The following is a 559,010-nucleotide window of genomic DNA, read 5'->3' on the forward strand; positions in this document are numbered from 1 at the left end:
ATAAAGTTCAAGAAAATACAAGTCCAAGACCTGCATGTCGAACTGCTGGTCAATGCATTGCTACAAAAGGCATGACCTTAATCACAACACAAAACTGTTAAACCAGCATGTGTGGCATGAACTCTATCAGTTTCCAAATGATTCATTCATTGTCTGAAATAAATGCCTCGCTGAGTCTAGGAAATAAAAACAAATGAAAGAAAAAGTTAGAAAGAAAACAATAAAACCTTAAACTGAAACCATGAGGCAAATTTTATATGACTCTGACCTTTAACCCAAGACGTAAAAAGCGAGATTAGCGTATATAGAATAAATGGTTTACCTTCATAATTACTCATCCCAAGGGTGAGTGAAATCCATCAAGGTGTTTAGGATATATTTATATTTTTTGTTAAAAATGAAACCACGATCTTCACACATATTTTAGGACTGTGACCTTCAACCTAATGTCATAGAAGAGAACGAGCATATCGTATAATGAATTTTCTGTTCGACATAACAATTCGTGCCAAGTATGATCAGAATCTATGAAATTTATTTCGAAGATATAAGCTAATTAAAATGCTTGAACCAAAACAGTGCAATTTGTCTATTACTGTGACCTTGACCTCGATGTAAAAGAGGCAAGCTAGTATGCCGTACAATGAATTGCCTAAGCTCCATAATGATTCGTGCCAAACATGATAAGAATCTATCAAAGAGTTTATGAAATATATGCAAATAAAAAACTGTAAACAAAATGCTGAAGCGCCGTTATCGCTAGAAAAGAGTGCTACACTTCGCTCTCACTAACGTGGGTTCAACAAAAAATGTTAACATGATAATTTTAACATGAAAATAGATATACTGTGGACGTATTTATTTTCGTGGATATCAATTTCGTAATTTCGAGAAAAAAATGACAATTTTGTCGGTAGGTAAATTCGTGGACTTGGGGGATGAGACCTGTTGTTTCCACAGAGAGTTCACCGTTGTTTTACATTTTTGAGTTGAAGCAACCACGAAATCTAAGAAAAATTACAGGTCACGAGATGTGCTAGATTGATTGTACTCCAATATCTCAAGAAAGATGCAAATATAAATTTAACGAAGCAGATATAAATTGATTGATTTAATAAGATAACTTAGAAAAAAATCACCATCAGTTCTGACAGCAGGACGGTTACAACAGTTCAGTATTCATAAGGACTAAATTACCCATTTTTACGTTGATAAACTATTTGGTTAAATTCACAATACAACCCGAAGATCTCGTAAATATTACAAGCTAAATATAGAACGATTCAACAAAAACAATGAAAAACGAAGCCATGTTTAAAACAGCACATTCTGACAAGCACATGTAGATGTTTCAGAATCAAACGACAGAAATTACAACATTTGACGCAGTTCTGCAGTGAATTATATGTTTGAAAGGATTGAAAAAAATTTGGAAAATTGCAGGAAAAAGTAAATGTTTTAGACGGTTGGCTTGTTGTCAGCACCGAAAGACAACAGGCATAAAGTGTTCTCTGCATGCTTTATGTCGTTTTAATTGATCAACAAAGGACAGGATTTAACACATCTCTACAATGATCCTGAAAACCCGTTTGTTACACAACTATCAATTAATTTTTTTACCCAAGTATCAACTGAGAGTATTACACAAACATCATTTCAGGTCCTTACTGAAGTATCAACTCAGAGTGTTACAGAAACATCATTTCAGTTTTTTACCCAAGTATCAACTCAGAGTGTTACACAAATATCATTTCAGTTTGTCACACAAGTATAAACTCGGAATGTTACAAAAATATCAATTTAGTTTGTCACACAAATTTGATTTCAGTTTGTCTCACGTATATGAACTAGGAGTGTTACACAAATATCAAGTTAGTTTGTCACAAAAATAACAATCATTTGTGAAACAACAATGGATAAAACTACATTTCGTGAAAGATATTTACTCAAGATTTCCTATTGGCTAAGAAATATAGAACAAAAACGCAAATGTCTATCACGATACTTTCAAAAGAATTTTTCAGAAAGCAAAAAATTGAAAAAAAAGTTTGACGACGGAAGAAAGCTTAACAGGAAAATAAGAACACTCAGTAAGGTTCAACCTACTAAGACGAAAAGGCATCTGTTGTGGAAGGATTAAGCAAAATGTTATCAACTAATATATTAAGTATTTCACTCAGAAAAATGGTTTGACGTTTAATCAGAGGTAATTCGTAGAGACAACAACACAAATCAATGATCACTACAGTTAAAAGAAGCACAGAAAGAAAGAAACAAGCAAAAAACGAGAACGACATAGATCAAACGGATGGATCACCATCTCGGTTAGCTGACAAGTGATACATTTTGACCATCTTTACATAGCAGTCACAAGATCAAAATAGAAAACGATTTTGGACCAAGGCTACCTTCGTACACTTGCAGAGGAAGTCTTTAAACTCCAATAGTCAGGCAACTAATTATAGGTCGTCCAACTATTTCCAAAATTGGAAGACCTAACTAAATGCGCTGTTTTTACTTTTAACATTTTCCATCTGTTCTTGCAATAAAGCTTTTTTAGGTGGAGGTTGATTCTGTGCTGTTTTTGTTTTCTTCTGCTGTTTTAACTCTTTAATCCATTATTCGTACATTCCAACATCAGCTATTACAGATTCTATTTTAGAATTGACAACATTTACACAGCCCTTTGTTGTTGTTGTTTTTTTTTTTTTTTTTTTTTGCCAACCTCGTTTAATAAATGATCTTTTAACTGCAAATTCTAAGCTTCGAATTTTTCTTTGGTATTTGACAATTACAGTCACAGATTCTCTCGCTGTTCATCAACAGGCTCGCTACTATTATTCGCAATTCACATTCATCAGGTACATTGATTTTCCGTCTTTGATAAACTGTAGGTTCTAATAGGTACTTAGGTTCTATCTCGGTAAAGGTGGCACGTATTTATCACTTTGTTTTGTCGAACCAAACGTGAACAATGACCTCCTAATGAGTCTGCTGCCAGTATTAATTTGACTTTCATTACCTGGAAACCTTAATTATTTAACCCTCGGGTATTTCCTAGTAGAATTTTGTATTTAATATTCTAGATGTATTTCGTTTCAGTTCATATTGTAAACAGACTGCTGGTGAAGAACTTTGCGTGACACACTAGCGCCTTCACTTGCAGCAGCATCTTCAAAGCGTCCATGACTTTCCCATGAAAAACAACCAGCAAGATTTATAGTATAATCAACATGCATTTAATCTTGTGCATCGTCTTCATACAAAGAATCTTTAATTGATTTAACACAATCATCACAACCACTTTCGGATATATTCCACTTACTTTTAGTAAAGAAATGGACAAAACAACTGGAAAAATGAAATAGGATTCAACGATGACAAAATTAGCAACAACTCCATTTCTAAAAACAAGCAAATGAATATAGAAATTGCAAATGGAAGATATAATGTAATACCTGCTAAAAATTTAACTGCTTAATAGTCGGAAATGATAGACGAAATCCAAATAAAGCTATTAAAATTTTTACTTAACTCTAGAATGCAAAAATTTCCAAATCATTGTCATGTATTGTCACATGCACTGTGACATCACTGATTAGTAGATTACTTCCAAATGAATGAACTGAAAGACGATAACATTATATTAAATAGTATGATAATTTACTGGAATTTTGTGCTTCGGTTTGTGATTCGTTTTATCTGCATCGAATGCGAGTTTGATAATATTTATACATATTAATTTTATTAGGTAACATAAACTAAGGAATCTGAAAATACTGAAAAATGGCTAATAACTGTGTACTGGCTACCTTTTCATTGACGCTTTTGTACCTTTGACAACAACTGTTACAATCAATAGTTGTTGTTACAAAAATACCTCACTACCATGTTGTTGTTGTTGTAGGGTTTAACGCCATTTTTCAGCACACGATAGGCTATACATGGCGGCCAATATTAATGGTGGAGGAAGAACCCGGGAAAACCCCGGAAGGAACCACCGACCCACAAGAAGCTACTGGCAAGCTTTCTCACATACCCACATTAGCCGAATCCGAGACTCGAACCCACGCTGACTCGAACCCACGCAGACAGGTGTGATGGCAGTGATCCGTAAGGGAGAGCGCTTTAGACCACTCGGCCACTCGGGGCCCCCACTACCATGTAAAATCTAGTATGGATCAACCTCATCCACCATATTGATGAGTTTAAGTTTGATCAAGCCCTGACCATAAATTTAGTTTCTAGAGTGTTGACTCTGCCAATAAAACCAGTCACATCACTAATGTGCATTTTACATATAATCATACTCAGTCAAAAGCTTTATGACAGGTATATCTGCAAAGTTTGATCAAAGTCCTATCAAATCTACAGTGTTTTAAAAATAAAATCAGCCAATTAGATGCAAGATCAATCCATAAACATGCATTGGTCATGGTCAAACAAAATTACACATTAATCACAATAATCTCTATAGCAACAAGCCTACATATTTCTATGCAAGAATATGCATGAATCCTATGCATTATCAAAATCATGCAAGGCCTTGGTCACACTTTGGCCCTGTCCAAATTATCTCTTAATGAAACTCACGTTGCTGCTTTCATGTTAAACTCATGAAATATTTATATTATCTCTTCAAATCTAATGAACTCAAATACAAAATTTGTTTTGTGCCATTATTTATGATTTTCAAAAATAATTTCAAATTATTGCTTGATGTTTCTAGCACTAGTGTGCCATACATTTTATGCATGTTGTCATTACTGAAGGAGAGATGTTTTGAAGGAACATTATATCCCTACATACTTTGGTTGATGCAAAATGTATATACACGTGTGCCAGAAGGTTTTGAGGGGCCCTGAGTGGCCGAGTGGTCTAAAGCGCTCTCCGTTACGGATCACTGTCGTCTCACCTCTGTCTGCATGGGTTCGAGTCTAGGATTTGGCCAATGTGGATATGTGAGAAAGCTTGCCAGTAGCTTCTCGTGGGTTGGTGGTTCTTCCTGGGGTTTTCCCGGGTTCTTCCTCCATCATTAATACTGGCCGCCATGCATAGCCTATCGTGTGCTGAAAAATGGCATTAAACCCACAACAAACAACAACAACCAGAAGGTTTTGATATTTTATTTTAGTGTTGTTGTGTTTCTGCATTTGGGGAAATCTCCATTGTAATTAATAGAGCAACTGATTTATTAATTAGTTTTAGATGATTATCTGATTAATGAACTAATTAATTACTGCACAAGTAACATCATACCTATACTACCTATATCAGTCTAACAACTTTATACATACATTGATATTCCATCAAGTTGGACATGTGTAGCTTTCAAAAAACTTGAACACAGCACCTGAGCATGGTTGATGCCTTTGCCATCACCACCAGGAAAGTGATGTCATTGTCATACCATTCACAGGTGAGACAATAAATAAGGTTTATTTTAAACTGTTGTATGCTGCATAACTGTAATAATACAGACATGAAGGAAAAAAAAATAAGTTTAACTGACATTTTTCTTGTTTAAAAAAAGCATACAACAATCTGCAATTCACACTAAAATTCACCATTTTATTGTTGTCATAGTGATTAAGCTCAATGTGAGGTTTAGTAATTTAATTAGTGCATACGATGCCTTTAGCTATTATAAAATAATTTCAAACACATACTTTATATTTTACTTTGTCAGCATTTTCAAAAGCAAAGCGATTGAAAATAAAGTACAATGCACTGGAACAAAATTACTGAAAATATTGATAAATATGGCAGAAAACTAGAAATAGCATGCATGACTTTGCACCTTGTTTCCTTGTTTCTGATCACTTGGCAAGTTAAGATGACTTGAAAAAGAAACAAAGGCCATTAGAGTGAAATTCAGCAAATACATGTCACACTTGACACACCTTTTATATGGGTCTTATATATATATAAAGACCCATATAAAAGGTGTGTATATATATATATATATATATATATATATATATATATATATATATATATATATATATATATATATATATATACACTTGTTTCTGTAACAGTCATATCTATCTTTGTTTTCTTTTTACTAAAAATGTTTGGCTTACTTTTCCATGCAATGGTATAGTTAAATATTATGAGCACTAAGAATGACTTGTTTGGCTTACCTTTCAATGCAATGCATTGACTGGTTTGGTCAAATATTACAAGCAATGTGTGTGGGATTACGATTTTTAACGTAGCCTTAACAATTTTTCAGTCATATCGATATGATGTCTACAGTGTGGCAGTTTATAGTGATGTCTAGCACTGGGGCATCATGCCGCAGACACATAGCATGATGTCCCACCCAGTCACATTATCCTGACACCAGGCTGACCAGTCCTAACACTAATTTCTTAATGCTGAGCACCAAGCGAGGTAGCTGTTAGTACCATTTTTGTAAGTTTTTGGTATGACTCTGCCGGGGTTTACAAGCAATGAAAATGATACATTTGGCTTATCTTGCTATGCAATGCATTGACTGGTATGGTCAGATATTACAAGTACTAAGAATGATACGTTATATACCAACACCATGATAAGTATGTAAAGAACAGTAATAATACATATCTGACTACTAAGAATGTTGACCGATAGAATTCAATGGAATTGACCAAGACCTTTTAACCCTAAAGGCATTAGGTTCATTCATTGTCAAAACGGCAACCATCTGTGAATTTTGTTGGATAATCATGTGAAAAACCTACTATCATTATGATTTTTACATTTATTTGGGACGTTGTAACTTTGACCTTGAAGGTGTGTAACCCAACTTTTGCAGTACATTTCCTTCCCTTATTAACAAGACCTCTTTAATATTTGGTACCATTATGGTGTGTATTTAAGTTCTTTTTTCACAAGGAAAACTTGTCCCAAAGATTGTCTCACTATGACTTGACTGCAAAGTTGATAGTTTATTTTTTCCATGTGCAAGCTATCCACCATGTCTGGAAGCTGAACTTAGTCAAGAGCAAATGTTCTTGTCCAGAAACTATTTCTTCTGTAAGTCAAACTATTTCTTCTGTTAAGTCAGAGTGACCTTGACCTTTGATCTCAAAATCTGCATGTTTCTCTCTTACCCACAAAATTTTATCATGGTATGTGGTCTCAAGTTGAAGTTATTGGGCAGAACCATTTGTCTTCTTTCAGTGACACTGTTCTTGACCTTTGACCTTTTGACCCTACAATTCAACAGGAGATTCCTTTCTTACTCCAAGGGCAAGTCATTTACTAAATTTGGTCATAGTCAATGATCTAGAACTAAAGTTAGTTGTGCAGAAACAATAGTGGATGAGTGGACCATGTTTGGCATCATTCCATAAAAAGAACTTGTTTTGCACCTCTGTATCTTATTAACATGAAATACTTTTTTTTAACAGAAATGCAATTTTGAACCCTTTATGATAGAATAAAAACAGCACACAATCAATATTCACAATGAAGTTTATTATCAAAACATAACACAGATACCATGCAGATAAAATAATTCACCCTGACAATATCACTGCAATACTGTCATAACTCTTCCTTCCCTTCCTTTTCAGCTTCAGCTGATTGACTTTCCTCTGAAAAGAACACATTTTGTATACTTTTAAAAGAATACATGGGTATAAGAACATAAAACAGTCAAGGTACATACTTTTTTTCTGCCTGGGATGACTTGTATCAAACACACGTGACTGTTTCTTCATGATGCATTTAAACTTGGCAATTATATAGAAAAAACTAGTAAACCAAAATTCTAAAAATAAAAAATCAGCTAAAAGGGAGTTCTGACAAAGAGTCTGGGTTATAAAAAATGTGCACATCCACAATACATATATGCAATTTATATGGATGAATTTAAGATAAACTAGGTTGTAGTGTACTTAAATTTTAACTATTTGTATTTCACAGAAACATCTGTTTAAAAAAACAACATACAGATAACAACTTCTTAGGGATTTAAGGAAATTGATGTGTTTCATGAAAGCAAGGTTAAAATATTAATACAGCTTGTGTGCAGCTCTGTCTTCTCAGATCATCTGAATAATTTCAAAACTCAAGTCCATACAATGCAGTAAGATTACAAAAAACATTATTATGCTCAAAACTTAGACTTAACAAACAATTCTGACATTTGTCTGTCAAACTTAAAAAAATGAATCAAGGACCAATCAGACTTCAGTATTTGTACCAGAGTGTGAATTTGAATTTAAGAATGTTTTGATGGAGTGAATTCCTACTTGTATACATTCCAAAGACTTTTGTACTAAATCACACTTTCAAAAACATTTAACATTCAGCTTGAGAGAAATTTAAATACATTTATTCTGTGTAATAAAAATGAAACCTTAAGAAAGAAACAGTTATTACATTTATATCAAAAAAGTTGCTTTTGAAAGTCTGAAAAGGATTTTGGCAACTGCTAATATTTAGATGCAATTCCCATAAGCCTTCACTGTAAAAAGTACTATATAAATATATCAACAACATTCAAGTTTTACATTTCTTAAGCCTCTTTAAAGAAATACAAAAAAGAAAATGCACTAAATGATTAGCAACTATATATTTTTTTAAACAATTTCATATTTTTTATCGAATAACTACTGTCATGTAGGTGAAATATACCTACACCTTATGATGTCACAAACATTGTAGTGACATCATTTATAGCAAATGCAGTGACCAAAGACGTAATGGCATCATGTATGGGCATGGTAGTGATATCACATATGGAAAGGTAGTGACCATAATGTAATAACATCATGTATGGAAAAGGTAGTGACAAATGATGCAATGACATCATGTATGGACAAGGCAGTGACATTATGTATGGCAAAGGTAGTGACGATGATGTAATGACACCATTTATGGCAAATGATATAATGACACCATTTATGGCAAAGGTAGTGACAAATGATATAATGACATCATGTATGGCAACGGCAGTGACCATGATGTAATAACATCACATATGGCAAAGGCAGTCACAAACAATGTAATGACATCATTTATGGCAAAGGTAGTGACAAATGATATAGTGACATCATGTATGGCAATGGTAGTGGCATCTATGGCAAATGTAAGTGACAAAAGATGTATTAACATCAAAGATGGTGAAGGAAGTGACAAATGATGTAATGGCACCATGTATGGCAAAAGTTGTGATAATGTAGTGACATCATGTATGGCAAAGGTTGTGACAAATGATGTAATGGCATCATGTATGGCAAAAGTTGTGACAAATGATGTAATAGCATCATATATGGCAAAGGTAGTGACAAATAATGTAATGGCATGATGTATGGCAAAGGAAGTGACAAATGTTGTCATGGCATCATGTATGGCAAAGATTGTGATAATGTAGTGACATCATATATGGCAAAGGTAGAAACAAATGATGTAATGACATGTATGGCAAAGGTTGTGACAAATGATGTAATGGCATGATGTATGGCAAAGGAAGTGACAAATGTTGTCATGGCATCATGTATGGCAAAGATTGTGATAATGTAGTGACATCATATATGGCAAAGGTAGAAACAAATGATGTAATGACATGTATGGCAAAGGAAGTGACAAATGATGTAATGGCATCATGTATGGCAAAGGTAGTGACAAATAATGTAATGGCATCATGTATGGCAAATGGTAGTGACAAATGAGGTAATGGCATCATGTGTGGCAAATGGTAGTGACAAATGAAGTAATGGCATCATGTGTGGCAAATGGTAGTGACCACAGATTCAGAATGTATTTAAATAATCATCTTGTAGTCAAGGTGATAGAGTGGTCTAAAGTGCTTGCCTTTACCAATCACTGCCATCTCACCAATGGGTTCATGCCTCAGACTCTTCTAATGTGGGTAAGTGAAAAATCTTGCTACAACAACAACAATTTTGCAGTGTTGTTAAAATAAAAAGTATTTTCGTCATGTGTTAAATAGAAACTGACATTTCTGCTCATTTGGCAAGAAATTTATGAAACATGTTGAATAATTTCAATTTCACTGTATAAACATGTTTGAAATTTTGATGAGCTGGAAACTTACCTATTGTGTGTTACTTTATTTTAAAAAAATGCAAACCTTTAAACAAAATGTCAGTTTATCCCTCATCTAGAAGCAAACAAATACCACTGATATAACAGATGCAACAAGACATTAATTCTTTCTGTCAGAAAGCATTTACACAGTTTGATCTTTCTATTTTTTTGTTTTTCAGGAGAGAAACACAAGATAATCTGGGTACTGCACTGTGATTTTTCTGTGATTATTTTTTTGGATGTACAAATAATAAAACATAAAAATATGTATTGAAAAATAATTTTCAGCTGAACCTTAAGTAAAAATATTTACAAAATCTATAACAATACAATTCACAGTAATCTGAAGAAAAAAAAAAGTTAAAAGTAATTATGTTTTGATGCATTATGGAGTATGAAAATGTATAGCAGACAAGCAATTAAAGACAATTAAGGTAATAATAACAGATAGCAATTACATAATTTCTCTAAGAACACAAATTACATTCATTTGTCAAACTGTATACTTCATATCAAGATGTTCTGACCTAAATTATGCATGCATAAAAACTCATGATTTATTTGTAGTCAGTTGAGATGACCTTGAAAATAAAGTAGACATAGTAGATTTCTCTACATACTGTAATATACAACAATGAATAACAGTATATATCTGCTCTGTATTTAATACTCATCTATGAAGATAACTGACATGCTTTTGCAGAAACCATTTTTTTTTCATTCAGTGACCATGACCGTTCTTTTTAACACCAAATATTAATGGATTCTTCCTTACCCCAAGTGAAAGCCATCCAAAAATTTAACCTATGGATGTTATGTAGATCAAATGGTATTGTGCATTTTTTATCAGTCACAGTGACCTTGACCTTTCACCTTTTTACTCTAAAATTAACAGGGTCTACCTTATCACAAGTGCAAGCCATCCACATTGTTTGGTAACTGCTGATGGTGGACAACTTGAGTTATTGGTTCTTTCACCAGTCACAGTGACCTTGACCTTTTCATCTTTTGACCCCCAAAACGGTAGGCTTCTTTCTTACAACAGCAAACTATTCACAAAGCTTGGTAACTGTAAATGGTAGAAAACTCAAAATAATTTGTAGAAACCATTTTCTTCTCTCAGTCGTAGTGACGTTGACCTTGAAGCTTTTGATCCCTAAATCTATAGGGTTCAGCCTATCCCAATTACAATCCATCCACAAAGTTTGACAACCATAGATGGTGCACAATTTGAGTTTTTATGCTGAAATGAAACTGTTTACATATATTTGGATGGACAGACAAATGGATGGATGGACACCACATAGTACACTCTGCCTTATGACAGGCAAACATAGGTGAAAGATTATAAAATAAACCATACCAAATAATTTTAATTAGCTACTGATGTGATGTGCAATACAAAAATCTCAGTCACTTATTGACCCTACAATCTGAATATGAGATTGCTGTTAGACATTGTTTTGCCAGAAAATGGTGCAAAGTACGTGTTATGAATAGGAGCAATGTGCATATAGAATTCTACAGCTTGTGTTTGTGTTATGGTGAGCTCCACCACCAAAAGTTTCCTCAACCACTAAGTTCTGCCCAAATGGCCAGACAAACATTTTGCATTTATTAGTATAAATATTTGAGTATGCAGAAAGACATGCATAATTCTTTAAGCCCTGCATGTTTATAGGACACATAATAGCATTTGAGTTTCGTAGAAAGAAACAAAACCTAAATTCTTTCCTTAAAAGCACAGAACATGTTTTCAGAAATAGAAAAGATTCACATTTTTGTGAGCAGTTAGCTACTACACTTGGAGACTCCTATTCTCTAATATAGCAAACAAAAGCTACCACAGTAACCAGATGTACCATTTTTATCAACATCATAATGTTTCTTTTTTTTACACTATTACTTTTCAGAACATTGTGACAAAGTTTTTAATGTATGCAAATAACATAGTTAAAACAAATGTTAATTCTAACTGACTACTGATATTTTGTATGGCCATGAAGAAAAATTTGTTTCAGTAATGGAATAAAATAATTTACAATGATATACAAAATCAAACATAAATCTTACAGTGTTTACAGATAACATCTGATTAGAACTAACATGTACAAAGAAAGAAAATGCCTGAACAATCTTGAATTAATGACATCAACTCCCACAATGCATTTCCTGGGACAAAAATAAAGGAATTGAGAATACTGATGGCTTGGAAGGTAAAGTAAAAACGATCAGATTTTGAAATATTGATAAGCCTGTCACTTCTTACGATCATCAGCAAATTCAAACATCCCTCTAAAAACATGTACACTGTAATATGAATTGTAAATATTTAGGTATTTTCTTCTCTTTATCAAACTTAACACAGAAATAATTTGAACATTCATTAAATTACTGACCAAAACTATTTATGCAATGACTTTTTATGAGCGTTTTGTATTGGGAACTGCAAAACAATATCAAGGAGACAGGTATGAATAATCATTTCTTCTTAGGTGGTGCTCCACAGTTTCATATCCGGTTAGATTTTTAAAGAAAAAATTATTTCCCTGGTTGTCTTCAATGATTATTCTGGCCATTTAAAAAGAGACCTTGTATATCTTAGGGTACTGTTAAAAGAACTTTGAATTCCCTTTATTTTGGTGCATGATTGATGGGTGTAATTGGGGTTATAGAGTATACAACCTGACTTCTAAAGATGCACCTATCAAAATTCTCCTAGCTCGGTTTGGTCATTTTCATTTCCTGGACTTTAGAGGTAAATTGTATATAAAAAAAGGCCAATAACTTTTCTGACACTTTATATATTTGGTAATTCATTCAAGAAGCTGGTATTTTCTAGTCTGATAAAATCCATATCCATATTTTAATAACTGCTAAAGATAGTATACTTTAGACTAATTCAGGCTGACTTTTTTAGCACATGGGAGTGGTCATTTTGGTCAGCCGTGTGTTTAGATCATATACAGTTTCTGCAAATATCAAAAGAAATTTCAGCCACAATACATGAAAGTAACACAGAGGCATGCAAACATTCTCTCAATTGTGCATGCTGTAAATGCAAACAACTTCACTGAACACCTGTTACACTCTCAGAACTTCATATTTGTTGAGTGCCCGCATAGGATTAAAATTTGAGTTATGTCCCTTTACTTGGCTAAACTAAATGTAGCTTTTTCAAGGCCATTATGGCTAAGAGTTGTACAGCATCTAATATTAAAAATAAAAACTATTCTTAGTAACTGAGAATAGACAGACCTGAAGTGGACCAATCCCTCCAAATACCTATGCAAGAATAGACAGCATGCCACAGACGTGAAGTGGACCAATCCATTCAAATACCTACACAAGATCATTTAACCCAACTTTCAATCTGTACTCATCCAACAGACACGAATATACCATTTAACCCAGGCTTCATACTGTACTCATAAACAGACATGAATATACCCTTTTAACCCAGGCTTCATACTGCAGTCATTCAACAGACATAACTATACCATTCTCAAACTAAACAAAAATGTGAAGCAAGTATTCAAAGAAAGAAATGAAAGACCTTCATACAGGACTTTTTACGATATGACACATTAGGTAAATAAATGAAGGAATTGGAATTATAACAAAAAATATCACATGGAAAAAAAATACAAAACCACTGTCTCTAATTCATCACTTGTGCCCATAAAATGTAATTTTAAAAATCTATATATCCACTCATAATTCACAAAACTCTACAGATATTCCAAAGTTTTAAGCATCTTTAATAACATTTTACTTCAAAAATATCTGATCATTTGAAAATATATGATCATTTGCAAAAAGTTGAAAGGATTTCATACTAGGATGCCTTTCTGTCAAAATTGGTCAATTTCTGTTCAGTGGTTTTTTAAAAGAAGTCCTTTCAACATTGTTTTAGTCTTGGTAAAGGTGACAATACTGGCTGCTAGATGAGAATCACTTGCACAAATTCAAAAAACCTTTTTGCCTGTATGCATTCTAATAAATTTTTCAATCATGCACTTTTGTAAGAAGTTGTTTAAAGCTTTTTCTATATTATTTTAATGCAACCATATCAGATGGTAGCATGGCATCATTTGTACGAATCTGGAAGGCATTTGTGCCTGGATGCATCTGTCAAATTTGTCCAAACTGTGTGGTGTGGTTTTTAAGAAGTGGTCTAAAGGTTTATCAATTTAGGTAACTGCCATCACATTGGATGATGGGCATCAGAATAATTTTGTACAACCTTTCAAATGTGTTGCAACTTGATTTAGCTGCCAGGTAAACATATTATATACTTGTGTCACCTTATAATGATCAAAATATGTGGATTTTTTTTTAAACTTAGAGGGACATTTGCACTTTCAGTTGGGAGAATGTACACTGGACTTGCTCAAGATGCAACACCTTTGGAAGGTCTTCAAGTCAGGTTGGTGTACAATTTGGTCAAAGTTTGTCAAACAGTTTTGGAGGAAGAAATCATTAAAATTTTTTTCATTGTTACTAATGGTGGCCATATTGGATGGCAAAAAGGTGCCACTATCTGTACAAACTTGAGGAGACCATGCTGTACGATCTTTATCAAACTTGAGGAGACCATTCTGTACAATCTTTATCAAACTTGAGGAGACCATGCTGTACGATCTTTATCAAACTTGAGGAGACCATGCTGTACGATCTTTATCAAACTTGGTTGAACCTGCTCATAGTTTTGCAAATATACTGAAAATCTGAAAAATTGATGGAAGCATAACAATCGACATATGCTGGATGCAGGGCCATACTGCAAGCTCACTTCATCTCACGGCAACATGAGCTAAAAAATTAAAAACTGCTTTTATGGCTTGCCGTCTTATCAGGTTACTTCTATATAAACAGAAACAAATGTACCCAATTTCTTTTATCTATGTCAATTGTTTCTGACATAAATATGCCAATGATCTGTCCAGGACTGACAGATGTACATGATCAAATCAATATGCCCTATTGCACTTCCAAGGTTGAATAGAAATTATGTTATACCCTATAATACTGAATGTCATCACAACTTTTCATGCTGCGAACCAAACCAATACAAAAATGCTCCTAGAAATCCACATAATACACCAATAAAGAATAGATTTCCTTGAACTAGAATCCCAAGCAGAATGAAGATTCCCAATGCTGACAGCAACTCCAAAAAGCCTGGCTTAACATAGTCTTTCTTGACTCTTTGTTTTTTCTTGCCATTCTCCTGTTTTGTTCTACTGCTTGTCTTAGGCTTAGATGATGACGAGGTAGAGGAGGAAGAGGTAGAAGAGGAGGATGGTTGAGGAGAATCTGAAATAGTCAAAGGTGACAGAGTAACACTCTGGAGACCCAATGACTACAAATCTACCACTACTGTGTGAAGATCAGTTCATCTCTTTGAATGATATAGTAGACTTTGCCATTAACACTGAGGAATTACATTCAATAGCCTTAATTGGAAACATTAATTTATGATGTTTGATATGTATCATCAGCTGGTAGTGTAAAAGACAATAAATGTGTTGTACTTTATTAGCATGAAAACAAGGACTCATTTGTGCATTTGAAATTTGCTAAACAATATCTGGTGTTTTCTTGCCACAAAAACAAAAAGCAGTTTCCTACTGATAAAGACTCCACCATGATATCTCATTCCTCAAAAAATAATCCAACGATTCCAAGTGTATGCAGTGATGCATATGAAAAATATACATAAAAATGTCCTTAAAACCGCAATCTTGAAAACTGATTTAAAAAGCGGAATCCAAACATAATATGGGCAAATTTAAAAAAAAATATAAGCCACTACAATAATATCATTACAACACAAAAGCGAACAGATTTTACTTGCTAATCCAACTTTTTGGGAAGCATACATCACATATGTTAAAATGAGATTGGATTATAGCTAATCCACACATTTTGAAATATACACCATGTGGTTTAGTGAAACTGATAATTCGGACAAATCAAGTTAGAATAAATAAATTCTACAGTATTGGAATAGTAATTTTAACAGAATTTATATTGTATTCTTATATTCCTATAGTAACTGTGACATATGGACTCTAACAACTTTGTTTAAGAGACAACTGCGAGGTCATATTCCATCTGAAGATAATATGGATGTATAAGATTTTATACTGTCTGTAAAATAAATACCAGTAATCAAGAATATCATTGTGTCCATTCTTACAAATTCTCCTCCCTATCCTGGTGATTAAATAGAATAAATAATGAGTAATGTAAAACAAGACTTTTTAGCTTTAAGGAGCTTAAAAGATACCCAGTACTGTCAAATATTCCTTGCCAATCACACTACTCTAGTTTTATTGCACAACAAATTATCAAGCCTAGATTAATCCACTCTAAATATATTTACAGAAATTTGACTGCTGACATGAGTTTTAAGTAATGCTGAACAATGAATTGGTTATAGTGTGTAACAGATTTCCATCTCAATGTGCACCCACACTACATGTTTGATCTCAAGAGGTGTGTGAAATTAGACCTAGACAAGGAAGATGCATGCACTAAGTCCCAGAATCATACAAAGTGAATACTCATGTATATACAGCTGTCCCTGGTTATAACATAGTCACTGAGGTTCATAAATTTCAACCATGTACCGACATGGTGTACATATAAGATAGCTCAAAACTTTGTTGTATACATGTAGTGGTGGTTGTAAAAATGCCTAAAACAAGTTAATTAAAACATTTTTATGTTCAGAAAAATATATTTTTGTCACATCAAAGGAAGTGTTCATCCAAACTGGTCAAGAAATCTCATGAAAAAGTTTATTTGAAATTTGTATGTGGGGTCCACTGCGTGACAATGTTTATCTTGAACTGTATTATAATGAATGGCAATATAACAAATGACAGCTGTATATATAAAATCTACTGCTGAAGCTGGGGTGTAATACAAGTCTGTCACAGACATATCATACAATGCATACACATCTGAATGCAGCCAAATGGAAAAATAGATTGGTCACAGAGTATACACCTGGATTTAGTTAGCTTCTAAGTCAGATAAAGTCACAGATATTAGGTGATTAGTGAATCCTTTACAATGTTAATTGTTTATGTCAATTTAAGAATACAATTACAACATGACTATGGTGTGATTTTTCTTAAAGAACATAAACGATGTCCCTTTTATTGCAAACACATACCCAGATAGGTACCATATATACTGGATTATAAGGTAAGTCCAACTGCAAACTGCACAGACCCAGATCTGTAATCACATAATATGCCAGCAGATCTGGGTCTATACAACATGCTATAAGTAATCAGTAAAACAAACAGAGGCCCTGATCTGCTGGTGCATTATGTGATAGTAGAACAAAGACTATGTTGTTTTGCAGGTGGAATCAAATTATAAGCAAGTACATATGGTAGCTCTGCATAGTTAACTAACAGAAAGGGTGTAATTAATACTAACTCTAGGCAAATTGCACTGCCAAAGTGATGATGCCAGTCATACTGGACTGCCAAAGTGACTATGCCAGGTAGTGATAAGTCACTGCCAAAGTGACTATGCCTACTGCACTGCCAAAGTGACTATGTGAGGCTTATTACACTGCCAAAGTGATGATGCTAGGCCTATTACACTGCCAAAGTGATGATGCTAAGGCTACTGAACTACCAAAATGATCATGCTAGGCCTATTAAACTGCCAAAGTGATCATGCTAGGCCTATTACACTGCCAAAGTGATCACGCTAGGCCTATTACACTGCTAAAGTGATCTTGCTAGGTCTATAACACTGCCAAAGTGATGATGCTAGGCCTATTACACTGCCAAAGTGATGATGCTAGGCCTATTACACTGCCAAAGTGATGATGCTAGGCCTATTACACTGCCAAAGTGATCATGCTAGGTCTATTACACTGCCAAAGTGATGATGCTAGGCCTATTACACTGCCAAAGTGATCATGTTAGGCCTATTACACTGCCAAAGTGATCTTGCTAGGTCTATTACACTGCCAAAAGTGATCATGCTAGGCCTATTGCACTGCCAGTGTGACAATGCTAGGCCTATCACAAATTAATACATATAAATGGGGGCACTGAGTGGCCGAGTATTCTAAAGCGCTCACCGTTATGGATCACTGCCATCTCACCTCTGCATGGGTTAGAGTCTTGGGTTTGGCCAATGTGGGTACGTGAGAAAGCTTGCCAATAGCTTTTCGTGGGTTGGTGGTTCTTTTTTAGTCAATTCTATTCAAAACTTTGTAATAAGTCCTTTAAAAGTGTTTTAAATCTGCTCTTTTAGTAATGGTGGCATATCTGATTGCAGATTTATAGCACTTTTTGCCAAGATGCTTTCTGTCAAATATAACCAGTTCTGTTGAGTGGTTCATGTGAATATGTGATTTAAAGGTTTTTTAATACTTTTGGTAGCAGTGGCCATATTTGATTGAAGATCAATATCAACTGTATGAAACCAAAATTCCTCTATATCAAGTTTTTTCTGAGGAGTCATTCAATTTTTTTGTTTGTTTTAGTAATGGTAGACATGTTTGATGCCAGACTGTCACTATTTGTACAAACTTGAAGGTCTTTATGCCATGTATGGTCAAATTCTATTTAGCAGTTTTAGATAAAGAGTCATTTAAGTTTTTTCTATTTTTAGTAACAGTGACATTTCTATTTTTAGCAACAGAAGCCATTTTTGAAGGCAGATAGACATCAACTGCACAAATCTAAATGCTTTTCCTACCTGTACGCTTCAGGTCTAATGTGGTCAAATATGTTTAGCTACTTCTGAGAATAGATTGTTACAGGATATTTATTATTTTTAGAAATGACAGTCATATCTAATGGCAAACTGGCATTATATGTATTAAAAAAATCTGGAACCTCCTTATGTCAGTAAACTCTAAACCAAATTTTGTAAAATTTGAAAGTTATTAATTCCAAAAATGCTCCTGTTAAATACAGAAGAAATTAGCTAAGTGAATTTTGACTTTGAAAATAACAAATGTGGATGGAGGATGTGCTCTAGATGCAGGACTGTGCAAAAACTCACTTAACGTTATAACAAGGTTCAGTGGTTTTTCAAGTCAAAAACTGCAAATGAGAATGGAGGATGGACTCTACCAATAGCTCACACTTACATAGGTAACAAGGAAGTTTAAAGACAGAATATTCAAATCATACATACAACCTATCACTGTGCATATTCTTTTGTTTCATAATATAAGCAAACAGTCACATGTAAACTTAAAGCTACAAATGAACTGGAAACTCAACTGACTACAAATAAATCCATGAGCAGGACTAGCAGGAGGTAATAAATTACAGGTAAACCACAGATTTTCTGGCACCCTTGGTTCCAAAGCCTTGCCAGATTAACAGTTTTGCCGGACCAACCAAGGTCAAGTAGTAATAATTCAATCATACAGGTATAAATGAAATGTGTTTATTAATTACTGTTCTTACAAAGAATGTTGCTGTACTACCACTCCCAAAGTGGCAAATGTTAGAATTTTACGAGAACTGTGGAGTTAATCACAAAGGTCTGGAAGTTGAGGGCTGTCAGGATTATTGTATGTTACATAGCTGATTGCTTCATCATGTATTTCTGATGCTGCAGGTGGGACATCCGGGGTACTTGAAGTTGAAACCACAGGATTTCCAGATGTAATGCTCTGATACACATTTTTCTTGGCTATATTTTAAACATTTCATTCAAGCAAAGTTGTTTCATTTGGTTTGATCTTTCCCTATGTAACTTTCATGCATCAAATAAAAATTCATTAGCTCATGTTCTGTCACGAAGGTACATTGCTCTAGCCCTTTGATTAATTCACCTGACAACTCAATCAGCTTGTCAATAGTAAGTCTTCAGCTACATCTGTTCTATATTTATCACTGTTATCTTCTTCATTTTCATTGTTTTGATCAGGACTCAGAACAATGTCTATAATTTCAGAATCAGTATGGTGATAAACAACAGGTATTTCTTCGTCGACATTCATCCACTCTGTCAGATTTTCTCCATAAAGCTTACTTGCTAATAATAGTATATCCTTGGCAACAGGTCCTGTAACACGTTTTGCATACTCAAGCAAGTCATGAACAACTTACTCATTTGGTACATTAAATCCAGCAAAATCATTTTCAGCATTTTCAGAATGTGAATTTTCAAATTTCAAGGCATGCCACAACTTATGCCAGCCTTTCTTTACTGCTGAAGCTTGTACCTTCTCCCAGCCATGAGCAATAAAACACAGCACGTCTTTCATGTTGAATTCTTTAATAAATGGCTGTACAGACTTGCCAGCATTAACCACGTCTAATGTATGTTGCACGAAAAGTGAGCGATACTTAGCCTTCATAGAATGCAGTATTCCTTGGTCTTGGGGTTGGATAAATGATGTACAGTTTGGTGGTAAATACACTGTATAAACATTTTTCTTACACATGAGTTCAGCTTTGGGGTGAGCTGAACAGTTGTCCAGAATTTTGCAGTCTTAAGGCGGGCCTACAGATGTGCAGTGTGTTCTGGCTTCAGGCACAAAAAAATTTCAAACCATTCAAACATGATCAATAGCAAGGTATGTTACTGGGTAAATTTTAACATTTTTCAAGGCCCTAGGGCATTTACTTTTTCCTATCACCAGTGGTTTACATCTGTGTGTGCCTGCTGCATCTGAGCATCCTAAGATTGTAACTCTATCTTAGACTGTTTGAATCCTGTGGGCTCTTCTTCATCCTCTGTTGTTAGCATCTGTCTAGGTGTGCATTGCCAATATAATGCAGTTTCATCTGCATTATACACCTGCTCAGGACTGAGATGCTCATCAACTACAAGCTTCTGAAATTCGTCCACACACTCAGCAGCTCCTTCGTGGTCTGAAAACCGTTTTTCTCCACACACTTTATGCACGGAAATTCCATGACGCTTCCTGAACCTTCGCAGCCATCATTCACTATAGTCACACTCATTTTCTAACTTAAGTTCTTTATGAAACAAATGAGCCTGGTCCATTACCATCCTGCCCGACAAGTCCACTCCGTCACTCTGATGTTGTCAAAACCATTCCATCATCACTTGGTCATGCCCAATACTGTTACCATCTTTCATAGTTTTCTAATGTTCATTCACTTCTTGGAATCAATGTCTGAATAGAATTTCAGTATTTTACCCCACTGCTTCTTTATATCGTACACAGCTGATAAACCAATACCATACGTGTCACACAGCTTTCGCATGGAAACACCATGGTCCAGTTTTTTCAACAGTTCTACTTTATCTTGTATCGATATTGACTGGTGTTTACGCTTCATACCATAACTGACTCTTGCATCTTTCTTAAAGCCATAGCTAGGGTTAAATGTAAGTAAAATAAGCTAAGAATCACACAAAATGCAAGTATCACCACCAACAACTGCAGTGTAAACAATCCAAGTCAGTGGTTCCCCAATAAATTAATTTGACGTCAGGAATTTCAAGTACCCTCTCCTAATTTTGTATGGACTAAAAGAGGTGCCAGACCATCCATTGCTGGAAAATCGGTGGTTTACCTGTATTAACAAAATACATCAACAATAAAGAAATGCATCATCTAAACAATGCTTAATGTTGCCTCCATGACCTTTACATTGGACCCTTTTTTTAACTCCATAAATCTGACCACTGACCTTTTTGACTTTATTTTGATCACTTGAAGGTTTTATGACCTCTAGTGAATCAATCATTAAGGACAGTACCCAATGCAAATTTACTGTTACACACAATCACACTGTTATGCTCTGGATAGTATTAACATCAGCAATGTTTAGAGCAGTTTTAGTACTAAAAGGACATCCTAAAAGCATCAAGTCCATGTTTACAACAAGTCTTTTATTTCAATTTAATTTTCTGTGTTCTAATGACGTAAAAATGTTTAGGAAACATGGCATATTTCTAAAGCCAAATCAATACTGATAATACGCTATCATTATTCCTGGTGAGAAATGAGAGAAAAAACAATCCATTATATGCATCAGTGTGGAACAGAGATTACCGATTTGAAATTTGAAAGTTCAGAAGTCAAGGTCATTGGAATTGAGTAATAATTCTAGTTTCTGCATGATAACTTGAGCTTGCTGCAGGTCACAGGAATCTGGTCCATACTATAAAGTTTTTGAAGCACATCCCCTTAGGTACTGGCAGGATATGACTGATTTGGCAGTGGGGGATGCACTGCCCCTTATGTACTGGCAGGATCTGACTGATTTGGTGGTGGGGGATGCACTGCACATTAGGTGCTGGGAGAATCTGACTAATCTGGGGGGTGGGTGGAAGGTAACAGTCAAGGAATCTGCAATAGTTATGGTTGGTTAGCACTCTTTTCATTTAGTTTAATTCTAATAAAATGCATGCACAATTACTCACCTTTGGGTTTCAGAATGCATTCTCCATTTTCTCTTGTAAAACCTTCTTGACAAGAGCATGAATAACTTCCCTGTGTATTAACACAGAGCTCATTACTTCCTGTGCAAGGACTGCTCTCCACTGCACATTCGTCTTTATCTGTAAAGGAACAGAAAAACAGAATAGTCCTCTGGTACAGTAACAACCAGCAAACATCTGAATTCATTATCTGTAATGATACTATAGGGATTATATAAACACTAAAATGTTGCTAAAATGAAACCCAAAGTATTCCAAACAATACATCCAAATTTCATTCTAACCTAGGTAAAATACGTAACACACTTGATTTAGTTAAATTCTTGAATTTACTGTATATATGAACACACACACACACACATGCACAAAGGTATTTCAAATGTCCAAACTTTTACAATCATTACAAAATGATAGAGCTGAATTTGGATCTGTTGTTACTGCCATGTGTTTAGGACTTGTATTTTTAAACATATGGCTTTACTGAATTTAATTTCAACTGTAAAACAAGACATATCTTGCCATCAACTAAACTAGAAAATGCAATGTTAAATCATTAAGATTGACGATCTTGACAAAGTAGTTCAATAAAATGGGAGGTCAAATGCTTACTGAGGACAGACAAGAGTAGTCTGCACTTGGATAGAGGGAATAATGCCAAAATCCTGCCAATGGCAGGCTCAGCCACAATCCATTTTCAGATTTAATGATGGGACAGAATACTAGATTTCTCCTTCCATTTGCATTTCAACAACTGCCAACTTCTTGACACCCCCCACCACCAAGATATTTTATGTTGGCACCAGATTTCTTCATTTTTGACAAGCTTGGATCAGTCTTTTACTACTACACAATGAATGGTTTCAGAACAAAAGAAAGAGCTGGAGAGGCTCCTTTTGTATTGCCTGCACTGATGGGCGGTAAAGTTCAGCTTAGATCCCCATCATTTTGGATATCATCATACCGCATGTGAAGCAAACACGATTCTAGCTGCCCCTTGCTCAATGCAAGTAGCAAGCAGTGTCAACATTTCATTTGTTTGGTGCCCATCAAAGAACAAGATGCTAAATTATGCTTTTCAAGCATACTTACTTGATTACTTTACCAATTAATGCAGCTACCACTCAAATTTGGTCCTCCGGGAGGACAAAATATGTCTGATACAAATGACAGAACTTCTTTCAAATTACCTTCCATTTATACCTCAAGGTAGCTACTTGTACACTCAATGATACTGTGATTCACTTTCAATTTGTGGGTATTAAATTTTGTGGTTTGGTAAAAAAAAATATATATATTACATTCACTGCAGCTAAGTGTGTATTACACTGCCTAATTGCTTCTTCCTGTATTTGGACTGATGATGCCTCCTGGAAGTCTACACTTTGGATAGGGCTTGTGTAAGGTCATTTTTTCATAAGCTATTGCTTGAAAAGTCATATACGGTCATATTTTTTCAGTGAAAACTAGGTCACTGTGTCCTATAATATATGGTCCATTGATATGTGTTAAGCTTTGCATTTAACTCAGTTTAATTAAGTTAGGGTTTTGCATTTGAGTCATTTTGTCAGTCACTATTGTGAAGTCATAAAAGATGGCATTAAGATGCATCACCGTGACATGTTTTAAAGTTCAGCGATTTAGATAACGACAGCATTCAGCCCATTTCTCAATAAAATACATTCCTCAATCACATTACCATTAAGAAGAAAACCCTAAAATCCAACTATCCTAGAAACAAGGAAAAATGTCTGCATTCCCATTTAAATATCATTCAGATAAAGGGATGCATTTCTTCCAAATTACCACCTTTTCTAGAGTGCTGAGGATGAACAACTTTCCTTTCTGATACAGTCTTCAGCTATTAAGGAAATCTCTGTCTGACTGTTGCACAGAATCTGAGAACCATGGATTTCCAAGGCCTTTTTAGCGAGCCACATTTGAGCATCCTTCTTCTCACTGCGGTAATGTACACACTTGGGCATGTACAATGCAGACATTCCAAACTTTGATACAGACACTGGTAAACATGACAACCCAGTAGTTCCATAAGGCTGATGACCACATTTTTATGCAATTTGTGCAGATGTGACTAATTCTTCAATGCTTCATTTAGCAGACTTATAGATTTTCATCTGGCACTAAAATCAGGAAAAGATCTTGCATGGGTGTTAACTGGCAACATTGCAAAGTGGATTAATAGAGCAGCACATTACTCCATGGCCACATGCAGTCTAGATTTAGAGAGAGATAAAAATCATTGCTCATCATCACTTAAGTCACAGCACTCAATGGTCCTGTACTTATTGACCTTGTCAAGGTTATGTGGAAGCAGACAGCACATTGCTCCATGACTAATGCCCACATGCAGCTGCTTATCATCAGTTAAGCCACAGCACTCATTGGTCCTGTGAGGAAGCAGGCCACACAAAAGCTGCCTCTAAAGCTTTCCATTCCAAGATGCCAAGACTTGAGGGGTTATATTATTCTTTTTGGTCTGTACCATATGAAAAAGGTGCCCTGTAACTAATTTCCATGCATTTCAAGTAATGCATGAAACCAGACATGGGTTTGTGCCATCTGCTATATATACACACACATTTACATTATAACATCCTCAAATGTGCACAGTGTATCAACATTTATTCTACAAATAAGTAAAACTCACCTGTGCATAAACTGTCTTTTAACTCATATCCATCTTTACATTCTTCACAATTATCTGCTCCATATCCATGACATCTGTCACATGCTAAATGGCATTCTTAGAACAGAAAACATAGATTTCAAGATGTGCAGGTGTTACAACAATGCAAAAAAAGTAATTAGAGGCTCTACTCAGTGTAGGTCATTTGTATCTTCACACCTTATGCATATAAAACAACAGCATGTAAAATATCTGATAAAAGATCAAATTTTTATGCATAAAGAATTTCTTCTTGACCAGATATTTTTTGTCTATTTATCTTTAATAACATGTCATCTTATTTTGTTTTATCTCAGAAATGAATTTTGATTTTTTTGTGTGTGTTTCCCTTCCTTTCATTTTTTCATATTTGTTCATTTGGAATGCATTTACCAAAGTCAGGATTTCTTCCATTTTCAACAGCATTAAATAGTAAGAACTATCACTTTAAACTTGTATCCTGTCTTTTTCAAACATGGGCTCTAATAATACATAAATTGCAAAAATTCAAACAGCAGCAGTGAATTTATGATAAATAAAATTATAACCCCAACTGCAGTAAATGTAAAAATATAGTGACTGTTTTAGAATGCTTCTCAGCAAAGTTTATTTCATATTTCGGTTCATTCAAATAAAAATTTCTTGGATACAACTATCAGTGATGAATTCATCACATCAATAATGGATGTTACAACAATTTCATGGCTAATAACTGCCTGTCAGAATAATCAATCTGATCCTTGATTGCAGAAATTTAGCAGCTGTATGACAAAAATGTATATATTTATATTATAAATATAATAATAAAATACACTTGCAATCATTTAGCTTTTGTTGCTCATTGATCATTTTATGATCTCCATTTTGACTTTGCATTCTCCATTTCCTTCAATCTTGTATTCATCATTTCATTTGCATTCCATGGTGTGTGTGTGTGTGTGTGTGTGTGTGTGTGTTTTTTTTCACCCAATTATGTTGCTGTTGTTGTTTTGGGGTTTGCAGAAAGAGTTAAGATGGCACTATTGGTAAATGTGAGCACTAAAGACCACATGCCAATTATTAGTGAAATTCCAGAAATGTAAACATAAACAATTGCTAAATACTTCAGACTGTAAAAAAAGTAAAAGGATCAAGACCACATACCTGCACAACTATAACTTCCATCATTATTGAGACAATATTCATTTTCTTCACAGGGAGTTTTCTCACATTCGTTCACATCTGAAAGGATCCAGAAAAATGAAGGATGCAGCTGTGTATTTAAAACCATTATCTGCCAAAAGCAGATGCATAATTAAAAGCAAGTTAAAATAGGTTTGTTTGTAAAACAAGTATGACCCCAACTGCAGACCAGAAAGTACTGACATGTTTCTTGTTTCATTGTTCTTCACGGAAATTTTTAAATATCTATAAAAGTAAACAAAAATTCTGTAATTCTGTGTCTTTTGCTTAATAGCTCCAACAACCATTTAGTCAAAAAGTCATGTCCAGGAGGTTAAAATAATTTGTAACTTATTTAATGCCCCCAAATAAATTATTCCAGGCATGATCTAAAGACTATTATTCATTCTAAGTGTGGTAAAGTTTCCTATATGCTATGTGTTGTTGTAGTTTTGAAACTTCCCGATAACTGTAGAAAAATGAATGTGATAAAAATATGCATAAAGCAATGACCAAGCACTTACCTACACATCCCTCTTCTTCTGAGTGTGTCCAGCCATTTTTACATTCATCACAACCTTTTGGTCCTGCCTCCCAACAAGTGGATTTACAGGACTCATGGCAAGCTACAAGCATATATTGTGTATTAGTAATCTATGTTGTTTAATTTGTTTTATATCATTTACAATAAACAGTGAAAAACTCAGAAAATCAGCCACCAATCAGACCATAAATCCAAGCTAATGTGAACAATATACCAGTAGAAGTTTTAACAAGTCAAAGATAAAGTATTTGTGATGCAAACATAATCAGCATATGTACTAAGACCAGTCTATGAAGGTCGGAGTTTCTTAGCTTCTACTGTATATTGTTTCAATGAAATACATATGTTGTTGGGATGGCTGGCTTGTTGTGCAAATTGCCTTATCAGAATTTGCAGTCACTTCTGAAAGAAACATTGTTTCCAGTCTACATGTCTCCCAGACTTGTTGCCTCAGCTAGCATGACACTTCATATTTTCTGAATCAATTCCTCAATGCAGACTCTGGATATTTTTAGTCCAGGTGAATCTCATGTTTCACTTCACCAACATTCTGGACATCACAAACTGAAAAACTCTTGTTCTGCACAAATCAACCCTCAATTTCTTGAAAATCCTACAAGTAGGAAACTGTGGATGTAATTTAAAAATTACAGAAAGAATTTAAAAGGCATTTTGAAATAATTTTGTAATTGTATACTGAGTTTAGGAATATTTACGCAATAGAAAATGGGATTACCTGAACAAATTTTATCCGAAAGAATTGTCTCACAAACTGTAACCATTCTTAAAGATAGATCAAGGTGGTACTCAGCTTCCCTTTACATGAGCAGCATACTTTGGAACAAATTTCAAAATCTTAATGCTGTATGGTCATCTGAAAATGCCACCATGGTGAACCTCAAGATCATATGATCAGTCTCAATAGTGATAAAAAGATTTCACAAAGGTCTCAAGATAAAAAATCTAGGACAACTTGTTATCCTGTCAGAATCAAGTTGAGTTATCTTATCTTTTCCAAAACAAACAAATTACATCTGGTTTGCAGCATACTGATTTTTACAATGAAAATACTACTGTAAGAGTATAAACTGATGATGCAGCACTTTTCTTCACATCAGATTATACAATATGCATAGCCTTATAACAGGTTCACATTCTGTGCTCCATTAGCACTATAAACATAAGAAGCATGTTAGCTTTTGTCATAACTCCATGGAAAAAAAGATGATATTTGTAATGACTGAAGTTGACAAAATTATCAGACTGGAATCATGTCATGCTTTTTAAAATCGAATAAACACAATGGACTGGGGACAAGGAATAAACACAATGGACTGGGGACAAGCAATAAACACAATGACTGGGGGCAAGGAATAAACACAAGATAATAACAGGTATTGTATTACAGACTCATGAATCTACCTTTTCAACTTGTATGAATTGTGAATCTCCCTTTGCAATTTGAATGGACTGTGAATCTACCTTTGCAATTTGTATGAATTGTGAATCTACCTTTGCAATTTGTATGAATTCATTGTGAATCTACCTTTGCAATTTGTATGAATTGTGAATCTGCCTTTGCAACTTGTATGAATTGTGAATCTACCTTTGCAATCTGTATGAATTGTGAATCTACCTTTGCAATTTGTATGAATTGTGAATCTGCCTTTGCAACTTGTATGAATTGTGAATCTACCTTTGCAATTTGAATGGACTGTGAATCTACCTTTGCAATTTGTATGAATTGTGAATCTACCTTTGCAATTTGTATGAATTCATTGTGAATCTACCTTTGCAATTTGTATGAATTGTGAATCTGCCTTTGCAACTTGTATGAATTGTGAATCTACCTTTGCAATTTGTATGAATTGTGAATCTACCTTTGCAATTTGTATGAATTCATTGTGAATCTACCTTTGCAATTTGTATGAATTGTGAATCTACCTTTGCAACTTGTATGAATTGTGAATCTACCTTTGCAATCTGTATGAATGGTGAATCTACCTTTGCAACTTGTATGAATTGTGAATCTACCTTTGCAACTTGTATAAATTGTGAATCTACCTTTGCAACTTGTATGAATTGTGAATCTACCTTTGCAACTTGTATGAATTGTGAATCTACCTTTGCAACTTGTATGAATTGTGAATCTACCTTTGCAATTTGTATGAATTGTGAATCTACCTTTGCAACTTGTATGAATTGTGAATCTACCTTTGCAACTTGTATGAATTGTGAATCTACCTTTGCAACTTATATGAATTGTGAATCTACCTTTGCAACTTATATGAATTGTGAATCTACCTTTGCAGTTTGTATGAAATGTGAATCTGCCTTTGCAATTTCTAAGAACTGTGAATCTAACTTTGCAACTTATATGAACTGTGAATCTACCTTTGCAACTTATATGAATTGTGAATCTACCTTTGCAACTTGTATGAGTTTGATTTTTGCTCTCTTCATGATATCCATCAGTGCATTCATCACACAGGTCCCCCTTGTAGCCAGCATTACATGTACACTTTCCTGTGCCTTCCCTGCTACCTTCACCCTATAACAAAATTCACACTATCAACAGTCTACTGTATTTATTTATCCACTATAGCATGTACCCCACTGTAAAGAGTATATACCCAGATTTGCAATCAAATCACATATTACCAGATCAGGGTCTATGCTAAGCAAAGTAAATGGCATAGACTCAAATCTGATATCACAAATGTGAGAGATCAGGATTTAAGCTTTGTTAAACAAACAGCATGGACTCTGATATGGCATCACATATGAATCTGATTGTGGTCTATGTTAAATACAGCAAACAGCACAAACCCAGATCTGATGTCACAAATTTATCAGAATAGGGTCTATTGTAAAGATAACAACCAGCACAGACCCAGATATAGCATGACACATGTGCCAGATCTGAATCTATGCTCAGTAAAACAAATAGCACAGATACTGACTTGCCATCACAATTGCCAGATCAGGGTCTATGCTAATTAGGGTAAACAGCACAGACCCTTATGACACTTATATTTAAAAGATCGTTTCTAACTGGCTGATAGTAAAAAAACTCAATTTCAAACTCGGGCTTGGAATTTTAAGATCTTTTTTAATTTTGGGCGGGAATTTTAAAATCTTCAGGTTTGGGTGATTGCCATTTCAGGTTGGTATGTGTTACTCTTGGGTAAATATGTTAACTGATTAATCCGACTAATAATATAGTGAATTTTCCATCATTAACTTTTAAACATTTTTTTTATGACTTTTTTCTTCACATTTACAAACAAGTATTGGTAAAACAAATATAATATTCCATGGAACATCAATTTGTAATATTGTAAAAGAAAACAGACAAAAAATAATCATAATTTCATGGGATTGATGGAGCATTACAAATTAGAGGATATAAAAAATTACAGACAATACAGTATATTGCTGCCTTTAAGAATGTTTGATTACAGGCTGGTCCTTTAGAATAAGTTGAAATCTGAATTTAATAATAAATCTTTCCAAATACAGCATCAAATTTCACTAATAGCCAAGTAAAGGAGAGTAGACATCATTTAAGCAATTTACCTCCAAAGTTAATCCTTACAATACAAGAAAACCAATCTGAAGAGTAACACTGTTGTTGGACAATACTTACTTGACAATAATGTTAAGAATATATCCATTACATTGCAAATCCAGCCTTCAAAAGCTGAAACATACATCTGCCATGCCGTTTGGCTTGTTTTAGCAAACAGAAATGGTAACAGTATCCTTGCGTACATGGAATTCAGATGAGGAAGGTATTCTCTTAGATATGCTCCAAATGTCAATTACTACTCTGCAAGACAAGCACACTTTTTGAGGGATGTATCTGTGCGAAGGGCTTGGAAGGGTATGCTAAAATTATGATCAGGTAAGTACTACTGAAGACAAGTATTTTACTCTAATTGGTTTCTTCTTTAAACGTGATACCTGATCATAATTTGTTTGAATATATAATCAGAGGAGGGAGTTACATCCCTTATGCCAGAGCCAAACCTGTGTTCATTATCTTAACATAGCCGAAGTTTAGTGCATAATTCATGCATGGATGTAATTTAGAGAAAAAAGTGTCACTCCCACAAATCCAGTGGAATCAGAGTAACCTGCATTGTTATGTTCTGCCGAATTATATGGAAAAGTAAGTCTTTTGTGCTGCTGGTCCCACCAGTTTCACCCAGAGTCCATAAGTATCAAAGGCCTTTAAGGCCAGAGCTGAGAATGCCATCTCTGACCTCCCTCTCACAGTATGGAATATGTCAATGAGATAGCAGTTTCCCTCAGATATAATGCTTTATAACATGGGGATGGAGGATAGGTCCCAACATGCCCTCTAGAATGTCACAAGAGATAAATAATGGAGATGGAAGCTTTGATGGCACCATGATTAGCATGCCGAAATGTGTGGGTTTGAATGCTACAATCAGATCAGCCTGTGTCAGCCACTATGATGTGTCCTTGAAAAGAGCAACGTTACTCCAATCACCTTAAACTAAATAACCTATTAGTACAGCTGTGCTGCAAAACACCAACCAAACTAATCAAATGACATGCTAGTGGTGATCACCTGAACCTCATGAGCTGAGATACATTAAGAAATTAAACTGGTTTAGTTCCTTAAGCTGAGCATATGTCCCCTCACATCCTGGACAAGAGAACCTAAATGGAATTATTATCATTTTGTTCTCTGGGCAGTAGCTGATGGGGTACTGTAGACATCCCAGGGATGAAGGGTCCATAGAAAACAATGATGTCAAGACAACAGGCTGATATTCATTATATGGAGTTTATTCTTAGCAATGAAGACTGGCCATCATGACAGAAATGAAACTACTGTGATAAAACTGTTGATATCCTTCCTTATTTGGTGAGTCTTAAAGATCAGTAGATTCCCTCACTTCTGCAAGACTTTGACAATCTCAAGGATAAGGGAAAAGGCTTGCTAGATGAGGACTGGGAACTTAGTGTTTCACACAGTCACAAGGAGGACCATAAAGGACATGCCCCCACCCCTGCCCCCATCAGTATTGATCAGCTGAAAACTAAGGCATGAAAGGATCATCGCATATTGATTGGCTGATTCCATCTTGACTATGTCTGCAAATAACATGAGTATGGGACATGGTGGAGTCTATTTCTTGGTGAGGAAACATCCTGTGAAAATGAAGAGATCTGGAGATTGGGTCCTCTCTTGGCTTCTGATTTAACAGAAACAGTTGAAATGATGTGAAGACAGATAGTGCCCTTCCCAAAATCTGAAACATTATTCACTGGGTCTGATTGCTAAGTTCTAGCTGCCTTGGGGGATAGGAGGATGATCCACAGGGATCTTGTGAGCCAGTGACCTAGGTGGGAATGCTTGCAGATACACTGAAAAGATTCAAAAGGCAAAGAGAATCCTACACTAAAATAAGTGGAGGAGGAAACACCTGGGTACTCCCCAAGGGATGTTCTATGGGGAAACAAACTCAAAAACTAAAGGCCATTTTAGATCCCATGCATATGTAAATGTAGAGTTGAACTAAACTAGACAGGATTTGTTCATGTTGGCAAAGAATTTGAGGCAAAGCAAGAGCAAAACAAGGGGTTTCAAATCTTGCTACAACAGACTGCTTATTATAGCTTTTGATCTGTAAGATCTCCATCTCTGAAGATGGTGGTTGAAACTGCTACCATCTTGAAAAGACATTAAGATTCTGGTCGGTATGTATTGTCAAGAAACTATTCTTTTCATCAGTGTATAGTCTACTCAAAGTCACTGGTCGAAGTAGATGGTGAAAAGGCTTCTTTCTCTCCGCCCAACCCCTTAATCTAAAAAAAGACAAGATGGCCATAGCCTATTGTTTCATAAGAAGGTGTGTGTGTGTGTGTGTGTGAGAGAGAGAGAGAGAGAGATATTTGGATTTTTAACATAACGTGACCAATTTTTTAGTCATATCACTAAAATTTCTGCAGTGTGGCAGTTTATAGTGATGTCAAGCACTGAGACATAATGCCTCAGACATGTAGCATCATGTCCACCTCAGTCACATTATCCTGACACCAGGCCAACCAATCCTAACACTAACCTCTTAATGCTAAGCGGCAAGTGGAGAAGCTGCTAGTATCATTTTTATAAGTCTTTGTTATGTTCAAACCTGCAACTTCCAACAACTGAGGTCAGAAGGTTGATATGAATAGAAGCTGGGTTAAAACTGGCCATTCTCTAACCATATCAAGTCTTGGGCTGATGGGCCAGAGTGAGGTTTACCCCACTGTCAGCCTGTTTTCTGGATTCAGCTGTCTAACACCATGACATAAGAGGTTGGAAGACAGAGGATGTGATCTTGAGATGGTCTTTAGTAGTGCAGTCAAAGATAGAAATACATCTCTTTCAAGCTTAACAGCTTCATCAAATTCCATGACGGTTGTGCTGGGTGACAAAACATGACCAACTGAATGGGACTGCAAAGAAACTACCTGTGAACTCGTGAAGCTAGGTGCTGAATACAGTAAACAAAGCTGGGAGTCCATCCATGCTGCAACAATGGTGATATCCAGCCATTCACTCCCAAGTGTTTTCAAAAGGTCTGACATAGAGTACTGGGTGCCTGTGAATGGGAAATCACAACAGATCAATCATGTGCAACTTCCTACAGGCTACTGGCTGGATATGTGTTTTAAAAGCCATGCCCTCTGATGTAAATATTTAGATAAAACCAGGTTTATGTGTTGCACATGCCTGCTATAGAGGAAAATGGATCACAACAGAACTATGATTCATGATGGACTTATCCAGTGCCAGTCTGTGATACTTCCATTGTTCCAGTATTGGACAGTGTTGGAGAAAGGTTCATCAAATTCCATGCTGGTTGTGCTGGTGTCTGCAACAGAGATGGCACTGGGCAAAATAAAACTAGGTGTCACATGTCATGCTTGGATAACAGGACTGGGTATACTAGGAAGGCAGTTCACTGTAACCAGTTCCAGTGGTAAATTGCATAGAATGAGTGGATAATAGGATTGGGTATACTAGGAAGGCAGTTCACTGTAACCAGTTCCAGTGGTAAATTGCATAGAATGAGTGGATAATAGGATTGGGTATACTAGGAAGGCAGTTCACTGTAACCAGTTCCAGTGGTAAATTGCATAGAATGAGTGGATAATAGGACTGGGTATGCTAGGAAGGCAGTTCACTGTAACCAGTTCCAGTGGTAAATTGCATAGAATGTGTGGATAATAGAACTGGGTATAATAGGAAGGCAGTTCACTGTAACCAGTTCCAGTGGTAAATTGCATAGAATGAGTGGATAATAGGACTGGGTATACTAAGAAGGCAGTTCACTGTAACCAGTTCCAGTGGTAAATTGCATAGAATGAGTGGATAATAGAACTGGGTATAATAGGAAGGCAGTTCACTGTAACCAGTTCCATTGGTAAATTGCATAGAATGAGTGGATAATAGGACTGGGTATAATAGGAAGGCAGTTCACTGTAACCAGTTCCAGTGGTAAATTGCATAGAATGAGTGGATAATAGGACTGGGTATAATAGGAAGGCAGTTCACTGTAACCAGTTCCAGTGGTAAATTACATAGAATGAGGCTGTGCTGAAGTCATATCACTATGATGTCTGCAGTGTGGCAGTTTACAGTGATGTAAACCACTGGGACATCATGCTGCAGACATGTTAGTACCACTTTTATACGTCTCTGGTATAACTCATTTGGGATTCAAACCCATGACCTCCTGCATTTGAAGCAGATGCTCATACCATAAGGCTGCATGGTGCAATTGAGCAATGTTAGGTGCAGTAGATTGTCCCTTCTTATTAGGTCCAAGTAACAGGGACTGTTAAACTCTATTTGATAATATGGTGCAAGATTATTTTTTTTTCTGTTAAGAAGAGAATGAATATTGCTGAGGGTTTTTTTTTCATGTGTGCAGTCTTTCCAATAAACTTACATCACATCTGCCATTTCCTTTACATGGATTTTTTGGATCTCCAGGACATGGTTGACAATTAGGACCATATGTATTGTCTGGACAACAAACTGAAAATAAATATTGTAATAGAATATGAGGAACAAATGCATAAATTTTAAGTTTTTGATCCATTTATATTTGGGTAATTATCTATTTGTCTTTCTGATCTATCACTATGTTTAACTTAATATTTCTGAACAACTAGCAGCAAAAAGTACCTTCTGTATAAAACATCTATAATTCTTCCCCCAACTTTACTTACTGATCTTCTTTTGGAATGTAACTGATATGAAAGCAGGTCTTTTGGGAAAGAACCCTATGTGAGACCAGATCCTCTGGAAAGGACCCAATGTGAGAACAGGGCTTGCTGTCATACAACTTTACCTATTATAATTACAAATCTTACATAAAAATATATTCTTAGCAATCAAAATGTTGCATTTTCTAGCAAGATTTACAAGTCTAGATTAACTAGATGGCTTTACATTTTGGGTAATGTTTTATCACTGAGAGACCATATGCTACTATTCTGCCTGCTTAACAATTAGCTGATCAATCAGTGAACAATGGCTACAAAGGAACTCAGAAGATCTTGCAAGATTGTTTGCTTTTTCCAACTTGACATAAATGCATGTCTGTGTTGTTATGTATATTTGATTTATTTTATTTAATTGTTTGTTTGTTAGTTTTAAATTGTTCATTCCTGACTGATTTTTTAAATATTTTTGATGCAAACAATTTTATAGAGACATTGTATCTAATGCTGACATAGTTCTTGACCTTGAGTCAGAACCTGTGATAGTTTGTAGTAAACAACTTTTTAAAAAAAAATTTATTTTATTCTTTATCAGAGTAAGATTCATAAAGTGAAATTGAGGCCATACTTGGAATATGTGACAAATAACATGTATCAATTAGGTTTTTCCAGAGGATTGACCCACATCTGGACATCTGTTTTGCATTGTAGCTAGATTTATTATTGATGTTTTGAGAAATAATAATTATTCTTGCCTTAGCACTTGAGAAGTTAAAGTGTTTTATGTTGTGACCAGTTATGGGCTAATTATTTTGTGTTCTTCAATTTATTTGGATTTCAAGTTTATTTTCCCTGGAAATACTAGTGCTCTAAATTAATTCTTGGACAAAGACATTTATCAAAATTTACACAGAATTAAAAAACTGGAATATTATTTTATTTGATTCAACAAAACACTGTTTACACATCAGTATGACACTGACCACATCATATGTCATTGCCTTCCATTTTGGATTTCATCAGGATTCGAACTCCGTTTTGTTACGACCTTTTTTACTAGGACTTCTATTTTTTAATTTTTGGATTATGTTTGGATTTGATTAATAAAACCTTAAGTTCTTTTGTCACTTTTACCTTGTTTTTCTAGGGAAATACATACCTTTACTATTTTCAATACAGAGTCATACATACCTTTACTATTTTCAATACAGAGCCATACATACCTTTAATATTTTCAATACAGAGCCATACGTGCAGATCTTTGTCTTTCTTCTTTGCAAAGAAAGCAAACCAATATTTTTCTAAGGTTTCTTCATGTGCTTCTACCATCGTGTGACACTGAAATGCATGCAGGAATTAACATGTATATTGCTAATGAATACTTTTAATGTCATGATACAATGTCAATGAAACATAAGATGTAGTATTTTTGTACTAATTATATTTATAAATGAAGTCAGCACACTGGAGATCAAGGGGTGAATGATTAAAAATGTAAAATGCTACTGCTAACAATGTTTCAAATTAAGATGTTAACATTTATTATCATTGCTCTCATTTACCATCCAACACTGAAAAAATACTCAAGGCAATGCCAGTAGCAGGTATCACATCATGTTAAATCACAGGCAAAATTTATAATCAACTACAAGCAAAGTTACTCAGGGAAAATAAAATTTAATCATTGTGACTAACTGAAAACAAACTCTACTTAAAATGTTACCTCCTTTTCTGCGTGTTCGCATAATCCTTCCATAATCTCAACAAGTCTGGTTTCACTAAAAAAACAAGAACCAAAAAAGTCATTTTTGAAAGAATTAACTTAATATGAACTAGAAAAGTAAGTGTTGGTTCACTTCTTTCTTTCCTTGAATCACAAGAAATGAATTTAAAGATGATGTTGTCTTTCATTTACATTTTGTTACACCCCATGTATTTTAACAATAAGTGCTGTGCATCCTGCCTATATGGGTGTGCATGTGTTATGCTGCAGTAACCTCCCATATCATATTAGATAAAGATATGAATCTGGAAGCCAAGGATAGGAAATGTGGGTGGGGTGGAGTGGTTGGCTTTTACATGTGCTCAATGATATAGAAAATTGACCCTCTGTGCAAAAAGGGTTGTCATCAACCACATGCTATTTTCTTACTATAATAACAGTGAGAGAGAACAACTGTACAGTGTCAGATTCAATGGTGGAACATCTGCCATGGTATAACCATGTTTTATATTAAAGGTATTTGAGCTGAAAGAAATATCAAATCTTTCAATATTCAGTGAATGTGTTCAGACAGAACTCCTTGATCCTTCAATGCTAATAAAGCTGTCAAATCCATACTTTTTCTTTGTCTGCTTATGTATTTATTGACAAACCCACCTCACCATCTTGTGCATACTTCAATTTTACTTTTGAACTTTACCTTTAGTTGGCACCATATAATACCCTCTATTGCGCAAATACTCACACACACATAGATGCCAAGTCGCAATGTCAACACTGTGAGCACCGTCACCTAAATCTAATATGATGACATTTTAGGGTCTTGATGGACCTAAGGCCAATTTAATTTTGGATATAATTGACTGATATGCAAAGACTTTTTTCACGTTGATGTGATGTCATTCAATGAACTGTTCTTTATCAACCTGGTGTACTAAATGTTGTCATTTCAAAAGCACTCAAATTACAATGAATAGAAAAAGTGATATTGTGACTAGTCTTATTTGTGACATTATGATAACCTTACAAGGTGAAGTTTGAATTTTAGTTGATTTAGCATGTCTGAAGTTCTTCCTTTGTGAACTAATTCAACACTGCATAGTTCACATTTTGCCTTGTTTGTTTCTTTTACAAAATGCTGTCAAACTTGTGAAGTAAACAAAAGAATACTGAATGGTTTTTTGTGTGAATAGCCAGAGATAAGTATTCTAATTTGAATATTCAGCTATTTGTTTCAGCTCTGAAAAGTAAATCCACTACAAATCAAGTTTTATCATGCTAAAAAAGTATTGTCTAATTGCGAAGATGGAAGTCAGAATACAGTGATCTCCCCTTTGATGACCTAAGGCTATACTAGCTACTGGAGTTGATTTGCATTGTTTTCCTGCAATTAACTATAGAGAGGGTTTGAGAAGCTGTCAAGCTGTGCTCATATTTTGATTTGGTAAATTTTATCGAACACTGGTTTTTCAAGTATGTTACCCGATCATAAATACATTGCAAGAATAGGTACGAGGGAGTTAGACTCCACTACACCACAGCTAGACCTGTGATGCATTTTCTGTGATATGAGGGTTTGCACATGTTTAAGCATATATACAATCTGCAGAAAAATGTTTCACTTCACCAAATCCAGTGGAAGTAGAGAAAAATGCATTCTTATCACACTGCTAAACAACCTGGAAAGGTAGCTAATTGTACTGCTGATAAGACCCCATCAGGTCAAACTGAACTTTGTGTGATGAAAGGTCTAGTACAGCTTGAATATGCAGTTATGAGTGTTGTGATCAAATGCTATAATAGAAGCAACTACCCTAAACTTGAGAGCTGATATGAAATGCAGTTGGTCTTGGGTTAGTTCCTTGGTTAAGCAGATAGCCCAGTGGATCTAGGATTGCTAGTGCCTAAGTCAAAATATCATCCATTCCTTCTTAGAGTGGACACCTTCACTTCCGATTAAATATTGTTAGAATGTGTTGACTGAAAGGATGTGGAGGCGTGCCTTTCCATCTGCTGGTAGGGATCAACATCTCTGTTTAAATGGGAGTCCAGGCATTTCTGTGAGTATATATGGTAGTCAGGTAAATCTTGAATTAAATTTTTCTTCCTCTTAATCTTTATCCCCTGCATAATGCTGAAGATACAGGTATGAACCTTGGGAGCTAGAGCTCATTTCAGAGTTTTTCTTTATATTCCCGAACACATTTTTGGAGAATATTTAACCAAACAATATGACTTTGTATCAATATACATATGAAAACATTTTTATTTAGACAATAGGAGTACCGGTAATATTTCTATTTGAAATTCTGTATTGAATTTCCGCAGATCTTTACTGTTTACCTTGTGGCATAGCTGCCCAATGATTTTTCTTCCCAATGAGTATTACCACCTCCAAAATTTGACTTTGAAGTTTTTCGAATGCCCTGAAAAAAATAATGATCTGATGATTAATTAATTAACTAATTAGCAAGAAAAATTACATCAAAACTGAAAACTGTCATGCAGAATATTACTATTAAATTATTTCTGGTCAACATGATTTATTGTTCTCAGTTGGTTTAAAAGAGTTGACAGTCCCTAGAAATACAAAGAACTGAAGTTTTAAATTCATTGATGTTAGAATACCAGTAGGTGGTTAAATTAACTCTGACCCAAAATCAATTTCATACACAATAACATACACAAAGATTTATCTGTTCTCAGTGCTGAAATCACATTTTTATCCCATTACCATAGTAGCTTTCATTTTAATCAAATAATAAACTTAAAGTTCCATTCCACAAAATGCCTTTGTTGTATAGGAATATATGTAATAGTGCGGTCATCAAAACAAAATTTGAACAAAATGCTGAAATCTAGTTAAGCAACATATTTGCACATATTTCACTGACAATTAGACTAAAAATGAATTAAAGAAATAAATTTAACTTTTTGCATTTAGCTGAATGTTGTCAGCATATTTCTACTGTATTGCCATAAACACAGTCAAAGGCCATGTTGGAGTGACTTGTTTTTATGTCCTCAGCTGTATGCTCTCCATAACAACCAGAATACCAATCACTTCTACTTTCTTTATTCTAGTTCACTCCAGACGTGGGGATCCTACATGGCTGAATGGTCTAAGGTGCTCACCTTTACAGATCAATGACATCTCACCTCTCTGTGTGGGTTTGAGTCTCTGGCTCAGCCAACATGGGTACGTGAGAAAGCATGCCAGTAGCTTCCAGTTGGTCTGTGTTTTTTCCTCCAACAGATATACTGGCTGCCATGTCCTGTCTACCATATGCTGAAAAATGTTGGTAAACCCACAAATTTACAAACAAAACAACTACAGAGGTTACATTAGTTTTCAACCATAGAATATTTGCAAATAATGTTATTGATGTTAAGAAGAGAAAAACCCACCACAAGATCTTGAACTCACTCAAAGACACCCAATGTTGAATTTTGGTGTGTTTGATCAATATACACTATGATATTGGTTTAAGTTCTAGGCATGTTTGAAATCATACTTGTGCTTGATCACTACAAGCACACCAGAAAGCAAAAATATCTCATAACATTTCAGACAACAAAATAAGTTTCAAATGTAAAATAAGCAATCTTCTCTATAGCTCTATAACATGGATTAATCTTTGTTAAATGTTGCAAGGACTATACATTTTGGATTGCCCAATGTCTAGGACTATAGTATTCACACACCATACTGTTTGTACTCCCTACTGATTTTAAACACAAACAGCTGCACGAATATAAAAAAAATGCACAAAGCTTAGCCATTTCATTCATTGATTTAGGCAGTCCTACATGTAAGACCTTGATGCTGATATTTATGTTGTGGGTGTCAAGGTCTTATGACCTAACTAATGGCGCTGTGTAGCATGTTTTGATGTCGACTAACATCGTTATGAAAGTCAAATTTTCAGGAATATTGCACACAAATGACAACTAAAATAATGATGCTTTTCTACAAAGTAAAGTCCTTATGTTTTAGTCAGACTTTATTTACTCTAATGTCTTTTCTCTAATAAATTCAAATTCTCACAAAAGACGTGGACCTGTTTTCAAGTTTCGTTGGCCTACATTTCAGCTGGCTGGAAAGCGATGAAAGCCTGGAATGCTGAAATCTGGTTAAGTTGAAATATTATTCTTTAACTAAATGAACTGTTATATATATCTGATTTAATTATATCTGATTTAATATACCTTTGTATTTATTTCAATTTAATTGTTTGTCAGTTTTAAATTGCATATTTTTCATTACATGATATTGTAATATAAATTTATTCACTAGAGATGATATTTTATTTTTTTTAGAAAATAGTTTTACCTTGACTGTTAGTTTATAGACACCAGGTGTTGATCTAAATCCTGACCTTGTTTCAGAATTTGTAGCAACCTTTGTAAACAAGTTCTATTTTTTTTTTTTAAAATTCTTGGTTGTTTCCATGGTCATGATGGGACCTTGTCTTTAAGATATAAACAATTTTTGTTAATTTTCTTATAGTAAAAATAATTCGTTTTCATCAGGGTCACACTGGGTAAATGTGAGCTGTAACAAGTACTTGCTTCTATAAATTTCCAAAAGATGATCACGTGACCCTTGTTTACACTTTAGAAAGCCCATATAACCAATGTTTTGGAGAATTAATCTCAGTAGAAGTTGGGCAATTAAACTGTTCATTTTATTTTGTGCTGTTTGGAGTTATTTCAAATTACTTGGATTCAAAACGATTAATTCTGTTATTTTTCTGGAAATTACATGTGCTCATGTTGTGGAACAAGGACAGTTTTTTATAAAAATTCATTCAGCTATCAGAAACCGGAGCTATAATTTTTATTTCTACAAGGAACTGAAGTCTTCAACGCTACAGATTGCAGCATATGTCATTGTCTTCCATCTTGGATTCTTCATTGGGATTCGAACGTGAAATCAGTAGAACATTTTGTTATTAGGACCACTAAAATTTTATTCTCTGATTATTTTTGGATCATTTTTGGATTTGGTTCTATAAAACCGTAAGTTCACATTTTTGTTCATTTTACAAAAATGTTCAGGGAAATAAATTATTGTATTTTTAAAAGCTTGTTGTTTTCACACTTTCTTGTGCTATTGTTTATTCGAGCCTAAACAAGTGACATAAGAGAATAAAAATATATCATGCCTATTGGAACTGTCAGTAACAGTTCATTTTGTTCAAGAAACATATCTCCAACATGTACCTACTTGAACTTGCTTCGGCATAACTCAACTGCTGTCGCATTGCAACAAATTCAAATGTATGTCAACAGAACGTGAAAAAAGTGTCCATTTACTAGTATCATATTTTTCATTCCACTAGGATAAAGACAGCACAGTAAGTATATTAACTACATATAAATAAGTGGAAGAATGTCGATATAGGCTGCCAAGTGTGTGAGATGCTCCTGAAACTTTCCGATGTCGTTAATATGTTATACAAGGCCGTTATTTGGATAGTAAGACATAGCACTAAAACAAAAACAACATGTCTTACACTGTAGGACTAGAACTTAGGCAATTTGTTAAGAAATGAAACTCAGATGTGCAGTTTTAAAACATTATTCATAAGGAATGCTTGAGTAAACAGATGCAATTTACAGCAAGATCAATAATGCAGACTGGATGCAGGTGTTTACTTCTAGGCAGACATATTTTCTGGTATTATTTAGAAACCAGACAAAACTCAGAGCATGTAAAAGTAGACACACATAAAAAAAATTGCACATATTGTACTGTTCTTCAAACGAATAGTAAAATAAGTGGGGTTTTTTCTTCTCAGTGTTGTGCTTGTAATTAATTATTCATAGCATGAATTAGTCATTAGTCATAGCATGTTTCCCTTTCATTTCTCAACTATTTCAACTTTGATATACATACATGCATGCATGGATCCACGCGCGCGCACACACACACACACACACACACACATCATATGAAAAGAAATAAATCTGGCTATATTAAATCTTTATGGGATAAACTCACCTCATGAAATTCTTTTACTATATCCTTACAGACTTGACATTTAGATGCACTACAGTCGATAGTCTTGGTGAAAAGTAGCAACCAGAAGATGATGAAGGTGCGAGAAAATGAGAGGGCTCCCCAGAATCGGTGAGTTGCATCTGTCCACACAGATGCAGACTTCGTCAATATCGATGAATATTTTAATTTGTAAGTCATCGTAGGGTCATAAATTACAGTCTACCCGATGAATGCCCAAAATGCACACAAAAACATGAAAAAGTCTTAGACACGTAATAACTTTACAACGTTCCCGTCCAATAGCTTACATTGTCAATAGCCGGCCTCTATTTTCAGCCAATCATAGGTGGCCACGACATTCTGTCGGAGTATTAGTTATTTTCCTGAATGGTTTAGTATCGCTGATTATTGTCATTGAAGATAATGGGTTTATGTTTAGAGTACGAAAAACCAGTTTCCAGATTTCGACTGGTTCAAATGTTTAACATTTTATACTTGACTTGATATAGCAAATTCTCAGGCACCCATTTTAGTTTTGCTATCGGAAGTGGAATTGGTTTGACATCGGCGTCGTGGCACAAAATCCAAACATTGCTCTGTTTATACACGTTGTCAGCACACGTCCTTTGGTGATTTGAGACTTGTATTTTTAATAAAACCAGGTGAGATAAATCAGATATCAAAACTCGGCTATGCTGATAGCTGAACTCCGTGCGATGCACCCGATATTAGGGAAGGAGAGTATCTCTTTCAGTCACGCGAAATGATTGGTTGAAATTTACACACCTTTTAGTCTTCAGGCTGACCCCCATCCCCATTTGGTGGAGGGTGCATAGGAGTTTTATGCACAAATGTAATGCCGCATAATTTGTCCAGTATATAACATACACAATAAAATACTCAAATGAGGTATATAAAAAATGTCCATATTTGTGGATAGCTATCCTGCAGTATTAAAACATATCATACAAATATTATTCAGTTGACCTTAGAAGTTCATAGAAAATATGTTTATGCCCCTATCCCCAAATTTACAACTACATTTTTCTCGTCCAAAAGTCATGTTTGACACCAAGAGTAGTCATACAATGTAAGACATCAACCCAGATATTTATGTTTTAGGGGTCGACGTCTTGCTGCTTAATGCACAGTGTAGCATCTTCTGATGTCAATTAGCATCGGAACAAAAGTAAATTTTTCCGGAATATTTCACATCGGCAGTCCATTATATCTGCGTGTTTCTATAAATTAACGCCACAATATTTTAGTCAGACTTTGATGTCTTTGTTCAAATAAAATCACGATTCTCACACAAGCAAATGTTTTCAAGTTCTGTTAGCATACATTTCAATTGACTGGAATATGATGGAAGCCAGGAATACCGAAATCATATTAAGTTGAACTATGTTCCTTTAATGATACGAGAAAAGTATATTAATATTGTAGAAAGTAGATAGCTTTCTTTCATTCAAAATACTAATCGTCAGTTCTGATATGTTTATGAATAGGTCCAACGATTTGAAATAAATGAATAGGTCCAATGAAATAAAGTCAAGGTATTGATCTGGTCTCTTATACTCTGCATCAATTTATATGGATGAAGGATGAAAAATAAAATTAGTGTATTCAACTTATGGACCAGTATATATGGTACATGTGTTCTATGATTTTGTTGATTGGTGCATTAAATTGGTTTGAGATATGTATGTAGTTAGGTATAAGACATTTGTAGTTTGCTATGAGATATATATGTAGTTTGATATGAGACATGTAGCTTGGTATGAGATATATATGTAGTTTGTTATGAGAGATATATGTAGTTTGGTATGAGATGCATATGTAGTTTGGTATGAGACATGTAGGATTTAAGTTCAGTATTTTTATTTACCTGGTAAGAAGCAATCATATAGTTGATAGCCAAACACAAGGTCAGTATCAAAATCAACAAAATTGCAGTTTTCTGCCATCTTGCCAGCAGTGAAGTCATCACTACCAGATTTTACCCAGGATTGTACCGTACTTTGGAATCTCAGAGAAATTATCATTTAATATATGTGCAAAAAGAATATTTGATTGGCCATCTGTACATGTGTTTTTCAGTGTTGATATTAAATGCATTGATCTGTTGTCTGCTGTAAACCCTGACCCCAGGTCAGTGGAATACACATGGCATTTGGAACAGTCTGTTAATGTTCAGAACAATACACACGGTGGCAGACCACAGCTGTGGGAAATGGTTTTGTACCAGAATAATGTCTTCAGATGAGTTGATGTATATTAGCCTTTGGAACAAATAAATATGAATTGTTATAGATGTGGAATTCCAAATTTTCGACACATCAGGCTTGTTTATTTTTCAGTATCCTGCTGATCACCTAACAATACTGACACTGTTAATTTGCTCATCTCATCTGTCAAATTCCATGTCAGTACATTGGTCTGCCATTGTTTTCATCATCACATAGGAGGGTAACAGTGTTTAATGTGCACTTGATTTTAACTCGAACAGCAGCCTTTTACCATGATGTAGCTTTGAAAACATCCAACAGCACTACTACTTTCTGTTCACACCAACTATTGGGCAACAAGTCATGTGGAGAGTTCACATACCTGAAGTACTTATTTCTATTTAGAAAATCTCATGTATGTTTTTTTTTTTTTTTCTCTTTAAAAAAGAACCATACTGAACAATCTGGGTGGATTTTAGAGGTAAGATAGCCACTAAATTATAGACCGGAACAGTACATTACAATGCCAGTGCCCAATATTCATTTACTGTTGGTTCATGGCATATAATGGCTTCAGTATACCTTCAAGCATAAAGCATTTATTTTTTCAAAAAACAAATAAACTATTGTTTCTTATTCCTTTTATTATATTTTATATCCATTGAATTAAAATATTTACAGGCTAATTTGAAGATTTAAGATGAAGGCCCTGATTCTTGTTGGTGGCTATGGCACTCGTCTACGTCCACTCACTCTTAGTTGTCCGAAACCACTGGTTGAGTTTGGGAATAAGCCAATGTTGCTTCATCAACTGGAGGCATTGTCAGAGGTAATATAATATAATACTACATTTTTTTTATATGAGGTTTTGGGTTTGTTTTTATTTTGTTGCTATGTTTCCATTTGTGGTAGCCAAAATAGCAGTTGGCATCAAAGTTTAGCAGATGGTGACTAAATGTTATGGCATGATCTGTTTAGGAGTTGTCAGTTGAACAGACAATATTAGTCCTGATGTGCAGTATGTATGACAGATCAGGGTCTATGTTGATCACAGTTGAACTCGGCTTAAAAGCATGAACACATGGTATGCAGGGTTTCCATTATATTGACATTTTATGGAGTCCTGAGGACCCCACATTTGATTTTTATAGGGTCCTTACAAGATGTTAAAGGGTCCCACTTTATAGTTTCTACTGTAAGTTGTGTGTATGTGTAAGATTCATGTATTAAACTTGATATCCCATTAGTCGAATTGGAAACACGCTACTCAAGGATGTTTTTTAAACAGTAATATGTTGCGCCCTCCGAAACAAAAATATCAAGTGAGATGTCTTAATTACAGAACTGGATAATCATAAATTTAATTTTATATTTTTTGCAATGAGCATTCATGTGCTCAATCCTGAGTGCTGAATTACATTACTCGTATTCTTCTTTTAATGTTTGTAGAACAGTGTTGATTTGTCTTGTTCTCTGATCTGACATGTTTTGAAGTTTGCAAAGATCCATCTGCACTAAAAAATTTCATCTGATAATATCTACAAGTCACATTGTAAAGCGTCTTGCTTATAATCTGGCGCCGTTTCTATAAGACCCAAGACTGGTCCACTACTGAATTTTATTATGAATATAATGAATCTGTGAGGCTAAGTTCAAATTGATGAAACCCGTCTGTTTTCTTGGAAATAAAATGGGTTATATACAGTTGCTATAAATAGAAAACGAGTAAAATTCTTACTCAGCAGTGATGTTTTTAAAGCCGATTCCCCAATTTATACGAGTGGAATTAAAGAGATGAAACTAAAAATGATAAAGACAACTTTTGACTGATTTTTATTTATTTTATTTTTGAATTTACCAAAACAGCATAATCCATGTACTGGAGAACATGAAAGGTAATTTGTTGAGAAAAAAGTTGTAAAGATTACGACAAAAGCATAATGGTTGACATGCATGCGTTCGTGTAACCCCCAAAATACTTATGCAAATTTGCAAATGGCATTATGTCCAAATCTCGACATGAAAGCAACAAATGGTAGTAATATTTATTATCGTAGGGTTTATCTTCTAATTTAATTTGAATCCTTAGCACATCATCTTTTCAAGATCACATGCTCTATACTTATTCAGCTAAACTTGGTAATGCATAATGCATAATTAATGGACATGACCTCAACAGACATCACAGAAAATCCTTGAGACCTCAGTTTTGTGAAACCTGAACCTTTTCTGCAAGCTGGAAATCAGCTTGATCAGCAATGTTTATTGCGTCCTATGGGACTCTTAGGCCGGGGTTTTAATGCATTATTTTTAACTTTATTATGTCAGGGATGCACATTTGTGCGTTATTGGAAGCCCGGGTATGAGAGATAACAAATTTATTGTAAATGTATCTTCTTATTCTATTTCTAGGCAGGGGTAAAACACATAATTCTAGCTGTCAGCTACAGAGCAGAGCAGATGGAAAAGGAATTGAAAAATGTGGAGGAGAAGGTATATAGATAATCAGATTTATTCCTCTAGGTTAATTTACTTTTTTTTTATCCCCATGCTGAAAGTGAAGCACTAGATTATTGTGATATGGTATGTACATATAATAATAATAATAATAATAATAATTATTATTATTATTATTATTATTATTATTATAAAGACTTTATTTTTGGTGGGTGGTTCAATTAATTACAAATGAGAAAATAATCTACCTTGAGGTCCTCTATTAGGTACATAGAAGATACAAGGTAATAATATGTTCACACACACCTTGATTACATTATTTTTATGGAGTAAAATTTGACATCCAAGACATTCTGCCACAGATCATAAACTATCTAATAATCTTTAACAACTAACTTCAAACAAACTAGGTTCTACTTTGTGTACTTTACCTATGTAAATTAGCTTTCTTTGCTATCCCATAGCAATGCCCAAAGTACTAGCAAATACAAATCACCCTTCTTGCTGTTCTAAATGAATTAGGTAATCTTTGGAATGGTGGTTGTTCATCGCTGACTGTGTTTGCCTTTATTACGTGTGTAAACTGTCCAGGGGTGATTGTATTCATTGAGCACTAAGCATGATGCTGTAATAATCACCACTGTTTACTGTTTATGCAGGCTGTAGGAAACATAAGTAAATATCTTGGTGTCAAATAATATAATTGTCTCTTACAAGATTCATTGGATATCATGTTTTTTATAGATGGTTATCAATTGATTGGGAGTAAAAAAAAATTATGTTTTTCAAGGGATTACTGAGCCATAGCAGGTGTCTGTTAAAGGTTTATAATGTACAAGTAAATATATCTGCAGTTTGATGGAGAAAGATAATAAATATTAAAAAAATTAAAGTATGTTTCCAAAACCATCAAAGACCATTGATCCTTTTTTCCAAGACATTTTTTAAACATGCATATATAAAGGTATTAAAGAAAGCATTGTCAAAAAAGTTCAGAAATTGTCAAATTTTATTTGGTGATATGTTTTTGTCTGAATTGAGTGACAAAGTAATTGTCAATTTCAGTTTTTTATCCTGGTTCTTTTGGCTTTTTTTTCAGCTTGGAGTGAAAATTTCCATTTCCTTAGAATCAGAACCTCTGGGCACAGGTAATATTTATACACATACCTTTACTTGTAAACTCTGATTGAAACTAGTTTTGCTTAGCTGTGTATGGCTGAACAAATTTTCATTTAGGCAGGATGAGTAACTTAGAACTTTTACCTGTCTTGTGTAAATTTTACTAATCTTTTATGTGTGATTTTGAGGACATAGAACCTAAACTTAATAAACAATATTAATTTAAATGACTTTTCTAATGATTTTTTCAAGCTCTACACATTGCATGTGTACATGTTATAGTATTATTACAAGGTATTTACATGACTACACATTACAGTATTATTACAATTACATGACTACACATTTCAGTATTATTGCAAGGTATTTACATGACTACACATTACAATATTATTACAAGGTATTTACATGACTGTACATGTTACAGTATTATTACAAGATATTTACAAGATTGTACATGTCACAGTATTATTACAAAGTATTTAAATGTTACAGAATTATTACAAGGTATTTACATGACTACACATTACAGTATTGTTAAAGGTATTTACATGACTGTACATGTTACAGTATGATTACAAGGTATTTACATGTTACAGTATGATTACAAGGTATTTACATGTTACAGTATTATTACAAGGTATTTACATGTTGCAGAATTATTACAAGGTATTTACATGTTACAGTATTATTACAAGGTATTTACATGCTACAGTATTATTACAAGGTATTTACATGACTGTACACATTGCAGTATTATTAAAATGCATTTACATGACTACACATTACAGTATTATTACAAGGTATTTACATGACTGTACACATTGCAGTATTACAAGGTATTTACCTGACTACACATTACAGTATTATTGCAAGATATTTACATGACTACACATTACAGTATTATTGCAAGGTATTTACATGACTGTACACATTACAGTATTATTACAAGGTATTTACATGATTACACATTACAGTATTATTGCAAGGTATTTACATGACTACACACATTACAGTATTATTACAAGGTATTTACATGACTGTACACATTGCAGTATTACAAGGTATTTACATGACTACACATTACAGTATTATTACAAGGTATTTACATGACTACACATTACAGTATTATTGCAAGGTATTTACATGACTGTACACATTGCAGTATTACAAGGTATTTACCTGACTACACATTACAGTATTATTGCAAGGTATTTACATGACTACACATTACAGTATTATTGCAAGGTATTTACATGACTACACACATTACAGTATTATTGCAAGGTATTTACATGACTACACATTACAGTATTATTGCAAGGTATTTACATGACTGCACATTATAGTATTATTACAAGGTATTTACATGACTGTACATATTACAGTATTATTACTAGGTATTTACATGACTACACATTTCAGTATTATTGCAAGGTATTTACATGACTGCACATTATAGTATTATTGCAAGGTATTTACATGACTGTACATATTACAGTATTATTACTAGGTATTTACATGACTGTACACATTGCAGTATTATTACAATACAAAGTATCATTCCTTTTGTTTTCTTTACAGCTGGGCCTCTTGCACTAGCAAGTAAATACTTGACAGTTGATAATGACCCATTCTTTGTTTTGAACAGTGATGTCATCTGTGAATTTCCTTTTAAAGAAATGATTCAGTTTCATAAGCACCATGGAAAAGAGGGAACAATCATAGTAAGTACTCATATATTAAGAGATATGGTATGAGTGCTCATGCTGACTTATTCATTTTTGTGAAAAATACAACTAGTAAAGAAATTCAGTTCAGTAACCATAATGACATTAAGAAGCCTCAGACACTATGCTTGCATTTTACATGACTTGATGGGTTTGGTTTATGGCACACCAACACAGGTAGCTTAGGTAGGGTCAAAGCAGTTGGAGTAAAGTGCCTTACCCAAATACATACCATGGTAGCCAACTGGGGCTGATCTGATGCAAGGATTCAAACCATGAGCCTTTTGGTTGCAAGTCCAGTACACTGATCAGTGTGCTGTGTGGCTCCTGACTCCATTAGTTGCCTCTTTTATTTTCACTTTTGATGGAATGTTTTGGAACTCGTTTATTGGCCATATGAGTACACGACCTGAAATATTATGCATGTGTAATATGAAGAATATGAAATGGGTTGCTAAAATGTCATACCAATTTTTGTAATATGAAAATATTAAATGTGTTGGTAAAATATCATACCACTGATGTTTGGTTATGAACATAGTTTACATTGTCTTTAGTGCTTGTGCACTGTAGTATTATTCTGTCCCAAAAATTAAGTTGAGGAAATTTTTAGATTATACTATTTCATCTCCACAAGTGCTTGGGACTTTTCTTTTTGACAAGATGATCACAGGAAAGTCACCAACACAGTAATATCATATCTGAAAAACATTATGTAAACTTGGATCTTTTTATTTTCTGTTTAGACTTTAATGCTGCTTTCAATTAAATGCAAGTAACATGGTAAGCAAATCTCCTGGAAATGTCAGAGAAAGGAAACATGAATGAATTTCTTACGGACCACAGTATATTGCAGTAACAGTTGAATGGCCAAGTTAATATAAAGATACCATGAGAAGTACCTTGAACCATGCATGTGCAATTAACATGGTAAGCGAATCTCCTGGAAATATCAGAGAAAGGAAACATGAATGAATTTCTTACAGACCAGAGTATATTGCAATAACAGTTGAATGGCCCAGTTAGTATAGTGATACCTTGAGAAGTACCTTGAACCATGCATGTGAAAGAATTAAGTGAAGAAACAGGTGTTATCTTGAGAATTAACAGAACATATAGATCCATGCCAAAAAAAAAATGACTGTTCCTGCTCCAGATAAATTTTGCTGTTATACTTGTACATGGATACAACCATGTTTGCTTGCACTACAGTACAAGTCATGTAGGCATTAAACACTGATATTTCAGTAATAGGTGTCATTTTTTAGAATTTTAAAATAATAATATCTGGCTTAGAAGAGTCTATGTTTAAAATAGAAAGAAATTAGGTAATTTTGTATGTTTTCTCAATAACCAACAAAATGCCAAAATCATAAAAAAAATTCACTTTAAAAATGTGAAAGAAAAAAGTGAAATATATTGGCCCTGAAAGTGTCATTGTTTCATTAATACTGTATGTAACAAAGAGTGTAAGATCGTTACTCGTTAATGCACTCCTGAGTGAAGTCCTCTACCAGTAAATTTATTTAGAGATTTATAAGGACCTTAAAATATCTGCTTTAAGTTTCTTTTGTACAGTTGACATTGTTTGTGGATGTCATGGTAACCCAATAGCCCAATAGCGGTTGGTAAAGAATGCTGACTTAATCAAGAAGTATTTTAGAAGATTAACTGTAGTTTTGCTGTCAAAAACAGACTTCTGATGATAACTTGTGTCTTGTTCGTTACTTTGCTTCTAGTTCGACACTTTTTGATGAGGATTTCTGTGCAAATTCTTGACTGAAAGTTGGATCAGTGATATATTAAGTGAAGAAACAGGTGTTATCTTGAGAGTTAACAGAACATATCGATCCATGCAACAACAACTAAAATAAAACCTGTTCCTGCCTTGGATAAATTTTGCAGTTATACTTGTACATGGATCCAAACATGTATGCTTACACTACAGTACAAGTCACGCGAGTCATGTAGGCATTCAGAACAGACTATTTCAGTAATGGGTGTCATTTTTTAGAATTTTTTCTACATACCTTTAAGTGGCAAGTATTCACTTCATTTGGATTCATATACATCCATGTTCCTTTTTAAGGTCATTATTTAGATGACCCGAGAGGTCACTGTTAAAGTACATATACATTTTTGGACGAAATACAGCAAAATCACTGTTAAAGTACATATACATTTTTGGATGAAATGAACCTGAAGGCATGATCCAGTACAATCCTGATTGAATGTCACATGCTGTGGTGTTACATTGAAAGCTGTGTTTTGATAATCAAATTCATACTACCCTTGATTGTGATGATTCTACTCTACTCACTCTTATTTTGACCCAAGTTTATTATATGGCCGCCATTGTAAATGTCCATGGCGATAGATAATTTTTGTCTTGAAGTTTCTTTGTGACAATTAAAGTGCAAAGCATTCAATAATCTTGATTGAATAGACTTTGGTTAAAGAAAATGGCGTTAAATTTTAAAAGAACAATTTATATTTAATTTAAAATGAGTAAATGCACATACATGACCCATGTGACTTGTACGGTAGTGTCTATAAACAATTAAAATGTAGCAATATGCAACTAGCCTTTGTATTCTTCTATATTTGCTGTGTTCTGTGTAATTAAAGTTTGAATTTGGACATTTAAATTGCAGTGATCCTTTATATTTTTCTTCAGGTCACTAAGGTAGATGAACCTTCTAAGTACGGTGTTGTTGTGTATGATGCAGAGACTGGAAAGATTAATCGTTTCGTGGAGAAACCCCAGGAATATGTTTCCAATAAAATCAATGCTGGATTGTACATCTTCTCTCCATCCATGTTGAACAGAATAGAGGTAATGATTATGTAAGCACATAACAGCCTCTGAGATATACTTATATATTCACTTATATGTCAAGTCCAACTGCAAACTGCAGAGACCCTGATCTGCCAGCACAATATGTATTGTTTTGGCAGATCTGGTTTTATGCAGTTTGTTAGGAATAACGAGTAGAACCACGAACATAGAGTTTGCATAGCTGCCAACCTTCATGAATTTAGTGTGAATTTCAAGACTTTTTCAGCGATTCACGGATTCACACCGCAAGCCAAAAATTCATGAATTCTCCAATCCTCAGTTATTTAAAAACTTTAATAAAATAAACGATTTCCTGTTAAGCGCTAGTCGGGATATTCACAGTTGCCGAAACAGTCCGGTACTGCTGGTCGCGATATTAGTAGATCTACAGCTGATTAGTACAGCAGCCCGGTAGAAAGCATTTTAGCCTATTTTAATCTATATGTATAAGAGTAGTTTTACAAATGCTTTTGAGAGAAACTGGGGCCTAACCGGAATTATGCTCCATGCATGCGTCACCAACACTGATTTGAGTTACCGTTTAGCATCGCATGTAAGATGTTGAAAATATCTTCACCACCAAGGAAAAAGAAATGTATTACTCAAAAAGTGAAGTTTAATTTGGAATATATCAAAAATTGGCTGTGCATTCTGCCATTAAACATTGATATTCATCATGCATTTTGCACTCAGTTTGCCATCGCATAGACAATGTGAGGAAGCATGTCGGTTGCAAAAAAACACGTAGAAGTTGGGAAAATTAAGAATTCGCAGATTTCATCTTTGGAATATTTTAAGCCATCAACAAAAGACCTGCAGGCTACCAACACTGAAGCATTATTTGTGAGTTTTCTTGTCAAACAGTCTACCTTTATTAGCTGGAGACCATGCTAAACATTTGTTCTGACAAATGTTCCCGGACTCAAAAATCGCTTCCAAACTTTCCTGTGGAAGAACCAAAAGTGCTGCAGCTCCTGTGCATTCCACACAGCAACAGGCAAAAGTGACAGCAAAAGAGTATTTTCTATAGTGAGGAAAAATAAGACAGACTTTAGGGCCTCCTTAGCTGCAGAAAAATTGTCAGCAATTTTAGTCACCAAGATCAACCAGCAGGCAAGAAGTCTGAACTGTTTAGAAAACAAATTTACGATCAAGCAGTTGAGGAAGTCTGCCACAGTATCATGTCTTGATAAATAAATATTTCTGCATATATGTAGGGTTTTAGTTCTATATTGCGAACTTGATATAGTGTAGTTTTAACGGTCAGAGTGGATGGAGTTATTGTTGTGGTATTTTTCACTAATTCATGTCCAAATTCACTACTTTTTATCCCTGTTTTCACTAATTGTGAGCCTGGAAGGTTGGCAGCTATGACTTTGATCTGCCTGTGCTGTATACAGTGGCAGATCAGGGCTTATGTTGTTTGGAGCTGGACTTATAAGTGGATATATACAATAGTAAAGAGGTCATGTTAACTTAATTATCTACATAGTTGATTTTTTGTGTGAGATCCTAAGGAAAGTGTGCTCACATCTGCTGCCTGTTGTCAGGTCTTTTATCCTTGTATCAAAATATGCCATGTAGCTAGATAAAGATTTGCCATGTGTTTTGAATATTTTAGGATGCACTCTTTTTATGTGTGGGGTCCATAAAAAAAGACCTTGGTGTTTAAAAAAAGGTGGCAATGTGTAATGAACAGTAGATCTAAACATATCGTCTCTATCTTCATTAGAGATGAAAACTGCAGGTAAAGACTTTCTTCAAATAACAAATTTTGAGAACTGCATATCATTGCATGATAGAGTTTGTCTTGACTTTTTGATTGTATAGTTAAATTTGTTTGGACATTTCTCAAGATTTTATCTGATTTTTAGATACCAGACTGAAAGGGATGGTTTGATATCTTTCAGCTTAAACCCACATCAATTGAAAAAGAGGTATTTCCAGCCATGGCTAAGGATGGGCATTTGTATGCAATGGAACTCCAAGGTAAAAAGCCTGTGATTTAACGAAACCATAATACATTATTTAGACTTGAGATTACATCAGAACAACTGTTTTTTCATCTTCAGTTTGAAATATTTTGTCGACGCCTGATGAAGCTTTCTGTGATATACAGTCATTTAATCAACCTTGAACCTGCACTATTCTTTATTTCTTCAAGATAATGAATAGCTGATTTAAGATACATGTAAATTCTTCCAGTCCTGCATTTCATTTCTAGGGTAGTAAGGTACATAGAGAATCTTTAACAGGGTTAAAAAAATTAAAATTTCATATCTTTTAAATATATGTGTTAATTCTTTTTATTTAGTAATTTATTTCAAAGAGATTTATGCTGAATCTATGAAATCTTTGCATTCTTAAATTTAACAATCAAGGATGAATTTGTTTTCCATTCTTGTTTAGGCTGCTCAGTTTAAAGTGAGATCTGAAAAGCAAAGTGATTGACTGTCATATTCAAGTATGACAGAGGTACTGGGTTGACTGTTATATTGCAGAATACACATGCATGCTTCTGGTCATGTCTGTCATGTTCAGTAATTAGAATACCTTTCACAATGACATAGTCAAATTACATAGCTCAATGGTGCTATGTCTTTCAGTGGTCTTTTGAATCCAGTGTAAATACATATTTTGTCCACTTATCTTCCAGGTTTTTGGATGGATGTTGGTCAACCAAAGGACTTTCTCACGGGAATGTGTATGTACTTAACGTCACTAAGACAAAAGAACCCAGGCTGTCTTTATCAAGGTCCAGGTGTAGTTGGCAATGTCCTAGTTGTAAGTATCAGTAGTCAGATTCTTCATTTGATCATTATTGTCTGAGAAACTGTTTCATATTTTTTTTCAAGGGCAGACTACTCTTCAACTTCCAAAGAACCCACTGCATGTTGTAAAATGTTACTAATGTTGGCAGTAGTTACAGCAGCTCAGTGGTTAGCATGCTAGGCTTAGCAGTGGATGGGTACAGGTTCAATCTTACCATCAGGTCAGTCTGAGCCCAATTCTTGGGCAAGGCACTTTATGCCAATTGCCTTGGCACTAAATAACCTGTGTTGCTGTGTTATAAAATACCCAAACCAAAATCAATCCTGTAATTTGATTTTAGCCAAGTTTTGGATTTCTAATTTTTTAAACATTTTAAATGGTATCTTTTTTCTAAGCATTGGTTTGATAAATACAGCACAGCTCTATCAAATTTTCTGAACCCCATGTGTCATGTTGGGGGACTTAATCCCCTCCACCTTCACTCCGTGACAGAGTGATAAATACCTCTCAATTACCACCACATCTCAGCAGGCACGCTGATGGCATCACCACCATGGAGGAGCTGCTCAACATTACTGATCAACATTTGAACAGCCAATGAATGAAGACCACCCATAGAAGGACCAATACATCATGAGTGATTTACAATCATTTACCATTTTAAGAATCAATTTTCTTTACTTCGATCATTTATATGGACAGTGGTCACTGTCTCTGTAGAACATTGTTGAAACCAAGTCTTTATTAGGGAGAGACCATCTAAGTTTCTAAAGGAGAGAGGGGTAAATGCTTGAAAACAATTGTCTTGTTCTGATTTGTAATATTAAAATTACACTATCCCATTCCTTGTTTTACTTGAAACAAATTTATCTTGTGGTAAATGAAAATAAAAAATACTCCAGTCAGAAAGAACAATTACGTGCAATAAATTAAATGTCTAGTCCTTTACAGTAGGCATACAGTTAGAACTGAACCATTTCATAGCTGTGTACATGTATATTCAACCTTATGACAGGGTCATTACCCTTTAGGACTAAATATGTGATTTGCATTTAAGTCTTCATTCAGCATTTTCTGTTTTGTTCTTTGTTTTTTGAACGGAAGTGGCTGTCATCTGGAATTAAATTGTCCATACCTCAGAGGAGTACTTTTGAACGGAAGTGGCTGCCATCTGGAATTAAATTGTCCATTCCTCAGAGGAGTACTTTTGAACGGAACCGGCTGTCCTCTGGAATTAAATTGTCCATACCTCAGAGGAGTACTTTTCATGTTTAATCAGTAGGATAAATTTACACTGTTCAAAAAGAAGCTCAAGGTTTCATCAAGTCAGTGTGTAAGTTTGCTCAGATTTCTTTGAATAAAGTAAAAGCATAAACTTATTGTAAAAGATCTTGATCAGCCTTTTTTATATGTGAAAAAATGTACAAGGCATGCAACTATGTTAATATTGTCAAAAGATTTGATCTAGTATTATATCTCTGCATTATCTTCATTAAAACTGGGAAATGTTTATAATTGGTTGATAACAATGTAGATAAATGAGTGCCTCTCTCCATGAACCTCTAAAGAGCATGCTTGCAGAGATCATTCACAGTAAACCATGTCCATTTGATAGAGACGACACCATCTCTGCTGTGGTAATCCATGATGACTCTGCAAGAAAGCTTGATGTACAGAGTAATTCTCCATGAGCCACCACAGCAACTTCACCAGGAGAGATGGTGGAGGTTTTTTCTTTCTTAATCTTCTCCATTCCCTCTCCACCCTAACCATGATACATGGGGTTCCAAAAGTTCAAATAAGCTGTTTGTATCATGTTTGATGGAATAGACTGTTGGACAGTAGATAATCAGGCATGACATTAGGTGGGATAGACTCTATGTAGGACAGTAGATAGATGTCTGCACATAACGACAGCAAGTCTTTGAACAGAAAAATATGATTAGTATGTCACTTTTGCATTATCCATTTGCCTACCCAAGACAAACTGGGTATTTTTTTAGCTCTTCTGATCATATGAGATGGCCTGTTAACAGACTTTTGGCCCAGTGTCCATTTAAGCATTCATGTAAGTTTGTTTTTGCTTAATTCTTCTAAACTGATTAGATGATTGCCATGAAACATTACACACACATTCATTGCAAGGTTTTGTTGGTCCTAAATGAGAATGGTGTTACTCAGACATGAAGTATGACTTCCACAGCAGCCATCTTGAAAAATCATATTGCTTCTCCACCAGAATGAATTGTTGTATCAACATTGGGTTTTCCCTTAAGAACTTACGACTAGCAGTCCCTAGATGAATATGGTTCTGTTTGGACACCAGCATTGAAAATCTTGCTATCTTTACTCCTTGTGATTCAATGGTCATATCAGTGTGGGTTTTTCACAAAATGTCTAGTTGGTCCTATGTAAATGGTGCTTATCTGATGCACAATATGGTTGTCATGGCAGCAATCTTGAAAATCTTAAAGTAATGTCATATCATCATGGTTTTTTTTACTAGAAGATATTGATTTATTGATGAAAATGGTGCTGGACATTCAAGGTGACCACCACAGCAGACATCATTAAAATCTTGTTACTACTACTCATCTTAAATGGAAGGTCATATCATGAAGTGTTCAGTGTAAGACTTGAAATGTTGCTTAGTTGGGCTTTTAATAAATATACTGACTGACCATCACAGTCGGCATCTTAAAAATCTTGTCACTACTTGTTCAAGGTGAAAAATCATATCAACACTGGGTTTTCAACAAAAAACTTTTTGTGATGTTTAGTTGGTACTAATGAAATGGTGCTGATTTGACCTCAAATATGGCAGCCATCATTAAAATCTTATTGTGCTTTTCTTCCTTAAATGGAAAGTCATATTGGCATGGAGTTTAATCCACAAGACTTCCCATTTTATCCTGAAGGAAAATGATGCAGTTCAGACATCAAATATGGCACCATGATGGTCATCTTGAATTTTTTTTTTATTGCTACCACTCCAGAATTTGTGATCATGTTGACATGGGATTTTCATGCGGGAAAAAACAAAAAAACTTCTTATAATATCCATTTGCTCCCAAATAAACATGGTGCCCCACAGACATCCACTATGGCTGCCAAAATGAACCTGTTGAAATTCTTGTCACTAATTCTCCTGAATTAAATCTTATTGCTCACGAATATCAGAAATGGTTTCAGTACTCTGTAGTTATAAAGATATTGTCGTATCTTGAATTCATGAAAATTCTTTTCAGACAGAAATATCTGCCCCCTCAAAGGACTAATTTTTATTCAAATTTAGAATTGTCAGAGAAATGCAAGTCAGTTGATAATTTTGTGTTTCATTATTGTGTTATTGTTGTAGGTTTGTATTTTTCAAAACCTTTACAAATAAAATTGATGAATCCTTAAACTCCAGCTGCCTACCACCTTCTGTCTGTCAGTTGTTAATTACAATGGATATTGCCCTCCAGCTGTCTGCCACCTTCTGTCTGTCAGTTGTTAATTACAGTGGATATTGCCCTCTTTCAATTAGCCAGGTTTATTTTATTAAGTAATAATATTGGCATTGCAAAGCTTGTCTGCAGGAGTATCTTGATGGTCTGACATGTAGCTTTTGTGAAACTTTCATGACATTTTTACTATGAATCAAAAATGTCTTCTTAATAAAAGTGGTGAAATTTTCCAATGAAAATCTGTTTGATACAAAATGCTACACTGATTAGAATGCATGGTTATCTTCCTTTCAGGGATTCATCATTTGCTGAGAAGTAATGTGTAGGGGTAAATTTATGATGCCATAGTTATGTACACACGTGATGTTCATATTTTGATTTGCCTTGTAATCCTATCATTCATAGGATCCCAGTGCCCAGATAGGCAAGAACTGTCGAATCGGCCCAAATGTAACGATAGGTCCTAATGTAGTGATAGAGGATGGAGTATGCATGAAGAAATGTACAGTGCTGAATGGTGCTCACATCAAATCACATTCCTGGCTTGAGACCTGCATCATAGGCTGGAAATGTGTCATAGGAAGATGGGTAAATCAGATTGACCGTTCAAAATGTACACATTTTAGTGTATCACTTCATATTGTAAAAGTCATAGATCACATTGTAACACAACAACTAGAAATATAGCTCAGAAAGTTATTTGAGTAACTTATTCATTGCAGTTATGTAATGAATAGAAACTTGATCTAGTCTTTACCAAACTTTAAATGGATTAATCTAGATATGATTCTGCTAATTTCATATCAGATGGATAGATACTTGGTTAAACTGTGTGAAGCGTAAAGTTGATAATGTCACACCTTGAATAGGTGAACTTGACAACAATCAAACACTGGTAAATGTTAGTGGTATGTTTTATATTATACAGTATTTTTATGGGTTATCAGTTTAGAACCATTGTTTGATGTGTGCAGTGGTTCCAATAAATCAACTGACTTTTACATTACATTGACTTTAACTGTATATATTTTGTTGTAAGTGACAAACCTGAATATTTTTTTGAGCAGCATTTGTTCATGCATTTCATATGCATGTGTTGTTGCATTTCACAAATGTAAACTTAGCTTTAGTCACTAAAAGGTAATGCATACCTCATTGGTCTAGTCTTTATGATATGGACTATTTGATATCAGAGATGGACTAATTCATGTTATAAATTATACATGTATAAAGTTATTGATTTTCTGTTAAGTATTCTTTTTAAGTTAAAAAAATTGTTTAGTGCAGTAAAAGCAATATATGACATATCATCCATTCAGCAGCAAGGGACATGGACTGCCCTTGGGCCATGGCCTAGAATGCTGGGTTGTGATGGTACTTGTCTTGGATATGCAGTATATTATGCAGTGAACTTATTGCACCAGATAACAAAACCAAAATGTTGCTACTTCGCTGCATATATCTTTTTTACTAAAGGCTGTTATATATATTCATTTGTAAGTCATGTCAAGCTGTTAACTTCATATACCGACATCTGCTTATGAATAATGCACCAGAATATCGGGGGTCTATGCACTTCTTTTTAGGAGTAATGCGTAGAACAAACAACACAGACCCTGATCTGATAGCACATTATGCAGTGGTGGTGATCAGGGTCTGTTATTTGCACTCGGACTTACACGATAAGCAGGTATAGACAGCATTTTCCTTCTTTCAGGTAAGAATGGAGAATGTATCAGTGTTGGGCGAGGATGTGTCAGTAAATGATGAACTGTATGTTAATGGAGGCAGGATTCTACCCCACAAGGCTATCTCAGATTCAGTACCGGATCCTCAAATCATTATGTAGAGCATCATTCCATACAGTTGCTGTTACTCACCCCCCCCAAAATAAAATGTAAAAATGCAAGGATATTATTATCTTTATTGACATGAAAATGAATCTTTTGATAAAATCTTATATTTAGTTTTGTAAAAACTATTTTATTATAAAAGCATTAACTGAAATGAAATGTTAAGTGTACTTTTTATCATCATTTATGTTATTCTTTTTTTCTTAAGAATTCATCCATATTATTTATTATTAATGCATTTTATAAAGTATTTTTCTTGAAGAGGAACTCAATACTGTGTTGTATTTTAAAATAAGAATGGAATCCCAAATGGATTTCCTTCAAGTGGGTGGAGCTCATTAGGGTTATTAGCCATGGTTGAAATATTCAGTTGTGAATATTTTACAATACTGTTTGTATAGCAAACAGAATATCCCTTCCGAAGTAAATGCATGTGTAGCATAATTATTGTTATTGACAGAATGTACAATTAAATTATGGCACGTTATGTACTTTTGCTTCTTCATTTATCTTTGTAACCTTTATACACTGTGGGCCCAGTTTTATGCAGCTTCGTTACATCTTTACTTCTTTTGTGATACTGATGTTTTACATGGACCTACCTGCATGAAAGTCCAAAATACCTTCAGACAGTATATTCATCAATATTTTGTATGTAATTGTTTTCAAGGTACAAATCACTTAACTAAAATCGAGTAAATTAAATTGTCTTGTCATTCATAATTCAAGCAACACAGCAAAACCTGCCTGCCTGAGATGTGGCCTCCCTGACTTTTTGAAATACCTGATGAACTTTAAAATCAGTGTATCTATGTATATATCTCCCAATGCTGCATCGTCTATTGCTTTGACTGTTGAAGTTGCATGTCAAGACACTGACATTAGTGGATAAAGGATCAAATTAGTGTATGAAGAAAAGTGATGTCATAATAAGAGTGCTAGAATGGTTGGATATATGTTTAATAATATAAAAAAAAAGGGTTGTTAGATCAAAGCGATGTCATAATAACAGTGATAGAATGGACACAATTGTAATTTTGTGTTTAGATAGCCTAATCATTTTTTGTTCAGTTATTGGGTTGATATTCATTTTTATTTATTTTTCTTTAAATTCTACTTAAAGAAGGATTGGAGAAAGATCTTTATCTAGAGCAGGGTTCATACTGAACTATGAATGATAAATTCAAAGACTTTTCCCAAACTTTCAAAGACCACAAACAGAGATTTCCAAGACCTATTTTTGCTAACATTGCGTATACAGGTTATATGAGAAAACAACGAATGCCAAATACTACAATATTGTTTACTCATTAAAGTCAAACTATAATTAATTTCCTAAAATAGCATTATAATGATATGGAAGATAGGTTAACATTTGTTATTTTTTCAGAAATATGTAACATACGTGTCAGATTTAATACAAAATAAATTGTTCTCTTAACAGACATCAGCACTGCTTTAAATGCATTATTATATTTGCTTTTTTTTCTCTTCAGTCATTTTGGAAAGAGATGCCACCAGTCATCTTTTCCTCTGCTCTTCTCCTAAGAGCATTTGACTCTGTGACAAGCACAATGAGTCCTTTTAACTCTGCCTCTTCTGCTTTCTGTACAGAGGAAGCATGTAGGCTGGCAATGTCAGCTTCAAGACGCAGCTTTTTGGCTTTAAGTTCTTCCACTTCATCCAAGGCTAACTCCCGTTTCTTTCCTTTTTGGTTTTTCTTCTCATCCTTCTCTTCTGCTTTCTTCTTATCCAAATAGGCATGGTACTTATGTCTTGCAGAGAAGGCATATGTCATCATTTCATTGCTAATGACGATTTCCAAAGGTCCACCTGCTTTTCTCATTGTGTCAGTGATTAGCCTTTGAGCTCTGAGGCTTTCTCTGCTGAGGTTCTCAACAGATACCTGTTTGTTGACAGAAAATCCTCTCTCCACTGTTGCCTGTCCATGTGACAACAACAACATTTTCTGGAGAACATTCCAAAGTTCAACATATTCCTTTCTTTTAGAAAGGACAGAATAAAACACTTCATCAAGGCTGTCATCTGTTCTGTTGAAGCATTTCAAGGGATGATTGTCCGATTTGATAACTTCATCCACTAATTTTCCGTACTGAGTCAATATTAAATCACATCGGGACTCTACTTCTCTTCCTGCATCACACATAATTCTTAGGACCCTACGGAGTTTTGTTTCTTCCTTTTCCTTATCTGATTCTGATTGCATAAGTCTAGGATCAGCCCAGGACATGTTTTTCACCAAGGGATATTTCAGAGGTGATTTCTCAAACAGCTTCTTTACCATTGCAATCATAAAGTCTCTGCACTCTGTTCTGAAAGCAAATCTATCCCTGTCTGAAGCTCCTGCCTTTAACAATGTTTGTGAAGCTGAAAAGCCAACATTAACTTTTCCTGCATCAAGGAAATTCTCTTTCTTATCAAACCTGATGCTCACTAATGCGGTCACAGAATTTGCCTTGGACATGATTTCAGGTTTCACATAACGTGACATGAGGTCTTCCACTAAAGCTCCCAGATCTGTGGCAAGGAATGGAAGCATAGGTTTATCTGTTTAGTAAGCCTCCATAAAGGGTAGTGTGATTCTGGCAATAGTTACAAAGAACTGCAGCTTAGCTTTAATCAAAGGATTCCCAAAAGCATCAAGAACATACTTAAAGGACTTGCAGGTTGGTACTGTTATCTTTTTATTCTTCGCAGCTGAACAAAAGTCAGTGAGATGAGGCAAAAGAAAAATGACCCTCTCCGCTGGTTCAATATTCTCAAGCCACCTGAAACAAGGAAAATCATAATCAGTTTGATTAAAACAGAAAACAATTCAACTATACTAACTGAAATAAAACAAAAAATAAAAATAATTATGGTAGCAATGAGAACTTGAATTTTCTTTCAATACCAAGTAAGTTAAATTAAAAGACTTTCAGAAATGAAGTGAATTAAAAAAGTAAAATAGACTGTATAAATGGACATCAAGAAAACCAAACAAATATTTATACCTGTGTTTACAATACTCGAGTGGAAATACAGTTGATCCTGTAATGTCCATGAAATCTTGTTGGTGAATCATGGTATAGGTGGTACACACTGCTCAGAAGAGTTTCCAGATCCCATAGTACTGCTGCACAGCCACTGTGAAATGCATTATGCATAACATGAAGTCCACAGCTACCAACTTCTAACATTTTCAAGGGTGTTGAATGTGAAATATGAGACTGCAACAAGTCATACAATTTCCAGGTAACTGCTGGTCCATCCATTGACAGCTGTAGAAGACCCTTATATCCTATGTCAGACAAAATGGGCTCAAACTTGTCCACCAGATCTTCAGCACGAGCATGACCAAGAAATTCAGAAGTGAAATATGTGCTGATTTTGTTGCAGTCCCATATCCGTACATGCAAGTCCATTTGCTTCTCCTGCATATCTTTGTTCAGAGTCTCATCAAACAGAAGGACATACAATTTGGCCTCTCTCACTTTCATCAACAACTGATCAGCAAAATAAGGTGCTATTCCAAACACACTAAGATAAGCTGTCTTGCGTTCACTGCATGAAAACTGTTCAGCAATCTTACTGTCAGGAAACATTGCTTTGAAAATATTGTTGATGCCCTTGCATGAATTCATGCTGTAGTGGCTGTGAATACATTTCATTGTCCATAGAACTTCCGCCCGTAGTACTTCAGATTTAGTGCAGAAAGTATTTAAACTAGTCTTTAAAGTAGAAGTTGCTAGAGTTGATTTGGTAGGCTGCTTTGTACTCGTCATACCGTCTGCTGCTGGCTGTGAAAAGTATGAACTTACTGGTGCGACTTGTTCTGCAGATTTTTTATTTTGTTGTTGCTTATATCCTAGAAACGAAACAAAAGTAATTATCATTGCAAGAATTTTAATGAATCTAAATGAAAACAAATAACTTCATGATGTATGAAAGTAATTTTTAATTCGGTTTTACACACTTAACAACATGCAAAATACAATAACTGAGCTGACTAAAGTAACAATTAGCAAGTCTGTTAGATCCCATTATGATGTCGCCAATGGTAGATGTTCTTGATTCTGGAATTATCTATTTTGATGCAAATGTAAGTGATCACAAGACCTGCTATTTAATTACTTGGCTGCATTATGAATCTTCCACATGTTATAAGGGAGAAATATGGATTTATGATACAGAGGCTTTTGAAAAATGGAATCTTATAACGTGAATGGCCTGGATAACTAAGTTTTGTACTTGTGATGATGTCATTGATGATGTAGCAACTTTTGGTTGGTCATATATTTAGTTTTCTCCTTCAAATACGTTCCCCGATCACATTAACGTTAGGGATATAAGCCTGCTACCTCTCGAATCCAGCCCTACTAAAAGACGAAAATTCGTCTTTTCTGTCTATCTCATATAGACCAAAGGGCAATAACTCTTGCCCCTTACCTCCCCTTGCCACCGCCAGGTGTCATTAGTTTTTAAGCTTTGCTTGTACTGATAACACGTACATTATACCTCCAAACAATCCAAGCCATCTTAGCGTTAAATTGGACCATCCGAAGTTAAATTTGGATTTATTGCGTTGGACAATCATTCTTCTACAGGTTGTATACATTATTTTAACAATTTTTTTTTTAAAATTGAGTGACTTTGTCACCCTTACGGATTTCATTTACTGAAGACCATGTTTCACACGCTATCGCGAAACTCGTGTTGTCATTAAGAGTTAACGCGACACTGACTAATTTCGCTTACAGCATTAGTAACGGTTGTGGTATTAGTGAATTAATAACATGCTGAATTGATAATTTGTACTTTGTTTTCTTTTCTTGTGTCGTTTCAGTAGAGATGTCAACCAAATGCATGAAATGCAAAAAAGTTCAAAGCAAAAGAAGACAACCATGACTCTTGTATTGTATGTACCAAGTGTACATATCTATACCATGCAGCGTGTGTAATACTTGGACGGAGCAAACGTGGGCTGATGTAGTCCAGAAGGCAGCAAAAGGGATGGATAGACGGAATAAGTCGAAGAAAGATAGCATTGATGTCCTCAGTATACATCAGAAGACAGCCTCCATTGCGAGCCTTGTGGGGGACGTTGGGGTCCCCCCTCCACCTAAAGTTCGTCGTTTTCAACCGTCAGCCACAGTAACATCAGCGGCAATGGAGGAAAATAATGTTGACAGGGTACAACAGTCCAGCTTTGAACAGATGCGTCGTTTGGTCCAGGAAACGACGACACAGCTATTGACATCAGGCCAGATATTACCCTTATTTCCCTTGCTCGCTTCCACAGCTTTTTCTGACTCTTTGGGGGAATGTTCCCCCAGTTTTAGGCTGCCCAGTGGGCGTAAGTCCCCCTGCATGTCCGAGCATGGCCTTCGGGCCTGTAAGTCAGGACGCATGGGGTTTTTACCGGATCCATCGGATCCATTTCTTTATACAACCTCTACGTCACCGGCCATCCAGCTGTCCCAGCATGGGGACCCTATTGCTAAAACAGTCCGACCAAACATGACTTATGGGGATTTTAGTGATAAATCTGTCCGTCAAGCTGTACCGCCAGCAACATACCAATACTATGGCGGAGATTTTTTTGAGAAATCTGTCCATCCAGCCAGGCCAATCGAGCAGCCGGTACCGGTGATAGCAGGACCGTCGCCAACATTCAGACCGACCACAAGCCAGACAAACCAGCCGGCAGGGCCGGCCGGCCATATGTTCACGGCTTATCCACAAGGGAGAGTTAGTGACAGTGTTAAGGATGATGGAATCGTGTCATCTATGCCACCTGGTATGCTCTATCCAGAAATGCAAGCTATTACAGAACGCAACTCGGCACACAGTGAGGGTGACGAAACTCCTGCAAATCAGCCGTACACAGATCCAACCATGGAACGGACTGAGTTTGGCTTCAAGGCAGCAGTGGAAGAAATTTATAGGGTGTTGGCAACTTCAGAATGCCCTCCACCTCCTACCGCCACTCAAGACTACAAAGTTAAGGCGTCTGTAGATCTTGACGGGGAGGAAGAGACGCCGTCCTTCTGGCTCCTTCCCCAGTCGGCAAAAATTAAGGAGATCAGTGATCGTCTATCAGGACGAATAGTTGATCCGGGGAATGCTAAGGCGTTCTTTTCAGAAAGCCAAGTACCAGCGACGTTCTCATACAAAACTCATTCAGACGCCTTCAGTACGGATCTTCCAGCCCTGGACAATAATATGGCAGCAGTTCACATGTCCGCTTCACTGTTTTACAAAGTGGACAAAAATGTGTTCCATGCCATGTCAAAGCTAGTCCGGAACGTAGTCGCTACGTCTTCAATGTTAGACTTGGCTTCATTAGCCATTTTCCGACTCGCAGAAAATCCGACAATGACCACGCTTGGGAAGCAACAGCTCAGATTATTAACAGGGCAGCTCACCATTCCATGGCTAATGCGTTGACTGCTTCTGCCATCTTAGACCTGATACGACGTGACGCATGTCTGCGGTCCACGTCGCTCAAGCCCCATCATACTCTGGCTTTACGGATGACTCCGTTTGGGTCGCCTTTACTCTTTGGAGGAAAAATTGAAGAAGTTCAGAAGCAGGCAGCTCAGGAACTGCCCCTCCAACTCGCCGCCCAACCCTTGCAGGCGTTTAGAAAAAATCAGCCCCTGCCACAGCGGAGGGATGAATGGTGGACCAGGGACAAGGGATCCTTACAATCAAATGTGCAGTATAGATCCCAACCCAATGCCAGGAGACAACAGTCTAATCAAGCTTTGAGGCAACCATACAGAGGTGGTAAGAAACAAAGTTTCTCTGTCTTCAAGCCTCCTAACTCTAAAAAAAAAAAAAAATTGACATACCCTCTCCACCACCCGCGGACAGCCTACCTGTGGGCAGCCGCCTCCTGCAATTTCAGGACCACTGAACCACCTTTTTTCCTCAGAACAATTGGGTGATCCAGGTCATTTCGGAGGGACTTCGGATTTCATTTATCCAACCCTCTCCCCTGTCCTCCTCTCCCCTCTTCACGGACATACCATCCGATCGGGAGAAGGATACCTTTCTACAACAGGAGATACGGTCGCTCATAGAAAAACGGGCGGTGGAAATTGTGAAAAAACCACAATCGCCGGGGTTTTATTCCAGGCTGTTTCTTATCCAGAAGGCAAACGGCAAGTTGAGGCCGATCATCGACCTGAGTCGCCTCAACCAATACATTTTACCACCAAAATTCAAGATGGAAATGGCAAGATCAATCCGTCTTTCCATCCGGCGGGACGAGTATGCCGTCAGTCTAGATATGACCGACGCATATTTTCACGTCCCTATCCACCCCGCGTCACGGAAATTTCTCCGATTCGCTTAACGCGACGCGGTTTATCAGTTCCAGGTCCTACCCTTTGGCCTCAACATCAGCCCTTGGGCTTTTACCAAGGTTATGGATTGCGTCGTCACCCTGTTCCGCTCGACTTCATCTACAGGGATGGCAGTGTACTTGGACGACATCCTCCAGAAACACATGGTAAGTTTTATTCTGCTCAAAGACAGAAACAATCTTTTAGCACTTTTAGATCATCTAGGCTTTCTTGTGAACTGGAAAAAGTCCAATCTCTGTCCATCCCAGCGTTTTGTCCATCTGGGTATGGAGTTTCTCACCGATCTGAATCTGGTACGGCTTCCTTGCGCTCGCGTAATCCGGATCGTCGAACTCGTCGAGTCCGTTTCCAACAGGACGTGGATTTCAGTGAGAGAATTCTTGCAACTCCTCAGATTATTCAATGCGGCGGCGGACTTGATCCCGCTTGGCTGTCTTTTTATGCGTCCCTTACAAATGATGTTACTGGCACAATGGCGCCCCTTTTCAAGTCCCCTCAATCAAACAATAATGATCACGCCCGAGATACGATCGTTCCTGCGTCAGTGGCACAACCCCAGTTGGCTGTCCACAGGGATTCCTCTGGAGATGCCCCAAGCGGAGATAATGGTATGTACCGACGCCAGTACCTACAGTTGGGGTGCCCACCTGTTGCCGGACTTCGCTACAGTCAGTGGCACGTGGGAGCCAGGGGAGAGGCCTCTCCACGTCAACCTTTTAGAAATGAGGGCTGTCATTAATGCCTTTCATTTCTGGAAGGATCAACTCTCAGGAAAAACTGTCCTCATTATGTCAGACAACTCTCTGGTGGTGACTTACCTCCTCAAACAAGGGGGCACCAAATCACCAGACCTGTGCATTCTGATCTGGCAGTTTCTACGTTGGTGCGACAACCTCCACATCAATGTACAAATCAGACACATTCCCGGCAGACTCAATGTCTTGGCCGACACTCTATCAAGGAAAGGTAAAGTCATTCACACGGAATGGTCACTCCATCGATCAGTCTTTCTTCTGATTTGCACACTTTGGGGGCGTCCGATGAACGATCTTTTTGCGACAAGGTGGAATCACAAGTTGCCCACCTTCGTCTCTCCAGTTCCAGACCCAGAGGCTTGGGCCATGGATGCTCTGTCAATCAGTTGGGAGGGGTTGTGGGCATTCGCCTACCCTCCCACGGTTTTGGTACCGAAAATAATCCAGAGGTTAAGGGGTCAGAACTGTCGGATGATTCTGATTGCCCCTCTCAGATGAAAAAAGTCCTGGGTCACCGATCTACTTGATCTAGCGATAGATCTACCCAGGAAGATTCCAACCAGCCCAAATCTTCTCAAACAACCGCGGTCACAGGTGTTCCACCCCTGCCCGGACCATCTTCTTCTTCACGCTTGGCTCTTGTCCGGGCAGCCTTGCGAGACAAACAATTTAAACCTTCGATTGTGGAGAGAATCTCAAGAACAAGAAGGCCCTCCACTCTGAAGGCTTACGAGGGAAAGTGGCGTGTTTTCAGGGACTGGTGCCATATCAATAACATCGTCCCTTTGAGTGTCCCAATCCCTCAACTGGCCGACTCTTTTCTCTGGCTTTTCGAGGAGAAACAGTTGGCCCCAATTACTATCAAAGGCTACCACTCCATGATATCAGACACATTCCGCCATCATGGTAGATGTGATATTGGGCATAACAAAGATCTATCAGATCTTTTAGCCAATTTTGATTTTAATCGACCAAAATCCCTCACCCTGTTCCAAAATGGAATCTGTCCTGGGTTTTAACATGGCTCAATTCAGACAAATTTGAACCTTTAGCCCACACTTCGTTAAAGCTGCTATCATACAAAACATGTTTCTTGATAGCCTTAGCTTCAGCATGCAGGGTGAGCGAGTTACATGCCCTTTCCAGTGACCCGAACTTTCTTCAGTTCAGATCAGATGGTTCGGTGGTCCTCCTGACGCAACCAGGCTTTGTAGCCAAAAATAGGTTACCACCCATTGGGAATCACAGAATCGTCATTCGCTCGCTCTCTTCCATAGATAAGACAAGAGCAGCAGCCATGCAAGATCCTGTTCATGCACTCAAGCACTATTTAAAACGCACAGAGGCGTGTCGGGACACACGTAAGCGCCTCTTTCTTCCGGTCAAAGCTGGTAAACGGGATATCACCCCTCAAGCCCTTGCTTCATGGTCGATGTGGGTTATATGCTCAGCGTACTCTGAGGTCTCACAAGATCAGAATCGCCTCATGAAGATTACGGCTCATGAGATTAGAGCAATCTCGGCGAGCCTGGCATTCAAACGCAATGTTTTGATCCGAGATATAATAGAAGCTGTTGGCTGCCATGCAGAGTCAACCTTCTCCAGTTTTTATCTCAGAGATTTGGCTTCGCAGAGGCAAACCTTGAATCTGGTAGGTCCGGTGTCGGCAGCCCAGATGACCACCAGACCCATTTAAAACAATCAGCACAGCCTATCAGCTTCGCTGGATTCGCCAGTGAAATTTCGTAGGTAAGAAGATTTCAATAACTATCTTCTTAACCGTATATAGGGGTCACATATCACGGGACCGTAGGCTGTGTTGCTGATGAAATTAGGAGAACGGGTTATCGTTCAAATGGGGAATCCAGCCATCATTCCCTAGAAGGTATCCAGGGTGGAGGTAGGATGCTCAGCATTCCCTCCTCCTATTACTTATTCTCCTAATGTTAATGTGATCGGGGAACGTATTTGAAGGAGAAAGCAAATTTTTAGTAAATTGTGTTTCTCCGAGAATACTTACCCGATCACATTACTTAAAAACCCTCCCAACCACCCCACTATGCGAGCATCCTTGTATAATATATATCGCTCAGCTTAAAAAACTAGTGACACCTGGTGGTGGCAAGGGGAGGTAAGGGGCAAGAGTTATTGCCCTTTGGTCTATATGAGATAGACAGAAAAGACGAATTTTCGTCTTTTAGTAGGGCTGGATTTGAGAGGTAGCAGGCTTATATCCCTAACGTTAATGTGATCGGGTAAGTATTCTCGGAGAAACACAATTTACTAAAAATTTGCTTTCAATTGATTATATGCAATTTCGTACAGTAACCATTGTACTGAGGGACAATATGCTGAAAAAAGCAGGAAGCACAACTGCATGAAAAAGATGTCAGTGGGAAAAATACATTTGTAACAAACTTAATAACCAGAAATAAAAGAGGAAAGGAAATATTTATTCATAACTGGGAAAATATTGATTCTACTGGAACAGGTGTTAACTTGAAAAGATATTGGAAGCTGGTGCATCATTTTGTGAAAGAAAAGTTTTCAACCTCATCACCTTCACTAAGGAGCAATAATGAGAATGGTTCATTATGTAAAGCATTTTCTGATGTCGAAAAAACAGGTCATTGACACCAATGTCACAATATAAGATATGCACCTGAAAACTAATAAGAAACTTAATAATATATTAATAACAGAACAAGACATTGTTGATGTAATCAACACCTTGTCCACCCATAAAGCACTTGGTGTGGATGAAACAAGTCATCATTTTCTCAAAGAACAATTGTGTCCATAGTTTTTACTAACTTTTATTCTATTCAACATATCCCTTTTTTAAAAGAGAGATGTTTCCATCCTTATGGGAAAACTGCAAAAATAATGCCATTGTATGAAATGTGAAGTGCAAGTGATCCTTCATATTACAGAACTATTTCACCACTGACTTGTGTCGGGTGAGTTAAGGAAAGAATTATTTTTTAAACATCTCTAGTAGCAAATGATTAATCTAGTTTTCATCCCAACAATTTTACAGTATTTCATTTAATTAATATCTACCATAGTATATGTACTGTATTTGATAACAAGGACGACAATGTATTTTCATCATGTTTGGTATAAAGGTCTGATACATAAGTTAAAGAGCACATATTGATAGCTGTCTTACCTATCTAATAAACTCCAATCAGTTTTTGTAAATACTGCCTAATCAAAACACCAGTATGTTATGGCTGGCATACCAATGGACTGTTTTCAGTCTCTTATTGTTAGTTATATATATTAATGATATAGGCAGATTCATAAAATGATACTGATGAAATTGAATATGTACTGAACACAGATTTACAAATGTTTGAAATTGGTCAAGGCTGATTGATCGCTTGATTGCTCGAGTCCAACTCGAATAAAAATTCAAAAACAAGTTCTCTTTTTTTGTTTACTTGAATACAAATCTTGGTGCAACTTTAGTAGTGTAGGCAACCGGAAAAACATATTGATAACATATTTATTAACAGCCTTGATAATACTTAAATATAAATTTAGCCAAAAAATGTTATAAAAGATATACTTAACATACATCTGCCCCTTACTGTGTTCTATGGGATGGCTGTCTGGCTGAAGACTGCCGTAAAATAGAAAAACTACAATCAGAAGCCGGGAGAAATGTGACTGATCTTACTAGTAGTGTGTCATATTGTAATATTTATGAACAAACTGGTTGGTACACCTTGGCAGATATATGAAAGTTTAGTAAAATTGTACACATTGTTTCTCCTGATCTTGCCATCCTTCTGCCACCACTGGTTTTTGAGACAAACAGGTATATTTTTAGAAATTGAAATAATTCTATTTGAAAAAATACCAGACTAGAAATAAGGTATAAGCTGATTCCTACACTCATCTAATCATGCTTGGAACTCGCTCCCAACTTCAATAAAAGGTAAAAGTAACTATTTTGTCTTAAGAAGTGAATTAGAGACTTGAGACAACACAAGAGTCTACTCATTTTGTCGTTGGTAAGAGGAGATTTTCTATTAGTCTTACTAGAATTATTAATAACTAGTTTAGCTCCTGTATGAAGAATCTTAAACTGCGAGCTTCTGGAGCTTGAAAAAACTTTTGAGAAGACATTACTCATGTAAAAGATCTTTTGCAATTGTACTGTAAACAAATCGGTGTTGCAAACTTTTCATAGTTTTCCGATCATAAATTACACTACCAGGAAGTATATGGACAAGCAGTGAAAATAATTTAAATACGTGATATACACATTACAGTTTATAGTACATGATATATACATGTTTTATTTTACAGTATTGATTTATTGTTGAAAGGGTTTGTTCCATCCTTATTTATTTATTACATACCTATTTAATCTTACATGCTTGATCAGGTTCTCGATAACGCTGTTTAGTCTGTATCACACACCCCGATTCAAACTACTTATGTGTCTCCTTTGATGTCTGCGCAGTATATATTTTTAGACACAGTGAATTGAGCTTTTATAAATCCCAGTTCATTTTGAATTTCATTTGTAAATTATTTAGAAAGCATAACAAAGGGGTTATGTAATAAATACAAAACCGCATTCGTATTTTGTACTGAATCGGGGGGAAAGAAAGAAATCATTTAATATGGCTTATGTCTTGGCTTGAAGGCCACAATGCATATATATGCCATATCAAACTTGCTCTTTCTGCCAACTTAGAACTATATATATATATATATATATATATATATATATATATATATATATATATATATATATATATATATATAATACTACTGTATTTTTTTAATAACTATTTAATCTGTTCAGTTCCAAAAATATTTAATTGAATAATATTATAATTTAAACGGTGTCCAGTGCTGTAATAAGTGTTTTTATTGATGTCCACACATATGAAAAAAATAAATATAAAAACAGATAATCAATAAGGAAAATATTGCCATAAATGCTGAAGAATGGTAGTTGGGCAAGAAGTTATCACAGTTCAGAAAAAGCCCTTTCCTATAATCAATATAAATTTTCCATTGGCAACAACACTAAAGTAATATGATTTTAATCTGCTTTATGTAAGCATACTTGATCCATAAATAGAGACAGAGAGAAATGAATAAAGTAATGATTTTAGCAAAAATCACAGTACATGAACCAAAATTAATAAGATGGCTACAAATTAACATCGTTTCTTGTTTTATCAATACAGCAGTTATTAATTAATGGCACTTATTAATTAAGTAGAGAATCCAATTTGAATAATCCTTAATTATATAAAGCATTTCATGTCTTTAGTATATGTTTGTAAAATAAAAGTGAAATAAATAAAAATCAACATTTGCCATAAAATCAGATGAAACTTAAAACAAAATAATTGTACTTGCACGTATATAGAGATGATTTCAATTCAGAACCATATTCAATATAGTATTTGCAAGTAAATATGTAACTATTCATTTTATATAACATCACAAGAAGCACACAATGGATTATCTCTCACACGATTATAATATAAGTCCTATTTTATGGTCTGTTCCATTAAATACAGATCTACAGCTTCATCGTGTGTTCTGATAAATCATACTTGTCTGATGGAAGAAAAACCATACAAAGTGAAATTCAGATCTTGTGAATGTTGTCTTAAATCCCTTCAAAACACGGTGGAAACAATGACCTCATACTAAACTCACATGATTGACTATGTCAGACCTTATTTTCTTCCTCTCATTCTGCGTGCTCTAAGTGTAACATGGCAGTGGTCTAAAATTGGATAGCTGATGCATTTTAAGATGGGAGGAAAAAAGAAAAGAATGTACCCATGGGAAATATTACATACCATCGAATGCTATATACTGATTCCACTTCAAGTTAATAAAGGGAAAAACAACGTTGATATGGGTGTAGTTCAACTCCAAGGGGCAGTCAAGTGATGATGTATTATCCCTAAGCATTTGATGTTTTACAACTTTGTGTAGACGCTAATGTAAAGCGGCTGAAACAACAGGTCAAAAGTCCCATGTTTAATGCTAAGGCATCCCCCTACAATGAGAGAATGACTCAGATGTTTTGACACAAATATGTACACATTGAAATAGTTGGAATATGAATGTTTCTGCTGTTATTTCAGAAACAAAAGAAAAGTGATGATCTTGATGCACATTAATGTATCAAATAGAATGGTTGAGGTATGTCTGAAGGGAAGTACTGACATTCACCCATACATAGGACATTTTATTCTGGAGGCTGCACTTGAATTAAAATGAATAAACAAAGCAAATGTAAATATAAATGCTAGTACTAATAAATAAAATAAAAAGAATAAAGAAATAACAAGTGCCATAAATATCCATGTCTGCAAGAAATCTGTAAAAAATATAACAATATTAATGAGATATAACATTGAAACATCAACTGCAGAAAACCCACACTGTACCAGTGCTACTGCTGATGGTCTTGAAAGCGTAAACCAAGATGATGAGAATAGTGTAATGCCCCAGATCGGTGCTACAGGATTTGTGGGGCACTCCCGTCTAGCTTTAAATTGGAATGAATATTATCAGTTTGTATTGAATAAACATTGAAATTGTTTTTTTGTAAATTACATTAGGTACAAGAACAGAAGAACATGCATGCAATTACTGAATGTCTATACAATTACACAGACAAACATTTAAAGTTTAACACTCAACTTATGCAAGACTGTATAACCACAGGAGGCAAAGGTGAGTGGGGTGGGTGGGTGCTTTAGAGATTATTGTAGCTTCTCCACCTCTCTCTGAGTAGATTAAATAAATACATATTCGAAGTGATTTACAGCACTTAGAATTTATGGTATAGAAGTATAGGATATGAATTGCTTAAGTCGGGGTGGCAAATTGGATGAAGGCGAAGTTTGAACCTTAAGGTGCTGAAAGCAGCGAGTATCATACAGTGAATGCGCAATAAAAGATCGTCTTTTAATTAAAGTAAAAAATAAGTAGCGACTTTACGGTACTGAAGTAACCTACCTGTGCGAATATATACATTTCTGTGGGGACAGTTTGTATGTTTCCCAAACTAATCTAAAGCATCATGAACTACCACCTTCATTTAGAGTAACCACAGTAAAAATTCACCGAGGGTGAAATTTAAACCATTACAGTAGCATTTGTCACACTATGAATAAGAAATATATTCTGGAATTCCCTGCAATGTCAAGCAAACGCCCACAACATAAATATCAGCATCAAGGTCTTACATGTAGGACGACACTGAATGTCAAAACTTAAAAACTATTCATGGATGCAAACATTTGTTACATGACAGTTTATACACGGGTACTGCATTTTGCTTACCTTTGATAAGGTATCCGTTTCGGAGCCTCTCACGGCCATAGTAGAGATGAGAAAATAAATGTATGATGACACAAAATGGCAACAATGGCGAACATAACAATACAAAATCTTAATATGAATTTATATTTTAAGTTTTTGTTTAAAGTGTGTTCGGCGAGTTGAAGTTTTTAGTTGTTATGCATAATTTGAATGCACACAGGATTTAGATGAACTCGAAGCATTTTCTTTAACTGCATCAAAGTGTGAAACCAGTCAGCAAAACTTCTGAAAATTGTCATCAGCTACGTTTTATCACGTGACACCAACGAAATAAATGGTCGTTCCAAAATACATGATGCACCAAAAAGAACAGAGACCCACTTCCACCGAAACTTATTTTCGTAACAATATAATAATATAACCAGATGCTGAATGTGTGTATGCTAAGAACACTGGACAAGATAATAGTGAATCTCTTCATTACAGGTACGTGGTGCTATTTACATGAAAACGTCGTGTAAATAGCCAATCAAACGGCGTAGCTCTTGCTAAACACAAAAGTGCAAATGGCGGATTAGTATGTATTGGCAGAGTGCACGGGAAAACATTTGAATCATGGAATAAATTGACAGTGTACCTGGATAAATAATACATGATAAAATGTAATGCCATCATACTTTTGTGAGTGATACAATATGCACAAAATAATCACACAAATTTACAATACATACCGAATCTGTTTATCCCATAGTGTCAGTACATCATGAGACACCGTGTCCCAATTTGCAATGTAGATATAAAAATTCATTTTTCCGAAAACACCGAAAAACATGTCCTGTAAAAAGTATGACGTATATCTCAATACGAATATAAAGCACATCTAGCAGCAAGGAAATGATACATTGTAATTGTTATTTCAATTTGTAACTGGTAATGTTTATTACAGTGGGTGCATAGAAACACCGAAACGCCAGAACGCAATAAAAATACTGAAACCCACTTAAATTATATTGTATATACACCATAGTGGGTAATGGTTGTGTATGTACAATTCATATAATAAATTAGCACGTACTTTCTTTTCTGCATTTTGGCGACAGTTTGGAAAGTATAAAAAATAATATTAACAGTGTGTATTGCAATTTATACACGAGTCCAATGCTTCAACTATTAATAATAAACACATTAATATTGATTTATTAAGTTGATTATTATATTGTGGTTATTAATAATTGCATTTTTCTCATTATCTTATGTTCCGGGATGTGTGAGATTTGCACAAACCAGCAGGTGAAACAGCTATATAGTTTAAGCATAACTATCAGGAATTATGTGCGATAATGGTCTAAATGCAAAGAAACGTGCAAGAATGGCTTATCAAATCATTTCCGCCTTTCGTTGACCGTTTTTTACAAACCTATTTTGCTATTGAAAGAAGAGTATGGGATACTGGATAGTGGCAGAAATGGATTTAATACACAAAGACAATTATTGGAACATTTTTCAAAATGTATTTGTTTCATATAACACACGTGTTTAAAAATTATTATACAAATAAGGCAAGTCTGACGTGCCCACTCAGAGATTACATAATATTAAATATAGCAACAAGAGGAACAAACACATCCCATGTTATATCAATTAAACTGATAAGACTTCGGCCTCAGCATACAACCTCGTGAACAACACACACACACACACACACACATATATATATATATATATATATATATATATATATATATATATATATATATATATATATATATATATATATATATATATATATATATATAATTTGATTCGATCCTTGCAATATACTAAGTAATTTACACGTTGCCGTACTATATATTCTAAAGGACAATTTTCAAGTACATGGTCGTCCAACTGCAGTCCGGCGTGCCAAGTGTGGCCCACGCTGATACAAAATTAGTTATATAATTATAATGTAAATCAGCATGCATGGCCTACAAACTTTACAACTTTGGTTCATGTGGCCCGGGGGTTCAAGAAGATGGACCACCCTGTTTTAACATGTACATGTTTATATACACTGCATCACATGATCGACAATAAAATTATGATATAAATCTTAATAATAAGAAATTTGAACATGATCAAAAAATATGTACAAGAAATGGTGGCATTTAAAGATATAAACTTATTAGCAATCAAACAGTTGATTTGCGGTGTATTTGGTTTTTAAAAATAGCGAGCTGATTCAAACAATAGTAGATATAGGTTTATACACGGGATCGCAGAAATACCATGCGACAATAGGTTCGTTTGTTGCAATATACCATATGTAAAATTATGCTATTTGTTTGTCTTTTTAGTTTTATTTGTTATTTCAGTGTCATGATAAATTCAGCATTGAGATCAAAGTCGCGCTATATTTCTTTGACACACTGCTGATAACTAGTTTTTTCGTTACAATATCATCGCCGTTGCTAGCAATGGTTTCATAAGTCATTGCGCAGTCCATGATAACCCTCCGCAGCTGAGGTATTCTTTTGACTCGAGACACTGCCAAATAAAGTAAATTTGACCATTCGATATGATCATCGACAATCCAGATATTAGTACCCGCAGTAGTTAATCCCTGTGATGAACGAATCGTTATAGCATATTCCAGAGTCCATGGAGATTTGTCCATCGTTAACGCGCCCTCAACAGTATCAACAGGAACTAAAACAATATCATTTAGTACAAGATTTTGTTTGTCATTAATTCCAGGAATTTCAACATCGATATTTTCTGTTGTGTATTTGCAGGTCGATAACATAATGGTACAGGTAGCTTTGAACATTTTTCTTTATGCAACAAAAATAATTGATGTTGAAGTGTATCACGAACTATCTTCCGACTTGCAACTATCAAATGATTTGGTCATCACCAATTTCCAAAAATCACTCATCGCAGTCTCTTTAATTACCTCACGCATTATTTCACATTGAATTTTATCTGGCTGCAGTCTGATTAATTTTTTAAAACACTTTTAACGAATCATAAAGCGCTCGGTAATCATTAGTTATTTCTTCATAATAATCTACAAACGCATTTAGCCATTCATGTGGAGATGATCCAACAAAATTTGGTGGTTGACCATGATCGCCACACATAATAACAGCTGTATTTCTAGTCAATAACTAACCAAGAAACGTTTTTAATACATCTAAAGACACTGTGCATATTTCATTCCAGATAATAATTCGAGGAATTTATTTTTTGCCCATTCGTTCAGGAGTCCATGGATATTTGTTCCATCTTAAGAAGCTGTGATAAGTACGAGATTTCATCCCACGCTCGCTCATCTCTCTGGCGAGTCTATGTGTAGGCGTCAAAACAACCATATCAGAATTCCAAAATAACACAATCGCAAGTGTTGTTTTACCAGAACTACCACACCCATTAAGATAAACAGTTTTATGTCTAGCTATGGGATCATATAACCAATGGTGCTGATGATAATAATGACATTTGATTATTCTTGTGGTATATATCCTTGGATTCAACGTCGGCTGATTCAGAATAACTAAGTATCTTTTCTCACTATATTCTCCATTTGCCCAATGATGCAGCGGTACCAATCTTTAACAAATCCACATGTTTTTTATTCACATGAAATGAGCCTGTAGCAACTCTAACCGCGGTACCTGGAAATCTGTTTATCATCGATAATAAATTTATCGAAACACATGCTAACATCGAAGATCTTAAATGAGTAAACTGTGGTGAGTCACCATCAATATAGCTAACAATTGTACCTAATTTAGTTCCATCCAATAAGTAAGCATTATTCCAATAAATGTGCCTTTTTAAGTTGTATCGGCAATTATAAAATCTAGTTCAGCATTGTCGATGATTAATCTTGTGCATTGTCATTTATGATCACATGAACTACCCTGAATAAAGCTGCCGATTAGTTTTCTGCCGAGATCCATTGCAGTTTTATCTTCATATTGAATTTCATCGGGATTATGCTGAAAGATTATATCAAGAATAGTTTTCTCAGCCTCATCCCTGATATCATCAGGGTTTTTTGGTAACCATACTTGTTTCTGTGGACGATATGATATTATTGCATCACTGAGCGTCAATAATTTTAAAATTTCAACATCAAGCATATATCGTAACAGCACTACTGGAGCCCAACATTTTTCTGAAAAAAATGACGACCAGACCAAATATAATGATTCAATCAATGCCAATCTAGTTAAATCAAAATCTGGTAAATGTCCATTTATTGCAACTCTGGTCATTTCGTGTTGGATATCCATATCTCTTAAAATATTCAGAACACCCTCCCATTCCAAAAAAACCTCCAGGATAACATCCAACCATATCAACGGAGATAACATCCCTGTAATCGTATTTAGTATTCCACAATCCCCCATATCCGTATTCGCAGCAGCTTGGCTGCACATCGACAAGAAATTCCGATCTTGTCGGTTTCCATGAATTTTTCTCCTGAGCAAAGTGAGCAGCAACTGATGGAATGGTAAAACAATTACTGAGTAAACGTTCGACATATCAGTATATTTCAACGCAAGATTTTTCATTTCTGAGTGAAGAAATTCGAAATAGAGATATGATACAAGCTTAAACATTTTATTATACTAGCTATTGTCCAAAACGGTGTGCAGAGAACTCGCCCCATGGAGAATTCGCCCTGGAAGAACTCGCCCCAACGTATCTGGAGAAGTCGCCCAAGAGTGGTTGGAGAAGTCGCCCCAAAACCCAGATAACCTTTTTATAACAGAATTAAAACATCTTTTATGTGATTCATATTTAGATTTTTATTTATACGCGATCACAAAAGAGATATTAACTGGTAATCATAAAAAGCAATATCATAGTAATATTTCTAAGATGAAATTATGTCTTTATATAATCTAATGAATGACGACAGTATAGTGATTAAAAAGGATGATTAGTCAAACACTATTATTATTATGAATCAAGAAGATTGTGTTAAAGAAGTTGAACGTCAATTAAATGATGAAAACTACTACCAACATATTGTCGAAGATCTGTCAATAGAAATTAAATAAAAAATTTCAACATGCATTAATGAGATGGCTAAAAAAAAAAAATTTCCGTATATGAGGAATTTGATACTTTCCCTCTTAACATGCGTACACCTCAATTCTACATATTACCCAAAACTCATAATGAAATCATACATTAAAGATACAACAACTTTCATTAAAAAGTTGAAGTCTATTCCACAGCTATCTGTTAATTTAAATCCTGGTATTATTAGATGTAACATCACTATATACCAACTTTCCGCATGCAGTTGGTATTGAAGCATGTAAATATTTTCTTGATAACAATCCTAATAATAGCACACTATCTTGTGAAGATATTCGTATAATAATAAAACTTATCTTGGAAAATAATTATTTTCAAATTAATAATATGAATTAAATACAAATAATGGGTACGTCAGTGGGTATTAATATGGCTCCTTCATACTCTTCCCTTTCATGGGTAAATTTGAAAAGGATTTTCTTCAAAACGAAATGTTTAATCCATCTTTTTGGTTCAGATTTTTTGATGACATATTTATATCTATAAGCAGTCAACCGAAGAAGTTAAAAAATTTATTGATCGCCTAAATCATTTTCATCCGACAATTAAATTTACTTATACTGCATCTAGTACGAATGTTTCATTTTTAGATGTAAATGTGATATAAAATATTGATAATACTATCTCTACAAATATTCATATCAAGGAAACTAATATCCACAAATATGTGGAATATTCTTCATGTCATCCCATGTCATGTAAAAACGGTATACCTTATAGCCAGTTGAAAAGATACCGACGCATTATTTCAGATGATTGTCAAGTACAAAATTCGTTGAATAAATTACAAACATATTTCCAAAATAGAAATTATCCTACACATATAATTGATTCTGCGCTGAACAAAGCCAGTAATATTACTCAACATGAGGCTTTAAACACAGCAGAATGTAAAATGGAGATGTAATTCCTTTCACAATACAATCGAATCCTTCATTATCTAATCTACGTTGTATCGTTAATAAATTTTGTAGTCTCCTAAATTTATTAAATAAAATCAGCGTAAAAGCACTTTACAAAGATAAATCAATTATCGCTTAAAGAAGACCCAAGAATTTGCAAGATTTTTTTTATTAGTACTAAACAGAAAGAAAAGAAAAGAATTTTTTTTTTCGTCATCTAAATGTAACATACACCGGCAACTTTTTGTATCTTCATCTTTTAATTATAATAAAAATAATTCCAAATGAAATACCATTAAAGACCTGTTTACGCTTTTTGCATTCAATGTTTCCAACATCAATTTTTCTATGCACCTTTCGGATGAATATGCGTTTTTCTTCCACACTTATGTACAAGACTGTTTTCCACTCGTTGTATAATAAACCCTTCCTTCCCATTTTGCATTATAACCGATGAACATCACAACATATGACACTTAAAAAAATTATATGCATCAACAATAATCATTTATTTGTTTGTTTTTTTTATATAATAAAACATACAATTAAATTTTGAGTGCCTTTTATACTCCCAAAAACCCTTGTTTTACACCCAAAAAAATGCCATGCATAAAAAGTGTTACGTATGTATCATGACCTTAGCAACCTACATTCTGAAGCCTCGTGAATGAATGTTCAGGGTATAATTAATCAAAATTTGCTTTTAGATTTCTCAAAGATTATACATGATTGATTTAGAGACTTTTTAATTCAATTTTCAGTTTTATTTTTCATCTTTATCTGACAGAACTAGTTCGTAATTACACTGGCGACAGTAACGTAGGTATTGATATACACCATTTAGGTTGCAATATTTTCAAATCCAAGTTTTATTTATTGTTTACATTCAATTTTTTGGAATGATAGACGTTCATTGATATAGCAAAAATGTATGCATTAAGGAAAGAAACATATATAATGAGTTAACGTGTCAGCGACATTGATTTGTGCTCATTAGTGAATTTGGATCTAGTACGCGTGATCATGGTGTTATTATATATTACAAAATAACGTAATCTTGTTTATTTTGCATCGGTAATTTAGTAGTGAAATATTTTTTAAACTTCTCGTTCAACTTGAAATGGTTTGTTATTATTGAGAAATAATATAATTACGAACACTGACAAAAAAGAAGAAATAAACTAAATGATGTAGTACAAGTGATCTTTCAGAAACCGTCCGAATTATGCGCATTAGCCATGATGATGAACTCTGTAGTGACCGCATTTCTTGAGTAGGCATCAATGATGCTTTTTATTGAGTTTAAGTATCATTTGTCAATGGTTACCAAATCTCAATGAAAAATCAGATTAAATTGTTCAGTTAGAGAGATAATAACATAACCCTTTGGCTTATTGACAGTCAGCACCAATTCAGTCGATTTCGGGTTATAGAAGTCAATGCCGTAAAGTCATCTCAGACTGACTGAGCCTAAGATATGCACATCAACAAATCCCTTTGCTACTGCAATGTTTGTTAGAGTTATTGTCCCTTTTCTCTTGTAACTCAATGCTGTGTGTGACACAATCTTGTTAACACAATTAATCCTGCATTTCTTCATGGAGTGCCATAAAACTTTACTAAATATTATAATTACCTGAAGATGCATGTATCAAAAATCACTTTGTTCCCATAATTTTTGTTAAGAGTTATTGCCTCTGTATTGTAGCGTACCTATGGCAGTCTAACATGGTGGCAGATTGGCATTATTTGTGTATGTGGAAATTGTTTAAAAGTTTTTCTATTGTTTTTGTAATGGTCACCATATTTAACAGTAGATCAGCATTGTTTGTACAAACTTGAAATGGTTTCATGTTAGAATGCTTTCTCAAGTTTGGTCAAATTTTGTTCAGCAGTTTTGGAGAAGCTGTTTAAAAAAGATTGTGCTTAGTAATGGCAGCCATATTGATGATAGATCAGAATTTTTTGTATGAATTTGAAAGGTTTTTAAGTCGTGATGTATTCTTTAAAATTTGGTTAATTCTGTTCAGCCATTTTGGAAAAGAACTCATTAAATTTTTTTACATTTTTAGCAATGGTGTCCAGATGTTTTTGAGAAGTTAAAAATAGCAATTGTTTACAGATGATGGACAGGTTTTTCTGATTTTTGGTATTGGTGACCATATTTGACGGCACATCTGCATCATTTGTACAACCTTGAAAAGTGTTCTTGTCTGGATGCTTTCTGTTGAAATTCTCAAGCAGTTTTGAAGAAGTTATTTTGATAGTGAATATTTGTTACCAAACTTAGTTGAAGCTTGGCTGGCAGTTTCAGGAAGAAGTTCAAAATAACTGTTGATGGATAACATACAATGGACTAAGGGCCATATTTATAAACTCACTTGGCCATATATATGGCCAGGTGAGATAACAACTTAAATTTGATTTTCTCTCCAATGTCCTATGGCCAGTATGATGAAATAATCAGATATGTGATATGTGCTACTGCATTATATTTTGGGGATGGTCTCTTCAACAATTATTTTGGTTTAATAAAGAACCCCTCACAACCATTTTATGACTTGCACATTGTCAAATTTTGCAGCAGTGATCATCAGAAAATATTCTATATAAGTCTTTCTAACTGAATTGTATTTGAAATACTGTTTTCTTGCTGCATCCTAGTAGAAGACTTGCTTAGTATCAGCCTTTTCTTTATCCACCATGGCAATTTTCTTCATTTAGCGAATAGCAAGTCCAGTAGAATCTGTGTTGGGCTTGGCATAAAGCCAAGGAGCTTCCCAGTCAGTGGGTTAAATTATTTACCTTTTTCAAGGCTTAGAATTATGTAAATATTGTTTTGAGTTGCCACCCTTTTAAAGTCTTTTTTTTTTCCCCCAAATTTGACAGAGGAATGAAATAAAAAGAAAGTTTCAGAATCAAAACTGATATAAAATTAGGAATTTTTAAACATCAGCACAAAATAATTCCCTTCTTTCTTTAAGGAGGGTAGAAAGAAAAAGTGTACATATTTTCATTAATTATTTATTCATCGGTCCAGTTTCTTAAAACTTTCAAGCACTAATTTCACTTCATGAAAATCAGCTTTAACTGTATTTTGATGGTAGAACTATCAAATGATAACAAGTATATTAACATAAAACTGAAATAAAAAGAATTTAACATAGACAGCAGATGATAATAGGTAATTCTGAGAAGAACAGAGTTTACTCAATGGCAATGATATGGAATTCAATGAATAGCAAGACCATTTTGCCAGACAGACTGAAAAAATGTTAAGTATTCAAAACAAAACAAGATATGAAAGCTTTAATATTGAAATGATGGAAACTGAAATTAAATTTAACTGCTACATGGAAACACTTCATCTTCCTAATTTTGTTATGAATCATATATACTTGCTTACAAGTCAGATCCTATTGCAAACTGCATAGATCTGGATCAGCCACTACATAAGGTACTGGCAGATCTGGGTATATGCAGTTTGTTTGGATTAATCAGCGGAACAAACTAAAGATCTGATCTGCTATCGCATAATGCAATGACAGATCTGGGTCTTGGTATAAAGTTGTTTGCAGTTGGACCCAACTTATAAACAAGTATATAATGTAAGATACTAATATTTTCTTGATGAAACCAGACTGTTAGAAAAATCTGAAGTGAAAAGAAAAGCCCATATAAGATAGAATAACAATTTATTTCTAAAGTACATTATGTATGGTATATTCATCAAACACTCATAGATAATTCAGAGAGGAAAAAACAATACTTACAGAGTAATTGCAGCAAGATGGCTGTTAAGTGAGTCAATAATTCTTAAATTTTTTAGCATAATAATCACTTTCTTTTGTATATTTACTGTACATTCCTCCTTATAAGTCAAGTCCAACTGCAAACTATGCAGATCCAGATACGCAATTGCATATTGGGCTGGCAGATCTGGTCCATGCAGTTTGTTTGAATTAATCAGCAGAACAAACAATACAGACCTGATATACCAGTGCAAAATGCAATGGCAGATTAGGGTCTATGTTATTTGCTGAAGGACTTGACTTACAGCTGAGTATATATAATAATTGATAAGTAGTAAATATTCATATTATGATCAAATTTACACCATATAACCATAAAAGAACAGTTATAAAGATTCCAGGACAGATTCGACAACTTAATTTAAAATCATCTCATCTCACCATCATCAAATTAAAACTACTGAACTTTGATCAAATTGTAATACACATATATATTCAGGTTCTATGCAACAAATATGAATTACAAGAAAATGTAGTTCGGTTGAAAATTCAATACTCCATATGTATAATCCTCAATATATGCAAATACAATTTATGCACTTGATGTGTTGAAACGTAAAGGTCCCAATTACCTTTCTACATCTAGTGTTACATCTGCAGATGAAGGGTTGAAGTCTAAACCAGTCTCACCTTTAATTAATTAATCTCATATCTCACTCAAGTGTTGATGTGCTTTTGATCAGAATTTGTATGTAATATATAATCTCTTCATTACAATAGTCTCATAATTGTGTATACCCAACATAATTATTTGGAATATCTTAACAAGAGTAATATTCACAAAATATATTTTGTCAGTTCATTAAACAATAAACTTTTGTTTATTATGCAGCATGTTAATTGGAGAGAATTGTTTGTAGATGCACTGTTAAAACTTATCTTCGATTTTCATTACTTCTTGTTTGGTTACAACTAACCAAGTCTTTAACTTATGATGTAACTTGCTTTTAAAAGTACATTAGTAAGTAAAATGCTTGGAATATGAGTGCAACAAAAGCTGCCATTCTTAATTAATAAATTTTGTACATTTAATGGATTAATTTTTTAAACTACTGCCTAATATTTTTAGTATTCAATCTGATTTTATGTAAATGTTCTTTTGTCTTTTCCTCCCTGAATTTATCCCATGCATGCATATCAAAACTCCTAAAACTTACACTTCATACACATTTATAAACATTATCACAGTTACAAATAATTATTATTTCAACAAGCAGGAATCAATTGCTTCATTTTCCACATATCTAATTGGATTTATTACTCTGTGTGTGTGTGTGTGTGCTTTCAACTGGAGAGAACAAATGAATAACCTCTGTAAAATAAGTTTAAGTTTTTTTTGGAAACTTGTTAAACCATTCAAAATTCTGGTCTGAATATATAAACAAGACTGTCTAGATCTTCGGGATCTTTAAAAATAATATTATAACTTGACTATGGAAATTTGTTTGCATGAAATGATCTTCATTAATGTGTGAATAATTTACTGAAAGTCAGCATGTAAACCTCAACCTGCCTTCCCTTTAGCCAATATGAGTTACTGTTTAACTTCATCCAGAATTGAACAATTAGCACCATGTGTCCTCTAATCCTGGTCAAACAAGAAACAATGGATACTCTCAAAACTTGTAATTGAGTCATACAGAAAGTTAATGTTTCAGATTCAATCCGTTTCCTCAAACATATGATACAAACTGCCAGAAGCATCATAGAAGAATGCAAAATGTCCTAACACAAAGAAATTTCATTCTCATTTTCAATATGAATAGCAGATAAGTCTTTTATTGCTGTGTCTTGTCACTTCTTACCTCATATTGTACAAATTCAGTAGAAGAAGCATGTAGAAAAGCCTCAAACTAATTGGCCATCCTATTTTTTGACCCCAAGAAATAAATGAAACTTTATTCCAAGATAAAGTTCAAGATAACTGAAATTCAAAGTAAACATTTTTACTAATGTGGTGTGGAAAAACTTCCGCTGCTTTACATGAACTGAATGAAGCTTAGACGTAGGGTCCTCTGTCGCAACCAAATTAGCCTTGAACTGATACAGCTTGACCATTAACAGCTGGCCCTGATTTGCTCTTCTTATTGGCTTGTTCTCTTACATGCTCTGCCATTCCGGGCAGGCGTGAGAAGTAGTTCCGAGCTAAGACATGTTTCTGGTTAATTCTGTTGATGAACACTTGTCCATAACCCTGAAATGAAGGGATATAATAAGAAATACAGTACTCCCTCACTATAATGCTGTTCATGTGAGTTATACAAGTGGACTCATTTTATAAATGAGGTTACCTTATATTTAGGTATTTTATACATAATATTACAATTAAATAATGAAATGGGATCCATGACAATATCTGCCTGATAAAAAGGGCTGCCTTATACTGACATGCCTTATAATGAGGGATTACTGTTATGGCAAAGAGATTACTGTAATGGCTAGGAGATTAATGGTTAAGATACTACTATAATGGCTAGGAGTCTGGTGGCTAGGAAACTAATGTAATGGATAGGAGACTAATGTCATGTCCAGGAGTCTACATGAATAGCTAAGTGACTTATTGTTGAAGGGTTTACTGCCATTTTTCAGCACAAGATAGGCTATACATGGTGACCAGTATTAATGGTGGAGGAAGAACACGAAAACCCCGGAAAGAACCACCGACCCACAAGAAGCTACTGACAAGCCTTCTCACATATCCACATTGGCAGAGTCCAAGATTCGAACCCATGCAGACAGAGGTGAGATGGCATGATACGTAACAGTGAGTGCTGTAGACCACTTTTTTTTCTAAAATATCAAGGATCTAAAAGATCTTGATCATAATTAGGAAAGTTATTAGCAGCCTGGCAGTTGATTTAAAAAAGAACTATAAGCGATATGGTAGTTTCAAAACAATTTCCTGGAACAGTTGCAACAAATTTTGAATCCAAGAGAAAAGCCAGTAGAATATTTCCCACAATATTTTCCCCTATGTTTGAACTTTGCACACTATTTAATCTAGGCAAAATTTCACCAAATAAACAAATAAATAATTATCAATTATAGGTATGTTTTTGGTTCCTTTGCCAGATATACCTAGTCAACTTGGATTTTTCCAACCCCTACTAAAGTAAACATCGTTTATATATATTTAAATTGGAAAGAACAATCTGTTGGCCATTTTACAAAAGAAACTACTTTCAACACTAAAAATATTCATCCCAACCTGCTGTAGTATATGAAAGACCTAGGTATATATATCAATCATTCCACAGAGATAGCAGTCACATTTAGACTGTAAAACCACTTGCCATATGCACTTGCTTATAAATTTGGTCCACTGCAAACAACATAGACCCTGGTCTACCATCACATAATGTGCCAGCAGTTCAGCATCTATGCTTGTTCTACTTATTAATCCTCAGAAACTATGTGTGATGGCAGGGCCAACAAGAGATGGGGCAACCGGGTCGAACGACACTTTTTAATTTTATAAAAGAAAAATTTTGCTTAACAAGAACTAGGAGAGGCCCAGGTGTTTCTTACCCCAGGGCCCGTGATCGCTCTCTATGGCCCTGTGCAATGGCAGATCTGAGTCTCTACAGGTTGCAGTTGGCTCCAACTTTATAAACTAGAGTGTGAAAGTAGCTCTGCCTTATTGTATCCATATACACCAAACCTTGCTCTTATACCCAGGCAAGGTCATGGTTATTTGCAATTCATGGTTACATTTTCAGTTAAATGTTTTTACTGGCTACAAGTCCTGAACATTGGATCAAATACCTATCATACTTGGATTGGAGAATCATTAAGTGCGACATTAGATATTCATGCATTGCACTCCTAAGCTCCCTCTAGCTCTCAGGCAATGTCAAGGTCAAGTTAATATTAAATTGTCACATGCATCTGTATCAGGTGTGTGTGTTGGAGGTGGGGTAGGGGTGATGACAGACAAGATATATACTTCTTTGGAATTTCTTATTTTGTACTTTAAAAAAAAAAAGGATAGGTTTGATGCAAACTCATGAAGTAGGTTCAATGACAGACTTGGAAAGTGGATTAAAAGGCATTAGAGGTGAGTTTACTGTTGCAATTGCATTTAAACATGCACGATAGTCGCATAACATGCCAAATCAGTTTTTATCTTGATGAAAATATTCAGATAAATAACTTACCTCTAATGAACATACTGAAGAAATTTTGTACAGAAAATTCTAAAAATTATAATCCTGGATAGATCTTCCATCAGTTTATTGATTCTGAATGCGGTTAAAAAATTTATTTTTGATTGAAACAATCAGCATGTTATATTTGCAAATACTTTAGAACACGACTCCAAGTACATAATCTGATAAGTAACAAACCTCTTCCAAGTTGACAAGCTTTTCATGAGCTGCGGCCTCATCCTTGGTGATCAGGATGCAGTTCCAGGGTGACCACTCCTCATACTTTTCCCAGCGCACCATTGTCAGGTCAAACAGATCATCCCAGGCACTCAGTATGCTCTGACCACCCCAGATTTTATCCACAAGGTAACGCAGGTCATGCTCCTGAAGATGAACATGGGGAAACTAAATACATTAGGTACAACAATTTAATCATCATCATCGTGTACCGACAATAGAGAAAAATATAATTACAGTATAATGAATATGAGGGACAGAAAAGCTGGCCAGTTATAAGCAAAATCACAATATAATGGATGAAACAAGAAAGTTCTTTCATGTGAGTACAAGAACAATTGAAGAACATGTTTTTGTTAGTGACAAAATCACAGAAAAAGAGTCCAGAGTGGGCCTAGTATTACTCTCCTAATTCATGATGGCATCAAATACCAAAGAAAATCTGATAGAACTGAGGGGTCAGTTCAGAATATTTTTCACATTATTATGCATAAATAAATCCAACCTAACCATTGCAATGTAGAAACTGAAAATCAGTGTGACTGTATGGTTTAATAAGAAATAAGCACTGACAATCATGTATTTCAACAACATGGTGTAAACTGTAACAAATTTCAATCTTTTCATACTGTTGTCTTTACCTGCAAAAGGAAAGCAATTTTAGAGTCATCTCCAAAAGCCTCTTCTGCTTTTCTGAGTGTTTTAAGCATGTGCCTGTAGTGGCTGTAATCCTGGCGAACCCTAGCATCGTTGTCCATCTTAACGCACCGGCGACACTTGCCCACCTGGCGTGAATTGGAGGACAATGAGAACTCTGTTGACTTGAGATAACTGTTGCAGCTAGAACAGAAGTAAATGTTCTTTCGCAGTGTAGAAGGATCTTGTGGAACCTGTGAAAAAAGAATCAATGAAATATTTGAATCAGTATTTGTGAATCCTTTTTCAACTCTTTTGATACTGCTTATGATAACTGCATCTACATACCATGAAAACAAGGGTATTTTTGTATATCATTTGACTGTTTACATAATTTAAGATCAATACCTAATTTTGTTCAATTTATCTGTCCCTTTATGGCACTCATGCCCAACCTCCACAGCAACTATCAGAGTTATTGTTTTGCATTACATTGCTGGAATGGCATTCATGAAAATCATTCAAACATTTAACACTACTGCGAAGTTTCAGTTTACCAGGGTGACTGGTGGAGGTGGGTCAGTCAGTAACCACCTAACTCAGTCCAAACATTATATTTTGAAGATAATATATTGGCTGACTGTACTGCAATGACATCTGTTTTTATTGGTCTTTTCAATAGCCACAACTTTTTGGGGATACATCCATGCTACCTTGAAGCCTTTGGAACTCTGCTTATATTATGACAACTTTACGGCTGATTGTCAATCATGGTTTGATGTGACTTTTTTCTACTCCCAGAGAAATACTGCTTTGTAATTAAGCTCCAGTGGCTCATTAATTCTACTATAGTAAAAGTCATACAGGTCATGTATGCGTATTTACTCATTTTAAATTAAATATAAACTGTTGTTTTAAAATTTAACACTAATTTTCTTTAACCAAAGTCTATTAAGTCCTGATTATTTAATGCTTAGCACCTTAACTGTCAACAAGAAACTTCCAGTCAAAAATTATTGTATGATGTGCGTGTGTGAATTGAATTTTTAACATAGCTTTAACAAAAATAAAGCATAATGTCCCACCCAGTAACATCATTCTGACCCCAGGTTGACCAGTCCTAACACTAACCTCCTAATGCCGAGCTTCTAGTGAGACAGCTGTTAATACCATTTTTATATGTCTTTGGTATGACTTTGCCATGGTTCACACCCATGACCACATCCAAGGCGGATGCCCTAACCACTAGGCTAGTGGAGTGGTATGAAAATTATTGATCGCTATGGACTTTTGTAATGGTAGCCATGTACTAAACTTGGTCAAGAAAAGAGGACGTTGAGTGAAATCATCACAATATAGGGTAGTATGAATTTGTTTCTCAATATGTGTAGCTTTCATTGTACTGATTCACACCTTTAGGTTCATTTCATCCAAAAATATATACATACTTTAACATTGATTTTGCTTTATGCACCTCTTGGGTCATGTAAATAATGACCTTTCAAAGGAATATGGATCCAAGTGAAGTGAATAATTGTTATTTAATGATAAATGGAATTAAATTTAAAAAAAATGACACCCATTACTGAAATAGTACTGCATGCCTACATGACCTGCGTGACATTTACTATACATCGGTAACTTTACCTCTAGTGGCCCAAATTCAGTTTATTTATTCCTACATTCCAACAGCTTCAAGATTTTAGGGCAAACTTTGGTAAGCCTAATCACCTCATAATTATTAGGCATGAACAAAACAGAACTGAAAATACCAATCTTTGTTTCTGCAAAGAGTACAAAAGTAATATCTTGCAGTTGAAACTTTTGTGCTTTCATGATTTTTTTGAAGACCATGAAAATAATAAAGTACTGAACTGCACAAAACTTGACTGTTAAAATAAACAGCTTTTTAAACCTTCCAAATTGTGAAATTACCTGTATGTTCATTTTTTTCTTCTTAGGTATGAATTTTCATGGTTTTGCCAAAAATGGCATTTTGTTGCTAACTGAAAATGTGGATTGGGAATGGGTTCTATAGTTTCATAGAAGAATCATTTTTTTATTTGTCCTTTAAATTCATGCATTTAAGTGACCATAAAATCCATGAAAATTGACACTCCATTAAAAGTACTCATTTCACAGCATTTCATCATGTCTGTTAATGAATGCTCATCATAAATAACTATCTGACCACAACATGATGGTTAAGAAAAAGAGCCTGGTAACATACTGACTGGTTTTATGATCACATGGAGCAATCCATTCTACAGACTTGGGACAAAATTATATTGAATTGTTTTTTTAAGATCAAATGGAACATTCTGCAGACTTGGATCATGTAACATACTGACTTGTGTTAGAAAGATTACATGGACTAGTCCATTCTACAGACTTGGGTCAGGTAACATATTCATTGGTTTTGGATGAAAGATCACATGGACCAGTCTATTCTACAGCCTTGGGTCAGATTTCAATATACAGTATAACATGTATTAATTCATAAGTACATCTTACACACAAATAAATGCTCCAATAATGTAGGATTCGGGATTGTTTATGCACACCAAAATGCAATAAAAAAAATCATCCTTTTGAGTCATCCAATGGAGAAGTAGCAGAAAAACTGTGTTTAGGAACATGGCATATTTCAATAAATTTTAAGCAACTGGCTGATAATATTGTTAATTTGATATATACAATAGTTGATGTTAAATCAAACACATGAAAATTCTGATCCTGAAGGTGGAAATTTTCTACCAAAAACCAATGTGTAATGAAAAATTATATATCTAAAAAATTAGGGTCAAAATTAAAATGTCATTTTGTGAATAGTGATGTATATTTAAAACAACAAAACACCTAATGACAATTTCTTCACCATAAGACAAAGTGTAAAATGTTAGATTTGCACAGAAATATTCAGTGTAAACTCTACATGATGTTTGAACATGTATCAGAGTCAAAAGAAGGGCAGTTGAGATGGCTTTGGAAATGGCAATACACTATGTCAGAATTGTGTATTGCACATAGGTTGTTTAATGAAATGTATACAAAATTCCTCTCTTATCCATAAGATTAATCAAGACAGACAAAAATAATGATATAGTTCTAGAATTGATTCATTCTTTATAAACAATAATAAGAATATCTATTTGAAGAAAAAAAAATTAAAATTGTTTTTTTTTTATTCGAAATTGAATTACAGAAGCTGTACATGTTGTAGATCAAAACATCCTGTTTGCGGAACACTTAAAGTGATTCTCATTTTAGAATGTAAACGTGTTGGAATTAATGTTTATCTTGATTATTGTCAAAGAATGTCTAAGTGATGATGAAAACTTGAGAGTGTTTGTCACTCTGTGTATGCTTTGCTTGCAGTAGGTCATGTGATGAAAGCCAGCTGTCACATGATGAAAGACATATTCTCCACTGGTGTTCTACACTGGATAACATGATATGTACATATAGGAATGTAACAATACACAGTAACATATGATAAACTGATTACCTTGAGTAGTTTTGCTGCTTCAGGGTTGAAGGTGGGGGTTTTAATGTACTGCAGGAAAAGGGTGGAGATTCTCTTCCTGAGTCCATCCAGGTTGGATTCTTTAACCCCTCTCATAAGCAAATCTGCCTCTCGATCTATCAGTTCTATTATCTCCTGGGTCAGCTTACAGTCATGTTCCTGCAAACCAAAATAGATCAGATTCACATTTTTTGGCATTTAGATTTTCTAAATCTAAATTTAATACAATGTGCATGACTGTTTGAATAAAATTCAGGAAAGGAGCCTACTGACAGTAAAGGTTTTAACTTTTGTGAAAAAATTAAATTCATTTGGTCCCCTCATAGCATACAATACGATATGCCCATCCCTTCTATAATTCATAAATTTAAAGTCTCGATGAACAATAAACCCTTCCTCAATCAATGAATTTTAGCATCAACCAAAATACAATTTTGCACAGAATCGGGAAAATTAATACCCAAGAAAATAAATGAACCAACAATGTGTAATTTAAACAACAAATTATATTTTCAAACTGAGAATAATAATAATAATAATAATAATAATAATAATAATAATACATGTGATAATAATAATAATAATAATAATAATAATAATAATACATGTGATAATAATAATAATAATAATAATACATGTGATAATAATAATAATAATAATAATAATAATAATAAACTACTCCCTCATTATAACACTCTTCATGGGAGTCAAAGAGTATTCTACTTAATACTGATACTATCTTATAATGAAGTAAATTATGCATGTAATTTTAAGCTACTTAATATATTTGTGATCTGTGACTTTTATAACATGAAGAATGTTATAATAAGGGGTTTATAATCAGAAAATGCTGACAAGTGAAATTCTTCTTGTGCAACCATCCCTTTGAACCAACCAAAGGTGGTCTCTCAAGACATGTTTTAATAATAATAATAATAAAAATAATAATCTGTATATTATTATTATTATGATTATTATTATTATTATTAGAAAGAGCAGTAAAATTAGGCTCATTATGCTCTCAAGACTGGGCCATACCTTGACTGTATGCTTAAGTGTGAGAAGAACATCCAGTCTTTCATCTTGTGTGAGGTATTTCATGTTGATACTGTTGTATATATCTTGCAACTCTTTGGCTCGTATGGTGTAGGGGGTATCCATCTCAGTTATCTTTCCATCAAAACCATGCCATCTCCTGGGGGCAGCAGCCTATGTAAATTAGAATGTAATCTATGATTACATAGACTGCCTCTACAAAACTTTTAGTAATCTCCTAAAACCATTGTAAATATTAATTAGTAGCTTTACCAATGGCCTGATTGACTATTAGAAGTATAGTTCATGCATCAGTAATTACCTTGATTATCCACTACATCCGAGACCCAAACATTAAATGCATGCAATCTACTCTTCTAGTACATACTCATGCACACATACAATATACACAGTTGACCTGCTGAGAGTAACCCAATGTGTAGGTATTAATATGTAAAGTTTACCAGTGAGTAATGATATTTATTCATAATTTCAACTGCAATGGTCAAAAAGGCCTACTAAGATGTATATAACGAGGGAAATACTATGTGTTCATGAGCTAAACATAACTACTAAGCCTATGTCTGTAAAGCATGAAAGGTAGGTCACAGTGACCCTCTTTAATTATAAGGGTGTAGCACTTACTGAGATGCATCTAATTTCTCATGCTTCATTATTCCAACACAAGCAGCACCAAAAAAATTAGCACGAAATGCACAGTTTCACCAAGCCACTGGAACATTAAAATACAGGTTACAGGGACCTTATTTTTGCAATAAAGGTAATTATTACTTATGAAGATGCTGCCTATCACCAAGTTTCATGATTCTTGGTAGGATAGTATACATACAGCATGCCAAATACTCATGTAGATACATGTTAAGCAGAAAAAGAAGAAAAAAACAATAATAAAAGCAGATACAGTTATAGAATACATATGTCATGGTTAGCTTCTTTTGTTGTTTGTGAAGCACAGAATATGGGCCAAAATAACCCAGATTTGAAGTGAGAATGTAGTGCTGATTAAGATGCATTCCCTTGACACATTTCTTGATTATATATAGGAAACTACTTACATGGCATGCAAAAAAAAACCCCAAAACTTTCTTATGAATGAAATGCAAATCTTAACCTAAGCTTGTGAAAAGTGAAATGTAGGTCACAGTAACCTTCCTTTGTTGTATAGGTGTGGTACAGAAAGAGATACTGATAATCATTATTGATTCTAGCATGAAAATATGTTTGAGAAACAATCTTTAAATCTTTAACAAAGTTAGTGCAGCATTAAATATGGGTCACAGTGACTTACTTTTTTATAAGTGTGTAGTACTATTCAAGATGCATCCCCTTGTTTAGTTTGAATGATTCCAGGCATAAAAGTATTTATACAGGGTGCAATGATCTATGTCAGTGCTGTCCAACCCATGGCCCCAGGCCGCATGCAGCCCCCAAGCTTATTTTAAATGGCCTGCCAGAGCTCGAGCAGCTATATAGTCGTTGCTTTTCAGTTTTCTGATGCGGCCCTCGGCTTCAAGAAAAACATTTGTCAGTGGCCCATGGTGTCAAAAAAGTATACGGTCATGAGCTAATTAAAATCAATTGACCAAGAATATATAAAAGATTCAGAAAGTTAGCCCTCTTTCCTGGTGGAGGGGTTAGGTGCATTGAATCCCAGTCCAAAATGTTGAGTAGGACATTGTAAGAAAGGGTGGTTGAAATGTAGTGAGGCTGTACATGGGTATAAACTTTCATTTATGGGGATGCAGATACTGATGCCAAAATGGGGAGTAGTGCAATAGCTCTGTAACATGTCTTGAGTTGAGCTAAAAAAGAAGTATGTTTTGTTACAAATTGTAAGCATCCATGAAATCAAATGGTTTTAACTGTATTAGTATTTTTATTTCTGTAGTAAGTTACAATATACAAATTGAGCCTCATACAGCTTAGCTCTGCTGGTAATTTGAATTTTATCACAAAAGATAAATGACAAACAACAGGATAGTGGTCTATAAGGCAAGGTGGTCACCACTGGCCCCATGCCTTTAGCCCCCCGTGCTATGAACTGACAATATTTTTTAGCCATATTACAGTAGTTCCAACAACCAGGCCCCACTGCCAGTGTGGCACCTTGGGCCTCGCAAACTATCTGGCCAGACATAACAAAGAAGCCAACATATATTCAGGTACATTTTCGGTAAGAAGATGAATTCTATTCATAAACAAGCCAATGTATGTTGGTAATGTTACGTGTTTAGGATTGAAAAAAAGTAATACAAAAAGAGGGAAAACAATAAGCTTTTTAAATTTTAACAAATAATTTATTTTTCTGGCAAATTCTGTAAAAATGAAAAAAGGAGAACTTATGGTTTCAAGAATCAAATCCAAAAATAATCTAAGAATAATCAACGAATTAAATTGCAAAAGTTCGAATCCTGATGGAAAATCCAAGATGGATGACGATGACAGATGCTGTGGTCAGTACTGTGCTTATCTACAGTTCCTTGTAGAAATACAAATAATGGCACTCCGGTGTTGGAAATCAAAATTAAATTTGTAAGCAGTGTCTTTCCAAAATTTGTGAAAGCACCCTCAAAATATTTCCAAGGAATAAATAATTAATCCTTTTGAAATCCAAATGATCTGAAGATAATTAACTCAAAATCTGGCAACAACAAAGAAAACAACTTGATACCAAGTGTAAAAGCCCAAAAACTGAGAGAGAGAGAAAGATCTCTAAAACAAAGGTTATATTGTATCATAAGACACAATTTCAAAATTCCCCCAAGTTGCAAAATCAGAGGGGGGGTCACGTGATCATGTTTAAATCACATACACAGAATATGTCCTTGTTTAGACCAATTATTTTATTCCCAGAATAAAAATAAAAAAGTTTTTACTTCTTAACCCACGTAGTCCCATCATGACCTTGACAACAACCAATCATTTTAAAATAAAATAGAACTTTGTTTACTAATTTTGAATCAAGGTCAGCTTTCAGGCCAACACCTGGTGTTTATGAAAAGAATAATTCAGGTCAACCAATTTTCTGCAAAAAATATCATCTCCAGTGAATAAGTTTACATTACAATAGCATATAAGAAAAATAAAAATTTAAAACTGACAAACAAACAATTAAATAAATATTTATATATATTAAATCAGATATATGTAACACCTTCCTGCATAAAAAAAAGAAAGATGTATATGATAAAGATTTCTTTTTACCATAGATTAATTATACACGGGTTTTAAGAAAAACATAAGTACTCTTATGAATTATAAATAGTGTATATGAAAAAATACATTTCTATTCACGGGAAAGTGCATCTGCTATTAAATTATCTTTTCCCTTGATGTGCCTGATGCCAAGATTATATTCCTGAACAACAAATTCCACCTTAGTAGTCTTTGATTTTTATTTTTCATCTTGCCGATGAAAGTAAGGGGTTTGTGGTCACTAAATACAAGAATTGAGGAAGGAGCTGAACTAAGGTAAATTTCAAAATGTTGTAATGCCAATATTAAAGCCAAACATTCCTTCTGAATTGTTGAATAATTCCTTTGGTGCTTATTTAATTTCTTGGAAAAACACAAGTTCTAACTTTTGCAATGATTTAAGAAAATATTGGTGGTATACCCTTTCTTTAACTGACATATTTTGATGCAGAAAAGCTGAAATATGTATGTGTTCAATAATTAACAGATCTTTTAGGCATAAACACTGTGACAGTATGATCCTAGAATGTGGCCATTCCTGAAGTCAGGGTTGAACTTATTTCTGAACCGCACTTAAAAATATCAACCAAATCACACATGCACAAACTTTATGCAATATATTTTCAAACTCTACCTTTATTTGAACATTAAATCCCTCCTGCATTTATAAAATTCCCTTAGTTTTAAATGGAGGGTCAAGGGGGAAGAGATTTTCCTGTATAAAGAGCAACATGCCTTTGATGGTAGTCAATGCTTAAAAGCTTTAAGATGGAACATATCTAAAACTTGGACATTTTGAAAAAGATACCATAAATAAAATTAGTTACTTTTGGGAATTTAGATTTAACTGTCCAAAAATATCTCCTTAATTCAACAGTGTTCCAAATAAGTGAGTTATTTTAGTATATTACTGAGCATGTAACTACCATTCAAAAATGTATTTCTAAGTGGTGCAACATCAGCTGACAGAATACAAAATTAGAAAACCTTTTCCAGAAACTGTTGTATTCTTTTGTCCTTGTTTTCAGCATCTGCCTCCAGCTTGTGCCGACCAATTGCTGAGATAAGTTGTGTTTCCTGATCCAGTAGCATACACAAGGCTGCTTTTCTCTCAGCATCTGTCAGGGTGTTGTTAATCCTCTCTAACTCTTCCTGGCGCCATTCTGGAAAAAAAATCAATAATAGCAGATTTTCACATAACTTTGGCCTAAAAGTTACCAATATCCAGTAACAAAAATCAAACCTGTTTTGACCTTTGGTGGTCTTTAGTTTGATCTCTAGTACTAATGTGTGTAAGGGAATGTAGCTGCCAAGGCCAGAGAGTTATAATGAATGAATTAAACAAATATATAGTACATTATTTGCAATAATTCTAATGCATTTTTGTTTATTGTTCAGTTATTAAATTATTGTTGAGGAATTTTTTGCTAACTTTTAGTAATACAGGAGGATCGTATATGCACAATGCTTTTTAAGACTTTTCATTATTTCTCAAATTAAATATATAAAAATATGGTCTAGTCCTATAGCTATGACACTCACTTTCTAATGCATGATATAGAAGGTCAAAGTCTTCCTTTGTTTTGGGGTTCATCCTCCTCTCAAACTCTTTTTTAATGCGATCTTCCTTCTCTTTTCGTCTTCGTATCTCCTCTTGGTGCTCCCACTGCAACCTCTTAAGTCTGTCCTCTTTCAGACGCTGTACATAACATTTGGCCAGCCACCTCCTGTAGTATTTCTGGATTATGATAATCTGAAAATACGAAACAATGACAGAAAAAATATTTATAACAAATTCAATGAAAATTACTTGATACAACAGAAAAGATAACAGGTGAGTTGATTGCTAAATGAAAAACGATTGTTTTGAAATTTTCTAGAAACAATTAAAGATGCACACAAAAGGTGATTTCACAGATATAAACATAAAACAAAATTTTATTCAATTTAAAAAATAAAGAAAAGACCTGATTTTCAACTTTAACTATATACTCTGAAGAATTATCTTCTCCATTACTTTGGAAGTTGTTATAAAAACACTTTTCAACATGAGTATCGACTGTACAAATGAATCAGTATAAGAAAATACAACAACATGTAGGAGCATTTTTACAGATGTTTAGGTTCAATGTTGGATACACTGTAGGAAAAGGATAGTTTTCTTCTTCTAGAGATTCAAATTATATCAAAATTTGGCTAAAGAAGAAAAAAAAATATACCTTTGATAATATCATTTTATGGTGTTCCGTAGAAGTGGTGTATCTTTTGGGTGTCAATAACTTGTCCTCTTCATTTGATACAAACACCCCAATCTTTGTCATCTGAGTGGATGTGTCATTGGTTGTTTGCTGGACTCTGTGTTTTTGTTCAATCGTTTGAGTGTTACGACAGAATCTTTCCACAGCCGGAGGGGGTCTTGGTTTTTGCATGGTCTGTGCAGTAGCATGATGGTATTCTATACCTGTATTCTTATGACGATATCCCCCAAGGTATGGCTTTTTTCTTGTGGCTCTTTCTATTTCTACCACAACATCTTTGTAACTCTCATCATCTGAAATCACAGATCAATATCTTTGCCTGAACCACATAATGAATCTTATCGGCAGGTACACACAATTTGACTTTTGGATAAAAATTTACATTCTAAAACAAATATAGAACTTCACAAGGTGCATTATCATAAAGTTTTGATTATAACATAAAAACTCTGTAAAACTGGACAATTTAGGAAACTAATTCATATGATTTTCATTTAGCTCATAATAAAGCAAGAAATTTTAAATTAAAATGTATGCTTCAGGGGTCAGAATCAGTAAGAGAAGTACCAGGGCTTGTGTGATCAGTCACCAATGTCAATATCAAGAGGAAGTTTGTTTTCTGATTTTGGTGACAAATTTGGCTACTAACTTCTATCATGTAACTGTGGTCAAGGGCTATGGTCTGGAATAAAAGCTATTATGCAAAACATTTTTCTTCACTCAGTCACAGCAACCTTCGACCTCCAAAAGAATACGTTTCTTTCTTACTCCAAATTAAAGTCATCCACAAACTTTAGTAAAGGTACATAAGCCATGAACTGAATTTTACTGCAGAAACCATTTTTCTTCTTTCAAGCACAGTGACCACAACCTTTAACCTTTTGACCTTAAAATTTATATGATACTTCCTTACTCCAAGTGCAAGCAATCCACAAAGTTTAAGCTTTACTGTTTGAATGAAACTCAAATAAATTGGGATGTGCAAAAGTTCTATTCAGTGTGTCTAATTATATGTATGTGTGAATATCCAAGAAGATGCCTAAGCAATTTGAATCTGGGTGTTTTGGAAATATGGACTGAACAGCTGTATCAAACACTAGATCAAGTGTGCAAGATTAAACGGATATGTAATAAATCTGCTTATGCAAGACGAACAAAATTATTCTTCAGTGTTCTATTACCTGTCTGTACTCGGACAGTGATGACATCTGGCATGTGATATTCTTGGCGAGGTCGATAGGTTTTTATTGGGGTGTTAACTGGATCTGTAGACTGGAGTTCCAGCTGGATTGTCCCATTTGGTCCCACTCCAAGATCTGCTAATGTTGTGGTGTCTAACATACTTTTACCTGTTAAAGTACATTAAGTTTTTTCTACTACAAAATATATTAACATATATTTTTTTGCAAGATTTGTTCTTTACAAATTCAGGTAAATAACATGTATTTCACATGATTTAACCAAAATACAAGCCTGTCTGCTTTAATCAGCATGTCCACAATTTGTGTGTAACCAAAACTATGTGCAATTTAAATAACAGACTGAATGACTGTAGTTTTATGGTACACCAACACGTAATGACTTTAAAGCACATCAGAAAAAGGCTGTGTGATTAGTGATTTTAAACATTCTTGAGATGATAAACATGTTGTACAAATGATCTCAGAAAATCTTACCATCTTGAGATGATAAACATGTTGTACTTATGATCTCAGAAAATCTTACCTTCTTGAGATGATAAACATGTTGTACTAACGATCTCAGAAAATCTTACCATCTTGAGATGATAAACATGTTGTACTAATGATCTCAGAAAATCTTACCATCTTAAGATGATAAACATGTTGTACTAATGAACTCAGAAATTCTTACCTTCTTGAGATGATAAACATGTTGTGCTAATGATCTCAGAAAATCTTACCATCTTGAGATGATAAACATGTTGTACTAACGATCTCAGAAAATCTTACCATCTTGAGATGATAAACATGTTGTACTAATGATCTCAGAAATTCTTACCTTCTTGAGATGATAAACATGTTGTACTAATGATCTCACAAAATCTTACCTTCTTGAGATGATAAACATGTTGTACTAATGACCTCAGAAATTCTTACCTTCTTGAGATGATAAACGTGTTGTACTAATGATCTCAGAAAATCTTACCATCAAACATAAGAAGGATGAGGTTGACTGACATTTTCAGCTCTGAACTGAAATGGTCCTTTAGCTCTCCAAGTGTCTGACCTAGAGTGCAGGCTAGAGTGACAACCTGACCACTTGGCATCAGGACAAACTTTACTGAAAACAGAAATCATCACCACTATCACTACTACTATTGACAGTTATCATCATATTCATTATTACTAGAACAGCCACCACCAGAACAATTATAATAATAATCATCATCATAACCATTACCATTATTATCATAATCATCATTATTAACAGCATCATCATAATCATTACAATCATTATCACCATCATAATCATTACCATCATTATCATAATCATTATTATCAGCTTAATCATTATCATCATCACCATCATCATTATTATCAACACCATCATAATCAGTATCATCAACATTATTACCATCATTGTACTCATTAACATTATCATCATCACCACAACTGCTACTGCAATCACTCCAACATTATCATCATCAATATCAACATTTGTATACAGAAAATATAAAGGATCAAAACAACATCATAATCATCATAATTAAAAATAATGTTATCCTAATCAACTGTCAATGATTGTCACCACAAGAACAGCAACATCTAAAATAGCAAAGTTAATATCCTTCTTCTGGCATAATTAATTAAGAACATAAAATCATTATCTGTAGAATATGATTTTTCATGTTTCTTTCCGTAATATGCATGATGTTTCCATTCATGATTACCATAACATTTTTATATTAGAATATTTTTTAAATTTGTTAATACAGTATTCATACTATTAACAAAATATTGATTAATGCAGTATTCATATTCATAATAAAATGTTGATCAAAATAGTATTCATACTAGTAATAAAATGTTCATGAATACAGTATTCATACTACTAACAAAATGTTGACTAATACAGTATTCATACTAGTAATAAAATGTTGATTAACACAGTATTCATGCTAGTAATAAAATGTTGAATAATACAGTATTCATGCTAGTAATAAAATGTTGAATAATACAGTATTCATACTAGTAATAAAATGTTGAGTAATACAGTATTCATACTAGTAATAAAATGTTCATGAAAACAGTATTCATATTAGTAATAAAATGTTGAGTAATACAGTATTCATGCTGGTAATATAAATGTTGCTGAGCTAAAAGCTACCATGTACCTGTGGCTGTTGCTTCTAGGTTGAATTTAGTTCTTGGAGTTGTTGCATAGGGATCAACCTCTGGTTCATCTTTGACCTTGTCTGTTTCTGTGGCACCAGTGAAAACCTTGATCACAGGGCTGGGTGCTGGACTTGGTACAGTTTTTCGTTTAATCACCATTTCATCAGTCTTTGTTTTACTGGCTTCAGGTTGTTCAGTTTCTTCATCTGGCTCTGCTTCTTCGGCGGTTCCCTCATTGAACTCTTCTTCATTGGCACCTCCTTCAGGTTGGTCCTCAGCAGCCTCCTCAGCCTGACCCTCATTGTCAGCCTCACCTGTCTGCTCAACACCTGCTACAACCAATTTAAGTTAAATTTAGTATATTTTCAACTGTGAATGTTAGAAGCAAATGACTTGTGTTCATAAAAGATTGAAATATTAAAGAACAAACAAGACAGCAATATCAGATCATTTTGTCACTACTCAATGTACCACGATGAATGAATAGAAACAGCCTTCAACAACATCATTTGAATAAAAAGTCATCTGGAAAGGATAATAATGTAACATTATTAATTTTACAGTATTGGAGCTATTCAGTAAGATCCCAGGCTATAAACAGAGCCCATGTCTCACTCTTCCTAACATGATGTCTAATTACTTTCTAAGTCACAGTTTGAGATCAAACCACAAGTTACAGTCTTTAGTGTAGCTCAGAGCTGAGCCAGCAGAGAATATTTCTCTCCAATGCTATGCAAGCTGGATTGGTTTGATGATTAAAAGAAAAAGATTTAGTTCATGACCTACTTTCAAATTTCACTTTTTTTTCATCCACTGAAATCGTCTCTCATTTTCCTTTTTTTATCCTGCAAATGATGCAAACGTTTTTAAATCTCCAAGCTTAATATATTTCCATCATCTTTCTTTACCTCTCCTCCATGCAGGCCCAGCTTATAGTTTGCAAGGCCCAAGATAACAGGCTGGTAGCAGGACCTGGCTGATGGAGTCAAGGTACATGCTGCTAATGGGACCTGGCTGGTGAAGTTACTGTAGTATGCCTAATATTTTTATCAAATGGAGCACAGGGCGCAGAAGGTCTCCATGACTGAGAAAAAGGAAGGTAAATATTATCTTTTACACCATGATAAACTAACAAAAATCAGTTACCTCTTCATGGAAAGTTGCCAAGCACAGTTTTTATTTTGAAATTATCTAGGCTCCCTGTACTTAGGCACAGAGTTGCATGGGAACCAGATTTCTAGTCAGTGGACAGTTGTGACAGTTTGTATAACCATGCATAACAAGACCACTTACATACCACAACATTGTGTGTAAGTGGGTGTGGATGTTGTTGTTGTTGTTGTAGACAGAGGGGATATGGCAGTGATGCAGAACGGCGAGCACTTTAGACCACTTGGACACTCGGGGCCCTAGGTGGGGATGTAAGGGATTGTACATGATCAGTGCCCAGATGGTAAGTATGATTACCCTCTGCATTTTCTGCTTCTGCCTCTTGCTCCCCTTCCTGACCATCTTCAGGCTGGTCTGCAGGTATGTCTTCTCCTTCTCCAACAACTTCTTCAGCCTGTTCCTCAGAGGGTTCAATGTCCTGTCCACGCCCATCATCTTGGGGCATATCCTCTAGCTTCTCCTCCTCTTGCAATTCATGTTCCCCCTCTTCTGCAAGGGGATTCTCTTCTTGATCAGCCATTCTTCGATCTGAATGTTAAAGAATGTTAAACTGCACTGTCTACAATATTTCATACCATCTAAATTTTCTAACATAATCAATGCATCAAAACTAAAATTATTTTTTTCCTCTAATTTTTGATACAGAGAACTACAATAATTACCAAATGTCTTTGAACAAGAAACTAATTTTTATTTTTCTTGTCCCACAACTGAGGAACTAAAATAAAAATAACCTAAAACTTTTGTCTTAAAACTTTTGAAAGTGAAAGAACTATCAACTCCTCCTCTCCACCACCACTTAGACAAATGCTGAAACTAATATAAAATAATTCTACAATCTCTGATAAAACTATTACAGAAACTTTAATTATTATTTCTTTTTTATAATTTTTTATTATTATTTGCTTTTGCACAAATATATTTAAGACATGAGAAAACAAGTAAATGATTGGCAGGAAGTGTGTATCATACTTGCACCCATGTGGATAGCAGCCATTCAAGTTGCCTCTACTGTACTTGAAAAAAGGTTATTCAAAAGACTGATTATTCATGTTATGGCTCTGAATTAAAAAGTTATTTATTGGTTGGATTTCCACGATTATCACTGCCTCTATTATGCAGACTACATAAGGTGGCGCTCACCAGATAATATGTACTTTTGAGAGAGTGACGTATGTAAGGTGAAGTAGTTCGTATTTAAAACATGCACAGAGGAGAGAATGTTTGCATACCTCTATGCTACATTAATGTAATGTGGATGATATTTCTTTTGCATATTGTACTTTTGGAAATTTTACATGATTTAAGCACACTGCTAACTAAAATGACTGCTCCCTTGTATTAAAAAATCAGTCTGAATTAGTCTAAAGTACACTATACATAGCAGCTATTAAAATAGGGAAAATGAATTTTGCCAGACAAGACAATACCAGCTTCTGAAAGTGCAATGAATGAATTACCAAATATATAAAAGGTAAAAAAAGTTATCGGCTCTTTTTTATACAATTTACCTCTGAAGTTCAGGAAGTGAAAATGACCAAGTAGAGCTAGCACTTTTTTGAAAGGTGCACATTTGAAGTAAGGCCAAGCTGTATACTCTATAACCCATAGTACACCCATCAATCATACACCAAAATAAAGGGAATTAAAGGTTCTTTGCATTATACCTAAGATATACAAGGTCTTTTTTAAATAGCCAGTATAACCAGTGAGGAAAGCCGGGGACATTCTTTTTCTTTAAAATCCTAACCCTATGCAAAATGCGAAACTGTATAGCGCCACCTAAGTCAATGCCTCTGCAATTAATGAATTATCATTTTCATTTAAGTAAGCAGCTTTGTCTAAATTCCTGAACTCAAAGCAATTCAGTTATCATTTTCCTTGCTCGTTAACTGTGGTGTTCATCTCTGTCATGTCAGAGCAAAACCAGCTGCAATAAATATGCTGCACTGAGAAGCACTTCCTATTGCAGAAAAAATCTGTTTAGTTCATGCTCAATATTAGTCAGTTGCGTTAACAAGCAAATAACATCCTCTGATGTAGCAGTTGCTTAGCAACAGCCTATATGTACATGTTAATTCTTCTGGTATTCTAATTATAAACTTGCTGTAAATTGTTAGGTGCATGGTAAGAGTTTTATAAACATGTCAGTTTAATTGATGATTAGCAAAGGCAATTACTGTTTTACTACATGGCATGTTTGCCGTATGTTTTAATTAAAAAAATACACAAAATAACCAAAGTGACAGTGCAATACATAATACAGCAGCACCTGCTGCATTTGTCAATGGATTACAGACACATCTTGCTGAGTTGTATCTGTAACAGTAAGACATGGTCAAAATCTTCTTTCTTTTTCATGATTTTGCTGAATCATTTTGTTTCCTTCTTTGTATAATTTTATGAATAAATAGAGATACACAGTTTTATTAATATTTTTTATTATGTATAATATATTAATTAAATTATTTATAATATATTTTGACTTTATAAAATATTGAAGATTGTACATTTCATTTCAAATTTAAAAAAAATCAATTTATCTGTCAGTAGTTAATAAATGCAAAATATGTTCTTTAAACTATGTTAATTTAAAGAGTGAAATTTAAGTTATGTGCCCATTTACAATATTTTTCTTTTTTATAAGTGCATTGCACAACATAGCAGAGATGGTCTGATACAGTGCTGCACAGCTGAGACTAATATGATAGGCTTTCATTAATAGTTGATTGATTAATTAATTTGGTTTATTAATTCCTTCGTTATTTAAAAATAAGTAGTTTGACTATTGTGAATCAATTGATGGGACAAATAAGCACCAATCACAGTTGATTAAAATTAATGAATTTTAATGCACTCCTGCTGTAACACTAATCATTGTGGATGAATGATTCCTCAAAAGTGATCTTGCAAGCTGTCTCAGTCAGTATCCTTAATTTTTTCCCAACTGCTTTCTAAGACATATTCCCATATTTTTTAATGCAACAATATGTAAATTTGTCAAAAAGTCTTTAATTTATGCTAGTGCCAAAGTGAGCATTGAAACAATACTAATATAATATGCAGTGAAATATGTCACCTCAATTCCATTTTAAATTTACTCAGGATTTCTATAGTAAGGGCTGACCCCCTGATTATTCTCATCATCTGTCAGAGTTTTTTTTTTATATCTCTAGTCCATGAAGAGGTTAATCAAGCAGTAAATGGGGGTGGTGGCTTTGCAGTGAGGGACAAATGTATGCTATATGTAGATGGACATGGGTTATGTACTGGACATGAGTAAAATGGGTGCACATATGAAACTGTAGCATGCATGTTATAAACTCAGAAACAAAATGTTGGAGGTCAGCTTCAAGAATGCTTGAGACTGTAACAAAAGCTGTGGAATTTTTCAGAAACAAGTCCTCAAAAAGCATTTCGTATATCTAAAGGTTTTATATCTAATTCAAATACAACAAAAATTAATTAGTTAATATCCAATGATAAGTGGCTGTTTCTGACATTATTTTCATTCCAAACATCTATGTAACAAAAAGCACCCATTGTCCAGATATCTGCTTGGTCATGCAAACAGTCTGTTGAGAAGCTACACTGGAAAACTGCCTCTGAAAGAAACATTATTTTGTTTCCAATTTGCTTTTGTGTCTCCCAGACAGCTGTTGTGTGTCCTAGACAGCTGTTCTAGCTAATGTAGCACATTAACCCGCTAGAACCAGTTGCTCAGTGAAACTCAAACCAGAAAGCAACAGACTACTCTTATAGAACAATACTGGTAGCACATGACAGAAATCAAGAATAGATTTGGTGTCTCTTTCTTGCAGGGGGGGGGCACTATCCTTGATGATGCAGTTAACCATCTCTGTTATGCTTCCAATAAATATTTTGTATAACATTAGTGGAGAATGTCAAAAGCATCATTTACTATTTTTTCATTATTTTAATTTTTTTTTTTACAAATCTGTGTAATGAAAAAGACCATATGTAAACCATGGTTCATACTGTTGATGTTGTGTCTAAGTTTCCAAATGACTGAACTAGTGCATGCATCTACTTAACTTTTATGCTAAATAATCTTAACGGCAATTTACAGCAGTCGATTGACAAATAAGAAAATAAGATAGTTTTTTTGGGGGCATCTCATTCTGTTCTATGTAAAGTAAATCTCTACTCATACTTTCACTACACTCAAGAGTTACTCACCAGGAACAAACCTTGCACAACAGGAAAGTTATCAGTTGCAAAATTTTAAGAAAAGCTAAGCAGTGAAGGAACTTGGGTCAATAAAATTTAGGAATCTTATCTATATTTGTTTAGTACACCAAATACAGACCCTCCATCTGGTTGGTATCAATACTCATGTTTAATAGTGACTTTCCACGATTTGTCTCTAGATTTCTGGAATGAGTCAATTTTATGGCTGATGTAGTCATATAATCAAAACCAAGTGCTCACATATGTATATACATGTAAAATATATAACACTAAATCAACCTGGTTGGTGATGCATTTAACATCTTTGCCTATCATCTTCATGTAATTGACATAATCCATGTAATGTACCATGTCACAGTTATGTCCCCTTTCTATGGTAGCACTATTTCAAAGCACTACCATAATCAAAACTGGCATTGTCTTCTCCACTTGCAAGTTTAAATGCAAATATATTCCCCCCAAAACCCCAAACAAAACCACAGCCATATTACACATCATGTAGTCTAACAAAATATTGATTGGTAATTTAAATAAATAAATAAATAGATGAATGAGTATATACATACTTTCATTTTATAAAGTTTTACCTATATACTTATTAGTAAAGATAAATAATAATAATAATAATAATAATAATAATAATAATAATGAGGACTTTGTATAGCGCCTGAAGTTTAGAAGCTCTAAGTGCCTTACAACAAAAGACAACACATATAACATAAAAAACATATATAATGATTTTATTACAAAAAAAACACCATGAAATTTGAAAACATAAAACACATGCTGAAAATATTTAAGATAGGGAACATTATTAGGTCCTTAAGTTTGTTCTTGCAGTCAAAATAAGTGAGTTTTAAGAGCACTCTTGAATAGGATCACTGTGTTTTTGTGTCTACGTTCAGTGGGCAATTCATTCCACGTTGTTAGACTATATGGCTGTGGTTTTGTTTGGGGTTTTGGGGGAATATATTTCCAGTTAAACTTGCAACATTCAACAGCATTTCAGTTTCTGCCAATTTAAATGCATTAGCTGCAGCCTGGATTTTGCATACAATCTCGCTGTTTTATGGAGTTTTCATAGCATGTAATTGTAAGGTTTACATATTTCTCTTTCCATTTCAATGCAGTATTTTCTGTAAACATTTGAAAAACAACTGAAATGTTTTTTTGTATTAAATACAATTTAGACATAGGACAGAGACTTTTTAAAAAAAACATATTCAGTGGGTAAGTGAAATATGACAATGTACCTGGTCCACAAATAACCACAGAAATTGCACTGAGTGGCTGACTATGTACATTTGAAGTATTGAATTAGCTGGAGACAACATGTTTGGGAAATGCATGACCTATAGTAAAAGTCATTATAGGTCATGTATGGGCATTTACTCATCAGGATATTAAATAAAAATTGTTGTTTTAAAATATAATACTAATTTTGCTAAAGCAAAGTCTAATTAATCCTGATTATTTAACTGTCATCAAGAAACCTCTCACTGAAAATTATTGACTGCTATGCATTTTACATTGGTGGCCAGCTAATAAACTAGGTCAAGAAAAGAGCAGGTCAAGTCTAATTGTCACAATATACGGTAGTATGAATTTGCTTATCAACATGCATAGCTTTCATTGTGACATCACAGTGCATGACATTCAATCCAGATTGTACTGGGTCACATCTTTAGGATGATCTTGTCCATAAATGTCTATGTACTTTAACATTGATTTTGCCCTATGTACTTCTCAGGGCATATAAATCATGACCTTGCAAAGAAATATGAATGCATGAGGATGCAAATAAAGTGAATAATTGCCATGTAAAGGTATAATAATCAGGTTCTGAAAAATTGCACCCACTACTAAAATAATTAGTGTTGACACCTATATGACCTGTATGACCTTTACTATAACTAATGACAGTTTTCTTTTATGTAGCTGTTTCATTCTGAAGTGAATATTGCTTCTAAATGGATCATATGTATTACCAGGCATCTATCCTAACGAACTCAAATGAGGCACAGGAAATCTTTTCTATAACATGTATATTTTCACTAAAAAGCTGGAGATTTTGTCTCCCATGAGGAGTACTGGATGTAGGTCATAAATAACTGAAAAATGCTGGAAACTTCTGCAAATAATGGAGAAATAAAATAGTAAGTATAACGCTTATTCAAGGAATATTGTTTTATGAGGAGCAAAATAAACTGAAAACAATATTGCCATTTAATAGCACGTGTAATTAAATTTGAAGAAATGACACACATTGCTGAAACATTCGGTACCAAACGTTTACATGACCCGTACTTTAACAAACTCTTCAGAATCAGCGACTTAATAATTTTTCTCACATGAGCACTGCTATGTGTTTGCCAACAGGACCATGCTGTTCTACAGACGACATTTATCTTTGGTTTTAGCGATTAGGTAACACGCGAAAACAGGAGAAACAAGTGTAGATGTCAAGTCTGCTGCTCGTATATTTTGGAATATTCAGTATAGTACCCCTCTGGTTTCATTTAATTTTAAAGTGTACTAACTTATACCATCCATAAAATTAAGGATAGATTTATAGGTCTGCATATTGATATCATATGTATGAAGATAACGTGTCAGGCACCGACTAATTATAACGCAAATAATAACCTGCAAATATTTTTGTTACCTTCAGCTGAGCTGTTCAGTGAGAAAGGTGTCCGCCATGCGAGCTTGTTATCGTTACGTCATGGCAACGAGCGCGGACCGACCTTCGGTTAAGAACAGTAAATTTGATTGGCTATATTTTCCATCTTGTCCAATCAAATTCTATCGGACAAAGCAGTTGTTGTAGTGATACACTGCGGTGGAACAGGGACGGCAACAACCGTCCACCGTAATTCGTACAACTTGTTACTGTTAAAATTCAAGAACACATTAACTATTACAATGTAATCTTTACTTGGAGTCTTTGCAAGAACAGAATAACAGTTGAAGCCATCTGTGTTACACAGAGAAGAGGTAAGATTTGTGTTTTCGGAATACAATGTGCCCGGACAAATGAGACTATTCGGATTTCACAAGACAATTTGGACCAGTTTCAAGTTTTTTATTTTTAGGTTTTTTTTTTCTTTCTTGTTTTTTCTTTCTTCAGTATAGACTGGGTATTCATCAGGATTATGTATCTGATATGATTTTTTAAAGCAACTCTTCAGTGTCAGGACCATACATTAGTTTAATTAATACACTGGTAAATTTTATTATTTACAGTATAGTTCCCGATAGTCTTTTATTCACCGTTGAAGAATGTATGGTGCAAATATAGCATTTACACAGGCTATATACAGGACATTTGTTACATCCAGATAATATTAGGTGACGTGTCTTAGAATACTAAACCCATTTTTGTTTCAAAATTTCAGCATCTGTTTATTTACTGTTGTATTCGCACAACTTCCCTACCAATTGTAAAAATGAAACGAATCAAGGATTTAATAAATGCATAAATTAAGTAATGGCATTCATTGATTCAAATTTTTTAACCTGATCATCACCAATGATCGTCAACACTGTTATATTATTGGGGTTTGAATGCAAAGGTAAGCTCCCGATGTAAACAAGCATATTGTTTGCTAATATCCATTTCTGGTTTATTGGATATTCTATTTCAGTAAAAAAACTTTGTTGTCTGTGTTCAATGTTTGCAGTGTCCAGTTATACTATTTCTAAAACAACTTGAACAAACAAATAGGAGGAATTCTTATATACATGCATTCAATGATATGTAACTCCAGAATGTATGGAGTTATTGAGATTATCAAAGATGGTGAACTACATGACATCAGTTGCTTGAAAACAAAGACTGCTCCAAGCAAATATGATGACCATGTTACTAATGAAACTCCTGTTTGATTCAACTCTCTAACAAGTTGACAGTATTTGGACACACACCCCAGCAACAGTCAAGTTAGAACTTATAAATCTATGAATGAAATGACAAAGTTTTTTGTGCTTTTTTTTGTATCCTTGGTGCTTTTTTTAAAAAAAATCTTTAGGGGGTACAGCCAAATGAGATGGTATGAGAATACTTTATATTCAAATGGCTTACTTCTTTTATTACCCCTCCCCCCCCCACACCTACCTAGCACTACTAAAAAGCCTGGGTCTTTCACTGCATGGAATATGGACATGATTCATACAATAAAGGAAAACAGCTCATTACATTAGTAGCAACAGGAGATTGCCATAAAACAGATATATATTCACTTTATGGTTCAACTTTCACTTTAGGAATTGGCCTATGCAAAATTTATAAACTTAAAACAATGCTGTTGGGTATTGTCATTGGCTTTATTTAACAACAGATCAGTGAGGAATCTGGTAAGAATTTATAAATTTAATATATGGGCAAAACTGGGCTATATACCCATTTCTGGCATTTAGTTTACGGATGTCCAACTGTTAAGATGCCTAAAAATTCTCAAATTCATTTATCATAGAGTTTCTTGAAATTAATCTTTGAAGATCTTGAGAATAAGGTTAACATATTATTATAGTAAAAGTCACACAGGTCATATAAGCACATTTACTGATATAAATTTAAAAGCTAATTTTATATTTAAAATTGAATCATAATATAGTTATAACCAAAAGATAATCTCAAGATTTTCTTTCTTGTCATGTATTCAGTCACTGCTGTCGGATTTTCCTTTTTCTATATCTCGAACAGCCACAGAATTAAGTGTTTAAGAGTTAAAATTAATGTTATGGATCTTTTACAAACAGTTTTTTTCTCCAAGTGGAACCATTTTCAAAGGTATAACATGCAGGTTTACCTTGTAACCTTTAACTACTCAGATCTTTTAAAAGAATAAGCAGGATGCTAGAACCCATTTAAACAATGTTGTAGAACTCATTTTAGTTAACCTGTTCAGATATCTTAGTACCCATTGCTCCTGACAATGCACAAAAGAAGATATAAATTTGTGTACATGTTTCAAGTGCACATGCAGATTTGATTATTGCAGATGGCTGATGTAAAAGGAGCCACTAATGGTCATGTGGCTAATGGGGTAGCCAATGTACATGCAACAAATGGCATGAATGGACAGATAAATGACAACAGTAAACAGAATGGAGTAAAACAGAGAACCAAACTGGGTGGTATTGGACCAGATGGATATCCAGTGCTTCCCCCCATAAATGCACCAGGACATTCAAGTAGGGAGGACCCATATGCCAAAAGCAAACTGATGACATTCCGGCTGGCAAACCATAATCAGGCCTTGCTGATGGACATTTTGTAAGTGGTCAAACATTGAAATGTATTATTCCAAATGTTCATTTATAAAGCACTTTTATGGTGGCCAGGGCCAGATTTAGGCATAAGCAAAACAAGATAAGTTTAGGGCCTCATAGTGGGAAGTGGCTTTTCAAAAGTTTGGAATTTTTAAGATTTGTTACTGTTTTATTATAATTTATATTTAAGTAATAATTTAACCCATGATGTTTTGCATAATATGTTCACTATTATTATCAATGCAATATATTTACATTGCAATAATTAGCATAAAATTGCCAAGTTCCATTGTTACACATCCTTATTCTCTGTTAACACTTACCAAAGACGGCCTTTACAGTTTCTGATAGCTTAGGGCCTTACCGTGTCTAAATACAGCCCTGCATTTTTAAATTTGAATGCTTGGACTCATGGAGTGGAATAGAAATTGAAAGAATCTCATAAAATGTAATGTGTTTATATGAGTTACAGAATTATATTTAAACAAAAAGAAACAAAAATTGCTGCAAAAATAAAATGTTATCCAGAATAGATATGTTGTAAGAATATTGTAGAAAGTTGGAATGTTTGTTTTATAACATTTTGAAATTCTTCAGTAAGTAAGTTTACAAATCACTTCAGAGAGATGATAGTAACAGTGTTGAATAATTTAAACCATGTTTGTGGGTACATAGAATTACTGACATTGTCTGTCACTGTTTGATAATTTAAACACTTAGATGTGGATAATCACATATATTATTTTTACAAGAATTATTTTGTTGCATCTATTTTATTGTTTTTATAGGCATAGTGATGCCTTGCGAGCTATTCAAGAAACAAAGTATGCAAATGAAAAGAGTCCATCCACACCCCCAGGGCCAGAATACCCACCAGAAGTGAGTACAATTATTTTTTTAAAATATTATTATTATTATTATTATTATTATTATTATGAAGGATAATAATATAACTTTTTTAATAATCACAAATTGAATAATTGTTAATTTTCATTGTAAGTGACTTATCTGCAGCTGACAATAAAACATATTAAGTATTAATGCAATGATAAATTCTTCAAAAGTAAACTATAGATATTGAGATATTGATTTTTTATAATGCTGAATTTTACCATAGGAAATAATTCAATACATTGATTATCAAATCCCACAATATGAATCTAAATGAATTAATGAAACATTGGAATCATTACAGTCCAACAGTCACTATATGTACTCACTTTTAAGTCAAGTCCAACTCCAGTCTGCATAGGCCCAGATCTGCTATTGCATAATGGGCCAGCAGATATTCATCTTAGCAGTTTGTAAAGCAAACAGCAGAAACCCTGATATCTTGACACATAGTGTGATGGCACGCCAGGGTATGTATTGTTTGCAGTTGGACTTGATATATAAGTGAGCAAATATGATACCAGTTTTATTAAAATATGCATGTAGACAACTCAGCTCAAAAGTTCACAGATATCTTCCTTTCACTTTACTATTAAATCAGTCAAAAGCTGTTCTCACTGTTTTACTTTAATTTTTGAATACAAAGAAGCAGTACCAAAACAATGTTTTGATCTTTGTGCTGAAGATAATATATTTTCTTCTCTATTTGCTGGCAGTCAAGAAATAGAGATGTCTTTACCAGGGTATAAACGTGTTATTGATATGAATGTTGGCCATGTGGCCTGGATTGTTGTACATAATCTCACATATTGATTGCATGTTTTTCAAATATTAACTCTCAATCTATTGTGTTTTTGTGTTTGCTTTGAATCTGGAATTATGCATTAAATGAAAAATGTAATGAGTCAAATTGTGCATAACAAGTAGGTTGAAAAACTTTACTTTTCAAAATGTGTGAATAATATTTTTTTCTTCTCTTTTTCTTTTTTTCCCTTAACCCACCCATACTTTGCCCTATTTCCTGTCTGATCTTTGCATAAACTGCTAAATCCCATTATTACTCCTTCCCTCTTCTCTTTTTACTATATCTCTATCCCATCCAACCCCACCCTCACCCCCTACAGATGATGAGCATAGAGCGACGTATCAGGGTAAGTTTAGATTTGTGGGTAGCAGTGCCTATATAAATATATATACTTATAATCACGTTGTACCCAACACAGTAATGGATCTGGCATAATTATATGTATCAGCTTTGGTTTGGGATAGTTTATGTACTTAAAGCACATATATCGAGATTGAAAAGCATTTTATATTTTTTTTTAAGACTAGATATTTGCTCTTGCATGGCCAGTTCTAGCACATGTAATTTGGATATACTCAGTAGACTAGTTGTAAATGTCTAATGGTTGGAGGTGTTTAATTTGGACTTGCCAGACACCCACATTTTGATCGCGCATGTACCGGTATGTAGTGACCTTTACCATACTAACTACTAACTAACCTTTTGTGCAACAAGAATTAAAAGGGTTCTCATAAAATAATAATGAAGATATACAAGTAAATATTACAATTCATCAATGCACCAGTGATGTTGAACAACTGCTAGATGTCATAACTAGCTGCTGTCATTGCACTATGTGCATAGTTGCATTGCATATGCACTGCATAGCTTTTCTGCACATTTTGTCCCTTTGTTCAGTTTGTTAATTAGTCCAGGCAGTTTGAGTCATTTAGATTAAATTCTGTCAAGTCGATATCTGTTAGCTTTATATACCACTGGGACATGCTTATAAGTTGAGTCCAACTGCCAACAACACAGATCCTGACCTACCATCACATGATGTGCCTGCAGATCAGGGTCCTTGTTCTTATGTTCAACTGATTACTGTTAACAAACTGCATAGATGCAGATAAGCTTGTGCATTATGTGATGGCAGATCTGGATCTGTGCAGTTTGCACTTGGACTTATAAGCAAGTATATATGAAACAATAATTACTGTAGCTAATTGGGCAAATTTTTCAGATTTTCTTTTTGTTTTTGTAATTTTTTTATATCTTATTCAGCTTCATATTTTATCCCATTCAGCTTAATATTTTTGTCCCACTTAGCTTATTACAATTATCCCATTCAGCTTAATATTTTTGCCCCATTCAACTTAATATTTTTATCCCATTCAACTTAATATTGTTATCCCATTCAACTTAATATTTTGTCCCATTCAGCTTGTTATTGTTATCCCATTCAGCTTATCATTGTTATCCCATTCAGCTTAATATTTTTATCCCATTCAGCTTATTATTGTTATCCCATTCAGCTTATCATTGTTATCCCATTCAACTTAATATTTTTATCCCATTCAGCTTATTATTGTTATCCATTCAGCCTATTATTGTTATCCCATTCAGCTTAATATTTTTATCCCATTTAGTTTATTATTGTTATCCATTCAGCTTATTATTGTTATCCATTCAGCTTATTATTGTTGTCCCATTCAACTTAACATTGTTATCTGATTCAACTTAATATTGTCCCATTCAACTTAATATGGTTATCCCATTCAGTTTAATATGGTTATCCCATTCAACTTAATATTGTTATCCCATTCAGCTTATTATTGTTTGGTAGATGGAGGACAAAGACTGTATGTAAATACATCAGTGATCCAGGTATACAATCATGCAGTAGGTTTTTGATACAGTTTATAGTATTTTGTTCAATTCTTGTTGCACAAATCCATAAGATTGCAGTTTTTGGTAACTTGCAATTTAACGCATGAGTGTGATAACCATTAACATGGTGTGTATAGCATGCACGATGTTTGTATGGCTTGCGCACAGTATATTCTGCTTACATGGCAAATGTCCTGAAGTACAAAATTTTTTTATCAACTATTAGCTCATTTAATACACTAGGAAGTTGTGTAATTTGAAGAATAGGGCTTTTATTAATCAAAAATCTTAAAATTATCAAGGCATTACTGTAATATACCATTGCTCATTTTGACATTCTATTGCTTGTTATTGTTCTTGATGTCAAATTTGGCAGATCTGATTTTTAATATTGCCAAAAATGATGACACCCTTTGTGTGGTCACCAAAGAAGTGTGCTGTTAGGTCTAGATGACCTTTTGTGCACAATGAATCTCTACGAAGACTGAATCAGAACAACTCATGATAATGTAGATGCTTTTCAGGCAACATCAGTACCCAGTTGATCCATTTCAAGCACTGCAAAATATTTTAACAAATGACCTTGCCATGTGTTCATGCTGTTTGGAATTTTCATAACAAATTGTCACAGGAAGAGTAATGTATAGAGTTTACACGTTGAAATATATTTTCAGCAGACTCCTGCTTTTATTGGTACATTGAATTAGATATCTCTGCAGTGATAATTTTATAACTATTGTATTTGTGTTGCCGTTATTTATTTCTTAATGTGATGTCAAATTGCAGCCTGATCACAAGGTATTTATTGTTTTCTTCACATGCAGTCAGTATGGGATATTTTTATGATGGTAGAGCTTCTGTTGTCCTGATTAAAGGATGGAACATGATTCTTTGAATAAACATGATTCTCTTTGGTTAAGCTTGTTATTGTTCTTGATGTCAAATTTGCAGATCAGGTTAAGCCACATGCGCTATAAAACTGTTTAGGGAATGTAGTCACTTTGTTGATTGAATTAAACCAAAACTTTGAATAATCATGTTTCAGATAATCGAAGCTGTATTCAGTGATAATATTCCTGAATTACCTCTTTATTATAACTGTTTTTTTCAGTATTAAGTTGCTTTCAAATTGTTTGTTTCGTTAATTTTTTAGTTGATAACTTCCAAAATAATGTCATGATCAGACTTTTAAAATTTTTATCACATTGCAGTTAATAAGTGTCCCATGACAATGTAGACAACAAACAAATTCATACTTCTTCTGCATTAATATTGATAAAAGTGAAAAGAAGTCAATAATACAAGGAGTAATGCTACTCATAATGCAAGGAGTAATGCTACTCATAATACAAGGAGTAATGCTACTCATAATACAAGGAGTAATGCTACTCATAATACAAGGAGTAATGCTACTCATAATGCAAGGAGTAATGCTACTCATAATGCAAGGAGTAATGCTACTCATAATGCAAGGAGTAATGCTACTCATAATACAACGAGTAATGCTACTCATAATGCAAGGAGTAATGCTACTCATAATGCAAGGAGTAATGCTACTCATAATACAAGGAGTAATGCTACACACAATACAAGGAGTAATGCTTCAGTTGGAACACCTCTGGTATCTTCATTATAAAAAAAGTTATTTTTATTTTTCTAAATTTTGACAAACAGAAAATTTGGATTCACCACCTTCAAATTTAATAAATAATGGAATTTGGAAATGTTTCCCCCAGACATGTGTAAAAGTCCAAGTTCTATCAAACCACCTCATCTCATGGTGCACCTTAAGAGCTGACACGCCAGCGGTGTTTATCATTTTGTCATTTGAAAAAATATATTGGATCAACTTTTAAAAAATGCACAGAGACAGTGGCCCCATTTTATAGTAAAATACAAATGGTTACCAGTCATTTATTGTAAGATGTATTTTATTCATACTGGTCATAGACCAGAATAGCTTATGTGAAGGTCAGTTGTCCATCATCTGTCATCCATCTATCTGTTAGAACAAGTTTCTTGCCACTGTTCCTCGTAAATTTTTTACAGGAAACTTGACACAAATAAATTGATCTCATGGTTTACTTGGCCCTAAATGAAAATAGTGCCACCTGGACATCCAGCATAGCTGCCACAGCATCCATTTGAAAATCTTGGATGGAAAGTCATATTGATATGCAGTTCTGACCAGATGACTTCTTATGATGTCTAGTTAGTCCTAAATGAAAACTGTGCTGATCTGATGCATAGTGTGCCAGCCAGATTGGCCATATTGAAAATCACCAGTCCTTCTGAAATGGATTTTAATATCAGCATGGAGTTTTCACTAAAATACTTCTTTTGATGTCTAGTTGGTCCTGAGTGAAAATGGTGCTTCTCTGATATAGAAATGTGGCCACCACAGTGGCCATCTTGAAAATCTTGTGATCACTATTTTTTCTGAAGGCATGGTCACATCAACATGGGGTTTTCACTGGAAGACTTCTTATGATGTCTAGTTGGTCATAAATGAAAATGATGCCAATCTTCCTTCTAATATGACTACCATAATGGCCATCTTGAAAATCTTGTTATCACTACCACTTGTATATAGCAGTTTATATCAACATTGTGGTTCCACCAGAAGACTTTTTATGCTGTCTTTAAGTTGATTCTAAATAGAAATGATGCCAGTCTGATATCAAATATGGCTACCATGGCATCCATCTTGAAAATCCTATTGTTCCTCCAAAATGGAAAGTCATATCAGCATGGGGTTTCTACCAGAAGACTTCTTATGGTGCATTGTTGGTCCTAAATGAAAATGGTGCCAGGTTGACATCTAATATGTTCACCACGGTAGCTAATTTTAAAATTCTTTATCATTGAAGAATATCAAAAAATAGTTTCAGCACGTCACAGATTAAAAGGAAGAAATGGTCCTGGAAATATTTCCAGCCAGTAGAGTGTCAGTCCTTTGAGGAACACTTGTTATAATATAAAAGTACATATTAAAACTTTGGTTCCAAATGGGTGTTTTGTTTGGGTTGGGTGCAGGAGTAGGAGAGAGGAATCCTCGACTTTATTCCATGAGGGATTTGGACTGTTGAGATGGGATCATTCATTTTGATTAAGAATTAAATTTGTGTTTTTAATGGAAGAATGTAATATTTTATCTGGAAGCAAAGGTAAGCAACTGAATTGTCTGAACCTGCTTTCAGATTGACATTTGCCTTATATGCAGGAATTTGTAATATCATTGGATATTCTTTACGGTGAAAAAATATTTTGCCTGGTGCATTTTACCACAGGCCTCTTGAAACTGTGGTAAGAAAATGTCAGAATATCTGAGAAAAATGAAAAAATATAAAATCCTTGAGATATATGACACTGTTATTATTTTATATATCTCCATATAGGTTTTAAAAAAATATTTTCATTTTTCTCTCATATATTGTGATATTTTCTTACTACATTGATTTTATCTTATAGGTTTATCAATGACTGTAATGTATTTATTTCATAATCTTTGCTGTCATTCTTGTTTATTTTATAATTATTCCTGCCATTCATAATTAGTTATTAATTATGATATCATGTCTTATCTAAAATTATGTTTTTTCAAGACTTTGATAAAACCATATAGTTTTTTAATAATTGTCCCTTTTTATCTTGGACATAATTAATGGTTGATATTTACACTTTTAGCTTTCTTTTACAATGCTGAATTGTTGATCAGTATGTTCGAAAATGTTGTGTCATGCAGTTACTTTAAGAACTATAGATGCATGATTACCTGTATAAACTGCTCAACAGCAATGTACATTAACAAGATAAAGTGTTGGTTTTGTTAGTGAATGCCTGTCAAACAATAAGGCACACTAAGAAAATAAAATGAGCAAGCTTTTGTTACCAGATACATCTTTGAGCCAACTTATGTATACATAGCCTCAACAGATCTTTATTTTGTAATTTAAATTCATGAATCATGCTGAAATTGGCAGCAGTTTGAATTTTGTTATTGTCAGACATTTATTGGAACAAAACAATGATAGATATATTGGCACAATGCCATGTCTAGGCCAGTAGGAAAATGTTTCATTTACTATCTATTGAATATTTCCTGGCAGACTATTACACAGATTAATCCCCTCAAGTAGATTTATTGGCATGATCATTGCGTAGAACATATTGATAATATCAATCACCCCACCCCCATGATAAAGAAGAAAATAAGATATTAGCAACAACAAATTATGTGCAGGGCTTAAGTTGTACATGTTTATTACATGTAGATTTATTAACAGAACAGCTATTTGAAAAAGTTGCTGTATGTTTGAATATAAATGTAATTTTCAGTTGTTTTTAAATGAAAAAAGTTAAGAATTAGGTACATTTAGAAACATTTAAATGTGTCATTTGTTACATGTAATGTTACAATGGATGCAAGTACAGAATCCTTTTTATATGAAGCTAGCGTATTTTGGTCAGAAAATCTCAGATTATTAAAATATCCAGGTCCCATAAACCCTTTGAAATATTTTTATCACCTGTTGATATTGGACATAATGACAGACAGGGTATATATTGAATATCAGATCAGCACCATTTTCAATTTAAGACCATCTATACTTCATAAGAAGTCTTTTATGAAAAAACCCTTGTTAATATAATGATCCATTCTATGTCCCCTTTGACACTTATTAAAGTTTAATATTTGCACGTTTCTTTGAACCCCATTTATTCAAACATGTCTTAAAATTTAACTTAAAACATTTGGGTTTTTTCAAAATTGAAGTTGGATATAACTTTTATGAAATCCAGTTGTTAGATTTTTGACTTAATTAGAAGCTGAGACTGAAGATTGTTTGATGAAATTCAGGTCAAGATGTGTATCAGAAATGAAAGAGGATGGCAGTACAAGTTCTGTTAAAAAATGATGTATGGGTCATCCAAGTTTTAACTAATTGATTGTGATTTTGCAATAGCATGTATTGTCTGCCTTACAAAAAATGAGGGAAAATATTAAGGTTTGTACAGTAGAACCTGTCTTGAAAGAGTATCCCATCTGCCAAAAAGATATGGTCTCTCAAGACAGGTGGTCTCTCATAACAGGTCATACCACTATATAATCAATAAATCTGTGCATGGAGAATATGGTCTTTCAAGACTCTTGTTCTCACATAGCAGTGATCTTTCAAGACAGATTTTACTGTATAAAGGCATAGTAAGGGTTTAGTAGTTTGATATTATTATTAAACATTAATAAGTAGTAAGCAATTAGTTATCATCCTGATTACTAATGGTTTGCTGGTCAAAATAATTTTTAAGGATATAGAATTGAAAGTTAGGAAAGAAAAATACCTTTTTGTTATCTTGATGATTCTTTTATGAATATTTGACATTAAATATTACTGTTCCTCTAAAGCTGAACTACCAGTTCATGAAACAGTGTGTGGAAAAGGGACCCATCACCCCCATGCAGAAGGAGTGGTCCACTCACATTGTCCAGATGATTCCACAGAAGCTTCGCTCCACTCCATACCTCAATGAATGCATTCAGGACCTATTCACTGAGATCAAGGAGGATTACATAAACAGCATGAAGAAATCCATGTGTGAGTATTTTTCTTCTTTTTATTAGTTCATCTGTCTTGTGTGATTCATGCACAATTGTTATTTACAACTTTTCAGAAACAACTTTTACCAATTTTCACATTTTGCTGTGAGCATTCTGGCATCAAGGTCTTTAAGTTTTTTCTATTGGATGCTGGTCCATTATCTAATTTGGCATCCATTACTATAAATAGAAAACCTTTAAAGAAATTATCATCCTGTTAAGCTATCTTTGACAAGATTGGAGAGAAAGTATCTGGACATAAAGTGTATTTAGAATTGTACAGTTGATGCCATTTCACCAATAAATATGGCCATTAGTATACATTTTTTAAAATTTAAATGCCTTATTCTCATAATTCCTCAGCAAAATCAGACCATATTTTACAGAAACCATTCTGGCATTTAGGGCTTTCCGATTTAGGCAAATAATGGCAATCCATAATCAAATATTGCTACCATTACTACAGAGAGAAAATCCTTTAAATGAGGGTTTTTTCAGCAAAAAAACCTCACTCAGTTGAATTTGGTCAGAGTTTATAAAAGCATCCTGATATGAAGGGCTTTTAATTTGGTACATATGATGTCAGTCCACCATTAAATACAGCTATGGTTGTTAAATAGAATGACTTTGAATAACTTCTACAAAAAGAAACTGACCCAACTGAAACTTACTCTAAAAACTGCTCAGGAAAATTTAACCAAATTTGGACATTAAATTAATCCCGTAGCTTAATGGCCTGTGAAATTTGTAGAAATGCTGTTGACTGACAAAAATTTATCTACTGTAGAAAAACATTTGCACAACTTTATTTATAAAACTGCTGACAGATTTCGAAATAATGTAAATGAAAGCAGCCAGGTATTGAACACTTTCAGGTTGATACAAAATGATGCTGATCCATTGGCAAATATGGCCAGCATTACTATAAATAGAATAACCTTTGTACAACTGCTCAGAAGAAAGCATTCCTGTGTAAAAGATTTTCACATTTGTACAAAAAATACTAATCTGCCAACAACTGGAATAAACCATATAAATGAACTCTGAATTTCCTTGGCAGAACTAGACCAAATATGACAGAAGGCATTCTGGCATTTAGGACTTAAGTTTTATGCAGATGATGCTGATCTGCCATCAGATATGGCCACTGATATTAAGGATAGAAACCCCTTAAATGATTTCTTTTCACCAGCCACTCATCTGAATATGACTAAAATTTTACAAAAAGCATACTCGCGTGAAGGACTTTTACTTTGTATAAAAGATACCAATGCTCCAACAAACACAATTGCTGATTTTAAAAATTGAAAAACATGTTCTAAAATAAAGACTGACGAGAAACTTTTTAAGAAAATGCTCTGCATAATTTAACCGATTTTGACAGTGTCCTAGCTTAAAGACCTTTCAGATTTGTAGAGATGCTGCTGATCCAACAACAAATATGGCCACCAATACAAAATACTGAGAAGGTTGTCTGCATTATTTGAAAACACTGATTAACAGAATTTGATCAAATTAAACAGAAAGCAGACTGGCATAGAACACTTTCAGGTTGGTACAAATGATGCTGATCTACCATCAAATATGGCCACCATTCATAAAAGGCAAAAAACCTGTAAACAATTCTGAAAAACAGTCCAGCAGAATTTTACCACATTTGACTAAATATGTCCTGGCATCAGGGTCTTTCAGATTTATACAAATGGTACCATTCTGCCAACAAATATAAGAAATAAGGCCACCAGTCCAAAACATAAATAAAGTATTCATATACTTCCTTCTCAGAAATTTCTTAGTGGAATTTAGTCAAATCAGACAGAACACATTTTGGCTTTTAACTGTATGGTCACCATTACTAAAGTTAGGAAGTCCATCCTCTCAAAAACCTCCCAACAATTCATTGTGAAATATGGCTGCTGTTGCTAAAATGTGAAAACCTTTAATGACTTCTTACAAATAAAATACCAAACAGAAATGTCTTTTAAATAGTGGTCTGCAGTATCACACCAATTTTGACAAAAGGCACCCTAGCTTAAATGCCTTTACCAATATTGGTGCATCAGTATCTATGGCCAGCAATACTAAAATTAGAAAAACATTTGCAGATTTATCTAAAAATGAACGCTACAGCATCTAACAAAATTTGACCTACTTTGACAGGAAGCATCTTGGCATGGAGGCCTTTAAATATTGGATGAAATGCAGAGAAATCCTGAAACACTTATTTTCATTATATATATATATATATATATATATATATATATATATATATATATATATATATATATATATATATATTTACAATCAACAGCATTGGATGAAATTTCTGTACACTGAAGGCATATTAGTGACCAAGATTTCTTGCCCGATTCATTTGCATTTTGCTTTGAGACATATGTTAGGTTGCTGAGTGATCTCTGACTCACTTGGGCCTGTTATATTAATGTACCATAAAATGTTTATTGATGATGGGCAAGTTTTATTTCATTTGTTTTTTTGCATATCAAGACACTAATTTATCTGGGGACAGTTGCAGAAGCCACTTATGTGTGTTAGTTTTCTGTTAGATTTTCACATTGATCATTCTGCTTAAATGCTTGAAATAACCAAAATATTTGGCTCCTTATATGACTGGATTACAGTTGTTTTACTGCGTAAGATGATAGAATATGTGATAGTAGAGAAAGTCCATATGATAGAATATGTGATACAAGAGAAAGTCAATACTGGCACATATTAAGTATGCAGACATATTGTTGGTACATGGACATAAAGTCTGAGGTTTCCATGATTGGTTGAATTTTATAAATAGCTGTGTCACATGCATGAAGGTATCCTCTTTAAAATATTCCCTTTAAGTGGTGTGTGTGTCTGTGTGTGCGTGTGTGTGTGTATTTGGTTCTAGTTTATGCATTAGTTTATTTTTTATGTTATCATGTGCTAACACTCTGCAATAGAAACTGTGAGCGACTGATATGATGTCTGTATTACAGTTGTTCAGCTATAGGGCTTTTGAACAGTCTGGGAGATAAGCTTACATGCCTCTTTTGTCTTGTGTTTTGAGGCTATAGAATACTTGAATGTTTGGGTAAACATAATGACCAAAAACACATTTAGTTGGTGTGACATCTATTGATTATCCAAGAGAATAAAACCCAACGTAGTCACCTTTGAATTAAGCTTAATTGGCAACATCTTTATTGATTTTTTTTATATAAGGAAACAATCTGTAAACTAGATTTAGTGACCACTGAATTTCAGGTGTTTATTTAGCAGTATAACTGATAAACAAATCAAAGACAAGTTGATATAATGATATTTGAGAACTTCTATGACTGATGTCCAGTTTCACAGATTATGTGCTACTCAAAACCTTTGATATATCAGACATGTCCAGTAAATACAGTGATTTAAGGATCTCTGATATATTTATGTGTATATGTGTGTATTGTATTCTTTTGAAGAAAATTGTTTTAAAACATGCTCTCTTTTTATCTTATTTTATTAGTGCAACATGTTCTAATACGACCTGATGTTAAAGGTCTTGAGAATGAAGTTGCTGGACCTCCACCAGAAGAACCTGTGTAAGTGCTTGTCAGATGGTTATAAGTAATAAAAGTAAAGCATTTTTATCCTTTTTAAATTAGCTAATGGTATGGGCCTGTCATGCATTGTCTGCTGTGTGTCATCTGTCATGTGTCCATAATAAATGGCTTGTGACCTCTTGTGAAGCCATATTTTTTATCTGATTTTTATCAGGCTTGAGACATGTACGTATATCATTAAGATCTTCTGATGAGTTCAATAATGAACAGAATCTGTGCATACTTATGAGGTGACCTTTCATTGATTGAGCTTGTTACCACTCAAGAAGTCATATTTCTGATCTGACTGTGATCAAACTTGGAATGTAGGCACTTAATCAAGGTTCTGCATGAATTGGATGAGTCAAATCCAGGTATATTAATTTGATGGGTCATGCATCTGACTGTTTGAGCTTGTTACTATGGAATCCATATTTCTAATCCAATTTTGATGCAAAATTTGACTGTATTTCTGGTCTGATTTTGACTAACTTTCATAAAAGAGGTTTAATTTTTCAAGATCTCAGACAAATACAGTTATGAGCTTATTAATGAGGTGACATTGTTTCTGATTGGATGAACTTGTTGACACGCTGGTGAGTCTATTTTTAATCAGATTTTATCACATTTGGTAATTAAGCTCATATCATCACGGTATCCAGTGAGTATTATTATTACCCATTTCTGCCTTTTATCATTGTTTTATATACTTATTTGTGATACAGAAACATACATAAACATACATGACACTATATCTATATATATATATATATATATATATATATATATATATATATATATATATATATATATATATATATATATATATACACATGATTGCATCAGATTGGCCCTGATCTAATTTTCTAATTTTGATAAAATGTGGTAATTTGCTTTTTGTCATGAAGATTTTTGGATGAATTTTGTTATGAGCAAATGAGTATTTATATTAATTATGACTCTGTCTTTGGAAAACACTTTTATTAATCATTAGCAAAATCGTTAAAATCAACATGCTATCAAGTGTGTCAGGTAGTTTACATATTGTTATGTTTTTACAAGACTATATAAGCCTTCTTTTTAAATAGTGAAATGGTCAGCTCACTTGGGCTATTGTTATGTTGTCTATACATATGGATCTTAACTGACGTGAACTGAGGTTCTGTTGTGCAATTTTACATTGAGGTTATGAAGAATTTATTCAAAGTAGATAGTACATTTTGTTTTGTATTGGCCTTTGTATACAAATGAACACACATTTGCAATCTGCCAATGTACAATACAGAGGCAAATTAAGGTCTAAATTGTTAATTATTCTTTTTCTTAATGTCTTATTTACCATTTGTATTCTCTTATAAGTTGAGTTGAACAGCAACAAAATAGGCCTTAATTTGCCATCACATTATGCAATGACAGATCTGGGTCTGTCCTGTTTGCAGTTTGACTTTTTTATGTTTATATCCATTTTCTGTCTATTCATTATCCACTATTTCATGTTTAGGTCAAAACTCCATCACCATTTAAGATATTTCTTTGAAGTTTGGTAAATGTATTACACTGCTGGTGTAGGTGTGCCTTTTACTATTAACAATTCGTCAGTTTCAGCATTTCTTATGTTATTGTTTTATTGGTCATTTATCCATCTGTCCATCTGCCCATCCATTCATTTGTCAGACTTTTCATTTCTGCAACCAGAACCTCCCACTACAGTGATTAAAGGAAGGTGATAACATTTGACATGATTCAGGAGGAGGAATAGTTGGCAATGAATATTTTTTATTTATAATAAAAAACTGATTGGCCCCATATTAAATTGACCACTGGGTTGGGGAAAATCTTCTCAAAGTCACCTTGTAATCAAATAGTTTGAATTATCAGATAAGCTAGGGACAATAAATCTGATAAACCAGAAAATTGAAAATAAATAACACACATAAGACATGTACTCTCTTTAAATACACAATTAAGGTGCACAAACTTATGCATTCAAAGTCTTGGTAAAATTACAATTAAGTTTGTATTGGATTCTTTCATCAGATTATGTCTGTGTTGCTCCCACTCCCAATAGCCTTTGTTTTTGTTTTAAGTCCAGGTAATGGACAAAAAAAATTCTTATTTGCTTTGGGTGACAATTGAGAGGAATCAAAATAATTGAAAACATAGTCAATTTGACCCAATTTATATAGACTGACATCAAAGATTAGTCCCAGTAGAAACACATTTTGGATTAAATGTGTTACTAAAATTACATGTGTTACTAAAATTAAATGTGTTACTAAAATTACATGTGTTACTAAAATCTGAATGATAAAGAATAGTGTAAGTACAAATAAAGATGATTGTTTAATATTTATAACACAGCTTATTTATAATATTTATAACACAGCTTATTTATAATATTTATAACATAACTTTTACAGCTACTACAAAACAATTTGAACTACTTATAAACAGAATTACTGAAGTTAAATGATTGTAAATCTTTTTACTTCAATGAATCCCCTGGATCTGGATGGCAGTTTGGGGGTTGGTGAGGTGGAGTGAAATAAAACATGGATATTTGTAATGGCTTCCAATCTAGTTATTACTAGTATTATTATTATTATTATTATTATTATTATTATTAATGCAGTGGTTTGGACTTCTCTCGACCCTGGCATGATTCTTTTGTCATGGCCAAACAGACGATCCGTGAGAATCTTCATGTCCTGGACCCCTCTCTACAAGTTGTGTTGAACATGTGTCAGCAGACCCTTGGCACCATGATTCTTGTGGACTGCTCCAAATCCAGGTTTGTCAGTTTATAAGTGTGACCCAGGTATGTCTTTGTCATGAGTGAGCATGTGAGTGAGTGAGTGAGTGATTGATCAGTGCATGAAGGGGACAATAATGTTGAGCACCTGGCACCTAATAAAAGTGCTAGGCACCCATCCTATCAGCTGGAGACGAACAACATCTTATTCATTTTGAATAGGCCTAAGGTGGTGATCACAATTTTGAGAGAATTGTAACCTATGAATATTTAGGGCCTTCATGCCTAGTAGGTTATCATTTATGTGTTATTGTGTTGATATATTGAAACACTGGCATGCGGGTTGTGTATCATTGTTTATCATATTTGTCTCATTTGTAGTATTGTATTTTTAAGTATTTGTTCTGTTCTGTATTAGTACTGTTTATTCGTTTTATGCAACACCCAGTTCACATAAGTATGCATCAGTGGGGGAGAAAATGGTCACATGTAAAACATTTTTGACATATTTGCCAAAATCGATGCTTAGCAGTCAAGAGCATTTGACCAATTGTTGCCTCTTCCATATTATATGGAGGGGTATACAGTTGCAGTGCTACTCATTTCTGCCAGTGTATTCCATGTGTAACAAATGTAGTTAAGGTGATGGGTTTCAAAATCAGTTCAGTATGAAATGTAAGAAATAGATAAATTTTCAACTTTTTCTACCTTTTTAAACCATAATATTTTAACGGGAAAACAATTATGTTCTCTTTGCATATTTATAGTTTCCAAAAATGCTTCACTAGGCTGACATCAAATTTGGAAACTTAATGAGACATGTGGAAGAGTTAGACAATAAGAAAATTCAATACAAGATAAATTTCATACATATTGTGACCAGTTCAATGTTGTGTGATAAAGTCATTGTTGGCAACAAAGAAAGGAGAAGAAGATAAATGTTAAGCACAAATATTAAATTTTTACCAGTTTGAAAAACACTGTCAATTCAGACAGAAATGGCTACTAACATTAAATTATCCACTCACCAGTGAGGCTGGAAGAGGATATAATATATGGCCCATTTCTTTGTGTTTTTTCGTCAATCATTCATTTGTTACCCTCTCAATATTTTTGGTTACTCACTCAGTATTTAATACCCTATTTCACCTACACATATTAAAATTGGTATGTGGATGCATCTTGGATAGAGTAACTCAGCTTTACCCAAACTAGGCCACTGTTAAGTGATTTTTGTTGTTGTCAGCTTTTCATTACATCCTCAACATATCTGACTCTGTTTCAAATATGTGTATGCTGATGAAATATGGTATGTAGATTGTCTTGACTAAAGTAATTTAACCCTATAAAGCTAGGTCAGTGTGACCTAATTTTGCATGTCTCAGTGACATTTATATTTCGGCTGTTCATTACACACTAAACATCTTGAGCCATGTTTCACCTACACTGATGAAAATTAATAGGAAGATGACAGATTAACTAAAGTAGCTCAGTCATTTCAAAAAAGGTCAGCGTGACCTAATTTGTATGCTTGAGTGACTTTGTGATTTTCAGCTTTTTGTTCATTACACCTTAATATCTTGGACCCTGCATCTCCTACATTCATGAAAATTGGTATTTAGTGGGGATACATCTTGATTAAAGTAATTCAGACATACCAAAGATAGGTCAGTGTGACCTGATTTTCATGTTTGAGTGATTTCTGTTTTAAGCTGTTCATTCAATACACCATCATTATCTTTGACCATATTTCATCTACACTTATGAAAATTGTTACGTAGATAGATCTTGATGAAAGTGATTCAGTCACACCAAAACTAGATCATTGTGACCTGATTTTTTATACTTGAGCAACTTTTATAGCTTAATCTGTTTGTACAGAATAGTTATCTTTTATTATATTTCACTCACACTAATGAGTGACTTTTGTATTGTCAGCTTTCCATTTGTTACTTATTCAACATCTTGGTGCTATTTTGCCAATACTCATGAAAATTGGTATCAAGGAAAGTTACTTCATCAAATTAAAATGAGTCAGTGTAACCCATTTTTTACACTTGAGTGACTCTTGAATGTTCAGAAGTTTGATCCTTACATCTTCAGAGTCTTTTTCACCCAAAATTGTGAAGCATGTTATGTGGATGCATCTTAATGAGGTCAGTGTGACCATATATTCATACCTGAGTGACATGTCTGTTGTTAGCTATCTTTTCATTACATTATTAATATCTTGGACCTTATTTAACCTTCACTTAAGGAAATTGCATCATGGATGCATATCAAGATGAGTACTCCTACCATATCAAAACCAGGGTATTGTGACATGGTTTTCACTTTTTAGTGACTTTTGTGTTTTTAGCTTTCTGTTTGTTACATCCTATATATCTAGGATCCTATTTTCATCTTCACACTGGTATTTTCTGTGTTCCAGTATGTATATTGCTGGGTTTCTAAATGTGCTCCTATTCAAAAGGGGATTTTGTTTCACAAGAAATACTTTATTTATTTCAATTTTTGACTATTCACAGATCCCAGGGTCCAATGGAATTTGAATCACTCAAGAACAATGTCATTCTGGATCTGGAGAAAGCAGAGGACAAACTCATGCACAGGTACTTGTACTGTTTGTTATTAAGCTTATGCGTAGGTGTACATGTCCTATCAGTTATTGAGCTCATGCACAGTTACATGTCCTGTCTATTATTAAGCTTATGCATTAGTACATGTCCTGTCTGTTATTAAGCTTATGCATTGGTACATGTCCTGTCTCTTATTAAGCTTATGCATTGGTACATGTAATGTCTGTTATTAAGCTTATGGATTGGTACATGTCCTGTCAGTTATTAAGTTTATGCATTGGTACATGTCCTGTCTGTTATTAAGTTTATGCATTGATACATGTCCTGTCTGTTATTAAGCTCATGCATTGGTACATGTCCTGTCTGTTATTAAACTTATGCATTGGTACATGTCCTGTCTGTTATTAAGCTTATGCATTGGTACATGTCCTGTCTATTATTAAGCTTATGGATTGGTACATGTCCTGTCTGTTATTAAGCTTATGGATTGGTACATGTCCTGTCTGTTATTAAGCTTATGCATTGGTACATGTCCTGTCTGTTATTAAGCTAATGCATTGGTACATGTCCTGTCTGTTATTAAGCTTATGCATTGGCACATGTCCTGTCTGTTATTAAGCTTTTGCATTGGTACATGTCCTGTCTGTTATTAAGCTCATGCATTGGCACATGTACTGTCTGTTATTAAGCTCATGCATTGGTACATGTCCTGTCTGTTATTAAGCTTATGCATTGGTACATGTCCTGTCTGTTATTGAGCTTATGCATTGGTACATGTCCTGTCTGTTATTAAGCTTATGCATTGGCACATGTCCTGTCTGTTATTAAACTTATGCATTGGTACATGTCCTGTCTCTTATTAAGCTCATGCATTGGTACATGTCCTGTCTGTTATTAAGCTTATGCATTGGTACATGTCCTGTCTCTCATTAAGCTTATGCATTGGTACATGTCCTGTCTGTTATTAGGCTTATGCATTGGTACATGTCCTGTCTGTTATTAAGCTCATGCATTGGTACATGTCCTGTCTGTTATTAAGCTTATGCATTGGTACATGTCCTGTCTGTTATTAAGCTTATGGATTGGTACATGTCCTGTCTGTTATTAAGCTTATGCATTGGTACATGTCCTGTCTGTTATTAAGCTGATGGATTGGTACTTGTCCTGTCTGTTATTAAGCTCATGCATTGGTATATGTACTGTCTGTTATTAAGCTTATGTATTGGTACATGTCCTGTCTGTTATTAAGCTTATGGATTGGTACATGTCCTGTCTGTTATTAAGCTTATGCATTGGTACATGTCCTGTCTGTTATTAAGCTCATACACTGATACATATCCTGGCTGTTATTAAGCTCAAGAATTTGCACATGTACTGTCTGTTATTAAGCTCATGCATTGGTACATGTCCTGTCTGTTATTAAGCTTATGCATTGGTACATGTCCTGTCTGTTATTGAGCTTATGCATTGGTACATGTCCTGTCTGTTATTAAGCTTATGCATTGGTACATGTCCTGTCTGTTATTAAGCTGATGGATTGGTACTTGTCCTGTCTGTTATTAAGCTCATGCATTGGTATATGTACTGTCTGTTATTAAGCTTATGTATTGGTACATGTCCTGTCTGTTATTAAGCTTATGGATTGGTACATGTCCTGTCTGTTATTAAGCTTATGCATTGGTACATGTCCTGTCTGTTATTAAGCTCATACACTGATACATATCCTGGCTGTTATTAAGCTCAAGAATTTGCCTTTCATTCTTCTAAGTACTTATTTGAAAGCTGTTTTCTAATACTTTGTGTTAGTAGACAATACATTTACACTTATATTTTGACATTGTATCCTATATGTAAGTTTGTGAAAATGATTCCCTATTTCTATGAAGCTATGTGTAACATCAGTATGAAATAAGTACCGTCTAATAGATGGAAATTTTACTGATTGCATTCCCAGCTAGAACCTTAGAAGAATTTGAAACGTTTTCATAGGATAAAGCCTGCATTAGAGTACAGATAAAGAATATAAAAACACCATATGAAATAACAAAAAATATCTTGAAATAGTTATTTATGTAGACTTTAATAAATAAATCAGCCCTTACAGTTGGCATAATAGCTAAACATAGCTAAGGACACAACACAGCAAAGACCCAATACCAGGCACTTCTTAGGACTGTGTAGGAAACAGTCAGTACCATATATGAAAGGTTTACATATATATCGTTTCCTTTTAATAAAAAATAAATATATATATATATATATATATATATATATATATATATATATATATATATATATATATATATATATATATATATATATATAATGTATGCTGTATCATTGATATACCACAATATGTATAAATTTTTCATTAAAAGGAAACGAGTCTTGCTGAGCTTCCTTTTAATGAAAAATTTATACGAATGGAAGATACAGCGTAGTACTATACACATATATTTATATCATACACAAATACACATACTATTATTTTTTAACTATTAGTTGGATTTTAAATGCAGTTAAGATTGACTTCCAGCAACTGTGTATTAATGGAATGAATGGACTCTGCACAACTCTTTTCAGTGTGTCCTCCACAAAATGTAGTTCTTTACAATTTACAAGTAATAGCAATCTCCGTTGCAAATGATATGTTGCTTATTTTATTTTCTGAACTTCTATTTTCATTCATATTGATGAAATAAATATAATACACGCTTATGATTTAAACATGAAAGATGGTTGAAGTGGAGTGAAGAAAGTTGAACACTACAAACACAGCATAGTTAAGTACTTGAACAGTGAACACACAGCATATTCAGAATTGTGGGAAATATCAACTAAGTGAAATGAGGAACCAGAAGGAGGTTATTCAATGACATACAGTTGATCAAAATCACTATCATGATTTAATTAATGTAACTACGAAACATACAGTTGTTTCTATCCTCCATTTCTGTCTTTCCTCTTTCTGTTGGTTTGTGTGACTAAATTTTGTCATCATTCATATATCCAGAGACATCATCACATGTCACAGGCAAATCTGCCATGCTCGTTTTTTTCAGGGATGTTTGCTAGTATCCTTCTATGATTGTCCAGAGACCAGAAAGATGGGGGGGGGGGGTAAAATCATGCTGACAGGGAGATGTGGTGGTTGGGTTAGGGAGACTTACCATGAAGTAATTTATTCATAGCCCATCCCTATGTTTATTGTTTGATTAGTCTGCTGACTTACCAACTAACTCAGTGAGAGAGAAAGCCTTATAGCTGCATTCTGATATTTTAATATTAAATAATCAGTTTTCAGACCCTTACTAATAGGTTTTGTAAAATAGGAAGAAGGAAATAAAAACAAAGTATTAAATATATTACATTATGTCGTCCTCCTAACCCAAAATGTATCATATTGTCTTGACAGGCTATTGCAACTTTGTATCATTAGCATGGTGTACACTGTATTATAATCCCATAGAATGTGCACACCAAACCATTACAAAGTCCCAGGTTCTTGTAGTTTACTTGGTGGAAGTTCAGTTTTGTTTTGTTTTTCTCTCTCAGTCCACAGACTTTCTCATAATTTCTCTTATGATCAAGAGAGAGAGAGAAACAGAGACAGAAAGAGAGATCGTAGGGAAAGCACAGAGGATTTTGATGAAATTGTGCCCCATCTTTAATTCATTTATAAGATGGATTTTTAATATTTTTATTGTCATTTGATTACATCACTAATGATTAATCAGTGGAAATTCATCACAGATTTAGAGAATATAGAAGCAATGGCCTGCTGTTGAAACATAACCTAATGTTGAGACAATATTTATATATGCATAATAATGTGCCATGGATCACAATTTGATATAACAATAGTATTGGTATATATGAAATTACTTTATACCAACACTTTAAAAGTCATGTTATTTTTACTGTATGTTATATATATATATATATATATATATATATATATATATATATATATATATATATATATATATATATATATATATATATATATATATATATATATATATATATATATATATATATATGTATGTATGTGTGTGTGTGTGTGTGTGTGTTATAATCTTCCTAACTATTAATATTTCATTTTAGTTGGTATCCAGGAGTGATCAATGTGTTTGCAGAGAAGAAAGATTTTGCAAATATCAAAGCAGATAAAATGGACAGCTTTTACAGTTGTGTCACCACATTTGTCTCTAATCAGGTAAGGTGAGAGTTATTGAGATCTGAATTTCTTCTAGCTTGTTTAATTTTCATGTACACCCACCTTTTATCAGAAGATGATAATGCTTCAAACCTACCTGTTCTGCAGCTACTAAATTGTAGTCTGCCTCTGGTCCATTGTGAATCATACCCTACCTCCTGTGTTCAAAAGTATTTACCTGGCACAGTTACAGTCTATCTGAGGATTATTTAATTCCTTCAGAGCTTACAAATTTTAAATCAAACTATGTTCCTTCGGTGCAAACTTTTGTAATTTGGAAGAAAAAGGTCATCAACAGCAAGTATAATGTTAGTGAAATGCTATTTTTAGTAGATGGAGCACCCTAATGTACATGAAGTGTATGTTTGTCATGTGGATGTATGCACTTATAAAAAGTCTGTACATCTATACTGTATACTGTGTGTAAGATACCACTTGTAAAAAGTCTGTACATCTGTACTGTATACAGTGTGCAAGATACCACTTGTAAAACATCTGTACATCTATACTGTATACAGTGTGCAAGATACCACTTGTAAAAAGTCTGTACATCTGTACTGTATACAGTGTGCAAGATACCAACCACTATAACCAGTAAATTAAAATGAAGTTTATGAAACTACAGTAAACAAATTTTGTGAATCATAAAAATGTAATATAAGTGTAGCATAGACTTTATCATTGTTTTATAATTATTTGCCACACACTCCAAAGTAATAAGGTTTGAATAAAATTTGCTTTATATTTTTGTAAATTCATATAGGTATTTTAGGCTATATGAGTTTTGTACCTGTCAGTTTCGATTGTGTGAAACTCACTGTTTGTGTATCTGATTTCCAAAATTAGAGTATTCACAACTTATAATTTCGTATAGTTCGTGATCTTGCTGTGAACTCCATGACAATGAGTAGCATACCAAGATTTATAGTTCACTGATGTGATATCTAGGAAGATAACTGCAATGTACCACCAATGATGACATTTTGACCGCACTGAAATGTGTTTGACAATTATGTCATCACTAGTTGGAAATAGTTGTTGCAATACTGGATCAGCAATTAGTCTTTGCAATAAAAATTCCTCATAAAGAAAAGAAGTTGTGATACAATCAAAGTTGAGTTTATTTTTAATGTAAGTTGTCTAGAGTGGTATGTAGTGTAAAGTGGTATGTAGTGTAGAGTGGTATGTAGTCTAAAGTGGTATGTAGTCTAGAGTGGTATGTAGTCTAGAGTGGAATGTAGTGTAGAGTGGTATGTAGTGTAGAGTGGTATGTAGTCTAGAATGGTATGTAGTGTAGAGTGGTATGTAGTGTAGAGTGGAATGTAGTGTAGAGTGGTATGTAGTCTAGAGTGGAATGTGGTTTACAGTCATATGTAGACTTGAAAGGTAAGTAGTCTAGAGTGATCTCATAGAGCAAAACTAAAGTGTTCTTGTTTCCTACTGCAGATGTTAGCATTTCAAAGTTATGCAGTTTCTCAGGTTTGAAAATGTTTGTTTAAGTTTTGAAAATATCAGATAATAATAGGACTTTAACATATTTTAAAAACTCGGGTATGACTATATTTCCACAGGAAGGAGAGTGTATTGTTATCAATATCCATCTGTTCAGTAATTGAGTGCTATGGTATCTCAGTTGGTAGAACATTGGACTCAGGATCCAAGGGGTGTGGGTTCAATAACTACCCTGGCAAGCCTGGGTCAGCTGCCTTGGTGTGTCCTTGGGAATGGCACTTTGCTCTTATTTCCTTGGCATGATATGGCCATCAAAACCAACAAAAGACAACCCATTTATCCTGTGAGTCTCTCCATTAGTTTTTGCTCAGTAGGTTTTGAAGGACTTGATGGATTTAAACCAAATTTGCTGTGAGAGTTTATGTTGACAAGACCTTTGTTAAGTTTGATTTTAAATACTCACACAAAATTTGAGTTGTGACCTATGTTGACTGTCTCATGTGGACACATTTATCATTGTTATTCTTCTAAGTTACAGTATTCTGTTTTTTATTTTCCTACATATAGTTTTAAAAATTGTATGTATTTCTTTAATAAGAACTGCCTTCGTTATAGATTAGGAATAAGTAAATTATTTCATATTATTACTAAAAAAATTCAGTTTCAGTTAAAACTGTAATTGGTTACATAAGATTCACTACAAGTTGGTTCCATTGTGTGTCAGTACAGAAAAAAGTACCTACATTCCTAATTATAAATAACTGCTTTTTTCCGTGTTGAATTCCAGTTGAAAGATCTGTTGGTACGGACTATCGATGCATACGTGGATCTCTTTGACCCAGAGAATAAGCAGACCCTACCATTGCTCAAGATGGAATTGACATTTGATGACAAGAAGATGCAGTTTTATCCACCCAAGGAAGATCTGGAAGACACTGTTCTCTTCATTGTCAAACAGATCTGCAAGTCCATGCAGCAGGTCCCAACAGTCCAGTCCTGGCTAGCAGGGGGCAGTACTGTCAACCACACAGATGCTCGGGTGGCAGATCACATTTTGAAAGCTGCAAATGATAAACTGAAGGAAGCAGTAAAGAGGAACTTTGAAGCACCACAGAAACATCTACAGTCATTCAGTATGTCATGGATTTTTTAATTGCAATTTGAAAAACTTGTACTTTCATATAGCATTTACACTTCAAAACTTGTACTTTCATATAGCATTTACACTTCAAAACTTGTACGTTCATATAGCATTACACTTCAAAACTTGTACTTTCATATAGCATTTACACTTCAAAACTTGTACGTTCATATAGCATTACACTTCAAAACTTGTACTTTCATATAGCATTTACACTTCAAAACTTGTACATTCATATAGCATTACACTTCAAAACTTGTCATTTCATATAGCATTTACACTTCAAAACTTGTACTTTCATATAGCAATTACACTTCAAAACTTGTACTTTCATACAGCATTTACACTTCAGATGTTCCTGATCTAAATAATACCTTCCACATGAAGCAAAACTTTAATTTGCATAGATTAAGTGGTCACTGTTGATGTGCAAAAGTGACTGTTTAAGGAAGAAACCATTGTTTGGTTAGGAAACGTGTGCACATTGATCATGGGAAGCATGTGAACATTACATACAGGAAATATATATATATATATGTCCCTTGTTTTAATGTGACTAATTATAATGCAATTCTGGATTTAACATGGTCTGGCTATAGACTGCTTAACCAGAATCATACCAATGTATAGCAATATGGGTTGAGAGAAAGCAGTGAAGCTTAGTATTTTATCTTGATTTAGTTTTCAAAATATTGTTATTGAACAAATGTTTGCTCAATCCCACTGTACTGGTGGTTCAATACATAATGCTATTCTCGTTATAATATGGTACTTATTGATCTGGTATTTAATGTGGTTCACCGTATGTCATGGTCGATACAAAACTCAGTTGGTGGTTATGGACCCCAACTTGTGTGGTATAATGAAGGATAGCTCTCTCTCTCTCTCTCTCTCTCTCACTCTCTCTCTCTCTCTCTATATATATATATATATATATATATATATATATATATTGCCAGGTTCGTGTTGATTACTTGGTGCAGTTTTCTTTTTCTCTCACTCCACAAACTTCTCTACTTTGCAAATGAGAGAGAGTAAGAGCAGTCAAAGGGAAAGCATAGAGGATTTTGATGAAATTTTATACCATGTTTAGTTTAGAAGAAAGGGATTATTAATATTTTTTATCCTTATTTTATTACGTCGGTAATAATTATTCAGTGGAAATTCTTCACAGATTTAGAGAATATAGAAGTGTTAGCCTACTGTTGGAACATAGCCTAATGATGAAACAATATTTATAAATGCATATTATTGTGCCATGTGTGGATCACAATTTGATATACAAACAGTATTAGTATATCAAATTGTTCTCTACAAATGCTTTAAAAGCCATGTTCTATTTAATGTATCAAGTGTGTGTATATATATATATGCTTACTTTAAAGGCCAATGTACCACATTCTATTTTATATGTGTGCATGCTTTCGCTTGTTATATATTATATTATTACACATTATATATTTCATCACAAAAATTGATCATATATTTTCTTTTGTAATCATTTGATGAAATTCTTACTTAAATTTTTTTATTACATTATCATATATACATGTAGCAAGAAAAACCAGTCTTAGGATATAAATGCTAGATGTAGCACTGTGATTCAGCATGTTAATTTGCAACCTTTGTATTCTAGTGGATGAATATGACTACATTGTCAATGGACAAGCTCTCCTGGAAATCCAGGAATATATGAAGACAGAGCACACCTTCAGTGAATACACAGAGGTATGACTAAAGTTAAATATTTTCTCACAGGACTCATAGAAAACTTAAATTTTTTATATATTTATAAATATTGGTCTAAGTAAATGATAAATATGAATTACTTATCACATGATTGATTAGTCTAAAAAATAATAAAAATAAGCAGCCTCTGGCCAATGCTTAGTAAAAAATATTTGAGTAAAACATATATACTGTTAAGTCATATTTTGCTTCAGTTCTTTTTAAATTTTGAGGTAAATAAGTTACCAAATTTTATAGCATATTATAATCATTCTAAATGCACACGATTTGTTAATATCTGAGTGAAAAAATTTCATTGAAATGTGAAAAATACAACTCAACAATTACTTACCCAACCCAACAATTTTCAAAAACTGTGAATCCTTTTTCTTCAAATATGTTACCTGATCATAGTAAGTTATGATTACATCCACTTCTTTGCAAATCTAGCTCTCCCAAGCTAGGAAAGACATTTGCAGTGTCTTTTGGTTTGTTTTAGCAACAGAAGTGCTATAATGTTGTTGCCTGGTAAGTTTGAAGTCAGACTAGAGTGGTCTCTCCTTGAAATTGATTGGTGCCAAATACCATAAGTTTTCAGCTATTATATCTGTTTATGCTTGAAATGAGGATCTTTCTTGAGGCCTGACAAAAATCATGCCTTTTCATAACCTGAGTGATATCACTGGAGTTTAACTCCAGTTATTACTCAACTATGTTTCTGTTTATTTTGCATTCTGTCTTCATTGTAGATGAATATATTGCACTGCATTGGTCTAAGTTTGTCATGTGATAAGCTTATCTTCACCATCTTAACTGCCTGACATATGGTGTATTGTACTTTTTTATTCAAGTCATATGTACTTTGACAGACACCAAGCTGTTAATTTTGCTAAACAGATTGAAATATGCTAATTCAATTACTGTCAGAAATTTATGTTGCCTCTGTTTGCATTTTCCATTTTACTGAAGCCCTGAAGGTATCAAGCTTGTTCAATCAAAAGTAAATTTGGAAATTTAGGCCCTCAGCAGTTTCTCACAGTGCCCTCCCTGCCTCAGACAGAACAGATCTTCATGGGAACTACCTGTTGGGCTAATATCGATGAGGTATGGTGCCATTCTGGACCAATATTTGATATACCTGTAGACTTTCCAACTCTTATGATTTGAGCACAGATCTTAAGAAAATGACCCTTAAAATATGGACTTATGGAATAATAGCAAATATTATGAAAATGCAATTCTTGCAGTAAAATCTTGATACTGGTTTGTCCATGTTTGATTTGGATGCAGGTTTCTTAATAGATTCAGTGGAGTTTGTAAAGGAATCAAATAAAATTTACAAGAATACCACAGATGCTTTAAACTGTACATATTTTATTCATGCATATTTTTTTCATGCAAATGACTGCATGATGAAGCTGTTGCATATAGAACTTTCTAAAAATGGTATCAAGCAACATTACATTCTTGAGAAAAATAGCAAGAAGGGCAGCAATTATGTTTATTCGAGACTGCTCCGGTGGCCTAGTGGTTAGAGCATCTGCCTCGGATGCAGGCGGTCATGGGTTCAATCCCCGGCTGAGTCATACCAAAGACTTATAAAAATGGTATTAACAGCTGTCTCGCTTGGCGCTCAGCATTAAGAGGTTAGTGTTAGGACTGGTTGACTTGGTGTCAAGATAATGTGACTGGGTGGGACATCATGCTATATGTCTGTGGCATGATGCCCCAGTGCTAGACGTTACTATAAACTGCCACACTGCAGACATCGTAGCACTATGACTGAATTTTTTTAAAGCTACGTTAAAAATCCAAATTACACCCACCCACATGTTTATTCAACGTCTTTTGTTGATTGAGTATGTGACATGGTGGGAGAGATGACTGCCATTGCCATGTAAAATTGAAAAGAATTGAAGGAAAAAAGCCAAGGATTATGTAAAGTTTAGAGATAGCAAGAAGTCTTTGAGATTCATAAGGTTAGGAACTACAGAAATGGAATGGTCCCAGTGCCTTTCCCCCAAACCTCTAAATCCAGATTCTTGCAGAAAATGAGTGAATCAGACTGCTTTCAGGTCTGAATGCTCTCCACAAGTTGGTAAACATCCTGTTCAACAATCTATTTGCAGCAAAGATTTGCAGGAAGATCCAGCATGCTTCTTGATTGCAGAAACAACCATGAATGCACCATCTCCATTCAAACCTGAGAGATGTTGAATCTGCATGCTTGCTCGTATCAGCCAAGCCCTTAGAAAGAAATGGCTCTCAGAACAAGTGGTGGACAGAATTGCCCGGTTAAGAAGACCCACGACTTTGAAAGCCTTTCAGGGGAAATTGAGAGTTTACTCTCAGTGGTGCAAGTCACATCTCTTCTATAAAAACTTCAGTACCACATATAATGTAGCCAACTTCCTCCAGTGGCTTCTCAAATTAAAGTTAGCTGCTCTCATAGTCTTAAGCTTTTGCTATTTTGGACATTTGTCATGGAAGGGAAAACAGAACAGAGGCCTCACTAACCTTTGCAAATTTTGACTTGTCATAACTAGAGGCTTTAACCCTTTGTCTAAAGTGGAATCTTCTGTGGGTTCTGATGTGGTGGAGAAAAAAAACCTATTTTTTAAACTGCTGTCCGGAGCCACTTTTAACATGTTGTACAAACCCTGCTGCCTGGTCATATTAGCTACAGCAGGCAAAATCAGTAAGGTTCATAACTTGTTGGTCAACATGAACTATCTGCAGTACTGTCATGATGGTTAGATTTCTTTCATGATGGTCCTAGCTTTCATTGCCAGAAACAGGCTCCAGCTTTTGTCTGGAAACCATTGTCTTCTTTGGATTCTTTATCCCAGTGATGTTAATAGGATCTTGATCTGATCATAAGAGGGAGATCTTTTCCTTACCACATAAAGATAGAAGGTACAGAATTTCCACTTATGCTGTTGTCTTTTATATGATGGGTTATCTACTCGAACCTACAATGAACAAACCGTAGGTCAGATGAATTTCTTATGCATATTGGCTTATGACATTAGGGCAATCGCTACAAGCATAGCTTTACAATGCCATTGCTTCCTAACTGACATTTTTTATGCTATGTGACAGTCAGAGATGAAATCCTCCTGTTTTTACCTCAGAGACTCAAGGGCCCAGTTGGAGTTGGTAGAACCTATATCAAGAGTGAACATGCAACACCCTTCTTTTCCAATCATTCAGTGGGTTCAAAATGATGTGAGTTACTATAATTATGCAGGATTGCAAATGGAAAGTTTTTTTTAAACCACATCCATCATGAACTCCAGCCTGTATCTTATACAACTTGAAGCTGCTTCACATACATTAGGAGATCAGAGTTAGGGTCACATCTGGTTTAATGGGGTTTAGCTCCTCCTTTTACCTATTTTTGGAATGCATTATGATCAGGTAACATAATTGACAGTGAAAACAATTTTAAGAGTAACACATATTTCTTCAGTGATATTTACCTGATCATAATCCCTGGAACATCATACACGTCCACTTAAGTAATATCTGGCAGTTGATGGGATTTGGTACATGTCCTTTTATCTGAGGGGAGACCAATCTGGTCTTTCTTCCACCTAGGCAAGCAGATGACCTTTGCACTTCTCTTTCTAAAAGAAGCCAAATGACATAGTGAACATCTTGTTTAGCTTGCTAGGACTCAATTTGTGATGGCCAACAACATGAAAAACCACACACGAAATAATTTATTTTATATTTGCAGCAAATTGAGAAATACAGAAATTTGGCTCGTGAAATCATGGGTCTACCCAGTATTGAGCATTTTGACATGATCCGTTTGGATTGTGAGGATCTCAAAAGGGGATTGGCTGAGGCTTCCAGAAATTTGGCAAATGAGCTGCTTAGAAGGGTGTCAGATGATCACAGAGTGGAGAACAAGAAGTAAGATCCTTTTTTAACCCCAGATTGATTTTATTAGTCTTATTATACATTCACCAAGTTCAGAAGGGGTATCATTTTTCCAGTTAATTTGTTTTTTTTCTTCATGTGTTTATTAATTTTTGGATAAAATGACACCAATGTTCGATTCATTCATTTTTTTATATCCTAAATATCTTGGGCTGTATCTCACCAGCACTCATGAAAATTGGTGTGTATATTCATCACAGGGTATGAATGATACCAAAACTAGGTCAGTGTGATCTAATTTTCACACTTGAGTGACGTTTTATTTTCAACCATTTATTTATTGCGCCCTCAGAATGTTAGGCTCTATTTCGCACAAACTTATAAAAATTACCGTGTGGATGCATCTCAAAGAGTAACGCAGCTGTATCAATATCTAGGTAGCTGTGACCATATTTGCAGTCTTGAGTAACTTGTTAGACCTTTAATATCTTGGTCAATATTTTGTCTACACTCAGATTTGGTACAAAATAAGGACTTGATACCCTCCCCAGACTTGTGATTGTTCCTGCTTCACATTGAAGGATAGTAATGAGGTTAGGTCTGTAAGTAAGTGGAGATAATTTTGCACCCTGCAGATGAGGGTCAGTTACCATATTCTATGAGATACTGATTTTCTCATGAAATGTTAATTAGCCAGTTGTTATCTCAATATACAGTGGTTTTAAAAAAAATTACCAAGTCCAAATCTTCTGAAGGAAGTTAATTTGGAAATATTTTATACTTTTAATAACTATAATTATCACCATTACCATTTAAACAAAACAGAAAGATTTAATTTATATCATGAAAACAAAACCACGTAGTTAAACAAGTTTTTGCTTAATTTGTCCATCTCTTACTTCTATAATTTTCCAGGATCAGTTGTAGATGATACCAGAGTATCTTTAAAAGGAGAACAGCCATATAATAGTTCTATAAAACTGCAGTTGTAGATCTGAATAGGGTGATTTGCCCTTAACATGCATATCCCAGACATACCAGAAATTGGTCAGAGTGAACTAATTTCACACTTGGGCGACTTGTATTTTCAGCAATTTGCTATACACTTCATATTTTAACCCTAATTCACCTATACACATGAAAATTGGCATGTGTTGGCAGTTTAGCCATAGCAAAACTAGGTCATTGTATGGCCTATTATCTACTGAGTGACTTTTGTCATCTAGTCAAAATCGGTAAGTTGATGCATCTACCAATGCATTTTAGGCTTGGATGAGACAGTGACCAGAGTGTCCCATGCCCACATAGCTAGAAATCTGTAGGTGTTAAAAGAATTATTATAGAGTGACATCCTTGTTTTCTTAAAAATTTTTAAACAATTTGTAGCTTTGTTTATACTCGAGCTGTCAGTGTTTAAGAAAACAAAGGAGTCTATAAAAATGATTCAGAGATCCACAGATTCTCTTGGATGTTATGGATATTTTAGGCTTAGTCTCATGTAAATCTTGCCAACAATGAAAATAAAGGCAAAACTTGCACTGAAGGAGAGATAAAAAAATTGCATGCTATCCTAGCTTTGAAATCTTCATATTTATAGAGGGGCCATGACGGACTCCGAAATTTTGGATTAAACAGCTTTTCCTTCTTGTCAAAAAATCAGGACATGATGGAGGAAATGGGGACGATTTAAATAGAGGTCAAATATTTTAATGACTGAAAAAGTTTGCGAAGTATGTTTTTCCAACCCTTCAAGTTAAATAGCTTTAAAATACACAAATTATTCATCATATTTTATACACTATAAAAAAAGTGACTGAAAATCTGATACATAACTTTATTAGCAGCATGAGAAGATAATCTTCAAAATAGGTAGCTATTATCAAATATAGGTGTCTAATACTGTTATATATTTGCATATAAATCTAGTCCAACTGCAAATAACATAGACCCTGATCTGTCATTGGATAATGTGCCAGTAGATCAGGGTCTATGTTGTCTGTTCTACAGATACTCCAGACAAACTTCTTAAAACCAAATCTACTGGCACATTATGTGACAACAGACCTGGGTATGTGCAGTCTCCAGTTGGACTCAACATATAAGTGATTACATACAGTACATATTGAAGGCAAATCAACACATCACATTACATTTTCAGGTAAAATTGCAAATTGGTCAGTGTATTTCAGCCAGACTTGGTACACATGTCAAGCAAGTTACATATATATGCCCTTTGATCTTTAGAAATTTCCATATTCTTGAACTTTTTATGATAACATGGATACAGAGTATAAGATAAGTACTATAAAATTAAGAGTGCCAAAGCATAGGGTCCTAGCATAGTTGGAACAAAAAATTGAGAGTACTGGACTCCAGGGTAACTTCTGAAGGAGTCTTTATGAAGGTGGTGGACTGGGGGAATACATCTCTAAATGACTTGTTTTTCACCCAGAATCTGTCAAGAATTCAAGGTCATCAAGGAAAAAGCTTTGAAAGTTCCGGAGACAAGCGAGGAGTTGATTAACATGATTTCTTTTGTGGAAAAAGCACGTACAACTGGAATGGTGCAGCTGAACGAGCGAATCAAGCAGTCCAAAGATCGCCTTGCATACCTTATTGACGTCCATCTGTTCAGTCCTGAAGACATAGATCTTAACTGTGAAGCTCTTACCTGGCCCAAAAGAATCAACCCAGTCTTTGATGAGAATGAAGAGGTAAGAAAAGGGAAGTTGGGCAAAGAAATCAAAGACAACATAAATAGCATCCATAGTGTTTTATACTTTGCAAGGTGCAGTTTGGATAATGTTTATCTACCTTGTAATTAAATACATCGTTAGGCTTGTATACACTTATTATCATTTAGTTACAAGACACCATATCTTTTGCTTTCATTGGTATAATGAGAACTTACATTTTCCAACAAAGTAAGTCCTTTATTTGCTCTAGAAAGGTGTCCATTATTTCTTTGGAGATGGCTGAGCTAAATGCATTCACACAAATCTCCCATACATGTAGGTTTATTCATAAGGCAGATTTTTACAGTAGTTGCACACAAGTTTATAAGCTTTGACATCATGCCATCATCTGTGAAGGAAACATCATCTGAATATTATAGATTCCACCACAAGGGTTGAAAATGTAAAAAACAATATTCTTAATGTACAGTCAGTCATATCCGCTCGCCCAGTTAGGTAAGTATTAAAAATACAAACTCGCCCAGTCAGGCATGTATTAAAAATACAAACTTGCCCGGTCAGGCATGTATTAAAACTACAAACTAGCCTAGTCAGGCATGTATGAAAGATACTTACTTGCTGAGAATAAACTGTTACTCAACCACCTAAAATAGAAATATAAAAATTGATGTTGACAACCTTAATTTAATTATTTAAAAGTTTGTTTGCAGAATTTATTTTGTGAGCCTTTTAATGCCTGCTGTAAATAATTACAAATTGTGACCAGTCTGGTCACCCTCTTGTGTGTATTCATTATAGTTGAAGAGGCAGATCAAAGTGCTTGTACGAGCTTGGTTGGAAATTTCACTTAATTGCCAGAAATTTTTTCTCACTATTTCTGTTTGTTAGAGTGAATTTTAAATTTATGCTTTACATTTGAAAAGTTTTTCTGAAGTTTTTTATCCAGTGATACAAACTAATCTGTATAACTTAAAATGAACAAATTTGTGTACACACTGTCAAGAAAGTTTCCTAAGTATTATTACTGTAAGGCAGTTAATTTTAGATGGTAGAAAAACTATCACAAATTTCTCAAAAAACTTAATCTCCAAAAGATATGGTAATCATTGAAACAGTATATGATGCAGTATTGAGGAATCAGTTATAGTGATTTTATTTGTTTTCATGGCTTTAAATTTTTGTTCTTTAGCTGCTAGTGGTATTCTTGTTGTTACTTAAAATATGGCAATGCTTGTAATGGGTGATGCAGTGTTTGGAACCCTGCTGAATAATAATGGTCAGTTAATGATGGTCACTAAAATGTGTCTATGCACATTGTACTGTATTCACAAAGCTTAACAGATACTAAAATGTGTCTATGCACAGTGTACTGTATTCACAAAGCTTAACAGACACTAAAGTGTGTATATGCACAGTGTACTGTATTCACAAAGCTTAACAGACACTAAAATGTGTATATGCACAGTGTACTGTATTCACAAAGCTTAACAGACACTAAAATGTGTATATGCACAGTGTACTGTATTCACAAAGCTTAACAGATACTAAAATGTGTATATGCACAGTGTACTGTATTCACAAAGCTTAACAGACACTAAAATGTGTATATGCACAGTGTATTGTATTCAGTGGAAAACACAGATAACAAGTGTTCTCAAAAACCTAGATTCTTATAGTGAACTTATTTTGGCAAACACCTCACCAAAAGGACGCTTGCTCATGAAGGACAATTCCCTTTTGATACATTTACTTACATATGTAAGGTGTTTTATCATCAATTAGTCTCTTACCTATTTTTACAGCTGATCGAGAAGTCAAAGAACTCGGGTGAGAAGATCCTGATGGAGAAGCGCGAGAAAGTTATGTTAGAGCTGGAAAAGTTACGACAGCGGGTTGATGAGTTCAATGACTATGGTGAACTGGACATGATGCAGCAATATGTCCAGGATGTCAGGGCTGTCCAGAAACGTCTCACAGATGTGGCGGAACAGATTCAGTGGATCAACAGGGTATAAGAGAGGAGGGGATTTTTGGTAGAGATGTAGGAAATGAAGATTAACTAAGATTTCACATACATATTATTGTAACATGTCATAACTTTTGACCAGTGAGGGAAATATGAACAGATAATTGAATCCTATATTGACATACATGCATAAATCCTATGTAGGTAATATTGTAAAAAAAATTGTATCAGAAACATAGATTGATATATATATATATATATATATATATATATATATATATATATATATATATATATATATATATATATGTACATAAATATTCATATTTTCTAATTCTGTATCTCTTTTTCCTTTTGTTTCACAATATCTGTCTCTACTTTTCTTTTACTATCTCTGTGTTTGCCTGCCCATCACTCTCTGTTCTCTATGTCTGTCTGTCTGTCTGTCTGTCTCTGAGTCAGTATTTAATTTATCCCATTGATGTAAGTAAATATATTTTGAGTAATGTCCTTGCCCCTGTAGGAAGAACTACTGTACAAGTACCCAGTGACCACCTACCAGGATGTGGAAGAGATTACCAATGCAGTCGATCCATTCTTCCGCCTCTTCAATGTTGTTCTCAGATGGCAGAGAGCGGAGAAAAAGTAAGAGACACAATGAAATATACTTTCTCTTTGCAGTATTAAATCAAGCCTAAGGAGAAAAATTAGTACAGTGACATATGGATTATATTGTAATCAATTCATTTCAAAGCATCTTTGTCAAAATATGATTCTTAGTATTTTACATTGAAAGATGTCTGCTTCATGTAAGTTCATAGGTATTGAGTACTTTTACCAACAGTAAATTCATTTTCCTGGGCCTCTGTTTACCTTTGCTTTACTTGGTTCAAAGGTCCTTAAGATTTCTTTAGTTTTCTCAAAACATTAGGGTTTTTTATGGAGGTAATCTTAAAGTGGTTTGCATTAAACAGGTGGCTTCTCAAGAACAAGAGACATTGGTGGGGTATATGTCTTGTGAATTATAGGCAAGACACGGGGTTGATAATAACTGTCATTGGTATAGTTGTAAACATTCACTGTAAGCCTCCAGCATCCTGAAGCTGTTGCCTGCTCGGTGAGGGCTGTTCCATTTAAACATAGATGGTGACCAGGGAAGGATGTTATTTTTAAAAACATACATATGTTAGAGTACTCTGATTATTCAAAGAGTTCATCTGAAAATGATACAAAATTCTAAAAAGCATCTGTGGGTGACTAATCAATATTAAAAGTGCTTTCTCATTGTCCCAAGTATGTTTTACTGGAATATCCCTCCTGAAATTAAATTAATGAATTCATGTTGAAGATCACTACTAATTGGTAAAAAAATTACATTGACCTACTTTTTGTTTTGATTGGATGGAGGTAGGTATCTTGTATCAGGGGAGGAATGCGAGACAACCAATTAGTCAAATTCTTGTTATTATCAGGTGGATGGACGGAGCATTCCTGGATCTGGAAGCTGAAAGCATTGAAGCTGAAGTGGATGAATTCTGGAGGGAGTCGTACAAGATCCAAAAAATTTTCAACACCAAAGTCAAAAAGATGCAAATTGAAGTGGAGGAACGAAACAGGGAGAAGAAGAAAAAGAAGCGCTTGGCAGAAGAGGGTGGAGAAGCAGAGGCAGTGGAAGAGGAGGAGAAAGTTCACATTCCTCAAGCTGTCCATGTCACACAGACTGTTCAGGACAACATGAAGGAATTCAAGGTACAGTTTTGGAAAATAGTTCATTCTCACTTGAAAAATTTGGCTTAATGGTATTACTTGGTGATCTCAATGTTGAGTTTTTCCACTAACCAAAAACAGATCACACTAACAGCAATGCTGCCAAGGTGCATGAGTGCAAGAATCATGCAAAATGTTTACACATTTATGGTTTTGGACAACAGTGATGCACAAGAACTTCTGCCAATTAGTTTAAAGTTGCACATATAACAGTGTATTTTGCACAGTAAGCAGTTTTTATTTAACTAAAGTGCCTTCATGACATAAGTCAAAATGTCATTTAAAGTCTCATAGCATTTGTCAATACATTTGTGATTGTCCATGTAGGCAACTGTTTACACAGCTGGGTACATTATCTTGACATAAATGGTTGTCAAGCTGAATTTGATAAATGCTCGGCCCTGGAACAAGCATTCTGTCATAGTCTTAACTTTGCATCCATCACAGAAGTTTTAGAAAATGGAAGTTTAAAATATGGGCTACCTAGAAAACCCAAAATGGCTGACTCCCAGCATAATTCATTTTCAGATGATGATTTCATTCAGCAAATACTGGCTGATGATAGTGATGGTGACAGAGATTTTTAAAGTTTTGAAGTATATCAGATTATTGGATGTGGAAAACATTTACTGGAAATACTAGTAGATAATTTTCAACCCAAAAATGATGTTGATTGCACGTCCAGTCACAGGAGCTCATAATATTGCATACAGTTTAACTTTATATAGTACAGTGTGATTTATAGGTCAATTACAAGCAATGATATGAGTTCCTGTGGTCTGATGTATGTGTGGGATGGAGAAAAACAGCTGTTGGTGAATCCTATAGTCAGTAGCGTTTTGAAATTAAATGTACAAAAGGTAGAATACCAAACCTAATTAAAATACAGGCAATTTGAAAGTAGAGCACAATTTTCATTTCTTTTCTCAAACAATTTATCATTGCAATATCTTATGCTAAAAACTATCTAACACTCTAAGTTTAAAGAGAAATAGAATAATTAAAAATTTAAAAAAGAAATGAAAAAAATCAGGATATCCATTTGATCAAAATAACTGTCTGAACAAGCAGACTATGACACAGATGGTCTTATAACCCAAACACAGCATTATGGAAGAGATAAGGAATCTGGCATAGCAGTACTCCTCCAAGCACTGATTCAAAAAAGTGAAACTGTTGCATGTTGGTATAAAATCTTAGTTTTAGGCCAAGATATACAAGAGACGATACATTTTAACTGTGGAAAATTGTACATAACAATCATAAAAAAACAGTTTCCTGACTTGTTCAAGCTTGCCAAACTAGTTATCCATATGCCCCTTCAGACAGCAGACCAAGGAAGGGGTTCACAGCACAAAGGTATTCATACATACATAAAGAACAGATTAACCTCAAACACCATTAGCAGATTAATGTTGATATAACTGTTGGAAACATCTTCTGAGGATTTTGATTTCAAAAGAGCTTTAACAGAATGAGAGATGGAGATTTGAGTGTTATGTAAGTGTTGAACTATGACTGCTTCCTCTTATACCTCTTTCCCCACCCCTTAATTTGGTGACAAGGAGGGAACTCCACTTTTGATAAAATCCTGCAACATCTCTACAGCAACCAATATGTTGCATTCCAGTGAGCTCTTAAGTCTTTGCAAATAGTACTATACTGTGTATATTCATTTTATCGGTCAAGTCCAACTGCAAGCAACATAGACCCTGATCTGCCACCTCATAATGTGCCAACAGATGAGGGTCAATATTGTTTGTTCTTCTGATTACTCCTAACAACCTGCATAGACTTAGTTTTTGGTGCACATTTTGCAATGGCAGATCTGGATCTGTGCAGTTTGCAGTTGGACTCCACTTATAAGCAAGTATAGATGGTGTCTTAAATGCAGTAATCATTACTGCAGTTATGAAGTTGGATAGCTGGATATGTCTTGAAAAGTGCAACTCACACCTTGGAAAAGTAGGCTACATGGGCCTGCTTTTTGTGCTTTAGTGAGTCATATTTTTCAATCATACAGTCTAGCAACCTGGCAGGACAATATCAGGTCCAGTTTTAGTGGTAGATTTAATCAATGTCTTGTTGTATCCTTGATAAATTTTCATTTTGATCAAGGTTTTATGTTTAAGTTTGCAGTGTAGCTGAAATTACCTAGTAATGTAGTTTGGAATGCTAGCTGCTTTTTGGCTGTTTGTTTACCATGCCTAAAGAAACTTCCACTGCAGAAGGTTAAATTATTATGGATACTAACGAAATCTTTGTTATGAACAGTGAAAAACTATTAGTACTAAATTATGTTTCAGATGTATTAACATTTTTCATGAATAAGAAGTGTTTGATTCATGCATCATTACATATATAATAAATTATAATTCCACTTAAAGAGAAATGTATTGAAATAACCCTCAGAGCTTTTGTGAGAATACCCTTACAGTAATTCATGAGATAGCAGGCTTCCACATTGCTGAAATGCATCTGTAATACAAATATATGTGATTAAAAATGATTGTTTCAAAGAGTTATAAAGTTTAAGATTGATTTATCATATTAAGTTAGCAAAAATACCAAATCGATTCAAAATTTTTCCTTTTAGGACTTTGTTCCTGTAATTTCTATAATGTGTAATCGTGGTATGAGACCACGCCACTGGAAGCAGATGTCAGACATTGCTGGATTTGATCTGACCCCAGACTCAGGAACCACCCTCAGGAAGGTGTTAAAACTGAACCTTGAGTCACATATGGAGATGTTTGAGGGGATCAGTGGTGCTGCCACCAAGGTAAAGATTTCTGTATTTTTAAATACCCTACATAGGATATTTTCGACCTCAATTTAGATTTTGCAATTTTTTGATTTTGTCACAAATCAGTAATATTTAACCATGTGAAAAGGAATAAAATATTATTTGGAAAATCATAAAATTTCTAAAATGAAATGCACAGATGATTTAAATTTAGAAATTACGAGTTTGGTATAATTTTATGGAATTGCCTGATTTCAGTGATCGTAATTTCATTTGGCACTTGAAAGCAACATAGATGATTGTAAATTATTTTAATAAGTGAAATTAAAAATACTATGCTTAGTGAATATTCTTTGTTTGTTTTATCTTGTAATGTAGTGTTTCATTATTGCAATTGATCAAGAAAAGGACTGCCATATTGATGTTTGATTACCTTGAATGACAGTATAGTTAAACCTCGGCGCAGTGTAGTAAGACCAACTCAAGGGATTTAGGAAAACTGGATCAGTTTTCACCAACCAGACTCAAGTCTAAACTTTCAGTTAAGTCAGGCATCTAGTAATGTGATTGGTTGAACATTTAAACTGATTAATCAGATATAATTATAATAACAAAACCTTACTCAGCATTTCGAGGAACAAAATGTTAGTATCTTCAACTCAGCTTTTAAAGCTACAAAATCTGTTTGATTATCATATCACTTGAATCAGCATGGTGCTGGTTCAGTGTCAAAATTTCACTGCCTATGTAATGTTTGTTTACATGCACAGTGTTATAGGGGCACAGGTTCAATATTTTACTTTTGTAGATTTTTCAGCAAATGTTGTGTTTTGACTAATTTTCTGAAAATATATACATGCCTGTTTTACATTTAGCCTGTGCTTTCCGCAATTAGTTGAAGACCATAACTTCTTTATTTTCCTTGTGCTACAGGAACACTCTCTGGAGAAGGCAATGGCTAAGATGATGGAAGACTGGCAGACAGTGTCATTCAACCTGATTGTGTACCGGGACACTGGCATCAGCATTCTGTCCTCTGTGGATGACATCCAAACACAGTTGGATGACCAGATTGTAAAGACCCAGACTATGCGAGGTTCACCATTCATCAAACCCTTTGAGAAGGAGATCAAGGTTTCAATACATTTTTCAAAACTGTTATGTTATTTTTTTTAATCTCTTAGTGAATTGGAATTATTTACTTCAAGAAGACACTTTCTTAGTTTGGATTGATATAACCCAGAGTTAGACCCAAAACATTAATTTCATTTGTTTGCTGTTTTTAGCTCTACTGGTCATAGGCCAGAAGAACTCATGTGATGGCCTGTTGTCCATCTGTCATCTGTCACCCATCGATTGTCTATACTTGGCATAATTGTTTTTCCATCTGAATGGATGACCATATTGACAGGATGTTTGTACTGACACATGTTTGTATGAAGTCTAGTTGGCATTAATTGAAAATGGTACTGGTTTGATATTGTCATGTTATTGATCACTACTACACCTAAATGGATGGTCATTGTGACAATGATCAGTGAAACTGCTTCCATTACAAACTTGGTGCGTAAGCAGACTTTCTGACATTGCATTCAGTTTAGTGAAGGGACAGAGCAAAACTGTATCTGGAAAAAGGGGTATGTTTAGGTAAAAGAATAAATAAATTAAAAGAATCAAAGAAAAAAAATGAGTAAATTAAACACCCTAAGTACTGCTACTACCACTATTACTAATAATAATAAAATAATTGATAATAAAAATTACAGCAAAATTATTACCAACGTTAATACCAAAATAATAATAAAATAAAATTTTTAACAAATATGAGGAGAAAAGTAATGTTCATGGACATTCAGTCTCTTTTATTGTCATAGGAAGATTTCCAACTGATGATGAGGGTAAGAATTTGGTCCTGTGTCTGTCAATTTTCTGTTATTTCAAAATGAATTTGAGATTACTGATTAATCAAAATGTAAATATGACATAATGTATGTATATTTGTCATGAAAAATTTCAGCCTGCAGTATTTGGAATTAGGAAGTCAATGTCTGCATGCAGGTAGTCAGGTGAATGTTGCATCGAAACTTCAACATGATTAAATGTTTGACATATTAAAATTTCTTATAATGTTTCTTTTCAGATTTCTTATTTAAGTTAAACAAAATTTTAAATTAGGCAATAATTACCAATCCAAACACTTGTTCCTCAGAATGGCCATGCTAGGCTGGATACATCTCAAAGAGAAAAAGATTAAAATTACCAGAAATTTTCACTTTTTCATTGGTAGCAAAGTAATATGGAAAAGGTTGGGAATAATAATAATAATAATAATAATAAAGACCTTATATCAAGAGGGTAACACAATTAGCTAAGAACTAATCTACCTTGAGGTCCTCATACAAAGGAATTTATTTATTTTAGCTGAATCTCTGAAGCCACTGGATATATTGGGTTTGGAAGAAGGAAATAGAGTGTGCATTTCTAATCTCAACTGGAATGCTATTCCAGAGCAGAGTTCCAGAGTATTGGAAACTTTTTTGAAATAACTCCTTATTTGGTTTGGGAATTTTATACTATTTGGTAGACATGGATCGCAGGTGGGGAGTATTACTAGGTAGTCTATACTGGAATAGTGATTGTAAATATTCAGGAGCACTATTATGGGATATCCTGTACATTAATTTGGCTTTTCTCAAACAGATTCGGTCTTTAATAGGTAATATTTTTAACTTGCCAGCTAAATTTTCCTTGCTTTCTTTCTGGATTGATATTAGCCCTAATGCTCTTTCTTGAAGGAATAATGAAGACATTCATTGCAAAATGAGCTTATACTTTTATTTCAGTTTATCTATTTCTTGTTAGTTGTCACATTACATTATACAAATTTCTGTATCTAGTTTAAAATTGATTTGCATTCATTTTTTATGTGGCAAATCTTCCATGCACAGTTTTATCAAAATCTACATGCTACATGTGTGGATTTGTTAAAGACCACAGATCCATGTTTAGAGTGTACATTAACAGCTGTTTCCTTCTAAGTCCAGTTTTTCCAAGCTATTTCTATGTACATGACAATACCCTCACTCTGCATGTCTCAGTGATTTCCATCTTCTACATGTAAATGCTTGGAATAGTTATAGAAATTTCATGGAAACTTTTATGAGCTTGATAACTGAAATGAAGATATATGGTAAATCTGAGGAATACCTTGAATGATGTCAGTGTAATAACTTTTGTTTCCCCTAAAAAATATTGACTTTAAATTTAACCAAAATTGGCATGTGGGCATATCTTGACATTGTCTGAGGCAATTAAGTCCAATAATCTTATTTCAGTGATAAGAATCCAAGTCCTTCACCAAAAATTTGGTAATACGCTTACAGGTATTTTGTGTTCCTGTTAACTTTAACATGTAAGAAAGTATGTTTGTCATCAAACTATATCAAATTTAATGTACTGGAGTTTCTCAAGAATGTCAGAGAGCATTTAAAAACTGGGTATTTATAAAGAGTACAAGGACATATCATGGATTCTTAGAAATACTTTTTGGGTCAGCAAAGCATCAGTCCTTTCAAGGGACTCTTGTTTGAATAAATTTTTGATCCATATTACTTATTAATATGAATGTATGGTAAGGAATCAGATATATGTGGATCAGCAGGGTCTCACTATGTTTATTGTAAGGGTTAGTGTACTATAAATTTGTAATTACCCCAGCTGAAAAGGTTTAGAACTGGATACTCTACCACTACATGTTGCAAATTTAATTTTTGTTTCCATGGGCCTAAAGAAATTTGCATTCTATAGTACAGTACCAATATCTATGCCATTTTTTCTTCTCACAATCTTGTTTTCCAGTGCAGAACATAGATTCATGATAGCTTTATCATTTCCCACATGTGACCTTTTCCCTGACTTCTTGACTATTTTTTACCTTTTACTGCAAACATGGTGCAAAGTAGCAAAAACTTCCCAATTTTCATCATCACTTGAACATTCTTTCTCTGTAATCAAGATAAACATTAACTGCACACATTTATGTATTAAAATGAGCTGTGTTTGAAGTTAAATGTCTTGTAAACACCAGTCATTTAGACCAAATGACCAAGCTACACATATGGCTTCTGTGGAATTTTCCTCTTCTGCACGATGCATTTGATGGATTCTATTAGTTCCCACCCTTCTTAAATGACAGTTAGTATTATTCATACTCATCCATCCATTTATTAGTTTCCGAATCTTGTGTGCACATTAATGAAATGCTAACTCATTTATGTAATGTGATAAATGTATATTTGATCTGATCGTAGGAATGGGAGGAAAGACTGATCCGCATCCAGGACACCATTGATGAGTGGTTGAAAGTCCAGTCACAGTGGTTGTACCTTGAGCCAATCTTTTCATCAGAGGATATCATGAGCCAGATGCCTGAGGAGGGACGACTCTTCCAGATTGTAGACCGCAACTGGAAGGACATCATGAAGCACACCGCCAGAGAACCAAATGTATGTAACATGATACAAAATTCTACTCCTAGGGTCAAAGTTAAACACTGAGGCTTTAAATTGTTCAAACTATTTAAATGACATCTTGTCAAATATTTTCATTTCAACATCGAATATATTCCCCAATCATCACATTATGTTAGGAATATTAGCCTGCTACCTTGCGAATCTATCCCTACTAAAAGACAAAAATCTTCATATCCAGTCTATTTTAAAATAGATGAAGGGCAGTAACTCTTGTCTATTACCTCCCCTTGATACCACCAGTTAATAAACTGTTATCATTTAATTAGATTACTACATTGATCAATGGTTTGGAGCAAATTTGAATGACTTTAACAAAATACTAATAATATGAGTTAATCTTCTGTAGTCAACTCTTTGTTTGGTAAGAGCTTGTCCCAATGAAATTGGGTATAAAAAATGAAAGCCCCTTTGATCAAACTGATTTGTAAAAACTGCCCCTCTCTGGGCTCTTTCAGTAAATGTACTTGGGACCAACGGAGGCACTTTTTCTGTGCAGCGATCACTTATAGAACATGCTATTTAGAAATTTGTATCATTTTCTTGTGAACTCTGTTAGTAAGCTGAGTACCAGGGCATATATTTTTTTTTAAAGCGCCTTCCATGGGTTACTATTTTTATTTATATGGAACAGCCCTCAGTTAAAACTGCTTAGTGTAGTGGTTAGTCATATGATCACTAAATGTCGTAAAATTGGATGTCATAGGTAAAATCAATCCGTTTGATCTGACGTTAAAAAAATAGCTCATCCTAGTTAAAACTGCTTATTCAGTTGTAGGAGAAACATTTTTGATATTTATTTGTAGGATTTGTAGTTGATGTAAAAATGAGGCATTATATAGTTTTGGTAAATGAATCTTTTTGGCTCATGATCCTCTGAATCAAGCATCTGGAAATTTCTTGCAGCATACAGGTTGATGGCTCATCAAGGGAATTGTAAACCTTATCAGGGCCCGTATCCAAGAGATTGACAGACTGTATTTGACTGACTGATTTGTACATGGGGTTATGTGAAAGGATTTGGTTGCTTTTGGTTTGTATTCCCTCAGTTAAGCTGTAATTTAGCAAACTCATTCTGGATAAAATTATCAAAATATATAAATTTGATGCAGCATACTGAAATCAAAAGGTGATGCAGAATGGTAAAATTGGTTTACTTTTGGAGTTTCCAATATTGGTCCTTATGTCATAAATAATCCATTTACTTAAATCCTTATGAAATTTATGAAAGTCATCATGAATTCGCATAGAATAAAATAAAACCTTCAATTCAATTTTTAAAAAATGCTTGAATTAATGAATTCGTTTGCATTGGGGTCTAAATTTGTCAGTACAACTGGTGCAGATCCAGGTAAATGATCTCTTATTGATGTGGGTTCTGACATTAGTGACCTATAGATTGATCCTTCCTTAGTTCGTTTTGTTTTCTTTATTATCTTCTCATTCTCATTCCTGTCAATCAGTGGATATAAGGTCACTATCAATTTCATCCAATGAGAGTTTGGAAATTTCTCCGCCAGAGTAAGTCAGTTCTCCTTTGTTTTAATTCTCCCCATTTTCTATTAATTTTATTTTCAAATAACTCCTCTATTTTTGGCTCTTTTGAAATAAATTCCTTGTTGTCTGGTGGCTCCTTCGTACATGTAACTAAAATTGTATTGGTTGAATTGCATGTATAATACATGGTGGAGATTGAACCAGAGATGAGTTTGACAATGCGTAATAAAGATCTTTAGTAAGTAAAGCATGAACTAAGCATCAAGTACACATACAAAGTTAATTGTACCACTTTTCACAATACATGGGAGACTGGGTAGGTAAAATAAATCACGTCATCACAGCAATAGGAGATAATGAATTAATCTAATCAATCTACAAATGGTACAGTATCCTGAAGAGGATTTGTTTTGGTAAATTTGTGAGGTAAGATGTGACACAATTATATGAGGTAAACTGTAACACAAATTTGTGAGGTAAAATGTGACACAAATTTGTGAGGTAAACTGTAACACAAAATTTGTGAGGTAAACTATCACACAAATTTTATGCTATATTTATAAACAAGATATATGACCAGAGTGGATGTACCATCAGTATATTTTCAAAGAGGTATATTTTTGGCCTTGTATAGTCAATGTTTCAAGTGCATCAGATTTTTTATGGTTGGTACTGTTTAAAGATTTCTCTTCTCAAGAATTTGTGTAAAAATCTTGTCTTTGTATAAATGACATTCAAAATCAAACTTCTGTTGGAAAGTGGACAAGATAAGATACTAAATATATTTAGGAATTTAAAGATTTTTTAAAAAAACATACTTAAGTAATTTGAAAAAAAAGAATCACACCTTAAGAACTAAAAAAAAAGCTTAGGAAATTAAAAAAGCTAGCATTATTTAGGAATTTAAAAAAATAACCATATTATAGGAATTTTAATTAAAAAAAATTAACTGTATTTTAGGAATTAAAAAAATTTAAAAATAACTATACTCTAGGATTTGAAAAAAAACATACTTTAGGAATTTTTAAAAGTAACATACTTTAGAAATTTAAAAAAATTAAACCATTTACTATGTTTTTATATTTAACACTCTTCATTGTGTCCTTTTCAGAAAATTATTAAGTTTTGAGATACTTTGGTTTAGTTCCTGGTTAATGGAAACATCCAAAAGTGTCACTGAGAGTGGAAGCCTACCAGTATTGATCACATTATTGAGTTAATTTCAAAGCTGTGTTTCAGTGAACTAGTACATTGTCAACATTATCAAGAAAACTAAAACTGTTTTCAGTGAATGTTTTTATGATGAAGGCTCCAAGAAGAAGATGGAAAGCATGCGAGAAAGAACTTCCTTCTGAAAGTATACGAACTTTAGTCTGGTAATATAATCAGGATATCAGAGCTGTGGAAAAAAATTAAATAATGCTCATATACAGAAGTTGCCAGATAATTTTTTCCCCTGATAACAGGCTGATAGTATTCCTTTTTTTAACAAGAAAAATAAATGTTGGGCAGATACTGTTATGTTTGGTTTTCTTTTTATTTACCAGGTCCTAATAGCCACAAGTCTTCAGGGCCTTCTGGAGAAACTGCAGGACAGTAATGGCCTCCTTGACAAAATCATGAAGGGTCTGAATGCGTACCTGGAGAAGAAACGTCTCTTCTTCCCACGATTCTTTTTCCTGTCCAATGATGAGATGCTTGAAATTCTATCTGAGACCAAGGACCCATCTCGTGTCCAGCCTCATCTGAAAAAATGTTTTGAGGGAATTGCCAAGCTTGAGTTTGACTCCAAGTTGGATATTCATGCCATGTTCAGTAGTGAGGGAGAAAAAATCAAACTGTCACAAGTCATCTCGACTTCTGAAGCCCGTGGTGCAGTTGAGAAATGGCTGCTACAGGTGCAAGATGTCATGTTGGTATCAGTCCGTGATGTTGTGGAGGCTGCATATGAGGTATGACCAAAATGACAATAATTGACATGTGTTAATTGTTTTATTGTGTGTTTAAAACTTTTTGTAAAATCTACATCAGTCTAATTAGTAAATACCTTTTTGGTGTGCATTGATGTGTTGTGAATCTCAAGTAATTTTTATCGTCTGTAGTGTGAGTGGAGAAAAAATCTATCTTTACTTATGGCCCCGACTGTAGCAGAAATCCTTAAAATCGAGGTCTAGACTTGAGATGTTCCACTGGAATGAAATTGGAATGAGATTTATACTTGATTAAGTGATTTGCCTAGATTATAGATATAAGTCCAGGCTCAGTTGTGTTGATAAAATCCGGGATTAAAATTGTGTTACACAGGTTTGGTTTGCAAATATCTTGATACAAAAGCTACATGAAACATTGAAATGCCAACATGCCAAGCTGTTTATCTCTGCTGTATACTTATGTATTCTCCACACCTAATTGCAGAAATCATTGATTTCTATTATGCAACATGCTTTATGTTTGCTGCACCTAAATTTCCAATGGTAATTGTTTAATGGCAGATATTGGTCTACCCCATTACAAGATGGATGTTTATTATACATGAGTGTATAAGGTAATTATATAATGGCAGATAATGGGTCTACCCCATTCAAAGATAGACATATAAATGAATGTATATGGTAATTTGAACTAGTGATTCATAATTGTTGTGTACGAGTTGCTCATGGCAGAAAACTAGGCTGGTATGGTAGAGCATGCTTTTTGTGAATTCATATTTTTCTTTTTTAATTCCAGTTTAAAACTCTCCCCATTTGTGATTTTTATTACATTTAAGGCTACACTCCATCAGAATAGATCACTTGGAATACTCATTTTTAGGATATATTCATTTTATGATGTTTTCAGCACCAGATTTGATTTATTGATTTGATTGATTGAAACTATTTTTTTGAAGACGTCATCATGGAAATTATATAAAATTGAACAAGAGATATAAAGGATTGAGCAACAAGTATAAGCTTATTTCAAGATCTCCCCTCATTAACTGTAATATTTGCTTTTATCATATGGCTGATGTGATTAATGAAAGCATAGGTTTATAGACAGTGAAAAATATTAAGGAGATGTTATAAGAAAATTGTAAATATGTATTGTAATAATAAAAGAAAGTAATTTATAAGTATTTATAGCAGCACAGTACAGTATATTCAAAAGACCAAATTTTGAGAAGCAGAAATATGAAGATGTATAACCTTTAGAATTAGGTTGCCATGACATCCTTGTATAGGACGTATTTACTGTGTTATTAGTTAAGTAAACCCACAAAAGCACAGCTTAGAATCTTTCATAATAAAAAATATACAACCCTACCAATTACAGGTCCATAACTGCTTTATATGGGAATAGTATGCCAGGTGGAATTTGCATTTGTAGCTATATTTGTTCTATATTGCTAATATTGTACATACCACAAGTTCATATATGCAGTGTATATCAATGTAATGCAAATGAATATGTTGTGATATTTTTTTACAAATATGTGGTTTTTAGGCCTATCCAATTGAAGTCAGGAATAACTGGGTTAGGGAATGGCCAGGGCAGGTCGTGCTGTGTGTATCCTCTGCCTATTGGACAAGAGAAGTACATGAGGCTATTCGTTTTGGACCTACTGGTCTTAAGGATTACTGGGAAAAACTCCGTCTCCAGCTGCTGAGTATTGTGGAACTGGTTCGAGGCAAATTGACCAAACAGCAGCGTACCACTCTTGGAGCTCTGGTTGTTATTGATGTGCATGCCAGAGATGTGGTCTTCGGAATGGCAGAGAAAGGTAAAATGCTTAATGTTATGACATACTAAAAATATGACTATAATGTAACAAAATGCAGAAAATATTGAACCTGAGTGGTATTTACCTGGTTTAAAACACTTTAGGCACATTGGGTGGATGCAAGAAGTAATAAGTAAATGGTTAGGCTGTTCCAGTAAAACCTATTTGTGACCCAGGGAATGCGTTTTTGATGTGGAGTTGTCACACATAAATGCAATTTATAATTTTGTATTGTTTTTAAATGAGCTCCTTGTTATCAGAGGACCCGGCATATTTTTTTTAAAGTGCCTTCCCTGGGTACAATGTATGTATGAATGGAATGTCCCTAATATGTTACAATGGATAGCTTATGTACATAGTAACTAGTTCAGCAATGTACAGCCAAGAGAACAGCAAGTGTAGATTTCATGTCTTTATTATGGGTTGCACTTTTATACTACTCCATATTAAGGGTAATTTTGTTACTTGTGATGCATATTATTGTTGAATGGAAAAGAATACAAGTGGCTAATATATGCTTTGATTTTTATTTTGGGCAACTAATCATCAAATTCTCTCACAAAGAGTACATGAATTTTGTTATCTAACTTGTACATGTACTTTTAATTCTGCTGCGATTGTATACATGTCCATTTTATGCTTGACTATAGTTAGTCCCATGAAATCGGATTGCTAGATAATTAGCTGATTGTGAATGCGTCTGAGTCAACTTATTAATATGTGACCCGGGACTTGCATCGTGTGCTAATGTGTGTGGTTGTTGTGAGTGAGTGAACGAGTGAGTGATCGATCGCGGCGCATGATTCCCGTGCGTCACGTGTATGAAAACCACCTCTCCGTGATACTAATAAAAGGCTAGGCAATTACTACTCGAGGAGAGAGCGAGTCATACAACACCTTGAGCAGTGCGGAGATTTCACGCAAGTGAAAGACAAAGGGATTGAATACGTTAATATATTTCGGGAAAGTAATACTCTTTGAGTCTGTTTTTTTTTTTATTGTACCTCATACCAACTGTCATAAATCCCACAATCGACAACAAGAGTACTTATTTCTTTGCGAGAGGAGTGAGAGCTCACAAACATATATTTGGAAGAAATTGAAGAAAACTCTTGTCCCTTGGATTTTAGTCTTTCAGATTGTTACAGTTCAGGTTGAATATTGTTCAAAAAAATGTTAATCACTGATAAATATGATTCTGCAGCATGTAAAACTTATATTAAAGAAAGAATTTCCATTTAGTTTCAATAGATCAATGTGATTTTGCCAATATATCATGAATAATATTAATTCATTCATGTGAATTGCATGCCAGCTTTCCAATATTCTAAAATGCAGTTACGAATGATAACTGTTTAAAAGATCTTGTGATAAATATCACTTGTCTCCACATGCAAACAAATCCGTATCATTGCAGGAATGCAAAAGTTCATACCATCTATACTGACATATAAGTCGAGTCAAACTGCAAAAAACATAGATCCATATCTGCCGTAGCATAATGTGCATGACAATCAGGATCTATTGTTGTTTTGTTTCAATGATTTCTTCTATTTATTTGCATATAAGACAATCCCAACTGCAAATTGCACAGATCTGCTGGTGCATTATGTGATGGCAGATCTGGGTCTTTGCAGTTTGCAGTTGGGCTCATCTTATAACCAGGTATATATGGATTATGGTAAGTAGATGTGAAATTTTGGACAGTTTATATTATGCGGATTGAGATTCTTGATAATAGGCAATCGCAGCTTCCATTGTTAATAAGTATGAATCAAACTTATTGATGCATAACAAGTGAATATACATATATTTTATATCTAATAATTTCTCTGGTTGTACCAGGTGTGTCTTCTGAGAATGACTTTAACTGGTTAGCCCAACTACGTTACTACTGGGAGGATGCCAACATGAAGGTTCGCATGACGAATGCCACTGTCAACTATTGCTATGAATATCTCGGCAACTCAGCTCGACTTGTCATCACCCCACTTACAGACAGGTGTTATAGGACCCTGGTGGGAGCTTTCCACCTGAACTTGAATGGGGCTCCAGAAGGGCCAGCCGGAACTGGGAAAACAGAGACAGTGAAAGATCTGGCAAAGGCCCTTGCTGTACAATGTGTCGTCTTCAACTGCTCCGATGGTCTGGACTACCTGGCTATGGGCAAGGTTTGAAGGCTTTATAAAATAGCTTTTGTTAAATAACATTTATAAATATTTGTGTCATAAATGTCATGATATAAATGATGCATGCAGCTAAGCAATGTCACTGATCAGTGTCATTAATCTGTTTGACTACCTTGTCATGAGCAAGTTACAGTGGCATACAAGTCTTGTTGTTGTTGTTCTAGGGTTTAACGCCATTTTCAGCACAAGATAGGCTATATATGGCGGCCAGTATAACTGGTGGAGGAAGAACCCTGGAAAACCCAGGGAAGAACCACTGACCCATGAGAAGCTACTATCAGGCTTTCCCACGTACCCACGCTAGCTGAGCCTTGGACTCGAACCCACGCAGACAGAGGTGAGATGGCAGTGATCCAGAACGGTGAGCACTTTAGACCACTCGGCCACTCGGGGCCCCTATACATACAAGTTTTGTAAAAGAAAAGTCATAAATATTAGTGTCATAAATATTGTATTAAAAACAATGTGTACTGCTAACCAACAGTGCTAAGCATTGTTGTTAATCTACTGGAGATCATGAGCAAATTACAGTGGCCTATATAAATATCAGTGTAATAAATATAAGTATGTACATCCAGTTTAGCAATGTTGCTGATCAGTGTTATTAATCAGCTGGACTACCTAGTCATGAACAAGTTACCATGGCCTTTGAGTCTTATAGTAGCAGAGCATGCATAAATATTAATGTCCATGTATCATTTGTCACACAGTGATGTAATACTAACTAAATAATCTAATGCCATTCTACACTAAAATATATATATATGGCATTAATGATAATTGGTTTGAAAATTTGTTTTCACAAGATGATGTAATGATTTTATACAGTTAAGAAAAATTAATTTTTTATGTCATTTCAGTTTTTCAAGGGTCTTGCTTCCTCTGGTGCCTGGTCATGTTTTGATGAATTCAACAGAATTGACCTAGAGGTGTTGTCTGTAATTGCTCAACAGGTAGGGCATTTATGATATGGTTTAGACACCATTTTTTTAATATATAGAATATAAAGTAAAACCAATCTTATAGACTCTGGTTTTAGATTTTGATGTTTTTCCATTTGTTCTTCAAGTTATTTAGCAATTTTAGCATTTGGTTAGCATTTTGAAAGCATTTCTTCTCATTCTTCTATTATTATTAAAGAAACACGACTACAGTTTCTATAGATTTAACATTTGTGCATTCTAAAACAAAAGTTAAACAGCTAACTCAGAAGATCTGATATTCAACATTCTTTAAGTGTCAGCTTTTTGACCATTCTCTTGTAATAGTCAGTAAACACATCTTTTAGTCCTTAGTTTAGATGATGGCTTAATTTTTAATCAATTAAAATTGTGTTCCTATAATTATTGACCACCTAAACCACAACAGATTCTCTGCATCATTCGAGCCGTGCAAGGCAGCCAAGAGATGTTTGTCTTTGAGGGGACAGAACTGAAACTGAACAGAAATTGCTATGTCTGCATCACCATGAACCCTGGTTATGCAGGCAGATCAGAACTTCCTGACAATCTGAAAGTCCTCTTCCGATCCGTAGCCATGATGGTGCCAGATTATGCCATGATTGCTGAGATTTCCCTGTACTCATTTGGCTTTTTAGATGCCAGAAGCTTGTCTGTTAAGATTGTCACCACATACCAACTGTGCTCAGAGCAGCTGTCATCACAGTTTCACTATGATTATGGAATGCGAGCAGTGAAGGCTGTACTGTCAGCAGCAGGAAATTTGAAACTGAAATTCCCAGATGAAAATGAGAGTATTCTGGTAAGTTACCAGGCCATTGAATTTACTGCCTTATGAATTCCATCTCATAAAAGTTTTAAGAATAGTAATTAATATTCAATAATTCTTTTTTAAAAGAGATTTTCCAATTAATCATTTACTAATGATACTTGATTTACTAAAGTATTTTTTTTTTTACATTAATAAATTGACCATGATAATCACAAGTACTTGTTACTTGATATTTGTATAATAAAGCGAATCAGAGTAAAATCAGAAAACTTAATAACAGTGTAACAGTTCATGGAAAAGAGGGGACTATTAATGAAAAGAGCAAATTTAAGAAAAATGTAACGGTTGACAGAAAAGTGGGAGCCATTAAGTTTGTAGAATTTTATAAGTAGACTTGGAAAAAAAATTGTTGAGCCTCACATACCTTTAAGCATGAAAGGCACTATAAAGTCTTTAATAGCCAGGAATAAATTTATTGTTTTGATGATATAGAGAGATTATATAATTTCTTCTTCAAGGACATTACTGGATCGTAATGCATAAGGAATCCATCAATTAAAATCCAGCCCTCCCAAGCTAAGAGAGACAGTCACCATATCTTTGAGCTCATTTTAGCAATATGAATGCAAAAAAAGTCATCTGCTTGCAGAGATGGCAGTTATGCAAGAGTGTTTTGGCCTTGTATAGAGTGATAGGTGCCAAATCTGTAATGATTGTACAAGGCAATCACTGCTAGATTGATACCATGTAATAGGATACCATGTAATAGGATACCATAGAGAGGATCAACTGAGGAGTATTGGAATGTAACTCCCTTCACTTTCCTATTCTCTTGGGATATTATGATTCAGTAACATATTTGAAGAAGAAACCAGTCTTTGGAGTAAAATATATTTCATTGATAAAATGCTTGCCCAGTCATAATATGAGCATGCCCTCTCAAGCTTTCCTGTTGTTACATCTGTGGAAGAATGTGCATATTAGCTCCAGTAGTAACTGATGATTGATGGGATTTGCGTATTCTCTATCCTAGGGGAGACCAATCTAATCTGACTCTGGTCATGGCAAGCAGAATCTTTATAGTACTTCTGTTCATAAAATAAGCTGAGTGATGTCATGAATGCCTTTCTTGGCTTGAGAGGGCTGGATTTGTGAGGTAGTGATTACACTCCTAAAACATTATGACTGGGTATGTATTATCCAAGAAAAGTTTTGCCCCAAAAATTGGTTTCCTCTGGATCTTCACAATTTAAAAAAAAAAAAAAAAAATGATGATGCATAATACATGTACAAAATTCTTATTTATTCTTAATAATGTGAACTATTTTGCTGTTCTTATAATGTCTACCTGTGTTTTTCAGATGTTGAGGTCAATTATTGATGTCAACCTGCCCAAGTTCTTGGCTCATGACATTCCCTTGTTCAATGGTATCATCTCAGACTTATTCCCAGGACTGAAGCTCCCAGAGGCAGACTACCGAATCTTCCTGGATTCCATGCAACGGGTCTGTAAGAAGAAAAATCTTCAGTTCGTCGACTTCTTCAGGGAGAAGATCATTCAGACATTCGAGATGATGATTGTCCGACATGGGTATGTTTATTCATAGTACATCGCCAGCATTAAACTCACAGGACCTGCTTTGTATTTGTTTTGAAAAATTTGAGGTTTCACTCATTATTAGAGAAAGCTTTCTTGTGAATGAGAATTCAGCAAAATTTTGTTCAAGTGGAGGATAGATTTATCTAGCATCGGCTAGTCATTAGGAGAATTACAGAATAGTTTATCATTAGGTGAATTACAGAATAGGTTTATCATTAGGTGAATTACAGAATAGGTTTATCATTAGGTGAATTACAGAATAGGTTTATCATTAGGTGAATTACAGAATAGGTTTTTCATTAGGTGAATTACGGCATTGATTTATCATGAAGCATTGGCTTATCATAGGGAGAATTATGGTATGGGTTTATAACTCGGATATCAGTTTATTATTGGATCAACTACAATATGAACTTATCAACCAGTTTTTTTTATCTTAGGAAGAATTACAGCATGGGCTTATTGTTGGGTGAAATACAGCATAGGCTTATCATCAAGCATTGTCTTATTATAGGGAGAATTATGGTATGGGCTTATTGTTGAGTGATTTACAGTATGGGCTTATCATCAAGCCTTGGCTTATCATTGGGATAATTACAGCATGGCATATTGTTGGGTGAATTACAGCATGGTATATTCATCAAGCATTGGTTTATCGAAGAATTACAGCATTGCCTTATTGTTGGGTGAATTAGAGCATGGGCGTATCATCAAGCATCGGCTTATCATAGGAGGAATTTCTGTATGTTCTTATTGTTGGGTGAATTACAGCATGGGCTTATCATCAAACATCGTCTTATCATAGAGAGAATTAAAGCATGGGCATATTGTTGGGTGAATTACAGCATGGTATATTCATCAAGCATTAGCTTATCATAGGGAGAATTACAGCATGGGTTTATCATTGGGTGAATTACAGCATGAGCTTATCATCAAGCATAATTGGCTTATTATAGGGAGAACTACAGTATGGCCTCATCAAGCATGTACTTATCATTGGAGAACTACAGGGAGAATTACAGTATGAATTTATTATCAAACACTGGTTTTTGTTGGGAGAAATGCAATATGGGCTTTTTATCCATTGTGAGCTTATCATAGGGAGAATTATAGTATGTATATAACATAGGGAGTATTACAGTATGGGTTTATCTTAGAGAGTACTACAGTATGGACTTACCATAAAGAATATTACAGTATGGACTTAGCAAAGACAGTATTACAATATGGACTTACTATAGGGAGTATTACAGTTATTACGAGTCTGTGGAGGTCACGGTTTCAAACCCTGGCTGAGTCATACCAGAGACTTATGAAAATAGTACTAACAGCTACCTCGCTAGGTGCTCATCATTAAGAGGTTAGTGTTAGGACTGGTCCACCCGGTGTCAGGATAATGTGATTGGGTGGGACATGATGCTAGACATCACTATAAACTGCCACACTGCAGACATCATAGCCATATGACTGAAAATTTGTTAAAGCTACGTTAAAAATCCAAATTACACACACACACTGCTCTTAAAGTAACAGAAAAGAGTTAAAAGAATAAGCATTGTAAAATTCAATAAATAATTTATTTCCCTAGAATGCAAAATGAAATTGAAAAAAAGAACTTATGGTATTGTGAATTAAATCACAAAATAATCCTAGAATTACAGACACAAGTCCTAATAACTTAAAGTTCAGAATAAACTTTTAGTAGAAATCCAAATTAAGTCCAGCACTGAAGGTGTTGATGTGACTGGTGGCCTGTATTGTTTTGTTGTACCAATAGTCTTTTGTTTCAACACAGTAATATAATTCCAGGTTTGAATTCACTACAAATCCCAATGAATGTCTCTGTCCAAGAATATTATTTTTTAATGAGCATTCAGTATTTTCAGAGAAAATTCACTTGAATTAAACTATTTGAAGAAATAAATTCCAACCAAAATGAATTACTGGACACAACAGTAATACAAATTGATTCTGCTAGATCTTAAGCACAAATGAATAATCTGTCCAGTAAAATTTTTATATAGTATTCCACTTGACATAAGGTCACAATTAAAATTTTCTAAAAGACCCATTACCTAATGGAAAATAACCATCTAGAAAGTTCTTAATGTTTACAAAATAAAATGTTAGTTATTATTAGAAAGTCTGTTACAAAAATTGTAATATATAATCTGGTCTATGTCAGGTACACCAGGCAAATTGTAAGGGAATTCGAATAACCTAGACCCAGACCCAAATAAACATATTTATATATATTAATAATGATCCTGATATTAAACCAATACACATAGAGAGTATTTTAGCTATGTATTAGTTGTTTACAGATTGAAAAATATTAAAAAATCCAGGTCAAGTAAAAAATTAACTTGATTTTGGGCAAGGTAAAGTCCAACATACAAAGTTATATTACAATAGCATATAATGAAATTTAAAAATATAACAAACAATGAAAATGAAATATACATAACACTGTATGGACTTACCATTGGGAGTATTATAGTGTGGACTTACCATAGGGAGTACATGTATTACATATGGACTTACTGTAGTGAGGGGCCCCCGAGTGGCCGAGTGGTCTAAAGCACTCTCCGTCACGGATCACTGCCATCTCACCTCTGTCTATGTGGGTTCGAGTCTCGGGCTCGGTCAATGTGGATATGTGAGAAAGTTTGCCGGTAGCTTCTCGTGGGTCGGTGGTTCTTTCCGGGGTTTTCCTGGGTTCTTCCTCCACCATTAATACTGGCCGCCATGTATAGCCTATCTTGTGCTGAAAAATGGTGTTAAACCCCATAACAACAACAACAATAACAACTGTAGTGAGTATTACAGTATGGGTATATGTTAGGGAGTATTACAGTATGGACTTGCCATAGAGAGTATTACAATATGGAAATGCCATAGAGAATATTACAGTATGGGTTTATGTTAGGGAATACTACAATATGGGCTTACCATAGGGAGTATTACAGTATGGACTTTTCATCAAGTATAGGATTATCACTGGGAGTATTACTATATGGATTTATCATAAAGTGTGTGTTTATTCCTCCATCACATATTTGGGACAACATGTGTACCCTGTCACGTGCTGAAAATTCACATTAAACCACGACAACAATAACAACTACAATGAATTATATACTTTCTTTTCATTTACCACATGGTTGGCATAAAAAAATATTGATGCCTGTTTATAATCATTTAAAAAATTAAGTTTGCTCTTTTGTCTCTTTAACAAGCATGAACTTTGGGAAACAAGGTATTGGCCAGTATGTTGCAAATAGCATGGTCCCATCTAGCCTCTTGTGTGATACACACTGTACTAACAGTGGAGTGAAACCTGTAATTACACGACACTCAAAAATTGTTCTTGAAGGAGAGGTGTTCTTTATACTGAGGTTAAAACTACCTGTAAATAGAAGAGAAAGGGCAATATATTTGTTGCCTATATGAGCAGATGTCCATGATATGGAATTGTTTTTTAGCATGTTGCATTATTTTTGTATATAACGATGTATTCAAGGTCTTTTTCAGGAAATGTAATTACACACTGACTTTTCAAAAGATTGAGCCAGAAAAGCATGAAAATCATTCATTATATTAGAACCTGTTTGATTGTTAGCATCCCTTTGGTATTGTTATAATCAGAGATTAATGTAGTTAGCCTAGTATTTGCTCTCAGCTGTCAGCTGGAATAACAAAATAGACTGGGAGAAAAATTATTTTATGTTCAGTTTTTGGAATTTCATGATTGGGTTCCTAGTGGAAATATGTGATTTTATTGCATGTCCTAAATGCATGGATTTCCCTGTCAAATTTTAACTTACAATAATCAGACATGATTACATTGTTACATTTGTATTTCAGCTTCATGTTGGTTGGAGAACCGTTTGGTGGCAAGACCAAGGTGATAGAGACGTTGTGTGAGGGTATGACTCAGTTGAGTGAAGAGGGGCATGATGATTTTGAGAAAGTCATCTTCCGAATCATTAACCCTAAAGCTATCACCATGGGTCAGCTGTTTGGTCAGTTTGACCCAGTCTCTCATGAGGTGAGTTTGTGTAGTATCGACTTATCCTAATGGCAATGGTTAGATTTAAGTCTTACCTAGCTTGCTATTGGTATTTGGGGAGAGCTTTTATCAGTTTTAATGGCTTGAAGCAACTATAGTTTCCATTATAGATTGGCAGTGAATTTTAGCATTTATGTTAAATACCACAAAATAATGACTCTCAGACAAAAATATGACAAGCCTTTATGAATACTTTTTCCTCCAATGAGTTTATTCCACTTTTTTTGTGTTGATTGATGTTTTCTTTCAGCAGATTTAGTGTTGATTCTGTACACTTTCAAGTCCAAAAGTTTAGACTGGTTTTGAACTGAAATTTCATAAATGAATTTGAATGTTGAAGATATATGTATATGTAAACCAGTCGTGTCATCACCACTGCAGTGATGGCACAACACTGAAAATTCTGTAAAAAAGCATAAGTCTATTTAAAAAGGAATTTTGAATAGCTTTGCACTAAACTCCCAGTGATTATAAAGGGTTACATAGACCTTAAAGTTTTCTCATATTCATTTCTTACTATATTGTCCATATTACATAATCCAAGTCAAAAAGTGTACTTCAAGTCTACAGTGAAATAAACTTTAGCTGTCTGTTAATCCTTTGAGGTGGGAGTCCAGTCCATTGCAAGTTAACATCAAATTTTGTAACTAACTGAGTTACCCTCATTGTATAAAGTCTTTGTTATTATTATTATTTCTATTATTATTAGTAGTATTAATTATTAATTAATAATTATTATTAATATTTATTATCCAAAGCTAGCATTCATTTACAGTTACAGTGACTGGAACAATCAATGTAAAGTTCCTTGCTTAATCATACATCAGATTTGCCCATAGCAGAAATTGAATCAATAACCCTCTGATCCTAAGTCCACAGCACTTACCACCAAGTCATGTTGATTATCTAAATATGAAAAACTGACTCTGTATATTGTCTGGCAGCATACACTTTCACAGCAGTGGCTTTTTAATGAACATGCATTATTAACATTTCATGCTTTGTTCTTGACCTTCATTGAGATTTTAAATTTATCCCAGTGTTTGGATATTTTTCTTAAGTGGGGGGCATGTTGATTGGCTATAATTGTTCTTCTATGCATCTGACTGTACACCTGTCTATCCATCTTGGACTGCTCATGAGTACGTTTATCAATAAACAAATCTCCAGTGAAAGGAGAGAAATTACATTTATTTTTCATGTTCACATGCATATGGAGATGATCAATTTTCATGCCATTTACACAATTGTTGCATTTTAAAAAATGAGTCTTGTTTATAAACATAAATATTTTAGCGAAAACCTTGAAGGCACTCTTATGCAATTTCAATTTTACTCCGACTTGAGAAGTTTGGTATGCATGCCTATTATTGTAGGCAGATAATCAGATTAGGTTTTAGGGTCATTTAAATGATTGCCACAAGTTTTATCAGATTTGAACTTGTAAATTTAAACATTTTTATGGCCACTAATTGGGACATATATTTTTTACAAGAATAAATCTAGTCTAACATAATAAATTGGAAACTTATGTCAATTATAGTTCATTTTACACAGCATCATGAATGATATCCTATCTATAACTAAGTAAATTTTCAGGTCAGCATAATTCAATGTAGCTAAAAGTACCTATTTCGTTTTAAATACTTTGTTTGAAACAAATCAGGTACTTTTAGCTACATTTAATGATGCTGACCTGAAAATTGACTGATTTACAGATAGATTGTTACTCGTGATGATGTGCAGAATGAACTATAATACCGTTTGATCATCTGAATTCATCGCACATAAAATCTAGCTTTCTATAGGCACTGGCCACATAAAAAAACTGGGTCGGGGAGAGAACAGATAGCATGAAAAAGTCACATGATCTATTTTATCAATGATAAAATTTGTCTGCAGTGGACAGATGGTGTTGTTGCCAATACTTTCCGAGAATTTGCTTCCACGGACACACCAGACCGCAAGTGGGTAGTGTTTGATGGTCCTATTGATGCTCTCTGGATTGAGAATATGAACACTGTGTTGGATGATAACAAGAAGCTCTGCCTGATGAGTGGAGAGATCATTCAAATGTCATCTGTTATGAGCTTGATCTTTGAAACCATGGATCTTTCCCAGGCGTCGGTATGTACTGACAGGTCTCTTATGTTGGTATTAATAACAGATTTGCTGGTTGTACAGTGTTTAATTAACATAAATAGTAAAAAAGCACAATACAGACCATGATCTGTTGGTGCATTGTGCAACAGCAAATCTGTGTCTGTGTTGTTTGCAGTTGAGTTTTATATGCCGATAACATGTTACTAAAGACATGACAGCTGTAACTTTTTTTATAATATAAAGTGTACACGCAGTTGAGAGGAAAGAATTGAAAGATTTTTAATAAAAATTTGGAATGAGAACTTTTAAGAAATGTTGCCAGTTCATACTTAAAATCTGTATTTGATTTCAGCTGTGAGTTGATTTAGCTGTATCTTTTCTATAGCGTGCATAAATAATAGAAAGAAATGAAGAAAGTTAAACATAAGATCAACTTAAAGAACAATGCATGTATTGTAGAAATGTTTCAAACAATAACTTGAAAAAAAAGATTATTTCAAGAATTTTTTTACAGAAATAGTAAATTTGAAAATATCACCCTATGTATTATGGGTACTGTATGTGAGTGTGGGATCATTAACTATTCCATGGCAATCAGTCTAATTAGATTCAGCTCCAATAAATGTTAATTACAATATTTTGATGAATAGCAACATTTGATCAAATTTGATGATTTTTTAAAATACTGTAAAATGACTTGACAAAACTTATCTATCATCATCATAAATGATTCAAATTGTGTTTTTTTGTAGCCTGCCACTGTCAGCAGATGTGGAATGATCTACCTGGAGCCCCTGACTCTCGGCTGGCGCCCCATGCTCAAGTCCTGGCTCAATTGTCTTCATCCCACCCTACATCGAGAGGCTGGAGAGATTATAGAAGCTCTGTTCGAATGGCTGGTGGAACCATGTGCTGAGTTTATCAGGAAGAATTGCAAGGTATACTGTAACTCAGTCTAAAGTGTGAGAGCAAATTATTGTATAACCCAATGCAATGTATGTTTAAGACATGGTTTATTGTCAGCATGGAGGGAAGAGCTTGATTCATAGGTGAAGGGATTCGGGTTCAGACTCATTCCTAGTTATATATGATCATTGTTTTATTGCATTATAAATTACCACATGCATAATTTATACCAAAAAAAGTAGTCTGTACATAAAAGCAAAACTGCAAAATTGTACCTGTCAAATAAACAAAAATCTGACCTAATCAAGTAATAATATTGTTGAACATATAATTTTATGTCATATAGTTTGATAGAAGTTATATTTGAGCATTGTTGCTTCATAATGGTTGCTATGCTGTTAAGTCGAGCTAATAACTTAAATTTTTATATAAATATTTCATATGTAAAATTGTTAGTTCCGGTGTAGGGAAAAATGTACAAAAAAATGTTAGTATTAATATTGGTATTTTCAAGTTAATATGTTATTGCACTGTGTATCACCATTTAAGCTTCCTCTCGGAATATTTATATAAAAGATAATGTAACATTCTGTTACTTTACTCTGCTGTAAGTGGCAATTTCACGTGCACAATTTTTTTAGGTTAGAAATTTTTGTTTTACAATTTATTATTATCATTTTTATTATAATTATTATTATTATTATTATTATTATTATTATTATTATTGGCCTTTGATACTTTTATGAGAAAAAAGCTTTGAAATCTGGGTCACACATCCCATCTCTAATGTCATTAGAGAAGACAAATGTAGCAGTCATTCCTTTATTGGCTTCCATCATCACTTGATCAACATTGTTCAGTGATGTTAAATTCTGTTGATGATTTTTATTGGGGGTTTTTTCTTCCAGGAATATATCCCATCCAAAATATCCAATGTTGTACGGTCACTGATGTACATGATGGACATGCTGCTGAGTGAACCTTTGAATGCAGCAGATGTTGATGAAAACAAACAGCTTAAAACCTGGGCAGTAGTGAGTAGACCTATCAATGAAATTGGTGTTCACTCCTTAGTTTGCTATAACATAAAAAGTCTCATCTCCAAGATGTATACCAATAAATGTTTTGAAAGCTGTCTGTAGCAAGCAAAGCTCAGAGAGACTATTTATTAAATTGATGATTATTAATTAATTAATTATTAATTATTATTATTATTAATTCAATCTTCCTATATTTTGTTTTGTGACAATTGTTAATTATATAGTAATATAAATTTGTAATGAAATAAAACAAACAAAACTACTTTTGAATGTTAGGTTGATTTTAAATATATAAGCCTTTTAAAGGCTAAACTCTATGTACTTTCATTACACTGGAATTTTTTTAATCAAATATAGTACCCGATTATATCCTGGGGATTCACTACCTTACAGATTCAGCCTTTTGGAGCTTAAAAATATTGTCGCTATGTGTTTTGGCTTCTTTTTGCAAAAAAAATGTGTGAATCATCAGATTCCTGTAGCAGAAGTCATCCTAGAGTGATTTCCCTTTTGATAGAGTGATTGTGACATAATCAGTAAATCACCATATACTTTTTCTACTTGTGCCTGGTAGTAACTGAAGATTTATAATTTCTGACCAGACTGTCACCAAGGGGTCCCTATCACTGCCATCTTTTTGGCATTTCAAAGCAAACATTTGCTGCCAATGTAAACAAGCAGAGACTACTCACTGTCCTATTCTGGTTTCTAGAGCAGACCATCTCAGTAAAAGCTTTGTCATTTGCATCCAATATTTGCAATGTCTAGTTTTAATATTTCTAAAAGAAATTGAACAAATAAAAAGAAGGAACATCTTTGTACAAGTGTTCAAAGAGATTTAACTCCAAAATTTACCAAATTATTTAGATTATCAATGATAGTGAACTATATCACATCTGTTGCTTGAAAACACAGACTTACTGATGCAAATATGGCAACCATGTTACTAAAAAATCTCCCATTTGTTTCAAAATGCCAACACGTTTACAGTGTTTGGGACCCCACTGGCAACAGTCAGGTTAGAAATTATAAATCAGTGAATGAAATGACTTGTTTTGTGCATTTTTATGTCTTTGAAACCTTTTGTTTTTAAAATCAGTTGTTTTGATGTTTAGTTTTTACAAGAAATGTGGTGATGAGTAAATGCTATAGTTTAAACAAAACTGGCCATAAACACTCAAATGATATGTAAACATGTTTACAACTTACAGTCATGGACAAAAGTTAGCATTGTATATATACTGTTTTACATCTTACAATTGCTGACAAGTTAAGCACACTGTATAAGTTAAATATGCATAAACATGCAATAGATGGATGGGAATTGGATAATCAATGCTCAGTTGTATGGACTTTGTCTTTTTAGTGTGTGTTTTTATTCTCCATCCCTTGGTCAATTGGAGCCTGTGTAGATTATGATGGCCGTTCAAAGTTTGATGCATACTTCAAGGAACTTCTGGCTGGGAAAATTGAGGAATTTCCTGTACCTAAAGTAATTGGAAAGTTCGATGTCCCCATACCCACAGAACAATCGGTGTATGACGTGTACTTCGAGGTAGTACTAAAATTAGTTGTAATACTTACAGAACAATTATGTACTTCTTTGAAATGTAAATTGAATGATGAATGTAAATGGATGAAAATACTTGCTGATTGAATTCTGAGTGAACGCTGAATTAATGCTAAGTGAATGCAGAGCAAATGTTCAGTGAATGCCAAATGACAAATGCTGTGTGACTTCAGAATGAACAAAGAATAAATGGTACTTTGTATTTTCCATGCTGCTTAGAACAAACAGTATACCCTGAATGATGTACGAAATAGAAATTTTGGAATAAGCATTCATGTTTGTTGCTTTGAGATAAAGTGTTTGTAAAAAAAAAAGTAATTACATCATAATCCATTAATGATATTATGTAATCTCTCTGGGCCACAGTAGCTCAATTGGTTGAGCAGTGGACTAACAATCCAAAGATTGTAGATCTGATATCCACTTAGGCCAGCTGAGGTCACCTGCCTTTGTGCATCCTTCGGAAAAGCACTTGTTTCCATTTCCTTGGCATGGACATAACCAATAATGATCTATAAGTGCTGTCGAAACAAAAAAACTAAAATAACTCTTTTGAAGATATATTGTCCTTATTTTCTTGAAGCAGTAAGAAATTCATAATATCTAAAAATAATTGCTTGTATTTATTTGCTATCTTTGTTATTTAAATGTACAAAGCCCCTTTCATCTATAGTAAATAAAATTATAATTTAATGCAACTAAACTTTTCTGCCATTTGCTGTTATTACTGATGGCATTAATGGTTGTTTGTAGAAATGTGATTTTAACTAAAACAAACTGTTACAAATTCCATTCAAAATATATCAAAGTGATTGTTTTTCCTTTATTAAAAAATTTGAGAAAATTTGTCAGAAAAATACATTAATGGTGTTTTAGAAGGGATCATTTTGCCTCCATTTGGTACAAATTGGTATGAATTTTTTTTAAATACAAAATTTAGATTTTGTTTGTTTATGAGTTACTTCCCATATGTAGTCTTGAAGAAACATTTGCAAATGCACTTTCATGATCAGTCTTAAATGATCATTAAAAGTATGTCAATCTTTACAAGATAAGCTGTAAATGATGAGTCAATAAATGGTAAATGATGAGTTAATAAATGGTAAATAATGAGTTAATAAATGGTATATGATGATTTAATAAATGGTAATGATGAGGTAATAAATGGTATATTATGAGTAAATAAATGGTAAATGATGAGGTAATAAAGGTAAATGATGAGTTAATAAATGGTAAATGATGAGGTAATAAATGATAAATGATGAGGTAATAAATGGTAAATGATGAGATAATTAATGCTAAATGATGAGTTAATAAATGGTAAATGATAAGTTAATAAATTGTACATGATGAGTAATAAATGGTAAATGATGTAATAAAGGTAAATGATGAGTTGATAAATAGTAAATGATGAGGTAATAAATGATAAATGATGAGATATAAGTGGTAAATGGTGAGATAATAAATGGTAAATGATGAGTTAATAAATGGTACATGATGAGTAATAAATGGTAAATTATTAGTTAATAAAAGGCAAATGATGAGATAATAAATGATAAATGCTGTGTTAATAAATGATAATGATGAGGTAATAAATGGTATATGAGTTAATAAATGGTAAATGATGAGGTAATAAAGGTAAATGAGGTAATAAATGGTAAATGATGAGATAATAAATGGTAAATGATGAGATAATAAATGGTAAATGATGAGATAATAAATGGTAAATGATGAGATAATAAATGGTAAATGATGAGATAAATGGTTGATTATGAGATAAATAGTGGTCAAGAAGATGATTAATGGCAAATGATGATGTTAAGATGAGAAAATGATAAATGATAAGATTGTTGATTAAAATGCATTTCAGGTTCATTTTGATATGTCAGGGTTTATATTATTCTGGTTTAATTGTCAAAAACGAACATCTACCAATTTTCAGAATAATTGCTTTAGATCAAGGTACAAACTGCATTGGATGATAATGCTAAAAATTAATAAGACAAAAATGCATATCTATATTTAATTTTTATGTTCAGCTTCTTCAATTGAAGAGACATATACCCCCCATATGTTTGCATGGCATTGTTTTGTTTCAGCTTAGTACTTTCTGAAAGACTGGATTTATTTATATGGAGTTTGTCATTTCCACTTAGTACTTAGTAAATTCTAAAAGACTGGATGTATTTATGTTAATTTTGTCATTTCCATTTAGTAATTTCTGAAGGATAGGATCTATTTATGTCAAATTTGTCAGTTCCAGTTATGAATTTTTGATAGACTAGATGTATTTATACCATATTTGGTATTTGGAGTGATATGATTCATATTTTTGGTTGATTTTCAGTTTCTTCCTTTGATACTTGCAAGAGTTATTGTCCCTGTTTGAGCTAGATTTTGCATTGAAACAGTTTTATATTTGCAAATTTTAAAGCATTCATGGTGGTTTTATTGATGCATGCTGAATTTTACCAGCAAACTTGTAAGAATATATGCGATATATACTGACTTAAATGTCGAGTCTAACAATAAAATGTACAGACCCAGATCTGCAGTTGCATAATACGACACTAAACCTGGGTCTGTGCAGTTTGTTAGGAGTTATCATTAGAAAAAACAGTGTAGACTCTGATCTGCTGGTACATTATTTGATGGTAAAACAGGGTCCAAGTCATTTTGCTGTTGGGATCGACTTGTAAGCTACTATTGACAGTATATTAACAAGATTAGAACCACCATAATCAGACCCCAAATTCGTATTCCCATTTTAGGAAATGTGTCGCAAAAGTTGCCAGAAATTGCATTTATTTTATGACCCTATATGCTGAGGAGGGCGTCAGGGTGACATACTGGAGTTCAAATTCAGGCTTCAGTATCACTGAACGTTGAAAAATGTTAACCACAAATTTGGAAATTTTGATTATCATTATTATTGTTTGGTTGGCAACAGTTAATTTTTCATGGAATATTCAGTAGGAATCCAGGATCAGAATAAAGTCTGAGTATCTTGAATTTTGCAAATAAGAGTTTGGTTTTATAACAAAGAAATAATTTAGGATTTTATTTTATTTTATTCAAGCAATCCCAAAACTCATTTTCATGGATAAAATGTTTCCCAGTTGTTCAGGTTTTGAACCAAATAGTTAATGTTTATCCTTTCAACAGGAACCATTGTGGTTCAGTGATTAGTGGTTTGGAGTAATGGCCGATTTGGTGTTGGTTTGAATCCAACCAATGGACCAGTCTAGGTCAGCTGTCTTGGGCAAGGTGCTTTACTCCTGATGCCTCAGCACTAAATAATCTTGTATTGCTGTACCATACACCAAACCAAATCCTTTCATCAATATCTACCTTTGACAAAAATCTCAATATTTTGAAAATTATAATGTTAACGATGACTTAAACTCGCTTTGAAGATATATTTTGTGATCCTGGGGCCAAGACAGTGTTATTCAGATTCCACCATTGCAGACTCTGAGATTTGATGATAAGATAGTGTGTTACACTGACAGAAATGCACGAATTTACAATTTTTTTGTTTTGTTCATAGCAAAAGGCAAGAGGGACCTGGCATCACTGGAATGACCTGTTACGTGGAGTGGAGATTAAAACCAAGAAAATTAGAGAGATGTTGGTGCCAACAATGGACACCGCCAGATATACGTACCTCATGGATTACTGTATTCAGCACTCCAGGTAATATTAGATGTAAGGATCTGCAACTAATAATGAGGAATGCTTTCAAATGCCAACCTTATGGATTTTTACTATGGCTGGTAGACAGCGCAACCAGCTGAATAGAATGTATTCAAATTTTCTACACCAGACACTCTACTTCAGATTGTTTTAATTTTGGAATTAGTCTCTTTCATCTATTTCACATTTACTGTCACATGTTGACTAGTTGCTATAAAACAATTCTGAGATTAAATTAATTTTTTTAATATTTTTATCTCATTTGTCTAGACTGTAAACTATTTAACACCATGTAAAATTATAAAGATAAGTCATGACAAAGAATTAAAGATGAAGCATTCATTATCATGATGATTGATGAATTTTTCAGTTCTTCTACTCATACTGGTAACAAGCTTCCATCCCATAAGCAATTCAGGTAATAAGATGTGTATCATGGAGACGGTTCATTTTCTGCACTAGTATGGGAAAATGGCAGTTATTGCATGTCATTTATACAACAATACTGAATGAGATATCCTGAATATATTCCGTTTTACTTTATTGTGTACACTTCTATTCACTATCAGACTTACATGTTTGCTTGTATACATTTTTATTCTTCCAGTGGCAAGTATTCAGAATCATTCCCAGACAATATATTTTGGATACAAAGTGTTTTTTTCTTCACTGAATTTTTTCCCGCTTTGAATTTGAAATGCTTTAATTTTGAATACTGTCATTGTTTTATCAGCAGTACATTTATTAGACGTATATATGTTTGTCTGTTCTAACTTGTACATTGAATAGTGGCTCTTATGAGATCTGTATTTTGTTCACAAATGTTTATTAACTAATACAGATTTTACAAGTATTTCAGATGATATGTAACAGAAATGACGAAATTTAATTTTAAAAAAAAGTAATCTTCAAGACAAGTAAAGTCTATGCAGAGAAATATGTTATAATTGAACATTAATTACTGATGTTAGAGGGTCATGGAAAAGTCACATGCACTCAAGATGAAAATTTAATGTAACAAACTTGGACCAAAATAATATAAAATTGTATTGCATTGCTTGTAGCAATGTTATATGATAATATTGAGTTTGGCATTTCCATGGATGATGTTTTGGCCCAACTTTTGGGCTGGTGTATAATAGATGTTTGCCTTCAAAATTTCAAACTTCTGTCCAGAATGCATTGTTACAGTTTTTCTTGTTAAAATATCTGCAAAATATGTCCCTAATTTCAACAGCATGACTTAAAATCAAAGTTCCGACTTAATACATCTGATTGGTCAGTACTAGGTGCAATTGAATTTATCCATAAAAATGCCTGATTTTAGACTTAAGTTTAAAGTTCAGGATCAAGTTCAGTTGGTAAGATCAAGGCTTTATGCAATTCAGTGAAAGAAGGAATATGTCTTATGTTGACAGGTATTGAAGCATCATGCTTCAACAATAGGCTATGACAACTTTTTTATATAAAGGTTATGAGTTTTGAGGTCAATCTTTTAGATAGAGGTCCTATTTAAAGTCAGAAGGTAACAAATTCCAGTCTGTCTGAAACGTATGTATGTATGTATGTATGTATGTATGTATGTATAAAATCATAAACATTTATAAAACCTAATATATATAAATCTGTTAGACCAGTTTCCTTTTGGCACTGAAATTTTGTAATCCTAGTCTTGGAGTGATTTTATCATCTTTTATGTTGAACAATCGACTTGATTAAGCTCATGTCTTGTTTCTTTAAACCAAATCAGAATCTCTTCTCTACTTTGAAATTAGCACATGTTTGAAACCATGTCTTATCTGGGCTCATCTCCCGAAAAACAATTATACTCGTGACCTTTAAACAATTACACCAAATAGTCTCCATCACAGAAAGCAGCAACCAGAAGAAGTCCGACATATCTTTTCATGGACACCCTGCTTCTGTTCCTAGTATCATTTGTAGCTAAAGAGACATTTTTTGCTTTTTCTGACTGTCAGAATTCAAAATGAACACAAGAAGGATTTACATTGAACAGCAGTTAGTCACCATACAGGTAGAAAATAATAAGTAAAGAATAGTAATAAATTATATATATTATAGAGTAAAATGTTCAAGACAGAATCATTTCACATACTTTAGAACTTTCGTTTCATTGAACTAGCAAACTATGATTCAGAAATACTGATCATATATATATATATGTATAGTTTATTACATGCTCGGATACAATGTTTTCTCAGTTAGGATGTTTGACTTCCCTGCCCAGTTTGCTAATGACAATATATTTCAAAAGCATTATTATAAAGTTCCTTTGTTACAACATTTAATTGGTTAAAATGCTTGATTTGCATTGTCAGCCTGCAAAATAACCTCAGTTTTAAGGATGGTATCACCAGATGTGCTTCAGTCAGATAAAAAGTGGTCATTTAAAAATAAAAGGCGTAACAATGAAGATGCAGAGTAACCAAAGTGTGATAATCACACACTATCCATGATCTGTCAATAACAAAGGCACCAGGTAACACAGGTGTGATAATGACACCTAATTCGTAATTGGTAGTTTAGAATTACAGGTTGCTGGTTCAATATGATTAAATCATGAAAAGAAACATTTTCATTTTGTTTTTATTTTGAGTAAATAATTTAGAAATATCCTTTAACTATCATTCTATACCTGTATGTTGACTCATTGAAATAAACTACTCATGTTCATTTTGAATTCTGAAAGTTGTGAAAATTAAAGAAAATTCAGAAAAGGTAAATAAATACAAGGAATCAAAGTGGAAGTACAAGATACATTGTGAGTCATGACAGAAAGAATTGAGCATGAGATAAAAGTATTTTTCTTCAATCAATGCCATTTATTTATACCAGAATGCTATTTATTTATACCAAAATCCCATTACATATGAATTCTGACAGTAAGAATACCAGAGTAAATTGTTTACTACCTGCAGGTCCAGACAAGTAAATAGAATAGACATTTTGAAAAATAAACTATGAATTTGGATATAAAGTTTCTTTGTTACAATGTTTGACAAAGCCCAGTCTCTTGTAAAACATTATAAACAATCTTTATATATATATATATATGTATGTATGTATGTATGTACGTACGTACGTACGTACTTACGTACGTACTTATGTATGTATGTATGAACGTATGCATGTGTGTGTGTCTGTATGTATGTGTGTGTCTGTATGTATGTATGTATGCATGTGTATGTATAGTATGTATGTATGTATAGTATCATTTCAAGATTTGTCACATACTATTCATAGAAAAATTTTAAGGTCAAGATCATTAATCCACTGATGGTCTTCAGGGGCTTTTCTTTCAACTCTTGCACATTACATTGCTGTTCATTCATAATCATTCACATGTTATATATATTCTGTATTCATGCTATATATATATATATATATATATATATATTTTTTTTTTATTATGTCTTTACCTCTTGTATATTTGCATGTGATGAGGGAAGCTTTCATATTTATCTACCCACCTTTTCTTGCACATACCCCACCATCTTAGGACTTGTGGAAACTGTTTTAAAGTAGTTTCACATTTATAAGCCATATATGAGTTTGTTAATTACTACGATTGCAGGTTATAACAGGTGTATAATTTTTACGTGTTTACTGCTAACATATATTTTAGTCACTTAGGATGCAAAATGGTAGTAGAGTTTTGAAATGTACTAAATGTATGTGGACATGATTACTGTAACTGTTTTCAGTTAATTTTAGAGCTTCATTGAATTTTATCAAGTTAGTATTGATTAATGCAGGGTAAAAAAAGGCACCTTATTGAAAATTCCAGAACTTGTATGCAATTATGATTATTAATAAAATCATTTAATTTTTAGAAAGGTTTCGCTAGAATATGTCTAGGATATAAATAAGTAAAAAGACTTCGCTGATTTTTAGCCATTTGGATCCCAGGTAAATATTACATGCTATTCCATGCAGCTTTCAAGAAGGAGTTGATAAACTTACATTGGCATTATTATCAGAATATTTGATAGTCCTTGTTTGATTTCTATTAATGTCATTGGCATTGTTGTCAGAATATTTGATAGTCCTTGTTTGATTTCTATTAATGTCATTGGCATTGTTGTCAGAATATTTGATAGTCCTTGTTTGATTTCTATTATGTCATTGGCATTGTTGTCAGAATATTTGATAGTCCTTGTTTGATTCTATTAATGTCATTGGCATTGTTGTCAGAATATTTGATAGTCCTTGTTTGATTTCTATTAATGTCATTGGCATTGTTGTCAGAATATTTGATAGTCCTTGTTTGATTTCTATTAATGTCATTGGCATTGTTGTCAGAATATTTGATAGTCCTTGTTAGATTCTATTAATGTCATTGGCATTGTTGTCGGAATATTTGATAGTCCTTGTTTGATTTCTATTAATGTCATTGGCATTGTTGTCAGAATATTTTATAGTCCTTGATTGATTTCTATGAATGTCATTGACATTGTTGTCAGAATATTTGATAGTCCTTGTTCAATTTCCATTAACGTAATTGGCAATATTTTCAAAGTATTTGATAGCCCTTGCTAGATTTCCATTAACGTCAATTAGTGATCTGATTTTTGAAGTAAGAATGCTTTTGGAACTGCAAATTTACATTACTACTCACCTCTATCAAGTTCTTTGCATTTTCATTGATCAAAGTATGTGATATGGAGAGAGTCCAGGGTTAAAATAAAAAATATGAAGAAAAAAGATGTCACAAGTACTGTCATTTTGCCATGAAGCAGCTTAGAATTTCTTGTCTGTGCTGCCACATAAGAATCACAATTAAAAGTTAACATCTTAGAAGAGGTGAATTCATTATAGGTAAAACCTGTTATAATGCAGTGCTTGGGGTCCAAAGAATAACATCATGATATAAGTAGGATCATGTTAACAAATTTTTTGAAAAACTTCCCCATAGAAAATGTGCATTGAAATTTCAATGTCATTAGCTTTAACTAACCTCTTGATCATATATCATTTGTTCTGTTTGCTGGATTATATCAGACATCAAATACACTTCAGTTTTGAATTGTATACATCCCAGTATGGCGGAAACATTGCACTGTGAAGTTAAGGCAACATTAAACACAGTATTGGGATTAAAAATCTGCTAGGGATATGAATAATCGGCATTTCCAAGAGCATGCATTTAGGATGTTAAAAAGAGAGGTCACCTTAAATTAAAAAAAGGGAGCCATGCTGCCATCACAATATAAGTGGAATCATGTTATTACGAATCACATTATAACGGGTTTCTCCTGTATGTTGTTTGTTAGTGGTCTAATACGGAATGTGAAATTTAGTTGAAAACTTCCTTAGACTCAGTACAAAATCCCAGTCTATGAACTCTATATCATTCCATATCAGTTCAAGGACAAATCATATAATTAATGAAACTCATCTTTACTGTTAATTATGAATATAATTAAATTAATATGCATGTTTGGTAAATATAGAAAAATCTGATGTAAGTTTCCACTGAAATGAAGTGGAAGAAATTATGTAAATTTTTAGTAATAAAGATTTGATATTGCATGGATCTAAATGATGATGTTGGGAAGCTGTTGCTTTCAGTGCTTAATTGTTAAATTTATTTTAAATCTAGGCCACTGCTGTTTGTGGGTCCCACAGGTACTGGGAAGAGTGTGTACATACAGGACAAGTTGATGAACGGCTTGCCCAAGGAAAAGTTTATCCCAGCTTTTGTCAACTTCTCAGCTCAGACCAGTGCCAACCAGACACAGGTTTGGAAAAATTATACATTGCAGCTATTAAAACACTTGAATTAATAGATCGTGAGGTGTTATTATTTTTTAGCTTGCTTTTATAAACTAGATAAAAGCTATGGTATTATCTCCAGTGATGGCATCCACACATTTAAAAGCATATATATATTGTATAGCCTCACTGCATCTCAACTATTCTTACTTCCTGGGTTCATGCCAACAGTTTGGTGTGGGTTTCATAGCACCTACAAAACTGGGTAAGGGATTAAGGGGTCTAACTTTCTACATGTAAATCATTTGCACATTGTTGTTTAAATTTGGCATTTAATTTAGTAACTGCACATGTTTTTCACACTCTTTAACATATAGTTATGCCTGGAATCATGGAACTCGGTGATAAGATTAATTTTGATGAGTACTATACCATCATCACAAAAATAGGTCATTTTGACTCATATTTCTTGTTTTGCTGTTAACATTTTGTCTTTGAAGTTTATTTCTAAGGCACTGTTCAAGCTGAAATCATCAAATTAGATAATTGTATGCTTCTCTAGTAGTACCACATCCTTGAAACAAAAGGTTACTGTGATTTCCTATTTTACCGTCTTGGATGAAATCTTTGCATTCGGCTCATGACCTCATAGTTTTATATTTACTGTTATATCTAGAATCCTGAAACTTCGTGAATGCATGCATACTAATTAGTACTGCATACTGATCACAAACATAGGTCACAGTGACCAATATTTCATATTTCCACAAACCTTTGTTTATTATTCATGCGTTAAGTTTATTTCCCATCTGACTTTACATGCTGCTCTGTTTGTACCATACTCTTACAACAAAAGAAGATCACTGTTACCTATGTTTCATATTTTACTGACTTATGTCCAACTTTTGTATTTATCTCATGACCACATTTTTTAAATTTGTGTTCTGTATATTTACTGCTATACCTGGAATCATGAAATCTAGTGGGTGGATGCATCTACAGCCTTATCACAAAGTAGATCAATTTAACCCTGTCATCCTTGACTGTGACATTGATTTAATTTTGTGTGTTCATTTTATTTCTCAGTCTGTGTTCAGAGTATAGTTGTTTCTTTTTTGCATGCCAATTATTGTCCATAATTTAAAGATTATTGTTTATTATACCTTTATTGTTTATGATATCTTTATATATATACTAATTAATTCCATCATTATGATCAAAAGCTTTGATATGGTTCTCCTTTTAACACTGTATGTAGAAGAATCTTGGTGGGATCTAGACATTTTTCTGTCAGTACATATTGCTTATGTTTGTGTGATGTTCAGTTTGTAAAATCAGTGTTTTAATTTTCTTTTTTTAAATGAACCTTACTCATTTGTATTGTTATCCAGTTTTTTTTTCATTCAGATAATCAGCCATCTCATTTTCATTGTGCACCTTCGTTTTCATCAGAGTCAAATTATTTGTAAGTAATGTGTCTCTTCAATGGTACTCTGAATAAAATATATACAAAAAAAAACTTTGCAATCCTGGACATATTATATACAAATAAACTGTGCAATCCTGTACAAAATATATACATATAAACTGTGCAATCCTGGACAAAATATATACATATAAACTGTGCAATCCAGGAAATAATATATATAAACTATTGTCATAATTTGCTTGCAGAACATCATTATGTCCAGGTTGGACAAAAGACGTAAGGGTGTGTTTGGACCACAGATGGGAAAGAGAGCTGTGATCTTTGTGGATGACATGAACATGCCAGCCAAGGAAGTGTATGGTGCACAGCCTCCCATTGAGTTGCTGAGGCAGTACTTTGACCATGGAAACTGGTAAGTCTGGAGTACAAGTTTTATATAAAATTGTACATATTCACAGTATCTTTGAATTCACATTCAAGAGAGAGATCAAAAGAGACAATCAAGATTGAGTACCAGTCTCATATAAAATTGTACACATTAACAGTATGTTTGGATTCATATTCAAGAGAGAGATCAAGAGACAATCAAGATTGAGTACCAATCTCATATAAAATTGTACACATTAACAGTATGTTTGAATTCATATTCAAGAGAGAGATCAAGAGACAATCAAGATTGAGTACCAGTCTCATATAAAATTGTACACATTAACAGTATGTTTGGATTCATATTCAAGAGAGATCAAGAGACAATCAAGATTGAGTACCAGTCTCATATAAAATTGTACACATTAACAGTATGTTTGGATTCATATTCAAGAGAGAGATCAAGAGACTATCAAGATTGAGTACCAGTCTCATATAAAATTGTACACATTAACAGTATGTTTGGATTCATATTCAAGAGAGAGAGAGAGAAATAGACGATAGGGAAAGAGAGAGAAGGAGGAGAGAGAGATTTTTTTTACCACAGTTTTGATATAAAAATGCCAGGTCAAACAAAATAGAGACCAATATCACATCCAGTTTTGAAGAAAAATAATTCACTATAAAGCTTAATCAGCTTCACTATTCAAATAAAAAGGAAAGCTTATGTAGTCACACTGTCTTCAGTATTCACTTGGAGGATCTTTTTTTCAAAACCTATGATCATTACACATTATATATGGAAGCATTCAGAATTGTTATAGGCCATCATATAAAATTTAGGTCATATGCCCTTTTTATTTTGAATGATTTTGGTAATTTTGTGTTTTTGATTATTTATCACTTGGCAAGTATCAGCCCTACGAGTTATAAAACTTTGGATATTCAAGAATTTTTGAGCTTTTGCCACTGTCTGTATGTTTGGTCATTACAGTCTGCATTTACACATGACAAATGTTTTTGGAAATGCTGTTTGTTTGAATTTGTTTGCAAATGTAACTTTGCCTGTATGTATGGAAACATTTTAGGTATACTAATGAACCATGCCGTGACCACTATGGTGGCCTAGTGGTTAGAGAGTCCACCTCAAACCCGAGCCGAGTCATACCAAAGACTTATAAAAATGGTCCTAACAGCTGCCTCGCTTGGTGCTCAGCATTAAGAGGTTAGCATTAGGACTGGTCGGCCTAGTGTCAGGATAATGTGACTGGGTGGGACATCATGCTACATGTCTGCAGCATTATGCTCCAGTGCTAGACATAACTTTAATCTGTCACACTGTAAACATCCTAGCAACATGACTGGAAAATTGTTAAAGCTATGTTAAAAATCCAACACACACACTCTCACCATGCTATGAGTAAGTCACCATGGCTTATTTATAGTGTTATTAACATATGTGTGTGTATATATATATATATATATATATATATATATATATATATATATATATATATATATATATATATATATACACATACATACATGTGTTAATATCTGCTCACATCTGCTTATCTGTGTGTATAGCTGTTGACATGTCTAGCTAAATAATAGTTGGAGGAATATGTACTTTACTTTAATTCAAATCTAGAATCATGTCAGGTGTAGATACTTCAAGAATAACTTCTATTCAGCAAACAGTGTTGGCAGTATGTTTTATGCTAATATTATTTATGATGTTGCGAGAATTTGCAGTATTTCATAGTGTCATTTGAAGTCAGAGTCATGCTGCATTTCATATTGTCATTTGAAGTCAAGTCATGCTGCATTTCTTATTGTAGTTTGAATAGTCGGGTCATGCTGTATTTCATATTGTTGTTTAAATAGTCAAGTCATGCTATATTTCACATTGTTATTTAGTCAAGTTATGCTATATTTCATTGTCATTTGAATAGTCAATTCATGCTGTATTTCATATTGTCAGTTGAATAATCAAGTCATGCTATGTTTCATAATGTCATTTGAATAGTTGAGTCATGCTACATTTCATTGTCATTTGAATAGTCAAGTCATGCTGTATTTCATATTGTCATTTGAATAGTCAAGTCATGCTATATTTCATATTGTCCTTTCAGCAGTCCAATCATTTTGTATTTTATATTGTCATTTGAAAAGTCAAGTAGTGCTGTATTTGATATTGTCATTTGAATAGTCAAGTCATGCTGTATTTTATACTGTCATTTGAATAGTCAGGTCATGATGTATTTTATATTGTCTTTTGAATAGTCAGGTCGTGCTTTCCTCTCTTCACTCTTGTTTTCCTATCAGTATGCAACCAGCATAATGAGTTAAATACAGAAAGGCAACAAATAATCAGTATAAAGACAAAGTGAACAAAAGTAAATGTATAATATCAAGATGTTCAATGGACATTATACCCTTAAAAACATTTTCTTCAAAGTTTCTATTTACTGTTAAGATTGTCACACAGTTTGATTCATTCCTTTTAGGACAAAGATTTTGAATGCTGCATTTGTGCTAAGCAAGGGAAGGTCACCAGTTTTGTATAAAGTGCTCATAAAGTATAGTAATGAAAGATAGAAGGCTTCATCTTCTGTTTTCCTAAACAAAATTATTCCTGTAAAATTTTACAGGTATGACCTGAAAGACACTAGTAAGTTAACGCTTCAGGATGTGCAGTTCCTGGCAGCAATGGGGCCACCTGGTGGTGGCAGAAATGATGTCACACCTCGTTTCCTTCGACACTTCAACATTGTGGCAATGAACCCATTTAGTGATGATACCATGATCAAGATATTTTCCACCATGATGACTACATTTCTTAAAGTAAGCGTGGTTTTGTTATGCCTTCATTAACAGAGTCAAGGTTGATAACATATATGACATTTACATTCATAATATTATATGATGTCATTTCATCTTTACTCTTTCTTGCTCAGCTGACCATTTCAAGTTTTGTTGTTGTTGTTTTTGTTGTTGTTGTTGTAGGGCTTAACGCCATTTTTCAGCACAAGATAGGCTATACATGGCGGCTACTGTTAATGGTGGAGGAAGAACCCGGGAAACACCAGAAAGAATCACCAACCCACGAGAAGCTACTGGCAAGCTTTCTCACATACCCACATTAGCTGAATCCAAGACTTGAACCCACGCAGACAGAGGTTAGATGGCAGTGATCTGTAATGGAGAGCGCTTTAGACCACTTGGCCACTCGGGGCCCCTCGAGTTTTGTAATCCTCCGTTTATTTAGAGGGCAACATAAATAAGTTATGAAGAGTAATTGTGTGAGTGTATGTTTATATTTATTTATCTATTTACTTATTTGTTTATTTAACAGGATATCATTAATGTTAATCCTTTATTATTTCAAGTGCTTTTGCTTGGATGATGAGAAAGTGCTCGAAATAAAAAAGGATGAACTTAACATACATATATATATGTTTCTTACAGAGTCAGGAGTTCACCACAGATTTCTTCAGTCTGGGTAATGATATTATCAAGGCTACATCAGAGATGTACAAGGCAGCCATTGCTAATCTGCTGCCAACTCCAGCCAAGTCTCACTACGTCTTCAACTTGAGAGACTTCTCCAGGATCATTCTAGGCATCTGCCTTATCAAGAAAGCCCAAGTAGAAAACAAACGTGTCATGGTGAGGTAAGCAGATCACTAGCTTGGTTTTCTTTGACGTTTTTTAATATGCCTGCCTTAAGGCACAATGTAATGATATCTGCCTGTCCATATGTCTGTTTCCTATTTTTTTCTGCGCAATACATTGAGTTCTCCACCATCTACCATTACTCTGTAAGTAGCTTGCGAAGAAATTTATCGATTTCAGGACTCAAAAAGTCAAAGGTCAGTTCACAAAGTCTAAAAGAAGGAAGCTGTTTCTATGCAATAATTTGACTTTATTACCACATAAATTGAACAAACTTTGTAAATGGCTTGCACTTGAGACACAAAAGACACTTTTTGTTCAAAAGGTAGCAGGCTAAGGTCACAGTGGCTTCAAAAAGATAAATGGTTTCACATGATATTGTAATTGTTTTATTACCTAGTTTGACCTGACATTGTACATGGCTTGTATTTGAAACAAAGAATATACCTATTCATTTTGGGTTCAGTGGTCAAGGTCTCAGACCCTGAAAGAAGTAAAAATGATTTCCACAAAACTACTTAAATTCAATATGTTTTGCCTGACTACACTTTGTAGATGGTTTGCATTTGACACAGGAAAGACACCCATTTATGTTGGGGTTAAAGTTTTAAGGTCAAGGTCAGATACAGCCCAGGAAATACAAACAATGACCAAACTTTCAAACTTTGTTAATAGATTGCAATGGAGACAAATAATGCACCAATACATTTTGGAATGAATAGATTGAACATGTAAAAATGGTTTCTGTAAAATAACTTGAATTCTCGGGGGTTTTTTATACTCTGAAATTTTTTGTAGCTGAAGTGCAGTTGAGAGAGGGAAGTCAAATTTATTCTGGATTCAAAAGGTCCAAGGTCCAGGTCACAAGAACTTAAGGAAAATTCACTTCTATGCCATATACCTACTCCATACCTACTCGAGTGTTCAGTAAGAGCTTGTATTATTGGCAGTCATTGAAGCTAATTGCATATGAGGCATGCAAGAAACCTGTTGATTTACTTCATGTTGTTTTCTTTCAGCTGATATTGTCATACATTTGATAGACCAGTTAATGTACAATGGTTTAATTTTCATCACCATGTCCATAGCAGTACTTAGTTATATCTGGATTTGCATTATAATGAAGGCATTACAATGAGGGAAAACTTCCATTGTTGTTATGAAAATACAATATGATTGAAATAATGCAATAAGTCAAAATTTGATATTAGTTTTGCTTTCTCGGATTTGAAATGTTTCCATAATTATTTTGCATACATCAGTACTAATACATTTTAGTGGTAGTGTTGTGGATTATTCTAATGTGCATGTGAATAAAGATTACTTGGCAAGAAATCTGCTAAAAAATGTTCTTAATATAGCACAAATTTATCATTCAGCTTGTATTGTCTTTTACAGACTATGGGTGCATGAAGTGATGCGGGTGTTTTATGATCGTCTTACTGATGACAATGACAGAAGTTGGCTGTTCAAGTAAGAACCCCACCCCCCACCCCCAGTATCTGGCTCATTTAATATTTATGAAATCTTAGTGCCCCTACATTTAGGAAACTTTTAATGTTTACAAGATGAACATGCACTTGTCCTAAAATATTTGAGCAATTGTGAATATGTTTTGCTATTTTAATGTGATAGACTTCATTTCTTTTGTAATATACCATTATCTTTATTGTTATATAAATTTTCTGAATTTTAGCAGTTTTATCTTTTATGTTTGATATTGTTAAACTTCATGTTTATGTTTATTTGGAGAGGATATCCTATATTGTGTTGATATGCCATTAAAGTCTAATACATTTGTGCATGCATGCATTCATGTATCCATCCATACGTACATACTGATTAAATGATGAAGTCTTTATTGATATTTGATGTTGATATTAGCTGACCATTATTAAATAAAAAATTTGTATACACCTAATATTAAATTGATGTAACTACTTTGTGCAGACATGGATATGTACAAATATACGCTAGTATGTACATACATAGATATTTACAAATATTGATAATTTGACATGTGCATTACAACAGGCTTGATACCCGGTCCCAGTAGGGGGAAAACATTTGGGTTTACTCAGGTCTTATTCTCCATCTTGCATTACAAGTGCCTAATTTCATCATCATAGAGTTTCTCAAAATGAATCTTGGAAAATCTTGGGAAAACATTTTCCTGGCAAGGCACTTTATTTCATTTACTTGGGCATGCTGTACTCATCAACAAATCCAAATCATCAGAACTGTATTAAAAGTATGAAATTTCGACAAATTTTTTTTATGTTGCATCAGTAATTTAGGATACTTCAGAAATTTTTATTCAGAAATATGCTGATTTTTATTTTGAAGCTAGACTTTATAATTTTAAAAAAAGGCAATCACTTGATTAATATAAGTGGCAGTTTACTTTTGAATTTGTAAGGTGTCCTTTGGAGGTAGGTGCAAGGTTCATGCTTGCATATAGATATTTTAGCCTCAGCTAATGATAACTCTTAATTGTAAGTTTGTTGCCCAGAATGGACAATTCATGAAACTGCAATTTTTATATGAATTTTCTCATAATAATGAAATTTATTTTTATACTCAGATCAATCCAAAATTTGGCCAAAGATTTTTTCAAAGAGAATTTCGACAGTTTGTTTGAACATTTGGTGCCAAATGGTGGAAAGGTAAATTAAGGTGTTTTATTTTAAATTGTTTTATTTAACTGTTTCTGCAGCTGCTTCATTGTTTTATAAGAAGCTGTTTGTGAATTAGAATTAAACAATAAGAGATATTAATATTATAATATCACATAAGTAATTTAATTTATTTTGTGTGTTTATCAGCAAGATTATTTTTATTAGCATTCTTTAATCACAGTTGTAAAAACCTACAGAATATTTTGCAGATCTGATGTCCAAAATGGCCACCATTTTATTACTACTCATTCTGAATGGAAAGACATAATGACATGGTGTTTTCACTAAAAGACTTTTGTTTTCATTGTGTAGTTCATCTGAAATAAAATGATGCAACTCGCACAGTTAATGTGGCTCCATCAGCAGCTATCTTGAAAATCCTGAACAGAAAGTGATATTGATGCAAACTTTTTTAAAAAGATGTATGATGTCTACTTGATCTTAAATGAAAATTGTGATGAACTGACATTCATTTTATGGTATGTTTCAAGTAATGAAAACTCTGCTGTCTCCCTTGTACTACAGGTGAAAGAAGAAGATTTGAGAAGCTTGATGTTTGGTGACTACATGCAGCCTGATGCCATGCCAGAAGAGAGGGTGTATGATGAGATTCGCTCCCTAGATGAAATGTACACTGTAGTAGAGACGTGTCTGGAAGAGTACAACAACACACACAAAACAAGGATGAATCTTGTCATCTTCAGGTAATATAGTAGCCTGGATAGCACAACCTGCAACATCAAAGGATTGTTCTTCTTATGCAATTCAGGGGTTGCCTCCAAGTTCACTGGTTTCCTACAAAGGATTTTTGGTTTTCACCAAGTTTTTTGGTTTACTGAAGTTCTCTGGTTTCCACCAACTTGACTAGTTTCCTACTAGCTCTCTGGTTACCCCAAAAGTTCTCATGTTTTAGGGACTCCAAAATTTTCATGTTTTAGAGGCTCAAAAGTTCTCTAGTTTCCTTTGGACTTGCCTTGTTTACTCCAGAGTTTCAGGTTTTGGTTGCAGCTAAGTCCTCTAGCTTTAGAAACTTCAAAAGTTCTCTGGTTTCCTCCAACTTCTCTTGTTTTCTTCAGAGTTCTTTGCTTTCACCCAGCTTCACTGGTTTCCTTCAGGTTCTCAGGTTTCCTTTAGTGTTCTCAGGTTTTGGGGATTCAAAATTCTCCAGTTTCAGAGGTTCAAATATTCTCTGCATTTTTACAAAGTTCTCTTGTTTTGTCCAAAGTTCTCTGACTTATTCAGACTCCTTCGGTTTCCTCCAGGTTCTCTAGTTTATTTCCAAGTTTTCAGGTTTTAAAGCATTCAAGTTCTCTAGTTTCAGAAGCATGAAAGTTCTCTTGTTTTCAACAATGATCTCTGGTTTTTGGAGGCTTCTGAGTACCCTGGCTTCTGTCAGAGTTCTCTGATTCTCTCAAAGTTCTGTTTTACTCCAAAACCTTTTGTTTTTTACCAAAGGTCTCTTATTTCCTCCACTTTTAAGATCACCTCCAGTTACCATCATAGGTTGCAATAATATGTTAAATAAATCAATAGATACTTTTTGTACAACCAGCAGACCCCACCCCCAAAGTTCCTGTCTTTTCTGAATGACCTCATCATCTCAGAGAAACTATGTTTCCGTCTGAAGTTAAAATGAAAAATGCTTATAACTATGCGGTCACCAGATTCATAATTTAAGAAAAATTTAATCTTTTAGCAAATTTTATATGAATTTAGCAAACCTTTCAAGCAAACATATATTTTAAGGAAAATGAATTCAATCTACCTGGTCACATATAGTTCCCATATTTAGTAATTTTTCTGACCACTCCAATGGCCTAAGTGGTTAGAGCAGCCGCCTAGGATGCTGGAGGTTGCAGGTTCAAACCACAGCCATGTCAGCCAAAAGATTTATGAAAATGGTAGAAGCAGATGCTTGGCTTGGCAGTCAGTATTAAGGGGTTAGTGTTAGGACTGGTTGGCCTGGTGTCAGGATAATGTGACTGGGTGGGACATGATAAATGTGCCTGCAGCATGATGCCTCTGTGCTTGGCATCACCATAAACTGCCACACTGCAGACATCATAGCGATATGACTCAAATTGTTAAAGCTATGTTAAAAATCCAAAACACAGAATAATTTTTCCACTTACCCTCTCATGAATGATTACAATAACATTAACACTGGTTTTGTCATACTGGTTGCCTATTATATAGTACACATAGAAAGGTAGTTAATTGACATACAAAGATAGTTCACTGACATAAGAAAGGTTGTTCACTGACAAGATAGTTCACTGACATACAAAGGTACTTGTCTAATAGACCAAGATAGTTCACTGACATAATAAAGGTTGTTCACTGACAAAGTAGTTCACTGACATATAAAGGTATTTGTCTAATAGACCAACATAGTTCACTGACATACAATGGTACTTGTCTAATAGACCAAGATAGTTCACTGACATACAGTGGTTGTCCATTGATGGTTACAGTGGTTCATTCAAACAATTAACATTCACTTGATAGCTACAGGTATTTTATATTTACATCTTACAGTGCTACATTATCAAAGTTCTTTGCAGTCTTTACTCTACTCACCTCTCCCAATTTATTTCATGATGCTTAATTCAAAACATGACGGATTGTCATTTTTCATATATTGGAATTCATTTTATATATTTAAACATTACAAATTTGGATAAACTTTGTTAGTAACCCCTGTAGTTCTTTATTTCTATAAATAGTATCAATACCGTCCTATTTTGATTATATTTATTGATCTAGTTCAGTTGTATGATATGCATGTTGTTAATATTTCTCTGCTGTTTAAGACTTCATATTTTTAAAAGACATAATTTAATAAACATCATGAAATCAAGACAAGGAGTTTGTTAAATACTTCAATTAAACTTTTACAAATCAATAAAAGTTTTTTTTCTAGGATTTTATAAATCTGAATCATTTTTATCTGTATTTAGATATGTGCTGGAGCATTTGTCCAGAATTTGCCGAGTCCTACGTGTGCCAGGAGGTAATGCCCTGCTTGTTGGTGTGGGTGGCAGTGGTCGACAGTCCTTGACAAAACTTGCCACAGCTATGGCAGGTTATGATCTCTTCCAGCCGGAAATCTCAAAAAACTATGGCATGAATGAGTGGAGGGAAGACATAAAGGTCATTGTTGTATAATAAATAGAGATTCCAACATTGTTGATTATTTCATTTTAAAGAATAAATCTAATAAGTTGCATTTTAATAATATTCACACCCATATAATATTTTAATAATTTTAAGTTAGTGATACTTGCAGAGCAGAAAAGTGGAGAAAATTGGACAAGTTTAATTAATTTCCTTTGAAACAAGCACAAGTAAAAGATTTTATTTTTTATTGATGAGAAATAGATCCACTATGCCAACCCACAAAATTGTGATTTGTACAAATCTTTTTACATACAGTATACAGTACATGGTGAGAACATTTCAAACAATTTCCCTCTTGAATTGTTACACTTCTGGGTAAAATTGAGTTTAAACCAACCAGTTTTCACCTTAATTTTTTGTTTTGCACGTCAGGTGAAATTGCTAAAAGAAATTCAAAGAAATTAAATTTAATAGGGCTATCAAAAGCAGCATACAGAATTAACAGCCAAGAAATGGTCTTCAATCATGATATGCTGAAATAAGTAAAGCATGATTATTTGTTGTTATAATGTATTAACACTTATTAGTAAAAAGTAAAGATTTTTGTTTATCATTCCAGAATGTGCTGAAGACTGCTGGTATGTCTGGAAAGAACATTGTGTTCCTTATCACCGACACACAGATAAAGCAAGAATCTTTCCTGGAGGACATTGACTCCCTGCTCAACACAGGAGAGGTGCCCAACCTGTTCCCTCCAGATGAGAAACAGGAAATTATGGAGGTATGAAGACTTCATGTATTATAAATCTTCATGTATTATGAATAATTTTGTTCACTCACATTTATCAGTATTCTCAGTACTTTGATTATGGGTAATAAATGGGTAATAACTCTGTGACTTCTCATTTCTTAGTTTGTCATTAGTTTTCCAAATATATAAAACACACTCCAGTTGACAATTTTAGTATATTAAATCTGTATCAAGGTGTTGGGTGAGTTTATGGAAAGATGGGATGATATTTGTTTTTATGCTTCAGGAAATCAGGAGAATAAAAATCACTTGGTATTAGTGCAGAGATTCTTTGTTGATATAAATAACTATTTACTGTTCGAAAAGTTATCGATGATAATTGATTCACATTCATTGTTATCCACTAAACACTCAAATGAAAATTAGGGATGGTAGACCAGCCACTTATCATTTTGTGTCTATACAGGTAATAAAGATTTCATTAAGAGAAAGAAAAAGAAAAAAGATTCATATGTGTTTAAATTACCATGAAGAACTGAAAGTTAGCAAATCACATATATATATATATACATATGTATGATGAAGAAAGGTTACTCTGAGTCAGATAAATTAACTAAAGAGGAAATTGTATGCCACCTTGACATTTTAACAGTTTTATGACTGTCTTGTAGTGGGGAGTGTTCTATTTCAAGTTACCGAGTATGGACATAAAATGTGATTAATAAATTACTGTATTTACAACACTTGTTTTTAAATTGAATAATTTCTTCAGTTCATTATGTGATAATTTTCTTTTTGTTCAGGGTATTAGACCAGCAATGCAGGCCCAGACAGATGATAAGAATGCTGATTTCAGTCCCTTGGCCATGTTTGCCTTCTTTCTCAACCAGGTGAAGGAACATCTTCACATAATTATTGCATTCAGCCCCATTGGAGATGCTTTCCGTAACAGACTGCGACAGTTTCCATCGCTCATCAACTGCTGCACTATTGATTGGTTCCAGGTATTGGAAAATTCTTAGTGAAATTTTGGTTTCAATAACAGTACAAGATTTGATAGTTCTGTATTTTCATTAAAGATATCTTTGAAATTGTACTGCCTTTGTGTTACAACACTTTTCCAGTCTGAACAGGTCCTGTATTTATGAAACTCCTAAGCATTAATGCACAGCAAACTCAGATTTGGATAAATTAATTGAAATTAAGAGACTTTATTGTATCAGTATATTTAGATACAGGTGGGTTTTTTATGTGCATAGTTGCATAGTTTATTTTGTTACAATTTAACAAATACAAGATCTATGACAAAGATATTTCATAGTTTGAATCGGCATTTTAGTTGCAGAGTTTTATGAATATGGGTCCAGATAATCTAAGATAATAATAATAATAATAATAATAATGAGGACTTTGTATAGCGCCTAATCTTTAGAAGCTCTAAGCGCTTTACAACATTAGACAACACCTATAACATAAAAAACATATATAATGATATGATTACAAAAACAAGCACCATGAAATTAGAAAACATAAAAAACATGCTCGGAGAATATTTAAGGTGGGAAACATTATTAGGTCTTTAAGTTTGTTCTTGCAGTCGAAATTAGTGAGTTTTGAGAGCACTCTTGAATGGGATCACTGTGTCTTTGTGTCTAAGTTAGTGGGCAATTCATTCCACATTGCTGGGCCCTGGTATGCAAAAGAATGCTGTCCATATGACTTTGTTTTCATAGTGGGAATAATGAGTATGCGATTTTCAGAAGAGGAGCGTAAGTATCTTGCTGGTATGTACACGTGGGTAAGGTCGGATAAGTATTTGGACTAGAGTCTGTCAGTGAAACATAGCACAGAGAACAAATTTTGTGTTTGATTCTGGATCAAATGGATAGCCAGTGTAGGGTACAGAGCAGCAGGGAGGTGAGCTCTGATTGTGGTACTCAAAGTATGATCCAAGCAGCTGTGTTTTGAACTTTTTGAAGTTTCTGAGTAGATATTGAGATAAACCAGACAGAATTGAGTTACACTAGTCCAGTCTTGAAAGTACTAATGAACACACAAGTGTTTTAGTGGCATCAACTGAAAGATATTTGTGAATGGAGCTGATGCGTCTCAGCGCAAGATATGCGGCCTTGCATATGTTCATGACATGTTGGTGCAATATGAGAGTACTGTCCAGAGTAACACCTAGGTTTTGTACTGATTGTGTGAATTTAATGTTGGTGTTGCTGATATTTATTGTTTGAGGCAAAGGATGTGAATGAGAAAGTTTTTGTGTTGTGATCTGATTGGCCTCAGTTTTATCATCATTCAGCTGCAGCTTGTTACATGTAATCCATGATTTCACATCAGAAATGCACCTCTCTACACCTTGGATGGTAACATCAGCTTCAGTTGGGTGGCTACATTTGTATATTTGGGTGTCATCAGCGTATAATTGGTGAGACACTGGATGATGATCTATGAAACTTGAGAGTGGCTGAGTCCAAGAACAGACCCCTGTGGAACACCACAACATAGATCAACTGGACTGGAGTGCATTCCATTTGCAGACACAATTTGAGTCCTGTTGACCAAGTAGGACTTGAACCACAGTAAGGCTGTATCATGAATGTCAAATACATGCTGGAAACGGTGAAGTAATATTTCATGGTCTATTGTGTCAAATGCTGCAGACAAATCAAGGAGGGTGAGGACTGTAATCTTTCTGCTATCCAAAGCAGAGAGAATGTCATTAACTACTTTTAGAAGAGTAGTATCAGTACTGTGTCAAGGGCGATACGCAGATTGTACATTGCTATAAAGACTGTTTGAATTCAGATGAGATACAAGCTGGGATAGAACAACTTTTTCTAAGATTTTTTTATATGAATGGGAGATTAGAAACTGGGCAGTAGTTCTTTAAAGCGTTATGGTCTAGTGTTGGTTTCTTCAGCAGAGACTTTACAATGGCAGTTTTGAAAAATGATGGGAATTCCCCTGAGGAGAGAGAGGTATTAATAACATCAGTTAGTGAAGGCAATACTTGATGTAAGCACTCAAGCAGCAGTGATGTTGGAATTGGATCAAGTTCACATGACTTTGGTGCACTCTTCATCAGGATTGTATGTACAAAATCCATAGAGACAGGTTCAAATGCTGCTAATGGTTGCTGCTCAAATTCTGTATCCCAACTGTATGGTGGCGACGAGTCAATTGAAATTGTGGTGTCAAGCTTATCTCTAATGGTATGTACTTTGTCACGGAAGAAATTTGCAAACATGTCTGGAAGGTCGACTGGAGAGAAGGTAGTTGGAAGTGGTGTAGAATTGTTCCTTGACATTAGCTTGTTAGTAATCTTGAAGAGCTCTTTGCAGCTGGAACTTTCCATGATCTTAGTAGTGTAGTGGGCTGATTTCGCTGCATGGACTATATTTGTGACATTCTTCTTAGCGGCTTCATAGATTTGCTTATGAATAGTGAGTCTGGTGGAAAGCCAAAGTCTCTCAGCTTTATGGCAGTCTCTTTTAGCAGTGACAGAATGATAGATAGATAGATAGATGGATAGATAGACGATGAATAGATGGATAAACATAATTATAAATGGATCAAATAATTGATCCATATATATATATATATATATATATATATATATATATATATATATATATATATATATATATATATATATATATACTACTTTTCTTCAATAAACACCTCATTGAAACAATTGAAACAGCCAAGATCAGGGCTGTTTAAGTAAAACATACTTGAGACTCAGGGAAGGTACTTTTAGCATGGAGTAATCACCAACAGATGCAATTTCAGAGTATCCTGGCATATAGTTTTTAAAACTGTCTTCCATGGGTACAATTTATGTTTAAATAGAACAGCCATTATCCCCTCTGTCAAGTAGCTACCGTTATTATTCTGTGTGTTTTTATTGTTCTGCTTTCAGTTGAAACAATTCCAGAATTCAATTTAATTTAAGTTTTAATTTTTAATTTAATTTTTAATATTTAATTTTAATTTTTAGGCTTGGCCAGATGATGCTTTGGAGAGGGTGGCCAACAAGTTTTTGGAGCAAGTTGATATTGAGGATGACCAGAAGGCAAAGACAGTGCATCTGTGTAAATTCTTCCATCAGAGTACCATTAAACTCTCAAATGATTATCTGGTGCAGCTGGGTCGACACAACTATGTTACCCCTACTTCCTACCTGGAGCTGATTAATGCATTCAAGAACTTGCTGTCTTCCAAGCAAGATGAAACCTTGAAGGCCAAGAAAAGATATGTTGTTGGTCTTGAAAAACTGGCCTTTGCAGCCTCTCAGGTTAATATATTGTAGATGGCTTCTGGTGTTAATATGCTTTTACTTTGTGAAGAAAAAGTGGAATTATGTTATCCTGCCCATCTAGCCCTAATAGGCAGTGTCATGCAGACGCTCCTACACCATTTGAGATAGAGAATTTAGACTTTGGAATATGATGGGGAGTGGTCTATTAATGTGTGTAACAGTTTGGGAATTTAGGTCCATCTCATGGCTGTGGAGCTTGAGGGGTGGAACACTTGTGCATACATATCTAATGGGGAGGGAAGCAGTGATAATCAAAATAACTAGTTGAATTTCACCAAATGAATTTGTTGTTTTGTTATTATAGGCATATGCAGTATCTGGAAGTGATTGACAGTTCAAGTTGTTTAATTGAACAGTGTTATCTTTGTGGCAATATGGACAGCAGAAATGTTAAAAGATGGATGCATATTTCTTAGTCTTAGTAACATATTATATCATCACTAAACATGTTGCATTACAATTTTTAAGAACTCAGTTTTACTTCAGATGCTTTTATTTCATTATCTGTAACAATCAACTAGAATTGAGGGAAAAAGTAATTCTGAAACTTATATCCCAGTCTTGGGGATACCTTTTGAGCTGCTGCAGGTATTTTAATGAAAGTTAGCCCAAGGATATATCATGACTGGAAAGTGTGTCACAAATCGTATCTCAACTTTAGGATTTGGATATGTGGGCTGGATAGTTAGGTAGATACAAGGTACGTAGGTAAAAACTGTGCAAGTAGGCAGGGGTAATTGAGCAATTTATGAATCACTGACACTGCCTAGCTGTCATTCATACTTTCAAGTATTGCAGATTTCTATGAACCACTGATAATATACCCATTGCTGACTCGGTATCATCTGAGTTCTGGCATCAAGGTGGTCTTTAATTTTTTTAAAAATAAAAATATTGAAACAGTCATTTCTTCATCACTTATTATCTAATTTCTGTAGAATACTTGTAATTCATATCCATTCATATTGGGGTCCATTTTTAAAGAAAAACTTTGAGACTGCTGTTGAATTACCAGGAATGATTGATCCCTGGCAATAAGTCAGTTACTCATTTTACCGTCAATGTTTGCAGGTAGCTGATATGCAGAAGGAACTGGAAGAATTGCAACCACAGCTCGTGGTTGCTGCAGCAGAAAACTCAAAGATGATGGTGGTGATCCAGAAAGAATCCACAGAGGTGGAAGCCACCAGCAAGATTGTGAAGGCTGATGAGGTGGTTGCCAATGAGCAAGCAGCCCAGGCTCAGGCATTAAAGGATGAGTGTGAAGCGGAACTGGCAGAGGCTATCCCAGCTCTGGAGGCAGCCCTGGCTGCACTCAATACCCTCAAGGTACTTCTGGGCAGAATTATTTCTGGGTAGATCAGAATTATGGATTTTTTTAGTCTTTATCATGTTCTATGTCATAAGGTACTTTTAATTCATTTATTAGGGCTCAACATCAATAGGCATAGCCTTCTAGTAATCACCTTTTTTATCCTTCCATCTGTCTTCCATCAGTCCATCTACCCATCTATATGTCAATCAGTCCACCTACCCATCTGTCCATCTATGTTTTCATCATTCCATCTGCCTATCTGTCCATCCACCTGTCTATCAGTCAACTACTCATCTGTCCATCCATCTCTCTGTTGGTCCAACTACTCATCTGTCCATTCATCTGTCCGTCCAACTGCTCATCTGTTTATCCATCTGTCTGTTCAGCTACTCATCTGTCCATCCATCTGTCTGTACATTGGTCCAACTACTCATCTGTCCATTCATCTATCTTTTCATCAGTTCATATAACCATTCATCAGCCCATGTAACCATCTGTCCATCCATTTGTCTGTTCATCTCTACATTTATCTGTCTGTCCATCAATCCATAGAACCATCTGTCTGTCCATCTGTCACACCCATCTCTCTGGACATCAGTCCATCTACCTACCTGTCCATCTGTCGGCCCATCAGTCCATCTACCTGTCATTCTATCTGTCAGATTATCAGTACATCTACCCATCTGTCCATCCATTCTTTCAACCCATCAGTCCATCTACCCATCTGCCCATCTATCTGTCTGATTATTAGTCCATCTACCCATCTGTCTACCCATCTGTCTGTCCATTAGTCCATCTACCCATTTGTCTACCCATCTGTCTGATTATCTATCTATCCATCTGTCCAGCCATCTTTCTACCCATCCATCTGTCCATCACTCCATCTATCCATCTGTCCAGCCATCTGTACATCAATATATCTACACATCTATCAATCCATTCACACTTCATCTAACCATCATAGCTCTGCAACCATTTGATATTGTTGGATGCCATTTCATAGGTGAACTGTCTGTTACATGCATATATGTCTTGAAAGGTTAGTCTTTTGGGGTCTGTTTCCATTAGAATATGCAATACAACAGCAAATCCTTGCAACCAACCTAGCTCAGGAATGATTCAACACATTCTGATGTCTTTTTAGTGTACACTGCCTCATAGCCCTAGATTTGCCTTTTGATGCATTTTTGTTTGAACTCCATTTTGAATAGAGTTACAACCCTTGACAATTAACTTCACATCATCAAATGGGATAATGCTTGTAACTTCCATAGCTCAACAGTCCTTAAACATCATTGGATGCCATATGGGGGATGGAATGCCCATTACATATAGATGTCCTTTTCAAAGGTTTCATCTTGTAATGTTCAGTTTTGATAGAGTTATTGCCCATTTTCCATTAATATATTACATCTCCACTACTGCATACATGATCTCAAGACCTAGATGTAACTTTTGTGAGTTTTATATTTTGGATACAGTTATGATTTTGACAGTTAATTTCATGTATGGATCTGGTTTGTATTCAGCATAGCTCAGAAACTGTTAAATATTACTCTGATGCAGTGTGTAATGAACATTATCTTACACGTGGTTTATATGGATTTAGTCTTGTTTAGAAGAATTACGGCTCCAGATTGATTGCTTATCCTGCTGACTTTCTGGAAGAGGGCCTGTTGTTTTAATTGAAACACACTTGTTTCTCGAGGCTTTAAATTCATAATTTGTAGCAGCCACAACCTCCATAAATTGGTTAAATAATTTATGTTATTTCTGGATTAATCCAAACCTCCAGATTTATGCTTTTATATAGCTGATTTGTGTATAGATAAACCAACCATAGGTATAGATCTACAATAACTGTTTGCAATTGCATGACACTTGCCCTTTATAAAAATGCTGATAGTATCTGCCAAGGGTATATGATTATTGTGTTGTTTTTTGTTACGTTTTTTAACAGCTTTCTCTTTCTTTCATCTGTCTCTTTCTTGTTTGTTGTATTATAAAATATGTTTGTGGTATCAGTCAAACAAACAAGATTTTAACCTCAGTGACATCATACATATAATGCTGGATTTCCCAGACAAAAATATGTATCTGTCAACAATGGACACCATACAGGAAACATAATGCTACATTAGAAATGTGGAATGTCTTTGTTATATTCAAAAAAGCTATGTCTTGCAATACTGGGATGTTTGGAATGAAGGCTTATTTTGAATATCTCATGCTTGGGAAAAAGTTTTTGCACTGTTCAAATTCATTTTTTACAGAAGGTGATTATAATGTATAATGCATGATAGCAACAGAATTTTGTGCAATCATTTCAAATTTTTACCATACCAGTTGTTGCAAAGAAAGTGAAAGTGAAATGGCTATCAACATTTTCTAGCATACAGCATAGAACATAGGAAAACAGTTGATGATCATGTTAGTAACATCTTTTTTTTCTTTCTCTGCAAACCTTTTCAGCCTGCTGATATTACTATTGTGAAGTCCATGAAGAATCCACCTGCTGGTGTCAAGATTGTAATGGCTGCTGTCTGTATCATGAAGGATATTAAACCAGATAAAATCAATGATCCTGACAAACCAGGCCAGAAGATCCTAGACTACTGGGGACCTTCCAAAAAGCTCCTGGGTGATATGAACTTCCTTGGCATGCTTAAGGAATATGATAGGGACAACATCCCAGTAAGTGAAAATATACCACCCCCTTTTAGGGTAGTGTATGACCCCCCCCTTTATTATAGCGTATAACTCATTTTTAGTATAGTGTATGACCCCCTTTTAGTGTAGTGTATGACCCCCTTTTTGTATAGTGTATGACCCCCTTTTAATATTGTGTATGATCCTCTTTTAGTGTAATGTATGACCACCTTTTAACACATTAACCCCTGGAGGTTTTGTTGTTTTTGCCTGAAATTCGAGTAGGAAACACATTTGAAAACTATTTCTGAATGCATCCTAATACATCAACTTCCAGGTGAGTTTCCAATAACCTAATGCCTGTTGTGTTAGAAATATCATTTTTCATTGGCTATTTGGCTCGCGCATGAGCAGAAGGGTAAAAGTTGGAGTTTTTTTTCTTTTCTCTTTTCTTGCTTAATGGACCCATTATTTTTATATCGAGACCACTCATTATTCCAGATGCCCATCTTATCCTACTTTTTGCAAAGGTTAATCTGTCTGTTTGCAGTTCATATCAGTGTGCCTTACATCTGAGACCAAAAAGTCTAAAATCCAGGCACAAAATTGGATTTGACCACAGGCAAATTTTGGGTGGAAAAAAATCGGGTCCAAAAAATGAGGTTTATCCCTCTATTTTGTAGTGCAACTAGAACTTCCAGATTATTTGGTATCATTGTAGAGCTACATCTGTCTACCTTTCTAAAATACCACCCACTTTAGTGTATCATACATGACCTTGGCACTACAGAGCTCGGCGGTAGGCTACTACCTCCTGCCACGTAAACTCGTCGCCAGGGGTTAATGTGTTAATGTAGTGTACGACCCTTTTTAGTATAGAGTATGAACCCATTTTTGTGTTGTGTATGACACCATACACCATTTCTACACAATTACTTTGAACAAAAAATTTGTTCAGTGATTTCTTCACAACCAATCAACAGAATTTAATGAAATTTGACAGAAAGTATCCTATCATGAAGGTTATAAATTTATGCAAATGATGCCATCAGACATGGCTACCACTATTAAAAATGAATCATCTTTTGATAACTTTGTCAAAAATGCCACTTAATTGACTTTGATCAGATTTGACAGAAAACATCCTTGTATGAAGACTTTACACATATGTGCAGATGATGCCAAGCCAGTAAAAGATTTTGACACAATAACTAACAGTAGGAAAACTTCTGTTCAGCAAATATGAGTGAAAATATAAAAGCTAGATAAACCTTGAAACAATTATTTTCATATCATGTATAATGAGCAACACTGAAAATAATTTCTATGTCATGGTTCCTATTGGATTTCTTGGTTATCTGCTCTTGTATCTAGGTATTAGGGAGGTATCTCAGCCAGGTGAGTGATCTCAGAAATACATGATATATGTAACTGTCAGATAAACTGATTTAGGGGAGAAATGTTTTCATATTTCCTGATGGTGTGGTTATGGTTTTCTGTTTTGTCATCAATGCATAAGTGAAGTAGATCAATCATAACAGCTGGTGACAGTGTCCTTGTTCAAAAACATTATACAATTTTATAAGACAGTAGCTAAAACTTTCATTGTTATTGGTACCATATTAAGTGTATACAGGACATCACTATGGAAATAGTTTCTATCTTGTGGATTATGTTAATGGAATTATCTTTTAAAAATGTATTTACCTAGATATAAGCAATATTAAGTTTTCCTTTGCAAATATGTATACCAACACAATTGAAGTAATTATATCAAGTTTGTGTCTCAGTTCAGAAATATACAGTTGGTATATATGTATATTCAAAAAGACAAAATCACTGTTAGCTACTGTCAGATCAGAATTTAGCATTAATTGTATTGTTGACAACATTCACCTATCATATCATTTGGATATCCTGCTGAAAGTTTTGATATTTGACCAATCATAAAGCATTTTACATTTCCAGATATGTTGGAAACAAATTTAATCTGACTTTCACTAAAACCACATCATCATATTAAGCTAATAGGAAGTTGAATTGACAAGAATGGATTCAGTCTATATTTTAGATGAGCTCCAATCTAAGTCTGAAAAACATTTAAGCTGCTATTTCTTTTCAGGTACATGTTATGAAGAAGATTCGTACAGAGTATATAGGCAATCCCGAGTTTGATCCAGCCAAGGTGGCCAATGCGTCATCTGCTGCTGAAGGGTTATGCAAATGGATTTTGGCCATGGAAATATATGACAGAGTGGCTAAAGTGGTTGCACCAAAGAAAGCTAGATTGGCAGAGGCTGAGACTGAGCTTGCTGCCACAATGTTCACTTTGAATACCAAGAGAGCGGAATTGGCTGCAGTTGAAAAGCGACTGGCTGATTTGAAGGCAACATTTAAAGAGATGACAGAGAAGAAGGAAAAATTGGAATTCCAGGTTGATCTTTGTGGCAAGAAGCTGGTCCGAGCTGAGAAGCTTATTAATGGACTTGGTGGTGAGAAATCCAGATGGACAAAAGCTGCTGAACATCTTCAAAACATCTATTACAATCTGATTGGTGATGTCCTAATCTCAGCAGGTGTCATAGCCTACCTTGGTCCATTCACATCTGCTTTCAGAGATAAGTGTACTGGGAATTGGGTCCAGAATTGTCAGGTGAGTCGCAGATTTTGATGACAAAAATGTTGTATTTAATGTACCTATTTGGTGATTTCCAAGTAAGATCATTGTTTAGGATTATCAGTGATTTATCTGAATCAACTTCAAGCAACTCCTTCATTAACAGATTAGAGTCAGAATTTCATGATGATAAGAATCTGACATTTTGCAGGTAATACAGGTAGAGTTACAAGTATCATGAACTCTAACAGTTTCAAGGCTAGATACAAGTCAGATTTTACAGATTAAAAATTTCCTTGGATCAAATATTGCATTTCTTCTTTAGAATTATGTCTCTCTAGGAGATCATGTCATTGCTAAATAAAAGCTAAGTGGTTATGCCACTTCCATCTACTTTCAGGAATCAAAGATCCCCTGTTCAAAAGAGTTCTCCCTCAGTAAGACTCTGGGAGAACCGATCAAGATCCAGGCCTGGAACATTGCAGGCCTGCCACGAGACAGCTTCTCCATTGACAATGGTGTCATTGTGGCCAACTCTAGGAGATGGTAAGAAAAAGACTAGACCTCTCTGTGTGTGTGGTGGCATACATATATATATATATATATATATATATATATATATATATATATATATATATATATATATATATATATATATATACATACATACATACATATGTATATATAGTGGTTACTTTAAAAAGTGCTAGAATTTGTGTTTTGTTCTTAAAAGTACTAGAAAAATGCATAGAATGTGCTTGAATATCGAAACAAACACATTGTTGCTGGTTTTACATACTATAAAACCACTTGAATTATTGAAATTTATCTCCTTTTGCTCTCTCAGGCCCCTTATGGTGGATCCCCAGGGTCAGGCCAACAAGTGGGTGAAGAACATGGAGAGGGAAAACAAACTTAGTGTCATCAAGCTGACGGATGGTGACTACATGCGAAACTTGGAGAACTGTGTGCAGTTTGGAAACCCTCTTCTCCTGGAAAATGTTGGTGAAGAGATTGATCCTTCCCTAGAGCCACTTCTGCTGAAACAAACCTTCAAACAAGGTAAACAATCTTGAAAATTAAGATTATATAAGAAGAAAGGTGTGTGTTTTTCAACAATCTATTGTAAGATTGTATGCATTCACTCTTTCTGAGGCAGAATTGCTGATGTGTGTACTTTCTCTTTACACTCCTTGAATTTCTTCTCTGCTGATATTAAAATCATAGTCTTTTGCCATTTTATGTAAATTTATTCTGATTTAATGCTATGATGTTTAGGCTGATATTTGCAGGAGATAAGTAATGCTTTATTGAGTTCGTGGTCTTTTTGTAAAGTTATGAATAGTATTTTAATAGAATTAGTATGTACTTAGTCTTTTGACAGACACTTTAAAATATGTTATGCAATACTTTAAAGATACTTTGTACTGCATCATATTCATATTTAGAGTCAAGGAAATATGCCAGTGTGCAGTTTGGAATAGAGTTTTAAGACAAATAGCTATCAATTAGTTTACATGCCAAGTTTAGAGTGGAGAAATAAAAGTCAATTTTTTGTCAAGATTCCTGCTTTCTAACATCTAACAAGCTGTACATGAGTGTTAAATGACAGTATACAAGACTAATCCATAATTTTCATGTGTGAGCAATTATAGTAATTTTATTGATAATATTTATGTCCATCTTTTTCTCAGATGGTGAGATATATGGATAAGTAATAAGTTTGTCATCAGTGGTCATGTGAGGCTTCAGGCCTCGACTTCACAGTTTATTATTACATTTTGTTCTGTTGTTTTCGATGTTATAATATTATATAGTCTGTAATCAACACCTACTATGATTCAGACAGCTGCTCTTCAGATAAAAAACTACACATAACATTTTACATCTTACTATATCATCTTCATTGTTTTAGCTGGTCAAAGACTAGAAGGGCTTATCCATACCTTAACACATGCTTATTATTGCTTCTTCACTTAAACGACTGTGAGGATTGTCTTGAAAACTTTACACACACACATTCATCCCATTGCCTAGTTAATAAATTAAAATTGTGCCCATCGAACATTGCATTCATAAATCATATTGCTAATCCCCCTGAATGGATGGTCATATCAGATGGTGATTTTACTAAAAGACTACTTATGGTATGTAATTTGACTTATTACTTGGAATATTTTTTGATGGCCAACACAATATTATTTTCCTCATTCTTGACTAATCTTGGCAAGATCACATAGAACCAAGATTATTAATTATTGATGCTTCATCATTTTTCTGTGTCAAAATTGATCCTAAAGAGTTCTAATTTTATTCTGTTTCTGATATGATCTATGTTCCCAAATTGAAAAAAAGTCACATAAAATTTATTTTTACAACATGATTGTATTTTGGCAAGCTGGAGAAGAAAAATTGATATTTCCTCAGTTGATTGCAGAATATTTAACATAGATTATCAAGGTAATAATTGTCTGTAAGTTTGAGACAAAAATGTGATAAGATATTTACAGAGGATTAGCTATAAGATAATTGCTTCCCACTGAGGAAACAACAGTCTTTATCTGAAGATACATCTGTTTTTAGTATAGAGATGATTTCACAGTTTGCTTTGTGAAAAAGGGTTGCTGGTGCACAATGGAACAGTCTTGTCCTCAGGATTTAAGTTTTTCTTGTGTACTTCACCTTTTCCAAGTGCTCCAGCAAATATTTGCAAACACAAATCCGCATGTGATTATTTTTCCAACATGATCAGTTATTAAATACAGAACAACCAGATACTAATTTAAAGCGGTGAAAAGACTCGTTACTTTACCATCTAATGATAATTCTGATGGTTTAGTAGACATGATATATCAAACTAGTGAAAACATAGCTGATCATGTAGTCATTCTGGTTTCTGTTCATTACACTTTTCTGTTGATCTTTTGATATTTGCATGATTTCATTTTTTACAAATTAATATTACTCTCTCTGATGGAAATAATCTGATACATTGTGTGGTAATTCATCTAGCCGATGTATTCAGCATTATCAGTTAATATCCAATACATTGTCCTTTCTCTTGACTGATTTGAAAACACTGACTTTTTCATTAATATGAGGTCTCAGTTTGCAGTCAGGAAATAAAAATAAATTGGTTCATAAGAATATGAAAGGCTTTATTTAAAATGATGTCAGGTATATACACCAATTGTGTTCATCACTTATTATATAAATTCACATCTTGTTTTCATGGACACAGGATTTTTCAGAAATTTTGTTGCATTGTCAAAAGCCAGCTATTGTTTCACACAAAATCAATGTTTTACCTGAATATATGTGTAGCTTGGAACTGTACATCATTTTGAACATTAGCCTCAAAAATATCAGGTTTCCTTAAATGTTTTCTTAGTAAAAAGCAGCCATAGCTACTGTGTAAGCAAATTCTTGATTTTGGTCCAGGTACCCAATATGACTCAAACAGGCATCATTATAAGAATACATTTGAATGAAAGGATAGCATGCTAATATTAAGAAACCTCCATGATAAGGAATAAATGTAGCTGATGATACTGGATTTTATCTGTGGGGGCTTAGTTTTGACAAGGATGGTTCACATCACTTAAAATGACCAACTTTATTAGATTTTCACTGAAAAGTGTATAATTTGAACTTGAAAATGGGATTTTACTTGATTTTTTGAAACCCTTCTGGATACACCACTGGATGTTAATGTGGATGGCAGAATTCCTTGAGCCTTTTCTGATCAGGACCTTGTATGATGTGGGATACAGAACAAGTCACATTTACAGAGCAAAGACAGTGTCTGCCTCTAGTTATAGACATTTACATAGTTAACAGATAAAAACATTCTTTCTTTGTGAATGTAATGTAGATATTTTAGTATATTCCAAAAAGTCATAAGTAAGCATATTTGCCAGGACATAATCTTTCATTTGCAATTTCAGAGATGGTAACAGTTTTAAACAACAGACTTTGATTATTATGATAAAGATGTTATTTTAAATTAAATTCTGAGCACACAAGGCTTACAAGATTCTTTTGTAGTTTTTATACTCTTTCATTTCACCTTCCATACCTATGCATCATAGTTAATTTCTATGTTTTGTTTAACTTCAGGGACTGGTAAGTATTGTTATGGGTATTTTTACCTCCATTTTAAAGTAGAGACACATAATACAGAGGCTGCATTGCATGGATATGGCCTTGTCAAAATACCATGGATACACTGCACTGCAAGTGAACCAACAGTATCACCTTTAATTATATCACCTTTAATTATATCACCTTTAATTATATCATTTAGAACTTATTTAATATGGTCTTGACACTTTACTATGAAAGAAATAAACATTCCTTGTCTAATTTGTTTGTTTCTGTGCTGCATACAGAATCCAAGGTTTGTACATAAATCCAAATGATTACAGACTGACTTTATTATCAGTCGTAAGCATTTTTTTCAACTGTTTGATATTTTAATTAGGAATTATATCCATGTAAATACATTCCTATAGCAAATTAAATTAGAATAAACTTTAAGTATCTGACTTCCAGCACCATTCAGTTTTAAATAAGATTTTACTTTACTGAATTTTCTTGTTTTTTTTAATCATTTTCCTACATGCAATCAAGAGAAATTTTGTAAGATATCCTTGTATGGATTAACTGGATGCAGTTGTATCATGGTATTTCTTATATCAGCTTTGAAGATAATTTTGTATAATTTTACAAAATGTATCTTACATATTGATTATGCAGAAACAGCTTTTGATTATTGCCTGAACACTTTGTAATAAGCATTGGACATTTTTTAAATTTATTTATTTATAAAAATCAGACATAAAATGGATTTAATTAATACAGGGCAACTTTGACTTGTAGATGAAGCTTTTTATTTAATATGCGACAATTGCTGGACTTTTTCATGTGACAGTTACTGTACTTGAATGTAATTACATGTACTGTACTTTTGTGTCTGACAATTACTGTAGTTTTACATATGACAGTTACTGTACTTTTAGATATGGCATTTACTAATTACTGTTCCTGAATGCAATTACTGCACTTTTACATATGATAATTGCTATTCATTTATGTATGACAGTTACTGTCCTATTACATACGACAGTTACTGTACTTGTACATATAACAGTTACTGTATTTGTCTGTAGTTACTGTACTGTTGCCTATGACAATTACTGTACTTGAAAGCAATTATTGCACTGTTACATATGACAATTACTGAACTGTTTCACATGGTAATGCTGTACCTGAATGCAATTACTACTGTTGCATATGGCAACTGTTGTACTTGAATGCAGTCACTGTACTTTACATATTATAATTACTGTACTTTTTCATATGACAATTACTGTACTTGAATGCAATTACTGTACTCTTGCATATGACAAATACTGTACTTGGATGCAATTACTGTACTCTTACTGTAATTGATCTACTTTTAGATATGATAGTTACTGTACTTTTGCATGACGATTACTGTACTGTAAGGTACGACAGTTACTGTACTTTTTACATGTGACAGTTATTGTAGCTGAATGCAAATTTTATTCCAATATTCCATTCTACCATAAATTTCAGATTCATAAACATGCTGCGTATCTTTTTAGTTGGATAAAAGGTTTAGAGAAATCAATTATTATTATTATTATTATTATTATTTTCAAGATGCAAGTTTTACTGCATGCAGTATTTTATATTTATATATATAGATATATATATAATAGTTCCTCTTACGAAAATGTAGTGTATGCATGTGTAACTTATAAAATTAGTCCTTGCTTGAAATTTTTCATATCCTTTAGTCTACTGTGATTTGTATATAGTGCACACTGCATTGCCAACCCCAGGTTGATGCCCTTCTATTGCGAAAATTCCTGACTTGCTGAAAACATTTTGAGATTAGGAGCCCAGCTTTACTAGCCAATCAGGGCCGCTTTTGCATCCTATCAAAATATTATTCCAATTTAAATAATTTATAGTATGAAATTGCACATAGCATATTTTACACTGTAGTATAATTAAGAATATACATTACTAACTTTTCAGCCTATTCTTTGGACCAGAATTAACTGAGTACTTTCTTGTATGTTACAGTACATAAATTTCAATAGATGTTTAAATGAAGCAGATTGTATGATTTACTTACCAGCTATGTAAATTTCACACAAGCTTTGACTTGTATCATTTTTTTTTGTTTTCTGTATCATACTTCAGATTTCAAAAGGCCATAATTATGTTTTCTGTGAAGCCTCTTAATTTTTAATTGCTATTTGTTAATTTCAACAACAAAAATCATTTTGTTAAGATTTAAAAAAGACTGATTTTTATTTTAAACAAACTATAATTCAATTTACCACACAAAAATTTATTCTTTTTTTCCATCACTCAGGTGGAGTTGAGATGATCCGTCTTGGTGAAAATGTCATTGAATACAGCAAGGATTTCCGCTTCTACATCACCACCAAGCTACGTAATCCACACTATCTTCCAGAAGTTGCCGTGAAGGTGTCACTTTTGAACTTCATGATTACGATAGAAGGCCTTGAAGACCAGCTTCTGGGAATCGTGGTTGCTAAGGAAAGGTAAAATGAAGGCCAGCAGTTTTATCTTGAGGAAAATACAAAATAGAAATACACATATTGTATTTGTTCCCTTGGTCCCTTGGGTTTATTATGTTGTTTGTTACAGTGTAGCGTGAAATTGCATAGTACTGCCATGCATTAATTGTCTTTGATTTGACTCCAGCTTTCTTGAAGAAATTTGAAAAATGGCCTGTACATGCAGTTCTGGTTATTTAAGAGGTTACAGTAAGAAGGTTAATTTAAGGTTTAAAAGTCTTTCAAGCATTGGAGCTTGTCTTGTTCATTTTATAGTATCTTAAATTATGCATTTTCTTAAAGGTTATATAAAGGCAAGCAGAATGAATTATAATCCAATATGTTGTTTCAAAAGTAAGGAAAGGTTTGGGATCTGAATTTCAACGATTGTTTTTTAAAGAACGATCTCTCTTTCATCTAACAGGATACTTAGGCTAAATTTTTTTTCCAAATTCAGAGCTCCAAAATTGTTCAAGATATCTCATGAAACTTGTTCATATATTAGAGTAGTGATCCAGATGTGCCTTTTTTAATTCACAATTCTCAGTTTTGTCTATTTGTCTGTTCATCAATCCATCCATACATCCAAATTTTAATTTCAGGAGAAAAATGCCCAAACCATTTGAGACATACCTATGAAGTTTTGTATGCTTATTAGAACATTTGTTTAGATGTGCCTTGTACTATGTACAGTTCTTCATTTTCAATAATTTTATTGTTTTTATCTATTTGTCTGTTCATCAACCTCAAAATACATGTTAAATATGAACCTCCTACAAGTGAATACATGGTACATATGAACCTCCTACATATGAATGCATGATAAATATGAACCTCCTACATATGAATGCATGGTAAATATGAACCTCTTACATATGAATGCATGATAAATATGAACCTCTTACATATGAATGCATGGTACATATGAACCTCCTACATATGAATTCATGATAAATATGAACCCCCTACATATGAATGCATGATAAATATGAACCTCCTACATATGAATGCATGGTAAATATGAACCTCTTACATATGAATGCATGATAAATATGAACCTCTTACATATGAATGCATGGTACATATGAACCTCCTACATATGAATGCATGATAAATATGAATCTCCTGTATACAAAATCATGGTACATATGAACCTCCCGCATATGAATGCATGGTAAATATGAACCTCCTACATATGAATACATGGTAAATATGAACCTCCTACATATGAATGCATGGTAAATATGAACCTCCTACATATGAATGCATGGTGCATATGAATCTCCTACATATAAAATCATCAACAAACCCTTCAGTTTCCAAACAGACATTTTGGAAGGGCAGGGGATATAGCTGACTCCATCTTGTATATGAGTAGGGCAGGGGATATAGCTGACTCCATCTTGTATATGTGTAGGGCAGGGGATATAGCTGAATTAAACAAATGACATACATGTAATTCCATCTTTTCTGGGCATGGCAAATAATAGGTTTAAATTTTTAAGAGTTTCATATATTTTTTTATGAAATGTCAATTCAGGTTGTGACTGTTACAGAATTTTAATTCTCTTAATTTATTTCAAAACTGCAGAATAGTATAGCTAAATTATTTGTTTCTACATTTAGATGCCACATACATTTTGACTTTGCTTTTGTGTGACCTTAGAGAATCATTTATTGTGTGCTATATTATGATTCCATATTACACACATCTAACATCCAAACTATGAACCAATGTATGACATGACATTTTGATGATAAGTTGAGAAATGGTATCCAATTTTTCAGGCCAGAGTTGGAGGAGGAAAGACAGGCACTGATTGTTCAGAGTGCAGCAAACAGGAAGCAGCTGAAGGAGATTGAAGATAAGATCCTGCACACACTGTCTGCCTCTGAGGGAAATATTCTGGAGGATGAGACAGCTATTCAGATTCTTGACTCCTCCAAGATCCTTTCTGATGAAATTTCAAAAAAACAGAAGGTCAGTTTATATACAGCTTTTGGTGACAATTAAAGGGCTAAGAATTTGTTTTAAGAATCTGTGAAGTTTCCTGGAAGTATTTTGATATTTGATTTTAAAAACTCATGCATGCCTGCCAACCTCCCAGACTGTGTTGTGAGGTTTTTGAGACTTGAAAAATGTGTTTTGGAGTTCTGTTGGAGGGGGGGGGGGTTCAGTATCAGCTATCTAACAAATGATGTTGTACAACTGGGAACAAGTTATCTGCACAAAAATTGCCTTTAGAAAATGACTGGAATTTCACATTTTAATAAACAAAACATAATTATGTTTTCATTAAAGTTTTTACTACCCTTTTCAAACAGATGAACTTGCTATGGCTCAACCATTTAATTATCAGGGGTATGTTTGTTTTAACTGGGATAGTTTTTTCTCTGATAAAAATATAATTGATTTTTTTCATCTAATAAAATTGATCTGATTAGTCCATTTTTCTACAGAAACTGTTTTTCCAAGATTTTTTGGGGTCAGAAAGTACCCCAAACCCAGCCCTCCTCCACATGAAATGCTTTGTTCCGTAGCATTATCAGATATCATCACCACATAAACACACATATGTACAAACACTCACATAATCACAACCACACAACAGTCAGCTGAACAACACCATGTTTCAGTCTTTAAAATACATCTGACAGTCTTTTCTAGATGCAGTCTTTTATGCTGTCAAAAGTTGAAAGTGGAGTTTGAAGGTAATGCAAGCATCATTAGAGTTCATCTTTGCTGTAAGGGAGTTAACAAAATGATATGGTCACACTAGTTAGAAGGTTTAAGCTCATTACTTGCATTTGGGATTGAGCTCTACATCTGCTGAATGAAAATTTAGTAAACTTTATTCTTTGGTTGCTCATGTGATAAATTAACTGCAGGAGGGGTATGCCTCATCAAAGTGTTTTCATTTGCCATAGTGAGCTGTGGAAGTGGTTGTAGTTTAAATTTCACAATAAGAATATTGTTTTTGCCACTTCTAAGCATTGATATGGCAAATGGATTTTTTGTATAGATAATATTGTTCCAACAAACAGACAATTAATTACTAAATGAAGTATGATATCTTGAAAGCCATGTAGTATGCTTTCATGCCATGTAGCAAAGTCTTAATATTAAATTTTATATGTTAACCTCAAGGTAAATGTTATGATTAAGGAATGACTTTGGATAAATATTTTTGTTGGCTTTGAATTTATTATTCGTCATCTTCAAGCATCTCAAGTATTCATAAGAACAGTTCTGTTTGTTGTAGCATAGGATAAATTCTAACCAGTTTTAGCATTTGGATAATCACTGACATTTTCTACCATATTATGTCAGGAGGTCAAATAACATGAAGTTCTTATGAATATTGCAGGATATAGACCATGTTAATATAAATTATTATTTCAGATTATTGTGTTTTTAATTATCAAGGTTCCAATTTTGATTGGACGTCCGTCTAAGTACACTGTATGATTGATTTATTCAGATTGCTGAGGAAACAGAGGAGAAAATTGAGCAGTCCCGTATGGGATATCGTCCAATTGCTAAGCACTCCTCCATTCTGTACTTTTCAATTGCCGATCTTCCCAACATTGACCCCATGTACCAGTACTCTCTCACTTGGTTTGTCAACCTGTACATCATGTCCATTCAGGACAGGTAAGGTCATTTTACGGCTGAATAATTTTTTTAAATAATAATTTGTTTTAAATGATAGGGAATATTTGAAAGTATATTCAGTGATGCTGGAAAGAGTTAAAATCATCTAATTATACCACATTAAAATTTTCATGACATTGGATGAAAATCATCCTTCATCACAATCATACTGATGTTATTATGTTTAAGTAATGGAATTTTAATTAGTAGCATTTTTTTACATGGGTAAGGAATTTTTCCAGTCCTATGTAAAATTATATTTTGATATCAAATTTAAATTATTTCAAATTTTGAAAATTAGATGATTTCTTTTTACATTTATAGTAAATTATTTATAATTCTGAACAATTTTTCTTTTCTTTTATGGATAATATTGTTTTGCTGTCTCTCTCTCTCTCCCTCTCTTTCTCTCTCTCTCTCTCTCTCTCTCTCTCTCTCTCTCTCTCTCTATATATATATATATATACATATCATTGTTCAGTACATTACCTGATCACTTTACCGTTAGGAAATTATTCTCTGAATCAAGCCTTTCTTTCCTTAACACATTAACTCCTAGTGACGACTTAACGGGGTAAAAAGTAGTAGCCTACTGCCAAGCTCTGTAGCGTCATGGTCATGCATGATACACTAAAGTGGGTGGTATTATAGAAAGGTAGACAGATGTAGCTCTACAATGATACCAAATAATCTGGAATATCTAGTTGCACTACAAAATACAGATTAAAAAAACTCATTTTCTGGACCCAACTTTTTTCTACCGAAAATTTGCCCTTGGTTATAATCCGACTTTGTGTCCAGATTTTAGACTTTTTGGTCTCAGATCTAAGGCAAACCGGTATGAACTGCAAACAGACAGATGAGCCTTTGCAAAAAGTAGTATAAGATGGGCATTTGGAATAAAGAGTGGTCTTTATGCAAAAATAATGGCTCCGTTTAGCCTTAAAAAAAAAAAAAATTTTTTAACATTCTGCTCATGCGCGAGTCAAATAGCCAATGAAAAACGATGTTTCTAACACAACTAGGCAGTGTTATTGAAAGATCATCGGGGATTAGGTGTTTTCAGATTTTTTCAGAAATAGCTTTCAAAATGTGTTTCCTACTCGATTTTCAGGCGAAAATGACAAAAAGCTCCAGGGGTTAATGTGTTAAAGACAAAACAACGTCATTCTATCGCCATATAGACAAAGGGAAGTAACTCTCACAGATTAACTCCCTATGTTCCCAAAAGGAGGCTGCCCATATTCTGGATGTAACCAGTTTAAACTTTCACTTGCAACTGTGAACAGTGCCTCTGAAGAGCCCATTGCAATTTATATTTAATTATGACTATCCATAATTTATTTTCAGTGGTATAGCAAGTCAAAACTTTTTTACTGGTCATTATTGTACTATTTTGCACTGTTAAATTTGGATTATTTCACAATTCTGGGATCATCATGGTAACATGAGTTCACCTCTTTGAACAATATATATATTTGTTGTGTGCACTTGTTTTTTTCTTCTTCTTTCTTTCATTACAGAGTTGATATTTAAATGTTCAGATGCTTTAATGTCATAGAGGACAATCATGACATGTGCATGGCTTGCACAAAATGCACACACCCATGTAGCGTGTGTTCATTATGGACAGAAGATGTTTGGTGCAATGTTCAGAAAAGGCAGTTGAAAAGCCGTGAAAAAAATGTCATGTTCTGAATCTTCCAAAACATTGAAGTACTTACTTATTTATCTGATTTGGGATTTATTTACCACTTTCATTGGGGAAGTAGTGATGCCAACCCTGCCTCTCATGAAGGTAACTAAAATGTGCCTTTGACAACAGTCACTTCAGATCCAGTCAAAGCCACACCAGTTCATTCCACTCAAGCAATATTGGAATTCTCTATGACATGCTTACTTCATCAATCTCTGTCATCTAGTTCTGGCTCATTGATGCCCAATCTGAGATCATTTATATCACCAGGTTCTGATCTTGATAAAGTAGACACTGCAACAGTGAACACTTCACATCAGTCTCCTGGATATGAAGACCGTTCACCTCAATACCTCTCCTACTTGAGTGTGATGCAGCCAAAGGAAAATGGATCAGATAATGTTTCATGGTGAAATACCTCTTTAAACAAGTGGTCATTAAATCAATGGTCTTTTGCAATATGGTATGGAAGTACGTTCATTGGTGTGTCCATTCACATTACATACAATTTTGATACATCATGGGTGGGCTTAATGTCTTGGCAGAGTCCATATCAAGAAGAGGACAATTGCTGTACAAAGGGTGGTCATCTGTCAATCTTCCATCCAGTCTACAACATGTTGGGCTAAGTGATGCTAGACCATTTTGCAACAATGTGGAACAGCCAACTGACCAACTTTGTCTCTCCTTTCCCAGACCCAGAGGCATGGTTGTTTTATGTCCTTTCAATTAAGAATATGGGCATATGCCTTTCCACCAGTAATTCTATTAATAAAATTAATTCAGAAAATTAGAGTCATGGCTCGCAAAATAGTTCTGATTGCTCCTCATTGATTGAAAACTCTTGGATCAATGATCTGCTTGATTTGGTAAAAGATATACCCAGGAAAATCCTGGCAAGCAGATGAGGTTGCCAGTTTCCATCCATGCCTTAAGAAACTCCTCTTTCATACCTTGTTCTTGTTTGGGATGCCCTGTGAAAAATGGAGTCAGGCACTTCAGTTGTGGAGAGGATCACAACAGTTAGACAGCCTTCCACACTGAAGGCATATGAAGGAAAGTTGTGAGGTTTTAACAACCACTATCATGTTAACAATATTGGACCACTCTCAGCCTCCATTCCCCAACTGGCTTACTTCTTTCTTTTCCTCTTTGAAAACAAGAAGCTAGCTCCTATCACAAACAAGGGATACTATTCCATGATCTCAAACATCATGAAAGAGATGATATTGCATGCAACAAGTACATTTAAAATTTGTTTACCAATTTTGACATATCTAGACCACGTTCACTCACCTTGTTCCCAAAATTGAACCTCACCTGGGTCTTGACATGGCTCCTCTTATCTAAAATTCAACCAGACCTCCACCTCACTGAAGCATTTATCATACAAGACTTGCTTCCTGATAGGACTAGCCTTAGTTTGCAGGGCTAGCGATGGAGATGCAAAGCTGTAGGATACTGTAGTGCCCTCAGATACTATCTAAGACACATGGAGAATGCCCATGGTGACTTTCCAAGGCTCTTCCCATTGGTTAAGGTAGGAAAGCAAGCTCTAACTAAATGGGTTATCTACATCAACGTACTCCAAACTTTCACAGGATGAATGATTGTGTCTCATCAAATATTTGCAATTTCCATGAGTCTGGCCTTTGAACATAACATCTCAGTTCAAGGTATAGTGGAGTCATTTGGCTGGCATGTCAAGTCTACTTTCTTTACTTTATATTTACATGACATGACCTTGGAAAGGAGAGCCTTAATCTTTGCAGTCCAGACAGTTACCAAACCCCTATTTATGATAGCTTAACCTCACCTCTAGGAATGAATATGCAACTTTCACTGAATTCATCCTGGAAACTTTTGCATATAGCCAGGTGAAGGACCCCACAATGATTGACTTTACTTGTATAAATGCATAACCTTTGGTTTTGCCTGTATAATGTTAAGACAAGTTCATCCTTTTAGTAGAGCTGTCATTTTGCTCCTACAGGGTGATGCGGGTAGAGGATGGATGTGCAATCATTTCCTCCTCCTCTTCCCAGTTCTTCAACTGTGATTGTAATAGGGTAATGTATTTGACAGAGAAAGGACAAATTTTAGTTAATTATTTTTCTCTGGAAATACTTTACATATCTTATTACTGTAAATCCCTCCAAGCCTTCCATGCAAATGCAAGTACCTTCTTACAGGTGTTGCTTAAACATAAAATACACAGCTGTCTAGGGTAGTCAGCATATTGCTGTTGTGGGTTTAATGCCATTTTTCAGCACACGATAGGCTTATACATAGCAGCCATTATAACTGGTGGAGGAGAAATTAGGGAAAACCCTGGTAAGAATGATCAATCTATGGGAAGCTACTGGCAAGTTTTCTCACATAACCACATTGGCAGAGCCTGAGACTTGAACTCATGTGGACAGAGATGAGATGGCAGTAATCAGTAAAGGAGAGCACTTTAAACTACTTCGCCACCCGATTTACTGAGTTAATCTGTAAGAATTACTTACTTCCTTTGTATATATATATATATATATATATATATATATATATATATATATATATATATGGAGAGACATCTTTCAAGGCGGGTTGAATTCATTAATACTGTAGATGAGAGTAATTTCCTAATTTTAGTGTGATTGGGTAAGTATTTTCGTAGAAATATAATTACTAAAAAATTTCTTCTTGTTTGGTCATGTATATCATGAATTACTTGTATCTCTTAATTGTATTCATTGAAAAGAAAATCTTCACAGATCTCTTTATAGGTCCACATATATTCATTGTGTGTGCATTTCAGTGTTTTGTACATATTAACCTGAATGCATTAAAAGGGTTTATAAATTTGTTTATGTAATTTTTTTCATTCATGTCTTTTCAAATATATTCATAAAATATTTTACTAGCCTTATTCTAATAACCATTTTTAATTTGCCTCTTTTTTAATTATTTATTTGCATAAAGTTTCCAAGGTGATACTGAATTTCTCTGATAGTCAAAGTTTAATTAGATGAGTCACATTTTTTGCTAGTTTTTTGGGATGGCGTCTAATTTTATTTCATTAGTATTATGAAGATTTGGAAACTTAATTAATAACAGCAATATTCAAGAAATAGCCAGGTCAGATCTAAAAATTGGGACTTATCTCTTGGGACTTGTCTCTTGCTGAGACTGTTCTGATATTTGATTGGCTGACAGTCAGAATGGTGAGTTTTGTCTAAATGTAAGCATGTCAGTATATGATCTCGATGACAGTGTTGAGGCAGGACTAAGTTTCCTTCAGTTTTATTTATATATATCAGACATGATTTTGGTCTTCCATAAAAAAAGCAGAAATAATTTTAAGGGGGGTTTGGGAGACCTTCCGCCAAACAGGTTCTAGAGGGGCAGCACCCCCGATCCGGTGGTCCAGGAGGCCCAAAACGCATTTTACACTCATAAAAAACTCCTCCTGGTGCAACTTATGATCATAAAATAAACCAAAATAATCATTTGAAAAACTAATAAACTTAACAAAAATTGCTGAATTTTTTTCATGTGCATGTCAGTGTTCACCTCATAATTAAGTCATAATAATTTCTCAATTTTTGCAGCAAATAGATTATACACCTGTCTTTTCATAACAAATCTGTAAAATAAACATCCAAGTACATCAACTATATACAAAAAATCCCATACAGTCACTTGTCTTTTTCTCCAATGGACACAACTTGTTAATATGCCATTAGAGCTCTTTTTGCGACTTTGTCAAAGAGTTATTTAGCCTTCCTTTTTGTCACCACTGACTTTTTTGGCTCACTGCAATCATTTCCTTTCCTTCTCAATGAGAGCCTTTTTCCTTTCAAGCTGGTGCTTGTATTGGTGACATGCAGTGTGCATGTTCTTTCTTCTTATAGTAATTAATTGCACTTTTTCCATATGCCTTCTGAGCTTCAATTTTTCCATATGCAGCTTCTTGCTGATGTCACAAAACACTTCCAACTGCAATTACCATTGAGCAGAGGTCACAAAATGCCAGTCCTCTAGCATTCAGTTTTCTTATAAACTGACCAACTAAATTTCTGCCAACTTTTCGCTCCATCCATTCCCATTTCCATACATTTTTTAAACCTTTATCTAAGCTTTTCATGTCATGGTCTCTCTCAACAACTCAGTATGCCATGTTTTGCAAGCATGCTTCTTCTTTCCATTGCCATCAGTTTCCATTACACGAAGATTCATTGGATGAATTTAAACCTTTGACCAATCAGAATACTCTTTATGAGAGTCGTGTGCTAACTAATATATGGAAAGAATAATTTACAAGGGTTGTTGCGTAATGGGACTGAACAAACCCTTTTTAAAAAACTGGATTGGAGATGATATAAAAAACGGACTATATCAAGAAAAATCTCATTCAAGTGAGGAGAAAAGCAGAATTCCACTTTAAAACGGAGAAAAATCACGTCTGATATATAAAGAACAATTGGACATGCTTTGTGGTTTTAATTTTAGTTATTAATTTTTTCAAGAGGAAAAAGTCGAGTTTTTCAAATTAGTTGTCTATGAACAAATGTTACAAATGGCTTTTATTTAAATGTTTTATGCTGACTTCATTGCAGCAATAAATCCAAGATACTGGAGCGACGACTGCGCTATTTGAATGATCATTTCCAATATCAATTGTATGATAATGTTTCCCGGTCATTATTTGCAAAACACAAATTGGTTTTTGCATTCCTATTGTGTGCCAATCTGCTGATGTGAGTATCAGATAAATGCAACCAGTCTAAGTTAATCTGGACTGGTTCATACTCACAGTAGCTAGTGGTAGACAGCATAATCAGTATATGCAATGGTTATATTCAAGCTTTTATTGATGTCAACCATGGTGATGGAATTTTTGCATGATATTATTTCAGATTGTAGTCAAGATTCATTGCTCCTCCTCAGTAAATTCTTTTTAAGTCAGACAATCAGCAGAAATATATTTTTGAAACAAAATTACTTTCCAACATCTCCAGGGAATAATTGTAATAGTTTATTTACATATCATCAGAAGTTTTCATAAATTCAGCCATGCATGTCCATCTAGGACAATGTGATCAATTTCAACCTAATATGAATTATGCAGCCATTTGCAGCAAGTCATGCATAGCATGTACCATCCATTGAGGAGCACTGATTAGGTCTTCATCCACCACAGGTTATGACAATTCATTCCATGCCAAAAATCATGAGAGTAATATAGAGTTCCAGAATTGTAGGATCATCTACTGTATATACTTGCATATGAGTCCCATCCAACCACAAACAACACAGACCCTCATTACCATCGCATAATGTGATCATGGTCTGCATTGTTTGTTATATGATTACTCATAACTCATTATGCAACAGGAGATCTGGGTCTGTGCAGTTTGCAGTTGGACTTGACTTTTAAGTAAGTATTTAAGTTTCTGTTTCAAAGGTGAAAAAGCAGAATTAATGTGTAATGCATCCTGTGGTGTCTATAATCCTCCAAGAATAGCATTCACTGTGAAGATCAGTATGTGTCTGTCATAAAACCATCATAAAAAATAAAATGACTTTGAATTTTCTTACTACCAGAACTGAACCATACATCCATAAAAACATCGTTATTTTTTGTCATCTAATATTTTGTACAGAAAAAAAATTGTCTTCTCAATGATATTTTACAAAATATGTTCTTTTGAGTTAAAAATTACAGATAATATTTGTTTACCTATAATTATCTTTACACCCCACAACATAATGAATAAACGGTGTACTAAAAGTTATGAATATTGCAGTGCATGTACATTGCAAGCTTCAATAAAAACACATACTAATCGTCATGCAAAATTACTGTAATCAAGTTGATTATAACAATGTGACAGCATTTTTCATCCAAACTGCAAATTTAAACTTAAATATTTGCAAAGCTTACATCAGATGAAATAAAGTTTTCAAAGTTATATATTTTCTTCATTATGGTCCAAAGATAATCCAGTAAGATTACTGGCAATTTATTATAGACTTTATTGTTGAGTCTTTATCTTTGATTTTTAAATGTAATATCTGGGATCAGAAAATATAAGATGGGCCTTTGCATGAACAATGCTGCTTATATTGTGTAGTTAATTAGTCAGAACAAATCATATATGTTAAGTTAGAGACTATATTACTGTGGTTTGACATCCATACTTTCAGTGAGCCATTTTCAACTAATATTTCAGAGTTTTTGTTTGACTGTCAGTACCACCATATGCAGCTGGTGACTTGTAAAGGGGTGCATTCAGAATTGTGTGTATCTTTTCTTGTAAAAGAAAAACTTTGATTTTTCAGGAATGAAAAATGTAGATGTGCATTGCATTTATAGATACTTTGGTCCCTGACTTTAAACAACCTCAGCATAACAATAGTCCCTGATATAACACAGGTATGGCCATGGATTCCATTATTAAGCACTCAAATACAACACTGTCCCTGATATAACACAGGTATGGTCATGGATCCCATTATAAAATACCTCAATACAACACTGTCCTTGTTATAACACAGGTATGGTCAGGATCTCATTATAAAGTACCTCAGCACAACAATGTCCCTGTTATAACACAGGTATCGCCATGGATCCCATTATAAAGTACCTCAATACAACACTGCCCCTGTTATAACACAGGTATGGCCATGGATCCCATTATAAAGTACCTCATTACAACAATGTCCCTGTTATAACACAGGTATGGCCATGGATCCCATTATAAAGTACCTCAGCACAACAATGTCCCTGTTATAACACAGGTATGGCCATGGATCCCATTATAAAGTACCTCAATACAACACTATCCCTGTCAGAACAGAGGTATGGTCAGGATCCCATTCAAAAGTATCTCAGTATAACACTGTCCCCATTATAATACAGGTACGGTCAGGATCTCATTCAAAAGTACCTCAGTATAACACTGTCCCTGATGTAACACAGGTATGGTCATGGATTCTATTGTACTGGTTGACTTTTATTTTGACATATAATGCATCCCAATATAAAGCAACCTTGTATATATCATGGTATACTTTAATATATCTCTTGAACAGCACCAGAAAAAGGAATCATTGTTCTAATAACAATAATGGCAGGTTGTTGTTATGTAAAACCACAGTAACTTGTAGTATTTTTTTTACTTTCCCTCTATTATAACTTGAGCCTTCCATATAAGACATGTATGCCTATCTTTATTAAAATATAGATTATTGTATTGCAGCTTTAAATGACTCACTAAATAAGATGTTATGATCAGATGGCATTCCTTTCAATGGTGTCATTGCAATCCTTGCTGTTATTAACTTTATTTAATTTAAGGTAGGCATACATATCCTGCTTTTTTCAGCCTCAAAAGATGCCTTACCTGAGTATGGTCAACCATATATGTCATGTCTGTATTATGTATACATTTTGATTGACAGTCTTATGTTCCATGTACTTTCAGCAATAAATCGAAGATCCTGGATAAACGTTTACGCTACCTCTCCGACCATTTTACATACAATCTGTACTGTAATGTGTGTCGGTCTCTTTTTGAGAAAGACAAACTTCTTTTCTCATTTGTTCTCTGCTCCAATATGCTGTTGTAAGTATTTTTGTTTGAAACTTGTGTGGAGAATCAACCTGACTTGCTGTTGTAACCTAATCCTTGTGGGTTTTTTTTATACCTTGCTTTGAATTTTTGTGTGTGAACTTTCTCTTTTTTATGGTTGGTATTTCATTGCCTGTAAGATATAGTGTGCAACATTGATTTGTGAACATACAGCTAATATTTTGACTGGAAGAGCAGTATTCTGCAGAATGCTTTGTTTCATCATTTTGGGCTTGCATGAAAAGCCTTTAACATTGTGTTGATACTTACAATGCTGACTACAACATCATGCTTGCAATGCTTTCACATTTTTCTCCATAAAAAGGTGAGACAACAGAGTTGAAATTATTGATTATGCATCCTTCTAGAACAGTTACTTCCTATCAAGAGCTGACCTTTCAATTTCCATTGATGCATATATTTTTTTACTCCCTTCAACCATTGTACGTATAACAATTGGTATTTCAGGATAGTATTTAGAGATAGATATTTAGTATTATTGTCTTTTTTTAAAACTATTTTTTTGTATTGGTATAAGCTGTTACCATAGAATTAGTAAAACTTTGGATTGGTAATTTTAAGATCAGAGACACAATTGTTTTCATTTATTTCAGTAAAATGTGCAGGAAATGTTAATCATTCAAGCTGTCTAAACATTTTTATAAAGGACAATGAGTTGTACTGAACATTAATTTCGGATATTAACTGCCTGTGTGAATAATTATGTTAGACAAATGTCCTTAATGTGCAATTTCAGTGTACTACTATGAAAACAACATAGTGGAGAAAGTTATTGATTAGATCTACTAAGGAAGTGAAAGTGTTCCAAGCAAGTTTTTTTCACAAATCTATAATGCACTGAATCTGAATATTTGTACTACCAAAGCAGCAGTACAAAAAATGCAGAAATAATGCCTCCAAGACATCTATTCATGTTTCTTGGTTTTGTTTTTTTGTAGTGTTAACCGTGTAAAATGTGTATTTGGTGTTAAATTATGCTGTCTTTTTTTTGTTGGTTTGGAGTCTTTCCTTAACTAATCAATTATCTTAAAGTGATGATGGTAATGTTGTAAGATGATTCTAATTACTAATGACTAAGGTGAGCTCTAATTTGTCAATGCTAATAATTTGTCAGTTTTTGTAATGAAAGCAAACATTTTTACTCTTGACAAAATTCATTAGTATGGTAATTGTGTTTTTTATGAGTCGAAAATGTGTGTCGGCTGAATGCGTTATATTTATATATTATATCATGTCCTATTACTATTTTGATGCTGAATATATTTATTTTAAGTAATCCTGAAAAGATATAAAAAGATAGAATAATATAATTATATACAATATAAGCATAGCAAAATGACAGTTTATGTCAAGACTATGTAAATTTATGTTTAGTCAGCCCTAAGTACTTAGTATTGATGCAAGTGCAGATAGCTTTTTAACATGTAGAGAAAATTAAGCCTACTTGAAGATGTAAGAAAATATTTGCTACTAAATTTGGCAAGTTGGAATTTCCCAAGAATATCAGAGATGGTTTCAATACTCAACATCTACGGAAGAATAAGAGGACAGGACAAATGAACTTATCATAGATTCCTATGAATTATTTTTGGCCCGCAGAATGTTAAGTAATTTTGAGGAATAATAAAAAAAATATAGTTTTTAGTTTATTAATGTGGTGATAGGAAGAGTGCTTTGTGCTACATATTGCAATAAATTGAATCTATGTGTGCTTAACAACTAAGAAAATGCTTGAAGAAAGACATGATGCTTCTAACACAGGATCATTTGCCTGCCATACTTGTTGTTTCCCCTGTGAATGGACTCTTTTATCACTCACTAACCTTGTTAATATATAAAACAATTCTGTGTTAAATACATGCCAGTAAGTTTTGTCATTTTATTGTATTAATTTATTTCTATGAATTCACAGTTACCATCTATTTTTGCATGGAAGTCAGATCCCACTGCAAACTGCATTGATCCCAATTTGCCATCACATAATGTGCCAGCAGATCTGTTTGTTAGGAGTAATCAGTAGAACAAACAACATACACCCTGATCTGCCAGTGCATTATGTGTGGACAGTTCAGCGTGTATGTTGTTTGGAATTTGACATGACTTAAACATGAATATAGATGGTATTTGTGGATTTTGTGATTAAGACAAACCGTGAATTTAGAGACTTGGTGAATGGTGATCTATATGACAAAAGTAATAGAAAATATAAATGCGAAAAGTAACTGCAAATAAACATGAAAATTGATACTTGTGAAAATAAATGAATTCATTGTCTAATCAGCTTGGTTTTGGTTGTTACCAATGCAGATGATGATAACAAGTGTTTAAAGATTCAAAGCTTTCTTTCGATGCAGTATTATAATTAGTTAATCCATGCTAAATCAATGATGTAACTCTTGCAAGTAATTAACAAAAAATATTTGTTTCTGTTATCATTCAAAGATGAAACATTTATTAAAGATGGAAATTTCTGCATTATTGAATTAAATATTTAGCATTTTTACACAACATAATTTTATTGATATCTGAAATAGTTTTAAATTATTGTTGTTATGCATAATATATAGTTTTTAAAAAGCTGTTATCAAGCAATGATGCTAAAACAACCATGCAAAAAATAATGAAATGTGATCTAAATTATAGCAATAAACATTTAATATTTACTAAATATCCACTAAATAAATATATACAAGTGCATTATTGAAGAAGTATTTTTGTTTTAGATAATAATAATAATAATAATAATAATAATTGGTTGGAATTTAAGTTCTATTCCCTTTTCACTTGCTCATTTCAATATTTTTTGCTATGCAGGGCAAAGCAGGAGATAGAAAGAGATGAATTTATGTTTTTCCTCACTGGTGGTGTTGGTCTGGAGAACAAGTTGGCAAACCCAGCTCCCACCTGGCTAACTGACAAGTCCTGGGATGAGATCTGCAGAGGCTCTGACCTAAAATCTCTCAAAAAATTCAGGTAACAAGCTTTAGGAGAAATTCTCATAGTCACATATAGTATCATGCAGAATGTGATTGGAAGGGGGCTTAATCCATGAAATTGGTCACATAATGGTATCATGCAGAATGTGATTTGAAGGGTGGGACATAACCCATGAGATTGGTCACATGATGGTATTATGCTGACTGTGATTGGAAGGGGGCATAACCTATATTAGTTGTAAATTAAAAATTCTATCCATTGGGGATTTTGTAGAGTAGGTGCTACCAGTATACATTTTCCCCTGTACTGGTCATAGACCAGAGGAGCATATGGGATGGTCTGTTGTCCATCATATATCCCTCCTTCCATTAGTGCATGTTTGTTATCATTACTCCTCTTAAACTACCCAGAGGATTGTCATACGTGGGTCATGCACTTTTTAGTGTTTATACCTGTTCAGTTTGGGGGTCGGCATATACGCTAAAGGGCTTATACGCAAGTAAATACGGTAAATGAAACTTATAAATTTATTTACTGGAAAGTGAGAGTTAGACTGGTATGAAAAAAAAGTATTATTGAAAGTTATGGTAAAACTTGTTTCATTAATGTGATCACAGGGAGCATTTGGTGCACAACGTTGACAAGTGGAAGGATTATTACAATTCAAAGGACCCCCATCTTGAAGATCTTCCAGAACCATTCAACTCTACACTAAATGAGATGCAGAAAATGGTCATTCTTCGCTGCATCAGGCCTGATAAGGTGTGTACATCCTGCATCCAAATGACTGCAACATTGCATAATACTGGGCAAACATAATTCATACAGTTAATTTATACAACCTAATTGCTTTTACATAATTTAGTTACATTGATAAAAAATGTATTTTGCAAAAGGTTATAAAGATACTTATTTTATGCATTATTAAAGGCATTATTTTTGTGTAGATGGATTTAATTGTTTCGGTCAGACATTGACTGACACCTTTATGATGGACAGCTTTTGTATACATTCATCTTAATGACTTACAGGTGATTATCCATGACTGTTGTTTTATTTTCAACATTATAAGTCATAATGATTTAGAGTGAACAAGTATATGCTGACTTACACAATTTGAACTTGCACAAATTTTACATTAATGCAATTTCATATGATTTTTTTTAATTTGTTTTTTTTAGTGAAGACTAAAACATAATGAAATTATTTGACTAAAACAAAAATAATTAAGATTTATAAAAGGCTAAAATTAATGATATTAAAGTTATCTGAATTTATTTTTCAATGGAATTTAAAGGCAGTGAAACCACATATTTTGAGTTATGTGATTTTGAGGTGAGGGACCTCTCTTGGGAATTCAGTTATCACATTAGTCAGGGGTTAGCTGTATATAAATTCATCACAGTTTACAGTGATATGGCATCACAATTTACAATGATATGACATCACATTTTACGGTGATATAACATCACAATTTACAGTGATATGAATCACATTTTACAGTGATATGACATCACATTTTACAGTGATATGACATCACAATTTACAGTGACATGACATCACATTTTAGAGTGGGGTTTGCATCTTTAGTTCTATTTTCCTGTATTTTAATGGAGCGGCTTGGATTGGTGAAGATGAATTCATCTTTGGCTTTAAAAGACATCATGTACTATTTTTCTTTAATAAAGAAATGCAAGAAAACTACCAATTAAATGTGGACATTGATCCCAAATGGATAGAGTGTATTGAAAAATATTCTCTTTATGTGTGCTGTTACTACTAGGCCATTCAGGGTCAGACAAAATAATTCCTATTTTCTGGTATCCATGTTGTGGTTCGGTAGGTTGAGGTATTTATACAGGGCCATCTCTCAATGCACAGATATCCATTATTTCTAACTTGAAGGACTGCTCCAGTGGCCTAGTGGTTACAGCGTCTGCCTAAGACTTGGGAGGTTCCAGGTATGAACCGTGGCCAAGTCATACCAAAGACTTATAAAAATGGTACTAACAGCTGCCTCGGTTGGCGCTCAGCATTAAGAGATTAGTGTTAGGACTGGTCGGCCTGGTGTCAGGATAATGTGACTGGGTGGAATAATGTGACTACGGCATGATGCCCTAGTGCTAGACATCACTATAAACTGTCACACTGCAGACATCATAGGGATATGACTGAAAAATTGTTAAAGCTAAGTTAAAAATCCAAATCACACATACACAGACACCCATACTCTAACTTGAAATTCCCTCTTTTAGTCTCACATATGTATTGCTTACCAAAAGTTGAACAAGTGAGTAATTTAACTTCATTATGATTGGTTCAGTGACTTCTTCAGTTCGAAATATATTTGAGTTTGTAATATGTGCTTTTGAAAATTTTGGATTTACTCATTTTTCTACAAAATGAGCAGTCAGTAGAAGGGATGGAATTAACAAATGGCTTTGATGTGGTTCTCACCTAGATTGCTGTTTTTTTTCAGTAGGAGAGTTATTAATAGGTCTCTTAGGGAATTTTTCCATGAACCAAGTTTGTATGCATCTTGAAAAGAAGGTAAAGCCTAGACATATGATTTTACGTTAATAAATTCATTTAAAAAAGATATTGTCAAGTTCTTCTTTATTGTATATTTGGTTTAAATGATTTTGATCCATTATTTGTATTTCAGTTAGGTCATTCCTAACTTTGATATAGTTGTTGTTGTCATTTTACTTTCTTAGTGCTTTTTATTTGTAATAATTAGTGTTTATGATTAATAAATTAGGAAGGGCCTTTTTATGCTTTTTTAATAACAATAGTTTTGTTATTGTGTAGTTCAAAGAGAGCCTGTGTTTCTTCTGTTATGAGGTTACCAGTTTGAATTTCAATAAGGAATGTTTAACAAGCTTACAGAAAGATTAACAGTCATTTACTTATGGGTTGGTGGTGACCAAGTGGGCTTTTGGCAAAGTCAGTTATTTCTTCATCACAAGAGTCAGTTTCATTTCTTGGTTTAATGATTCATGGAAGAAAAGTTTCAACCATATACATAGAAAAAAATTAAATTTTTATTAGCTTGACTCTGTCAGCTTGATGCTGAAGAATAAGCACTTATTTAAGAGAGTATTGTGAGATTGTGAGAACTGTTTAAAGGAAAATTTGAAAGGTTAATGACAAAGAGACATACAAATTATTGTCTGTATCAGAAGACTTAATGATATTTGCTAAATTGCCTTGAACCTCATGCTTAAGCTTTTTCCTGGGTGTTTTTTTTTTCCTTTTTTCTTTCCCCTGTAACTGTTATTTTGGTTTCTGGTGTATCAGGTTGGTTTGCGTTAGGTCTGGGTCATCTTATTTCATTTGATTGGCTTTGTCATAAATAAAGAGAGGAACTCCATATTTAGATTGGTAGAACTTAGAATGCATTTCAATGTGGCTTTTGTACTTTTTAGGTTTTTCTTCCCCATTTGATTGGTTGCTTTTTACCCGTCAACGTTATTAAGTGTGTGGGTAGAAGAGCAGCTGGTGATTTTCTTTTAGTTATCACTTAGGATGCTGTTTCACAAGGATTCAAATTCTGTGCAATTGGAGAATACATTTCCTGGTATCTTTGTTGAAAGAGAGGATATAGTTGGAAAGTAGCAAATGCTTAGCTTCTTGACTTTCTTTAACCAGGTTGACCAGTTTTTTTTTCTTGGATCTCTTCTAGCTACATTGTAGGTAGAGGAAAGAAATAGAAGTGCTGATTTTCTCTGATAGAGGGTGTTGGATAGGTTTGAAATCTAGTATACTGGTGTCCCACGGAGTACCGTCTCCACTTCCATAGATTTGTCTTCTGTTGTTTCTTTTCAGAAATAGCCAATTTTAAATTTATTTATTCTCATGGCAAATGCATTTGAAAATTTGTTTTTAATTAGTAAATTGTAATAAATCTTAATCAAGGTTATTTAGGCAAATTACCAGACAGAATTGTTTGCTTCTCAGACAGTTAGTGAGGTAGTTTATTACTCTTCCATCCTCAAAGGAGGACAATCATTACTGGGAAAAAAACTTAACATAATTTTACAGAAGAAACTGGCATATGGGTAAATTGTACAAATAGGTTGGCTTGACGCTAAAAGAATTTTTTATTTTCACTGTCACTACACAGGTACTATTGGATAGATGTAAATGGGTAGATCTCACTGGGATGGATTTTTATACTTGGAAACTACAAGGGATTTTTTTTCTTCAAAAATGAGTCATGCAACATACCATTTTCATCGTTTTAAAAGATTCCTTTCGGATAGATCATTCATAAGATATAAACAGGATATGCCAATCTTGCCATAGATGTACATTACTTTGGCCAAACATTTACATTGTAGTGTATGGGAACTGAATTAGTCATCTCTACCCATAGATCCTTATCTGCCAATGTATTATGTGATGACAGATACGACTCCATGATATTCGCATTTGGAGTACACATTATTTTCAATAAGATAAGTTAGTAGCAATATTTTTTTAATAATCTTGACCCATTTTACAAAAGGAATTCATGATTTTAATATTATTTTCAACATTCTTTCAAAAATGTTTCAAGTTTTTAATACTCCTTTGTGCAGGTTATCCCAGCCATCACTGTATTTGTGCAGAACAAACTGGGCAAGAAGTTTGTGGAGCCTCCACCTTTTGACCTGGCTAAAAGTTACAATGACTCCAACAGCTGTGCCCCATTGATTTTTGTCCTGTCCCCAGGGGCAGATCCAACAATGGCACTTCTCAAGTTTGCTGACGACAAGGGCTTCGGTGGAAACAAGCTAAACTCTATTTCCCTTGGACAGGGACAGGTATTGCAACTGTTGCAAGCGACAAGCAACAATCCACTATGCTCTTTTTTCATGTGTCATTGCTTGCAACAGTCAACTATGCTCTTTTTTCACCTGTCACTTCCTGCAGCAACATCTAGTTTTTATGAAAATATAATAACAGAAATATATTGTCAACAACATAATATAATGACCTCCTGCACGTCAGTAAAAGTACCCTTTCAGATGATCAGTAAGTTACTGCATTTGGAAGAGAAACGTTGATTGACTCATGCAACCAACATGAAAGCTCATGTTAGGTCAACATTACAAGAAAATTGTATTTGTCCTCATAGTGATTGGTTCAGCAAGAGTATGCATATTCACAAGAAGCAATGAAAACTTACTGCAGGCAGTCATAGATAATAAGAGAGTGCAGCAGACTTTTATCCGTAGCTTGTGACAATACCTGTTTTTGAATCCCACCTATCTAAGGAGTTCGGTTTTTTCCCTTAAAGGCATGTCCACATAATACAGTCACCTATAAACACAGTTTTCAGATAATACAGTGTCCCATTTTTAGGGTCAGCACATTTACAAAAATCTTCTACATATGAGATACTGATGATAAGCTTTCTACAGGTTAATGATTATCTAAATGTATCCATCTCAGATCATAGTATTTACAGTGATAAATGTTGTATTAATAATAGTTTCCTTGTTGAATCCACAATATACCACATTTGCTTGTCTGTTAGTTGATGCAGCATATATGTCGAATTCGCTAATTTAGTAAATGTTCCATCCTTCATCCATATATATAAATTGATACAGAGTAGAAGACAAAGCCAGATCATTACATTGTTTTCACTAGTAACTTCCATTTTCATAAATATTATTTGTCATGTTTATAAATCATTTTTGTTTAAGAAACTGCAACTTCAGCATAAAGTCGAAGAAATTTTGACGCACTTTAATTTGCTGAAAGAGTTTGAGTTTTGCAGTGTTACTTATTTCCACGATTAAATTTGGATGCCTGGCTAAATACAATTCAGTGAATTCATTCTTTTATAGGTACAGTCAAACCTGTCTTGAGTGACCTCTGCTATGAGCTACCACCTGTCATTTACAACTAAAATTGTCATGTTCAGGTCAATTTTATTATATAAATGCACTGTCTTGAGCGACCACTTGCAGATCATGACCAGTAAGCAAGATTTTTTAGCCAAAATAAATATTTCAACACTGTTATGTATGAATGCATTGGAAAACAAAATATAAATACCACTGACCTTTATCTAATCCTTTTAAATCATAACTGCTTAGGTGGGTCTGGAGGCAAGATTCAGAGTGTATTAATCAACAATGCTATGAATGACTACATCACAAGAGTGAAGACAAAGATGCTGTCCTTTCTATTTAACCCTTTTTAAACTTTACCACTTAGGAGAGTTTGTTTTAAACAAAATAAAAGTTTAGTTTGGCTGGTGGTTTTCTAAAACGTACAGGTCATGCAGGTAGCATCATATATAACAGGCCGTAAACTAGATATCACCAGTGAAAAAAGCCTTTAACTTTTGTCTCTCAATAAATTCATTTTGTTTTTGGATTGGTTATTTTTTTAAATAATTTCATTGGTACAGATGTGTTCCATATTTACCAAAATTCCGATAAAAACCACAAATTCATACATGAGAGGAATAAGCTTTATCATAGCTAATGGTTTAATTCTTATGCTGTTTTTTTTAGTTAAATTATGGACCAGATAAATAAATATTACCGAAGTTAAGTTTACAATTCATACGTTAATACATGTGCACCTATTCTTCAAATATAAATATAAATATTTTATGATATAAATATTGTTGTTATACAGTTATCTGAGATAAAATTAATGCAGCATTTTAACAATAACTATGAATAAGGAATAAAAATGTTTGTAAAATAGTGGTGGGTATTTTTCTTCTTAAGCCTGAAAACTATCATTTTGCACATAGTTGTGCTGGGAAACCACCTGTCTCAAGATACTGCTATTTGTTGGCAGAAGGGGTGGTCTCACAAGACAGGTTTTATTGTATCAATTTTTGTGGTTTTACAAATAATGACATTGTTACTGGTGCTTGAATTCGTGATTTTGGAATAGTCTAATTGTTTGCACAGTAGAAATAATGTTCATTGGGTATTTAAATTTGTGGTTTATAGTAACCATGAAATCCATGAAAATTGATACTCAACGGAAAAAGTTGGTACCCAGTCGAAAATAGTGAATTCACAGCAGTTAATGTTGTAATTCGCTTTCATATTAGAATGAAAAGTATTAACTTCTGAAAAAAGCAAAATAACTTTCTATTTAAACAGGGTCCCATTGCTGCTAAGATGATTGAGCTGGCACGTAAGGAAGGGACCTGGGTTATGCTACAGAACTGTCACCTGGCAGTGTCCTGGATGACATCACTAGAAAAGATCTGTGAAGACTTCACTCCTGACACCACTAATCCTGACTTCCGTCTCTGGCTCACCAGCTACCCCTCAGACAGGGTACGTACAACATCCTTAGATAAGTATGGAAGTTTTCACTGGGGGAGTGGGTGAATAGTCTAAGTCACTCGCTTGTACAGATCACTGGCATCTCACCCCTGTCCACATGGGTTCGAGTCTTGGGCTAGGCAAATATTGATATGTGAGAAAGCATGCCAGTAGCTTCCCATAGGTCAGTGGTTCTGGTTTTGTTTCATTTAATTTCCTTAATACAGTAAAAATGAAAATTAGGAATATTTTACTTCATCAAATTGGGCGTAAGAATTTGTTTTACAACAAAAAGCTTGTTAATGAACTAGAAAGTTTTTCTGCATTCCAGTTGAATCATTTTCATTGTGGACATGTACAACTATAAGCATAGGGGATGTCATTGACATAGGAAGCATAATTATAACACAGTATAGTAGGACAGTGTAAATGCATGTGAGAGAGGTACAATATGTACTCAGTTGAATCCAACTGCAAACTGCATTGACCATGATCTTTATTGCATAGTGTCCCAGGAAATCTGGGTCTAAACATTTTGTTAGGGGTAATCAGTAGAACAAACAACATAGAACCTGATCTGCCAGTGCATTATGTGATGGCAGATCAGGGGCTTCTTTGCTTGCAGTTGGATTTGGCTTATATTGAGTATATATGATATGTCCCATATGGCTCTCACATTGGACAAACTTTCTTACACATATATAGGAACATATTCAGATACCTTTAACTTTTCTGACAGTTAAAATAATGGTCATTACAGTTCCCAGTAACAGTGCTACAGAATGGAGTCAAAATGACTAATGAGCCTCCTACTGGATTGAGACAGAACATCCTACAGTCCTACCTCAATGACCCTATCAGCGACCCTGTCTTTTTCAGTGGATGTAAAGGAAAAGAAGCGGTATTTCAACACTTTTTTCCTTACATTAATTTTTTTTAAATGTCTTGACAATATAGTACCAGAATTGATTTAAAAAAATCAGTACGTAAATTATAATTTTCCCCATAATGGGTCATCATGCAGAGAATACCTTAAAAATGCAAACTACTTCAAGAGTTGTTTTCTTTAAAAAAAATGTATTAATTACTTGATTGGTAAAGCATAAAAACAGGATTTATCCTTTTACAGTATGTAGAATGTAGACATTGGAAAGAAAAGAATGTAATTACAACACCATTCAAAACTTGATTGTATTTTGCTTAAGGGTTTTGGATTCTACATGTAATCGTCCAATATGGTATCTGTGTGTCTTGCCAGAATTTCTTACTTGCATCGTTGCTCAGTAAATGACGTTACATTTTGATAAATTTTAATGTATTTACTATTAAAATATTTAATAAATAATCTGTCTACCCACTTCTCTTTCCTTGCCAAAAGTTCAACATTTTTTAAATGGAATTTTCATTTATATTTTTGATTGAGTGCATCATAATTATATTTTTAAATATGTTATCAGAATAGTGTAGCACCTACAAATTTCTACGTGTGGTATTCATGATATATGCATGCATGTAATTCAAATGCTGAAGTAATTGGTGTACATATATGTCACTATTTTATTAGACAATATACTTGTTGTTTTTTTATATAAAGAAAACAAAATGTAATCTTAACACAAATCTTTGTTGAAGTTAATATATTCCTCAGTTTAGTGACATGGGGAAAGTGTGCATATGACACTAATGATTGCCTTTATTTTTCTGATTACAGGTATTTGAGAAGTTACTATTTGGCCTCTGCTTCTTCCATGCCATTGTGCAGGAGCGTCGCAAGTTTGGTCCTATGGGCTGGAATATCCCATATGGTTTTAATGAGTCAGATCTCCGAATCTCAATCCGACAGTGTCAGGTGAGAAGAAAAAAAATGTGAATGAATCAAACACAGTAAGAAATAGAAATATGTGAAATGTATGCTAGAGCCAAGTCTGTTTACTTAATAAACTAATCATTTATTATTTAACATTCATTAATTAATATGTCATGATCAGTGTTTGTTATAGATGTCTCATGAGTGGAAAGTATAAAATGACAATACAAAATACAGTTAGAATGCAAACACAGTTGGCAATGACTTTATAGTTACCATATATACACACATATAAATTGAGTCCAACTGCAGATTTCACATAGATCTGCCATCACATAATGTGCTGGCAGATCTGGGTCACTGCAGTTTGTTAGAAGTAATCAGTAGAACAAACAACTTATACCCTGATCTGCATATGTGCTATACAACAGCAGGGCAGGGTCTACGTTGTTTGCAGTTAGACTCGGTTTATAAACTGGTATGGTAGTACAAAGTGAATTCACTTACCCACTTATGGTTGTGGATACAAAATAAGATGAACATAAAAGATTATTGAAAAAAAACCATAATTTTATTAGGTTCATAGATGTTCGTATTAAATGTGTTGTTCTGCACAAGATAATGAGAAAATGAATACAAAAATTATATATGTTATAAGGGCTGTTCCATTAAAACATACATGGGACTCAGGGAAGGTGCTTTTAAAGTGGGCTACTCACCCGTAGATGCAAATTAGGATTTTATTATCATTTTAATATGAACTCTTTGAAATCAAAGTACCCTGGCATATATATTTTTTTAAAAACTGCCTTCCCTGGGTACCATGTATGTTTAAATAGAACAGCCCTAATGTGTTTAATTGCATTCTCTTAAATGGTAGTGCAATTAAATTTTATGTATCTTTCCCAGATGAACAGTTTGCATGGAATGGGTCACTTTAATTTGTGAAGAAAAAAATATGTCATTCTAAATGTCATCTGCTTTTTTAATTTACATATATTTATATTTTTTCTGATTTGTGCTTAGTAAATCTATGGAATTATTTATGATAAAAATAAAAGGATAGATAACAAAGCAGATGGAACATTTGAAAAACAGAATATATGACTCAATTATAATGTGTAAATTGCCCTTTCAATTTAATCACAGTATTGCCAAAGTTAGACATATTTCAACTTAGGAATATATTAATTTTCAAAAAAGTAAATGGCTTGTTGTTCATTGAGGATACGTTGACGTAATGCAAAATGCTCAGTTTTAATAATGCCATTATAATTTCCAACAAATTCTTTGTTACGCATCAATTAAAATTAACTGGTTGTTTATTAGTAAGGAAGTGCTTCAATTTAAACCCCAGATCATTGATTAGGGATGTTATTATGAAGTGAACTATATCTTTATGGATATTTTTTTATAACTTTGTTTTTTTTTTATTTTTCAGAATAGTAAATTGATATGCTTCCAGCCAGTATGATAAATTAAACTTTGGAATTAAAATAATTTTCTGTCAGTTGGTGTCTTATAGTAAAGAAAAAGTTCATGGATTATGGAAGAACTTGCTTTAATCAGTTTGTATTGAACTCTGTTCCAGATGTTTGTTAATGAATATGATGAAGTCCCATTTGATGCACTCAGCTATATGACAGGAGAGTGCAACTACGGAGGTCGTGTGACAGATGACTGGGATCGTCGCTGTCTCCTCACAATTCTGGACGACTTCTACAATCCCAACATCCTGATTGACCCCAAATATAAGTTCTCCAGCAGTGGCATTTACTACGTACCTCCAAAGATGAGCTATGACGATTATGTAGAATTCATTAAGGTAAATATTACACTGGGAGGTTATTTTAGCTCAAAACTAAATCAGCACTCTTAGTGGGCATTGACCAAACATTTGAAACTAAGTTGTAACTTATATGACTTGTTACCATCTACTAATGCATAACATGCATCACTAATAATAGCACTATATTAAATGGAAAATCCAGCTTTCAAGCTTCTTGTTAATTTTGATTAAATTCTAAGCTGCTATATCCAGTTTATAAATCGTAGCTCAATCAATCAAGATAAATACCAATATTTAACTATTATAAGGCTGTTAGCTTTATCTAGGGATTCAAATTCCCTTTTCTTCTTAACACATGATTTCTCAAAAAACAAATTATGTGTCAGTAATGGATTTTTAAAAAAATAATTTAGAAATAGATAAGTTTATTTGAACATTAAAAAAATACAAATGCTGTTGCTTTTATTTGTTTTGTTAATGACATTGAATTGTCCTTTGATTGTATTTCACAAGCTCGGTCAACAAGGTTAAAACATCATTTCACATGGTTAACTTGTCATGTCATACATCTTTTACATCACATGACGGACTTTGTGTTTTAATGAATGTAAGCATTACAAATATATATATTGCCAAACTTTCCTGTCTATTCATCGGTAAATTTTAATCAGATTATTTTCAATGATGGCTTTGAGCCAGTCATAGCTTTTAATGGAGAAAATGGTTTCTTTCAAAAACATTCTTTGGCCTATTCAGTTTAAACATACATGGTACCCAGGGAAGCAATATTTTAAAAATATATACTGGGTACTGTGATTACTCAAGGAGTTCACACGGATATGATACAAAATTCTAAACTGCATCTTTTTCTGATTGCTTGACATTGAATGTACTCCCCTGGGTCCCATGTACATCACTCTCTTGCTCTAGCATTCTTGGATAACTCACAGACCCATTTATAACACGAGCAGGTGTGGATCCCATTTTTCTTTACGAAAAATGCCCCAAAATATGTCCTTTGCTGAACATGAATAAAATAGAATAAAATTAGGCAAATTAAATCTTGATAAACTGTTCATTCATTAGTTGGAAATGGAAGTAAGTGCCCTCAGATCTGTATCAATGTGATTGAAAATCTCAACTTTTAATAAGAAGTCACATATTTTGTTGAATTTTCATAATAAAATAATTTGCTGTACACTGTAAATAACAATATATGACAAAATTTCATTCAGCCAACATGTGGCAACACTTTATATAATAAATACCAGTTAAATAAGTTTTGTAATGGAAAATTTGTGTTTTGGTTTTATCTTTTAATTTAGTTTTAATGTAATCATCATAAATGTGATAAGCCCTGAAGCATGAAAAATGTAAGTCAACCATCACAGCTATATTCCTGCATACTTCTATGAGAACTTAATTAAGTACCAACTGTGTTATCTATGATACAAGTGTTTGTTGTATTGTTCCAATTATTTAAAAATTAATCTGCTTTATATTAGCATCTTGTAAAGGGGGTAGAATGAAAAAGTTAAGAGGTATGCAAATCCTATCTATATATAATGGTCATGGTTGTGTATCAAGTAAACTCAACTCATTTGACCAATTGGAGCCTTGGTGGCTGAGTGATTTGCATGCCAGACTTGAGACCATTAGGGTGTGGGTTCGAATCCTGCCTGAGACAGCTACCTTGGCATAACCGCCTTAGTACTAAATAACCTTCTTGTGTTACTGTGCCTCAAAGGGCCAAACCAAACAATCAGTTGACCAGTCGAGTATTGTTACATGTATAAATATCATTATGCAAGCAACACAGTGTCTATCATTAATCAGTGGTTCATCCTACTCAATAACAAGTGTGATCAAGGGTATTCTCAGAGAAACATAATTTACTAAAGATTTGCTTTCTCCTTCAAATACGTTCCCCGATCACATTAACGTTAGGAGAATAAGTAATAGGAGGAGGGAATGCTGAGCATCCTACCTCCACCCCGGGTACCTTCTAGGGAATGATGGCTGGATTCCCCATTTGAACGATAACCCGTTCTCCTAATTTCATCAGCAACACAGCCTAGGGTCACGTGATATGTGACCCCTATATACGGTTAAGAAGATAGTTATTGAAATCTTCTTACCTACGAAATTTCACTGGCGAATCCAGTGAAGCTGATAGGCTGTGCTGATTGTTTTAAATGGGTCTGGTGGTCATCTGGGCTGCCAACACCGGACCTACCAGATTCAGGGTTTGCTTTTGAGAAGCCAAATCTCTGAGATAAAAACTGGAGAAGGTTGACTCTGCATGCCAGCCAACAGCTTCTATTATATCTCGGATCGAAACATTGCGTTCGAATGCCAGGCTCGCCGAGATTGCTCTAATCTCATGAGCCGTAATCTTCATGAGGCGACTCTGATCTTGTGAGACCTCAGAGTACGCTGAGCGTATAACCCACTTCAGCCATGAAGCAAGGGCTTGAGGGGTGATATCCCATTTACCAGCTTTGACCGGAAGAAAGAGGCACTTACGTGTGTCCCGACACGCCTGTGTGTGTTTTAAATAGTGCTTGAGTGCACGAACAGGATCTTGCATAGCTGCTGCTCTTGATTTATCTATGGAAGAAAGCGAGCGAATGACAATTCTTTAATTGCCAGTGGATGGTAACCTATTTTTGGCTACAAAGCCTGGCTGCGTCAGGAGGACCACCGAACCATCTGATCTGAACTGAAGAAAGTTCAGGTCACTGGAAAGGGCATGTAACTCGCTCGCCCTGCATGCTGAAGCTAAGGCTATCAAGAAACATGTTTTGTATGATAGTAGCTTTAACGAAGTGTGGCCTAAAGGTTCAAATTTGTCTGAATTGAGCCATGTAAAACCCCAGGACAGATTCCATTTTGGAAACAGGGTGAGGGATTTTGGTCGATTGAAATCAAAATTGGCTAAAAGATCTGATAGATCTTTGTTATGCCCAATATCACATCTACCATGATGGTGGAATGTGTCTGATATCATGGAGCGGTAGCCTTTGATAGTAATTGGGGCCAACTGTTTCTCCTCGAAAAGCCAGAGAAAAAAGTCGGCCAGTTGAGGGATTGAGACACTCAAAGGGATGATGTTATTGATATGGCACCAGTCCCTGAAAACACGCCACTTTCCCGCATAAGCCTTCAGAGTGGAGGGCCTTCTTGCTCTTGAGATTCTCTCCACAATCGAAGGTTTAAATTGTTTGTCTCGCAAGGCTGCCCGGACAAGAGCCAAGCGTGAAGAAGAAGACGGTCCGGGCAGGGGTGGAACACCCGTGATCACGGTTGTTTGAGAAGATTTGGGCAGGTTGGAATCTTCCTGGGTAGATCTATTGCTAGATCGAGTAGATCAGTAACCCAGGACTTGTTCCATCTGAGAGGGGCAATCAGAATCATCCGACAGTTCTGACCCCTTAACCTCTGGATTATTTTTGGTACCAAAACCGTGGGAGGGTAGGCAAATGCCCACAACCCCTCCCAGCTGATTGACAGAGTGTCCACAGCCTAAGCCTCTGGGTCTGGAACCGGAGAGACGAAGGTGGGCAACTTGCGATTCCACCTTGTCGCAAAAAGATCGATCATCGGACGTCCCCAAGGTGTGCAAATCCGAAGAAAGACTGACTAATGGAGTGACCATTCCGTGTGAATGACTTGACCTTTCCTGGATAGAGTGTCGGCCAAGACATTGAGTCTGCCGGGAATGTGTCTGATTTGTACGTTGATGTGGAGGTTGTCGCACCAACGTAGAAACTGCCAGATCAGAATGCACAGGTCTGGTGATTAGGTGCCCCCTTCTTTGAGGAGGTAAGTCACCACTACAGAGTTGTCTGACATAATGAGAACAGTTTTTCCTGAGAGTTGATCCTTCCAGAAATGAAAGGCATTGATGACAGCCCTCATTTCTAAAAGGTTGATGTGGAGGGGCCTCTCCCCTGGCTCCCACGTGCCGCTGACTGTAGCGAAGTCCGGCAACAGGTGGGCACCCCAACCGTAGGTACTGGCGTTGGTACATACCGTTATCTCTGCTTGGGCATCTCCCGAGGAATCCCCGTGGACAGCCAACCTGGGTTGTGCCACTGACTCAGGAATGATCATATCTCGGGCGTGATCATTATTGTTTGATTGAGGGGACTTGAAAAGGGGCGCCATTGTGCCAGTAACGTCATTTGTAAGGGACGCAAAAAAGACGGCCAAGCAGGATCAAGTCTGCCGCCGCATTGAATAATACGAGGAGTTGCTAGAATTCTCTTGCTGAAATCCACGTCCTGTTGGAAACGGACTCGACGAGTTCGACGATTCGAATTACGCGAGCGCAAGGAAGCCGTACCAGATTCAGATCGTTGAGAAACTCCATACCCAGATGGACAAAACGCTGAGATGGACGGAGATCGGACTTTTTCCAGTTCACGAGAAAGCCTACATGATCTAAAAGTGCTAAAAGATTGTTTCTGCCTTTGAGCAGAATAGAACTTACCATATGTTTCTGGAGGATGTCGTCCAAGTACACTGCTGTCCCTGTAGATGAAGTCGAGCGGAACAGGGTGACGATGCAATCCATAACCTTGGTAAAAGCCCAAGAGCTGATGTTGAAGCCAAAAGGTAGGACCCGGAACTAATAAACCGCGTCGCGGTAAGTGAATCTGAGAAATTTCCGTGACGCGGGGTGGATAGGGACGTGAAAATATGCGTCGGTCATATCTAGACTGATGGCATACTCATCCCGCCGGATGGAAAGATGGATTGATCTCGCCATTTCCATCTTGAATTTTGGTGGTAAAATGTATTGGTTGAGGCGACTCAGGTCGATGATGGGCCTCAACTTGCCGTTTGCCTTCTGGATAAGAAACAGCCTGGAATAAAACCCCGGCGATTGCAGGTTTTCCACAATCTCCACTGCCCGTTTTTCTATGAGTGACCGTATCTCCTGTTGTAGAAAGGTATCCTTCTCCCGATCGGACGGTACGTCTGTGAAGAGGGGAGAGGAGGACAGGGGAGGGGGTTGGATAAATGAAATCCGAAGTCCCTCCGAAATGACCTGGATCACCCAATCGTTCTGAGGAAAAAAGGTGGTCCATTGGTCCTGAAATTGCAGGAGGTGGCCGCCCACAGGTAGGCTGTCCGCGGGTGGTGGAGAGGGTATGACAATTTTTAGAGTTAGGAGGCTTGAAGACGGAGAAACTTTGTTTCTTACTGCCTCTGTATGGTTGCCTCCTAGCTTGATTAGACTTGTCTCCTGGCATTGGATTGGGATCTATACTGCACATTTGATTGTAAGGATCCCTTGTCCCTGGTCCGCCAATCATCCCTCCGCTGTGGCAGGGGCTGATTTTTTCTAAATGCCTGTGAGGGCTGGGCGGCGAGTTGGAGGGGCAGTTCCTGAGCTGCCTGCTTCCGAACTTCTTCAATTTTTCCTCCAAAGAGTAAAGGCGACCCAAACGGAGTCATCTGTAAAGCCAGAGTATGATGGGGCTTGAGCGACGTGGACCGCAGACATGCGTCATGTCATATCAGGTCTAAGTTGGCAGAAGCAGTCAACGCATTAGCCATGGAATGGTGAGCTGCCCTGTTAATAACTCTAGCAATCCGGGCCGTCGCTTCCCAAGCGTGGTCATTGTTGGATTTTTCTGCGAGTCGGAAAATGGCTAATGAAGCCAAGTCTAACATTGAAGCCGTAGCGACTACGTTCCGGAATAGCTTTGACGTGGCATGGAACACATTTTTGTCCACTTTGTAAAACAGTGGAGCGGACATGTGAACTGCTGCCATATTTTTGTCCAGGGCCGGAAGATCCGTACTGAAGGCATCTGAATGAGTTTTGTACCAGTGACCTGAGAACGTCGCTGGTATTTGGCTTTCTGAAAAGAATGCCTTAGCATTCCCTGGATCACATATTCGTCCTGATAGACGATCGTTGATCTCCTTAATTTTTGCCGACTGGGGAGGGAGCCGGTAGGACGGCGTCTCTTCCTCCCCATCAAGATCTACAGACGCCTTAACTTTGTAGTCTTGAGTGGTGGTAGGAGGTGGAGGGCATTCTGAAATTGCCAACACCCTATAAATTTCTTCCACTGCCGCCTTGAAGCCAAACTCAGTCTGTTCCATGGTTGGATCTGTGTACGGCTGATTTGCAGGAGTTTCGTCACCCGCACTGTGTGCCGAGTCGTGTTCTGTAATAGCTTGCATTTCTGGATAGAGCATACCAGGTGGCATAGATGACACGATTCCATCATCCTTAACACTCACTAACTCTACCTTGTGGATAAGCCATGAACATATGGACGGTCGGCCCTGTCGGCTGGTTTGTCTGACTTGTGGTCGGTCTGAATGTTGGCGACAGCCCTGCTATCACCGGTACCGGCTGCTCCGATGGCCTGGCTGGATGGACAGATTTCTCACTAAAATCTCCGCCATAGTATTGGTATGTTGCCGGCGGTACAGGTTGACGGACGGATTTATCACTAAAATCCCCGTAAGTCACGTTTGGTTGGATCGTTTTAGCAATAGGGTCCCCATGCTGGGACAGTTGGACGGCCAGTGACGTAGAGGTTGTATAAAGAAATGGATCTGATGGATCCGGTAAAAACCCCATGCGTCCTGACTTACAGGCCCGAAGGCCATGCTCAGACATGCGGGGGGACTCACGCCTACTGGGCAGCCTAAAATTGGGGGACCAAACGACGCATCTGTTCAAAGTTGGACTGTTGTACCCTGTCAACATTATTTTCCTCCATTGCTGCTGATGTTACTGTGGCTGACGGTTGCAAACGACGAACTTTAGGGGGAGGGGGGACTCCAACTTCCCCCCACAAGGCTCACAATGGAGGCTGTCTTCAGATGTATACTGAGGACATCAATGCTATCTTTCTTTGACTTATTCCGTCTATCCCTCCCTTTTGCTGCCTTCTGGACTACATCAGCCCACGTTTGCTGTGTCCAAGTATTACACACGCTGCATGGTATAGATGATGTACACTTGGTACATACAATACAAGAGTCATGGTTGTCTTCTTTTGCTTTGAACTTTTTGCATTTCGTGCATTTGATTGACATTTCTACAGAAACGACACAAGAAAAGAAAACAAAGCACAAATTAGCAATTCAGCATGTTATTAATTCACTAATACCACAACCATTACTAACGGCGTAAGCGAAATTAGTCAGTGTCGCGTTAACTCTTAATTAACAACATGAGTCCCGCGATAGCGTGTGTAACATGGTCTTCAGTAAATGAAATCCGTAAGGGTGACAAAGTCACTCAGTTTTGAGAAAAATTGTTAAAATAATGTATACAACCAGTAGAAAAATGATTGTCCAACGCAATAAATCCAAATTTAACTTCAGATGGTCCAATTTAACGCTAAGATGGCTTGAATTGTTTGGAGGTATAATGTATGTGTTATCAGTACAAGCGAAGCTTAAAAACTAGCGACACCTGGCGGTGGTAAGGGGCAAGAGTTATTGCCTTTTGGTCTATATAAGATAGACCGAAAAGACGAATTTTCATCTTTTAGTAGGGCTGGATTCGAGAGGTAGCAGGCTTATATTCCCTAACGTTAATGTGATCAGGGAACGTATTTGAAGGAGAAATCACAGCATCAGTATTTTACTAATTAGAACAATAAAATATAAAGTTTCAACATTGTTGTTTCTTGAAATAAAGGTCCTTTTTTAAAATAAAAAAGAATCTTGCTGTATTGTGAATCAGTAATAACACTAGAATGTATCTACATGCGCATACAAAAACAGTTACGTAATATACAATGTTTTTGCTGGTGTACAGGATGTGTGTAGAAACGTTTTGGAGTAATGTTTTTAAAAAATTTCAGGAATTGGTTATCTTTAAAAAAAGTAATTTATACAGAAAAGCAAACATCTTTGCCAGAAAAAAGTTATTTATTCACAATTCTTCCCACCGTGATTATAAAACAAGAATTCAACCTTTTAACCCACCCTTATCACTTTTGATGTCCATGCCTTAATATTTTTGAGGTAACTTGCACCCTCATTTATGTTGTGGCATATGTTTTTGGACTCTTTTGTGTGCATGTTATTGAGGGAGACATGTATATTTTACTGGAATAACCTTTACATTACAAGAACATAATTTTTTTTAAAGATAAATACTTCAGTATTAATGAAGAAATTGTTTTCTTTATCCTAATTGATGTTGGATTGTACAGTTAGATCTTTAAATATAGTTTAGAACTATTGTTTTTATATAATTTAATTATATCAAGTTTTTTGCTCCATGTGATAACTTATAATTATACAAGATATAAATTAAATATAATTGGTTCATTTTTATAGCTAGCTTATTTTTAAGAGCAAAATGCTATAGGAATGGGGTCACTGATTTTGAAGGTAGGCATATTTATTTTAGATTGGGCTGAATTTCACATTTTTAGTCAATATGAGGTGCAGTTAAACTGATGATTCAGTTAATAGATATGGGATAAACTACATTCTGCTGATGATAGTCACACTATTTCTATGAAAGGAATAGATCTGTCATATGTTAATTGGGAGTCTAGTATTTTCAGTTACTTTATGCCACAGAAGGTGTGGCAAGATGTGTTTATGTGATACACTTGTCACCACAAGAATAATTACATTTTAATCATGTTTCAGTAAAACGTAAAACTTTCACTATTTCTCTTGGCAGAGATGTTTCAGATTTTTTTTAATTAAATTTTTTTGTACGTTTTCCCTAATTTTATGGCCACAACAAGTCTGTTTGTTAGTCACAAAATATTGACCGACTGACCAGTCTAAGCTCTTATGATTCATTGTGCTGAAATATTTGTTGACATCATAACTGTAATCTTGATATGTGCATATTATTTAGTTGTAACATGATATGATGGGACATTTCACTCATAGCATTGCCTATAAGAAGCCCTAACAACTGAAGCTATTAACTGATTCATTTTTGTAGAGCTATCCCTGCTTCTTGTCTCAAAGAATCCAGACCCAGACACACCCATTTAACTTAAATTTATTTTTAGTTTTCATTTATGACTCCTTTTTTCTTTCTTTCAAACAGCATTTGCCCCAGATTGCAAATCCTGAGGTCTTTGGCATGCATGAAAATGTGGACATCACCAAGATGTTGCAGGGAACCAAGCTTATGTTTGATTCTGTTCTTCTCACTCTTGGAGGCTCTGGTGCAGCAGCTGGTGGTGACACTGACACACAGCTGAACACAATTGCTGGAGACATCCTGTCCAAGGTTAGTGCCAATCTCTGTTTTCGAAAGCAGGTCAGTGCAAAACTTGAGCCGAAAATTGGTCTGATTGTAATTCCATAATTCAGTATTATTGCATCTGTTATATTGCATGGATTTGTATTTTATGTGAAAGATTTTTTATCAGTTGGTTTACAAGGCTTTTGTCAATTCTCCAGTTTCCAGAATTTGATAGTTATGTGTTCATTACAAACATTTTATTAAAATAGTTCAGGGGTCTTTCTAAGATAAAGTCCGAGGATAACTACTAATGAGAGAACACTACTAATGAGAGAACACCAGTTCCAGCATCTAAATAGTATATTTTTACAAGTTGTTTTCTCTCACTAGAGGCCACCTCTCTTTATCTGTCATTTCAAAAGAGGTAATCTCATACAAAATGTGTGTTTGAGGGGACCACACATATTGTTATGGTTACAAAAGATGCTCTTGGGTAAACACTGTACTCTGCTAAAAAATTCTAACATGTAGAATTTTGTACTCTGGTTCATTTAGGAAAATGGAAGCTCACTACTGTATGATGATGGGTTTCATTGTTAAATGTACTTGGATAAATTGTTTTTCATTTCTTTTCTTCAGTTGCCAAAGAATTTTGATCTGGAAATGGCCACTAAGAAGTTTCCTGTGGTGTATAATGAGAGTATGAACACCGTATTGGTCCAGGAAATGGAAAGATTTAACAGGTCTGTCTATTTGTATGTCTTTTTCTCTGATGAAAGCGAGGTTGGTATCAGTTTTAGTAACTGCTGTTCTGAAGTTAATCATTTCCTTAGACACAAAAAGCACCAGGAAAACATGAAAGGATAAATTAATAAAACAAGTATGCCATAACTCATGCTATATTTTAAATAAATTTTTTAAAATCATTTAAATCCATCCTATTTAAGTTATGTTGTGATGCATCAAAATGGTGTTTCCTCATTAAGTTGCATTGTTGATGCAATTTTATCTTGTAAAACATCTTATAAAAGGAATTGGGCTACACTTTTAGGTCAGTTTCTTGACCATTCTTACTGTTTGGGTTGTGTACAGTATAGATTCCTTGTGACATGTATGACACCATTCCAGAAGAAGGTCACTGTGACCTATATTTTATACTTCATTGACTTTTCTCAAAGTTGTTTGTTTAGAATCAATATGATGTGCACCATGGAGTCTAAAGGTACATGTTCATGTCTGTTTATTGATCGCAGTGAGTTGTAATTGTGCAAATGTGATTATAGAGTGCTTGTATACATTACCCCATTCACTTGCTCATGTTTGCAGAAATTCCAATACAAAATGCCCTTGATAATTGTGCCCCAAATGGCATACTATACTGACGGCAGGACTTAATAATACTGAGCCTCTATTTTGGAAAAAGTTAAAAAATAATTGCCTAGCAAGCTGTGATTTCCATAGAAATCGAAAGTCTGTATCCGTTACTGGTTGGCATTGTGTAACAGGGGAGCTATGCTGTCTTCATCTTCACTGAATGTTTGCTGGCATTGTGTAACAGGTGAGTTATGCTTTGTCATTATGTGTTACTGGTTGGCATTGTGTAACAGTTGAGTTATGCTGTCTTTGAACAGCCCGTATGACTGCATTATGCAAATGACATTTTTGTTAAAACCTTTGTGAACAAGTTTGACTGGATGATATTTGTTCATTGATGAGAAATAAATGTTTCCCTGTTTTTTACCCAATTTATTAAGGGAATTATCTTTGGATGTTATCTTTGTTCATTTATATTTTTATATAATTTATATTTAAAGTAAGCAATTTGCCTGCAGTAAATGTATTGATGCATTTATGCAGAATGAGAAATATTGAATGCCAATGTCAGATTTTGTTCATCAATAGTTAACATTTTTTTTATTGTTATGTACATTATATTCTATAGATTATAATAAAAGATGATAGGCACTCCCAGAACCTGTAGTTAATTTATATGTGGAACATCTTATTCGATTTTAATTTACACTTTATGAATTCCAGATTACTGTCAATTGTGAGGACAAGTCTTCAGAACCTGCAGAAGGCTATCAAAGGTCTTGTAGTCATGTCAGCCGAGTTAGAGCAGGTGGCACACAGTCTGCTTATTGGCAAGGTGCCTGCTGTTTGGGCCAAGAGATCCTATCCTTCACTTAAGCCACTGGGCAGCTATGTCAACGATCTACTTGAGAGACTTAAATTCCTACAGGTAGGTTGCAGAAGGTGTAATTAATTGAACTTGGTCTGTCCCAAGTCATACCTTTTGTTTAGTCACATTAGTGTTAAAAGATTTCACTTTAGTAGCTCAAAATGATTTAATTTTTGGATATCATTTTTTCCACAGTGAATGCAAAGTTTCACTGATACCAATATCTTAGAAACCCTTATAGAGTTGGGTGATCTTTATGGTAAAATGATGTCCTCATAAGCCGGCATATTCACACAAACTGTTCTCCTATAAAAGCTGCCCTCGTTAAAAACTGAAAATGCCCCCATGCCAAAAGGTTGTGTGTGTGTGATTTGGAGTTTTAAGGTAACTTTTAACTGTTTCAGTCATATTGCTACGATGTCTGCAGTGTGGCAGTTTATAGTGATGTCAAGCACTGGGGCATCATGCTACAGACATGTAGAATGATGTCCCACCCAGTCACATTATCCTGATACCAGGCTGACCAGTCCTAACACTAACCTCCTAATGCAGACTGCCTAGTGAGGCAGCTGTTAGTACCATTTTTATTAAGTCTTTGGTTGATTCATTCGGTGTTCGAACCCACGACCTCCCACATCTGAGGTGGACGCTCCTTGCCAAAAGGACAGAGCTAGAATTGCGTTTTAAAAAATCGAGGAGAAATCACAGAGTGAGACCTTGTTAGTTTGTGTTGCCACAAGCTGATTTGTGTTATTTAATACAGCAGGTAACAGCTGAGAGCCCATTCATTGGTTAGAAGCTAATGAGATGAGCAAATGCAAGGTAAGGTTGATAGACATGGTGGAAATTTATATATTTTACATGATGCAATGAAGACCAAAATGAACATAGCTGTGCTTTATCTTTGCAGAAATGGTATGATGAGAACAAGCCAGTTGTCTTCTGGATCTCAGGGTTCTTCTTCACTCAGGCCTTCTTGACTGGCGCTAAGCAGAACTATGCCAGGAAGTATACCATTCCCATTGACACCCTTGCCTTTGACTTCCAGATGCTCACTGATGATGTAGACGCTACTGTAGCACCTGAAGATGGTGTGTATGTAAATGGTCTCTTCTTAGATGGAGCTAGATGGGACAAACAAAAGTAAGTTAGGCAAACAGATATTTTGCACATTTTCAGCTCTGAGATATTTTATATTTATCGCGGTAACAATCTGTTTAACTTGACTCTTTATGTTATGATCAGTCCAGAGTTCATATTACATAGCTGGCCTAAGAAAGGAACATTGAATGTGTCATTTTTTGTATTCACTAATTTTTTCATACTTCTTGAAAATGTGCTTTGAAAAGAATTGCTTATGCATGTACCAAAATTTTCTGTACATTCTTGTAATATAAACCAACATAAATGACAGTCTTGTTCAGGTCCATCAGAGTTTCTTGAATAAGGGTTTCTCATTAAATTCAGAATAGAACATTTCTCATACACATCTGATCAAGTGGAGAGAGTTTATTTTCTTTTTAATGGTGTATATGATAATACTTTGAAGTGTAGGGAATTTTGATCTGAAAAGACATAAAATAACACTGCTACATACATGGTGTACTGTACACAAAAGTTTTTAATATAATTAATTTAGATTCAGATATCAAAGTTATTTTTAATTATTGTACCAAGTATATTATTATGGAACAAAATAAAAATATGGAATATGGATGCTCGATCAGTGCTAAAAATAATCTGACTATAAAACTTAACCAATGTTTGAATCAACAACATATATACATATAGATGGGTAAGGGTAAAACTATATGTCTCGACTAAAATCGTGGTAGCACGTCAAATTCATGCTGATTAATTTGTAATTAGAACTAATGATTTAAGAAAGTAAATAGAAATTTTCAACAAATATTGGATGCTTTGCAGTTTATGTTCTGAAAAACAAAAACATAAAATAATAAACCTTGTCCTTTATTGTAGCCATGTACTTGGTGAGCAGCTGCCTAAAATCCTGAATGAGGCAGCTCCCATGATCTGGCTTAGGCCGAACACCAAGGACAAAATTGACGAGTCGAACAAACGCTACAAGTGTCCAGTATACAAGACCAGTGAGAGGAGAGGTGTGCTGTCCACTACTGGTCACTCCACAAACTTTGTCCAGGCCATGCTGCTACCAACTGACAAGCCAGTCCAGCACTGGATCAAACGTGGTTGTGCCCTCCTCTGCCAGTTGGATGACTAAATCTTCATGTGTTTTGTGTGTTCCTGAATCAGTGGAGATATAATGATACTTATAATGGGATAAAGAAATCACCTTTAAGACTGTTTATTGAATCAAAGGACCATTTTTTAGTGTACTCCAATATTCATACTGTGTGTAATCTTCGGAATTATGAATTTTTGTGATCAGCACATTTTATGTGTGTACTGAGATAACAATGTTTACTATAATTATAGTGCTGTCATTGAAGTTGCAGTTAGCCTTTTTCATCTTTGAATTTAAAAACAGTTTGCATTATCAGTTGATTACTCACATTAGATGCTTGTGAAAAAAAGTTAGAAATCCCCCCAAAACTGAATTAGATTGTGAATCAATGTCCTTTACAGTGAAATCAGTCTCTGGATACATTTATGTTAATGGATATAGACAGCTCAAGTTTATATTTAAAACCCAAGTATTATATGAATAGACATTTTCATAATTATTTCAGTTACTAAATAATTTTGATATATTTTGTATCGTGTTTTCTTTCTTCCTATTTTTGTGTGGCTTGTCTTGGAATCACTTATTTCAATTATATAACCATAGAAGGACAAATTTAAAACATTCCATCCAGTTCTATTGTGATACCTAATTTCAGAAAGTATTACAAGGTATACAGTTCTATATTATTCAGTTGTTTAATAATTCATTATGTATGTATGTTGATTGCATGGTTTTATATTAGTATTCATTATAGTTTCTTTTACTTTGATCAAATATTGTCACCATCCAAAAATTAAGATTTTTCTTTCTAAGACTTTTTATAGAGTTTTATGAACTCTGCATGATCATTTTTCACACAGAGCCAAGGCATTTTACAGTAAGTTGTATTGACATGTATTTTCAAGTTTATTATTTCCACAACAAACTGTGATATATTTAACAAATAAAGTATTTCTTCATGTTGTTCACTCTTTACATTTTAATTTTTTTTAATACTTATTTTATTACTGAAATATCTCTTCTTTAAGTGGCAAGAACAATTAAAATATCCCTCTTCTGATCAGCTGGTTTTTTTGGGGGGTATCAAGTTTAAGCCTTGATGGTGTCAGGTTGACATGCCTGGGAGAAGGGCTAGTTTCAAGGTAAAGGACTTGTTCCACATGCCTGTTTTTGGCGAAGCAGAGGCTCTCATGACAGAAGCCAAATCGTTGTGGCAGAAACAGTTCAGGTCTGCTGACAAAGTGTTTACCTCGCTGATTTTTCCTGCTATAGCTAAAGTAACTAGAAAGCAGTTTTTTGTTTTTACACAAGTCATGGAAGCTCTCTACTGTGGTTTGAAGACTGTCTTGTTGAGTCATGTCTCGTCAGAACCCATGGCAGATTCCGTTTCAGACAAAGGGCCAAAGCCTTCAATTGAGACAAGTCAAAGTTTGCAAGGTTATAGAGGGCTTTGTTTTGGCCTATATCCTGTCTTCCATTATATCAAAACAGATCGGAATTGTGGAACCTTAGCCCTTGATTGTGATTGTGGCTAGCTTCTTCTACTCAGAAAGTCATAGATGTAGCAGTCTGTGGTACAAAGGGTTTTAAAAGAGATGTGATTCTGCTTGCACCACTGGTGGAACACTCCATTTTCCCTTTTTGGTTTCCATAGTAATGAGCCATAAATTCTCCCCACAACTTGTTTTAAGAACTGTTTCCTTCTGAGGGTTTGTTTTATACGAGCCGGATGTACAGGTTCAACCTGGGGTTCAGTTAGAAAACCTGCAATCAGCCGTTCCAGCAGGTGGGGAGAAGTGTCATGAGATTGATCCATAAGTTTTCCTCACTTGAGGGAAGGAAACAGGAGTAGACAGCACTCAGACTTTTTTCACTTTCTTCAAGACTTTAGAATTGGAGAGGATGGTGGAAATGCACATGTGCCAAGACAATTCCAATGCAAAGAAAGCGAACCAGTGGTCAAGGCTTTTGAATCTGGGACTGGAGAGATTAAGGCCAGGAGTATGGCATTCTACCCCATCACAAAGAAGATCCACAAGGGGCTGAACCCAGTGTACATATATTCAGTTGAAGACCAAGGGGTGGAGGATGTTTGACTGAACATTGGGAAATTGCTGACAGTCTGGATTCTTGATGGACCTTGCAGAGCCACCACACACATACAGATATTTTTTGATATCCCATTGATTAAGTCCACTAGGATGCTGCTGAATCTGCCTAATATGAGAGACTTGACTGGATTTGTCAACAATGACATCATTTGAAAAAGCCCAAAATCAGAAAGCAAATGTGTGTGGACTTAATTTCCCCTTCCTTTATTTTCCCCTTCTTTTAAAATGTAATTTGTCAACACAAAGAGTTGACACAATGAAGTTTTCACAAAGAATGAGAATGCCAAACTTCTTGCAGAACAAGGTCTTCTTCCACAATTGAATGTATTTACAAATGCTCTTCACCTTCAGAATAATGTGTTACAGGCAATGTGAAAGGGTCCAAACACTAACTCAAAACTTGGAAGGTGGGCACCACAGTCTGTCATAATGGCATCTGATATGTGCTAGCATCATTTCTGGCAATCAATCCTGCAGCTACAAGTCATGTAAGGTCATTTGCCAATATGTGACCTCATCTAGTCATTTGTACTTGTTGGCAAAGTTCTGACTGGGGATCATTTGTAGGTGTACTGGGTTGTGAGACACCTGGAACCAGTGAAGGAATTATCTGGTGCCAGTTGTCTGTGATACCATCATGGGTTCTGGTACTGAGTAAAGTGAAATGGTTCAATTTCCAGTGCAGTTGTACTTTGCATCCTAGGCAGAGCTGGGGCTGGCACTGTCATTCTTGGTGCCTGGTGCTTGCTGTGTCTCTGAGTTGGGACTGGGCATACCAGGAGAATATATCACTGTAATTCATTTCTGAAACTTAAATGTAGGTAGAGGCTTTTACAGATGACTATTCCATGCTGAAAGTGCCTTCCCTGGTTTCAAGTATACGCCTTTTTGCAGACAAGCTAAAGATAAATTAGCTACATCCACAACAATGCAGTACAGAACAATACTGAGCACAAGGAAGAAAATCGTGTAGTTCACCTAAGACCTGACTTCACTTGTGTTCAATGTTTTAAAGATATTGGGTGTTTGTCTAAGATTCTATGCCAAATGGAAATAGAAAAAAAAAATCTGAATAAACCTCAGCACAACTATGTGTCAAAAAGCCCCCCTTCCACCGAATGTTGCTCTATGTAAACATATACTGTAGCCTGGGAAAAGTGGTTTTAAAAATGTATGCTCTGGTACACTGATTACACAAGAGTTCATCTGAAAATGACACAAAAATTATAAAATGCATCTATGGGTGACTACTCCACACTCAAAGTTCTTTCTCTGGGTACCACTCCAGTGACCTAAGTGGTTAAAGTATCCAATGTGAGAGATCACAAATTCAAACCCTGGCCAGAGTCATACCAAAGACATACAAATGGTACTAACATATGCCTTGCTTGGTGCTAAGAGGTTAGTGTTAGGACTGTTCAGCCTGGTGTCAGGATAATGTGACTGGGTGGGACATCATGCTTTACATCTGTAGCATGATACCTCAGTGCTAGACATCACTATAATCTGCCACACTGCAGACATCAAAGCAATACGAATGAAAAATTGTTAAAGCTACATTTAGAAACCAAATCCTAATCACACTTTCTCTGGGTCCAAAGTATATGCTATTGAAACAGTCTTGAAAATGCTCAGAATAGTTTAATTCCCAAGAAAATAAAAATCCTGGCATTTAAGATGCATGTCCAGAAAATAACACTCATACATCGGAGTAAACTTGATCATGATGACACACCCAGTCCATTGTGTAGTCCATGTGTAATAATAGTACATTAGTACATCAATTTCTCTAACTACTTCATATATCAAAGTCATGATGGCACCAATTTATTTATCATTTCACATTCTATCCGTTTATCCAATTTTTTGCTGATTATCTACCAGTTTTAATGGGAAAAGTGCGAAATGATGTATTTTAAGAAAACTTGTCTATCAAGACGATACCAAGACTACATTTAGTTTATGTGTGTGTGTGATTTGGATTCTTAATGAAGCTTTAACAATTTTTCGCTCTTGTCACTACGATATCTACATTGAGGCAGTTTATTGTATTGTCTAGGCATCCTGCTGCACCTAGTCACATTATCCTGACACCAGGCCGCCCAGTCCTAACGCTAACCTCTCAATGCTGAGCACCTAGTGAGGCAGCTGTTAGTACCCTTTTTACAAGTCTTTGTTAGGTCTTGGCCAGGATTCAAACCTGCGACCTCCTGCATCCAAGGTGGATGCTCTAACCACTAGGACACCCGAGTGGTCCAGTTGTTTCTGTAAGTTATCCTTATACTAGCCAAAACTGCAGTGTCTTATTATTTCTATGAGAACTATTCCCACCAGTGTTTCCCTTTACCCTCATTTGCGCTTCAGAGACCCTCAAAATTTTAATCTGACCCCCAGTTTTGATACCAAAGTTTTATTTTTACTCAGTCTGACCCCCAGTTTTGATGCCAAGGAGATGTTTGACTCTCAGTCTTGCACCCCTAGGGGATACTGAAATTCCCACTCAATAAACAAAAGAACATTGTACAGTTGGACCATTGAACTAAAAGCTGCCTTGATAAATAGGTGGACTTAACATACAAATTGGAATCTGTAACAAGACTGACAGTCAGGATGATGGAAACATTTAAAAAAGAAAAAGAACAACTGAAATAAGCCGTTTACATCAACTGATGGATAGTTGGGAAGATTCATTGATCTATAGATCACAAAAAACACCACTACAGTCGCTGTATGCAATACATAGGGTCTGTTAGATCTAAAATAGCAGTCTTTGGTAATGTTAGGCAGGTGGGCTTGGCATACAAGCAGATTTTACAAGAAAATGGATGTGAACCAAAATATTGTGGCTGCTATGAACCAGTAGTTATTATATACACGTGGTCCTATATCATGTTTGAGTGTATGTACAGTTCTGGTGAGCTGCAATACGACCTGAAGAAGAAGAAAAAAATCTACAGAAATATCAGTAGTTTTTTTCTTCTTTTCTGGAATGCTAAATATTGAAAAGGAAATGAAAAGGAAATTTTCAATACAGGGTAAAATTAAGTTTATTTAATGCTACAACTAAAATCTGAATGCTATGACAAAAATGAGTATATACAGTGAAGATAATGACGTATGAACTAAAAGATGAATAGAATTTGTAATAAAATATGAAATGTATATCCAATACAGCTCTAATCAACACATAAAAAATAACAAGTTGTTTCAATCTATCCTGACATAGAAGTTAGGGACAACAAACTATACAGAGGAAGCAAGTCCAAAGAATTTTTTTTCACAGCTGCCTTTATTGTGGTACTTAACTTTTTAAGCATCTTATTATACTTACTTGAAATTCAGTACTGTAAAACAAATGACAGAACATTAAAAAAACTGGATAAAAAAATGTTCAATTTAGGATGGGTTAAATAATATTTTTTTATCCAGTTAAAATAAAATACCTGATACTGTGCAATGAAAAAACAGAATGTACACCATTCTGACTTGTTTGTATTCTAATTACTTAACTAATATGAGTTAAAAGTATGCAGGAAATTTCTCAAAATTTTAGTCTGGAATGATGTTACTGCTTTTGAACAACAAAGAAACTAAATCCTCACTACTTAATTAAAAATAAACTTGAATATTGCAATTGTCCTCAACAAAACTTGAAGGATAAAGACCATAAAAAGTCTGGATACAAGTTGCTGAAGAGAGATGTGATCTTTATGGACAGAACTGTTATCATCTTCTGCAACTGAAGGAATTTTGAGCAATATACCCACATAAATATACCCTTACCTGTCCTGCATCCCACCCACTAAATACTAATGGAAATAAACCAATAGTAATAAAGAAAATAGTGCATGTACAACAATGTGTTAACATGCATATCTTCTGAAGATAACAATAATATGTGCCAAGTTTCACAGAAATCCACAAAAATCTGCAAGAGAAATAACAAAATTCTGTCTTGCACTGCATCCAGCTGTGTTAGCAAGGGCAATAACAAAAATCGTGGCAGCCCAAAGATTTGTCACAATGTTCATCTTCAAATAATATGTACCAACTTTCACAGCAATTCATACAAAAGTACATGAGAAACTGATGGCTAAATGTGCAAATAAGACTGTGTCATATACTACATTTAGCTATAAAACAAAATTGGGCAATAACACTAGAACTTTGTGGAGCAAAGTTATTTGTCTATATACACATCTTCAGATAACCACCATAGTATTTAGTACTTCATGGCAATCCATGATGCAGGAAAAGCTGTACTAAGAACATTGTGTCATACTCCACATTAATCTACAAAAAAACAGTAACTAAAATAAATTTGCAATGGCAAAGTGATTTGTCACAATACACATCCTCAAATAATGACCATTATATTTACCAAGTTACTTAGCAATCCATTCAAACTGTAGAACTATCTGCGCTAACAAGATCATGTCGTACACTGTTTATATTACTCAAACTGGGCAGACAAAAAATGGGCAATAACTTAGACAAAAATTGCAGGGGCAAAGCGATTTGCCAATATATTAGAATCTTCAGGTAATAAACCATAATACCAAGGTTCATGGCATCGATCAAAACCTGCAGGACTGGTCATGCTAATAACTACCAGAAGTCTAGACAGATGGATGGACAGACACAAGGGCTACTACAAGCCCCTGCCTCTACAAAGATGGAATTGAGGTGGGAGTATTAAACAGCACATGCTTTAGAATGTCATATGCTTAATTGTTTTTGGTTTAAAAACCCCACTGATACTGCAAGTAAAATCTCTGCAAACATTTCTAGGTTTCAAGCATTATATCTGTAACAGTTAACTTAGAATGACAGCCCACTATTACTGCGCTGGATGTCAAATTGAACTTTAGCAGATCTGAACTGTATACAATACTAGATTTTTTTTCTTCTTCACAGTATATGGAAGTTAAATGACTTAATATCTCTCTTGAACAAAATGGTTGCCTTCTGAAAACCACACAGTATCAGTATACAAATACCTGTTAAACAAGATTTTGTTAATTTGCAATAATTTTGAAATGGTCAATACTGAATACTGGTTATTTGGTTTTATTTTTAATACTCTGATCTACAAACTGGTCTGATTATAAGCATACAAACTATGTCAGGATAATTTCAAGTTAACTAGACTATGTATACCAAAAAGTTAAAGGTAAGAATTACCTGATGAACAGAGATGTATGCTTGAAAGACTTCATAGATTTCCATGAAAACAAAAAAATAAAAGATGAGGATAAGCGTATTTCTACAGCAGCATCTGTAGAAGAACAGGAGGCAATAAACATCAACTTCAAGCAATTAATTAACTCCATACCTTGACCTGTACACAATACGAGTGAAAACAATGAAACTTTATTGTTATTATGAACAGAGAAAAGACTAATAAAGTGAACAGAGTTGTACCAGCAAAGCACACAAAGATCCCTGGAAAAGAAATTTCAAACAGGAATAGTCATCTCTGTCTACTATTCAGAATCTGTATATTTACAGACGCTGACTGCAAACGTTGGCAAGATCTACAAATAACATAGCTTATATAGTCAATTAAATAACTGATTGATTGATTGATCACTAGTCACACAGAATGAGACAGTGAGAGAAAGATGGACTGACAGCCATGAACATGATCATCTCTATGGGACATAAATTAAATCTCTGTGGGATACATATTTCATTCAGTGTTGTTCTATAAATAAACCAGGATGTAATCTGGCAAGGTTTCATATAGCAATGTAATTATTTCTCTATACAGTGTACAATGATCACACAACTTTTTCAGTCAAAAACACGAGTTGGCATATTTGTAATTTTCTGTAAATCACTGGGTAAAAAATATTATCTAATCTCAATTATTATTGGCAGTTAGTGTATGTAACATCTTTGTTCTGAATTCAGAAAATATGAAATTATTATAAAAAGTTTCTATTTATACAACTTACCAATCATTTTCAAATAACTTTTAATCAATAAAATTTGTATCATGTAAAGTAATTTTTAAAACACACATAAGAATCTATAAAAGTTGACAGTGACCAGCAAACACACTGAACTATTTTTGAAAACATTGAGACTTTCCTGATGGTAGACAAAGTGAGCAACATTCATGTCATAAATTGCCATGGTAACAGAATCATTATCAACCTTTCTGTGATTAAGAGATGGAAATGGTATCCTGTGGATTTATATACACGAGTATCAGTTTTTGTAATTCTGTTGGTAGCTGAGTGGATATATCTCCGATTAAAGGTGTCATAGTGTCACAAATGGATCAATGTTCATCGAATCTTCTCTTCATGACATGTTGCAACAATTTAGAAAAAATGGCACTCTATGAAAATTCCATTTACACTCCTTACAAGTTGAATCTAAATGCAAACAGCAAAAAGACCTGATCTGCCAAAGCCTTAGCACCAGCAGATCTGGGTTTATACAGTTTGTAAGAATTAATTAGTAGAATACATACCCTGATCTGCCAGTTCTTTATGTGATAGCAAATTAGAATCTATATTGATTGCAGTCACACCCAACATATAAGCAAGTATATATATAGTAGATGAATTCATGTTTCAGGTTTAAGCTGCATGTCTTCATGGATGATCCAAGTTTTGTAAAATTTTCACAAGGCTATAAATTGTTTACATGGCTCACCTCATGACATGTTCTTGTGAACACTTAACACAATGTATATATACTGTCAGCCAAATATTGCAAATCAAAATGAAATAAAAACATACTTTTTTGTGTTGGAAAGTGCTATTTCCAACACTAGCTGACACATAAAAAGGGAGTACAGAAAAATCGCCTTTATAAACTTAAGAGTGTTTCAACTTTGAGAATAATAATCTGCTGTAATGACATACATAAATAACATCAATGTTTTCATCAAGAAGCCAAGAGTAACATGCCTTATGGACTGTGTTACGTCTTAGAATTGGAAAGGTGTTTTCAATTAGAAGCATGGTTGCAAAACAACATGTGCAGTTTGCTGTTGTTGTTGTTGTTGTAGGGTTTAATGCCATTTTTCAGCACAAGATAGGCTATACTTGGCGACCAATATAAATGGTGGAGGGAGAACCTGGGAAAACCAAGTTTCATGACTGCATTCAACAGTGTCAAAGGAACAAAGATGAAGATGAATACACATAAAGTTTTATGACTACAAACAATAGTGTCAGACATACTAAGCTAAATGCAAAAACTAAACATTGTCGCTGGAGTGTAAAATGTAGATCATTTACTGTGACCTACTTGGTGAGCAGAACTGTCTAGGATGAACAAAACCATAAAATTTCATAGCTGTATATACAACAGTGTCAAAAAAATTAGTTAAATGCAAAAACTGAGCATTGATTCTGACACTGTTGGAAAAGTGATCACCAATGCTGTTTTGAACATGGGACAAAAATGGAACTAGCCTGACAATTTGGCTGGATTTATGAGGTAAAATAAGCCAGAATGTTAGGAACTACATAGAACACTGGCATTTTTCAGTTTACTATTGAGTTCTGAATGCCGCATTAACATCATTAAAAACCTTACCGCACAAAAACCAGTAAAATATATTAAGCTTCTACGATCACAAAAGTACAAGTTAAAAAATCCAGTGTTGCACGATAAGATAATTACAATACCAAAAAACTAAAAGTCAATGCTAAAAATTATTTGCATTTCTTGCTTTTCTTTTAAAATGACTTAATTTCCTTAAAAAAATTACACAAAATCAATCAATGTACATGAAATTATAAGTACAATACATAATTAAGATGACAGTAACTGCCTCCTCCCAAGAGTTGGAAAATTATCGTAACAATGGTCAGATCTAGTATGTGTTCACTTGTCTCTTCATCTAAGTAGTTTTCCTGGACTGTCTTCTTCTTCATGAACATAAGGATCTGTGTATTCTGTCAGGTCGAGTGTTAAGACGTTGCTGATAATACAGTCTCCTTGCTGGAAAGAAGTAAGAATAACTGTTACATCAGTTTCACAATGCTTTTCAAACTGAACCTACACTTATGCTTCTTCTTACTCTTTAAGCAACTAGTTTACAAAACAATCTGACATCGAAGTTATAATAAAACACACTCTGAAATCTAGACTTGGTCTTATTTCTGATTATCCCATGTATTAACATCAGCCAAAAAACAACAAAATTCTGACATCTGATTGTCTGCAACTTGACATTAGCCAGCAAATGTCAGAATTTTTACATCTCAGTGTCAGTGATTTGACAGTACCCAACTAAAAATAAGAATTCTGACATCTGAGAGTCAGTGATTTAACAGTAAACAACAATGAAGTGAAATTATCTTAACAATTGTCAGTGATCTGATATTAGCCAACACACATAAGAATTCTGACATCTGTCAGTGATTTGACAGTAGCCAACAGACACAGGAATTCTGAGATTGAATGGGAGATTATTTTTACAAATATCATTGATCTGACATAAGCAAACAGACTTAAGAAGTCTGAATAAGTCTGAGATTGAATTGGAGGCTATTTTTACAACTGTCAATGATCTGACATTAGCCAACAGACACAATAATTTTGAGTAAGTCTGAGACTAAACAGAAGATGATTTTTGCAATCTTTCGGACAGGCGATCAGTGTTTAAACTAGGAGTTATAAATTACAAGTCCCAAAACGTCTTGGTGTCAGAACTGTGGGTCAGATTGAGTAAGAAACAAACCTTGGTGTCATAACTGGCAGTTAAATTAAAATTGGGGGGGGGGGTCTCTAATGAACAAATGAGGGTAGAGGGAAACAGTGAGTGATGATATATACTATCACTAGTTTCACACAAACATATCAAAAGTATAGATTATCTAGCAGAACAGTTATAATCAAGGTAACATACCATGATGGTTAATTTTTTTTCTCTCAAGTTTTCTGAAGAAAAAATGGTGCCACCAAGAATAAATGTTTTCAAAAATGCTTTATTTGGCCTACAAATATTTGGGGATTCACACATTTTCTTACACAGTCACAAGTTTATACCCTGGTTTCTGGCAGTTTCATTTTTGTATGAAAACTAATGTAAAGTTTAGTGATAGTACTTTGTGCTAAGAATTCAGTAAGTGGCATGTCTCCTAGTTTGCCTGAATCTGAAAATTCCTTTACATAAGCATTTTAAAACTGATAGTAAAGTAGTTAACAACTTGGTATGATGTATATGGTAATACCAAAGATCATTTAATGTTAAGAAAGAAATTAATGAATAAACAGGCAAATAAAACGACCTACCTCAGGGTAGATCCCAATCAATGCATCAGGCAAATAAAATGACCTACCTCAGGGTACATCCCAATCAATGCATCATGCAAATAAAATGACCTACCTCAGGGTAGATCCCAATCAATACATCAGGCAAATAAAATGACCTACCTCAAGGTAGATCTCATTCAATGCATCAGGCAAATGAAATGACCTACCTCAGGGTAGATACCAATCAATACATCACGCAAATAAAATAACCTACCTCAGGGTAGATCCCAATCAGTGCATCAGGCAAATAAAATGACCTACCTCAGGGTAGATCCCAATCAACGCATCAGGCAAATAAAATGACCTACCTCAGGGTACATCCCAATCAATGCATCAGGCAAATAAAATGACCTACCTCAGGGTAGATCCCAATCAATGCATCAGATCTGTTGTAGAATTCTTCCTTCAGGGAAATAACAATACACTGGAAGTTGATTTCAGCCTGCTCCCTGATGTAGGCTGCCACCTATAATTACAATAACAAATAATAAATCAACTAAATTTCTTGTAGGAACAAAATAAATTAAAAAAATATGTAAATGACCTTTTTTTGCAATGTCACGTTTAGACCCGATCAGCCTACAATTGATATGCACTGCTGTTTTACTCATTCATATATACCTCTCCTTTGATGACAGTGGGGTTTTCTACCCTCATTATTGATACATACATGCCAAACCCCACCAACCCCAGGTATAAGCATAATTATTGCTATTATAGTGGACATGCCAGAATTACAGCAGGTATGAAAAAGATGCATTTTTTCTACAAACCTGGTTCTGCAGCTGGTCAAAATTATTGTCACAAAGGGTAAAATCAATATGGATTAGACCCAAAATACAAACACAAAATATCCTGAAAAATTATTTTACTTTAACTGAGTAGTCACTTTAACTAATCTACATGTGTAACTTTCACTGAACGATCATAAATTGGAATTCTGCAATGAGCATGATCATGTGCTTTAAGTATTGTTTTACATTACTCTTATATTCTTCTTTTAAAGCTTGTAAAGTGGCGCTGATTTGTCCTTTTTCTGATCTGACATGTTTTGAAGTTTGAAAAGATCCATCTGCTCTAACATTTTCCGTCATATAACATCAAGACCTCACACCATCAAGCGTTTTGCCTAATTTCAGCACCATTTTCTTAAAATTTATACATTGGTCTGTGAACTACCTACCATATCAATATAATGAATCTGTGCAGAAAAGTTAAAATTTGTCTGTTTTCTTGGACTTGGGTCATATACAGTTGCTATAAATAGCAAATAAGGAAAGTACTCTTACACTATACTTATGCAACAGTCATCTTTTTAAGCAAAAGTGCTAAACCCACACCCATTAGACTTGTGTTTTATCCATTTGACCAAACATACAAGTGGAAAAACACAACCTGATATAGGCACAACCTCTTATGCTAGTGTGTATGTTTCCCAACCTCAATCTTCAAAACCTCAGAGGTGTGAGGCAACAAAGAATCCTCCTATGATTATAGCCTCTTAAATGGCAGGACTGGGAGGGGGATGCAAATAGCGGGAGTATGTGCCAAGAAACTGATTTCCATGTGTTCACTTTGAGCTTTGTCAAAAGTCTGAAATGGATAACCAGTGTCTGGGAAAGAGAAACTGCCATAGCCAGTACTGGGTCATGACAGAGCTGGAACTGGTATGGACCTGTTTGTGCTACTTTCATATATCTGGCAAGGGATACTGTGGGAGAGCTGATCAACAAATCCAGTGCTGGTTGCACTGTGCATCTGCAGGACAAAAGCTGCATTGGCATGAAAAAGTGCCAGGTCCCATCCAACTCCAGACTGGGTATGCTGGTATCAGTGATGACAGGGCATATGTCAAAACAGTGCCAGAGTTAAAGTGGACAAGGTAATGCGACTGTCTGACATCTAGTGAAAAGTCTGGTAATTGCTACTGAAGCACAGCTCACTACAGTTAAGGGCCCCGAGTGGCCAAGTGGTCTAAAGCGCTCTCTGTTACGGATCACTGCCATCTCACCTCTGTCTGTGTGGGTTCGAGTCTCGGATTCGGCCAATGTGGGTATGGGAGAAAGCTTGCCAGTAGCTTCTCGTGGGTTGGAGGTTCTTTCCAGGGTTCTTCCTCCACTATTAATACTGACCGCCATGTATAGCCTATCATGTGCTGAAAAATGGCGTTAAACCCCACAACACCAGCTCACTACAGCCAGTATTAGGGTTTACATGCAGTTATTGACTGTCCAGGACTTGTCTATGTTGTCCACCAAATTATGTCAGTAGTCTCTACAGTGCTTGCAAGACCAGAAAAGCAGTGGCAGTCTGAGTGCAATTATGTGCAGGTCCCACTGTGGCAATGAATGCCAGGCCTTTTCCTTTATCAGAAAATTTTCTGAATTTAATTAATGTGAAAATTCACAGCACAGGAAGCATCAGCATCCTTTAAAGACACTTTCTGTCTTTCTCACTAGCCCAGGATATCTGTTTGGCAGAAACATTCACGCATATGCTCCTGCGAATTGAGCACAGATTTCACATGCGTGGTCTAAACAAATCTACAACTCAGGCAGGTGCCATGATTATTTTCAGCCAGTTAAACCCATTTACATGCTCTAAATTAAATCAAGCCCATTGTTGCCTGTAAATGAAGCGAACAATACAAGCAAAACATGACAAGCATCACACTAGGCTTGCAAACTGTATATGAAATAGAATAAATGGCTTAGAAAATTACATAAATGATCTTATTATATAAGAATACAGAACGAAAGATATTTGCAAGGCCTCTTTAGAAAAAAGTATTTCCATCTCAGCAAGCTAGACGTGTCTAATTACTTTTCTAGCCTGGGAGGTTTGGATCTTCAGGATGGTTTATGTTCTCCAAATGTATTATGATTAGGTAATGAATTTGAAGAAAAAAATTAATGAATTCCCAGAATTCTGCATGTTAAAGTCTTCCATATTAAAATCGTCAAAAGTCTCTAACTCCACCATGTCAAATAAAGTCATGTTCAACGTCCAAGTTTGTTATAGATTATAAAAGGAAAAATAATTCAGTATGGAACATTACTGACTTTGCATATCTCTTTATCCAATCTGGAAAAATTGATCTAAAAAAAGTCACAAATTCACAGCAAGAAAACAAAATGTATGTTGGCAGCCATTTTAATCAGGGAGACAGTGTAGTCTTGTCATTGATCTGTTAATAACAAATTCAGATTTCTTACGGTTTGCTCTTTTCAATCTTGTTTACTGAGACGAGTCACCAAGCCAATACTATCTACTCATTCATTAGGTAATTCACTAAGTCATTCCTATCTACACGGTTCCCACACTTTTCTAAAGGTAAATTTCCAGGTCATTTCCAAGGTTTTTCAGGATGAAATTATTTTTTTCAAGGTTCACATATGACCATTACTGAATGGAATGATTTTAGATTACAAAACATGCATTTTCTAAATCTAAAGATGTTTCTCTTTCAAGACTCTCCAAAACATCTAAGTCAGAAAAGATGATCATGTACAAAACCACAAAATGTATCACATGAAACAAGTTTGATTATATTGCTATAAATTGGTATGTAAGTCATTTCAATGTACATAATACAAATTCTAAGTTTATTTTGCTGACCTGCATTATGTTGCTAAGTGGGAACAACATAATGAATGTACATTATATTTTGCTTCCTTTCAAACCTTTAATTCTAAAGAATTCTATAGCAATATATATGCATCTCACAGAAAGTGACATTTCCTATTACAGTATAAAAAAAAACAATAAACACAAATAATTACATCTTGTCTTGTAATGAAAAGTTTTTATCCCTGAATTTATTGGTGCCAATAAAATCCTAAACAAGATTTTTCAAACAACCTAATCTGAAGATGATCTGGTTAAAAATCCATCATCTAAAAAACATTTTCAAAAGGGTTGGTTTAAATTTTGAAAAAAGACCTTCGAAAGTATATACTGTTGTATAAATAAGGACCGAATTTTCTGTAAAATTGACTTGTCTTCTTGTAATTCGTTAAACCAGTCCCCAAACCTGTATTGATACAGGGGCTCATATAATTTTTTAATATATAATACAAGGGACAACAATTTCTCATTTCAGCTCAAAGATTCAACAATTGGACTACAAATTTGGCTTAAAATGAATAGCAGTCCATTTTCTAATCTAAGTTTCGTCTGAATATTCCCACCCCATTTTTTCATATTTGGACATTTAGGTTGGGGTGTGGGGTCATTGCAACTGCATATCAAAAATTTGGAATCTGCCACCACTGTACGATCATGAAATATCATAGTTGCTTACCAGCGGGCCTAGAAATGCTAACTTATGTTACATCGACTCATACCTGCATGAAATCGATAGGAAAATTATTTATTTTCTCAGAAATTGCAAGTATTATAATCGTTATGTCTTTAATTCGCTGATAGACTAGATGAAACTACGGCATAGATGCATAGATAAAACCCAACCCAGTACTCACCATTTGCATTACTATTCACATTACTTCACAAATCTCCAACAACGACATCGGAAGTGCACTCGTCACGTGATATCAACAACAAACTCCTTTATAATGCTGTTATACAGAAATTCAATTATATTAAATGAAAGTTAGATACTTTTTGTAAAAAACCAGCAATCTGGCCAGTCTGATTTATCAAGCAGAGAGCACACACGTCAATGTGGTAGTCATGTGACACAACGAAACTCAAGTTCTCACAATACATAAATATGAAGAATTTTGTGTTCTTTCGTTTTTTAATATTTTTGTATTTTTTTCTCTACAACATTTGAAAATGTGGGTTGTTAGATTTGTGTACTCATGTAACTAGCAATGCAAATCATGTGTTCAACGCCGCAGTTTTATCTTGTCTTTCATCAGATTAAAGACAACGATTTTAATACTCACAATTTCTGAGAAAATAAGTAATTTTCATATTGATTCATGCATATATCACTCAATCTAACAATGTTTAAAGTTTGCTAGGCCATCCGGTAAGCAGCCACACTTTGCCACCACCATGTTGGCCTCTTATGATGCTAGACTGATCTTCATACCTTCCATGTAAGGAAAGATACAGATATTGAGCTGACTTTGAAAATAAAAGTCTACTGTAGACGAATCTAATCCACCAAGCATTGGATTGACTCAGCATATATGTTTATTGTAAGCACCCAAATGATCCATACTGCACCCTCCAAATATTCTGGTTAGAACTCGATAAATTTAACTCACGCTCAGTTCAGTTATGACTCAATTACATGATTGTTTCAGGCATCTAACGGTGACAGAAAATTCCTGGGCTTTTCCCAGCTTTCATCAATATTTGTGATATTCAAGAACTTTCATGGTGGGGAAAAAAATTATCATTTCTCCCAACTTTTTCCCAGTAGTGTGGGAACCCTGTATCTACTACTTTAATAAGATAAGTCACTAGATCATTCCTATACAATCATCTAAACAGTTAAGTCATTAAGACGTTTGTATCTAATCAACTACAATGCTTTATTTATTAGCTTACCTTTCCTATGTTTGTGTTGTCCAGAGCAGCATCAATCTCATCTAGTACAAAAAATGGGGCAGGCTGATAGCTGTCAAAAAAAGAGATCGGTACTGAAAGTCTTCACTATTATGCAAAACAATTCTTTATGCTAGCAAGGGTTTAGTGGAATAACTATGTTTTCACCTTAAACTACTATGTGATGTATAGTACATAAATTTAACACGCTTGAACACAAAAGTGTCTGTAAACAATAAAACGGCACATTATACACCTGTGCAGTGTTTAAGGGCACTCTGTGTATGCCCATGAAAGTTAGACAGTCTTGAATAAAACTTACAGTGAAGAACCCATTATTTTCTTACTACTCCTATCATGACAGTTAAGGACCAGCAAGACCTAGATTCTATATATATCTTTATTATCCTAAGTGTAAGCCACCCTAAGTTTGGTCAAAGAACTTACTCTGTAACAAAAGGTTTCTGTAAATCCATTTCTAAGGCAAAATGACCATGACCTTTAACCTTTTGTCTACGAAATCAAAAAGCCCCTTCCATACCTTAAGTAAAAAGCTCCCAATAAACTTTGGTCAATGAATGTGCTCTATAAATGATGTTAATATGCAAACAATAATTTTTCTTCTTTCCATCACACTGACCTTGACCTTTTACCTCTTGATCCCAAAATCAATAGATTCTTACCCAATGTGTCAGTAATCCACAAATGTTGGTGAAGATACATGGTTAAGAACTGAAATTCTTGTGCTGAAATCATTTTTCTTTCTCAGGTCAGTGACAAAGACCTTGGAGCATTTTATCCTAAACTGATGGGCTTCTCCCTTAATCCCATGTACAAGTCATCCACAAAGTTTGGTCCAGGTCTGTTAAGCTGAACCAATTTTACCTTACAGAAACCAATTTTCTGTTTCGAGTCAAAGTGACCTAGACTACTGAACTTTAGACCACAAAATCTATTGGTTTCTTTTTCAGTCCAAAAGCCTGTAATCTAGAGCTTATACAAGATATGTAGAAATAATATTATTGTGCAGAAATCTTTTTTTCTTTCAGCCACTTTAACCATTTGACCACAACACTGATAAGGATTCTCCTTTCCCCAAGTACATGGCACCCACAAAGTCTGGTAACTATAGATGGTAGGGTAGATGGTAGGGAAGTCGAGCTAATGCTCAGAAACTTTTCTATTTCAGTGACAGTGACCTTGACATTTTTTTAAAAAAAAATCGATAGGGTTCTTCTATCCTAACTGCAAGCCAACTGCAAAGTTTGACAACTGGCAATGCTAAAGAACTCAAGTTATTCTGCAGAACAGTGACCTTGATCTTTGACCTTTTGGCAGGTTATACAAATCTTTAAATTACTTGCAATGATGATAAGGCTGTCGCTAGAAGAAAAGTGATACTTATACCCCACTATCTGTTCATGAAGAAAAATTATATTCCAAAACATATACCATTTAATTTTCTGACAAATGATATTCCAACACATGATTTTTCATTTTCTGAAGTTTGCATCCCTCTAAATGCATCTTCAGTTTCTTACTAATTCTATACCCATAACCACAACCTTAAGAAATAAGAAGAATTTCTTAAATATGTAGTAAAGCCAAGTTGATCAAAACCTCATACAGCCAAAGCATGTGATTTCCAAACTAGCATCACCTAAATTCTCTCATCCCAACTCTCATTCATCCAGATGTTTTTCATTGCCTCCAAGAAGTCTAGATGAATAAGGTTATACAATATGTTACTCAAACAAGGGAACATGTAAATTTAAGAAAGTGGGATAGTGTTTTTGTATAACTATAAGCAAATAAGAGCTTTAGCCATAAATAAGTAGTTCACTAAATTACTTTTATAGTGGCCTTATTATAAAAAGTTGAAACTAAAGGAATTCAAACATCAAAAGTCAAGAGGAATTAAAGAAGTTAAAATTATAATCTCAAAGCAGAACGAACACGATAATTTTGTCAAAATTGTTCCTAAATTACCTATGAATGGCAAAGAGAAGAGCCAAAGCTGCCACTGTCTTTTCTCCTCCAGACAAATTGTCCATGGGTCGGAACCGTTTACCGGGTGCCACACAGTTATAGTTGACACCATCTAGGTAGGGCTCCTCTGGGTTCTCAGGGCCCAAGAATGCCTGTGCACTTTGGTTTCTAGCTAAAGCCTACAATTTAAATATTAATAAAATTTTTAAAAAAACAAAGGAATGGTGAACAATTTGTTCACATAAATATAATCTCTTCAGCAACCCACTACTACCCCATGATAGAGAAGAGCCTACAGTTTAAGGAAGGGCACAACTCTCAAGAAAATAGTGCAGGTGCAATGATTGGTCAACTTTCACACCTTGTGAAGATTACCATAAGGTGCATTTATTCAATTCTGTATACACTATATCCAGCTGTAAATCAAAAAGGCCAATAACTCTAATAAATATAAAGGAACACACAAAAATATGTCAGTATGTACATCTTTAAAAGATGTCAAGATGTCCATAATATGTACCATGTTTCACAGTCATTGATAAAAAAAGTACTTGTGTTCACAAGATTCTGTCATACACAGCATTCATCTGCAGGAGCAATAACTGTAACATAAATTGTGGAAGACTGTAACAAACTGTGGAAGACTAACATACATTGTGGAAGACTGTAACATAAACTGTGGAAGACTAACATACATTGTGGAAGACTGTAACATTAACTGTGGAAGACTAACATACATTGTGGAAGACTGTAACATTAACTGCGGAAGACTAACAAACTGTGGAAGACTGTAACAGAAACTGTGGAAGACTGTAACATAAATTGTGGAAGATGGTAACATAAATTGTGGAAGACTGTAACATAAACTGTGGAAGACTAACATAAACTGTGGAAGACTGTAACATAAACTGTGGAAGACTAACATAAATTGTGGAAGATGTAACATAAATTGTGGAAGATGGTAACATAAATTGTGGAAGACTGTAACATAAATTGTGGGAGCAAAGTGATTAGCTTGTATGTATATCTTCAGGTGATGACCATAAGATTTACTAATTTTCATGGCAATCCATCAAACCTACAAGAGTAGCTGTGCTAACCAAATTATCAGATACAACACATTAAGCCACTGGACAAAAAAAAAAAGCAAAAATAACTCTGACATAAACATTATTTACTGAAAATGTGATATTTACATTTCTTGGTTTTCATTAATTAGATTTTTTAATGTAAAATGCCAAGCTTCTAAACTGTGCAATAAGAGACCTATATTAATATACTATTATCAACATTCGTTTGTGAAAGATTATCATGAACATTTGTTCTTGGTTTTTTTTATGTTGGCAGGGAGATAAGAAATCATAGCAGAACCTGTTTCTTTAGCAATACTTAGCCCATCATAATATACAAGAACATCCATAATCCAGTCCTCTGATACAAAAAAATCTAATAGCTTGTTTTGACAATAATATCAATAAAACAGTCTGCTTGCAAAGTCTGTGGTCAAAATGAGAAGTGGTCTCTAGTCAGATTGAGGATTCATCAGTTACTACAGGAATGAACATGCAAGCTCATCTAAGGATTTTGTTTACTGTGGGTAGGTCTTGGGCATGCCCATATCATGTTCAGGTAAGTATTAAAGGAAGAAACAGTATACTCCAATCATTGATATTTTTTCTCAAATAAGTTATTTGATCATAATACATCAGGAGAATAGGTAAGAGAATGAGAAAATGACATGTACATCAATTGCCTCAGTGCTGGCGCTGTCTCTGGTTAGAGATGTAAAAGTTTTGGGAAATTTCTACTGGGTACCCGTTAATCATAACGATTGGTTACCCAGGTACCTGATCAAAGCGAAATCGTATTAAATGTGAACCTGAACTGCTTTGTTGTAGGTTCACACTCGCCAACCCCCAAGAGAGGTATAAGCGTAATTTATTACTAATATAAGTGGAAGAAGAAAAAAAACATAATCTGAGCATAAAAGAGCAATCTATATATTACATGCCATAATTACAGAAAACTGTATGAAAAACATACATATTTTATTTAATGTACATTTCTTTTTGCTACTTACCTTGATCTGCAGTTACAATTTTTGTCACAAATCGGCTAAATTCATGTGGATTAGCAGTTGCTACACGAGTACAGACGCAAAAGAAGTTGATAAATTATTTATGCATAACACTCACATCAACTAGTCTACATGTCAACAGTAACTTTTGCAAATAGTTGTAAAATCCACAAATCATAACTGTTGTAGTATCCTCAACCTGCCATGGTTCGTCCCTTAACAACAGTCCAGTGCAACATGTTTTTAACAAAATCCCTCTCCTCTAAAATTTTTCAGTCATATAACATCCAACAGTCACACTGATACAGCCCAGGTATTTTTTAGTATTTTTTTAATGATATCTGGCACCATTTGTTTTCAATTTAGACTGGTCCACTACAAATGTAATATCAAAATAGAATGAATCTATGACAAGTGGTTTCACATTCAAGAATCACATTTGTTTTCTTGGTACTGATTCATGTAAAATTAATGCAAAAATTACCATATAGACACATGTGGTCAATTTTTATTAGATTTTTTTTCTTCAGTGTTATTAAATAGAAGGATATCCCTTATATTTAAATATTTCAGTGAAAACATTTCATTCTGTATAGTTGTCCATTTTCCTAACATGGTAAAAGAAGTGCATGTTACAGTAACCAAGCTTTGTGTTGCCTTTGCTGTGACAAAAATATCTGTCTTGGGTTTTCCGCTAATAAAAAAGGTCCAGTAAATGAACATGTGAGCAGACGCCCTCACTTGAACAGTGAATACTCACTCCAGTACCACAAATCGATGCAAAAATGGCATTAAATAAACTGGACATTTAAAATGTGCTTTCTTTTATTTGAATTGTAGTATGTATTTAAATTTTAAATCATCAAACATTTCTTAATCAGTACTTACTGTCGACAAAAGGTATTAACCTACTTAATGTCATCAGGAAATCAAAACAAGCACATTCAAGTGGCGAGAAAAATAATGCACAAAGCATGTACAGGCACAAAGTTAGGACAGTCAAGCTTTAAATATCAGCATTTATTTTTAAATAGGTCATGCAAGAAAGGAGAGAAGTGTCCTCCCTTGTATTATTATATAGTACATGTATGACGAGTAAATTGTAAGCAATTATACAAGCCCTGTGATGATGAATAAATGCGCAAACGACACAAGCCTCGAACTGTAATTGTTATTCTGTGTCTCGATCTAAACTTGGAAAACTTTTTTTTAACAGGTTCATCAGGCTGTTCATTTTATTACCCTGGTTATTATCAATGGGTGGGTACCTGAGTACCCGTTAGCATCTTTACCTCTGGTGCAAAGTAGCTTTGAATTTCATGTAAATACAAGTCAATATTAGTCAGAACAATGAATGAATGACGTCTTCAGAAAACATACTTGCTACAAAAATCCAGCATGTCATTACAAAGCCACCAAATAACATTGGAAGTTAGCCTACTGTGCTGCGGACATAGGCTCAATCAAGTCAAACTGGGCCTGTTGAGATGAAAAGGCACTCAGCAGCTGGAGCATGTCAACTCCATCACAGTCTGACTGATGCTGGTCAACGAAGTTTTGCTTCAATAATATGCTGATGGCCACCACTCCAATTACATGAGCCAATTACAAAAGAAATGTATTTGTAGGCTGAACAGACAGTGCAATGGATTCAGAGTGAAAAATCCCCAGTGTAAATATCAATTTTTCCTTTATTCAGGTAAAATCAAGTGACAATTCCCTCTTTTGAATGACTCAAAATCTTTCATGTATTACACCAATGCCTTAATGGAGTCCTGAAGATACCCATGGAAAGATGAGTCCAAAGAAGACTGACATGAGGACAAAAGACTTATTTCCCGTGAGTGGAAGCCTGTTCTTAGCAATGACTCATCAGAGAAACAGAACCAACATGGTGGAATTGCAGATAGATTAGGTCAACCTTTATGGTAGGAATTAAATTTACTTTGCCTGTGAGGCTCTAGACAGAAATTATAAGGGTGCCTTGTTTGTCCACATCAGAACCAATGTTATGTTCAATTTCAGACAAAGGGCCAAGGCTTTTGGCTGAGACGTATCAAAACTGGCAAGAAGATTGGAAAGGCAGATTTACTTGGGAACATAGAAATGGAAAAATTATATTTACACTGAATGACTGTAGCATGTTAAGTAAATAAGCATGAAACAGTGGGAATGTCAATTCCTTTGTAAAGTTTTTGTAAATATATGGTTGCAAAGACTGATCCAAATTTGTTTCCTCCAAATCCTGATTTTTCCTTCGTCATCCTAATTTTCACTTCACTCAAGATGGCAAGTCTGGAAAGGTCTTTGTTATGGGCTATGTCCTGCGTTCTTTGTTGGCTCAGTGTGTCTGAAATCACGGAAAAGTAGACATCGACTGTGACCAGAACAAACTTGAAAAACCATCGGAGGAAGTTAGCTATCTGTGGTATTGAGGTTTTTAAAAGAGAAATGTTTCTCTGTTCTCTTTTCATAACTGACTTTCAAAAAGTGGTAAGCCTTCCTGCCCAAGCAATTCTGTCCTTCATTCGATCATAGAAATGCTTCTTTCCTAGGGCTTTCTTTTAAATACAAGCAAGGAGTTTAGGTTCAGCATTTCTCTGTTGGGATGGAAAACCTACAAGTGCTGTTGTCTGAGCAGAAGAGAAGAAATGACTTTCCCCACTTGAGAGAAGCAAAAAGGGTCAGTCTGAATTTCCCTGCTCTTTGAATGGCCTAGAGAAACTGAAAGGTTGGGGGACAACAAATGTATCAAATCCATTCAAGTTAAGTGAAAGTGTGTAAACTGCTCTGGATTCTGGATCTGGGACAAGAGACCAAGGTTGTGAGCTTGGTGTAGTGATAAGGGGGGAGGGGTGCTTCCAGTATGGTGTAAAAAATTTACTAGAACAGACTCAAACTGAGCAATATCAAGGATAATAAGTGTTTTAAATGCATATCACGTGTTCTGTATATTACAGTACAACACTTAAAAGTGAAATCTAAGTCTTGTGTTTACTAATAACAGTATTTTCTCTGGACACATACCATTAAAGAACCAAACCATGGGCAGCAAATTGTGTTTTCCATCTATCCATCATCATATCTTATAAATCTGTCACACATTCCTGTGTCACATCATAGCTGTCATTCACATAGTTTCACATTTTCACTCAGTTTTGAATTCTGAATTTTCTTTGCCAGTATTTACCCAACAACCCAGCCATGACAGATTTTTTTTCCCAGTGTGAATTCAATGAGCACCACCATCTTTAGGAACATCACCATTAGCATCGCCTGTTATGTTATTAGCCTGAAACTTTGCCTGTTCACTGTCACTGAACCTAATGATGCAAACAGCTGCAATCTGCCTACTATTAATAGTTCTAAAATAACGAAAAAATGTCTGAGTTTTAACTGGTTTTGCTATTTAACGCACTGTCTGGCCAAGAGAGCCCCAGCATCAAATATATACTCTCCTTATTATATTTTTTGCACAAAGGAAATACCTACATTGATTTTATTATGAATATGAATCCAAAAGAACATTTACTTAAGGCACCATAAATATAATTTAAATTTGATGACTGAATTCACAGTGACTGCAATGCTATGCAGTGGTGGGGTGGAAAGAGTTGTCAATAAATACCAAGGTAGAGTAAGAATGGAAAAAAGTGATACTGTTATTAACACTGACATCAAAGTTTTAATTTTATCCAAATACATGCCATGTATATTCAAACAGGAAATTTGGTAATCATTCCAGCTCTATGAATAAGTGCCCCAATATGAGAAGAACTGTGGCTGCATTGAGATGACACAAGAGGTGAAGAAATTCATGGGCTGAAATCCGAATCTCCAAGCAAAGGAAAAGACCTTGAAGACTATCTTCAAGGCATGTTTTTGAGGCAAACAAACTCAAATCAATGAGGTTTTGAACTCTATCATGCAACGAACGAATCACTGGGACAGAATGAGATATGTCCTTGTTAACAAGAAATCTAAAGTGAAGTGAGAGAAAGAAAGGGGGCTACATGTCCTGGTAGTCAAGATTGCACATGTACTTTTTTGAGAATGCTGTCCAGGCAGAAGCACGTCAAAGATGGGGAGGTGGTTCTGTTATGTGGTATTGCTCTGTTCATGATTTTCACAAAGACCTGAGACTAAGTATACCAATACAAACCATTCCTGAAAGACTTGTGAAGAAGTATGCATCTGTAATGTCTAGGCTGGCAGCAAACTTTCCCTACTGAATGGTGTCGAGATCTAATCTCACAGGGTTCCCTTCAGAACTTGGGTGCCCAAATGTGTTATCTGAGGGAGCTTAGACCTATGACTAGACTGAGTCTACCACTGGCTTTAAGAACTAGGAATGATATAAAAATCCATGTGAGTTTATGTAGTGAACAATCTCTGCAGCCCATTTTCAAAGCAAACAAAATTGCCACAGCTGGTACCAGCTTGCGACAGAACTATGACCAGTGATCGACCTGTCCAGTGCCAGCCAGTCCTTTTGAATGTGCCAGGTAGGAGTGAAGTAGTAACTGATGAATGATGAAATTTGGACCAATCTCTACAACAAATGGGACAACATTCATCTTGTTTCTGTCACAGAAAGCATATATATATATATATATATATATATATATATATATATATATATATATATATATATATATATACACATACATACATACATACATACATATATATATATATACACATACACACACACACACATGGGGGGGATTTCTCAAGTAAAGGATATTCTCTTAATATATAATGACTGGGTAATGTATTTGAAGAGTCTTGTAATTTATTGATTCCTCACAATTTTATTTTGTACATACTTCAATGTTGTGTGCACTGTATGCCTTTAATACATATCTACAAGTACCAGTTTATCACCGAGTGCTAAAATATCTGATAATAGGTAAGAAGTTTCCCTAAACATCAAATGTTTACCTATTCCACATAACAGACCAGGGCCTGAACATCTAGCTCATGATATAAGCAAGGCTGTGTAACCTTTGACCCCAAGGTCAAGGTCAAGGAGTACTTTGCTTCACAAGGATTCAACCAATATATTATGAAATTTTCTGTGACTATGATCTTGAAACAAAGAGGCAAGCAAACATCGTATAATGTACTGCTGTATACTTATAATGATTAATCCCAAGTATGAAGAAAATCCATTAACGGATTAGGATATAAAAGCAAATGAAACAACTTTAACCAAGTCAAAACCTTAGTGCAAATGGTCTATGACTGTGACCTTGACTTAAAGATCATAATAGTCAGTAATCGTGCCACAGAATTAATCATCTTCGCTTCAATTATGACAAGAATCTATCATGGGGTTTAGGAAATAAAGGCAAATTTAAAATAATAAAAAACTTTAATCAAAACCATAACCAAATGTGGCTGATGATAACAACGGTGGGAAAGTGAGTGCTACGTCTTGCTTGCTGCAAACATGGATTTGACAACAAGGATATCAAGCCATCAATAATATACGTGGTCATTTTACCAACACAGGGAATGAATCTGAGCATGTGTTTATGTCTCTGCATACCTGCACATAAAAGTAAAGAATAAGCAAAACGATTTATAACAATTTATTTTTCCTCACCTTGTATATCTCATCAATCCTGTTGGACACATGGTCAAAGCAGTGCATGAACCTGTCATACCTCTCCTTTTTCACTTTCTCGAAAGCTTGTTTGGCTTTCTTGGCCCTCTTTCTCGCATTCTCAAACTCTTCCGAGGTTTCCTGAAACCTTTCTCGGACACCATCCAATCTGATTAAAAAGGCATGTTCTTACAAATTAAAGTGGTTACAATTTTGAAAGAAAGTTTAACAAATACATATATGCCTTTTCATAAATGTCTTCATTAAAATAAAAGTATGTCTGTATCTGTAATTTTAAATTATTCATGAATTCAATGACTCTTTGAATTTCTTATTTTAAGTTTCCTGGTTTTGAACTCTAAATCCTTCTCTAAGATTTTATTGGGAACATAAACATTCAGTTACTTAGTTTTATCTTTGTATCTATTTCGGGGCAAACGATTCAGAAGGAAAGTGCCACTGAGCAGAATATCCCAATAAATAAATACATCATCATATTTCATTCTTGATAATTAACAATTCTGGCCTCACCCTTGTGATATGGATTCACACTGCTTAAAACTGTTCGCGTAGTTCTGCTATCTATTATAATCATCAATGAACATTTAAGTAAACATATTTATTTTTAGAGCATTTTATTTGTTTAGTAGCCCCATCTCCTTTAATGCTCCTTAAAATTGCATCCCTCATTCCCATAAAGGTACAACATTCCAAAGCCAATGATGCCAACTAAATTCCTACATTTGATAACAATAAAACATTGCAATTTTCCAATCAGCTAAAAGTTTTATCTTTCCTGTCTTGCTTCCAAAGAGAAAAGATATAGAGATCACTTTGCTGACAATGACGTCAAAATTGCAAGGTTTTCAATTTTGTGTTGCTTCACTTAACAGAAAAAATTGTCCGTGTTGTCATCAGCTTTACTTTCACCTTACAGATCTTGTGCAGATAAAACAAATTATCTTCAACACCATGTTTGTTAAAAGGATAGGAAAATCTGACCTGAAGGAGTTTATTTATGTCGGGGAATTGGATTATCAAGTGATTAACATAAATATTACTCTATGAGGAGCACATATTTGCAATACACAGCAAGCAGATTCGTTTTCTATCACTTTAGTTTGGTTTGGTGCTTTATGCCACAGCAACACATGATGGTTTCTGAACACCAGGCAATTCGAATGAAGTGCTTTGTTTAAGAACACACCATGGTAGCTGACCCAGACTGGTCTGAGGGTTCAAACTCACATCCTTTCAGTTGTGAGCCCAGCATGCTAACCACTGTACCACCGAAGATTCCTCTCTGCCACTTTATATTTATCTCTAATAACTGCCCTAATACTGGACCTAAATGCAAAAGACTTAGCCTGATGGACATACACAATCAATCTTATTTTCTGAAAGGACTTTCTATCGTCAGTGTTAAAATTAAAATTAAAAGCAGTTCAACTTTATCTAGGCTTAAAGCAAGATAAACGTTCTCAAGCAAAAAGTAAAATTCAAGAAGTCTACACAATCAGTCAGAAAATTTCCATCAGTTATTTCTCACAGAGGGTAATTTTCCCATCTTGCATTTCTGAAAGGGGCAATTTTGGGAGTGAGTAGATTTTATAAGAACAAAAACTGCATGTCCACCATCATATAAGCTCATCATGTAAAGCTTGTAAAACACTAACAATAATTAGATAAACATCTCAGTTCCAAAAGTCATTTAACATTTGATTAAGGTAGCTGATCAAGTGCTTACATGATTAAACTCCATTTTGTTAATAATAATTAATGTCACATTAAGCTCGTGTCCAACTGACTGCATGACTTCTCTCTCTCTCTCTCTCTCTCGTTTTTATGGGAAGAGTGATATAATTTTGGTGGGATTCTCAGAATCACACACACTATAGAGAAAATACTGTTGCATGGTGCTTACTTCTCCATGGCTTTCATATTGGGTGCATTAATCCTCTGTAATGTGACCTGCATATCGGACACTTGTTTATTCAACTGTTCTAACATCTTCTTCACTTCATCTGCATGATCCAGCTGTAAGAAAAGATATAATGTGTCTGAATCAAACATAACAGTTCTGTTAAACACCATCTTCCCTGTAAACCACCTTAAACATGGAAGAGCAAAACCCACCTACACAAGCAACAATGTCCAAAAACTATGTCAAAAAGTGTACATAATCATATGGACATGAAAAATAGATCACTGATTTATTTTTGGTATGATGGTGCCCTAATCTCAAGACGAAAAGTCATGCTTATTTTTATGACTGTTACTGTACAAGCAAGAACATCCAAGACTGATTCAAATGAAAACAGTGTACAAGATCAATGGTGGTGAAAAGATGATCATATATGTATTTTTCATTACTTGACAAGCAGACTGGTCAAACATAAAAAGTGTACAAGGTCATTTGAGCATGAGAAGTTACAGTGACCTATTTTTATTCTCCAGGATGTATGCAGAGAGTCAACTTTCATGACAATGAGGCTTCATATAAATGCTTGATAAAATTAATTCAAGATAACTATATATTTTTTTCTATTAAACGTTTTCCAATGTTGGTATGTGAGAAAGCTTGCCAGTAGCTTCTTTTGGGTAGGTGGTTCTTTCCAGAGTTTCCCCGGGTTCTTCCCCCACCATTTATACTGGCTGCCATGTATAGCCTATCTTGTGCTGAAGAATGACATTAAACCTACAACAACAACAACAATTAGAAGTTTTAAATTTATATTTGCTACAAAGCTTTTTATATTGAAAGTTTAGTGATAAAAAGATAAATTTTAATTGTGGATATAATGCTTTAGAGTTAAAAATCTATTTACAAAAAATTTAAATCAAAGAAATGACAATTCTTAATTGTTACATTTATGACTAGAAAATACAAGACAAGACTGTAACTGGATATTTATTATAATTAACTTGTTGCCATAATATGTTTTGCATTCAGTTTCATTATGACCTCATTGTTAAAAGAAACAATTTTTGTTTAATTGCTGGTATGGTAATAACAGAACAATACATTTGATGATACATTTCACAACATGGATTATGTTGGGACCTCTGTATCATGGCATTATTATATTGATATGACAGTAAATTTGATGATACATATCACAATATGGATTATATTGGGACCTCTGTATCATGGCATTATCATATTGATATGACAGTAAATTTGATGATACATATCACAATATGGATTATATTGGGACCTCTGTAGCATGGCATGTATCATATAAATATTAGTGTAAATTTGATGATACATATCACAACACTAATTATATCAGGACCTCTGTATCATATCAATATGACCAAGGAATTCCAAATCCCCATGTTCACATGCATGGTCACTGACACATCTCTCTTTCCCCATCCTATTCCTTATCCCAAAGCAAAAGTTCTAGAACCATCGACAAGCAATCCTTAAAAAGTCCGAAAGTCTGATGTTTATCTTCAAATATATAAGAGGAATGATGACGTGAAGTAACAGTGAACACAAGTACATAATCTAATATACCAATGCACTCAAAGATGGGCTAACTTTAAGTCCCTTTATATTCCTAGGAAAGCATCAGGACAGTGATGCAGTTCAGTTTTCTATGAAAATGGACACCTTCAAGCTGCTGTCTTAAAATATGAAAGATTACAAAAAAATATGACATCAATGTTTCTGACTTCCCTTAGGATTTTTGAAAATAATTCAAAACAGTTCAAAGATAATTACTATTTTTGTAAGATTATACAAAAATAACATTTATAGAAATCATGTGAACAAAATGCAAACTAAAGAATTTTGCTTTACAAATGTAAGAAATACCTTTCTGCTCAAAGAAACTGCTGTCTCATCACAACCTCTATGTAAAGAACCTGCGAAGTTCTATTGTATTTGATAAGGAATATAAAAATTTGCAGCAGCTAGACTAAAACACTGTCCAAAATGTTTGGGTTTTTTTAAATAAAAAAAATAAATAGAAAATTACTTCAGCATGAGCATCATACCAATCACAATGAACCAAAAACAAAACATAACAACCTTCGGAGTCCTATAAAACCTCTTACAACAGTCAAAAGGAAACCTGTGTTAAATTCAAATATATTTGGTCAACAGTTTCAAAGAATTTTTGGGGGATAAAAAATCCAATTAAAACCAACAGTAGCTGTTTCATGAAACAGGTAACATTCAATTTCTCAAATCCAATTTCTTTTTTGCATATCTTTTGAACTTAAGTATTTCATCCGATATCTGAGATGCCTAATTGTAAAAGAGTTTAGTAAGACGGAAATGTACACTGGAACTAAAGTGTACTGAGTTCATAAGAGACATCAATTTCTGGAATAAACAAAACTTAAAATAAATAAATTCAAACAATCTGAACAAAACTGAAATGTCAAATATGAACAAAAATGAATTACTCAAATTATTTCTAATGGAATACAAAAAACAAAATATTTATAGACAAAACAATCAAACTAATGTGATAAAATTTGTTTTGAGCCTACACACACTGTTGTGCAGTACTGTATCTGTTTGAAAACCTAACTGCTAATTTCTATGTTAAACATGAATTCAGTAAGCAACACATTATACTCATGTTTAAGAGGCACTCTGTGCCCTTGGCCATTTGTCAAGGTATGCAGTCTTGAACTAAACAAACAGAAACCATTATTTTCTTGTCAGATTTACCATGACCATGACCTCTGACCTTTAAACACCAGAATCTAAAGGTTTTTTTATTTCTCATAATGTAAGCCATCCATAAAGATTGGTCAAAGAACTTACTTTTGAACTAAAGTCATTCTGCAGAACCCTTTGTTTCCTTAAGCCACAACCATGGACCTGAAAATCAACAGCTCTCTTCCATACTAAGTGTAAGCCATCCACAAAACAAACTCCATTAAGCAAAAACAATATTTCTTCTTTAAGTCAATATGATGTTGAATTTGACCTTAAAATAGTCTTTTTTCTTCTTGCCAAAGGTGCAAGTTATCCACAAACTTTGGTGAATGTATATATGGGCAAGAACTTACTTTTTGTGCAGATGGTGTTTCTACTTTCAGTCAAAATGACAGTGACCTTCAACCTTCTCACCACAAAATCAAAAGGTTTCTTTCTTACCCAAGTGCAAGGCACCCACTAAGCCTGTCCAGATCTGTAATGTAGCAATGATTTTATTATGCAAACACGGCTTTTCTTCTTTCAGCCACAGTGAACTGGACCTGGCCTTTAACCCCAAATTTAATAGGCTATTTCCTTACCTATAATGCAAGACTTCCGCATAGGTTGCTCCAGGTCTGTGACAGAGGACACTAATCAGAGGACACTAATTTTAATGTGTGGAACCAAATTTCTTCATTTAGTCACAATGACCTTGACCTTTGACCTCAAAAATAATGGGCTTCTTCCTTTAGCCAAATGCAAACCATTCATAATATTTGGTCGAGATGCATGATTAAGTGATGCCGAATTGATCTTGATAAACATAAGCCATGTTTCTTTTCTTGATTCAGCGACCTTGACAACTGACCCCAATATCGATATGGTTCTTTATTCCACCTGCAAGCCATCCACAAAGTCAGGCAGCTATAGATGGTGAAAAACTCAAATTACTCTTCAGAAATAAAATAATGTAATGGATGGACATCATGACATAATATGTATTAACTTATGGTAGACATAAAAAAAATAACAGCTGCACTTTTATCAAATAAATAACATGAAGATTAACTCTAACTTGATAAAAAGTCAACTGATAGCAGCAGCAGTCCAACCTTTGCACAAAAATTTTGCATTCATCAACAATTTGTTTTATTATAAAATAATTTAGTCAGCTACCCTGAATGATCCAATTCCTGACTTGTGACTTTCTTTAATTTAATACTTAATCACTGCAATGGAATCTCTACCCTCAAAATGATTCTGACTGCATATTTCCAGTGTCAATGGGATCATTGTTTATTTTATTTCCTTCCTTAAAATTCAAGACAACACTTAAAGAAAGATGTTACATTTATAAAGACCTGCTTCAATGGTGTAATGAGTGTAAGCATTTTTATGGATATTTCCAATTAAAACAGAGTAAATGCTTTAAAATTTAACTGACACATCAAACATTCTTCAAAAGTCTATGAACAAAGTTCAAATTAACAATATTACCTGATGACCGTTACTAACAGCAGGATGATGACTGCGAATCTGTGTAAGTTTTAAAGCAAAGAATGAAGATTTCATATCACAAGTTTGTGTAAATATGCCATGTTAAGGGGTAAAATAAATTTTAATTATGTAACACTTGCCTGATATTATAAACAAACAAAACAAAAACATGTTCCCAATCTGATACCTTAGTCCATTTCTGACAACTAGAATATCATCCTTCTTTGACTTGGACCAAGACTTAAATGACATCAGAGCATGCTGGGAGGAGAGAATTGGGCAATAATACAAAGTAAGTATTAAATAAAATTAGTTTTAACTCTACACACAAACACACACACATGCATGCACACACACTCACCCACACACCAAACTACATTTTAATAGTAGTATTATATTACCTATTACTGCACTGCTGAATTTGCAAGGGAACTTACCATTGCTTCCAGTAGAATGTTCTACTGTAGACTAAATGGCTTGACAACTTGTTGGGTTGACAAAACCGGGCCCAAAATATAAATGCCCCCACTCAGGAGTGACATTGATTAAAGGTAAAATGACAGTAACTGCAGCGAGATTGCCCGAAGGCAGCTTTCATGATTTCATCCCAAGAAAAATAATTAAAAAAGTCCAACATACAGCAATAACCCTGACTTCATGGATTTTGGTTCTCATGAAAGAGATATCACTCCCAGTGACAGACTGCTAAGCTATATCTCAACAAGCCATCTCAAGACAGTGGCTGTTAACATTTATCAGTTGTACCTTTTAGATAAGAAGAAAATGCTTTTGACCCTTTTGACGTGGATAGAAACATATAAAGCTCAAACTGGACAAAGGAGCCTATCTTTATCATCCCCAGCACAGAAATGACACTGGAATTCAAAAGGAACAGGAGCAATTGACTGTAGCTGATTCATGAATAGAAATTCAGGTTGGCAAACAGAGGATGAATAACAAATAGTAGAAGACTAATTGCAAACACTTAGAGAGCACGACTATTATGAACCACAACAAACAACAGTTTGCAAAATAGTGAAAGTCACAAAGGTGACTAATTCACATAAAAATTAAAAAGAATGAAAATAGGATACAACTTTCAGTAGATACATTATTATGCAAAAATTACCAAAATTTCCTCATCGATGGTTGAAATTCTGGAGTATAATTAATGGATTTTTGGGAGGTCTCTGCACAATTTTGATTGATCAACAATGAATTCTTAAACCCAGCAACACCTGTCAGCATAAAGGGGAGACAATGGGCATGGATTATTGCACTTTGTTAATATATAGATTGAAGAGACATTTTTTGTCTTTTTGGAAGGAGGGATTTGGGAGAGAGTAAACTTGTATCCCAAATATTAATATTATCGAGGAACGTATGTGAAGGAGAAAAGTGATGTTGAAATACAACTCGAGTCCCTTTTTTGCTTTACTGTCCAAAACATTTCCAAGATTTCATTAAACCATTTCTTCTTTTTAACTGCAGAGTGTAGTAACCATCTATGATATTCATGAGTAAAAACATTTTCAAATTAGCAGCCACTGTCACAACCATACTGGATGTTTGGCACCATTTTCATTTATGACAAACTAGATACTATTAGTGGACTTTTGGTGAAAACTCCATATTGATATGACATACATTCAAGACCAGTTAGATATCATAATTAGTCTTCAACTAAAAACCCAATGCTGATATTACCTTCTGTTCAGGAGCAGCAGCAATAACAAGATTTTCAAGACTGGCACTATTTTTATTTAGTATCAGTAAGACAACATGAAAAGTCTTCTGATGAAAACATAATATTGATATGACTTTCAATCTAGGTATAGCCATAAGATTTTTTAGATGGTCAGTATGGTGGCAATATTGGATATCGTATCAGTACAATTTTTATTTAAGACTAACTTGATGCCATGAGAAGACTTCAGGCAAAATATGCTTATATGACTTTCCATTCAGATGAAGTAGCATAAACAAGATTTTCACGATAACTGCTGTGGTGGCCATATACAATATCAGATTTCTGCATCATTTTCTTTTATTACCAACAAGACATCAAAACAAGCCTTTTAATGAAACTTCATGTCAATGTAACTTTCCATTCCAATGGAAAAACAATATGAAGATTTTCAAGATGGCTGCTATCATGGCCATACTGGATGTCAGATTGGCACCTTTTTTAGTTAGGACATACTAGGAATCCTAAGAAGTTGTACTGTGAAAACTGCATTTTGATATAAGTATTCATTCACCAGAAGCAGTGATAACAATCTTGTGCTAACAGACAGACAGATATCAGACAACTGACAACAATTTACGCCATAAGTTCTGCTGGTCTATGACCAGTAGAGCTAAACATGATAATGAAATATATGAATCCAAATCTATAAGGAAACAACAGCAAAGAAGAGAGTCCTACCTCTTTCATCTCCTCATCTAGGCTACTATAGTCAACTGAGAGTTGAGCCTCCTTTTCATATATTGCTTTGGTTCCCTGACTGCTCATACTATCTCTTGGCGTCTCAGAGGGTTCATCTGGCTGACTGGATGGTTCATTTTCTTGTGTTATATCATCCATAGTACCTTTCTTCAGCGGTAAATGGATGTCATCCATCTATATAAAACAGGAAACAGAAATAACTACGGCATGGAAGAAATTAAACAGAGCTCAGGCACAGTGGTTTATACAAGATAAGGTGAGAAATAGGCATTTTTTTATTTGCCTTAAACCTACATCCCACACCTCCCAGCTCCTAAAATTCTCTAAAAACTCTAAGAATAGCTTATAATTAATTACTAATGCAAAAAAGTTTAAAACATTACTTATAAAAGTGCAAAAGATCAAATTACATCTAAAATTATCTCATAAGCTGGTATGACTGTTTATTTGTTTTAATAAATAATTTGGAAATGTAATCGTTGAGGCATTTATTCATCCGTCAAAATAACAAATATTCCTTGCCATTATTACAAGTTTAGAATCAGGAATCACCAAAATGATTTGTCTACAGGAAACCCTAAATGAACACTCATTGTAAATAAACAATATTTAACCTTGAAACTTGTCAAAACCTCAACTGAACACTCACTGTAAATAAACCAATATTTAACCTTGCAACTTGTCATACCTCAATTGAACACTCATTGTAAATAAACAATATTTAACCTTGCAACTTGTCAAAACCTCAATTGAACACTCATTGTAAATAAACCAATATTTAACCTTGCAACTTGCCAAAACCTCAACTGAACACTCATTGTAAATAAACCAATATTTAACCTTGCAACTTGTCAAAAGACTATGCCTATCCGCTCTCTTTTGTTCCAGCTTGTTATCAATTGCTGTGATCTGTTTTTGGATAGCTGCTATCTCTTTGCCTTGAGCTGTTAAGCGTTTTCGAATCTCATTTATTTCCCCCTCAAAGTCATCTTGCTGTGATTTGATTGTAATTCTCTGCTGTTTGTACCTTTCCTGGTTCTGCATTTCTTGATCTATCACCTGTAAACAAAAAAGCAAGCACATAAAGTGGACACCTCCAATTCATTATCTGGATTTGCTGAAATGTGTTATAACATTGATGCCTGTTGTTATCTGTATATCACATTATCCACTTACAAAGATATAAACTGCAAATTTTTGGAAACATTCATTGACGACTCTGGAAGAAGGAACCTCAAGATTAAGTTTCAATATTTATCTGTAATTAATGGATGAGGAAATCAGGTAACAAGTTAATGTCTTACGTAGATATTTCATTCAGTAGAAGCAGTTATGCATAAAATGTACGTGTAAAGTTCCTACCTATAATTTCATCTCAGAGAATTGTGAAAAAGCATGAAATTCCATACACAGGGGCTGTATCATTGTTACAATTTTTACCGATGCATGTACTAGATGTAAATGCATAAGTAGGACACTTCTCTCATTTCTCCTGCTACCTATTTAATAACTGACCAGATATCGCAAACTATACTGAATTTTGCCCAGTAAAGTCAGCACCAACGTTAGGCTTAGATCTTAAACTTTTTGGGCCCACACCAAATATGACTTTATTTCCAACCTTTAAAATATGCCAGTCCATTTCCCAGAGTTACCCACTGACATAGATATGATTATGCCCACCTGGAATGACAGCACAAAGCGATAAATGTAACACTGTGCTCTCAATGGTTGAATTGATGCTTTTGTGACCACATGCGAAGTTGGGTCACATGATTAAAAAAATGGATATAGTCAAATTATAAACTTTCAATATATATTTATATATTTATATATTATATACTTTCAATTTATATTTATATTTAGCAACAGAGATGTTGCTAAATGTTGTATTTATAACAATAGAGAGATAATATTCTGAGGAATAGTTTGAGGTAAATCATGCCTTGCCTACATTTTATACCTTTGGTATGGACACTTCAACATGACAATGGTGCTGAACAACAATTTGGCAAAATTCCTCCATCCTCGTTTCTGTCATACATTCAGCCCCTTCTCCCTTTCCCAACCCAAACAATATCTAAACTATCCTCACCACAAACAATCCCTCTCGTTATTCATATGAAAATATAATATGAAGTTGAGCTGTAATGCTGCAAAACAAACTGAAGCCAATAAGCATACCTTCATATGCCTAGCTTCATCGTTTTTCACTTTTTCTAATTCCTTCTCATCGTCCAGAACTGACTTTTCCCATTTCTTCACATTGGCTGGAAATAGAAATGCAGAATTAACAAAAGAAGCACAGAACTCATAGCAAAAGAAATTAAAATCTTCACATTACAAAAGGTTTTATAAATTATTAAGTATGATGGTGATGATATTGGGGAATGTTATTCCTTAAATTCACGAAAATCATGAAAGCAATGTTTCTTTTTTTTACATATTCTGAGGCAGATTTGAAAAGGAGGTTCAATATCCAGGAAAATTTGATGGGCTACTGTAATAAATCCTGAATCTGCACTTGAATTATTTTAAGTTAGGACAACAGGAAACATGATGATTTTGCACATATCAAAAGAAATAAAGGATCATTTAAAAAAATACACAAAATCTTGACAAACTATTGTCTGGTCTGTGAACAGCCTTTATATGATAGAGCAAACTGCTTACACAGTTGAGAAGAATTTCTATTATTTTACCAAAATTTCAACTGGATGGAGAACATCTGATGCAGAAGAGATCTTAAAACAACAATTTAATATTGCTGACACTAATGCCAACACTGAAACACTGTAAATGCAATAACTAAATCATGTCATTTATGGGCAAGACCATATCGATGCATTGAGAATATTGATGGCTCAGAGGGTTGTTTTTAATGTAGCTTTAAAAATTTTCACCCATATTGCTACAATGTCTGCAGTCTGGCAGTTTATAGTGACGTCTAGCACTGGGGCATCATGCCTCAGACATGCAGCATCATGTCCCACCCAGTTACATTATCCTGTTTGAACCAGCGACATCCTGCATCCAAGGCGGACGCAGCTCAAAGGGTTAAGGTAGTACAAATTTACAAAGGATCATATGGAATGACATAAATGCTGAAATGTTGCTATTCAGTGTCCCTTTAATTTTTACTAACATATGCAGAGGGCTCTAAATAATTTGCGTAAGTTTTTTCTATTTTTTCTTTATATGTCGTTAGAGAATTTATATTAACATCTTAAACATTATCTGAGAAATTATTGTGATTCTTCCTAAAAGCATTTCTGACTATTGTTTCATGTATTACCATCAGCTGAAAAATATCCATGGGAGAAAAATACTCAGTCATTTACCTAAATGTGAGATCCCTTCCTTGATGCAAATTGAACTGAATGCCCAGTGTGTGTATATATATATATATATATATATATATATATATATATATATATATATATATATATATATATATATATATATATATATATATAATCTGATATGACTCTTAGAAAGAGAGAATTTCCTATGTTTTTAGGAATATAAACTATATTTGGTAACAGAGACTGCACATTATGCCATGAGCATGGATGGACTGCAATCCTTCCACACTAAAACAATTATCTTAATAATATAAACCAATATTTCAAATCAAGTCAACTTCATGAAGAATTCTCCAACACTGAAAGTCAGAATACAAGTTAACAATAAGGGCAATAACTCTAACAAAAATTGTGTGAGCACACTCACTTGTTGGTAAATGAATCTTTAAATAATGACTGTAATATGTACCAAAGGTGACATGAATCCATCAAATATTGTAAGATTCATTGGCATCCACAAGATTTTATGATGGATTTGAAGGTCAGACTGAGGGAAGGATGAACAGATGGAAATAAGGAATCCTACATAACCTTGCAGCATAAAGGTTGGGTATAATAAACTGTAATTCATAAGTAAATGGTTTATACCAATTGTATCTCTTGATCTTTCAAATTCAATTTGATTCTGTAATCTGAACTTCTGATTCTCAAATTCCAGCCTCTTCTTCCCCCTTTCTTGTTGTACTCTGAGTTCTCTCTCTTCATATTGTCTGAAAAGAATGAATGAATTTCAACTGCATGCTACAGTATCTGCCTTTCACCATAGCGGTTTCTACCCCTCTTGTAATTTTAAAAACAACAAACATCAAGAATAAATTAAATGCATACACCTCAAGTCATTTCATACCTTAATTTAAAATTTCTAACCTGACTGTCACCAGGGGGTATATAACACTGTTAACTTGTTTGCATTCATAACAAAAGTTTTCAGGGATCCTGGAAAAGTCTATTTTCATAAGAGGTAAAGACTGCTTTAATACTTCTAAAAAATATTGCCTTAAACAAAACAAAAAGGGTGATTGGGGTCACTCTTTTGTACACGTGTTAGAATGTGTGACATGCCCTAACAGTTAATTAGTAAAGAAACTCCAGTTTGTTTTGAAATATGACCAAGATGACAGTATAGAGATCCCCTGGTAACAGTCATGTTAGAAATTATAAATTGATGAATAAAGGGGCTAAGTTTTGTGCATTTCTTATATCCTTGATGATTTTCATTTTAAAACTGACTGGGTGGCAGGCTAATCAGTTTCAAATGCATACAAAGATAATTACAGCCTAACTTACTGGTACAGAAGCAAACATTAAAACAGAGGAATAAAAGTCAATGTCATGGAATAAGGCAAGAAAATAATTTTGTAATGCCTTAGAACAATTTGGGTAATTGGCTTCTTAGATGCATACAGCGTTGCCTAGGGTAGTTCATATTTTGTTTTTTATGTGATTGGGCAAATACATGCATCTTATCGTAGGTCGTTTGCGGCGAGATACCTATATGGCATGATGTGCACAGGTACTTTACCCCTGGTCATGTACATTTTCTTTTTGTTCGTTTGTATTATTGGAGACATTGTCTTATGCGACACAGTGGTCGCTTGGATCTTGTCAAGGAGTGTCAATACTCTTATGACTTACTACAGCCATAGGGGTAAGTGATAAATAATATACAAGTCAAATTTTAAGCGTTTATATATTTTAAATGCCTCCCATCAATATAAGCGTTTATTTATTTTAAATGCCTCCCATCAATATACCGTCTTTATTTTTCATTGTTCGGATTTAAAACGATAGAAAATTATTGGTCTGTTATAATTCATCGCTGAGGACTTTAAAATAAAATAAAATGGTAGCATGTATTTATGGATTACTCCTCTGCATTTAGTTTCATTTCTTATTATGACCAGCTTGGTATATTTACAGCTGGATGGATGGGCTAGAAGAACCAGGATGGTAAAGCATGACCTGCAGTGTGGTAGTGTAGCCACTGAACTAAATTCAACTGACAGCGTATCTGTTACTACATTACTTCTCCAGAATCCGGAATTCCTATCCTACATTATTTGTAGGATATGAATTCCGGATTCTGGAGAAGGATAAAGAATAGTGATATGAATTCTGAACTTGGAATAAGGGCAGTATAAACTGTATTATGTTTACAAGGACATATGGTTGTATGAATCATGCTTATTTCTCTGGGGCATAGGGTTGTAAGTTTCTGGAGAAGGATAAAGAATAGTGATATGAATTCTGAACTCTGAATAAGGGCAGTATACACTGTGTTATGCTTACAAGGACATATGGTTGTATGTATCATGTTTATTTTTTTTTATATCATATGGTTGTATGAACCATGCTTATCTCTTTGTATCATGATTCTGCAAATCATCTCATTTCATTATATATATATTGTGGATGTAAGAACCATACTCATATATATATATATATATATATATATATATATATATATATATATATATATATATATATATATATATATATATATATATATATTGTGTGTGTGTGAACTGGTTGTCTTTTCATAACATGTTCAGTATGTTAGTCTTATATCATAAGTAGTGGGTGCATTTGTGAGTCTACTTGTGTATGTGTTGTCGTAAATATTTATTTTTCATTTCATAAACTTCCATTCACTCACATTGTGTTGTGTTTTCACTCAGTCCAAAAATCCATTCCATTACAATCCTGTTACAGCCATATCTATTAAATCTAACACAATCCAACATTTCTCTGTGACCTAATGATTCACCTAATGATTTACCTGTGACCTAATGATTTACCTAATGACCTAATGATTTACCTGTGACCTAATGATTTAACTAATGACCTAATGATTTACCTGTGACCTAATGATTTACTTCATACTATTCACCATACAGTGGTAATTTTTAGAGGTCAAGAAAGGTTAACATTTATCAGGCTAAGAGTAAAATTGCAAAAGTAGATCCTGTCAAAATTTATCAATATATCTTATGATTTTATCATATCAGCTATGGTTAAAATGTAAGTAGCCAAACTTTTAAACCTGCATATTAAGAGGAAATCACTGAATTTTAGGCTAACACAAAATTCATCTATACTTTAAAAAACAACTGCTAATCCTATCTAAATAGACTCCAAAACAACAACATATATCCTAAAGTTCAACAATGACACATTGAATGAAGATGCGCTTCATAACGCTTGAATGAAGTATCAAGTAAACAAGAGTCCTCAGATTGGATTGAAGATCTACAAGCCAAACAGAATTCCAGGAATCCAAGGTAAAACTGTTTCATCTTTTAAGTAAATGTTGAAATCTAATATTTTCAGTAAAAACATGATTTTCAAGTTGGCTAATATTGTGGCCATAATGGATGCTAGTATCATTTTCATTTAGGATCAACTAGACACCATTAAGAAGTCTTCTGGTGAAAACCACATTGTGATATGACTATCCATTCAGGTGAAGTAGTGATAACAGGATTTTTCAATATAGCCACCATGATGGCCATATTGGATATCAGATCAAAATCATCTTTATTCCAGACCAACCACACCCTGTAGGAAGTCTTAGGATGAGTAGCAATAACAATATGAGTAGTAATAACTTTATTTTCAAGACAGCGACCATGCCAGTCATATTGGATGTTAGCTTGTTGTCATTTACTTAAAAGACCAACAAGACATCAAAAGAAGACATTTTGTGAAAATTTCATAGATACTTTACAAGACGGCTGCAATGTTTGATATAATGAATGTCTGATCAGCACAATTTTCTGCTATGACCAAACAGACATAAGAAATCTTTAACTGAAAACCCCATGACAATATGACCAGTCATCCAGTAGCAACAATAAGATTTTCAAGATGGTGGCCATATTGATGTTGAATTGGTACTATTTTCAGGACCAACTTCAAAACTTGGGGTCTTTCAGTGAAAACCACATCAATTCTGCAAGAGAAGCAATAAGAACATTTTCAAGATGGCCATTGTGGTGTCAATACCGATACCCAAGTGATACCATTTTAATTCAGGACCAGCATGATATTGGGACAAATCTGTGTATAAAGTTTCATGGCAATCCTTCAAATAGTGTAGGAGGAGAGCATGACCAGTAGATCTAAATCAATTACCAACATAAACAAATGACCAGAACAAAATTGTAAAGAGTAATATCTACCCTAACATCACCATCAACAACTGGGAAAAATGTATGGAAGCACTGTTTAATTAGCAAGTATACATGACTAAAAGTTGCTTTTAATGATAATGACAAACAGTGAATATGAATAATGAAAACAAATGCAAGGACTGGCAAGAAAAGATCTATTGCAACACAAAACTGATTATGTCAAACTGAACTGTGGCAAAATACACTGGAATCAACAAAAATTCTGAGCACCCTGAGACACAATATCTGTGGATGATATATTGAATTAAATAAGAGAGTAAGGCATTGGACTGGGTCTCTGTTGCTTTTGTCTTAGGCCTTCAATTACCAATTGGAAGGGGGAGTTTTCAACTTGGACAGGTTACTAGTGTCAGGAAAAGAGATAGCATAATAGCAGGTGCCATTAAAATGCATGCATATCGCTCTTAACTGAATTCATCAGAGATCTCGACGTTGTAAGCTTACATAACAAACCAAATCAATATCTGATCAGAAATATGGCCTCTACAGTATTCACATGCCTAGCCAATCAAATGCATAGTCACCTAATTGATATGAACAACTCTTATACATAAATGAGCTCATCCAAGAACTCAATGATATCAGCTTACATTACAAATCAAAATCTGCTGATGCAAGATCGCCATATAAATGGATGTTGCTCCTGATCAAACTCATATGAGGCCTTTAGTGTCTAGCTTACATGTGTGTGTGTGTGTGTGTGATTTGGATTTTTAATGTAGCTTTAACAACTTTTCAGTCATATCGCTCCGATGTCTGCAGTGTGGTAGTTTATAGTGATGTCTAGCAATGGGGCATCATGCCGCAGACATGTAACATGATGTCCCACCCAGTCACATTATCCTGACACCAGGCCAACCAGTCCTAACACTATCCTCCTAATGGTGAGCGCCAAGCGAGGCAGCTGTTAGTACCATTTTTGTAAGTCTTTGATATGACACATCCAGGGATCGAACCCATGACCTTCTGCATCTGAAGTGGATGCTCTAACCACTAGGCCACCGGAGTGGTCCTTCAGTGTCTACCTTACATACCAAACCCAATCAAAATCTGATTAGAAATGAGTGTTCAGAAGCGTGCACTGATTTATGGACAAACAAACAAAATGGATGACAGACAAAAGTCCACACCATAAACTCTCTTGGCCTTGAGAGCTTATAAAAACTTGACATTCTAAAAACTATAGACATTGTCAACAACTCTTACTTTATTTTCATGATTTCTGCATTAAAATGTTCTTGCTGCAATCAGAAAAAGAGTTAAAATACTGCTTACCTTATGTTATCCACCCCAATCTGTTGACAAAATTGCTCAAATATTTCATCTTCCACTGTATTCATCTTTTCCTTCAACTGTTTGATCACCTCTCCTCTTTCAGTCATCTGCCTTTCAATCTCCTCTATCCTTGGCTACCAAAACATTATAATATTTTACGACTATTAGGTTTCAGGTTTTTGTGCTTGATGGCACATCAACACAGCAAGATTATATTGTAGTTCTAAGGTAAGTAAACTTCCTCACCTATAATGATAAGCCCAGCTGATCCAATGGCAGGATTCAAACCTGCACCCTTTTGGGTGCAAGCCCAATGAGCTAATTACATGTACTAAGCCATCACAACTTATATGACAATTATCGGACCAAGCATTCACATCTTGATGAAATTTCAATATATTTACATAGTATTGAATAAGTACTTTCAAAATCATCTCTTTGACAAATTTCCACTTTAAAAACTATTTGAGTTACAGGAAGATTACTGTTCAATTCAAAGAACTGACTCAAAATTTTCCAAACTGCTATTAAAAACTCATCATATAACATTACCAATAACTGTAAAAGAATAAGTTATGGTGTTTTACAACTTTCAAAATCTGCATAGTCTAAGTACACTCACTTGGTAGTACCATATGCAGACCTGCCAACCCTAACAAGACCTTCTCTGAACTGTTCCAGTAAGACATTGTGACTCAGGGAATGCAGTTTCAATATGGGGATGTCACCCATACATGCAATTTATATTTCTGTATTATTTTCATATGAACTTATTCAGTAATCTGAGTACACTGGCATACAGTTTTAAAAATCTGCCTTCCCTTGGTACCATGTAAACAACCCTCAGTAAGGCAGTCAATATTTTTCCATAATTCTGACCAATTTTCAGTAAGGTGTAACATAAAAAAAATTATATAATGCTACTGTCAAGTGGAAAACATGCATTAAAAAAGTTCAAAAGAGTGTGTGGAGATTGATGTAATGACGTAAACATTATGTTTCACGAAAAAGTTTGTAAAGCACACTTAGACCATAATTACCTCCAGTAGAGTTTCACAATCTGCAGTTCCAAACCCTAGGGAACTCAATGGCTTCTTGCTATCTCTCAAATGGATGTAATTATTCTGGCATTTTTTTTCCTCAATTTCCACAAGGCATACTTGTTGTCCTTTTTGCTCTTTGGTACTATTTTAACTTTATAAGAGGCAATAGGTTTATCATGAAGACATTTTCCATGAAAATATATTTTCAGTTTAAAACACCTGAGGTACCCCTGTAAAGATGGTCTAGTTCCTGACAACTTCCATGGAATCTAAAATGAAACCCAGATCCAAAACACGGACAAGCCAGTCTCAGGATTTTACTGAAACAATCATATTTCCCTTACTTTTTGCTATCATTCCATGTGGCTATATTCTAAGTGTCATTTTCATTTAGAATTACAGTCAAATTGTAAGGGCTGGTAGGTCTGCACATATGGCAAAGAGTACATGTGACAGTTTTGAACTTGACAAGATCTACTGTAGACAAGGATAAGATTATTCTCACCCACATATCAAATGAAAACAGAGGCAATACATATGGACCAAGTCTTGAAAGATCATATATGAAACACTATGCAGTATTCCAACTACTAACCCGACACTGTCCTTACAAAACTTATGTTATCCTAAATTACTTGTCTTTTATATCTATTATCATAAATTAAAATGTTAACATATTTCCAGTTTCATATTATTCCCAATCATGCAGTGTTTTCTCCAGAAAATTAAGACTAGATCTAAAAGCCAAGTAGAATGAAGGAAGCTGAAACATGCTGGGATCCAGGGGTTTAGTCCCACTTGGAAAGTCCAAGGGGAAGTAAAGCAGGCATGGACAATTTCCTCTTGGGTGCACGCCAGATATGTGAGTTTTAAAGCCACACTTGATAACATAAAGTTATGGATAAAGCCAGGTCAATGGCCGTCGTTTGCCAATCACTGTTATGGAACATAATTACAACATGGCCCATGATTCGTGAGCTCTTTAATTGTTTTCCTTCATGCCATAAGTTCATCTTGGAAAATAGAAGCACGTGCAAAACAAGGATAAAAAGTAAAAAATTCAAGCAGTCATATTTGTTTAAAACAACTTACTGATATGGTCACTGAACAAAAATAGGTAAAGCTCTGTGACCCGTTACTGAATCATATCAAAATTACAGTAATGCCAGTACTTCAAACAATTTCAATAAGACAATCCACATCAAAGTAATTTGGAGTAGAAGACAAAGCCCAGACTTACAGTTCAAAAAATATCAACTTGTACACTGAAAAATACAGTTGTGTGTTCCAGTCTGGAAAAAAAGAACTTTATCACTTTAAATAGGGGACAATTAAAACACTTTTTTTTTCCTAAACAGTATAGAATAGACTTCTCTTTCTGAATGTGTTTATCATGCCTCCCATTTTTATATACAGTATAACTTTGATTATCCGTCACCCTATTAAATGTCAGTTTCTGTTAACCATCATGGCATTGTACTACAAAATATTAAAAACAGGTACATGTACATAGGTAGATATTATCATGACCCAGTCTATTGTATAAGATTTTTAATGTACATATTCTATTATCCATCTATTCTCATATCCATCATGGTCTTGGTTCCACACGCTGAAGGATAATCGATGTTCTACTGTACTGCATAAACAAGGCATCAAAGGACAAATTCTACGTTTTATTACATAGAGAGATGAGACATTTCTAGATATTTAAAATTTGTCTGGTTACACTGAATTGAACAGAAGGCTGGCAATGCCAAATCATAAAGTTTGTAAATATCTAAAATATAGGAATTACGGGACAATTTAATAAAATATTGTGATTTTATATGGTGATATATTTTTTATGGAATTATAGCCAAATTATGGACACAATATTATTATCCAATCAAATGAGTGCACTGAAATAAAACATTACTATATAAGACCAATTCCATTACAAGATTTCAAATTCTTCAATCAATTGAAAAACAGATTACATTTTTCTTTGTGAACTAAATCAACACAGTTGTTGCTTTTTCTCATAAGCAACCAGCAATGTAAGATGATGGTTCTTAAGATTTAACCCCTATCCCCACCCCACTATTACTTTAAATTTCAAAAATGACCTATTCAGCATGGGGGATGGAAGACATTTTTCATATCTTGTACAGAGAAGGGGAATTTCCTCCTCTGGCATTTTAATAAGGGAAGGCATTAGGGCAGTACTGACAATGCTGAGTCTGAATAACAAGCTGCTAATGTTTCACCAAGCGTTCGATACAAATAACATTAAATACTCATTAGACTTAAAACTGTTTAGCACCATCAGCTGCAGCATGTATTTCTGACAAGAGCACTATGTTACATGATCAATACAACTAGATTTGTCCCCTTGTGGCTTCTTCATGTGTTTTTGGTAAGATGCTTTTAAAAACAGAGAATCAAGACAAATGTCAAATTGCAACTGTCAAAATGCACAAGGCTCATTAAGTAAACACTTGATCTGGCATGTGATACGGGAATCAAGACTTAACATGACCTTTATACGAAGGTTAGAGGTTTCAGTCAAATAACACCAAATATCTGTGTACGATTTTCACAACATATCAGTTTCACATGTTTTGGCAGTGATTTGCACAATCCTGCATCACTGAGGAAACAAAATGGACACTATTATCAAGACCTAAAATCTGTTAGTTTATATAAAAATTTACTTACATCGAAAGCCTTCAGCATTTCTGTGTAAGTGTTCATGTCTTTCTCATTCAGTGTCATGCTCTTATTCATCTGTTAAAAGACATACAAGAAAACACATGACAACAAAAACAGAATACTTATAATTGAAAACATACAAGTGCATATATGCACTTGACACAAACTTTTTACTTGATGTACCTAAAAATTCCATTTAAGGTACATTATGTGCTAGCAGCAAGTTGGTATCTCACTTTTGAAGAAATTTGCTGCTCATATATCTGATCACTTAATAAAAGAGAGAAAATTGACATATAAATCTATCAGAAAAAATTGACCAGAAGACTGGCAATGCACACAGAGGGAAGCTTTAATCAAACATGATCTGATCTGATTTTTTTAGAGGCTTGTACCATATGATACATTTTTGAGTCTATTAAATAAAGCAACATCCAGTGTAAAAAAAATTTACAGATATAAATGAAAACTTACACAATTTCTTTACAAATGTGATAAATAAAACGGGTGTCATCTCTACTTGCATAAAAAGAATTTGCCACAAAATTTTACCGTATTGTCTCTATCAGATATGGAGTACTTGAGACGAGTTTCCAGACCCTTCAGCTGAGATCTGATTGTGTTCAGCTCTGACTCCTTCCTCTTCTTTTTCACTAGTTCCTTTATTTCTTCAGTCAATCTTTCCTTCCTTTGTTTCAGCTGACCAAGCATTTTTTCATCCCATCTTCTGGCTTTGGCCTTCAGATCACTGAAAAGGAATGAATGAATTAATTAATTAATGAAAAAAGGAGACAAATATCTGAATACATCAATACGGTTTTACTTAATGAGAACATCGGATCTGTTCCTGTAAACATTGTGTTTACTTGTAAACATGAATACCCTCACCTAAAGAAAGCACATTTTTTAGTAGCTGACAATATACTAACTGGTACAGAGGAAAATACCAATGACACAAAAGCCTGGAAATTACGTTGGAGACCTAATTTTGGTATAGCCAAATTAACCATCCTTAAGATGCATTCACATACCAATATTTACCAGTGTATGTGAAATAGGGTGGAGATACTGAGGGTGTAATGAACAGATAGCAGCAGATACAAAAATCACTTTAGCATGAAAATACAAAAATCACTCAAGCATGAAAATTAAGTTTCAGTAACCTAATTTTGGTATGGGTAAGTAACCCTCCTTAAATGTCTCCTCATGCCAAGTTTCGTGACTATAAGAAAACCAAACAGGTTCACAATACTGCTGATGCAACCCAGTGTTGGTATGTTTGACTTACTCTCATTAAGATGCATCCACATTCCAATTTGGGGCCCCGAGTGGCCGAGTGGTCTAAAGCGCTCTCCATTACAGATCACTGCCATCTCACCTCTGTCTGTGTGGGTTCGAGTCTCAGATTCGGCTAATGTGGGTATGTGAGAAAGCTTGCCAGTAGGTTCTCGTGGGTCGGTGGTTCTTTCCGGGGTTTTCCCGGGTTCTTCCTCCACCATTAATACTGGCCGCCATGTATAGCCTATCATGTGCTGAAAAATGGCATTAAACCCTACAACAACAACAACATTCCAATTTACATGAGAGTCTAAACAAAATAGTCCAATATAATGAGTTTGTAACAAAAGAATTCCTCAAAATTCAAGATGTTGTAGTTGTTGCGCATGATGAAGCCAATAAAAAAAAAAAAAAGAAATGATGATATAAGCTTACAAACCAAATCTGATCACAAATATGGCCTCTAAAGAGCTCAGCCAATCAGATATGAAATCACCTCAAAAATGTGCATCGTGTGTTGCTCATAATCAGTCCCCCTGAGATCTTGATAATATAAACTTAAACACAAAATCTGATCAAGATCTGATCAGAAAAATGACCTATAAAAAGTTTACATGCTAAGCCAATCATATGCAAAATCACCACATTAATACAGGTGGATGTTGTTCATAATCGAGCAAGGCAAAGGACTTGATATAAGCTTACCATTGAAAAATGATCAAAATCTGATTAGACTTGAAGCCTGTAGATCGTTCCCAATTAAGTGTTAATGGATGGTCAGATAATGCATCCTGGATGGATAGACAGATATGATGGACAGATATTGCATGATGGATGGACATATAAAGCATGAGAGATGGACCGATATGATGGACAGATATTGCATGATGGATGGACACATAAAGCATGAGAGATGGACAAATATGATGGACAGATATTGCATGATGGATGGACATATAAAGCATGAGAGATGGACCGATATGATTGACAGATATTGCATGATGGATGGACATATAAAGCATGACATATGAACAGATATGATGGACAGATATTGCATGATGGATGGTTAGATAGATAAAGCATGACAGATGAACAAATATGGATGGATAATGCATGATGGATGGACACATAATTCATGATGGATAGATAGAAATAGCATGATGGCTGGACAGATAATGCATGACGGATGGATAGATAAAGCATGATGGATGGACAGATAAAGAATGATGAATGGGAAGAAAATGCATGATGAAAGGGCTGATAATGCAATTCCAAAGTTATCTGCCAGTACTTGTAAAGGTAGTACTAAATGTATTGACAATCCTTTTGATCATGACACAAATTTGACACTTTTTCAGTTCCAATTAACGGAGTGGTTATATGAACTCCCTGTGATCTTACTGCATAACTGAGATCTGTTCAGAAGCATCCTTTCACAGATTTCCCAGACTGTAAGCTCAAAGTGCCACTTACAGATTCCAAACACAGCCTCCACATAAGCACATGCACATGATAGTAAAGACAAGGAATTGGAATCAGATGATATTTACAATGACTATATTATGTTGGAGGATTTCAGAACTTTATTTGGACACTCAGATTATGAAGATGTATTCTTATGCTTTGAACGAGATGATATTAGCCATATAAATGGATTGAAAATGTCAAGTATTATCAATTTCTATGGATTTTATGACACGAAGGAGGACAAAATATTAAGCTGTCAATTTATCTGTGACATATTCTGCTCAATAATATTATTATATTACACAGGTTTTCTCTCCATCTATCTGATCCAGCTTTTTATTTTTTATTTTTCTAAAGTGCTGCTCCAACAAATTGATGATAAATTGCCCCTTCAGATGGAACTGACTTGCAAAATACCTCCTACTTTAAAAGAGGGTCAAAAAGAAATTAGCTTCTTGCGTTCTTAAAAAGGGGTGGGGATGGCCTTAATAGTGGAGTCAACTTACGTTCAAGTATATACAGTATTATATGTATTTAACAGCATCAGCACTGAAACGTGTTGACATTAAAAGTTCTGACACCCCACCCCATTATTTAAGAGTTAAAGCCAGATAAAATGCTGACAATCAAATCATCCATGTATATGTGATGTCATTGTTGTCATAAAAGAAACTGTGGAAAGAACTGATAAGTAAGAGACGTGATGTGAGATGGACACTTTTCTGTGTTACATTCTATTCAAAGGTCAATTATATGTATGTAGAATATGAAGATAGCCCTACCTGGCTCCTCCTGAGATAATGCCAGATTTCTGGAACAATGTACCATCTAAAGCCACAGTCTGGAAAACAATAGGTACAAATATTACATTATATATATACTGTGTATGTATTGATGATACAGGAACACTCCATAGCCATGGTCAGGAACACAATAGGTACAAATATCATTATATACACTGCATATATATTGTGATATAGGAACACTCCTTAGCCATGGTCAGGAACACAACAGGTACAAATATCATTTTATACACTGTATATACATTGATGATGCCAGAACAATATGCCATTGACAGCCATGGCCTGAAACACAACTGGTACAAATATCAGTATATACACTATGTATGTATTGATGATATAGGAACACTCCTAAGCCATGGTCAGGAGCACAATTGGTACAAATATCATTATATACACTGTATACAAATTGATGATGCAAGAACAAAGTGTCATTCAGAACCATGATCTGGAACACAGTACGTACAAATATTACACTGTATATGTACTGATGATATAAGAACAATATGCCATTGACAGCCATGGCCTGGAACACAACTAGCACAAATAACATTATATACTGTATACATACTAATGATATAAAACAATTTGCCATTGAGAGTCATGGTCTGGAACAAAACTGGTATAAATATCATTATATACAGGTGATAAGTATTAAAGGTATAATAACAATGTGACATCTACAGCCATGGTCTGGAACTCAACTGGTACAAATATTACATTATATACACTGTACATGTATTGATGAAATAATAGCAATGCACCATCTAGAGCAATCTCTGGAACAGTATCAAATCCAGTGTTCAGGGGAAAGAACTACTGCTTTCATAACTTGTAATAAAATGGTGAATTCTTAAAAAAGCAAATGCATAAAATGTAAAACACAGGATTGAACATTCAATAAATTAAAAATGATTATTTCAAATACATAAAATCTGAAAATATAAAGATTATATTTACATTTTTTAAGTAGATACAAGGAAACATTTGGCAAATGAAGTGGAAACATTGTTAAACAAGTGGAAACAAGCCAACAATTTCCACTACATGATTTAAAGTACAGTGCGACCCCGCTATAACGTGCCTCGCAATAACATGAATTCGGATATAATGCAGTCGTGGCGTGGCTCCTGAAATTTCATATATTCATTCACACACAAATTTTTGTTTCTTCTAAGTACGTGAAATAGTGTATACAAATTTCATTATTATTTTGGGGAAGAGATCATGTATGAATTCTAATATAATACGATCATGGCATGGTTCCTGAAATTTTAAATACCTGTACATGTATTTTTCTCTTACCTGGAAATAATTTTTTTTAAATTACAAGAAATAGTGTGTAAAACATTTATTATCTTTTTGGGGAAGAGTTTGTGTATCAATTCAAATATAATTCTCAAAGTTCAAGCAGAGAAATTTGATCACCGTATCAATGGAGATGATTCCAAATTTAAGGAAAATAACGGCTGGCTGGACAGATTCAAGAAAAGGCATGCTATCAGCCAAGTTCTTGTGCTAAGCTGATAAAGAGGCTGCCAATTCCTACCCAACTGAGCATAAAAAGCTGCAAGAGGAAGGTTGCTACACAGCCAATCAAGTTTATAACTGCAACAAGACTGGTTTATGCTTTAAAATGTTACCCGATCGTGCCCTTGCAACCATGACTGAGAGTCACAAACAAGAAAGATTTAAGAACAGGAAGGACCCAGTCACTCTCTTGTTTTGTGTCAACAAGTCTAGCAGCCACAAAGTCAGACCTCTGATGATTGGAAAATTGAAGTTTCCCAGATGTTTTCATCATGTTAATATCAAGGCCTTTCCCTTTGAAAACACTAACAGCAAGAATGGACCAAGGCATCTTATTGGTATTTAAACAAAACTATCATCGCAAAATGATCAAGCAGAAAGCGGATGGTAGCTGATAACAACTCCTCCACTGACACATCACTGGCATCATTCAACTTAAAAGAATTCTCTCAATTCGCCGGGAAAGCATGGGATGCTATCTCTGCAAGTTGCATTGAACGATGCTGGATAAAGGGTCTTGGTCCAGCTTTTCCATCATCTACACACCACGATAGTGACAATGACAAGCCTAAATTTACAGGATTCACTGAAGACAATATACATTAAGCCAAAGAAGCACTCACAGAATATGAGCACAGTCATCATATCCTCAACTGGTATTCAGCAGATGACATCTGCCCCATATATGAGCACATCTCAGATGATAAAACTGTTGCATATATCAGCGGGAAGAATGAAGCTGTACAATCAGAACCCAAAACCAGTGATGCTAATAACGATGATGACGATGGCACCCCAACTCCCCCACCAAAAGTGTCAGAGACAGTAGAGCACCTAGAAGCCAGTTTGAGATGGCTGGAAACTCAAGATGTGGACAGCATCAAAATCCTCCAACTCAGAAGCATTCTTGCTTTGCTAGAAGCCAACGGTTCATGGCAAAGAAGCAGACTCCACTAGACAGATATTTTAAGAAATGATGAAATTTAAAATTATGGAGTTATGCAACCTGATTGACTGAAGTAAAAATTATATGCACACTGAAAGCATGTGTTGACTGTTAATTATTCTTCCTGTAGTCATTCAAATGAATAGGCATACAAGTGTTAATTATTGGGAATTTACAATGGATAAGGGTACATGGAAACACACATGAGAAAATTTTAGCAGTATCAAATTTGTACAGATACCGTTCATAGACCCTGGAATGTAATGAACGATACATGTGCTTCGTCTTTCTTAACCTAATTTTGCTGTTAATTTGTCCCATTGAATACAGATATATAATGATCTGTGACAAAATTATTGAACAGTTTAAATATGTATGCAATTTCTGCAATGGAATTACATGTTTTATGGATTAACTGCATGTCACGACAGTACAATATCAGACAGTAAGTAAACAGTGCTAATACTCTGTTCATGCTATATATTAGACGTTGAATTCAGACACAATGATCTGACAAATCTGTGTGCAATTTTTCAATGGAATTACATGCATTATGCATGCAATGCATGCCATGACAGCACAACAATAAACAGTGTTGATACTATTCATGATATACATTAGACATGATTATGTATATATGTGCCAATGCGTTGTTCTCTGAAAAAAGTAAAATACTGTAAAACCCTGCATCAATGCAACCCTACTATTAACGTGATCCAATTTTTGGACCCTAATTATCATGTTAGAGTGGGGTTCCATTGTATCTCCATTTAAATTGAAGTGATTTACAGAATCTCCATTTAAATTGAAGTGATTTACAATATCCCCATTTAAACTTTAGTGATTTTACAGATCTCCATTAAAACTGAAGTGATTTTACAGATCTCCATTAAAACTGAAGTGATTTTACAGATCTCCATTAAAAATGAAGTGATTTTACAGATCTCCATTAAAACTGAAGTGATTTTACAGATCTCCATTAAAACTGATGTAATTTTACAGATCTCCATTAAAACTGAAGTGATTTTACAGGTCTCCATTAAAAATTTTACAGATCTCCATTAAAACTGAAGTGATTTTACAGATCTCCATTAAAACTGAAGTGATTTTACAGATCTCCATTAAAACTGATGTAATTTTACAGATCTCCAATAAAACTGAAGTGATTTTACAGATCTCCATTAAAACTGAAGTGCTTTTACAGATCTCCATTAAAACTGATGTAATTTTACAGATCTCCATTAAAAAGAAAATGATATACCATATCTGTAACATGCAAAACATAATTGATCAGAGTTTCCAAATCTGATGACTCCTGCAATTAAAAACTATGCTGATAAAACGAACTGTAAAGAAACAAAAAGTTCATTATAAAAAAAATCAACATTTAAAAATAATATAATGGACACAAGTCATAACTTGCAAATAATCCAAATGCATGTTCATGTGGAGCAAAAGTTTATTAGGTTTGTGTACTTATGAAGGCTCTATTTTATGCTAATAAAATGCCCATTTGCATTAACTACCCATGTCACACCCTCTTTGTTTGCAATTTCCCAAATCTTGGGCAACTAATTCCAATTTCTGCCAGTCAAATAAATCCCATCAATCCACTTTGTTTTCTACAACACACTATTTATGATTCAACAAAAAGAAGTTAAGGTACACTTGATATGATGAGCCTGCCACCAGTCACCCTCTATCATATCTACCAGTATATACACCATCACAGATATCAATATATAGACACTCTCTCACAACTGCCAGTATAGAGAACCTCCATCACTGCTACCTGAATATAGACTGAGCTACCAGTATATAGACACTCTATCACATCTACCAGAATACAGACCCTTCATCAGTTATCAGTATATAGACACTCTATCACAGCTACCAATATACAGTCCCTCCATCACAGCTACCAATATACAGACCCTTCATCACCGCTACCAATATACAGACCCTTCATCACAGTTACCAGTATATAGACACTCTATCACAGCTACCAATATACAGACCCTTCATCACAGTTACCAGTATACAGACACTCTATCACATCTACCAGAATACAGACCCTTCATCACAGTTACCAGTATATAACTCTATCAGAGCTACCAATATACAGTCCCCCCATCACAGCTATCAATATACAGACCCACTATCACAGCTACCAGTACACAGACACTCTATCACAGCTACCAATATACAGTCCAGTTACCAATATACAGTCCCTCCATCACAGCTATCAATATACAGACCCACTATCACAGCTACCAGTATATAGACACTCTATCACGGCTACCAATATACAGTCCAGCTACCAATATACAGTCCCTCCATCACAGCTATCAATATACAGACCCACTATCACAGCTACCAGTATATAGACACTCTATCACATCTACCAGAATACAGTTCCTCCATCACAGCAACCAAAATATAGACCCACTATCACAGCTACCAATATAGACCCACTATCACAGCTACCAGAATATAAACCCTCCATCACAGCAACTAGAATATAGACCCACTATCACAACTACCAGTATAAAGACCCTCTATAACTGCTACCAGAATATAGACCCTCAACCACAGCTACCAGTATATATAGACCCTCTAACACAGCTACCGGTAAATAAACTATGCATACCCATAAAATAATTTATTATCAATTTACAAATTAGAACAATACTAATTACCCCTCACAAAAAAAATTCAGAAATGCAAACTGTAGAGAGTTATTGTGAGTAATCTTTCTTGTAAGAAAAGAAATTCTGTATAACCTTTTTTAACCCAAATCACTGGATTTAATGGCTCATAATATATATTATTATCTCTTATAGGATGTCCTTAATAAAACCACTCCCCCTTCTAGAATCAAGCAGCATTTTAAACAATTCCCATAAAGTTTAACATGGAACACATCATTTTTTCCTTCATGCATAAACAAAAACCTTTTAAGTTGTTATTTTGCATGTACATGGTCATGCATGTCATTGAAAGCAGAGCTGAAATCAATACAAACTTTTTATTTTCGAGTATTCATTGAATGTATTCAGATGGGATTTGAATATTCGTAGATGTTTATGAAATTACAAAATCCATCATCTTTTTTTTGTCTACTTTGGTATCTACTGACAACCCCATCTCCTTAAATCTAATTCAATGACATTTTTGGTGTCTCAAGTAAATTTTTCAAATAAATAAATTCAAAGAATGCATAGGGTTTATCTCCTTTTTTAAACTTTAAACTCAGAATAACTACAAAAATTTCTTTAATGCTGAAGATCGACTATAGGCAATGAAGGGCAACAACTCTACCGGTACAGTACAATGCAAGGATTATCTCACACAATTTCTCTGGAAAATATGTACATAATCAAAACTACATGAACATTTAGCCAGTTTAATTTATTGAAATTTTGGATAAGTTGATTCATCTGTAAAGACTCTGTTGACTTTGAAATGACCCCTACTTTATACCATGATGTTCTTTAACTTGCCAATTATATGTTATCTGTTTAAGAGTCTTAATAACAACTAATGAAAATGGCAATGTTGTGGGCAAATGGTGATTTTGTGGGCAATGTGACTATTCAGAATTTTTACATTATGATTGCCTTCTGAGTTAAAGTCTGATTTTCAGGTGATTCAACTGGCTTAAAGCTTTTTCCTTGCAAACCAATTAAATTGTTGTATTGTTTACATTTTGCATCGTTTGATTCCTTTACCAAACTCACTAGGTAATGGTAAACAAATATCTAAATAACAATTTTAGATGTGAATATTTACAAAATAAGTTATAATTTGAATATTCAGTTATTCATTTCAGCTCTACTGAAAAAGTACATAATTTGGGAATAATATGTCAAACTATTGTAAAACAAAAAAAATACATGGCTATTTTATAAAGTTAAAGAAGAAAACAACTTGTAAAGATAAAATAACTCTGCAAACAATAAGTTGTCAGATCAAACACATGGGTCGATTTAAATGCAGAAAGACAACTAGCTTCGATTTTGCCTTTTTTTTTCTAGAACTATTATTTGTTTCTGCAGAAAAATGTCCACATTATTGGTTTGGGATTTTAAAAAAAGATGGTTATCAAGACCACCTCATTCGCAATTTTTTGATGTCAAGGGAAAACATAGATTTCCTTTCAAATACATATATTTAATTTCATTTTTGAACTTCACTACATTGTTTGAAATGGCAGATTAGCTGAGACAACCTATATCTGACTAGAAAATAACGTATAGGACACACATGCCCCTGCCAATATGATAGTTCAATATGCAAGAGCACTGAAATAAAACATTACTAAGTCAAACTATGGCCATAACTAAAAAAAAATTGAAAATCAAACTTGACTATGTTCGCGTATTATATAACCACATATAAAATTTGCTTTCAATCCATCAAGTCTTCCAAATGTTATTAAGCAGAAATTCAATCTATGATAGCTGGATGAATGGGATAGGATGGGAAGATCAAAGTTCATGGGTAACGTGTAGCTACGATGTCGTAGCCTCAACTTGACTGTGTTGTGGTTGAGGCTACGAACTGATCCCATTATCATGTAATGGAGCAAAAAATTTCATCACTAAAGTCAGAAAAACAAACAGTGTAGAAATCAACTACATAAGTATAATCATGTTGTGAAAGAAGTTTGGCTTATTTTGAATTTATTAAGCCCTTACACGATAAAATAAATTGGCATGGTTACTCTAACCTTATACTGTCCGCCATGACAGATAATGCGAGAATCTCACCGTGATCCCTTTTCTACTTTAGGCTTGCCAAACCATATTTTGGATATTCTACGCTATATTATTATCAATCAAGTGCGAATAATCGCTTGTTGGTGAGTTTCAAAGTTGCCAATAAACCGTATTTACTTTTAATGCGCAGAATTTCTGACCCAAACGGAGCCAAATTTTTACTACGATTTGTTTACATTTCCAAATAAGGCGTCAATGTCCTTATATGGCACACAAACAAACGAGGCTGAGAATGGAAGTAATCATTATTTGAAATAATATGGCGGACGATCTAAACGAAAATATCGGCTAAAAGAGGTAAACAAGATTTTACAACTATTTCTACAATGATTTTCGATACTTCCGGTATTAAATAAGAGGACTACTCAGTTTATTGGATTATATACAAGGAATATGTTTAAAGTGTTATTATTAGGCTAAAAGAGCGCCGGGTGTGAATCACACCCGGCTTGCTCCATTAACACGTATGTGCTCATGTTAGTACCCTGTCCACGAGGTACGAGTAAGGGTACTAATATTGGTACTAGGGTAACGTGATGTAGGCCCTCAAAATAATAAGGGGACATAATCACTTTACACTATGCAACAGAATACAACGTAAATAATAATGTTACATTTTTAAGTCAATATCATTCTGTGAACATATCTCAATAAAACCCATGTGTTTGATAGAGAATGCGTTGGCCTTAAATACTACCTTATGTCTTTCATTTTTAGGTACAGATTTTAAATCTTCAGCATGTGCTATATACTGGCCATCACTATCTGACTACAGGGGAGGGTGGAGTAAGAAAGTAAATATTGTACAGTTTCTAAATGTGATCATTACTGTCAATTGAATTAACAATAATCATAATTTATATAATGTTAATTGAATTAATAATCATAATTTATATAATGTTAATTGAATTAATAATAATCATAATTTATATAATATTAAATGTGTAAATATAGAGATTACAATACACAGCGTAAAGAAAAAACCTGCTTCTCCAATTAATAAGAAATTTTAAAATAATGATGTAAATTCACATGACCTTTTTTGTCTCTGACACTATTCTACAATTTTAAAGGCTAAATGTAGCGATATTGTAGTCACAACAGTCGCTTAAAAGGACTGACACTCTACAGGCTCAAAACAAATAACACAAATCCCCTAATTGGACTTTAACTTTCCTTTTCTTGTTTGTAACTGCAGAGCACTGAAACCATCTGATATTTTTGTAAACACACCAAATATGGTAAAAAAAAATAGTTTCTTACATGTTCAAGTTGGACTGATGTCAGATGGACATACAATTTTCAACAGACCATCTCATAAACTCCTCTAGTATATGACCAGTAGGGTAACAAATTATAGAAAGGTCCTAGGCCAATTTGAAAACATTCTTAAATTATACTTTTACCAATTCAGCAAAAATAAAACCAAGGGATGGGCCAATGTTCACTCTTTACATTGCAAAACATCACCTTTCATTGCCGAAATAAGGATTTCACGGACTTCCTGTACAATGAAATCCAACATTTCTTTCAAGCTGGTTTGTTTTTGATTTGGTTTAGTTTGGCACTTTATGGCACAGCAACATATGTATGTTATTACATGCAGAGACAATTGGATAAAGTGCCTAGCCCAAGAACACACCACGTTAGCTGTCTCAGGCTGGTCTGATGATAGCATTCAAACCCATACCCTTTCAGTCACGAGTCCAGCATACTAACCATTATGCTACTACAGCTCCCCATGCTTAAAACGAGAAAATACCTTGTAAACTTCAATTGGATGCACAAGAATTATTGAAAAATAAAATTCTGAGAGTATTGGCATTTGTCTGTAATATAAAAAATGTCTAATACGTATTTAACTTCCGAATGTTAGTAAAATTGTATACACTGCACAGTGTTAGATAAATCTTTGATCTAGCAGCCATTTTAAAATATGACATTCGATGTAATTACCTTGTGCCTCTCATGCCCACCAAAAGCTACTCGGCGAGCATCCTCCACAGTTTCGCAAACAAGGGCATTCCCACAAGCAAACTGGAGGGCCTTTTTTACACCTGGTGGGTCATAACGGATCACATCTATCACCAACTTTACATTCCTTGGCTCTCGAATCTCCCTAAAAGAATCAAGAACTCTATTCAGTGATACTGAATAAATGTTTTTTATTAAACAAATTGTATACCTATAAACCAGTAACATGATGAAATGTTAATCACATCGAAGTAGAAATCATTTTAAAGCATATTCACAACATTATGTCTTCATATTTGAAGCAGCTGAAGATTTAAATTTTCATTTTGTTCAAAATATTCTAACTGATTGCATCATGTAAATGAATAGGAATGCTGGATTATATTTTTCCCCTCAAAAAACCATTGTGACTACTGTTATGTGTTTAGGCTCTTACAAAATGTAACAAGGAAAAAGTGAAGACAACAAGCTCTGTAAAATTTAACAAATAATTTATTTCCCATGAAAAACAATGTAAAAATGAGAAACAGAACTTTTGGTTTTATGAATCAAATCCAAAAATAATCAAAGAATTAAAAAAATATAAATCCTCAAAACAAAAAGTCCTAATGAAACTGAGTCTGAATCCTGATGAAATCCAAAATGGAAGGCGATGACATACTGTGGTCAGCGTCGTACTGATGTGTCAACAGTTATTTGTTGAATCACAGAAAATAACATTCCAATCTGAATTCTGTATAAATTTATATAACTGTCCTTGTCCAAGAATTAATTTAGAGCATAGTATTTCCCGGGAAAACAAACTTGTAATCCAAACAAATTAAACAAAATAATTAGCCCAAAACTGGTCACAAAATAAAAGACTTTAACTTCTCAAGTGTTAAGGCACTAATGAATATTGTTTCTTGAAATATCAGCAATAAATCTAGCTACAACGCAAAACATATGCCCAGATGAGGGTCAATCCTCTGGAAAAACCAGAGTTTGTAACAACTGCTACATGTTATTTGTCATATACTCTAAGTATGGCCTCGATTTTACTTAACAAAGACTAATTAAACAAAGCAAGGTGAATCTGGAATCAATTAACTTCATTAGAATAATCACTACAATTGGTACTGGCTAAACTATGCATGTTCTTTGATGGAGCCAAGACTGGACATGGAATGGCCTTATGCCTGTCAATGATAACATCTTCAGGGTCAATCAATGTACTCAGGACTTATTGTGCTGTTTGTCCAAAATAAAGTATGTATGAATTGGGTTCAATCACATTGTATGCAGAATTACAAGCAATATAATTCCCAAGTAAGTTTAGACATCTCAAAAATGCAAAAAAAGAAAACAAATTCAAACATAAGTACTGTGAATGGCAATAATACACCTGCCCTGTTTAATATTCATCTGTATGGACAAGTGAATATTTTGTGAAGAAACTGAAGTTACCATGATCTTTTACCACAAAACTGTTCAGTTTCTTCCTTACGAGTTCAAATCATCCACACACTATGGTTCAGATCTGTGATGTGGAATGCTCAGCAGTGACCATGACCTTTGATCTTTTAGCCTAGAAATCAATAGAACCATTTCTTTCCCTGTGTGCAAGCCATCCACAACAAAGTTTGATAACTGTAGATGTGGAGAACTTGAGTTATTGTGCAGAAACAATTTTACTTTTACAATCAGTGACCTTGACCTTTTACCTTCCATTGTCACAAGTAAGCTCTTTGGGTAACTCAGACTTGAAAAAGGGAAAACTGATCTGCAAAGTCTTTTATTAAACATGCTGAAAAAGTACAAGTGGGAGTAGTAACTGATGAATGATGGGATTTGGTATCAAATCAATCTATGAGGAGACAACTTGTATCTGACTTCCTTCTTGGTAAGCAAATATGTTAGCACTAATTTGTTAACATCTTTTTCACTTGGAAGGGCCGGATTTGTGGGGCAGCAGATGGACTCTAACATTATTAGATCTGATGCAACACAAACAAGACTAAAAGTAAACTGTATTAACAAATACTAGTCAAGAATACTCAAAATCATACATGTGAATCTGATATATTTATCTAAAAATTTTAAAACTGGAACATCTCGAACACAGCACTGCTGAAATCCAACACATCAAAGTTGTGAAAAGTGGTCTTTGCTTCACCACATAGTCTATATCGCAGTATATTTTGTCTGAGCTGCAGCACTGCTTAAAGCAGCTCTAGTGCTATAACCACCAAAAAATGGCCATCTCAGTTCCTGCCTCCTTCATAAAGGTTTTAATCCATCTATCTACAGTATTCTAATCAACAGTTTTGAAAGAAGCTTGTGTGTTTATTAATAAACTTTTCTTTACAAAGCAGAGAAGAAGTTCAACTGATGTGCTCATATAAGGATTAAGGATGGAAAGTCTCTTATCCTGACATGCAAAAAAAGAGAATTTGTATCAAGCAAACAATGCTTCAAAAGTTCTATAATTTTAATAACTCTGACGAAATACTAATGTCATCCACATTTATTGCATCCAAAACTTGGCACTGCTGGTTACTAAGTAATTCCCAGAGCATAAATAAACACTGGTCTGAAAAAAAGTATTCCTCCCCAAAAAGTTTCCAAAAGCTGAAAGATGGTTCTTACATCCCATATTTTCTAATACCAACACAACCTTGGCCAACAAAGAAACATTCCTCTGAAATATATTCTTACAAACACATCGTTACTAAGGTCTACATTACTACTCAATTATGCTAAAGAAGATATGGCAGACCTACAGTGTCAAAAAGCTGTAACATAAACATGACTAAAAAATTCTGTTAAATATAGGACATTACAGGTGGACATTTTTGGAGGTAAATCCAATATTTTTTCCTTGTGGATCCTATTATTGCTAAAAAAAAGTACAAAAAAACTATAATATATGCTTTGATTACACTGAACTTCGGTAATGTAAACTTATTTGAAAAAATTACCTGAGCTTTTCATTGACTGGCTTTACATCAAGATAGTCAAGAGGAAGGAAAGTTTCTGGTTCTATTCTCTGTTCTTTCATGTACTGTATACAATCTTTGGCAGTTTTCTCCGAGTCACACACAATGGCATCCATGTATTTACCTAGAACCTTTGTAATAGCGACTTGATACTTCTTATGGCTCGGCTCACAGAGATCAATTAAACGACCAAACTGCAAGACAAGCAATTGCATTTTTTGGTCATCTAAATGACAATTTATATATATATGCATAAAAGTACTGAACAATCTTCAGAAATGTGTAGAGAGAAGAAAAAAACATTTTCTACAAAGTGATCATCAATACTGGTTAAATTGGCATTAAAAAGTAATGTTTGTGATCTGAAAAGTTGATGGTGTTACTCAGCAATGAAACGTTAGTGGGGTTAAGAATATATAGAGCGATCTGTGTAGCTAACAGAAAACAGAGTCCCCAAGAGGCTTACTGGCCTAGACAGAATAAAGGAAAGATTTCACAATATAAAGCTGCAAACTAAATTTGGCTGAAATCCATTTATGTTCAGCCACCATGTGGAAACCAAATTGCTGACATACTGAAGTTTGTAGAGAAAATCTGTAATGAGGAACCAAATTTTAGAGTCCAAAAGATTTCTCTGATAATATGCAACTGGTCATATTAAAAGACAGACATAGGATTATCACTAGCAAAGCCATTCACTTGGGGTTGAATGGATATAAGTGTTTCCATGAAGATATATATGGTTCATTTAAAAATCTGTACTGAAAGAGCTATAAATGGTCTGGTTGAAATCTATAATTATGATGGAAAAATTAGTCAGGACTGTTCCAGTAAAACATATATCCCACCCCCTGGGGACGGCACTTCAAAAAAACTTCTGTAGGAGGTTGTGTTTCTAACTATTTTGATTCTGACAGTGGAAGATTGGTTAGGAAAATCACTTCTGTTGTGGTTGTTTTAACAAAATGAGAATTCGCTGGTGGGGTTGTCAGAAAAAAAATTATTAGATATTTAATATTGCATCTACCCCCCTTTTAGCAATATAACATGAATAAAACATTGGGTCAGAAATAATGCCATCACACTCAAGTGCACCAAATTTGTACGAATTTGCATACTTTTAATGCAGTGATACATGTTCCGCAAATTACGTCAACATCATGGATATATAATGTGCCTTGTGCAGTATGCAATTTTTATTTAACTTTTAACTTTAGAACAATTTGTACTGCCAGTAGTGGTCTCGCAGCACTTGATGCAACATCCGGTTTCAGGAAGGCAAACATTAAAATAGCTGGATAATTCAGTTCGATATTAATGGTTGTTAAACTAAATTTGATTGGTTCATTGGGCCCTGAAACAAGCATTTTATGGTCGTTTTAACCTTGCTTTCATCACAAAAATTTACCAATGCATGTTTGGAATAAGGGCCACACAGGAGACCAAAATGGCTGAATCACAACAAAGTTTGTCTTCAGACAACGTTTTCAGTCGGCAAATACTGGCTGGTGATAGCTATTATGACAATGAATTTCATGTATATCAGTCTGTTGGACATTGGAAAAATGTCACTGGAAATACCAGTGTGATTTTGAGCCCGAAACTGATGCCGAGTGGGAGTCCGATGTATGTGTCAGATGGAGAGGATGCTGGTTATAGGCCGAATTTACTATGCAGTGTTATTTCGAAACTACCAATCCTAAATACAGCCAATTTAAAAGTCTCACATTAAATAATATTTGAAGTAGCCATGTTACTAATTTAGGATGCAACTGTACTAATTTCACCTTTGGTATATTCAAATTTTGAATGTGATGGAGGAACATGGCTCCAAAATAAACACATCAATTTTAGAACCTGTTCATTGACTATGAATCAAGCATATAATCAGAGTCCAACTAAATTGTTAAAAAAAAATTTTTTTTTTGGACAACATCGTAATTAGCTGTCAAATATGGAGTAAGCCTATGGTCTTTCTGCCATCCTGACCAAGGCCCCACCACAACCAAGTGACCATGCCCAATGACATTATAGTAATAATCGCTCTACAACTAGAGATGACATCTCTTTGAGTATTTTGATTTTAGTAGAGCCATAACAGAGTGGAACAGTAACAAAGAGTGACAGATATTTAAGTGTTAGGGAGATACATCTTTGCTATCCAAGGTTCCGATAACCATACCTACACCTTGGCATATCGAGCAGATATTTATGTGCTTCGGGTCTGTGAATTTCACTGGATGTGGCGGCAAGCCACCGCATCAAATCAAAATTAAGTTGTTCAAATCTGAACACTGTTCCTACACGATCAAGACAAGGGGAGCAAACAGCTTGAATGGACTGATAAATAAGCACTTTTCCAGTGCCGGTCAGTGTTTGCACAAATACCTTTCACTCAAATAAACCTGTAATGACTTCCCTCTGGTATGTGGTCATACTTTCGATGTTAAACTTACAAAGTATCCCTTTCAATCCAATTGCCACCACCTTTTCAGCCGATGTACAATGTACCATGCTACTGTTTAGTTGGCATTACATACTAAGGGAGGTAACACATGAAATCCAACAGATGTCGCTAGGACAAAGCACCGATATAGCTGTTTGATCTGCCAAGGTGTAGATAGGGTTATCTGAACCTTGGCTAGTGAAGATGAGGGAGATACTGAACAATGGCTATTCCTCCTGCCACCACCTCCTCATCCGAGATCAAGCACACACAATCTCTGAGGGGGAGATAACTTGACCATTTTATTTGATTTTATTGGTCTCTGGTTATCCCGTGGTATTTCAGTTTCTTGAATATTATCGAGTCCAGTCAGCATGGTCGAAAAAGGCATACAACCATTGAGAGTTGTTGAAGGACTCACATTACTACAGATATGAAAGAATGAGAACCATACTATAAATCAGTGAAGATAAAAAAGAGAGTGTATATGGGTTTGACTGTCCCATACTGGATAATAATGAAAGTAAGATTTTAGTAAAAATATTTTTTTGCGAGCTTGTCTGACTTGTAACTGAAAAAAGTCAAGGACATTGTTTTATTAACATAATTTCCCTCCCTTTACAGACTTGAGTTTGGAAGACTCATTACTGAAATCAGCACCTGACTCTTTGGTGAAGTATTGAAAGCACACATTTCAAACTTGTGCAGATCCAGAAAATGGCACAGCTGTTGCGGTTTTCTTTTCACAAAAGCTGTCATCATACATGTGTCTATACTGATACAAATTTGATCATGAGGACTCTGAAATTTTAAGTTACTGAATTTTAATATTTTGGTGTTTGCACAGGTTTACAGTGGGAACTGAATTAGTACAGTGAGTCCTGAACTCCTAAGTTTTGTGCAGAAACATGAAATCCAAGCAGAATACATCCAGAAATGTAGAGGTTTTTCTAAAAAGTCTTTGGCATGACTCGGCTGGAAATCAAACCAACGACCTCCCACATCCAAGGCAAACGCTCTAACCACTAGCCCACAGGAGCATTCAAATCTTTTTAGTAAACATACAGTTTAGTAAGGATACAAATTCATGATGTCTGTATTAGAACAGAAATCCCTATTATAAAATCTATATTCATGGACATTAAATTAGTAGGTATTAATGGACTGATCAATGACATCTACAAATAATAAGCCACCAGGAAAATTTGTGATTTCACGGTATTAGAGACACATATAACTGACAGACAAACAAACAAAAGGACAAAAGATTGGTTATAATGAATGAATACAAAAAAAAACAATAAGCAGTAGATTATATGATCTATAAAAATTCAGTAGATTACCTCCAGTCAGCTGTCATTTAAATCGCGTCTGTCCCCAACCCAATATTAAAATCGCTTCTACCACCCACTAACCCACAGCCAGAAATTATGTAAAAAAAACATGCTCCTGTAGCGGGCAGTGTTTTTCAATTAAAACATGTCTGATGGTGGATCATATTTTTTAAAAACTGCTTCTGTTGTGGGTTAGTTTTACTGGAACAGCCCTCAATTGACTCTTGATTCTTTCCATAAATTTCAAAACAATTTTCTTGATAGGCTGAAATAATTTTATCCAAGAGGCTAATGATATTGACCATCCATGAAAAATTATCACTGTATCAATCCTTGCCACAAAGACTTGATAAAAATATTTCCCTGAACAGAATCAATACACTATCTTTCCATAAAAATTTTTTTAACTGATCAAGACAATGGAGTAGTCTTTTTAAACCCCCAACAGTGATCTTTAAATGGTTTTGCTTGTTGGAGAAACACAAAGAAATTCTCTTTCTCTTGATTTCTACACTGCTGCATTTTGAAATATGAGGAAATAAAATATTAGCGAACTGATCATTAATCAACATGGTCATGCAAAACGTGTCTGAGTAGTGGAACTAATATCACATACTCTACACATTGATTACTTTGATACATTTCATTTAGTATTTCTTCTAAATGTATGACTAGCACTCTCTGAAGAAACGGAAGTTTTATTATTGGTTATTTTCTTGTTGCCTTCAAAATTGTACAACAGCCAACTTGCTTCTCATCTTTTATAAAGTCTGTGGCTTTATTTAACAACTGAGTCTTACCACTCCAGGGTAAAGTCTTTTCAGATTCTCAAGCAACTCAGCTTTCCTTGCAGCTCTAGAGTTCTCATGTTTGTCCACCTGAAAAAAACAATAAAACATCCAAATCAAATGCTAGTAAAGCAAACAAAATCAAAGAATTTCTAAAATACATGAAAGCCTTCAACCACTTGGTATCTTTGGGAGCCTCAGATTACCTGCCCGGATGACATCTGCCCGACAGCCAAATGCAAGAACCAATGGCCTGGGATTACCTGCCTGGCTGATACATGCCTAATAACCAAATGCAAGAACCAATGGCCTGGGATTACCTGCCTGGCTGATACATGCCTAATAACCAAATGCAAGAACCAATGGCCTGGGATTACCTGCCTGGCTGACACATGCCTAATAACCAAATGCAAGAACCAATGGCCTGGGATTACCTGCCTGGCTGATACATGCCTAATAACCAAATGCAAGAACCAATGGCCTGGGATTACCTGCCTGGCTGATACATGCCTAATAACCAAATGCAAGAACCAATGGCCTGGGATTACCTGCCTGGCTGACACATGCCTAATAACCAAATGCAAGAACCAATGGCCTGGGATTACCTGCCTGGCTGATACATGCCTAATAACCAAATGCAAGAACCAATGGCCTGGGATTACCTGCCTGGCTGATACATGCCTAATAACCAAATGCAAGAACCAATGGCCTGCAATTACCTGCCTGGCTGACACATGCCTAATAACCAAATGCAAGAATCAATGGCCTGGGATTACCTGCCTGGCTGATACATGCCTAATAACCAAATGCAAGAACCAATGGCCTGGGATTACCTGCCTGGCTGATACATGCCTAATAACCAAATGCAAGAACCAATGGCCTGGGATTACCTGCCTGGCTGATACATGCCTAATAACCAAATGCCAATGTTAAAATCAGTATCAGTTAAATGTTATTGTGTATAAATTTTTCCAATGCTGTTGACTGCATATATGATGAAAACAACTGTTCAGAGTTTCTCCAGGTTTTATATATTCAGCCGTATTTGATGCCATATCTGTGTCATTTGCCCAGTATGAAAGGATTCTATATCACAAAACTTTCTCTCAAAATTAGTGATATTCTGTTAGTTCTTTTGGAGAAAGCTTTTTCTTAAAAACATATATATAAATTTTCAGTAATGGTAACCATATTTGATGGTGGATCAGCATCATTTCAAAACTGTATGAAAGGCCTTCAAGTTTGGGCACTTTCTGTCAAACCTAGTCAAGTTCTGTTATGCCATTTATTAGAAGATATTAAGAGTTGTTCTATTTTGGGTGCAGCAGTATATTTAACTGCTGATTAGCATCATGTGCACGACCTAAAAAGACCTTGTTGTCTATCAAATCTAGTCAAATTCTGTTGAATGATTTTCAAAAGTCATTTAAATAATTTCTACTTTTTGTCATGGCAACCATATCAGCTGATGAATCATCATCATCAGCTGTAGTACGAATTTGAATCCCCTTAATATCTTAATCTTTCATGTCAAATTTAGCTCAGCAGTTTTTTTTAAAGAAAGTCACTCGAAGCATTTCTATTTTAAGTAATGGTGGCTATATTTGATGGTTGGACCAGCATCATTTTGTACAAACCTGCCAGTACATCTTCTATCAATTTTGGTCAAATTCTGTTTAATGGATTTTGAAAAGTCAGTTCAGGATTTTTTTATTTTCAGTAATGGTGGTCATTTTTTGCAAAACTGTGGATTAGCATCACTGGTGTAAAACTGAAAGCCCTCTATTCCAGGATGCTTTTCATTAAATTTCATCCAATTCTGTCGAGCGGATGAGAGAAAGTCAGTAAAGATTTGCCCTATTTTAACATGATAGCCAAATCTGATAGCAGGTCATCACTATGTGTATAACTGGGATAGCCATCTATGCCAGTATCATAGCTGCCAACCCTCCAGGCTCGCAATTAGTGAAAATAGGGATAAAAATGAGTGAATTTTGACATGAATTCGTGAAGCAATCTTAGAGCCTGGGAATATTTGTCGGAAAAAATGTTTAGCCTGGTATCCAGCTGATAAAGGTAGACTGTGTTCAACAAGAAAAACTCACAAACAATCCTTCAGCGTTGATAGCTTGCAGGTATTCTGTCGAGAGCTGAAATCTGCTTAGTGTTCTTAATTTTCCCAACCTCTATGTGCTTTTTGCTACCAATGTGCTTCCTCACATCATCTCTGCCACCATGCCCAATGCTAAAGTTTGTGGCACACTGCATGCAAAAAGCATGATGTATATCGGTGTTTAATGGCTGAATGTACGGCCAATTTTGTTGTCTATTCCAAACTAAACTTCACTTTTTGTGCAATACATTTCTTTTTCCTTGCTGGTGAAGACATTTTCAAGATGCATTGCCGAGTAGTAATTCAAATCAGTGTTTGCGGCACATGCACAGAGCCAAATTCAGGTTAGGCCCCAGTTTCTCTCAAAAGCATTTGTAAAACTACTCTTATACATATAGATCACAATACGCTAAAATGCTTGCTACCGGGCCAACTGTACCATTCAGCTATAGTTCCACTAATATCACGGCCAGCAGTACCAGACCGTTTCGGCAATTGCTGATATCATGACTAGCACTTAATGGGAAATTGGTAATTTTAATAAAGATTTAAAATAATTGAGAATTGGGGAATTCATGATTTTTTTGCATGCATCTTGAATCGGTGATTTGCTGAAAAAGTCATGAAATTCACGCCAAAATCGTGAGGGTTGGCAGCTATGCAGTATGCTTGCAGTTCAATTTGCTCGAATTCTGTTCAGTTTTCAAGAAGAAACTGTTTATAGATTTTTCTACTTTTGGTAATGATGGCCTTGCTTGATGGCAGACCAGCATCATTTGAACAACTCTGAAAGATCTTCATGAAAAGATGCTGTAAAATTTCATCAAATTCATTTGAGCATTTATTAGAACTTGTTTGAAGATGTTTCTTTTCCACTGTTAGTATCAGCATCCATGTTGAATGACATATCAGCATCCACTAAACAAATATAAAAAGACTGATGCCATAATGCTCTGTGGACTATACTATTAAGTTCAACTGGCCTTGCAGCCAGGTGTTCTAAAATGAAATACCAGACATATTACAATATTGTTCAAACAATTTAGAAACGAAATTCATTAAGATAAAAGAAGAAAATAAAAAAGATACACAGACTTGATGAATTTCTTAGCTAACAATTTTAATTTATTCTTAAAGATGCAATAAGCTGCAAAGCATTCTTCATTGTTGCTATCTGAATGAAGATAAATATCTTTCAAAGAAAAGGACTTCAATCACTGTGGATTTCAGCAGCTTAAAGTTACTGAATGTGGTGTATACACTTTGCTGGTGGGGTTTTCCAAGGGCCTCCAAAACGTTTTCAAGCAGTATTTTTTCTTTGTGGAATTCCTGGTCTGGTCACATTCCTTAATGAATTAGTAATCTATTTGCAAATGTGATTACTGTGCCACTACAGAAAAGGGGATGCTACTCAAATTGGTCAAAACTGGTGTCTTGTGTCCTTTGATCCACCAATATTTTATTCCATTTATGTTTTTTTTAAAAATGTAAACAGAAATAAATTCTGAATTTAAAATGTGATATATTCATTCTTTGCAGCAAACCTTTGAAAAAAACAGGGCTAAAGTAGGATTATGTTGTTTTCTTAAGGAAGGAAAAAGTATGTGAAAATAAGATAATTTACTAGAAAAATAGCATGAAATTTAAGGAAAATACTGGAAAAAATAAAACCTTTAAAATGAGCAAAAGCATGATCTTACTCACAGATGAGCACTAAAGCCCATGTTTCCTCAATTTCACGATATTTGTAGGGTAAATGTATTACATACTCAATTTTAGTTTATTACTATCATTTTTATATGTTTTTCTGAAAAGAGATGTTCCAGGTTGCTTATGTGGTAGAACTAGTTTTAAGCAAGAGAAAACATGCTGAGAAGAAAAATAGAAGCCTCTCAACATGTGGTTAGCAAAACAGTAAATTTTATCATATAAACAGAATTTTAAAAAATAAGGTACAAAGGGCCATATGGGAAAGAAATTGGAAACATAGGGAGTCTGACAAATCAATAGGAAAATGAAGTAAATGTGGGAGAAAGTAAGACTACTAGACTGTACATTTCATTCTGCTGAACAATTATTCCCTCAAATCAATTCTTGGAGTTTGGGGCTTAATTCAAGGAATTTTGCAACAAATTCATGGACTTTCCAAGAATAAACCAATGGTACCTCAAGGCAACCTCTTCAATTCAAGGAACTTTAAAGGTCATACAAATAATACTGAATAAGCTCACCTTTGCCTCTCCCAATTGATCAAGAACCGAGTTAAGTTCTTCCTGGATTTCAGTCAGCCTGGCATTGGCTTCTTCCACCTCCTTTGCCAGTTCCTCTTCCAACTTTTTTTGTTCCTCTACTGCTGCATTACTGGTCCTGAAGGGACAGGTATATTATCTTTATTTACATTTTCACTAATTTTGGTGGATATATTGTACGCACTAAAATTACATTAAAATAACAAGCTATTGTTTCTTGGGCAAACAATGTCTCACAAACTGACCTAAATGCAAGACTTAGCCAAAATCACTGAAGCATGAAAAATTAGGTCATAATTACCTACTTTTGGTTGATAAGTGTGATATTCACCAAAACACATCTACAAAGCTGCAGTCAAATGGGAATTACATCACCTATAAAACTAAAACACAAAATTTGACCAGGGTGAGATAGACATGTATAAACCAATAAATGGCAATCTATATTCCCATTCACCATTTATGGAGGGTCATTAAATAAAAAATTGAACACAAAATCATGATTCTTTATGCTGAAACTGCTGTCACCATGGCCACCAAAAACTGTGACACCTATTTGCTTACTCGTTTTATGCCGCTTTATCTAGGAGTCACACAGAATAGGCCACTATATGAATGTGTCCTTTACGACTAAACTTTCAGATCACCTTTGTAAGCCTACTATTCCTAAGTGATTCAGTCTCACCTGGAAATAAACATACATGTACTGCTACCCTAACCATATGTATCTGTAGACAAAAGTATTCTAGCAGCTAAACATCCAAAAAAGATTCAGGCAATCAAAACAGTTGACAAACACTTTGAATTTCCATTTTCTTAATTTAAAAAAGACAAAGTAATCTGTGCAAGCAAAGTGCATTTGACACGGTTGCTTGTCTTGATGATATGGATTTCTTAACAATCCTGACTCCCATGATATTTTTATGCAAGTGTTCAGGGTGTGATTATATTATTGTAAAGCACTTCTCCTGAAGTATGTGTCAAGCTCCTGAAGACAATAAAGTGTATAAAAGCTTCTATAATTACATGTGAAACAAGATGTTAAACCAAATAGTTAAAAGAAATAAACTTACAATCTGAATTTACACTTTTACACAAAATATATTTTACACTTTTTAGAGTAAGAAGAAACTAAAAATGACAATGGTTTATTGCATGTTACACAATTTTATTAATTACTTAATTTTTGCAAAAGAAAAAATAAACTTGTCCAATACTGATCCATGAATGTTTGGTAAACATTCATTGAAAGAATACTGCATTTTTGGAGGGGAATGTATTTTATAAATAGCCTGTGGAATGACATGTCCCACATGGATTTGGATTAAAGAGAATATAGATGATGTGCCCCGCCCCCATTAAAAAAATTCCTTTAAGTGGTTTTAGAGAAGGCGTTTAAAGGTTTATCCATTTCTGTATGTTGGCATTATTGGATGGCTGATCAGCATCATTTGCAAAATGTTAAAATGTTTCAATGTTGGGATGCTTTGTGCAAATTTTGGTTGAAATTGGCCATCAGATTTTGAGAAGCTGAAAAACAAGCAACTGTTGACAGATGATGGATATGTTTTTCTATTCTGATACTTGTGACCGAACATGATGGTAAATTGGCATCATTTGAAAAAGTTTTAAAGAGCCTCTTGCCTGGATGCTTTCTGACAAATTTAATCAAATATTACAATTTTGGAGAAGAAACCATTTAAAGGTTTCCCATTAATGGCTGATATATCTGACAACAGATTGCCATCATTTGTAAAAATCTTAAAGGTCTTTACACCAAGATGCTTTGTGTTAGTTTAAAAAATGCTCTGGCAATTTTTGAAAAGTTGAAAACAACAATTGCTAATGAACATTAGCCAGATGCCAAATGGATGAAGGGCCATACCATAAACAAGTTATCCCTTTAGAAGTCTATGTGTAAATGTCAAGTGGACATGCCTGAAAACTGGACCCTGGTATTACACAACTCCATACTTGCACACCATAATCTTTTTCTCCACAAATCAAAGTGAACAAGGCAAAGCAATAATTGGACTTAAACCTAATATAATCATTCAGTTTTTCCACTCTTTTCTTGTTCTCTTCCATCTCTTGTTCTTTATGTTGAATTTTGTTAACTAGATCATTTTTCTTGCGCTGTTCATTGTCAAAGCGGTCCTGATCGGATTTCTGTTCTCTCTGAACCGTGTCCATCTCCTGAAGCAATCGAGCCGAGCGCTTTCCAGCTTCTTCCTTCAAATGCTGATATTCTTGGACCTTCATTCAAAGAGAATAAGTAGAAAAAGTGTCCGATTAACCATTACTGAAACTGCTGACATCATCTATAAAAAACAGAACTTTTCTAAAATATTTTACAACCAAATGAACACAAACACATTTTTGGGGGAAAAGTATTAAATTTAATAGTCCTTCCAAATACTGCATAAACATGTCACAAATAAAAATATATAAAAAACCCACAAAAAGCCTGAATTTTATTTCATGCTTCTATAGTAGTGTGTAACATTGTTTTTATCTTATCTTTAAAAGCAAGCAAGACATTTATGGATCACCTTTGAAAATTTCATTGCCACCAGCATTACATTTCAAGGATTCGTTTCTGACAACTTTTCCAGTCTATTCTGGACTTTGCATCTGCAGTCAAGACACTACATTACATCAAAAACCTGATATGTAAAAATGTATCAAGTCATTGATTATGCAATATTTCTTTCAATAATTGTGCATGTACAATTTACCTGCGATTCTTCCAGTTCTAAGTCCCTCCCCTGAGACTGTGATTCCTCCTCTATCCTCTCCTCAAACTCCTGTTTCTTCCTTTCTACTTCTTGTAGCTCCCTATCCAATTCTTGGATCTGAAAAATAAGTGGCCTTAGATCATCCGCAGGCTGACGTCAGCTAAATGCAAGAGCATTTGACCAAGAATCTAGGTCAGAAGGATGCTTTCCACAGAACTGTTGTCTAATGGTGTTGACTGAATAGATCATGAAAAGGTTCTTGCTATTTTTATATCTTTATCATATCTAGTAGAAATTTTGCATCATTTGTCCATTACTAAAAGGCACTTAAGCCAGGATGCTTTTAATCAAAGTTGGTCAAATTATTTTGTGAAGAAATTTTCAAAAAGCTTTTCAATTTTTAATAAAAACAGCCGTATCTGATCACAGATCCCTATCATCTGTAAAACATGTGGTCAAAATGGTCTGGAAACTGCTTATCTGGGTCAAATGTCAGGTGGTAAATGCAAATTAATACACATATTAAAACTTTTAGCTCGGCCCCGTGTGGTCTAAAGCACTCTCTGTTACGGATCACTGCCATCTCACCTCTGTCTGTGTAGGTTCGAGTCTCGGATTCGGCCAATGTGGGTATGTGAGAAAGCTTGCCAGTAGCTTCTCGAGGGTCGGTGGTTCTTTCTGGGGTTTTCCCGGCCTCTTCCTCCACCATTAATACTGGCCGCCATGTATAGCCTATCATGTGCTGAAAAATGGCATTAAAACCCTACAACAACAACAACAAAAACCCATACAAGGGAAAGAAAAGCTTGGAGCACAGTTTCTATATACAAGTCATATAAAGATCTTTATAGCAACAGTGGCCATATCTGATGGCATCACTAGTATAAAATTGAAAGTCTTTCTGTCATGATGCTTTCTGTCAAATTTCACCAAATTCTGTTCAGCACTTTTGGTTGGCTGTATTTTTGTTTAACCTTTAATTATGCCATCCACATCTGATCTCAGAGTGGCATCATTTGAAACATTATAAAGCCCTTGATGATGGGATGCTTTCTGCCTAATTTGATCAAAACTGGTCCAGTGGTTTTTGACAACAAAAACTTAGTTGCTGACACCCACAGGACAAATGGCAAATGCGAGGCCATGCCATAAGCTGACTGGGACTTACAGCCAATTTAGCTAATAAAAATACACGTTGCATACTATCGACTCTAAAAACCTAATATTACTTTGTCAGAAATATTTTCCACAACTGACTTATATACTTGCAGTTTAAATACAATCTTGATTAGTCTATTGCATGGTGTATGTATATATGTACTCTGTCCAAAACATTATTACATGGCATGTGTGTGTGTGTGTGTGTGTGTGTATGTGTGTGTGTGTGTATCTTACCTCTTGTTCATGATTTTCATGTGTCTTTTTTGCCTGCTTCAGCGATTTTCTGAAATGAAATGAATTTCCTTATCTAATCAAAATAAATTATGTTACTTTTCATAAAATAATTATTTAAACGAAGTATTAGTAATTAAAGTGAACATGGGCCTGAATTCACTAAGCTGACTTAAATAACATGAGAGTTTACCACTTCATAAAGCAGGACTATGTAGTAATGTAAGAATACATCCTAGGTAAACTATCTCCATACTTTATTTAATGCTGACTTTACCTGTTCTACTATATCCTGATAAAATTTGTTGCAAATATAATGGCATAATTAATATGTACGGTCTCTTGCTCATAATCTAAGTCAGGGTGGTTCAAAATCTTGAACACTGCAGGCCACATGGACCAAATATGTAAAATTCATGGGCTATACATGACATTATAATAATTATAATTATAGAACTCACTTTTGTATGAGCACAGACCAAAAATAAATAATCAGCAGGCCTCTAGTTTGACCAATCTCATCTAAGTCATTGAAGAGCTTGATTATATAAACCCAGTTTTAAGGAATCTGGATGAGAAAAATATAGCCTCTAGTCTACAAAGGTAACATGTTCAGCCAATCAGATGCAAGTTATCTCTTTAAAATATATATATCTGAAGTTTGATCAAATTCAGATCAAAAATAAGACTTCAGGAGTGCCAAAAAGCTCATACAATCAGATGCAAGATCACTTCATTATTACTATTTGTGGATTCTGTACACATTTAATTGTCCAAGGTCCTGATGATATAAGCCCTCACTCCAAGTTTGATCAAAACTGGATTAGAATTATCACCTCAGTCAATCAGAAGCAAGATTACCTTATTAAAATGGACAAATCTCATTATCAAACCTATCCAAGATCTTAATGATTAATGCTCATTCAAAATCGATCATAAATTGGATTAGCCTGTTTCATGTTTGCTCAAATTCAGATCAGAAATATAGCTACCAGTTGGATCACAAGCTCAGCCAATCAGATGCAAGATAACCTAATTCATGTGCATTGATCTTGTTCATTACTGAACTCGATCAAGAACTTAACAATGCAGGCAGTGTGATCAAAACTGGATCAGAAGTATGGCCTTCAGAGGGTAACAAGTTCAGCCATGCATATGCAAGATCACTCATTCAATACTGTCCAAGATATTATTCCAATTTTGATCAAAGTCTGATGACAGTCTGATCAGAAATATAGCTTCCAGAGAGGTAACAAGCTCAGCCAAGCAGACGCAGGATCACCTCACGTGAGATCTTACTGATTTGAGCATATAAAACAAGTTTTATCAAAATAAGATAAGAAATATGGCATCCAAGCTGGTAACAAGCAATAGTGGATGCACAGATGATGAATGATTGTCTCAGGGCCATACAATAAGCTCATATGGGCATGTGGCATGTTGAGCCGATTTTTCTTTTTAAAAAAGATCCAAATAACACGAATTGTCTTCTTAAGGTAAACAAAGTTCTGAGTATTAATTTACCTGGTGTCAGGAACAGCAACATTATGAATCAAGCTTGAACAATCTTGGATAAATAGACCAAATTTTGGTCAAAAGTCTCACTCTAAAACATACAATGTAAATCACTCTCCAAGTCTCACTCTAAAACAAAAATTTTCTCAAAAACCTTTTTTTTTATTAAATATAACATTTCACATATGACATGACAGTTAGATGGAAAAATGTTATTGAGCTGTTCTAGGTAAAAGTTACAGATGGACAGATAAATATAACAATTGAAATGGTGACAACAAAGGGATCCACATCTCAAGATTTCCAATTAAAAATAAAAAATATATGATAACACTGCGAAAATAAAAGTATTCGAGTATCCATAAAAAATTGTATACTAAACAATGAACCATGTCTATCTAAACTTGGGTCATAAATAACATCTATCGAGTTGTAGTTGTTGTTGTAGGGTGTAACTCCATTTTTCAGCACAAGATAGGCTATACATGGCAGCCAGTACAAATGGTGGAAGAAGAACCCCGGAAAGAACCAAACGACCCACAAGAAGCTACTAGCAAGCTTTCTCACATACCCACAATGGCTGAACCCGAGACTCAAACCCATGAAGACAGAGGTGAGATGGCAATGATCCGTAACGGTAAGCGATTTAGACCACTTGGCCACTCAGGACCCCCCCCAATCGAGCTGTAAGAAGTTCAACCAATTATACAAAGTTTATAAATATCTATTTAGAAATAGAGTTGCTAGATCAATCAGATACAAGATTACCTCATTAATATGAGTAACTCTTAAATTTACCATCCAAATCTATATTATGTAAGTCTACATCTTTTATCCAGTTTAACAGTCGTATCAATAATTATGATTCTTGAGTTGTAACAACTTCCGCCATTCAAATGCAAAATCACCTCATTAATATCCATTGATTTCACTCGTTACTTAACTCGTGTGATATCTGTATATATAACAACATTCAAAGTCGGATACAAATCGGATCAGAAATATTTAGCTCCCAGAGCGATATCAGCAAATAAAATCACTTCAGTAACATACTGAGATCTCAGTCATTATTAAATTTATCTTGGACAACATCATTCTAATTCTAAGTTTAATCAAAATCAGAGAAGAAATATGACTTCTACTAGAGAGCAAACAAGCTGCAAATTACCTCTCCTCATTCTACAAAAATTTGTCCAAAGTTGAACTCATCCTAGACTGTGATAATATACACACATAATACAAATCTGATCAAAATCAAATCAGGAATATTAATTACAAATTGGAAACAAGTTACACCAACCAGATGCAAGACAGTCTCATCAATATGCACAGACTTCAGTCATTCGCAAAATAATTCCCTAACATAACTAGCCCATAAAAACTAAAAACCTTATCTAAATCTGGAGTGTGGATGAATATACTGGCAAACATGAACACTGATGCTGAAGTGAACACTATATCATGCTTTCGTCAAGGTGGGCTTGACAATACAAATCTATATGCCAACGTCATTTAAAATCCAACGATGTTTGTAAAGTATGTAAGAACTGACAATTTATGGCATCTATTTTTGACATACTGATGATTTCTGACAAAAACTGTCAGCCTGAAACCCGACCAGTCACCTTTAAAGTTTTTGGAGTATACAGCAGAGATCAAACATTATGTATTTGGAATTGAATTCTGGGATTTATAACCAACATGATCATGATATACACTACAATAATTAAAAGGGTAGGCTCACCTTGCACTTTCTAATTTCTTTATCATATGGGCCGTCTTTTCCTTGGCTTTGATATAAAGTGGTCTCTTCTTGTTTAGCTCAACTTCCTACAACCAGAAAAATGTTTGAATAAATAAAAAGGTGGTTTACTGTTTCTGCTCTTTATTCATATTTAAAAAAGTTTTTATGTGCATAACTCCTTCCCTAACTGCAAATCTTGAGAAAATTTAGTACAGAGGTATACTATGTTTGCACCTTCGCAAATAGGCAAAATGGTTGTGTTTTTTTCCTTTCCATTTTACAAGTCTTAGCGCTGAATCCGAGTTGTTTTAATCAAAGAGTAGAAAGTTTTGCTTACAATTGTATTTTTTCAAAAAATAACTCAATGAAATTTGAATCTCATATATTCAGTTTTACCAAAAAAGATTATAATGTAACTGGGCAATAAATTTAAATATTTTTTCCCTAGAAGGTAAAATAGATGCAACATTTGCAAGCAAACAAATTTCAAACACTGAAAGACCGTATACAACTTTCCATGAAAACATAAGATAAATATAAAAGAAAACATTTTGCAATGAAAACTTACAGATTCTTTGATAGACTGTTCAATTTTGGTGAGATCCCTCTGACATTTGCCCTGTTCTTTTTTCTTCTCTTTGATCTCATCCTCAATACGTTCTTTCTTAGCATTCTCTTTTTCAAGCTGCTGGTTCTTGCGGTTCTGCTCTTCCAACAGTTCATCAATGTCTTGCTCATTGTGGTATAGCCGGAACAGGGACAATTCTAGTTTCTTCTCCATCTGAAACATACAGTGTAAATCACTCTCCAAGTCTCACTTTAAAATATACAGTGTAATACACTCTCCATGTCTCACTCTAAAACATACAGTATAAATCACTCTCCAAGTCTCACTCTAAAACATACAGTGTAAAACACTCTCCAAGTCTCACTCTAAAACATACAATGTAAATCTGTCCAAGTTTTTTTTTTATATAAAAAGTACACTGTACGAGAAATAGTGTGTAAAACGTTTATTATCATGTTTGGGAAGAGTTCGCATATGAATTTTAATATATAACGATCGTGGCATAGCTTCTGAAATTTAACAATTTCACCAGGTTCTTGAAGTGTTATGCCAAAATAAACATTATCGGAAATGTTACTTTTTACTGATCCATGAGTAAAGCCAGTAAGTTGTTTTTGTGATTGTCTTCAATTAATTCTGTATACAATCGTTGCTCAAACAATAGTCAACATGTGTTTCTTCTTTAACTGCATACACAACCAAGCAGCAGACAATGTGGTGGTTGATAAATGATTCTCACAATTTAATAAACATCAAAAAACAAAAGACGCCAACATGTTTGCTGGGCTTGGCGGTGTTATCAGATGCAATCAGTTCACCAGTAAATAATGTCCACTTTATTAGCTGGAAATTGAAAGGGCATGAAATTGTATAAAAAAAAGTTATAAAAGTGAAGCATGACCATTGAAGGCCTACTGCACTTAGTTCTCAGGTTTTACATGTGTATGGTGTTTGCTTATGAACTTGTTATTAATTTCCTTTTTTTTTTATAACTATTTTACTGTTATGGAAAAGCAAGTTCACAAACACAAGTCATTCTCTGCACTTTGCGCAATGATTAGTTTGGTAGTTTTCACATGTTTATTTCGATATTCATAAAATCTGAAGAAAAAGTAATATCCACGCTGCAAGCATGTTGATTGGTAATTATCCTTGCTGTAGTAGTTCAAATGAATAGGCGTACAAGCGTTAATTATTGGAAATTTACATTGGATAAATGTACACAGAAATATATATGAGAAAATTTTAGCAGTATGAAATTGTACAGATACCGTTCATAGACCCTGGAACATAATGAACCATACATGTGCTTCGTCTTTCTAAACCTAATTTTGCTGTTAATTTTTCCCACTGAATTCAGACACACAATGATCTGACAAAATTACTGACTAGTTTAAATATGTATGCAATTTTGCTATGGAATTACATATATTATGAATTAATTGCAAGCCCCGAAGGTACTATATCAGACAGCAAGTAAACAGTGTTAATACTCTGTTCATGCTATATATTAGACATTGAATTCAGACACAATGATCTGGGACAAAATTATTGAATATTGTAAATCTGTGCAATTTTTCACAACAATTACATGCATTTATGGATGAACTACATCGATGGCACAATAGTAAACAGTGTTGATACCCTATTTATCAAATACATTAGAAATGAATACACATATATGTGCCAATGAGATATTCTCTGAAAAAAGTAAAATACAGTAAAACCCTACATTAACACGACCCCGCTATTGATGTGATCCAATTTTTTAGACCCCAATCACTGCGTTATAGCGGGGTTCCACTGTAGTATTTAAAAATCTTTCTGGCAAAGACTAATAAATGTTAGTCCGCTGGCATTCAATTTACTCACAAACTAATTACCTTCCCAATGACTTTGTGTTCATGCCTTTTCCGTCTCCACAGTCATCAAACATTTATCCAAATTTTTTGTCTCTAGTTACTATTGATAATTGAGTGTTTCCCTTTACCTTCATTTGCGCTTCAGAGACCCTCAAATGTTTAATCTGACCCCCCCCCACCAGTTTTGATACCAAAGTTTGTTTTTTACTCAGTCCAACCCCCACTTTTGACACCAAGGAGATTTTTTTACTCTCAGTCTTGCACCTCTAGGGGATATACTGTGATAATTTCAGAAGCCATGTCTGGCAAACCTGCTTATTTCCAGCAGCTTATGTTATGCAAAGATTGATTGCACGAGTAGAAACTTTTGACTATTCAGAATGATCCTAAAAGACAAATGTCTGTTAGCTAACATATGGAACTTAAAGGATTATCTTGATACAGTTAAATTATTGCGGAATGACAGCTATTTAAAAACTGGATCTGAGATGATATAAGAAAAAAACACAGATAATATAGAGGAAAATCGGATTCAGTAAAGGAGAATGAGTTTTAAGTTTCATTTTTACCTTAAAAGAATATAGTAAGTGAATGGAAATATATGCCAAAATGTGATTCAAATCAATTGCTCCATTTTAAATATACGGCCAAATATTTTCAATCATTCCCATCTATAGTCTGGGCAATGCAAAGTGCCATGATTGAAAGAGTGCAAACATCACAAAGTCAAATCCGATCGATGGTTGTTAAAATGTGCTGTCATTCACTGTTGCAATAAAGTTTGGTTAGAATTGTAAAATCTGAGAAAACACTGATATAATCTATATAGTTAGTAAGAAAATTCTGTAAATGTTTTCGTCCCCTGTTTACCACAGTGAGGTGACAAAAGTTCACAATCATTCAATCTATGATATTTAAGACAGAGCTGTAAATCTACTGGGCAGACATTCAAAGCTACCAATTTTTGCTGCCCAATCTCAAATACAAAAAGAGTGCAAAAAGGTGTGCTTTTTAAAAACTGAAGATTAAACTTTTACTGTGATATTTACAAAAGCTTCAAAAAGGAATTGACATCTCCACTGTTTAATGCTTTTAACTTAATATGATAAACTTACCATACAGTCAAACTGTGAAAAAGTATCATTTTTCCATTTTCATCTTTTATGCTGATATTTAGTGTCAATTCAATTGACACTAAATATCAGCATAAAAAATCAAAATTGGAAAAAATATAGATTTTCACAGTATAACTTGTGTATTCCTCATGGAATTTCTGCATCACTTTTGCTCTCTTTGAAGGAGCTGCAATCATGAATCAAAATGTACTCTATTTTTGGCATTTTTAATGATCGGATATTTCTGTAAAAAAAATGGGAAACTCAGAATTTTTTTAAAAACAAATTTGGGCTAATCCTGAGTAAACTGGGATATGTGGCAGGTCAGCAATTATGATACTCCTAAATGAGGATGGGAGCCATACTTGATGTGAGATCAAAAACCATTTTCATTCAAGACCAACTAGACATCATCAGAAGTCCTTTAGTGAAAACCTCAAGTCTTTATGACTATCCATTCATGAGGAATAGCAATAACAAGATTTTCAAGATGACCATCATGGTGGCAATACTGGATGTAAGATCAGCATCAGTTTCATTTAGAACTAACTAAATACAATAAGAATTCATTTAGTGAAAACTCTACATTGCAATGACCATATATTGAGAAGAAAGGTTGTTCTACTTTTAGTAATAGCAGTCATATCTGATGTCTGACTGGCTGCATCTGCAAAATTTGAGAATTCTACCAAGCAGTTTTTATTGATTAATATATTTCCTATTTTATGTTGTATCATCATTATTTGAACAAATCTGAAACCCTTCATGCCAGGATACTTTCAAATTTGGTCAAATTCTATAAAGCAGTTTTTGAGAAGTACTTTAAATGCTTTTATATTTTTAATAATTTTAGCCATATTTGATGGGAGATCAGCATCAACTGTACCAACTTAAAAGCCATTCCTGATAGGAGAATGCCAGAAATTTGGTTAAATTCTGTTCAGCAGCTTTTAACACATTGCTGTTTAAAGGTGTTTCCATTATAAGTTTTGGTAGCCATTATTTCATGGTGGACCAGCACTATTCGTGCAAATTTGCCAGGATGTTTCTTTTTTAAACCAAATTTGGCTTAAACAGGCTTGGTGCTGTTTGTGAAGAAGTTGAAAATGGCAATTATTAATGGACATACGATGGACAAAGCACAATGGACATAGGGCCATCCAGAAGCTCACTTGGCCTGATGGTCAGATAACCTAAAAATACAGAATGCAGAAAATTATAGCATCAAAATGCATCTTTATCTAACTTGGTTTACATGTGTAGTGGGACCCCATGTGGCTAAGTGATCTCAGGCACTTGCAGTACAGATCACTCACACATCTCACCTGTGTATGTGTGAGCTAGAGTGTCAGTTCAATTAGCATGGGTATGTGAAAACACTTTACAGTACCTAGCCATGTGTCAGTGGTTCTACTTGGGTCTTCCTGTGTACTTACTTTACCAGATATACTGACTGCCACATACAGCCTATTATGTGCTAAAAATGGCATTAAACCACACAAAACCAAACCAAACAGAAATTTTGACCAGGCAGCCAAAACTTGGGTCTGAAATTGCTCCCCTAACTGCCACCATTCTACAGAAATTTCCCCCACTGTTTCTCTAGTATAAGAATCTTCATCCATATCTGATGGAACATAGGCATAATTTGTTTAATAAGGAAAGGCATCTATGCCAAGGCACTTTATGCCAAAGTTAATGAAAATTCTGTTCAGTGGTGGTTTGTTGACTAATCTTGTGTAAATTTTTGTATTTTCAATAATGTCAACCATATTTGTGTCTGATTTGGATTTTTAACATAGCTATAACAATTTTTCAGTCATATCTCTAAGATGTCTGCAGTGTGGCAGTTTATAGTGATGTCTAGCTCTGGGGCATCATGATGCAGACATGTAGCATCATGTCCCACCCAGTCATATTATCCTGACATCAGGCCGACCTGTCCAAACACTAACCTCTTAATGCTGAGTGCCAAGCAAGGCAGCTGTTAGTACCATTTTTAAAAGTCTTTTGTATTATAACTCAGCTTGGCTTCGAACCCACGACCTCATTCATCAAGGCAGATGTTCTAACCACTAGGCCACCGGAGCAGTCAACAACCAAATTTGATAGGGGAGCCAAAATAATCTCTAAAAATCTTAAAGGCCTAAAGTTGGAAAGCTTTCTGCCAATTTTTTTTTTGCCTTTTATATTTAAAAGATAACAAGAATCATATTAATGGCTAATTGGCATAATGTGTAAAGACATAAAAGAACCTGATGCTAGAATTCTGCTAAATAGTTTCTGACTTGTTGAAAAATTTTTTTTTTTTGTAAGCGTTATATTTGATGGCAGATTAAGTGTTTGTAAAATTTGAAAGGCATTCATGCCAGATGCTTTCTGTTCAATTTGGTCAAATTCTGTCAAGCACTTTTTTTAAGCCATCATTTCAGTTTCTATCATTTTAGTAGCAACATATTTGATGGCAGCCTAAAAAAAAACAAAAAAAAAACCTGATCAATCATGAAATACATGTACATACCAGCTGATCTTTCAGACGCTGATATCTCTCTGCCTCATCTTTTTCCATCTTTGCCTCTTTTCTCTCAGCAGCAATACCTTTCTTCTTATGGTAATTAAACTGTGTGTCTTCTTCAGCCTTCACCATTTCTGCCTTGGCCTTATCATATTCTTCTTTCAGCTCTCCTGACCTAGTAAAAAAACGAGCCTTTGATTTAGCATCAAAAATTACATGAAGCATTTCTTCTGAAAATATGAATGAAGACAACGCAACTGGTGCTGACTTAGAGAAACAGGAATTACAGATTTTATTACAAAAGTCCACAGAAGTTGAAGGAAAGACACATTCGTACTTACTTTTGGCATAAAACATAAGCATACACCCACACAGTATTTAATAAACCTCTGCGTAGGGCAAGGCTGAATCTCACGATTATTAACCAATGTGTCTCAATGAAATTTTTGGTCAATGTATCTGGTCTTGAACAAAACTTAATGTGCAGAAACCATCATTTATTTTATTAGTCTTACTTTGACAATGATCTTTCACCTTATACCCCAAAGGCTATAGGTACCTTTCTTATGCTAAAAGGAAGCCATCCAAAAAGTGTAGAACAAAATATATTGTGCAAAAGCCCATATTTCTTTCAGTCATTGTGACGTTGATCCTAGACACCAAAAGCATGTGATCAATAGCTATTTGAGGGTCTATTCTAGGGCACATGATTGCACCACTCATGCTGCTCTAAAAATGTTGCTGCAAAAAATCAACGGAATGAACAAATCAAATATTTCATGTTCAAGCTCTTCCTCATTAAATTTCTCTATACACATACAATTTCCCCTTTTTTGTCAAATGCAGGAAGGGATTTAACCCCAACCCACACCAATTTTGAGCTCTTGAAAAAGACCCTGTCAATATGCAAAAAATTATTTTTCTTATTTGAGCTGGTGACCCCTGACCTATATCTCTCATAAATATGCCTCCTTCTTAAGTGTAAGCCATCTGCATACTTTGGTAAGGTACATGGTTGAAAACTGTAATGTTATGCAAAAATAATTTTTTCAGCCAGTTATCACGATTTTTGATGGTTTTAAATTAACAAGTGTCTTTCTGACCATAAGTGCAAGCCATCCTGTTTGATCTGTCTGTTAGGCAAACTAATTTTTTTGTGCAGAAAACCATTTTTCTTCTTTCAGACATCATGCCCCTGACCTCTGAATCACAAAGTTTCTTCCATGGCTGATATATAGGTTAGGTAAAATGTTTTTATAAAAACTGCAATTATTATGTTAAAAAAAGAAGTAATAAACTGAAGTATTTATTATTAAAACCAAGACAAATATGTAAAGTCAGGTTTTTTTTGTTTACCTGTACCTTTTATATATTTGATGTTGACAGTTGTCGTCGTCCTCCCCCCATCCCCACCACCCCCTGCAAGTTACTCATGGCTACAATTTTTGAGGGCTGATCAAAAGGACTGATTATGAATTGGGACATTCTGTGTTATGATGATCAAGGGCGATTGCTCAAAAAAATATGATCAAACATTTTTCTTGTCACTGAATCCAAGATCTTGCAATTATTAAATACCACAGTACATGTAACTAAATTCAACTAAACATGTGGACACTAAAGTGTTTCCATTGTCATCAGATTATTTTAAGCCTGTCAAGAATCATAACTGTCTGTATTATGTTTGAAACCTGCTCATCGAACTCATGTCAGATCTTTCTTCTATCAATCTGTACAGAAAATTTATTATCAGCAAACAAAAACTGTGGAACCTAAGGAGTTTACAAACAACTATAATGTCATTTCAAGGTCAATCAAAGGTTAATAAATGAAACATAATCAAAATCTGCTATTCAAGGAAATAATCTGAAGCCATTATCCATATAAAGATGAAGAGGCAGGACAAATTTGCTTGAATAAAACAAAAAATGTGAATGCTAGCAAGGAGGATCACTGGCAAAATTCTGCTAACACGGTTACTGTTAAGATTATGTGTTTAATCTGACCTGATTTACTCTGTTTATATTTTCTAATTATGTAAGATGTAATCTGGATCACAAGTCCAATGTTCTACCAAACTAGCACAAATTAGTTTAATATCTGAGGAAATGAAAAAAATAAAACTTTTGTTTATGACCCTTCTGAAATAAATGACCAGCATGACAAGTCAAATGATTACAATGACAACTTCACAAGAGAATATCATGTCAAAAATTTATTAAATATAAAATTCTGAAAAAATAAGAATCATAACTGATTTCCTAAAGAAGCTGTTGTGACAAATTTGCAAAATAGTTTACACAAGTAAAATAATTCAGAAATTGATTCCTCCATTACAGTGAGGCATGTGTTAGTCCTAAATATTTAACACCAGGGTGATCAATACAAAATATGACATTTTCAACCAACTACTTCAAATGAGAAAGAAAATATTATGCAAGTATGATACTTTATAACAAAAATAAAGTTTCATGAGCATGGTTTTCAAGACAAGCTAGAAAGAAGAAAAAAAGACGAAAAGAAAGAAATAAAGATATGAATTATTTTTGATAAGTCTGGATGTGTGTATAGCTAAATAAATAGCACCTATAACAACTTTGTTTATACACAATTGCAAACCCCAGGTCATTTTTTAAAAAAAATAGTGTCTTCATTTTGTTATGTATATTTAATTTGCATTAACTGTTAGCTGGGTTTTCTTCTTCATTATATGCAAAAGGTTATGTTAAATTGTATTTGATTATAAGATAGTTAAAATGATCTATTGACAGCTTGTTTACAAATTAGATGGGAAAATTACCCACACCCCAGTCATCTTAGGTTTTCAAATAAGGTTCTGAAGTAAAACAAAATCTTCATTCCAACTTTACGTTGTGTTCATATATGAATTGAGAGGAATCATTTATTTCAAAATTATTCACTGGAATTACAAAGTGCTCATTGACATTTTGTGCTATACCACTAGTTTGGAATTCTTGTGAATTTATTTTTATACACACTTACCTGCTGATTTCTTCAAACATAGCTGTCCTTTCCTTTGCATTTTTCATAGCTATGCTCTCCACTGTGCCTTGGAAAACCAGGAAGTTCTTGGACTTGACAAGCACACCAATCTTTTCCAACTCTGCATTGTAATCTTGTGATGAAACACCCTGAAAAAAAAGAAAACAAAAGAAGCTGACCATGAGTTACACATCAAAAACCCACCAGCAATAAAGGCTACATAAAGTGCATATTGAAGCTATGTTCCAAATCCTGACAGTGTAATAAACTGGTATTTACTATATATCAAGTAAAACACTTTAACGTGGTACATTACAGACATTTCATCTTTAAATGTTCAAGCACTTGCCAAAGGCAAATAATTTAATTCTGAATCACTATAATTGTTTCTAAAGAAAAGCTGATTATGGCATGATGAGTCTGCAAAATTTCTGAGACAAGAACTCAAGGATATTTTTGCTTAACAAAGTCAAGGTAAATACAATGAAGATGAGAGGCCCTCAGGGGCACAGGGGATAGAGGCACAGTCAACTCACTAGTTCTGGAGTTAGCAGTCTTATTTGCCAGAATTTCTGAATACTGGGGTATTTCATGTTTAAGCACCTAATAAATTAATTCCTACTTACGATGAATCATTTTTGGGGGCTTTCCTCTCATGCCATGGGACTTCAAATCCCTCTATCTCAAAACATTAATAAACTCCAAATTTAAACTATTCAGACCAATCAAAAGGGTGCACTTGCACTCTTCAAGTAACACTTTCAAGTCCACAATAACGTTTATTAGTCAAAATGTTAAGTACAATTTTACAATGTCAATTTCTTTTCGACAAAACACAAAACTGTTTATCACTTGGCCATGTTACCATGTATATTACATACACCAATCACATTTAAAATTATGCTACCTATCACAGAGTACCTGACTGACACTTATTAACAAACTAAATGGTTCAGTCAACACAAAGATCAAGAGGGGCATCCATTCATTGAAACTTCTTTAAGTGGCTACAATCCAAAACAAGGCTAAGTGCCAATAAGCATATAAGTGATTCTTACCAAATATTCAAACGGCCCAACATGGGAGTAAATTCTGAAGATTGAGTTCCTGACATTTCTTAAAATTTTTTCACTTTCTTGATATTTATATCAGTAAAACAGTGCTTAATAAAATGTGTTAGCTTCAAAATTCAAGCTCTTTTCATGGACTATATTAAGCATTTTCAAGTGCTTTTCCAGTACTTTTTTTAAACAACCTCAAATTCAAGCATTTTTTCAAAGTAATCAACAAAATTTCAAGTACTTTTCAAAATTTTATAAAGTCTGTTTGATATTCAGGTTATTCTAGGATGTGCATTGATGCACGGAAGTGTGTATGGATGGACAAGCACAAAGAAAAAGTGATCGCTAGACCAAGCATCAGCCAAGGCAGCGTTACAAAATCAGCATGCAAATGCTCACAGCCAGGAGAGGACTCTAAAATGAACTAAACATGCCAATAAAGCTGATCAACTTCACAGAGAAACCAACACCATACTCTTGAAACTTTTTGAGCATGCAACTTAAACTCAATGTCCCGCAGCTCGGACAGTATATAACTTTAATATTGTCATCTATTCTGGATTTCCTTGATCCTTGATACCTGCACTGCTAAATTCCACTGACCTGGATATACAAAATGGGTCACATCTAACTTGTAGAATTTCAAGCTTTTAGACCATTCTCAAAACTAATTTTTCTAGGAAACTGTTTCTTCACAATTACTTACCCAATCATAAGACCTCAGGAGAACTACTACCTTGCAAATCAGCCAACTCAGATAAAACTTTTAGTTAAAAAGGTGGCACTTGGGCAGAATGATCACCCCATGATCTAGGGATTGGCAGCAAAATCCACGAACATCTCAGTGACTACTGGAGCATAAGGCACACTCTCTATATGGCTGTAACTGCAGGGAGGCTGGGTGGGTTTATGTGTATTATGATTGGGTAAGTATTCGTGAAGATACATTTTTCTAGCAAAAAATTAGTTTTTTCCTTAAATACATTACCTAATAATATTGCCTTAGGGGAATATTTAAGAGGTGGAGAGAGGTACACCCCCTTACCCCAGAGATGCCATCTCCAGTCAGCTTAGGTATGTGAGACAACTTCTAGGTTACCCGACTGAAGTCGACTCCATTTGTTGACAGCTTCAAAAGGGGAAAATTTTCCCTCAAACAAATCCTGTGGAAATCATCAAGCCATGTTTTATGAAGCTGTCAAACAAATTAGAAAGACAACCGGTTGCGATACAACTATAGGTCTCAACAGATCAAGTTGAGTTGTCTCGGATGAAGGATTTCTGAGGTAAAAACTGGAGGCTATGGACTCAGATCTCCATCCCACAGCATGGATAATATCACTTAGTGAACAGTTCCAGTGAAAGGCGATGCTTATGGCAACTGCTCTAACTTGTGAGCCGAAATGCACAACAAATTCAACTGAGTTGGAGTTATTTCTCGATATACAGAGTGAATAACCCACTAATTCCATGACAAATGGGTCTGCACTGTAATACAATCTTGTCGCTAATAGGTAAAAATATGTGTGATCTCCCTCAACGCAATGGCTAATTCTTTTGAAGATACCGCTTCAAGGCTCATAATGGATCTTGTAGGTGGCCATGATAGGAAGTGTCCAGGGTAGACCATGATTTCAATACAAAGTTCTTGTTACTCATGGACATAAGCCTGTTCCTGGCAATGAAAGAGTGAACCGTGAAACTGACCAATCTTGTCAGAAATGCATGTAATTCAGGTCTCCTGATAGAGAATGTATTTTGCTAATTCTGCCTGCCACCACCAATGTGAAAAGAAATAAAAGATGAAAGATAAAGATTCAATCGAGAGCGGTTAAATGGTGTTTCGTTCAACCAGGTCAGTACCCACAATGCACCAGTATGCAAAGGTATTGGCTCCTACTTGCCGTTTGAGATAAGTCACCACTATAAAGTTGTCAGAAAAAATGAGGATGTCCTTTTCCAGTTAAAAATTCCTGCCACAGTGAAATGCTTACAAATAATAATGATGATGACAGCAAAATCAAATTGTAATTATGTTGTGCTGATTACTCCTTCAACGCGTTCTTCAATACTTTTGCACCATCATCGTCATGTTGACTCTCCGCTATATTGTTAATTTGTACCTCTGTGGATACCTGGATGTAACGCGATGTCAACACGACATATTTTCTTAAAGTGCCCATAATATAACCCTTTGAAAACTTAAATGGTCACTCCCTAATAAAAACATGGCTTGAGCCAATGTTCTGCAGAAATAAAGACAGTGACCATTGTAAACACGCATACATTTTAGCATCAGAAGAAGATGTCAATTTCAGTGTGGGAAAGGTGCGTTACCTAACATGAAGCCATTCAACTTGGCATGTTGTACTTTAGAGCTCAAATTATGGTCTCATCATTAACAGTGTAACTTTAGTAACTGTTCCTAATTAATCTGACCTCAGCACATTGTTGAAATGAATAAAAATGTGGAAAATTGTCCTATTGCTTGTCTATTCTTGTAAGGAAAAATATAAAAAGATTTTTTCTCACCTTGATAGAAAAAAAAAAAATATTCAGTCATATGGAAATAATGTGTCAATAACCTAACTGCAATATACATCTAAGACGTTTAATTATTTCAATGCAGTTTCCTGTTTGTGATCATTGGAGCATTTGGTTATTGAGACCCAAAAAATAAAATATGCAAACTAATTCCTTTCAATAGCATATAGTGGATTTCTGATTTGGAATACTTCTTTGCAGGAAAATTGGATTAAGTGGAAGAGACGAGAATAATTCCTTTCTCTCCCTCTCTCTTGATCAATCAATAAAATGATTGCTGTTAAATTTACATTTCTCTAACATGATGAGCAAATAAAAGACCCATCATTAGCAGTAATACCAAGTCTGGTCTCTATATTTATCTCAAATTGGTTTAGTGCTTTCTTTTATGGAATCCTCTACCTAAAACAAAAGAAAAACTTATGAAAGTGCTAATGGATCTATTTCCAGTAATTTAACACAATGAATCTTATTTAAAAAGTGTTTTCTCAATACTATGTTATTGGAATGTACATACACATTCATTTCCTTATTTCTTTTGCAGTTTGTGCAATATAATTTGGCAAGTATATGAAATTCAGTAATACTACACTCATTGCAGTGAAAAGAACGATAATGAAGGATAGATGTCAAACATTTTATAATAAAACCATATTCATCCTTGACTCTTGTGAAACAATATTGCACAAGTTCCGATAGTTATCCCATGCATGTGCAGGGCCGGATGAGGTCAAGTGTTGGGGTGGGGGGTGGCACCAAAGCAAAAGTCTGTCTGTTTACTCAAAGTGTGCATTATACCCAACAGGGTTCATGCAGAATTCTACATAATAAATTGAAAGACTTTTCCTAAACTTTTGAAGACCACAAACAGAGATTTCCAAAACCATTTTCGCTAACATTTTGTATACAAGTTATGTTATATGAAAAAACAAAGCATGCAAAATACAGTTGACTCCAGTTAACTGCACAGCCTCTGGCCCGTCAGTACAGTACGGTACAGTACAGCTTTAAATCAGCATGGCACAAATATAGGTGAAGAATAACATAAAAAGATGATTAGAATCCACTCTTTCCACGTTTACTTAAATGAAACATGAGTCTACAATGAACAGCACTAACGTCATATTGTTGAATCAAACACAACGAAATTTACGATTTCCGAAAGAAATCTGTAATTGATGTCTGCACACAAGTTTTACTAATAAGTTGGTGAATTGCCGACTCTATTTTGTAAAACGGTTCAAACAGCTCACATTCTCTCTGTTCCATGAATCTGCGTAAATTCTGGAGTGACTGTATAGCGACTTTAGATGAAACCTGGTCATCTACTGCGTCGTCATCACTTCTTTAATCATTTTCTTCTTGTTTTGTCTCTGTAAGAGCTTCAACAATGGTTGAGTCAACAATTTCACCTTCCATATGAAGACCGTCATCTACTGCAACATACTGTTCGAATTCTTCTACATTCATGCAGTGTGGCGTTTCGAATGGGGTTTCGCCGATATAGGTGGGGTCATCAAGTGACTCGTCATCAGAGTTCCGAAAAACTGGCCTGCCTATAGCAGTTTGCTACAGCTGACTGTGTTACATTGCTCCAGGCATTTCTTATCATGTGAAGTACATCTAAAACTGTCAGCTTCCTTGTCTGGTTGGACACTTTTTCTTTGGGAGATGGTCCATCAATGTCTGACAGCAGTTTTCGAATAACAAGCGATCTATAGAACTTCTTGAAATTCGCTATAATTCCTTGATCCATTGGTTGAATCAGTGAAGATGTGTTCGGAGGAAGGAAAACAATCTTAACATTTGACAGTTTGATGCCATCGCCATGAGCTGCACAATTGTCACACAGCATAATGATGCTCTCTTTTGCAAATGCACTTCAACCATCTCTTCCAAATTTCTGTCGTCATCCAGGCGTTTTTGTTTGCCTCATACTGTACTGGCAGCAGTTTCAAATTCTTAAAACATCAAGGGGATTTGCTTTTTCCAATTACCAAGGCATCCAATTTTTCGCTACCATCCATATTGCAATGCAAAATTGTCAAACGATCTTTGGCAATCTTACATCCCAGTGCTTCTGCTCCTTTGAAAGACAAAGTCCCATCAGGTAACGCCCGCCAGTACAAGCCAGTCTCATTGGCAATGAAGATGTCTTTTGGTTGGTAGTCTTTAAGGATTTCGGGTAGAACATCAATTACCCATCGTTCAGCTCCAAAGTCGTCTGCATCATGTTTTTCACCGTGTTGTCGTTTAAACTGAATTCCGTTGCGCATTTTCCATCTTTCCAACCATCCATTTGTTGGTTTGAAATCATGCAAACCCAAACCATTTGCCAAGTGATTAACTTTTTCAAGCAACAGTGGTCCACTTATCGGAAGCTTGAGCGAACCATTGTAACAGCGCTTCTTCAACATCTTTGGACTTGACACCTCGTTTGCGCTTCTGAGAAGGATTGCTGTTATTTTGCCAGTCTTCAATGATCTTCTCCTTGTTCTTGAGGATTAGCGAAATCACACTGTGACTAACACTGAACTCAAGTGCAACAGAGGCCTGACTTCTGTTGTTCTCAACACATTTTATGACCTCAAACCTTTGAGCTAACATCAGTGATTTACACTTGCGACTATTCATTTTAGACTGTAAAATAAACGCTCATAAATTCAAGGTTGAACTTCTGATGAATACCCCCTAGTTCAAATCACGGTTTAGAGCAATGTTTCCCATGCTGTACTATGACTGTTCCCACGCTATTGCTCCCTGGTGGGTGGGGATATACATGTATCTACCATATCTACCACCTATAGCATCCTTTACATGTCAGTCATTTACAAAGTCACATTTACCGGCTTACCTGTCGGCTTATTTGAAGTGCTACAGCAGTGGACTGGCAATAACTGATCCGGACTATACATTGTGCAGTTAACCAGAGTAAAATTGTACTGAATAATGTACCACGGGCAGAAAATTTATCGTGCTATGATCTGGAGTGTGCAATGAAAAGCATTGGGAAAAAACGGGACCGGCATGACTACATGCAGTTATCTGGAGTGTGCAGTTAACCAGAGTCGACTGTACTACAATATCGTTTAATGATGAAATTCAAACTAAAATTAATCAAAAAAAGAAACCAAGAAAACTCTACTACATCCAAATCTAACAACCTTGGACAATTTTATTTGTGATTATGGAAAGAAATTAAAATGTTTGTGTTTATTTCAATTTTCAAAGACTTTTAAAGACCTCAGGATAATCTGCACGATGTTCCAAAACTTTCAAGGCCTTGAAAATACTTCATTTTTCCCAAACTGTCAAAGACCTAGTGACAAGGGACTGTACATTTATGTGTGTGTGTGTACAAGGTAATTTTTTTCCAGAGGTGGGTGGGTCTGGCCCCCCCCCCTTCCTCCAACCTGGACAAGTTCTCAGTAATATATTGTACTATTTCTTCTGAAATCCAATCATAGGATTACAATGGGGTGATTTAAACTTGAGATTTGTATAATAAAAATGATACCATGCCATTCCTTTTCTAATTTGAAATATCCCGGTTGAAAAGAACAATCTAGCCCCATAAATTAAATAGCCAGTCCCTTACTGTACATGTGTAGTTACAACTGAACAAGTATACAAGTGATCTATCCTTGCTTTTCTTGAAACATACTGATCTTGTGATTAGTTGGAAAGAATAATTTACACCATTAAATGCACAGTCCCTTACAGTACACATGGACTCAGAATGGAAATAGTTCATAGTTGGGTAAATGTATATTCAATCTCGTAACGAGGATATTACAGCTTTAGGACTAAACCCGTGGTTCACATTTTAGTGTCAATTCAGTGTTTTCTTTTTTGTTGTTTGTGTTTTTAAACAGAAGCTGCTGCTGTATGGAATTTAATTGTCTATATCTCTGAGTATTAATTTTCAAGTATTTTAACAGCAGAATAAATTTACACTGTTCAAGAGAAGCTCAACAAGGTAGGCCTCTCATCAAGTCAGCACGCAAGTTTTCTAAATGTATGAAATACACAAAGACTTTTAATATTAATTTCTGTTGTCCATATATATGATCAAATTAAAGATCACTGATTTCTGAAATTGTATTTGACTGTTAATCACTCATGACATCTCGGTATTTCCACAGGTGGTCTTCAATGATCGACTATTCAAATGTCAATTAGTAATGCCAATCAGCTGCTCAATGATGGAGATGTCATCACATGCCAGCCGAGGCGCAGTGGTGATCTGTATTTTATTGCTCCATCAGAGCATTCCTACTTAGAAGTGGATTACGTCAACCACCGCGATGTGGCATTCCAAATATACATGTGAGCTGTACTGTACCTCAGCTGATAATCAGCTAATGAACCAAGTATCGAAGAACCAATCACTCCCACAATTTCACTCATTTGAAATGGCCATTTTTAATAGGCAATTCAAGCATCTATGGAAGGATGAAGAAGCCCATGCATGGATAACTGATAAAGCAAATGGATGGATGGGCAGAGACCTCAAAACTATGCCCTCAGCTTTTTGTGAAGTGAGGGACACAAAATCTGAGAGCATGAATAACTAGATATGAAGGAAATTAGCAAGAAACCTAAATATTTTGTTGTATAAAATAAAGTTTCAATATTTATTTGAAATTTATTATTAATACTCCAGATCTGTCATTTGATATAATACCTTTCCATTGATCTTATGGTCCGAGGAAGAGCCTGAGATGATCCTGGTAAAAACGGTCTCTTTCTTGGTTTCTGCATCTGTGTAGATTGCACTAACTGAAGCTCTACTTGCTGCTGGCTGACCAATAGGGGCACCATGAATTAAATCCTGCATAAAAAAGAAAACAAGAGTACTGTCGATAGCACATTGTACACATGACCTGTGCTTAATAGTCCCTTATGTTGGTATTTAGCATATTAAATTTCATGCAATCTGATTATAATCAGATCTCCACTGACCTGGGTGAAGATCTTACAGTGACCGCCTAGGGGTCATGTTCTGGTGACATTTGAGTTAGCCAATGGAAATGCAGCTTTCAGAAATTTGAAAGTGAATCATATCAATAGGCACATACTGATGCTCTTCAGCTATACTGCTCAGTCTCCCAAACACAAAGATATAAGGCTTCATCTGATTGGCTGATAAAATTAGCAACTATGGTAATAATATAGGTCACCAGAACAGGACACCTAAGAGGTTGCTGTCATATCTTCACAAAGGACAGTGGAGATCTGAGTTTAATCAGATTGAAATTTAATGCATCTTCCATACCTTAAATGACCATGACCTTTCGACTCCAAAGTCTGGTAAAAGGTAACTACAGATGACGGAGTACTTAAGTTATTGTGCAGAAGCAGTGTTTCATCTTTTAGCTGGTGACCTTGATCTGTAATCTTTTGATCCCAAACATCAATAGGGTTCTCCCTTACCCAATGTGTCAGCCTTCCACAAAAGCTGGTAACTGTAGCATGTGGACAACTCGATACATTGTGCACAAACCCTTTGTCTATCAGTCAGTGACCTTGAACTTCAAGTTTTTGAACCTAAAATCAATAGGGTTCTTCTTTACATCCCAGTGCAAACCATCACAAAGTTCAGTAAATGTAGAGGGAGGACAAGTCCAGTTATTGTGCATATAACAAGCTGGTAACACAGATAGATGGACTACATTATAACATAATACTTTATGGCAGGCAAGTACAAATTAGAAATGTATAAATACAACACTGATCCTACCCACCCCACTCAAAAATAAGCTGTAATAATATGACAAATTTCTAAGCTGACTGATTTCCTGTGATGTAGCCCTCTAATAAAAATGTCTATCTTATTGAAGTTCACCAACCCCAAAGATGACTTCACTTGTTCCTTCTGCCACATTATATAGAAAGTGACAAAGCCTGCTTGCAGTTATGCCCATTTGATCTTAAAGTTAAGGCAAGGATAAAAGTCCTACCACTTGGGGTGTCTAACCTGCACTCAATCAACCACTTTAAATAACAAGGCTTTGGAAAACTGATGCAGTATTAATAAAGATGCTAATTTTGCTGTTCAAGAAGGCAGACCCTTTTGAGCTGGAACAAGGTCCCCCTTTATTTCTTTCTAGCTGGAACATGTGTTTATTTTCCTTCTATCTAACCCTAACCTAGCTGCTGGTGACCTTAACTTTGAGGATAGGACACATGGCCATGATATGACACTTCATGTGTTCATGATATACATAAGAATAAAGTTTATAAACTAAACAAGGGCATAAGTCACTGATTTATGTTTTCCTTTGATCTAGCCCTGACCTTGTGACAGGGGGTATAGCTGTAGCATGTAATATACCCAAGGTCTGGACATAATGTCCCTAAATTCTCTTGAAATATTATGAGTGGTCTTGCACTCAAAGTCTACAAGTCAATGATTTATGATTCCACAGCCCATAACCTTGACCTTGAGAGAAATATACATCCAGCTGATGTTTCAACAAATCATCAGCATTTCAAAAGTTACAGCTAAGACAAAGATTCAGACCACTAACATGTTTTTGTTTCCATTACAATGTCCCTGATCATTGACACTGCAATTTGATAAGGTACAGCGCGAACCCACTATAATGCACCCTGCGATAATGCGAATTCGGATATAACGTGGTAGTTTCATGGCTCCCTAAATTGCATGTATTCAATTGCACATGAAAAAATATTTTTTGTTTAAAGTACGTGAAATAGTGTATAAAAAAATTTATTATCATTTTCAGGAAGAGATCGCGCATGAATTCAAATATAATACAATCATGGCGTGTTCCTAAAATTTTAAATACATGTACCTGTATTTTTCTTGTGCCTGGAATTATTTTTTTTCAAGTACAAGAAATAGTGTGTAAAACGCTTATCATCATTTTGGGGAAGAGTTTGCGTATGAATTCAAATATAATACGATCGTGGCGTAGCTTCTAAAATGTAACAATTTCATCAGTTTCTTGAAGTGTTATGCCAAAATAAACATTATCAGAAATGTTACTTATTATTGATCCATGAGTAAAGCCAGTAAGTCGTCTATGTGATTGTCTTCAATTAATTCAGTACAAAATCATTGCTCAAAAAATAGCTGACATGTGTTTCTTTTTTAACTGCATATAAAACCAAGCAGAAGACAATGCGGTGGTTCATAAAAGATTCTCACAATTTAATAAACATCAAAAAATGAAAGCCACCAACATGTTTGCTGGGCTTGCTGGTGTTATTATACGCAATCAGTTGACCAGTAAATAATGTCCGCTTTATTAGCTGGAAATTGAAAGCGTATGAAATTGTACATGCTTAAAAAACTTCATAAAAGTGACACATGACCAATGCACTTAGTTCTCAGGTTTTACATGAGTATGGTGTTTGCTTATGAACTCGTTATTAATTTCCTATTTTTTTATAAAAATATTTTACCAATATGGAAAAGCAAGTTCACAAACGCAAGTCATTTTCTGCCCAGATGAAATTGCACACCCTGGATCAACTAGGAGGGCAAACAAACTCAGCTTGCCAGAGATCTAGGAATTAGCGAGTCCACTCTGCGAGGGTTGAAAACAGAAGAAATAGTCTAGAAGAGGAAACTGGTTTACAGTGTAAAAAGATTAAGTTTGCTAATGACAAAAGCCTAGATTCAGCCTTGTACCAATGGTTTGTCCAGGCTCACTCAGGAGTTCCCATTTCTGGCCCAGTTCTGAAAGCTCAATGGAGATGATTCCAAATTTAAGGCTGGACAGATTCAAGAAAAGGCATGCTATCAGCCAAGTTCATGTGTCTGGGGAAATCCACTCAGCTGATAAAAAGACTGCCAATTCCTACCCAACTGAGCTTAAAAAGTTGCTAGAGGAAGGTTGCTTCACAGCTGATCAAGTTTATAACTGCGACAAGACTGGTTTATGCTTTAAAATGTTACCTGATCGCACCCTCGCAACCAAGACTGAGAGTCACAAACAAGAAGGCTTTAAGAAGAGGAAGGACCAAGTCACTCTCTTGTTTTGTGTCAACAAGTCTGGCAGCAACAAAGTCAGACCTCTGATGATTGGAAAATTGAAGTTTCCCAGATGATTTCATCATATGAAGGCCCTTCCCTTTGAATACACTAACAGCAAGAATGCATGGATGAATAGCTCCGTATTTGAAGACTGGTTCAATAAAACGTTCATTCCAGCTGCTCTGGCTCATTTGCGAAAACTCAAGGAAAAAGCTCTCCTCATGCTGGATAATTGCCCTGCCCACCACCACCCCCAGCATAAAATCTTGTCATTCATGATGGCAAGATTAAAGTCTCTTATCAACCAAAGAACATGACAACAGAAATTCAGCCACTGGACCAAGGCATGATATTGGTATTTAAGCATAACTATCATTGCAAAATGATCAAGCAGATGGTAGCAGATAACAACTCCTCCTTTGACACATCACTGGCATCACTCTACTTGAAAGAAGACTTGGTGGGAAAGCCTGGGATGCTCTCTCTATACAATGCACAGAACGGTGCTGGATAAAGGGTCTTGGTCCAGCTTTTCCATCATCTACACACCATGATAGTGACAATGACAAGCCTGAATTTACAGGATTCACTGAAGACGATGTACGTTAAGCCGAAGAAGCACTCAGAGAATATGAGCACAGTCATCATGATATCCTCAACTGGTATTCTGCAGATGACATCTGCCCCATATATGAGCACATCTCAGATGATGAAATTGTTGCAAATATCAGCGGGAAGAATGAAGCTGTACAAACAGAGCCCGAAACCAGTGACACTAATGACGAAGATGATGATGATTATGGCACCCCAACTTACCCCACTAAAAGTGTCAGAGACAGCAGAGCACTTAAAAGCCAGTTTCAGGTGGCTGGAAACTCAAGTTGTGGACAGCCTCAAAATTATTTTGCTGTTAATTTTTCCCATTGAATTCAGTCACATAATGATCTGTGATAAAAATAATTTAATAGTTTAAATATGTATGCAGCTTTTGCAATGGAATTACATGTTTTATGGATTAACTGCATACTAAGATCGTACAATATCAGGCGGTAAGTAAACTGTGTTAATACTCTATTCATGCTATATATTAGATGCTGAATTCAGACTCAATAATCTGTTACAAAATTATTAAATATTTAAAATCTGTGTGCAATTTTTCAATGGAGTTATATGCATTATGGACGAACTGCATGCCACGACAGCACAATAGTAAACGGTGTTGATACCTTATTCATGATATACATTGGACATGAATACTCAAATATGTGCCAATGTTTGGTTCTACAAATAAAGTAAAATACTGTAAAGAAAAAACAACATTAATGTGACCCCGCTATTAACACAATCCAATTTTTTGGACACCAATTATCGTGTTAAAGTGGGGTCGCAATGTATGTGAAACACTGACTAGTCATCATAGGCATAGTTTCATCAAATCTATCCAAAATTTCCAATGTTATGGGCAGGACATGAAAATATTCAAGGATAAACTGACAATCCCATAAAATAACATGTATTTCAAATTCAACAGCTCTAGTAATCTCACCTACCATATTTACCGCATATGTTGGGACACCGTATTTGTTTGGACACCATAAATTTATTTTAAAAATAATTTTTTTGTACACTCTGTGTTCTGGGACACATCGTTTTTTCAAGTCATAAGTTGTGGGACACCTTTTAAATCATTCAAAAATTACACGACGGAAAATGCACTAAAACATAAATTTTATTAAAGAAAACACTGAGTGTTGTTTGTTTCCACTTTTCTTCCTAGGTGCAAATTTGCTAAGAAGAAGAGCTCAGGTAAGCTTCTTACTAAGAATGAATCATTTGTGTATATGAGAACGAGTTCAACTTATTGTTCTAATTTATGCTTCAACAAATTTTTTTATTATTAAATGTCAAGGTTTATTTGCCATTCGTGCTCATTACACAACTTATTTTGGCAAAATAACTACTGACAAGCACAGGATAAACTATTCACTGTAATTATGCAAAAATATATTGAGAGAGAGACAGAGAGAAAGAAAGATACCAGTAGATAGTGATGGTACAGAATGGCTGATAAACATACTAATTCTGAAACTGAACATCAGTGATAACTGACATAATCCAAGTACTGCTGAACAAACCTGAATGCCACTAGTATATTTATTTTAAATCCTTCAATCTGTCCACATTCGGCCAGGAATGAGATTAAAATACATAGGAGTTTCATCTATGTTAATTATCATCTTGTCTTCGAAATCGTCTTTTCTTCTTGCCTTTATGAATTCGTGGAATTTTATTTTCTCCTAAATCTTCTGGGAGACGCTGGGCCATCACTGTCTGTGAACGAAGCATGAGGTTGTGTTGCTTTAAAATAACAGTTGCGCAGTTCCTACTGGCTTGAAACTCAATTTCTGGACATTCACTTGACACAAATTCCTTGGCATAAGCACATACATAGTCCGCACTAACAGGGATCTGCAGATCGCGTTGGACGCGAACCCACTTTTCAATTTTTCGATTTAACTAATTGCCATAGGATACTGGTCTCCCACTCCTTGCTAAATGTCCCCATTCATTCAGCTGCTGAGAAAAATTATTTTTGACCAATTTGCAATGGTTGATTTGTGGATTTTTAAATGTCTTGTTGTTACTCGAATTCCATGCAATTCATTTCCTAAGTCTTGGGACACATGATGTAGGTTACAAAAATTCACCACAAGTTCTGAGACACGAAAAAAAAAATTCTCGTGTCCCAACATATGCAGTAAATATGGTACTCGCATAAATTAGTCAAAGTTATTGTATCACTGCGTTTAACTGTCTCATAATCACAAGATTTATAAATATGATGTGATGTGATTTGGATTTTTAATGTAGCTTTAACAATTTTTCAGTCATATCGCTACAATGTCTGCAATGTGGCAGTTTATAGTGATATCTAGCACTGAAGCATCATGCCGCAGACATGTAGCATGATGTCCCACCCAGTCACATTATCCTGACACCAGGCCGACCAGTCTTAACACTAACCTCTTGATGCTGAGCGCCAAGTGAGGCAGCTGTTAGTACCATTTTTGTAAGTCTTTGGTATGACTCGGCCAGGGATCGAACCCACAACCTCCCGCATGATTTATAAATGAGTTTTCACATTAAGTTATTACGGAAGATGGATATCAAACTGGAATTCTTTATCCCTCATTTCTATTTAAATTGTATTCTGCTAAATAGTTCTTAAATTAGTTCAGAAACAAACAAAAAATAACCACCAGAAAACCATTAAAGATTATCAGTACTGAATATTAGGCTAAGAAAAAAATATGTTTCCTATTCCACTGGTTTAAAAATTAGGGTAGGCAATTTTTTAATGAAAGTTTTACATATATTTAATGAGATTTCTTTTTACTATGGGAAAAAAGTGCTAGGGTCAGCAACGAAAAACAGTCAGCCAGCTGTAAAGAAATATATTTTTTGTTTGGCCTTCTGTGATATAAGTTTATTGAAGACACAGCCAAAAGCTGGATATGAACACTTTTTTTATACATACACTCAACCGCTTGACACGAAGGTTGGATGTCTTCTCACCAAGTACAAAGCTTATGGCATCCATTAAGTTGGACTTCCCTGAAAAATAAAATTTTGTTAGAAAACTTAAATGACAATTAAATTATCAAAAGGTTTAAAGCAAACTAAAATAAATTTTGTAGTGAAGCTGAAACTGGTTTTTCTATATTTTTTTTCATTTCCTCCTCCAACCATCTCTAAAACTTACAATTCCCAGTACCCATGTGGATAACTGAGATTGGGTGACTGATGTTATTTCATTTAAATGAGGTGCAATGACATCATTCAGACTTAATTCTATGAAAAAAAAATATAATGATATTTCTCACCAGGAAACAGGTAACACTTACACTATTTGCAATGAGTCTCATCCTGCAGATCTGCTAACCACTGGAGAAGAATACTTTCATTTAACTGAAATTACATTAAAGCCTCAAAAGAAAACCAAAGTTTTATTGACTTCAGCCCTTCCATTTACATGGGAAGGCAAAACAGTCGTGTTATGGCCAGTATTAAAATGGACACTTGTATTAAAATTGTTATCAGTTCATTAAAATTCAACTATTTCTATAAATTATAACATGATCTAAGCTGATTTTGGATCAGCTGTGTCCCAGTAAATGCCTAATTTATATAAAACAGATTTGGTGCATCTGCATTTATAATGCAATTGAGTTCAAACATGAATATAAATCAAAGAAATATACAAGGAATATAATTTGCATATTAACTGAATCATAAACTCAACTGGCTATTAAACAAATAACATAATGGAGAGTGTATGTTTGTGGGTTTTTTAATATTTTAACATAGCTTTAACAATCTGAGTCATATTACTACACTGTCTGCTGTGTGGCAGTTTATAGTGATGTAGCACCAGGCATCATGCCTCAGACATGCTGAACAATCCTAACACTAACCTCTTAATGCTGAGCGCCAAGTGAGACAGATGCTAGTACCATTTTCATAAGTCTTTGGTACGACTTGGCCTGGGTTCAATCCCACGACATTCCGCATCCAAGGCAGATGCTCTAACCACTTAGGCCACCAGAGCATAATTGAGAAAATCCATAGTAAGCATATCATTTTGATAATTAAGTATTCCTGATGCATGTATATTCATAGCTAATTACTGTACACATATAAATGAGAAAGATAAATAGATTAGTTATGTGATGCATATTTGAAGAATGTAATACTGAAACAAAACTGATTCCTAAATAAGGTTAGGAAACATCAGACAAGATTATTCTTACAAATGCATTTTATACATTTGTCATATGGATGCATAGCTTTGACTAGGTATATAACTTCATTTGGATGCAAATACATCTTGACTGCATAGTCGTTACTTTGTATAGATTATCTGCCCCATTAGTCATGCTATTCCAATGGGCAAAACAACATTAATAAGATTATGTGTTTTTCCTATTGCACTGGATTAAAAATTAGGGCAGAGAGATCTGAATTTTTAAATAAACATTTATATTTAATGTTATTTTTTAAAAATCATTTCTTTTAACAAAGAAGAAAAAATGCTAAGCTCGACAATGAGAAACAGGGATAGTCTGCCAACCAGAAACACATATTACACATCTCCCTCGATAACTTGTTCACGATTGGGTCAAAAAGCATAGACAGCACTATAAGCAAGGGCACAAGTTTCTAAGGGACCTCCAAAAAATAAAAAGTGACACCACCCCCACTAGACATAAAAAAACCCACAGGGGGTGGGAACTGGGCTTCTTAAAGACTGAATCCTCATTTTATAAACACATTGAGAATAACTGCCAATAAAGTGTTTTTTCTAATGAAGTTGTTCATTATTCTGTATAATTTATACTTATTTATAAGAAGTCCAACACTCAAAAGATTGTTAACATCATTCCAACTGGTTTCAACATCCATCATGTGTACAAGAAAACATTTATGTATTATGACACTGCTTTTTGTTGCTGTTGATTTGACTGCTTCCCCGAGTGATAATGCAATATGGAGTCTATGAAGCAAGGAACCAGACTAACTGTTGATACAAAGCTCTTTATTCTATGATGTTTCATGACTTTATTTTTTTATTTCACCTAAAGCACAAGATAAACTTTCAGCCTTTCATTTATCAATTTAAGGAAGTCAGCTCAAAATCTAAAGTACAAGACCAAGTCAATGCCACAAAAATGTTAGTATTGAAGAAAAAAATTAATTATGATGTTACAATTTGTTAAAGAAGGATTCTGAGCCGTCTGCTAGTGAGCAGGATGAACATTGCTTAAAAGTTTATCAAAATAATTATTTTACTTTCTTGTCACATTGACAATGTGTATATATCAGATATCCTTAAATTTTCCATAGATCACAAGACATTTTGATGAATTTCATAGATTGATAAGGATCAGATAGGTTTGTTTTCAAAACATTTATGACAGGTTCCGTGAGGTGGATTCTAATAGAAACGGTATGTGACCATAATGGTAAAAATAAAGGTTAATTCACCAGACTGGATTTATGACATGGTTGTCCAAGAGTTATGCGTTGGTACATCACTGTCTTTTGAATACATATGTGTAGTTTTTCAGTCTTCTTGTGATTCTGAAGCAATAAAAGATGCGCAAGAAAAGTCAAATCGAGCAGAGGGTTGTGGTCATGCTTGCACTCTTTGTGTTCATTTATACTACCGATAAGGTGATTTCGTGTTATCAGAGATTTTGCCATACTTTATTGATAAAACGTCAGACTCCTGTGGTAGGACTAGGACTAGTCCTACAATGTAAGACACAGCACATGTTGGTTTTGTTTTAGTGCTATGTCTTAATATCCAAGTAACAGCCTTGTATAGCGAGTCATTGACATTGGAACGAGTAGTCAAAGTTTCAGGAATATCTCATATTTTTCAGCATATATCGACACTCTTCCACTAATTTATGTGTAATTAATATACTTTCTGTGCTGTCTTTATCCTGGCAGAATGAAAATATGACACTAGCAAATTAGAAATGGATGCATTTTCATGTTCACTGACATTAATTTGAATTTGTTGCAATGTGACGGTAGTCGAGGTATGTCGAAGTAGGTTCATGTGGCAGATATTTTTCTTGAACGAAACAAAATGCTGCTTTACAGTTCCAATAGGCCTAATATATTTTTATGTTTCATTAAAGAATATTATTTCAACTTAACCCGATTTCGGCAATCCCCACTTTCATCGCTTTCCAGTCAACTGAAATGTATTCCAACGAAACTTGAAAACCGGTCCATTTCTTTTGTGAAATTTAAATTTATTGGAGAAAAGATATCAGAGTAAGTAAAGTCTGACTAAAACATTATGACTTTACTTTGTAGAAAAGTGCCGTTATTTTAGTTGCCAGTTGTGTGAGATATTCCTGAACATTTGACTTTCATTACGATGTTAGTCGACATCAAAACATACTACATAGCGCTGTTAGTTAGGCAGTAAGACATCAGTGTCATGGTCTTACATGTAGAACTAGACTAGGACTAACAATAATCTTAAATGTAATTTACATGGATAAGAAGCAAAATAAAGTGGTAAACACCATTTAAAGGTATGTGTAATCAAATTCTCCAACGTGACACCTATAGCTGCAAACAGTCTCAGAGCGCGTACCTGACCTATGTGTATTGTACCATAATATTAGTATTACAGACCCTCTGCAAAAGTTTCTCATGGGGAGACAACTGATGCAATTACCTGAAAACTATTGTTTACTTTCTAAACTGAAGCTATGCATACGTTTATTTTGGCAAATTCAAAGAACCAGACTGTTACATTTTACATTGCCAACTTACCTGATCCATTTGGTCCAATGATTGCGGAGAATTTCTTGAAAGGTCCAATTTTTTGTTTGCCTCTATAAGACTTAAAATTATCTACCTCGATGTATTTCAGGTATCCTGGCATTTTGTTTGATTATTTTGCAATCCAATAATACCGGATTTTCGTATCATGCACAAATGCACCTAACTTATAATTAATCAAATGTGATACATCAAACATTCCGTATTGTTTTCATCCTGCTCTATAAATTTAGCGCGAATATTTGGTCAATAAATACACTCTCGTAGTTTATCTTGAAACGAGAATTAAACGTTATTCTTTATTAGACTGTGCTTCTCACACAACTGAAATATTTAGGAATACATCCAAACTTATTATTACCAGTCAAAATGCAACAACAATTATTTTTTACATCAATTGGATAAAAAATAAAGCAACCATCCTTCAAATCTAGCCATTATGGTTTAAATTACAAATACAAAATAATTTCAGCTATTTAATATGAAGCAGTGGATATTGAATTCAGGATAGTCATAAATTGTAACAATGTTATATTGTTTTGACCAATCAAAACTTTAAATATCAGCACGGACTATACCTGACAACAGTGTAAACTTGACAACCGCGGGCAGGCAAGACGACCTACTCCCATCATCATCAAACATTTTTTTTAACAGTTTGGAGGGAGTAAAAGTCTAAAATGTATAAACTTGATCTTCCTATAGACTATAAAGAAGCGGCAGCCATTGAGCGCCGCAGAAATATGGAAGAGCAAAGAAAATCTCGGATTTTCAATGCTAAAGTTCGAACAATCGGGGTAAGTAGAAACGTTCTCATGATTCTGTATCGTGTACACATGATTTAAATGAAGCAATGGAAATCGAGCCAAAGTCTGTTTCGATTAATTAAATGTAAGAAAGTAGCACATATGCCAAAGTGTAGGATAAAGACAGCGACAACTGCCTATATAGGAAAGTTTGGAATCATAAATTGTGTTGTACATTATAGGCACAGTTTAGAACAATCTAGACGCAAATATAAAAGTTATGTCCCTTTGCAATAGGTCTGCGGTCATTCGCAGTAAAAATGCATTTTACTGGTCGATCTGTTCATACAGGTATATCAGAAAAAAAGTATAAATGAACAAAATGCTCAAGAACTCTGTTTCACTTGCACTAAACATTAAGATTTACAAAACATACCGAAAATTCCACATCTAAACTTTTAGCAATAATTATGAATGTGATATTTTCTTTTTTTAAGTAAACACTTTAATGACTTGAAAAGGCTTGGTTTGGTAGGAATACAGACATTTTTGTTTATAGCCTACAAGAAAACCAATGATGATTGATTTGCATCTATGTTTTAATGCAGGGTTGGTCATTAGTCCCACATGTAAGACCTCAATGCTGATATTTATGCGTTGGGTGTCTTGGTCTTACTGCCTAAATAATGAAGCTGTGTAGTATGTTTTAATGCTGACTAACATCATTATGAATGTCAAATTTTCAGGAATGTCTCACACAACTGGCAGCCAATAACGCTGAATTTCTACAAAATAAAGTCATAATGATTTAGTCAGACTTACTTACTCTGATGTCTTTTCTCTAATAAATTCAAATTCTCACAGAAGAAATGGACATGTTTTCAAGTTTCGTTGGCCTACATTTCAGTTGACTGGAATGTGATGGAAGCTGGGAATGCCGAAATCGGGTTAAGTTGAAATAATTTTCTTTAACAAAACAAATAAAAATATATTAACATTGAAGAAAGTGTTTAGATAGCTTCGTTTCATTCAAGATTCTTCTCATCCTTTTAACTGATTTGTAGGAAAAATACATCGTAAGAGTCAGTAAAGTCTCACTAAAACATTATAACTGTAATTTGTTGACAAGCGCCAATATGGGCTGCCAAGTATATGAGATATTCCTGAAAATTTGACTTGTCATTCCAATGTAAAAGGCTGTTGAATACGTTCATATCATTCTTGAAAACTAAAGTACCATACACAAGCTATGATCTCTTTTACCACTACTTTAAATATACTAAACCATTCATCAATAATATTGTCATCTATTGTATGAGCTTACATCAGTACAGGATGATATGACAACTTACTTCTGCATTTAGCAGTGTTAAAAATTACTGCCAGCCCAGTGGCCTGATTCCAGTCATTTTCAGAGCATGACAGAATTATGTCATTTGCTGCAATAGTTGCAATCTCAGAGCTATGCTGGGTCTGAAAGTTAAATTTTAATACTGCAAGAACTTTATTTTTAAAAAACTGTTCATAAATGTACATTTGAATGACATTAACTACAAACTTTAATTACAGTTTTACCTCATTATAATGCAGCTCATAGGCACTACAAAAGTGATCAGCATTATAAGTGATGGACCCCTTATGCTGGGGGATGTTTCCAATATGAATGTGTTCAGATTATGTATTAAAAAAAACACGAAAGTAGTGTATTAAATGGTTTAATGGAATCACAGTATAAATGGCCTCTTATAATGTGATTTCATTAAATTACTAGGAACTAAATCAAAGTTGTAAAATAAATTAAGTAGCAAAGATAAAACAAATGGTAACCATGCTTGTTGGGTACATAAACATACTAATGTTATACGAGGGGCATTGTTATGGGGAGAAAGAGGTTTATAGTGAGGGACCACATGTTCAAATCAAACATTAAATTGTCAGGGTTCCATTGCCTTATTTGATCATATTTATGACAGTAATGATCATACCATTAATTTCAAATGCTAACATGCTGCATTTGATTTGCATATGGATCAGTTTTAATTATTGTTGAAGTCTATACTTACGTAGTAACAGTAATAGTTCTTTTCTTCAAAGGTTGATGTTCAAGCCCTAGAACAACAAATGAAAGACAGAAAACAACAGGAAGAATATGAAAGAAGAAGAACTGAAGCCTTTGGTATTTATCAATTAGACACCCTAGAATTACACTGTATTCCTGGGACTTTTATTTGGTTATTTTTTGCTACCCTGGCAGTTAGGTCAAGTGAGCTTATGGTATCACTCTGTGTCTGTCATGCAGCATCCATCATCTGTCACCTCTCATTCATTAAACAATTGCTTGTTACCAATGTGGAGTCCATATTATTTACTGTTCTGAATTCACTCAAACTTAGAAGATGGCTAATATGATTAAGGTCCCCAATGAGGTGGATAATGAGAGAGATTCATGCATATTGATGAGGTAATCTTAATCACTCTCTGATTGCCATTGTTTTTCATCCATTTTTATCAGACTTGGAATACATGTATATGCTTATATCATCATGATCTCAGAGGAATTTGATGATGAGTGAGATCCATACATATTAATGAGGTGATCTTGCATCTGATTTACCGAGCTTGTTACCACTCTGGAGGCCATATTTCTGATCTGATTTTGATAAAACTTGGAATATCTGCTTATATCATCAAGATCTTGGACAAGTTCAATAATGAGATACATGCACACATAGTAATTAAGTAATCTCATATCTCATTAGCTAGAGCTTGTTACAATACTGGAAGACATATTGCTGATACAAATTTGATCAGACTTGAAATGTGGGCTTATATTTTCAAGATCTTTGTAGATTTTGATAATGAGCAAGGTCCATGCTTAATAATGAGGATATCTTGCCTTTATTGGGCTGATTGACTGAGCTTATTACTATTTTTATCTCATTTTGATCAAACTTCAAGAGGTTTATTTTGATCAAGCTCTTCCATGAGTTTGATAATGTATGGGATCCGCACATATTAACCAAATGATCTTGCATGTAATTAGCTGAGCTTTTTACTACTCTAGGGATGGTATTTTCCATCCAGTTTTGATAAAACTTGGTAAAAAGGTATGAATCAAGAGTTTAGATTTCATGAGCAAGATCACATCTGATTGGCTGAGCTAAGATTATTCATCACTTTAACAACTGTATTTCTGATCATATTTTGATTAAACTTGGTCGGTAGGTTTACATCATACAAAGAGAGGTGGTTTAGTAAACCATAATCAGTAAATTTCATTGGCTAGCCTTAGGATGCAGTAAATGATGGCTGTTGACAGTTCTGTCAAATGGATCTATAATTTACTGTTAAAACTACTTGTGCTTTGTAATAATTAATCTTTAATTTGCCATAACTGGAAACTTCACTTTGTGTCATTTTCTGCAATTAATATCCTACTTGATATTGATTCTTGCTCTCAGATCCTTGGGTAATTAAATTATTATGGGTTTAGCAACCTAAAATCTTAAACTGCCATTAAAACTTTTCAAATAAGTCACACTTTGGCTGCTAAAGTTTGAAAAGTTTTTGGAGAACTGCCTGCCTTGGAACATATGTTAGCATGCTATTTTTAGTACCAATAAGGGTCTGCTTAGAGAAAAAAAGAGAAGAAAAAAAGCTTTTAAATTAATTTTTCATCTTGCTTGTGGTCTTTAACGTTCAGTTAGATGCAATGTAATGACTAAAAATAAAATATATTTATCTTAAATTTTTCTTTCAGCTTCTGATGCAGTTCGTAATGATAAGATTTCATTGCTTTTGCAAAAAAGACAAGACCAGGATGTTCGTGAATTGAATTCTGCTCTAAATGAGTTCAGGATGCTCCACCAGCAGCCAGAAAGCCGGCGGGAGTTTGACTTATATGACCCAGATTATCTGAAAAAGGATAAACCAGCCAGAATCAGTGATGATGACCCCAGGTGTACCATTTCTGGTTTACAGAAGTTTGAAGGTATTTTTCAGTGTAACCTTGTACTACAAATATATTTTGATGTGAACTTAATTAATGATCCTTGATGATGATACGACGACTGAGAAAATCTTTGAGAGAATGCAATATATGTAACAGATTTTAACTCAGTATTTTATTGATTGTATATTTTGTACTTAATCTTTTATTTTATACACATTTAGATAATTTTAATGTCGGTGTGTTTTATATTTTATCTTATAATACTTCATGTTTACATTTACTTGGAAGGATTTATGTTCCTAAATTTTGTGCAATTCCTGTCTTTTTTGGTGCTTTTTCAGAACTTTTTAATTGACACAATATATCCTTTATTGTGCTGAGATACCATGTAACACTAATAGATACACACATAAAAATAATATTTTATCATTTTTGTAGGGGTCATAAGCCCGTGTGTGTGTGTATATTTTGGATTTTTATCGTAGCTTTAACAATTTTTCAGTCATATCACTACAATGTCTTTAGTGCGACAGTTTATAATGATGCCTGGCACTGAGGCATCATGCTGCAGACATGTAGCATCATGTTCTACCCAGTCACATTATCCTGACTCCAGGCCGACCATTCCTAACACTAACCTTTTATTGCTGAGCGCCAAGCAAGGCAGCTGTTAGTACCATTTTTGTAAGTCTTTGGTATGATTCATATGGGATTCAAAACTGCAACCTCCCACATCCAAAGTGGACACTCTAACCACAAGGCCACTAGAGCTGTCATAAGGCCTAGTAAGTTTATGGTATGGTGTATTATCCATTGTGAGTCATCTCTTGTCCATCGTTTGTCACCAATTTATCATTGCTGTTTATAACTAATTTTCAAAAACCACCCAAAAAATTTGACCGATTTGAAAGAAAGCATCTAGGCATTAAACTCTTTCCAACTTATTCAAATGAAGTCAGTTTGCCGTAAAATATTTGGCTGTCATTAATAAAAATATATATACCTTAAAAACATCTCAGAAACAGCTAAGTAGAATTTGGCCAAATTTTGAGAGAGAAAAAGCATCTTGGAGAGAAGCTCTCATTCATGTTGTTTCAGATGATGAAAATTCATCATCAAACATGGCTGCCATTACTAAACATACAAACACTTTTAAACATCTTCTTTTCAAAAACCCACTGAACAGAATTTTTGATCAAATTGACAGAAAGCATCCTGGTATGATGTTCTTTTAAATCTGTTCAAATAATGGTGATCCATCATTAGATATGGCTGCCATTACTAAATATATACAAATCTTTAGATGACTTCTTCTCATGTTTTAAATATATATTAGTAATACACTTTTCCAGGTAATTCAGTTGTACTTGTGATATTTGGAACCTTGAATAAACCTTGAAACTGTATACTGCTAACATGCATTTTATGAATTCTACACCACCACCACAATACCAAAAGAAGATCATTAAATAACAACATTTATTTATGCTAGGCCATGAATTACTCGATTTTCTGAGAGAAATAATCTTGATAATTCACTGGAGCTCACTGTTAATCAATAGACATTGTTAACATTATGACCAAGAAATTTTGTAAGTGCTCAAGGATACTTTGTGATCTGATGGTAAATATGGCAATCTTGCATTCAGGTGACCAAGGTTCAAATCTAAAGTTATGTGAATACTTTTTTCTTCATTTTTTTTTATGCTTTGAATTGGAAAGGAGAATTGTTATTGCTTATATTTTCTGTGTGAATGTACATTAAACATATCAGTATAAATGGTAAACTGTGTACATTAAACATATCAGTATAAATGGTAAACTGTGGACATTATCACATGATATAGAGTAAGAAATCTGCTACTTCAATTTGTTATACATAATACTAGCCAATAGTCTGTTATACATATTGCTAATCAATACAGTTGAGCATAAAAAAAAGAAAATTTGCTTGCCCCAAGTGAATAAAATATATTTTTGTCTCGTGTGTGACAAACTTTTATTAATTTCACAGACACAATTAGATATATTTTATTCACTCAGTGCAAGCAAATACCCTCCCATAAACTCAGTAAATGAGGGTTTTGGAGTATAAAACAGAGGCAGATACAGGCATTCATGCAAAAGAGTAAATTTATTATATTTCATATATATATATATATATAGCCTCTTTTGATTAACTTTTTCATATGGTCCCATGTATCAGTATCCAATGTTTTGATCTAACCAAGTGACCATATATGAATTTGTGTGTTACATTAATATATTAGTGTATGTGATTTGGATATTTAATGTAGCTTTAACAATTTTTCTGTTATATCGCTATGATGTCTGCATGTGGCAGTTTATAGTGATGTCGAGCACTGGGGCATCATGTCACAGACATGTAGCATGATGTCCCACCAAGTCACATTATCATGACACCAGGCTGACCAGTCCTAACACTAACCTATTAATGTGGAGTGCCAAGCGAGTCAGCTGTTAGTTCCATTTTTATGTCTTTGGTATGACTTGGCTGTGGTTTTAACCCACATCCTTCCGCATCCAAGTTGAACGCTCTAACCACTAGGCCGCTGGAGCAGTCCTACTCTGCCTTATAAAAGGGACAGTGTTATAGTGCAGTACCTTATCATAATCGACCAGTAATTATTGTTTTTTTTTTCTTCAAAACAGGTGAAGACCTTAATAGCAAAGCTAGAAGAAAGTATCAGCAAGAGCAGTTGCGAGAGTGGTCATTGGAACAGTCAAGAGAGCGAGAGCAGGCGATGAACAACCAGTCTAAAGCTGACTATCTTTATGAGCTGAAGATGAAAGAGCTTGACCAGAGGGCCATGGAGCTACAGCAGGCAGAAGAGGAATGCCGTAGAGCTATCAACATGGCTACTGCTGATTATAACAATGCTCTGGTAATATGTCCAGAATGACTTCTCATTGATAATCTTGTTTTATTGATCCAATTTCGTCAAAAGATCACTGTAAATAATTCATCTAAAGCAATTGAAATGCACAAACTGGCTTACTAAACAAAAAGGTTTCTCCAATAATGTAGTATCATTTATTATCATGGGTCTTAATTTTCATGGTTTTGTATAAAAGGTACTTAAATTTATGGTTTTGCCTATCAAAGTTTGCATATTTGAAGGTATTTGTGAATTAACATCTACACATACCCCAAATAAAGAATACAAATAAACAAAACTATGACAACAACAAATGATGGACGCTTGAATTTATGAGCACAAATCAAAACACCTGTCAAAATAAATCAGTTACACTCAACATCAAAGGGAGCCAACGTAGTCAGTAACACCAAGCTAATCAGTAAGGAAAGCTCATGTATATGACCTCTTCGTTAAAACACTCTCAAAAAAGTTGTGACATCAGTTACTTTGTGATAACCCAAGGCATTTACACAGTAGCTGAAGACTGGTAAAGTTCCCAGTCAGTCTGGATAATGTCATCATCCTACGTGTGAACCTAATACATGACCAGCTGCCCTTGCTCAATGCAGCTAGCAAGCATTGTCAACATTTGATGTGCTCAGAGCCCATCAAAGCACCAAGATTCTAACTAAACTGAACAGCAATTGAATCACTCCTCTGTCTGAGCCTGCCTTGCATACAAACCAATTTCAATCACTAAACTTTACTTAAACCCTCATCAATGAAGCTGTTTTGTGCTGAATGGATAATTGCAGCTGATGTGGAAGTGCATGAAAGATTAGACCTAAATATCTGTGGTTTGAGAATACAGGACTTGTTTATTCCAACAATTTCAGGACAAACATTTGTATGCACCAGCTGATTTGGTTGATGTTATGCTGACTCAGTGGTTTTGTCAGAAAATCACTGAAATGTGAGCTTCAATAATACATGGCAATGAGTGTTTTATACACAGTCTCTTAATTAGTAATCATGCCTCAGTGCTTTGAAACATATAAACTACTTTTCGATTCTTTTCTTTAAGAGTTAAAATCAAACAAATGCATGTAAAAGCTAATATCTGTTACCAGATTACAGAAATGGAGTTGATTTATCAGGTGGCTTTGTTGATCTTTAGGAATGAAAAACATTTATAAAAAATATGAGAAAGGCACTTTGATCACATTTCCTCGGCATAACATAGCCAGTAATGTGTTAAAAGTGCCATTAAAACCAATCCCATTTCCATCACATGATATAGCCAATGATACGTTAAAAATATCAGTAACAACTTTATCTCAATTCCATTGCATGAAATAGCCAAACATGAATTGAAAGGACAATTAAAACCAATCCCACTTCTATGGCACAATATAGCCAATATGTTAAATGTACCATTAAAAACCAATCCTATTTCCATAGCATGGCATAGCCAATAATGTGTTAAAAATACCATTAAAAACCAACCTCATTCTATGGCATGATATAGCCAATAATATGTTAAAAGTACCATTAAAAACCAATCCTTTCCATAGCATGACATGGTGAATAATGTATTACAGCTACCATTAAAAACCAATCCCATTTCCATGGCATGATGTAGTCAATAATATGTTAAAAGGACCATTAAAAACTAATCCTATTCCATAGCATGAAATGGCAAATAATGTATTACAACTACCATTAAAAACCAGTCCCATTTCCATGGCATGATGTAGCCAATAATATGTTAAAAGTACCATTAAAAACCAATCCCATTTCCATGGCATGACATACCCAATAATGTTTTAAAAGTACCATTAAAAACCAATCCCATTTCCATAGCAAGACATGGCAAATAATGTATTACTACTACCATTAAAAACCAATCCAATTTCCATGGCATGACATAGCCAATAATGTGTTAAAAGTACCAATAAAAACCAATCCAATTTCCATGGCATGACATAGCCAATAATATGTTAAAAGTACCATTAAAAACCAATCCAATTTCCATGGCATGACATAGCCAATAATGTGTTAAAAGTACCAATAAAAACCAATCCCATTTCCATGATATGACATAGCCAATAATGTGTTAAAAGTACCATTAAAAACCAATCCCATACCATGGCATGACATGGCTAATAATGTATTACAACTACCATTAAAAACCAATCCCATTTCCATGGCACGATGTAGTCAATAATGTGTTAAAAGTACCATTAAAAACCAATCCCTTTTCCTTGGCATGAAATGGGTTATATTGTATTACAGCTACCATTAAATCCCATTTCCATGACATGATGTAACCAGTAATGTTTTAAAAGTACCATTATAAACCAATCCCATTCCATGGCATGACATGACATGGCTAATAATGTATTACAACTACCATTAAAAACCAATCCCATTTCCATGGCATGACATAGCCAATAATGTGTTAAAAGTACCATTAAAAACCAATCCCATTCCATGGCATGACATGGCTAATGATGTATTACAACTACCATTAAAAACCAACCCCATTTCCATGACATGATGTAGCCAATAATGTGTTAAAAGTACTGTTACCCCCCCCAAAAAAAAAAAAAAACAGTCTGCACTGATGCCTTCATTCACATTGTTTCTTAATGATTCTGTATACTGGGTTATGTTATATTAAGGTAGCTCACTTTCATAAAATCAATACTTCCTGTGCAGCTCGATATGACATTATCATTGCATTATGACATTATCAATATGACATCACTTGTTACCTTACATAGTTCAGTGAATTCTTTGAAACATAATGACATAAAATGACATGATTGCAACTTCTGTCTCTTCTTTAATAATGAAAAAGAAGCATTCTTATACAGTTTAAAAAAATCAAAAGGTCTCTGAGAGAAAATAAAGTAAACAAAATATATGAGACCTTTGAAAATATTGAACAGTTTATGACCTGTTGTGAAATCAGCAGTGCAGGCTTTCTGTTGTAGAAAACTTGTGTGATTTCAGTAACTAAGTCATACTGAAAACGTTCACTCTCCATCATACCCTTTTCTTTGTTATTTGATAAAAGGACACCACCACCCCTCTTCAACTAGTGCAAATTGATGAATTGTTTAATTCTTATTCAGCTATTTTCTTTATGGGCAATTATGCTTTTGTATATAATTATCATTACTTGGGGATTGATACTTAACTAACAGTAGCACAAGAAAATGCACCCCAATATATAAATTGTTTACTCAATCTTTGATTGCTTGAGTCATTAGCTTAATATAAATTTTTTTTTTAAAGTTCAGTATTTCACAGGCAATCATCCTTAAAGTATTTTTCTAACTATTTAATTGATTTTACTCCACTCTTTTATTGCTAGTGCCAAGATTAATATAAATTAAATAAATTTAATTTCTTCTTTTCTTTACCAGGCCAAAGAAAGAGAACATAAAGAAAGGCTAGCCAAACAACAAGAACTGGATGACAACATGACAGAAATTGCCAACCACATATTTGGAGATGTCCTCACAGAAAACCCAGCTGTGGCTCAGAGTGCATTTGGTCCACACCGTGTGATTGTAGACAGGTGGAAGGGCATGAGCCCTCAGCAGATTGAGCAGATCAAGGCTGAACAAGAACGTCAGAGGAAAGAGAAAGAGGTATTATTTCTTCTAAATAATAATAATCTTTATTTAACATGGCTTTTCCATTTTCAACAAGTAACAATAGCTGTTATTAGCTATTTTTGCCACAAACAACATGTGTAACAATCAGGGCTGAGGCACCACAAGAGTACTCAAAACTGCCTATCGGTACTGAGGTTCAAGCTTGTAACCCACCAGCTTTGAGTTGGTTGGTCTACCAACTGTGTTATCTGACTCCTCCTGTTCTGTAATCTGAAAATAATGGTAGTTCTGACCTGACATATTTCAGAAGTTTTTTCCTATTAAACTACTGTAATCAGGTCCGGTGTTTATTTGAGTGTTAAGTCCCATTTCTCATCATATGAATTTTTTGCTGACGTTCACTCATGAATGCATTTCAAGATTTACTTGAATTACCTCCCTCATATTCACGCTCACTATCGTGAGAGAGAGAGAGAGAGACAAGATGCATTTTCAGAGTATGTATTATAAAAATAAAATACAAATTTGCAGCCATCCATTTCCTCTTGTCTGCATATCATTGCATTCTGCTCATTACACTGATGTATTGCAAATAGTCTTTTGTAAACATTTGTTGCAGTTCAGCAGAAAAAAATATGATAACATGTTGCACATCTATGCTTTTGATATTCTTATTTTCTCAGAGAGAGAAAGAGAGAGAGTCACAATTAAATCCAACAACTTCCACCTAAAATCAGTTGGTACATTTCAATGCATTTTTGGGACAATTGTTCCAGATCATTAGTATAATAACACTTTCATAATCCCAATATCAATTATCTGATTTAGCTGCAGATAAAATTCACACAACACAATCATCATGGCTCCATGGAATATTAAAGATAAAATTCAAAACTCAATGGACCATATAAAAATTTACAAGGCACCTTGAGTAAAGCAATGTTGCTAACAAAAGACAAAATTTTTTTTGGACACAAGCATATAAAGTTTAAAATCCTTAATTGTGAGGGTGGTACCTGTATTTGTAAGCACTGATGACAAATCTCCAATAAAAACATTTGCAAACAGAAATAAAGGAGATTTGAAAGTATGAAAATAATGCTTGCATAGCTGTCAAATTCAATAACAATGAAATGACATTGAATGACTACCATTCATTTAGATCCAGGCAGTACCAATCCATTTCTGATTGATCAAATGTCATAAGGAATAATAAATATGTAATGTTTCTTCTGTTGAACATATCCCATTCAATTTGTCATTAATCTAAACAAGTAATAAATTCCTTTTGAGTCTCTTGCTTAGAAATCCAAGTGTGCAACAACCAGTCAATACAACTTCTGTGTTTCCAAAGGGGGAGTCATATCAAGTGTTCATGCAGTCATACAGTAATATAATAACATGCATACTTCATGTAAGAATTGCCATGTCAGTATATCAATCTCAACTACATAGATTATTGGTGATCCTGAAGTTCTATACTTAAACACCCTCAAATTTCATTACTGCATTAAAAATGGAAGAAATGAAATGAAACTGAATAAGATATGTTTATAGCATTTAAGAGAGAAAAATATTTGTATGTTTGGTATCAAGAGTAAAAGTATAATGTGTGATGGTCAATTATAAAGAATAAGTTAATAGGCTGAATAAAGGCAAGAGTTGTATGCAAACATAGGATGGCTAAATACCACAAGCAAGTAATAATATATATAATCAGTAGGGAATATTATTCATATGCTAGGAGTCTAAAAATATATGACCTGTCAAGTTGTCACTCTTCATATTCTTGCCTTTTAAAATGTTCATTTGCTTGTGATGTAGAAAATTGGTTAATTAGCCACAGGGAAATGACTGCTCATAATCCATTGTTATAATACTTCCAGCCAGGATAATTCTTTTGTTTTGTTGTTTTGTCAAGTGAGATAAAAATAGGGGATGAATATATATATATATATATATATATATATATATATATATATATATATATATATATATATATATATATATATATATATATAAATAATCATTATTTGTCTTTAATCAAAAACAACAGTAGCACCTAATTAACAGCACAGTTATATAAATTCTGGACTTAAACACTGTGCATTGGGGGCAGGGGGAAATCAACACAATAATCAACACAGTAATGCATCATCTGAAATCTACCTGACATTGTTATGCATTATACCATACACATATTTCATCACCAATATGTGCCTCACTTTTAGACAGAGTCACTATATTATGGCAGTCTGCACAAAATGGTAGCCATAAAAAAGTATGAAAGGGTGAATCTTTCATGTGCAACAGGAGGGGAGACAGATTCTAATTGTCACCATCAGGAATCAAATCCAGTTTGTCTGTCTCACATACCACTAGACTAAAACATCCAAAGCAGCTTGGCTGGTTAATAAATGGCCTTATATACTAAGACCAATACACTCCTACCTTTTCCTTGACATTTGTCCTTAAATGTCACCCAGATTCACCTGTAAGAGTGGTTGAACCCTATTCCCAACCTGGCTGCCAGGTATGGAGAGTTGGACAAGCACCAAATGTAACAGGAGGGGAAATAAACTTTTAGTGTCAAGATTGGGGATTGAACCTGGTTCATCTATATCACAGTTAGGTGTACATACCACTAACATCAAAGTTCTAGACCAGCTCTGCTGGTTAATATTTGCCTCATGTACCTAGACTGCTACACATGAAAAGTGACACAAAGGAATGAAAATCATTTTTGGTGTTGGTAAGTTCATGATTACATTAAATTCTTCTTGCTAAGTTAAATTGCTTAAATTGTGTCTGAATATAAGATCTGCCATAAAATGTTTTAAAACATCATCCATAACTACAAGGAATTAAAATAATAGTTTGGCAGATACAAATTTTTATATCTGAAAACATTTAGGGTCTGAACATATACAGAAAAAATCTTTCTAGCAGTAGCTCCATAATTATTAATTGATGTAGCGGTAGTATTTGTTAAAGTCATATTTTCATATGCCAAAACACCGTTCACAGCAAGAAAAGAGTATTCAGTGTTTCTAAAAAAACAGAAAACCTGCATTCCAAACTCAGTGTTCAAATTTGGGACCTCAATTAAAAAATCTTAGGAGTCATAACTCCGCAAACTACTCAACCCCAACAAACTTAAACAGTTGTGTTCCAAAGGCAGTGTCCAACTACAATAATGTAGTGTGCTTTAAAATGCACAATGTCAACTGGCCTGTTACATCTGAGTAATACAAAGCTGAGGTCTGCATTACTGTTGCTGATAAATTTAAATAAAAGGAAGGTGTCAAATTTTAAGAATATTATTAATTCCATCTAAATATAATAACTTTAAAATCTGTATAAAAAAACTAAATGATGAAGTATATTGGAGTTCACATTCTGAAGTAAGATGATGCTGGAGTGTAAGGGTGTGATGCTATTTGGAACTGACTACAACTGCTGTTAATTAAATGAAAGAACAACATACTGATTAAAGGAATGACTGACAATACTGATTAAATGACTAACAATTACTGTTTAAACAAATGACCTACAATACTGATTAAACAAATCACCAACAATTACTGATTAAACAAATGACCAATAATACTGATTATATAAATGACCAACAATGCTGATTAAAGGAATGACTGACAATACTGATTAAATGAATGAGCAACAATACTTCCTTCTTAAAAAAATGACTGACAGTACTGTTTAAATAAGTAACCAACAACTGGTTCACAGATGTTTCTGAGCACGGATACATATAATCCCCAATTATATAAATAATTTGTGATTACACAGTTGTTTTAATAAATTTTCAGCGTCTTAGACAGGAGGAAGAGTTGAGGAACAAAGAGTGGGACCGGCAGAGAGTTGCCAATGCCCGTGCTGGTATGCTGTTGGAGCGTGAAATGGCGAGAAAGAAGGCAGAGTTGAACCGTCAACAGATTGATGAGAACAGAAGGTTGGCTCAGGAACAGAGAGCCCATCAGGAGTTCCTTGATAAAGAAGTGTACACCAATCCTCCCACTGCTGCCTACTTCATGCAGTTCAACACATCTACACGATAATCAAAGAACCTATGCAACATGGGGGGACATGAATATGGAATTGATTGTCAATATTGTGCTATTCTTTCCAACTTGTGAATGATAATCTAAAGATGGCAGTTAAGAAGTTGACTATTAAATCAGTGACCTGCAGTTTTATAATTTTCAATGTTCACAGTGTTGTGTTCTGCTATCACTTTCATTCCAGAAGACAAATACTTGGATTATTACTCCTTTGGCTCTTTTTTGGTTGATACAATGATATTTGTGATGCAATTGATTATTTTGAGTGCTTAAATGTGATCAAGTTACATTTTTCAAAGGCAGACCATCTATTTTATAATATCAATACTGAGCTTTAACGTGGGAAGAAAATTGACCTTTGAAGCATTTGCCATGTAACTGATTGGAATTTTTTTATAAAAGTAGCAGTTGTGCATTATTATAAACTAATTAAAGCACTCTCTCACTATCGGACCTTCATTTTAACACCATTATAAGGTGTACATGATCATGGGTCCTATTTCATTATGTAGTTGTCAAATTATGGGTATAACATACTTCATTATAGTAAGCAGTTTCACTATAAAAAGGTCTACTCTATGGCTCCATGGATGGTGTAATAATGAGGGAGCACTATACAGTCTCACTGTTTAGGGTTCTGCTGTATGACTGGTATGGACAGTGTTATAATGAAGGAGTACTATACTGAGAAACTCACATTTATTGGTCAGTCTGATCAAGTTACATCGTTTATTTTTATACAGGAGATTGTAAAGTGCACATTCATAATAGTAAGTCAATATATTGTATATGTACATTGTTCATTATTAATTCTGTTATTTCCAGTATTACTCCAAAGGTCATTCTGTAGTTGTTTTTTTTTTTGTCTGTGATAGAAGATTTTAAAAATTATAATTCAAGAAATTGTAATAATAAGCTATAGAATGATGAACATGTTTTGATTAAATCATGTAAACATTATGTTGTTTTTTTCTCTTAAATGATCTAATCATTTTTGGTTACATATCTTTAATGACCACTCCAGTGGCCTAAATGGTTAGAGTATCTGCCTTGGATGTGGGAGGTTGTTGGTTCAAACCCGGCCAAGTCATACCAAAGACTTAAAAAAATGGTACGTGCAGCTGCCTCACTTGGTGCTCATCACTAAGAGGTTAGTGTTAGGACTAGTCGGCCTGGTGTCAGGATCATGTGACTGGGTGGGACATCATGCTACATGACCTACAGGTTGACCCTTGGCCATTACAACACAATATGTTGGATTATTTCTGTTGGAAAATTATATCAACACATGCTATGATTGCTTTCCAGAGGCTTGTTGGTGGTTCTATTTTTGTCTCCACCAGACCAGAACAGCTGAGAATCAGAATATTTAGCAGGCCAGTTGTACCCCAAACCGTCTTTGCTAACCTCTGTTGGATCTACTGTTCATTTAACAGAGGGTCATGTACAACTCTCTCTTATTGGGAATTCAAACACAGAAATAAGTGTTGTTACACCAGTTAACTCGGGGGGAAATTCACCTTAAGATCTTCTGACGCTCAGGAACCAGAAATTGAAAACCACAGTGGTGAGGAAATTTCAGCTGAACTAGCTTGAGAAAGCAATAATAATGAATTACTTCCCAAGGCCAATTGTAGGGTGAAAAAGACATAATAGACCTAATGAGACAAAACAAATTGCTGCAGGTACTTGCAAAAATGACAGCCAAAGCCAATAAACTGTCAAAGGAATGTGAGTCTTTAAAAACCAAATGAGTCAGCAAGGAATAAACATGAAAAACTTGAAGAACAGCTATCAGATTTCAAGACTAAATTTATGAGCCTTGATAAAACAAACAAAACCATCAGATGTGACCTACATAAGACATCAAGCCCTTGCCTTATTACGGAAGAGGACAACACAAGAATGAAAAGAGAAAGTAAAACAACTAAACAAAGGCAAAGATTTGCGCCTGTCAGAAATTATGCGAATTACATATGGCTTATAATGCTGCTTCAAACAGCATGCATCCTGATATTTTAGCAGCAGTGTAAGAAGACATTATAAATATGAAAACAGAAGTTGTCAGTACTCTCAAAGAAGAATCACACAAGCACATCAGTGAAATAACTAGGCTAAATAAAATAAAATAAAATGTCCAGAAAGAAAAAAATAATTCCAGACCCACTGAGAATATAGGGAAAACAAACCTCCATTTCCTCAAGCTACAGTGAAAAACTCTCTACCACACAATGTCACAATTAGCAATAAAGGGTCTTCATATCTCAGACATAACAGCTTTAGTGTACTTGATGTAAAATAAGTTTGAAACTCTGTATATAGAAAACACTTGAAGTCTGTTTAGTGGATGACATTACAATTTGCTTTATGATACCAATCAAAGCTGGATTAAAACCATGAATTCTATGAATTAGCAACAGCTGGTTCATGTAATCATTAGGGTAAAAGAGGTATCTAAAACAATAATTGATCACATTTATACTAACAATGCTGACAATATTATAGAAGTTGCAGTTCCCCAATATTCCATAAGTGATCATTATTCTATATGCTGAAAACGAAAACTAAGTCAAAAGAGTAAAGCTTATCATCACAAATATATCAAGTTTCAAATAATGAAAAGATTCAATTCACAAATATTTTTTAAAGAACTGAAAGATATCCCTTGGTTAGTAATTGAATCTTTTCATGATCCATCAGATGCTCTTGATAGATTTGTTTACTGATACCCTGAACATTTGTTTACTGATACCCTGAACACACATGCTCCTATTAATTTCAAGAGAGTCAAGCAACAAAATCAACCAAACTGGATTACAGGTGATATACTGAATGCTATTAAGACAAGGGATAGATTTCATCAATTAAAAGATACAAACAATAACAGATTATGATGAACAGAGTCAAGTCAATGATTCAAAAGGCAAGGAAAACTTATTATTCCACTGAAATATCAGATAGCATTAGAAAAAAGAACCCTACAAAACTCTGGAAAACCTTCAATGACTTGAGAGAAAAATCTGTCAATAAAATGCAATTTGCATGTATTAGTGATGAAAATGGCGATATTCGTCAAGAACCTCTTGAAATTGCAAAGGCACTCAATGATTATTTTGTGAATATAAAACAAAAAACTTGTCGATCTCACAGCTCATAAAAAATTCTTCAGTGATGAATTAAATTAGCACATTTCATCAAAACTTAGCAAAGAAGAGTGCTTCAAAATACCTAAAATAAGTTTTGAATTCATTTTAAATGAATTATACCAACTTGACATCAGACCAGCTTCTTTATAAGTGCTAAATTCCTAAAATTCTCATCTCAAGTGAGTGCACTTTAATTACGTATATCTTCAATTTAAGTATTTACACAGGTATTTTTCCAAACAGGCTAAAACTGGCAACAGTAACTCCAATACATAAGAAGGAAGATCTTTCTGATATGAATAACTCTAGGCCCATATCAGTTTTATCATTGCTTTCCAACAATATTAGACATGTTTTTAATGAATTCAGACACTATATGGAATCATTTAATTTACTACACTCACAACAATCAGGCTTCCGTGAAGGACATTCATGACAGACTACACTAACTAGAATGGTGGATGATTGGTTAACAGCAATATATCAAGGTAACCTTGTAGGCACCGTGTTTCTTGACCGTACAAAGGATTTTGACCTTGTAAAGCACAAAATCTTGATGAAAAAGCTCAGCATATATCAAGTTACACATGAAAGCTTAACTTGGTTTCAAACATATCTTGAAGGCAGACAACAACAAGTTTCTATTTTAAATAAACTTTAAGATAAGAAACTGATAAAGTCAGGTGTTCCACAAGGATGAGGCCTTGGACCATTACTCTTTCTGCTATACATCAATGATTTACCACATCACATTGAGCTATCCACCACCATTATGTTTGCAGATGACACAACATTATATAACATTTTATCAACAGGCAACAAGATTAGAATAAATTAGGTAAAGATTTGGTTAAAATAAATAACTGGTGTGAACACAATGGTATGAAGATAAATGCAGCCAATTAAAAGCCATGATCATAGTCAGTCAAGCAAGAGTAACAGTTGAGAAAAATTATTTAAAAGTAATGATAAAAGGAATGGACATATCGACAGTTTGAAAATAAAAAACTACTTGGCATCATGACAGACAATATCTTGTGCTGGAAAATAAAAGATGATAAGGCCATTAAAAATGTTAACTGACTGCTTCATCTCTTGAACATAATAAAATCTTATCTCCCTCAACAACAGAGAAAGATATTCTACAATGCATATACATGAATCATGCCACACCTTGAATATTGGTGTTCTATCAGGGGTAATAGTGATACAGAAAGTCAGTAAAAATTACTGAAATTTCAAAAGAGAGCAGCTAGATTTATTCTTGATGCTGGTTTAGATACACCATCAGCAAATCTTTTTTAAACCATAAAGTGGCTTCCATTTCAGCAGAGAACTCAGTTTCAAAAGGGTTTACTAGTCTATAAATACTTACATGGTTTGGCTCCTGATGATATTAAATATAATTTTGAATTTGTTAAAAACATAAATATGTATGAACTAAGATCCATCTCAACCAACAAGTTATATTTACCTAAGCCAAATTCAGAGTTTTATATAGAGATTGTTGCTTTTTCTGGAGCCAGACTATGGAATTCCATTCCACCTTATGTAAAGTCAGCTGACTCATGAAAAGCTTTCAAAATGTAACTTCTTAGTCAACATCTACAGAAACAATCATTAATATGATTTTGTTAACTCAGTAGTACTACTTTTCACAGCATTGTTATCATGTACTCACCTATAATGTTTTAAACATGTTCACTACAACTATTTGTATGAATCCTGTATAGTTTCAAACCTATCCTGAAGCCAGACAAGAACAAGTTTCTATTTTAAATAAACTTTCATATAAAAAAAATGATCAAGTTAGGTGTTCCACAAGGATCAGGTCTTGTGCATGTTTAATTGTAGCAGTAGATCTATTGTCTAGTTTATATATATATATGTGTGTGTGTGTGTGTGTGTGTGTGATTGTAGAAGGCCTCATGGAAGATTGGTCAGTTGACCAAATGAGCTTTAAATAATGTCATCATCATCATTATTATTATTATTATTATTATTATTAAAGGACCTAAAAGTCCACTCACAGAAAACAATGTATTTAGATATTTGGGTCTTTAACTGATGCACCCTCCTCACCATTACACACTCTTAGGCAGAATATGATATACTCAGTTATTTAATGTATTGGAATGTGTAATTTTCAATTCCAGATTTGCTGTTGTCTCAGTTTTAGTATTATCCTTTGATGTCTCGCTGATTTCCTCTCAAACTTCTTATTTATTAAATTATTTTTCTGTCAGAGAACTATGGTATACTTATATTTCCCTATTTCAGTATTTTATGCAACTCTATTTTCTTTTTTTAAATTATCATTCAAGCATGTCAAAACGATTAGCATGAATAATGATTTCTTTGCATTCATACAATATAGACCTGGTACTTGAGAAGTTTCCATTCCTTTTACAAGACTTAGTTAAATTTCAACATATAGTTAAATTTATAGGTACTTGACAAGATATTACAGCACACAGACATAGATACATGCAGACACACAGATGAACACACATAAGGTGTCTAAAGACACATCATATAAAAATTGTGCACTATATATATATAACACAAATTGAATGCATCAATAATAACAATGCAAAAAGATGAGACAAAATTAGGTTCAAATGGTAAAGCATGAATGACCAAGAACACAGATAATACCCGTTAATCATAGATGAATTGTGTAGTGATGACCTACATAAAAAAATCTGTAACAAAATTTCTGGTAAAAAAGTGTCAGCCTGCTTGATATCAAACTGCATATGATAGCATGTGAAATGCATGAACATTTCATGCATGCTTGAGTAATAATGGAAGAACATTAATGAACATACAACTATATTACTTGCAAATGTTCATGAAATGTTTGTCATATATTCTTGATAATTAAATATTTTGAAGACATTCAATATAAATGATAGAAAACAATGAAAATTTATAGTGGGAATCATGAATAAGAATGTATTTTTGTTGCCAACCTAAAAAAGAAGAAAAATTTTAAAGGGACTGTTGACATATTTTCAAAGAATTTTTTACAGAGAAAGGTTGATCAAAACTATACTAGGTTTAAATAGGTCCAATAAAGTTGTAAACTTTTTCTAAATTCTGCAATTGTAGAAAAGCATCTAGTCATTCAGAGCAAAAAATAACTTGTTAAGTTCTATCATTTTAGGGCAAATGAAAATTGCTTATACATCCTATTCTGAAATTACTTTTCTACGGATAATTAAATCTGTTAATGGGTGAATTTTGATGATGTTACCAAATTTGAATATTCCTTGCGTATTTAATCATTTGTGCATTGACATTGCATAAATTACAAAATGAGCCATTCCTTGACAATTTGTACAAAAATTCCAAAATCCTTGTTAACTCATTAACCCCTGGCACCACATTTACATGGCAGGAGGTAGTAGCCTACTGCCGAGCTCTGTAGTGTGATGGTCATATACGATACACTAAAGTGGGTGGTATTATAGAAAGATAGACAGATGTAGCTCTACAATGATACCAAATAATCTGGAAGCTCTAGTTGCACTATAAAATACAGAAGAAGAAACCTAATTTTTTGGACCCAATTTTTTTCCACCCCAAATTCACCCATGGTCGGAATTCAATTTTGTGTCTGGATATTAGACTTTTTGGTCTCAGATCTAAGGCAGACTGGTCTGAACTGCACACAGACAGATGAACCTTTGCAAAAAGTAGAATAAGATGGGCATTTTGAATATAGAGTGGTCTCAGTATGAAAATAAAGGGTCTGTTAAGCAAAAAAAAAAAATCCAACTTTCACCCTTCTGCTCACACGTGAACAAAACAGCCAATGAAAAACGTCGTTTCTAACACAACTAGGAATTAAGTTAATGGAAAATCACTTGGAAGTCGATGTATTAGGATGCATTCAGAAATAGCCTACCAAATGTGTTTCCTACTCACATTTCAGGCGAAAATGACAAAAACCACCTGGGGTTAATGAGTTAATATACCTCTGATCAGTATCTGTATGCAGGTGTCTCTATGTGCAGGTGTGTCTCTGAACAGCTTTGTTTAAATTATTTCTCCAGCATTTGCCTCAGTAACCCTTTACCTAATATTTTATATATAATTTCATCACATACCCCTCTCTCTCAAGAATGCTCTTGCCCTAGGGTGGGGCCATAGGATCAGGATTTATAATGGGGATACATTGTGGTTTAAGTTTATAGTTAACATTTATTTAACCACTTATACATGTATTTCCATAATGCTTTCACCAGATCGCTCCATGTTTTGGAATGCAACATTATTGCATACTCCCATTTTTTAGAACCATTCCTGCCACATCTACACTCAGGGTGGGACCATGAAGTCAAAGGGACACACTTTAGTTAAAGGTTCAAGTTGAAGTTTTGTTTTCATCACTTTTTTTCCATAACCTCGTACTTGATTTACTTCATTTTGGAACATATCATCATATACCACCCTTCGCTCTTTACCACACATGGGTCAAGAATTATGATTGGGTTACAGTTTTTTTCATCACTTCTATTTTTTCACAACCCTAAACAAATCCACTTCATGTTTCAAATATAACATCATCACAAACTCCTCCTTCTTACAATGAGTGCCAGTTCTACTCATGGGTTCTGCCCCAAAGTGGGGCCACGGGGTCAGGAATTATATTTGGGACACAGTTCATATCATCAATATAATTATATTCTCACATTTTTTCTGTACCACTCCTGTCCCTAGATGGGTCAGAAGTTATAATGGGGACACATTTTGTTGTTTTTTTTTTGTTGCTCTTCACTTGTCTAATACTTCCATACACTTATCATTTAGAATATGACATCATCACACACAAACTGTAAGGATTTTATCTATGACAACTTCACCCAAGTCATGTCCCAGGGTTGGGACCATGGGATCAGAATGTAGGTCACCTTTTGGTTGCAGTTTTGATTCCATCTCTACTGTCTGAATGAATGTTTTTAACCATTTCACTCATAAAGATCTCAAACTCCCCCTTCGGCTTGCCTCTATGAAGTACAAAAGAGATATGGTACTACACCACCTACCCACCCATGCTGGCATTTGTTTCAGCACATTTAAAAGTGTGTATATGTGTGTGTACAGCCTTACTGCACCTCATTCATGCTTGATGAGGTCCTAAAGAAACAGGAGTGAGTTCTTCTTGACAATAGGATAATGCCACATTTGGTTTCAATTCAAAATTAATGAGTGGAAATGAAAATCATCATGCAAGAACAACACATTTTAAGTCAAACATGGGCCATTCACTCAAATTTTGACACAAAAATGTGGAAATAAATCCTGATCTTGACTTACATCAAACTTCATATTAAATCTGGGTTATAAAGTTTGTGAGTGGACATAATATTTGTGACATTCAGAAGATTATATACAGGAATGAGAGAATGGGTAGCATTGAACAGCTATTACAAGACCAAAAAATGCACCATGTGAAGTTGGAAAATGGTACCAAGTTCCAAAAGAACACAGGTGCCAATCAACAGTGGTTGAAAAGGTGTAAAACTTTAATCAAACTCATAAGTATTTTCTACACTGCAGGATATCATTGCTAAATACAGGGTGACCCCACTATAACATGATGGTCGGGGTCCATAGAACCTGACTGTGATATGTACTGAACCATGTCATAACCAACCAAGTCAGTTAGCTGAAGAAAATGATGCATGCACCCCAAAAAATGGCATGGGGAGGATAATAAATGCAGGTGCAAAAATTGGTGCTTCACTGGCAAAGTTACACATGTAGTGAAAACAGAGGGAAATAAAAGAAACAAAGAAATACACATTGAAAACAGAGAGATTGCTTATATAATATTTTACTTTATTCAGAGAACCACTCATTGGTACATACACATGTATACTGTTTATATATACATGTCTAATGTATAGCACCAAAAGAGTATGAACATCAGCCAATATTTTTTGCATGGTGTGAATCCACAATACATGAAATTCCATAAAAAAATATTAACAAAGATTGAAAATATTCAATAATTTTATTATCAATCATTATATGTCTGAATTCAGTGGAAAACAATAATATCAAACTTTCATGAGGAAAGACATGACTTTTATGGTTCAGTACATTCCAATGTCAATAAACAGCATTTGTATAAATTTCTTGCTACTAGAATTTTCTCATTTGTGAAATAGAATACTTTATTTTCTGGGAAATTGTTGTTGTTGCTGTTGTTGTACGGTTTAACGCCATTTTTCAGCACATGATAGGCTATACATGGCGGCCAGTATTAATGGTGTAGGAAAAACCCGGAAAAACCCGGAAAGAACCACGGACCCACGAGAAGCTACCGGCAAGCTTTCTCACATATCCACATTAGCCGAATCCGAGACTCGAACTCACGCAGACAGAGGTGAGATGGCAGTGATCCGTAACGGAGAGCACTTTAGACCACTCGGCCTATTTTCTGGGAAAAGGAAATTGTTTGAGCAATGACTGTATAAAGACATATGGAGTATACTGCCTTATAATGTTGGCTATTGTTTGAGCCATGATTGTTTAAAGACATATGGAGTATACTGCCTTATAATGTTGGCTATTGTTTGAGCCATGATTGTATACAGACATATGGAGTATACTGCCTTATAATGTTGCATATTGTTTGAACCATGATTGTATACAGACATATGGAGTATGCCGCCTTATAATGTTGGTTATTGTTTGAGCCATGATTGTATTCAGACATATGGAGTGTACCGCCTTATAATGTTGGTCATTGTTTGAGCCATGATTGTATACAGACATATGGAGTGTACCGCCTTATAATGATGGCTATTGTTTGAACCATGATTCTATACAGATATATGGAGTATACCACCTCATAATGTTGGCTCTTGTTTGAGCCATGATTGTATACAGACATATGGTGTATACCGCCTTATAATGTTGGCTATTCTTTGAGCCATGATTGTATACAGACATATGGTGTATACCACCTTATAATGTTGGCTATTCTTTGAGCCATGATTGTATACAGACATATGGTGTATACCACCTTATAATGTTGGCTATTGTTTGAGCCATGACTGTATACAGACATATGGAGTATACCGCCTTATAATGCTGGCTATTGTTTGAGCCACGATTGTATACAGACATATGGAGTATACTGCCTTATAATGTTGGCTATTGTTTGAGCCATGATTATATACAGACATATGGAGTATACCACCTTATAATGTTGGCTATTGTTTGAGCCATGACTGTATACAGAATGCACTGAAGACAAAAAGAAGAAAAGAAGACCTAATGGCACTATTGATCATGGATCAATATTAATAAGATCAACTCTTATGAGATGACATCTTTCAGTAAGAAACTAAGATCAAAGTTCTCAAAAGGCCCAGTCATTGGTTCAGATACTCATTATATTTCTGATAATGTTCATTTTGGCACAAAACTTCAAGAAATCGGTGAAACATAAAATTTCAGAAGTCATGCCATGATTGTGTTATATTTGAATTCATACATGGTATCTTCCCCAAAATGTTAATAAACTTTACACATTACACTCATACTTTTAAGGGAATACAGATTCTTATGTATGAGAAATCTGCACATGAAATTTCATGAGCTATGCCACAATCATCTTATATTCAAATTCATATGTGATCTCTTCTCCAAAATGATAATAAACTTTTTGTACATTATTTCTTGTACTTTGAAAAATATATTCAATTTTGGGAGCCATGCCATAAACATGTATCTGAATTTGTTTTATAATGGACCACTCAATAAAAATTACTTCTTAGCCACAGGGTGTCAGATTTCTGGACCACTCAATAAAAATTACTTCTCAGCTACAGGGGGTCAGATCGATTTCTGGACCACTCAATAAAAACTACTTTTCAGCCACAGGGGATCAGATCGATTTCTGGATCACTCAATAAAAATTGCTTCTCAGCCACATGGTGTCAGATTTCTGGACCATTCAATACAAATTACTTTTAGCCACATGGGGGTCAGATTTCTGGACCACTCAATAAAAATTGCTTCTCAGCCACAGGGTGTCAGATTTCTGGACCATTCAATACAAATTCTTAGCCACATGAGGGTCAGATTTCTGGACCACACAATAAAAATTGCTTCTCAGCCACAGGGTGTCAGATTTCTAGACCACTCAATAAAAATTACTTCTTAGCCACATGGGGGTCAGATTTCAGCAATGAGTAATCTGTGACAATTGATATCCTGATTTAGACAATATTGGTTACTATAAATATAAGCAAATACATTTTATTACAGTGATTTTTCACTATAGTATCCTTCATTATAAGACAGTTCCAGTTATTAGGCATGTATGGTCAGTGATTTCAATTCTTTATTTAGTAGAAGAATTATATGTATCAAGTACTTAATTGTAAGAGTCATTCTATAAAGTAGAATACTCCATGGCTCCCACAGACTGCACTATAATGAGAACTATATCACATACCTCATTCTAAGAGCATCTTACTATAAAGGCAGCACACTCCATGGCTTCCATGGATAACATTATAATGAGGGAGTACTGTATCATGTATTTCATTATAAGGGCATCTCACTATAAGGTAGAAAACTATATGGCTCCCACAGACTGTATTATTAAGAGTTAGTACTGTAGTCTCATTATAAGGCAGCATACTCCATGGCTCCCACAGACAGTGTAATAATGAGTGCTATATTTTTTATTTAAAAATTGCCAGGTAAGAACTATATAATTTATGTATGAAGTAATGAATTAAATACAACACTGGCACACACAGAGGTAACATCTAAAATATATATTATTCTGAGAACAATTATATAATACTAGATAATTATATGCACTGAAATAACTGTCCAGTTCGACTAGAAAACATGATTATCTTCTATTTGTTTCCCTATACAGCATACTATGAGATTTTTTACAAGATAAAATTTACATTATTATATTCAAATAAAATTTCAAAATTAGATTTGACTTAAATTTGTTGGATATTGAGGTCTTTAAATACAACAAAAATATAAAACCCCAAAGAATTCTTGACCAACTGTGAAGACAATAAGTCCATCTCCCCATCAGAGATATATCCATAGACTAAGGACTGCTGAAAATAGCACTTTATGCAAAAGCATTAAAAAAATAGTCACAAAAAATGAATTGACAGTAAAAAGATCATTAATGCCAATATTCTGAGGGCCAACATTTTACATCTATGGAGAGACCATTTTCCTGTGGACTTTCTGGAGAACCTGATGGTAAATTTTACATCTATGGAGAGACCATTTTCCTGTGGACTTTCTGGAGAACCTGATGGTAAATTTTTGAAGCAAAGAGTACATGCTTAACTCTAACTAAAAGATATCTTATGTTAAGTGTTTAAGCTCAAATAAACAACAATACAAGAAAAAAGTGAAAACAAGAAGCTCTGAAAAATTTAAAAATTTATTTATTTCCCTGGAAAATACTGTAAAAATTAAAAAATATGAACTTATGGTTTCAAGAATCAAATCCAAAAATAATCCAAGAATAATACACGAATAAAATTTTAGAAGCCCTAATATTGAAATGTTCTAATTAATTCAAGTTCAAGTCCTGTGGAAGAATCCAAGATGGAAGGCGATGATGTATACTGTATCCTTTGTGGTGCTGGAATGTCTACAGTTCTGTGTTATTCATAAACAATAATCCAGTGTTGGAAATCCAAATAAAATTGTTAATAAATGTCTTTGTTCAAGAATTCTGTATGAGAACTCAAAATATTTCCAGAGAAATGAATTAATCTTTTAGAATCCAAATAATCTGAAGAAAAATTAACATATAACTTAAAAACTGGCTACAACAGAACGAAACGACTTGACATCAAGCATTTTTAAGCCCAGACTGTCAGATCTCTCTCTAAGCATCACTATTAAAACCAAGTAATGCACAATTTTGGAAATGCCTAATTGCGAAATAGAGGATCACATGATCATGTTTACATATGAAAAAACACGTAGCCCCAGTATGACCTTGATAAAAACCAATCATCTTACTCCAAGAAAAAAGTTGTTTACCTCACTAAAGCTATTTACAAGCCTAGGGTGACATATTCAATACAGCCTCGATCTCATTCTTATTATTCCCCTGATCAAAATAAATATTAAAAAAGAACTTGTTCACATGGATGTTACTAATTTTGAATTAAGGTTGGGAACTAGGTCAGCTTTAAGTGTTTACCAAATAAACTGTCAAGGTCAAACTATTTTCTGGAAATTTTTTCCAAATCACGTAAACAAGATTATATTATAATAACATGTAAAAGAATAACAATTTTTTAAGCTGACAAACAAACAATAAAATTATATAAATATAAATTAAATCAGATATACATAACAGATAAATAATGCCACATTCATACTTGCCACTTAATGGGCCAATCACAAATAAATATTTTGATGTAATATATGAATATCATATCAAATTTGCACAAATAACTCATTTATTTGATACGGTCTTCACTGAAACTTAAATTTTCCCATCAGAGAATGGAGACAGTGGGATTTTCACATGTAAAATTCCTTGCAGATGTACAAAAGAACAGCCCTGAACTACTTCCAGAACTAAAGACTACATTTTCCCCTTTCTGTAAAAAAAATGTTTCCATTGTCAATGGAAAAACAATGTATTGCTCTTCATTCTCAGAAATGTAGACTTTAAAAAAGTTGTATATATGATCCATACAAATTCTAAAATCTACAAAATATACTGCATCTGCTTATTATTATCTTTACAACCCAAAAGTGATATTGCACAAGCCATTGAATAATTTGAGGCTCAAGTGGTCCTCTGAATGCTCACCTGGATGACATCTGCCTAACAGCAAGCTGTTAGAGCAAAGGCTGTTAAAGAGTTTTATTTGTTATGTTTGGTAATGGCAGCCATATTTGATACCAAATTGGCATACTTTTGATAAATTGGAAAACCTTAAAGCCATTACACCCTCTGCCAAGTTTCAATGAAGATGATCTCCGAGATTTTGATAAAAAGCTGAAAATAAGAACTGTTGATGAATGATAGACAACACACAAGGGCTTGCTTGGCTTTATGAACAAGTGAGCTAATATTAACAACATTTTCAAAGCATGTGAAATATTAAATTCAAATCTATACGAGTCACTTGGGTGGCTATTCGAGTGACATTCACTGATGTATAAAATAGCCACTTGGAGGTTGATTGTTTTTGTTTCAGTTACATCTTATGCAGCAAAGATTCTCCAAACTAAAATAAAATTACTTGGAGCCAAATTAAAAAATGTCAGTTTAGCATAGTTTTCAGTTTATAAAAATTCTCCATTTTGACATCAAATTTAAATGTGACCAGTTATTTCCCTTTGTACTGCATTCAATTTTGATCCCCGTATTAATAGTTCAAATGGCAAAAATAGTTCAATTGGAATGTTTTATATTTTATGCATGTATTTATTGCCATTTTTTCACACAAAAAATATTTTTCTCCTTTAATAATCAACTGACTGAAACAAACTTTAGAAATATTTTTTTGTCTGTTTTTGATAGCAAAAATATGAAGGGCAAAGCTTTTTCCAGACAAATGAATAGGTTTCAGTTTGATGAGGTTTATTTACAGATTAACTCATAATGATGCATCCTGAGACAAATAAAATAAACATTATAGAAATTTTATGTTAAAAATTGGAATATTAAAAAAATATTTAAAAAACGTCATGGGGATGACTTTTATAAAACAGAACATTACTAAACAACAAATTCATTGTATACTAAGTATTTTGTTACCAAGTACATTGCATATAGCTGGTTACCAGTAACTGAATTACCATATGTACTCATTTATCAGTCAAGTCTAACTGCAAACAACATTGAGCCTGTTCTGTTGTCACATGATGTGCCAGCAGATCAGGGTCTATAGTGTTTGTTCTGCTGACTACTAACAAGCTGCATAGACTCAGATCACATTACATGATGCTAGATCTGAGTGTGAAATGTCCAGCTGGACTCAACTTACAAGACGGTAGATCTGGGTCTATGTAGTTTGCAGCTGGACTCAACTTACAAGCAATTATATACAGAACCTTCAAATACAAGAATTTAATACACTATTTCTTTTAACAAAATGTATATTTATCATAATTCATTTCTTTTGGAATAAATTGTAATAGAAAAAATTACTCAATAATGCACAATGTTCATAAAACAGTTTGAAGTCTAAACCAACACTTTTTTTAAATAAATTTTTTTAATGCAATATTTCTTTATTAGATGTCAGTTTATGCATCCAGCATTTTCTGTTTTGTACAATGGAATCTTTGACTTTTTCAATAGTTCTGTCTGTTTACATTTTGTCATGCCCCCAAATACAAGTGAATAACAAGTACTAAATATTCAAAATACCATAACTATTGGGATAATAGTAAAGTTGATACTGTACAGCATGCTATGACAATACTATCATATGTACAGTATGCTATGACAATACTATCATATGTACAGCATGCTATGACAATACTATCATATGTACAGCATGCTATGACAATACTATCATATGTACAGTATGCTATGACAATACTATCATATGTACAGCATGCTATTACAATACTATCATATGTACAGCATGCTATTACAATACTATCATATGAACAGCATGCTATGACAATACTATCATATGTACAGCATGCTATTACAATACTATCATATGTACAGCATGCTATTACAATACTATCATATGAACAGCATGCTATGACAATACTATCATATGTACAGCATGCTATGACAATACTATCATATGTACAGTATGCTATGACAATACTATCATATGTACAGCATGCTATGACAATACTATCATATGTACAGCATGCTATGACAATACTATCATATGTACAGTATGCTATGACAATACTATCATATGTACAGCATGCTATTACAATACTATCATATGAACAGCATGCTATGACAATACTATCATATGTACAGCATGCTATGACAATACTATCATATGAACAGCATGCTATGACAATACTATCATATGTACAGTATGCTATTACAATACTATCATATGTACAGCATGCTATTACAATACTATCATATGAACAGCATGCTATGACAATACTATCATATGTACAGTATGCTATGACAATACTATCATATGTACAGTATGCTATTACAATACTATCATATGTACAGCATGTTATGACAATACTATCATATGTACAGTATGCTATGACAATACTATCATATGTACAGCATGCTATGACGATACTATCATATGTACAGTATGCTATGACAATACTATCATATGTACAGTATGCTATGACAATACTATCATATGTACAGTATGCTATGACAATACTATCATATGTACAGCATGCTATGACAATACTATCATATGTACAGTATGCTATGACAATACTATCATATGTTAGAATTCAGATAATTTACCAGCAACATGTCAATGAGAATTTAAGTCTCTAAATTCTAACATGCATACAAGTTTTAAAAATAACAATATGACGTAAAATTTGTAAGACCAATGATCAACGAGATGTATACTTAATTCTCAAACTATGATACTATGCATGTGTGTGTGTGTGCATAATTAATGACTTTCTCAAACTATGATACTATGCATGTGTGTGTGTGTGCATAATTAATGACTTTCTCAAACTATGATACTATGCATGTGTGTGTGTGTGCATAATTAATGACTTTCTCAAACTATGATACTATGCATGTGTGTGTGTGTGCATAATTAATGACTTTCTCAAACTATGATACTATGCATGTGTGTGTGTGTGCATAATTAATGACTTTCTCAAACTATGATACTATGCATGTGTGTGTGTGTGTGCATAATTAATGACTTTATTAAACTGCACCATCCTTCCTAAATTTTCTTCGGTATACACAGATAAAAATGTCTTCTTTTTCCCCCCGTCCAAAATGACAAGCCTATATACCCATGAAAAATTATTTCACAGTAAATATAACATATCAAAATATAATCATTCTAGTTCTATCTGCAAATATACATAGCATGAAGAAAAAGAAAATAAATATCAAGGGAATGACTTTTTAAAAAAAATTACTAAATCACAAATTCATTAAGAACTAGGTGCAGTGAAGTAATTAATAACCTACCCTAGGTAAAAATTGCATACAAATAGTTACCAGTAACTAATTACAGTATATACTCACTTGTAAGTTGACTCCAACTGCAAATAACATAGACTCTGATCTGCTGTTGCATAATGCTCCAGCAGATTGGGGTCGATGTTGTTTTTCTATTGCTTACTCATAATAAAATGCATAGACCCAGATCTGCTGTGCATTGTGTGATGGCAGATCTGGGTCTGTGCAGTTTACAGTTGGACTCAACTTATAAGTATATACAGTATCTTGGAAGAAATGTATATAAATATTTCTGAGAAGAAAAAACGTAAATGTTATTTCTTTTGGTTAAAACAGGACTATAATAAACTCTTTCAATAATGTACAATTTCTTACAAGGACAAAATTTAACATCAAAATTCAATGATTTCAATGTACATGTATATGCAATTAAATAGGTTGTAACTGCCTGTAGGCAATGTCCATATTTACAAAAGATTTTGCATATCATAAAGTTCGAAGTCACCACCATTTTCACTATTTTGCATATCTGAAAGCAAAAATTATTTGCATTACAGCAGTTTCAAGTAATCACAATGCAGATAGTTCTCCCCTTATCCAACAAAATTATAAAGGATTATAAGTATTAAGTACAATATCTTTGTTTACAACAGTATTTACAAATATCTGTCCATTTTACAATCTTTGTTGACAGATTTCATAACACAAAACTATGTCTGTATTTACTTAAGTTTCAACTGATCACAATGCATTGAGCAACCCATGTGTCAATGGCAGCTAACAAAGACAAAAAAATATTCAATAATGCTTGAAAACAGCATTAACAATCATAGGAATTCCTAATTTGCTTTTGCAAAATGTTGTTCACATGTACTCGGCAGACAAACTTCAGTATTTTGTTTCAACTGATCACCATGCTGTGAATGATCACAATATTATGACAAGTATCATTTACATGAAAATATTCACAGATGCCTCAAGTTTACAGCAGTTGTCACAAATTATTGAAATTCTTGCAACCAGACCCAATTCTCAATGTCATACAGCTGTGAAATCACTTTTGAGTACCACAGTACCACAAGCACACTTAGCACTTTCATGCATCTGAGTTATCTCCACTTTGGAACTGCAGTTAGAGCAACCATATTGTTTTAGTAAGCTGACCTTAAAAGCTTCATACCCATTTTCAATACTGAACCCAAGAATAAACTCGACCCTTCGACCCACAAATCTGGAACCTTCAAGCTTGGCCACTCCAGGTATGTAGAAAACTTTAACTGGGACATTGTTGCCAATGTCAAGGTCTAGCCATCCTGTTGGAGTTTTTTTGTTTGGAGGACATATTGTTCCCTTGCAGATCTTTAAACTTGGATTTATTTCTCTATCATCATATGGACCGCCATAAACAAGTTGGCAAATGCCCTCGCTAGATCCTAGCCATTCTCTTGGATGTCTGGGCCGAACAACCAACCTGTTTAAACTTGTCACTTTTACTTTCAATTCATTGACTGCCTCTAGGAGACACTCAGTATTCCCCCTTTTCTTCTCAGAACCAAAGCCTAGAAGACTCTTCAAAACAAAAATGTAGAATTCTGAAAGAGGAGAGTGAAGAACATCATTCCATCGATAAACTTTGGCAAGAACATTTTCAATTTCATATGTGGTATCTGCCAAGTCATGTCGGATTGCTTTTAGCCACTCTAAAAAGTCGATTTCCAAATTCCTTTTGGCATCAGTATTTTCACAACCACTGAGAAAAATATCTTCAAAATTCTCTTCATAGAGCCTAATAATTTCATTGATGTCCTCTTTGGACCGTATATTATCCACAACCACATTACTGTTGTCATTTTTCACGTGTTTAAGTTTCTTTGCTGCAATTTTAAATCTTCTACTGCACACATCATCCTGACTGGAAGAGATATGTAGGGACAGAGATTCATGACGGAAGAGGTTGTTGTACCATGATATCAAGTTTGGCAAGGAAGGATCAATATCCTCATACTCAAGATACTGGTAGCATTCCATAACTAAATAGTCGACTCTCGAAACACTACCCTGAATGAATTCTTTACCCGAGACATCTGCAGTGGAATCTATGAAGTTCTGGATATTGGAATTGAAATGCTTGTGAACAAAGTCACACAACTGGAGGTGAACTCGCAACTCTCCAGTGTAAGCATAACTGGTTTCATGTCCTGGTGGAGTGTACTCCCTTGTTTTTCTGAAGTGTGAGCATGCCAGTTCAGATAGATTTACAAGTTCCTTCAATTTGCCATCAAACCGAGTGATGGTTTGATTAATCTCTGCAGTCTCACTTTTGTGTCTTTCAATGTATCTAGAGATGCGTTTTTGATATATTGTTCCGTACATATGATAGATGTGCATCAGAGTGAGCTTGATACGATCATCTAACTCGTGAACTGGTTTTCCCTTGGTTTTCTCTTCACAAAGAGACAAGGCCTTCTTGAAGCATGTCTCAGCCATTTCATCCTCATCAGGCCGACAGTAGGCATAAAATCTTCCTAAATGAGCCTGAAAGTTTGGATCGTTGGGAAATGCTGTTGTCAGTTTCTTCAGGATATTCAGTCGTTCTGTGTACATTGGTGGATAAGAGACAATATCAGTCATAACCCTTGACAAAGCTGACTTTTTCCTGTTCTGATCTTCTGTCTCACCCATACAACTACTGTCTCGAAATATGAATATCCTTGTAAGCATGTAGCTTGTGGAGTCTGGGAAAGAATTTGACTTTGATTTTCTCTTGCTTGTATAATCAATGAATTCACAACAAAATTTCTCCAAATTCTTACGAGCTTTGTCAGTTATTTCATTGTATGAAGAAATACGTTTATCAACATCCTGCCGATTAAGCAATTGCTCCAGAATTTCTTTGGCTACAAGGTAATGGCACATTCTTATGTGTTTCTTCCTTTCCTTCTCATCCTCTGATACAATAAATGCACCAACTGGATGAGGAAAGTCATCAAGCGAAACATCATAGTTAGGAGCCTTGTGCAGTAGTTCTGTGAAGAACTGGCAGGGAAGTCCAATCTGACCATAGAAATAGGCCAATGACAAATAGCCAAGTACTTTTTGCCAGTCATGTAACTCTCTAGACTGGTTTTGATCCAACTGTAAATAGCCTCTTACATAAGCCTGTATCCCTCTGAACTTATTCTGATATACAGTCATGCCAAATTCATAGAGAGAATGAGTTCTCTTTCCGGACTGAACATCCTGGCTCAGCTGTTTTAAAGCTTCTTTTTTTTGATCATCTTTTCCACATCTTTCTCCAAATTTCATAGCAAGCCGCCCAGCTTCATTTGGAGAAACTGAATTTTTTAGCCAAAACGTGTCTGTTTTGGCAACTTGTGACTCTTTAATTCTATGAGGAAATCGTCTCACATACAGGATGATCACGTGGAATGAACGGAGACATTTTGCCAGATGATGAACTTTACCCTCTTCCTCTCCATCAATCAATATTAAAATTGGTAAGTGTGTTTTTTTGTACAGAAAGCCAATCTTGGCAATAAGATCACCTTCTGGTGATACGGTGTGCATCTTAATTTGTAAACATGGGATCTGTGTGTGAAATCTCCACAAAACACGTTGTGCAAGCGTTGTACCCCCTGATCCTGGTGCATGAAGCAATTTAACAACTGTAGATTTCTGTGACCTTACGCTTTCGTTGATACTCTGGCATATTGGCTCTAAAAGATCCCTCTCAATATCCAGTTGATTCAAGCCATACCATGCAAACCAATGTAACGTTCCTCCTTTAAAGAACTGTTCCTCTTCCTCTGACAGTGCTTCAACATCAATTGCCCCTCTGGTGTAGGGGCTGGATAGGAACAGCACATCCAGATCATCTCTAAGCCAGGCAGCATCCTTATCTGTCAGACCAGGATCTGGGCTTCCATCTGCAGTGGGCAATTCATATTTGATTTCATGCTGGTGTTGGTTTTTCAAATGGTTTAAAATACCAAGACAAAGAGTTTCTGTGTCCAGTTTTATGATATGGACATTATCCTCATTCTCTGATGTTAACAGCTTTAGGCTGGATCGGGCATGGTCACCTGAAAGTTCATGGGACAAGCATATCACAATCTTGGGAGATGCATTAAGTTTTTCATCTATACGTTCGATGAATTTTTGAATGAAAGGTGCTAGAAAATCATTCTGTGGCCACAATACCACAAGAGTCAAAATGGTATAGCCATCAGCAAATCTTGCAAGATGATCACACTGACATTCCAGACCATTTCTAACCTTCTTCAGCCATTCTCTCACTGTCTCAATCCTCTCCCCATCTGCATCATCTGTTCTGCTGTTGCTGATATCTCTAGCACCTCTCATGAAACACCACATTGTTCCACATTCAGAAATTCCATGAGGATTTTGGTCCCATGTTGTGATTCTTAATGACCTCTTTCTCTCAATGAAATCTTCAATAGCATTCAGTAAACCACTGTCTCGACTGTAGATGTCAAAGTCATAAACGGCTATCCAAGGAACATGTGAAAGACCTTCTAAATGCTTTACAGTTGAAGAAACACCTCCTGAAATAAGGACATAGTGAGGCTTTTTGAAATTATCAACAGAGGAAAGAAATTCATTTACTGTAGTTCCTGGGGAAATCCTAGAAAACTTAATTTGCCCAATTACAGAATTTTTGTAAAACCCAGGGCTTAGATTTGAGCTACTGCCTTTCAGCTTTGGGCTATTGCCTTTCTTTTCCACAACTTCCAACTGCCTATCTTCCAAAGGAGGAGACCTTGGGGTTAGAAACCACCTATAGATATCTCCATATACCAGACTAGTAGGATCACATACTTCCCTATGGTTATGTGGCCGAAACCAAAGTTGGCCTTTCTCAACACTTATGTCATCAAGGTCTTGACTAATACAAACAATACTAGGCTGGCCATGATTACAGCTGGATAAAATTTCAATTATACCAAACAATTTATCATTGAAGCACACTTCAAAGTAAGTAAACTGAGGCTGCATGGTGAAGAAAGTTGTTAGAAAAATGTTGTGATAATAGTCATCAGTACATCTTGCCTTAATGCCTGGTAAATCATGTGGTAAGGTTGGTTTTACTTCCACCCCTAAAACTATATGAGATTTTTCCCTGTGTGGAGTATTCCACATGCTGACTAGATCAAGCATAAATCTGAGATGATTCTTTATGTAAACAGAGTCATTTGGGTAAAATATTAAATCTCTACTCTCTTGTTGGTTGATAAGGGTTTCTAACAACTTTAGTTGTTCTTTGGTTTGATGATCTTTGGTTAGTTTTTCTTCAGTCATCATGATGTTTTTGTGCTTTACAACATCAGAGTATTTTGCTTTTCCTCCTGGAGTAAGCTGATGCTTTTGTCTTGATTCTCTTTGACCATTTCTTTGACCATTTCTTTTCTTTGTTCTTTTAACAAGCTGCCATTCTCCATCTTCACTGCTTGTTTGAAATTGAGAAAATGAAGTTGCAACACGATTTGGCTTTTTTAACCTGAATTCTTCAATGTTCATCCCTCTCTCTTCCTCATGTTCATCACAACTGAAATACTCAGAGAGAATTTCAGACTGCAAATCATCATCTAAATCTACTTTTGGGTCAAGTATGTTCTGATAACATTCCTCTTTGGTGACAGCAAGCTCTGTAATGTCATCTCCTGGTGGTAGAATTCCTTCAATTTCATGAGTAATATGTATGTCATTCTCTTCCTTATGGTCAGAATCCCCTGAAGTGTTCTGATTTTCTAACGCAAAACCCACATCTTCTTTTGAAAGACTCTTTTTGTGGATTATTATGGCTTGCACCATCTCACATTTCTTTTTGAAATATAAAAAGAAATGTTGTTTATTTTGAACCAAAAATTCTTTTATTGACATTCCAGAAATATCTTTGAATGACAAGCATTTTTTAGTCTCTCCAATGTTACCAAATGTCTTTCGAAATTCCTCTTCCAGCTTCCTTAATGGCATTGCTCTCTGTTTCTTTGGGATCCCACTAGGAATGAGGATGCTGTTCAACATTCCAACCACACAGTCATTGTTTGAAAGCCCAAGCTCATTTCCTCCTGAAGAAGAGAAAGATGGGATTTAAATCTATCATGAAATACCTTTTATGTAAAATCCATTTAAACTGCCCCAAGGAGAATTTTACATCAGCTCCAATCAGGATGATTTACTATTTATACAACATACTACATATTATGAGTATATACTGAAGTTGTGGAGGTGGTGAGTTTGGGGTTGGGGTTTGGGTTTGAAGATTACTTAAAATGGTGTCTTTAACAACATGAAAATATCGGGGTTTCAGAAGTAAAAAATTGTGTATTAACATAACATGTTATTGCAGGTATGCAGTTGGGCAAATGAAAAGTATAATAATGATTATGTTAAAAGTTGTAAAGGAATTTGGTATTTTTTTCAGTCACAAACATTTGATCATTGAATTCATCCCTCGAATACCTACAGCAGGTTGCCTCAATTATCTCCACATAATTTTGAAGTTGAGTTTTTGGTGATTGCTACTGGTAAGAGGCCACACTAATCTGTCAGCAACTCATTATCTTATTAAGTAATCTCTCCACACAACTAGTCCCTCATGGTGAACCCTTAAAGAACCAAGATTTGTGACTGTTGCTCAGGCAGAAACTATAAAGGAACAAGACTCACAAATGTTTGTCTTTTGTCAACACACCAATATATGGTACTGGTTTCTTTCATCTTTGGCTTGTGTCACTGAATGCCCATGATCTGGCACATGTATAATACTTTCTCAAAGGTCTGCCAAAGAAATAGGCACTCACTGTACAGCACATACCAGTCACTTCTGTAGGCTAATATTAGCTAAGGAATATGACATTTAAATAATCAATCAAATGACAGTTGTTGTTGTTGTTGTTGTTGCATACTATATTTGCTGGTGTAGTGATGGCAAAACAAAAACTCACGTGGAAAGATAACAGCTTTCTGACAGTTTTGATACAATCTGACCATATCAATTAATGATAGTGTGAACCATAATTCTGTAACCTTAGATAAAATTGTTTAAGCTTCTGGTCTGGTGTGAACAACAGTAAGAAAGCTGATGAACAACACTGCATTTTTAAAAACAAGGAAATTGTCTGATCATGTTTTGTTTGTGAATTTCAAATAGATTAAATATGTTTAAAATTATGTGATGTTTTCCATTAGCAGGACTGATGGTGAATTGCAAGTATATATGACAAAATTGGAGAAAAATGTTGATTACAGTAATCTTAGGGGCAAGTGCAGTAATTTTTCAGACAACCTAAAAGTTCTGTGTGGCAACCCAATTTTCAAAGCTGCTTGCCCTGGGACAACCACGGATTTTTAAAAAAATTCTACCCATGACACTGTAATGTTTTTTTGTGACTTTTCACTCCATAATATATTGATAGCACTAACCATATCAAACAACAAGCTATTCATAGAATAATGCATCCAAAGCTAACTTGAATGGAATTAACTTGGAGTAATAGCAAACTGAAGTTCATCAAAGACACTATCATACAATTGAGCCTGAGATGTCCAAAACAACAGTCCAGAATATTTAACATTCTGCTGTCGAACTGTCCTGTAACTTGGTCAGACTTATTCCAGCTGTTAATCCAAGTGATCTCCCAAACTGTGTAGTTTTTCTAAAGGAACCAAACTGCTTATATTTCACAGCAGGGGCAGAGGTGTCTTACAGAGAGTTGTCCATGGACCAAGTTGTCCTGCTTCCTTTGAAGAGTGTGCATGGAAAGATTTAAAGTTATTACAATTTATTGTCCTCAAAGAAATTGAATTTACATGAAAACTTTAAAGGCATTCCTTTCAAAATATTAACCCAATCATAATATATAACCAGCAAATTCCAGAAAATGGTAAACCCTGAATATTTTGGAAAATGATGAAAATTAAATTGCCTACTTTATATCAATTCCAAGCTGCATGCCAAATATGGCCAAAATGCAAAAATAATCAAGGGATTTATTGTGGGTGAAATAAAAATGTGGTCTGAATATCAAAACAAAAATTATGTACAACTCTGACAATCAACAGCAGCCAAGGTTTATCTTTGTGCAGGTTAGGGAAAGAGGAGAGGCAAAGGTTAAATTAAGAAACATTTCAAATATTTCAATGATATTCAAATTTTCAAATTTTTTCTTGAACCAAAATTCATACATTCTTCTGAAACAAAACTGATAACTATCTGTACCATACATTTGATTTGTATTCAAAATTACGCTATTAAGTCATCATGAATTATATACCATCATCACCACTGATTTGGGTTAAAATAGAAACCATAAAACCATCATTTTGACCAAAATCTGTAAACATATGTTATACCTCTGACTTGTATATCAACATGACTCATCTCCCTGGTTACTGAATAACTAAACTTCATAATTCTTTTCAAGAGTGGATGGCATTTATAAAAAAAAACACACAAGACTTTTTTGCTGAAATATGGCTCAAAATTGTCATTTTCGTATTTGCATAGGTAGTGATAGCCAATGAAAGTGAAGACTGTATAGGTAGTGATAGCCAATGAAAGTGAAGACTGTATAGGTAGTGATAGCCAATGAAACTGAAGACTGCATAGGTAGTGATAGCCAATGAAACTGAAGACTGCATAGGTAGTGATAGCCAATGAAACTGAAGACTGCATAGAGGAACTATTTGAGGAGTGTTCTCAAAACTATTTTCCTACATTGGTAAAATATATATATAGCCTGTCTAACCTAGACCCTGCTTTCACAAAACATCTCAATTTCAGAATGTATTTGTCTTCATGACTTAAACGTTTTGTCTCTGTATAAAACTGTATCATCAGCAAAATCATGGACAGTTGTTGGGTTGCCATTTTTGCAGGACTACATGTATTACAGTAGATGTGTATAATGAGGGCTGAACGAAAAGTTATAGTACTGTATTAATGCAATATCTTCGAAACAAAGCAACCCATTCATTATAAATATTCACATGTTTATAACTGAAAAGGGTCATTTCTAAGTTAAATATGTCAATGACATAGTGACATCATCTGTTAATACATCATCTATGTAGACATGGCTGCAAAACAGCAGGAGTCCATTTTTTAACAGAAAGTGGTGTTAAAATTGATTGCAAAAAATGGAAAATCCTTTACACATATAAAAGCTGACTTGGATGCTGTTTATGGACTAGCACTTGCTGGAATCAGCATATGGCTGAAATGTTAAAAATGGCTGGCCAAGGACATCTCTTTCAAAACAAACAATCATTTCCATTGAAGAATATGTGATGAAAATCAAATGTTTTGACTGTCCAGTGATAGCTGACAATTTTGACAGTTCATACAAAGTGCAGAGGAAACTGTAACCAAGGAATTGGGAATGCACTGGGTTTGTGCCTGTTGGACACCCAAATTTTCAGTGCCCATTGTGTGCCCAGATTGTCTGTGCTTGTTGGATGCCCTGATTGCTTGATAAAGAACAACTGAATTTAAGAACAAAGACCTGTAGGAACAAGGAAGAAGGCTATAATTTCTATGATTATATCATTCAATATGATGAAACTAGGGTACAATACTTTAAACAAGTGAGACCAAGCAATGTACAAAAACGCACAAGTTCAGCATTAACTATATAAGCATGTCTTTTCAAATCTGCTGGAAAAGTTACATGCACTGAATTCTGCTGGAAATGTTATATGCACTGAATTCTTCAACACACATGGAATAATTCTGAACATCATGGGATCAGAGAACACCACAGTGAATGGATAATACTATGCCATAGTAATCCGATATGATCTACACAATGACATTCACAGAAAGTGTCCAGACCAACTTAGGGATGGCTTCATTTTTCACCAGGATAATGCCTGAATACACATGTGCAAATCTGTAATACTGACCTTACAAAAATCACCCACAATACAGCCCAAATAAGCTACCCACAACTCCTGGTGAAGAAGAATAACTAAGGACTAAATCACCAGGTCACCAAGAATGCTGTCACATGACGGAAAGCTGCAGGTGTCCAGCACATGGGTCACAAGCTGGTGATTTACACTAATGCAAAAGAAAGTTACTTTAAAAAAAAAAACACAAAATTTTGTTGTCAAAAGTAACTTTTCTTTACAGCATTTACTTCCGTACTTTTTTTCCAAACCCTGAACACAGAATAGTCCTTAAGTGACACTAATGCATCATGAGGTCTCTCTTAAAGTTGAGTAACACAACGATCATTTAAATCACATTCATATATAATATACAAATACCAATGTTTCATTCCAATTTTTCTAAGAAAATATTCTTATTCAAATATGTGTGCAAATTTCAGTGTAATTCATGCATGCTGTCATTAATTGTACAAAGACAACATGACTGACGTTTGCATTATAATTTCTAGGCCACCGTCAGAAATAAGGGAGAAAACTGGCTTGTGGAGACCTATGATCAGCAAGGTCATACATAATAAACATCTCTCTTTAGTAAGATGAAGGTCAATGAAAGCTACTAAAGGAATTTGGAAGTAAGTGCTGAGCTGCCTACGTATACAAGATGGACCTGCAGACATGTCTCTCTCAAAAAAAGTTGTAATGGTTGAATTAAGCATGGAATCAATAGCAACAACACTGCCAACAAATTGTTGCATGTCTTGGAAAAGTTTTCAGTCCTTGATTCTTTATATGGCTTCAACATCACCAGCCTTGCAATGTCTGTCTACAGTTGTAATTTCAATATGGAGAACTGGTGAGGTTTGTAAAAAAAAGCATGGGTCAAGTTGGGGTGGTTGTCATGGTGAGAAAAAAGACCTCTTTACACTAGGATCTTCTAATTGCCTTTTAAAGCAATGAAAAATGTTTGCAACTTGCCCAAACTGAGGTAGATGTTTGAAGAAAGACTGGTCTTTTGTGATCATCCATCTTCAATATCAGTGGTGTAATGGGTAGGAAAAGAAACTTGCAATGATAGCAAAGACTAAACTGGGGATTCATGGTGATTAGGATGGTAATCTAAGCTGGAGTCCAATCTATCATGAGAAAAAGTCATCTTCAAGCATCAGTTCTGAGCTTCATTCACTGTCTGAAATGTTTACCATGTACATGGAATGAAAAGTCACCATAACATGTGCTGTGCATAAGTCTTGACATAGCCAGGACAGATGACAGAATTGTCCATTAACAATCCACATGGCTTTGGAAAATACTGTTTGTTGAATTTTACACAAATTATTGGTTTCACTTCTTTTCTGTTACATATTTTAAGACCTAGAGTCATAACAAAGCTTAAACTTCTTGCAAGCCCCACACCTCATACTGACCATTGTTAGCTATCAATCAGGAACACAAAACATGGGTACATACAATCACTCAAGCATCATGCTAACCTCACAATGAAGTGGATGCTAAGAAATAAATTAATGCTTAAGAATTATGATGGTGCTGATGTGCTTCATGTTGCAACAAAACAAACAACAACTGAGAAACAAAATATAAATCTACATTGAAAATAAACAAAATTCCAAGAGAAAATAGATGCAGTATATTTCCCCTGGATCACTGTACATGAGAAAGAGCATGAAATTAATAGGTATATATAAGACCTCTGAATAAGCTTCCTAACAATATACAAATGGAAATAACAGCCGATGACTGATAGGATTTGGTGCCAATCCCTCCATCCAAGGGGAGAACACTGTTACCAGACCACTGTCTCAGCAAGCAGGTAATATTTTAGCATTTTAATGCTAAAAATAAGCCAACAGATATTGTTAACATCTGTGTTCAGCTTTGGGGTACTGGATTTGTGAGGTGGTGATTATGGGTTATGTATCTGAAGAAGTACTACAATCTAACATAATACTGTGCCATGCCTTGAAGTCTGGTGCCTACAAAATATCAGGTATTTTTGTTGTCCACTTACACAAACTCGCATTATTTAAATCCTTTTTCACTCAACCATTATCTTCTTCCAAAACTGACCAATAGCTATTCAAAAACATTTTTCACTATCCAGGTTCACTCATCTGGATCAGTATTCCAAAACAAATAAGGGAACATTCATCAATAAATTTGTGTCGCTATTACGTAACTGACTGGACGAAAAATAAAACTTCCTGGTTGGTAGTGATTTATACCTGCATTACATATGAACACCTCAGCCTTCACTACTGTTGCATAACTATTCTGTATTATAAATAACGTTGCAAATAACTCAAACTTTATTTTAAAAATCGTGCTCACATACATTGATGTAATGAATATGGTTATATTTTGCTTATCTCTATGGGCAAATAACAAAAATGCATGCACTGTATTTCATTAGGGAAAACACTTTCACTTTAGCCATAGAAAATGCACAAGCGAGACAGAAGTGTGTGTAATGAGTCTATGAGCATTGATGTAAATAATAGGACAAAATTAATTATTTCACCCTCTATAAATAAAGCTGTTGCTATCATTATTATTATTATTATTATAATTTCAAAATATCATCATGTACACATGTGTAAGGAGATGCTGAAGTTGATGCATTACCGTGTTTAAGAAATGCTTTTGCTTCCTTTACTACCATCTCATTGTAATTCCCTATCTGTAGCCCTTGGCAATTGGAAATGTTGGCTTGGTTAAAGAACATCTGAATCACTGACATCTTATCTGGAACTGAGAAGATAAAAATGACATTAGTCAAAATCTTTTAGGTCTTTTTCTGTTGTTTTTTTTATTAAGAAGAGTATGGTGAAAATGCAGTTATGAATACTTCTGTTGAAATACAGTGAAACCTATAAAGGATACAAATAACATAAGTGTCAAATTTTGTCTCTCTTAGATTTCATTAGTGATTTTGATATGTTTCTTTCACATTTTGGAGGCTCCAGAAGTTCTCTGTGTCCATATATAGTCATGATTTTATAATTCTGTATCATAGCATCCAGGGTGTTAAATGAAATTGGCAACATTGAAACCTCTCTAAACAATCATCCATCACGACACAATTCAATTTTGAGGTTTCAAGGTTTGTTATGGGGTTTAACACCATTTTTCAGGACCAAGATAGGTTATACATGATGGTCAGTAAACAGTATTAAAGTATAACTGGTGGAGGAAGAACCCGGGAAAACCCCAGAGAGAATTGCTCACCCACGAGAAGCTACTTGCAAGCTTTCTCACGTACCCACATTGGCTGAAGCGGAGACTCAAACCCATGCAGACAGAGGTGAGGTGGCAGTGACCTATTATGGTGAGGACTTTAAATCACTCAGGGTCCCTTTCAGAAGTTTGATTTACTGACATCTCTTGTTATCTATTCAGTTGTCTTTGAAAACATAAATTAAATGTTTATGTTTTGACAAAACATCAATAATCTGTGATAATTAGGATACGCTGCATCTGTATCCAGTCTGTTTTTTTATTGTGCTCTGCAGGACATTATGCCATTTAAAAACTATTGGCTGATTATCTTGTGCAAAATTATATTTGGGACACAAATTTTGTCTAGGTTTTCAGTTTAGTGAGTTAAATCATACTGAAATTTACGAAGGAAATATTCGGAACCTTAAAGATATTATTTCAAGACAATTTCACTTTATAGAGGATTTTTGTCTTAAGATATTTCCCTATTTCAACAAATCTTCCATGTATTCAAAAAGTGTCCTGTGCAGATTCATTGCAAACAACTAAACTAAAGGATGACAAAATTCTTCCTTTTAAATTTTTACAATTATTATATCTGAATCATTTATGATGTGACTACACTGCTGTCAAAGTAGACATTTCAAACGAAAAACCAGAGACCATACTTAGACACATGACCTTATGTTTAAGACAACTGAATGTAGTCCTTGCTAGACATGTCCTGTAAAATGACACCATGGAAAAATCAAAATAGTTGGCAACTGACTCTGAATATGAATCACCAGGATGGGAACTGTCCACTATCATACTTAAGGTTCCGTGTTTGTAAAGTTGTGCTCATAACAAAATAGCACTTCAACAGGAAACCAATCTGGAAAACCTGCAGTACACTCACACCAACAAGCAACAAACAATTTACATATTAGAGTGGCAGATGGGTTATGTCAGTGGTCCCTTGCTCTTAAGTCCCTCAGAATACTACTGACCCTCTTAGAATATGAGTAGGGTTGTGACTCCCATTAAGTTGGTCCCTCATAATAAATACCTCTTTGAATACCACTGCCCCTCTTACAACACAGGAATTGTCATTGATCACATCAAGTCAGTCTCTTGCTATAAAACCCCTCTGTATACCACTGTCTCTCTTATAACACAGGTACTGTCATGGATCCCATTAAGTTAGTCCCTCACTATAAATCCCTCTGAATACCAATATCTTTCTTATAACATGTATTGCCGTGGATCCCATTAAGTTGGTCCGTCACTATAAATTCCTTCTCTATACATCTGTTCTCTTACAACACAGGTATTGTCATGGATCCCATAAAATTGATATCTCACAATAAAGCCCCTCAATGTATCACTGTCCCTCATATAACACAGGTATTGTTATGGATCCCAATTAACTGGCCTCTCACTACAAACCCGTTGGTGTATCACTGTCTATCTTATGACATAGGTATTGTCATGGATCCCATAAAATTGAAATCTCATTATTAGGCCCCTCTGAATACCACAGTCCCTCATATAACACAAGTATTGTCATGGATCCCATTAAGTTAGTCCCTCACTACAAAACCATTCACTATATTATGAACTATTCTTCTTATAACATAGGTAGGGTCATGGATTCTATTAAATTGTTTGCTTTTTTGAGCTTTACCTTGAGTTGGCACTACCCTGCCACTTTTGTGCTGAGGTGCTACAAAACATTACTACATACATAGACACATTTCATCATGGCTACTTGATTATTTTCCAAACTGTTAGTTCATTGATAATAAGACTAGTACTATGTGATTTTCTCATTATATACAGTGAAACCCCTCAAAACCAACCCCTCAGTACACTAGAATCCCCTCAAGATTGAATTTTTTAGTGTCCATAATGTTTTCTTCTTATATATTATCATTTTTTTGCAGTAAATGAAAACCCTCAAATCTGAAGAAGAAAAAAAATTCAATATCAAATTTAAATTTCACATTAAAAGAAACTCATAAAACTGAAACTCACTTAAATCTGTAAATGCATTTAAGCTGTAAAATTCATGACACTTGCTGGTCTACATTAATTATGGTTAGCAAATACTGTAGTAGGCTTATAAGTGAGAAAATGTCCCAATGGAACATGGGATTAAAAGAATACTTCACATGCATGCAAAGACATATTAGGGCTGACAATAGGCTAAACAGAAGTCTTTGCATCATGATAAGAATGCCAGCTTTTAAATTATTAATAACTAAATACTAGATAAGCTATTTAAGAAAAGTTATGTTTATCTGCCTATTATCTAATTGTGATTGATATTATTTGTGTGTGTATAAATGATCCATAGAATATTGTGTGTGTATAAATAATCCATAGAATATTGTGTGTGTATAAATGATCTCTACTTTTCATAGAAAAGTACTCGCAACAGCAACAAGACATCTATCATGTGTTCATAGATTTCAAAAAGGCCTTTGACAGAGTGTGGCATGAGGCATTGTGGGCCACAATGAAGAAGTATAACATGGGTCAAAAGTTAACCAATACCATCAAGCAGCTGTACGTCAAGGCTACCAGTTCAGTAATTGCCCAAGGTGCTGTGGGGGACTGGTTCCAGACAACAGTGGGAGTGCGTCAAGGCTGTCTCCTGTCACCCACGCTTTTCAACATCTACTTAGAGCGTATCATGAGCGAAGCCCTGGAAAACCACTGTGGGACAGTCAGCACTGGAGGGCGTAACATCACCAACCTCTGCTTTGCAGACGACATTGGTGGGCTGCCAGGCAGTGAAGATGAGCTAGCCACCTTAGTGAAGAACCTGGATGAAACATCTTCCAGATTTGACATGGAGATAAGCGCTGAGAAGACAAAACTGATGACAAATAGTGGCAAATAAATCTCAGCCAAGATTAAAGTCAGAGGACATGAATTGGAAACAGTGAGCCAGTTCAAATATCTTGGTTCCATAATCACTGAAGAGGGATTAAGAGCAGAAATTTTGTCAAGAGCAGCACAAACAATGGCAGCTATGTCAAAGCTAAGACCCATCTGGAGAGACAAGAATATCTGTCTGAAAACTAAAATCAGACTATTGCGAGCTCTAGTCATCTCAGTCTTTTTGTACTCATGTGAGGCATGGACCCTGACAGCAGAATTACAACGAAGAATCCAGTCACTTGAAATGAGATGCTACAGAACCATCCTTGGCATCTCTTACATGGATCACATCACAAATGAAGAAGTGCGTAACACCATCAGGTGCGAAGTAGGCCAATATGAGGACCTCCTCACCACCGTCAAAAAGAGAAAGCTGAAATGGTATGGCCATGTCACTAAAGCCAACAGTCTATCCACAACAGTCCTGCAGGGCAGCGTCCAGGGTGGCAGAAGGAGAGGTAGACAGAGAAAAAAGTGGACTGACAATATCACAGAATGGACCAGGAAAAGTTTTGCAGAGACACAGGCATTGGCACAAGTGGAGGGAACTGGTCAGATGTTCAGCAGCACAGTGCCTCAACGACCACACTAGGTCATGAGACTGATGATGATGATGATAAATGATCCATAGAATATTGTGTGTGTATAAATAATCCATAGAAAATTGTGTGTGTATAAATGATCCATAGAATGTTGTGTGTGTATAAATAATCTATAGAATATTGTGTGTATAAATGATCCATAGAATATTGTGTGTGTATAAATGATCCATAGAATATTGTGTGTGTATAAATGATCCATAGAATGTTGTGTGTGTATAAATGATCCGTAGAATGTAGTGTGTGTATAAATGATCCACAGAATCTTGTGTGTATAAATAATCCATAGAATCTTGTGTGTGTATAAATGATCCATATAATGTTGTGTGTGTATAAATGATCCATAGAATATTGTGTGTGTATAAATGATCTGTAGAATGTAGTGTGTGTATAAATGAGCCATAGAATCTTGTGTGTGTATAAATAATCCATAGAATATTGTGTGTATAAATGATCCATAGAATCTTGTGGGTATAAATAATCCATAGAATATTGTGTGTATAAATGATCTATAGAATGTTGTGTGTGTATAAATGATCCATAGTTGTGTGTGTATAAATGATCCATGAATGTTGTTTGTGTATAAATGATCCATAGAATGTTGTGTGTGTATAAATAATTCATAGAATTATGTGTGTGTATAAATGATCCATAAAATGCTGTTTTTTAACTAAATACCTGGGCATCATTAACAAGACATGCATCCCTGCCTTTGATGCTTTGCTAACAGAAACCAACAAAATATTATTCTACAAGTAAGATTCACTCAACTGATTTTCAAAGAAGAAAAATCATTACAGACATGTATTTAAGTAGTCATTTGTCTTCACTTGCATGTCAAGACAACCAGCTAAACAAAGGACTTCAGAAATATCCATCCAGGGTAAAATTAGTGTGATCAGAGAGTATGATGAATCTGTGCCAAAATCTATTTATGAACATTATGAATTATACAGTATATTTAAACAGTATGCATTATCATTCAAACTCTAATGGACTTGTAGTAAAGTTATAAAAGTATTTTGTTCCTTGAATGTTTCTTGAGACACGGACTATATTTCTTTGTTTAACAACCATTTTAATTCATGTGACTCGATGTGATTTTTGGGAAAGAACATAAGCTGCTCAGCCAATTTTGTATTAAATGTTAAAAAAACCCAACAACTTTCTTCATCTATGTACTTGTACACACACACACACACAGAGATGTTCCCTCATTATTACATTATCTCACTCGTACACACACATGCACAGATGTTCCCTCATTATTACATTATCTCACTCGTACACACACATGCACAGATGTTCCCTCATTATTACATTATCTCACTCGTACACACACATGCACAGATGTTCCCTCATTATTACATTATCTCACTCATACACACACATGCACAGATGTTCCCTCATTATTACATTATCTCACTCGTACACACACATGCACAGATGTTCCCTCATTATTACATTATCTCTCTCTCTCACCACATAAGCACTTATAAAAAGACATGATCTTTTACATCTGCTAAACCCTCATTAAAACTGAAAACCAATCAAAACTAAAAATTTGATATGGTCCCAACGGTTTTTAGTTTTGAGGGGCTTCACCATAATACTGTTAGTGTTCTTAACACTACTGTGACCAAGCACTCTTAAAACATCCTTTTGTACAAGGATCCCCTACTTTTGAGAAGGCCATTTTATGGCTCCCATGAACAGTAAGGAAGCACTGTAGTTACTGATTTAAAATTTTTGTAAGTAGACAAAAATGTATGGCTTACTGCTTCTTGACGTGTACATTCTTGCAGGAGTTAGTGGCTGATTCTCAGATCCAGCTTTGCCTTTTTCTGCCATTATTATATCAAGGCAGTAGAACTATTGCTGAAAATAAAGGCAGAGAATTTAAGATACTCACTGTTTTTCATTCTGACAAGGTACAAAAATATTGTTCCGACATTAACTTTAATCAATTTGTCTCCTACATGTCATTACCCTGTAAATCAATAGCTACAATGGTTTAGCAAAAGCGTACTTTGGAGCTATGCCATCGTCTCTCGTAGACGGACGGATGCCAAGACAATGGTTTACCATCACAAAACCATAAGCTTTTCACATAGAGCCATATTTAAAATAAGTGTTATTTTAAACCCTCCACTCCATCTGGACTAAATGGCCAAAATGTTCTTGACAAGAGAACAAATAGTCTCAAGATATGTTTTTTGTCCAAATCACTGTGCCATCTGTTTTTGCTAATTCAAGGAGTGTTTTAACTGTAGCTCAGTGTCAAAACTTAACACTGCTACACTTTCATAATGGTAAATTTATAATTATTACACTGAAAAGTCTAAATATGTAACAAAAAAATTATTCTCTCCACTCCATATCTGAATGACTTACTTTTACTCCAATGCACCAGCACATGGCAAGAGCGATATTGCTAATTTCTGTCTGTACGGTAATTGTATCCAGTTTACACAATTTAATCCAGCTACATATACACAATCCATACAGAGTTACATCAATTAAACTAAACCAAGCAAATTCAGCAAAATTTGTCCAACACCATATGGCGAGGTCATAAAAGTTCACAATCATGAAATCTATGACCTTTCAGACACAGCCATAAAGTTACTGGGCACACATTGAAAGATTGAAAGTTTTGAGTGTGTGATTTGGATTTTTAACATAGCATTAACAATATTTTGGGCATATCGCTATAATGTCTGCAGTGTTGCAGTTTATAGTGATGTCCTGCACTGTGGCATCATGCCGCAAATATGTGTCATCATGTCCCACCCAGTCACATTATCCTAACACCAGACCGACCAGTCCTAACACTAACTTCTTAATGCTTTAGCAAGGCAGCTGCTACTGCCATTTTTATGTTTTTGGTATGACTCTGCTGAGGTTTGAACCAGTGACCTCCCACATCCGAGGCAGATACTCTAACCATTAGGCCACTGGAGCAGTCCACATCGAAAATTTAATTGACCTATCATTAGAGGACAAGTGCAGAAAAGTTTGTTTTTAAAATTATTATCAGCAATCTTGAACTTGGAGTTAAAACCTTGACAGTGATAAAATGAGGTGCTATAAGTATACCATGGATAATCCCTACTCTTCAAATATCTTTCATGATATAACGAACAAAAGAAACCTTAAAATATTGAGCTGTGGCCTTGACCTTGAGGATAAGTCATCAAATGTGCAATGTAACACATCTTCTAGTGACAATGGATGAATACACCAAGCTTCATCTATTTATCTTCAACATGTATTAAGTTAGAATGATCAGGGCAAATGAGACTGAAACCTAAACTGCTGACCTCTGACCTTGACCATGAAAATAGGACACCCACTGTTGTACACAATCCCTCTTTTAGTAATGATATACAGGAATTTGAGTAAGAAACAAAGTAGCAGGCTAAATTGAAAAATTACCAGTGGGGGCACAATGCCATTTGCTCAGAACCCATAAGACATTTTCTCCCTGAAAGGCACAGAAAACTATTTTATAACAGTTACATACAACCCTATTTAGACTACTAATACAGTATGGGGTAATTCAAATGATAAAAACATAGCAAAGCTGGCACATCTTCAAAAAAGAGCTTTTGGGCTAATATCAATCCAGAAAGAAAGCAATGAAAATGTAGCTGGTAAGTTAAAAATATTACCTATTAAAGTCCGAATCTGTTTGAGAAAAGCCAAATTAATGTACAGGATATCCAATAATAGTGCTCCTGAATATTTACAATCACTATTCCAGTATAGGCTACTTGGTAATAATCCCAACCTGTGATCCATGTCTACCAAACAGTATAAAATTCTCAAACCAAATAAGGAGTTACTTAAAAAAAGTTTCCAAGTTTCCAATACTCTGGAACTCTGCTCTGGAATAGTATTCCAGTTGAGATTAGAAATGCTGACTCTATTTCCTTCTTCCAAACCCAATATATCCAGTAGCTTCAGAGATGCAGCTAAAATAAATCAATTCCTTTGTATGAGGGCCTCAAGGTAGATTAGTTCTTAGCTAACTGTGTTACCCCCTTTAAATAAGGTCAATATTATTATTATTATTATTATTATTATTATTACCCCTGGTGGAGGGGGGGGGGGCTAAGTGTATGTGTGTTTTATTTGTCCTAACACTAACTTCTTAATGCTGAGCACCAAGCAAGGCAGCTGCTAGTACCATTTTTATAAGTCTTTGGTATGACTCAGCTGGGGTTCAAACCCTTGACATTGTGCATCCGAGGCAGATGCTCTTACCATTTAGTCCACTGGAGCAGTCGGTGTGGGGTTAAAGGGGGACAAAAACTTCCTGAAGCTGAAATGGTGTGGCTGTATGAACTCAGTTTAAACTATCAGGAAATATGAAGTTTGGTTGAATGAATATCTTATAATATTGGAATTAAGAATCATGATCCAAGAAAATAAACAAAACTAAGGTTTTTATTTCACACACTAAAATTAACAATAATTAATCAAACCTAGATTAATAGAATCCTGCCAAAACAAGGCTTATCTGTGAAATATATAAAACTTTGAACAATTTTTATAAATACATTACACATAAATTTCAAAAGAATTGCACAAAGTAGTAAATGTATAGTTAATGTTAATGAATGTGTTATGCTCATGTTATGTTTTATGTGTATTGTGTACTTTTATAAGTTGTATTTTGGTCAAACTGTAAGCAAAACATTTGAAATGTCTATTACACTGTGTATATTGTGTATGCAATCTGCCTATCTTATTTCATCTGCTTCTTATTGCAACCCAAACCCCTATCTCCATACTGCATAATTTGCTTCAATCCAGTTTGTATAGATGCATTTGCTGTCCACTTTTACATTGCATGATTACCATTCTTGATCATGATTGAGACTGGGCACAAAAGTAAAGAGGCTGAACAGTTATGGTTCACTCTGATGCAGACTGAAGCATGTGTCAGGCAGGCATTTCCAATTGGCCAAATAGGAAAGCACCTTATAGACTTAGATTGATCTTTATCAGTTGGAAGGGGATAATAATCTTAACTGGATCAAAGGTCTCAGACTGAATACAGCAGTGAATCATTAAACTATTCAAATTAGATTTATCAAATTTTTGTAGGCAGTGATTCCTGTACATTAATTAGATGGAAATAAATCACAAGCTACTAGTTCTACTGAACTCCCAGAAGTACAGTTATGCCAAGTTTCATCCCTTCATCTCAAATGGCTCTAAAATAGTATTTTATAAAACGGATTGGAAACTTTTTAAAAAGTCAATATGTACTAACAACATGACATTAACCTTGAAAAAAGGACCCCCAATGTGGTACACAACACCTGCCAATGATATACATGTATGTATACCAAGTTGTAAATGTCAGCAGCATTCAAATTATAGAATGGACAAGAAAGTACAATGGGAAACATAAAGAACTGAACTGTGATCTTGACCTAAAAGACAGGAACCCCCACTGTGGTACTACACAACATACCTATCTAGTGATGATATACACAATGTGTGTACAATGTACTAGTTGTGGTGTACAATGTGGTACACAGCATCTAGTGATGATATACACTAAGGACAAACAATGTGGTAGGTGACACAACATCTGGTGATGATGTATAAGCACACTAAGTTGCATCCTTTAATCTGAAACAGCACAAGGTAATAAAACAGAAGGCAAATTGTTATGGAAAAAATTAGAATACTGAGCCATGAACTTGATCTTTAGGCCTTGACCCCAATAACTGGTTGATGTCTCCCTCCTACAGACCCATTCCAGAAATAATCCCACCAGCAGATGACTTTGGACCTTTTAAGTAGTTGGTCCAATAAAATTCAACCAAAATAGCAACAAATAAATTTCTACTATAACACATAAACCAGTTTTCTGCACTTCTTATCAAAAATGTTTATAATACTTTCTAGTGATTCAGAAAAGTACTTTCAATTAAGTTTACTTAAATATAATCAATAGTAAAAATAGAATTGTTTAGTACGACTACAGGTGACATCAGTCCAAGGACATAATGTGTGTACAATGTACTAGTTGTGGTGTACAATGTGGTATACAACATCTAGTGATGATATACACAATGTGTGTACAATGTACTAGTTGTGCACAATGTGGTACACAACATCTAGTGATGATATACACAATGTGTGTACAATGTACTAGTTGTGGAGTACAATGTGGTACACAACATCTAGTGATGATATACACAATGTACATGAACTCCAAGCTTTATCACTTAAACCCATACAACTTTAAAGTTGTAGAGCTGAAGAGTTTAAGGCAACAACAAAAAAAATGTGTGTGTCCTATTGCAGTGCTTTTAAAATTTGGGTAGGTAAGTATTTTTTTAAAAACATTATATCTATTATAATGATTGGTGTATATAATGTACTAAGCACTTGAAATACTGGGCAAAACCAGCTCTGAGTGAATTTCAGGGGGAAAAAATTCTAATTATTTTTTTACCCCAACAAAAAACAGGGATGGTTGGCCAAGGGGAAACATATTTTTGTGCCTAATGAAAACATAAAATATTGAGCTGTGACTTTCATCTTGAAAAAAGCCCCCCCACCCATGCGGTACATGACACAACTAGTGATGCTGTACAAGTTTTCATGCCTTAATCTCAAATGGCATTACAGAATTTTGAGTAGAAGGAAAAGTACAATGACTCACATAAAATACTGAGCCTTGACCTTGACCTTAAAGATGGGACCTCAGTGTGGTATATGGTACACCTTCTAATCATAATGTACACAGATACCAAGTCTCATCTCTTAATTTGAACTGGTTTTAATGTTACAGAGCAGAATGGAAACTATGACTGAAATGAAGATACAATGTCCACCACTTTTATTCTACAAGGTTGGGGCAATAAGAATTTTAATCACTGTAGGGGACATCTATTAATTATGTCAACAATTTTTAGGCAATTTTTTACACCCCCTCCCCCCTTGTCAACAACTGTCAAACTTTCAGTGACCCCCCTAATAAAATTTTACCCCCCCCCCACAAACTAACAATATTTTATATGGCTGGCTTATATGCTAAAAATATGCTACAAATAGAATTATGGAAATTAAAAGATCTACAAATAAATTTTAACACATTTTTTTAAACTTGTTTAACAGATTTCAAATTGACTATAACACTTTGAATTCATGAAAAAAGTGAGAGTTTATATTCTAGCTTCTATCATCTTCCCATAGGGAAGCAAAATGTTCCTCAATTATTATAATGGGCATAGTAGCTCACGATTTTTTGTAAAAAATAACATTGCTGACGTCAATTTATCTTGAACTCCCCCCTCCCCCATGTCAACAATTGTCAAACTTCTTCAAACCCCCTCCCCCCCCCATTTTGTTGACATAATTAATGGACGACCACACAGGCTGACACGGGAAAAATGATAAATTCAATATAACTCAAATGTACATTACATACCTCACTAACTGGAAAAAATGAAGCAGTTTTCTTCTATGATCGTACAGTCACATTGCAACTGTCATCTCATGTGTGAGATGAAATAAGCTCAACTGCAGATCAACATTTTGCATCCTGTTAAAAAAGAGACAAATAAGAGCATTTGTACTCCCTGTGCTGTCAGGTTTATTTAGCAACAGCTGGTTTTAATTTTATAATGGAGAAAATCAACAATCAAGTTAACTCACATAGACACATGAGTCTTGACATTGTTCAACTTTATAAGCATATGCATGATATATACAGTGAGTATGTAGTTTATTCAAACATTTAAGAGTTTAACACTGGTATTTTTCTGAGTTTATCGTGGTATAAACTGTCAGTTGCTGACTCACACAGCAAATAACGCCTGAAGGGCATTATGTAAGCTGTGTGAGTCAACAACTGACAGTTTATACCACAATAAAACTCAGAAAAAAACGTAAAACTCTTATAATTGAAATTTCAATCATTCGTTATGATATTTTGTTTGCATCATTAAAAAACAGAAATCTTAACTGAGCGGAGTACCGGTAATACATGTTTGGGGTTTTCTGTTACGTAGCTATTTATAGCACCTGGGATTGTCCTGCTTGATGGTAATAAAGTTATCATAATACAGTCCTTCAACCAATGGAAGCCAAATTTTTTAAATTTTTTTTAAATTGTTAGAATGTTCTTTTCCTTTAATGCTTACTTCGTGTCTGCCTTCACACTGGCAGTGTTTATCTTATGTTGTACACGTGACTCTATTTATAGAAGTGGGTATTCTTAGAAAAGTAGTTAACCTTACAGTTCATACAGAAATAAACGCAATTCATTTTGATCGCGTGGTAACATTCTGACCAATGGAAATGTTATTTTCCTTTACCAGCTACTGTCATTGCAATTATATGTGAATATATACACATTTTCTGATTTGTTAAACATTAGAATTTGTTGCAGTAAAATCCCATGATGCATGTACATAATGATACTATGAAAACTTTCAAGCCTTTGTTATGTCTGTTACAGAAGATTGTGACCATTTCCTATGTGCTTCCAAATGATGTGGTATTAAATGAAATGTATGGAAAGTAAACGGTCTGATCAAAATGTAACTCAGCTAGCGTAAATCCAAACAAACACAGGAGGGCGCTGTTATCTATGACGTATCTAGTACCTGATGCCAGAGTAGCCCATTATTTGTGTGTTGTTACTTTGGAATTAATAATAGCAGAGAGATTGTATTTGATCTCCTATTAAATTTATTTAAATCTTATAAAGTTTATAAAAGTATCTTGTTTTTGGAGTAGATATTAATTTGTATAATTTCAATAGCATCAACAGATTCAAAGGCTGATTCAAACATGAGCAAGTTATCGTTTTTGTCAAGAGAACTGAAAAAACAGCTTGTACACAAAAATTCCTGTTACCATTTCAGATTTATGCCATACACTAGTACAAAATAAATGCATTAAAATACATACATGCAGATAATAATATATTTGTTTTTGCAACATAATCATAACTGAAGTACAGGTATGCAAAAGCATATAGGAATTGCAAATTTGGTATTATTTATACTTGTGTATAAACGCGATGTCCACTCTTAAACCGGATGATTCAATGTTTCTTTTAACATAATGTTCTTCTTTTTGGTTATTTCTTTTAACAGAAGCCATCTGATAATGTGTTTTGAAGTATAATAATTTGTATAAACCTATAACAGACCACATCTTTAATACACAACTCAAAAAGAAATGAGAGAGCTAATGAGACAAAGGCAGAGTGAGGTGAAATGTGAATGAATAGCTCCCTACTAACGTGCAACAAATTCTGCAGGCTTTAAGTTTTAAACACCATTTCAGAGTCCATCAACTTTTAGTTCCAGAGAAGAAGAATAATACTGTGGTAACCCTCATGAGATCATCTCTTCTGTGATACAAGATGCTTTATTTATAGGGTTGCCTCTAGTGAGTGTGGGGTGGGGGAAGGTGCACCATCCAGCCACAAGATAAAATAGCCTTTTGAATGTTGAAGGGTTTGCCTCTTTTGAAAGGAGCACTGCACAAAAGGGGAACCACTCTATACATAAATGTGTGAAAAAAACATATTTTTGTGTGAATGAAACCCTGGTCAGGTTGTACATAATATTCTGTTAAATGTGAAATACTAGATTACACAGCATCTGTGTGCCATGTGGCAGTCAAAAGAGCCTTTTTGCTTGTGCTGGACATGTTTCTCTGTGGGTCAGAAAAACCTCAAAGCCAGTGAACAATTTATAACATGTATTTCATTACTGCAGTTTCCATTCACTACATATTTTTGAACACCCTGGTGTACAGAAAAATTTAATCACTACATATTTTGAACACCCTGGTGTACAGATAAATTGAATCACTATATGTTTTTGAACACCCTGGTGTAAAGATGTATTTAACATCAACTTCTTGACCCAAATACTATATTATTCTTTAAATATTCCTACCTTGATATTTCACACCTGCTGGCTTCATTCATTGCAGTGATTCAGGTAAACAAAGACTCAAGTCATACTAGAATATTAAAAAGTAATGCAACTCCTAAATTGTCTATCTCTTCATGGTTGCTGGCTATTATCTTTGAGGGAATTATCAGCAACTGTCTATTACTCAGAATTAGGCTATTAAAAACCAGAGGTAGATGACGTAATACATGTACCAACTTCCTGGTTAGGGACCGACCTTACAAATTTCCAGCCCCCAACAAACTTCCCCCATAAAATCGTCAGTCCCTTAGTCTGCATTATTTAAGAGAAGACAACACCTGAATTACATGCCTTAAACATATAGATTTATGACCGAGATATAGACCATGAAAAACCCAGGTGTAGTATACAACATATATATATATACTGACTTCCTGGTTTGAGTTAATAATAGCCTGCAAGACAAGAATCAACATGCCTTTATAGTATATATACATATATATATATATATATATATATATATATATATATATATATATATATATATATAATTGGCAATTGTTTTGTTATTTATTACCTAATAGGACAGACACATAATACATTCAGAAAAATGAAAGATGTTACAAGACCAAGGCAGATAATTTGTTTCAGACACGGGTCTGGAGCATGTGATTTTAAAATAATCATTAGCCTTGATTTGAATTCTACTAGCCCTGAATCCAATTCTCTGTGTTCAATAGGGATTATTTTGACAATGCTGAAATTGCAGTACTTTAAATATGAAAAGAAATAAACAAAATCATATTAAAATGACTGGTGTATATATTTGCCTTTCAAAATATTTAATGCAAAGCAATGTTTTCCTCTTGGTCCTGATGTCAGCCAAAGTCCAATTGCTTTAACAATATCATCTTTACTCAATGAATCAGCAGTATTGTTTTTTATTAACATCTGAAGTGTGTCTTGCTTTATACAGCAAAGCTCAAAACAATTTCAGAAACAGGCTCAGGGCAAGTGGCTTTCAAAAAGTCACCTGCCCTGACTTAAAATCCACTTGCCCCAACAAAGACATATAGTACTATTATTTTGACACATCTAGCCCTCCATAAAAACTAAATAGTCAGCATCATATACTGGTCATGCTGAAAATGAGACTGAACTCTTGTTTATATTCTACTAAAGAGAGCTCACAACTACATGTAATGAGATTTGGAAGAATTTCAGAATTTCTGCATGATCAGGACACTGGTAAATTCTATTAAAAAAAATAGTGGCACACTCCTCAGCTATTGCAATTTCCACCTGACACCTTCAGTTTTGCCTTTCAGATATTATGCCATTCATTACAATATACATATGTAGTTCTATTTTGAAAGGCATGTATTACCATATATACTCATTTATATAGCAAGTACAACTGCAAACAACGTAGACCTATCAGGGTCTACATTGTTTGTTCGACTGAAAATGCATGTCATAGATTGGCAGATCTTGGTCTTTGCAGTATGCAGTTGGACTAGACTTCTAAGTGATTATGTTTGGAAGAAACTGTTGATTTGAGTGAAATGGGTACAATCCACTTACAAGTCATGTTTTACTGGGGGTCATCTCCAAATGACTGGGCATAGTGAAAAACACTCAAAAATTTGAAAATGATGACATATCAGACAAAAAATAAATCTGTTCATTTATTTTACCTCTAGATTCAGCCCTGACTGCAGATACTTGGTTAGAAATTGTATTGTAAATGTGAATGTGTATGTTTTTGTGGATATATGTGATACATGATATAAAAGGTTATTTATATTTCCACTGAATTATTTATTGGAATTTCACTTTCCCATCCCAGGTATACCATATCCCAAACACACTGTTTCATTTATATTTCATAAAATAGTCCTTACAAAGTTTCAATAAATATCCAGGAAAATACATATCAAATCAAATGATAATACATATGATATGTATTGTCCTTATATACATATCAAATCAAATAATAATAAAATGATATGTATTGTCATTTTATATATATATACATACATACACATAGAGTAAAACCCCACTTCAATAACATGCATATAAAATGAAATGATAATAAATATGATATGTATTGTCATTTTATATATATATATATATATATATATATATATATATATATATATATATATATATATATATACACACACATGCACACAGAGTGAAACCCCATTACAATAACATGCTTTATTATAACTCAGATTAGGATATAACATAACTGTCACATGGCTCTTGAAATTTTTTAATAATTTCAACAACTTCCTGAAGTACTGCAATTAATCATGCCAAAATAAAGAAATGGTCTGATTTAATATTCTTGAAGAAAGAAGTATATTATCAATACATCTATCTTTGTAATAATAAAGATGTTAAAACATTCTATCTATGAATGTTTATTTCAGCTGTGCCAATAATCAATCACTGCACTCTGATCTTAGTTTATTTTTCAAACACATTTCAAAGCTGACATGTGTGAATCTTATTATTATTGAAAACATGAAAACTAAAGCCATTATGTCTTATCTGTGTTAGCAGATAGATTTATAAAAACATTAAAAGAAGAAAAAAACTGCTAGCACATGCATATGACTTTATTGTATTATCAATTGTCACCAGCTCAGTGAATACTAATATGATCCAATCCCTATAAACATGACCGTCGTTCCTTAACAATTATTCTTGTTGTCATTCAAACAAATATGTGTCAAAGTATTCATTAGTGGGTATTTGCAATGGATATATTAATATTTGGATTTATTATTCTGTTTAAGTAAAAGCTCCCAGAGAGACCTAAAGCTTTTACTGTTAAAGGTTGAGCTTGAAGCCCTGGACAGATTTCAATCTATGTTAAATGCAATTAGCATCTCCAAAATAGTTTTTCTCCTAAATTTATAAATGAATTAATGTGCAAAGACCTCCAATAGCTGCTCAATTAGCAGTCATGCACACACATTATAAATAACATGGCTTCTCTCTCTCTCTCTCTCTCTCTCTCTCAGGCCATAGGGGATAAAAATACATGGAAATATGTGGAGCAAGAGAAACAAAAGAATTTAAGATGGATGTAAACCTTTAACTTGAACTTTCACCAGGTAGCCAATAGAAACTTATCATTTTAATGTTATATGCACTCTTTCCTTTGGTTTTTCTACATAACTACCAAAGATATTTTGCAATAGCCTGATTGGGCACAAAAAATGTGTTGCACTTGTTTTAATAGGCATGTGTTTTTTTTTTAAATATTGTATATATTTTAATTATTAGTATATATAACATATTAAGTGCTTCATATGCTGGGCAAAACCAGCTCAGTTTGATGCATAAATCAATTCTGGGAATTGTTTGTTTTTTTTATATTTTTTTTTACCTCTGGGGGTACAAATTACTAGGGTTGGCAATGAAAAACAGGGCCAGCCAGATTAATGGAAATACACATATTTTGTGGGGGCCTTAGATGAGAGTGCCATACTGGGAATTCCTTGGCTAAATGGATGTTTGAATTTTGTTTCAAGCAATAAAAAAGCTGTAAAAAAAAATCATTTTTAAATATTTACATGTTTGAAATACTGAAGGTATCTTTCTCTCTGTTGGTTGGTCAGAGAGCATATTAGTTTAGAGTAATAATAATAATAATAATGGCTTTATTTAAAGAAGTTCATTTGGTCAACTGATCAATCTTCCATGAGGCCTTCTACAATTACATTTGTGTATATATATATATATATATATATATATATATATATATATATATATATATATATATATATATATATATATATATATATATATATAATGCATAATTGATCCTGATCACTCTCTTCCTCTCTGGATCTATGATGGTAAAACTGACAGACAAACTCATGACAATCAGACTGAGGGGGAAAGGGAGAAGAGAAACTTATTTTCAGTAGCAATGGTAAGTAAAGCATGCTAATGACTTAGATTAACTGTAAATAGCTTTATATTTGAATTACCTCTTGCTGGTTCATCATTTTACTGGTACGTGGTCAAGAAAACAAAGAGAACTGAATTCGTTGCAAGATAAATCAGAAACCTTTACTTATGTTTAATATGTGTGTGTGTGTGATTTGGACTTTTAACATAGCTTTAACAATTTTTCAGTCATATCACTATCATGTCTGTACAGCATTAAGAGGTTAGTGTTAGGACTGGTCGGCTGGTGTCAGGATAATGTGACTGGGTGGGACATCATGCTACATGTCTGCGGCTAGTACTAATATTAGTACCCTTACTCCTACCTCAACCACAACAAATCAAGTTGAGGCTACGATATCGTAGCTAGTCTGCGGCATGAAGCCCCAGTGCTAGACATCACTATAAACTGTCACACTGCAGACATCGTAGCAATATGACTGAATTTTTTTTTAAAAATACGTGCAATGGTGAGTGCACACATTAGTTTCCACAGAAGCAAGTGCCTGTGGAGACCTAGCTACGATGTCGTAGCCTCAACTTGATTTGTTGTGGTTGAGGTAGGAATAAGCGAGCTAATATTAGTACTAGTGGAGACCATGCTGAACTATAATATACAGTACTTACATAGTGCAAAGTGTGTATAGTTTCACTTAAATCCTTATTTATTCCCAAACATATTATATGCAGATTTTGCTTAATTCATTGTTTCAACCAAATTGCATTCTTCCAGATAACATTTCAGCTAGTCCTTAATAGCTGTTTCATTTACGTTGAATCACGCGCTCAAGAGTTACTAATTTTCAATGATACAAGCGATTCTACAAATTGAGGTAATATGTTTTGAAAAGGTACGTATGTTTAATTGTACAAGGCACATAACCATCATAATTTACATGTTCACAAAGAGTGGTAATGACAAAGGCTAAAATTCTCATATAGTTCAACTATGATCAAAATCAAAGCAGCTATCTACGGTAAATTGTCTTAGATTATTACTCAAGTATTGCCACAACATTACACAATTACAGTTCGCACAATGATTATTCTGCTGCTGTTTTAGCGTTATGACGAATTCAACATCTAGATCAAAGTCACTTTTTTTGTCACTTTGTTTATAACCGGCTAATTTTTTTCTTACTATATCGCTGTCAATAACATCATTGATGGTTTCTGTAACAACTATGACAATTCTCCGCAGTTGATGTATTCTTCTGACTCGAGACACTGCGAGATAAACTAAGTTTGACCATTCGACACGATCGTCGACAATCCCAACTCGAGTATCATAGATGGTTAACCCCTGAGATGAGTGAATTGTCATTGCGTATCCTAACGTCCACGGGGATTTATCAGCGTGTAGTGCATCCTCAACAACACTGACATCAACCAAAACAACATCATTTAATACGAGATTCTGTTTCTCAGTCTGTCTTGGTATATCAACGTCGATATTCTGTCGACCTGTATCAACTGGTCTATAACACAATGGTACACGTAGATCTGAAAACTTTTCTTTATGCTTTTCAAATAACCGCTGTTGAAGTATATCACGAACTATCTTTCTACTTGCCACTATCAAATCATTTGGTCTCCACGCTTGTAGAAAGTCGTTCATTGAAGTTTCTGAAATTATTTTACGCATTATTTCACACTGAATTTTATTCGGTTGTAGTGTGATTAATTTTTTTAATTCTCTTAATTCTGCATCAAGATATCTATGATCATCAGTTATCTCGTCGTAATAATCTACAAAATTATTTAGCCAATCATGTGGAGATAACCCAACAAACGGTGGTGGTTGACCGTGATGTTCGCACATTATCACAGCTGTATTTTTCAGTAACAACCAATCGAGAAACATTTTTAATGTATCTTCAGATACTGTACATACCTCATCCCAAATAATAATTTTTGGAATATATTTCTCTCCCATTCGGTCAGGAGTCCATGTGTCACCCTTGTATCGAAAAAAGCTGTGATAAGTACGTGATTGCACTCCTCGTTGTTTCATTTCTCTTGCGAGTCTGTGTGTAGGTGTTAAAACAACCATATCATCTGAATTCTGTCGAAATAATTCGAACACCCGAGTTGCCTATCCAGAACCTCCCGGCCCGTTTAGATAGACCGTCTTGTGTCTGGATACTGGATCATACACGGATGCCGCAGAGGATAAATCTGATATCTGATTGCTGTAATAAATATCCTTGATCTCAACATCTGCGGATTCAGAATAATTATATAGTATTTCTTGTTTTATTCTCCATTCGCCCCATGATGCATCAGTACTTGTAAAACGAGTCAGTAATTCTGAATATTTTTTATCGATATAAAATGAATCCGTTGCAACTCTGATTGCAGTGTCGGGGACTCTATTTATCATCGATAATAAATTTATAGAAACATAAGCGAGCATTGAAGATCTTAAATGAGTAAACTGAGGCGACTCGCCATCAATATAACCAACAATTGTACCTAACCGTGTTCCGTCAGATAAGTTAGCGTTTTCTCCCCTTACAAATATGTTTTTCGCTGTTGCATCAGCGATTATAAAATCATATTCAGCATCATCTAGAATTAATCGTGCATAATGTCGTTTGTGATCATATGCTCCACCTTGAGTAAATTTACCGATTATTCTTCTACCAGGATCTTTTGCGATTTTATCACCATCAGGTGGTGGTAACCAAACTTCGGTCTGCTTCCGATATGACATAATTGCCTCACTTACAATCAACGATATTAATATTTTACAATCAATCATATATCGTAATAAAAGTATTGGTGCCCAACGTTTTTTTCTGAAAAGTGCCTGCCAAACCAAAATATAACAGATCGGATGAAGACCCTTAGCAAACTCGAATGATGCAATACGAGCGGGGGGCCCCGAGTGGCCGAGTGGTCTAAAGCGCTGTCCGTTACAGATCACTGCCATCTCATCTCTGTCTGCGTGGGTTCGAGTCTCGGATTCAGCCAATGTGGGTATGTGAGAAAGCTTGCCAGTAGCTTCTCGTTGGTCGGTGGTTCTTTCTGGGATTTTCCCCGGTTCTTCCTCCACCATTAATACTGGCCGCCATGTATACCCTATCGTGTGCTCAAAAATGGCATTAAACCCTACAACAGCAATACGAGCGAATCCGGTTAAATCAAAATCAGGAAGTGGTCCATTTATCGATAGCCTTGTCATCTCGTTTGTGGGATGTCCAAAACTTTTAAAATACACAGAACACTCCCCCAATCCAAGAAAACTTTCCGGATAACACGCGACCATATCAACCGAGATAACGTCGTTGTGGTCATACTTGGTATTCCACAATCCACCGTGTCCATATTCACAGCAACTTAGTTACACGTCTTCGCGAAATTCAAATCGTGGCTTCCACGAATTTTTCTCTTTTGCAAAGTGAGCTGCAACAGATGGAACTGTAAAACAATTATTTAGTAATTGCTCAGTATTCTCTGTTGAAAATATCTGCGTAAGATTTTTTTATTTCTTCACAAAGAGGTTCTTTACGATATATTTTCCATCATCTGAACATTTAAATAACCATACTGACACAGGATCGTTTTTACTTATTTGATGAATAAAATCAAACATTATTCTTCCAGAGTCTTGGTAAAATCTTACAGTTCGATCTCGTGGAAATATTGTGACTGCGCTGGTCCACGCGTGCGCATTATGATCAATAATTTCAGTTGGAGCTCCCTTCGACTTATTCTTTGATTCATATAAAATCCCTCCGGTAAACGTTTTTACTTTTATTGGAAATTTTAATTTACTTCCTAACTCGGCAACACCAGTTTTTGTAGCTCGGGTATCTTTAACCGATTCAGCCCATTTGTTTATTTTTTCACGTCGTAGATTCGTTAACCCATTTCCACACATAGCTTTTGTAAAATGTTCGAATACTCGCTCGGCTACACAATTCAGCTTGGAAAATCTCTTTAGCGCAAGATCATTAATGTTTGGGGTTATCATTTAGCTGTTAAATTCCATAAACAACCGCGGTCATAGGATACGCTCGAACGTAATATGGTCTGTCAATACCAGTCAGCATTCCTGGCTTGGAACTTTTACTTAACACAGCGGTTTTTTCATTAGCAAGGACAAGGTCATGTTTGTCACGGACAATCTACCCATCATAATCTGTTTCTGATAATACAATAAACTTTATTCTGAAAAAATATTTCTGATCGTTGATATAATCGATAATCGTTTTCGCCCGCGTATCGTTCATTGTAGCATGAATGACTTCGTCGACTCCTTTGTCGACACCTTTGGTGTCACGTATAATTTTGAATGTCGACCACGCGTGTGATGCCCCATCATCACGAAATTTTTTTTTTTTTTTACCATCCCTGATAATATTAATCAGATTAATCGTCGGATCAGTCGGAGTTCGCCTCCGCAAATCAGGAGTTATTCTGTCAAGATCAAATCTGGAAGTTTTCCAAGGCTCGATTGTAGATAATCTCTTAAACTTTTCCATATTATATTTTAGGCAAATATTTAAATAAAAAATATTATATATATGATGACTCAAATAAGTAATCAGTGTAATAATGATGCTAGTATAATGATCAAGTAAAAAAAGATTGGATTACGGAGTTCGTAAACCCGCAATCTACGGATGCTCCTAAACAGCTCGCACTGTTAAATCTTATATAACAAATTCGTTATCATTTAGCCGATAAATTCCATAAACAATCGCGTATCTTTCACCCATTTGAACTCTATATTCTCTGTCAATTCTAGCCAGCATTCCCCACCCGAAATGTTTACTTAAGAAAAGGATTTTATCATCAACACGGACAGTACCACGTTCGTCACGAATAATCCACTCTCGAAGGAACTCCATCCATGACGCATCCCGATACTTTTTCTCAATAAACATTACTCTGATAAAATATCTTTGATCGTCGAGATAACCATGAATGTTTTTCTCTCGCTCATAGTAAATTTTAGAAAGGGCATCTATGCACAATTTGCCATCATTGTCCCTGCCACAAATACAGTATGTCGACCAAGTGTGTGATGCCCCATCATCACGATTTTTTTTATAGCATCTATGATATAAAAAATCAGATTAAAAGTCCATTCACCCAAAATTCGCCTATACGGGTTGGGAGTTAATCTATCAAGATCAAATCTGGTTTCAGGATACGAACTTTCCCAAGGCTGGATTGTAGATAATCTCTCAAACTCTTCCATATTATATTTCAGACAAGTATTTAAATAAAAAATATTATATATATATATATATATATATATATATATATATATATATATATATATATATATATATATATTATATATATATATATATATATATATATATATATATATATATATATATATATATATATATATTATGACTCATAAGAAATCAGTGTAAGTGGTTGCTGGTAGGGTCTTCAACTCCTGCGTAAATGAATTCTGCGGTCAACATTTGCAAAGTGTAAGGAGAGAGAGTCTTGGTCCACAACCGTGTTTAAGATGTGGTGTTGGAGGTAGAGGGAAAACACAACTGTGTGCGCGTTGTGGTGGTAAAAGAAATAGAGAACTAAAACGTTATTATGATATAAAAAATATAATAACCCTGTCATTGATAAGGTTATAAGAACCCCTGAAGACTATACAGCCAGATTTGAAGATAAATTATAATTTAGACAAATCATATTATATATAAATGGAGCAAAATGAATTTATCAGACATCCTATCATCAAGAATTTTGAAGCATCTCGTGATGGTGTAATCAGAAACTGTCGGTTGAAAAGGTCAGTTGATGCTGTTAATAACACCGGCTATTTAATGTTTGACGCTGGAGGAAAGAGGTATTACAATCGTAGGTTCGTATTGGAGGTTTTTTACGGGGTGATCAAAGACGGTTGTGTGATCGATCATATTGACTCAGATACAAAAAAAATTCTTCTTTACAGAACCTTCAAGCTATTACACAGTGTGAGAATTCTGCACGTGGAAATTCTGATCTATGTAAGAGTATTGAAAAGAGAGCTATGAAAGCTTTCAATGTAGAGACCGGTAACGAAATAATATTTCAGTCAATGAATGCAGCTGGGAAGTATTTCGGTATCAATCCACGGGGGGTACAACGTGTTGCAGATAAAATAACCAGATCGGCCTTTTCTCACGGGTATGATCAGCAGATTTCATTTTCTTATGTTTAGATACAGACAATGAAGAGAGATAACTCTACCGTGGATATGTAACTAGGTTGATAGAGTTATCGTTGTTTCCTGTACTGATTAACCGCCTCCTAGTTTTATTATCGCATTCTCGGAAGTTGTATCTGGGCTATTACAGTTTCTTAATGTATCATAAATGTACATGCTGGCTGAAATAGACTCAAAGGTAAATTGTCATTCTTTCCTCGTTTAGTCAGTATCTTTATTTTTTCTATGTCCTTGATTTCAGAATACCTGCAAGAAATATTTTTTTGTGGTAACGGTTCGACAAACACGAAGTAAAATAACTGTGGTCTGTCTCAACAATCTGTCTGGCATAATATTTCAGGGAAGTTCTATTTCAAGCCCTAACAGTTATCTCCGCTGTTTTATAATATTACTTCCCGTAGATTTTTTTAATCAAGGACTGTCAGTACAGGTAGGTGTAATCGATTATTGGGATAAATGATCTTTTTTTCAGAGATAATATATCTCTTTACTGAATCCATCCGGTTTTCTGGTTCATCTAAAAAAAATCTGCGATTATAATTAAGAAAAATTAGAATATAAACAACAAATAAGTCACGCCTGTCGCATGAGCTATTTTTGAATTTCCAAGTATCAGTGAGCTTATATACTGTAGGACCTGTTTTATTATTGGGGTTCTTCCCCATCGAAACTCAACAGATAAACACATCTTCCGGCCATGTCAACACGTGGCGGTTGCCTTTTGCACACTTCAGGGGTTGATTTGGGGGAGGTGTGCAAAATCTGTTGATTGTAGAAAATGACCCCGTGTCCGTCTGTATCGTCCTATATGTGTTGTGCTGTCCTTACTGTAAATATTGTAAATACCTTACTGTAAATACTGAAAATACTATATGTGTTGTCCCGTCCTTACTGTAAATACTGGATGTGTTGTGCCGTCCTTATAATTAAGGTTTACTGTAAATATATCTTCTTGAGCCTACTAGAATGTTATTTGACAATCTAGAGGTTTCATGGAAGATTGTGCCGTCCTTACTGTAAATACTAAATGTGTTGTGCCATCTTCCTTAGAATTAAGATTTATGTGTTGTGCCGTCCTGGGGAAACACACCTTCTTGAGCCTGCTAGACTGTTGTTTGACAGGTTAGGGACTCACATAGGGTGTTGTGTTTCGTGTGCCCCTGAGCCTGCTAGGATGTCATATGGACACCTTAAAGGTTCACATGGGGTTGTGTCGTCTTTAGTGTAAAAAAAAACACCCTTCTGGACTTGCTACGATGTCATATGGGCACCCGTGATGTTCACATAGGGGTGTAAAATATTTTTCTTTTAACTATATTTTCAGTATATATTATATACTTTAAAATGAATTACGAAAATATCAATGATATTTTTTATGCTATTAAAAAATTAGGAAAAAACGGCATAAATATATCTGACGAACTAAATCCTGAAAAAATTATTTCTGAGTTTGAAACATTTAAGGAACGTAGGGAGGAGGGAGGATATACGATACCATCGGAATACAGATTCGTAAAGAAAATTCACACGGCGATGTTTCAATCGTTAGCCATAGTATAAGAAAATCAGTTGAGGGAATTTCTCTCTCTCTCTCTCTATCTCTCTCTCTCTCTCTCTCTCGTGCAGTTGAAAAAATTAGATCAGAATTATCTCGTGAATACGAAGCAAAAAGACGATTAATACTCGTGTGAGACAACAAAGAAAGGTTATGTCAGAAACTGTTAGTGTAATGAAAAATGAAAGTTAGACTCATTCGTGGAAATGAAAGTGAAAGTATGTCAGATTTGAGTCCATTTGTCAGTAAAAAAAATATCCACCTTGACTGTCAAGGACGGAGATTATCTTTTTGTTGCTGTTTTTAATGTGTATCACACGTCAGTGACATTTTTAAAGTATGTACTGTTCCCATGTCTTTGATAAATCAAGGGCCTCATCGTTCACCACCGACCAATTTTCATTAAAAAAATATATTATTGTATTTTTTTATTTTTCGTGAAATCTGTCAGATTTGAACGATTTTGACTACCAACTACCACATCAAAATTATACAATCAGTCGATTTGCACGGTTTTGACTACCCAACTACTTGTCAAAATTACAAAATGAGTCGATTTGCACGATTTTGACTACCAACTACCCCATCAAAATTACAAAATGGGTCAGATTTTCAGCAGAAAATAAAAACATTATAATATTATTATGAATCTGAGCGACAGCTGCAGAAAGACCTCGGCAGTAACATTTTTAAAGTATATACTGTTCCTTGTCTTTGATAAAATCAAGGGAGAGATAACACTCTACGAGGAAATCTTTGAAAATCGTAGATTTGAAAATCATATATTTTTCACGATTGGAAAGCATTAAGATTTCACATATAAATTCAGACTCAGCGTTTCATTTATTAGGTCAATCAAGTTGCCGGACTGGTCAGTTAGTATGAAATTTATTCTTGATAATAGCGGATTATGACACCGTAGATAGACGGGATTGATTGGCTCTAGCACAATGAGAGATCCAGGTGGGACTTGCGGGGTAAAAGTATACAGAATATATCCTTGCTGTGACTGTGCTGATATTTATGTGTTGGTCTGATAGTTGCCATCAATAACATCACACACAAGATTGACCGCAATCGTCGAAGTTATATTTACGATTCCCGGAGAAACGTGGCGGCCCTGTCCGTGGGGAACATTGTTGTGTCGGAGAGAATGTTATCCGTGGGTGGTGTTATTCTTTTTTCCTCGGCGAGTATTTTAGGGAAAAACTCATCGATGATATCACTGACGGATTTTTTTTAACTCATCTGCGTGATACCCGGAAAATTTAAATGTCGGAAGATCAGCTTCTCTTATTTTATATTTACCAATAAATCCTTGTTTACTCGGACTTTTTGCTGCTGTGTGTATAATATTTTGATGAATAGTTTCTGAAGTAAAATCAGACCGTTTTGGTTCTGGTATTGGTGGAGGTATCGGCGGGGCAACATCAGGCCATCCTAGCACTGATCTAATCGATGATTGATATACATCCACGACGTAATCGGGAGAATTTATCTCGATGGCGGCAGACAGTGTTGGTTCATGAACTGTTATGGCTATCTTGGATTCCATTACGGTGACATTTTTTATTCTGCGCACAAATTCATCATTGGTCTGATAACTTCCGGTCGGTATCCAAACAACCATTCGGGTCGAGGGTTCCATCAGGTTTATTTTATTTGCAAACACCAGCGAATTATTTGATTGTAATCCACCGAATGATTTTGACCTGATATTTGGCCAACTGTAGTATACTCGCAACTGTGCAAGAGCAATTTCTTTTACCGGAATCGCAGTTGCAAAATTAATACTGAATTCAGGGTTGGTGGAGTTTACTGTGATCATTGTGGTTTTCACCGGACTTGTATTTGCGGCTATCTGCTGAAGTAGTTTCGTCATTATTTAAACCGTCATTTTTCGAATGGTGGTTTTCTAAATCAATTACTTCATTGTATATCTTAACCAGTATGGAAAATTCGGAATCTGATATCGTTGTGTCGTCGAGGCTGGATGATATCAGCGACGATAATTTCGAGTACGCGTTTGTTGCCGCGTGTAACCGCGTAATATAATCTTGAAATTTTGTACTCGCGCACGTGGATATCTTTTTCGCAATAATATTAAAAACCTAAGCAATTGCTGCTGCTGATGAAACACATATTGTTAATGCTGATACCCTTAGCGGGGTTAGCGCTGATAATACTACCCAGATGGACACAAGGTGTGTAGATACCGAGTATACTACAACATCGATGGCAACTACACGTCTTTGGTATCTTTTTACTTTCGCGGTCTACTTGCCAATGATGGTTTTTAACGCTGATTGCCATTCACGTACTTGATCATATATCAATTTTTGCTGTTTGTAGGGCCTGTTGATTTTATATAATCATCAGAGTATCTTGACAATCCTATTATTGTTGTAGCAACGTCAACATCTTTTTCAATTATCTCGATGTTTGTTTTTTCCATCAATCATCTACGTGGTGCTATGAAACAATGCCATGAGCCGTTGTTGACAAAACCAACTCGTACTTCATTTGTATATACAGTGTCATCTGTTTTTATAATTTCACCTTCTACCTCGATAAAAGCCTCAGCGGGCAAATCTACTTGCATCATGGACTTGCAGTTCAGTTCTTCCCCGCTGGTTTGGTAGTCGTGCGTCATAAGAATAAAATTGATGATCACGCACAGACTCGTCTTTAAGGACTGGTGCTTCCATGCCAAATGCTGTGTCGGATATGCGCTTAAACATTTTTAATATAATAATTTTCGTCTAACACGAGGATTACCCCTTCGGGAAACTCCGTTCGCTGGTATTAAACTTCAAATATTATTCCCTGCCTCACTGGGTCCTTGATCTACCAGTTTTTGATTTGCAGCTTGATTTATTATTTTACTGACATTTGCAGGCATAACTTCAGTGCTTGGTAATTTCACTGATTGTGGTCGGACCGCTTGCTGTCTGCGTATTAATCGTGCTAGTCTTTCTTTGATTGCCGAGAATGCGTTACCAGCAACGTTGCCGATTGCACCAAGAGATATTTCACGAACAACGTCAATAGCTTTCATTGATATTTGTTTTGCAATAGGTGCTACTTTTGGAGCTAACCTTCTGAATAATCCCTGAACAACATCACCAAGTCCATCTCCGTAAATCGCTCTGTAGATTGGTAATCGTAAATTTATTGCTCTGACCATTACAGGTCCACGATGACTCTTTTGTATGATCATCTTATTTTACTTGCCTTTTATCTAACCATTGTGACAGCTAGTCACTTAGTCAAGGTCGTCAACGAGTTCAACAATAATTTCTCGGTAAACGCTAATATCTATGATACCACCTGTAAATAAACGCTGTCAAATATCAACTACTTCATTAATTATTTCTGGAGAATTATTACCAGCTCGTTTTCCTCCTATAAGAATTTCTAGTCGTTCTATATCGGAAAGAATATTGCTGGGACAAGTGACAAGACCACTTCCTGTAGAAAAACCACTTCCTGTATGTGAATCGAAAAACTCTTCTCCTGGTTCTCCATATAGTTTATAAAAGTTTTCATCTGTTTCCGTTTGTTGCAATGGAGGAGGAAGTTAATAGGAAGGATCTTGCTTAGGAGGTTGTCGACGCCTTTTTTGTGTTCTTTTTCTTTTTATTTCTGTTTTTTCTTTTATTTTCTTGTTTCTGTTCCCATTCTTTTTGTTTTTGTTATTTTTGATTTTGTTTCTGTTCTATTTCTTGTTCTTTTTGTTCTTTTAGTGTTTTATTATAACCTTTTGCTCCTCTAAATAAATTTTATAATCAATATTTTCTTTGTCTATATGATCAACATTTTGATTTATTTTAAACACCCAGTCGTTCCATATACCACTATTTACTTTTTTTTAAACGTATTCGAGTTTTAAAAACTTGTCGCTTGAATGATAATTTCAGCAGCAAACTCACCAAACTTGGATTTTTCCGGTCTAATTTTCAATTTATGTTTTTGTATTTCTTGTATACCCTCTTTAGTAAATTTTTCCCTAAAGTCAACTCATCTCATTTTTCCTTCTTTTGGTTTTTTCACCAACAGCATCTGCAGGTGTTTCTTCATCTTCTTCTTCAAGTTGAGGAAATTGTTGAGGTTCTGCTTCGGCTGTTTTAGTTGGAAGCTCCTATAAAATTTGTTCTGTTCGTTTTATTACTGGAAGAAGACCCTACTCAGTAGCCGTTGCAACTCTTTCAGTAACTTTAGGAACATGTTTAAATAACTGTTCTGTTCTTTCTGCGTATTCAACTTCGGCTTCTTGCCGTTCTTGTAGGTATTTTTCTGAAAGAATCTCTCACGGGGAGAAATTTCTTAATTGCTTCTAGTCGTTCTCGAGCAGCTAACCGGGCAGTGTAAGATTCCTGATGAACCATTATTTGATATAACAATTTTTAATTAATAGCGGTAGAGAGGGTGAAGTCTCCTACTCGGCACTCGATTGGTAAATCCTTTCTCGCAACTATTTTCCAAGGACGTTCAATTCGAACCTTTCTTTTGCGATTTCCAGGAAGGCGTATTTATTGAAATAGAGAGTGAGTCAATTAGAGGCTGTTCGCCCTCTCTGCTTCTATCAGTCAATTTTAGTTTTGTGTTTTAGCTGGAAAAAATCATAACTTTACACACAATGGAAAGCTTGATATTTCGGCGTCACCTATGTTGATAGTCGGCGTGTTTTCCGACAGAAATACAGGCCAGTTAATTATTAAAACCCTGAAACCGGCTTGTGATAAGAGGGAATTTTGACCGGTAACTATACAAGTACATTGATGTTTAATTGCCTTTTATTCCTTAATATTAGCACGATTACCGTAATTTTGTAAAACGGAGTCAAAAGCATACCTATTACCTTTTCAAAAGCCAAGTAGCGACACTGAATATTTTTTTATAGATATTTGGACCTAAAATCGGGAGATTTTTCGTGGCAATTTTAAAGCCTTGTTTTCACTGAATATTGATTGATATTCCTGGTCCAATATGCGTGAAATTCGCGAAAAGACTCGCCATTTCTCCCTGTGAGTTGCCCTATTTTACCCCAGGACGTGCCCTATTTTCATATTCTGGTCAGCTGTGGTCAATCTGAACAATAGCTAAAGATTGGTCTTAAATAAACAAGCAAGAAAGCCAGCGTGACTAATTAAAAGTTAATCCTTATCCATGCAAATATTTTGTGAAAACGATTTGCCCTCCGCCGTAATTCAAAGAAACCACGTTCTATACTATTGTGTGTTAAGCAAGCACCAGCAATTGATTGGCAAATAAAAGATACACAATTTTGTTGAACTAAAGGTACCAAAATAGCCAGCCTCATGGTAACGTACATGTGGCAACTATTTTCCCCACTTTGTATATCCGACTTTATTCCCTTATTGTCAACTTATAAAGCATTTAGTATTGTTTATTATAAATCATGTATTCTAAATTAGTTTTTTGAGGACTCATTTGCTGCGTAGTATGTATTTCATTCCTTTCTTTTAATTTAACGATGGTAATTATCATTGGTATATCGGTATGAAAATGCCAGGTGTTCGCTGGTGTAAGTTTCTTTCGTGGGAATGGTGGTATAGCAGATGGAGTTAAAGCATTCGTAGTGATCATTCTTGGGACTGAAATTAATTGTAGACGATTTTATTGTTGTGATTTACTTTTTTGTTCTGGTTTATTTTTTTTATTTTTTTTTATTATTGTAGAGGTAAAAAAATCATTAATTTACGTGAATAATGTTTAAACATAACATTTTATTTAGTGAAGAAGCGAATTCTTTATTGCCAAGTAATTCTTTCGTCACAACAATAATTCACAGGTGATACAACAGAACATGTAGGACATTTCTTGTTTAAAAGAAATGAAAATCGAAGACATAATGTAATAATATGGAGTTCTCTGTAAAAATCGGAAGATATTATGGAATCGGGAGGTAGGCGTGGAGCGACCCAAAACATCGTAATTTTTTTTTTCTTTCTCCCGGCGTGAAAGTTGACAGGTATGGTATAAGGTTGCTTACATCAAAGCAAACTACAACCCAGATTTTACTGTATTAGCATCGAACCGTATTGTTTGTTCGTTGTGTTGTCATACTGGGATTACATTTTTATGAGTTAGGTATTTACAATTTCAAGGCAAAGTAAAAACATAATTACCGGTGCACTAATATAAAATGTTTAATGCAATAATAGATAAACAAACAATAATCGAGTCAAAAGGGAGAGCTAGTGTTACGGCAACTCGCGAGTGCTAAATTCTTGTCATCGTTCGATCAAAATATACACAAATCTAAATTAGGCAGAAACAATAAGAAAACAGAAAATTAAATAAATTACATTTCAAAGAAGTTTATACCATTTCTTTTTAATAATCATGCACGCCAACCGTGAGATAAGTATAAATGTAATTTTTTTAAATATAACTTTGCCTAAATAAATGCATTTAGAACTTAGCTTCTGCATCTTGAGATGACTCGGAGTTGTATGTCGGCTTATACGCGGGTCATGCAGTTTTTAGTTTGTATGCCTGTCCATTTTTGGGATCGTCTTATACGCGAACAGGCTTATACGTGAGTATATACGGTAGTGGCGTGGATATAAGTTCTGCATGGTGAACACAGTGCATACTAGTTTTTGTTTGGCTCAACATTTGTCTGTATGTGAAAACCATCCTATTTATCACTCGAGACATTAAAGGATTTTTGGTATTGGGGTGTAAGATATACGCATGGTTTATCAATTTTTTTACGAGCTTTGCTGCCTTTTTTTACAGGTGACAATAGCTTTAGTTTCTTACATTTTGTTTTATCTAGGCCATGACATTTTATATAGGCCATGACAGTTCTTTAAAAAAAAAAGAAACAGCTCTGCATTTATGCGAGATTAACAAAATACATGAAATAGCCACACCACCGCACCACACTAGACCACCACACTACCGCACCACACCACACCACCACCTATCCAATAACAGAACATTTTGTTTAAGTTATGTGAATTTGTATCTTTTAGTGATGTTTTATTGTATAGTTGTTCTTTTTTCGATCCTTATAATCTTTAGGAACATTTTCTAAGTGGTCTGCCAAGTTCAACTTTTACAAAAATTCTTGTGGATTTTGCAAAGTAACTTTCCATTTTCTTTGCTAACCTTGTATTCATTTTCAGTTTTGTATTCACTATCTTCCATTGAATTTACAATAAAATTGGAAAAGTTAAGTATTAATTTAAATTGGAGCACTTGAAACTGACGCAAAGGCTCCTTTGGTAGCAAGAAGTAGTTTTAAATTCAAGTTGCTAAATGAAATAAATGGATTTCAGTACATATCCAATGAGTTGAAAGTTAAAAAGTAAATCACAACAACAAAAAAAAAATAAGTTGAATCATGAAAGATGGCTATTTCTTTATCAGAGAGGAAAGTGTGTGAGAACACATTGGCTTTCGCATGATCTTGCCTTTAGCAAGCATCATATTATTCGTGATTACGAAATGTATAAGACTATGTGGGACTTCATTGCATTGTGAGCAAGTTATGATAAATGAAATGACAGTGTATACACAATGCGAGTTTTTATTACATTACAATCAACTACTTTAGTTATGACAACTGCTGTAACAATGTGTAGACTACTTGAGACTTTATTACATTGAAAGCAGCTACTCTTGTCATGATAATTACTATGACAATGTATACATTATGTGAGATTTTATTACATAGTAAGCATCCATTCCTGTAATCACAACTACTGTGTAGTCTACTTGAGGCTTTATTACATTGAAAGCAGCTACTCTAGTAATGATAATTATTATAACAATATATACACAATGTGAGATTTTATTACATAGCAAGCATTTACTCCTGTAATAACAATTACAGTGACATATCTTTTCAAGGACACAGGTACATCAACAAGAAACTAAGCAACGATATAATTTTATTTATTAAGCATTCAAGTAATGTTTTATGGGTTCCACTTTCTTATTTTTGTTGTTGTCTGTTTGTAATTAATATATCTGATTTTTTTTCTTCAAACTAGCAATCAATGCAGAGAGAAGAAATCACATTTTGAAAGAGAAAGATCCAGTGATGTATCTGATACCGTTTGATGTAATGTAATCGGCTTTCAATTGATTACGTGAGGTAAAGTTGTCGATTGGAAGAAATCTGCTGCTCAGTGGCGTCAATATAAATCACAACAACTGACAATGATTTAGAAATTTAGCAGCTCTAACACTGGTTCGCAGCTTCGAGGTCAGTCCTATGAATATCACATTGAATGTAAGCCAATAGCTGCCACTAGCTGCTGTTCGGATTTTCTAGGTTATTTACAAAACAAGGACTAACCGAAAAGTTGCGAATTTCTTCCGCAACTTCTCAGTCAATCCTAAGGTAGAAGTAGCCAAGGTGGTCTGAATAAATTGTCGTTTCTTTTTCGCGGCAAAATTTCCGACGAACAAAATGTATGATATTTCAGATAAATACTGAGCCGACACAAATTCGAGGCAAATGTTTGTCGCACAGAAATAGCCGAGGTGGCCCGAATGCTCTAGCATTGATAAAGATTTTATATACCATTAATGCGTTGATCATTTGTTTCGTCCATTTTTATTTCCAGCTCATTTTGGTCAACATTTCACCCGTTATGTCTTTATATGTTCCAGTTGCAATTGCTATGTTCTGTTTGTAATCTTTTGCTATTTGTGATAAATCCCAGTCCTTTGTCCAGTTCTTCGTTATTTAAATCACCGAAAAGTACTAAGTGTTGTGGCGATGATTGAGTAAGTGTTGTGGCGATGATTTTGATAATTCAATCGAAAATACAATGTACGGTCATGTGAATGCAGTAGAAACACACTATCAACTACAAGTAGATGATACTTTAAATTTTGCTATTTCAGAGCAAATTTTAGGACGTTTTAAAGATGCTTTAAGACAAGCTTTTCGTGCCTTTTTTCTACTTATACAAGAATGTAACAAGGCCAAATCAGAAAATATAAAACTAAAAACAGACATTGACAAATATATGTCGTTACTCAAATCTGAAGGACTTTTTGATTTGAATAATGATATTTCATTCGTTGAAAAAATATAACAAAACTTGAAAGAAGACTAGAAAGAAGGAAAAATAAATACAACAGTTTGGTTAATGAAATTCAACAGTATGAGGAAGAAGAAAAAAGATTGCAAGATCGGGCTGATAAAAAGTTATTTAAGAAAATGGACAAGACGTGTGCAACAAACTAGGCGTTAATGCGCTTGAAGTCAATGTTTAACAATAATAGTAATATTAATAATAAAAATTCAATACTGATTAGCTGTTTTTCTTTCTTGGCTTTCCAGGCCGTTTTGCTTTAGTCAGTTTCTCCGATTCTTCAGAAAGATTGATTTTCTCTTCCTCGATTACTTTGTTAAATATTCCACCAACAATCATTTTCGCCTTTGTTGCTTCCTCAGTCAATTGCCTGTGAAGAAGTTCTTCGATTTATTTCACAGGAAGAGATAATAAATTAAGCCTGAAATTAAACTCTTCTGAAAACTCCTCACTGATTCTGGACAGTGAAAACACTGTTAGATCAGTTGTTTTACCAATAATAGGTATACTATCTCCTTTACCTTCAACAACACCTACAACCTTAAACGTGATTACTGAATCCATTGGCCGGATAAAATATCTCTCGCCATTCAGTCCTTGTATCAATTTACCGTTAAAATAATTTCGGCTTTATCATAAGATGAAAGATATGCAGTGCAATAAAGTCATTTACTGAACACATTATTAATCATTTATTTCTAATTCAGATAGCATAAAAAATGACTGAAAAAATACACCACAGTGTGGTGGCGTGCAATCTAATATAATTATCTATTTATCTTTAAAAAATCTTTTCTCTAGGCGTATTTCTTTCGTAGTCGTCCTCGAGCTAATTCATCTCGAGTTAAATAACTAACTGCTTGAAATTTTTTGTGAGCATCCTTGATAAAATCTATCACTCACTTTTATTTTAATCATTCCATCTTCCAACTCGGTAAAATTAATTTTACAGCCAGGAAGGGCGTGATTGCAAATTACAAGCTTACCTTCCATTATATTGTTACTATATATTTAATTAACAAAATAGTTAAAACAAAACTGAATTTAAAACAATTAATCTTAATTTACTGTAATTTGATTATCAGTCAAAGGAATTTTTAAAAACTACTCAACCGTTGGAGGGGTTTCTTTTTTTACGAGATATTTCGGATTTCTCACTTTGTAATAAGCCATTAATGAGCGATATTGAACGCCACCACAATCTGTACAAATCTGATATAAGCCTCGCACTCCTTTTCCGTAACTTAGACAGGGTTTTGGCCCCGTTGAATTCTTCTTTGTTAAAAGATAGTAATGAACTCCACAGTACTCTTTATAACAGTTTTTGTTACACATTTCAGTTGATCCCTGCATAAGCCACTTGCACTTGTTCATTCCGATTTGAAATGGCATTATATAATGATAATTTTTTTTAATTCAAATTTAATTTTTGTTTTAATTATATCTTATTATCTATTAAATATATGTTTATAATATAATGATTACAAAGACGAAGAAACCGCGTCACATTTTTTGCAACGAGGTTAATAAATGAATAGCAGGCCGTTACAGGAAAAACCACTAAGTATCCTAAGTCGAATGCTGATTTAGATCGTCTTAAAGATATTGAAAATACATTGATAGAAAGATATAAAATCCGTTTCAAAGAAGTACGTCAAAAAATAAAAAGTCCTACTAAATTAAGACCAACAATAGCAAGAACTAAAATTACCCGAGATGAGTTGACAAGAAGTTTGATGAATGAGTCTCAGCAGTTATCAGGAAAAACCACAAAATATTCTAAATCAAATATTGATCTCGAACGGTTAAAAAAGAAAGTTGAGTCAATTAGGCAAGAAAATTTAAATCTGACATTAATCAGTTCGTCATTTGAGGGTTTTGACAAAATCTACCAATGGACTCCGCAAGCAGACATAAAAAACAGTCTGAAACATAAAATCCGATCAATTTTGTATGACAATCCTAGCGTTAAAATAATTGTTGCATTTCAGGCACTATTTCAGCATGCTGTTGATCCTGAAAAATTTTCCGAGTCTTATTTATCTCAAAAACCTCGTATCGTTCTGTTAAATGCTGATATCAGTCTACTTGCTGATCAAATACTTCAAGAACATGATGTTCATGTTGACGAGTTCACTTAATCTGGATCGGGATGGGTTTTGATCGAAGTACAAAAAAATACTGATTCACGTCCATAAATATAACTCTTTACACATTGGTAAATTCGTCTAGTTACCAGAAAAGATTAAAAACTCACAGTGTTGCATAAATGTTGTATCAGATGATAACAAGTGTGTTGTTTGGAGTATTTTAGCAGCATTGTTTCCAGTGAGTAAAGATCCAAATCGTGTTTCTAAGTATAAACAGCACGAATCAAAACTGAATTTAACCGGAGTAAAGTTTCCAACTGAGACAAAACAAATTGACCTTATAGAATAAAAACAATCCTTAATTGTTGCCAGGCGGAATAAATGTATTCGGTGTTGATAACGACAATAAAATATTTCCTAGAAGAATATCAAAGAAAGCAAACAGTAAAACAGCCAATCTCTTGATTTATAAGAAATATTATTCGTTGATAAAAAAAAAATTGAATGGATTGGCTGGCAAACAGTTAAACAGGCACCAGAAATAAAAATATTTCTGCTATCGTTGTTTGTGGGGTTTTTCAGATGAATCGCTCCTCTTGAAGCATAATAACTATTGTGTTCATCAACAGCGAGCAACATTACCAAATGATGCTGGGAAAGTTTTAAAATTTACCAATGATAAAAAGAAGTTCGTAATACCTTTCACAATGATATATGATTTCGAGTCCATTCAGGTGCTAATACCCGAAGAAACTGATAAATCAGGCTCGCGAACAACTGTACACACTCAAAAAACATGTATCAGTGTCTGTTGCTTATAAAGTTACCAGCACTGTTGATCATTCGTTATCAGAGCCTGTTAGACTCTATCGACGTACTAGTAAAGATAAAGAAGATTCAGCTGTTTGGTTATTAAAAAGTCTTTTCATGAAAGCAAGTAAAATCTTTAAACGCCTTTTAGATCCAACTCCAATGAACACTTTGACACTAGAACAAAGACATGATTATGAAACAGCTACATGTTGTCACATTTGCGAGAAACAGTTTTTACCAGATGATGTTAACGAACTCAGTAAAGTTCGTGATCACTGTCATATAACTGGAGAATACAGAGGAGCAGCGCATAATGGTTGTAATTTAAAATTTTATGCTGTAAGTTTCATCCCTTGTGTTGCTCATAATTTTCGAAGTTATGATGGTCATTTTATCATAACAGCCCCTAATCATCCTAATATCACCAGCTTGTTTAACGACCGTGAAATAGACGGTATTCCAACTAATTCTAAAAAGTTCATGTTTCTCTCAGTTGGTAAATTACATTTCATTGACAGTTTACAGTTCATGAGCTCTTCTCTTGACTTACTCGCAAAATATTGTAAGGATTTTCCATCATTGACGAGACATTTTGGTGAAAAAGTAGAGTTGATGAAACAGAAAGGTATCTTTCCTTATAAGTATTTAGATAGCTTCGATCGCCTTAACGTAACATCACTGCCAAGCCACGAGAAATTATGCTCATCACTGGCGGTTGAAAATATAACCAATGAAGAATTTAATCACGCACATCGTGTTTGGAACGAATTCAACTGTAAAACAATTGGTGATTATCTCGATTTATATTGTCTCGGGACGTATCATTGCTCGATGATATATTTCAGAGTTTTCGCAGAACAATTATCAGTATGCATAAATTAGATCCTTGTTGGTATTTCTCATCACCGGGTTTAGCATGAGGTGCCTTTTTCAAGCCTTCTAAAGCGGAATTGGAGTTGGTAACTGATGCTGACATGTACTATTTTATTGAGAAATGTGTTCGTGGCGGAATAAATGTTGTGATAAATAAAAAAAACCATGCCCGTGCGAATAACAAGTATCTACCTGATTACGATTCAACTAAACCAACTAAATACATTCTGTACTTCGATAAAAAAAATAACTTGTATGGTTGGGCGATGTCAGAACGAATGCCAACTGGTTGTATTGGCTGGGAATCATTAGATAACTTTTTAGTAATAACAAGAGATATAACCAGAGAACTTTCCGATTAAGATTTTACTTATTTCGTTGAAGTTAATGCTGAATACCCCGAATCATTACATGACTTGCATAATGATTACCCTTTCATGGCAGAAAAATGACAAGACCAGATTTCCTATTCACCAACGAGCAGTTATCAAATCGCAAAGGAAAGCCTTGCTCAGTAGAATAATTAGTACCAATTTTGATTTGTAAACGAAATTACGTATGTCATTACAGACTGCTCAAACAAGCAGTTGATAATGGTTTGATCATTACAAAATTTCATCGAATTTTAAAAGTAAAACATTTACGTTGGATGGCCGATTATCTCAAATTTAATACTGATATGAGAACTGTAGCAAAAACAGATTTTGAGAAAGACTTTTTCAAGCTGATGAACAATTCAATGTTTGGAAAGACAATGGAATATATCCAAAACAGAGATGATATCAAACTCGTTAATAACATCAAAGACGTGATAAATTAGTTGCTTCAGAAAAGTTTGCTAAGATGATACCTATTAATAAAAATCTTGTTATGATTAAAATAAACATAAGACGAATTTAGTTCTTAATAAGCCAGTCTATGTCGGTGCATCTGTACTGGAAATATCAAAGTGATTGATGTACGATTTTCATCATGGATTTGTAAAAAACAGGTGGCCAAATGCAAGATTGTTGTTTACAGACACTGATTTTCTTGCATACGAGATTGATGGATCTCATCGTGCTTAACAATGATGTCTATCAAGATATTTATGATAATAGAGAGGAATTTGATTTATCAGATGTAGCAAAAGAAACTGGATTTAACGACTCAACAAAAAAATGTAATTGGTAAGATGAAAGACGAATTTTGTTTTGAGCCGATTATCAAATTTGTGGGATTACGTAACAAGATATATTATGTTCTGTCCTTAAACACTAAGAAAATCATAATAAAAAAAAGGTGTCAAAAAGAATTTTACTCATGATTTATTCAAACAAGTATTATTTGATGAGGATAAAAAACATATTGCTGAGATGACTACTATAAGGTGAGGTAAGCATCAGATTAAAACGGATAAATTTATAAACAAGAATTGACAAATTTTGACGATAAAAGATTTTGTGGTGATGATATTAACATACTTGCGTTAGATCATTTTAAAACTAATAAGCAGTAGAAGAGTTATTGCAGCAATCTTACTATTCAGATGGACATTATGAAATTGCGCTCATAGCGAACAAGCAGAATTGATTTTAGTCTGGTTTAAAAACAATATTGTTAGTAGAGGTGTTATTTAATGAAGACAAAAAAAAAACATATTTCAGAAATAATATCATTAGGTAAGGAATAGCTAACTTTGATGACAAAAGGTTTTATGCTGATGATGTAAATACACTCACGTTAGAACATTATAAAACACGTTCATAATTGTTTTTTCATCCAGTAGTAAGTAGAAAGGGGGCTGAGCGATGCTATATACCAAACAAGTTAGCAATTTGTTTTTTGGCTAGCAATAAAAATATTTGTTGTTTTTATAAGTGTTTTCACGTGCAACGCATACTATCTTTTTTTAAAGCAACCTTAGGTTGCTGGTGGGACACTAAAACTTCAGCGTGGAAGGGTTTGCAGAAGGAAATAAAGGTTGCTAGATGGAAAGGTATGGAAATGTGCTCATAGCCCCATTTCTACCTAATACTGGGGGGGGGGGAGGGGTATATTTCGTGCTACGCTACTGTGTTAATTTGGTGCTACGCATTGAAGACACAGAACCTAAAAATTCCTTAATAACCACTGTATATCAAAGGCAACCAATAAAGGACATGGGGAAATAAAGATTAAGAGAGAGAGAGAGAGAGAGAGAGAGAGAGAGAGATTTTGGATTTTTAACGATGCTTTAAAATAAATTAGTCACAGAGAAAGTAACCAGCCATTTAATAAACAGATAAGAAAAACTGAGGCTATAATTAAATTGATGCTTCTATATCTTTTTTGGTGGCAGAAACGTGTTATCAGTTGTGTACATATTCATAGATCCTGTGGGTTCATGTAGGCATCATCCTAATGGAATATAATAGCAGAAATGTACTTTTTGCTCTAACATATTCATTCAACCCATTTGTATAAAACCACAGTTCTCAACAGCCACCAATAGACTACATAGCTTTTAACTCAGACTTCAAAATCCGGATGCTCTGATCAAGTACCAGTATCACCCTCTTCCGGTAGTATTGTCATGGAAAGTATTTAAACCAAATTAATCATCAATCACCAACCACAGAGTGACCTAGAAAAATCTATGATAAATGTTTTATATCAGCGATATTTGAATGACATATATTTATAATTGTATACCTGTGTTTTTTGGGGGTGGGTGGGTGGGGTGTTTTTGTTTGAATGGATGATTCGTTAAAGAGGACATATAGTGTATATTACTCTCTGTTGTTTTCTATAGATACTTTGTCCAACATAATCTTCTATGTACTTTATCTAATATTTTGGTTTATTGTAAATGACAATGCAAGAATTGAAGCAGAAGAAAGTTTTGATTATTTACGTATAACATTGTGCAAACCTTTTCACACAGCTTTTGCAGTGTTCTTGTTATCGTTTTATTATTATTATTATTATTATTATTGTTGTTGTTGTTGTTGTTCTTGATCATACACTACAACATCGGGTACGTATTTTAACTTTGCCACAGCTATGCAGGCGCACTATTTTATTACATACTGTAAATTCAGGTCTTTAGATGACGAGGAATTAATGCTTTGCATTTCACACGTGTTGGGATAGGAATAGAGCTTCAAGATGGTTGCACAGTTTCACAGTATGTTTATCTGAAGCTTCTGAGGGCTGATTTAAGGAAGACATGTTTTTAAACTTACCGTTTGAACATATTTATTTCTGTAAATTTCATCTAATTTATTGCAGTGAAATACAAGCACGAGGTCATTGTTTGTCACCTGATTCCGAGGGGAACAAATACCCGCAATCGACTACAATACTTGTGTTGTTTTATTATTTCCAGCAGAATGAATGAAGTGAACGAAAACATTAACCTTGTTGTCTTTAAGCAGTGTGGGAGAAATCTGTGTTAGAAAAATATCGTCCAGTAATATACCATGGGGATGAATGATGAAGTACTAGTCCTACATGTAAGACATAGCACATTTTGATTTTGTTGAGGTGCTATGTCTTACTATCCAAATAACGGCCTTGTATAGTGTGTTCCGATGTCGTTGACATCGGAATGAGTAATCAAAGTTTCAGGAACATCTCATACATTTGGCAGTCTATATTGACATTTTTCCACTAATTTATGTCTAATTAATATACTTACTGTGCTGTCTTTATCCTGGTGGAATGAAAATATGACACCAGCAAATTGATGCATTTTCACGTCCCATTGACATACATTTGAATTTGTTGCAATGCGACGGTAGTTGAAGTATGCTGAAGTAAGTTCAAGTAGGTTGATGTTTGGGATATGTTTCTTGAACGAAACGAACCGTTGCATACAGTTCCAATAGGCATAATATATTTTTATTCATTTCGTTAAAAAATAATGTTTCAACTTTATCCGATTTTGGCATTCTCGGCTTTCATCGCTTTCCAGCCAACTGAAAAGTAGGCCAAAGACACTTGAAAACGGGTCCATTTCTTTTGTGAGAATTTGAATTTATTAGAGAAAAGGCATCATAGTAAGTAAAGTCTGACTAAAACATTATAACTTTACTTTGTAGAAAAGCGTCATTATTTTAGTTGTCAGTTGTGTGAAATATTCCTGAAAATTTTGCTTTCGTAACGATGTTAGTCGACATCAAAACACACTACACAGCGCCTTTAGTTATGCTGTAAGACCCTGACGCCAACAACATAAATGTCAGCATTGGGTCTTACAGGTAGGACTAGATGAAGTACCTGTTTTTGAAACTTAACTAATCTATTTTTCAGTGAGATGCGTCCAAGAATCATAAATATCAATTCGAAACTCTTTCTTGGCGTGATTCCGCTAACTGGAACGATGGAGATTATATAAAAAAAACAATTTATCAAACATGTATAAAACCTGGTTCCACATAATTTCATGAAATATAAATAGTCGAAAACTTTTTGTGGTGCAAATAATGTTTATAGATTAATTTTGTTAATGGGGAAAAGAAATGCCAGTTATAGTAAGTCATTTTTGGTAGCCATCTGGGGTAGCCAAGTACCTTTTGCCCTAGTACTAATTTTAGTACCCTTACTCCTACCGCTTGGACAGGGTACTAACATGAGCTTATATGTGTCAATGGAGCAAGCCGGGTGTGATTCACACCTGGTCTATTTTAGCCCAATAATAAAAATTTGAAAATATTCCTTGCAGGGCTGAGCAAATTTTTTTTAAAACCACCAGTCCAGGACAAGTGGTTTCAGAAAATTCACTAGTCCCACCTTTCTCTTTACTAGTCTCACCTTACTCGTCACTAGTCCCACCTTACTCGTCACTAGCCCCACCTTATTTTTCACTGGTCCCAAAATGGTAATCACTTGCCGAGATTTGATGAGATGTATGTGTTTAATCCATAGAAAAAACAAACAAAACGATATACAACATAATTGTTTCTTAAAAGAATTTAATTTTTCAAAAACATTGGTTGTTATGCATTTGGCTTCTTCAGGTTCATGTATATATGTTTTAGCTGATGGATTTGAAAATATGTCCATGTATATGTCTGCCACCTGCACCAGCACTAAGCCAGCAGTTGATAGCTGTGTCTGGGTTAAAGTCCTCAAGCTCTGGTCCATTTGCAGAAATGTTCATTAACATTTGTAAACTCTTTTGGATTAAGGAACTCCTTAAAGAAGTCTTGATTAAGTTCATTGAACTAAATCATCGTTGACACTCAGAAATAGCTACCACACACTCAGTATCCGTCTTATATTTTATCCCTCCATTTTCAAACAAATTTACCTTCGCCGAATCACCGTTATTACCTTACTTGCGAAAATAATTTAGCAAATTCATTTCATCCGCAGAGTAACTATCAGCTTGCTTGACAACTACTTCTAAAGTGATTATAGCATCAATTTTCTCTTTTAAATACGAACTGAAACAGCTCATTAATTAGCATAATTGTTTCACTAAAAACACAATATCACACGTGGAAGTTAATCATCTGTATAATCAATTGTAAATTAAAGAATCATTACTATATTTTAATCAGTTCATGAAGGAAACCAACACTGATGTCGGTAAAGTACCTTTCATTAATTTAATTACACTGACTCGCTGGATTAAAATCATAGTGAGCCGCTCGTCGTGATCTAGATTGAGTAAACTCATTGCAACAAAACCGCTTACAACACTGCTAATGGATCATACTGGCTTTCTTTTGTTTGACGTGTTTTGATTTGCCGATAATTTTGTTGCTTAGCCCAATATGCAGTCAAGCGGTAAAAGGATGTAAATGTATACACGAAAAGTGGTAGAATTAAGTATTCAGTACACCCAGAGGGCATGATTACCCAAATAAAGGCAGATATAGTGATTAAAGCACAAAAATAAGGACTAGCCCGACTTTTTTAAAAAGCGCTTGTCCCGGACTAGTGACTTGGAAAATTTTACTTGCCCGACTTCAAAAATGACTAGTCCGGGACGTCGGGCTATGGGATTTGCTCAGCCCTGCCTTGTATGTAATCCAATAAATTGAGTAGTCCTCTTATTTAATACCAGAAATATCAAAAATCATTGTAGAAATAGTTGTAAAATCTCGTTTACCTTTTTTATCCGATATTTTCGTTTTGATCGTTAGCCATATTAGTTCAAATAATGATCACTTCCATTCTCAGCCTTGTTTGTTTGTGTGCCACATAGGGACATTGAGGCCTTATTTGGAAACGTAAACAAATCGTAGTAATAATTTGGCACTGTTTGAATCAGAAATTCTGCACATTAAAAGTAAATACCATTTATCGGCAACTTTGAAATTCCATCAAGAAGCAATTATTCGCCACTTGATTGATAATAACAGTGTAGAATATCCATGTATGGTCTGACAAGCCTTACATAGAAAATGGGTCACGGCGAGAGTCTCGCATTGTCTGTCATAGCGAACATGGCGAGGTTAGTGTAGCCATGCCAATTTATTTTATCGTGTAAGAGCTTAATAAATTCAAAATAAGCCAGACTTCTTTCACAACATGATTATACTTATTTAGTAGATTTCTACACTGTTTTTCTAACTTTAGTGATGATTTTTTGTGTGCTCCATTACATGATATGGAATCAGTTTGTAGCCTCAACCACAACAAATCAAGTTGAGGCTACACATCGTAGCTACTTTTGCCCCGAGTCCTACAGTGTAAGACACATCACAGGTTTTTTTTATTTTATTGTTATGTCTTACTACCCAGATAACATGCTTGTATAGCGAGCATCAAAATTTCAGAAATATCTCACACACTTGGCAACCCATATCAACACTCTTCCACAAATTGATATTTAATTAATATACTTACTGTGCTGTTTTTATCCTGGTGGAATCAGAATCTGACATTAGCAAATGGACTCATTTTCATGTTCTGTTGACATACATTTGCATTTGTTGAAAAGCGACGGTAGTTGAGGTATGCCAGAGTAGGTTCATGTGGAGGATATGTTTTTTGAACGAAATGAAATGTTGCTTACAGTTCCAATAGGCATAATATATTTTTATCATTTCGTTAAAGAGTAATATTTCAACTGAACCCAGTTTCGGCATTCCCGGGTTTCATGGCTTTTGTGAGAATTTAAATTAGAGAAAAGACATCAGAATGAGTAAAGTCTGACTAAAACATGGTGACTTTACTTTGTAGAAAAGCATCGTTATTTTAGTTGCCAGTTATGTGAGATATTCCTGAAAATTTGACTTTCGTTATGATGTTACTTGGCATCAAAACACGCTACACAGCGCCATTAGTTAGGCAGTAAGACCCTGATGCACACAATATAATATCAGCGTCGAGGTCTTACATGCAGGACTACTTTTGCCACCATCCCATATTGATATGCATGTAACAACCTTTCAGCCGTCGTTCTTTCACTAAACATTTGGGTTTATGTTTCTTGATACTTGTACATATAAAAGGGGTTTCTGGCGAAGAAGAATTAGAAATGTATGACATAAACCATTTAGATCATTCTGATATTTATATTGTATTTTTCATATAGAAGACTAATTCTTATAGGTATAGTTTTCTGTGTCACTGTTTTAGAAATAAATTTGATTAAATTAATTTATATGGAATAAACTTGAACATGTTATTGTTATCAGTAAAAAAAATAAGTTCGTCGGTCTTAGTAATCATGCCCATATATTATAAGCTTCTGTTTTATACTGAGATAAGATAAATATCAATTCATTCCTCAGATGAATCATGCCTGTGTTTATATAAAGGACTGCGTTATATTGAGATTATCATTTTAAGATGCAGCATCAGGTTCCATTCATGATACCATTTGATACCAACTTTAGCACTGGGAGAAGAGAAACTTCAATTGTATAACATTTCAGAATGTATTAAAGACATCATGGATAAATGAAACTTCTCAGATGTACTATTTTACAGTAGGATTTATTTGTATCAGGTAGCACATTTTCATTAGTTGCATAGACTTTCTGTGATTTACTTCAGAAAAGTATTGAACAGAGTTGAGAATGTCACCATAATATAATCAGCATTAAAACTGATATTATGTCAACAAATGAAAACATTCAATGAGTCTAGTTGGCATTGATATTCTGAGGGATGTTTGTATATTTTGAAAGGATCGTGAAATATTCTTAAATTCGTAAAAGTTTTAAATGAGGAACATTAATCTTCATTACCAGGAAAGAAAAGTAAGAGACAGACAACAAAAAGAAGAGCAAAGATTGAGAAGAAGGTGAGTGTTGATTTGTGTCTAATGTTAATGAACTACAGTGATATCAAACTTTGATAGACATGACAATAAAATATTTGATGTGATGTTTATATATAAACTCTTATTTTATAAACATCATCCAATATTAAATCTGTTTTTAATTATGAAATCTTCATTATTATACAAGCATTTTGTTGGTATAGTATTGAGTATTATGTTTATTTTTCAGATCTTTCCACTGAAACATTTTTTTAATTTGACACAATATACCAAAGTCGATACATGTAATACATATTGGTACAATAGTTCTAAAACAGTTATTTTTCATCACTGTAAAATGAAAGAGGAAAAAGAGATTAAAAAAACACCCGAGAATTTTTAGATCTTATCAATAATGAAGTGGCATTATTTGCATGTGTTGTGTACTTTATAGTGTATAATATGTTTGTAAGTGTCATTTCATTCCTGATCAACTGATGTGATCAGAAAAATCTCCGGGATTCTTTCTCAATGCAAAGTAGATTCATATTCATAAATAATATCATTTATATTGTGAAATTCTAGAGTTATTGTTTGACACATATATATTAATTAAAGAAAAGTTCCTTTCACCAATTTTTGATATCTAGTGCAAACATGTTACCATCAGGATCTTACAATCTCTTATATCATATTCAAAGTTGTTGTTGAATAGACTGCAAACTCCTTGTGAGTTTGACCTGTAACAATCTATAATACATTCATAACCCCATTATGCCCTGATATATGAAATTTTACCCTCTGTAAAATGTGTCTTGTAAGCGATGTGTATGACATTTTTCTTCTAAGATAACCAAAAACATCCTTACATTTTTTTACAATCTCCAAGACCCCAACAGTTGGCAGAAATTACTTGAAGTTTTGAGCTATCCATTTTCAGTGTAAAAATATAAATTCCTCATACAATGCACCGTCTTTTATGATCAGCAGAAAGTGGTTATAAATACATGATCTAGATTCAGTGATTTGATGTGTCAGGGGAAATATCCACCCTGAACTCTCTCGAAACTAAAACTGGTGAGAGTATTCAAATATAAATGCATTCGTATGTAGCTAATTTTTTAAGTTAACCATGCATCTGAATTCTGATGCTATCATAGTGACAAAAACAAAAATGAAAGAATAAAACAAACAAAAAGTAGACTATTAGGCCAAAATATGATGTATATAAGCTAGTGGGACAAAAAATATAGATGGTCAAAGGGACAGCAAAAATTGTAGGAGAAAATATATGCTGGTAATGTAATATTCATTATCAAAACTTAGGCTTTAAATATACAATGGACCTACACAAGTAAACCTACATGCAACATATATTTGTAGTTTAAAAGTGCCCTTAACTTTATTTTACCAAATAAGTTTACCTGCATTCAGTCTTCCAATCTTAGAGATAATTTATTCATCTATACACACATAATAAACAAATACGTGCAAGCATAGATACATATACCTTCATACACAAATATATGTATATACACATGAACTTATATACACATCGACATTTACATACACACAGACATACAAACACTTAAACACTTAAATATGATTAAGAGCTTAAACTATATGATCTATGGCTTCTTTTTCTACATGTCTCAAGGCTTCTTGTTCTACATGGCACAAGGCTTCTTGTTCTACATGGCACATGGCTTCTTGTTCTGCATGGCACAAGGCTTCTTGTTCTACATGGCACATGGCTTCTTGTTCTACATGGCACATGGCTTCTTGTTCTGCATGGCACAAGGCTTCTTGTTCTACATGGCACATGGCTTCTTGTTCTACATTGTCAAAGGCCTCTTGTTCTACATGGCACAAGGCTTCTTGTTCTACATGGCACATGGCTTCTTGTTCTGCACGGCACAAGGCTTCTTGTTCTACATGGCACAAGGCTTCATGTTCTACATGGCACATGGCTTCTTGTTCTACATTGTCAAAGGCCTCTTGTTCTACATGGCACAAGGCTTCTTGTTCTACATGGCACATGGCTTCTTCTTCTACATTGTCAAAGGCCTCTTGTTCTACATGGCACAAGGCTTCTTGTTCTGCATCTCTTTTTCTACATGGTCCAAGGCTTTTTGTTCTACATTGTCAAAGGCCTCTTTTTCTACATGGTCCAAGGCTTTTTGTTCTGCGTCTCTTTTTCTACATGGTCCAAGGCTTTTTGTTCTACATTGTCAAAGGCCTCTTGTTCTACATGGCACAAGGCTTCTTGTTCTGCATCTCTTTTTCTACATGGTCCAAGGCTTTTTGTTCTACATTGTCAAAGGCCTCTTTTTCTACATGGTCCAAGGCTTTTTGTACTGCATCTCTTTTTCTACATGGTCCAAGGCTTTTTGTTCTACATTGTCAAAGGCCTCTTGTTCTACATGGCACAAGGCTTCTTGTTCTGCATCTCTTTTTCTACATGGTCCAAGGCTTTTTGTTCTACATTGTCAAAGGCCTCTTTTTCTACATGGTCCAAGGCTTTTTGTTCTGCGTCTCTTTTTCTACATGGTCCAAGGCTTTTTGTTCTACATTGTCAAAGGCCTCTTGTTCTACATGGCACAAGGCTTCTTGTTCTGCATCTCTTTTTCTACATGGTCCAAGGCTTTTTGTTCTACATTGTCAAAGGCCTCTTTTTCTACATGGTCCAAGGCTTTTTGTACTGCATCTCTTTTTCTACATGGTCCAAGGCTTTTTGTTCTACATTGTCAAAGGCCTCTTGTTCTACATGGCACAAGGCTTCTTGTTCTGCATCTCTTTTTCTACATGGTCCAAGGCTTTTTGTTCAACATTGTCAAAGGCCTCTTGTTCTACATGGTCGAAGGTTATATTTAAAGATAAAGATAATATTTTCAGGAACAGTCATATACACATGAACATATATACACATCAGCATTCACATACATGCTTACCTACCTACTTACTCACACACATGATTAAGAGCTTATTCTACACAGTCTATGGCCTCTTTTTCTTCATGGTCTAAGGTCTTTTGTTCTACACGGTGTAAGGCCTCTTGTTATATATCGTCAAAGGCCTCTTGTTAGATTATATTAAAAGATAAATTTAATATTTTCAAGAACAGTCTAAGTGGGCACATGAAATGAAACTGGATATATTGCCAAGATAGCTAAAAGGAAACTATTTGTTGTTATATTTTGAGCATAATACTCCCTAACCATGATGCTGTTACTGGGAGCCATACATACCATATAAGCAAGGTCACCTTATACTGAGGTAGAATCAGTATCATTTTATCCCTCTGATGAATTCACACTCAGGCCCATGTTGTGTTGGGAACTGTGTTATACTGAGGTAAGGTCAATATTATTTCATCCCTCAGATGGATCCATAATTACGTCAGTGTTGTATAAGGGACTTGACTATACTGAGGTAGATGAAATATAATTCAGTCCCTCAGATGAATACATGATTGTGCCTGTGTTGTATAGGAAACTGTTATACTGAGGTAGGTTCAATATCATTTCATCCCCCAGATGGATCCATAATTACGTCAGTGTTGTATAAGGTATGCACAATATCATTTCATCCTTTAGATCAGCGGTGTCAAACTCAATTGCTCAGCGGGCCAAAACTCAAATCACACGTAAGGTTGCGGGCCGAACAGGATAAACATTCAATAAGCAGAAAATTAAACCTTTTTTAAACATTAATATAAATTAAAACAGAAAAAAGTTTTAATAATAAAAAATCATTGGCATACACATTTTCGCTCTTATGCCAATTTGTCAGAGCTGGATGTTTGGCATCTTTTCTTGGCTACAAGTTCGTTTATGTTGGGAGTAATGTTCTGTGTCATTGAGATTCTCATGATGGACTACAAGTGTTCATCAGTGACACGACTCCTGTGTGATGATTTGTTAATCTTCATCACAGAAAACAGCTGCTCACACAGATATGTGCTACCAAACATGCTCAAGGTTCGAGCCGCATGTAGACGAAGCTGGGGCATCTCTTCAGGAATGAAACGAGTGAACTGTGCAGGCCCCACAGTGTCGTACTTTGCCTTTAGTGTCCCATTACACTGCAGCTCTATTAGCTCCATCTGCAAATTTACAGTGCAGTTTCCACGTCTATGGTAAATGGGTTACGAAACAGCTCGAAATTACTTTTCTGTGCTTCAAAGTCACTAAAGCACCATGTGAACTCGGCGCGAAGTAAGCTAAGTTTTTCAGCAAAGTGTGCATTGGGAAACACCATAGCCTAAAATTCTCTCTCGGGCCGGATATAATTGTACGCTGGTCAAGACCTCTCGGGCCTGATATAATTGTACGCCGGGCCTGATGTGGCCCGTGGGCCTTGAGTTTGACACATATGCTTTAGATGGATTCATAATCAGGCCTGTGTTGTATAGGGAACTGTGTTATACTGAGGTAGAGTCAGTATCATTTCATCCCTTAGATGAATTCACACTCAGGTCCGTGTTGTATAGGGAACTGTGTTATACTGAGGTAGAGTCAGTATCATTACATGCCCATGTGGTATAAGGGACTGTGTTAAACTGAGATAGGGTCAGTGTCATTTTATCCCTCAGGTGGATACATGATCATGCCTGTGTTATATAAGGGACTGTGTTAAGCTGAGGTAGAGTCTGTATCATTTCATCCATCAGATGGATCCATGATCTTGTCCATTTTATATAATGGAATGTGCTAAACTGTAGCTCTTTATAGATGTAATACAGTATTTGATTATGCAACCATTTTATCAGTTATAATGTTGATTTCTTCTGATAGGTAAGGGATCACAAGAAGAAACAAAAGAAAGAGGCAAGGAAACATCCAAACAAAAGTAAGTATTTATATTGATAGCAGGGCCTAAATTTAGAATTTCATTCATAGCTGATCCTTTCATTTTGTTATATAATTGTGTGTGCATCATATTCAGTTCAGAAAGTTCCAGTGGGCAGGTATTGATAAATAAAAAGCCCTGCTAATTGTCATCTGTAATATTGGCACACTACCATTTTATTCATGGCACAGTGCCTCCTCCAAATTGTTATGTTTACTGTGTACCATGTTAACAACAGTGCACAATCCAGAACTGACTTAGTGTCAGTATAGTCCATGTGGTAGACAAATGATTTCCACATTTATGAAATGCACATTTCCAGATTTAAAAATGTCATTATATATTGAGATTGAAATAAAATAGATATAATATCAAAAGACTGACAACTAGGATGAAAATAAGCAATAAGGGTGATACTATTTTCTGAGCAGTAGGTTTTATACTGAATTGATAATAGCTTGCTAAAGTATACATTAGTATAAATAATGGCTAATTTGTCTTAATTGTAAAAATATTACACAGCTCAGGCATTCATTGTACCTCTTCAAGCACTGGATCTTTGCAGGCAATCAGTTAACCCTTTGACTACGACTACATCTAAGCGTCACCTGTAAATAGCTCTTGAACCCCACTGACATATATGCAGTGTCAGTAAGCCTAGTTTACTACCCCAGTGTCGCTTATGTGCGTATAGTTCTGCAGTGCTCGAAATCAAGTGTCGCATCTATGCAGACATGACTGCTATGCTAACTAAACATTGATTGGTTAAAAATACACAAGTTAACATATTTTTGATTATATAACCAATGAGAGAACTGTTTACTCAGCATTTTGATACAAGTGTGAAAGCTGAGAGGTTAAATGTGGGCATATTTTGGAATATACATCGTCATTTATGTGTGGATAATGACTGTTTTGAGAGGTACCACTCTCAACTTTGTAATATAAAGTGGAAATATATGATTAACAGACACTATACAAGGTAAGCTGTTTTTTATTTCGCTGAAATCCAGCAAAAACCAATGAATATAAATGCAACCATGTTTTCATTGTCAGTTTCTGTAATCAGCCTTGATGATGCTCTAGTATTCAGCCTAGGAACCAGCCTCAGTAGTCTCAGTAACTGATATGATAGCACTCAGCAGTAGTGAAACTGCACAACAGCTGTAGTAGCTAAAGGGTTAACACAACAGTTCCCAAACTTTTTTCAGGCCACTGCCCGTTTGGTTATCCTCAGTGCCCCCTAACATTACCATGTAACGAGCATTTTTCATCATTAACACCCCTCTCAGGTAATCCCACCCCCCAATGGGGTGGTACTGCCCACTTTGGGTACCACTAAGTTAACACAATAAACATCAGTAAACAATGAAAATGATTTCATTTATTAGATACATACAGTAGATATGTTTGGCACATGTGCTTAATTAGATACATATGGTACACATGCTTTATTTTATGTCAGGTATATGTCCTTTATTAGATACGGCTGGTACACATGCTTTATTAAATACATCTGATAAACACATTTTAATGGGTTTATTTTGTATAGATCCAGTTTTAGTCAGAATAATTTTTTTTTTTAATCCATATGAAGTTTTTTTATGTTAAAATTTCCACTGGAGTTTTTTCCTTTTTTTCTGAATATTTTTTCCTGGATATAATTCATGTGGGAAATGAAGTAACAAGACACAGAGACACTGTATATTGGAAGTTAATAGCTCACAGTTTTAATTCAGTTCCCATAGTAAACCCATGAAAACACCATGATAGTAAAAAAATCAGGAACTTTAAATTTCTTAGTCCTCGTGATCAAACTTATATTTAGGCCCAAAAAATGTGTTTCATGTTGCACTGGTTTTAAAGGTAGGGTAGGTAGGTAGGTTTATTTTATTATAAACATTATATATATTATAATGATTAGTATATATAATGTACTAAGTGCTTCAATTACATGGCAAAACCGACTTAATTCCATCCACAGATCAATTTATTTTTACTCTGGGGTAAAAAAAAAATGCTCAGATCTGCAATGAAAAATAGGGATGGTTGGCTGACTGGAAACACACATATTTTTTTGTGGAAGTGTATCAACTGATATAATAAAGAGTACATTGATACAATGGCTATATTCATGTACATGTATATAAATGAACAGTTTTCAAATTAATAAATCAGGGTTCGTACAGTCTTTGAAGGTCTTGGATGAGTTTGGGAAAAATGAGGTAGCATTTTCAAGGCCATGAAAGTTTGGGAAAATTGAGCAGATTACCCTGGGGTCTTTAAAAGTCTTTGAAAATTGAAATAAACCCAAAAATTTCATTTGTTTGTACCCCTCTACTGATTTCAATAATGGAAACCTTTAATGTGATAAAAAGCGCAAGGAACTTGGTCAGTTCATTCATTCATTTATAATTTCTAACCTGACTGTGAGTAGAGTGGCCCTAACACTACGAATTTCATGCTTAACTGAAGTTTTCAGTATAATAGACGGACATGCTCGAGATCCATTTCCAGTTCCTAGACAAGTCAATTTTCAGCAAAGATGTGTGTGCACGACTACAGATGTGCATACATATTTCGTCTGCTTCTGATATTTACAATGTCAAATCAAGCAAAGGAAAAAAAATGACAATAGCAAATTTGCCTATCATGTGGATTTAACAAGTGGTTTAATTTCTATGTTCATGTGTGCAAAGGGATAGAATTCCAAACTCTCATTGTTATTCTAGTTTACGGAATTATCAGGCAGTTACCAAATAGGATGAACAACGTCATTATGTTGTCTGATGGAAATAAAGTAGTCCATAGTGTATGCAATATGGTGCCATGTTAGTATGGAAAGTCCTTTAAGCATGAAAGGTGCAGGGGATGCGAGTATTAGTGCCATTATGGTCACTGTCAGGATATAAATGATAAATCAATGATTCAATTGACTTAGTTCTGTGCACTTTTTATTACATTAAACGTTTTTGTTATTGAAATCGGTAGGGGGTTTCAGACAAATGGGGATGTAAAATCAGACTATAGTTGAGTTTTCCTGGTTTCTTTCTTTTGATGGCCCTTTCAGTTTCATTGCCGCTGCAATAACCAACAAGCATTTGTTTATCCATCCAAAGTTGGCCTTGGCAGCAACTTCAGTAACACATGCACTCTTCATCAAAGCAAGCCGGCAACACCCTTCATCAAAGGAAGCCAGCACCATAACTATATTCAGCACATTATTTGTTTTCTAATTTTGTGGTGTTTGTTTTTCGTATCATATTATATATGTTTTTAGGTGTTTTCTAATGTTGTAAAGCACTTAGAGCTTCTAAAGATTAGGCGCTATACAAAATCCTCATTATTATTATTATTATTTTTATTATAATCACAAATAAAATTGCCTAAGGTTGTTAGATTTGGATGTAGATGGTTTTGCTGGCTTTCTTTTGCTGAATCGTTCAATTTGATTGGACAAGTCCATCAGCTTTGGCTAGTCAAAATGTTCATTACACTAATTCACAATTTTTTTCAGCTAATTGAATTTTGGTTACATTGAACAAGCACTCACTCTCTGTAGAAAGTGCACAAAAGTAACACATGCTTGAGGATTCAAAATTTGTGCAGTCAATTTACATCTTCAGTTTTGTTTCACCTCGTGTTTAAAAATGCCAGGTCTTTGCTCTTTCAATGATACCTGGCTTGAGCAAGAGAAATACAAGGAATGGCTGAAAAAGGATAAAGGGAGAAGCAAAACTCCATAGGGTCCTCAGAATTATGTGTGAGGGAGGAAGAGAAGTTGAGTCCCAATGTGATTTAATATTGCCTCGGTATGGAAAATTAGTGGATGAAGTTATCCACTAGCCAATCATCCCTTGAAATGCTTCAATAGAACAGATGACAGCCTTGATGAAGTGTTTTATTTCATTCTTTCCAATAGAAAGGAATATGGGGAACTTTGGAATGTTCTCCAGAAAATGTCGTTGTTGTCATATTGGTCAGGCAACAGTGGAGAGAGGATTTTCTGTCATCAAACAGGTTAATGATGAGAACCCAGCAAAGAAAGCCTCAGAGCTCAAAGGCTAATCATTGACACAATAAGAAAAGCTGGTGGACCTTTGGAAATCGTCATTAGCAATGAAATGATGACATATGCCTCCTCTGCAAGACATAAGTACCATGCCTATCTGGATAAGAAGAAGGCAGAGGAGGAGCATGAGAAAATCAGAAAAGGAAAGAAGCGGGAGTTAGCCATGGATGATGTGGAAGAACTTAAAGCCAGAAAGCTGCATCTTGAAGCTGACATTGCCAGCCTACCTGCTTCCTTTGTTCAGAAGGCAGAAGACACAGGTAAAAGGACTCATTGTGCTTGTCACAGAGTCAAAAGTTCTTGGGAGAAGAGCTGAGGAAAAGATGACAGCGATGGCTTCTCTTTCCAAAATGATTGAAGAGAAAAGACAGCAACTATAATAATGCATTGAAAGCAGTGCTGATCTGATGCATACGTTACATATTTCTGAAATAACAATGAATGGTAACCTATCTTCCGGATCTTTATAAAGCAATTTTAGGAAATTAATTATAGTTTTAATTTCATCATTAAACAATATTGAAGTGTTTTGCATTCATTGTTTTCTCATATAACATAACTTGTATATAAAATGTTAGCGAAAATAGGTCTTGTAAATCTATGTTTGTGGTCTTTGAAAGTTTAGGAAAAGTCTTTGAATTTATCATTCAAAGTTCAGTATGAACCCAGTAAATTATAATAATAGTTAATAATTTTCTCTTACATGTTTTGATGATTTGAATGTGTTGTGCATGTTTACAGTTACTTGTGAAATTGCACACTTTTTTGTGTCCTACATGTGCGTGGACAGTTTCCGGTTTTTTTAAGGCTGGTTCCATCCCTGTATAGAGGTTTTATTAGTTATATCAGGTACTCATTTTTTAGGCTGGTTCCATCCCTGTATAGAGGTTTTATTGGTTATATCAGGTACTTGTGCTTTGATAGAGATCAGTATGAATTTATTGATCCAAGAGAGTTTTGCAGACAGGTGCTTCCATCTGAAAATTAACCAGTCTCAAAGGCAGATTGGTACTCGGTTCAAACCCTATCATAAAAATAACATTACTTCTCAAGATGTTTGATGAGTTAACTTAAGGTACAAGTGAGTTTGACAGGATCATACCTTTTTACATTGAATACTTTGTGACAGGCAAATAAAAGAAGTATAAATGTAAATAATGTGTATGCTACTGGTGTGTACATATGTTCATAGTATTTTGCTTCTTAATACACTACCTTCATATGGCTTGCCAGTAGCTTCTCGTGGGTCGGTGGTTCTTTCCGGGGTTTTCCCGGGTTCTTCCTCCACCATTAATACTGGCCGCCATGTATAGCCTATCGTGTGCTGAAAAATGGTGTTAAACCCTACAAGAACAACCTTCATATGGATATCATTGATAGTGTGCCCAAAATCAATCAGAATAGCAGGAATAATGCATTATAGTTCCATGCCTAGCTTTCTTCCTTAAATCCCTTGTATATTCAGAAGGAAAAAAAATCTTTTTTCCAAATGGAGATGGTTATTGCCCCCCCCCCCCATAAATTTTCAAATCTGGGATGTACCCTACTTATAGCTTCTTACTCCTATCTTAATTATTTTCTTTTTAAGTAGAAATCATTTGCTGTATTCTGCCCTTATTTGCCATTTTAGCCAAAAAGTTTTATTGATGTTTTCATTCCTTAATAGTTGCATCAAAGTTTATTATCAATCAGCCATGTAATTTGTAATATTAAGAAAATAAGTTAAACATAACTGTATGTGTATCAGTAACAAGTCATTCATAAGTAAATGCTGTTTTAAAAAAGGATGGTATTTATTATTTTTATAGAATTGTTATGTACGATTTTAGATGAGTGCTTTTTTCCCATGTTTCTTTTTTATAGTTAGGCGGAAGGACCCTGGAATTCCTAACAGTCTTCCTTTTAAGGAGGCTATACTTAGGGAAGCAGAAGAACGGAAAAGAAAGGTTCGTTATTTCTATACTAGTAAATGTAGATTTAATCCCTTCTTCACGTATTTGAATGCCTTATATGACTTCTTGTAGGATGATTCTGTAATTTATAAAATTTCTCTTTGATAGTAATACTTTTAAAGTGTCACAAGTAGACAGAAGTTTCAGTGCTCAGTTTGCCTGTTGCCAGTTACATTGGAACACACAAACTAATTAAACTTTCCTTATCATACGTTAGCGGCTAACAAACAAAATGTTGATTAATGAGTGTTTGATTTCAACAAAATATTTTACAGAAAGAATACATTTGCATGTGAGTGCTGTGGTACTTGTTCATGCATAGTGTCTCATTTATTTTTAAAGTACAGAGTATTCACAAATTGTTCATATTGAAATAAATTGAAGATTGGTTCGAAGTCAGCACATTAAGATTAAAAAAGTGAGGTGTGTTGAAAGTAGTTTTATTTTGTACCCATTTAATCTTACATGCTTGATTAGGCATTCAATTAAGCTGCTCTGTCCGTATTTCTATATCACATCAAGATTAAAACTACTTACTTTGACATCCACGTGTTAATATTTTTGGACACAGTGAATTGAACATTTATAAATCCCATTTGTTTTAAATTATGATAAAGCAGCAAATATTTTGAAAGCAGAGAAATGAGGCATGTAATAAAAACAACTGCAGTCATTATTTTTTAGTCTGGGGAAAGAACTTATCTGATATTGCTTATGAATATGTCTTGGCCTTGATGCATCCCATGCCATAACAAACTTGATCTTTCCACCAAATCAAACAAAACGCATATGTAGATTTGTGTGTTTCTCATCATTGCAGTTCTTATGGTATTAACCTTCTCAAATTAATTTTACATCAGATTCAATCAATTTGTGTCATGTATCAAACTTTTTACAAAATTTTATCATTTTCACACAGCCAAATTATTCACTACTTTATAGTGATATTTTAAATAATACTAGTTTAAAAAATGAAATAAAATGGATAAGTCTCCAATACAGACATGTTTTAATCAGAAGTGCATGAAGTAATATTTAGTGCAGAAGAGTTACCAAGAAGCTTGACAGAATATTTTCTTCAATGAGTCGTTGTATTTTGAAACAAGTCAATGTAGCAAACAAATTTACAACATGCCTGAATTTGATCATGCAGAGACACCCTTTTTGTGTCAGAACTACACATTTCCCTGAAAGCTATGCTTCTTTTAGGCCATTTTATGGTATGTCATTAAAAAAAGCAACGTAAATGTTTTCGTCCATTTTAATAATATCGTACAGGGCTAAAAAAATTCCACCACTCCTATTTACCAGTGGCAAGATGCTTGTCTAGTTGGATGGGTGAATTTTAAGTAGATTGGATCTTACATGCAGTATACGATTAGTGAAAATGATGCAGGACAAATGAAAACACAGACAAGACACTTAAAAATTTGGTTTCGGCCTGTTGTAAACTGATTATCAATCCATGAAAATACTTGTGCCTTAATTGACTTGTTTTATAACCAAGATAATTGCAGAACCAATGATTAAATTCAGCACTTCCTTTTTAAATTAAACACCTGTTGTGACTTGTGATTTCACTTTGATTCAGTTTTGTAATATGTATGTATGCATTGAATACATACCATTTATACTTGCTTTTAAGTTGAGTCCAACTGCAAACAACATAATATGCTGACAGATCAGGGTCTGTTTTGCTTGCTCCACTTACTACACAAAACAAACTGTACATAGCCAGATCTGCTTGTGCATTATGCAATAGCAGATATAGGTGTTTAGTTTTTCAGTTTGACTTATAAGCAACTATGCACAGTAGTACATGAAAGAACTTTCTGTTCATAATTTTCCCACAAAATTCTCTTGATCACCATATATTTTATTGTAGTAATGAATTAAACCTCTGTAGTAAGTGGTACAAATTTGAACAGCCAGTATTTATACAGTTTTGAATCAGAAGATTATTAATTAATTTGTGTAAAAAAGCTTAATTTACAATAATAAAGTGTGGAAATTTTTTAGTTTAATTAAAGTTCAATTCTGTGTTCAGAACATTGTTTTCCATGACATGAAGTATGAAAGTTAATTCCTAGAATCAATATAACAAAACTTCCAAATTTTTAATATTAGAATCTGGGTTTGTTTTAAAAAATGGATTTTATCTCATTCAGATAGAGGAAGAAAGAGAAAAACAGAAAGAGAAAAGAAAAAAAGACAGAGAAAAGTTGTTGAACAAGAAGAGAAACTTAGATAATCTCGTTAAAGATGCACTGAAGAAAACTGCTGAATATGAAAAGAAGGTATTGTTTGGCATAACCATTGTGTTTGTTTCCATAATTTATATTTGTAAGGTTGAACTAGGTCGAATGTCTTGAATCAAAATATCACACACATCAGCCAATTTCATCAGCCTGAAACTTTTGAGGCCATTATTGCATGTGTATTGAAAGAAATTATAGCATCTATGATTAAAATATTTATGCAAATTGTCTGAAGCATTGATTATTCATCATGGTTTTTAAACTTAAAAGTTAGTATCAAAGGATATTTATTTTAGTAATTAGTGTATATAGACGTTAATCATGCAAAAATTAATATATCATTTTTTTTTTACAGTAATTTAACAGTTTTGTAGTATTGTGCGAAATTGAAAATATCAAACATTTTGAAACACATTTTCATTGCTATTTGTTTTCTTGTATATTCCTGATGGAAATGGCATTATTTGCAACTTATATTTGTAGCAACCATAAATTAAATTAAAATAACAATCATACCCCATAAATACAATCGAATCTGTAGTATCTTAAAGTAAAAAATTAGCCCAGTCCATTTTTTTTACAGAAAGGAGCTTTAAAAAAGACAGAAAAGTACACAGGAGGGAAAAATGTGGAGAGTTCTTTGAAAGCATATTATAAGGAATTCAGGAAGGTATATAAGTTTTTGTACATGAAACATATCTCCTCTTTATAACGTACCTCTTTAGTACACTATTCTGGATATGATGTGGTACTAATGTGAACCCTATGACCAAATCATACCAGTGTTTGTTAATATGGGTTGTAAGAAATCGAGGTGAAACTTTATTATTGTATCTTCATTTCCTTTCCCTCATTTAATAAATTAAGATAGTGCCTGATATACTATGACTCAGTACAGTGTGCTAATCTCAAAGTATTGCAGTTCTCAGTTTGATACATGATGCAGTTGGCAGGTATGGGACACAAATGCTGCATTATAACAAGGTTTGCGTTATTAGATAATTTCATGAATTGCCTTTCCTGGGGCTTATTGAGTACTCAGTAGTGAGAGTCCATGCCACCAATTTATGAACTACAGTGCTCCAAGTTAGAATTAAAAGTGTTGTAGTTGCAACTAAAAATTAAGAATTGATGAGTCTTAATTGTAAAATGGTCACGATTTTGGCAGCCTTTATTTTCAGACTGATTTCAAGTATTTTACACAAGATAAGGCCCCATTTACCAGTGTAATTCACAGCATAATCCATTTTCAATTGTGAGATTGCTATTTCCTTGATTAAGTCACATTCTTTACATGGGATTTTTTCAGGCTTACAGCCTAAATGTTACAAGACTAGTACATGACCTGTGTGGTCAGTGTCAGCTGACAGTACAGATAGGTAAAAATGCAGACAAATGTGAATAATAAATTTTTGTCTGTTGAAGCACTATAAATGCAGATATGGCTTAGGCTTTATTAATATAAACCATTGTCACTGGAAAATACAAAATAAGGTTCTTTAGCTATGAATCTGAGGCCAGACAAAATGCCGACAGATGGTATAAGAGAACCCAAAATTGTGAATTTCATTGACTGGTCTGGGGTTGAAGCAGATGGTGATTGTGTTGACAGATCTGTGACATAGATATACCAAAAAAATAACCTTATAATTTTGTTTTACAATTAATCTCTAATTTGCCTTAACCAAATACTTCACTTTTTGTCATCTTCTACCATTAATTCCCCACTCAGTTGATTTTTGCCTTCACTAAGGCAACCAAGTTATTGGGGATTGATGACATAGTATTTGTAATGATAACTAAAATTTTCAAATAGATTATCATGTGGTAACCGTATTTTGATTGGCACATTGAGCACTCTTCCTGGAGTTCCAAAACCTGTCCCAGGACTCTTAAGTAAGCCTCAGCAACATTGTAAACATATACAATAACTTTCATTTGCTCTTCTAGTTTAAACATTCCATTTTTGTTGTGGGCTGTTCCCATAAGGATAATATCATTGAAATGTTGACCAGATGAAGAAGAATGTTCTTCAATGGCATTTCTAGCAAATTGGTGGATGTATCTTCCTGTATAGTTTCTCCATCTCCCTCACATGCTGGATTGAACAAAATTGTGCATGCTGTCAAAAAGAATACAAATGATGTTAGCTTGCCAGATAGAGTTACTGTTATTAACAACAGAGAAAACCTTTAAATTATTTCTTCTCCAAATCAATATTTATACCTTGACACATTTTTTCTCCAAAAAAACCAGCTCATCAGGATTGATGCATTCTTTATAGAAAGCATCTTAATTTGTACAAATTATGCTATTCTCTCATCAAATATGGTTTATTTTACCAAAAATTGGAAAATATTTTCCAAAAACAACTCAGCTTTATTTGACCAAATTGGTTGGATGGTTGTTATGGATTTAAAAGTCATTTTTCGGTAGATGATGGGCTATACAGGGTGGCCATTATATTTGGTGGAGGAAGAACGGAAGAAAATCCCAGGAAGAACTACTGGATGCTACTTGCAAGCATTTTCAAATACCCACATTGACTAAGCCCAAGACTAAAATCCACGTGGACAGAGGTGAAATGTAAGCGATCTGTAAAGTCAAGTGCCTTAGACCACCGTGGGCCCTTTGATCAGATTGGACACAAAGTATCCGTTGCTTGAAGACCTTTCAGATTTTCACACGTGATGTCAATTTGTTGACAAAGATGACTACCATTGCTAAAAAAGGAAAACATTTAAACTTTATCTTGGAAAAATTTCTCAACTGAGTTTGACCAACTTTAATACGTAATGGCATAAAAGCCTTTCAGTCTTGGACAGATGTTTTTATAATCTGTACCATCACCAGCATCCATTGACCCAGATTTCTTGGCTAGTTTGCTCTTACATTTGTCTAATATGAAAATGTCAGTCATATGAGTGATTTCAGGCAGATTTAGACCTCTTTATTATATGAGTGATTTCAGGCAGATTTAGACCTCTTTATTATGTGAGTGATTTCAGGCAGATTTAGACCTCTTTATTATGTGAGTGATTTCAGGCTGATTTGGACCTCTTTATTATGTGAGTGATTTCAGGCAGATTTGGACCTCTTTATTATGTGAGTGATTTCAGGCAGATTTAGACCTCTTTATTATGAGATATTTCAGGTTGTTGATGCTTCCGATATTTCAGGTTGTTGATGCTTCTGATGTCATTTTGGAGGTGTTGGATGCCCGAGACCCTCTGGGTAGTCGATGTGTAGAGATGGAACAAGCCATTCTCAGTGCCTCAACTAATAAAAGACTCGTTCTGATCCTTAATAAGATAGGTTGGTATGAAGTGGAGATATGTTGGTATAAAGTGGAGATAGATGGGTATGAAGTGGAGTTCTTGGCTTGTTCTTGTTTTTGCATGTTAACAAGGAACAGGTTTTAACATCACAAGTAATGTCCTGAGATTTCAAATCTTGATGAATAGTTCTATTGCTCGAATTTAAAAAGAGCAGGAAATGACAGTATGTGACTTGATGCACATTATTTTCAAACTATGAATGTAACCATCAAAGTTATTGATAGAAATTATAGATCTATGCAGTACTCGAATAGACAGAGAACTGTTCGTCTTATCAGTTGAACATACTCAATGATCCAAGCCTGTTTATAAATCATGCATGTATTTTATTAGTTAGACACTTTACGACAACGTATTAGTTTTTGAAGCCATAAAGTTGTAGTCCAAATTTTTGGGGTGTGTTTAATCATGATTGCATTTAAAGAAAGATATAACTGAGTTTTTATTAGATCTACTTGTCATCGACCAGAAAATATTATGGGATGGCCTGTTGTCCAACATCCATCCATTCATTGGCACAAGTTTGTTATCACTACTCCAGTGAAACTAGTTGGGGGACTTCCATGCAACTTGCACATTCATCCCAAGGTATCATTGGTTGGAAATAAAAATGATGCTCAGATATCCAGTGTGACCTCAACATCTTCCATGTTGAAATCTTTTTCTTGCAATTCCTCGTAAAAGGATAGTCATATCAAAGTAAGGTTTTCATTGAAAGACTTTTTTTTAATATATCACTGGTTGGTTCCTAAATGAATATGGTGTCACTCTGACATCCATTGTTGACATTAAAGTGGCCATCTTGTAAATCTTGTTATTGCAGCTCTTTACCGTTAAGTCATATTAAGTCAGGTTTTCATTTGAAGACTTCTTATAATGTATAGATAGTACTAAGTGACTGAAATGAAAATGATGCCAATATGGTTACCATGTTGAAAAGCTTGTTATTGTTATTTTTTGGGATGGATGGTCATATTGATGTGTAATTTTCACCAAAAGGCTTATGGTGTCTTGTTAATCATAAATGAAAATGATGCTGATGTGTCATCCATTATGGCCACCATGGCAGCCATCTTCAAAACCTTGATATTAATACTCCTTAATAAAATAGTCTATCAGTATAGGTTTTCACCAGAAGACTTTGCGGAGTCTGGCTGGTCCTCAATGAAAATGATACCAACCTGTTATCAAATATAGCCACCATGGTGGCCATTTTGAAAATCTTGTTATCACTACTTCTCCTAAATGGACAGTCATATCAACATGGAATTGTCACCAGAAACTTCTTTTAGCGTCTAATTGGTTTTAAATGAAAATTATACTAGTCTGACAACCAGTATAGCCACCATGGTGACCATCTTGAATATCTTGTAATTGCTATTTTGACTGAATGGATGATATACCAGCATGTTTTTTTTTTCTTCACAATCAGCAGTTTTATATAAGAATGGTCATTAGTGGCCATCTCATTCTCATTGGAGGTTAATATACAAAAAATTTGTGATATCCAAATATTTTTGTACATGTGATAAATATTATATGCCAAATTTACCATATATGTTTGGATAGAATACAAGTTGGAACACCCTATTATTTTTAAAATATTTTTCTAATGCATTGTAAGTTTTGGGACATTTCAGGTTAGTATTTTTATTTCTTCATTGCATACATTTTTGGACTTGACTGAAAGGTTCTTCCAAAGGTTTGATTTGTTAGTTCAACTAGCATGACTGGTGAAGCATATTGTCTAATCAGGTTGACTGAACAAGGAAAAGGTGTTGGCTGAATAGGTCTGTTTACTGTTTGAATAAACAACTAGCTTTCTTCATTAGTTGAATTTATATCTGACATATTTGCCACCAATTGCATAGCTAACAACTGTAACCATAGTTCTAGAAACACTATCCAACTATTTTAATCTCCCAATGTAATTACATTTTATCATCCTGTTGGAGAAAATAAGCCATGAAAATGATCATTGCATTTTTTTGTGTACTGTATTTATACCAAGGTTGCTTTCATTAATGAAAATTGATATTGAAATTTCTTTTACAAAGATATTGACTGCTATGACCCCATCAAAACAGTTGCTGTCATAAACATGAAAATCAAGCACTAAATGGCTATTCATTTCTCAAGTGATCTATAACTTTAAATAATTGCTTTTGAGCAGTCAGTTTTTAAGCTTATTATTGGCAACTTGAGATGTGTTGTTTGCATAGTTAAAGTTTGGGTAAAAAGGTCACTGTGACTGAAAGAAGAAAAATGGTTTCCACACAGTAGTATTAGTTCCATATCAGATACCTTAAGCAAACATTGTGGATGGCTTGCACTTGGTTAAGGTAATTGTCTATTGATTTTAAGGTCAAAAGGTTAAGGGAAAGGTCATTGTGAATGAAGGAAGAAAAATACTTTCAGCACAGTAACATTAGTACCACATCACAGACCATTGGGTGGGTTATGCTCAGAGTAAGGTAGAGGCGTGTTGATTTTGGAATAAAAAAGATCTTGATCAGTGTGGTAAATAGGTCTTGCACAAAAATTTCAATTTTCCATCATGTACTTGACCAAAGTTTGTGGATGGCTTGATCTTGGGGTGAAAAGGTCAAAGGTCCAGGTTGCTGTGACTAATAGAAGAAAAATGGTTTTTGCATAATAACTTCAGTTTTTGACCACATACCTTGACCAACATTTGTGTTGGGTTGCACCTAAAGTAGGGAAGAGGCCTGTTGATTTTGGAGTAAAAAGGTCATTGGTAAGTGTCATTGTGACTCAGAGAAAAATGGGTTTTGCAGAGCAACTTTTGTCCATGACCAAACATGGTAGATAGCTTGCACGTAGAGTAATAAAGAAACTGATAGATTTGGGTCTAAAGGTCACAGTCTAAGTGTAATAAAAAAATATTTGTTTCTGCACTGCAAGTAAAACATCACATGTCTTCACTGAGACCAATGGTGCCGATGTTTATTTCCAAAGGTCTGGGACAAGGAAATAATAACCATTTACACTGGTCCTAAGATGTATGGTGATTATAATAGGAAGCCGTAAAGGACCATGCTGTTTACATCATAATAACCAATATTGATGCATGCAATATAGTCAACTGCAAAGTTTACTGTATTTCCTTTCAGATTTAGTTCCTAGAGAGAATGTCGAGGCCTGGCTGAAACATCTGAAGAATGAATTTCCTACTTTGGCTTTTAAAGCCTCAACACAGACTCAGAGTGATCATCTGGTAAACAGTGTTTAGAATTAAAAGCTGTATTACCTTTGTCAGCTTTACCTTGTCAGGGATCGTGCTGGGCTTTGTCAATAACGCAAATTGTGATTTTTTTTCCTTATTGGCGACAAAATATACCATCTGGCGATCTTTTTATCAACAACATTTTTGGCTGTTAAAAATTGTATATTGAGTCTTGTTTTTGGAGTTGAGAAATTCAAAGGTACCTTGACAGGAAGCCTCAAACTTGGATATAAAATTGCACTTGAAAATCTATTGTTATATAAAAATCCTTTGTTAATATTGACAAACCACCCTAACATGGCATTGTTATATCATAATCTGGTTATGCTGATGCCTGGCCTTATTACTCTGTGTTTTAATATAACCCAAATAGTCATGTTACCTGGCTAGTTACAAATGACCACCTCTGAAGGTGGGAACAGGAATTTCTACAATTTACCAGACGATGGCATTTTTTTGGTCCTTTTTGAAAAATGTACCAGAAAAAATAGTTTTACAGAAACTCCTAGAAAATTGAATACCTTCAAGCATCGATTTTTCCTTATAAGCAAATGAGAAAAAAATATTCTGTCTCCATCAGTTTTACAATTTTTAGATGTTGCCACAACAGTAACAAGGGGGCATTTGTTTGGTCCTTCAAAAAGTGCCTTTTGCGGCTCTTCGTTAACATATGAACCTTCATCAAAGCAAGCTGAAGACCTTTGATCAAAGAAAGTTGGCAACAAACTTAAAAGCATTGTTTCCGTTTTCATAGTGATTGGAACATATTTATTGTGCCATGAAAGTTTCCTGTTTGCAACAAAAAGTTAATGACTACGATTGCTACCAATTGCAGCTTAAGACCCAAATCAGACAAATATTTTGAAGCAATAGATATCTGGCCATTGGGAAAGGTGGGAATTCTTGCAAGAATGTGAAACTATTTAATTTTGTTCACATTTTCCTTTCCCTATGAATAGCCTCATCCACTTGGTAGCCTCAGCCTTTTTGGTAGTTGTTTCTGGCTGACCAATATCTATGCTAATTTAAGTACATGTACATGAAGCATATAAACAACTATACAGCCACGTGCTACTAGAAAGTGAATTGTTTCAGGAAACATGATTGTTGACAATGGGATATAGATCAAACGAGGACTGTCGTTTTTGTATGTATGTTTTTGTTGTGTTTTCTCACAGGATTTGACTGATGTATCAATTTTCTTATGATTGGATTCTCGAATTCATGGATTTTTCATATGCATGTATTATATTAACACATTGTGGGGTGTACTACACAACTGTAAGTTGTCAATATACAAGTGTATTTCAGACTAGTTGTCTTCATTTAATCAAAATTTCAACAAAAAAATTCTCTGTGTAAATCATAGTCACTGACGATAGGTCATCTCTTAAAAATATCACTTGCATGCAAAATTTCAATTTATTTTCAGCCCCCCCCCCCATTTAAACATCTGCTTACATCAACAACATTACCTTGGTCCAGAATATGTTGAGATAAATGAATAGGACTGTATTATGAAAATGGTGACATTTTTTTTTTAATTGGTGACAAAATATTGAGGTTAGCGATATTTTTGGCAACAACTTTTTTAAAGCCAGCACCATGCCTGCTTGTGTTGAATTTTGCATCATTTTATAATTTGAGAAATTTTGAGTTAATCATAGAAAGTAGCATCTTGATTGTTGTGCATTGGCTTCATGGGAGCAGCTATTTTAATCACCTATCTGCTTGTGGCAGTGTGTTATTCCCTTGTACCACATATAAAGAAACTTCAGTCACAGTACATGAAAGTTGCATGGAGGTTTATATCCATTGTGCTTGTTGCTAATGCACACAACTTCACCTTATACCGGTCCCTCTATAAGTTCATAATAATTGTAGAACAGAACCATTCAGGTTTTTTGATGAAAAAAAATTGTATTTAAACACTGCTATATTTAGGTCATGAGTTCTGATTGTAATTTAATTATGAAAGCATATCTGTAAGCATGGGCCATAAACTAAACTGAATATTGACCAATAAAAAATACATAACATGAACTTGATGACCAGATTCATTTGAGAAAGATCAAGAAACAAAAGGTGACTGTTAAGGATTATACCTCGATGAAATAAACGGGTGTCAAAGTTCAAAATGTTATATGCAGTGCATAAATTCAATGAATATCGGACTTTGCAATATTTTCTTACGATAGACTTCAGACTGTATTTAGGTTCAGTTTCTGATTTTCTTTGTGCTGCTTTCATTCCTATTTTATGTTAATAGTGGTTGACATCCCTAGCAGTGAAGTGTTTTTTTGTTTTATTTGCACTTTCTATTTTTTTCTGAATGAAATTATTTTTATATGTATATTTTACCATTTTATATGTTCCTTACTTTGATAAAAATGTAAAGTAAACTAAAATGAAAAGAGAGTAGACTCAGAAATCCTGGTAATTGATACCTTCAGTACACCAGCTAAATGTAATAGAGAATATTATGGAAAGATTGTATCCCTGGTATTTGAAAAAGCATGAACAGTCTTCTTGTCTACATTAAAGTCATTAATAACAGACATTAAAGTAAATAACAACAGACATTAAAGTAATTAATGACAGACATTAAAGTCATTAATGACAGACGTTAAAGTAGTTAATAACAGACATTAAAGTAATTAATGACAGGTAAAAGTAATTAATGACAGAGATAAAGTTTGTGGTATAGAATAATGTAGCATAGCTGTATTGAACATGAAGAAAACAAAAACTGGTTATTTGATATCCAGTATATCTATTTTCCAAAAGTGCCATTCAAAGGTGAAGATATCAGTCGCAAGTGAGGATTTGATGCAGTCCAGCCACTGTCTCGGAGCAGATGTCTTGATGAAATTGCTGGGAAATTACTGCAGAAATAAGGACATCAAGACCACAATAAGAGTAGGAGTTGTGGGTAAGTGAAGTCCATTACTTTCAAGTAATTCATATTCCTCAATAACATTTTTCATGATTTTGAAAATTAGAAAAATTAGAGTTTGATCAGTGATTATATTTATGGGTATGCTATTTAGGGATGAGGGTTTCCATTTTCTTCATCGGTTGATCCGTTTTATGTTGGGTCTTTAAATATGTCGCTTGTAGCTGATGCAGAATTTGCAAACACACCCACAGTATGTATGTATTTAATGGGTACCCATAACTTAAAGTGAATTAACAGTAACTTTAAATCACAGATGCAGCAGTGCATTAGCTGATGTAATTCAAGTACCAAAATTTGTTGGTGGGGGGGGCTATATTTTTGGGGTTTGGGGTTTCAGAAGATTATAAAATAATATGTTTGCATCGGACGTTGGCATTGGCATTGTGTAATCCACAAGGTAATGTCTGTATGATAGGTCTAGATGGCATTATGTAATCTACAAGGTAATGTCTAAGTGATAGGTCTAGTTGGCATTATGTAATCCACAAGGTAATGTCTAAATGATAGGTCTAGATGGCATTATGTAATCCACAAGGTAACATATACGTATTTGGTTTAGTTGGCATTGTGCAATTCACAAGTTAACATCTATGTATTAGGTCTAGTTGGCATTATGTAATCTACAAGCTGGTCTGTATGATAGGTCTAGTTGCCATTGTGTAATCCATGAGGTAAGGCCAAACAAAAGAATGTGTTTTCGGTTGGCTGACCATTCCTGTTTTTGTTGTTGCTGACGATAGCACTTTTTTCCCCCAGGGTTTAAAAAAAATTAAGAAAAAAAATTTAAAAACAGAAATTCCTCAATGTGATTTGTGCATCTAATTGAGCCAGTTTAGCCCAGTACTTGAAGCACTTAGTACATTGTATATATTAATCATTATAATATATGTATAATGTTTTTAAAAAAAACAAAATCTACCTACCCTAATTTTAAAACCAGTGCAGTAGGCAACACACGGGTTTTGGGGTGGGTGGGGTTGTCTAATGTCTGTATGTTAGGTCTTTGTACCAAAATCATCAGTGTTTACATATCATATCTCTTGTAAATGGAAAATGTGTTTCATTTTTTTATAACAAAATGTTTCTTGGCTAAATGATTAGTGTTCCATTTCATAAAAGAATGTTTTCTTGTCTAAATTATTATGTTTTCCACATTCAAGATCAGTGATCAGCGTTTGAATTTTCAATAGATCTCTGGGTCAGTGAAATGAGCCTCTTCCATCCTTACAGTCAGTAGCAAATTGGAGGTTTCTATTTAATTTTGATTGTATTTATTTTATGAATAATCTATTATAAAATTGGAGTCCTTACAAAAATTGGTACAGAAATTACTTCCCCATGATCCTTAGATACAGATTTTCCCCCATTTACTAAAAAACTGCAATGATTCAAAAGGGATAGAAGAATGTTTCTGCCCTGGAGGAGGATAGCACTTACGAATCAACCCACGGTCTTAATCCTGAAATTACTACAGAAAATATGGGCTCAGAATTGCAAGATAATTCTACTAATTCAATCTACTTGAGCCAGAGATAGACCTTCCTAGGAAGATTATGTCCAAGCCAGATCTTTTCAGATATCTTGCAAGAGAAACAATTCAGACCTTTAATTATGGAGAGAATCTCAAGAACACCATAAAAGAAGAGTTATCAGTCATGATAAAGATCTATCAGACCTGCTTGCCAATTCAGATTTGAATATACCGAAATTTCTCACCATTTCCAAAGTGGAATCTGTCTTGTGTCTTAACATGGCTTAACATTGAGAAGTTTGAGTCATTAGCCAGGACCTTGCAGAAGCTGTTATCATACAACACTTGTTTCCTGATATCTCTCACTTCTGCTTGCAGGGTGAGTGAGTTCAATGCCCTTTCAGTCAATCATAACTATCTTCATTTAAGATCAGATGGTTTGGTGATCCTCATGACATAACCAGACTGCAGCCATGAGCTGTTTGCCGTCATATGCTACTTCTTGTCTATAGATAAGACAAGAGCGGTGGTCATGCAAGATCTGTCCGTGCTTTCAAGCACTATTTGAAGTGCACAGTGACAACCCAAAAGAGTCTTTTTCCCTGTGAAGGCAGGAAGCAGATATCTCTCAAGCCCTGTCATGGCTTAATTTGGTTATACACTTAGCATAGTCTGACATCTCAAAAGATCATTTTTGCCTTATGAGGATTTCAGCTCATGAAATTAGAGTGATGTCTGTGAATCTTGCATTCAACATTTTGAGCCAAAACATCATAGAAGCTGTTGGCTGGCATTCACAGTCAACATTCTCAGGTTTTTATTTCAGGGATTTTAGCTTTGCAGAGACCAAATCTGTTAGGTCCTGTGGATATGACCTAGACAACCACCAGACCTAATGAAACCAACATCGGCCTTCTTGCTTTGTTGGATTTGCCAGTGAATTTTAACATTAAGAAGATATCAGTAATCATCTTCTTGACCTGATAGAATGGTCATGGATCAGGAGAATGGGTTGTCTTTCACATATGGAATCCAATCTTTTTTTTTTCCAGTAGGATACTCTAGGTATAGGTAGAATGCTCAGCATTCCCTCCACCTGTTACCTATTCTCCTAATGTTAATGAAGACCCTACCAACCACTTCACTATGCAAGCATCCTTAAAACTGACAACTCCTGGTGGTGGCATGGGGAGGTAATGGACAAGAGCTAATGCCCTTTTACATGATATAGACAGAAAAGATGTTTTCATCTTTAGTAGGGCTGGATTCTGGAGGTATCAGGCTTATATTCCCTAATGATAATGTGATCGGGTAAGTATTCATGGAGAAACATAATTTATGATAAGATTTGCTTTTTTCATGATAACTCCATAAAGTAATAGGTTTAATTAAAGTATATCATTGCAGTTCAGATTTCATTATGAAAGGGAACAAACTATTTTTTTTTCAGTATTGTTTTCCACACTCCCATGTGTTGGTTTACTAGATTGTAGCCTTGTATGGTCTCCCATTGAGTGTCTAATTGTTGAGCTCCATTTTTTTCAGCATTTAGAAGGATTTGTGATGATTTGAATATAGTTAACATGTTTGGAAGAATTAGAAATAGCAGTAGGGCTGGCTTGGAACACTCTTCATGATATTTCCTAGTTTCACACAGTATAATCTGTAGATCCTCATTTTCTGCATCTTTCCTCATGGAGGAAAGCAATATCTTTTTTTTTTCACATCGTAATTTGTGCCTATATACTGCACAAAATCTGTCATTTTTATTTGAAATGACCTTGCAGTCAGTACACTTCTTCATTCGTGGCTGATCACTTTGTTCAGGAATATCATCACATAACAGCAAACCAGCCTTAATCAAGGGAGGTGATTCACCAGGTGATTTTGGACTATCAAACTCTTCATTATTGTTAATGATGAAATTTGGGATTCGGTTTGAGTATATTTGACAACATAAACAGATTTTTTTCCCTACACATGAAGTTCTACAAAAGCGAAAAATTTATATTTTGAAGTTTGTCTTCACAACTGAATTTTAATTATTGTTATATCTCCACATTCGTCATAAGTTTGTCTTCACAACTGAATTTTAATTATTGTTATATCTCCACACTCGTCATAAGTTTGTCTTCACAACTGAATTTTAATTATTGTTATATCTCCACACTCGTCATAAGTGTTATTGACCAAATACTTGTGGATTAAGATTGGAATAGGATTCTAGAAGTACACGGTTGTTTGTGAATTTTTTTTAGTAAAATGTCTTGTCATTTTCAGGATTCCCTAATACTGGTAAAAGCAGCATCATAAACAGCCTGAAGAGAAGCAAGGCGTGCAATGTAGGGGCAACTCCTGGAGTCACAAAGTAGGCTTTCTCATCAATCTTGATATGTGTCAATTTGGCAGATATATAACATATTATGCATACATAAGTAGCCAGTTTATATATATATATATATATATATATATATATATATATATATATATATATATATATATATATATTTTACATTTCTATCTCCCTTTAATGAAGAGAAAGGTCAGTGTATAACATTTACAATGAGCTGATTATAGCATGACCTTTATATATACAGTGTGTATGTGTGAGAGAGAGAGAGAGAGAGGTCCTGAAAATCACTTGTTCATTTCTTTTTCCATTAAACTGCAAAATAAGCACTTAACAAAGTAAAATTCAGAGGTCACTGCATCAAGTTTACATACTGGTTCTTAGCCAGACAATCAACAGAGGTTTCACCAACTAAGTTTGTTTGGTCATTAGTTTTTACCAAGTTATTTAAACACTCTATAGCCACAAAACACAGGGAAAAAAGAGATGTGAAGGTATAAATAAGAAACAAACTATAATTTAACAGTAGCTTCAGGGTCTATGCTATAGACATTATGTTCGTCTCTCTCACCATTTGGTTTTTGTAACTATATTCTGTCACAGTGTGTCAGCACATCATACCTTTAAAGCAAAATAAATTATAAAAAATTATGCTAGGAACAACATGTAACTTTTAAAATCATCCTTCAAGACTTATTTTGGGCAACCTGTTCAGTTTAAACTTCACCATCCAACTTTACCAGAAACAATATCAGTTAGGTCTAGAGTATTTTGGAGTTAGTAAATCAGCATGTAGTCATTTATTTAAAAAATGTTAAAATGGAATTGCTTTTGTTGGAAGAAATTCAATAGTATAATATTCTGAAAGCAAAAGAAACGTAGTTTTCTGAAAGAAAAGAAAATTAATTTATAAATAATTACTTCAAGTGGAAGCCATATACTAAGGGAAGGATAACACAAACACTAAAACAGCAAAAAATCTAATAGTGAAAATGACACATTTTACTGGTACATTTAATAATTAGGTATAACAGTAGTTTCTTTTTTGTCACAATTGGCTATTTGGCAGCCACATTTTGGGGAATAGATGGAGCGGCAAGAATTATTAGAACTTCACAATCCAATGTAGGCGTGTGTGTGTGTGTATATATATATATATATATATATATATATATATATATATATATATATATATATATATATATATATATATATAGACATACACACAAAACACCCATACCTTTTAATGAGGGGTGAAGTTAGGATAGAATTTAAGCCATATCAAAAGAAAAGGAGAACATTTAAGTCAAGTGATAATTAGATTTTAGATTGCATGAAACAGGTAAAACAGTTTCATTTAAATAAAATAGCTAAATATATATATTTCACAGAAAGTACAAAGTATTTCATGCAAGTTGTAAAAGAAAAGAATTGAAACAATGTAAGTTATATTGTGGGGGAGATAACTCAATGTATTTAGTGCTTCTGCACTATTGGTCAGGTTTATTAAACAGGATTTTCTGAATGGGAACATGCATTTTATATAATCTTTAAATTCATTTTGACAAGTATACGGTTTCATAAGGCTCAGGATTCAAATTAAATGATATTAACTTAAATGCCATATTTTCAACCATGGAGATAGATTTTCTTGCAGTTTTATTAGCATCACTTATGAAATCTACATATATTGTTGAAATTTGTACAACAGTGAGAATCTAAATGATTTTAACTTAAAAGTTATAATTTGTGAACCATATGTTTCAGAAATACATTTCCTCACATTTATTTTCAGCCATGAGAATGTGGTTTTTTTATGTGCAGTTTTCTTATCATCTGTTGTGAAGTTTAGACAGATTTTTGAAATTTTTACAACAGTGGCAAGGCGTTGTCTTGCATCAGATGTTAAGTAAAAAACAAAATTTCTTAAATATCTTTTACCTGAAATTTTGTCAGTTGTGTAAACTTATAAAACTGTATGTTTGTTTACAGGCAAATGCAAGAAGTACAGCTTGATAAACATATCAGGCTTCTGGATAGTCCTGGTGTGGTGATGGCCAAGGGGAATTCTGACACCTCCACTATACTGAAAAACTGTGTCAAGGTATCTCATTTTAAGGATTTTGTTTTGGTTTGCTTTGGGCATTAGATGAAAGAGGGTCATTAGAAAGTTACTAAGTGGTGTACTGTGTAAATCATAATATTTTGAGGAGCCTGATACTTTCACACATTTAATGAAGAAACTAAATTGGAAAGAAGTTATTGACAGTAAAGACTTCCACTGAAAAATGTCCCATAGTAACCAAAATTGTACTGATAATGTGAATTTTGTTTGTTCTCAAATCATATTTTTGCAGTAAACATTGGAGGAAAAATTAGTGGATGAAATAGATTATTTTATAAAACTGAGTTGTCCTCTAGGACAGGCATGTGGAAGATTCTCTAGGGCACATGTTAGATAGTGATTTTTAAAGCCACACAATATAATGTAAATGTAACTGGATAAAACCGGGTTGTGGGCCAGATTCGGCTAACTGGCCATAGGATGCACATAACAGATCAAGGATAAGTACAGTACTTCCTCTGTTTAAGGTGCCTCAGTTTACAATGGCTACTGGAGAAAAGTGAAAGTTGATAATGCATACAATGGCTACTGGAGACTAGTGAAGGTTGATGATAATGTTTACAATGGCTACTGGAGACTAGTGATGGTTGATGATAATGTTTACAATGGCTGCTTGAGACAAGTGAAAGTTGATGATAATGTTTATAATGGCTACTGGAGACTAGTGATGGTTGATGATAATGTTTACAATGGCTGCTTGAGACAAGTGAAAGTTGATGATAATGTTTATAATGGCTACTGGAGACTAGTGATGGTTGATGATAATGTTTACAATGGCTGCTTGAGACAAGTGAAAGTTGATAATGTTTACAATGGCTACTGGAGACTAGTGATGGTTGATGATAATGTTTACAATGGCACCTGGAGACTAGTGATGGTTGATGATAATGTTTACAATGGCTGCTGGAGACAAGTGAAAGTTGATGATAATGTTTATAATGGCTACTGGAGACTAGTGATGGTTGATGATAATGTTTACAATGGCTGCTTGAGACAAGTGAAAGTTGATGATAATGTTTATAATGGCTACTGGAGACTAGTGATGGTTGATGATAATGTTTACAATGGCTGCTTGAGACAAGTGAAAGTTGATAATGTTTACAATGGCTGCTGGAGACTAGTGATGGTTGATGATAATGTTTACAATGGCACCTGGAGACTAGTGATGGTTGATGATAATGTTTACAATGGCTGCTGGAGACAAGTGAAAGTTGATGATAATGTTTATAATGGCTACTGGAGACTAGTGATGGTTGATGATAATGTTTACAATGGCTGCTTGAGACAAGTGAAAGTTGATAATGTTTACAATGGCTGCTGGAGACAAGTGAAAGTTGATGATAATGTTTATAATGGCTACTGGAGACTTGTGGAAGTTGATCATGCTTTTAGTTGCTACTGGGGACTAGTGAAAGTTGATAATATTTACAATGGCTGCTGGAGACTAGTGAAAGTTGATGATAATATTTACTGTGGCTACTGGAGACAAGTGAAAGTTGATGATAATGTTTATAATGGTTACTGGAGACTTGTGGAAGTTGATCATGCTTTTAGTTGCTACTGGAGACTAGTGAAAGTTGATAATATTTACAATGGCTGCTGGAGACTAGTGAAAGTTGAAGTTCATTACATTCCAGTTTTTGGTTAACCACTACTCATACATAAAATATGTTGTAATATTTTTCTTGTTTAGATTGAAATTTATGTGTCCCCCACACTTCAAAGGCATGGGGAACACAATTTCCTCCACACCGGAATGTAGCATTGGGTAAACTAGCATGTAGGACATAGTTTTCCCTCCTCAAGAATTCTTGGTGCAGCATTTGATAACTAGATTATATTATCAGTTCCTTTTCAGCAAATGCAAGAATGCTGGCCTAGATTAGGATACTAGTTGATAATACTTTATACCACCTATTACTGAGCATTATTTTATACATTTTGTGTTTACAGCTAGAAACTTTGGATGACCCTATTACACCTGTGGAAGCTATTTTGAAAAGGTGCAGTAAACAACAGGTAAGCACTGTTTAGATGATTTACATTGTTGTGTTTTGTTTTTCTAATTAAAAAACAAATATTTTTATCATTTATATGTGGTAATTTTTGATCATTTATAAGTGCCAGCTTGAAGAGAATGGGGAAGCTGTTATACCTGCATGTTCTTCAGTGTTTTTCAAACTACATTGAAAGTTGTCATTCATATTTTTCTTCCAATAATTGTTTAGTATAATATTGACTTGGAATTTTACTTTTGTATGCACTCATAGGAATAATATTTTCATGCATTATGAATATATTACCTTATGATGGAACTGTGTCCATTACATGTAAAGCGGTTTCACTGCTTTTTGTGGTGTACCAAATTAATACATGTATAATGATTTCAATGCTTTCTGTGGTGTACCAAATTAATACATGTACAGTGGTTTTGGTGCTTTTTAGGGGATATCAAATTACCATTTTGCATGGATTTTGTGAACTGTGTCCAATACATGTACCATGATTTCACTTCTTTTTGTTGGGTACCAATTTTCATGGATGTTTTTTTTTGTGCCCCAAACCAGGAATGTAAAGGGTCAATAAAAACTGAGCTGAATTTGATGCAGAAAGTACACCGATCCACCCACCACTATCCTAACCATGCCTTTGTTTTTTATAGCTATATCCTAGCAATCAAGAATGCTCAGCTATTTGATAATTAAACTTCGTTACTGTAATAAAATACTGTCTTTGTGTTGTTGCATTTTAATCCCATTTGAAAAAAAAAGAGCAAATCATATTGTTTTAATGCATATATGCATACAGTGTCCAGCAGCTGTCGTTAATACTTATTTACATTTATCCAAGTGAAACTGCTGTCCAAACTACTTCGGTGACAAAACTGCACTTATTCTCTGCAGTCTGAAGTATTTTGATGTGCAGTCAATGAAGAAACTTTAAATTGTTAAACCACCAGAGAAAACATTGGATTTTTTTAGGGTTATGCAGTTGATGTAACAAATTTTAACCAAATGTTTTAAGGATTATACATTGTTAACATTTATCTTTTATTTTATGTCTTTTACAGAATTTTGATATCTTTACTTTTTATATTTATTGTTATCTTGTTTACTTTTTTGGATAGAATTTATCTTCCTAACGTTTTTGTTCAATTTTTCATTTTGTAACATTTTCAAATTTTACCTTCAATTGATAGCATATAGCCAATATTTTGTGCTGATATGCTGTAAAACACCACTACATATATAACTCTGTGATTTAAGAAATAGTCATGATCCATCTGAATCTGCTTAAAGCATAGATGAGTGTACTTTAAGTACAGGTGACAAACTCTCCAACTGCTCCAGTGACCTAGTGGTTAGAGTGTCAGCCTTGGATGCAGGAGGTTGTGGGTTCGATCCTCGAACAAGTCATACCAAAGACTTACAAAAATGGTACTAACAGCTGCCTAGCATGGCACTCAGCATTAATAGGTTAGATTTAGGGCTGGTTGGCCTGGTGTCAGGATAATGTGACTGGGTGGTATTGTCTGCGGCATGATGCCCCAGTGCTAGACATCACTATAAACTGCCACACTGCAGACATTGTAGCGATATGACTGCAGAATTGTTATAGCTATGTTAAAAATCCAAATCACACACACCACACACGCACAAACTCTCCTGTTAAAATTGAAGTCCTCCTGAATGAACATTTCATTATATCCACATATTTTTAATCAGAATAACATCCATACTTTAAAATGCTAAAATCATTCATTGCAGCACAGGTGCAGATTAAACACTAATGATATACACTAATTACCTGAAGACTTAAAGCTCATGCTTCACTGAGTTTCAGTCAAAACCAGTGAAAATACACTTCATGTCAATCATTTCTTCAGGTACGTGCAAATGTTGGTTTTAGAATTAATCTGGAAATTGCACAAATCCAGCTTATAATTTGGATCAATGTCAGTAGCAATTTATCATGAGCCACTCTCACCACTGCACATCTAGGGGCTGTTGGGCACTTGTTTGGTTCACATGGAAGAATGACATTATCCACATAACATGATCATCAAAATATACTGATGGGGCAATGACATTGGTTTAAGTAAACAATCATATCAATACATTTTGGTAAATGCTTGGCTTGATTTCGTGTATGAGAAAAATACATATAAAATTTCAGGAGCCACACCACACTTATCTTGTATTATTCATACGCAATCTCTTTCCAAAAATGATAATAAACATTTTACATTTTTTCTTACTTTTAAGAAAGATTATTTTTTTTCACATACAAGTAAAAACATGTATATGAAATTTTGGGAGCCACACCACGATCATGTTATATCTGAATTTGAGTTACAATGGAGCATGCCATAGCTGGGTCACACTGTACCTATATTAGTGTGCAGACTTTGACAGGCAGATCTTCAAATTTTTATACCCGAGAAAGTGTCTTTTTTTATACAATACCATGAATATTGATATGCACAATAATAAATGAAACCACAATATTTTTTACCAAATTTAATAGAAGTTAATATGTCAACTCCATACAGATTGCAGTTGCCATCATTTAATGACAGTTATTGATAAATACTTGGCCATCAGGCCCAGGGTGGGTAATAGTGGATTAACATCAGGCTTAAGGTAGGTTGCAGTGGATTACTGTCAGGCCCAGGGTAGGTTACAGTGAATCACAGCCAGGCCCAGCATGGGTTATAATGGATGACCATAAGGCCCAGGATAGGTTACACTAGATGACCTTCAGGCCCAGGAAAGGTCCCAATGGATTACCATCAAGCCCAAGGTAGGTTATATGGATTACCATCAGACGCAGGGTAGGTTACAATCATTGACCATCAGGTAAAGGATATGTTGCAATAGATGACCATCAGGCCCAGGTTTACAATGGAGACCATCAAGCCCAGGATAGGTTACAATGGATGGCCATCAGGCCCAGAGTAGGTAACAGTGGATGATAATAAGGCCCAGGGCAGGTTACAGTGGATTACCATCAGGCCCAGAGTAGGTGATATTGAATTACCATCGGGCCCAGGATAGATTACAGTGGATGACCATTAGGCCCAGGATAGGTTACAGTGGATTACCATCAGATCCAGAGTAGGCTGCAACAGATTACCATCAGGCCCAGGATAGGTTACATTGGATTACCATCAGGCCCAGAGTAGGCTACAACGGATTACCATCAAGCCCAGCGTAGGCTACAATAGATGACCATCAGGCCCAGGTTTACAATGGAGACCATCAAGCCCAGGATAGGTTACAATGGATGGCCATCGGGCCCAGAGTAGGTGACATTGGATTACCATCGGGCCCAGGATAGGTTACAGTGGATGACCATAAGGCCCAGGATAGGTTACAATGGATTACCATCAGATCCAGAGTAGGCTGCAACAGATTACCATCAGGCCCAGAATAGGTTTCAGTGGATTACCATCAGGCCCAGAGTAGGCTACAACAGATTACCATCAAGCCCAGAGTAGGATACAATAGATGACCATCAGGCCCAGGTTTACAATGGAGACCATCAAGCCCAGGATAGGTTACAATGGATGGCCATCAGGCCCAGAGTAAGTGACATTGGATTACCATCGGGCCCAGGATAGGTTACAGTGGATGACCATAAGGCCCAGGATAGGTTACAATGGATTACCATCAGATCCAGAGTAGGCTGCAACAGATTACCATCAGGCCCAGAATAGGTTTCAGTGGATTACCATCAGGCCCAGAGTAGGCTACAACAGATTACCATCAAGCCCAGAGTAGGATACAATAGATGACCATCAGGCCCAGGTTTACAATGGAGACCATCAAGCCCAGGATAGGTTACAATGGATGGCCATCAGGCCCAGAGTAGGTGACATTGGATTGCCATCAGATCCAGAGTAGGCTACAACGGATTACCATCAGGCCCAGAGTAGGCTACATTGGATTACCATCAAGCCTAGAGTAGGCTACAATGGATTACCATCAAGCCTAGAGTAGGCTACATTGGATTACCATCAAGCCTAGAGTAGGCTACAATGGATTACCATCAAGCCTAGAGTAGGTGACATTGGATTACCATCAAGCCTAGAGTAGGCTACAACGGATTACCATCAGGCCCAGAGTAGGCTACATTGGATTACCATCAAGCCTAGAGTAGGCTGCATTGGATTACCATCAAGCCCAGAGTAGGCTACATTGGATTACCATCAAGCCTAGAGTAGGCTGCAATGGATTGCCATCAGATCCAGAGTAGGCTACAATGGATTATCATCAGGTTCAGAGCTTTCATTTCCTTAAAAATTGTGTGTCAAAGTTTGTTCTCAGATACAGTAATCTTCAGAAACATGAAGCCTTTTTATGAACATATGCAGCAGCATTGATTCACCACTAAGCCGTGACATCATCACTTGTTACTACAAAACATAATTCATGTAGATATAATGTCAAATAACTTAAATTACTTCCAGTTTGTTTGCAAGAGCTGTTAGTTTCCGCTACTGATGACACGTCTTTTACAACACTTGCAGTGTAATTGCTTTTTGAAATGGTTTCTATGTCTGTAGATTGGATTCTTATTTTCAGATGATACTTCACTATGGCATCCCTCAGTACAAAGATGTAAATGAGTTTCTCGCTCTACTTGCAAGACGATTTGGGAGGTTAAAAAAGGGTGGTGTACCAGATGTCAACAGGGCTGCTAAAGCAGTTCTTCAGGATTGGAACGGGTTAGATATTCTTCTGTCCTGTTTTCTTTCAGGAATTTAAGGTCTGCTTGGAATGGAATAGATTTTCAGAAATCAAGCATTTGAAAATACTTTGCTTTACATGCAGTAGAACAGTTATTATCCATACTGATTGATGGACGTTAAAATGTTTTTGATGTGAGTTACGGGTAATGAGTCACATTGAAATGTAAATAATGGAAGGAAGTCGAAGGGAAAGGGAGTAAACCAGTTATAATAAATAATTATCGGGGTGGGTGGGTTAATGTTTACTTGATTTGTAGTTTATTAGACATAAATTTAGTCTTATTGTACCTATGAATGCACAAACAATAAAGTCGGTTGATGACAGATGTAAAAAAAAAAAATTTGGATATCATACAGTCATATTTTGGTAACTGAAACATTAATAACATTTATGATATAATACAGTCATATGTTGGTAATTGGAACATCCATCACTTTTAGGATATAATACAGTGATACCCCTCATACCCCACTAAGCAGTTGCCACCCTTTTTTTCACAGCCAGAGTCCCTTGGTACCAGTGAGTTTTTGTTAAAAAGTACCCCTCTGATGCAACCAGCAGCCAGCATATTAGTGCAAAAATGTAAAATTTATCCCGTTTTATTTTAATATGAATAGAACCAATATTTAATTAATGCAGTAAGATAAGTAATCTGATTTTCTTTACCAGTCTCCATTTCCATATTTTAGGCTTTTGTTACTGAAAGAAGTGTTGGATAAAGTACATTATCACAAAGGTTAATATTATATCATTAATGCCCATGTTTACAGGAAATGGGGTCAACAATGAGTGATAGAGTTTTGGGCTTCACACAGTGGTTGAGGTTTTTCCTTTGATGATTACGATCGGATGTAATTGTCAAGATCATAACATGGTCAGCACATAATACATGTAGCTTTTGTGGATTAGCACATAGAGAGAAATTAACCTTGAACAAAACAGGGTTCCAAACAAATAATGAAAAATCATGTGACAAATATGTATTGCTTCCTTTATAAACATGGCTTTGTGTCTACTTTACAAACGTTGTATGCATAATTAAATTGCAGTACTGTACAACTAGCAACATAGGAATACAAAGCTTTAACATGTCATCATGTAAATGTAGAATTAATACTTTAGAAGAAAAAGTACAAGTTATTTGACTAGACAATGGGGGGTTCAAAAGTTCTTGCCAAAAAGTTTTGTCTTGGGAAGAGTCAATTAAACAAAATCCTAACAGATAAGGAGAATATTCTGCAGCAGTGGGAAAATGAAGTAAATGGAAAGAGAATTATTTTAAATGCCATGCAGTGTATGTAACAAGATTTAAGTGATGTTTTTGAATGGTTCTGCAATGCGCATGGCAGCAATACTCCACGCAGATTTCACGCTTAAGAATAAGAATTATAATTGTATGTTAACTTGAAATGAAGATATTAAATGCTTTGAAGTTATATGTAGCTTTCTTACTACATATACATACTTCTCACAAATATAGTCCCCCTCTAAAAAGGGCCACCGATCTTATGCAGCTATTATCCCGATGCACAAGGGACGGCCATAATTAGGGGGACCACTGTACAGTCATATTGTGGTAATTGGAACATTCATCACTTTTAGGATATAAAAGTCATATTTTGGTAAATAGAACATCCCTCACTTGAAAACTGTGTATCACTGAGATGGTTTAATCAGACACCTTCAAAATTATCCTTTTATTTGCAATCAAGGAAGACTAGAATGACCAGCTTCTTGAACCAGAACATTTGGGCCCCATCTTTGCCAAAAAAAATTTGCTAGAGTATTTTTTAATTGGGAATGTAAATATTATTTTCCTTTTAATCCTGTTTTTAATAAGGTTTTGTTTCAATAAACAAATTTGGTTGATTGTGGTCAGTTATTATTAAAGAGATTGTACTGTATTGTTTTAGCCAGTGATTGTCTAGCATATCATTAGAAACGTATACAAAACACAGTCATCAGAAACAGGTGTGGGCACTTTTGTACTAAAGAATCGTATCAATAGTTATTTGTTAATAGGTGGAGTTGTTGAAGTATTTCTTACATTTTTCATCAGATGGGAAAAAAAGAACTTGCCTTATAATCATGGCACTTTTGCAGTCAATTTACCTTTATTTAGTCCATTGAGGATCTTTGAAGCTTTGTATTTTTTTGAACAAATTTTCTTTACTTTTAGTGGAAAGATCACATATTTTACCCACCCTCCTGAGCAGACAAGTCTACCAACCCATATCAGTGCTGAGCTTGTCACGCAGATGGGAAAAGAGTTCCAGATAGATGACATCCTGAGAGACCAGGAGAAAATTCTGGAAAGTGAGTTTGTTTTCATCTTATTATGTCATTTTTTTCTGTTTGCAGTTGACGAGACTTAAATGGCAGAAGATTTGGGTGGGGGATGGGGGAAGATATTTACGTTAAAAGAGGACTGTGTTTTGAATTGTAAAGAATGGGAGGAAAATTTGAATGCATCCAGATTGAACTGCATATCTTTACATTAAATGCTATCACTTTAATGAGTGCAAAGATTCAGCATTGATGTAGATAATGGATTGGAAATTTTAGGTTCTCTGGCTGTCAGAACAAATATAGTGTCTGTATTGTAAATGGTTGTTTGTGAGTCAACCTTTAGCAGCTTATGCAGAATGTGTCAGACAGAAGACCATTAGCAAGACCGTTAGCAAGACATGAAGAGAGTTAACTTGCATTATAGTTGAAAATGTCAGAAATGCTTGTCCTCAACATTTAGCACTCAGTTTTTCAAATTATTAATTGACATGGTGGTTAATTTATTTGTGAATGGAAAATTTCTTGAAATGTTATTTTTGTCACGTTACTGATTTTATTCAAAATAACTCTGGTTTCACTCAATTTTAACTGCTTGAATTTTGGTGGCTGCCTTAAAAAGTGCTTGAAGTTGATGTTGCAAAAAGTTACAAGTCTAATTTGACAAATAATGTATTCATTAGATAGCCAAATTGTAATGACATTCTGATTAGTCAGATGAATTACCCTCCTTTTCACATGTCTGGATTTACAGTTTTACCCTGTAAGTATACAGGAAATAGATATTGTGTCAGATTAGGTCACCATCAGGAGTGGGTACCATGGAAACACAGAAATATTGATTTGGCTCACTGTTAATTAACATGTTCAATATATGTCAAACTATATTATTGTCGATGTCAAAAGAAAATACACAAGAAATTAACATTAATTGGTTACTTTATTTCATTGTAGGCTTAAAACCGAAGAGTAGTGGGCATATGTTGGTGGAGTCTGCGGGTCAGACTTCAGTGGTGATGGAGGAGTCAGATATTCCTGGGGAGGTGCAAAATGAGGAATTGGGGGAGGAGGAGGTTGATGAGGAAATGTCTGATGAGGATAAGTCAGGAGATGAAGACAGTGGAGTGGAAAAAATGGAGGAGGAGGGTATCAAAGAGGTTTGTTCAGATTGTTTTCTGTTTTAGGGCTGTGTACAAAAATGATATAAGGGGGTTAGTAGGTACTAATTATATATGCACCTTTGCTGATCATGATAGGTCTGTCAGCGTGTCCACATATCTGTCCGTATATGTAACCTGAACTTATCTACACTGATTGAGAAATAGAGAAAATAATTTAACAGCTGAGACGGCTAAACAAAATTTGATAAGATGTAACATAAATCATCTTTGCAGGATGGTCTTTCAGTTTTATACAAATGATACTGAATTGTTTGTAAATGTTACCACCTTTACTAAAATTAGAACCTTTTGCTGACTTCCCAAAACCAGTAAATAGAATTTGACCAGACTTGACTGAAAGCATCCTGGCATTAAGACCTTTCAAATTTTAAAAGTGATGCCAGTTCACGATTTTTTCAGTTCTTTAAACAATATATAGCTAGTATATTCTCTGATAGAGTGGGTCTTTATTACTAGAAAAACCTTATAACCACTACTTCTCACAAACTACTCAATATAATTTGACGAAATGGTGTAGAGGGCTTTCAGATTTGTATAACTGATGCGGAATACAGCCTGGCATAGAGGGCTTTCAGATTTGTACAGCTGATGCTGAATACAGCCTGGCATAGAGGGCTTTCAGATTTGTACAGCTGATGCTGAATACAGCCTGGTATAGAGGGCTTTCAGATTTGTACAACTGATGCTGAAAACAGCCTAGTGCAGGACTCTGGAGGGGATTTGTATATATTCAAGTATGAAAAATAGAAGAATGTTCAGATACATGTTTGAATCAGAAAATTATTTTAAAGAATGCAGATATATTTGATGGCTTCCTTCACTAGTTTGTAGAGATGGCCTGTTCATTGTCCATCCATTAGTACAAGTTTGTTATTGCTGCTCTTCCTAAAGTGCTTGGAGGATATGAAACTACACTAACACATTGATCTCAAGGTCAAGTTATTCCTGCATGAAAATCTTGTTATTGCTACTCCCCCTGAACAAGATGGTTACAACAACATGTGGTTTTCATTAAAAAACTATGATGCTACTGGTCCTAAATGAAAATGATACAACCTGTCATTCAGTATGGTTACTGTCGCAACCACCTTGAAAATCTTGTTATCACTACTCCTTCATGAAAATGAGGGTTTCACCAGAAGATTTCTTACGTGTGTTTGGTAAAAGATGAAATTGATGCTGACATTTTTGAACATCTTGTGTTTGCTATTCTTACTTAACAGATGGTCATGTCAGCATGGGGGTTTTCACCATAACACCCACTTATGGGGTCCGATTGGTTCTAAATAAAACTGGTGCTTGTCTTACATCCAGTATAGTTGACACAGATGCTATCTTGAAAATCTTGTTGTCACTACATATTCAGAACGGTTGGCCATATCAGCATGAAAATTTTACCAAAAAGACTATTTGTAATATCTGAATAAAAATGGTGCTTATCTGTCATCCAGCATATCTGCAGCGGTGGCCATCTTAAATATCTTGTCAGTACTTAACTGTAATAGATGGTCATATTGACATGTAGTTTTGACTGAAAATTGTATTTTTCACCCTCCAAATGAATGGACTTAATGACATAGAGTTTTCACTGAAAGACTTATTATGTGTTGTTGGTCCTTAGTAGTGCTCCTTGGACATCCAATATGCTGTTGTGGCCATCTTGAAAATCTTGTTAAAACTACTCCTCCTGAGCGGATGGTCATATTGAAATGGGGGCACTCTACATGTATTATGAACTTCTAAGAGAGTGGTGGGTGTAAGGTAAAGTTGTTTACATTTGCAACATGTACAATGGAGAGAATGTTGGTACTTATGGCTGAAATTTCTTTGGATATTGTACTTCTAGAAATTTTACATGATCTAAGCACAGCTAACTAAAAAGACTGCTCCCTTGTGCTCAAAACATCAGCCTGAATTGTTCTATAGTACACTATCTTTAGCAGTTATTAAATTAGGGAAAATGAATTTTGCCAGACTAGACAATACCAGCTTCTGAAAATGCAGCAGATGAATTACTAAATCTATATGGTGTAAAAAAAAGTTATCGGCTCTTTTTTTAAAACAATTTTACCTATGAAGTCCAGGAGGTGAAAATGACCAGTTGGAGCTAGTGGCTTTTTGAGAGGTGCACATCTGAAGTCAGGCCAAGCTGTATATTCTATAACCCATATTACACCCATCAATCATTCACCAAAATAAAGGGAATTTCAGGTTCTTTGAACAATACCTAAGATATACAAGGTCTTTTATAAATAACCATTATAACAAGAGGAAACCTAGGGAAATTCTTTTTCTGTAAAATTCTAACCCTATGCAAAATATGAAACTGTAGAGTGCCACCCATGGCGTTGTCATTAAAAGACAGTATGATGTCTTGTTGGTCCTAAACATGGAGGGTGCTGATCAATGGTGGCCAGCTTGAAACACTTTTTGCCACCTATCCTTTTGAAGTGATGGTAGTTTCGACATGGGGTTTTCACTTGATATTTAGTTGGTCCTAAATTAAATTAATGTAGTAGTGACCCTCCCCATTTGAAAAATCTCATAATAGTTAACTTCTGTTACACCTATCGCCAGTGTAGCATTTAACAAAAGAAAATGCAATAGTGTTATATATATTTCATTTGCATTGTTTTTTTTGTTTTTTTAATTCATTATATGCTATTGTAAAATTGTATCGAGTAGCTGACCTTGTTGAAGATTAAGTTCATTGTTTACCTGATGAAAATCATTTATTCTTTTAGTTCTTTAAACAATATATAGCTAGTATTTTCTCTGATAGAGTGGGTTTAATATTAGGATCATTATCAATACAAGTAACCATAGTTGTGTTGGTCTGAGTCAAGAACATTTTGTTTACCCTGTTCTTACAGTTTTAGTAACAATCCATCTAACTATAAGATTTTTCTAGAAATGAACTTTGGCCCTCATCTATGTCCTTCTTTGGTGTCCTAGTTTTTTTTTACATAATTTTGTTTACTGGAAAAATTGTTTATTCCTGCAATAACATAAGGGCAGAAATCATTTATGTTGTTTTATTCAGATTTTAATTTGGGTGAAATTATTTTTTATTCTCTGGAAATACAAAGTGCTCAATAATATTTTTGTGAAGAGACATTAACTGGGAATTATAGTGAATTCAGACAAGGAAATCTTGGATTATATTACTGTGATGCAACAAAAGACTCTTGGCACATCAGTACAGTTCAGGCCATTGGTACATTAGTACATTGGAGACTACCAGCCACTTCAGGTACATCAGCACCTTCACCATTCGAAATTATTTGGAATAAGGTTTAAGTTTATTCAGAACTTCATTCATTAGGATGTGTGTTAGTACTTCTGGAATTATTTGGGATTTAATGCACAATACTGTAAAAAAAATTTCTTCCATTTTCACTTTGTATTCTAGGAACATCAATTATTTGTGGAATTTTGCAAATCTTGTTGCTTCTCACTCTTTTCTATTACGTAATTTTAGGACCATAGAGTTGTAATAGTATATAATTATCTAGTCTTCAGAATGGCTGCCTTAACAGATGTCTTTATATGGCTACCTTTCATGAACAGATGGTTTTATTGAAATTGTGATTTTACCAAGACACTGCTACAGCACTAGGTAACTGGTTTTGATGAAATTGGTTTTCATATTACCTTCTACGTGTCAACTTGAAAATTGTATCACTACTCTTCTTGCTTGAATGATGGCATTAATATGTGGTTTTCATTAAACACTTCTTGCAGTATTGGTTCTGAATGAAAATTGTGCGTATCTGGCCATCAACATCTCCAGTTTAGTGAAGGAGATTTTAAAGCCAGGCGTTAGAGTTAAGTAAGAGGCTTGCATTTTTTGTGTTCACTTAGCTTGTGAGCACACCATGACTTGTGCATGTACAAGTGCATTTTTGACCAGACTTTATGCTTAGTTGCATTTCAAGGAACAAGTTGATTGTCAGCAATCGGCCATAGAGTTTAAAGTGAAAGGTCTTTACTCAGGTTTTTATCTGTACAGCCTTTGGAGAATGATAACACAAATCCATGAGTATAACTGATGAATGTCTTGACTGATGCCACCTTAATATTTTTGTTATGTTCCAAAAAATGTTAATTATAGATTTCACCAAATTTAGCTTGTGGGTAAATCTAGATATTCAGACAAGGTTCATTTATGTTCTGTCCTTGATATCAGAGTCAAGGTCATTAACCATGAAGCACTTACTTGCCCATGTGACCCTGGGATCAACATCAGACTTTAAAAAAATTTCATCACCCTTTCATAGGTTATGTTCATATTGAAATGTATTTTATAAAATGGAAAACGATTGTTTTTTTTGTTTTTCACCATTTTGATTTTGTTACTGCAGTGCTAAAAGAATTAACAAGAAAGAGCATCCTGCAGATATTTTTGAATTACAGTATTATGCATCAGTACAAGTTTTTATTAACAACAGCATCAAGTATGAGTGTAGCACATAGTGTAGCCATCAAGTATGAGTGTAGCACAGAGTGTAGCCATCAAGCATGAGTGTAGCACAGAGTGTAGCCATCAAGTATGAGTGTAGCACAGAGTGTAGCCATCAAGTATGAGTGTAGCATAGAGACAGCCAGTTTCAAATGCCATCACATATCTCAGTGGAAAGATGCAAAAATATGTGTGTGTATGATCTGGATTTTTTAACGTAGCTTTAAAAAAAAATCAGTATATCACTACAGAGTCTGCAGAGTAGCAGTTTATAGTGATGCTAGCACTGGGGCATCTTGCCGCAGACATGTAGCATGATGTTCCACCCAGTCACATTATCCTGACACCAGGCCGACCAGTCTTAACACTAACCTCTTAATGCTGAGCACCTAGCGAGGCAGCTGCTAGTACCGTTTTTCTAAATCTTTGGTTTGACTTGGAGGTGGGGTGGTTCAAACCCGTGACATCCCGCATCTGAGGTGGGCGCTCTAATCACTTAGGCCATGGGAGTGGTCAAAAGATGCAAATAAGACATAGTGGATATTAAATCAAGTCCATCAGTTAGATACTATAAATACTAACAAATTATTTAGTTTTAGTGTATCTCTGTTCCTTTTCCCCCTATTCATTGTTGATGAATACCAATTTTAGGAATGATATGTTTCTTTGATAATACATGCCTATTATAATAAATTAAGAGAACATCTGCTACCTCACAAATCCAGCCCTCCCAAGCTTCAAAAAAAGGATGTAATATCCACTCAGAGTTTTTTCTCTGTCTTGGCTTTTTCTTTTTAACATATGTGACACAGCTTTTTGAGTTTCATGTGAGATACAGACGTTCAGTGATCCATTTCTTTTAAGACTTGTATTATGTAATATTCATGCATGTATTCCATCAAGCTATAGTCTATAGTCTTATTATCTCATGCTCTGTTTACAAAAATGTTGGTGTATTTTTCAGTTGGCTAATGTAACTGTGTCAGTTCCAGCAAGTGGAAATAGAAGTAGAACCACCTCAGAGAACAAGAGTTCCTCAACAACAAAGATCGGCTCCATAAAAGATGTTGACCCTGCAGCATTAGAAGGGGGACTGCTACAACACAACAAAGCAAGAAAAAAAGATTTCAAAAAGATGAAGAAGGAAAGGAGGCGGAGAGGTCTGTAAATTGCAACAGTAAACAGTTTACCCTTATTTTCACATGCATACACACACCAAACAACACCAGTGAATATCAGTAAACTCATTTTTATTCCCATTACTGATCAGTGTGCACAAATATTGTTCAAAATTTCAGTTGTAAATGTGTGTGTGTGTGTATGTATGTGTGGTTTGTATTATTGTGCAGTGGCAGTTTATAGTGATGTTTAGCACTGGGGCATAATGTCCTCATGAGTTTATATATGAAAAACAAAATAGGAAAATTTTAACCACTGAAAACATTGGTGTAAAGGTATTTATAGGTCTGTGCAGACAGAACTTGTAATGAAACATATATATATATATATATATATATATATATATATATATATATATACACACACACACACACACACACACAACTACTGTGTTGGTGACTGTTCATTTAAGGATGGAAAGCTAAAAAAGATAACCTAATTTATATTGTATGCCATTCAACTTATTCCGATGGAGTTTGGTATAAAGATGGTCTAATAATCTTAAATATGCCTTCTATGAGTTTATCTTGTCTCATCCCATTTTGACAGAGTTATGCTTCTTGTGAAGTAAATTTCCATCTTTATGCAGAAACTTGCTTATATCATGAAAGTTCAAGAGTCATTCAACCAATTCTGCTGCAGTTTGATGTGAACATTGCTTCATCAGTATTTATTTAACTACTCTGTTTTGCACAGTTATGGCCCTTGTTGATTAATTTCTTTATTTTTTTACCTGCGATATTGTTTGCATTTAAGATTTCAAGTATTTGTTGTTGTAATTGAGAGTCATGGCCCCTGAATACAGTGTGGCAGTTCATAGTGATGTCTAGCACTGGGGCATCATGCCGCAGACATATAGCATCATGTTCCACCCAGTCATATTATCCTGACACCAGGCCAACCAGTCCTAACACTAATCTCTTAATGCAGAGCACCAAGTGAGGCAGCTGTTAGCATCATTTTTATACATCATTGGTATGACTTGACTGGGGTTCGAACCAGCAACCTCCCACATGTGAGGCATATGCTCTAACTACTTAGACCACCAGACCTGTCTAGAAATTTTGCATGTATTGTAATGTAAACATAATTTTATCCCCACTTTGCTTGAGCATTAAAGTTTATGGCTGTTAAATCCTTTTAAAAACTGTAAGAAACATTACCTTCATTTTAATGTTCCAGCTTTAACTCTGTTGAATGATATTTTGAACATTTCTTGTTTTGCAAGGTATGATAGAATGGAAATCTTGTTTAAGAACATTTCAGGTTTTTAATATAGCTTTACTGTTTCAAAATATTCATTTTATTTGCAGTTTTTCTTCCTTTATTTTTTTCCTACACAACAGATAAAGTGGCTGGTGAACTTTCTGATGCCCTTACCCAGGCATTTGGTTCCGGTGTTGGCATTGGTGAGCAGGATGGGGATGACTACAACTTTGCAGAACATTTTTGATGAAAGAAGAAAAAAAACATTTTCAGAACTTAAAAGGAGTTAGGGTGAAAATAAAAACAAATGATTGTTGTCTGGTTGATTTTTTATTTGAAAAATGTTGCTGTTTAAAATACATTCTTAAAGTGTGAAAAGAGAGATATTTTGGTGAAGACATTAATATCTATTTTATCTGCAGAAGATTTGGATTCCAGATGCTGTGAGACTTTCCATTATGTTGATGGATAGATTTAAGTACTGTAGAAAGTAAATTTTGGTGTGTATACAATTTTATTCACTGTAGCAATCAAACCAAATGTTTCTTTAAAGATTATCCTATTAAAATATATGTAAAATATAAACAATGATGTCAGACCAGATGGTGACAGTGACCTCCTTTTGCAATAAGGTAAATGTATAAGTAGTTGCCATCTCATAATCACTGTATTATACTGTGAATATAATACAAATAAGTGAACAGATGGATTTGTTGATGGTAGTTTAAAGAAGTTGTCATATTTTAAAATTCTGATTTTAACATATTTCATTGACTGAAGCACTTTATGTTCCGTTTTTACTTGTGTTGAAATAAAACAACTACACCAGTTTGTCTATTTAACAGCACAAATCATTGTTGAAAAGATAAAGTAAACCACCAGAAATGTAATTTATTTACTCATTCAGAGAGTCGTATAAAGAGCATATTTGTGTATTGTGTGCAAACAAGTTGAAAGAAACTACATTTTTAATGCATTGAAATTAAGCAAAACAATTTAATTTTAAGCATTTAGTTTAAAGTTATGAACACGTTGCTCCTGCTACTTGCACAATCCATATATTTATGATGGTGCATTCAGTCAATATAAACTATGCTATTGGGAGACGTTTCAGATGTGCCATGCATGTCAGAATGATAGGATAATCAGCTTGACTTTATTTCACTTCTTTTCAACCAGTGATCCTGTTTAAACTTAATTTTGCAAAATGGTTATTTTCTTAATACAGTTTCATGTTTCAACTTTGAAGTCTTGGTTTTTTATATATATGAAATTGTTTATATAACACACACACACAGATATAGATATATATATATATATATATATATATATATATATATATATATATATATATATATATATATATATATATATATATATAATTTATCTGGCATTGTCCTTGGCTAACTGTTCCAACATATTTGCAGAGTTGCTTTGATATGTCTTAAGGGCGTGATAATTGTCAAGCAGTGTTATGATTACCTCTCACCTAATTAGGCCTGGTTAGCAATGGGTAAAAATGGCATGGGTTGACAAACACTGAACTCTTCATTTTTTGTTAAAAATTTACTTTTCCAAGTTGCATTTATCTGATGATTTTTAGTTCAGTGGACAAATGGAAGTAGACTGTGCTTGAACAATTAGTTCTAATCCAAGTAGCAAAATACCCATTTTATTGAAATCTTTATAGAGTTTTGTCATTATTAATTTACAAAAGTTTTGTCATATATGTTCTAAGATGAAAGATTCATTAAAATTTGATGATAGGAAAATATTGTGGTTTACAATAATCATATTTCAAGAAATTTATTTGAACACTGATTATGTACAAATTCAGAAGTGTACAGTAACTTTGTATGAATGTATTATTACATATCTTATCAGTAAAGATATGCCTTGTGTAAAAAAAAAAAAAGACTACGTTTTGTTTTAATTTTACAACCATCAATTCGTTTAACTCTTTTTACCTTCATGTATAGACATTTCTGTTTTCTGAATAGAGAATAAAAGCAGTTGATAAATCAGTATCAATTTAATTATGATTTTCTATTAGTTATCCCACCCAGTATGTCCTGGTTATGTATCTGTGGTGTCAGTTTAAACTAAATTTAGGTTGATCACAAAAGTAATTATAGTAGAATGCTTGACTCTGTAAAACTATTACAGATTCAAAGTTAGTCTTAAGTTGTTTTTAAAAAAAAAGTTATCATTTTAATAGAAGGAACTCCAGAATTGACTTAATTTCTACAGTACAACCAGTGTTGGCTCACAGACAGTTAAATATTGATGATAAAAGGAAAGACAATTTCATGGACAAAATGAAAGAACATAACAGCATTTTGTTGCATCTCTATTACTTTCTAACCATGTACAGCAAGTGCAGCTTCTTCAATTCAACTGACCATTGAAGTTTTTAAAACAGACAATCAAGGCTTTGAACAATTGACCATTGGGGTTTAGAACAACTGAACTGAATACTAGCCAAGTCAGTTAGTGTGGGGACCTTAATTTCCATTCTTGACTTATTTCATGTAAAATATACATATCATAATAGTGTAATGTAATGTTGCATACAGCATATCCATTCTATCACAGCCTTGCATATTTATATTCCTGTTCGCAATTTGATTCCAATTTTTCCTTTGAAGCCTGTCTCTAAAATTCTTTTTTTTTTTACATTTGTTTTTGTATCAATCTCCTTTAATCTGCTTCATTTAAACAAATTTCATATGGGGCACCCCCCGCCACATGCATTTTACCTTTTCTCCCATCACCACGAGTTCTTTGACTGAAATCATGATGCTAAGGTCACCAACCTTCAGTACATTCTACTATATACAATGTGAAATTATGTACAAATGGCAATCCAAAGCAATCCTATCTCTCTTCAGAACAAAAACTCAACATATAAAAATATTAATGTACAAAAGTGTTAAGAGTGTTAAGCACACTGTCCAGTTGCATGAGATAAAATGATTTACCTCAATTGCCTTGTCAGGGGGGAGGTAACTTGCACGATTGGAAATAAGACAACAGCTATCACCAAACTCGCAACCTACATATTAGTTTACTTACCTAATCTCAGTTCTGACACCTTTGTCATAAAGATAGTTTTGGATCAGTGATGAGAGCAAGAAACATTGTCAACAGAACATATTTATTTATGATGTGTGTGTGTGTATGTATGTATGTATGTATGTGTGTGTATGTATATGTGTGTGTGTGTGTATATATATATATATATATATATATATATATATATATATATATATATACACACACATACATACATACATACATACATATATATATATATATATATATAGACACACACACACACAGTAGGCCCCCCTGACCAGCGGCAACCCGTTTCTTGCGGCCACAATCCATTGGCACCGACGGGTTTGTGTTCAAAAGTATCCCTCGCAAAAGGCCACCCAGCTAACGTGACCAGCATATTAGTGCAATAATATAAAATTTACCCCTCTCAAGCGGCTGCATTTTATTTTAATATGTATCCAGAACCAGTATTTTATTCATAACGTGTGTTAAGTAATCGGATTTATGTTTCCCGATGTCCGGTTTTTGTTATTGAAAGAAGTGTTGACTAAAGTACATGTACCACTAAGGTTAATATTATATCATTTACGCCTCACGAGGAGCCACATTTATTCCATAAAACCAAGAAAGACTCAAATTTTAATCCATACAAAAGGGTAAGTACATGTAATCCAATTAGTGTTACTGCTGTGTTATCATAAGATGTCCGGTTTAGTCACTGATAATTGTTAAGATTACAATTATTGAACAGTTAGTAACAGCTGAGAAGTGGCAGTATCGATGTACAATACACAAGTCAGCAGGAAAATGGTTTGATAGCCTTTATGGCTTCCCTTAATAAGATGTTGATCTTGTTGACTTTGATAATTAGTGGCTATTACTACTGACTAAAATTGTCAAAATCACAAATCCTAACGGCTGCGAGGTCAAATCTTCATCATGTTAATGGTACATATCGAAGCCGTTTTGGCTTCTCTCACTTAGTGTAAAAAATGTATAAAAACAATAGGGTACCAGACTGCGACTAATGAATCACGTGACAAGATCACTTCCTTTATAAACACTCAGCAATTTGTTTAGATGCATAAAAAATTGTTTCATCAGTATTGTAGTTGACAACATGAATAACTTACTGCAAATAGATCAACATGTCATCGAGGAAAAGAAAAATTCTCAGTTTAGAAGAGAAAGTGAAATTAATTCAACTGACCGAGAGGTGGGGGGGGGGGTCGAGGATCCTTGCAGAAAACTAAAGTCAGAAAGACTCAGATAACAATATCGTGAAAGATAAGGAAACAATTCTGCAGACATGGGAAGGTGAAATGGCCGGAGAAAGGAAGATTGTTTGAGCCAGGAGATGTTTGTAACCTGATTTGAATGACAACAAATAGCAACAATTTTGTCAGTTGAATTGGGATATGACGACTTTACCACAAGTAACAGATGGTTGCACAGATTTCAAGTGCGACACAGTATTAAGTGTTCTGTCATTAGTGGAGAATCAGCTGATGTTAATAATGAAGATTGGAACAAAAGACTAAACGATATATGCATGGGATATGTCAGCAGGGATATTTTTAATTGTGACGAGACTGGTTTGGTTTTTAGACTGTTACCAACAAAGTGACAGATGATGTGATTTGTAACATAATTATAAAGACAGTTTTAAAACTATATCAATGGTTTTTCATAACATTCTTTTGAAAATGATGAAACAGTTTGTTTTACATTTATTTCACAACATGCATGTGATTTTTTAATGAAAATATTAAATGTTTTAGAATTAAATGTACTTGTGACTTTCTTATATGTATTTACTATTCACATTTGTCACCCCCTCTAGAAAGGCCACCCTCATTATAAGGCCACTTCCCTGCTGCAAAAGGGGTGGCCTTATAAGAAGGGGACTTCTGTATATATATACATATACATGTATATATATTTACAGAAATTAATATGGATCTACTCTAATAATTCTGTCCACTAAACAATCAAATTTTGACCTTATACACCATGTAGAGTTTAAAATTCTTGCTTCAAATGATCTAAATGTGCACAGAATTCTGCTATTCACATGACACCAGATTCTAAATGAAGTATTGTAAAGTTTTCCTCACATTGGCTGTTCAACAATACACTCTATCTTCAGCATATAACAAATATGAATTATAGTATTATTAGGGTTTCTGAAAAACAGTCATTTTTGAAAAACAGCTGTTTACTGTTTTCAATTTTCAAAAACAGCTGTTTACTGTTTTCAATTTTCAAAAAAACAGCTGTTAACAGCTGTTATTACTGTTTTTTCCATATTTTCACTAATTTTACAGTCAATAGCTTTTTTTTGTGATGAACACCGTTTTATTATATATCTTTCGTGATAAGTTCTAAATCAATACATTTTTACTTATAATAATATTTCAAGAATACATATAAAATTGTTCTGCTCACTTAGACAAATATAAAAGTGTTTTGCTCACTTAGACAAATATAAAAGTGTTTTGCTCACTTAGACAAATATAAAATTGTTCTGCTCACTTAGACAAATATTAAAGTGTTTTGCTCACTTAATGGAAATAAAATTGCAAGTCTATGATTCCAACATGAAATTATGAAGCTATATTATTCACATGAGACGTCCATTTATAGAAATGTACTCACAAAAATGTATGAATATTATGAAAATATACCATAAATAAGTGACATGAAATTATGAAAATACACTATTCATTGACGGACATGACGCTATGAAAACATCATTTTTACAGTGAACAGGATATTATGACAATTTGTCGTTCATAAAATGAAGCTGAAATTATGAAAATACTTCATTCAGTAAGGGACATGAAACCATTCCATTGCACTCTAACACAAAGAATCATCCTATATATGGTGTTCTTTTCCGTCTGCCAAAGAACCTGCGTGAACCTTAGTTTTGCAGTGACACAGGCCAAGCATGAGCTTGAAATATACACAACTGAATGATGTAATGTATTACCTAGGAACCTGTTGTATGTTTTCGTACCAACAGTGCTAGACATGTTATGTTTACCTGTATAGGCTATACAAGAAAAGACCAGGTATAGGGCCATCCATTTAGTATGTATGCAAAAAATATGGCAAAGCTTGACCCCTCCCTCCCCCGTAAACATGCATTCTTTTTTACACACACACCCCACCTACATATGTACGCTTGAAGCCCCCCAGTTCTATAGAATGGCTTATATTTAGTCCACGCAGAAACGATCAAGGATTAATAATATTAATGTGTTTAATAAAACCCAGTCAAACGGGTTACGTATTAGACAAATTATTATCGAGGTTTCACACACACACCCCTCGTTTTCCTATGCGCACATACATAATCAGTAGACCCCCCATATGCAAAGTGTATTCATTTGGGTTAAACCCCCCTCCATACGTACATACTAAATGGATGGCCCCTTAACTCATTTGGCCCCAGAGATTTTTGTCGTTTTTGCCTGAAATGTGCGTAGGAAAGACATTTGGGGGGGCTATTTTTGAATACATCGTAATACATGGGCTTTCAACAGATTTTCCATGAGACTAATGCCTAGTTGTATTAGAAACATCCTTTTCCATTGGTTATTTAGATTGCGCATGAGCAGAAGGGTAAAAGTTGGAATTTTTTTTTTTTGTTGCTTAATGGACCCATCATTTTCTTATGGAGGCCGCAATTTATTCCAAATGCCCACCTTATCCTAGTTTTTGCAAAGGTTCACCTGTCTGTGTGCAGTTAAGACCGGTATGTCTTAGATCTGAGGCCAAATGGTCTAAAATCCTGACACAAAATCGCATTCCGATCTGAGTGAATTTTGGGTGAAAAATAAACCGGGTCAAAAAAATGAGGTTCTTCTCTTTGTATTTTGTAGTGCAACTAGAACTTCCAGATTATTTGATATCATTTTAGAGCTATATCTGTCTGCTTTTTTTTAATACCACCCACGCTGGTGTATCTTAAATGACCTTGATGCTGCAGAGCCTTAGGGTACAGTCTCATCACACCTACAGACAGGATTGGGGCCAAATCTGTGCTACATTAAGAAGTATATGGAATTACAACCAAGTTCATATATTGTTATGTGTTTAGGCTGTTTCAAAACATAACAAGAAAAACGTGAAGACAACAAGTTTTATAAAATTTAACAAATAATTTATTTCCCTAGAAAAACAAGTTAAAAATGAGAAAAAGAACTTAAGGTTTTGCAAATCAAATCCAAAATTAATCCAAGAATTAAAAAATAGAAGTCCTATTATTAAAAAGTCCTAAATGAATCTCAGTTTGAGTCCCAATGAAATCCAAAATGAAAGACGATGATGTCAGTTGTAACCTGTGAAGTACTGCAGTTTCAACAGTCTTTTGTTGAATCACAGAAAATATTATTCCAGTTTTTGAATTCTATATAAATTTCGATAAATGTCCTAAAACTGGTCACAACATAAAACACCTGGACATCACCAGTATTAAGGCAAGTATGACTATTAATTCTCAAAACATCAACAATAAATCTGGCTACAATGCAAAACAGATGCCCGGATGTGGGTCAGTCCTCAGAAAAAACTTATTGATACATGTTATTTGTCACGTACTCCAAGTATGGCCTCAATGCCACATTATGAATCTTACTCTGAGAAAGAATGAAAAAAGAATATAAAAAAATTGTTTACTACAAACTATCACTGGTTCAGAATCCAGGTCAGAAACTAGGTCAGCCTTAGATACCATGTTTCTATAAAGTTGTTTATGTCAAAAATATAAAAATCAGTCAGAACTGAACTCTTTTCCAGTAAATAAAGTTACATTACAATAGCAAGTAATGGAATAAAAAATATGTAAAACTAACAAACAAAGAATTAAATCAAATATACATCACAATATGAATCTATCAACAATGAGAATAATCACTGAGAATAATATTGAACCATTTTATTAATTCTGTGATATATGACATGATTCAACCCAGCTTGTCAATTCAGACAGAAATACAATTGAAACCTGACTACAATATTAAAACTGATAGTATTGTATCATGTGAAACTGATGTGGTTTAATGGAAATTTAAGAACAATTTAGAACTATCGGAAATAAAAAATTATTCAGATGATAGAAAGAAATGAATGTATCATTTATTATGTAGATCAAAGATTTCTATTATAAAAGAGACAGCATGCAATGTAACAATTCTGAAAATTAGAGCTACTGGTATGTGGCAAGAACCAAATATGGACGATGAGGCAATTCTAACTGTTGACACTGCACTGACTGTACGTTGGTCAACCAACTCAGTAAAATGATGCATGCTGCAATGGCCCAACAGAACCGGAACAATTTGGTGCAAGCAGTTCCATGGCATGGGTCTTGTGATGCTTATCTGAAGGTTTATATTTCCTCTTCCCAGCCATGTCATTTATATTTCCCATCCCCAGCCATGTCATTTATATTTCCTCTTCCCAGCCATGTCATTTATATTTCCCATCCCCAGCCATGTCATTTATATTTCTCATCCCCAGCCATGTCATTTATATTTCCCATCCTCAGCCATGTCATTTGTATTTTCTCTTCCCAGCCATGTCATTTATATTTCCCATCCCCAGCCATGTCATTTACATTTCCTCTTCCCAGCCATGTCATTTATATTTCCCATCCCCAGCCATGTCATCTACATTTCCTCTTCCCAGCCATGCCATTTATATTTCCCATCCCCAGCCATGTCATTTATTTTCACATCCCCAGCTATGTTATTTATATTTCCTCTTCCCAGCCATGTCATTTATATTTCGCATCCCCAGCCATGTCATTTATATTTCTCATCCCCAGCCATGTCATTTATATTTCCCATCCTCAGCCATGTCATTTGTATTTTCTCTTCCCAGCCATGTCATTTATATTTCCCATCCCCAGCCATGTCATTTACATTTCCCAGCCATGTCATTTATATTTCCCATCCACAGCCATGTCATCTACATTTCCTCTTCCCAGCCATGCCATTTATATTTCCCATCCCCAGCCATCTCATTTATATTCCCATCCCCAGCTATGTTATTTATATTTCCTCTTCCCAGTCATGTCATTTATTTTCCCATCCCCAGCTATGTTATTTATATTTCCTCTTCCCATCCATGTCATTTATATTTCCCATCCCCAGCCATGTCATTTATTTTCCCATCCCCAGCCATGTCATTTATATTTCCTCTTCCCATCCATGTCATTTATATTTCCCATCCACAGCCATGTCATTTATATTTCCCATCCCCAGCCATGTCATTTATTTTTCCATCCCCAGGTATGTCATTTATATTTCCTCTTCCCAGCCATGTCATTTATATTTCCCATCCACAGCCATGTCGTTTACATTTCCTCTTCCCAGCTATGACATTTATATTTCCCATCCCCAGCCATGCCATTTATATTTCCTCTTCCCAGCCATGTCATTTATATTTCACATCCACAGCCATATCATTTATATTTCCTCTTCCAATCCATGTAATTTATATTTTCCATCCCAAGCCATGTCATTTATATTTCCCATCCCCAGTCATGTCATTTATATTTCCCATCCCCAGCCATGTCATTTACATTTCCTCTTCCCAGCCATGTCATTTATATTTCCCATCCCCATCCATGTCATTTATATTTCCTCTTCCCATCCATGTCATTTATATTTCCCATCCCCAGCCATGTCATTTATATTTCCCATCCCCAGCCATGTCATTTATATTTCCCATCCCCAGCCATGTCAATTGTATTTCCCATCCCCAGCCATGTCATTTATATTTCCCATCCCCAGCCATGTCATTTATATTTCCCATCCCCAGCCATGTCATTTGTATTTCCCATCCCCAGCCAAGAGCAAGTGAAAATATGGGTAATCTAAATGGTATTTAATTGAAGTAACTAATTCAGAAATGGTACAACATTTGGAATCCATGACATATTTTAAGCCTAATTCTTTAAAACTTTTTCTCACAAGTGTATTTTCCAATCATGAGTTTTATTTCTTCACTGTCTATGACTGAATAGTAAAAACACTTCACACCCCCACCCTCCCCGTTTAGGTTTTGATCTATTGTACTGCACATCATGCAAGTTCATTATTTAATAACGGTGTCAGGATAGTGCACTCATTTCACACCTTTGCACTTTTAGGTTTGAACTCTAGTGCTGCCCGGACCGCTCTAGTGGCCTAGTGGTCAGAGCGTTCGCCTCAGATGCGGGAGGTCGTGGGTTTGATCCCCGGCCGAGTCATACCAGAGACTTACAAAAATGGTACTAACAGCTGCCTCACTTGGCGTTCAGCATTAAGAGGTTAGTGTTAGGACTGGTCAGCCTGGTGTCAGGATAATGGGACTGGGTGGGACATCATGCTACATGTCTGCGGCATGATGCCCCAGTGCTAGACATCACTATAAACTGCCACATTGCAGACATCGTAGCGATATAACTGAAAAATTGTTAAAGCTACGTTAAAAATCAAAATCACATCACATCACATCTAGTGCTGCCCATCCAAGGTAACACTTATTTTTCTGAGTTTCTCCTTCAATTCAAATGAGATATTGCATGAACACCTGGACTGTGCCAAAGGCTGTTGATCCACTTTGTTCCACCATGATCCTTGTATTTGTAGCCAAAATGGTGTTTGAGCAAGTCCCCTCTTGCAGATGAAAGTTAGAGTTAATCCCCATGGAAAGCTTAACCTACTGGCCAGTGGGAGAGTTTATTATGTAACCTGTTAGGTATTCAGTATGGCAACTTCCGCAAAGTTCACATTTCTTGACTAAATAAATTTGTGTGTAGAAGGTTTGATATGGAGCAACATGTGACATGATTTGTCTATGGGAGTCTACAGTGATTATTCCCCAATAACTTCCCCAGTAAATGTAATAAGCTGTCAAATTTGATCATCTGCTTTAAGCTGCAGTCAGTCAACATAATGGCAGATAATGTTTCAGCTAGATATGCATGCAAAGGGTTGTTCAGGAACAAAATGAATAAATGACTTTTGGCTAATAAAGATGGGACTGTCCAAGTTATAGTAATGCTGCAATAATGTTAGAATTTTGTTACAATCAACTAAACAGAGTGTAATTAATGATTACAATATAGCTCACATCAATGGAGTCCTTAATAGCATTTATCAACTTTGATTATCGTGCAGAATAATTCACACTACACTGATCTTGACAATGAAATATTAGCCATGTTGGGACATACAGCGCATAAAACCACACAAAATGAACATTCTGCTCTATCATGCCAAAGTAGAGACACTAGAATGAGTTGATAAAAACCAGATATTTTTTTATCCTTGTTCTCGAAATATGCATTGGAGCTTTGATTGTCCATCCCTAGAAGCAAGATTTTAGTGTGGGAAAGACACAGGTTTTATGTAACCTTGGAGTGACAGCCAGTATAACCACTAATAGAAGCATAGTTCATGCAATTTGATTTAGTCACTATGACTGAGGTCTGAGTCACTTGAAATACATGCAGTTGCCTCATCAAATTTGAATACTCATTTAACCTGTTAAGGGTAAACTTATCACAGTATGCAGTATATAGTCATTAATATGGAAAGTTAAACATTTATTGGTACAATTATATGCCACCAATATAATTGTGCTGGTTATAAAACTTATGTGGTCATGAGCAAAACAGTATCTAGAAAAATATTAAGAAAGCATAAAATATAGACAATGATGACCTTCCTTTCTTGTAAGGGTGTATAACTATGGAATTACATTAAATTACCAAGCTTATTGACTCTTAGTACGAACCACAAAATTTCAGCAAAGTCTTTGAAGTATGAAATATAGGTGGCAGTGACCTCCTTTTGCAATAAGGGAATATTATTTATCAAGATGTATCCCCTTGCCAAGTTTCATGATTCTGAAAAGGATTGAGTATAGAATGCTAAAAGCTCCTGTGGTCATGTGTCAAATATAACAATTGAACCAAAACTAGGTCATTCTTTTATTGTTTGGTACTAACAGAGATGTATATTCTTGTCAATTTCACTTGTCTAGTAAAAACAGTGCCTGAGAAATGAACGCCAAACATAAAATTTACCTCAAGCCAGTGAAACATAAAATATGAAATATGGACATCCTGATACACTTCTGCAGTGATGGAGCAGTGTTCATAAGGAGAGGCTTCCTCTTGCCAATTGTCATGATTTTAGATAGGATAGTATGCACATAACATATAAAAGAAACAACAATAAAAACCGGACATAGTTTTGAACCAAATGCAAAACAATCTAACCTAAACCAGATTTTGTACTGGTGTGGTAATAATTGTGAGTGTATACATTATCTAGTTTTGTGATTCTAACATAACCAGTTGAAACAAAATTTAACCAGCGTGAGTGGAACATGAAATAATGGTCATAGTGACCTATTCTTTTGATGGAGATGTAGTTATCATCAATATGCATCTCTTCAACAGGTTACATGATTCCATGTTCAACAATTTGCATACAGAATGCAAAAACTTATTTCTTCACAAGCTAAGCACAAAACATCAACTTAATCTAAGCCAGTAAACAATGAACTGAAGGTCACTGTACACAGTAATCTTTTTTTGTTGTAAGTGTTTGGTAATAATAGATAGGCATACAATCATCACATTTGATGAATTTTGCATAAACAGGGATTGAGAAGTAAAACAAACTTTAACCAAGTCACTGAAGTGTAATATAGGATCATAGTAGTAATATAGGATCATAGTATCATATTTTGTGTGAGGTTGTAGTACTTGTAAAGATGCATCCTCACACCAAGGTGGCGCTATACAGTTTCGCATTTTGCATAGGGTTAGGAATTTAAAGAAAAAGAATGTCCCCGGCTTTCCTCACTGGTTATACTGGCTATTTAAAAAAGACCTTGTATATCTTAGGTATAATGCAAAGAACCTTTAATTCCCTTTATTTTGGTGTATGATTGATGGGTGTACTATGGGTTATAGAGTATACAGCTTGGCCTTACTTCAAATGTGCACCTTTCAAAAAAGTGCTAGCTCTACTTGGTCATTTTCACTTCCTGAACTTCAGAGGTCAATTGTATAAAAAAGAGCCGATAACTTTTTTTACATTTTATATATTTGGTAATTCATTCATTGCACTTTCAGAAGCTGGTATTGTCTAGTCTGGCAAAATTCATTTTCCCTATTTTAATAGCTGCTATGTATAGTGTACTTTAGACTAATTCAGACTGATTTTTTAACACAAGGGAGCAGTCATTTTAGTTAGCAGTGTGCTTAAATCATGTAAAATTTCCAAAAGTACAATATCCAAAAGAAATATCATCCACATTACATTAATGTAGCATAGAGGTATGCAAACGTTCTCTCCACTGTGCATGTTTTAAATGCGAACTACTTCACCTTACATACGTCACTCTCTCAAAAGTACATATTATCTGGTGAGCGCCACCCAAGTTCATGATTACAGATATAATCTTGAGCTAAATTGATAATATCACCAGGAATGTGCAACTAAGCTTTGCATATGCACAAAGTTAGCCCCTTTCTGCAGGGGTAGTTGCTTTGTAACCAGTCTCTAAACTGTTACCAAAGGCTTAGAAATCAAAAATGGTTCAGATGCAGTGAGACTGTATATTAGGCTGATAAGTCAGCCCTCACCTGTGATGATATGTATTGGCAGTTTGGGCCGATATTGCCTATTCATTAAAACCTGCAAAAATCTGCATCTAATTTTGGCTGCATGCATTGGTGTACATTTTATACACTTACCAGTATTTCTCGCAGCTGTGGAGCTACTGTTGGCTGAAGGGTTCTTTTGGTGACATGTACATTGTATCAGACATTAGACCTGCATAATGTTCATCATTATCAACACAGATTTGGGGGTTGGGTGATTTATCGGACTTACTATACATATACACATGCTTTTATATATGTGGAAAACAATTATTTACATTGGGATACATTTTGTATAAGGCTGATGCTATGTATATTCTGTGGTTGAAGGCTGTACTATAAGTAAGATGTTTAAGTCAACTGAGATGATTATTTAATTGGATAGCAAGGAGCAAACATCATTAATTTTCAGTCTTGATCACTGAGGTGTTTGTTTTTTTATCTGAACAAAGCTTTTCATGGTCCCAGGTGGATAAATAAAAAATTGAAGCTTATAGCAGTCTTGTTCAAAAAGACAGTTTTTAAATACAGTACATGTATTCTGAAACACTCTCCAATTTAGCTACGGTGACAACTCTTGCCTTCCTCCTTCTCGAAATTATAAAGTTTATGTCCTTATTTGGACACAATATTGCTTTTCATGGTCCCAGGTGGATAAATAAAAGGTTGAAGCTTATAGAAGTCTTGTTCAAAATGTTTTTAAATACAGGTATTTTGAAACACTCCGATTTAGCTACATCCTTCTCGAAATTATAAAGTTTATGTCCTTATTTCGACATAATATTGCTTAATTAATATTCTTAAGATATTATCAAAGGATTTCTCTATAAATAATTCAACACTTTATGCAGATGTGACTTTAATTTAATTCAGAATTGTGCACCACCAAGTGGAAAGACAAGGTCATGTGTTGCATCAAACGAGGCAGTCCACATAAACGAGACAACAGATAATGGCGGGGAAAAAACTAAAGACTAGTATAATAATAATAAGCCCCTTTCAGCATGTTTCCAATGGATCAAAGGTCATTGTTATGGTTTAAAAATACGAATTTTTCCTTCTGAACAATGATTTTTGTCCACATGTATGAATTGTCCTTATAGGACATTTCGGCATGTAGGGGTTGGATATTTTTATGTTTGTTCAGAGAGACTGTTTTTAATCATTGGTAAGGAAATGTAATGCATATTATAAGGATGTCTGAAGCCAATTTAGGAAAGTCTGGAACTAAAAATGTAAAATTTTGGGGTGGGGGAGTGGGAGTTGAGGAAACAGTTATACTACACTGGATTATCAGGTACAACATGACTGAACATCACAGCACATTAGTAAAGTTCGAGTTGGATGAATACATCGGGATCGGTATCGGAATGAAAATGTACCCTTCGGCTACTCTTCAGTAGAAATGATAATAAAAGTGTACCGCAGATTGTTTACAGGCACCTGCTTCGTTGTTATGTGAAAAAGAAAATACTTTTTACCTCGGATTGCTAAAGATATCGCCAATAACTACATATTGAATACTAAATGTAACATAAAAGACATTAAATCCATATAATTACGCTTTATAACGTATATATAATGGAAATCGTATAGTTCTATATGGAACTCCCAGTTATCGTTGATTTTGATTTCTCTGAAAATGTGCTTCTTTTAGGCACATATTTTGAAATCTTATTTGGTTTTTCTGTATGCCCATGTGCCATTTTTATTAATAAGGAGCTAGAAAAATTTCTCACGCAATGTTCGACTCTGTTAATTTGTTGTACTTGATCTTGATTTTCATTAGTTTTGGTGCTTCACTATAATGACATTGTTGCAGTGCGCATCGTCAATCTTTACAACAAAACACACATTTTTTTTTGGGGGGGGAGTGTGGTAAATAAATGTGTTGGTGATGTTTTCACTTTGATTTTCTGACGATTAGCAGTAGTGATTCATATTCGTGGAAATTTTGTCCAATCTTTGATGAGGCCGCTCCGGTGGCATAGTGGTTATATCGTCCGCCTCGGATGCGGGAGGTCGTGGGTTCAATTGACGGCCGAGTCATACCAAAGACTTAAAATGAATGGTACTAACAGCTGCCTTGCTGGGCGTTCAGCCTTAAGAGGTTAGTGTTAGGACTGGTCGGCCTGGTGTCAGGATAATGTGACTGGGTGGGACATTGTGATGCTGCATGTCTGTGGCATGATTCCCCAGTGCTAGACATCACTATAAACTGCCACATTGCAAACATCGTAGCGATATGACTGAAAAATTGTTAAAGCTACATTAAAAATCCAAATCACATCACATCACATCCAATCTTTAATTTTGTTTGGAAATTAAGCTAAATTTTTAGCCATTAGTTCCTGTGTATTCTGTCAGATAAGTATATTTATGTTGATGTCTACTTTTTGTTTGTTGATGATGTTTTCATGTTGACTGGTTATTTTTGGTTTGATTAAAATGAAGCTAGGTATAAAACTTTTGTCGACAAATATTAATCTATATTCTGGTTGTGTTGGTTTATGGTTTCCAGGACAGCTTATTCAGTACTGAGGCATACTTCCAGAGACATAGTCATACTTGGATTTAACAAACCTAGCTGCTTCATTTTGGATTTTAGAACTTTCATCTAGTAAATTCTCAGTGGGGGTTCCAACTGTACAATCATATTCTGAAACAGGTCTAACTAAACCCTTGAAAGCTAATGCCTTAGCAGTTTCTGGACAATTTCATATGGTACAAATTAATAGTCCTAAAGTACAATTTACTTTGGTGGATAATTCTTGAATAGGAAGGTTCCATTTTAGATAACTATTAACTTTGAATCATAAATATTTTATTTGTTTGAGGATGTTTTCCAAGGAAGTACCTTCCAGTGAATACAACATACAGGTTTTATGGTATTTCTTTCTTGTTGTTTGCAGTAAGGCTGGAATTGCATGCCCCATTTTCATGCCTACTGTCCTAGTTTTCATTCCCACTGTCCTAGTTTATTTTGTAGTATCTTGGTATCTTGCCATCATGTTGGATTTGAATAAACTGTAGCATAGGCAGCTATCTGCAAAGAGGCAAATTTATGAATCAGTTTAATTCATAATGTCATTAATGTGCAAGGAGAAAAGTGTTGGAACAAGTGCCAAGGGGTGCTGTAGAAGCTACTTTGGACCAGTCAGATTTGCAACTATTTACCACCACACATTGTTCTGGAAAAACAAATAATAAAATAGAGCTTTGCCTGCAATTTCATCATGAAATAATTTATTCTTGAACAATTCATGGTGGACACTGTTAAAAAGATTTGTCAAAGCTTAATACAAAAGTATCTATGTGCTCACCTTTATTTCAATGTTTTGCCCAATTATCAATAGCACAATAGCTGTGTTTTGCAAGTTTTGAATTTCTGGAAAATGTGTGATATGATAGAAAAGTTATCATAGTGCTTCATGACAGTAAAATGACTGTATGCTCAAGCACTTTACAAAAAATACTGGTGAGTGAGACTGGACACTAACTACTGGCAATTGAGAATCACCTTTTTTTGAACAGTTGGCATATAGTTGCATTTTTGCTCACTAATAAAAAATCTTTCTTTATGGCTTCTTGAAAAATAGAATATAGAAAATACACATGTTAAAATATTTAAGTGTTAAATAAAATAAAAGTTTGATATGAGAAATCATATAAGATTCTAGCTCTAAAAACTTTATTACAAAATTATTATCTACATTGAATGTTTTATCCACAAATGTTATATAGTATGTTTTTCCAGCATGCTATTTAGTAATAGATGAACACATATGCATATTATTATTATTACTGTTTAATAATCTTGTCCACACTACAAAATGCACATTTTCATAAGAATTCTTTAAGGCTCTGAATACAGTTTCTTACAAACATTGTAGTAGCAATGTTCAATCTTTGTAATGAACATGAAAAAGCACCAGTTTTCATTTTTTACAGGTACTAAATTTCAGCCATGTACCAAATTCTGGCACAATTCATAATATGAAAAAATTATTTAAATAATTCAAATTGGATGTTCAAAGAACTTATGATTTTTAAAAAGTGCTTATAATGTCAATAGTTCCTGTAGTTAAAGGAATTACAAAGGTATCCGAGTAAATAAATGACATGAAATTATTCTGAAAATCAGAATTTTAGTACCAATTATATAATGCCTTCATATTCTTGCAACTATGAACTATGAACTATATATATATATTTTATTCTTCCAGGAGGACATTTAGCTGAACAATGGATCAGTATGTAATTCTTGAGACCATTGGAGAAGGGGCGCATGGAATTGTTAAAAAAGCCAAACATATTGAGGTAATTCTTCCAACACTATAAGCCATAAGATTTTAAATTTACTGTTTTTCCCATAAATTCTAAATATTTTTTTTTTCAACAAGAACCCAAACTCAGAAAGAATTATAGGTACTTGATTTTTTTATATTATGAAAGAAGACAAATAAACTTAATTTAGAATCAAATAAAAATCTTAAGACTGATGGATGAAAGAAATACATGACAGTTTGTCCTTGTGAGATTACATGTAAGCATGAAATAGCAAAATTTTATTAGCTCAAAATACTGAATTAACACAGTGTGTAGATCTATGTAATGAGAGATATGTAATGAAACACACATAGACACAACCACTGTGTTGGGGACAGTTCATTTAAGGGTGGAAAACAAATGTCTTTTTTTATTTTTGTGTCAGTTATTGATAGTTCAAGAATTTCATTCCATTTCAGTTATAATATTGGTTTTTAAAAAAATGACAGACACATGGCAGCCATTGTTGACCATTTTGGTTGTCCTATAATCTTATTTACCAATTTCCCACTAAATGATGATGATGATTAAAATAACTTCATTTCACTCGAATTGAGAGTATAGCTCATTATCTGACAGCTGTGGATGAGGTTTGAATATATCCATGCAGACTTTTGGTTAACTTATTTGTAAAATATATTATTTGTTCATTTTATTATTACTGTTACTCCTTATGGAGTGGTGAAGTGGTTGCCCTTGATGATGAGATCAATTCATTATTACTGTTCCTTATAGAGTGGTGAAGTGGTTGCCCTTAAGAAGGTGTCATTACGAAAACTTGATGATGGGATTCCAAACACTGCTCTCAGGTAAGCAGATATCCCCTGCAGCGAAAATATGAGGAAGGACTGTGTACAGCTTGTTCTGTTTTTCTTTTTTCTTAAAAATATACTGCTAGGAAATGATTTGGGATTAAAAGCCAATAAATAACACAGTACGCTTGACTGGTATGTGTCTGTCACTGAATCATTCTTGATGCATACAATCTAGGGAAAGATCATAATGGAGTTGAAGTGGGTGTGATAAGTCTTAATAGGGTTGCAGGTTTGTCTGAAATGATGATGTAAAGAAGAATGGTATGGACTGGATGAGAGTACCACAGCCTAAATAGCACCTATTGTGAATCTGTCCCTTCATTCATTCTTTTTATTCTTAAAGACTACATGAATTCTGTGATCATAGACCCTCCTGAAGCAGCATGGAATCCTTCTTTCCTCTCATTAAGTTTCAGTGTCAATCATTATTTTAATAAAATAAATAATTTTGTATGATTTTTAGAAATTTTCTAAAAAATATTTTTGCTATTGGAATGACATGGATTTCCATAGTCTTTGGTCACAGAGATGTTTGTTTTATATCTGCCATTACATAAATATAAAAGAATAAACGTCATTGTTGACCAAGACTAGGATATACCACTGCTGAGCTCTTCATCTGCAGGAAGTCATGGGATTGAACCCTGACCAAGTCATACCAAGGATTTATAAAAAATGGTACTAACAGCTGCCTTGCTAGGCACTCAGCATTAAGAGGTTAGTGTTAGGACTGGTTGGCCTGGTATCAGGATAATGTGACTAGGTGGGACATAAGGCAGTTGTTAGTATCATTTTTATAAGTTTTTGACATGACACAGCCAGGGTTTGAACCTGTGACCTCCTGCATCTGATGTAGTCACGCTAACCGCTTAGGCCAACAGAGTGGTGGGTGGGGGTATATATATATATATATATATATATATATATATATATATATATATATATATATATATATATATATATATATATATATGTATGTATATATATATATGAAATGAGTAATCACCAACTAAGAATCTGATGCGACTGGGCTCAGGAAAGGCACTCATCCACTCATCCTAATCGAGTAAAAATCGGCTTGTGCCAATAAAATGTTACTACATGCATGACACTAGGCCGAATATATGCATAATTGCACCTTGATAATAAAGCGGAATGCATTTTCTGGCATTAACAAGTGCAAAAGTTGAACATTGCTTACCATTGGGTGTGTTTCAGTTATAAATAATTTATGCCTGATTTGCCTACTTTTTGTCACATGAGAGCCTACTGCAACGAAATTGATTTTTTTTGCGTTTGCATGCAGGTACATGATGTAAGTCTGATACTAAAATGAGTAAATATTATGAGCAATTTATGTTGCAGTTTTACACTTAGCCCTCATTTCCTAATTGTGTTTGCATTTACAGTGACACGTTTCAGTAATTTATTTGGCATTTTAATGTGGAGAAGGATTCCTTTTCAATCAGCTATCACTTATCTTTATAAGTCAGATATCTTAGAAGTTAGGAGACAAAGAATGTCAGAATGTGTGCAATTTTTCTTCTGGACTGGCAATTTTATTGTTATTGCAGGTCAGTGATATTTTTAAGACAGAAGCTGTATTGATACATTGACATGTCAAAAGGAAGATGCAAACAGATATTTTTATAAGCATGTAATTACTTTTTACTAGAAAAATGTTGCCAGTCTAGATATGAATTGAGTAATTTAAGTGTCTCAGCCAAATCCCACCATCTTTCATGCATTGCTTACTGTTGTAATCTATTTATCAAGCAGATAATGTGCTGATAGCAGCAATTGGTAAAAATCTAGTTGGATTAATGACTTTGAAATGTTCCAGTTCTTTTGGCCAATCAGCAATCTTCCTTTTCATGGCACCCATGTGTAGTTCTCTAGAATTGAAGTTGATCAAAATGGATCAATTAGAATGAAAGATGGTGGAAACTGAGACAGTTGGAGTTCTTTCAAATGCCTGTTACTGGCATTTATCCTGTGAAAATTACATACTTTTATAATATATGCTGGTGTCTTTACTTTGACATTGCAATGTATCAATAAAGCGACACAGGCTTAAAATCACAGTTGATCTGGAGCAAGCATAACAATGTCTGACCAGATGAAAATAATAAAGCTGGAAAAGAACATTCAGATGATATTGTAAGGGCCAAGCTAGGTCCTGATAATACTACAATGGTTTACAGCACCAGGATGAGTGCTTATCAGCTGACTAAGGAGGGTGAGGATGGAGTAAATTCGAACTCTTGATTTCTTTTCAACCATAACACAAGATGATTCATTTATTAAGAGACATTGAATAAAATCAGTTCATAACCATGACAGTTTTGTTGTTTGTATAATATGCCAGAATACAATGATAGTCTTCAGGTACAGTATGGTATATGATAATTTCACAAAAGGTCAGGGTATACATTAGCACTATACTATTAATTCATTTTATTATTACTTCTTTTAATGAATGAAAATCATATAAGATTTACCGTATTTGGATTTAATAGACTCCTTGAACCATAACTTTAAACACATCCTAGACAAAGTAGATGAACATATAGAAACATGGACAAACGTTCCATTAAATATAATGGAACGTATACAAGTTGCAAAGACGTATATATACAATCTTATCAACTATACAACCAAAATCCCTTAGACATTACATTGTCAGATTCTTGTCAAAATCATTTAGATTTTATGTTGTGGGAGCTCATTTTGATTTTAACTTATCACTTAAATCGGTTGAACAAACTTTCTTTGATCAATGAATTTGTACTTTCAGCAGACTGTGTACCTCTGTTTCTCAAGCAATATAACTGTCATAAAAGCAGATGAAAGTAACCAGTCATGTTACTTAAAATGTGTACTATGCAAGTAAACATCCATTTTAACATTAACCTTTCTTCTTCAGGGAAATCAAAGCTCTACAGGAGATAGAAGATAATCCATATGTAAGTTGACAATGCAGTACAATCTTTTTGTTCACCACTTGAACGTTTAAATTTATACCTGCACATTGTTCTCCCCATGCATTTTAAGCATGCAAGGCTTATCATGTTTAGAAAAATTACTGCCACTATACAGCTTGCCTTCAGTCTCCCAATATGCCTTGAATTTAAATGCAGCATCCTTTATGACTTTGCACAAACTGTTGTTAAGAACCTTTTTTGAGTCTTTGATTTATATTATTCATCAAATTGCCCTTATAAAAATGTAAGGCATGAATACAATGATATTTTAATGATGGTAATTACCGAATCAAACAATTAGCCATCAATTATGTTGTTGATAGGAACCCCAGACTCATAAAAATGCATATTTCATATGATTGAAGTAACAAAATTGTGTAATCTTACATGACAAGGTCTGACATATCTGGTGGAAAACTTTGTCATGTCTTGCACTTTTGGCATTAGTTCCAAAACTAAAATGGGGCCCTGAGTGGCCGAGTGGTCTAAAGCTCTCTCCGTTACGGATCACTGCCATCTCACCTCTGTCTGCGTGGGTTCGAGACTAGGATTCAGCCAATGTGGATATGTGAGAAAGCTTGCCAGTAGCTTCTCGTGGGTTGGTGGTTCTTCCTTGGGTTTTCCCGGGTTTTTCTTCTACTATTAATACTCACCACCATGCATAGCCTGTCATGTGCTGAAAAATGGCGTTAAACCCAGCAACAACAACAACAACAAAGACTAAATAAATACAATTAGGCATGTTCATGTGAGTTAAAAGAAAGGTATGTAAGGGATTTTTGTCTTGGCATTTATTTCTATAATTAGTGCTCTGCAAAATTTGTGAAAGAAAAAATGCAACCAAACTGTGAAAAAAAACCTAAAATGGCTTCTTCAGGATACAAGAAGTCTTTAGATTTAGCACAGTTTTCCTTAACAACATAAATCATTACATTAGATTTACGCACAGTTTTCTTTGACAATTTAAATCATCACAACAGAAAGTACAGCTCCAAAGTAGACACAAGGATCACTGTGACTGACAATGAGATTACCTTTGATCTTTTATTCCAAAAATCAACTTTGGCATACAAAATTTAGATGCAGTGATAACAGTGTAAAAAGTTGGAAATCGCCCAGTCATGGCAGATGAGTAAGTCAAATACTAACACTTGGTTGTGTGTGTGTGTGTGTGTGTGTGTGTGTGTGTGTGTGTGTGTGTGTGTGTTTGGGAAAATGCACACTTATCAAATTGTGTCTGCAAAATAAAATGTTTTCTTTTTTGTGATGTTATATGATTTCATTTTTAAAACAAAAAGTTACATGTATTCTGAAAGTCTGCAGATGTTTTTGATTGCATTTTGCTTTATTTTTCCATTGCTGAACATGTCCCAATTGTAGGACTAATTTTGGGAGATTATTGTCCCCTGCCTTTTCAAACCATGGTGTTATCTTCAATGTCAAGGTCACTGGTCACTTTTTAAAACTCTTCTTTTGCACTTTTCATGTAATAGCTTTTGCAGCAGGGTAATCAAATTTGGTTACTTTCCATGTCTGCCCAATACCTTTACAGCTTTTTCTTAATGGTCATTGTCAGATTTCTTTATTGTGAACTTTTGTGGTTGATGGGAGAAAAAAATTCATTGAATTTGCTTGTTTACAGGTTGTGAAGCTTAGGGAGGTGTTTCCACAAGGCAGCAGCCTGGTGTTGGTTTTTGAGTACATGATGTCTGACCTCTCAGAGGTGATACGCAACACAGAGAAACCCTTGACTGAGGCACAGGTCAAGTCATACATGCTGATGTTACTCAAAGGTGTGGCCTTCTGTCATGAGAATAATATTATGCATAGAGTAAGTTCATTTTAATACTAGCATTTATCTTGAGAATATTTTGCACAGAATAATTTTGTTCCAAACTCCTGGCATTCCTCATTTTATTACTAATGTCAATCCTGTATAGCAGTCATCTCTGTATAGCAGTTGCCTGTATATAAAGATCACGTGTTTATTTGTGACTCTCATAGACAGATTCACTGTATCTTTCATAGAATACGTTCATCACAAAGGAAGAAATATGTCTATTGATAATTTTTTTTAAAAAGAATAAAAAATTGGGTCAGCAGTCTGGTCATCTTGGTTCCATTTCTCTTGGTACATCCCATTCCATTTTCATGAACAAGTTCTCTCTCTCTCTCTCTCTCTCTCTTTCTCTTATGTGTGTTCATGTGTGTGATTTAGATTTTTAGTGTAGCTTTAAAAAAAATTCAGTCATATCACTAGAGTGTCTCTAGCGTGGCAGTTTATAGTGATGTCTAGTACTGGGGCATCATGCCAGACATGTAGCATCATGTCCCACCCAGTCACATTATCCTGACACCAGACCAACCAGTCCTAGCACTAACCTCTTAATGCTGAGCACCAGGCGAGGAAGCTGCTTGTACCATTTTTATAAGTCTTCAATACGACTTGGCCGGGTTTCAAACCCTTGACCTCTTGCATCTGAGGTGGACACTATCTCTCTCTCTCTTATAAATGACATATTAATGTGTAAGTTGAGTAAAACAGTACAAGGGCTGTTGTAGGAAGAGAATTGCTAAAAGAGTTTGCCCTCTTCACCAGATTCATTACTCATTACATTTATATTGTACATTGAAGATGAATCCTATATTAGGAGTGTAATGTGGCATTCCCAGGGAAAGATAACTCTTGTTTGAAACAAAGTATTTATCTTAAACAAATGCAGATGGGATATAGTCTTCTTGAGTGAATAAAATTGGTGATGAATATTTTAAATATTTATTGATCAAAGAGTTTAAAGTTTGTTTGAATTATATGGCAGAAGGAAAACAAAATGGTTTATCTCAGCTGACAAAGTGAATGGGGATTTTTTACATGCTAGCACAATGTACATGCAATAACCATTTGATCACTATTGAGTAAAGATGAAAAATGTAATAATCTGCTAAGCACTTTTGAGTACAGATGAACAGTGCAATAATCTACTGAGCACTATTGAGTACATATGAACAATGTAATAATCTACTGAGCACTATTGAGTACTGATGAACAGTGCAGTAATCTACTGAACACTATTGAGGAAAGATGAACAATACAATAATCTACTGAGCACTATTGAGGACAGATGAACAGTGCAATAATCTACTGAACAATATTGAGGACAGATTAACAATTTAATAATCTACTGAGCACTATTGAGGACAGATGAACAGTGCAATAATCTACTGAGCACTATTGGGGACAGATGAACAATGCAATATTTCACTGAACACTATTGAGGACAGATGAACAATGTAATAATCTGCTGAGCACTATTGAGGACAGATGAACAATTTAATAATCTACTGAGCACTATTGAGAATAGATGAACAATGTAATAATCTGCTGAGCACTATTGAGTTTTGATGAATATTGCCTGCTTGATACAGTATTTATCACAATATTTGGGTGGCAATACAGTACATACTGTACTATGATACATGTATCACACATTTGTACATATTATGTATACAGTTTTGTTATTAACTTTATAATGCCTTTGAATTATTGGACCCCTGAAATATTTCCATATGCTACCTTAAGTGCAGTTGAGGGTTTACGTTTAAGATTTTGTGTGCAATTTTGTTATTAGCAAAGCAGTGTGGGAGAGAAACTCCTTTTTTGTATTTTTCATGTTGAATTTAAGTCTAGAAATTATTATTCATACCTTATGTTCAGCATATATGATTCATTTATTATTTCACACAGCCATATCTAGCTAAAAACTTTATTCTGAAATTTTGTTTCTAAAATGAGTGTTGTCTCTTGCTGAATAGTGAAACCAGTCTGATAAGTAAAGTCTAGTGAAAATATTCTGATAATTATGGTAAAGTCTAGTGAAACCAGTCTGATCATTAAAGTCTTGTAGATGAATAATAATACCAAAAACAAAATACAACAGTGCTATAATCTTGTATATTTATTTTGAAGAGATGAGCCTTTTCAATTTTCTTTCTTTCCTCAATATGTATTTTGTGAAACATGACCACCTTCAAATGTTGCTACAGAGATATATTATCACAGTCATGGTTCAATATGTGTTGGGATATCATCTTCAAATTCTGTCATTTTAATGTATTATCACTCATGTCTCAATATGTATTACAGATATTAATGCAGTATATTGTCACAGAAACTTCCATGGTGCGATACATATTCATAAAATGTTATATCACTACTAATTAGTCAATAACTGCATGTAATTCTTTGATTGGAATAAACCAACAGTAATAGCTAAAATATTCTCCGAAAATAAGGTTTGTTTTGTTCTTTACCAGGATCTGAAGCCAGCTAATTTGCTGATCAGTTCTACAGGTCATCTGAAGATAGCAGATTTTGGTCTTGCAAGAGTATTTCAGAACAAAGGAAACAGATTATACAGTCATCAAGTAGCCACTAGGTTGGTGATTCAATCAACATACTCATTCTCCCCCCCCCCAACTTATACCAGCGTGTTTTGTTTTGTTTAAACTATTGCAGATTTTCAAATCTATTGAAGACTTGCAGAATTAGAAAATAAATTGTTCTAAGGTAAGAATGTAATTTTTAAAAAAAGTATTTTTAGTTTTTTTTTTTAATTCTTTGTTTTTAAAACTAATTTTTATATTAAAAAATTCAAATAATTTTATCAGCATTTTTTGATTCTAACTAAATCCTGAAATGGCAAATACATATAAACTGAATTTAATTCATGCACTAAATGAAGCTAATATATTTAATTTACTGTCAAAATGCACTTTAAAAAAAAAAAAGTTTTATTACTACATTCTTCAATACTTCTCATTGTCAGATGGTACCGTGCACCTGAACTTCTCTATGGAGCCAGAAAGTATGATGAAGGAGTCGATTTGTGGTATGTTCCTTCTTCACTATACATTGAAACCCCATTGTGACACAATGGTCCACACTTTAGGTGCTTTAGGAAAAGATGTAGTGATGTCATTGCGTTATATCTGGGTATCCCCCAGAGGTACAAGTCAACAATGAATATAAACATGACCATTACATTGAGAAAGTATTGAAAGATGAATCAGTAGAGCAATCAGCACAACATAATTACAATTTGATTTTATTATCTTTATTATCATCGTCATAACCATCAGCATTATAATGATGTTGCTGAAGCAAAATATCAGTAATGTCAGGGAGCAACCATTACTTTTCCAAGGGTCTTTTGTTTTGGGGGAAAAATATGACCCTCAAATGACATGAGAAAAACTACTCTTGCTCTGATTCATGAAAATTCTAAATCAATCATGAATTTTTTATTATTTTGAGATAAAGGAAAAACAGTATTTACATCTATCTGATCATTAAATAATTGGTCCCTAACTCTAAATAATTGGTTCTTAAATCTTGGTACTTGGCCAAAGTTGAGTGTATACAAATTCCTTTAAAGAGGTTAATAATTAAATAGAAACAATATAATATAATGCCATTGTTTTCAAATTACCAGTTTGAAATGCCATCATAACAAAATGATCAGGGTCAACAAATTGCCAATACATTGAAATGCCATCATAACAAAATGATCAGGGTCAACAAAGTACCAATACATTGAAATGCCATCATAACACAAAGATCAGTGTCAACAAAGTACCAATGCATTGAAATGCCATCATAACACAATGATCAGGGTCAACAAAGTGCCAATACATTGAAATGCCATCATAACACAATGATCAGGGTCAACAAAGTGCCAATACATTGAAATGCCATCATAACACAATGATCAGGGTCAACAAAGTGCCAATACATTGAAATGCCTTCATAACACAATGATCAGTGTCAACAAAGTGCCAATACATTGAAATGCCATCATAACACAATGATCAAGGTCAACAAAGTGCCCATACATTGAAATGCCATCATAACACAATGATCAGGGTCAACAAAGTACCAATACATTGAAATGCCATCATAACACAAAGATCAGTGTCAACAAAGTACCAATACATTGAAATGCCATCATAACACAATGATCAGGGTCAACAAAGTTATCAATACATTGAAATGCCATCATAACAAAATGATCAGGGTCAACAAAGTACCAATACATTGAAATGCCATCATAACACAAAGATCAGTGTCAACAAAGTACCAATGCATTGAAATGCCATCATAACACAATGATCAGGGTCAACAAAGTGCCAATACATTGAAATGCCATCATAACACAATGATCAGGGTCAACAAAGTGCCAATACATTGAAATGCCATCATAACACAATGATCAGGGTCAACAAAGTGCCAATACATTGAAATGCCTTCATAACACAATGATCAGTGTCAACAAAGTGCCAATACATTGAAATGCCATCATAACACAATGATCAAGGTCAACAAAGTGCCCATACATTGAAATGCCATCATAACACAATGATCAGGGTCAACAAAGTACCAATACATTGAAATGCCATCATAACACAAAGATCAGTGTCAACAAAGTACCAATACATTGAAATGCCATCATAACACAATGATCAGGGTCAACAAAGTTATCAATACATTGAAATGCCATCATAACACAATGATCAGGGTCAACAAAGTGCCAATACATTGAAATGCCTTCATAACACAATGATCAGTGTCAACAAAGTACCAATACATTGAAATGCCATCATAACACAATGATCAGGGTCAACAAAGTTATCAGTACATTGAAATGCCATCATAACACAATGATCAGGGTCAACAAAGTACCAATACATTGAAATGACATCATAACACAATGATCAGGGTCAACAAAGTTATCAATACATTGAAATGCCATCATAACACAATGATCAGGGTCAACAAAGTGCCAATACATTGAAATGCCATCATAACTCAATGATCAGGGTCAACAAAGTGCCAATACATTGAAATGCCTTCATAACACAATGATCAGTGTCAACAAAGTGCCAATACATTGAAATGCCATCATAACACAATGATCAAGGTCAACAAAGTGCCCATACATTGAAATGCCATCATAACATAATGATCAGGGTCAACAAAGTATCAATATATTGAAATGCCATCATAACACAAAGATCAGTGTCAACAAAGTACCAATACATTGAAATGCCATCATAACACAATGATCAGGGTCAACAAAGTACCAATACATTGAAATGCCATCATAACATAATGATCAGTGTCAACAAAGTACCAATACATTGAAATGCCATCATAACACAATGATCAGGGTCAAAGAAGTACCAATACATTGAAATGCCATCATAACACAATGATCAGGGTCAACAAAGTACCAATACATTGAAATGCCATCATAACATAATGATCAGGGTCAACAAAGTACCAATACATTAAAATGCCATCATAACACAATGATCAGGGTCAACAAAGTGCCAATACATTGAAATACCTTCATAACATAATGATCAGTGTCAACAAAGTGCCAATACATTGAAATGCCATCATAACACAATGATCAGGGTCAACAAAGTACCAATACATTGAAATGCCATCATAACACAATGATCAAGGTCAACAAAGTGCCCATACATTGAAATGCCATCATAACACAATGATCAGGGTCAACAAAGTACCAATACATTGAAATGCCATCATAACACAATGATCAGGGTCAACAAAGTACCAATACATTGAAATGCCATCGTAACACAATGATCAGGGTCAACAAAGTGCCATCAGCTTTTATAGCATATTGTTTAATATCAAGACGAGTAAACTGAAGAAAATATTGGATTCATATCCTAATGGCAGTGCAACAACAGATAGGGGCATGCAAAACTGGGGGTTTTAGTGATGCTGTAAAATGATCTTCGATTTATACATATTAACACATTAACCCCTGGAGCTTTTTGTCATTTTTGCCTGAAATTCGAGTAGGGAACACATTTTGAAATCTATTTCTGAATACATCCTAACACGTCAGCTTCCAGGTGATTTTCAACTAACCTAATGCCTAGTTGTCTTAGAAACATCGTTTTTCATTGGCTATTTGGCTCATGCATGAGCAGAAGGGTAAAAGTTTGAGTGCTTTTGTTTTTTTTTTTTGTTTTTTTTGTTTGCTTAGCGGACCCATTATTTTCATATCAAGACCACTCTTTATTCCAAATGCCCATCTTATCCTACTTTTTGCAAAGGTTCTTCTGTCTGTTTGCAGTTCATATCGGTCTGCCTTAGATCTGAGACCTAAAAGTCTAAAATCCAGACACAAAATCAGATTCTGACCACAGGCGAATTTTAGGTGGAAAAAAAACAGGTCCAAAAAAATGAGGTTTTTCCCTCTGTATTTAGTAGTGCAACTAGAACTTCCAGATTATTTGGTATCATTGTAGGGCTACATCTATCTACCTTTCTATAATACCACCCACTTTAGTGTATCATACATGACCTTGATGCTACAGAGCTCGGCGTAGGCTACTATCTCCAGCCATGTAAACTTGTCGACAGGGGTTAATGTGTTAAGCAAGAAATACCCCAAACAGTGATTGTATATTTGATATTTAATTTTTTACAGAGGACTATGCATGTCAAGTAGAACAACAGTAATTAATGTAAATAATTAAAGTAAATTTGTATCCAAAATAGTAAGAAAAAGCTCCTTGAAGAAAAGTGGGGGCAGAGTCACAAATATCCAGTCTAATTTTAAGAATACTTGAACTGGTAGTCAGTTTACAAAAACTGCTCATCTTTGGACAATAAATCAATCAGGATTTGATGGAATTTCTCAAGATATTTATTTAGATCTTGCTTCCTAATGTACATCATATAAAAATTATGACAGTATACTTTAAAGTTCTGCTATTGCATTAATATTCTAACAATATTTGCTGTCACTTGCCAAATAGAATTCTGTATTATTTTTCAATCAATAAGCTGAGAGGGTTGTTAACCACTTCTCCTTTATCCCAATCCTATACTGCCACTCCTGCGCCAGAAAACCCCAAATGATTAGTTTCTTTGATTAATAATAGTTGAATCCTGGCTGAATTACATGATTCAGTAAAACTTGTCATGAGAGACCAGCCCAACAAAAAGAGGTCCTTCAAGACAGGTGGTCACTCAAATCAGGTTTGTGCAAGATGAACATTTTTGAAAGTCAAAATTCAACAGGGCTTAAGAATGAGAAATACCACGAATTACTGTACATGCATTTTAGCTCTTGTTCTTCATAGATCATGTTAAAATATTGTGTTAATTTCATCCAAAAATAAGTTTGTATAAAAATATAGATTTACATATGTCATAAACATTTACATTTATATTTGAAGATTAGTTATTCATATATTTCCATATGAACTTCAAAATCAAAGTAACATTTATTTATCTTGTCCATAAGTTAACGTAAAAGGTCCATAAATTTCAGAGCTACGTCAAGTGTAACAATGTAAGAATTGTACAGCTAGCTATGATAACAATTTACATAAGTTGAACTGTAGCAGTTTTGTTCAGGCTTTTGGGTAAATATGGAATATATATGTACCAATGAATAAGATAAAAAAAATGAACTTATTCAGAAACAATAAATTTATCATATATATATTTAACAAATAAATTTATCTAGAGACAAAAGTAAAAGGCTTAATTCATCATTGACATGAAAAGATTCACTCAGTAAACAGAGGGTGTAACCTCCTGCTCTATGACGAACAAATGATGGCTTGGTATGTATTTTAATAATTTTGTAACATCAAAAGGCAATAAAGAACATGAACCTTTCACAATCAACTCTGGAAAGCAATAATAACTTATCAAAGACAAAGACAAATATCCCATTAATGGCAAGTCTCATGGGTTGACTTTCTTCAAGAAGGAGCAGTTAGTCGTAGTTAGGAATTTACATACTGTGGCACTACAGTGGCAGTACGTCTGTGGCACACAGTGGCAGTACATCTGTGGCACACAGTGGCAGTACATCTGTGGCAACAGTGGCAGTACGTCTGTGGCACACAGTGGCAGTACATCTGTGGCACACAGTGCTGTCTACATAACACTAGTAGCCAGACTCATCTTTAGTTTTGTTTTAAACAAACTCCTCCAAGTAATCATGTTTTCAAAGGACTAAATAAAACGATATGTGTTTCCATTCATGCAATGCAGTGATGTTTAGAACAATCTGCACTTTGCCCACAGACCATCCTAAGCAGTCATGATTACAAAGGAATAAATAAAGGTCAGTGGTGTTTTTCTGCTTTTGAAATGCAGTTTTTCATAGCAGTGTTGAATTGCTTACTTTTGTCAGAAATCATGATTACTGGTCACATTCTCCAGGTAGTCACTCACAACAGTGAATTTATATAATAAACTTGATCTTTGCATGATAGTTGTGGTTGTAAATGACAGATGGTCATTGTTATGACAGATCAAAAACCAACAAGTTTTGTAAAATTCAATAAATAATTTATTTCTTTAGAATACAAAGTGAACAATGCAAAAGAGCTTACAGTATTGTGAATTAAACCCCAAATAGTTCTAAAAATTCTATCTCAAGTCTAAATGTATAGAGTTCCAATTGTATTCCAGTGATGTTCCTTTTTGAACGACAGTATCTATATGTTGAATGTTAGACTCAATAATATACATGTATATGATCATTTTATCTTTTTAGGGCTGTAGGGTGTATATTTGGTGAACTTCTGAATTATTCCCCATTATTTCCTGTAAGTATAGATTTCTTTTCATTTCTAATCCTGAAGAGTAGAATTAGGTGGCACTAGAATTATTAATGATAATTGGGGGGGGGGGTCGGGACTTAGTGAAGAAAATAAGGCAATTAAAATCACTTTTTTTTCTTTTTATATTTTATTTGCTACTATGTAATGGACTAATAAGCTAAGTTGGATCAATCTGCAAGATGCATAGACCCAGCTTATGTACTCACATATCATGGTCTATGTAGTTTGTTAGGAGAAATCAATAGAACAAACAACATTGAAACTGATCTGCCTGCGCATTATGCTGTGGCATATCAGGGTCCCTGTTATTTGCAGTTGAACCCAATTCAGAAGCAAGTGTATATGGTACATGTATGTTAATTTAGTTACAAATCAAACGTTACATCTATGTTGTAATACAGTATGTATAGGCAATTAAAGGATTGTTGGCAATGGATTGTTTCCATGTTTTTAGATGTTTTCCAATATTCAATCTGCATGTGTTATGGCTTACACAAACTACAGAACATTTTATTTTATTTTTTCAGTGATGAACAAAGTTATGTTAATATTTATTGGCAACATGCATAAACTTTAAGTCATTATATAGAAAAGATTTTTGAGATAACAATAACATACATCCATACATGCATACATACATCCATACCTACCTACCTACCTACCTACCATACCTACCTACCTACCTACCATACCTACCTACCTACCTACTGTACCTACCTACCTACCTACTAAAACAATTATTGCATTAGTTTATTACGTGATGGCAGATCTGGATCTGAGCAGTTTGCACAGACTCTGCTTGAAAGCATGTTGAAACAGTTTATAGTGGGCTGTAAGAAATTGTATAGCATATGCACACAATAAGTGAACAGTTCCAGGTCAGTGCAGTTTGCAGTTGAACTCAGCTTGTAAGTAAGTATATATGGTACATGGTGGGGGTCTAAAGAATTGCATAAGTCCATTTATGCATTATTTACATGTAAAAAGTTTTCTCAACAGTCGTAAAGTATTATTTTATGTTATTATTGTGTTAAAATTTGTTTGACATTTTTAGGGTGATAACGACATCAAGCAGCTTTGCTGTGTTCAGAGAGTTCTTGGCACTCCCAGTGAGAAGATTTGGCCTGTAAGTAAGGAATTATGAATGATGAAGCAAGTTTCATAGACTGCTCATGGTTTTAGCATTTGATAATCTCATCTACCCATCAGCACACCATTTTCTGTAAAAACATCTCAAGATTTTCTTTTGAAGTAAATAACATGACATGTTAGGGATTAAAATTAATGTTAAAGTTTGTGATTTTTGCTGATGAATCATTGGAGCAGTGAAAACTATTACCAGTTGCTATTAACTTTTGATGAGTTTTACTTGTGAAATACAGACATTATTGTTTTGAGACAATGTCAGTGAATGTTAAATGCTGAATTAGAAAATGAAATGGCTTTTGTTTGATTTTTGGCAAGATTAGTGAAGTTTATGCAGGGTCAGTAAATAAATTAATGTGGTGATCATTAGTGGAAAAAAATGCTAATTTTGAGCCCTAACAGTAAAACTTTAACAAAATAGGATGACATACAGTAAAATCAGGAACATTTGACTTCATTCATGTTATTGAGTGAAATTAATATTAATTATGTGTCAAGCCATAACTCTGATTATTAAAATTATGTTTGACATTTTAAATATAGAAGAATTAAATTACAACTGGTGACATATAATTGGAGCTTGATAGCTCAGTGATTCTTCCATTTCATTGGTGTCCAAAATTCTTTGCTGAAAGAGGTGAATTTTTTAAATTCCCTGTTGCTTTAAGAATGCTGTCTTGAGAGTTGTACACTTGTGACAGAATTTTTTTAATTTAAAATAATGGGAAAAATACACATGTATACAAAATTAGCACTAACACTATAGATACAACTGAAAATGGAATAAACAAACATGAAATTTGTAAAATGTATTGACAGTTTTGGAGATGGGTATCATAGTAACCTAACTTTTGCAGTGATGTTTACATTCTGTAAAGAAAAAATAATTTTATCATTTGATTGAACTGCATATGTCACATTTATATGCACCCAGAGATTGCACAGAACCCACTTAACATGGGTAAATGAAATCTGGGTAGCATATTGTATGCATACATAGACAAACTTAGCTTTTCAGGCCATTATGGTAATGTTTCAATTTTGTGAAAGGGTTCCCAAGTGGCCGAGTTGTCTAAAGCACTCTCCGTTACGGATCACTGCCATCTCACCTCTGTCTGTGTGGGTTCGAGTCTCGGATTCGGCTAATGTGGGTATGTGAGAAAGCTTGCCAGTAGCTTCTCATGGGTCGATAGTTCTTTCTGGGGTTTTCCCGGGTTCTTCCTCACCATTAATACTGGCCACCATGTATAGCCTATCGTGTGCTGAAAAATGGCGTTAAACCCTACAACAACAACAATTTTGTGAATACATTTTTGTGCATTTTGGACTTTATATTATAAAGACCTTGTTTAATAGCAAGAATAAAGGTTGAATATAGAAACAGCTTAAATATGTGACCTTTTTATATTTTATAGAACATTATGTGTTGATTGAAAATCTTTTTCTCTGGTAATATTTATTTCAACCAAATTTCCCAAAAGTAAGCATTTATGTTGATATCAAACTAGACTGTCCAAAATTATCAACTACATTACCTCCCTTGACCATGGCTCAGTTTATTGTTACATATGATACAAGCCTACTTGTCCTACAGCATAAGACACTTGCCCTGATATTTATGTTTAGGTCTTACGCTGTAGAACTACAAGCCAACATTACACTAATGTAGAAATGAATTCATTGCACAGTCATTTCAAGTAAAAATAATGCATTTTGTTCAGTATACAGTTAGAAATTGTCATCAGAAACAGAAAATGACTTCACATTTCAAAGAGAAGAAAGATGCATAAAATAGGGACCTTTCTAACTGATCTGTGTCAGGAGTATTATAAAGAACTTTCCAAGTAGGCCATGCTGCTAATTCTAAAAAATTTCCAAGAATTTTACAATCAGTTAAATCATTACAGATTCTTTTAAACCTTGAAAACAATTTAGACATAACATTTAGGCAATCAGTGGGGAAATTACTGAGCAAGCAAGAAAGAGAGAGAGAGATAGAAGAATATTGAAAATTAAGTTTCCCCCTTTCATAGGGTACAGAACTTTGAATCGCAAACACATATCTTCATTAAACCATTCCTTTATAGATCAAAGAGAACATAGTAAAATATTTTATTACATTTCAAGAGGGTGGTGTTTCCAACTCACCATGTCAAAGAACTGTTGTTTATTTATATATTATATTATATTATATTATATTATATTATATTATATTATATTATATTATATTATATTATATTATATTATATTATATTGTCTTTGATGTACTTATTTTTTTCATTGTAGCATTTATGATATATAAGTTACAAATTAAGCAGAGATTCAGCAGTTGAATTCATAGTATTTTTGTAATTCATATGCTTTTTTTCTTTTTCTTAACAATAATGACTAACTATAGTAATTTCAATTTTGTAAATTTTCACAGGATCACTGTCCATTCCATAATTTACATACATGTTAACATGGGAGGGTTTTTCTCCCAAGTTTAGGGGTGTCTCCCATGCCTACTGCCACCTACTGAAATCTCATACATGTGCAAAATTATTAGTGGAATTTTTTAAAAAAATCTATTTCTTTTTCACATTTTGTTTCCAGTGTAGTATATTTATGGTAATACTGCCTGTGATCACATATCTATGAACTGGGCTAGGAAGTGCAAGACAATATAGTTGCTAATTTCACCTTTTGATCATATTGGTGTGGTCAGCAGGCTTCATTGTTTGAGGTTTATTGAGACCACTCTGGTGGCCTAAGTGGCTAGAGCATCCACCTTGGATGTGGGAGGTCATGGGTTCAAATCCCGACCAAGTCTTGCCATAGACTTATAAAAAATGGTACTAGCAGCTGCCTCGCTTGGTGCTCAGCATTAAGAGGTTAGTGTTAGGACTGGTCAGCCTGGTGTCAGGATAATGTGATTGGGTTGGACATGATGCCAGTCAACTCTAAAGAGTTCAACTAGCATACATCAGTAAATGTTACTTTTATTCTTTCTACAATGTATGCTTTTGTTTTGATACTTAAATTTGTGGAGAAGGATTCTAGTCTCTACTATGCATGATCAAACGTTTGACATAGGTGTTTAAAGTTTGTCAAGATGTCTAAGTGTGCCAATGCCAGAACACCAAATTCCAAGCAACCGAACTATCACCCAAAATTTATTGATGATTGGAAATGGGAATATTAGTGGTTGCAGTAAAGTTCAAAGGGACATGACTGAAGATGCTTTCTGTTTTTTTTTATTGTGTAAAGATGATTGTAAAGTCTATTATGATGGCAAAAATGACCCCATCTCATAAAATCATATGAACTGCAACAACAAATATACCATCACTGAAATCCATGTTTGCAAAATCTGCATTAAATGTGTATAAAGTTACATTGCTTGATACTTGAGACAATTGGGCGGAATAATTCAGTTTAATATCCATTAAGCAAGGAACATGCATAATTTTATCCAGAGCAATAGTTTGCTCATTGAATTTTGATTTTCTTTTCTTGCCATCACTTCAGAATATTATATACATGAAAAAAATATTTTGATTATTACATATACCAAACACCTATTTATTATGAATACTGGTACCAAACACTGCATATCTGTACAGACAGATACTCTTCAGTTTTTGAAATTGTTTTTAAATTCTTATGACACCAAAGAGTAGGGTAAGGGAGACTACTGTATCTAAACATGCAGTGTCTTAATGTTACCATATATACTCACTTAAAAGTTGTGTCCAACTGTAAACTGCACAGACCCAGATCTACTGTCTCATAAACCACTGGCAAATCTCGACCTGTACAGCTTGTCAGTAGAACAAAAAACATAATTCCTGATCTGCCATTGCATTATTGATGGTAAATCAGGGTCTATGTTTGCAGTTGGACTTGACTTAAAAGCAAGTATATAAGGTATACAGTAAAGCTTATCTAAACTGGATACCATTGGGATAAAATATTGTGGCATTTTTATAGAGATTGTCAGTGATTGGATGTTCACTTAATAATATGATGACCTTATTGGTAGCAAAATATTTGGCTAGAGGAAACTCTATTAATTGCAGTTGGGGCCAGTATAGGAAATTTACAGTATGCTAATAGTTGTTGTCATTGATAGGGCATGTCAGAACTACCGGACTACAACAAGATCACATTTCCAGAAAATCCTCCTCTTCCATTCGAAGAAGTTGTTCCTGATGCCTCAATGGAAGCAGTGGACCTTCTAAAACGTTTCCTTGTCTACCCTTCCAAAGACAGAATCTCTGCTAAAGATGTAAGTCAGCATTTTATATATGTATGTATGTATGTATGTATGTATGTATGTATGTATGTATGTATATATATAGAGAGAGAGAGACACACACACACAAAATACTGATTCTCTTTTTTCTTATCAGATTCATAATTGGTCTTTTACCCATAAATAATACTCTGATTTTGTTTAGTTTGTGTTCTGTTTTAAATGAATTTTCCTAGTAACTGTTTTGACTTTCATAACAGTTAGTGATAATTCTTGTAGCTTATATTAGTCATCACTGGATTTTATCAAATCTTATATTTCACATGCAGACAACATGTTCAAATTTTCTGCAGGCTAAGTCAGCTAATTCAGGTCCACTTTGTCCTCATAAAGTACATCAGTTTGCTTTCAGCAGTATGCTATTGTATTTCTTTCTATTTGTACTCTAGGCTTTACTTCATCATTATTTCTTTACGGAACCCTTGCCTGCACATCACTCTGAGCTCCCTATTCCGCAGCGAAGTCAGCGTGGATTACAGCGTCGCCAGAATGCACATGAATACAAGCTAGATGCTCCATTAGAGAAAACACTTGTAGACCCAGATCTTCTAGCTCCACATGTCGTCAAGGCTAAATGAAAGTCACCTTTAGTCAGTTTTTATCTCTACTGGTGATAGAGCAAAAGGGGATGGCCCATTGTCCATTCTCCGTATGTGAGTTAGCTCAAGTTTGTTTTTACTACTTATCCAAAACTACAAGAAAAATTGCCTTGAAACATTTCAGGCACATTGATTCCATGGTCTAGTTTGTCTTAAATTAAATTGGTGCTGCTCAGACATCTAATATGGCAACCACAGTGGCCATCTTGAAATTTATATTATCGCTACTTTTTCTGATAAGATATTATGTCTAGTTGGTTTTACATAAAATGGTGCCAATGCAGCATCCAATATGGCCACCATGGCATTCATCTTGAAAATTTTGTTGTCATTGCTCTTAATTAGAATGACATATCAACACTGGGTTTTCACCAAAAGATTTTTTATTATATTTAGTTGGTCCTAAATGAATTTTATGGCAATCTTATATCCATCATGGCTGGCCAACTTGAAAATTTTGTCATTGCTAAAGAATATCAGAGATGGTTTCAACACTCATCAGTTACAAAGAAGAAACGGTCTTATCTTGGATTCTTGGAAATTCATTTTGGACACTATTGCATCCGTCCCTTCAAATTGTTCATGTTGGTTTAGGCTGTGTTTTCTATTGTATCGAATGCTTAATGAGCAGAATTTTATTTATTTCCAATTTATGAAATGAAAGGTAGATTTATTTGAATGAAAATTAGTCACATATACATGTACTATGTACTATGTACTATGATGTGGTCTTGATCTTTCATCAGTCGGTTGCAGGCTTAATAGGTAGACGCCTTTCCTCAAATGTTATACACATATGAAGTTGATAAAATGGGTAAACTTGAGGAGAGTAGACTTATCAAGTGGAAACCAGAATGACAATTTTTGTCTGATATGTACAGCAGAATTGTGTTGGCCTATGATTGTCAGATATGTACAGCAGAATTGTGTTGGCCTATGATTGTCTGATATGTACAGTATAACTTGTAGGCCTATGATTGTCTGATATGTACAGTATAACTTGTAGGCCTATGATTGTCTGATATGTACAGTATAATCTGTAGGCCTATGATTGTCTGATATGTACAGTATAATTTGTAGGCCTATGATTGTCTGATATGTACAGCAGAATTGTGTTGGCCTATGATTGTAAGATATGTACAGCAGAATTATGTTGGCCTAGGACTGTCTGATATGCATTGTAGGATGTGTTGGCCTAGGACTGTCTGATGTATGCAGTAGAATGTGTAGGCCTAGGACTGTCTGATATGTACAGTAGAATATGTTGGCCTTGGACTGTTTAATGTGTACAGCAGAATTGTGTAGGCCTAGGACTGTCTTATGTTTGCTATAGAATTGTGTTGGTTTAGGGCTGTCTGATATGTACAGTAGAATGTGTTGGCCTAGGACTGTTTGAAATGTACAGTATAATTGTGTAGTCCTAGGACTGTTAGGTATATTCAGTAGAATTGTGTAGGCCTAGGCCTGCTTAATATGTACAGTAGAATGTGTAGGCCTAGGACCATCTAATACATAAAATAAAATTTAAAGGCCTAGGGTGGTCTGATAATTACAGTAAAATTTGTAGGCCTAGGACTGCTTAGTATGTACATTAGAATTGTGTAGGCCTAGGACTGTCTGATATGTACAGTAGAATGTGTTGGCCTAGGACTGCTTAATATGTACAGTAAAATTTGTAGGCCTAGGACTGTCTGATATGTATAGTAGAATTGTGTAGGCCTAGGACCATCTAATACATAAAATAAAATCTAAAGGCCTAGGGTGATCTGATAATTACAGTATAATTTGTAGGCCTAGGACTGCTTAATATGTACAGTAGAATTTTTTATATTCAAGACTGTCTGACACATACAGTAAAATTTGTAAGCTTGGCACTGTCAAATGTGTAAAGTAGAATTTCGTAGGCGTGGGACTCTCTGATACATACAGTAGTATTTGTAGGCCTAGGACTGTTTGATACATACAGTAGTATTTGTAGGCCTAGGACTGTCTGATACTTACAGTAGTATTTGTAGGCCTCCTGGGACTGTCTGATACATACAGTAGTATTTGTAGGCATTTGGCTGTCCTATAAGTACCATAGAATTTATGTATTTAGGGAGGCTTGCAACTGCTAAATTCAGTATATTTTTATTTGCAGACCTTTGTGTCCAGAAGAAAAACTGAATTACTCTTCAGTGTTCATTGCATCATTTCTGGTTTTACACCAGTGTTTCCCAGGTTCAACCACCTGTCATTTCTCAGAATCAGCCATCTTTGTTAAAGCCCTACAGTTATTTTCTGCTATCATAAGCTAAGTACCTGCTGTCACCCCACCACATGCCAAGAAATTTTTAACCTACATTTGTGAGTGAAGAATAACATTTCTGATTCCTTGCAAGCAATTAAAACCATATACTTTTATGTTTAGAGTTTCTGAAAGTGTCAGCAGCATGTTATTGTCAGTATTACCAGCCAATATTGTCAGTATTACCAGCCAATATTGTCAGTATTACCAGCCAATATTGTCAGTTATTACCAGCCAATATTGTCAGTATTACCAGCCAAAATCTATATTTCCCATCTTGGATGTTTATGCAGTCAGATTTCAAGGATTTCATATGATGGGGATAAAAATAACAACCTGAATACTTTATATTTTACAGCACTTCAAATTCAGGCCTACGGTCAGTTAAATGTTGTTCCTTCCTTTATTATTTATTGTGTAAATTTATAATACTGTGTAATCATATGAAATTTCAGCATTCTGTCTACATCTCACTTTTGTCTTGTTGGGCCTATATTGGTGGAAAGCGCAACATATCAGTAACTTTTCTTGTTGTGGCAGTGGTGCCATCAGCTGTTTCTTTTAGTGAAAGTTTTTCAGCAATAGTAGACCATGGGCATTACATGTAGACCCTGTCCTTGTTTATTTATTTCATATATATATATATATATATATATATATATATATATATATATATATATATATATATATATATATATATATATATATATATATATATATAGAGAGAGAGAGAGAGAGAGAGAGAGAGAGAGAGAGCTTGCCTTATGTAAATGAAGTTTAAATACATATATTGTTTTCATTTTTCTTACAGATCTGAATATTTTATAATTATTTTGGTGTTAATGAATTGATTAATGCTGATGAAGATTCATCGTGAATAAATAGTATGCATAATTAGGAAAAGTAGTAAACAATTTCTGCTTCAAAATGTGGAATATATTGAGACAAAATAAAGATCTTGAATTGTTCTTTCTTCTCCATTTGCGAAGGTTCCTTTTACTATTAATGCTTACATGCAGAATATGAAATGCATTTATTATTGACAGAAAAGTTAATCATTAACACTTTTGACACCAGTGTAAAAACACCTTAATGACAGATTACACTTCTAGATTAACAAGATAATGTTCTTTGCTATATCATGACATTATTTACAGAAACATAGAAAGACACACAATTTCACAATCATTTTATATATATATATATATATATATATATATATATATTGTTGTTGGCTTCACTTAGCTTGTGAAGATTTAGGAAGGGGGATGTCCACGTCTATTGCACGCGTGCTGGTGGCTTAAGAGCCCAGTACGTGACAGGCACGTCCGTCCACAGAGGCTGCAGGGAAATATCTGGCTTGTGGTGGGTGCTGTCAATGGTTCACATTTTTTTTCTTCCATTGTTTTTCTCTAAGCTTGTCCATCTGTTTTGTTCAAAAGTGGCAGCGGCCTGGTGAACTGTACGTTGCCAGCTTTCACGGTCAGCAGTTTGTGATGCCCGTTAGTGGTGATCGATGCCACAGGCGGTGAAGGTCTTTTTCAAGGAGTCTTTACATCTCTTTTGAGGTGCCCCTCTGTCATGATGGCCAGTGGACAGCTCACTATACAGGACAGTCTGTGGCAGGTGATGATCCTCCATCCTGGACATGTGCCCTGCCCAGCGTAGCTGTATCCTCATGAGTGTGGCCTCAATGCTGGCGATCCCTGCTTGCTTGAGGACTTCAGTGTTGGTGATGAAGTCACTCCAGTGGATGTAAAATACAACTTGGAGAAAACAACGGGCTTTGATAACTACTTGACACTCAATTCCACAAAGTTCCTGCTGTCATTTTCTCTGTAAGACGCTTTCTTAGAAATTGAAATGTATTTTCCCACTGTTCCTTTACCTTCATACTGTACGAGACCAAACTACCTTTGCCATAGGACTGGGTATGAACAATTCCATTGCAATTTCCTGAATTGGAGTTTAAACAGGTATACCATATAAATACGACTCATTTAGATTGGAATAAATATGTATGTTTTATGCAGTCCTCTTGAGTGCACTACGCCGTTATTTTCAAGTCTTCAGTTGGATATCATTTACATGCCGACAAAATCGATAAATCCATTAAATAGTATAGTAAACACAGTCTTTTAAACTTCTAAGCCATGTGCAGAAAACAAGTCACCTTGGAAATCGAGAAAAAAATACATCGTCTTTTCAAATAGTAATAAAATACAGGTGCCCTTAATTGACGAATCACCAAGAGAGGTGTAGCCACATCTACGGCAGAAGCCTAACAAATGATAATATGCTTAAAACGATTGTTCCAAATATGGTGACCGTTGGGTACACTTGCAAAACAATGCGAACAGAGTTTTCCCATAATTTATCAGAAATTACTTACAAAGTACTGAAATCATGATTGAATTAGGTAGGTAGGATAAAAATATTTTAGCGAAGGCTACTTTGAAAATGCAGTACTTTTGAAGCATGATGGAAATGTAATTCAGCTATCGACCAAGGACGATTGGAGTCTGCCAGAAAATGAGAAACCACACTCCATCATCCTACATGTTGAACCAGAGAAGTGAATGATGCCACTGTTCTTACATGACAGAGTACATTTGGATACCCTATTTTTACCTTTTGCCTACATGAAATATTGAGAATGAAAGAGATTTAACAAAATAGAAACAATCAGCAAAACTTAAAGTAGTACTATTGTAAGGTACTGCAAAGTTTAATTACATTGATACTGATTTCAACAATGAGCATCTGCTTTGATACTCTCCCGTTTTTTTTGTTTTTTTAAAATGATTTAATTATCAAAGGTGATTTTATCCTTCATTTCCATGCAGCTTGTAACCTATATCCACCACACCCTCACCATGTTCTGCGATATTTTGCAACTAGGATCAGAAGAAACTCAGATTACCAAGGCAGGTACTGGAGAGTATTCAACCTCCTGATAAATACCAAGCCAAGTACTTGAGAATATTCAACCTCCTGACAAATACCAAACCAGGTAATCAAGAGTATTCAACCTCCTGACAAATACCAAATCAGGTACTTGAGAGTATTCAACCTCATGATAAATACCAATCCAGGTATTCGAGATTATTCAACCTCCTCACATCGTCCAAGTCAGGTACTCAAGAGTATTTAACTTCTGAGAAATACCAAGCTAGGCACTTGAGAGTATTCAACATCCTGACATCTGCCAAGTCAGGTATTTGTGAGTTTTCAACTGCCTGACATCATCTAAGCCTGGTATGCGAGAGTATTCAATCTCCTAATAAATACCAAGCTAGGGACTCGAGAGTATTTAACCTCCTCACATCGTCCAAGCCAGGTGCTCTAGAGTATTCAACTTCGTGACAGATACCAAGCCAGGTATTCAAGAATATTGAACCTCCTGACATCAATCCAGTTACACGTGACTGATCAACCTCCTGATAAGTACCAAGCCAGGTACTCAAGAGCATTCAACCTCCTCACATTATTGAAGCCAGGTACTGGAGAGTATTTGACTTGTGACAAATACCAAGCCAGGTATTTAAGACTATTCACTTTCCTCACATCTTCCAAGCCAGGTACTCGAGAGTGTTCAACCTCCTCATAAATACCAAGCCAGCTACTCTGATGTATTCAACCTCCTGACATCTACCAAGCCAGGTACTCACACCTTTCATAACATATTGCAAACAAAATAATCACGTACAGAGTAGCATAAACAAATGGAAGGTATATGTAAATGAGTAAATTTTTAAGAAAACAAAAATGCTGAGATGTCTTGACCATTTGGACTTGCATACAGAGAGCATAACTTTGTTATGTTGATATCTTAAATCTGCCGTTGGATATTTCTGTTTAAATTGCTGATAATTAAATGTATCAAATGAAAATTAAACATTTCATTTTGTTTATCAATATTGACCTGAAGTATACTTATGGACAATATCTTTGTAACCTTATCGTTAATAAAATTACATTTTCTTCAAACGTTTTTAAGCATTTTAGATTAAATAAGTAAACATTTCAGAAAGTAAAACATTGTTGTTGCTTCTGGTTACACAGTACATGACTTGTACATTTTAATTAAACAATAGTTTAAACCTCTTCGTTCATGTTAATAATACCGCTCCGGTGACCTAAGTGGTTAGAGCGTCTGCCTCGGATGTAGGAGGATGCGGTTTCAAACCCCGGCAGAGTCATACCAAAGACTAATCAAAATGGTTCTAACAGCTGCCTCGCCTGGCGCACAGCATAAAGAGGTTAGTGTCAGGACTGGTTGGCCTGGTCTCAGGATAATGTGACTGGGTGGGACATCATGCTACATGTCTGTGGCAAGATGTGTCAGCGCTAGACTATAAACTACCACACTGCAGTCATCATAGCAATATGACTGAAAGGTTGTTAAAGCTACGTTAAAAATCCAAATCATACACATACTTATTGATATTAACATAGTTCTTATTGTGGTTTCCTTACAAATACATAACAATTGTACTGACTTTATACCGGGATATAATAATTATATAACCCTATATGCTTTGAAATTGTTATATCTCTAACAAACTCTTATAATATTGTTACTTTTCTGTCTCTAGAACAATGAAGGTTTATTTTGCACAAATCAATGCTGCTGTATAACAAAGCAAGCTGTACCTGCATGGTCTCATTGCAAACGTTGAGTCACTCAGCACGGTATGAGAATTAATTTTTTTTAATTGGATTCTGTTCTGGGGTTTATCAATTCCATTGACTGCATAATTTGCTTCTCTTCAAGAATAATGTTTAAGAGGAAGCTGCACCCAGTCATTTTTAATGTACTGAAGAGCTTGTGGCCTCTCTGGACGAAATGCATTGTCTCTTTGTTCATTGGTTGGTTTTAACTGCACTTCTAGCACATTATTGCCTTTATCTTGCCGATGAAATGGGAGCTGTTTACCTTTCTCAAAAACTAACCGAGGCAGCTGACCCCGGCTGACCTGGGCGGATATTGAACCATGACCTTGGATTCCTTTTTTTTAAAATATAAATTATCTTATTTGCTTAATTACCTTTGGAAGACTTTTTGACTACTCATGGATGTTTTCTGTATCTCTGAATACCAGTGGGACTGACGATACAAAAATTATCCTAAACAAACGGTACACAATAAGCTAGCCTAGTGACATTTCCCCACTTTTTGTCCATGACCTTTGAAATTGGTTTTTAGTTTGGTATGTGAAGAAATCATCATGTAACGATACATAAGCATGCAAAACTTTGTCAAAATATATCCTGCAGTTTAAAAGAAATAAAATTCAGGCACAGAAAGAAGTCACAAAGTAACAATTTCCCTTTATATGACTTAAATCTGTGAGCTACATATACCAACCAGGTAGTCTGATAAATCAAACCCAAAAATCTACGTGAACAATATGTGATTCTGATGTCGCCTTTTCATTAAAATGTACACTTTTGCTTCATGCAAATCTTTCTGGAACACACCTGCATATACTTTAGACACCGGTGTTTGGTAACAGCCATATTATGCACGAAATTTAAAATGGCCACAGGACATAGGGTTGTGCTATTCAACGTGGATTTACAAGTCACCAAACGTATGAATTGTTCCAGAAATATAATGTACATGACACCAAAAGAACCCTTCAACTGACAATAGCTCCATAGCCACGATAAATTCCGATAACTGTATAAAATGTACACCAATGTGTGCTGCAGATGTTTGCAGATTTTAATGAATCGCAATCGGTGATCAGGATCATCACGGGTGTGGGGCTGATACATTGGCCTACTGACCAGGGTATGTGACATGCTCCTAAGTCATGATGTACAAATGGGTAAAGTTTAATCCAAATATCTAGGGATATATAAAAATTGACAGCCACAGTAAATCACACCAAAATAGGTCACAACTTTACATTTTCCCTTGTCATGGTGTATGTCTGGGTGAAGTTTTACCTAAATATTTTAGACGGTTCCAAGGATATAAATTGACATGGAAAAACGTCGCAAAGTTACATTTTCTATGGTAATGAACATGCATGGCCTTTAAGTTAGAAGACTTGACAGGACACACCACCAAGTACATATATGCCTGGGTAATGTTTCACAGAAGAAAAAAAACTTGGGGCTTACAAAGCTTTTGATTAACAGGAAAAAAAATATTAAAAGATGGACGGGCAGATGAACAGGGGTATTACATGATATCCCCAAATAAGTAGGACGTAAAATAAACTGACATACAAATATACAGTTTGGGGAGATTTAATCGTTGGCTAATTGTCTATATAGATATAATCTTTGCCTATTATTATTCTTGTTGTTTTGCCTTCTTCTTGGCTCTCTTTTCAGCGTGCTTTATGTTCATGTCTTCATCTGTTTTTTGAACACCCTGTCTGACAGCTAGGCTCCAGGTGGAGTGGTCGATAGCACAGCTCTTCCAGTCATTGACGTTGATGTTGGCCATCTTCATGTCCTTCTCGCAGGCATCTTTGTAATGCAGACATGGCCGTGTTGGGTACTTTGTCCTGCCACTGGATGTGCAGAATGCGCCGCAGGCATAGCGGGTGGAAACTGTTGAATTTCCTCTTGTGTATCGCATAGGTAGTCCATGTCCTGCTGCTGTAGAGGAGTGTGCTGTGCACGCAGGCCTGGTAGACACGCAGCTTAGTCTTCTCAGTGAGGTTGGGGTTGCTCCAGACCCTCTGGTTCAGTCTGGCCATCACTGCTGCTGACTTGGCAATCCTGCCGTTCACCTCAGAATCAATGGAGAGCGACCCGTGTTTGGTGAAGTTTTCAACAACTTCCAAATTGTACCCATCGATTGTGACGGAGGGAGGGGAGTCTGCGTCCTGAGCCATGACGTTCGTTTTCTTCAAACTGATGGTCAGTCCAAACTCCTTACAGGCATGGGAGAGGCGGCATACCATCTGCTGAAATCCATCTTCCGTATGTGATATCAAGGCTGCATCGTCGGCGAAGAGCAATTCACGGATGAGGACCTATGTGACTTTAGTCTTAGAACGGAGACGGGCGATGTTGAACAGCTTGCCGTCAGCCCTGGTATAGATATGCACTCCCTCGCTGAAGTCATTGAAGGCGTACAGGAGAAGCATGGAGAAGAAGATGGCAAAGAGCGTAGGCGCAAGGACGCAGCCTTGCTTCACTCCGCTGATAACTTTGAAGACCTCCGATGTTTCGCCATTGAAGCACACTGTGCTGTGCATGTTCTCGTGGAACGACATGACGACAGAGAGCAGTCGTGGGGGGCAGCCGATCTTTTGCAGGAGCCTGAAGAGTCCTCTCCCACTGACCAGGTCAAATGCCTTCCTCAGGTCTATGAAGGCGATGTAGAGGGGCATCTGCTGCTTGCGACACTTCTTCTGCAACTGATGTAGTGAGAAGATCATGTCTACAATTGACCGGCCCGCCTCGCAAGCCACACTGAGACTCTGGGTATGGTCTGCAAGCGCGTCAAGGCGACGCGGGCGAAAGCCTTTCCGACGATGCTGAGTAGAGATATGCCCAGGTAGTTGTTGAAGTCGCTACGGTCTTCTTTGTTCTTGTACAAAGTGACGATGCATGCGTCACGCATGTCCTGGGGGATGTGTCCCTGTTCCAAGCAGAGGGAGAAGATTACATTCAGCGGCTGGGGCAGTGCTGATTTCTCATCTTGAGGATTTCAGGCGGAATGCCGTCGCTTCCAGGAACCTTCCCACAGACGAGGCAATCAATGGCTTTTCCGAGCACTTCCGGGGTGGGCGGGGTGTATAGTTCCTCCATGACTGGCATGTCTGGGATGGCGTTCAGGGCGATGTCGGTGACGACGTTTTGGGTTGCATACAGCTCGAGATATTGCTCATCTAATCACTGAAGCTGTTTCCCCTGGTCTGTAATGACTTCTCCCATCTTGCACTTGAGGTGGGTAGGTCTTGGAGGTGGGGGCTGTCGCCTTCTTGATACCCTCGTACATGCCTCTTGCATCCCCGGTGACGGCAGCTGTCTGTTACAAAGGTGCGGCCAATGTTGGCGCATCGGCATTGTTCCTGGCAGTCCTGAGGGCTTGTTGTGTACTAAGGCTAGGTGCAGCCTTATATGCCAGAAGGGCTTTCCTCTTCGCCTCAGACACGGGCTCCATCTCCTCCAAGTTGGCCTCATACGAGTCGGCATTTTTGCGCTCCTACTTCCCGTAGGCAGTGATGCCTGAATTGTACACAGCGTCACGGAGGTGGGACCACTTGGAGTCGGTGGTGTCAATAGGTGTCGCTTTGGTGAGAGCTTCCTGCTGTTTGCTGATGAACTACTGTGTTTTCTCTGGGCTGCTTGCACAACAGGTGTTGATGCGTGGGCGACCCTTCTTCTTGGTGTGGTGTATCTTCTTGGATATTATTCGCACCTTGCTGGCCACGAGGGAACGGTCCTTGTCGCAGTCGGCACTGTGGTAGCCGAGGGTGAGGAGGACACTGGCCAGTTCTGCACGCCTGGTGATGACGAAGTCTAGTTGGTGCCAGTGGCGTGAACGTGGGTGTCTCCATGACACCTGGTGGATCTCCTTGCATTTGAAGAATGTGTTGATCACACATAGGCTGTGGGAACAGCACAACTTCAGCAGTCGCTACCCATTTTCGAATATCTTGCCCCTTCCGTGAGAGCCGAGACAGGTGGACCAGGCCTCGTGGTCAGCTCCCACTGTATCATTGAAGTCTCCTAGTAGGTAGAGGCCTTCACTGTTGGGGATACTGGATATTGCCTGATCCAGAGCCTCATAGAACTTGTCTTTCTCCTCATGGGTGGAGCAGAGGGTTGGGGTGTACACGAGGAAGATATTGGTTGGGCCTGAAGATGTTGACAGCCGGATGGCAAGGAATTTCTCAGTACCTGATAACGGAGGTTTAATGAAGGCGACATGCGTGTTCCTTACAGCGAAGCCGACACCGTGCTGCCTAGGTTTGTCTGAGGGCTTCCCTTGCAAAAAGAAGGTGTAATTGGCTTCACTGACGGTGCTGCTGTCGGTAATTATTATTATTATTATTATTATTATTATTATTATTATTATTATTATTATTTGTTAGTGACTTGAAGGAATGATATAATCCCCAACCTGTCATGGTGCATTGGTTATCGTTATTTAGATAATCGACCACGGTGTTATTGCCCGGATCTTGCAAACAATAAAATAAAATATGAAATTAATGGATAGAATAAGAGACATCTGAGCAAAGATATAGAATAGATCAGCATGAGCTCCCTTATGTTAAATGTAACAATTTAATCAATGTCACAAACAAAATTAAATTGAAAATGACATTTGAATTATACACTTTCTCTTAGAAATAGAATTTCATCATGTCAGCATAACTGTTGTTTTCTGTCCTTTTCAAAGTACTGTTAGTGACAGGTCAGCGTTGCCGTATTTCTTTTCCCTCCCGTCTCTCTGTCTCTCTCTCTCTGTCTCTCTCTCTCTCTCTCTCTCTCTCTCTCTCTCTCTCTCTCTCTGGCATGGAGCTATTTCCCCCCTTCAAATGAATATAATACGCAACATAAATATTTGTCAGGTTTTTATCTCCTGGGATAGATTAATATTCCCACTCTTCCTAAGTCAGATATCGTCTTTCGTAATTGAGCAGAATAAAGCTAATATGGTCAGTTTTGCAACCTGATAAGCATACACCCTATTATTCCCTTAGCTGCTAGTCGCATTCCTAACTGGAATCATGGTATAACATGTTCTTTTAGATCAACTATTACATCCCACTGTGGGTTGTAAATTAGTAAATTAGTAGCTGAATGATGTCGGTCGGCACTCGTCGATTTTCTTGGGTTAATAGAACTCACAACTTAATTATGCAAATGAATTAATGGACTTGACGTCTTGCCTTTACTACATTACTTGCTAACAAGCGATTAACTGGCATAGACATAGTAAAATCAATTATTAGCATATATGATACATATCATTTAAGACATTCAGTCTCACAATTCTTATCATAATCATATCATTCTTATCATAATAATGCATGAAATTCCTACAATACATGATTTATTTTAATAAAAACCACTCAGTTCGAACATGTCCATATCAATGAAATAGTATATGATATTCTTACAATAATTTAATATTATAAAATTCAAGTAACGAATGCACAATTGACTTTCAAACTTAAGGAAAACTGAAGTATGAATTTAAACCGAATAAATTCGACAAATAATTACGAACTTAAATCAATGAGCATATTGGTTTATTGTTAACTTCCTCAGACTTCCCATTCGGCAGAAAAACTTTGACTGCCGAATTTCGCAAGGGAAATTAATTAAAACATTGAATTTAGTCTGGAAACAGCCCCCACCCAAGTCCGTTTAGCTTTGCCAATCAGGATTAACTTTCTTTAACCGCGAAATATTTAACACGCCCATCGAAGCTAGACTGATTCTCTTGATTACGTCTATTATAATGGCTATTTCTGGAAAATATAATTTTGTGACACTTATTTCCAAATGGCACAAATTGTCTCTGGATTGTCTTTATTTCGTCCTGTTCTTTTACTTGACCCTACGTTATCAAACACCCCCATCCCATCCCCGTTTTAGCTTAGGTTGAAGACCCGAAGAGGTTGGAGAGAGAGAGAGAGAGAGAGGGGGGGGGCACGCTGTCCAATCACCAGCAGTCATTTTAAATAGACCGGAAGCAACAGGTGATGCTGTCATGCCGGCAATTTTAGTTCGATCAGTCACTCGATCATATGATGAAATTTGTTCTATCAGTATAAGAGAGAGAGAGAGAGAGAGAGAGACGGCTATTTGAATTCGATTATTCATTCGATTCTTTAACGAAATTTGTTTTATTGGTATAACAGAACTGCTAATTGCTTTTCTCATACATTTGTAATGCTATTTATATGAGAAATCGTATCATTCAAGTGTCATTTACAATTTCAATTTATGTAATTGATTAAATTGTTATATCTTACGTACGATGGTTCTTTGCTCAGATGTCTGTTATTCCAGCTATTAATTTCATTTTTTTTTTTAATATTTATTTTTTGATCCGGGCAATATCATGGTGGTCGGTCATCGCCTAAATAGCGATAACCAAACGACCATAACAGGTCTGGGATCATATCCTTCCACACACACACACACACACACACTATATATATATATATATATATATATATATATATATATATATATATATATATATATATATATATATATATATATATATATATATATATATATATAGATATATATATAGATATATATATATATATATATATATATATATATATATATATATATATATATATATACAGAAAGCATCACTTTCTTAATATAGTATGCACAGATTATGCCAATGTTTGTTAACAAATCATCGTTTGAACATTGCTATGCAACGAGTCTCCTTTCAGTTTCAGGCAAAACAACAAGGCTATGTTTTCCTTGCAGTAACAAATTGCATTGCCATGACATTACCTCGATGGCAATGACTTGGCATTACCTTGATGGCAATGACTTATTACCTCGATGGCAATGACTTATTACCTCGATGGCAATGACCTCGATGGCAGTGCTTTGGCATCTCGATGCCAATGACCTGGCATTGCTTCGATGACAATGACTTGGCATTACCTCGATGAAACGACTTAACATTACCTCGATGGCAATGACGTGGCATTACCTCAAAGGCAATAACTTGGGATAGTTCTAGAAATATAATTTTATTCACCAGCCAAATTTAAAACTCTTAAGGTACATCTATTATAATTTTAATCTGAATAAAACAATAACATTGACAAGCTAAATTTTCTTCTATCTTAAAATACATCGTTGTATTTTAGACGAAGGAACTCCGACATTGTTTTTGGTAACAGTACTTGTCATTGTGTAAACAATCTCATCAAACTTACCTTTGGTCATGATAGTGCTAAAAATAAAAGTGTCCCTATCTATCTATCTATCATCCACCCACCCACCCACTCTCTCTCTCTCTCTCTCTCTCTCTCTCTCTCTCTATATATATATATATATATATATATAGAGAGAGAGAGAGAGAGAGAGAGAGAGAGAGAGAACATTTTATTTTATAGATAAGATAATTTATAATGGTTGTCCTACTTTTGAAATTTGGTAGAAAATAGGAATACCGAGAAGAAAATTAAGATAATAAAAGACAGTTTGTTTCCCTCCGGTTTAAATTTATTTCGCTTGATGTGAAAGTCTGTCAGAAACTGCCAAAAAGCTGTAACAGACAGAATCAGGACGTGGGTTCAATTTTCGTATAACGCTAGGTGTCAAATGCTTCACGAACTCGTGATATCGGCTCTTTGTAGTCATATAAAATAACTCAACAAGAAACTGAATTGCAAGAATTAAGTGCAGGAAGGGGTAGTTTCCTTATAAATATCGGCCACTGAGATAATGCTAACTCAAGGATAAGCAAGTCTTGGATCACTGAGTTCAAAGGGAAAAAAAAAATTAGGTTATCCATGTCTATCTTATGCAACTTGCTGAACAAATCCTTGAGTATTATGATCATCTTCATTATAAATGCGATGTGTGTGTGCGTGTGTGTGTGTGTGTGTGTGTGTGAGAGAGAGAGAGAGAGAGAGAGAGAGAGAGAGAGCATTTCTTAAACACATTTAACAACGTGACACCATAACATCTATATACAAGGGCCTGATTATGGTCCTTGTAGGCCCTAGGCTCTTCTTTAGTAAAACGATTTGACATTTACTTGACTCTGCCTCTTTGCGGATAGATTGTTCAGTAACACGGTGTTTTTGTCGGCCTTAAGCACATGATAATACGACCCTGCTCTAGTCTAAACACGATAACGAAGACTACAGGAAATTATGTGTTAATTTAAAGTTGATTATGGTTGTTTTATGGATTCTTGAATTGGG

At 34.6% G+C, this 559,010-nt stretch overlaps 9 protein-coding genes across 16 annotated transcripts; 5 read left to right on the plus strand and 4 right to left on the minus strand.

Moving 5' to 3' along the window:
* Positions 1 to 7,446: 7,446 nt before the first annotated feature.
* Positions 7,447 to 43,183, minus strand: LOC149803882 (cysteine-rich with EGF-like domain protein 2-A). Of its 3 annotated transcripts, none has more exons than XM_089953689.1 (11): positions 42,842 to 43,183; positions 39,178 to 39,260; positions 36,835 to 36,889; positions 36,335 to 36,449; positions 34,835 to 34,923; positions 29,283 to 29,409; positions 26,839 to 26,940; positions 26,297 to 26,374; positions 25,136 to 25,231; positions 22,453 to 22,590; positions 7,447 to 7,586 (listed from the first exon to the last, which is right to left on the minus strand). In XM_089953689.1, the coding sequence occupies exons 1-11, from the start codon at positions 43,037 to 43,039 to the stop codon at positions 7,537 to 7,539; spliced, it is 1,131 nt and encodes a 376-aa protein (XP_089809815.1). In that variant the 5' UTR covers positions 43,040 to 43,183; the 3' UTR covers positions 7,447 to 7,536. The 3 variants fall into 3 exon arrangements, with proteins under 3 accessions (XP_089809815.1, XP_089809816.1, XP_089809814.1); XM_089953690.1 differs by having other exon boundaries at positions 7,447 to 11,116; XM_089953688.1 differs by lacking the exon at positions 7,447 to 7,586 and adding an exon at positions 11,123 to 15,366.
* A 136-nt stretch (positions 43,184 to 43,319) lies between these two features.
* On the plus strand, positions 43,320 to 61,775 carry LOC149803883 (mannose-1-phosphate guanylyltransferase catalytic subunit beta-like). The gene is made up of 10 exons (XM_089953691.1): positions 43,320 to 43,503; positions 45,751 to 45,898; positions 47,482 to 47,562; positions 48,626 to 48,674; positions 50,230 to 50,372; positions 53,053 to 53,211; positions 55,125 to 55,203; positions 55,871 to 55,998; positions 59,841 to 60,023; positions 61,153 to 61,775. Exons 2-10 carry the CDS (start codon positions 45,770 to 45,772, stop codon positions 61,282 to 61,284), a joined length of 1,083 nt encoding a protein of 360 aa, XP_089809817.1. The 5' UTR covers positions 43,320 to 43,503; positions 45,751 to 45,769; the 3' UTR covers positions 61,285 to 61,775.
* Positions 61,776 to 86,413: 24,638 nt separating this feature from the next.
* Positions 86,414 to 113,080, minus strand: LOC149803884 (IQ motif and ubiquitin-like domain-containing protein). Of its 2 annotated transcripts, none has more exons than XM_089953693.1 (13): positions 113,007 to 113,080; positions 106,427 to 106,657; positions 104,959 to 105,288; positions 103,770 to 103,904; positions 102,785 to 102,952; positions 101,565 to 101,896; positions 100,888 to 101,098; positions 100,333 to 100,508; positions 96,133 to 96,303; positions 95,077 to 95,253; positions 91,574 to 91,822; positions 90,894 to 91,079; positions 86,414 to 88,741 (listed from the first exon to the last, which is right to left on the minus strand). In XM_089953693.1, the coding sequence occupies exons 2-13, from the start codon at positions 106,647 to 106,649 to the stop codon at positions 88,577 to 88,579; spliced, it is 2,523 nt and encodes an 840-aa protein (XP_089809819.1). In that variant the 5' UTR covers positions 106,650 to 106,657; positions 113,007 to 113,080; the 3' UTR covers positions 86,414 to 88,576. The 2 variants fall into 2 exon arrangements, with proteins under 2 accessions (XP_089809819.1, XP_089809818.1); XM_089953692.1 differs by having other exon boundaries at positions 104,959 to 105,291.
* A 99-nt stretch (positions 113,081 to 113,179) lies between these two features.
* LOC149803885 (dynein axonemal heavy chain 12-like) lies at positions 113,180 to 260,657 on the plus strand. Of its 4 annotated transcripts, none has more exons than XM_089953696.1 (63): positions 113,180 to 113,338; positions 115,345 to 115,619; positions 116,404 to 116,494; positions 117,223 to 117,249; positions 124,588 to 124,777; positions 128,288 to 128,363; positions 130,996 to 131,154; positions 133,644 to 133,727; positions 137,802 to 137,913; positions 140,153 to 140,498; positions 142,143 to 142,234; positions 145,977 to 146,155; positions 148,575 to 148,836; positions 150,621 to 150,827; positions 151,308 to 151,429; positions 152,257 to 152,533; positions 155,148 to 155,333; positions 156,231 to 156,431; positions 159,608 to 159,802; positions 162,871 to 163,275; positions 164,807 to 165,083; positions 166,929 to 167,254; positions 168,133 to 168,225; positions 168,641 to 169,033; positions 170,365 to 170,594; positions 174,471 to 174,654; positions 176,578 to 176,802; positions 177,531 to 177,716; positions 178,593 to 178,718; positions 180,091 to 180,279; positions 183,845 to 183,990; positions 189,614 to 189,752; positions 191,401 to 191,567; positions 194,176 to 194,368; positions 194,993 to 195,198; positions 196,598 to 196,672; positions 197,784 to 197,865; positions 198,403 to 198,581; positions 200,838 to 201,030; positions 201,617 to 201,778; positions 202,552 to 202,752; positions 205,761 to 206,057; positions 207,153 to 207,410; positions 209,869 to 210,090; positions 212,168 to 212,698; positions 213,063 to 213,208; positions 213,510 to 213,724; positions 219,075 to 219,267; positions 221,071 to 221,263; positions 222,765 to 222,937; positions 232,109 to 232,249; positions 235,091 to 235,249; positions 235,831 to 235,975; positions 239,797 to 240,021; positions 242,338 to 242,517; positions 243,266 to 243,406; positions 244,217 to 244,354; positions 245,904 to 246,137; positions 255,166 to 255,351; positions 255,946 to 256,049; positions 257,344 to 257,548; positions 258,399 to 258,631; positions 259,469 to 260,657. In XM_089953696.1, the coding sequence occupies exons 2-63, from the start codon at positions 115,345 to 115,347 to the stop codon at positions 259,728 to 259,730; spliced, it is 12,039 nt and encodes a 4,012-aa protein (XP_089809822.1). In that variant the 5' UTR covers positions 113,180 to 113,338; the 3' UTR covers positions 259,731 to 260,657. The 4 variants fall into 4 exon arrangements, with proteins under 4 accessions (XP_089809822.1, XP_089809823.1, XP_089809820.1 ...); XM_089953697.1 differs by lacking the exons at positions 117,223 to 117,249; positions 232,109 to 232,249 and adding exons at positions 117,631 to 117,657; positions 229,238 to 229,378; XM_089953694.1 differs by lacking the exon at positions 117,223 to 117,249 and adding an exon at positions 117,631 to 117,657.
* A 4,170-nt stretch (positions 260,658 to 264,827) lies between these two features.
* Positions 264,828 to 367,860, minus strand: LOC149803886 (structural maintenance of chromosomes protein 1A-like). Of its 2 annotated transcripts, XM_089953699.1 has the most exons (29): positions 367,575 to 367,860; positions 363,754 to 363,830; positions 356,895 to 357,041; positions 348,603 to 348,751; positions 345,606 to 345,774; positions 340,108 to 340,320; positions 339,540 to 339,625; positions 336,284 to 336,332; positions 334,889 to 335,005; positions 334,192 to 334,406; positions 332,133 to 332,268; positions 327,801 to 327,878; positions 323,203 to 323,414; positions 320,225 to 320,387; positions 318,966 to 319,037; positions 310,994 to 311,052; positions 308,019 to 308,214; positions 307,473 to 307,541; positions 303,730 to 303,863; positions 298,850 to 298,971; positions 297,081 to 297,166; positions 295,737 to 295,955; positions 294,876 to 295,070; positions 288,212 to 288,324; positions 286,288 to 286,456; positions 278,600 to 278,778; positions 276,614 to 276,683; positions 271,446 to 271,556; positions 264,828 to 269,773 (listed from the first exon to the last, which is right to left on the minus strand). In XM_089953699.1, the coding sequence occupies exons 1-29, from the start codon at positions 367,684 to 367,686 to the stop codon at positions 269,669 to 269,671; spliced, it is 3,822 nt and encodes a 1,273-aa protein (XP_089809825.1). In that variant the 5' UTR covers positions 367,687 to 367,860; the 3' UTR covers positions 264,828 to 269,668. The 2 variants fall into 2 exon arrangements, with proteins under 2 accessions (XP_089809825.1, XP_089809826.1); XM_089953700.1 differs by lacking the exon at positions 318,966 to 319,037.
* Positions 367,861 to 368,171: 311 nt separating this feature from the next.
* On the plus strand, positions 368,172 to 383,831 carry LOC149803887 (RIB43A-like with coiled-coils protein 2). Its single transcript, XM_089953701.1, has 6 exons — positions 368,172 to 368,380; positions 370,424 to 370,505; positions 372,090 to 372,320; positions 374,955 to 375,187; positions 378,598 to 378,825; positions 382,620 to 383,831. Exons 1-6 carry the CDS (start codon positions 368,264 to 368,266, stop codon positions 382,866 to 382,868), a joined length of 1,140 nt encoding a protein of 379 aa, XP_089809827.1. The 5' UTR covers positions 368,172 to 368,263; the 3' UTR covers positions 382,869 to 383,831.
* A 15,460-nt stretch (positions 383,832 to 399,291) lies between these two features.
* On the minus strand, positions 399,292 to 406,114 carry LOC149803888 (uncharacterized). Its single transcript, XM_089953702.1, has one exon. It carries the CDS (start codon positions 406,068 to 406,070, stop codon positions 401,208 to 401,210), a length of 4,863 nt encoding a protein of 1,620 aa, XP_089809828.1. The 5' UTR covers positions 406,071 to 406,114; the 3' UTR covers positions 399,292 to 401,207.
* A 48,299-nt stretch (positions 406,115 to 454,413) lies between these two features.
* On the plus strand, positions 454,414 to 507,252 carry LOC149803889 (guanine nucleotide-binding protein-like 3 homolog). The gene is made up of 17 exons (XM_089953703.1): positions 454,414 to 454,501; positions 459,528 to 459,580; positions 464,335 to 464,389; positions 470,325 to 470,407; positions 472,582 to 472,710; positions 473,255 to 473,341; positions 475,851 to 475,986; positions 479,141 to 479,244; positions 482,041 to 482,185; positions 485,964 to 486,051; positions 488,026 to 488,137; positions 490,112 to 490,177; positions 494,746 to 494,888; positions 497,093 to 497,229; positions 498,154 to 498,356; positions 503,807 to 504,002; positions 505,368 to 507,252. The coding sequence occupies exons 1-17, from the start codon at positions 454,483 to 454,485 to the stop codon at positions 505,472 to 505,474; spliced, it is 1,863 nt and encodes a 620-aa protein (XP_089809829.1). The 5' UTR covers positions 454,414 to 454,482; the 3' UTR covers positions 505,475 to 507,252.
* Positions 507,253 to 520,383: 13,131 nt separating this feature from the next.
* On the plus strand, positions 520,384 to 547,076 carry LOC149803890 (cyclin-dependent kinase 20-like). The gene is made up of 11 exons (XM_089953704.1): positions 520,384 to 520,494; positions 523,192 to 523,285; positions 524,030 to 524,103; positions 527,036 to 527,075; positions 528,736 to 528,924; positions 531,408 to 531,529; positions 531,920 to 531,982; positions 537,713 to 537,764; positions 538,834 to 538,905; positions 543,040 to 543,195; positions 543,612 to 547,076. The coding sequence occupies exons 2-11, from the start codon at positions 523,211 to 523,213 to the stop codon at positions 543,798 to 543,800; spliced, it is 1,032 nt and encodes a 343-aa protein (XP_089809830.1). The 5' UTR covers positions 520,384 to 520,494; positions 523,192 to 523,210; the 3' UTR covers positions 543,801 to 547,076.
* The last annotated feature ends 11,934 nt before the right edge of the window (positions 547,077 to 559,010 follow it).

Source organism: Sinohyriopsis cumingii, chromosome 3 (assembly GCF_028554795.1).
Source record: "Sinohyriopsis cumingii isolate HCF-2022 chromosome 3, ASM2855479v2, whole genome shotgun sequence".
Taxonomy (NCBI): Eukaryota; Metazoa; Mollusca; class Bivalvia; order Unionida; family Unionidae; genus Sinohyriopsis; species Sinohyriopsis cumingii.

Excerpts from the sequence above, each read along its gene's own strand:
- LOC149803884 (XM_089953692.1), bottom strand. The coding sequence starts at position 106,649 with ATGGCTGATCAAGAAGAGAATCCCCTTGCAGAAGAGGGGGAACATGAA. Across the intron at positions 101,099-101,564 it reads ATAAAATGATATTATCAAAG|ATTATCATAATCCAGAAATA; the intron begins GTATATTTTTTT and ends TCGTATTTTCAG. Across the intron at positions 88,742-90,893 it reads AGCTTGTCAACTTGGAAGAG|GGTTATGGACAAGTGTTCAT; the intron begins GTTTGTTACTTA and ends CCTTCATTTCAG.
- LOC149803885 (XM_089953696.1), top strand. The coding sequence starts at position 115,345 with ATGGCTGATGTAAAAGGAGCCACTAATGGTCATGTGGCTAATGGGGTA. Across the intron at positions 116,495-117,222 it reads GGCCAGAATACCCACCAGAA|TCAAGAAATAGAGATGTCTT; the intron begins GTGAGTACAATT and ends ATTTGCTGGCAG. Across the intron at positions 131,155-133,643 it reads GTGGACTGCTCCAAATCCAG|ATCCCAGGGTCCAATGGAAT; the intron begins GTTTGTCAGTTT and ends GACTATTCACAG.
- LOC149803882 (XM_089953688.1), bottom strand. The coding sequence starts at position 43,039 with ATGACTTACAAATTAAAATATTCATCGATATTGACGAAGTCTGCATCT. Across the intron at positions 36,450-36,834 it reads GCGAACACGCAGAAAAGGAG|TGTCACACGATGGTAGAAGC; the intron begins GTAACATTTTAA and ends CATGCATTTCAG. Across the intron at positions 15,367-22,452 it reads ATGCATTCTGAAACCCAAAG|ATTCTCCTCAACCATCCTCC; the intron begins GTGAGTAATTGT and ends TGACTATTTCAG.
- LOC149803883 (XM_089953691.1), top strand. The coding sequence starts at position 45,770 with ATGAAGGCCCTGATTCTTGTTGGTGGCTATGGCACTCGTCTACGTCCA. Across the intron at positions 50,373-53,052 it reads GAAAAGAGGGAACAATCATA|GTCACTAAGGTAGATGAACC; the intron begins GTAAGTACTCAT and ends ATTTTTCTTCAG. Across the intron at positions 53,212-55,124 it reads CCATGTTGAACAGAATAGAG|CTTAAACCCACATCAATTGA; the intron begins GTAATGATTATG and ends GATATCTTTCAG.
- LOC149803889 (XM_089953703.1), top strand. Across the intron at positions 473,342-475,850 it reads ATTATAAGGAATTCAGGAAG|GTTGTTGATGCTTCTGATGT; the intron begins GTATATAAGTTT and ends CCGATATTTCAG. Across the intron at positions 486,052-488,025 it reads GCAACTCCTGGAGTCACAAA|GCAAATGCAAGAAGTACAGC; the intron begins GTAGGCTTTCTC and ends GTTTGTTTACAG.
- LOC149803886 (XM_089953699.1), bottom strand. The coding sequence starts at position 367,686 with ATGCCAGGATACCTGAAATACATCGAGGTAGATAATTTTAAGTCTTAT. Across the intron at positions 332,269-334,191 it reads AAACTGAATGATTATATTAG|GACCAGTAATGCAGCAGTAG; the intron begins GTTTAAGTCCAA and ends CTGTCCCTTCAG. Across the intron at positions 323,415-327,800 it reads AAAGACTTTACCCTGGAGTG|TTTGGTCGTTTAATTGATCT; the intron begins GTAAGACTCAGT and ends CTTGTCTTGCAG.
- LOC149803890 (XM_089953704.1), top strand. The coding sequence starts at position 523,211 with ATGGATCAGTATGTAATTCTTGAGACCATTGGAGAAGGGGCGCATGGA. Across the intron at positions 527,076-528,735 it reads AGATAGAAGATAATCCATAT|GTTGTGAAGCTTAGGGAGGT; the intron begins GTAAGTTGACAA and ends GCTTGTTTACAG. Across the intron at positions 538,906-543,039 it reads CCAGTGAGAAGATTTGGCCT|GGCATGTCAGAACTACCGGA; the intron begins GTAAGTAAGGAA and ends TGTCATTGATAG.
- LOC149803888 (XM_089953702.1), bottom strand. The coding sequence starts at position 406,070 with ATGTCAATAAAAGAATTTTTGGTTCAAAATAAACAACATTTCTTTTTA.
- LOC149803887 (XM_089953701.1), top strand. The coding sequence starts at position 368,264 with ATGTATAAACTTGATCTTCCTATAGACTATAAAGAAGCGGCAGCCATT. Across the intron at positions 368,381-370,423 it reads CTAAAGTTCGAACAATCGGG|GTTGATGTTCAAGCCCTAGA; the intron begins GTAAGTAGAAAC and ends TTTTCTTCAAAG. Across the intron at positions 372,321-374,954 it reads TGGTTTACAGAAGTTTGAAG|GTGAAGACCTTAATAGCAAA; the intron begins GTATTTTTCAGT and ends TCTTCAAAACAG.